This window comes from Eulemur rufifrons, chromosome 16 (genome assembly GCF_041146395.1).
Source record: "Eulemur rufifrons isolate Redbay chromosome 16, OSU_ERuf_1, whole genome shotgun sequence".
Lineage (NCBI taxonomy): Eukaryota > Metazoa > Chordata > Mammalia > Primates > Lemuridae > Eulemur > Eulemur rufifrons.
This window is the reverse complement of record NC_090998.1, coordinates 74604277-75180992: the sequence shown is the minus strand read 5'-3', so window position 1 is coordinate 75180992 and position 576716 is coordinate 74604277. Positions and strand designations below refer to the sequence as shown.

Below are 576716 nucleotides of genomic sequence, written 5' to 3'. Positions count from 1 at the left end.
CCATGCAGCTACAGGCATGAGTATTGGATAGTGTGGGGTGATGTGCTACAGATAGATGCTAGGAGAGAAGTATTTATGGAAGTCTCGGGGAGAATTGAGAGACAGGGAGGCATGGGCAGGGTCACTTTGGGCTGGAGTGACAAACTACAAAGGTGAAGGAAAGAGACCTTCTCCCTACAAAGGCATCCATAAGGCTTTGGAACTTCAATAATTGGAAATGCTCAGTACTGTTGGCATAGACATCTGTGTCAGGGTTCTCCAAAGAAACAGAACCAACAGGAGATATAAATATGGAAAGAGATTTATTTTAAGGAATTGGCTCATGTGGCCTGTTGGTGACTGACAAGTCTGAAATCCACAGGGGAGGCCAGCAGGCTGGAAACTCAGGAAACCAGATTTTCATGTTACAGTCTTGAGGCAGAATTCTTTCTCTTGTAGGAAACCTGTTTTCCTCTGAAGGCTTTCGACAGATTGGATGAGACCCTCCCACATGATGGAGGATAATGTGCCTTACTTAAAGTCAACTAATTGTCAATGCCAATCACATTAACAAAATGTGGACAGCAACATCTGGACTAGTGTTTGACCAAACAACTGGACACCACAGACTAGCCAAGTGGAGACCTAAAATTAACCATCACAGCATCAGATAGCGGATTCCTAAAGGAACCACAGTACAGACATTTTTATTCCCACCAAAGATGCCACCAGGAGCAGCAGTGATGGCCAGTGGTGGTGACAGATCGTACCAAAAGAGCGTGAAGATTCCCCTGAGCACATGTGAAACATCCTTTGGACACTCCCAAAAATGCCTGGGTGGAAAGGATTATGCAGGTGAAGCTAGAACCATAGAATTTCTTTATTATCTTTGAGACTCCATTAACCTAGGGAAAGACTTTGTAGCTCAAAAGGACGAGTTTGGGAAATGGTACAACACCTGTTGTACAAGCATCCCAAGATGTGCAAGAGCATAGGATATGTGGACCCTTTGTTGCAAAAGGGCTAGGTCCTAGTCTGTTTTCTATTGCTACAACACAATACCTAAGGCTGGGCAATTGAGAAAGAAAAGAGGTTTATTTTGGCTCATGGTGATTGGGCGGCTACATCCGGTGAGGGGTCTCGTGCTGCTTCATAGCATGGGGGCAAATCAAAAGGGGAAGCAAGTTCGTGCAAAAAGAGGGGAAACAAAGTGGGCTGATCCACTTTGTAACAACCCACTCTCATGAGAACTAACCTAATCCAGTCTTGAGAAAACTAACCCAGTCCCAAGAGGACTGAATTAATCTCTTCATGAGGGTGGAGCCCCTATAACTTAAACACCCCTTACAAGGCTCCACCTCCCAACGCTGCCAAAGTGAGGAACTGAAGTTCCAACGCAGAAACTTTTGGGAGACACACTCAAACCACAGCAGGCTGTGAGGGTGGAAGATGAGAGATGTAGAAATGTTTGGGTTCCACATACAAGGAAATGCTGTGTGATGGGGTTGGGATAACACGAGGCTGTGGCAGAGAGAGGGTGAATCTCTGGTTTGACTGTTGCCTGGTATAGGTTGGTTGTTGTGCCACTAGTCTACTTTCCAAGAGGCCAGGAAGACAAAACACTGTTTTTGTTCCTCAGTTTCAAAGGCTCAAGCCTTGAGGAGAATGAACCTCAGGTCATTTTGAGATAGAAATCCTTCTGCTTTCAAGCTTCTGTGATCTTAGAATGACTCATAAGAGAATCAGTGCTGACAATCTTAACAGGGACCTCTGGGCTGCAGAAGCCGGGGCTGAGAATGTAAATACCATTATGTATGTACACAAGGTCAGCTGGGGCTGACAAAATAGCCCAGTGTATAAATATGGTCAGCTTTTGTGGATGTACCCACACGTAACTTCTTTTCTCCAAACCTACTTCTTCTTCTTCTGCCTTCTCTTTCTTTGAAAGCAATGCCAACAGTCAGCCAGCTCCCCAGCCTGGAGGAAGCCATGAACTGTTTTCACGCAACTTCACTTAACAAATTCTGTTGATTTTACCTCCTAAAATATCCTGTAAACCCAAGCCTCTCCACTTCATCCTGTTACCATTCTTTGAACCTGGTCTTCCTACCTCGAGCTCTCAGTCACCTCCAACCCAAACTTCACATTGCCAATCAGAATGATGGTTCTGAAGGGGAAATCCAACACTGCCACTTTCCCTGTCCCCACAGCCTTCAGGACAAAGGAGAAACCCTCACTTGCGGAAACAAGGTCTTTGCTATCTGGTCCCTGTATTCGTCTCCCACCTTACCCTGCACATAGCTACACCCACCACTCAGAGTTCCTTGCTCTTTGTAAATCTCTACACATTTCTCGTTCCCTAGAATGCTCTCCCTTACCTACCTCTCTACTGAGCTAACTCCTATTCCTTTAAGACCTAAATCAAAGGTCATTTCCTCTAACACAGCCTGAGTTGGATGTTTCTCCCCTAGCACAGGATTGTTTAATAAGCCACATGCTTGGACACCTGTTCTTTCACTTTCTGTGATGACAGGGATGAGCTCACCTAACACCATCCTGCCAGCCCAGCTCTGGGCTCCTCCTGGATCCTCTACCTCTAAGACGAAGGATCTTCTGCGAAGCCGGCTCAGGAGTGTGCCCAGGTTTTGCTGTCGCAGGCACAGGCAGACTGGATTCCAGTGTTTATCACAGCCATTTGTTTTGTCGTAGCACGACTTAAACCAAAGGCAAAGCTTTATAAAGAGATAAGGTAAATAGTCGCTTTCCAGCTCTCCTTGTTTGGAAGACACAGCAGTGGCAGCCCCAGCAGGGTTACTTGCAGTCCGTGATTCGCCCAGGTATTGGCTCATCGGCATTCTTTCTCCACCATTTAACAATAAGTAGCTCTTCCAAAAATAGGTAAATAAACACAAATAAAAAGAGCAATAATTCTATTATTCTCCAGCAAAGTACAGGAGCAGGAAATAGAACAGGTCTTCACATTTGTGATATCTGCCTTGGGATTCAGTTTCTTAAAATTAAGGCCAAAACAAAGTTCACGGTTTCCTCTGACGATATATGTGGATAGCAGGTAAGGTCATTCGCTTGCCAGATGACATTTGGTGTTATCAAGACAGCCACTTAAAGAACCACAGTGGATTAAGGAAATCCTTTGGAAAGAAAGGCATCTGACAGCACAAGGACAACTGAGGAATTAACCTCAGGGAGAGACATCTCTAGCCTAGAAAAAGCAAGCCCAGAAAACCAAATCAGGAAAAAAGCAAGAACAAAACAGCCCTGTTGCCTCTCTTGGTTATCGCTGCCTTCTCCCGAAGCATTGTCTACATCGGGCAAATAGATCATTATTCTCTTGAAGATACGCACATCTCAGTTATTCAAACTAAAATGATGAGGAACCACATTAACCAAACACCTAGATAAACCACACATAAAGTTTATAGAGCAGAAAGTGTTTTTTTAAAGAGCTAAAGTGTCATCGTAATTATGTCTTAGATAGGATTAAAAATAAATTTGAATTCATGTGTTCCGGAGTATGGTGGTGGGGAGAGTGCTGAAAAAAAAAAAAAAAAAAAAAAACAACCCAGCCACAGTGTTCTCAATTCATTCATTCATTCATTCACTCTACAAACATCTGTGAAGCCATATGGAGGCGCTATGTTCATCAGTAAAAATAACAATAACCATATTGAGGTTAAGAGAATGAAGTCAGGCTAAGTTTGATTCTAGATCATGCCATTTATTGACTGTGGAGCTTGAATAAGTTCTTGAATGCCTACATACTTTAGTGTCCTCGTCTGTAAAATGGGGAAAATAAGAGTACCTTAACCTTATAGGATTGTTGTGAGGGCGAAATAAGTTTGTAAACACAAAGTATTTGCTGCAATGCCTGCCAGGCTACAAAACAATAGCAAGAGATAACCATAAAACCTCAACCAATCTTTATTGAGCATTTACTACATGCCATGGACTACACATAATAGACATGCAATAAAAATTAGCAACTACCATTATTATTATTACATGGATTCTTCAGTTTTGTATTTTAATTAAAAATCGGAACATAGTCTGATTTCTAAGGTTGTCACTACTGCTGAGTTGTTATTATAGCTTTGGCAGATTTCCACCACACTCTCAGTATGAATTTAGAAAAATTAGACTGAAGTACACCACAGGTCTAACACAACAGTCACCTGACAATGTCTGAATTTAGAACACAAGCCTACGAGATCAGGGAGTAGTTTTAAGAACATATTTTTTGCCTACCAGGTAGTATATTCTACATGCCTAACGAAGAATGACTGTGCCCAAGACCTAGGAGAGAGCCTTTCTTCTTGGATCTTGTTTGACAAAGCAAAGCAAGTATTTGGGTCTATGTCAGGTCAGAACAGTGGTTCAGAAAAAAAATAATAATACTGGTAAGTGTTCTAAGTTAGGCAGATATGAGATTATGTCAAGAAAAATCAACTAATGCAAAGATGAGGAAGGCAGTTCTATAACTAAGTACAGGTAAACCAGAAGGAAGGTGCCAGTGGTAAGCTGGGCCAAGAAAATGAGGAACAACAAGAAAGGATCCAGTGAGAAGATCAGACATTCCATCCACGGTTAACCAATGCAAGGATCAAACTTGTCTGGGGACATCTCATGGTCTCCATCTTCTTTTTACTGACCTGAGGCTGTGAGAGCCTAACAAATTGTAGGCACTGAAATATTGGTTCTCTGGCTGATGCTGTTTTTACTCTGTGGAATTATTCACACAATGCCCGGCATACCATGCAACCTAAAAGCATCAACTACTTCCCTGGCTTGGCATTCCCAGAGAAACTTTCATATTATAGATATTCAATAAGCATTTTCTGAATGAATGAATAACTACCATGAGCAAATTAGCACACACCAAGGGAGTCTGATCCCGAGCCAACTGCCTTCTGAGAGGAATGTTCCTTACATCTTCCCCATCCAGAGCAAAATGGTTTCAGGGTGTGGGGACATCTGTTAGCATTGTCTGCCAAAAATCAACAATGCCATCTTCAGAGAAGAGCAAATCAATTTTCTACTGGGGAGCTACCCCATCCCACCCTTTCCTGGCTGAGGGTAGGACTAAGAGCTTAGCCTGGGGTGGGGAACCTGCGGCCTTGGGGCCACATGTGGCCTTCTGGACCCTTGAGTGTGACCTTTTGACTGAATCCAAAGTTTGCAGAACAAAACCTTTTAATAAAGGGATTTGTTCTATGAAGTTTGGATTCGGCCGAGGGGCCACACTTGGGGATCTGAGGGGCCACATGTGGCCCCAAGGCCACAGGTTCAGTCTTCTCCCTCTCCCTGGAATTTGAACCTTAAGCAGAACTTTAAGGATAAAAAACAGCTGGAGCCGATTCACCCCAGCAGTGGCCGTGACAACCTGCAGGGTTCATCCATTAGTCCACGCTACCTCCATTGCCATAGTTGTCTTGGTTTCCGTCCTCTCTGCGACCTGGTAGTTTAGCTCTTCCTTTGAAGCCAATGGGCTTCCCTTTATCCTTTCAATAAATTTCTTTAATACATAAGTTAGCAAGAGTCAGTTTCAACAGCTATAAAGCAAAGATCCGGCTGATGAACTATGATGTCCCTGCTCTAGAACAGTGGTTCTCAACCTCGGCTGCACATTAGAATTAACAGGGAATTTGCAAATTCCCCTGGCTCAGGCCATATCCCAAACCAATTAAATGAGACTCTCTGGGGGGTTGGCCAGTACTTCTTAAAGCTCCCATGATTCTAATGTTCAACCGTGGTCGAAGATCACTGCTCTAGAAACAAATCCCAAACATGCCCACCTTACCACTCTAAGAAAATGAGGAAGCAAGGGATAGTTCACAAGTGGCACAAGTGTTTTTAAAGGCAGAATTTAAACCGAGAAAAAGAACTAAACTCCAACTCCAGAATTCATGCTTTTTCCAAGAATTAAAGAACTAGAACTAGGTTTTCATTTTTAATTGTTACTTTTACCACCAAGGCAATTTAAAGAAGTTCATAACTGTAAGCACTTTTTATATTTGAGTGATGAAAGAGTAAAAAGTTTAATATTCACTAAATTGAAGTCCAGGAGAGAACAGGGCTGGAACAAGAGGCAAACAGCTGAAGAGGAAATACAGCTGGAGAAGTGGCTGAGAATTTTCCAGAATTTAAAAGACATGAATCCTTAGAGATAGATGTATTCATTTGCTAGGGCTTCCCTAAAATAATACCACAGACTAGGTGACTTAAATCACAAAAATTAATTTTCTTACAATTCTGGGAGCTAGAAGTCCAAGATCCAGGTGTTGGCAGGGTTGCTTTCTTCTGAACATCTCTCCTAGGCTTGTAGATGGCTGTTTTCTCTTCTCCCAGAGTCTTCACATGGTCTTCCATCTCTCTATTTTTAATTTACCATCTAACTATTTTTATTTTTTATTTTTTGGAGACAGAGTCTTGCTCTATGGCCCTGGGTTGAGTGTAGTAGCGTCATTGTAGCTCAGGGCAACCTCAAACTCCTGGGCTCAAGTGATCCTCCTGCCTCAACCTCCTGAGTAGCTGGAACTATAGGCACATGCCAGAATGCCCAGCTAATTTTTCTATTTTTAATAGAGACAGGGTCTCACTCTTGCTCAGGCTGGTCTCAAACTCCTGAGCTCAAGTGATCCTCCCACCTGGGCCTCCCAGAGTGCTAGGATTGCAGGCATGAGACACCGAGCCCGGCCAGTACTTTCTAATTTTTGTGAACAACACAAGTGAAGCACAATGTCAGGGAAGAAACTATCCCTGTTGGCTTGCAATAATCTACTCCGAGCTTAGAAATATTTCTACTGAAGAAACCCTGAAACTATCTTTAAAGCAAAGCTGTTTTTTGTGACATCTGTTGACTAGAAGATGATCATGAGGGGAGAAAACTGACATCTCTTCACTTTTTCCACTCCTGCCAGGTGAGAGACCACTTTTTAAAACTTATATGAAACGCAGTAAGGAGAAAGCTAGCTGAGGAGCGCAGCAATTACACGCCACAGAAAACAATAACTCGCTTTTTCATAAGAATGGTTTCCACAGATAGACTAAGACAGTATGGTGACGTTCTAGAAGACATTCCAGTTCTGCGCACACACCACACAGGAAATCACATAGCCACACTGGTTCTCAGGAGATGACTCTATAGTCCAGCTGCCCTGGGCCCAGCCACAGTCGCTCACATTGTCATCCCTCGACTGTGAGTCATCACCAGTGCGTGTGGACTTGAGGCGTACGCAGGCTATTCTGAGCTCTGGCGAATCTCAAGGAAGGATGCTGTGCCTGCAGAATCAGCTTTGTTTTTCACAGCCCCTGTTGTGGGACCTAAATGTCCCCAGAAATCAGTCAGGCCCATCCTCTTCTACCAACTACACAAGGTGATTTTTCCCCCCTATTTTTGTTTTTAGGCCTGGTGAGATTGAGTCAACTGAAAATAGGTCTACGTACAACAGTGAGCATGTGACATACGTTTAACAACAGAGCTTAGGCACTTGAGCAAATGTCCTGCAGCTGAAAACAGAAAGAAAGAGGAGCACGGCCCTCAGAGAACACACCTACGGAGAACATTAACGCAACTTGTACACATCCAGGGGGGTTTTGTTTTATTTTACTTCATTTAACTTCTAAGCTCAAACATGATGTCAGCATACATTTTAAAGCACTAAAAAAATTAAAATTACTCAAATTTATTTAAATTAGATGATACTCATTTATTGTTTTTTGTTTCTATTTGACCAACATATGAGAAAATAACTTCTAAGAATAAATCAATCATTAGTATTAACAAATAGTTCAGAAACATATTTCTCCATAGGTCAAGCATTTTTGTTATAAATATGAATTGACTTCAATAGATATTTGTGACTTTGTATGTGCTAAACATAACATAGTTAAAATTCCCACTTTTATGATTATAATACAATAAACCACCTCTTGTACAATGCTGTTCATTCATTATGTCCTCATCCTAAAGTTATTTTTAAGCAACTACTTGGCACAATCTTTGGTGAAACACTGTCTTTTCCAAACTTAGTGGGTGATACGATTCACTTTTTATCAGAGTGTGGATGAGAATGACTCACCTTAAGAGAACAATCAGTAGATAAGCAATAGAGTTGTTCCCTGCGTGTTAAGACTGGCCACAGAGCAACACAGCTTATAAAAAGAAAAGAAGTATAGGATAATGGAAAGAGCCACGCTTGGGGTCTGAATACCCAAGTTCAAATCCTGGTATCTTAAGTCACAAGCTGTGAAGCCATGTACTGGTCACCTCTGGTCAGTAGCTTCCATTGTAAAAAGAGGATGACAGTTATCTGCCTCTCCAAATGTTAATGAGAAACAAATTAGTAACATACGTTCAAACGTCAAGCACAGTCACTTGTGTTTAAATTTTTGCTGAACTTGAACCTCAATCCCATTGGTACCAAGCAATGAATATTTTAATTGGTTGCTATGAATACCTTTTTACTTTGTCATGCATTAAGTCAAGAATGAGGATTACCTGCAATTTTTATCTTCTTTATACTTTTCTAGTTTTTTAAGCTTTACTATAGTGATTATGTGTAATTTTTACAAACAGAAAAGATGTTTTCTGAATAAAAAGATGTGGGAGTATTTTAGAGCTCTGAGTTAGGCTGGAGGCCCTGATTCAGTGAACACACATGGGCTAAGAGAATTTTCAGATCAGTTTGAACTGACCAAAGGACAGAATTTCAGCATGTCAGACACTAAAATTATTGAAATGAGAAGCTTGCTCCATGCTTATTGTTTCCGTATGCTTTTAAACAGAAGAAAAACATTCCCTAATGTGGTCACTGTATACTCATATAGTTAAAAATGTTAATTTAGTGTCTGTTCATAATAGCATAGTGGCTATTTATTGAGCACTTATTATGTGGTAGGTGTTTTACAAACATTATCTTAACAATACCACGAGGAATGTACTTTTGTTCCCATTTTATCAATAGGGAAATTCAAAGTAACTCACCCAAGGTTGTGGTCAGTAAATGGTAGTGGCAGTCACTGCCATTCACCCATTCAACTCTTCCATTGTAATTTTCTGCATCACAGACAGAGGCAAGAGAACAGCAGTTTTCAGACTCCTTTGCAGGGCTGATTCTGCATGTGGCCTCGGTTCTGCCAAGCAGATAAACCAGGCCAGACTGAAAGGTGGACTCAAGAGGCAAACAGAGAGGTAGGATTCTTTGAGGGCAGTGTGAGAGGAAGAAGTGCATCCAGTTTGTAGGAGTGAAGAGTCACAGGCAAAGCTGGTAGTGGCGTCTTGTCTAGAGATGTCCCCTACTACTTTAGAATGTTTCTTCTCCTGACTGCATTATTTCTGTCTCTGTAACATGCAAACTTGGTTCTCCAGGCCTGGAAAGTCTATAAGTTATCTAATACCCTATAATTAATCCATTTCTGTTTAAACTGCCTGGAATGAATTCTGCTAACTACAACTAAAGAACTGGGGCTAAACCAGTATGGATCTTTTAGACTCTGTGATATTTTCACCATATCTTTGCTTCCCCCACCATTATAAACTGCTGTCTTTTTGATAGAAATCAACTACAAAGAAAAAATAAAAAGCCTGTATCCAAGCCTCCTAAGACCAGAGAGATGACTTTAAGGCAATATAGCTATGAATGAAAAGAGTAGAGAACCAAACATGTTAAGTAACATAATTTTCTTAGGGCAAGGACTCTAGAAAGGATTAAACCAACAAAGATCTGAAAAAGTAGCAGAATGTAGAACCCAGGTTTCAGCTAGGGTACAAGAGAAGCTTCAAAGTATCTGGGCATACATTTCAGAAGAGTTCAGGAGTAACACTGTTGTGGACAAAACACAGCAGTTTGACCTGGATTTGATCACAGAAATTACACTGGGAATTTCACTTTACTGGTTCAAAGACTGAAAGCTAAAAAAAATAAAAAAAAAAAAAAAAAGGAAAACATAATGTGTAGGTGAAGAGTTGACAAACTCTGGCCCACAATCAAAATCTCACCCACTGGGCTTTTTTATAAATAAAGTTTTATTGGAACACAGCCACATCTACCATTTGCATACTGCCTATTGCTGCCTTCATATCTACAGAGACCAGAACCTGCATAGCCTAAAGTAGTCACTATCTGGCCTTTCCCAGAAAAATTTGCCAACCCTTGGTCTAGGTGGTTGGGAGGGCAAAGCCACTTGGGATTGATATGTCAGTTTTAAATATCTGTTAACAGAACACGAGAAAATGTAAACAAACGGTCCATGGTCGATAACTAAAGGGAAGAAAGTTTTAACCCTTTTGATGGAAGCAGTATCCCTGAGTATTTAGCCTGTGCATGTGGAGGGGCTTAGAGACGAGGGACGTCACAGGGGCTGAAGTGAGTCACTAATGGTAGAGGTTGACAGAGATGAAACAGCAAGCCAGAGGGCGTAGACCATAAATCAGCAGAGAGAGAACGCAAATAGAGTCTGAAAGTTTAGAAACCCAGGCTACAGCTACACACGGTACTTAAGTGAGAAAGGGGAGGTACAGAGGAGTTGTCAGAGGAATAATAGGGGGGCCCATCCTCAGAGGCCGGAGTCAGAGTGAGTGATCCTGCTTCATGCTCCCATTGTGCACCAGGCATTGTGCTGGGTCCCCAGAGAGTGTGCGGACTAGTTAAGGATAAAGGTGTGGGTCGCAGCACCAGAAGCAGCGCAGTGGCTGAGAAGAAGCAGCCTTTGGATCCGACAGTGAGGGAGCCTTCACCAGTCTTGGGAAAGGGGGGTGGGCTCTGTGCAGCTCTGTGTAATTCGGAGAAATAAGAGCTCTTCTGAAAGGGGTCTCTGGGAATTTCAAATGCTGAGACGCAATAGTGCTCCAGAAGTGATTAAGATGAAAGGAGGGAGATGAAACGGTAGCTGGAAGGCGTAAATGGGTCTCATGTTGCTTTCTGAAAGATGGGTGCTCTGGCTGAAAATCCTTTTCATCATACAGAGATGTCGGCAGTAGCAGCATTCTTTGTAATAGGATTTGACCTGTGGGTGAGCAGCTTCCATTCTCTCTGACTACCAGGAGATTTTTCTTAGCTGTGTTTTGGAAAAACAGAAAGGAATGCCAGCTCTAACTGCAAACCACTATAAATGCTACCTACACCGTGCCTGTAGCTACTTTATAGAAGGGTAATGAGAGGATGACCAGAATAAAAATACTCTGTGGCCTTTCTCAGCAGCAATTGGGCGGTGTGATTGAGTAAGCACAGAAGAAAAGTCGAGAGCCCTTCCTGAGTGGAAAGAGCACAACAAAAGGCAGTTATTAAACGCATCAACCAACTTGGGCCCACACGAAAACTTGTTGCTGCGGCTCCAGGAAAAAAGGAGAGGTCAGCTCAGACCCTCGGAAAGGTATTATGTAAGCTGAGGAAGCGAAGAGAATCTTACGAACTGCAAACTTAGGAGACTTTGAAAGAAAGTTGAGATTTCTTTATCTTCTCACCACCTTTGGTGTCACCTCTGAAGACTTGCAGCTCAACCCTGGGGAAGTCACTTAACTTCTTTGGGTCCTTTTTTCCATCTACAAAGATGGGAATGATAAAAAATTATGCCTTGCTCCTCAAAGAGTTGGAGCTACTGTTACCAAAATGTCTTATAAAAAGAAAGATACTTTTGTGGAAACGCAACACCATGGTGCTGAGTTATGGCCGTGTTCTCTAAGCTTCCGAGAGGCACTTCCAGAACCATGGATGCCCGTTGTGTCTAATGGAACAGAAGGTCTGGTTTCTGCGAGATCCTACATACTAAGTGACTTCTCTGCAGACTTTATTACTAGACATGGCGCTTCCTCGTAACGCAAGGTGTATGAGGGAAGGGCTGGTGGCTGGCAGGGAAAGTAACACAGGATACTGTTAAGAGCATGGATTCTAGAACCAGACCCCCTAGATCGGAATCCTAGCTTCCCCACTTTTTATTGTGTTACTTGGTACAAATCCCTCAACCTCTCTGAATTTCAGCTTCCTCACCTGTAATGTGTAGATAATAACTGTACATACTTCATTAGGTGATGTAAGACTAAAAGAAATAATGAATGTCAAGTACTTAGCATAGTGCCTGGCACACAAAAAGCAACATGAAATGTTAGCTGTTAATAGCATATTTTGATACTAATGATGGCCCAAAGAGCCTGCCATGAAAAAGAGGCTACCGAGGGACTAACCTCACTTGAAACTGGGGAGTTAAGAAAAATATATCTGGAAAAATGCCAGAACAAATGTAGCAAGTATTAATTGCTTATTACTACCATGAGGCAGGCATGACATAGATAACGAAAGCCCACAGACCATTGCTTGGTTCCATTTCAGCTGACATTTTCAGCCTCCCTCTCATATTTCCAGAAGTCTTGTAGGAAACATGAACAGGCAGCACCTGTTCTCTCCTTTCTTTTCTAATCTTCTTCCAGAGCCCAGAAGCAACATGAAGGGGGGAAATAGAAAATCCTAATGGTCTTGGGAGCAGCATACTTACAGGGGTGGGATGTGAGAAGTGATGACATTCGGGGAGAGACTGTCGATCCATGGAAAAGTCTGGGCTTGAATTGCCTCATTTAGGAAACCTGGGGCCCACAGAAGAACTGTCAGGGAGGAGTGTGCAGAAAGAGGACACTAAGACATCATCCAGGTGAAGGAGTGGCAAGAGGCAGCTCCGGGTTGAGGATCAAAGCTCATTAGTCACGGGAAGCTCAAACATTACAAAAAGTCATGTAATATAACCACCAAACTCATTGGGTAAGGAAGGTGAGAGAAAGGGAATGAGAAGTCCAGAGAAGATCATCCTCAAAAACACATCTTGAACAATTCAGAGATGCACTCAAGGAACTCTTTTCATCAAGAAATCTGGGAGGGGGCAGGGTGAGAAAAAGAAAGAAATTCAACTCCCTTTTGGCTATAAAATACTACAAAAAGTAAACTAAGGCCAGGTGTTTTGGCTCACATCTGTACTCCCAGCACTTTGGGAGACCAAGGCAGGAGGATTGCTTGAAGCCAGGAGTTCAAGACCAAGCTGGACAACATAGCAAGATCCCATCTCTATAAAAAAATTTTAAAAATTAACCAAGTGTGGTGATGCACACCTATAGTCCCAGCTACTTGGGAGAATCACTTGAGCCCAGGAGTCGGAAGTTGCAGTGAGCAATGATCAGGCTACTGCACCCCAGCCTCCAGCCTGGGCAACAGAGTGAAACCTTGTCTAAAATAAAATAAAATAAAATAGAAGTAAACCAGTAAAGCAAACCAGTAAAGAAACCAATCAGGTCCCTGCCTGTGTTGTTTAGCAACATCTCCCAAGTACTATTTAAACATAGTTTTTGTTTTCCATTGCAGTTATTTGACAAAGTCAAATATAATTTTCAAGACAATGAAAAAATAAAAACAATATTTGAAATCTTCCAAAAACTAAATTACATGGCCCACTCTCTACATTGAGCAAACATCTTTCTTCCCGCTGTGTTGTCCTTTATTAAAATCTAATACTAATGTGGGGTTAATGTGACAGCCCTGGGTACACAGATGAAGTTATAAAGGAAATAAGCTTTTATTACTTTTCCAAAGACAAAGCAATAACTTAGAATAACAGAATGATGTTAAACTTTCTACCATATTCTACCCTCAAATTTTCCCTTGTTTTTTCTCCATATCACAGGGACAATTTCTTAAAAAAAAAATTAAAGCTCCATTGACAAGTTTACAATAGATTAGTAATCAAGAATAATAGCATATTCTTTGTGACAACATGTTCTAGACGCAGGAAAAACTGTCTTTGAAGTTAGACCCCAAATTTAACCCTGTATTTCTTATTTTCAAGTATATTGGGTTAACTCATATACTGAATGTTACACAGGCCCTCTCCCTTTCATTCATTTCCCACATCTCATTAGCCACCAAATGCATTTTTCTTTTTAATCTCCTACATATCTCTCAAATCCATTGTCTCCATTTAGGCCTCCTCGTATTTCAGATGCTGTCAGCCTTCCCAGATGCATCCTCCCGGCCATCAGACTGGGACCTTCTCAGACTGCATGTCTGATCTCCTCCCCTCTCTGTTTAAAACTCTTCAACAACTTTCCATCACTTGGAGAAGAATGTTTCCACTCTTTGGTAGGTGACACCTCTATGCCCATCAATTTTCTTGTCAATCTTCCCCATGCTCCCTCCTTCTCTGCTCTCCAACCACCCATACACCCACCACCACCATTTTAACCCCTATAGTTCTAGAAAGCCTGTGGTTCTCTAATCTACCATGCTGTTGTAATCGCTATGCTTTTCACATTCTGTGTCTCACATACCCTTCCTTCTTACTTATCATATTTCACAAATAGTTATTTAGCTCTTACCACGTGCCAGATCTTATTTAATGAGATTTATAAGCATTGACTCATTTAATCATAACAAAAAGCCTGTGAGGCAGGTACTATTATTCTCATTTTATAGATGAGAAAACCTAGGCACAGATCAGTTAGAAACTTGCCCAAAGTCACACAGCCAGTGAGTAGGTGGGGGCAGGGAGGAAGCTAGATCCAAACCCAGGCAGTCGGGCTCCAGGGCCTGGGCCCTTGTTCACACATTTCACTGTCACTCTCTGCTTCTTCAATTCCTTTATTTGGCATAATCTCCTCTGCAAAGCTCTCTCTGACGGCCAACCTCAATTGCTAATCAACCCCTCCTGTGTACTTCGTGAAGAGTCTTGCTATACGATAACCATCACAACCCGTCTTCTTCCCATTTTAAACCGTAAGTTACTAGAAGGCAGACACCATAATTCATCATAATATCTCCAGCACAGGCGTTCAATACCTGTTTGATGAATGGCTCAATAAGGGTGACAGATAGCCTTATTACATGTTCTACAGTGGGTATAAGGAGAAATTCAAAGAAAGTGAAACCTAAGGATGACTTGGTTCTTTCAACATTTCATGTGTCCAGTTAACATTGTATCTAAGCCATAAATTGCAAGGAAACTTTGCATGCCTGTTCCTACCACTGCCCAACTCTGTCTCCCAGTAGCTCTGTTACATAGACCAGCACTGCCCACTAGAATGTTCTAAGAACCTAAAACTGTGCTGTATCTGCACTAACAGAGTAGCCATTAGCCACATGTGGCTGTTGAGCCCTTGGCTAGAGAAACCCAGGAACTGAATTTTTGCTTTAATTTCAATGATTTTAAATTTAAATAGCCACAAGTAGCTCATGGCTAAAATATTATACAGTGCATGTCGGCACCATTTGCAAATCATAAAGTGGCAGAGCACAGAGTGCTGATGGGAAACAGGACGTGGAAAGCAGGGAAAAAGGAACACTCAGTGCCAGGGGAACCAACCTGCCCGGTGTGCCTGGAACCGTGGAGGTGCATGGGACCCTCAGTGCTAAAAACATCATAGTCTCAGTGCCTAGATAAGACACAAGAACTAAAGAAGTTAAAGCAGGAAAAAGAGTGGGGAAAAGCATGGGATTGACACCGGATAAAATCGTACCATGGGTGGGAAGAGAACGATTGTCTTCATACCCCTGCGCTTTCCAGATTGCCAGCTATCTATGGACACTAACGCTCAGGTTCTAGTGTGCGGATTTCAAACAAACGTGTGTAACTTGCTTTTACACCTGCTCTCTTTCCAGTACATGTGCTTTATTTCACTCATCCGTCTCGTAGACGGGGAAGTCAAGACGACAGCCTACTCGACTCCCTTTGATCTGTTATTTAAATTTCCATTTTCATCCCCATAATCTGTTAATCTTTCCAGTATCTCTGAGCAAGGCTGAATTAAGTTCCCAGACTGAATCCCAACATGAAAGGCATTTCTTTGTGAGCAGCTCAATATAATGTTCTTCTAAATGACATTTAAAATGTTCAGCTCAGTAATGGAATGATAAAGCAGGACACCCGGTGTTAGTACACATCGGTAAAAAGAACATTTTTTTTTTATTAGTCACAAACCAAAAAGATAGAACAAGATAATTAAAAAAAAAAGTTTATTCCTGCTAGACTGCCACAGGAGTATTATGACTCAAAATGTAATAGTCACTGAATTCCTGTAGGAATCGAACTTCTTAAAAGGATATCAGACATCAAAGTCTGAGTCATGCCACATTAACCACCAATGGCCAAAGAAAAGTTTGAATGCCACTAGAAAAGTTAAATATTAGACTTTCCCGGAAACATTTAGACTCAGAGAAGCAGGTATTGCAGTTGTCATACCGACTCGTGGGCATTCTTTGCAGGCTTGCAGACTGGTCGTTGCACCCCCCTCCTGTTGCTATGGTGACCCAAATACATTCTCCCTAGAGATTCATTTCTCTCAGATGCCAATGCATCAGGTCAAGCAGACAGGCAGGCCAGAAAATAATGCACTGGCCCTAAACATTCTCACTCTCCTGGCAGCCACAAAGAGCTACCCCTCCACACATCACACCCAATTCCGACATTGCCAAAACTATAATTCCATTAGGCTGAGCAAAAGAAACCAAACAAACAAAAAATTTACTCCAAGCTTTGGTATTTCTTTTATTTGTCTAAGGAATGAGATGAATCCTTGCAAAACGCCAAGAGGAAGAGGAAGTGGAAGGTAAGAATTTCTCCTAATGTCTAAACATCCTAATGTCTAAACATCCTAATGTTTACCAGTAAGACCTGAAGGATAGTTTTCAGCAGAATAAATATAAAACCAAGGACTCTCCCTGTCTGACCTCCATGTAGTACTATTAAATAACTATCAGATGTGGTATTTAGTACTTAGAATTAGGGACTTGGAAGACAGTTGTGGAGGAGACAGATATTCCCAAAAAAAATCATAAAGGAAAGCATTTGGTTCATAGAAAATATGCAAATAAAGTTATAGAAGAAAAGGCCTTAGAGCCTTTTTTCAGTAGAGATACTGCAATTTAAAGCTTCTAATGTGTGTGGCCATGCTCCCCATACGTGTCAAATATGTACTACATAGAGGACAAATATTTCTTGAGACAGAGCATCCTGACAAGCAGCATTTCACAGTGACAGTATGCACATAACAGAAAACAAATAGATGCTACCTACATTTCCAAAAAATCCAAGTGCATTATTTTTACCCAAAGATGTACAATATTTTGACTCCAAAACAAGTGCAAGGCTCTGAACAAGGAAGGGTGAACTGGGCACTCTACCCTGGGTCTGCTGGTCATAATAGCGTATATGTATTAATAACATGTGCTCCCTGCTCCATAGAAATGACTTACCCTGATGGCTGTTACCTCCATTTTCCAAATGATGAAACTAAGACACAGAGGAACAAATGACTTCCCAAGAAGTGGTCCTGGGATTTGAATCCTAGCTCCAGCGTCTGGGCCTGTAACCCCCAAGCTCTGATATCTCAAGGGGTCCCCATACACTTGGATGAACTAGACCTTGACTAGGGACTTCCTATCTACAAATGTCTGTGTATCATTCTCTCTCCTTCCCCTCTCGATGCACATGTTAGCTCTCTCTCCCTCTCTCCCCTTTTCCCAGTGCCTCCCAGACCACAGCATCAATGGCCAGAGGTTCTCTGGGGAACTTAGCACTCCTGGAATAAGAAATAAAACACTACGTCTCTACCAACTTTGTGGTCCAGAACAAAGTTGAAACTCTCAGGACCCGGGGACCACAGGCCAAAGGAAGTTTGCACTGAGCCCAGAGAGCAGCCAGAGGCTACCATCTTCCAGAAGGGATGATTCTGGGAGGGGTGGCGAGACCAGGAACACCAAAACCAGCCTGTCTGAACCTACACTTCCATTTCTATACCCTGGTTTCCCCAGAAGCAGGGAATAGAGGACTTTGGCTGTTCCCACGCAGGTACCCCGGGGCTCCAGTCAGACTGTAAGGAGAAAGAGATTCAATGCTGGAGTTGGATAAAGCAGTATGGAAAGCTCTGAGCAAACACGGAACAAGTACAATGAGGTTAGAGAGATTCGAAGAGAGAGGATGAGGGCGACCTGGAAAGCGCAAACAAGCCAATACATAACTAGTCATGTTGGTGCCTGTCCCTCTCTGGACCTGGGTCCCCATGATGAATTCCACCGGGGCCCCGACACCCTCCATGCTCACTGCTTAGGGCTCCACTCTCTTTTCTCTCCACTACAGGATTAAACAGAGTTTGATATTTTGAGGGTCAGCATAGATATTTTTTCAGTGATTTTTGAATATTGTTAACCTTTTCTTATAAGCCAGTGTTTTTCCCTTATTATGATTTCAAAAATATATATGTTTGACACTCTTTGGTCTTAAAATGCCAGCTGGATTTCTTAATGGCTGTCAGTGCAAATGGGAATGAAGAGAAGATATTTGCCTTGAAGGCAACTAACTTTTGGAGGGGAACACAGGGATACCTGTTTTAGACATCAAAGGGGTTATGAACATTCATATCCCTCCCCAAAGGACAGCTGGGAATCTTATAAGCAAAGCGTCCGAGTATGACTCACTTGTTAACGTTTGCCGCCTGGGGCACAAAATGTCTCATCAAGACTTGGGGTTTTTGGTAACTGCCTCTTAAGTGGATTCAGTTCTTAACCTGGATTTCATATTTTCCTTCGTCATTTCAAATGATTTAATTTCTCAAGAATTAAATTATTTTTTAGAGTTCCTCTAAATTAAATGAAGAGTAAATAAAAAGGCCTTAGACTAAAACGGAATAATTTTATTAGGAATATGATAAATGTGAGAGGTTGCAGTAGCCTGAAAATCTCATTATATGCAATTAAGGAGCTACATTAATATAATTGTAGACTTCCTAGCATTTTAGCCAAGCACATACAGTATTTACAGATAATTGCATAGTAAGGGGGAAAATGCAAGCTGCGAGTCTGCCAGGCACGTGACTAACGGTGTCAAATTAAAACTTGCTTGGGTTTCTCCTTGAGTTATTGGCTTTAGAAAGCCTAATTTTTATCTTTTTAAGATGGGAAATGCACAGGCATGCAAACAAAATGTTTCCTGTTAAAAACCTTACAAAGCACAATGAAATTATAGACACCATTAAAATACAGTAATAGTCATTTGGATAACACTAATTCCAAATTTGTAACTCTTTGAAACTTTACTGAACAAAGAACTTTAAAGAAAATTAATATTGTAAACTGTATTGCAGTGAGGATGGGTAATGTACATTTATGAGGCCCCTGATATATACGATGTTTGCCTAAAAATGATGCTAAAATTACAAAAGAGCCAGTAAGAGCCAGAAAGATGTCATAGAAAAAGTGTTCAAGTAGGCTGAAAGAAATCTGAGTTCATACTCTATTTGGTGGATAATAAATTATACAATCTTAAAAAAAAGTAAACTCTCTAGATCTCAGTTCCCTCAATTATAAAACTCAATGATTAAATTAGATAAACCACCAAAGTCTCTTCAATCTCTAGAAATTCTTAGGATGTTATCTAAATGCCGAAGCAGATGCTGTAGGATAAATACTTTTCAGCCATCAGGTTTAATTATTAATCTGAATCTGAAAATAATTCTATATTTATTTATTTATTTTTTTAGCAGTTTCAGCTTCACAGTAAAGTTGAGCAGAAGGTACAGATATTTCCCTTATATTCCCTGGCCTCATATATGCATAGCTTCCCTCATTATCAATGTCCCCCATCAGAGTGGTACATTTGTTACGAGTGATGAACCCACACTGACTCATCATTATCACTCATAGTCCATAGTTTACATTAAGGTTCACTTTTGGTATTGTACATTCTATGTGTTTGGACAATTATATAATGACATGTATCCATCACTATAATACCATATAAAGTGTTTTCACTGTCCTAAAAATTCTCTGTGCTTTGCCTATTCATCCGGCAACCACTGGTGTTTTCACTGTCTCCATAGTTTTGTCTTTTCCAGAATGTCATATACTTAGAATCATATATATAGCTTTTTCAGATTAGCTTCTTTACCTTAGTAATATGCATTTAAAGTCCTTCCATGTCATTTCATGACTTGATAACTCATACCTTTTTAGCACCGAATAATATTCCATTGTCTATATGTACCATGTTTTATCCATTCACCCACTGAAGGACAACTTGGTTGCTCCCATGTTTGGGCAATTATGAATAAAGCTACTAGGTAAACATCCACGTGCAGGTTTTTGTGTGCAGACAAGTTTTCACCTCCTTTGGGCAAATACCAAGGAGTATAATTGCTGGATAGTATGGTAAAAGTGTATTTAAGTTTATAAGAAACCTCTAAACTGTCTTTCAAAGTAGCTATACCATTTTACATTCCCACCAGCAATGAATGAGAGTTCCTGTTGCCCCACATTCTACCAACATTTGGTGTTGTCAGTGTTTTGGATTTGGGCTATTCTAATGAGTGTGTAGTGGTATATCATTCTTGTTTTAATTTGCATTTCCTTGCTGACATATGAAATGGACCATCTTTTCATATGCTTTATGCCATCTGTGTATCTTCTTTAGTGAAGTGTCTGCTAAAGTCTTTGGCCCATTTGTATGGGGGTACAAATATTTAGGTTGCAGATATTGCCTTTACCCCACCCAAGTCAGAGCTTCAAGCATGTCCATCCCCCAGAAGGTGCATACCACACCCATTAGGTGTGTATATACCCATCCCCTCCTCCCCGCTCCCACCTGCCCAGCACCCAATGAATGTTACTATTATATGTGCACATAGCATTGCTCAGTTAATACCAATTTGATGGTGAGTACATGTGGTGCTTGTTTTTCCATTCTTGTGATACTTCACTTAGTAGAATGGGCTCCAGCTCTATCCAGGATAATACAAGAGGGGCTAGATCACCGTTGCTTTTTGTGGCTGAGTAGAATTACATGGTATACAAATACCACATTTTATTAATCCACTCATGTATTAATGGTTTGGCCCATTTTTTAATTGGGTCATTTGTTTTCTTATTGTTTAAATAGTTCATTGTATATTTTGGATAGCAGTCCTTTATTAGATATGCCTTTTGCATATATTTTCAGTCTATGGCTTTTTTACTCTCTTGACAGTGTCTTTCACAAAGCAGAAATTTTTAACTTTAATGAAGTTTATCTTATCAATTCTTTCTTTCATGGATTGTGCCTTTGGTATTATACCTAAAAAGTCATTTTCAAGGTCATCTATATTTTCTCTTATGTTATCTTCTAGGAGCTTTATAGTTTTACAGTTTACATTTAGGTTTGTGATCCACTTTGAGTTAATTTGTATGAAGGGTGTAAGGTCTGTGTATAGATTCATTTTTTTTCTTTGCATGAGAATGTCCACTTTTTCCAGCAACATTCTTGAAAAAAAAAATAAATAAAAACCCTACCTTTTATCCATTGCATTGCTGTACATTTATTTTTAAATAGTTAAACTTTTTATCACTTTAAATTCACCTACCCTGAGATACAATAGGTGCTATAAAGTGAATGCTGTGTTTCCCCCAAATTTGTATGTTGAAATTCTATCCTCTAATGTGATGATTGGTATTAGGAGGTGGGGCCTTTGGTGGGTGATTAGGTCTTGAGGGCAGAGTCCTCATGAATGGGATTAATGCCCTTACAAACGGAGGCCCTGGAAGCTCCCTTAACCCTTCTTCCAGGAAGGAGGTTCTCACCAGACACTGAATCTGCCAATGCCTTGATATTGGATTTTCCAGCCTCCAGAGTCATGAGAAATAAATTTCTATAATCTATGAGCCACCCAGTCTATATGTTCTGTTATAGCAGCCCAAACGGACTAAGACAGTAGGGAAATATGGACCAAACACCTACTATGTATTAGGAACTGTGCTAGCCATTTTCACATATGCTGAATGTATTTACAGTATGGGTATACTCTATTGGGAAAAAAATACCAAATGGATTTTGTGCAGCACTAATTTTACATTAAAAAAAGTTATAATCATTTAAAAGGCATTTAACTTAAACATGTGTCTAAGACCACAGTCATGATCAAATGGCCATGATCACAGGGTCAACATGTCTCTATCTGTTGAGTACTGGGTTCTGCACTGAGTGCATTGTGCCATTAGACCTCCCAAGCGCCCTTCAGGAAAGGTGCTATTATTATCCCCATTTTATAGATGTGCAGAGCAAGCCTTGGAGAAGCTGAGCAACTTGCCCAAGGCCACCCAGCCAGCATACACAGGAGTCAGGACTTTAACTCAGGTCAGACTCCCAATCTGAAGTTACATGCAAACCAGTGTACATGTGGACTCAAAACAGAGGTTATTCCCTTCCCATTGCCGTCTAATTATTAAAGAATTCAGAAGAAAGTGGATATATGATAAACGCCTTCTACCTAATTTCTCCTGCCAAATTCAGGAAGAATAAGCAACTGATCCAGCCATCTTTCCTGCTCCTGCCTCTGAAAGATGGAAAAAAAATGTTCTTGCTAAAGGGCTTGGATAGAAGCTATCAACAGGAAAGAAATCTCAAATGATAGCTGCCCAGAACCACAGAGCAATACATTTTCACTCATATAGTTTATGGAACATTCATTCATTTTCTTTAACATCAAGTTTAACTTTGTGGGAGGCAAGTTGTGTTGTAAAATTGCAAAAAAAAAAAAAAAAAATTAAAAAAAAAGAGTTAGAAAATGTTGATATGATTGTCTATCTAGCAGAAGGGAGACAATTTGCAGCGAAATAATTGGTACATTTTCCCACTGCATTATATTTCTCAAAACATGCTACTGTGGGAGGAGATTAGCTTCCCCTTTCTTTAGGAAGAAAATGACTTGTCTCCTACAGTGAATAGAACTGTCATTCTAAGAGCTGACAAATGCTAACAACCTTTGGAGGTGCAGTGTGCAAGCATCTAAAAAGCAAATACAATAAAATGAAGAATCCAGTAACCAAAGAAAGAAAGGTCATGAAAGGAAATAGTGGTACAGGACCCTTAAATGAAAAAAAAAAAGTATTAGAAGTCTGCATAATGCCAGAAATAACAGAGTCATAATGCTAAAATGAAAGAAAACAAAAATAAATCATTCTAAATTAAAGTCACATCAATTAGTTTACTTTTCTAGGTTAGGCTCCATAACATCAAATTAAATATAATGGATTCTATTCTGTTTTACTAAAAATGCAGTTGCATTAGGAAGACACTTAATAGAGCTGGCCACTTATTCAAACCACAGATGTTCAAAATAATAGTGTTCAGAGCCAGAGATGGGATCATTGGGTGAAGAAGCACACGCTCCTTCATGTACCCTTGTATCCTTGGTCCCTGTGGCCCTGGTGGGATTAGAACAGGATTTGGCGACAGAGAAAAATGGACAGGTGACCACAGAATGATACTGGGGGAGTAAGGAGTCCTGGGAGGCAGTCATGACAGAACTGACTGAGGTTCTGGCAGATGGTGGCAGTTAAGAGAAGTTCAGGTCAATCCTGGTATCCCTTTCTCCTGTCAGAAAAAGCTCTCAAATAGTGACATTTTTATGGCAGCATTTTCATTTTGGTGTTCTTTCACCACATAGAAATCCACAACTGACAAAACTCAGATTTTTGTCTGTCACGATAGAGTATTTAGATTCTTATTACCCCCAGTATATTCCCAACTCCTTGTTATCATGAAACTGGGGGCTGGTGGGGGTGGGGAGGATGCTGCTAAAAACCCAAGTGGCTGTTGTATCTTAGAGGAAGGGTCTTTTCTTTAAACAATGACTAGTGCTGTTCTCTGTTTCCTGGATATGTAGATGTTAGAGGTGGGAGAGTCTTCAACAAATGCCCTGAAGGTTTGTGTAAGAAATGTGGTTCTTCACAAATAACAGCCATAAGAGTAATATATGAGTGTTATGGACTGAGTGTTTAGTACGTGCCAAGCACTATGCTAAGTACTTGATATATGTGAAGCTATCTGCTCTTCATAATTCTACAAAATGTGCTATTAGCATGCTCATTTGAAGATGAAGAAACAGAGCGTTAAAGAGTCTGAATCCTTACTCTAGATGCAGCTGGTAATTGGTCAAGTTTAAATTTGGTAATTTTTTATTTGAAGCCAGACATTGTGAATTTTAAGTTATTGGGTGTTGGATATTTTTGTATTCTTTTTTTGACCTTTGTTCAAGAATGCAGTTAAGATATTTGGGAACAATTTGATTTTTTTAGGTCTTGCTTTGAAGCTTTGCTAGGCAGGACCAGAGCAGTATTATTCGAGGGCTAATTATTCCCCATTGCTGAGGCAAAATTCTTCAGTACGCGTTACCTGATTCCCCATGAGTTATGAGATTTGCTATTCCAGTCAGGGGGAACAGGAACGGTCCCAGCCCGGTGTGAGTTCCTATTATTGTCCCTCTAACCCTTCCAGGTGATTATGTCCCTATCCTTGCATAGTTACCTCACGTGATTGCGCTGATGAGTACTCAGCTAAAGACTCAAGGGGGCGCTCTATACCTGCGGTCCCCAGCCCCTCTCTCCCCTGATGCAGGCTGTTAGGAACCCGGCTGGCAGAAGGTGGCGGGGGAGGGATGAGAGAAGCTGCTCCCCATAGCTGGCATCACCGCCTGAGCTCCGCCTTCTGTCAGATCCGCAGCGGCATTAGAGGGAACCCTACGGTAAACCGCGCATAGGAGGGACCCAGGGTGTGCTCCTTATGAGAATCTAATGCCTGATGATCTGAGGTGGAGCTGAGGCGGTGACGCTAGTGCTGGGGAGCGGCTGCAAACACAGATTATCATTAGCAGAGAGGTTTGCACCATACATGTCATGTGCTTGAATCATCCCGAAACCATCCCCGCCCTCCCCGAACCCATCCGTGAGGAAATTGTCTTCCAGGAAACAGGTCCCTGGTGCCACGAAGGCTGGAGACCGCTGCTCTACGGATCTCCAGAGTTCCCTCTCAATGCAGCTCGCTTCTCTCCAACACTCTACCCTGGGAGCTCTAGCCCTGGCCTCTCTGGACTCTTAGCTCTGCCTCCTCAGCCCAGGGAGGCTGCCCTGCTGGGCCTAGGTTCCCTCAGCACCTCAGCCCAGAAATTCACTTAGGTAGTAAGTGGGGACAATTGCAGCACTCACTTTGTTTCCCATCTCTCAGGGATCACTGTCTTTCATGGTCTGATATCCAATGTCTTTAAAACTGCTCAACGTCACATATGTTGTCTAGTCTTCTAGTTGTTTCAGGAAGAAAGGTAAATATAGTACCTAACACGTCATCTTGGCCAGAAGCAGATGATCTCAGGCTCAGATTTGAAGCTAAGCATTTCAGTTTCAGAACCTGAGCCCATAACCACTACCCTACCTTTTATGAAATAGTTGGGACCAGAAAGGTTGAATGACTTACTAAGGCATGTGCAGTAATAAATCAAATGTCTTTCCTTACGTTTCTATGGGAAATACCATTATTTGTACAAAGTTCTTAGAAGAAGGCAGGAGAAATAAATTCAGTTCCACAGTTTAATCCTCTGTGAAATATTTTCCACTAGGCTTAACTACACAATTTTCCTATGAGGGAATGCTCACATTTTCCAGTCCCTGGAGATCATCCACAGACATTTTAGGAAAAGTGCAGGGACCACTTTTTATGCTCATGAATCATTACCAGCACAGGTCATGATTGGGATGGGACTTACTGATGTCTTTGACCACAGGAAAAAGTCTGAGCAATGCAGATATATCTCACTTTACTCATATATCCATTCCTAAAGAGTTGTTCTTAAACCAAATTTGAATAGATTGAATGATTTAAAATGCATCAGGGAAGGTTTTTGTTTAAAATACTAGTAATATTTTTGTGAATAAATCGAAACTCCCATAGTTGTGATGAGGCAGTATAACATTGTGGTTAAGGGCATAGGTTTTGGAAACTGGCAGGCCTAGGTTCACATCCCAGCTTACTAGTTTTGTAACCTTGGTCAAATCACTTAATTCATCAAACCCTCAAATTCTTCCACTAAATGAGGATGATAAAAATTACCCTCTTGGGTTGTTGGGTGGATTTGGTAGCTAATCCCGTTAAAACCGCACTGCACAAAGTCTGATGCTGAGCACCAAATAAAATTTAACTATCATCAGAATGTTTATATAGAAAAATGAAAAATCCACACAATCATAAGAAATGAGAGATAAGAAGTGGTCATCTCTAGTTAAAAGTCCTTCTAAGTATATGCTGGGTTTTAGTCTAATTTTAAATATACTAAAAGTTAGACCACCCAACATTTTCTTGGAAGAGTTTTATAATTAAAATAATTCACCCTGGTATCACTCTCTGTAAATTTTCATTTATTTAATGTCATTCATAAATACTTATGTACCATGGTAACTAATTCCGCAGTGTTCATATCTTCTGGATATTATTAGATAACTATCTCAACACATCACACTCTTAGTTATCATCTCAATCAATCCCACATATTTATTTCATTTCATATTTCTAACTTGCATCAATCAAATCCTTTAGCACTAAACAATCATTTTCCATAAATGTACTTTTAAAAAGTATAATAATTCAGGGAATGCATCCCTCAAAATAATAGAAAAAGGAAAATTTCAATGTCCTTTTTAATCTGCTATTACTAATTCATATCTAAACATATATTTCAGACCAGCAATTTATATCAGTCTATGAAAGCAGGTTAGACCTAAAAGAATTGATCCAGCAAGCCTAGAAGATTAAGTATAATTATTGTAATAACTTTTTCTTAGAATCTCCTGATGCATCTGTTTGAGAATTCTAAGTATATTTAGAGTTGCCTGTATTTTTATGTAATAAATCTGTCAATTCTAAGTATGTTTGAAATAGGCATATGCTTGTATATTCACAAAGTCTAGAAAAGGCTATATGTGAACATAACTGCACAAGTTTTGGTAGAATAGTTAAGAGCTTGATGGTTGTCAATGTATAAAATATGAATATTTATGATATCTGAACACATCTTGGTATAATATCTCTTTCCCTGGTGATTCCAACAAGTTTTAATGCAACACAAATGTAAAATGTCATCACCTTATTTAAATAGTCTCCAATCAAACACTGAGATGGTAAATGAAGGCAAACTTAGTCCTCATGTCTGAAATATCTTGTCATCAGATGAATCATTACTTTATGTTAGTAGCCTTTCTGGCATCTAGCAGACGATCAGAGGTTCACACCAAAGCCAATTTCAATTAATTCAAGATGGAAAATTTCATGTGACACTATCAAACACTTTACCAAAATTGAGATAGATTGCATCTACAATTTCACATTACTTTTGTCTACTGATCTTGTAGCTCTATCAAAAAAAGCAATCAAGTTTGTCTGGCATGGTTTGCTCTTTTTAAATTCCTATTTCATAATGTCCAATATCGTTATCCTTATGTGTTTCATCAATGCTTACAGATTTTCTACTAATATTCATTCTGTTCTTTTACTATAGGTTTGCCTTGCTTTCACTAGATAATTGTTTCTGTTGTTCATTTTTTTAAGAACAACAATAATCATTATCATTAGGATAATGTTCCAGCAATTATTCCTCATATTTGGGCTGATAAAGGGACTCAAATCAATTCTGCAAATACTTATGGCACATTTACTAATTGCTTCTTACTCTGCCAGGCATTGTGAAGAGGGGGGACTGGGAGAAGGAAACTTTCCTTTGGAAGCGTTGCTCTCACTAAGGAGATAAAAATACAGACAATGGGGATTCTGCATTCATTAGTACCCAGTGTTTTGTAAACTCTAGTAGGCTTAAAAAAAAGTTTACTATTAAAATTCAAGTTTTCATGCCTTCAGTTTAGAGGTTTTGATTCCACATTTGCATTTTTAACAAGCACCCTCACATCCTCAAGTGATTTTGGCACAAACATTTCTTAAACTACACTTGAAAAAAACTGATGTGGACAGTCAAGTATCATAGGATTAGAATGGAGTTTAACCATTATAGGTCAATATACAAAAAAACTTCCCTGCAGAATCAGGACTTTAGAGATAATAGATTCACAGAATTCTGATAGTATTACCTGAGGATGTGCTGGAACTGCTTTGAAATAGACTTGATTCACAAAGGTAGACAGTGTTCATACACTCTGATCGTCTGCTCTTTGAGCAAACCAATTAGGCAATAAAAGATTGGTAAGTTACTAAATAAAGTTAATACAGGCAATAAAGGATTAATAAAGTTAAATGAAGTTACAATAACTTACCCACGCAAAAATAAACACGTGTCCCTGTCAAAGGAGCTAAAACAAATCATCACTGAGAAGCATTTATCTGGCTTGTTTTCACATTACATATATTCTAGAGCTTGGGAATTTATCAAGGTTTTAGTGACAATTCAGAAAGCGATACTTAAGAGAAAATTTCAGAGTCACCAAGAGATTTTTATCCTATGAGCAAGTCCTGCAATTCCCCTGTGAAAGCCTGGAGTGTTTAAACATGATCACTCTAGATTCATAAGGCATTGAATAAAAATGATTTGAACACATACAACTGCCTTTCTCCAAATATTTCAGACTGTCCTATTGCGTTATTCTATTCCTTGTCCTATCCATGTAAAATCAGCGTATTAGCATCCAAGCAAGAAAATAGTATTTAAAATAGAAGGGATTTAATCCTGGAGGGAATCTGTTACACAGGTGATGAAAGAGGTGAATTAGCCAAGGAGGACAGGGAAACAACTGGAGACTGTCAACACGGGAACCCTCTTCCCCTAAACTGAAAGGACAAGGGAGCCAGCAGTGTGACTGCAGCAAGAATGATGGGGGCTTCTCTGAAAGGAACGACTAAAATAATGGAGGAAAAGCATCCGAGGCAGAGAGGGGGAAAGAAACAGCCTGACTTCTGCCGAATGCCAGCTGAGATCTGACCCTGAACACGCAGCACACAGAGATCAGGCCTCGGTTAGGCAGAGCACAGCAGGAAAACAGCAAGGAAGGAGTCTGAGAGCAAATAAGTCAAGGATGGTCCAGGAAAGGTCATGGTGGTGGTGATGGTGTGGTTATTAGTAGTATTTTTATAGTGTTTCTTTAAAATGGAGAAACTGAGTTTGCACAAGGATTTTGTAATTTTTATAAATTCTCAAGCCAGTGCTTCAATTATTCAACAATTCGTGCTGCATCCAAATAAATTACATTTTATCCTTTTATTCTTCACTCTAGTTTCATATGAATTAAAATTCAATGCTTGAATAAGCTTCATTATTTTTTACAATATGACTCAATGCAAATCCTTTGTTCCTACTTAGCTCTCTTACCTATATATCAGGGGATATTCTCATATCATTTCTGATATTTTTAAAAGTGTCCAAATGTCTTTACTTCATCTTTTTTTTAAATGTGCATTTCTAAAGAACAACCTGAACCATTTAGTTACCATAATTTTGCTCCTATCTGCACCCATTAATGGAAGTTTCTAGTAATTTCTATTCCTTCAGCAGAAGGCCATACATTAGTCCCTTTAGCCCATTTACCTAGTAGGAAGGATGTACTCAGAAACAAATTTTGGTATTCCTCCACCCAGAAAACCCGATGATATTAATTAAGCACTAAATGGAGCTTTATATCTAGCCAAGTGCTTTGCATATGGTATGTGTGTGCATTTGCAGATGTGTGTGCCTGTAAACAGAAATGTCTTCAAGGAGGAGAAACAAAGAAACACAATTGTAGGACCTGGTGCTTCCATCCCTGTATTGCTGCATAAATACATAAATGCAATAAACAAATGATTTAACACTTATATAATCATGTTCTCTGAACACATCATTCCCTTTCGTCACCACAGTTACCCAAATTCCACAGGTTGTATTTCAGTTGACCCTGACTTCCCTTTAATACCTCATTTCTGGTCTCATCAGATCAGTTTCCACACTGACCACTCAACACCCCCATAGTCAATGTGTCTGTGATGTTTCTAGTCTACTTTTCCCCACACTCCACTAGCCATGACCTATCCACTCCTCAACTCCCAATCTAGGTCCTATCTCCTTCACGCAATTCACCACAGTCAATCAGCCCAGAAGGATCCTTCTCCTTCCTTCTGATCCTAGTAGACCTCATGTCTATGGCTTAACTATCTATGCATTATTATATTTATGTGTATTCTCAAAAGACCTTTAAATTCTTGAGAACAGGACCTGTGGTTTACATCCTACAAATATATAGAATACTCAGCAAAGAACAAGTACCCAAAACATTTCACTGAATGCCACTGAAGTTTCATAAGCAGTTTTTGAAGCCAACAAAAGATGATAAAGACAAAAAAAATGATGTTATGGTGCAAAATCTGAAAGACCAGTTGAGAGACCAGTGACCTAGAGAAGCAAAAATAAATCACTTTCAGGTATGCAGGAGTAGATCTCCTCTAAAGAAACTTCTCGTTCATTTTAGGGAAATTTCTAAGACATTTTTCCCTTTGGAAAAAAAAATCATAGCCTTATCTTCACTGATGAAATTTCTTTTGCTTCAGCCAGCAATATATTTTTGCTGCCTCTCACATCTTGAAAAATAACTCTGAGGAATTTCATCTCATAGTCACTCTTTATTATCTGTCTTCTGTCCAGTCTTAATTCAGTTTCATTAAGAGGATCAAATCTAAAGTCCATCTGTAGCTCTTATTAGGTGTTCGCTAAATGTGATTTTAAAACTCAAGTCTCATGGTATCATCATTCTCAGAGCCTCTTGAAGGTCAATGGGGCTTACACCAATGACAATTAAACAAAGTAGCTTCCCCTCAGGGTGTTCCCTTCCCCATGACCTGCACCCTATCATGCTGGTCTATTTCCTCATTTAAGCTTCTCAATTGCCAATATGTCTTCAACTTAAAAATCAATTTTCTCCCTGTTTCAGTTTCTTTTTCACAGTTGCTTCTTCATTTAATCTTCAGGGTCATCTCAATCCCCATAAATCTAAACATAGCAATCAAATGTCTCATCTCTTTAAAATGTCGTGCCACAGGTTGGGCACAAATCCCCTCTCCTGATTGATTGAGCAATTTAAAAGAAAGATGGCGCACAGAGGAAATTATATCTCCAGAGAAAAGGCTGTTTCATCAGAAACAGGGGGGTGGAAGGAAAGCTTTTTGTTTTTGTTATTGAAAGGGTTTATATTTTAATCTTTGCTCTAAGAATGCTTTTTCTTGATAAAACAATTTTGTCATTTTGCAATGAGACCTGAACATCAAGGTTTGGATAACCTACTGCAAGTATTCATTTACAAAAATGAAACTCCTGCTAAACCTGAAGTGGATTTAGTCGTATCTATATAGACAGCGACTAGACCACTTAAAATGTCTGTAGTAGGCGTCATGCTAGAGTTCTCGGTTTCTATGCTTATTTATTTTTTTCTAAACAAATGCTTAGTGAGCACTTGTGACCAGCAAGGCGTTCAATGAGGTGCCTGTCTTGGTCCATTTAGGCTGCTATAACAAAATACCTTAGACTGGGTATAGCAATGTATAAACGACAGAAATTTATTGCTCACAGATCTGGAGGCTGGGAAGTCCCAGATCAAGGTGACAGCAGATTTAACATCTGGTGAGGTCTTGCTCTCTGCTTCCAAGATGGCACTTTCTTGCTGTGTCCTCACATAGCAGAAGGGAGCAAGGGAGCTTCCTAGAGCCTCTTTTATAAGGGCACAAATCCCATTCATGAGGGTACAGCCCTCATGACTTAATCACTTCCCAAAGGCCCCACTTAGTACCTCCACCTTCTTAATACTATCACCTTAAATTCAAAGTCTCTAACATGTGAATTTTGGGGGGGACACCAACATTTAGATAATAGCAGTGCCACAGGGCCAATTAGGATTAATATGACATAGCCTCTGTTCTCAGTGACATAGGTGTGATGGGCACGAGCACAAATAGCTATAAGGAAAAGCAGTATGTGGCAAGTAGTATATAGGACTACCTCATTTTATTGCACTAGGTAGATATTGCATTTTTTACAAATTGAAGATTTGTGGCAACCTTGTGTTGAATAAGTCTATTAGCACCACTTTTCCAACAGCATGCGCTTACTTCGTGTCTCTGTTACGTTTTGGTAATTCTCACAACATTTTATATTTTTCATCATTATATCTGCTAAGGTGATCTGTGATCAGTGATCTTTGACATTACTATTCGGATTGTTTTGGGGTCCCATGAACTGCACTCACATAAGACGGTGAGCTTAATCCATAAATATGTGTGTTCTGACTGCTCCACCGACTGGCCATTCCCCCATCTCTTTTCCTCTCCTTGGGCCTCCCTATTCCCTGAGACACAAAACTGTTGAAATTAGACCAGTTAAAAACCCTACAATGGCCTCTAAGTATTCAAGTGAAAGGAAGAGTGACTCTCACTTTAAATCAAAAGCTAAAAATGATTAAGCTTAGCAAGGAAGGCATGTTAAAAGCCGAGATAACTAGACAGACCTCTTGTGTCAGTTAGCCAAGTTGTGAATGCAAAGGAAAAGTTCTTGAAGGAAATTGAAAGTGCTACTCCAGTGAACACATGAATGATAAGAAAGTGAAACAGCCTTATTACTGATATGGGAAAAGTTTTAGGGGTCTGGAGAGAAGACCAAACCAGCCACAACATTCTCTTAAGCCAAAGCCTAATCCACAGCAAGGCCATAACTCTCTTCAATTCTATGAGTTATGTTGGAAGTCTTAAGAGTGGGTGACAAACATTGATGGAGTGATCAGACTAATGATGATGGCATCATGAACAGAGATACGTGTTCTAAAGGTCCTGTATTCTCAAGAGGACTGATGTAGATCCAACAGTTAGGAATGTGAATTTGGGCTAAAACCTTAAGAATGGGTAGGAGGTGACAAGGCTGAGAGCCTGGGGAAGAACATTCCAGACATGGCCAAAGAATGAAAAATTGCTTTGGGAGCTTTCAGAGGGAAAAATTCTTTTGGGGGCAGGAGTAGGCAGAGGGGGTGGAAAGGATGCCTGCTAAGTGGGTAGACCACTAGCAGTGAGCTTCACTAAGGGCAGGACTTTACCAAGCAAGATGACAGGTAGGAGATTGTCAGCTAAAGAAGGCAGAGGCAGGCCAAGAAGAGGAGTGTTCAGGGAAAACAAATAGAATGATTTAGTTAGGTGATGTATGGAATTCAGAGAAGAGGCTGGAAAGGGAAGGAGAAAGGAGATCCAAACATGAGGGCCCCACATATCTGGACTAAGAGGTTTGATATATATATATATATATATATATATATATATGGAGAGAGAGAGAGAGAGAGAGAGAGTCAGAGTCTTGCTTTTCCACCTAGGCTAGAGTGCACTGGCATCATCATAGCTCACTGCAATCTCAAACTCCTGGGCTCAAGCCATCCTCCTGCCTCACCCTCCCAAGTAGCTGGGTCTACAGGTGCACACCACTACACCTGGATAATTTTTTCTTTTTTTTTTTTTTTTTTACAGATGGGGGTCTTGCTCTTGCTCAGGCTGGTCTTGAACTCCTGACTTCAAGCAGTCCTCCTACCATGGCTTCCCACAGTGCTAGGATTACAGGTGTGAGCCAGCTCGCCTAGCCAGGTTTGATTTATTTTTTTTTTTTTTTAAGGCATGTAATAGAAAATCACTGAAGGCTTCAGAGAAGGGTTATTACATGATTGGAACCATGTTTTAGGGATATCAATCTGAATTTGGGAGGTAGAAGTAGGAATGGAAAAGGAGATATAGATGTAAGAGTAGTCACAAAAGTAGATCAACAAAATGAGTCTTTAAAGGAGATAAAGTTTTAGATATTCAGGAGCTCTAAAGAAATTTTATTTTGAGAAAGAATAATAAAGAAACTAAGATAAATTAGAACATTACTTCTAGATCTTATGTTAGGAGCTTCTCATGAACTGTTTTATTTAATCCCCAGAAATCCTCAAAGTGGGTATTATTATCCATTTTACACTTATGTATCCTTAATGTTATCCTTATATATGTGAGAAACAGAGGCTCAGAGGAGTTAAGTAACTTGCCAAAGAGTAAGATGATAAGTTTTGGAGCAGGAGTTGGCAGAGGGGGTGGCTCTAAGCTTATTTTACTTCAAGACAAAAACAACACTCTAAGGTCTTTCTTCTTATTTCCCAATTTTACCCTGTCCACCATTCTTCAGACTCTATTGACATTCAAAAAGGATTCTCAGTGCTCTGCAAACCTCTGATTGAATATGAGAAATTCCCAAAGGGTACCCCAGCCCATGTCACACATATTCATCTATGAGATAAGACAGAGAAGATCTCTGATAAAACATGCATTTGGAAAAGTAGGGGGAAAATAATTCATTTATCAGCTACCTGGTCCATCTCTCCCTGAAATTGCAATGGCAGGGCATTTGCAGGATGCAAAAACCAGTTAGTGGATACCGTATATTAACTTTCACTTTGTTGTTTTCATTTTCCCTGTAGGGATCGAAAGATGAAGAGCTCTTGTTGAAGCTGGTAACTTCCTAATTACTTAATAATTAACAGTGAAAATCTGATTTTCAAAGTTGTTTAATGGTCATGCAATAAACCAATGTGAGATGACTGTGGCTCAGGTCTCCAAAGAGTTGAGTGATGTCGTAGTTACTGTTATTTCCAAAATGGAAACAGAAAAGCTATGACTACAATGTTGCCTGGGATTCCCAGTCACCCAGTGAACAGGCAAAATGTCTTTCAAGCTTGGACGGGTGTCAAGGAGGGGATTGTTATGTTACAAGTTTTTTTCCCCAACCAGTCTTTGTCATTGCAGGGAGATATAAAGTTGATTATTAGGCAGAGGGAAAAAAAATGAACCAATTATTGAGCATATTGCATTATGCTTAGAGTTGTTTTCTGTCTCCTGTTACCACCACTGGCTGTGAATTTCAGCATTAATTATGTAGGGGCATCAAAAGTGTACTGATAGTATAATTTGAGGCCATTACACCAAGTATCTCCACTCCAGCTCATCATGCTTGGCAACGAATAGGAAGGTAAAATGCAAAGTAGCCATAAAAAAGGAGAAGGAACAAATGAATAATAAATACACAATTTTATATTAGTCATGGGAACAATGGGAACCCATCCACAAATAAACTACACTGGCCATGATTCTCTTAAGGTTCATCCACAGAGCAGTAACACCATTAAGAATGAGAAGTCCAGCAGATGGCTTTATTTCTGGACTATCACTGAAAGGAAACATTTCAAGAAGACTTGACCATATAGAACATTTTAGAGTAGTCCTTACTGAGGAGGGGTGGCTTTTAGGGATCCGAGGAAAATGGCCCTTAGTTGGTTCTGGCACAGACCTCTACTTCTCCTTCACAGAGAAAATGGAAGCCATCAGATGAGGTTCTTGCAATTTTAACCAAATCCACAAATCTGCCTGCGGCTCCAATGTGCCCTCTCCCACTCCTTGCTAAAACGGAGGTGGCAGCTTGTTCCAGTGGAAAGCCACTCCTTCTGAATGCACTTTGGTTCTGTCTCTTCCCACATCCAGGTTCTCCTGGTTATTACCTCTCTCTTCCCAAGGTATCATTGCCTGTTCTTTTCCCTCTCTCTCTCCACCCTCCCTAGTATTTAACATCCTCAAGTCTGTTCCATATTTAAAAAAAAAAAAAAAAAATCCATCAATTCTTCATCTAAACTTGGGCTGAAAATATTTCTTTCTTGCCCTTTTCTGGACCACTTGTTCTGCCCCACTTTCCTTATCTCCCTCTTACTGTTCATGTCCCTTAAACCTAGACCACTACTTTGCACTCCACCAAAACTGCTCTTTGGGATCTCACTGTCCCCATGTTGCTAAATCCAACGGTCACTCTTTATATAATTTTCTGACTTCTCAGCAGCATGTGACACTATTGACCAGTACATTCTTCTTGAAATTCTCTTTTTTCATAACAGCACATGTTCTTAAGTTTTATTCCTGCCACTTTTGCAACTTCCCATCTTCTACTGGTCTTATGATTTTGATGTTTCTTTGGGCTCTGAGTAAAGCACTCCTCTCACTTAAAGGAGCTTAGACATTCCTATGATTTCAAGTACTATCCTGAGGCTAATGAGTTTTCAGTTGTTATCTCCAGATCAGAACTGACTTCCAAGCTCTGATACCTCTGAAGGCCAATTGGATTTCTCCACTTGGTGTCTTATAAGTATCTTAAACTCAATATGTCTAAAAAAGAACTTAATTTTTCCCCTCAAAAATGTGCTTCTCTCTTGGCCAATGGCATCACCAAGTGTCCACTTACTCAAGTCAGAAATCTAGGAATGATGTTGGACACCTTTTTCTCTTCTCTCACCATTCACATTAAATCAATCACCAGTCTATTAATTTATTCCACAAACACATATTGAGCCAATCATCTGTGCTAGGAGATATGGAGAACAGGATAGACAAATCCCTCATGGAACTTAGAGTTTAGTGAGGAAAACAGTAGTCACTAAACAAGTTAAGAAACTAATGAGAAAGCAGGAACTACAAGAAAAAATAAAACGGGTTAAAAGATAACCGTGTTTGGACTAGAATCAGGGAAAAGAAGAAAGAAAGAGGCATAAGGCACTGCCATGTTTTGGAAGGTAGAATTGAAAGATTTTCCTGATAGATTGGATATAGGCATTAAAGACAAGAGTGGAATTAAAGAAGGTCCCCGGCTTCTCAAATGAATATCTAGGTGGATGGTAGTGCTGTCGACTCAGGTGATGGAGAGGGAGGAATCGACAAGTCAGTTTTTGATGTGTTGCATTTAAACTCTCTGTTAGATTTCCACATGGGCTTGTCAAGTAGGCAGTTGGGGCCATAACCTAGAACTTCAAGGAGAGGACTAAGTCTGAGATACAAACTTGTAAGTCAGCAGCAAATAGACAATAACCTAGAAGAACAGTGTAGACACTGCACTACAGAAAGAGAAAGGAAGTAATCCCAGGATCAACCCTCATGAATTCTACCACAGTTGGTTAAAAGGGAGAAAAATAATTCAAAAGAGATGGAAAGAAGTAGATTTAAGGAGAAGAAATGGATAAAAACAGACCTAGAAGGAGACAAGTAGGTAAAAGGGAAAAACAGAAAACATGTAGTCACAGAAGTCAAGAGGTCAACTACTAGAACACTGTCAAATGAAAGAGAACAGAAAAGTGTCCACAGACTCAGAAACTTGAAGTAGCTATGACCATGACAAAGGCATTGTTAGAGGAATGATGAAATCATAAAGCAGAAAACCCATAGCTTTATTTTCTAAACATTTCCCAAGTGTACCTAATTCATTACATCCTAATTCTAGGTTAAACCCAGTATCATCACTCACATGTATTGCTTTTGCATCTCCTTGAATGCATTTGCCATCCCACATCCAGAACGATCCTGCCAAATAACTCTGATCATGTCACTCCCCTGCCTCACCTAGGATGCAGACCAAATTCCTTATGATGCCTTCGACGGCTCCTACCATCTGACCCCCACCTGCCACTTCGCTCTCAGTTCATTCCACTCACCCTTTCAAGTTCAGAGCATCAGCCATATTGAACATCTAAGATTCCAGGCACACCCAATATGAGCGACATTCCAGGATGAGTTCTGAGTCAGGGCAGAAGAAGTAAAATGAGAAAAGCATGTGCCTGTAAACTCAAGGGTATGTGTGAACCAGGTAAGTGTTGTACAGTTGAACTGACTCTTCTTTCCAAGTCTTGCTTTTTTCTTTAAGCCAGGACACGCCTCCCACTTCAGGATTATAATCTCACCTCTGTTGACATCATGCATGATCAGGAAGGAACCTGAAGCCACTTGTTTTATGCATACCTTACAATGTTGGCCCTTTTCCAAAAGGGCTATAGTCCTTGTGTTCCCAACTAGATTGTAAACTCCTTTAAGTCAGGGAACATCAAGATGCCAAGAGTATGGACACCTACACTTGAATCTGGTTTCTGAAGTCCTTGGGCAATGTTTTGAAATACTCTTTGGGCCTCAGTTTCTCCATCAGTAAAAGTGATCTAATGATAGGTACCTACATCCTTGGGCTCTTTGAGGATTCTGTGCAATAGCAACTGCAAAGTGTTTACTACAATGACAGGCACATAGCGAGCAATTCCATCGTTATTTTGACTGTTACTATTTTCTAGACCCTAGAATTCTTTACACAGTACTGGGCACAGAGTCAGTGCCTAACAAATACTGGTTGGCTACCTGATAAATGCTATTCACCAGCTATTTTCCCATGACTGTTATGGTGTATTATCCAAGGACAAGAGTGGTGTGTTCTATCCTCATGATTAATTCCTTCTTCCTTTTTCATGTTGAGTTATGTAAATCAAGTTTGTACATTTCACCCTTCAGACAGAAATGGAGTGGTTCTAATTTGATCTAACCTAAGGTGGTAGGGGGGCGGGGGGCAGAATACAGAAGACTGTAGAAGTTAAAACTTTCTGGTATAAAAGAAACAGCAGGCTGCCTTATGTTTTCAACATTAGCATTTAAGTTCACTGCAGCTGAACTCAATTCGTATCAGTGGAGATTTATATCAAACAGTGGGAAGGCAAGTCATATCCTACTGCTGTCTTGCAGAATTATCATCAGGAATGTAGCCAATTTTAGCACAAATAAATGGTAGTTAGGAAAGTAACTTGTATGATCAAGTCCTATAATGGTCATTCTTTGATTTAGAAATATGTTCCAAACCTGTCACTTTGCATGAACTTGATTTTCAAAGGAAAGAAGAAAAAAACAGTATGTTTTCTCCAGTGGGAATAGCATGATATGCAATAACAAAATAAAGTTAAAAAATTCTGCTCACCATTTTATCATTTTACGTGTATAGAAAATAACTTTAAGTGGTAGATGCATGCTTAAGGATTAAATTATATACAACATAGCTCACTATCATTACTGTTACACATCACTAAACTGAGACACTCCTAAAACTGTCAGCTTGTTGGCAGTCAAGAGACAGCTGAAACACTGGTTTGAATTTTATCTCTTTTATCTCCTTTATCTCCTTTATAAAGGAGGAGCGCTTTATAAGAATCACATATGAAAAATGGAGTAAGAAATGGGTTCAGCGAATGAAATGAAGATATGTTTACAGCAGGGAAGGGATCTTAAAGATCATCACTTCAAGCCCCACAGTTTGCCAATGAGAAAACAGAGACCCAAAGAATTCAAATAGCCAGCTCAAGGACACATGCAATTAGGACACCTACATCTCTCACCACACTAAGTTACACCCAAACCTGGCCAAATATCAGTCACCTGGGAGCAAACACACAAGTTCCTAGGCACACAGACCTGCAGAATCAGAATCTTTGGGAATAGGATCCAAAATCCTGTGAATTTAAAAAGTACCCCAGACGATTCAGATGCCAAACCTCCAGGGACCAATGGTCATGAAACACTGAGCTATGCTGCCTATGGCCATTGGCTGGACATTCAACTTGGAAATGAGGGCAGATAGAACCTGTTTATTTTCTCCAATTCATTTAGCTATATTATTACAAACTACCAAATTCATAAATGTCATTTTCCACTAACTCATCTGTTTACTCTTCATCCACCCTAAAAGCAGTTAGACTTACCTAGTTCTTTCTTGCTTTATAAAAGCATTGTATGTATGCATCACTGTGTTCCCTCTCCCAGTAAATCACGGGATGCTATTCAAAATATATCTTTTATTTCTCATTATAGGGAAAACTGATATCTTAATTACCTGAAAATTCTACTGTTTTATTATCAGTGTTGTACATATAAACATCAGGTAGAACAAAAAAAGTATATCTACCCCCAAGCAATCCTACACATGGTACTTCTTTACTTGCCATTCTCCCTATAGTTTGCTAATATATCCTTAGTGCCTGTGCTGGGAACTGCCTTGCCCAACAAAAGGAGAACTTCAAAAAGAAGTAAACGCTTTCCTAAACACAAAATCTGATGGATCCAAAGCTGTTTCTCCAGCTCTCACCTTTCTTCTAAGTTTCAGATGCACTTATTCAAGGGTCTACCAGACATCTCCACCCATAAGCCTCAGACTCAGGATACTCCAAACCAAAGTCATCATTTTCTCCCAAATCTGTACCTCCTCTCTGCTTCTCATACTCATTAATCCATCTAATTCCCCAAAGCAAAAATCTGGCAATCACCTGTATTTGCTGAAACATATTGAAATTTTAGTTGCAAGTGAAAGAAATTCAACTGAAGCTGGCTTGACTAGAAAGCATAGTTTATTAAATCACTTCACTGCAAAGTCTACAAGGAGATTCCACCTCCCTAGGGATGACTGGACCTAGCTAAATGATTTTAAAAAATTATTCTGCTTCTCTCTTTCTCTCCTCAGCTCTTCTCTACTGTTGGCTCCTTTCTAGACTGGGTATGCCAAGCTTATATCCTTCCAGCTTTAATTCCAGGGAAAAAGGTTCTCCTTCCTAATACTTTCAGCAAGAATCCTGGCCTGGCTGTAATGACTTAGTTCAGTGCCTGCTCCTGGCCCAGTCACTGTGGCCAGGGATAGCAAACAGTTAAGTCGTCTGCACATACTCTGGGATCAGGGAATGGACTGAGCCTGGGAAACTGAAGAAACCGAGATGCTTATTCAAAATAAAAAAGGCAGGGAGGAATACTGCACAGGCAGAAACATCAGAAATCTTCTCTATCATCCCAGACTCGTCCTGCTTCACCTCTTGAGCCACAGAGTTGCTTAGTTCCAGTGATTCTCTACCCTTGACATGTCTCTTACTTGTCTCCTTCGCTCAGACTCCACTATTGTGACTGACTTCAAGTCTTCACCGTGTCTCGTCTGGAATTGCAATGTCCCTTCTTAGAGCCCTGTACCTGTGCTGCAATTGAAATCTGATCATGGTATTTTCCAGCTTAAAAATCTATCAAGGCCTGACTACGTGTTGTATAAAGATCAGGCTCTTTCGCAGGATGTTTAAGGCCCTCCAGGATTTGTCCTGCTTCATCTCTCGAACACCCCATTATATACCATAAGGTGCTTGATAATCAAAAGAACACTAATAAAGAAAAATAATATTTCCTGAGTTCTTATTAGTCATCAGGTTCTACGCAAAGAGCTATCTGTACCCTCCTGAAATCTTATTACAGTCTTCATTTTACAGATGAGAAAGCCCATCCTTGGAGACACTAAGCAAATTACCCAAAGTCACATAACTAATAAGTGCTAAAACCAGTATTAAAACTCAGACAGGGTTCTGATGTCTGAAAACAATGTCTGATCTCTTAACTATTATACAATCTTGCCACACTAAATGACTTTCTGTTCTCCAAACTTGCCATGTCTACTTTCCCCTGCTGGGGATGTTCTTCTCTTACATGGCTGATGGATCAATCCCTGTGCAACCTCAAGGTCTAGGCCAAGGGCCTCCTTTTTGAAGCTTTCCCTGAAGTATAAGCGGAGCTTATTACCCTCCCCTTTGTTAGTAAAAAATGATCACTTGTAAACATTGGAAACCTAAAGGTTTAAGATAATGGAATGATTAAATAAATGATGGTTGATGATAGAATGTCAATATAAAAAAAATCGTGTTTTAGGAAAAATTTTAATGACCTGAATCACTGGTCCCAATATAAGGTGACTGGGGAGGGGAGAGTAGAGTACAAAGTACTAAATAATGCGTGCTTCTATCTTTACAAAACAATCTGCATCCAAAACATTGACATACTCAAAATATAGAACAAGGACTAAGAGAATGGGCTTTAGTATAAGATAGAAATGGGTTTGAGCTCAATCTTTGCCACATACTAGCTCTAGGACCATGGGAAAGGTATATGACCCCTCTGAACCCCTGAATATGTGTGTGAACACGTGTGTCTCTATATCATGTCTGTCATATCTATAGCTATATCTCTGCTTGCAGAGAGAGAGGCGAGAATGACAAGAGACTAGAGGGAAATACATACCAAAGGTAACAGTGATGGTAATTTGCTTGATGTTGACTTTCTTCTTTATATTGTTCTATGTTTTCTAAATATTCCACAATGCATATGTGTTTCCTTATCTATATTCTGATCATTGTCTGCACTAATATGCTGTGAGTAATTTAAACTTTGGGCCCCAGGAGCAGAAACCGCATCTAATCATCTAATTATGCATCCGGCACCATAGCCCACATGGCATCAGTGCTAAACGGCCTGCTGCTTAGCATCGTCACAGCCACGGCAGGTCTATCTGGCACACTTAGGAGGTCTTCTTTTGAAAGATATTGTCAATTTCTGACAATTTAAGGGCTGATTATCTAGTCTTAAATTATCTATATCCTTATATTCTACAACATTTCCCTCCTGCTGACCAAATTTGAAGGTTTCATGGCTCCTTAATATCTCCACCATGACACGAAGAGAGAAAGCAAAAGGGATGATATTGTAATCAATCAAAGTGCTTACTCTGTGGAACCATTGATCATTATGTTCACTCTAGAAGCTCCAGTGTGAGAAATTTCTTTTAAAATGTAATATCAGGGGGAAAACTTTCTCTCTCCTAAGAAAATACTCTATTTTCTTTTTTATTGATAAAACTATGTAGCTTGTGTTTCACCCTTCACCTCGGGTATTAGAAGGCTTACCGTTATTTATTGCCCTGTCTTCCTCCTTTGCTTAAACTTGATTTTCCTACTAACCTTCTTTTTATGCCCTGTTTTAGGTAGCAGGCCTCAGATTATTTTTTGAAAGAGTTGGGGTAGAAATAAATTCACTAAACAAATATCAACTTTGAGAATTTGTGCTAATAAATATCAATACCTTATATTTTGTCTTGTATTTTTTTTTTTTTTTTTTTAGCAGTATCACATTTATGACCTCACCTGTTTCTCTTTGCCCTTTAAATGGGCAGGCAACCACTTCCCCCATTTTTCAGATACAAAAATGGATAAAAAGCTTCTGGGAGAATAAGAAGGAAAGACTGCAGGTTCTAGAGCTAGACTACCCGAGTTTGAATCCTGGTTCTATTCTAGTTCTACCCGGAGCCCTTGGATAAGTTGTTCAACTTCCCTGTTACTCAGTATTTTTAACTGTAAAATGGAAAGGTGATCATAACCGTAGCTACCACAGAGGATAATTGAGAGGATTGGTTGATTAAGTTCACACTCGAGGCACACAGAGCAGTGCCTGGTCCACTGTAAGGACTCATAAATGTTTGATATTTTTATACTTATGTTCTTGTCATTTAACTTTCAGCATGGACTCATTTGCACTTTGTCAGCATTCAAACCCTGTTGGACTGAGATCTGCTTTCGCCATAGATAAGAAGTGATTTCCTAAGAATAGTGAAAACGTGATCATGGGGTTACATGATTTCAGAAGGAGAAAAACTTCCTTTAGGATTTTTTACTGTATCACCAAACACACATAAATGTCATCGTGTAGTACAATGGTTAACAGAAGGCTTTAGTACCAGACAGCTCTGGGTGTGAACCACCCTTGCCACGCGCTAGCTGTGACGCCTTGGGCAAGCTCCATAATGTCCACAGCCATATTGTCCTCGAATATAAAATGGTAATAATAATGGCTCTTCTTTAGTGTGGTTACTACATAGAGCACACAGCACAGTGCCAGGACCATAGCAGGCAGTCAATAAATATAACAGTGACCATGCTGTGTTGCTGTTGTTATCATTATACAGTAGGCCAGTGTACCAAAAGCGATCAAATTCAATTTCTTTTATAATATTTTGCACTTCAGACTTTTAAAATGTAAGTCACACTTTGTCCAAGTGAGTTAAAATTACAGAGGATTCACTGTAGTAGAGAAAAAAAATTGTGTCAACCAAAATACAAAGTTTTTAAAAAATTTTCCCCCTAAGTTTCTTGGCTGACTCTAGTGCTTATTACATCAATGCTTTGTTAAAAAGTAATTTAATATAGAATTAATCCCTTTTGTGTTATAGAATCCCAGAATTATGTGATGAGTATAGACCTTAAAAGCCATTTAAATCCAGGCATGGTGGTACATGCCTGTGGTCCCAGCTACTTGGGAGGCTGAGGCCAGAGGGTCGCTTGAGCCCAAGGGTTTGAGGCCAGCCTGGATGACATGGCAAGACCCTATATCTAAAAGCTTTTTTAAAAAGCCATTTTTTTCCTCACTCATTTTAATACAAATATTGGAAAAATATAAGGTTTAGATTTAGATTTTTTAGTTAGATACGGCTTTAGTTAGATGTGGGTTGTGTTTGGATATTGGGAGGGATGAAGTCTAATTATCTTCAGTAGCTAAAATCAACTTAATTTCATTTATACTTTAGCAACAGATTTTATTAAAGGACAGTATCCATTCTGTTCCCAGAGCTATCATCTTTAAAAAAGAAACAATTATGCCAAGAAAACAGGTAGGCTTTCCTTTAAGAAAATCTAAAATGCAAATCCCTAAACCTATAAAATGGAGAGAGGGTGGCTATTTGCTTTCTAAAAGAGACTCTGTTTCATGAAAAAGTAGCTTTATTCTAAAATCAAGCTTTATGTGTATTGTCAACAATTCAATGGTAAGAAATTTGATTTGCACAGACCACAAATATGGAATAATTTGTGAAATTGTGCTTCTACCTAGAGTGAATAAAAAGCCCACTTTTTTACTTTGATGCCATTATTTTCATGCATCTTCCAGCAGACCCCTATAGTTGAAAAATAATCATCAGTTTTGCTGTACTGGTCTTTACCATTTCTAAGTAGGTCTGGTGATCTTGTGTGTACCTCACTGCAACTGATGTGAAAAATGCAGAGCCCTGACAGCTCACATTAAGCATCACACAGAAAAAGTATAATTAGCATTTCTGTGCTAATTAAAAGTGATGCTGGGTTAGTTCCAATATCATGCTTTTAAATGGCTGATGTCTCAAGAGAACAAAGTTGGGGACAAAAATGCATTTCAAATGGAAAAACCCTGTGCAAACTTTCTTAAATGATCTGGATTTGTTGCTGTTGTTATTTACATCTCATAACGGTAGACTTCGAGATGACTTCTTTTAATCAGTTTACCATTTTCACTTTCCCCACTTTGCAAGCGGTAGGAAATTCAAGATGTTTTTCTGCTTCTTTAAATCCTTTGACCGTCTGCTTTCACACAAAATTAATTAAGGATTTTCTAAATAAAGAACATTCCATGAAAGAAAGAAGCAATTCAGGATTTGGGGGGTTTTCTTTTATACAGTGCAAAGTACACAGTGTACTCAGCCACTTTAGACTTTCCTACGAGTGAAAATTTTAAAGACAAATACCACCTCCCTGAACCCAACCGTTTTTTCAAATAAACAGATGATTGCCATTGATTAAAAACTTTTTTCAAACATAGCCCAATTATTCAAAATCACAAAGGTTCTACATGGTGTTAAATCTGATTTTCTTTCCAAACAAATGTCGGAGGATCACCAAAAGGTGGGGAGAGAGGGAAGCTATTGTTCCAACACATTCCATTCCTGTTAAATCAACTTGATATACACGATAAATTAAGTCTGCACTGCAGGTCAGTGAATTTCTATTAACTACTTATTATGGAAGAAAGGAAAGCAGCCCAGTCAAGAACTCTTACACATCAGCCAAAGCAAGCTGTCACTCTGTTTAATTTTTACAATAAATGTCCCTCAGTCTCACGCATGTGAAAGAAAAAAAAAAAACATCATTTGGGGGCACTTAAGCTCTCATTGCCAATGTGCATTAAGGCAAAGAACAAGCCTAGATTGATTACTTCTCCTGATTTAAAAGGCTAAAAAACTGGATTCTGCTAAGATTTTGCTGATTTATAATGTGACCATTTTAAAATAGGCCTCTAGAGATTTTGAAAGTATGGCTGTCTTGCCGAAGTTTGTACTAACTGTACTCCCGACTCTTGTCTGTATCTACTGGGTCAAATCACTACTGAGTGGAAGTTAGGCCTCCCCTCTGAGTGAGTCCCCAAAAGAGAAAATGGTTCCAGTTTTCTGCAGAGGGGCTAGGTGAGCAAGAGACCACAGGAGAGCAACCTCAGAGAGGATCTCAGCACAAGGATCCCAACTCCCGAGATGTTGGAAAGAACCTGGGCCACAGAACTCAGTGGGTTCTAAGCCCCATGAGTTATGACTGGGCTCCTTAGACAAGAAATAGTAGATAAGCGAGTAAAAAGAAACTAAGCAGATGGGCCTGGTCCTCCCTGCCCACAGCCCAGCAGAGTATAAGAAAAACTGGGACAGGAGGCGTCTTCCTAAGAAGGAGGCCTTCCTGGGAGGCTGGCAGCCTACATGCAGCTATACCATCCACCCACAATGCAGTTGCCTTCTATTGCCTCCTAAACTGCTACCAGTTCAGATCACCAATGATCAGGTCTGCACCCCAGTAAGGATACCAAAAAAATGAATGATTGAATGAAAATAAATTTTTTTTTAATTATAATAAAGACAGAGAGAGCAAAATCATTTGGAGCAAACTGAAACACGCCTAGGAAAATAGAATTGTTAAGGAAATAACTGACAATGATGTAAAAGACATACATTAGAATGAGAACAATCACAAAGTGAAGGAAAAAAGCACTGTCTGTAGGAAAGTCAAAACAAAGACCAATGATTTCTCAAATAAACAACGTAGTAGATGAAGTTTAAAAGCGAACGTTTACTGTTAAGATCCAAATTAGTGACTTTTCCAAGTATGAGAAACATCTCAAAACACAAAACCAAAGTATAAAGAAATGGGAAAAAATATATACGTATATATAAAGAGATAGACAAAAATATTAAAAGGTAAAAATATTAAGAGAAAATAAAAGGAGGACAAAGCCAAGAAGTCAGATTTCTTTTTTTTTTTTTTCCCCAGAAGAAGGCAGGAAGAGATGACACAGATACAATGTTTAAACAAATACATAATGGAGAAAATTTTCTCTGAACTGAAGAAAAGACTTAAGTTTGTAGAATGAAAGGACCTAAGACTATCCTGATAAAATTCATGGATTCTAAAGACAAAGAGAAAATTTAACAAACTTCCAGACAGAAACAAAACAAGTCACCATGAAGGAAAAAGAACAAGACAGGCATCAGACTTCTCATCTGCAACACCTGTACCTACAGAATGATGAAGTGACATTTACTGGATCACTGAGCAGAAAAGACTGTAAGAATCTTGATAGAGTGACATACAAGGTAGGAAAGGGGTAAATGTCAGTGTTTTAAGGATCACTCTATTGGTGTGGGTAGGGTAGAAAAATAACTAGCATCTTATTTTTCAAATAATGTTAGAGAAATGCATATAAAATTAAAAGTACAGGGAAAAGAAACGTAGCTGCTAATGGACTGAAATGGTGCAGTAGATCTTCCAAATAAATAAGCAGAAGAATGAAATGATCAAACCAATTAAAATTAGGATAAGGAAGAAACAGAACAACATAAATCATAAACAGAGAAATATTAATGAAATCAAGTCATTACACTGACAACTAATGTACTAAATTTTCGCATTGCAAGAAAGAAACCATCACATTGAACTAAAAGAGAAAACCTTGATTTATGCAGTTAAAAAGAAAACACAATTGTACAACAAAATGATTAAGGAAGGCTAAAAAAAATGTATTGGCAAAGACAAAAGTAAAGATATTATTAATATTAGACAAGGTGGAATTTAATGTTAAAAGCCCTAACCAGGAAATAGAGGGTCATTAAGTTTTGACAAAAGACAGGATTAAGGAGATAATAACTATATATAAAATAACTCTCTATATAAAATTCTACATGAGATACCAACTAAAATTCTTAGAAATGCAAGACCTTGATAAAAATATAATTTTAGTTTGAAACATCATCATATCCTTTTAAAATTACATAACTCTAGTTTACAAAAATAAGTCAGAGAAAAATTGCACAGTGCAATTTATAAACTTAAAAAAAAAATCCTACCATTAGAAAGAATCAGTGAGCTCTTATAGTTCTCAGCTGAGTTTTTAAATTTAGTGCTTTCCCACTGGGGCAGTATTGGCAATATTTATGGAATAATAATTTGTTATACAGGACTGTCTCGTGCATTGCTGAATGTTAACCCATTCCTAGCTCCCAGGTACAAAATAACACTGGCATCTCACTAGCAACTGAGATAACCAAAACATCAGCACATTTAAAAATGTTCTGATAACAGATAATTCCAGTGTTATTTAAACTATTCTAGGTCATAGAAAATGAAGGAATTATCACTTAATTGAATCTAGCTTTACTGTTTCACTAAATCATGATAAGATAGTAGAAAAAGAAAACACTAGTACAATCTCACTTAAAAATTGGCCCATATTATCAGATAGAAAGATTTAATACTATGAAACTGTCTATAATAATATCTACTTATATATCTATATATTTTTCAATGCAACTTCAATTAGAGTTCCAATATGACATTTAAAAAATTTTGGCTATAATGATTGTATGTTTTTATGAAAGGATAAATACCTAAGAACAGTGGAGAAAAGAATTTTAAAAGAAGAGTAAAAGAAGAGAGACTTGCTTTACCAGATATCAGAACATATTATAAAGAGAATATGGTATTAATTTACAAATAGAAAATTAGATCTTTGAACATATAGAAAATCCAGAATATTAGATATAGTCAGCCCTCAGTATCCGTAGGGTCTGCATCCACAGATTCAGTCAACCATGGGTCAGAAATATTCCAACCCTCCCTCCAAAATAACAATACAACAACAAAAAATGCAAATTTTAAAAACTATACAGTACAATAGTTTGCATGAAGTAATACAATTTTCATTGTATTAAGTATGATAAGTAATCTAGAGATGATTTTAGGTATACAGGAGTATATGAGTAGGTTATATGTAAATATTGTGCTATTTTATATAAGGGACTTGAGCATCCACAGATTTTGGTATTCGTGACAGGTCCTGGAATCAATGTCCCACAGACACCAAGGAATAACTATACTAACATATGAGGATTTAATACATGAAACAGGTAGCATTTCACTTCACTGGGTAAAAACATGGATATTTAATAAATTATACTGGTTTTACATCTGGAAAAAAGTTGCTTGGACTACCATCTTGTACCACATAACAAAATAAATTTTATATGCATTAAATATATAAACATAAAAACATTAAACAAAAATATTTCGAGAAAATCGAGGAGCCCGTGTGCATTATTCAAACTGGAAACTCATATACTATAAAAGATAGGATAGACATATTTAACTAGGCAAAAATCTAGACACTTTTGATGGCAAACATTACCCTAAACAAGGCCAATAAACAAATAATAAATTTGAAAAAAATTGAAAAACAGAAGAAAACCCATTAATACATGATGTGTAAACAAAAAGCTCCTACAAATTAACAACAAGATGGTTTTTCCCCATAGGAAAAGGATAGGAGGAGAAAATTCACAGAAGAGTTCATATAAATGGCCAGAAAATAGTCAAAGATGTTCAAATTTCACTAGTGGTGCAGGAAGTGTAAAAGTAAAATGTAAACATAAAATACCCATTCAATTAGCAAAGTATGAAAGAATAATAATCACTACTGTTGATGTTAACATCTCCATTTCACATTTCTTAAAGAAGACAAAAATGTGAACAAGGATTAAAATGTGATTAAAAGGAAATGTGAATTATATAAACCTTTTTGGTAAACAATCTGTCCACATTCATTAAAAATAGAAATATTAATACACATATTCTTACCCAAAAAAATCCCCCTCTGGGGAATCTAGCCAAAGAAATAAAAGCTCAGATACATAAGAATATGTACAGGATCTCTACTGATGTAAAAGCCAAGAAAACAATAACAAAATGGTAACAATGTGAATGCTCACCAATTGGATCCATCATGGAATGTCATACGGCCACCAAAAAATAATGAATTCAGCTCTGCCAACTTGGATAAAAGGGGTTTCCACAAGGTATTTTGAATGAGAAAATCTAAATATATTTTTAAAATGCTTCTAAAATATACATTATATAATAATAATGAAACTTTTTAAAATATTATATTTATATATGTGGGGGGTTTGCAAATGTGATTTTATGATGATGAAGATAAATATGGATTATATGTAATACACATTTTTACATATTATGTTATACAAATTAATTATATGATATGTACATAGGTGATGTATGGGAATGATGGTGGAAGAAAAAGAGATAAATAGACTACACTAAAATTTTTGTATTTTTGTAAAATTATACAGAGAATGGTAAAAAATTCATATATGTATACTTTATTTTATTGATTCTAAGATACATTTTTTTGCCTTCTACTATCTCTGAAATTAGAATGAACCTCACAATTGATGGCATCTGATACCTCACAGTTAAGTGGCAGGGTTTTTTGCTTTCATAATGGTACATAAAATAATGGTGTCTTGAGTGGATGATATGTGGTATTATACTAATAACACACCCCTCAAAAAGTGCTTTTAACCCAAGTCTATAATGGTGCATCCAATTGAACAGTAGAGCAGAGCTTTAAAAACCAGTCTTTCTCACATTTCTTTAAGTGGATTTTTTAAAAAAATGTGTCGAAGGGTAAAAAATTAATCTATTGGGACAGAGTCATCTAGTGGCCAAATACTCTAGCAGAGTATTACACTCCGATAAATGGATTAAAGGAAGAGAGGCCACACATTGAAATCCACACGGGAGAGCAGTTTAAACAGTGTTTCATCGTCCCTTCGGCAACCCTTAGGCAACCAGAGCAAGACAGCAAAGGATTCTTCCAACCTCCGTTGCCACCTCACTGGCAACCTCAAGCCCTGATCACCCCAGTCTTCTTCCTGCTGCTCCTAGAGGGAATAGCAGACAAGGGAGGCAGTGTTTCTCTGGGCTGTGAAGTAACAATACCCAGAGGAAACTGAAATTTGGCCACAGGGCTCACTAAAGTAGAACTCTTAGTTTGAGTCCCAGTGCGCCCATTTAAAACACTAGATCTATCTGATTTCACTTGGGATTTTCCAAAAGTCAGTATTTAGGAACACGCAATGTTATCTGCATCAATTTTCCATTTGCTTTAAAAATAGTCCCTGATAATTAATATGTAACGAACAGAATGAATTTATTTAGAATCATTCAATGTCCAAAACACTTCTACCCTTTTAGAATATTTAGCCGATTCTCAGACAAGCTAAAGCCAATTTTTATACTTGTGACTCCTAAAGTCATTTTTCCTTCTGTCAATGTCCTCCCACTGCACTGAGCAAGATCTCCTGATCTAGAAAGGAAAGGAAAGAAGAGACCCACAAAAGAATAAAGGCAAACACTTCGTTTCCAAAGGCTGTAGGTTAGAAACCACTGCTTGATTTTACTCCGTATTTTAATGGCCTTTGTCAGTTAGGGCTGCTATCAGAAATTGCCACAGACTGGGTGGCTAAGCCAACAAACATTATCTGGGGACCAGAAATCAGGGTGCCAGCACAGTTGGGTTGCAACTGCCAACTTCTTGTATCCTCATATGGTGGAAAGCGAGCTAACTAGCTCTCTGGCTTCTTATAACGGCACTGATCCCATTAAGGAGGGCTTCACCCTCATGACCTATTTACCCCCTAAAGTCCCCACCTCCAGATACCATCACATTGGGATCAGGGTTTCAACATCCGAATTTGGGGAGCACCCATCATTCCACTGCAGTTTTATTTTTTTTTTGGTTTTTTTGGTTTTTTTTTTTTTATTTTCTTTGACCTCAATACATGCACATCCACTGCAGTCTTATTACAGGTCTATCTAGCATTGGTTGGATAGTGGAGTATATAAAATAAGTATCTGACTCAATTGCAGAACTTGGATGACTTATAATCAGGAAATGAATCAGAGAATAATATATAGGATGAAGTACTGCTAATCAATCCCTCAGTGAATGCTATTTGCAAACATACCATATGTATGAATGTCATTTCTTCCCCAAATGATGCCTCCATTCCTTCTCCCACTAACTTCCTTGTCCATTTGTGCAATATCCAAGCTGTCCTTGGCTAATGGGGTCAGCTGGTGGCTGGTATAAGACATTGTTCTGCCCCGAATTCTCTTCTTCATCATCCCAGGCCCTCCTCAATGGGATCATGCATGTGATAGACTGGCCCATTTTCCTACTCTTCACCTATTTATAGCTCAGTTAATTTTATCTCAGCAACCATTTCTCACCAGTACATATTATCTCATTTCCTTACCCACTTTCTTCTAATGCCAATTGCTTCAGGAAAGATCTAGGGAAAGGTTGAAACATACTATGTGATTCAATTAAAACAATTTTTTGAAAAAGTAAAACTTCTCTGAATAATAAACATTTAAAATTTGGAAGTTTGTAAGAGAAAAGAGGCTTAGCATTTTAAAAATATTTGTGCTACTTCGCCCCCCCATTTCCACCCCCCAAAATCTAAAATAATACGAATTACTAAAACTGGGTCTTTCAGAAAGACTACCTATCACTTGTATTGCTTGAAGTATATTCCATGTAGAGTTGGGGGGTAGGCATCAAGCAGACAAGAAAATATTCAGTGACAGATAGCATGAAGTCCTTTGTAAAATGACCAACCACAGAAAGCCCATGGCCAGCACAAGCCATATGACAAAAAATAATTTTAAGGAGCCAATCACAAGAAAAAAAATACGTAGAGAGCAAAGCTGGAAGCTCATGAAGAAAGGTCATTTTCCTTTTGGTTTTGAGGAGCGGTAGAGAGAAAATGAATACCCAGGATTTGCTGAGCCCAGGGCCTCTGTGTGTGGTTGTATGAGTTGTGAACTCTGCAAAGGCCTCCAATAAAGAGTGGGGCTGAACTCAACCCATGTTCCCTGGTGTGGGGCTACATTTGTTCAGAGAAAGGGGTAACTTTTTCTTACCTGAAGGGATGTGTCTTCCTTGGGGGATGTGGAGAGGATCTTTTTCTAATTAGGAAGTGGCAATTTAAAAAATGACTCCCAAATTTGTCATTATTCCTCCCACCAAAAAGTGGAGCCTAGGGTCCACCCACTTTGAATCTGAGCTTTCTACTGCGTAATCAATAGAATATAGCAAAAGGGACAAAGTGGCAGCTTCCCCTTCCTGCTCTTTGGGATGTTCACTTCTGGAATCTAGCCGCCATGCTGTGAGGAAGTCCAGGCAACATGGAGAGACCTCATCCAGGTGTTCTGCCCTACCGTCCCAGCAAAGGTGCTGTCCCACAGCCAGCATCAACCAGCAAACAGGTTTTTGAAGACATCTCCAGATGAAACTCAGCTCTTGGGTCACCTACAGCTTTCTAGTCTCTCCAGGTGATGTCCTAGATGTTGTAGGCCAGAGACAAGCCATTCCTACTGGGCCCTGTCTGAATTCCTGATCCACAGAGCCCACAAGCATTAAAAAATGGCTGTTTTATGCCTGTGTGCTGTGGAGTTGTTGGTTATGCAGCAATGGATAACTGAAGCATCATCCACCCAGGACCTATTTCTAACTCACAGGAGGCCCTGCATAGGCGAGCAGCAGCCCTGACTCGGACTGTGCCAAGCCATGGTTACCAAATGGAATCCACACACTGTCATCAGCCCATTACATGGAGCCAGCTCTCTCTATTCTCTGAAGCTCAGAGTCCAGTTTCCTATCTTGGCATTCGAGGCCCTTGGCTCAGGTCCCCTGTCTCATCTCTCCCCACTCTCCCAAATCACACACTATGGTTTCTCTTGCCTCCCTGGGTCTTTGCATATGCCAATGGTCTTTCCTCCCTTCTACCTTCCATCTCCACTGCTGTATTCTCACCCTCTAATTTGGCTTTCTAATGCCAAAATTATCAGTAATGCAGGGGAGTTTTGTATTCTTTCATCCTGAAATGACTGTAACACTGGAAGCTTCTTCCATAGCACCTCATTCCCAATGGCTTTCCCTAGAGCTTCCAGACACACCTCCCTCTCCACTAGAAGTGCCTTCTGAAGGTAGTGAGGGAAGAAACAAGGCTCCAAGCCACAACCCAGAATCAGCCACCTTAAAATGTGTTGCCATGTAGTGGACTCAGACGAAAGTGTGGAAACTCATTCCCACAAAGGCATGATATAAATTCAGGAAGCTGCCAAGTCAATTCTACCCTATTTAAGCAGGGGTATGCATCACAAAGGATTTGGGATCCTTTAAACCTCTTACTGACTAGAACCTCAGAGCAAGCAAAAGAAGAAAATAGCCTAGAAATCACATTTAGCCTTCATTTCATTTGGCTGGAGAAAAGCTGCTATGAGGTGCTGTTGAATCAGCAGCAACATGACAACCCACAGCCTAGGTTGGCTGCAGTGGCCATTGGAGATGACTGAGCTCAGAATTAGTCCTCTAGAGGTTCAATAAGAACAGCTTAAGAGCTATAAACAGGGAGCAATTCATTTATTTCACATGAGTTTTTGCACTCTTAGTTTCTTCTACATATAATCCTTATCGTGAAACAATTAGAACAAAAACAAAAAGGACTGGATGTGAGAAAATGATAGATTTGGTTTGAAAAAAAATGTACATGTAATGAAATAAATGCTGTTCTCAAATAAAATCTTTTAGGTATTGTGAAATGAGACAGCCCTAATCTCTCAAATAACAAAGATTAAGCAAAAATGATAGAATGTGAATGTCAAAAAGACTCACAGGAATAACTAGAAATTTGATAGATACCCTGGAGTTTCCAAAACGCTTTTTAAAAACTTGAACACATTCTTTGACACAATACAAAATCTGTGGGCATTCCATGGGAAAATAAATGTTTGTTTCAAATATACGCTTTGAAATTTGTAAATAAAAGAAGACAGGCTCTTTTCACGAATGCTGAAGGCACTGGCATGGTAACAAGCACTTAAATGAAAAACTATGTGCATCTCTCTGAATTAAAGAAAGCGATGTCTGTCTGTCTCTTTTCTCTCGTATCTTCCTTTTCCATTTTTCTTCTGTCTTCTCTATTTTCTCTATCTGTCCCATCTCTCTTTTCCCCCCTTTTCATTTTCCTTCCTGCTGTAATTCTCTTTTTAATCAAATAACCTACTCAATATGGTCCTCCTCTGTGCAAATCAATTTTCTGGGCCCCAGGACAAATGTAAATACAATGTGAGATTTTTGTTAGACTGGAAATTGCAATGGAATTGAAGAGATAAGACGAGAACCCAGATAGCTTCAATGCAAGGCAGTGTCTGACCATACATGCTAGTGTGTTTCAGAGGGTGTGGAGATGACTATTGGCTGCTGGAGTCAAAGAGGACAGCATCAGAACTGGCTCATGGAGGATGAGCAGACTCTGGTAGCAGGAAAGAACATCCCAGAAAGGGATATTGCAAGCAAACACGTAGGGTAGTAGAGCATAGTGGTTGCTGCCAAGTTCAGCACCATAGACTGTTCTGTTTTGTCTCTAGTGCAGGGTCCACATGAGGAGGTGATAAGAGATGAGGCTGCAAAAGCAGAAAGGATCCAAATTGTAGGAGACTTTGAACACCAGGCAAAGGGTTTTAGACTCTACTTACTGTCCACCATGGAGAGCCAATAGTGTTTCTCTAATTGGACTTTAAAGAATTATCTTTGAGAATCCTCCCCTCCCCGTCCTCTCATTCTGGCCAGCTCTCCTCTTGTTATTTGTCATAATTACAGATTAAAATGTTGGATTCTTTGTTTATCTATTATAAAAGTAGATAAACTAAAGGTTTCACATTTATCTTTTTCAAGTCACATACATGGCTTGGGTTTCTATGAATGAGTAACCAATGTTTATGTCCCCAAAAGAAAATAATACTCAGTTCTGCTTATTTAGAAATATAAGATCTGCAAGATTATCTTTTAGATAAAAAGAAGAAAGGTGAGATAAATCCAAGTCCACTATAAAATCCAGGAGATAAGTCATTTGGGATATAAAACTTATTCCATAGAAATCTTCAGGAATTATAGCTAAATACTTCTGATTTAAATGGAGTCTGGCTGGCAAGCCTTGATATGGCCTCTCTCAATTCCTTGCTAAAACATCCATAAAGTCATGGAAAAATATAAAACCCATACAACCATCAAAAAAAAAAGGATTACAGACAACTTATTGCTATACTTAGAGAAGTATTGCAACTAAATATATGGCTCATGAACATAGATTAAAACTTATGCTTCCAAGGCCTCAGAGACCGTGATCTGCAGGACCATAAACCCAGGCAGCCAGCAGCTGTTTACTCTCCTCAGTCCCCCTCCATCTGCTCTAACCCAACCATCTTTCTCATTCATTCATTCATTTATTGAGATGGGGTTTCACTCTTGTCCAGGATGGTCTTGAACTCCTGAGCTCAAGGGATTCTCCTGCCTCAGCCTCCCAGAGTGCTAGGATTATAGGTGTGAGCCACCACACCTGGCCCTGAAACCATCTTTCTCCAATTCTCCAGACTGAAACTCCTAGCAAGACAAAAACCAGATAGTGAATGACGCATTATTTCCTCTTCTACTGAGGGACACTATGGCAAAACCTCTTCCCTTCCCCAAAGAAAGGCCCTTTACTTAGAGGAATGAGAAGGAATTTTAAGCATTTGTTGGGCAGTCTCAACTGAGTACTGTACAAGGGGATGTACCCTCTCTGATACTCAAAGAGGAAGCCATTAGAAAAGAAAGAGTTAAGAAGTCAAAAAAAAAGAAAAAAAGATAACTGGATGAGTTTTGAAAACAGAGCACTGAGTTCAAAAGAAACTAGATGAAACAAGGAAGAATTTCAAGACAACTGAAACTGCAATAACAGAATTAAAACCTCCATTGAAGCTCATAAGGAGTTGAATTCACGTTGCAGAAAATCAAATCAGAACTAGGATGGGAGAGAACAGGAGAACTCAGTTCTCTATAAAGGCCAGGTAAGAAGGCAGGACAAATAACAGAATGTGTTTAGTATGGCTTTTGTAGTGATAACAGATTCAGACAAAGGCATGAGAGATCAGCAAATTCAATCTTATGAATGATGGCTCTTCATTTGCATGAAGATCCTTCAAATGAATTAAGAGTTCAAAGAGCAAAGAGTTTGGGAAAGAAGTTAGCTACAATCTTTGTAGATGCATTACAAAACTAAGCGTATACCTTGAACCTAGGAGAGGTCACTCTCCTCTGAAAGTTTGAATTCTTTGGTCTCCTTTGATCTTAGCTACAATAGAGAAATAGTATTTCATAGTGAGTAAGCACAAAGACAGTGTAAGGGTTCTAATCCTAGATATATCACCATATGACCTTGGTCAAGGTTTTTTTTGCCTAAAAAATTAAAATTATAAGAAAATTATAAGATGGGAATAATCATAGTTCTTTTATCATAGGACTTGTCTGGGATTTAAGACTATGTTATGCAAAGCACTTAATCTGGCACACAATAAATGAACAGGAAGTCAGTTATTGTGTGTTATTATTCTTATTTTTGTTATTTAAATCAGAGGAAAGAATTATATAGATGGCCCTAGAGATGAAGAGAAACACATTAAAATCAGGAAGTTAAAGAAATGCAAACTCTAAACAAGCAGTTTTAGAATTAGTTGCAATGTTTAGTGGGCTACAAGATCCCTCCTGCTCAAATCAAAAGGAAGAACTGCATAATTTGAATCAAAAGATACCCAATTTGTTCACATGCAATGGACTAGAAGTCCCCTGTTGTCATAACAACAATACTGCCCTGCCACCATAGATCCTATGCACTCTGGTGAAAAATCTCATGCATTCTCAGTCAGTTGATGGAACACCCTGTTCTACCTAAATGCTAACTCCATTCTCCAGAATGGTAACTCCAACTTGTTTAGAATGGCAACCCCAATTTATTTTGGTAACAAAATCTAGTGGGCATGTATCTTTTCACTCCAGGAAATGTTTGCATTAAACATAGAAATGATAGAGTACATCAAGCCTACAGAATTAATACTTTAGTATTAAGTTTAAGAATACATTTCTAATAATGGGGCAATATTTATGTACCTAGCATATAAAAAGTTTTAATGTTTAAGAGCTCATGGCATTATCAGTGAATATGACAGATTAGCTTTGGGATTCCAATTTAATGGTGTCATTGAGTAATGGATTTTAGACTTTTACCTTTAAGTGGAAAGATTTAGAGAATATAATCAAGTTTAAAAGTATTGGAATGGTTAAGAGAACATGTGATTCATTATTTAATTTATTAGATTTACTGGAGTTGTTAAGGTTTGGCTTGTAGGTCAGGTATTTGAAAGGCTTAAAAAGAAAACTGAATGTATTAAATTTATAAATGGAGTTTAAATACTTAAGGGGATTTTATTAACTAAGTTGTGAAGGGACCTGCTTGGGAGTTGAATGTGTTCAACTTAAACTGATCAAGCATTATTCAAAATCTCCCTTGAAAGCAATTGTTAAAATTTACTAGATTCATAAATCAAATAATAAAATGTGTAAGGTGAATTTAAAGGTTTGAAAAAAGCTGTTTTTTTAAAAAAAAAACTGTACCTTTAATAAGTGAATATTAAATTAAAATCTTGAATAATAGTATAGACTTTTTCTCTGCACAAAACCAAGCCTCAGACATAAAAAAAAGAAAAATACAGTTGACATGGAAAGCCCATCTAAGAATTATAAATGTTTCTAAAACATAAATCTATATAAATGAAACAGAAGCAACAAGACAAAATTACTTTCCAAAAGCTAGAAAAAATGACTTGAGGATACAGACAAAATGGACTTACTTTGTTCCAGGCAAAATTAAGAACTAAGATCACAAGCTCGGGGGAAAAAAAAAATTGAATTGCAAAGATAATCATATTAGACTTCAGATAGAAAAACAAAAATGTGATCCACAAGGGAAAATAAAAGATCAGGCTGGCCTCAGACTTCTCCTCTTTATAGTAAAGGCCAGAGGATAACAGATTAACAGTTTCAGGGTTTGAAGAGAAAAGGTTACTATCTAAATATTTTATACTTCACAATTTGCTATTCATGTATGAAGCAAAGATAACGGCAGCCTCAGAAATGTAATGCTTCTAAAAATATACTTGAAGATACATTCCCATGAATAAATATGAATTAAAAAAAGAAGCTAAGAAATCAAGCAGTCATGTCTAAGAGGATGGTGGCAAGCCATCAACATGAGTTACAGAGTTAAGCTTAAATCATCATAAATTTTTTTTTGAGGTGAAATGCACCAAACTCAGCCATTTAATTCCTTCCTTCCCAACTTCCCTATGAATATAGGTGAAATCTTGTAGCAGCATGTCCTGGAAGGGAAGGATAGCACTCACATGGCAAAACTTTAAAAACTTTCTCATCACTGAAGATAAAGCCAGATTGAGAGAAGGTCCAGCGTGTGTTTAATTCACATGGTCCCCTCCTAAGAAAGAGTAGCAAATCCAGCATGAAAGTGAAGGAAGTCCTGGCTGTACCTTGTCAATATTCCTAAACTGGAGGCTTGGGCTGGATTTAGGACAACAGGAGACCACTCGCACTCCATTTTGCCTCTGAGGATCATTGACATTAGAAAGAATGTGGCCCTATGATTCACTTGGCAGCCCCCTAAAACAGAAAGCTGGCGCAAGGTTGGGAATATGCTGGACTACATTGCAGAGGGAGATTAGATACTGGGGACAAGAATCAAGCCACAGCTTGAATCCAGGCATGGTACGTACAGAAAACAGGTTTGTGCTTCAGAGGTTTCACCAAACCCAGAGAGGGAAAAACATCCTCCAATGATATGTATTTATTTATTCGTTCAACAAATATTTATGGAGTGTCAACAAAGTAGTCAAAGAAATAGGCATGATCTTTGTGCTCCATAGCTTACAGGTAATGTAATTAAATAGGTAATGGCAACAATATGCCCAGTAATAGGTGAAGTACATGGAGGTAACAGATCATCCACAGAGGCATCTGGCTCAGACTTGGGCATTTGGGAAAGACTTGCTAAAGGAAATTGTTAATTTGCAAGTGAAAAACAAGTTGCAGTCAGTAGGTGAAAGGTTTGGAGCCAGGGTAAGTGGGTAAGTACATGATAGAGCATGTCAGACCAAGAGAGCAGTAAGGATTAGGGCCAAGAGCCAAGAGAACAGGACCTGGACCAGAGGCACGCAGCGGCCTGGGTCACAAAGAATCTCCTGAATCACATTTAACACTCTGGACTTCACCCCAAGAACAATGTAAGAGAGCTGAAGGGTTTTAAGCAGTGGAATATGATCCAATTTTCATTTTGAAAGATCATTCTACAAAGAAGAAACTGGGGTTGGGTGCTACAAGACAAATAGCTGAGTGGTAAGTTAGAAGGGAGGTGCTACAATTCAAGCGATTTATGATCATGCCTGACCTAGAGGTCTGGTTGTAGACATGGAAAATATATGATCTGAGAGATATCAAGGAAACTGAAACAATCAGACTTGGGGATTAACTGTATTTTAGTTATTTATTGCTGCATAACAAATTACCACCAACTTGTCACAAATACATTTTTCATCTCACAGTTTCTGTGGGTCAGGAGTGTGGCATGGCTTAGCAGGGTATCTTGTGCTTCATGATCTCATACAAAGCTGCAATCAAGTGTTTGCCAGGACTGGGGTCTCATCTGAAGGCTCAAATGGAGAGTTTTTGGCAGGATTCAGTTCCTTGCAGCAGTTAGACTGAGGACCTCAGCTCCTTGCTGTGTGGGCCTCTCCAACATGGCAGCCCAGGACAGAGTCTACTAGCAAGGTGGAAGTCACAATCTTATGTAGCCTAATCATGGAAGTGATGAGCTCATGCTATCTATTGATTACAAGCAAGTTGCTAGGCCAGCACTCAAGGGGAAGGGAGTCCACAAGAACATGAATACCAGAAGGCAAGGATCATTGGGGCCATCTTTGAGTCTGCCTGGCTATGTAGGTTGGAATGAATAAGAGGATAGATGGCCATGTTATTGGGAATACTGAAGGAGTGGTCAGCTTTTGTAAGAAAGTAATGAGTTTTGGATACATTGAGCTTGGGGGTCCTGTAGTACACCAATGTAGAGTTGAGAAATACCTGCTGGGATAGAGAGTTCTGACACTTAATATAAACATCTGGGCTAGGGGTGCAAGTCACCAGCGTCTCAATAGGTCATTGAAGTTTTGGCAAAAGATGAGATGACCGGGGTGGGTGGGTAAATGAACAAAACTCTAAGGCATATAGAATGCAGCCCCGTTAAACACAATGGAAGAACGTGTTTTAAGGAAGGACCTAGTGAATCTCCAGAGAGGAGGTCTGGTAATCTGTATTTTTTTTAAAGCACCACAGGGAATTCTGATGTGCAGCCAAGTTTGAAAACTGCTGAAATGTATTCCTTAAAAAAAAAGATTAAACATATATACACCTAAGCTTCTATGGTAGTTATCTCCAGGAAGTAGGATTACAGGTAATCTTTATTTTCTTCTTTCTACTTGCCTGTACTTTCTACTTTGAACATATTTCTTTTATAAAAAGGAAATCAACTTTCTCTTTTTAACAACAATTCTAGCACAAATAGTGTTTATCTAAGGAGTGCAATAAAAGAAATTTTATTAATATAATACATCATATTAATAGAGTAAAAAGCATGTGGAAAACTCGAAATATACCCATTTTTCACCTGTACTACAGTTTTTATTTTAGTGATAACACTCAAGGCTCATAATGGTATCACTGAGATAGGAAATAGTGTATGCTGTGGGGTTGGAATATAAATTAGTGCACACTTCCTAGAAAGGAATTTGGCAGTGGGTCTCAAGACCCATAAGATTAATTGCACTCTTGGATTTAATTCCACTTCTAGAAACTGATCCTAAGAAAATAATCATAGATATGGACATAGATTTATATGAAAGGAATTCATAGTCATATTATTGGTGACAGTGAAAAACTAGAATCAGCTAACATCATATACAAGAAAACTGTGAAACAAGTGGCTCATACGCATGCCATCCTAATGTCCTTTGATCTCATCAGGGTGTATACAAATGTGTCATGTTTCCTATAATATTATATATATTTAATACTATAACACTAAATACTATTAATACTATTAATATATTATTAAATACTATTAATATATTATGTGCTATAATGCTATATACAACACTATATATGTTATATAAACAGTCATGCATTGCTTAACAATGAAGATATCTTCTGCAAAATGAGTCATCAGGCAATTTCATCATCATGCAAACATCATAGAGTATACTTACAGAAACCTAGATAATACTGACTGCTACCAACCTGTATAGCTAATTTTACTATTGAATACTGTAGGCAATTATAACACAGTGGTAAGTATTTGCGTATCTAAACATACCCAAACATAGAAAAGGTACAGTAAAAATACAGCAGAAAAGATAAAAAAACAGTACACCTGCATAGGGCATTGGCCATGAATGGAGCTTGTAGGAGTGAAAGCTGCTCTGGGTGAGTCAGTGAGTGAGTGGCGAGTGAGTGTGAAGGCCCCGGGCAGGACATTACTGGACTGTGGCTCCCCCTCAAGGAATCACCGTCCCTCCCACAGCCTGACTTTGTGGACAGGCCTGGTTCTGGTTTGCTCCCAGTGGCAACTCAAGGATGTGGCTGCGAATCTTTTTCAACGTCTCCAATTGTCCCTGACAATTAGGAAGTCCCCTCACATGTCTGACACTGAGGGAGGCTGGTCTTCTCAGAGCACACAGGGAACCTCTACCAATAAAATTTTCTCCCCAACCCCGCCACATCTCCCCACTGCTATGCGTTTTTATGTTTTTAGCTATGTATTTACTTTTAATTGAAAAATAAAAATTGTATATATTTATGGTATTCAACATGTTTTGAAATATGTATACATTGTGGAATGGCTAAATCAAGCTAATGAAGGTATATATTACCTCACATACTTATTTCCCACTGCTTTGTGAATTAGATTTTCAAAGCTATGCTTTTTAGCCTTGTGTGAAATATACCATTCACATGAATACATGTACATCTCTCAGTAACCAAATAAAAAAATTTTTTTTGTAAATAGCTTCTCTGGGATATATAACAACACAAGCCTCTATTATACTGTCCTGCATTAAGAACAAATAACCAAAAAAAGCATTTATTCATCTATTTAATAAATATGATTGTGACTTACACTGTAGATACAGTATGGCAAGCCCCTCTACTAAAATGAGTAAAAGGTTGGTCCTTGCTCTCAAGTACAGGAGGAGGAGGTCAACAAAATAATTGTAACACAATACAATATGAATTAAGTGTGATAGGAGCAGTATGAATAATCAAACATGATTGTTCACTGAAGGGGAAAAAGAATTTCAAAAGAATAATTTTAAAAAAAGCTTTGGGAGTAGCATTAAAATAAGCATAAGGCCAGGTGTGGTGGCTCATACCTGTAATCCCAGAACTTTGGGAGGCCAAGGTGGGAAGATCACTTGAGGCCAGGAGCTTAAGACCAGCCTGGGCAACATAGTGAGACCCCATCTCTACAAAAAAATGTTTTTAAATTAGCCAGGCATTGTGGCACGCACCTGTAGTCCAAGTTACTCAGGAGGCTGAGGCAGGAGGATCGCTTGAGCCCATGAGTTTGAGGCTGCAGTGAGTTATGGTGACACTACTGCACTCTAACCCAAGCAACAGAGCGAGACCCTGTCTCAAAAACAAAAACAAAAACAAACAAACAAAAATGCTTCAATAATAACATTTCAAAGATAGGCTGCCAGGTTTTAATGTGTTGCTTTTTGTTAAAGCAACCTAAAGATTTATGTACTACATTTTGTAAAAATTTAGTTTTGGGTTTTATTAGTTGGAACTCTTTTGGTTGCAGATCTTAGAAATCTGACTTGAAATTTTTGGTTTAGGGGAAAAAAGGAATTTATTGATTTTTGGGAGGATACTGGAGACATCTCAGGAAGGCTTAAAGGCAGGGCTGTATTATAACTGGCCCAGTTTTTATCAAGTAACCATCCCTGGACCACTCAACTGAATCTGTGAGTGTGGGCATGTTTTATAAAAACGGTAGCTCCTAGGGAACCACGATAAAGGAAATACAGTTTACAGAAGGAGAGAGGGGCTACAGAACAGATAAACCATAAAGTCCTGTGTGTTTGTGTAAAATTTCAGTTTTTTACACAAGAACGACTCCCTCCCTGAAAAAATTATTCAATATCACATAAATTTGGCTAGGCAGCCATCTCTCTGTTTCTGTTTGAGATTGCCATATACTACAAAAATCAACAGGACAACGTGTACTTTTGGGGGAAAAAGAACACCTCTAGGCATTTCTGATAATCTTAATGCCAAAAGTACAGAGAGACCTCAGGTACAAATTTCTCAAGGAGCAGCACAAAATATAGGCTTTGATGTGATGTATTTCACGTAACAACAATTAAAACAAGGAGATACAGCTTCTTACATTTCTCCAGTTTTATAACCAGGTCAGGAAAAATGCAAGTTTCACACTGGTCTCTTCACTGGGTATCTGAACAAGTTAAACAAAATTTTACGTACCATTCATTTCACCTGGTTAAATCTAATGACAACGGCCCCATCTCCTAGCATTGTATCGTTCCCAGGCTACAACCTCACATAACTTAGACGCTCAGTGAGAAACACAGATTGGCAGGGGTCTTCAAACCCTTACAAAACTCTATGCTTAGAGGGCCATTATAAGGTATCCCTGTTAGGGAACAGCAGGCTTTGCTTTGATGAGTATCAGCACATTGTACAGGAATATTATGGTCATCAGTAGCACTCCCCAGAGTTTTCCTGAAATAATCAAAATTCCAGGGGCTCGACATACAGCACCACACACCCTTGCAGATCCTTCAGTCCCCTGAAGCCCTGCGAGTCGACCTGCCAGATTTAGCAAACAAATGCACAAGACATCCAGTTAAACTTGAATTCTGGATAAACAACAAATCATTTTTCAGTAGAAGTATGTCCCGTGCAATATTTGAGATACACTTTACTAAAAATTCATCATTATCTGAAATTCAACTTTAGCTGAGCATCCTGTATTTTATCTGGCAACCCCATCCTCCAAAGTCTTTTTTGTGTTGCCTTGAATTCTTTTTTCTAAAATTTTCAGTCTAAACAACTTCCAAAAATTAAACTTCACCAAGCTTTTTATCCAAATCCTATAAGCTTTTAACTTCTTCTATTTTGTAGTCACGAAACTCTGACTTCAGAATACGAGCCAAGGGATGATAGAAAAGAGGGAAAACAGGACAAATCATGACAATTATTTTTGCTTTTGAATATCTTAAATAATTTCCGTCTCCTCCATGCCCCTCCACCCCCAAAATAAAGTACTAAGGGTAGTGCCAATGATTTCTGGGGTTAAGCCTATTACAGACTCATGCCATTTCTACTTCCTGAAATACCTGATAAGGCATGCTGGCAGCACCAACATGTCCTTGCCAGGAAGCATGAGGGCCGGCACAGAGAAATGCTACTGCCATGGCAGCTCCCTGTCCATAGATCATAAGCATGTGCACATCCTTGCAACAGGCCTGCCACGAGGGAGGAAGGAGGCCATACATCACCTCTCAACATCTAGAATTTATATTTAAACCTACCCTTGCAGTGTCAGGTCTGGGAGGTCCTTGTATTAAACACAAATCATAAAATACTTGAAGAATGAACACAAAAACCGTAACTCTTCCCTCAACTCAATGCCTCTACTGTCACTTACTAGTTTTTGTTGGAGGCAGGGAGTCTGTGAGGAGGTAAGAGGGTGACATTTAGCCAAAAAAATAATTCCAGACTGGAGGGACAAACGCCTTTCACCAGTGACCTTAGCAGATAATTTAAAAACAACCCCTCTCGTCACATTTGTTGGGTGGCCACATATCCGGTTGCTGGGGGCCCGACATAGGACTCTTGAGGCTGATAAATGAAGAGAGTGAATCAGGCATTTGTTCTGCCCTTCCTGTACTTTATGGTGACACTCCCTGTGTTTCAGAGTAATGAAGCAGTTGAGAAGGAAATGTCTTCTTAATGGAAAAACTTCCACTAATAAATGCAGAAGGAACGATAGAACTAGAAAATCACCTTCTGCAAGACCCGACGTGAAATAATGGCTCTAGACAGCGATCATCAAAGGAATGGAAACTTTATAATGGAGAGATGAGGCTGACACATCTCAACACACTCATCCATCTTAGCATCCCTTAAAGTGGGACAACCAGACCTTTTGGCCGTATGACATGAAGCAACAGGAAGTACAAAACACTGCCTAGAAAAGAGTCTTGCCTCAACAGTTGAATCAAATTAAACCTCTAGATCATTAAATCAAGCTCTCTGCTTTTTGTACCTTTGAAAATTGTCATTTAAAAAAGCCAAGTTTAAAAAAAAAAAAAAAAAAAAACAGGTACCAGAATGTTCTTGAACCCTAAGATCCATTATTAGTTCCGTTTCCAGCCTAAGTACATTCACCATCCTGAACACAGCTGAGTCTTTGATGACAGAGGTCATCATTTCAAGCTTATTATAATAAACTTGAAATAGGAGTTTCCATGGCTACTGATTTAAACCATGTAAAGGAGATGGAGCTGACCCTACACTAATCCCAGAATATGCATTCATTGATCAAAAATAGATTTTAGGATCTTTCATGTACTTATTATTGCCACCATCTATTTTCTTGATATTTGATCATTTTCTGATAAAATTTAACAAAATCTTCAAAACCACAACGAGTAGGAGTGGGAGCTGGGAGTATTAAAAAACATCCTGGTTAATTGGGTTCTGATCAGAGGAGGTTTGTCTTTTATACAAAAGAACCTATAGCAGAGGATGGGGGAGATAGGTCGGGGCAACAGTCTGAGGGAGGCGTGGCTCGCCCGTCCTTCCGTTCTGGTCGCCAGATCCTGGCTGAACTAGGGTCAGCTGTTCGTCTGCAGTAAGACCACGTGAGGTCAATTTGAGACTTTGTGAAAATAACAAGCGCAGTGAGAGTAGAGCTCTAAAAGGAATATCTTATTCTTTCTTATGCAATCATTGCTGAAAACCCTCAGCTATAGAGGGCAGGGGATTGTCCTTCTGGTATTACCTGAACTGCTCCTTTTCCTCCATCTTCACCACCCTATTCTTACTCTACCCTGGTCCACAGCGGAGTAGCTGCGTCTCTCACCAGTGCCCTTTTGTTAAAATCTCTCCTAATGCACCTCAGAGTTCACTTTCCACTCCCTCATTATCAATCACATGGCCGAGGACACTTTGCTTCTGTCCCATATCCTCGGTGATGCGCCGGCTGTCTACCTTCCCTGCAGACTCCCAGAATACATTGTTTGTCTCTCAGTCCAAGATGTTTTGTGACATATTGCCTGTCCACTCTCTCAGCTCTCAGTGAGCTGTTCTATATTTTCTGTCTGCCTGTGACAAAGGAAAGAGAAGGTTTTGTTTGTTTGGTGGCTGTTTTTTTTTTTTTATTTTTGTTTTTATTTTATATTTATGGGAATGGTAAATTCCTGATTGGAGTCTTTGCTGAAAACTTACTTTTTCCTGCCTCAGTTTATGTCTGATTCAAGGACACTTGAGTGTCTTGAGTACACCCACTCTCCCCTCTGGCTGCCCCTGAGGAAAGGTGTATGCTCCTTACCATGCCAGGCCCAGCACCAAATAGGCTCCAATAGCAACCTTCATGAGGCTGGGTTTTGCCTTTTCCAATTCCACAGACAAATTCCTGAAACTTTGCTTATGGGTAGAAGTAAAGATCAAGGCTCTAAGAAAGAAAAGGAAATTCTACAAAACTCAGAACTGGGTTTAATAGAGAAAAAAATCCCCATCACAGTGACTCTTGCCCTTTTCTGATAAGAGCGAAATGAAGATCTCTTGCCTCTTTCTTCCTTAAATACTCTTTTTCTCCCCTCCTCCAACTCCATTTCCGAGACACAATAAAACTGGGAGATTAAGACCACCAAGCATCTGCTACTCCAGACGCACAATAGGTAGAAGTCTCAAGTTAAAAGCCTGTGAAAAAATGCCATCGCCTAAAAAGGCTATGGTAAATGCAGAGGGCAGAGACTTAAGTGCTAATAGCTACCCATAGAGAAACGAGGGCAAAGAACAAGAAAGAGTCCAGGAGAATAACTGGAGACTTGATAAGAAAGAAAATAATTATCTTGCAAATAGATGAGGACCAGAGTCTGTAACAAAATGAAAGAGCAAGGGAAAAGAAAAAGGGTCTCAAACTAGAGCCTGTCGATAGCCGACTGACGGTACTGGGGGAACGAGGTGGGAGTGGGGACGTCGCCCTGATACAGTCCCCGGGAGAGTTACTGCTCACAGTGATCCACGTCGCAGACCAAAGGAAGAAAGGACATTCTGAAGAAAGTAGATAGACCATTCTCTTCCAAGTGACAAAAAGGAAAGCTAAAGATAGAAAACAGCTCACCTTGGGATTTAAGGTAGCAGCCGGGTGAACTAACCAGCATTCATAATTGAAAGGAACAGAACCCAGGGAAGAGGCTGCAGCCCGAAGAAGAGATAAATCTCTGCCATGACTGGCACAGCAGGGATGGGATTTAATGCTCTGAACCTGAGCGGGGTGAACTGAATTAAGGCTGCTGCATCTGTGGGAAGCTTCCAGGCCTTTTCGCTCCAGGAGTCTTCAGTTCTTCACCCAAGCTATCGGCTTTTGCCGAGCCATAATGGGTGAAGTTGGGGGAGGTAGGGAGGTCCCACTGGGGTAGAGGGAAAGAGAGTAGGGAAAAGGTGGCTTGGGGAGACTGATTTTGAAGGAACGAAAGCTCTTTCCTGCTTTCCTAAGGAGAAGGACTCCAAGGTTATCCAATCCTACAATCTGTTTAAACTTAGACCTATGGCCAACACTCCTTTACAAAATAGTTACTGACCACCTACCCCATTCAACGTGCCAGCGATCAAAGTAGGAATCAAAAGAAAATAATCAAGAAGGTGACATTGAAAGGAATGGACCAAAAGAGGAATTCATTTCCAAGTTGGAATATTAGTAGCCTGGATTATAAGCAACATCAGACTACTGACTACCATCCGATCTGAATACAGATTCTTTTCATCCATGCATCTACACGAGTATCCAACAAACAGGTGTGCCAAACGTTTACTCTGTGCCAAGATTGGTACCAGATGGTGGGAATAGAAGGATGCCATACATGATGCCTGACCGTTAATAGCTCTGCTTTATAGGAGAGAAGGGGGCAAAAACAAAACAAAAAAAATTGCATTGTAAGATAAGCACAAATTAGATAGAGGCCCAAGGTAGTATGGGAGTCCAGGGGGGATAACACTTTACCACCAAATGGTGAAAGCAGAGGGAAGCATTCTAGTCAGAGATAACAGCACATGCAAAGATAAGGACAAGCAGAGCTGCAAGGCATGTTCATGAAGGGGCAGATAGTTCCTGTGGCCAGAGAACAGGTTGCACAGGGGAAATGAGCAGATTAGAGAAGAGCAGGCTTCTCAACCTCTGCACAATAGACATTTTGGACTACGTAACTCTTCGTTGTGGAGATTGTCCTGTGCATTATAGGAGCTATAGCAGCATCTGCCCACTAGATGCTAGTAACCTACTCACACATATTCTAGAGTGATAATCAAAAATATCTGCAGACCTTGTCAAATGTCTACTGAAGAGAAAAACTCAGATTGGAGAGGTAGAAATGGGGCAATTTATGAGTGGCATTGCATAGGGTTTGGATGGGTATCTCCTAAGCAAAGAAAATCAAAGAAGGAATTGACATGATCAGCTACGTCCTTCAGACATACTGTGTTTGTATGGAGGATGTGCAGAAGGACAAAGTTGGAGTAAGGAGGCTACTTCAATGGTCCAGGCAGGAAAGGATGTGAGGCCAAACCACCGGGGCAATGGCATTGGGAGCAGAGGAGGGAGGGCAGAAGGTGGGAGGGAGATAAGAAAATCATGCCATGCTCCCCTCCTTGCCCTCACGGTCAAAATAATAACGAAAGAGCAAACAAACTGAATCTTAAAATGATTATAACTGGCAAATAGATTTACAGTGTGGTGATAGAAAAATGAATACTTCATGAAGCTTTCCTGAGGAAACATTACTACGTTTTCAAAAAATCATTTCACATTAAAATTTATACATTCATTTATTTAACAACAACACTATTAACTTCCAGGGCTACCAGAAAATAGGGGAAACTATGTGTAAACATATGTAGGATTACGTGTCTAAAATGAAACCATGAGACTTGCTGCTGGCTTGGTGGCCTGTGAAATCTGCAGAGACCTCAATCTCTCTCTCTCTTTCTCTCTCTCGTACTGCTGCTTCAGAAACTTACACCATCCCAAGGATGAGAAAAAATAAAACTTCTGACAAGCCATACTGCCTTGTTCAAGGAGATGCTCTTTCCTGCACACACCTAAGCACATTCTGCTCTTAAACGTCTATGGCACCATTTGTCCAGTGATCTCAAAGTGTCAAGGCATTTCAGAAGCCAATTAATTGTGTTTCCTCTGAGAGCACCTTTACGTGAGAAAATTAAAATGCTCTTGCTGGGATGACTGTCAGACAGTGACATCCAGATCCACCACTTACCATGACCTCGACTCCTGCTGAGATCTGCAAAAGCAACAGCAGAATGAGCCAAGTCCACGGTGTAACACTGTCTTCCACACGCCGGGCTGTGCAACCAGACAGCGCACCTGGCCATCCTCCTAACACCGTTTCTAGCCCTTTGCCGGCACCAAGCCTCCATCTCACATTCACCGTCTTCTCCGTATCAGCTCTGCATGAGCAAAACACAAAACTCTGCATTAGGGAAGGCCAGCACGCCAGCTGAAATGAGAGTAAAATCATGGACAGTGGGGTAGCCAGCCTTGAATATCACTCTAGTAGGAGAAGCACTCAACGGGCTAAATTAACATTTTTCTCCTTTAAAGTCTTTTTTATTCCCTTACCTTTTCTATTTCATTTTCAACACTCAGGTAACTGACTTATTAACCAATCTCTCTGGAGACTGCTGGTCTTTCTAAGGAGACTGTTACAGAAAAAGCTTATTCTACCCAAACTTACTATTACCGGAACACCTCAGGAGACATAACATTTATAAACTTCCTGTCACCCAATGTGCTGTTCAGAAGCCATTCATTTTAACTTAATTTGCAGGACTGAAAGTCTCAAGCTCACATGCTATATAAAAAGTGACTTTTTAAGCTATTATCCATTATCATTTTGCCTCCTGCCAATGGAACAAAGTTGAAGAGTGCCGCAGAGCTGGAAACCCTTCATTTGTAGTTAAACAATGAGCTCCAAGACAGTTCTTACCTGGAAGGCGACCTTTTTCCTCCCTCCAAATCTGATAATAATAATATCAATATAGCAAGCTACTACTGCTCTTAGGGTGCTGATGCTGGTGTCGTGCTACTTTAGCATCAATGAATACTACATGGAAATCTTTGAAAAATGTGGTTTAAGGATCATTTTTCCTGCCACCTGGTCTTCATTTGTTTTTTCTAATATTTATCTGAGTTTATGTGCAGAAAACCAAAATTCTTCCTGTGGAAAATTTTCTAACTGCTTAAATAACAAATTATACTCCAGTTTATGGTATGGTATTATATAATCAAATAACCTACACGTCCTTCTCCTAGTAGAGATTGCCAACTTACAACTAAACGTAATCAGTACTATTAAGATCCATAATGGCATGCAACCTAGATTCCTGAAAAATAAATTAATCATCTGGACAACCTTGGCCCAGCTCGTTTCTGGCCTGAGGTCACTGCCTCCCACCTGGAACCAGAAGTGACTATGAATGCATAGTAGATAGTTTTGGAGTAAGAAGTCAAGATTGTAAGTCACAAATCCATTAAACTATGGATGAGTTAGAATCATATATTTATACTGAGATCCAGGCTTCCTTCCACTAACTTTAAACCCCTGAGTCAATCTTCTTAAACCAGCAGAACAGAATCACGTCATTTCGATATTTATGTTATATTCACTCTATTGCTCCCCTGAAACTATTTTTGGCAAGATCACCACCAATTGCTCTGTTTTTGCTAAATCCATGCACCGCACACTTTTAAGCCCTCACCTTAACTGACTGCTATCTTTTCTCTCCTCTTATCCTCCCTTGTTGGGCTACCTCCAAGAGATTTCATCAACTTTTTCTCCCCATTATTCTGGTGAATATTTTATTTGAGCCATCACTTCTCTAATTTCCAAGTGTTCTTGCTCATTCTTTGTATTCTTCATTGCCATAGCATTTTGTTCTCCTCTTATGGAGGCGATAGCTTCCAATATCTTCTTCAATCTCCCTGAGAGCAGTAGCATTGTCATTGTTTTTAAATTATCTTCAGTTCCCTCAATTTTCTCTTTCTTCAGAGGTCAGTTTTTTATGATTGCCTTTCACTTTATCTGCCATGTGGTAAACTTCCTTAAATATGAGGCTGACTGGGAACAGAAGTTTTCAACTGCCAGGCTTCCCTTGTGGGTAACAGGGTGAGGAACTGAGCGTCAGCATACCGTGGGCTTTCTAAATGACAGGATGCAAAGGGCTTTACTCCAGGGCGATAACACCCATGCTAACAGCCCAGGCTCTTCCCAAATATTTGTTCCATTTCTTGAGAAAAGAACATTCTGAGTGTTTATTTTGTTGCTGTTGTTGTTTTTGCCTGGAGCAAAACAGACTTTCTGAAGAAGGAAGTAGACTATGTGTCTTTATACAAACAGGTCTTTAAATATAACGTTCAATTCTCCGCTTTCTGCAAACTCTCATTCCCACTCGCAGTTATCCACTGACTCTGAGCTGAAGTCTAAAGACTTTCTGGAGTATTCTAGGCAGGCTGGTTCCTTTCTCAGCTGCAACCTCTTCTGCAAATATTATGGCAAGGTTTTCTCCACTCTGCCCTACCGATCTTCAGTCTGCTTTCTAGAAGTGGAAATAATACATTTGCCATTTCCCCCTATGCAAGTTGAGGACATCACCATTGTCTTTCCCTTAACTACTTGTCAGTCTTTGTTACTCCAATATGAAATATGAAATTCACACAATTATTATTAACACATTGACTGCCACACTAGAAAATTTTGTTTTCCTTGGGGCCATGATGTTTCATTACAAAAATAGAATAAAAACTTTGAAAATGATCCTTTCTAATTTAATGAAAAATTTTTTAATTTTTATTGTTTTCTGTGTGTGAGTTATAGGCAACTTGAAAACCAGTTCTCACAGCTCCCAAGGTGAAGAGACGTGTGAGTTACATACGCTTCAGAGGCCCTGGGCTCAAAACTAGCGTGAGTTAAATACAACTCACATGGCAGGTAATGTGTTAAATTTCTTATAATGTGTATTTTCTTATTCCAAAAGAAATCAGCAGAATTATCTTTTAATTATTTTCCAGAAACCATACATGTGTGGTAGTTTTTCTGAATACTTATGTATATGAGAATGCTTTTCTGTTGCTTTCACACATTAATAAAAACTTGAATGAATAACTTAGGTCAAAACTTTTTGTCCTCAAAACCTTATTACTATCTACTGATTCATATTATTGAAATTGTCCTATTATTATCTGCTGTTTAGTAGTGTAGAAATGAAGTCTAAATTCAGCTCGGGTTATATATAAAAACTTTTGGGGATTTAGGGTTTTGCCTCAATGCTTTTATTTGTCTATTAGGTTCAAACTTTTTTTTTTTTTTTTTTGGCCAGGATAAGTCTAAAAGTAGATCTTAACTCCATTTTCTCTGGTAACTATTAAATGCTATCAAATGCCAACTCCATCTTTCTTTTATTTGGGCAAGTTTTCTTCTTTATATTTTTTATTATTACTTTAATACCATTTGTGCTGACTTTATGTTCAAAAGCCCCTGATACGTGGTTTCATTATCTATCCTCTGCCTTCCATATTGATTAGCTTTGCTATTATCATGCTTGTGTCTTTGATCACTTCTCCTGCTTTCTAAAGGAGCCTCTCAACTTTTTCTTCATGGAAACTGACACAACTTTCTGCAGTTTCTATTGTGTTCTTTCATCCTTCCAAAGAAGATTTCAAAGACATTCTTCTGTTTCCTTTAGTAAAGTCATTTTTCAAAGACATTCCATCTGTATCTTAAAGGCAAAGGGGTTCCCTTCTCTCAAGTTGCAGAAAGTCTTACTTGGCTTTTATTTGTTAGTTTGCACATCCTTCACTGAAGAGAGTTATACTCAGGTCCTCTCTTCTGATGGATAAATATTGCCCTTAATCCCTTGCCTTCTTCCTATCCCCTGATGAACATCCTATATTTCCTATCACCTGGATGCCAATAGAATTCTGTCAGATCTTAACATGGAAGAACAGATGATTATATATCCACACATGCACATACATATACATCTTTGTGGTAGATTGTACTTCATTTTCCAAGATGGTCATGACAATATCTACTCCCCCACAAGCTCCTCTGCAATGTAACCTCACTGCTTTCCCATCAAGAGGGGAGTCAATACCCTTCTCTTGAATGTGGACTGGCTTTAGTGATTCACTTATGCCAAACGAATGCAGGAAAAGTGACCACTTCATGATTTCTGAAACCAGACTATGTCAGAAAAGGCCATGTGGCTTCCATCTGCTTCATCTCTACATACTCTCTCTTGGAACCCAGCCACTGTGCTGTGAAAAGCCCAAGCCACATGGAGAAGCCATGTGTAGGTACTCTGGTAGACATTTCCCATTGAGCCCAATCTTCAAGTCATCCCAGCTGAGGTGCCAGATATGTGAGTGAAGAATCCTCCAGAGGATCCCAGCCCTCAGCCACTTGGAGTCCCTATTCATAGTGGAGCAGAGATTAACCATCCAAATTACTGATGCAGAGAATCAAGGAGTCTTAATTGAATGGTTGTTGCCTTAAGCCACTAAAATTTGGAGTAGTTTGTTATAGCATAATAAATAATCAGAACAAGCTTCTTGTCAAATTTCTTATTTGACTTGGCCATTTATACAGTATAATTCTGATAAACTGAGAAAGAATCAACTTTTAGTCCTGCTGTTTAATGTACTATTAGTAGAATAATTTTTTCTGGATATATTTCACTGGAACCTAAGAAAGAGTTAAAGCAAAGCTAACCATGGCTGCTATTATGTCCCTTCTTATCCCTACCTCTTTCTATGGCTGATTTCACATCCCAGGATACAAGGTTCCAGGGTCAGCCCTTGCATACCTGAAGAGGAATGAGAAGGTGTGAAGGCCACACCTGCCCAGCAGGGCATCCCATACATGGCACGAAGGGGTGTTTGCATGGCTTTCTGACTGGTGTGGGGTACGCCATGGCATCTGTGGAAGTCCCTGCCTGTCTTGTCCCCCTCTGACCCTGTTAATCTGTTTAGAGTTTACACGATGCATCCACCATTACCATCCCACCCCAGCCTCACTGTGTTCATAAAAACAGCTCCCAACAACTGACAAACCTTGGGTCTTCTAGAAGAGGTGGAGAGTTTTCTTTAAAAAAGATATCCCTACAGAATGAGCAAATTGTGTTCATTATTTAAAAATTTTAAGGCACTTGACTGAATAAGGTGCTTTTCCCTTAAGGACATAAATTTGGTCATATTAAATCACCTGTAGAGCAAATATAGCTTAGCATTCTGTCTCTGACGTGGTACTGATCTAAACACAAAATGCCAGAGAGGTACCATAGGACAGTATAATTCACTCTCCCAAAACCATTATGCCTCTACCACTCATAAATACACCTTCTTTGAACCTTTATTATTTTCAACCGAGACCGTATCTCCAAAAGTTTATGACTCACTGTGTAAACTAATGGGTGTTTTTTTCCTAAATTTCTCTGCTTTCAGGCTTCAAAGAGGCCTCCCTGCTTATTCTCATGCTTTGGAATTTGGTGAACACAAACATATTGATGCCCTTTGTGGCTTCGTTGCCTTTGATCATCTCCCCATGCAGCCTTCATCTCTGTGGGCTGAAAGTCTTAATCTTCTTAATTTGACCTCATGCTTTAGCCCACATATTCCCTCAATTCTTCCCTCTGCCCTTCACTGGCCTTTCTGAGAATCATATTTCTTTGTTAAAGAGTGCTAACCACACACGCTATTTCAAGAGCAGGTGTTCCCAGCCTTATCTTTAACTCTCTCCGGTGGGCTATTCAATCAGGCATGCTTATATGTTTTCAGGAGGTGGGGCTAGACAGGAAGGGAGAAATATTTCAAAGTCAGTGTCAGAGCACAGTTTGGAAATACTTTGTCGCCCAAACGATGCAAGGGGAAATTACTCCCCGGGCTCCCCTAGTATCTATTCAAACTTGATTGGCATGCTTTCCAAAGCATGTGGGAGCTACCGCAGTAGGCAGTGTAGAAAAACAAAGAGCCTATTTTTGTACACAATATTCAGAGAGGGGGGGAGAAAGAAAAACCAGAAAAACAACCCTAAATTCTGTACATGGGGAAATAATAAAAATAGGATGGCAGCTTCATTTTGATATTTTGGTTCTTAGAAGCTGTTGTTTTTATAGGAATGGGAAAAAAGTAAACAAATGGAACAGAAGGTGTTATACACAGGAGGAATATAAACACAGACTTGTGGTATGTTAGTGCTTAGAAGAGAACGCCAAGGTTCCTTCATGGCTCTAGTTTTCAAAAGCCAGTCTGTGGACCAGGGATGGGCTGCCCCTGTGAGATCCATGCCAAGAGCTTGTTAGAAAAGCCCCTAGAGACCCTCCTCTTAGAAATACTGATTCAGTAAATCACGGGTAAGTTCTAGGGAATCTGGGTTTCCTTTTTTTTTTTTTTTAAATAATGCATCAGGGTAATTGGATATATAGGTATGTTTGAGAAACACTGATTTAGATTAGTGGTTTTCACACTTTTAATTGTTTGAGTTTTCATTGCTTTTTGTTTTAGCAGCAGAACCTTCCTCTGAAATGAGGTCGTAAACAGAAATAACCATATAAAATCCACAAGAGTGGCTGTGCTGATTGAACTGGGGGTGGCAAGGCTAGGACCTCCTTTTCAACTGCAGCCCTCCCCTCCCCAAGTGACCCAACAGAATCACCATGGAATTCCAATGGTGACACCAACACAGGTTGAAGATGACTGCCCAGAGAGATGGTGTCTACCAAGTTCACATGGTAAATTAGAGGACAGGTCAAGGCTAGAATCCAGGACAAAATCCCAGGCAGTGTGTAGCAGCCACTTGAGAAAAGCTAGGTCAGCACCAGGCCTGTGGTCAGCTCCTTCACCAAGCCTTCACCAAGGCTCCAGGATGTTCTTCCTCCCAGAAGGTAGGCTGGTCTCTCACCCCATGGCTGCCCCTCAACAAGTCCAAGGAGCCTGCATACACTTACTATCCTATGAAGGTTACCTCAGTGGGGACTCTGGGGGTTTCTTGTAGCCTCCCACAGAGGGAGCCCCTGCTAAACCAAGAAGAAAGCCAAGCCCAGCCCAGCCCATATGTTACGTCTCTGATACACCATCCTTCTGTTAGTTACCTGCTTTTCTTTGATCAACCTACCATTAATACTTTTTTTCTTAAAACAGTATTTGTACATCCAATGAATACATGTAAGTCATGAAGCATAATAAAACAAATTTTCCCGAACCTTCCACCCAACTTAAGAAAGAGAACATTTCTAAAACACGTTTCTATGTTCCTCTCCCACAGCCACATTCAGGCCCCCACCCCTCTACTGCCACAATCCTGAATCTCAGTCATTCATCCTTCTCTTGTGTTTATGTACAGAGGTATCACACTGGCTATATAACTAAGCATCCTGCTATTTGGTTGTGCTTAATTTTGAGCTTTAAGAAGTGACATCGTACCACAGCTATTCTTTTGCCTCACATGTTACACTCATGTTTCTGAGATGGAACCCTGTCAATGCATGTAACTGTCATGCATTCGTTATCCACCACTCTTAGATGTCCCACAGAATGGATGATGTGAATATACCACGTTCATTGCTAAAAGAATAGTTGAGTGCTTATGTGAATGTCTACCAGGCATTATTCTAGGTGCTGGGATGTAGCATTGAACAAACAGACACAATTTCTACCCTCCTTGTGCTTAAATTCCAGTGAGGAACATATACTGCACACTTTCTTATTCTGTCTTCTGTCAAGGCACATTTGAGTTTTGGGGAGTTTCCCCCCCAATTTTTTGCTATTACAAACAGTACTACCCTGGAGGTGCTGACATTTCTCTAGGACAGTGGATCTTAACACCGAGGGAATATGAGAACCACCTGGGGAGCTAATCTATCACATCTACTAATGAGAACAGATTAAGAGTTTAGAACTCTCAAGATGCAATTTGCGACACAGCCACCGATGCCAAAATTACCTCGGGAGCCCACATAGTTTCCAGCTTCACTGGAGGCTAATAACTTTTCAAGACATCAGAAAGCTAATTATTGATCATTTTACTCCAAAGCAAATGAAAGACAGCCTGGTGTGGCAAAAAGAAGATGAACTTGGAAATAAGAAAAACACATTTAGCTTCTTGACACGGCAATAAATAAATAAATTAACTATACTTTTTGGGCTTCGCTTTGCAAGTCTATGAAATGAGAATATTTATAACTCCTGGCTTATAGGTTTGTGGTTATAACTGGAGAACACCTTGCCAGCAAGAGTTACTGTCCACTCTGTTTACCGCTCGCCAGGCACTGTGCTGAGACCTCCTGTATCGTCATCTCACTGAATCTTACACAGTAAGTGTCATCTCCATCGTAGGCCAGTTAACTGATATGCCTAAGTTCCCACAACTGGGGGATCCAGAATTTGAGTCCAGATCCATCTGATTCCAAACTTTTGTTTCACTAATTCCTAGAAGTGTGACCATCAGCAAGTTCTTTAACCTTTCTGAGCCTGGGTTTCCTCCTCTGTAAAATGCACATATTAATAGTAACTACCGTATTTATTGCATTGTTGCCAATATTAAATGGGATAGTCTGTTAAAGCACTTAGCACACAGCCTGGAACTCACTAACAGTTCACAAAACCTCCATACCTCTTACTACTGCCACCACTACTGCTTTCATTTTTTTTGTTTTGCTTTTTTAATGCCCTATTTCATGAAGGACATTACCATCTGCCCAGTTGTCAAAGCCAAAATCGTGAGAATAATTTTAGGTAACGTCCCCTCCCTCAACCTCTACATCCATTCACCAAGCCCCATCAGTTCTCGGCCTCTTCCTGTATTGCTGCCACCCCACTACCTTGGGTGAAGGCCACTATCATTTTTCACCTATGTTATGTCCACAACCTCTCTACTGATCTACCTGTCTGCCTTCCCCCAGTCCTCCCATATGCAACCTCTACACTCTAACCAGAGTGACTTTTTAAGACCCTCCCCTATTCCACAGTTTCTCCCGGGTCTCTGCCAGCAGGCAGGACCTCAAGCCAGTGGATCTCCCCTGGCTGCGATGCCAGCCGGGAGGGTCCATGCCCAGGATCACAGACTGAGCTGGGCTCACGGCCCTTCCCTCCGGTGGGAGGAGGGTTGCCCCTCAAGCACGCTTATCTGTCCCTAAAGGCACACACACCTCAGTAGGCTCATTCACAAATATCCCTTCCGTGCCCTGGGACAATGCGATTGAGACCTGCGTGCATGGGATCTGGTCTGCAGGCCTGTCCCTGGGCCCTGGAGATCAATCCCCGACCCTGCCAGGGAGAGGAGTGCTGGTCTCAAGTCACCCACAGGGCGCCCAAGCTGGATCAATGTCTCTCCGCCTCAGGATTTGCCCCGCTCTGCCGGAGTCACCAGGCAAGCAGCACCTGGGAAGGCTGGCGGGTAGGGAGCTCACAGTCTGAGTATCCCTCAGTCTGCTGTAGGGCCCCAAAAGGAAAGGTCCTGTTCCCTGCAGATGCCTCCGAGTGGTGGCCAAATTGTCTTTCTCGGCAGCCGTGGCTAGGGAAGGAAAGGGGAGAATGGAGCAATATGGCGCCTGCAATCGGCTCCGGTCTGTGGGCTGGGAGGCGCCCTGAGGGAGCTGGGAGCCTCGTGCCCTGTCCGCAAGAGGCTCACAGCTCACTGGCGGCAGCCGACTCTGGGCTGGTGTTGGCGTCTCTCCAACCGCTCAGGAGCCCACCCGCAGTCCGACATGCGAGGGAGGGGAAATTTAACCGCTTCACCTACCCTTGTCGCTGGTCTCCAAGCCTCTCGGGGGCCTTTCTCCTTCCAGTTCTCCTCCCCAACATCTTCCCATGGAGTCTCCCGTATTTTCAGGCACCCTTCCTTCTGACCTTCATCTGATCTGTGTTTGTCTGCCTGTTTGTTTATTTATTTATTTATTTATTTACTTTCTTCTAAAATCTGTCTTTCTTGCAGAGACACTCTGGCTGGCGGTTTTTTCTCGTCAGCCATCTTGCCCCTCCTCCAGTCCTCGGTTCTTGAAATCTCTGAAAATAATCATGAGGCGTCCCAGAAACCCCTTCCCTAGTTCCTTGGCAACTACCCTCTCCCTGTCAGTCTGACCTTCCTTCCCAGTGATCCTCACCACAGCCTTTGGCTTTGGCCCTTTCTCTCCTCACTTTACCATCCTGCCTTACGCAATTCTACTCCCTCCTAACCACTTCCATCCTATGACTCCTAAACCTCTCGCCCAGTTGGACACCTCCACTTAGCCACAGGCATCCCAAGTTTAACAGAAGCCAAACTGAATTCACTATTATCCCCAAACCTGTTCTTCCTCCTGGACCACTCATACCCAAAGCCAGAAGCCTAACTTCCCTGAATGCAATCTTAGGTTCAAGTCCTCTAAATATGTCTCCAACCTATTGTCTCCCCTTCATCCCTGCTGTCCATATCTTAATCTGGGCCCCAATGCTTTCCCCTTGGAATTATTGCAACAGCCTTTTAACTGATCGCTTTTTCTCTCTAGTCTTGACAATTTTACATCTATGCTCCTGCTGCCAGCAAAGTTATTAAAGATTTAAATTGGATTATGTTGCCCCTGCTTAAAAATCCTCCTCTGACTCCCCAGCATCTACAGAATAAAGGCCAAGGTCATTAGAAGGGCATTTAAAGTCCATCTTGATTTGATCCACTCACCTTTTCATCATTTCTGGCCACCTAGCCTCACCTCAGTATCTATCTTTCAGCAATTTATAGCCCCTTATAGTTCCCTAAACACACATAAAGAGTAAGAATTTGCTTCATGAGACACTTGAGAAACATCACATTTCTTTATTTTTCTAGATCAAATTAAAACTGCCTCAGTCTTTTTTTGCCAGGGTTGATGAGAAATCCAATCCCATGTGCTGGAGTCCTGGCTGTTGGTCACGTCCCTTCACTGAGTTCTGTAAGAATCCCAGGGCTAACACAGGGAAGAGCCCCGTGCCCGAGCCACACGGTCACTTTTATTATGACTGTCTTCTTATACAGATAATGTCTCTGTCAAAGTTCTTTGCAGGCATGGGCACTGCTTTTTCCAGAGGGTGGTAATAATAATGGCACACACTTATTTAGCACTTACTGTGTGCTAGCCACTGTGCTAAGCAATTTGCATACATTAGCTTACACATTCCTCATAGAAACCCTATGAGGTAGATACTCAAAGGTTAGCAGAATACGCCTCCCCAAAATACACCACTTGGGCATAAGGATTATTTTGAGCTGAAGACAAAAAGAAGAAAATGCAAGGAAAGCTCTCTGCCCTCCCCCATTTTCCTAAAAGCAGGACATAAATTTTCAAAGGTGTCCCTCCTCACATCTCTACCAGGGAGGACAAAAATTAATCACTAGAGTTGACTTTAGACCCATCTTAGCCTGGAGATGGCATCAGAGAAATCTACCTAACACAATTCGATAACTAGCCTTTATCTACCAGTAGTTCCCCACAATTTGCTGCCCCTAGAAACTCAAGGTCCTTTTCCTTTGTCCTGTTGCTTCTCTACCTCTTTGAGTTACTCAGTTTTGGGTAGTCTCATATGGTCCATGCACAATGCACACGTTAATAAACTTGTTTGCTTTTCTCTTGTTAATGTCTTTTGTCACAGGGACCCCAGCTGAGAACTTAGGATAAAGGGAAAAAGAGTTTTTCCTTCTCTACATATTATTCTTACCAGCCCCATTTTGAAGATGGAGAAGCCAAGGCACAGAAGTTAAGTAACTTTCCCGGGATGAGTGGTAAGGCTGGAATTTGACCCATAAGCCTGAATTCAGAGGTTTTGCTCTTAACCACTGCACTCTACAACTTCTCATGATGTAGTGCTCCATTGCTTGCAGGACTGGCCAAAGGGGAACTTGGCCATTGCTCCCAAGACCCCAGGGCTTGTAGACCACCTCAGTGTAAATATCCATGCACCCCTTCCCCACCACATGATGCCTTCATAGCCTGTAATTAAGGAAGTCTCCAAATCCCTATTGATCTCTAAGGAACTAGCTCACCCCTCTTGAGTCACTTCCTTTTTCATGCAGGTTGAATTGAATTCATCTGAAAGAACTCCAGATGAATTCCTGTGGCCTCAGAGTGCTTCCCATGGCTATAAGGCATCTGGCTGGCTGGCTCAATATTCTCCCTTTACCTCTGCAGTCCAGCCCTCTGGCCTCCTGATGTTCCCCAATGCACAAAGCAAGTTTATATTTTAGGGTTTTTTCACTTGGCTGTTCATGCTGCCTGCGCCTCTTCCCCCAAGACAGACCTTAACCCATAAGGCCTACTGGACTGGACTGAGGGCATGGTGGAGGAAACTGGGGATTCTTGTTTCATTACTTTGAACCTACTGCAGCACCAAGAGCAAAACAGAAGTGAGCTACTCAATAGCTTACCCTGCCCACAAATCTTGCTCTTCCACAGCTCCTCAAAGAAGCCCTTCCTGCCTGCCCTTCCTTTTTGGGTCTGTATCTGTATGCACCTTGAACGTATTTCTGTTGTGCTTGCCACAACACATGGTTATGTTCTCAGTGTTTTTTATAGTTGTCTCTTCTATAAGATTGAGCTCCTCAGGGGGAGGAACTGGCTCTTATATAATTCTGGATCCCCAGTACCTGACACAATGCCTAGGAAACACAGGTTGAGTATTCCTTACTTGAAATGCTTGGGACCAGAACTGTTTTGGATTTTGAATTTTTTAGGATTTTGGAATATTGGCCTTATATACTTACTTGTTTGGCATCCTAATCCAAAAATCCAAAATCCAAAATGCTCCAAAATCTGAAATTTTTTGAGCACTAACATGATGCTCAAGGGAAGTGCTCAATAAAGCAGTTCATATTTTGGGTTTTTGGATTCAGGATACTCATCCTATAATAAATACCCCAGATATAACATCATATCATCAGCAAAGAGTGAGAGTTTGATCTCTTCTGTCCCTATTTGGACTCCCTTGATTCTGCTCTGTTGCCTGATAGCTCTCGCAAGGACTTCCAATACTATGTTGAAAAGTAATGGGGACAGTGGGCAGCCTTGTCTTGTTCCAGTTCGAAGTGGGAATGCTTTCAGTTTTTCCCCATTCAGTATGATGTTGGCTGTGGGTTTGTCATATATGGCTTGTATCATTTTTAGATAGGCCCCGTCTATGCCTATTTTGTTAAGTGTTCTTATCATAAAATGGTGTTAAATTTTGTCAAATGCTTTTTCTGCATCTATTGAGAGGATCATGTGGAAACAACCCAAATGCCCACCAATTCATGAATGGATTAGCAAAATGTGGTATATGTATACCATGGAATAATACTCAGCTATTAGAAATAATGGTGATATGGCATCTCTTTGGTTCTCCTGGAGAGAGCTGGAACCCATTCTATTAAGTGAAGTATCCCAAGAATGGAAAAATAAGCACCACATGTACTCACCAGCAAACTGGTTTTCCTGATCATCACCTAAGTGCACATTTGGGAATAACACCAATTGGGTATCGGACAGAGGTGGGGGCTGGGGGGAAGGGATGGGTGTATACCTACTTGATGAGTGTGATGCGCACTGCCTGGGGAATGGACACGCTTGAAGTTCTGACTGGGGGGGATGGGGGTGGGGGAGGGGATGGGTGCATACCTACATGATGAGTGCGATGTGCAGTGTCTAGGGAATGGACACGCTTGAAGCTCAGACTCGGGGGGATGGGGGGGCATGGGCAATATATATAACCTGAACTTTTGTACCCCCATAATGAGCTGAAATAAAAAAAAATATATTCAACCCGAGCTTATTCCATCCAGTGGATGTAGAAATAAAAATGCTGGTTTGTTGGTTGTCTTCCAAGCCGTATCTGTATGAAGGGAACAATTAAGAACAAAACTTGGGCTGCTAAGTTGGATCACGATTTATATAAGAATAGTTTATTAAAAAAAATAAATAGGCCGGGCGTGGTGGCTCACGCCTGTAATCCTAGCACTCTGGGAGGCCGAGGTGGGCGGATCGTTTGAGCTCAGGAGTTCGAGACCAGCCTGAGCAAGAGCGAGACCCCATCTCTACTAAAAATAGAAAGAAATTATATAGACAGCTAAAAATATATATAGAAAAAATTAGCCGGGCATGGTGGCGCATGCCTGTAGTCCCAGCTACTCGGGAGGATGAGACAGGAGGATCGCTTGAGCTCAGGAGTTTGAGGTTTCTGTGAGCTAGGCTGACGCCACGGCACTCACTCTAGCCTGGGCAACAGAGTGAGACTCTGTCTCAAAAAAAAATAAATAGAAAAATAAATAAATAAATAAATAAATACCCCAAATTGTTTGCGAATCAAAGTAAACCAACCTAGGATAATCCTCTTAAAATATAAAACAGATAATGTGACTCAAAACCTTTCAGCAGTTCCCACCTCAATCAGAAAGCCCTACATGGCCCGCAAGGTTCTCTACGATCTGCACCTGTTCCCATACTTACCTGATGTCACCTCCTACTACTCTACTCTTCACTGCAGCCACATGGGCTTCCCGCTGTTCCTTAGATACACCAGGATCCCCCACCCCAGGGCCTTTGTACTTCCTGTTCCTTAGACTGGAATGTTCTTCCCCATGTATCCTCATGGCTCACTCCCTAACTCCCTTCTTTGTGCAAATACCACCTTCTCACTGAGGACTTCCCTCATCCCCCTACTTAAAATGCCTTGCTTTATTTTTCTTCATAGCATTTTTCACATTGTGTATAAGACAACATAATGTATATATGATACACAGTATAATTTTCTTATGTATCATATTTATCGTCTGTCTCCTTCATGTGGAATGTAGGCTCCATGAGGACATGGCACATAGTAGTAACTAAATAAAACTGTGTTAAGAGGCTGTTTCTTAGCACAAAGGATCCAAAGTCTAATCTATCTGTGCCTCTAACTAAACAAGTCATCCAACCTGACTGTCTTCAGCTCTGAAATAAGGTGAGCTAGAAGACCCTATAATAAGAGACTTATCATGGAATAAGAAAAGAAAAATCTAAGATTTTTTCCTACCCGTTTTTTGTCTTTTGTGTTCTTTAAGGAAAACATGGCAATCAGGACCACAATCTCAAAACATCTACTGATCCTTACACATAAGAATTAGCCTTTGAGAGAAATACAATCCTTAATCCTTTGCTCTAATAGTGGCCTAATTTTCCATAAGGAGCCACATACACACAACCCCACATAAAAACCCATCGCACACTCTCGTACGCCACACGCCACAGTGAGGAAGCATCACAGATGCTCTTCGCCAGAACTCTTGTCCCCAGACTGTGGAATCTTTCTCAAGTCTCTGCAGACATCTCTTCGCTCACATTCTCCAGGTGACTTCAACCTCACATGTACTCAAGGATTTGTGCCACATCCAGAAGTCTCCTGAGTGGCTCCTCCTCCCTGTTCCCGAGCTTCCTAGCAAGGGCCCCTAAGAACTGTGCTCAGTCCCAGGTGCCCCAGTGAGGCTGCATCTGCCCTGTTGCCCACACTTCCTGAACTCCTGACCAAGCCCTCTGCGAGCATCCCACCAGGCTCCACACTGGCCAGTGCAAAGCTTCCCCAGTTATGCAAATTCCCTGCTGGGGACACCAATCTCTGCTTTTTATAGATGCAGGAACTCAGCTAGACCCTGGGCAAAATATAATAATGAATAAGATATTATCCTTGCCCTCCAGGTGCTTCCAGGCTAATAATACCTATAGAGCTAATTAACTTCAAAGGGTAAAAGAAATGATATCTTCAGCGGTCCCATTTTTGCTTACATTCAGGTTAGAGAAAGCCACATGAATTGCTTCTTAGTCTTTGTAAATGGATACTGAGAAGAAACCACTGCCAAATCAATACGTTTTAATTGGAAGTGTTTATGAAACCCAGGAGAATTTCCTAAATGTATTAATTGCTTCCCAAGGAAATATAAAATTCACAATTACTAAAACTATGAAAATTAATACAATGACAGCTCTAAAACATTGCTTTGTAAACTGTTGCTAAATACATGAAAATAAACCAATTGACCTTTTAAAAAGTTAAAAAAACAAAAAAAAAAAGCTCCGAATGATCAGTATACAAGAATTGTTTGCCTTGAGACTAACCAACTTACCTAAGGCAATATTGCAACTCATTTAAAAGAGATTTCATCAACTGTATCATTAGTTTTTTAAAAGCTGTTTCAACAAAGAAGGTAGCTGAAAGGTTAGAGGTGAATTATCCTCCCTTTCCTCCTAACCCCCACAATAACATAGTACAGGTAAAAATTCTCTATTGGTTCTGAATTTAGACTTTAAAAAGTAGTTGGAGTGAAAATAGCAATGATGTTTATGTATTCTAAGATTCTTTTTTTCTTTTAAAGTTTCCACTGAATTGCATCAGACAATAGGCTGAAGGGCTGGTTCTCCATAAAACACTGCAATTGCAAAACTTTAGAAACCTGAAATTTTCCCCTGGAAAAGAACATTGTCATCTGCATAGTCATTCATTCAGTAATCATTTCTGAGCAGCTCCCATGGGGCCATTGCTGTGTTAGGTGCTAGGAAATAGACAGAATGATCCAGTCTCCAGTCTCAGGGAGTACAGTCTTAGGAGAATGAGGATATTGGTTTTACTAGTGGCAAGTACACTGGGAAATGGGAACCCAAGAGAAGTAACACTTAAGTCTATCCACCGAGGACAAAGCACTTCAACTAAGAATTGAAGGATGAATAAGACTTTGCCAAGCAGTGAAGATGGGCAAAGGCATTCCAACAGAAGGGCCAGCGTGGATGAAAGATGCAAAAATGAGTGGGATATGAGGTTAGATAAGTGAACATAGGCCACATAAAAATAATGACTAATTATGGAGCACTTACTATGTACCAGGTAGAGCAACAGGTATTTTATGTGGATTATTTTATTTGATCCCTCCAACAACCCTTTGCAATAAGTACTATTATTATTCCAATTTCACAGATGGGGAAAGTGAGGCACAAAGAGGTTAAGTTACTAACTCCAAGTCCCATAGCTAGTCAATGGCTTTGAAGCAACATTTTTCCCCCCTCTGGTGTCCACAAGCTTAACCACCTTTCAAATTATGAAGGATCCTGTACACCAAACATAAGAGTTGAGAACGTGTCTTATAGGCAAGGGGAAGCCACTGATGGATACTGAGCCTGGGAGTGACATCACTGGATATGCATGACAGAAGGATCACTCTGGTGCTCTGGAAAACAGATTTTTTTCAGTTTTGCTTGTTAGGGATGGGGAGGAGGAGGAGGCTGGAGGGGAGGACAGCACAAAGACCAGGTCCCAGTAATGAAGAGAATGCAATTCTTAGTAAAAGGGAGAACAAGAGGCCTGACTTGGGCAGTAGCAGTGAAGACAGAAGAATGGGCAGATACACAGGTATTTAGGAGGTGGGTAGGAGAAGACTTGGAGATTGCATGTCGGACAGGAGGAATACTGCTGAATAAGAAGGGTCAAGTGTTAGGAAGGGAAAGTCTTTTTCCCCACCTGATGTTTCCCTAAACGTGAAAGGACATCAGTTAATATAAAACTCCTGGCCTCTCTCTGGCCTCTTACCTCCACCCACTTCGAGCTGTAGCCTTTTATCTGATGTTGAATTTGGTAGAGAAAGAGATGTTCATTCCCTCTCTCCGGGTGGCAAGTTGCCTTCAAAAAGTACACTTTCTACTCTGCATTGCCACTGAGCAGGAACCTTACACCTTTAGAAAATAACATCACTGCCCCCAACAGCTGGTGCATGAACCAGGAATACTGAGAAATGAGACAAAATGATGGCAACTGAGGATGCATGAGTCCCAGATGGTGCCCATGGTTTGAGGATGTCTGGTGGCCTATAGCAGCTTAGATGGTCGCATGGCCAGTTTTGACAGTTTTGCCCTTGGCTTTTAACTGCTGGGCCAGGACAAGAGGCCGGGTATCGTTTTCCCCTTGGCTGATCTATGCTTCCTGTGACTCAGTACACAAGCAAGAGGCAGAGTGGAACCCTACCAAGAGTTTGTCCTCACCAAAGGAAAAGGACAGACCATGGAGGAGTGGGGAAAAAGGAGGGATGGTACAAAAAAATCCCTTTTGCTCCTTTTAAACTGTAAAGCAGCTGAGCTCCACATATACAGTGGAACCCCATGAGGCTCTGGGTTTAAATTGTTACTGCCATACAGGTATACAGGGGATGTTTTCCCCCAGGTATGCTAAGTTCCCAGTGCTCAAATTAGCCAACCACTTGACGGAATATTTTTCCCATTGCCATTGCTTTTAAGGTCATAGTTTGCGTGTTTCAGTGCCTTATTGGTAGGCAGTACAAAGGGGAAAAGAAATAAAGAGGTTTCAAATGCATGAGGTAAGAAAGGGGGAAAATATAGCTCTAATAAGATCCAATGATAGGAGCTGTCTCCATTGCAAATTTTTATTCCTTCTCAGAGGTCACCAATGCCTCAGATAGCATGTCAAAGGGAGGAGACAGCTATATAGCGGATGTTTTCTCCCAGCTATGCTAAGCTCCCAGTGCCCAAATTAGCCAAACTCTTGCTGGAATATTTCTCCTACTTTGTGTTTAAGGTTCAGGCTGTGTGTTTTAGACAACCAATATCAACTGACTGGCTTCCTCGTGAAGCTGAACTCTATCTCTTCCGGGCCTCTGCCCAGTTGCCCATGCATCTATGCTCTAGCCTGTGACAACTCTTCAGTACTATGTTCTGGGAACAGGATTTTGCCAGAGATAGGGAACAACAATCAACTCAAGGGCTGAGAGTTGGCTTATTTTCTAACCAATGACCTTGAATGTCCTGTTCACTCTTTAGATTCTTTATAAGAGATGCTCATGGAGACTTGTAGTTCTATCAAGACAACTTACTGAGGGACAGAAGAACTCTCCAATTCTCCCTAGATTCTGTCTGAGCTACAATTCCTAGAAAATCCCCAAATCTTTCTAGAATCAAGGACACCTCCCACTAAAACTTATCAAAACAACAAACTGAGGAAGATGGATTATTGATTTTAATTTTCTTGGACTTCTAAATCACTGTAGCAAGAAAATATGATTTTGGACTCAAATCTCCCTGGATTTTATTAAGGCTTTAGATTTTAATAGGGGAATCAATATTCACTTTGGATGCATGTTTATAATGTTGGGATTTTGTTGTTGAAATAAAGTAACGCTGTCACTTAATCCCACAGGGGAACATGGGTAACGTGCCATCATCATGTGCAATGGAAAATAGAGCAAGGGCAAACAGATGGCCACGGAAACCGAGTAGCTTTGGAGTTAATTCAGTTAAGGGACTTGTTTGATCCATTTTAGAGCCTTCTCAGAGCAAATCTTCATTGCCCACTGGTGGCTCCAAGATGATCTCCAGAGAAGCAAAGGAGGCAGGGGTGGGAACATGCTGATCCAACAGGCTGCTCATGTCCCCCCATAGTGGGAGAGCCCCACTCCGGCTACCCAAATGGTTAAGGCTGACAAGAGACTAAGGCTACTAAGAGAATAACAAGATGATAACTAATAGAAAGAGAATGAGTCTTCCTCCTTCTTGATGTTTCCCTTTAAGTGAAGGTCGTCAATTACAATCACATACCTGACCTTGTTCTACCTCTTCACTCTTTTGGCCAGAATCCCACCCTAGAGCTCGCATCAGAATCTTCTGGGGTGGGGCCCAAGCATCAGTGTATTTTAAAAGCTCTCCAGGTGATTCTAATGTGTAAGCAGGGCTAAGAACCAATGAACTGAATGATCGTTAAAGGTACCTTCTAACTTTTTTTTTTTTTATTTTTTTAACGCTGTGATCTTACCAGCAGTTAAAGGAAATGACTTTGAGGCCCTTGGGGCATCCTTTCTAGCAGCCCTGAGGCTCAAATGCATAGTGTGCAATCAGCCTTCTAATGGGAAAAAATAACACAAGGGCTTCATGTGTTGGTCCCAAAGCTTGCCTCTTTTGGCTCCCCGCACAGGTCACAGTCACACAATCAATGGTAGAACTGTTCTTTACTGTAACTTGAGAGGGAAGTAATCAGGAACAGTCCAGCCACACCACAGCCTAATCACAATGACTGATATTTCTGGGGCTGTGTTAATCAACCCTTCATGTAGACAGACCCTTCTGGTCAGACCAATTCTAGACTGATTCTGCCTCCACAGTTGGAATCTTTTATCAACTGAAATCCTCCTTTCAGCCTTCCCTCTCACCTAAGTGCAAAATCCCTCCTAATGGTAGCATCTGTTGTCTGCTGCAAACAGAGTTGATTACAGATGCTCTGAACGGAATTTAAGTCTCTTCTCTTGCTACTCAGAAGGTGACAGTGTGATGGGAAGCAGTAACTCTTTTTAGAAAATAAAAAAATCTTTGGCTAAACAGTGACCGCAATAATAAGGTGAAAGATATTTTTGTATGAAATATTAATATTTGTTGAATTTTTATCTCTTTCTTCAGTACTAAATATGGCCAATAACCATACATGCACTGTCTCTTATAGCTACAGAGCAGGTGTGCAGGTAACTGGTTACCAAGCAACGTATTGGCTGGGGATTACAGCACACACTTGCCTGGGCATAACTCTGAATAATGCAAACCTTGTTAAGTGATACATTTTTCATTATCCTAGTATCACATCAAGTTCTATACCACCTTTTTTCCCCCTCCTTTAATCTAGGGAACATATTCCTATTAAGAACCTTGAAGAAATCTTACCATCAGATATTTCTCTTTTATTAAAAACAATGAAAAGAACAGATTCATTATATCTTATCCATCAAACTTGTTATCTACCTCAACATCTGTTCAGTTTTTGTTGTCGTGTTTAGAAAGAATAATTATCCAACAGACCTTATAAGAAATGAATTCCAATGGAGTGAATGAACTTTACTAATGACTTGCGTTTATAGCTCCTCAAGGAAAAAGTTACCTATTCTTATAATCCTGTTTATTCTTTCCAAATGAAAAGGTCTTTGGTGGTTATTTTAGATCTTAGAGGGTTTTTCAAAACTAGCTCTCAAAAGCCTTCTGATCCTTAATAAATATGATCAAAATATATTTAAGATACTTGTATCTACTCAGTCCCCGAGTATAGAAAATGCCTCTGCCTTTCACCTTCACTTTCCTAATTAAATATTATCCTGCATTGAGAACTCTAAGTAGCAACTAGAAAATTCTTTGTTTATAGGAAAGTTCTCTCATACTTGTGATGACATCATTTTTTAAAGTTACAATTAAATGTGGAGGGTAATTAGCTGAGGAAAGAAAGAAGGAAGGGAGGGAAAGGAACAAAATAAAAAGTGTTCAAAAGGGGCTCCCGAGTATCCCCTTTTCTTTGGAAACGTTAAACAAGCAGGAGATCTGTTTGTATCGCCCTTCTATATATTTCATAGACTGGCTCTGTTTTTTCAAGCCTATCTTGCAATTGTGTAAGTGATTTGCTTACTCCAGAGAAGGCATTTCCATGTGGAAATGGTATATGAAGTGATTTTGGTGCAAGGGAACAAAGTAAATATTCTTACCCTTAATTTTAAGGTTATGTATCCATGATACGAATTTTATCATAAAAATCAACAAGGACATTTTTCTCAACCCAGAAAGAATCCAATGGGGTTTTGTCCTGATTATGAGTAGAGAGGAAAAAAAGCATTTTACCCCAGTGCTTGCTCCTAAGGTCGTAGTTATGAATACAGAGAAAAACACATTTTGCTCAGCCTTTGGAATGCGCACGAGGCTGCATACAATCCCTAGCCTCAGAGAATAGAGCAGTGGGAACTTGCTTCTGACCTGGTGGCTTATTGAGGCTCAAACTGGCAATTTTACAAAATTTCCAGCAGCTTTCTAACTGTGTCTATTATTTATAATTCAGCATCTTCAAATTTATCTATAGTATACTTAACTTGAGCAGAACACTAAAAAATGGCAAAGTTGGCAGCATCAAATTTCTTAGGGAAAGAGGTATGAAAGCTATTCCTACTCCCCTTACCTGCTCCTTATTTTAGAAAGAAAATACAATATTCTCCATTCTGGGGGTAGGGTGGGGAGTTGATATGGGGCATGTCTTTTCTTTAAACTTAAAATTTATATGTTCGATACTCTCCTTATACCTAAAATAAGTATCTGGAATCCATACAGCTACCAACAGCCAAGTGAAATAGCTGCTTTTATTCTTCAAGGTGCTGCCATAAGATACACACAGTTATGTTTTCTCCATCACTGTTTTTGTTTGTTTGAGATCTTTTTTTCTCCCAGACTAACCTGCTCTTTCCCAATAGGACTGTCATGCTATGCTGTCTTGCAGTGAAAAGGTCTTTTGACTGGTAAGTCACCTGAGTTGTTTTAAGAAAAATACAGGTAACTATAGGCTGCCGCTTTTTTTTCTAAGACTTTTGTGTTAAAATCTAAAAAAAGATATTCTTGTCTGCCTATCCTTACAATAGTAAGTTTGGGCATTTCAAACACCGTATTTATGTACACAGTGGTCTTATAACCTTAAGCTAGTTTAGATCAAAATAGTAATTTGCTCAACAATATCATTTCAACCAAAAATCACACTTGAAAGGTACTCGTTACAAGGAATTGTAACTTCTTAACACAGAAATCTGTGCTGACCCAAAACACAGATAGATTTATCTGTATAAATTCCTGTCCCCCATACATACCTTCCATAATCACATAATAATCATGTAATAAAACATAACACAGCATAGATAGAATTTTAAAACTAAAATTTTCTAAAAGCATTATCTGTCTAGTATGTCTTGATTGGTTATATTCTTAATTCAAACAAGAACTTTTTCCAAAATTATTTGCTTAAAGTTGACTCCATTTCTCAGAATCAGGCAATAAATGAAAAAGAGAAAAGATGGTTTATGAAACTGTTTTCTTTTGTAATCTTTCCTACAGAAAACATTTGGATTGCACTTCAGAATTGAACCTTCAGACTTACAGCCTGGCAAATATCACCTCGCCTGTTGCTATTAACAGAGGCTATATGTAATTGCTTTTTTCTTTACAATAAAAAGACATCTGAATTTTAGATTTACAATATGTAAAAATCAGTAATAAATTCATATTTTACATCAATTTCAAAAAGTATAATGTTTGTGAGAATCAAAATGAATGAACAGCACCCTCTGTGAGTCTATTTCATCGTATGAATCACCTCTCCTCCTCTTCCTGTGCCCCTGGAGCTGCCTGAGAGCCACGGCCAAGCTAGTCTGCTTTGTTCAGCAAAGAAAATGCTCAGTTTTGCCTTGAAGTCTGAATTTATTAAAAAGTATAGAACCTTCTACTCTAAATATTGTTACCAACTCTTTCCCCCCAAAAAGTTGAAATGCAATCTAAACCCTATTGTCAGAGTGGACACCTAAATAATTACATTTTCAGTTTATTGCATTTTCTTATGCTACGTGAATCTTTTTAGAAATAGGGTAGGCCAAACATTTTATTACTAAGAGAAAATATATTAGCATGTCTACTATGTCCATATTTAAAATGTCAGCCTCATGATTCATTACCTTTTGTCAGCTCTCCCATGCACTTGCACATGGTAATTAAAAAAGTCTTTCCAAATAAAATCTACTATCGGCTGGGGGAGTTGGGTCTTGAGGGGCAAAGTTTTGGGGGGCAGGAGGAGTGCAGGCCTGTGATTAGGCCAGGTGAGGACTAGAGGAGGGTTGAAAGAACCCCTGAGACAGACAGCAGTGTCCCTCACAACCCTTACTCCCAAACAGGCCAGGAGAGCCTGAGTGTTGTCTTCCTCCTTGACTACTGAGGAAGGAGAACAGTCCCCTGAGAACCAGACAAAGGAGGTCAGCATGCTAAATTGCACCCTTATACTGCCAGTGCTATGTTACCATCTACTAATCCATTCTCTGGGTTATTAGAATGTATCCTTTCCATTGTCAGCTACAACTTTAGTTTCAACTGTGGGTACCTATGGACATACACAAAAGGGAACCCACGTTTATCAAGTACAGTCTTGTGTCTGGTGCTTTACGTCCACTTTCTTTCTTAATCCCCTCCCCACCCCATGTGGTTGTGGTTGTATTCTTCCCCATCTATTGTTCTTGGAGAAACACAAAACTCAAATAGGCCAAATAGCACATTTATACAAGGGAACACACTTGTGAAGAATTGGTTTGGCATTCAAATTTAGATCTTCTTTCTATAGTATCATGGAGGCTGGTGAGATATAGATTTCCTTACCAGCAAAGGAAATTGAATTTGGTTTTGAATAGCGTCATCCAACTCTTACCTCTGAAAATAGTTTTGGCAGCTCCTCAAGTAATGGGTTTGTATTTTGTTGCCTAACATTCATTTCTGTTTGATAACATTTCCAATTGAAGTACACTGAAGATTTTGTTGATCTGCTGACATTTAAATTAGTTTTCGCATGTCTTTCCTTCTGACAATTTTAGGTCATTGAATTTCAGAACAGAGTCATGATTATAGAGAAGAGTTTCCACCATATTATATTATATCATATCATACACAGAAGAAAAAAAAAGGCCAAGAATGAAAGTTCTGGAATTATATAGTTCTCAAAGTGGGATCTAACAAATGCCTGCATCAGAATCACCTTGGAAGCTGGTTAAAATGTAGAATCATGAACCCCATGCCAGAGATACTGATTCTGGATATGGGACCCTGTTACCTACATTTTAAACACAGAAGTTCAGGAATCACCACAATAGACAATGCACTGTGAAAAAAGTTGTATTGTAAAGACCCAAACTGTGGAAGTTTACATATCCCAAGAGTTCTGAAGAGGGCCACTTCCAGTTATAGAGGTCTTGGATTTGAAATGGACACAGATGAAATTGACATTCTCTGTGCATATACACTGATTATTTTAATGAAAAAAAATAGCTTCAAGTATGTCTTTGCTGATAGAAAGCATGGCAAACCAGATTGACCCAACCACACCTTTACCACAAAGCAGCAAACTAATACATGTACAAAAATTAAAGATGGGTCCGTGGGCCTAAGGCAACTAGTCCACTGTATTTCTCCCTCTCCTGTTCTCCTTGCACTAATCTTATCCCTCTATATTATGTGATTATATATCTCCTTTTATTCTCTACCTTTTCATGTTTCATAGTGAACCTAATATGCCAACATAAGTGAATTTTTGTCTTATGTATATGATATGTTAAGCCATTCATTATCAGGCCCCTGTCAATTCCACACCTATGTCACCTCCACCTTTCCTCACTTCTCACTTCACACTGGAACAATGACAAACTGTAGTTCCCTGAGCACCTAATGCTGACTCACACTGCACCCTTCCCTTTTGGTAAAATGACCTTCAACTCATTACCTTCTTTACCTGAATGATGTCAAGTTCTCTCTCAAAGGTGTATAGGACTGCTTTACAGTCCCATTGTGGGTAAAGTAAGGTATTCCCATTTCTGACTGCACATTGGCGTCATTTAAGTAACTTTTGATATAATATAAATATGCCCTTCCAACTCTTCTATGGTTATTGTTTGCATGCTATATCTTCTTCCATACTTCTACTTTTAACCTATTTGTATCTTTGAATCTAAAGTATGTTTCTTAAAGACAGCATATGGTTGGGTCTTGCTATTTTATCAAATCTAATCATGTTGTCTTTTGATTTGACTGTTTATTCCATTTGCATTTAATGGATGTATTTATTTTTCCATTTAATGTGGTAGATTTATTTGCTTTTAGATTTTTTTTTTTTTAGGGGTCTTCTGGTGAGGACCAGAAAACTGCTAGACAAATTCTAAAAGAGCTGTAATACTAGATTTCATGTTTTTAAATTTTAGTATAATTATTGATATAGTTGAATTTGTTTTTAATATGCCTCATCTTTTTTTGTTCCTGTTTTTTCATTTACTGTCTTCCGTATAAATATTTTTTAGCATACCATTACAATTCCTCTGTTAGATTTTTGTTCATATTTTTTAAATTCTTTTCTTAGTAGTTGTTCTAGAGTTTATAATAAACAGCTTTTAACTTACCACAATCTGCTTCAGGTTAATACTGACTTAGTTTTGGTAACATATATCAACTTAACTTCAGCATTCCCCCCTGCCACTTTGTGCTATTACTATTATATATATCTATATATGTTATAAAGTTAGCAGTACAAGGTTATAGTTATTGGTTTAAGAAATATTTTATTTTTAAAGAAGTTAAGAGAATAAAGAAAAAATAATTATATATATCCATCCTATATTTACACATATTTGTCATTTCTGGTGTTCTTCATTCCTTTCTGTGTGTTTGCATCACTACTTTGTGTCATTTCTTTTCATCTTGGAGGACTTCCTTTAGTATTTGTAGGACAGTTCTCTTAGCAGTGAATTTTCTCAGTTTTTGCTTATCTGAAAGTGTTTTTATTTTATCTTTATTTAGGAAGCATAGTTTCACTGACTACAGAATTCTTTGTGATGGCTTTTTCTTCTTTTAGCACTTCAAGTATATCAATTCCACGGCCTTCTGACCGCCAGTGTTTCTCAGGAGAAATCAACATTAACTGTATTATAGTTCCCCTGTCATAAGTCACTTTCCCTTTACTGTTTTCAAAATTTTCCCCTTATTTTTTGTTTTTCATCAGTTTAATTTTGATATATATAAGTGTGGATCACATTATATTTTTCCTTCTTGGAGTTTGTTTGTTTTCTCGTATCTATAAGATCAGTGTTTTTCTCAAATTTGGGAAGTTTTCAGTCATCTTTTTTTAAATATTTTTTTCTGACCCTTTCCTTCATTACTCCCCTTCTTGGACTACCACTATGTTTTGATGTTATTTTTGTTATTTTTGATGTTCCACAGATCTCAGATCCTCTTCATTTTTCCTCAAAATTTTCCTCTCTGCTCTTTGGATTGGATAATTTCTATTGACCTATTTTCAAGTTTTCTTTATTGTGCCATCTCAAATCTGTTAACCCTATTTAGTGAATCTAAATTTTGGTTATTTTACTTGTTAACTCTAAAATTTCCACTTTTTAAAATATAGTTTCTATTTCTCTATTGAGATTCTCTATTTGTTGAATCATTGTCATATTTTAATTCTTTGAATATATTTGTAATAGCTGCTTTGAAATCTTTATAAGCCGAACATCTAGACCCATTCAGGATCAGTCTCTATTGATGGTTTTTTTCTCCTGTATATGCATCACACTATTCTTTTTTTTACTCACAATTTGTTTTAAACTAGGCATTTTAGATAATATATTGTAGCAACTCTGGATTATGATGTATTTTTCTAAGGACTTTTGTGAAGTAACTTGCCTGTACTTAAACTATGGACTCTGTTTCCCCTGTAGTGTGAAGCCGTGAATATCTCTACTTAGTTTTTAATTATTTATTTTTATTTTTTTAGCTTGACTTCTGATGATCCACACTTGTATCTCTATATGTTAGTGGTAAGCCAATGATTTGGGCAGAGATTGTGTTCTGCCCCAAACCACAAAAACACTTCATCCTATACAACTTACACACTCTACCAATTAATCTGTATGTGTATTGGGGAATGCATTAAAAGTTCAACCAGTTTTCAATCCTTCACTAGCTTTATTTTCCACTGGCCTGTCTTAGGTCTTCATTGTGCACACACATAGTTTTCCAATTAGCCAGGATATGTGGAGAGCTTATTTTAGCCCTTCTATGCCATGTCAATGGAAATTTCCCCAGTTAAATATCTGGCTGGTCTGTCACTCACCCAATCAAAACCACAACCTCAAGCTATGAAAGCTGCAGGTTTACCCCATTTGTTTACTACTAAGTTGGCCACTTTTAACTGAAAATTCTTCACGTTTTTTTCCCCTCACTCCAAGTCAAGTCTAACTCTCTGTTATATAAAAATGGTGAGTATTGTTTCAGCTATGTACTAGTAAAGTTACTATTCTTGTTAATCAAGCTGGAGTGGGGAGGAGGAGAATTTTATCATTTTTTCTTATAACATGAAAGTTAATATTACATTTACATCTAACTGAAACATAAGGTCAGACTTTACAGGAGAAAAGATTAATAAATTAAGATGTTTTCATTCAGAAAAAAAAGAAAAGAAAAGGACAAGCTCTGGTTACTTATCATTTTAATTACTTTAACTTTTTTATTATTATTTTGGCTGTGAGGTATTTTTCCTTGTTACTTCCTCTGTAATTTAGCATTTAGCCAGTTTCTACCTGCCTAATCTTCCCCTAAATACACACCCAGCTATATTTTGTGATCCAAATCTATTAATGATTTTACTTACAATTATTGTGCAGTTTATAAAAAATATCAGAAGAGAAGGGTCAAGTGAATTGTATTCTAGTTTCTAGCTTAGTTGCTAACAAAGCTAAATCATGACATCTCAGGGTCTTGGTCAAAGTACATAAAATGTAGACAATGTTTTTCAGTACTTTTATGCAAGGAACAGCCATTTGTTAGCTTGACTGGATAGGCAAAATGTGGGTGGGAGTAGGTGAGTAGTAGTAGCAGTAAAACTAAGGTGAAGAAAGAAAACCCCAGTACAAAGTGGCATTCATTCCTGCCCCAAAACACCTTTTTCTTTCTTGCCTCCTTTAGGTTCTAACTTCCTATCGGTAGAAATCAAACATAACAGATGAGATTAGTGCACACAAAATATAACACAAGCCAAAGCAGTAAGTGCAAAAATGTACCACGAACTAAGACAATCAAAGGAAGCAGAGATTGCTTTCCTGGGTGGAGATGAGAGTTGAGAAGAGGGTGTAATGGAGCTTAGGGACAGAAAAAAAATTAATGAAGATGTTAAAATTAGAAATGAGCCTTTGTATTAAGGTAAAACTAGCTACTCTAACAAATAAATCTGATGTCTTGATGGGATAATACAATAGAAGCATTAATGTCACTCGTGAAAAACAAATCAGATGGGGGGAAAGGGAGAAAGAGATTGGGGTGGACTTTGCTTCACACAATCATTAACACTCAAGAATTCATGTTGATGGAGACTTCACTGCTATCAGTATATGGCTTCCAAGATTGCTCTGAAAATCATTATCTAGCCAACAGATGGGGCAAGAGAGAAGTATGTATGCAAGGGATTTATGGAACAAACCTCTCACATTCCACTGTGAAAAATGAGTCTCACAGCTCCTCCTAGAAGTGGGGGGATAGAGGAAGAGGCTTTGCTAAATTTAGTCTCTGGTGAGGCAACTGCTTCCCAGCAAGAATTCTTTCCAATAAGAGAGGAGCCCAAAGCATGTGGACAGCCAACCATTTCTACCACAGCTTTATATAACGGGTAGACTTCAGATGAGCAAGGATTAGAGAAAGCAATGAAAGCCATATCTGCTATTTGTCGTTTTCATCTGCATTTGATTTTGATTTTCCTTTGTGGAAATAATCTTCACTCTTCCCAGTCCATGTGATTTGATAGGACTGATACCAAGGATAGGTATGGAAACAAGGCTTGACTAATCAGTATATTCTACCTCCAACCACTTGGCTTGACTCAAGGATGGATAAAGAACTTGGGATCAATGAGATTCACATCCAAGACTTTTGCAGTGGTTATCAGGAAGATATCTGACAGGTGTTCTTTTTTTTCCACCAGTGTTGCTAAGCTGGTAGGATATGTTTGCAATTCCCAGTGGCTATATATTACCTTTCATGGAAGAGTCTACCTAGGAAACATGGTCACACAAAGGAAATCAGGAAAAAGAGAAGGAATAAAATGGCTTCCTGGATCCAGGCATGCCTAATACAAGGGGCAATAAATTCTCTTTTTCTTAAATAAATTTGAGTTGTATTTTCTTTAACTTAGAATTGAGAGCCCTTAATATAGGTACAAAATATGAGCCATTTTTAACAAGCAGTCTAATTTATGTGGAATTAGGAAACATGGACGAAAGTAATAAGTGATGAGACTGAGAAATCAGGTTTGGAGCACAGAATTCTTTAAAAGTTAGGTTAGGAATTTGGGGTTTAATGAAAGCCTGCTAAACTGAAGTACAAAGCAGTAAGGAAACTTGCCTAAGGTCACAGAGCTGGAAGGTAGTGAAACTAGGATTCAGTGCATACCTCTGATTCTAGAGCTGCATGTCTAATGTGGTAGTTACCAGTCACATGCTGCTATTTAAATTTAAATTAATTTAAATTAAATAAAACTTAAAATTCAGTTCCTTAGTTACAATAGACATATTTCAAGTACTCCATGGCTATATATGTAGCTACTGGCCATAGTATTGGACATTGCAGATAGAAAGCCTTCCATTATAAAAGAAGGTTCTATTGGAGAGCTCTCTTCTAGAGCCTGTGTGTGTGTGTGTGTGTGTGTGTATATACACGTGCATATGACAAAAAAAGGAACCCAGATTGTCATCCAAGTCAGTTATTGAACAGTATTTTGGCTGAAATCTCCATTTAGAAACCTAATTCCTAATTTGTATACATACAAAAAAAACCCCTAATTTATAACCTAATATTTTTACTTTGGAAGGCCTTATATGTAAGCCTCTAAAGAACTTTTAGTAATTGTAAATATAAACAAAAAGAAACTTTATTGATATCATGTAAAGGAAGTATAACAAAATATTAGGAGATTTTTAAAAATGCTCTATATTCTGACAACTACACAATGATCCTATGATTTCAAAATGTAAAAGAAGCAGTGATACCAAAGGTTTTCCTTTCTTTCTGACCTTTTTCTTGGTAAGGATGATCTGTGTACTGCCCTGTGCCTGTTACCTTCTAATTCCGCTCTAAAGATGAATCAACTTTCCCAAAATTTCCTCTTTGGGGATTTCCAAAGAAACTGTATTGGATCATATTTCACTCTCACAAAGCAGTGAGATTATTTATGCAAATGAAGCAATGCATAAGACAAAGAACCTCCCATTACCATGAATTATATACCCAGTGAAATGAAATGACATGCACAGTAACTACATACATGTTAAAAAGTCTTTTTCATAATGAGGACACTCATCCTTTGACAATAATTTTCTACCAACCATCTTTAATCTACTTAGATTTATGGAATAATTGTGTGTTCCGACCTCTGATCATCAGCGAGCTCAATATGGCAACTCCCCATCAGCACCTACACAGCATACTGTCATAGAAAACCTTTACAGCTGTGTTTAAAATGCACGTTTGGATTGATGCACATTTGATCTTGGAAATTTGAAAGAGGCAGTACAGTTTTATGCTCATTCTGCCTCCACCTCTAGAAGAAAGGATGTGCAAGATTTACACAGTGCTCAACTCTGTTGCAAAGGATTTTTATACAATAATTTACAGTGGTTTTGTTCAGCTCCAAGTCTTAACCAGGTCTGATTCTCAAATAATTGGCTGTAAGGTTACATAGGACATAACATGTTCAGTTTTATTCCCTGAACTCCTGCCCCATAATCTGGGTCTATGTCTCAAGAATAACTGGGAGTAGAAACAAGGCTGATTATCGTACATGTTATCGTGCCCCAGGTAAACAGACTTGCAGCTGCTAGGTTCCGATCGATTTCTTTTATGTTCTCTTCTCCCTCCACTTCAAGGAGGTTGCAGGTTTTAAGAGATTGGAAATCAAAGTTACCTGGTTTGATTTAACCTAATGATTGTGCAGTCTGTTCAATTACTGTTTTAATCCCAATGTGTGATCGAGGGCGAATTTCTGGTGTGGGAGGAGAAGGAACAAGGTACCACTGAGAGAATATTATCGTGTACTCACTGTTCTCACCTTTCCTCCCCTCCATAAACAGTTCTTGGGCCCAGGAGGACCTTCTGACCTACAGGAGAGGCACTCCAGAATCCCTTTACTGTGACAGTTAATGAGCTCATCTCCAAAGGACAAACACAGCAGGCTGTTCCAGAATAAAGAAGAAGATTTTACCCTGATGCAAATGCAGAACAGCGGAGCTTTCATGAAAAATGACCCTAAGGAAAAGAATCTTCCAACAAAACAAAGTCAGGAGATGCTCAGCAACCTACAGCCAATAAACAGAGAAGCCCACAGATGGCACCTGCCATGCCTGTAAAGGTCAGGGTCAGTGCTCAGTTAAAGAACATAAAGTATTTAAAGCTTATCTTTGCTTCCTGTCCATCCTCAGTGGCATCTCCACCTCTTTGTGTGTGGCAGCCACTTACTCTTGCCGGCTACCCAGGAGCCCCATTCTGGAGCCCATGTTTTCCCATTCCTCTCTTTGCAATAAATAATTATCTGTCGTTCTTCCTATTCCATCCAGGACCTACATGACTGGTCCACTCACTGAGCCAGGATACTGATGGTTGATAATTGCTCCATGTGGTCCTCCTTCCAGAGATACCTGTCAATTTTTAAAAGAGGCCTCTAATATCTTTACCTAAAGAAATAATTAATGTAGAAACTCCAGATAAGCCAGCATTTTATATTTGACGTGAGAGGGAGGAAAGTATCCATTCATGTTTCTCAAATCATAACCAGGATGCCTCTCAAATCATCTCTTTTACGTTTATACTATATAAGGGATGCACTGTCCTTTTCAATGCACCAAGACTAACCTATTTACTTACCTACCTTTGCGATTCTATGAGGCTAAGGGCATAAAGTAAGGCAGAGTACGAATTAATCAGAAGCACAAACAAAACTGGGTGGTGACAGCTAACATGTTACCTGGTCTGTATATGCCCCATTAAGTTCAATTAAATGACACAACTTTTGCTAGACTTTCTTAGGAACTGTCGCATAGCACAAATATCACACCTACTGTGGTATAGCAGAAAAACCTGCCCATGGCTGCCTGTGTGAGCTCAGCCAGGTAGATGTCAAGTCTGAACCTCAGGTTCCCTGTACGTAAACTAGAAATAACAGCATCCACTATCCAGGGCTGCTGTGAGCATTAAATGAGATGGGCCTGCAAAGGCAGCAAGCCCATGGCCCGGCACACAGGAGGAGCCCAGCAAATGCTCTTTGTCATCTTTACCCCCGGTTTCAGGATTAGTGTCTCATCTAAAGTCTTTTTTACGTGATTTTAGATACCCAGAAAAGTGCCTATTTTTTCCTTCTCTGTAACCACTTGCTCTCCTGCTTGTGCTACCTGGCCAGCCTCTTGAGAAGACCATTGCAGTCGACTGTCCAAGATTCTCTCGTGCTGGCACTGACGATACATGTGACAGCCCTCATGCAAACTCACACGTGGTCAACAAGAACCTTCTGAGAACAGACTCTGAGCCTCCACCAGCGTAAGGACAAGGAACTGTTCCACACAGAGCTTCCAGCCCCGTTGAGAGGGCAGGCTAAACAGATGACACCTCCTAAGACAATGCGAGACTATATTCTTACTGTGTGTTACATGTAGAATCTAAGTAAAAATCACAGCAGCTAAGGTTTAATGCTTTAGTGCTTGTCATAAACCAGGCACTGTTCTAAGTATCTATAGATGTGTATACATGGTACTGTTGTTTTTTCCCATTTTGTAGATAAGGACCTTGAGGCAGAGAAGGGTTAGGTACTTTCCCCACGATCCTGCAGTGGAGTGGCCACCGTCATTACTCGATTCAGCAGAAACATACAAAACACTGTGCTGAGCACAAGGCTTGAGAGTGCTGAATTAGTGTGAGACCCTTAAGGGCAGGAATCACATTTCATGATTTTTATTTCCATGGTTCATAATGTTGGTTGATTGACTATTAATAAATGAATGAGAAAGGCTTGTTGGAAGACATAGGGCTTGATAGGGAGACATAAAAAAACAAAGTAAAGGCTACTCATGGCCAGCAGAGTGGCCAGCCCATATGCCCAGAAGCTAGATTTAACATGATAATAGCCAGGAATCAAGAAGGGGATTGACCTTAATGAAGCCCAGGGTTTGTTTTGAGGATAATGATGGAGAAGACAGAGATGAGATAGACGGAATCAATGGGGAAGACTTAGCAGCTAAGCAGACTTGACACCATGAGCAAGAGGAGACACCTATAAATCCTTGAGCAAGGGAACAATTTGAGAAAGTGGTATTTTAGAAAGACTGGTCTGGCAGCAGTGAAAAATTGGAAGAGAGTAGAATAACCCAGGTGTGAGGTCAGGAGGGGGTAAATCTGAGTTTGCCAAATGTTTGAATTGGAAGGAAAAGCTGTAAGAGCCAAAGCACAGAGAGAAACAATAACCCCACAATTCCTGAGTGTCTTTTATGGGCCTGAAATGATGCAAGGGCTGCAGATGAAGGAGCAAAGATGACATAACCCTTGGTGACTGATCACCAAAGAGATGAAAACGAAGTTGAGAGTGATCTGCCCAGGTGGTGGTCAGGCTTAGACTAGGAGTGGGGCCATCCCAAAGCCAAGATCAGAAGGGTGAGATACCGACTCTAGATATGGAAATACAACTCACATTTCTCTCTTAAACCCTTTATGAGTATTTATCTCTCTGGTGAGATTTTAAGCTTCTCCAAAAAAAAAAAAGAACCACATATCATGCATATCTTTCAAGATACCTAGGACAGTATTGAAAATAAAGAAATCATACAATAAATACCTATGACCAACTGACTGTCTTTAAATCCAACAGGAATTTATTTTTTAAGTTATTACAATAACCTAGTCTCTATTCCCTCATCATTTTACAGTGCATCTCACTTTTTCTCCATACCTCTCTACTCTTGACGAGATATGTTTCCTGCTGCTTCCACCATCTGGCACACTGAGTTTGAGTCTCAGAGACTCTATCAATTCAGAAATATCATTTTTTTAATACCATCAACAAGTTAACATAAAGAAATAAAGAACTGTATATTAAAGCTGAGAAGAAGTTTAGGAAACACTGTGTGATCAGTGTTAAGAAGGTATATTATGTTGGTATTAAAGCTTGGGAAGTCCAAGTGCTCACATTCCATTATTGACTTTCCACCTTATACCTATACATTTCCTTTCTTGGTGCCTGAATTGTTCCATCTATACGTGGAAAATGCTCTAGGCTGAAAAACTCACACGAAGAAGAAATCCAGAACCCAGCAAGGCTTCAGCACAGTGTTGGATTAATGGGAAAAGTCCAGAGTAGGGAGGAAGTAACTCTCCAGCATACAATCTCATAGAGGATTATGAATTCAGCACGAGAAAGACAGGTGCTAGAAAAACAATGGACTGCCTACTCAATAATAACGTACAGATACATGATGGGAGATCAGATTCCAGTCAAATGGCTGATGAAGTTCCTTAAAGCATCATCGCCAACTGCAATGACCCCAGAAACAAAAGATATGGGGGCTCAAACAACTGGGGAAGGAATGAAAAATGGATTTCAAATTCTCTTACAAATTCCAGTTGATTGACATTAACTCCCTAGACCGCTGTGTTAAGGATTTGGGAGCTGTTCCTGGGATATTTCTGGATACAGTGCTGTAACTTATGGGTGACACCTGGCAGAGGGAAGGGGGGGGTGATGATGGTAGGTGTGTGATTAGGCTGATCTGGTCATGTCCAAACCCCATCTTCATAATTAGCATGAATAGTCTAAAAAAGGATTGAGTGAAATTCAGACAATGCCAGTGACTCTCATCTGTGAATATTTCCTGAGTCATTACTATGTACAGGGCACCATACATTACAAAGGGTAGCCTTGCAGTGGAGGAGAAAGAGTACAGAAAAGGAAATCAAAAGACCTGCCAGTACTACAAAAATAGCTTTACAACTTCAGGCAAGACATTTAACCCCCGCATATTTCCATGTACTAATCTGGAAATGGGAGAAGGGGATGCACTTTGGGATACAAAATTCAATGTTGTTGTTGCTTTAATTTTCAGTACTTATTACTTCTTTTCACAAATAATAATACCTAATTAATTAATTAAAAAGTTGTATCTCATCAAAATATGTGGATCATTTTAGGTAAGTTTAGTCTACTTTGAAGATGAAAGTGAGAGTGATCATAGCTTAACCACACCATTTATATATCTAACATTCCTGGATCTTAAATTTTATCTCTTTTCCTTCCTATAAAGCATGCTGTATTTATCTTCCCCAAATGCTCGACTTGAGAAATGTAAGTAATGTTGGCAGTAGCTGGTGAATTATTGAGTACCAGGTAGGGGCTGAAAGTGCTGATGGAGAAAGGGACGGATATTGGTCCCCAGATTTCAAATTGTATAGCTGAGAGAGTGGGAGAGGGGAGGGTGACCGAGAGGAGGAAAGAGCCACTTAGTTTCAAATATTTTGATCTCGAGGTGCACGTCAGCTATCAGAATGAAGCTGTCCAGTTCCATATGTAAGTCTGAAGCTTGGGAGAAAAATCTGGGCCAGAGATAAGATTCAGGAGTCATTGGTATATTGATGATAATTGATATAATGAGAATGGATTAGAGCAACCAGGCGAGAGAAGTGTACAGAATGAGAAAAATAGTTTGCTTAGGATGAAAAGAATTCCAGAATTTAACCGGGAAGCAGTGGGGGGTCCCCTGAAGAAAACCAAAAAGGAATAGTCTGTGAGGTGTCATGACAACCAGAGAGTGAGGTATCAACATAGCCAACAGGACAGAGAGCTCCATGAAGTAGTGACAGCAGAAAAATCCAGAAAAGAACTTTTAAAAAAGCCCAGTGGATTTGGTGATTAAAACACATCCGGCTGTTGGTAAGATTTCAGCAGAACAGAGTAAGTGGATGTAAACGGAAGTGAGGAAAAGATTTTTTTCCTTTTATTTGGAGCAGTATGAAGGATGGTGTGGATAGAGCCCAAAAGATGGAGAAAGAATATATTTTAAGTACTTCCTCTTTTTCGTCGCCTGCAACTGGATAAAGGTGAGTTCTGTTTTTATATACTGGCATGAGTCTATCAAAGGTTGATTTCAACTGACTCATTGCTAGGAGAACTGACAGACCACACTAAGAAGAAAATAACTTCTCAGAAACGGGGAGCTTTCTAAATCCCATTTCCTTGTCTGCCATGTTACATCTGTCAGGTTTTAAAACAGTCATTCAGCCTCTTTGTTGATCCATTCCCTTAGCTGTGGAACGGAAAATAATTCCCTTTTAATTGGATCCTGAAGTGCTAAGGGCCTTTCAGGCTGCCCAAGACTGCAGTGTTTGGAGACAATATCCTAGCTCAGAAATTTCCCAGCTACTTTGTCCTGCTACCGAGAAAGCCACTTTTCTCTTCACATGAAATCCATAACCCCAATGCTCAAGATGTAAATTTCTTTTCGTGGGTTTCTTTGGCTGTGGACCCTGGACTATATCCTTGTGTCTACAAAAGTAAAGTAGAGAACTGAGCAAATGATCCAGAGAATTCTGCTCTCAGGTCAATGTTGGCCTCAGCCTATTCATTTGTTCAATCAGAAAACTTTCTGAAACTAAATTCCTCCTGCATAGGCTACAGCCTCCAGTTTATTGGGTCTGTGCAGGTTCATTTGAATTCTCTGTTTCTTTCCTCTTGAATTTCAGCCTCTACCAATTTTGTGTCCCCCAGGAGCTGTCGTTAGCAGCCATATATCCTCTCTTGTAAATAAACCCCAAGTGTCTGCTGGAAATTTCCACTTGCATCTCCAGCCATCTCACCGAGTGCAACACACCTAAAATCAAATTCATCAATCTCTCCCCCAAAACTGGCTCCTTCCCAGACTCTTCTATTTTTGTCAATTGACATCATTCTCCTCATCATCCTGGCTCACAGTCTCAGCGTCATCTCTGCACCCTCACTCTCCCTTGTCTTCTGCATCCGTTCCCCAAGTCCTAAAATTTTTCCATTGAAATGTTTGCTCCATTTGTCCCCTCTAGCTTCCGGTTTTTGTGCACTTCTTGTATGTCAGACACCAACCATGCTGAGTACTTTACAAGCCTCACCTCACTTAAGCCTCATGAGCACCCTTTGAAGAGGTGCATGGGCTCTCCCCCCTTTCTGCAGATGAGGAGATCGTGCCTCAGCTGGCTGGGAGAGAACTGTTAGGGACTGAAGGTCTGCATCCCCCCAGAATTCATATATTGAAACCCTAGCCCCCAGTGTGACTATATTTGGAGATAAGGTCTGTGAGGAGGGGATAAAGGTTAAATGAGGTCACAAGGATGAGGCTCTAATCCAATAGGGCTGGAGTCATCATAAGAAGAGGAAGAGATACCCTTTTTCTCTCTCTTTCTGCAATGTGAGGACTTGGAGGGAAGGCAATCATCTGCAAGCCAGGAAGAGCAGCCTCACTAAGAAACACATCAACCAGCACCTTGATCTTGGACTTCCCAGCCTCCAGAACCACAGGGAAATATATTTCTGTTGTTTAAGCCACCCAGACTAAGGTATTTTGTTATGGCAGCCCAAGCAGACTAAAACAGAGACCATGCCCAACCCATCACTAAGGGGCAGAGCTAAGATCCAAACCCAGGACCACCTCTCTCCAGAGAGCATGCGTGGAGCCAGCTACCACCCTGCACAGACCCCTGGGCCGGCTCTCTAGCACAGGCCCCGTCACCTTGCAGGGAAGGCTTGGGAACAGCTTCTTGGTGCCGCCTTGCATCAAGTCTTCCTTGGCCTCCTCTGGTTAACCTGTGCATGTCAGATTTGTTTTCCTCAAACACTGCTCGGATCAGATCATCCCTCTGATCAAAGCTGTCAGTGGCTCCCCACTGGCTGTAAGATCAGGTTTAATCTCTTTAACTAGGCATCCAAGTTCCCTTTAGTCTGGCCTGAGCCTTCCTATCAAGCCCAGCTCCCTCACATCCCATGTGAAAGGCACACCATTCTGTTTATCAAAGTGCCATGAGTTATTTGGCTGAGAGTTCCCATGAGCGCAGGGGCTGCATCAGTCCCATCTCTGCATGACCAGAGGCTGGCACATAGTAAGTGCTCAAGCAATAGCTGTTGAGGGACTGACAGAATGAATTGGTGCATGCCATTTCCCTACTGTGGCTGTACCATCAACTGGTCCTCTCATCTGCAGTTTGCCCAGGGGCAGAAGCAAGCTCAGACCCACCTCAACAATGACAGCCTCTACTCTGATACCCCCAGGCCACCCCAACCCACCATGATAGCCCCTCCTCTAAGCCCCTTCCCAAGGACTATCTCTGTAACTCTCTCAACATGTGTCACTCACTAATCTAAACCAATATCCATGTTCAAGAATGTTCATTTTTGCATTGTTTGTAATAGCAAAAAATTGGTAATAATCTGTGGCAGAGACTGCCAGCTGCCTTCCAAAATCTCCTCTACCTTTCTTGTTTATTATAAACATTCTGATCTTCAGATGGGCCCGTTGTCATCCAGCTAAAAACAAAAACAAAACAAATAAAAAACACATGTCTCATCTTTCTTTGCAGCTAGTTATAGCCACAGGATTAAATTCTGGCCAATGAGGTGTAAGCAAAAGTGTGTGTGCAACATCTTGGAAGTGTCCTTAGAGATATAGCTTTCTCCTCCATATCCTCAGTCCCATTGCCTGGAATTCATACGTGATTACAGAGCTCCAGCAACCACATTGGACCATGAGGACAAGCACAGGACAGAGCAGTGATCTAGAAAGAGCTTGGATATTTGCCAGCATCATGGAGTTGCCATGGCATCCCTGTGCTTCCTGCCTCTGAACTTCGTTTTGAGGAGAGAGAAATGAACTTTTACCTTGTTTGCACCACTGTTATCTGGGTTTCTCTATTTCTTGCAGCCAAGATGGCACATACTGCAAATGCTTGTTAATAGCAAAATAAAGTATGTTGACATGAAGGTAGTTAAAAGAAAATAGCTAGATCTACCTATGTCTCTACCTATGTCTCTATCCATTTGAGAGAAAAACATGCCATTTGTGATTATGACGTTTCTAAGTAAAATAATAGATTTTTGTGTTACTCTTATATAGTAACAAATGACAAAAACTTTTATCACAAAAATCGCTAATTATTTCTACTCTGTATATACCTTGCCTTCTCAGTAATCTTTCAAACTTCCCAAGGGCAGAGAAAAGAACCTTTATTTTCTTTGTGTTTGCCACTCTCCCTAGCATATACTGGGTCCTAATATTTGGCTAAAACCTTTGGAAATCTGTCCAACACAATGTGCACAGAAACGCCAGCACAATATGGAGAATGGGGATGGGGACTTAAAAACTCAGATCCCTCACCCCCAATAATTTTCCAATATTTTATAACCTAAAAGGTTGTTCACTTTCTGTTATCAGCCCTAACATAGAAGATTTTATGCATAACTAAAGGGTTTGACTTGCCCTTCCATCCTCTACTTTCCACCACATTTAATTCACTTTTCAGTAAAAAATAAAGTAACTATTTTGAATTCTAAAATGGCGGTGAAGCTCAATCATAAGAGAGGCTGAAGGAAACAATACAAGGAATAAAATGGCATTTGTTTAGAACATGGGGTTTGAGAGTTAAAATGAAGACTGATCTATAGATTCACCAAGTTCAAACTTACTCTTACTCTACGTACGTAGTAGCTATGTTCCAGATGACAAGATTTCTTTCCATCAGCTGTGCAAATCCATCTATTTCACACTCTTCACCAGAATACTTTGTTTGGGGCCCACTGAGCGGGAACAGGGCACAGCATGGAAGTTTATTGGAAAGACCAGCTCTTGTTTATTTCATAATTATACACTTGACATTTGGAAACTCCTGCTTGTTACTAATCGCTTAATTAGGTGCCCCAAAGATCATAAAAAATCATAGGTTTAACTTCAACTTAAAAGATCCTTTAACTCCTCTTGCTCTGAAATTCGATCTTGTTCACTGTACAAGCAATTACAGCCCTGAAAGTGACTGCTGATGACAACAGACCTCATTTAAAGGAGAAAAATCTAAACACACAATGACCTGATTTTAAAAAAAATTTGTGTGTCCACAAAAGGATGTGCAACAGATAAATCAACAATGGAAAAATAAATAAATAAAACCCTAATCATTGATTTACATGCAGCAAATCATTCAATACCGCTTGCGTTAATGGAGATTTACATAAACAGTCTGAATGGTGGGTGACCTTCAGGAAAATTGCTGTTAAGACAAAGGCCTTTGCATATCTTTTCAAAGTGCTGGAGAAGAGAATACTCTGCATGTCTTCATTGCTATAGGTTTCATTTAGATCACCAAGAACTTTCCTGAACTATACATATCTCTTACCTAAAGGCAACAGTGTATCTGGTGAATTTTGTCAATTTACAGACACATAGACAAAATAACACCCAAAATAATTATGTGTAGGAGTGCAAATTAGAGAACACTATTTTTTTTTTGTTTTGTTTTCTTATGAGCAGTCAGTGATATGCAGAGAAAAACGAGGATGACCTTAACTGTGAAAGCACTTTGATAACAAAGGGTACTATAAACAGGCAGGCTATTACTCCAAACTAGCATTTCCCGAAATACATTACAAAAACCCTGGTCCATCAACAGGCTTCACAGAAAAGAGCTCTGTGGTCAAAAGTATATGAAATATGATGTTTACTATCTCTTCTCAAAGATAGGCTCATTAGCACATTACATTCTGTAAGCATAAAAAAGGCTCTGAAAAGCCCTGCACTAAAGTATACAAATGTAACCAGACCTTTTTTTCCTGCAGTAACTTGTAGAACTATTCCACTTTGGGAAACCATGCTCTCAATTAATAGTCTAAGGTTTGGCTTTCACTTTGTGTCATAATCCTCAATGGAATGCTATTTATTATGAAAGTTATTGACCAAATGCTTCCTGTGGGTAAAGCACTATAGGGAACAAGAGATAAATAGAGTAGGATCACTGACCTTCAGGAGCTGACACTCAGGTAAAAAATTTCACGTGCGTACCCCAAACTAAAATGCATCATGTAAGTGATATGTGCAGGCAACAATTGCCACGGTTAAGGTGAACAGGGAAGGTTTCAGAGTCTGTGTCATTTTAAATTGAATCTTAAAGAATTTGGGAAGAGATTTGGAAATACGAGACAAAAAGATGAAGAGGCAGAAAACTCAAGATGTTGTAGGGGATGATGAATCAACTAATTGGCTAGGGTAGAGAGTTGGGTAAACGGTCTATAGGCTAAATGCTGGAAAGCTCACCGGCAGTTTCGAGTAGAGGTCAGATTCTGAGGATGCTTGCATACAAGGCTAAGGAAAGTGGACATTATTAGGCAGGAGATGCAGAACACACACAGAAGAATTTTGAGGGTAATATGATTAAAGCTCTTTGCAGAATGGTTTGCAGTGCTGCCCTCAGTATGGAGGTGCAGCCACCAGCAGTTTCTCATCAACTACTTGGATCACAGCAATATATAATTCAAGATCTTAAATAAATTTTTGTTATGAAGGTTCAGAGAGCTGCACATTTTATCAGAAATGCTCAAAAGCAACCAAGAGTCCAGAATATTATAGTTTCGGAATAACACAGGATAATAAATTTCTGCTGCCTTTCTTTTTTTTTTTTTTTTTGAGACAGAGTCTCGCTTTGTTGCCCGGGCTAGAGTGAGTGCCGTGGCATCAGCCTAGCTCACAGCAACCTCAAACTCCTGGGCTTAAGCGATCCTACTGCCTCAGCCTCCCGAGTAGCTGGGACTACAGGCATGCGCCACCATGCCCGGCTAATTTTTTCTATATATATTTTAGTTGGCTAGCTAATTTCTTTCTATTTTTAGTAGAGACGGGGTCTCACTCTTGCTCAGGCTGGTCTCGAACTCCTGACCTTGAGCGATCCACCCGCCTCGGCCTCCCAGAGTGCTAGGATTACAGGCGTGAGCCACCGCGCCCGGCCTCTGCTGCCTTTCATACATCCAACATGATGGTAACACAAATGCGTAAACCTGAACTGTCACGGTGTGCACTCCCACTCCCACTGGGGGAGGCAACCATGGAAGGGTCCTGCAAAACTGATGGGACCAGTTTCACCACCACAACTTTTACTGGTTCCAAGAAGCTACACTTATCCCCCAAAGCTACACACTGTTCTGCAAATCTACATAGATCAGAAGTGAAGGTTGTACAACCCTAATCAGAAAATCCAAAGTCTGAAATGCTCTAAAATCTGAAACTTTCTGAGCATCAGCATGACACGACAAGCGGAAAATTCCACAACTGACTTCATGTGATGAGCCATGGGCAAAATGCAGTCAAAACTTTGTTTCATGCACAAAATTATTTAAAAAATATTATATAAAATTATCTTCAGGTTATGTGTATAAGTTGTATAGGAAACCTAAATGAATTTCATGTTTAGAATTGGATTCCATCCCCAACATATCTCATTATGTGTATGCAAATATTCCAAAATCTGAAAAAAATCTGATATCCGAAACACTTCTGGCCCCAAGCATCTTGGGATACAGGGATACTCAACCTGTATTTCATGCAAGGAACAAAGTGGCAATTCTATATATTTGAAGACCAAAAATAGGAACTATTCTATTTCACTTTGAAAACCCAATGACTATTTGCTTCAGAAAACAGTTTGACTAGGACAATTGCCTTCACCTCTACTGCAGTAGTTTAGTTCAGTGGTCCCCAACCTTTTTGGCACCAGGGACCATTTTCATGGAAGACAATGTTTCCACGGACCAGGGTGTGGGGTGGGGATGGTTTTGGGATGATTCAAGTGCATTACATTTATTGTATACTTCATTTCTATTATTATTACATTATAATATATAATGAAGTAATTATACAACTCTCCATAGGTTGGGATCCCTGGTTTAGTTGACTAGGAATCTATAATTATGAGAGTGAAATAGATTGAGATAAGACATGGAGAATGTTTTTTAATAATGACAATAATATATAGGTAGTCACTGTCCATAGTATCCAGGACAGCTCTCCTCCTGTAAGGGGAGATCCACTGGGAAAAGAAGCTATCTTTTCTATGACTCATGCTATGGACTTTCAAAACAACTGATCACAGAAAATGTTCAAAGTCTTGATTAATTAGAATGGTTGGTAAAAACAGGCATTTTGGTCAATTTACTAAGTAACTAAAGATCACTCTTTTTCCTCTTACTCCTTTTTGCTAAAAATCTTCCTGAAATGAGTTAATCCATATTCCTGCCTTATCCTGTGCATTATCTAGCTAGGTGATTCCCACACAACACACTGATGCTGGACTGGCTATGTTGGAATTATGTGCAGAGCTTCTGTGAAATGCAGATTCCTGGTCTGCTTCTAACCCCACCCCACCCCCATTCTGATTCTGTGTGGGTCTAAGAGAAGTTTCAGAGATATTTTTTAATTATCCAGGTTTTGGAAACCACTAATCTCAATGATAATTCAATGTTTCTTAGACGATTTACAGTACTGGAAGAGCTGTAAAATCTCAGGAAGAACTATAACAACACCATGGTGACAGAGACAGGGCTAGGTGGATACCAAACCCTATTTCCCTTTCTCCCTGGGCACAGAGCTAGACTACATTTCCCAGCCTCCCTTGCAGTTAGGTGGGGCCATGTGACTGAGCCCTGGCCATTGGAATGTGGACAGAAGAGCTGTGTGCCACTTTCAACCCTGGCCCCAAAAAACTTCAAAGAGAATCTTCCAGGTTGGCTGCCTGCCTTTGTTTGCCACTCAGGATCATTAGACTCAGGAGAGAACTGTGAGATCCTAGAGTAATATCAGAGCCACAGGATAGTAAGAGTTCAGGTACCTGAGTGAGTGTATGGAGCAGAGAAACTACCACCACTGACTTCCTTGGATTGGGAGGTGGATTAGAAATCAACTTTCATTGCATTGAGCTACTGAGATGTAGGGACTCTTGGTCACAACCCTTAGCTTACCCTTATTGATACAACCACCTTAACATTTTTAGTGGACTTTGCGGTTGACTAAGCGTTTTAAAATCACAAAGCGATATGCTCATATTTTGACATCCAACTAAAAGGCATAGGACTATAGGCCATATTTAACCTTTAAAAGGAATTCTGATAGGAGCTTATTTTTCTATGGTTTTCTTCTTTCTTTTAAAAGTAGAATACAGGGTACGTGAGGTCAGCGGGGGAGTCCGGCTAATTGAGAGTTCCAGTAATAAGATTTCAATGTAATAAGTTTTTATAATAGTTACAGGAATAAAAAGGAAATAAAGCACCTAATAAGTCTGAATTTCCAAAGGCCAAATGGATACACAATGAAAGCCTGTGAAAATTTAAGAATTCACAGAATCCCACAACCTGAAGAGTATTCAAAAGGTCACGATATTTATTTACTTCTGAAAAAAATCTGTAGGAAGAAATTCTACCACTGAGCTCATCATTGTCCTTACTTTGGAGGAGGTTTTATAATATGATGTTAAGAGGACAAGGTTAGAAGTCAGACAGACTGGGCCTAAATCCCAGCTTTTCTGCTATTTATAATAGTTGGGAAATCTCGAATAAGCTCACTCTCCCCATCCGCGCAATGGTGATGATATTATCTACTTCATTAGGTTGTTATGAGATTTAAATGGGCCCTAAGCCACACTGTAAATATTTAATATTTACTTATATTAATATTAATATAGCAGTTAGTTGCACATGTCTTCTTTTTTAGGACAACTAGTTATTTTATACATACATAAGAAAGATCCTGAGAACTTAGGAGCCATAACTAGCTAATTTTTATCTCAAAAGAAAGATTAGAGCCTTGGTGGTGGCTTTGCCTGGAATTCTATATAGGTTAACGCTGTCCTTGTAAAGCAACAACCGGTGTGCTAATGCCTACGCGTCTTAATCCTTTTTCTGCCAACCATGAAGACCAATAAGTCTTGGGCAAGGATCACTGGAGCTTAAAGCGCTTCTAAAAATGGTCAAACTCTCCCCACTCTTGGGGAGAAGAGCTAGCCGCCTGTCAGGGTCCTCCAATCTCGGCAAGCTGGAGCTGCCGGGGCCCTTCGCATAGTAGCCCATCACGAAAACGCACCGTCGGTGAGAGGGAGCAGAGACAACTTGACGGGGGTGCGTCCGCCTCCCTCTGTCTGGCCGGCCCCAGACAGCCGTGGGAGCTGCCACCTCATTTCTTTTGATAAGCTACTGAGGAGACACAGTGTCTTCCCCAGTTTTCTAAGTTTTAGTTTGAAAATTGAATTCGGGAACTTGTCAACTCTGACAGCAGAGCTTTAAAATTCAGTTCAAAGACAATCTGCTTGTACTTTATAAAATCCGTCTTCTGACTTCAGAGCAGTAGGATTTTTCAAAATCTTCACTACGTAGGGAATGAAAACCTTCAGTTTTCCTTCTTTCCAATTAAACTCGGGTTCCTTATAAAAACCATTATGAGTTTTTCTCCTCCTATACCAATTCTTCTCCCCTAAACTGCCTCTTTCGATAAACAGAACTCGGTCCTCCATTTCAAAAAGCAAAGCTGAGACTTTTGTGTAATACGGCCCTTCCTCATCAGCAAATACTGAGGACAAAAATAGGTAACACTCACGGGATTAATCACAAATCAACACTGTTCAAGTGACAGCATTTGTGACACTTTAGGTTTTAAAAATAATAAGCAAAGCCTATGGAAGAAATCACTCCACTGCCTAAAGTGACAAAAGTCACACCTGGCAGCACAGACCTCCATCGGAGGCTATATTGAGAGGTGAAATTACCAAGACTCAAAGGGATAGGTCAAAACCCTAAACATGGCAGGAAACCAAAGGTAAAACCACGATCCAATGACAGATGGCAAAGGCCTGTCAATGCCTGGGAAATTACATGGTGAAATTCGTTTCTGACATTTCATTCACAGAAGAATAACAAGACCCTGAAGTTAAACAATGACATTCCGAAAGGAAACACCTCCGTGGATGACACTTCTTGCATAGTTCAGCCTCCAGGGCATACACCTAAACCAGAATTTCATATTGCTCAGGTGTGTGTGGGAGGAGGTGGGGGGAGCACGGAAGGGACAGAGGAGATGGGGAGGGAGACCAGAGAGCCAGTATCTGTGCAGAGAGAGGAGGGCGGAGAAGGGTGACAGATAGTTCATTTCTGCTCCTTCCCAAAGGACTTGAGCCTTCACTTCATAGATTTTTTCCTAAGTGACATTTGAAGGGTGCTGAAATCATCCATTCATTTGGGTTCTATTTGGCCTTTAAATGTAATAATTCAGCTGAGAGTTCAAGCTGCAGGCTGGGGGTGGGAATGGTTTGAAATGTTTTCATGAAAAGTAACCAAGCCAGACAGTTAAAGAAGACCTTGTTAAAGGCACGAAGCACTCAGATTAGCCACTAAGGCTAATTTTACCCCTCAGGCCCAGGGGCACAAGCCCAACCGGGGAATCTTCCAGACTATTCCATTCTTCTGAGCAGGAAGGTATCAAAGGGAAGCAATATTGTGATTCCAGAAAACTCCAATGTGTGTGTGGCGGTGGTGGGTGGGGTGGGGTGGGGGGATAACTGTTTCCATTTTACCAACTTTGGAAATGAAGAAAAATGTTTGTTAGTGATTGGGAAAATATAGTCCCATTAAATTCCAAAGACAAGTTCTAAGTTTTAGTTGCTAATTTCTGTCGCTTTGCCTTCATTAGAATGATGATCACTAATTATTATTTTTATCAGCATTCATTTTAAATTTGTTTCAAAATGGCCTGAACAATGGATTTTAATTACTACCAATATACTGTATTAGAAATCAATTCCTAAAATATAAAAAGCAATGGAACAGATTTTTCATCTTATAGCATAACAAAACACAGACACACACACACGCACACACACTTTCTTACACCTCCAAAAACTTCACTTCTGTTTTCTTCGTCTTTAGATGATAAACATAACTGCTTGCAATTGCAGGTGATACTGAATGGCCCATGCACCCCTCACCCTACATGCATATTTCAAAAAGGTGATTACAAACAGTATCTTGCTTTCTGATGCTCCTTCCCTCCTGAAACATCAAACTAACGAGACTGAGTTTCCCCAGCGAGTCTCAGAAACACAAAACAGGATGTTTAATTTGTTTAAGTTTCCAGAGCAATTTACCAGAGACAAAAACAAAATACCGTGGCATTTTGCTGGCATCTTAAAAAAAGAAAGCCTCTCCTGGAAGTACAATGAACCTCATGAGATCTCGAACACGAATCCTCTATTTGCATGCTCACATTATTTTTATGATTTTGCTCACTGAAGAACAGTTTAACATATTCCAACCCATGCATTTAGTGAAAGAGAAGCTTCCAAGAAAACAGGTCTTTTTTATGAGGCAGCGCCCAAGATCTCCGACAGCTAAATAGACTCAAGCAACCTCCCACTGTCCCTATTCCAGCCTCCATAATCAAATGACTGCTCACCGGATCATCTTAATTTGAAAAAAGTTTCTCCTGTTTAATGGAGTAAAGCATCAAGCTCAGTGTCAGCCCTAGGTTTAAAAATTGTTAAAGAAAACTTCTATGCCTGTGAGTAAGGTACTGCCATCTATGCTTTCATTATTTTAAAATGAAGCTTGAAATAAGAGGAATGATTTTTTTAAAAAGAAAAGAAATTATTCATCTGCAGACCCTGGCTTAGACATTGTACAAAACGGCCTCAGGAGGCCAAAGGGAGGCATTATTTAAAAGATGGGAGGTCACTGTATTTCTTGTTTTAATCCTACTCTTCAGGGTTTGCATTTGATGTACTATCATTGACATCCTGCCATCCTGGAAGACTTTTTATTTCCTTGCTTTGGAGTGAATTCTCAGGCAATCCCTTGGTTTACCGATTCTCAGAATCATTGCAGTGGTTGCTTGGCCTAGGTCCTGGGAGGTCAAGACAAGAAACCTCATACGTATGGGATTCTCTTTTCTACTGTTTCTGCTGGCTCTGACTTGGCCCTCAGCTACCAGATAGCTACTTAAAAACCATATATAGGATTTATAAGGTACTACTATTTATAAAGTGCCACTTGACACATACATGTTAACAAGCTTTGAGCTATTCCACGTCAGTTTAGAGTCTTTGGTTGCAAGCAACAGAAAACTACTCTAGCTAATGGCAGGAAAAAGAGACTGTATCCAAAGCGTAAAGCGAGCTCACACAATAGATCAAAAGGCACAGAAAAAGGTAGAAAGGAAGAAAGGTTTGAAGAGATCTAGTTAGCAGGAACAACTTGATTGTCTCAACTAGGCATTGCTACTGGAGTGAACAAATAAAGAATCATTTTTCGAGTTTGTTGCTTATATCACATCACTGGAGTTTCAGAATCCCGAAGAGAAAGTCCAGTTGGCTTAGATCAAGGTTTCTCAATCTCAGCACAACTGACATTTGGACAAACAAACATTTGTTATAGGTGGGGCTGTCCTGTACATTGTAGGATATTTAGCAACATCCCTGACCTCTATCCACTTGATGCCAGTAGCATCCCCTCCAGCTGAGACAAAATATCTCCAGACATTGCCAAACGTCCCCTAGTAGGCAAAATTATCCCAGTTGAGAACCACTGGCTTACACTGAATCACAAAACTGCCCACCTCACGGCTCATGAAAGGCCAGGTACCTCGATGTCCAATCCCATAAGACAAAGAAAACGTGGGTAAGTTTCCAAAAAGGAAGTTGGGTTACTGTTTCTAAAAGAGGGGAATTAATATTTGCTGTCCATTTCAACATCTGTAAGTAGAAAGCTAAATAGAAGATTAAGTTTTCTAGCCCATATATTCAGGGAACAAGAAAAAAAGGGAATTTTAAAAATTCTGAAAACAAACTGTAGAAAAAGTCATGCATCAAAATGCTGTATCAGTCCTTCACAAAGCTATGACGGTTAGCATTAGCGTGCTGAAAAAGCACAATCCTGGTAAAGTGGGTGTTCTTTTCTATTTTTATTCAAATTCTCCATGTTTTCTTATCTGTTTTTAAATCCTGCCAGATCATTTTCCAGCTCTGGGTATCCATGGACTTGTGGTAATTGACATGGCTAATTTAAGGGAAACTGATTCCAAATCCCAGAGAACACCCAATGCATCTCTGTATTAATTAGTCGGCTAACTCCGTTGGTTCCAACATGGTGCTAATGAGACCAAAGACATGAATCCAATTCTCATGCCATATGGGCTTGCTCAACAGCCAGCCTGGAGCCCCACGCCAACCAGCCAACTGATAAATGTGCATGGCCATTGGTGGGGAAGGGGCTAGGAGAGAACACGGATGTGTCCAGGCAAATCCATCCTCACGTCCCCTTCCACGCAGCATGGCCTTCCAGGGAACGGGCTGCTCTTTCATCCCCATGGAATGAAGGGCACAGCACATGCCACCACAGTACCTCCTTCCTGACACTCAGACACACCATGCCACATCTTTTCCTCTCCACCTCTAGCTCATATCTACTCATATTAGCTTCCTTTGCTGCTACCTTTTCCTTCATTCATTAACATTTCTTAAAACTTGGAGCATCGAACTTCATCTCCAATCTGCACTGACTCTAAATTCCCTGAGCCTCCCATCAGCAGCAAGATGAGGCCTGTCTCTTCTTCCATTATTATTTCTGACGGCCCCAAAGAAATCACTTAATATTCATTTCAGTCTCCTATCTCAGACAGTCTTAAAAATCAATTTCAAAATTTTTCTTCTTGATCCTGTCATTTAGCACTGAAATGGCCCAAACTGATTACTTGGGACATTAGCGTTTCTCCCTTCTCCCTCCAGGATGTCAGCTTCACTTTGTGAGTCTGCTATGGTCTGATTTAAGCTGCCTTTCATTTCAGGGTGGTTGTTTTGCACCGAGAAACATGATTTTTTTTTTTCAGCTGTATTTGTAGAACAACTTTCAATTATCCTTCTTTTGTAAAAAACCGGCAGGAAAAAATAAGCAAAACATTCTGGCTAAGAGAAAAATTAAATTCAATGGGTGAAAAGGGAAAAAGAAAAAGTCTTCAAATGGCAATTTCTCGAAAATCTTCAACAAGAGTGCCACTTTCAAGCATCTACTTTCCAAACAGTAAATTAGTGACATTAACATCACCTAATTTAGTAATAAAAAGAAGTTAAAATAGCCATTCAGGAGAAGATGCCAAAAGCTGCAAGGAAGCCAAGAACAGGAAGAAAAAGGACTGAAAGGCAGGAAAGGTAACGACAGCTTTTATAAAGAAGAAAGAAAGTTCTTTGTCTTTGCTGCCATTCTGTGAACAGTCTAGAGGGTTCAGTTCATTGTCATTGTCGCTGCCCTTCTTCCTTGCTATTGTTTTGCTTTTTCAGGTTGTCTTGAATTCTCCAAGTAACATTATTAGAGAACTGGAGGGGTGGAAAACCACCAGGAGGACCCAGCGGGCGCGGGGGACTTAACTAAATGAAATGCGTCCAGATCATTTTATTCTTTAGCCTGTGTTTTCTCTGCTTGGTGAGGAGAGGATGGTTTTACAAGAACGCTACAGACGTGACATTAAAAGAGAGCTCTGGACCATGCAGAACAGTCCTCCCACCTGATAACCGTAACCAGTTTTTGCTCTAAGATTTACTGTGTTATATTTGTAATTCCACCCACTTGTTATTTATATTATTACAATGTCCTAGTGGACCTCCCTCCACCATGATTCTGGCTTGCTTGAGAAGGAAATATCTGCTAAAACGATGAGGGAACAAAAGCCATCGGCATGAACTGCAAGAGAGAAAACAATTGGATTTTTTTTTTAATATATAGGATCAAAGAGTCAAAAATCATTCTTTCTGCAAGTGTAGAACATCAAACATTGGGACTTAAAAGTGTCACCTAAGGAATTAACAAACACGAGGATGTGTGTCCAGCCCCAAACCACTTTCTTTTTTTTTTTTTCTTCTCCCCCCCCAAACCACTTTCTGAGACTGAAGATAAATTGTAGGAACCCATCCACATCACAGCAAATGTAATCAAACGGACTTTGAAAAGGCACAACATGACTTGGGGACAGTGTGCCCCATATCTTTTCTGCCTGCCAAATGTGTGGCCTTTCTGTGCAGTGCAAGTGTCCTTCTAGTGCCACCAGGAGGCCACTTACATTAAACTGCATAGGATTGTCCTGGCTTTCAGGTGCTGATTGCGTGAAGTCAGCCATGACTGCACTGGCCTAAAGTCATGGAACATAACCAAGGGAAGGTGATTGTACTATTGTTTGGACATTTATTGAACATCAATAATGCATTACACTCCATCTGCAACACAGAATTAGACGCTGCCCCTGACTAGGAATTCATTAATCTACATGGATATACAGGCAACCAGAGGATGCCTTGACAACAAGAAGGGAAAAATAGCAACTGTTTAGATTATCGACTTTTTAAAATAAATGAATCGTCTTTAGAGACTGTGGTGGTAGCTGAGAAAACAAAAACTTGGCAACAGATCCCTAGCTAAGTCAGACAATGAGAACACAGGAGTCCTGCATCTATACCAGAATTCTCCGAAAAGTTCTGTCAGGCTTCCAGAAAAGCTGATAAAAGAACATTCAGACTTTGCAAAATTAGATTGTGATCCACTTTCCCCAAGTTCTATTTACTTTCCTAAGGAATTTACTTCTAAATTCTTGCAAATACCATTAGCTCTGTGAATGCACTTCTAATTGAATTAGAATGATAAACATTGCACACTAGACTCAACTGCCAGAGACAGCAAATCTGAACTACCCATATAATTAACACATGTCCCTACACTAACAGGCAGTGCTGACCAAGAAATATGACCCTGAATTGGGATGATACACCCTTAATCTAATGATGCCACGCTTTTAGCTTGTTGGTCTTCATCTCACATTTCCTTCTGATGCTTCAGCATTTGTAAAATTGTCTTTGATTCTAATAAAATGAGTGTAATGTGAGCTCAACAAAGAATCACATGGCATAGTGACCGGCAAGTGACTTGAGAGGTCACCTAATAAAACCTTCCTGTGCAGTCAGGAGGCACCACAAACACATCTCTGATAGCCTCTGCTAAGCAAATCCAGTGACAGGAGATGTCTACTTCTCAAGGCTCTCATGGGTCACTCAGCTTCAGTGGGACAGGCTCTTGTATGGAGCAGGTAACATTTACAGATGGATAAGCAAAGCTCTAGGATATATGGATAGAGGGAAGAGTAAAGGGGAGAGCATATTTCTATTTTAGTTATCTCTGTTTTCCTGAAGCATTTGGTTTCCTGACCTTTCCATTTGGAATAGTCTATGTAACTTCACCCTCGTGTGAATCCTTTCCACTGTACCATCCTCAAATTTATTCTCTAACTTGTAAGAATGACAGCAGCAGAAATCCCAAATGCCTATGATAACTTCCTTGCAAGTCACCTATCAGATCACAGTCCCACATCCATTCACCTAAGGAAATGCATGCCACCAGCCTCAAGAAGACACAAGGAAGAAAAGCACTTCGGATTTTACAAGGACCTTAAAATTTCGAGAGTCTGGCATTCTCTAACTGGCAGCAGGTCCTGGTCAACAATTTCATAGGCTAACGATCCATCCATACCTATTTGTGGAAGGTCTTTTTGGTCTAACGCAGGGCTAGTTACTATGATGGAATAGAGAAAAATATATATACAAACGTATATATATCAGATGTGTCTCCTTGCCATCAAAGATCTTCCACCATCTCACTGGCGAGAACAAGACTAGTACATGAAGCCAAGGAATAAATCATTAAGCTAACGTTTAGTTTTTTTAATTGAAATAGAAGAGGGATAAAGCTAATTATGCTTCTGTTTCATACACCTTAGCCCTGAAGGGCTCATCCTTGACTTAACTTGACTTCAGGGATATTTCTTCGAGCCCTCTCTTGATTCTTCCACACGTTTAGCTAACACCGTTTCCAAGGCATGCTTTCTTACAGCACAAACTGTTCTGGTAGCTGTTCTATCTCTTTCCCATTTTATAAGACACAAACATGAAAGTTAAACACTTTCAACACCTACCCTATATTAGTTTCTACAATTTTCCATGCCAGTGTGGAAAGAAGCTTCCAAAACCTAAAAAGCTTTTTCTTATAAATAGATGTTACACAGTTTTAAATACTTACAAACAGTCCCTTTCACACCCTGTTGCCAGTTTCTTTGTGAGTAATGTTAACTGGAAAAAAAAAATAAATAACAGGAAAAGAAAAATAGCCCAAAGTGAACAGCAACTAAGAGCTTGAAAGAAAACACAGGAAGAAAATATATGTAAATCGTTTGCCTGAATCCTTGGTTCTCCCTCTCAGATTTTAGCTTTACATGATTCAATTTCACACTAAACACAGGAGAGGTGGCTGAGACAAAGGAGGGAGAAAGTGAATCGTTTAATGTACGTTCTGGAAGAAAATAACGCCATTCTTTTCTGAGCAAATTCATGTCAACTTTCCCTCCTCTGCAAATGAATAAAATCATTTTTAAATAAATAGTCCCCATAAATTTTGATGTTGCAAAAATAAATCCCCCAGATGTTCTGTGTAGCTTCGGGAGTAAAAAGCTTCAGAGGGATTTACTCTGAACATAATATCGTACTTTACAAGAATACATTGAACACTAAATCCAAAATATTATATGGAAGATATAGCACATTTCATACTTTTACAGAAGACCTAGGGCCTTGAGTGCAATCTCTTGGGAATACAAAGTCAGGCAAATAAATTTTCAAATGCGCTTAAAAAAATTAAAAGAGTGCTGCTTGACTCTGTTTGGGGTTATTGTTAAAACTCAGAGAGATTTTTAAGTCAGGGGCACATTAACAACATTGAGTTTAATTTTTCACATTTTTAAAAGTTAAAATAATAGATGTTAAATACTCACTGAAAATAATGGACTACCATAACATCTAAAATATATTACATAAAAATATTTTGACTTTGGATTTCAGGAATCACAATCACAGACTCTAGAGCCCCTTACTCGAGAGCTTGTGCAAAACTTTAAAAAAAGAACTTTAAAAAAGAAAAAAAAACAAAATTTTTTTTTTTTTGAGACAGCTGTGCCCTCTGGAGGTAGCACTTGGGAATTGACTAAATCTTCCCTAAACCAGTAACAATGACTTTCCTAAAGAATTGAACATGCACTTGGAAATGCAAAGAAGGCTTAGAAGGTTTCATTCATGTTCCTTTCTTTGTGTCAAACCAGTTTTCAATGAATACTAATTTAGAATTTCAATTTAGAAGTGTTCAAATGGGCACAAAACATTTTGGTTGAAGGGATTAAAAGCTTATGTTCAATATCTGGAATACAATGATTAGGAACATGCTGAATATTATGAAAAGAAAGAACAGTGGTTCCAAATCAAATATCCTCAAAACCTCTTTTGGTGAACTGCATGGAGTGACTACCTACTCTTCATACTCCACTTTCCCTCGCTCTCAGGGAGAACTGAATCATCTAAGTTAGAAAATGCTTTTGTCCTATCTTTTCAGAATAATTATTACCTCTTCTTTATTTTTCTTTTTATCTGTCTTTCTATACTTGATTCCTAATAAATGGAGCTATATTTCCCCATCTAGGGAATATATCATTCCAGTGGGAAAAGTGAGAGATAAGTATTTCTTGCCTGAGTTTGAGAGATAGAAATTAATAAAGTTGGCTTTGTGTGTTCGGAATTTCAATAGGCCAAAATAAATAAATAATAAATAAAAGCTATAATTATGGGGGAGGAGATAGCAAAAACGATCCCAAAGCAGTTCCTTACTTGATGTTAAACACAGAACAAAGCTACCAACTTTAAAGACAGAATGAAGAGATCTTCTTGATGGTTAAGTTTGCTTTGGATGTGGGTGACTGTTGTGTCTCTTTGAAAGGAAGTGGGGAAGAAACTAAAAGAATTAAGTAAGGCTGGTACCCCATCCCTGAGTCCCCCGGAGTAGAGCAGAGCAGAACCTTCTTTATGTTAACAGCTCAATGAGAGTTTGATGAATGAATGATTTGATTAAATAAATGCATGCCCTGGACCCCTAGAGGAGGGTGGAAATAAGGGGAGGGGCAAAACCCTGCCACTGTGAGGCCAATACCACTGGGGCTGTCCTGTAATCTTCAAGGTAACCTTTCTTATGGAAAGGGCTTTGCATCTTTGAGAGACTAATCACTTTCCCAAGAACAATAGAGACTCTTTCAGCTAAAAGACATATGGCCCTGCTCAGGGGCCTCCCTCCAGGCCAGCCCCTCCTCAGTAAAAGCTTCCAGTGGCACTCTGGGTGCCAGCTGTCCCCTACCCCTTTCATAGGTACATTTAGGTGTTCCCAGTGGTTTCAGGGGGCCTAAAGCTTTTCCTCTGAATTCTCTCTTACAGGAGCTGCTCAGCGATAACTTACACAGCTGAAGGGAATCGAATCTTTGTGAAAACAAATCCTGGGCAAATGGGAATGCTCGTCTCAACTTATTAGCTGTTCGAAGGTTTTAAGTCCCCAAACAGCATCTGCACAGGGGCACAGTCTGTTTCCTTTTTCTGCCTAGCCCAGATGAGACTGATGTTTTTTCTTTTGAATGAAGTTTAGGAAGATATATTAGTCTTCTCCTGCTATGTAACAAATTACCACCGACTAAGCTTAAAGCAACATGTATTCATTATTCATTATCACGGAGCATTCACGGATCCGGTATCCAGGCACCGGGTTCTCTTCTCAAGGTCTCGCAAGGCTGCACTAAGGGTGCTGGCTAGGTCCATCCTCACCTGGAGGCTCCACTAGGTAAATATTCACTCCAAGCTCCCTCAGGTTATTTATTGGCAGAACTCATCTCCTTGTGGTTGTACAACTGAGGTGCCGTTGTCTTGTCAGCTGTTTGCCAAGGATCACTCTCAGCTCCTAGAGGCCACTCCGTGGTCCTTGCTATATGGTCCCTTCCACAGACCCTCTCACATTTCTAATCTCTCGTTTAAAACTCACCCAATTTGGTCTGGCCTACCCAGACAATCTCCTTTTGATTAATTTTAAGTCCACTGATGAGGAGCCTAATCATGGGAGTGATATCCCATCATATTCACAGGGAAGGGGATTATACAGGTGTCTTAGTTTATGCTGTTATAACAAATGCCATAGACTGGGGGGTTTAAACAGAAAACATTTATCAGCCAGTCGTGGTGGCTCACACCTGGAATCCCAGTACTTTGGGAGACTGAGCTGGTAGAGTTGCTTGCAGCAAGAGTTCAAGACCAGCCTGGACAACATATCAAGACCCCTGTCTCTTTAAAAAAAAAAAAAAAAGAAAAGAAAAGAAAAGAAAAGAAAGAAATATATCTCACAGTTCTGGAGGAGGTTGGGAAGTGCAAGATCAAGGATCCCTGAGGGCCAGGCAATCTGGTTCCTAGGGAGGGCCCTCTTCCTGGTGTGCAGAGGGATGCCTTCTTGCTGTACCTTCACAGACTAGACAGAGAGATCATCTCTATGACATCTCTTCTTATAAGGGCACTAAGCCCATCATAAGGATGATCTAATCACCTCCCAAAGGCTCCACCTTCTGGCACCATCACATTCACACAAGGGCTTCAACTTATGAATTTTGAGGGGACATACATATTCAGTCCATAGCAACAGCACATGCATACCAAAAGGTGGGCATCTTGCAAGTCATCTTAGAATTCTGCCTACCACAGAAGAAAATAGAGGAAAATAAACAAACAAACCAAAATGATAGGATGTGATTTACAGATGTCAGATTTCTATGCAAAATGTGTAAAGGCCAGGTCTCCAGGACCTAAGGACCCCCCTTTCTACCTGGTCTCGAGCCCTTAGCCCTCTTCAACCTCTCCCCTGGCCACTGCCAGAGTTCCGAGGAGAAAGGGCCTTTACTGACAGCCACCCCATGGTGCCTCTGACATGGCAGCAAGGCAGCAATTAAGAGTGGACGGGTCAGGAAGACACACCTGTGTTCACAGCCCAGCTCGGCCACTTCCTCACCAGGGAACCCTCGGGGCCTAGTTTCTGAAACTTCTTTTCTGCATCTACAAAGTGAAAGTAAGATTTCCTCGGTGCTGTTGCAAGCACTGGAGGATATGATATACCATAGTTAACATAGCACCTGTGTGGCAAAGGTGAATTGGTTGGGAAAAAGTAAAACCTGCCAAGAATGAAGCTCAGAGAAGGAGGAGTTGCCGTTTCTCACGGCGTCTGCTGGGTGCCCAGCACGGTGCCAGAAACTGTGGGGTTTATGGATGCCCACAGAGCATGACATCGGACCTCACGACACGTACAATCTAGTTGGAAAGATAAGGCAACTTACCCAGTTCACAGAGAGACGATTGTGAGCGAGCACAAGAGAGTTCTCTTTCTCAGAAAGGACTTTTCACACCTGGGACCTGCCAGCGCTTGGCCTCTCCAGGTGCTCATCCGGGGCTTTGGACACCTGCTTCTCCCCAGCAGCCCACTTTGCCATGACCAGAGCCCCCAGAGCGGCCAAACCTGAGGTATCACACGGACAGAGGCCCACCCACGGAGCGCGCAGTGACACACAGCAGGCCGGAAACGCTCAGCCATCGGTCAGGGACCGGCTGCCTTCGCCTCTGCCAGGTAAGAGGAAATGTCAGATCAGACGCCGTAGAGGACCTGGTGGGACCAAGGTGGCGCACAATACTGCATTATTTTCCTACTCCTATAATAAATTACCACAAACTTAGTGGCTTAAAACAACACAAATTTGTTACCTTCCAGTTCTGGAGGGCAGAATTCCGAAATCGGTTTTACTGGGCTGGAATCAAGGTGTGCTCCTGCTAGTGCCGGGGGCGAATGTCGCCGGCCTTCTCCAGCCTTTAAAGGCCGCGTGCACTGCTTGGCTCTAGGACCTGCACCACGCCGACCCCTGCTTCGCTAATAACGTCTCCTTCTCAGGCCTTGGCGTTCCTGCCTCCCTCCTATAACGACCCTTGTGATTAGATTGGGCCCACCGGGAAAACCCAGGATACTCTTCCTAGCTCAAGATCGTTAATCCCATCTGCAAAGCCCCTTTTGCCCTGTAAGTCACATAGTCACAGGTTTCAGGGATCAGGATACCGACATTTCAGAGACCCGTGATTTTGCTTTACCACAGGTGCCTCGTTCCCGGAGTCAGACTCCCGTGAGCATCTTCCCCTCTCCTGCTCCTCAATGATTTAGGAAAAACGACTCATCTCTAGCTATTAATATTTACCCGATCTACCCTACAAACAAGCAACTTGGGGATTAAACACACTTTCATAGAAGTACGTTTGTTGAAGTTTTCATGAGAAAAAGATGCTGTGCTCTAGACATCACAGGAGAGTAACTGATCGTTAAAATCCACTTCCAGGTGCGCCTGATAGGACGCGATTTAATAAGATTTGAAAACAGAACCTGTATTTTTTTTTTTTTTTACAGCGCTCTAGCATTCTTCACTTCAATGTTTGCAAACAACTGCGATCATCGCTAGCACCTATGTTCCCCTACCCTGCTTTCTAACTATTCTTTAAATTGACTTGATACTGCAGTTTTTTGACAGTTCAGTGACAGGCACAAATTATTTCACTGTTACCATGGTAACCAAGGCACCTCAAAACAGAGGGGAAAAAATAAGATTAACATAAAAGGAGAAGGGAATAGTCCAAATTGACATTAATGAGTCATTGTCCAAGTGTAGTGGAGTGCCAACTGGCCAAGCTCTGGCAATTGCTCCAATAAGGACCCCTGAGTCAGTCAGCAAAGGAAGTCTCCCAGGTGGACGAGAATGCTTGTCTCCCACAAGAAGCAATGGTTCAAAGTTTCTAGAACCTTCTCCTCTCCCTTATTTATGCATCTCTTTTTATTTGGATCGTCTCCTTTGTTTTTCATCTCCTCCTGCCTTTCCCCTTCTGAACACATTAGTTACTATGGAAACATTGGTGTGAATGTCAGAAGGCTCGGCTCAGAACTGCTTCATAAAGTCAATTTATAGAATGGTCTGACATTTATCTCATGTTCGGGAAATTTAAAGAATTTGTGATATTCATGACCACGGACAGGGTTGGGTGGTAAACACTGTGCTATATATGGATTTTAAAATTTGTTTTATATACACTGAGAAAACATCAGGTTTTGTCTTTTAGGGAAAGAATAGCAACAAAAACAGGAGTCTGGTTTGGGATTTGAAATTGGATTCATTTTCTATCAGTTCAGGAAGGATTTCCACTTTCTAAGTTTGTAAGGCTGACTATAATCTCATGTGTCAAAATAAATGCTTTTTGCAAAAAATATGTTTTGCTTATATATTTTTTTAAACTTTAACCTGACAACAAGACAAATGGTATGATTCATAGTAATATACATACGGCAGCAGGACTCAGAAATGTTAATGTCCGTGCTGTAAAAATGCTTACTTTCGGAAGGTGAATTTCAGAGTTAGTGTTACCCTATGGAATAATAAGTATAGCTAACAATTACAGCACATTTACTATGTGTCAGCTTTCTTTCTAAGTATTTTACATGCATTAATTCCTGTGATCCTCATAATAAACTGGTGAGGTAGGTGCTATCATTATATTCTTTTTACACATGAGGAAACTGAGGCACAGAAAGGGGAAACAATTCATCCATGTAAGTAGCAGAAGCAGCATTCAAACCACAGCAGCCCAGCTCTGGAACCCATGTTCTTAACCATCATGCACAACTGCTTCCCTATGAAAAAAATAAAATAATACTAGCAACATATCCAGATTGCTTTGAGTTATCAGTTCTGCATGAAAAAGACAAACTAGGCCCTGTAAGTACTGCCTCTCTGAAGTTGTTGCCCAAAACCTTAAGGCTTGACCCATTTTAGTATGGGTTCCTAATAATTATAGTTTGATGACGAGTATAGTTTAGGGTTCAATTTGCTTTTAGATTTGTGGGCTCTTACATATTTTGTTATAAATAAAAGAATAAAAATGTTTTGCTATATGATCATCAGGAAAGCTAAAAATAGCTGAAAAGATATTGAACTGAAACGCCATTGTATGCTACCAGAAAAATTATAATTACAAAGAAAACCCAGCATTGACCTGTGTGGCAACATTTATTCTTTACCCATTTCCTCCGGCAACAGCTCCCAGATTTTGTTTGAGAAAGTGGCCCCTGCTCAGTTTGTGTTTGACCTACCTGATCCCAAGATGAACCAGGTGGGCTGAATCAGCTCATCCCCCGACCTCAGTGCCTGGTTCAAGGATAGGCATGCGACCCAATCACAGCCAAAGAAACACCACAGGACTTTTGCTGGGAAGGCTCAGACAGGAAATGGGTGGAAAACTAGCAGGTGGACTGAGCTGCTCTAGCCATTTTTGCCACCACAAGGGGGTGGCCAATGTGTACACAGGCCACTAGGCGGAGAGACTGAAACTTTGGGAACAAAAGGCATGTGAGAGATTAAGAGAAACTCAGCCAAATGGCATCCTTGGAGCCCCCAGTAGAACAGTGTCTAAAATCTGTCTGTGAGACTTTTCAATTATTGAGACAATTAATCACTCCTGCCTTTTTTTTTTTTTTTCAAATCTAAACACATTTGAGCTGGCTTACAACAAACAGAAAAAGGCTGAATGGACACAACATGAAGCAATATGTGTCCTTTAAGAGCAACATTACAGCTTGTTCACCTTATTCATAAACAAGCAAACCTCCCCCTTGTCTGAGATTCCAAAATCCATAAACCTCTGAAAACCAAAAATCTCCTTGTAACTCATTTGGTGACAAAACAGACATGACCTGCATGGGCATGAGGAGTCTCTGCTTATCCCACTTAATGTCAACATTTCTATGTTTTGCTGCAGAACAATTAATGTTTGTGACTACAGGATGCTGCACAGACCCTATCAAAAGTGTCATGTTGGGTAAGATATATAGAGATTTTGTCTTTAATAAATCCAAAAAAAATTATAAATGCTGAAGCCTCAAGGGTTTCAGATAAAAGATCATGGATTTCTAGTCACATTATAAATTGAATGAATAAATTGATTGAATAAATAAGTACTTAATCTCTGAATAGGATGGAACCTGAATTAGTTAATGACATGGTAAACCACAAGACGAAAGCATCTATCATCCCAAAATTATATCGAAAGTAAAATTATGCTTGCATGCCAGACAATAGACATGCATCAAATCAAACGCTAGTTTGACAAACACTGGGACAAAGTGAAAATTCTGAAGTTCAGGACAAAAAAGCAAAAGGAACCAAGTGTCTCCAAGAATAGTATCAAGGAAGAGCTTTGAGAACAGAGTATCTGGAAAAAGAAGAGAACCTGCTGCCTGACTCCACACCAACTTACAACACGCTCTACTAACCGTAAGCACTAACTCTAAGAGGTAAAAGAATTACGATCCTTAGTGCATGTGGTCATGACACCGACTAAATCTGGAAATCCATATTCCACGTCCATGTGGGATTTATTCTAAGTCTCCCTCCCTAAGTTCTCACATTATAAATATAAAAAATGTTATTTACTTTTTATTGACTCTACAGCCAAGAAATCTATCATGGTATGAAATATCAAAAAGAGTACTGGAAACTAATGAAACATTACCCTCAAAGTAGCAAACTTTGGGGTCGACTCATCTATTTCCTCTTTTATATCCAGCACCTAAAACAGTAGCCAGTACACAGTATGTATTTCATAAGTGCTTTATTAATAAGTGAAATAAGTGCTATATTCTGATACTCCGCCACCTGCCAACATGGACAAGTTGTCAGTGGGACAACACAGAGGGAGGAGAAAAATTAAAGAAGGAAAAAGACCACCAGGGTGGTGACTCCAGTAACACAGAAAAATCCTCTGTGAAAAGAAAATCTAAAAGGGTGCAGATTAAAGTCTGCATAGCTTACTTAAAACACTGACTGAGAGATCATGGAGTAATCCCTAAATTTAGAGAAGACTCTTGAAATTTGAAAGAGAAATATATATACACACATATATATGAGATAGATCTCTATCTCATATATAATATACATGGAAAAAATCTGCATTAAGTATCTTCCCATAGCTAAGAAATGGTACAAACCTAAAACATGTCCAGCTCAAAATGGCCCACACACTGGTCTGAAAAATATTGAATCCTTGTCTTCCTGTTAATGAAACTTCCAATGTCCAAGCAACCAAGCTGTAAGAGCCCAACCAACTTTGAGACGTCCCCTCTCTTGCCATATCCAGCCTGCTGCCAAATTTTCCTACCTCCATGAAATTGCTCAGATCCAACCTGTCTTTTCCACAAGAAGTCTTTAAATGCCTCCCACACTCCAGTCTCCTTTCCAATCTTCCTTGCATATAATTGCCAGATTAGTTTTCCTAAGGAAAAGCTTTGATCCCATCACTCTGTTTCAGAACCTTCAATAGCTGCCCATGACCTTCACATTTTCCTATTTTGCCTCCTACCTCTCCAGCTACCCCGTTTCTAGTGTCCAGAACTGAAGCACTCTCCTCTTAAGCCTTGGTCACAGCCCCTCTTCCTATTCTATACGGTCCCCTAGCCAACGCATCTCATTATCTCTTTTTTAAAATTATAGCAAACTACATACCGTAAAATTTACCATTTTAAAGGGTCCACTTCAACAGCATGGGATACATTCACAGGGCTGTGCAACCACCACAATGTCTAGCTCCAAAACTTTATCATCATCCCAAATGGAAACCTCATATCCATTAAGCAGTCGCACCCCATTCTCTCCTATCCTCTAGCCCCCAGTAACCACTACTCTGCTTTCTGTCTCTGGATTTGCCTCTTCTGGAAATTTCATATAAATAGATCTTACAATAGGTGGCCTCTTGTGTCTGGCTCCTTTAACTTAGCATAATGTTTTCAAGGTTCATCCATGTTATAGCATGTATTCGGTAGAGCACTCCTTTGTATGACTGGATAATGTTCCATTTTATGGATATACTACATTTTGTTTATTCATTCATCTGTTGATGGACATTTGAGTTTTTTCACCTTTAATTATTGTGAATAATGCTGCTATGAATATTAGTGTATATGTTTTTGCTTAAATACCTGCTTTCAATTCTTTGGAGAATATACCTCAGAATCTCATTGCTGGGTCATAGTAGTATTTTTATGTTTAATTTACAGAGTTAAACTGCTCACCACAGCAGCTGCACCATTTTATGTGTCCACCAGTAACGTGTAAAAGTTCCAATTTCTTCACATCATTGTTAACATTTCTTATCTTCTATTTTTAAATTATGAGATTCTAAGTGGTATCTCATTTTTTTCATTTGCATTTGCAAAATGACTAATGATGTTGACAATCTTTTCCTCTGCTTGTTAGTCATTTGTCTTCTTTGGAAAAAAATGCGTTTTTTAGTCCTTTGTCCGTTTCTGAATTGTGTTGTCTTTTTGTTTTTCAGTTGTAGAGTTGTGAGAGTTTTTGTTTGTTTGTTTGTTTGCTGAGGAGTTGTAAGACTTTTTTATATATTCTAGATATTAGACCCTTATCATGTGTATTATTTGTAAGTATTTTCTCCCAGTCTCTGGGTTGTGTTTTCGTTCTCTTGATAGTGTCCTTTATATACATATTTTTACCTTTGACAAAGTCCAAATTATCCACTTTTGTTGCTGTTGTTTCTTGTGCTTTTGGCATCATATATTTAAGAAACCATTGCCAAATCCAAGGTCAGGAATATTTGCCCTTGTGTTTTCTTCTAAGTTTTTGCTTTTAAATTTCAGTCATTTGAGTTCTCATTTTGAGTCTTATATGGTGTGAGGTAAGAGTCTAGTTTCACTTATTTGCATGTGGATATGCACTTGTCCCAGCACCGTGTGTTGAAGAGACTGCTATTTCACCCAGTGAATGGTCTTGGCACCTGAATCACAAATCAGTTTACCATAGATGTATGGGAAACCTCATTGCCTCTGACACAGACTTCTGCTCTGAACTCAAGACCCACATGCATCCAGTAGGCCATTCAACCTCCCCCACCTCAACATCCCCCTCATCTTCAACCTCTCCAAACTGTTCATACTCCATTGTTCTTTCTGATCACCACTGTTCATCTCGTTGTGGAAGCTAGAAACAACCCCCTCTCCTCCACTCTCCATGTTTAATTCCTATCAATTGAATCTCTATAAGTTATCTTGAATCTGTCCAACTCTCTCAAGCTCCTCCACCATCCCTAGATCAAGTTACTGTAGTCCACCCTCTGTACCATTAAAATAGTCTCCTAAGTATAGTCATCTCCCTGGATCCATTCTGTCACTCTTTTAATCTATTTTTCAGGGAATTTTTTTAAAAAGACAAATTAAATACTCTCTCTCTCTCTCTCCCCTCTCTTCCCTCCCACTATTCCCCGTTCATCCCTTCCCCAAGCCTATCTCACTTAAAATTCTTCAGTGTCCTTCCTTTACTGTAGAATACAGACAAAATTGGCAATGGTGGCACACGATGCTCTGCAGGACCTGATTTTGATCTTCCCATCTACCCTGATTATATGCCAGTCTTTCCCTTTCAACTAGGTAACTCCTACTCAAACTTCAGGTCTCAGCCCAAATGTCACTTATTCAGGTGACCTCTGCTAAATCAGATCTCCTTGCTAATAATTATTACAGCACATGCTACATTTTCTTTATAGAGCTTTTCACATTTCGAAATGATATACTTCTGGGATTATTTGACTTATGTCTGTTCCCCTCTAGAGTCAAATCTCCATGAAGTACACATTTTCTAGCCTGAAAAATCCAAGACCCTTCATGATCTGACCTTTCTAGTCTTATTCACAACCATTCTCCTTCACATTCCCAGCCTCAATTGCTGATAAAACTCTGTAAAAGTTCTGTCATTGTATTTTGTTCACATTGTGGTGTACCTGATTTCTCTTACTCTATTTTCCTGTAATTATTTTGTTATCACCCTAGCCCATTCTTATTTATCATTCATTCATTTAAATTTAATTTATGGAGTACCTACTATGTACCAAGTCTTGTGCTGGCTATACAGGACTGAAGATACAGAACAGAGCACGGTTTGATTCCTAATTCCAAGGAAGCAGGGAAACAGGTCTATAAATAAATAACTATTATTATGAGAACAGAGAAGTTAATGACTCTCTGCCTGAGAAAGTCAGCAAAGCTCCAATACAGAATGTGTCATTTTAACCAGGTCTTAAAATATAAGTAAGAATGGGAAAGGAGAGGCTTTTAGGCATAAGCATTTGTGCAAAAGTAAGTCATGATGAAACATGTCTCCAAACCTAACATGTTTGGAGAGCAGCAAGTGGTCCAAAGTGTCAGGCACACAGGGCCTCCGCAGAGAGTGAGACTGAAAGATGGGGGGGTCCAAGAAGAAAGTCCATGCCATTATCTCTTGGACACAACGGACGGGTACAGCCTTAGTCAACCGCCCTTTTTCCTTACACTAAAAGGAAAAGTTCAACTTTCTAACCAAACATTAGTGTACTGTGAGATAAAACAACAGAAATGTGTTGTAATGTAAAACTCAGTGGTGAATAGATGCCAGGGTGGCCCCTGTGAGTCCTGGTCCCTGGTATTCATGCCTCCCCTGATTTTGGCTGGAACCTGTGACCGACTCTTGGCCAAAACAATGTGGCAGGAGTGAAGGAATTTTTTTGATGCAATTAAAGCCCTAAATCAGTTGTTTTTGCCTAATTACAGGGAAATCATTCTGGAGAGAAGGCTAATTTATTCAGGTGAAAGTCCTCAAAAGAGGGACTGGACCCTTCCCAAAGCAAGAAACTCTCTCGCAAGGTTGGTAAAGGAGCGAGCCATGTTGGAGAAGCCAAGTGGCGAGGAACTTCAGGCAGCTTCCAGCTGAAAGCCTGCAAAAAGCCAGGGCCCTCAGTCATGCGGCTACAAGGAAATGAATTCTGCCAACAACCTGAATGACCTTGGAAATTAATTTTTCCACAGTCAAGCCTCCAGATGAGAATGCAGCCCTGGCCAACACCTTGACTGTAGCCCTGTGAGACCCTGAGCAGAGAAGCTGGTTGACCCATCCCAGATTCTTGACCTAAAGAAAACGTGAGTTGTTTGAAGCTGCTAAGTTTTGGGTGATTTGTTATGCAGAAATTAAAAAAAAACTCACATAGACTTTAAGCTAGATAAGATGTTTTTATTGTTGCTGTCATGTGATTTTTATACTTTTGCCAAAATGGCTTAAATGTCTAACCCTTTAGATACTTAACTGACAGAATACACAAGTTAGAACAAAATTTAAATGTGTTTCTAGCCAACTCCTCACGAATGTAAAGTGACGATACAATGTTTCACCTTGACATGCTTTGCTTTACAGTAGGATATGTAGCCTTTTTTTTTTTTTTAGTTGTTGAGACTCTTATCCTTAGCAGGTTTTTTTTTTTTTTTTTTTTTTTTTTTTGCTTTTAATGAACCAATGGTTCTTGGATGAAGGAAGAAAAATAGATGCAGAAACATAGCAGCTTGGAAGATCAAAACAAAGCCATAAAGAAACAAATGGAAAGCACATTTACTGTACAACACACAATCGCACATAAAATAGTCAACAGCCTGTTCTTGCTGCAGTGTGTCCCTCGCCTTTGCTATTTGAGTATCTTCCCATATGAATAATTTTATAATAGGGAGTTGATGACCCAGCATCATATAAATCATTCTTATGACTGATATGGTCAATTTATATGTAATAAAAACAAAGAAGGGATTCAGAGCCTCTGTGATGCTTTAAAATGGAAACATTACGCTTCAATTTATACCATTCATCTTGATTACAAAATAAATTCACAAGTAGCATATAAATATATGTGTTTATGTGTGTTTATTTTAACACTATAACTTTGTAACATTCTTTATAACTTTATAACATTCTTTTTACATAAATTTACAAAAATTATAACATTCTTTGCATCTAACTAATACATTAGACCTGATAAATATATATCACTTAAGATAATTTTGTTAAGAATACCCCTATACAAAAACCTAGCAAAGATAATTAGAAACCTGTATTGCTTATGAAAAATAGAATTGAAACTCTGAGATAAAATATTAAGGGAAAAGATGCAATAGCTAATCCTCTCCAATCATATTAGAATCTAATCCCCAAATTAAAAGATGGGTCAGTACTCCTCTCCGATCATATTAGAATCTAATCCCCAAATTAAAAGATGGGTCAGTACTCAAAAATAAATAAATAACAATTCACATCTATCAGTTAATAAAGGGTGGAAACCTCAATAGATATTGGAAACTATCTGTTATTCCTGTACATTCCCTTAATGCTTAGAACTCTTTGAAAACTAGAGCTAATGGGATAATTATCAAGCACAAAAGAGACTTCTCAAGCCAATAGCCCACTTAATGTCTAATATGTAGTTCCTAGATGCATTCCAGTTTAAATCTACTATATTTGAGCAAGGTCTGCTTATTTTGCCTTCCAAACATTTACTTTGATCTTTTGATGATTCAGGCCCTCAGCATTTTTACATGGACCGCTGAATGGTCTCCTAAATGATGTTGCTGCCCTTGGTTTAATTCCTTTCAAATCTATTCTTCTCACTGCGGTCAGAATCATCTTTCTAAATCTGATCATGTCACATTCTGCTTAAAACTCTTAATTGGTTCCTCTTTGTCCTCAAAAGAAAATCCTGGGGCCTTGCACGCACCTACCTACGGCTGTTGGTGATCTGACTGGCTCATCTCTGCAACCCACGTTCTTCCCTCCCTACCTGGCTCTTGCTTCTTGTGCACATGCTATTTCTAGCCTGGGCAGTATTTCCCCCTACCTCTCCCTGTTCACCAGGCTTGTTTCTACTCATCTCTAAACATGTCACACAAAGCCCTCTCTGATCTTCCCACACCTACGTACCCAGTCTTCCTCTGCACAGGCTCCTCCACGTAGCCTGTGTTCCAGCAGTTCCCTGCTATTAAATGTAGACAACTTTGTTCTTTGTCAGAGTCATTAACTTTGTTAAAGAGAGTTCAATAACTACAGCAATATTTAGACATCCCGATATTCTTTGTTCTCATTTTGGCAGATAAAGAAAGATTCCATGTGATGATCATTTTTAAAATGAGAAATAAAATATTTTCCCATTTCACTAGTATTCAAATAATAGAGTAGTCATCTTTTGACATAAGATGTGCTTCATATAAATTTTGAAAAGTTCAATTTGAATGGAAAATGAAGCATAATTGATTTTTGACATTTTAATTTTAAGTGAGCTGGCTGTCAGATTTCACTTGAATAGGACCCACAATATCTACATCAAGGGCATGTCAACTATCTTCAAATATCATTGTCATTCTTCTATGTTTATAAGTTTATCCTACTACTGTAAATGCTATTATTTGACATGTGTAAAGAAGGAAGGATTACGGTTAATCAAATTTCAAGTTTATTGTGAAAATTATATACACCACACAGAAATTAATAATTTGTAACAATCTTTACATGCTCAACATTATTCAACAATTGATAAAATTAGATCTATATAAGAGGGGATATGGAACCTCCACAGAGGTCAAAGGATCATATTAGACATTGTGCATCTAGAGAGAATTCAAAGAGCCTCTGCCCCATGAGGAGACAGACCTGGAGAAAAACCATCCCAATTCTATAAGAACTATAATAATGGTAGAAAATAAACTTTTGAATGCACAGAAGAAAATATGATGGCCTTGAGGTCAAGGAAAAATATCACAAAAGAAATGACATATGAGAAGTGTCCTGAAAGATTTGTAGAGCTTTTCAGGCAAAGGAAGCTGTGAAAGTGATGGCCCAGAGCCATGAAAGGGCATGTCACTCTCTGGAATCTGAGACTGTAATATCAAGCCAGGATATGTGGAGTAGCAAGAGATAAGTCTGCAAGGAAGGACCAGGATGCCACACCAAGGACCATGGCCCTTTCCTGCAGACAATTAGATTTGCCTTTTGGAGAAGACAATGCTAGTGGAGGTGTACCCAACACACAAGAAGGAATAGAGGAAAACATAAAATCTGGTTAGAAGGCTCTTGCAAAAATCTCAATAAGGTCTGAGGAAGCTCTAAACCACAGCAGCTGGGATCAATGGCTGTCAAGAAGTTTATCTAGTGCTTCATAACAACCAACCAAACAAGTATCAGGAGCATATAATGGTAAGCATTTATTCGTAGTTGGGTTGTACTGGCTGGGTTTGGCTGAGACATCTCTGCTTCACATGTTTTTCCTCTTCCTCTTGGGACCAGCAGCTAGCCCAGGGTGCTCTGTGTGTGTGTGTGTGTGTGTGTGTGTGTGTGTTCTTTTAATGTCCATGTCAAAAGGATAAAAACAGGTGAAACATACAAGAGCTCTTCAATCCTAGGCATGGAACTTATACACCATCATGCTGATTTATTGGCCAAAGAAAGTCGCATGGCCAAACTCAAAGTCATAGGATGGAGTAATATACTCTACTTCCTAGTAGTAGGAACTGTAAAGTCAAATGGCAAAGGACAGGAACACCCTAGGGATGAAGAATTGGAGAGATTATAATGCAGTATACCACAGTCTGTTCTCTAGGCCATGATAACATAAATGGTTTACAGCTTCTTTACCTGTAACAATACTGGCCCTGCCCTATACCTCCTGCCTCCTAGAAAAACCTTATTGAGGTACGTAATACTACGTTTCGTGATAACACAAAATCTGACACAAATTCTTGCTTTCTTTTTTAAAAAAATTAATTTTTCAATTTTTATTGTGTTTAAAAAATATAACATTAAATTCACCATCTTTTTTAAGTGTACAGTTCAGTGGTGTTGAGGTATATTTACATTGTTGTGCAACAGATCTCTAGAAATTTTTCATCTTGTAACTCTGAAATCTACATCCACTAAACACTAATTTCCCCTCCCCGTCCCCCTAGCTCTTGGAGTTGTGAGCATATGGTTGTTTATAATAGTCACTGATGATCTTTTGTACTTCTGTGGTATCAGTTGTAACATCTCCCTTTTCATTTCTGGTTGTGTTTATTTGAATCTTCTCTCTTCTTTTCTTGGTTAGTCTAGCTAGTGGTTTATCAATTTTCTTTATCTTTTTGAAGAAGCAAATTTTCATTTTGTTGATGCTTTGTATTGGTTTTTTGGTCTCTATTTCATTTAGTTGCTCTCTGATGTTTAATTATTACTTTTCTTATGCTAACTTTGGGTTTGGTTCGTCCTTGTTTTTCTAGTTCCTTGAGGTGTGATGTTAGATTAGTAATTTGTGATCTTTTTACTTTTCTTGATGTAGGCATGTAATGCTATGAACTTCCCTGTTAGCACTGCCTTTGCTATATCCCACAGGTTTTGGTATGTTACTTTCATTTACATTCATTTCATAAACATTTTAATTTTCATCTTTATTTCTTTGTTGACCCAATGATCATTCAAAAGCATGTTGTTTAATTTGCCTATGTTTGTATAGTTTCTGAAGTTCCTCTTTGCATTGATTTCTAGCTTTATTCTACTTTGGCCCAAGAAGATACTTGATATAATTTTTTAATTTTTAAAAATTTGTTAAGATTTGTTTTGTAGCCTAAAATGTGGCCTACTTTGGAGAATGTTCCATGTGCTGATCCAAAAAAATGTATACTCTGTAGTTGTTGGGTAGAATGTTCTGTAAATGTCTAAGTCTAGTTGGTCTAAAGTTCAATTTAAATCCAATTTTTCTTTGGATTTTGATTGATTTTCTGTCTTCATGATCTGTCTAGTGCTGTGAATGGGGTGTTGAAGTCCCCCACCATCATTGTGTTACTCTCTCCCTCTCTCTTTAGGTCTAGTAATATTTGTTTGGTGACTCTAGGTACTCCAATATTGGGTTGCTTATATATTTAGGATCATTATATCCTCTTGCTGGATTGATGGATTCTTATCATTATATAATGACTTTGTCTTATATGTCACAGTGGCTTTGAACGTTCGTTTTTGTTCTTTTTTTTTTTTTTTTTTTTTTGACTGGATTATTTCCAAAGACCTGCCCTCAAGTTCTTAGATTCTTTCTTCTGCTTGTTTTAATCTGTTTTTGAAACTTTTGAATGTGTTTTGTATTTCCTTCAATGAATTCTTTTGGCTCCAGAGTTTGTTTGTTTATTTGTTTTTAAGATATCTGTCTCCTTGGTAAATTTCTCATTCATATCCTGAATTGATTTTCTGATTTCTTTCTATTGGTTTGCAAACTTTTTCTTGCAACTCATTGAGCTTCTGTGGAATCAACATTTGAAATCCTTTATCTGGCATTACAAGGAATCCTTTTTGTTTGGGATCCATTACTGAACAATTGTGGCCCTTTAGTGGCATCATATTTCCTTGCTTTTTCATGTTTCCTGTTTCCTTCTGTTGGTATCAGTGCATCTGATATAGTTGTCACTTATTCCAATTTTTTGAAATTGCTTTTGAAGAAGAGAATTTTTTTCTGAAGATGTGTATATGTTGTTGATTAAGTCACTTTGGCCTTGATTTTGGGTGCCTATGGTATGTAGGGGCTGGTTCTAGAAGAAAGGCTGGCTGGCTGGATGGATGGATGGAAAGAACGTGAGCAAGGTGAATGAAGGGTCAGGTGAAAACGCCTGCCCGAAGCTGCTTGTTTGCTGTGTGAAAACAGCTGACCTGGATGGCAGTTGTTAAAGAAATTAGCAAACGGCCCTGACCCTTTGCACGTGTCCTCGGAAATAAATACGGGAGGAACTTGGCTGAGGAGGCCATTTTCTCCTTTAGACTTTGGTTTCTCCTCTTCTCTGTAAACACTATGTGTTTCGCGTGATGATTCCTTCCTTCACTACCAAGCTCAGGAACGAAAAGCAGCCGCGACAAGTGGTGACCCCGAGGTGATTCAGGAATCCGGCTTCCTCGTTGGGACTACAAGGGGAATTATTCCGGTAAGGGACAGTCCCCCCGCAGCTTTGGGAAAGGGACTGACGCCTGTGGTTCAGAAGGGGATTTCTTATATGAGACAGCACCTGACAAAAGGTCAGCGAATATATCTGCGCACTTTGCAGCAACTCTTAAAGGCTGCCCAGTGTTCTGTGGGACCAAAAGCTTTAAAACAACTCTGATGCGCAGTGAGACAACATTGCCCCAGGTTCCCGGATAAGGGCAGGTTAGACCTAGAACTCTGGGAGCCAGTAGGGAAGATTTTTAAAAAGAATCTTAGGCAGGGGTTCCGGTGCCCCTTGGTGTGTTAACTGCGTGGAGTCTGGTGGGAATAGCACTGACTCCTTTGCATTTTCCTGCGGATTTTTTTTGTTTTTCAATTCAGGATATTATGGGAGTACAAATATTTTGGTTACATAAAATGCATTTGCTCAAGCCAGGGCCACAAGCATGTCCTTCCCCCATACAGTGCGCCCCGTCTCCATTAGCTGTGGGTTTACCCACCCCACCTGCTCTACCCCCCAAGCCTCCTACCTGACGGGCACCCAGTGAGTACTGCTACCACGTGAGCACCTTAGTGTTGATCAATTAGTACCAGTTTGATGGCGAGTACATGTGGTGCATGTTTTTCCATCCTTGTGATACCTCACTTCAAAGGATGGGCTCAATCTCTATCCAGGATAACATAAGAGGTGCTAGATCACCATCGTTTTTTGTAGTTGAGTAGTATTCCATGGTATCCATATACCACGTTTTATTAATCCACTCATGTATTGATGGGTATTTGGGTTGTTTCCACATCTCTGCAATTGTAAATTGTGCTGCTATAAACATTCAAGTGCAGATGTCTTTATTTTAGAATGTCTTTTTTTCCTTTGGATAAATGCCTAGTAGTGGGATTGCTGGATCAAATGGTATTTCTATTTTTAGCTCTTTGTGGTATCTCCAAATTACTTTCCACAGGGGTTGTACTAATTTGCAGTCCCACCAGCAGTTTAAAAGTGTTCCAATCTTTCCACATCCATGCCAGCATTTGTTATTTTGGGAATTTTTGATAGTGGCCATTCTCACTGCAGTTAGGTGATATTTCATTGTAGTTTTGGTTTGCATTTCCCTAATGATTAGAGATGTTGAGCACTTTTTTATATGTTTGCCAGCCATTATTCTGTCATCTTTTGAAAAGTTTCTGTTCATGTCTTTTGCCAATTTATTGATGCGGTTGTTATATTTTCTTTCTTGTTGATTTTAAGTTCTGTATAGGTTCCTGTTATCAGCCCTTTATGGGATGTGTAGAAAGCAAATATTTTCTCCCATTCTGTAGGTTGCCTAGTCGCTCTAAGTACATTTCCTTGGCTGTGCAGAAGCTTTTTAATTTGATCAGGTCCCATTTGTTTATTTTTGTTGCTGCTGTGATTGCTTTGGGGGTCTTCCTCATAAATTCTTTACCTAGACTGATGTCTAAAAGAGTCTTCCCCACATTTTCTTCCAGAATTCTCAAGATTTCACACCTTAGATTTAAGTCTGTTATCCAACGTGAGTTGATTTTGGTGAGAGGTGAGCGGTGGGGATCCAGTTTCAATCTTCTGCATGTGGATATCCAGTTTTCCCAGCACCACTTATTGAATAGAGATTCTTTTCCCCAATGTATACTTTTGTCTGCTTTGTCGAAGATTAGATGACCATATGAGGATGGTTTTATATTTGGGATCTCCATCCTATTCCAAAGGTCTATATCTGTTCTTGCGCCAGTACCATGGTGTTTTGGTTACTATAGCCTTATAGTAAAGATTGAAGTCTGGCAGACTGATGCCTCCCAAGTTTTTCTTTTTGCTGAAGATTGCTTTGGCTACACGAGGTCTTCTCTGGTTCCAGACAAAGCATAAAATTATTTTTCCTAAATCTGTAAAGAATGATGGTGGAATTTTGATAGGGATGACATTAATTCTGTAGATCACTTTAGGTAGAATGGACATTTTAACAATATTGATTCTACCAATGCATGAGCATGGCAGGGATTTCCATCTGTGCACATAGTCTATGATTTCTTTTCTCAGTGTTTTGTAGTTCTCCCTATAAATATCTCCCACCTCCTTCATTAAATATATTCCTAAATATTCAAATTTCTTTGATGCTATTGTGAAAGGTGTTGTGTCTTTTATTTGATTTTCGGCTTGACTGTTATTGGCATATATGAATGCCACTGATTTATGTGCATTAATTTTGTATCTTGAGACTTTACTGAATTTGTTTATCAATTCCAGGAGTCTCTTGGCTGAATCCTTGGGATTTTCTAAGTATAATAGCATATCATCAGCAAAGAATGAGAGTTTGACCTCTTCTGCCCCCATTCAGACACTCTTAATTCCCTTCTCTTGTGGGATTGCTCTAGCAAGGACCTCCAGCACTATGTTGAATAGAAGTGGAGATAGTGGGCAACCTTGTCTGGTTTCAGTTGTAAGCAAGAATGCTTTCAATTTTTCCCCATTCAGTATGATACTGGCTGTGGGTTTGTCATATATGGCATTAATAATTTTAAGGCCCATCTATGCCTATTTTGTTGAGGGTTTTTACCATAAAAGTGTGCTGGATTTCATCAAATGCTTTTTCTGCATCTATTGAGAGAATCATATGGCCTTTGTTCTTGATTTTATTTATGTGGTGACATAAATTTATAGATTTGCATATGTTGAACTAGCCTGGCATCCCTGGGATAAAGCCCACCTGGTCGTGGTGAATTATTTTTTTGATGTGCTGTTGGATTCGGTTTGCTAAAATTTTGTTGAGAATTTTTGCATCTATATTCATGAGGGATATTGGTCTATAGTTTTTTTGTTGTTGTTGTTGTGTCCTTTCCTGGCTTTGGTATCAAGGTGATATTGACCTTGTAGAATGAGTTAGGAAGTATACCATCCTTCTCAATGTTTTGGAATAACTTCTGCAGTATAGATATGAGTTCTTCTTTGTATGTTTGGTAAAATTTGGGTGTGAACCCATCCAGGACTTTTTTTTTTTTTTTTGGAAGACATTTTATTGCTGCTCCAATTTTTACACTTGATATTGGTCTGTTCAGGAGTTCTATTTCCTCCTGATTGAGTTTAGGGAAGTTGTGTGTTTCCAAGAATTTGTCCATTTCCTACACATTTTGTAGCTTTTGGGCATGTAGATTTTTATAGTATTCAAAGATAATGGTTTGTATTTCCATGATGTCTATGGTGACCTCTCCTTTTCATTTCTGATTGAATTTATTGAAGTCCTTTCCTTTGTAGTTCTTGTCAATCTAGCAAGAGGGCTGTCAATTTTGTTTATCTTTTCAAAAATCAGCTTTTGGTTTTATTGATCTTCTGTATAGTTCTTTTATTCTCAGTTTCATTTAGTTCTGTTCTAATCTTAGTTATTTCCTTTCTTCTGCTAGGTTTAGAATTAATTTGCTCTTCCTTTTCCAGTTCCTTAAGATGGTTTATTATTTTGTTGATTTGTGAGCTTTCTGTCTTTTGGATGTGAGCATTTATAGTTTTCCTCTCAGGAATGCTTTTGCTGTATCCCACAGGTTTTGATAGCTTGTGTCCCTGTTATCATTTAATTCAAAGAATTTTTTGATCTCCATCTGAATCTTTTCCTTCACCCAGCAGTCATTCAGTAATAGATTGTTTAATTTCCGTGACTTTGTGAAGTGGTGAGCATTTCTGTTGGAACTGATCTCTGGTTTTATACCACTACGGTCTGAGAAGATACATGGCACAATTTCTATTTTTTTTTTTTTAATTTATTGAGGTCTGATTTGTGGCCTAGGATATGGTCAATTTTGGAGAAAGAGTTCCATGAGCTGATGAGAAGAATGTATATTCAGCTTTATTTGGGTGGAATGTTCTGTAGATATCTATTAGACCCATTTGTTCTAGAATTCTCTTTAAGTCCATTATTTCTTTGCTTATTTTTTGTTTGGAGGATCTGTCCATTTCAGACAGTGGGGTGTCAATCTCTCGCTACTATGATATTGCTATTTATCATGCTATTTAGTTCATACAGGATTTGCTTTATATATCCGGATGCTCCTATATTGGGTGCATAGATACTAAGAATTGTTACATCTTCTTGTTGAATTTTTCCTTTCACCATTATATAGTGACCATTTTTGTCTTTCTTTGCTTTTCTATTTTAAAATTTATGCTGTCTGAAATCAGAATCGCTACCCTTGATCTCCTTTGGTTTTCGTTTGCCTGAAAGTTTGTTTTCCAACCCTTGACCTTGAGTCTGTAAGTGTCTTTGTGGATTAGATGCGTTTCCTGGAGACAGCAGATACTTGGCTTATCATGTTTTATCCACTCAGCCAGTCTATGTCTCTTCAAAGGACAATTCAAGCCATTCACATTTATTGAGAGGATTGATATTTGGGGTAGATTTCTGTTCATATTGTTGAGTAAGTTCTTATTGTTTTGTTTTACCTCTTGAGCCATTGTGGAATCTGGGTTCTGGGCTTTAACTCTTGAGTGTTTTTAATTTGGTGGGTATCTATTGTGCTGTTCAGTGTATAATGCAGGTCTGAGTACTCTCTGCAGAGCAGGTCTGGTCTTTGCAAATTCCATTAGTGATTGCTTGTCTGGGATGGTCTTTATTTCTCCCTCAGTTTTGCTGGGTAAAGAATTCTACGTTGGCCATTATTCTGTTTAAGAAGATTGAGGATGAGTCCCCAGTCCCTTCTGGCTTGTAGGGTTTCATTTGAGAAGTCTGCAGTTAGTCTGATAGGTTTTCCTTTATAGGTTATCTGTTATTTTCATCTTACTATGTGAAGGATTTCCTCTTTCATGTTTACTTTGGGCAGTCTGATAATTATGTGATGTGGTGTTTGCCTCTTCACGTTGAGTCTCTCAGGAGTTCTGTGTGCTTCTTGTATCTGGATATTTAGGTTTCTGGCCAGGCCAGGCATATTTTCCTCCAGTATTCCAAGAAATAGATTTTCCAACCCTTGTATATTTTCTTCTTCTCTCTCCAGGATGCCTATAATTCTTATATTTGGTTTCTTTACATAATCCCATATTTCTTGTATGTCCTGCTCTTGTCTCTTGCTTCTGTGTTCTTTTTCTTTATCTGATTTGTTTAGCACATAGGCATTATCTTCAAGCTCTGAGATTCTCTCCTTTGCATAATCCATTCTATTTTTAAGGCTTTCCACTGTGTTTTGAAGTTCCTTGAATACCTCCTTCATTTCTAAGATTTCCGTTTGGTTTTTTCATAATATTTCAATTTCTTTAGAGAATTTTTTATTCATTTCCTGTATTGTCCTCATGATTTCCTTGTTTTGGGTTTCTATTTTCTCTTCAATTCCATTGAGTTTCCTAATAATCCATATTCGGAATTCTTCCTCCATCAATTTAATCATTTCATTTAAATTAGTATCCAATTTTGAGGGTCTCATGATTTCTTTTGGGGGTGACTTTTCTCTCTGCTCTTTCATATTCCCTGTGTTCTTTCTCATCAGGGTAATTGAGAACTGTGAGTGCTAGGATTGGTTTGTGTCCTTAACTTCAAGTCCCCAAGGGACGTTCCTTAACAGTGGTGGAAGGAGGTGCACTGGACTTGTATTGCTTTAGAGGTATTTTGGCAAGTTGGGTTACCTCTGACCTGTTGTCTTCACCTTTTGCTAGTGGAGATTAGTGAGTTTGGTCCCCCAGCTTAAGCTCCCATGTGGTGAATTGCACCTGTGTGTATAATTCCACTGCCCTCTAATAGCTTGAGATGGAGGGCACTGTGTTGAACTGTAGAGTTACCCTCTTTCTCAATGGTTGTGGATGGTGTGGAGGAGCCAGTTATCAAGGCAATCTGATGCCTCTGTGTTGGTTTCTGGTCCCCAGGTGAGGAATACTAATGTCCCGTTCTTTAGGAAGGATCTTGCCACTCCTGAGGATTACTTGGACCTGTTCCCCCTTAAAGTGGTGGTACGAACAAGGTAGATCGCAGCTGCTGCCTACCAGCCTGGATGTGTGTGCTTCCATGGTTGCTTGGTCTGCCAGTAGGGGGAGGCACTAATATGTTATTCAGGGTTCTTCCACCACACTTGGGAGGCTGCTCCTGATGGGTGGGGTTACTTGGTGCACCTTCTGTGGCCTCTGGCCAGGATTTTCCTTTCCTGCTCTCGAACCCCACTGTTGGCAGCCACTAGAACACGGAGATCAGGCCCTAGAATTGTTATCCGACTGGATGACCTAAGCCCGTCTGACAGGCCGAGTCACTGGCTTATCAACTATTGATCTGCACCAAGGCCCTGCAGATTCACACCAAGTTCACAGGGAAAGTGTTTTGTTTTGTTTTTTTCATCTCCATACCTCCAGGGGTGGAGCCTACTACTTTCGGTGTGAAAGTTGAGCTAGGGGGAGGGGTGAGGCCTGAGTCCACCCAGCGCCCCAGTGCCTGTGAATCCCAAAGGTGCCAGCCTCCCACGACTGGGGAAATATTCAAAATTCGCCCATCAAAATGGGCCTGGCTAGTTGACAATAGGTCGCAGAAGGGCAGAGCCTGTCGCAAGAGTCCCCTGCCTAGAGGAAGAGAGCTGCCTGAAACTGTAGCGCACCACAGTGTCTGGATTGTGGACCCCCAAAATGGCGACCACCCACCTTCAGAGCACTAGCACTGGGGCGACTGTTCAGGAGTTGGTGCATGCCAGACTGGGGAGCTGAGTCAATAGGACGCCCCACTGTCTCTTGTGTGTCGCCCTCCCACAATCTTGTAACTGCCCAGCAGGAGGTCTTGCCCTTTCTGACCCACCCTGAGTCGGCCTAATTACCCGCTGTGGTTTTCAGGGTAAAGCCCTCTTTTCAGTGTTCACCTCCATTGTTTTTGTCCCACTGACCGCCAGAGGTGAGGTACTTGTCTCCTAACTCCCTCGAGCAGTAGCTCAGACCAGTTCCCCCAACCCAGTGCAGCCCTAGCACAGAGCTCCAGGGAGTTCAAGATGCTTCCCGATAGTGTCTCCTCTCCACAGAGCCCAACGTCTCCTGCCACGGTTTGGCACTGACTTCAGGCAGGTCCCTGTCTGAGTCAGTGTGGAGGCCAGTGGGGAAGAAGGACATTCTCCTGGGGGTCAGATCCCACTGTACTCACTGGCCAGGTGGGCGCAACAATCCCACGCTCTACTCTCTATTGTTTATCTTGCACTCTCCAGACTTAGTGATCCTATCTCCCATTCACCTGTTTTTTGTTTTTTGTTTTTTTTTTCTCCTGTGTTGTGTGTCCTGTTTCTCTGCAATTTTACAACACTGTTCTTGTTGGGGAGTGATCCACTCATGCGTAGCAGACTAAGTTCTTCACCTCTTTCTCTGGGAGCAGGGAGCCAGGAAGTCAACTTTACTCCACCATTTTTCCTCCTCCCCTATTCCTGCGGATTCTAATCCATTGGAACCCACTCCTTCTCCTCTGCTGTCTCCTCCATTGGAGGAGCCAGTATCCCCTACTGTACTCTTTATGGTGATGAGATTTGCTAAAACAATGGAATCTTCTTCTAACTACCCAGCCTTTTCATTAGGGGCCCACTGCTCAGGTATATCCAATACAACCCACACCTTTAAAATGGACTACTAATGTGCATATCTGGATAGAGCAGTTGCCCATTAAGCAGGATAAATTAAAAACATTTAAAATCTCTTGTCAAGGACCAACTTAAAGTGGGACATATAGAACCTTCCTTGAGCCCACGGAACACTCCTGTATTCCTCATACCTAAAAAAAAAAAAAAAAAAATGATCTTCACTACAGGACCTAGGAGCTCTTAATGCTATTATAGTCCCAATGGGACCTCTACAACCTGTTCTTCCCCAGCTGTCATTAATTCCAAGAGATTGACCTTTGATTGTAGTTGATTTAAAAGATTGTGGGGTTTTTTTTGTTTGTTTGTTTGTTTGTTTGTTTTAAATCCTCCAGCAAAACAAGACCAGGAAAGATTTGCATTTTCTGTTCCCACTTATATTAATGCCCATTCAGTCAACAGGTATCACTAGACAGTCCTTCCACAAGGAATGTCAAATAATCTCACTGTTTGTCAATATTATGTTCATCAAGCCCTATTCCCTTCTTGGTGCTAGTTCCCATCTGGTATCATCTATCACTATATGGATGAGGTATTATTAGCAGCTCCTATTCAAGCAGAATTATTATCATTGTTTACCCATGTACAAACATATACTGCCGTCCATGGGCTGCAAATTGCCCCAGACAAAATATAACTTGCCCAACCCTGCGCTATCTTGATTATCTACTTTTTTCACATTCACTGCTACCCCAACAAATAGCAATCTCCTTGCCTTCTACCCTGACTCTACATTCATAACAACTTTTGCAACATGTGAATTGGATGCATCTCACTTTAGGAATTACTAACCAACAAATACATCATCTTACTAATACATTAAAGGGTGATCCAGATCCATCTTCACCTAGTTCACCAACGTCTCTGGCATTACAGAAGTTCTGTGCTATCAATGAAGCCCTTAATCAATGTCAGCTGTCACACATAGACCCGGACAAACCCTTTCTTTTATTTATCTTCAACACCCTCCTATGTCCAACTGCTCTTACAGACCAATTAACACCTCACATTGCTCCTTTGGAATGGTTACTACTACCTCAACTCCCTCCAAAACCTTTTCTCCTCTTCTAGATCTCTTTGCCCCTTTGATTATTAAGAGACGCTGTCATACACAACAATTGTTTGGATTAGATCCACACACTATATGTCTCCATATTCCTAAAAACTGCTTTGAAGCAACTTTACATAATTCTTTACTTTGGCAATCAGCCCTTGCAAGTTATGTAGGTTCTCTTTCCTTCCATTACTCCTCCAACAAGCTTCTCTCTACTTTCTCCTTACTTCGTGTACAACTGCTTACAAAACTCTCCCCTATACCTCTTCCCACCACCCAGTGTTCATAGATGGCTCAGAATGATCATCTAAAGCAGGAATTGCATGGAAAGACAGTGATTGGAAATATTTATCAACTTCCGGCTTTCTCTCTACTCAACAAGCAGAATTAGGGGCGATTATATAAGCTTTATTTATTTTTTTTTTTTTTAAGTAAATGCATTTTTTTTTCTTTAGGGGTATCTTTTTTTTTTTTTTTTTTTAATTTCAGCATATTACAGAGGTACGCATGTTTAGGTTATTTATATTGCCCTCCCCCCCCCCCGCCCCGAGTCACTGCTTCAAGTCTGTCCATCCCCAAGATGGTGCGTACTGCACCCATTATGTGTGTATATACCCATTCCTCCTTCCTCTTCCCATCTTCCTGACACCTGATGAATGTTATTACTATATATGCACTTAAGTGTTGATCACTTAATACCAATTTGATGGTGAGTACATGTGCTGCTTCTTTTTCCATTCTTGGGAAACTTCACTTAGTAGAATGGGTTCTAGCTCTATCCAGGGTCATATAAGAGGTGCTATATCACCATTGTTTTCTTGTGGCTAAGTAGAATCCCATGGTATACATATACCACATTTTATTAATCCATTCATGTATTGATGGGCACTTGGGTTGTTTCCACATCTTTGCAATTGTGAATTGTGCTGCTATAAACATTTTACTGCAGATTTCTTTTCTATAGAATGTCGTTTGTTCTTTTGGGTAGATGCCCAGTAATGGGATTGCTGGATCAAATGGTAGATCTACTTGTATCTCTTTAAGGTATCTCCATATTGCTTTCTACAGAGGTTGCACTAGTTTGCAGTCCCACCAGCAGTGTATGAGTGTTCCTATCTCTCCGAACCCACACCAACATTTATAGTTTTGGTACTTTTTGATAAAGGGCATTCTCACTGGAGATAAGTGATATCTCATTATGGTTTTGATTTGCATTTCTCTGATGATTAGAGATGTTAAGCATTTTTTCATGTGTTTTTTTTTTTGGCCATTCTTATGTCTTCTTTTGAAAAGTTTCTGTTCATGTCTTTTGCCCACTTTTTAATGGGGTTGTTTAATTTTTTCTTGCTGATTTTCCTGAGTTCTATATAGATTCTAGTTAACAGCCTTTTATTGAATGTGCAACATGCAAATCTTTTCTCCCATTCTATAGGTTGTCTGTTTGCTCTCATGATAGGTTCCTTGGCTGTGCAGAAGATTTTTAATATGATCAGGTATGACTTATTTATTTTTGTTGTTGCTGTGATTGCCTTTGGGGACTTCTTCATAAATTATGTGCCTAGGCCAATGTCTGTAAGACTTTTTCCAACACTTTCTTCTAGAATTCTTATAGTTTCATACCTTAGACTTAAGTCTGTTATCCACCATGAGTTGATTTTTGTGAGAGGTAAAAGGTGTGGATCTTGTTTCAGTCTTCTACATGGGGCTATCCAGTTTTCCCAACACCATTTATTGAATAAGGATTCTTTTCCCCAGTGTATGTTTTTGTCTGCTTTGTCAAAGATTAGATGGCTACATGAGAGTGGTTTTGTATCTGGGTTCTCATTTCTGTTCCATTGGTCTATGTCTCTGTTCTTGTGCCAGTACCATGCTGTTTTAGTTATTATAGCCTTGTAGTGTAGCTTGAAGTCTGATATATTGATGACTTCTGATTTATTCTTTTTGCTTAAGATTGCTTTTGCTATACGGGGTCTTCTCTGGTTCCATATGAAGCGTAGAATTATTTTTTTTTAGGTCTGTGAAAAAAATTCGGTATTTTAACAAGGATTGCATTGAATCTATAGATAGATCACTTTGGGTAGTATAGACATTTTAACAATGTTTATTCTGCCAACCCATGAGCATGGTATGGTTTTCCACCTGTTTACGTCCTCTGCTATTTCCTTCCTCAGTGTTTCATGGCTCTCCCTGTAGAGGTCTTTTACCTCCTTAGTTAAATATATTCCTAGGTATTTTACTTTCTTTGTTGCTGTTGTAAAGGGTACTGAGTCTTTCATTTGGTTCTCAGTTTGACTGTTGTTGGCATATAGGAATGCTCTGATTTCTGTACATTGATTTTGTAACCTGATACTTTGCTGGATTGAATTTATCAATTCCAGTAGTCTCATGGCAGACTCTTTGGGGTTTTATAGATCTAAGATCATATAGTCAGCAAAGAGAGATAGTTTGACCTCTTCTGCTGCCATTTGGATATGCCCTTGATTTCCTTCTCTTGTCTGATTGCTCTGGCTAGGACTTCCAGCACTATGTTTAATAGAAGTGGTGATAAAGGGCAACCTTGTCTGTTTCCAGTTCTAAGTGGGAATGCTTTCAATTTTTCCCCATTCAGTATGACGTTGGCTGTGGGTTTGTCCTATATGGCTTGTATCATTTTTAGGTAAGTCCCGTCTATGCCTATTTTGTTAAGCATTCTTGTCATAAAAGGGTGTTGAATTTTGTTGAATGCATTTTCTCATCTATTGAGAGGATCATATGGTCTTTGTTTTTGCTTCTATTTATGTGGTGAATTACATTTATAGATTTGTGTATGCTGAACCGTCACTGCATCCCTGGGATGAAGCCCACTTGGTCATGATGGATTATTTTTTTGGTAAGCACCTGAATTCAGTTTGCTAGGATTTTATTGAGAATTTTTGCATCGATATTCATAAGGGATATTGGTCTGTAGTTTTCCTTTTTTGTTGCATCCTTTCCTGGTTTTAGTACCAGGGTGATGTTGGCTTCATAAAATGTGTTGGGGAGGATTTCTTCTGTCTCAATGATGTGGAATAATTTCTGTAGGATACGCACCAGTTCTTCTTTGTAGGTCTGGTAAAATTCAGATGTGAAACCATCTGGTCCTGGACTTTCTTTTTAGGAAGGTTTTTTATTGCTGTTTCAATTTCGGTACTTGATATTGGTCTGTTCAGGAATTCTATTTCTTCCTGGTTGAGCCTAGGGAGGCTGTGTGTTTCTAAGAATTTGTCCATCTCCTCCACATTTTCCAGTGTATGTGCATAGAGGTTTTTATAGTATCATATGATATTTTGTATTTCCATGGCATCAGTTGTAATTTCCCCTTTTTCATTCCCAGTGGAGCTTATTAGAGTTCTTTTCTGCTTCTCATTAATCTAGTCAGAGGCATTTCACTTTTGTTTATTTTTTTCAAAGAATCAACTTTTTGTTTTATTAATCTTCCATATAGTTTTTTGTATTAATTTCATTTAGTTCTGTTCTGATCTTTGTTATTTCTTTTCTTCTGCTGGGTTTGGGGTCGGTTTGCTCATCCTTTTCCAGTTCTTTGAGACAATTCATTAGATGGTTTATTTGTGATCTTTTTGTCTTTTGGATGTAGGCATTTATGGATATAAATTTTCCTCTCAGGACTGCTTTAGCTGTATCCCATAGATTTTGATAATTTGTGTCTCCTTTATCATTTAGTTCAAAGAATCTTTTGATTTCCATCTTGAATTTCTCCTTAACACAATAATCATTCAGCAGGAGGTTGTTTAGTTTCCATGACTTTGTGTAGAGATGAGAGTTTCTGTTGGAGTTGATTTCTAATTTTATTCCACTGTGGTCTGAGAAGATGTATTGTATAATTTCTATTTTTTAAAATTTTTTGAGCCGATGAGAAAAACGTATATTCAATGGTTTGGGGTAGAATATTCTGTAAATGTCAGTTAGGCCCATTTGTTCTAGAGTTTTGTTTAAGTCCATTGTTTCTTTGCTTATTTTCTATTTGGAGGATCTGTCCTGTTCTATCAGAGGACTGTTTTAATCTCTGCCTAATATGATGTTGCTGTTTATCATTTTGTTTAGATCAAGTAGGATTTACTTTATGAATCTGGGTGCACCTGAGTTAGTTGCATAAATATTTAGAATTGTTATATCTTCTTGTTGAATTGTACCCTTCACCATTATATAGTGACCCTCTTTGTCTTTTATCACTTTTGTTGATTTGAAGACTAAGTTATCTTAAATCAGAACCACCACGCCAGCTTTCTTTTGGCTTCCTTTTCCTTGAAATATTGTTTTCCATCCCTTCACCCTGAGTCTTTATGCATCTTTTTGGGTTAGATGTGTTTCCTGAAGACAGAAGATACTTGGCTTATGTGTATTTATCCATTCAGCCAGCCTGTTTCTCTTTAATGGGCAGTTCAACCCATTCATGTTTATGAGAGAATTAATACGTGGGGTAGATTTCTGTTCATCCTGTTGAGTTGAACTTTGTTGCTGTATTTTCTTTCTTGAGCCATTGTGGTATCTGACCTTTGACCTTTAACTTTTGGATGCTTTTACATTCGTGAGTGTTTATTGTGCTGATCCGTGTGTAATACTTTTTTGAGTACTTCCTGGAGGCCAGGTCTTGTCTTGATGAATTACCTCAGTCTTTGCTTGTTTGAGGTCTTTATTTCTCCTTCATATACCCTACTTAGTTTTGTGGGGGTACAAGAGTCTAGGCTGGGCATATTAGCTTTAAAAACATTTCCATAAGAACCTGTAAATATCATCACTGACTCCCGTTGTGTATTCTATTCCATTCTTCATATCGAAAATGGTATCATTAGGGATTTTACTTCAATAATTCCTTGTTCTGCAGCACTTAGTAGATATCTGACGACACCCCCTCTTTATTTCTCATATTCATGCTCATACCCCTTTGGCCCTCTGACAGAGGAAATAATACTGTTGATAGTCTCATTTCCTACCATGGATATTCCTCTAATGCCTTTAAAAATGCCGTAACTTCTCATCAGTTCTTTCACCAAAATGCTTAAACATTTATTAAACAGTTTCCCAATATTCAGAATCAAGCTCGTTACATAATATGTGCCTGCTCAGCTTGTCAGGCTGTACAAGGTGTGCCTTTATCCCTTGGGGTTAACCCTCCCGGCCTAACTCCTAACTTACTCTGGCAAATGGACATTCCTCATTTCCCTGCCTTCAGGTGCCTTCGATATCTACATGTAACTGTTGACACTTACTCAGGAATGATTCACGCCACTCCATTATCAGGTGAGCGTGTCTCTCATGCTGTTACTCATTTGTTAAACTCCATTGCTTATCTAGGGCTTCCTCATATTGTAAAGACTGATAATGGATGCTGTTACACTGCAATTGCCTTTCAGACTACTTTACAGGACTAGAATATTCTCCACATCACTGGCACTCCACATAACCCTACTGGACAGGCAGTTGTTGAGTGGACCAATCAGACATTAAAAAACTATTTGGAAAAACAAAAGGGGAGTATCCTGCCCCTCCCCAACAAAGACTAGCAAAAGCATTATACACTCTTAATTTTTTGACTTTGTCTCCAGCCATCCTCCACCGAGGCCCTTCGTCATTACACCTCCCTTTCCAGATCCCAACTGGAGCCCCGACAGAAAGTGTGAGTGCAGCGTTGGGACTCCACAGGAACCTGGGGCGGCCCTTGTGGTGTGTTAATATGGGGAAGAGGATATGTTTGTGTTCAAACTTCTACAGATCCTGAGTGGTTCCCTTCCAGATGAGTTCGCCTACATCATGAGCTGGATTTAACAAATGAACTGTTTCTCCCTCCAGCCACTGCTGACGGGGGTCCCACTGTAACAGACACTTAACACCATGACGGTGCCCAAGATAACAGTGGGATCAATTGAAACAACTATAGACACAGGCCTCAGCTATGATAACACAACTAGGGGTGCCTCCTACCCCGGGAAACACTATTCTGGTGCATTTGGCTATTGTTGCCCATAATAGCAGTCAGGTACCCTGTGGGCTGCTTTGCAGCCTTTTTCTCCTTTTATTTATCTCAGGCAGTACAGCCACAGTTTACTGGGCTCATGTCTTAAACCTGCCTGTGTTTAAGCCCCTGATATGGTCGGATTCGGAGATCCCTCTGTCTACCAATGACTCAACATGGACTGGAGGAGAATGGTTGCGTCCACATTGCTGACAGAGAAGTGGAACAGACTGGCTTAATATCACAGTCAGTAGTTTATCATTCCTCTAATCCTCCTGTGGGTGTTACCAATTACATAATACAACATGGTGCATTCCCATGAGCATCCACAAATGTTTATATTATCAACCAGTCATGCTTGGTTTTGTCACTTTCTGTCTCTTTTACTTTCTAGGACAGATCCGCCAATTGATGACATCCCAACACCATTATGAAGGGACATTGGCTGAAGCTTACATCTCTCTGTCTCCTACTTGCACTCCATCTCTAATTTTAGATATACAAAAAGGGGGACATGTAAGGGCTGGGCCTAGAAGGATGGATGGACGGATGGATGAATGGAAAGAACGTGAGCAAGGTGAATGAAGGGTCAGGAGAAAATGCCTGCCTGAAGCTGCTTGTTTGCTGAGTGCAAACGTCAGCTGAAAACAGCTGACCTGTATGGAAGTTGTTAAAAAAATTAACATACGGCCCTGACCCTTTGCACGTGTCCATGGAAATAAATATGGGGAGGAATGTAGCTGAGGAGGCCATTTTCTCCTTCAGATTTTGGTCTCTGCCTTTCTCTCTAAACGCTCTATGTTTTGAGTCATTATTCATTCCTTCGCTACCGAGCTCAGGAGTGAAAAGTACCTGCAACGATGGTAGTGTGATGTTTTTATGACTTGTTTGGCAGTATAGAGTCACTGGTTTCTGTGGTTTTTCTTGATGGCTTAGGGAACAGTTGAAGCTGTAGTGATGTTTTGCTGGGGACGTGAGCACCAACTGAGCCAGTCTTTGAGCCCCAGTGGTGGAAGCAGTGGGCTAAGTATGCCTAACTTTAGACCCCAGAGCAGCTTATGCTGGCCGTGGTGTTAGGGTGTCCTAGAGGCCAATTCTTGGGCCTTTGGGTGGCTTGCTCATTAGCTAGTATTTGGAGCAGAGGGCTGAGTGTGTGGGTTGGTCCTCAGGCCACTGAGCAGTTGGTGTGATGTGGGAGGTGGCAGTAGCAGAAGTGGAGCCACCCACTAGGATCCAAGTAGTCTGTTTTGGTGTCACTGCTAGCTGCAATGGATTGGGCAGGCTACTCCCCAGTCCCACAGCTGCCTGTTACAGGGTGGTGGGGATTGTCCTAAGTGTGCTTAGGAGAGCTTGATCTCTTTTGTCACCAGCTGGGAGGCAGCTGCAAACATGTCACTTTGAACTTGGCCTGAGGGCCAGGCATAGCCCAGAGTTCAACTCTCATAATGGCCATCTATGGGCTTGCATTCAAGAGAGCAGGGCCCTTTTCAGGCAAGTGGCATGGGCAAGAAACTGTGGGGAGTGCGGTTGCTTGTATCTCAGTTTCACAGAAGCCTGAAGCAGAGTGGTGGAGATTTTCCTAGTTGTATGTGGGCGAGTTCGGGCTCCCTTGTTCCTCCTTGGCTACATCAGCCAGAACTCAGCTCAAGGGCAGGGCACTGCCCAGCTTTAAACTCTCAAACTGGCATCTTATGCCTATGAACAGAGAGGTCGGGCCCTTCTCAGGCAGGCTGCACTGGCAGGCAACTCTGGGAAGTGCAGTTTGCTTGAGACTCAGTCCCACAGCAGCCAGGATGGTGGGCACTGTCCAGATGTGTGCTGGAAAGCTTGGTTTCCCTGCCCCTCCCCAATCAGGTGGGGGCTACAGGTGTGTCATCCCAAACTTGGCCTGAGGGTGGTAGGGTGCAGCCCAGTGTCACACTCTCAAAATGGCACTTTGGATCTGTGACTGGAAAGGCTGGGGCCCTACCCAAGCAAGCAACATGGGTGTGAAACTAGAAAATACTGTCCACTCACATCTCAGTCTCAACAGCAGCCTGCAGCAGAGTGGTGGGAACATTCCCAAGGGTGCATGGGAGCACCTGGGCTCCTTTATCCTTTCTTGGAGCCATGCAGTGGCTATAGGTGTGCCCACGGTTCCCAGTATCTAAGGTCTCAGAATGGTGCCAGGCTCAAGCTGCTCTAGTCTTAGATGCCTGTGGGATTCCGTGTGGGTTCTCTTACTGGAGCAATATTTCTGTGTAATCCCTAAGTAGCTCCCTATGGCAGGACCAAGACCTGTATGGGTCAGGAAGTTCTCTTATAGCCAAAACCGTAAAGGTTCATCTTGGAGAATGGAGCCCTGGGGACTTATCTCTTACTGTTTTCCCATGTCCAGAATCTTCTCCTGGTTGTTAGCCAGTCCCTGGCCAGGCAAGTTGCCCTGAACCCTCTCCATACCCATTTTTGGTGCTTCCAGTTTCTTCCCTGGTGAATCTTAGCATGCTCTTGTAGGCAATCTGTTTGAAATGTGAGAATTTGATTACTGTTCTGGTTCTTCTCTGTGGAGGCGGCACATACTACCTGTGTCTAGTCAGACATCTGATCCTATTTCCTGTTGTTTTTCTAAGGTGGTTTTGGTTATTCTAGATCCTTTATATATGATTTCCAAATTTCAGAGTCAGCTTAACAGATTCCACAAAAAATCCCTGCTAAAACTCTTATTACTATTTTGCTGTATCTATAAGAAATGTGGGAAGAATTGACATTTAAAATATTGAGCTTTTCAGTCCATGAACATAATCTCTCCATTTGTTTACTTTCAGCACTGTTTTGTAGGATTCAATATACAGATGTTGCATCTTTTATCAAATTTATACTTATCTCACTAATGCTACTGTAAATATTTTTTAATCTCATTTTCTGATTGTTGTTAGTACATGAAAATGCAATTGATTTTTGTATATTAACCTTGTATCCTGTAACCTTATTAAACTCACTAGTTTTAATTTTTTTTATCTATTCCAATTAGAATATTTTCTAGAGTCAAATGTCATGTATGAGTAGAGGCTTTCTTATTTATTCTTTTGTAATCTTGATATCTTTTATTTCTTTTTCTTGCCTAATTTCCCTGAATAGAAACTTCAATATAATATGTAATAGAAGGGGACATCAGATATCTTTATTTTGTTTCTGATCTTAGGGGAAAAGCATTCAGTTTTTCACCATTAAGTATGATCTTAGCTGCTGAGGTTTTTTTTTTTTTTTTTTTGGATGCCCTTTATCAGGTTGAGGAAGTTCTCCTTTATTCCTACTGTGTTGAATTTTTGTCAGAAATTTGGGTTTTGTCAAATGTTTTCTCCATCTATTGAGATGATTATATGGTTTTCCTATATTAGTCTGTTAATACAGTGAATTACAATTAATTTTTTAATGTTAGCCCAAATTTGCATTGAGATGATACGGTTTGGATGTTTGACCCCTCCAAATTTCATGTTGAAATTTGATCCCCACTGTTGAATGTGGGGCCTGGTGGGAAGTGTTTGGGTCATGGGAGCAGATCCCTCATGAAAGGCTTGGTGCCCTCCCCACAAGTGGGTTCTCATTTCATTAGTTCACATGAGAGCTGGTTGTTTAAAAGAGGCTGGCACCACCACCTCCCTCTCTTGTTCCCACTCTTGCCATGTGACACACCTGCTTCCCCTTCGCCTTCTACCTTGATTGGAAACTCCCTGGAGGCCGCACCAAAAGCAGATGCTGCCATCATTCTTGTACAGTCTGCAGAACTGTGAGCCAAATAAACCTCTTTATGAATTACCCAGCCTTGGGTATTTTCTTTATAGCAACCCAAATGGACTAATAGATGAGATAAACTTCACTTGGTCATATTTATTATCTTTTTTTATCAATCAATGGATCAAACTGCTTAAATTTTGTGTAGAAATTTTGCATGTGTTCATGATAAATATTGGTCTGTAGTTTTCTTGTAATGATAATGCCTGATGTGGTATCAGGGTAATGCTGGCCTCAAACAATGACTTGGAAATTATCCCCTCCCCTTCTCTTTCCCAGAAGCGTTTGTTGAAAATTGGGATATTATCTTCCCTAAATATGTGAACGAATTCACCAGTGTAGCCATTTGGGTTTCGCATTTTCTTTGTCAGAAATATCTGTGGAACCTGTAGTGATGTTACTTCTCTCATTCCTGATATTGGTAATTTATGTCTCTTTTCCTCATCACTCTGGCTAAAGAAAGGTTTAGCAATTTTATCGATTAAATTAAAAAACTAGCTTCTAATTTCACTGATTTCCTCAATTGCTTTTGTTTTCAATTACATTATTTCCTCTTTCCCCCCTTTTCCTTGTTTTGTGGTTCTTCTGCAAACTTCCTAAGATGGAAGCTGAGGTCATTGGTTCCTTTTCTAAAATATACATTTAATGCTATAAATTCACCTGTAAGTGCTGCTATAGTTGATTCCCATAAATTTTGATATCTTCTGTTTGCATTTGCATTCTGTTCAATATACTACTGTTAACTTCTTTTCATAGCTAAACTATTTGTGTCTTTATATTTAAAGTGAGTTGTTCATACTTAGTTGGATTTCAAAAAGCAAGACTCAATCTGATAATAAATATGGGTAACTTTGACAATTTACATTTAATGCAGTTATTGACATGGCTTTTTAATTCTACCATCATAGTGTTTATTTTCAATTTGTCCCATCCATTCTATTTCCCCTTTTTTTTTTTTTGCCTTCTTTTTGATTTTTTTTTTATGGTTACATTTTATCATCTTTATTGGCTTATTAACATTTTGTGTGTCTGTGGTTGCTTTAGGATTTATTGTATACATTCTCATCAGTTTACTTTCAAATATTATATTGCTTCACAGTATAAGAATCTTAGAGCAATATGTGTTCATTTCCATTCTCCCAATCTTGATAGTACTGGCATACATTTCACTTTACACATTAACACCACCATACCTTATTATTTTTTTGCTTTAAATGATCTATCTTTTAAAGTAAAATTAAGAACAAAATGCCTTCTACATTTGCTCACATATTTACCACTTTTGGTGTCCTTTATTCATCTGTGTAGTTGCAGATTTCTATCTGGTATCATTTTCCTTCTGACAAAAGGCATTTTTAAGTATTTCCTGTCATGCAAGTCTGCTTGTGATGAACTCTTTCAGCTTTTTTGGTCTGAAAGTTATTTTATTTTTGTTTTTGAAAAATATTTTTGCCGGGTATAGAATTCTAAATCGAATTTTTCCTTCACAATTTTAAAAATGTTGCTCCACTGTCTGAAATCCGTATCTTTATCTGTGTCTTTTTTCTCTAGCTGTTTCAAAAAAATTCTCCCTTAGTGCTGGTTTTAAGGAAGCTGATTATGATGATGTGCCTTGGCATAGGTTTCTTATTTCTTGCATTTGGGGTTCAGAAAGTTTTTTAGGTCTCATTTGTTTCACTCTTTTCAGGGGTACTGTCTTGTGTTGCCTAATGTCCACTATCTCACAACTGTTTCACATATTTTTGTCTTTTTTAATTTCAGGTGGGAAGGTAAGTCCAATCCCTATTATGCCATTCTGGTCAGAGACAAAGTTTCAATTTCAAGTTTCCTATTTTTTGCATATAAAATTTTATTTTTTGTACTCAGCTTTTAAATTCCATCACAAAAGTTTCTTCTATACACATGAAATTACTAAAATTGTTTTATTTATCCCACCTCTTTTGATACACATGATGTGCATTTATTTTTTAAAAAGGCAATAGGAAAATATTAATAGATTTAAATACAGCATGGAGGCAAAACACACTAATATTTATGTCTTCTAAATCTGTTTGATACGTGATATATAAGGAAACTTGTTACAAGTCATAATGCTTTCATAATCTGTCAGGAAAAGATCACATTAATATCCCTTTATGCTTCAATACAAATGTATTCTATGAGCCACACTGGGAAAAAAGTAAAATTCCTGCTTTTATTTTTAGAAGTAATTATTAGTATGTTTACACTTATTAAATATACCCTTAAAATTTTCCATTACTTTGGAAAACCATAGTTAGTAACCTAAGCTAGATTTTTTTTTTAATTTTAGTAAATATTTTCAGCTCAGGAATCAAAATTGGGCAGGAGAGCAATATACAAGGTATAGAGTTTAAATCTTTGGGACAAGAGACAATAAGGTAAACAAGTCAGTAGGTCTAATCTTATACCACCTAAAACTACAGATCACAGCAGGCAGATGTATATATCTGCCTGTTGCCAAAGAGGTGTAAATTCTTTTGACAATTACCCTTTCTGAATAATTTTATGGTAAGGCCAGTAATATAAAAATATTATGTACAGTGTACAAAAGAATTAGAGAAAGTTGATACAAACCATAAAACAAAATAATCCACATCTCTCACTTGGGAGAACAAACTGACAATAATACTATCATATCATACTTAGTATCTAATATGAAGTTTTCACTGATTATAATTTTACATGTTAACTCATGAGATAATCAGCAGATACAGCTCTGATTGAGTCTTATAAACCCTTAAAAGTTTTTTATAGGTAAAGTTAGCTAAAAAAAAAATACCACTCAGGTGTAAAGACTTGTCAGAAGTACAATATAGTGACGTAAATGCAAAAGATATAATGTAATTTATGCAATTCAAAATCCAAAAATTGTCTTATCAAATGTACAAGTAATAAATAATAGTCATACTTGACTTCATCAAGTTAACAAAATAGTTACTACCTAACCCTGTGCTTTATTACTCAATGGCTTAGAAACACCAATTGCCATTTTAAAATTACTTTCTCCATAAAAATAGAAGGCATATCAAATTGTTTAAATCTCAACTACCCAAATAAGTTTGGAAGACAATTTGTCAGTAAAAATATACATTTTTATGCACAATTTTCTTAAGAAAAAGGGCACTTAGTGTATAGCTAAGGCTTTCATAAAATAAAGATCCTGTTGACTCTTATTAGGCAGATGAGACATTGTAGTTTTTAATACAAAAATATAAATATTTTTGACAGAGAAGATGAAATAGTGGTTGATGTAAAATCCCATCACCCTTTTACTTGAAAAAAAAAAATTTTTCCCTAGAGGCCATGAAAACAATACTGATTCTGTGTAGTCCTATGTTGACAGAAACTTCCCAAGTCACAAAACATTACGGTATTCACTGAAATTTCAAAAGTGGGCCCGTAGTCTTTTGTTTTCTTCTCGCAGTCTTTCAATTTCAGCCACTAAACCTTCATTCACTGAGTATCTTTCCAGCAAAGAATGCATTTCATTCTAGAAAAGGGGGGAAATGTTGTTTAAATTATTGGTATTTCACATTTCACATTTATTTATCAAGTTATGTTTTACATACTCTCAGCTATTTCATGTTCAGTTAACTAGCTGAATGATGCTTCTTATACATGACCACTCTTACTGCTTTGTTAATATAAATGAAAGATCATTGGTGAATGTAATATATTGGGAAGATTTATATTTGCACATTTGGGAGGCTTTTTGCTTATTGGAAAAAAAAGCCATGAAAAGGTAGCATTAACTTCTACAGGTAAAAAAGGTGACCAGTTAAAATCTATTTTACTCACTAAAACTTCCAATTTTTAGCAACTAAATACAATAACTAAATGAAAATATACTGCACTTTAGTGGATTTTTTTAGATCCACACAACTCTACATTTATTTAAAATTTGATATACATACCAGTTGCATATGAAACTGTTTAATCATTTCCACTTGCAAATTCACAATGTCCCTATGGCATGCTTCTCTAGGAAAGAACATAAAATACTTGTTAGAATTATAACAGTTTAACCAATTCCAGATCATTCGAGAAACTGGCTAAGCTTTTTCATTGTTTCAAATTATTAGATATTAATAATAAAAATACCAATGAACCAACCATTTATTTACTATGTGGCAGGCCCTGTTTCTTATCCTTTAAATGTAAGAACTCATTTAATCTTCACAATTAGGTGCAATTATTACCTCCATTTTATCAACAAAGTAACTGAGCTACCAAGCAGTTATAACTTGTCTAAAGTACCACAACTAGTAAATGGTGGAGCTAGGATGTAAGCCCAGGCTATCTACTTCCAGAACTCCCACTACCCTATATTCCTTTATATAGAAATTACTATTAAGAAAAGATACAAACTTATATGACAACGAAATACAGAAAATTCACTAGGTTATGAAAATCATCTGATTATCAATATTTTAGCTACTGAAAAAATACTTTCAGTAGAAAGTGGCTATTTGGGTGGGATGAATTATTCAATATAATGCAATTAATCATGTCTCCAAAAGAATACACTAAAATTATGAAATACAGTAATACAAGGAACACTCAGGCACATACCACAAAATTTACAAGCTAGAACATTACCAAATCATAGAAACTTCCTTTGCGTTCCTATCTGATCCCATTACTTAAATCTTAGGGAAAAGCCCCAAAAGAGAGTCACTATTCTCCTGAAGTTTGTTGAACAAAGAAATTAAAAAAAAAAAAAAAATTTTGTATAACATATAATCTGTAGTCAATGTTTTCATTGTGCTTGCTTTTGAGCATTATAAAAAGGGTACCATACCCTATGCAGTCTTAAGTAGCTTATATAATTCAATATTATGTTTCCAAGATTCATAATCTATGTACTTATAATTCATTGGTTTATACTGGTCTATTGGTTTATAATCGTCTATTTTCCTGTTAATATTTTGATTGTTTCAAGTTTTTATTATTACAACACTGTTATAATCATGTGTATATCTCCCAATCCTCATGAGCCAATGTCCTTAGATGACATATCCAGGTAGGTGTATGCTTGTTCAGTTTTATAAAATCATGCAAATTGTTTTCCAAAGTGGAAGTATGTATAATGTTTTCCCATTTAATAGATATGAAATAGTATCTCATTGTATTTTCTATTCTCTGATCGATTATGGGGTTGAACATCTTTCCTATGTTTACACACCATTCCTCTTCCTTGAAATGCCTGTTCATGTCTCTTTATTATTCATTTTTAAGAGTTCTTTACATAATATGAGCCTTTGTTGGTTATATATTTTCTTATTCCTTCACTTTGCTAATGGTATCTTGTGACGAACAGCTCTTATCAATAGGCTCAAATTTACTAACCTAATAATGCAAATTTATCAATGTTTGCAGGCAGTACATTCCCTTATGTAAAATAACTTCCCTACCCCAAAGTTATAAATAAACTCTCTTATAGTATCTAAGACTTTGCCCTTTACATTTACTTTTATTCTATATGGAATTGATTTTTTTCAATAACATGAAATAGGGATCTATACTTATTTTCTATATGAATAGCCAAATGCCACAACACAATTTGATTATTCCCTATTTTGCACACAGATCTGCAATGCTACCTCTCTCATATGTCAAATCTATGTGTATAGGTTTCTTTCTAGACTATTTTATTCCCTTGGCCAATATGTCTACTTGTGCCAATGCTATGCAATCTTAATTATACTTTAGTAATTAAGCTTATTCATCTGACAAATAAGTCCCCTTCAACCTTATTCTTCTCTGGAGTATCTTGGTTATTCCTAGATCTTCTTTCTTCCATATATATTTTGGAAATCACCTTCTTCCAAATCCCAGTTGGGATTCTGAATGGAACTGCATTCAATCTATAGACCCATTTAAGTGAACTGATAACTTCATAATATCTTTTCATTTATTTAAGTGTTAATTCCTTCTAATAAATTTTTTTAAAATGTTTTTCTTATAAAGATCTTCATCTTTGGTTAGATTTATTTATTCCTAAGTACCTCTTTTTGTTTTAACTATACGGTATTTAAATAAATTTTCTTTTCTGCTTTCAGTTATAATAAAAGCTGTATTAAAAACGAAGAAACAAACTGAAGAAATCCAAGAACCACCAAGAATCCAGGACTTGCATGGTCTTGCAAAGAAGAGAAGTCTACTAGGTTAAGTCCCACCTTCACCTCTGCTCTTCCCTATGGGGTATGTGCTGATTCCACAGTATGGAGAAAAGAGGCTGAGCTGAAACAGTGACCCGGAGCCTGACACAGTCCCACTGGGTGGGGCAGTATTAAGAGTGTGGGTGTAGTCCCAAATCTAGACTGGGCAGTAGTCCCAAGGCAGCCAAGATCCTGAAGAGGGGACAGCTATGGGAAAGTAAGCCTGAAACTGTGCAACTTCCCCTCAAGACCTCTGTTGACTCCTACGCCATGTTTGTATTAGACTAGATGGCAGGAAACCATACATAAAATAGCAGCTACAGAGCAGGTAAAGTATTCGGGCAGCCTAGTGATGCTGGCAAAACAGAGGTTAAAGTTCAAGACCCATCAAGGTGAAAAGACGATGAATACTCGAGAGATTCAGCTGATGTCCTAGAAGGGCAAAGACTAAACCCTAGGAATAAAGGCAAACTGGAAATAAACTAGGCCTAAGAAAACCTGAAACCTAGCAACTCTAGGATCTGCTTGCCAAAAGAAACTTAAATCTTGAAAGGGAACAGGAACAGATGCACAGACTTCCACTTAGGATGTAATCTGTCAAACCTAATGAGGAGAACGAGCCTGATAACCTATAAAATCATACGTTTTTGGATTCAACCAGAGAGCCAAGAATACAAAGAAATCTAAACGAACTAAAATTTCAAAAAATGGTAACTCCTTTCTAGGAGAAAAGAGGTCCATGATTGTTTTCATCCTCAACAGAGCAGTGGCAGGAGAAAGCTGCCCTTGATAAGGTAAAGAGAATTAGCTGAAATTTTTATAAGATTTTTAAAGACTGGCTTGACGCAAGAATCCCAAAGAGCCCCAGCCACAAAGAAAGTCTGCATTTACTCACCAACTCTTCCCCACAGGCCTTCATTGAGTACTTACGTAGAAAATGAGGGACAGGCAGAGCAGGAGGGCTGAGAGCGACCCCTAAGGCACAGATGGCCAGAGTCCAGCGAAGACCGAGAGCAGCAGAGAACGGAGTAACCCCTCTGAAGCACTGCAGGCCCCCATGGAGAAGACGGCAGCCATTCCCCATAGCTGAGGAGAAGGCTGGGAGAGCCCCTCGACACCCTCCTCCGTCCCCCCCAGTGATAGATGTAGCTGTGTATGACCTACTGAAGGCTGACGGCAGAGCAAGTGAATGTGCAGAGATCCCCTGAGCCGCTCTGGGTCCTCACGGAGTCTCAGGCAGAGGCTGTCTACAGAAGAGGGAGGGGCAGCAGAGCGGAGAGGCCCCACCCCCCATGCCAGGTGCAGACACGCAGGGCATGCTCAAGGCTGAAGGCAGGGCAGCAGCACCAAGAGAAACCGTCGCAGGCACTGCGACACTGCATCACCACACACACCGCGGCAACCCTCCAGGGCCGCAGACACACCTCGCCTGAGAAAGCCAGGAGCAGACTAGAGAGTGACAGAATCAACCTCCAGCAACCTCAGAAGCTGGCCACCAGGCTGTAAAGCACAGAGGTTTTAGAGTGGCCCCAGCGCTCTGCTAGATCCCCGGGCCTACCGAAGGAAAGGTCCTGAGCTCACTGCCCTCAAATCATCTGAAGCCAGTGGTGACCCGACACTCAATGCTTGTTGAATAAATGGATAACAGACAGATACATCACACTATTCCTGTGCTTGAAAACTTGGATGGCTCTCCATTACCTGTGTGCTAAGGCCCTCAGAAGCCCCTTTCTGGCCTTGTCTCTTACCACAGCACCTCCTTTCCGCAAGCGATCCTAGAATGTTCAATCATGTTTCTGCTCATGCTGTTCCTACACACTTCAGTACAAAATAAAATCTCCTCAGTGATACCTTCTGAATCTACCCCAGGAAAAGAGGTGCTCCTTTCTGCTGACGTTTTCAGCATCACTTTGTTCACATTACAGTCAGCTGTATCCAGACAATTCTACTTTTATGCCATAAATATTTATGTATTCCTAAAAAACCTCATGTTCTTCAAAACTGTGTATTAAAAGTAACAGAACTTAGGGAAAAAAGATTAGGGCAGACACTCAAAACCTGTGCAACTTGGTAACCAAAGCACTAACAAAGACAATTAAATCCTAATAAAAATACTAGCACAATAAAGACATAGTAAAAGTCTAATAGATAAATATTGAATAATAAACTTTACCTTGAAAAGGTGATGGTCACTTAATGCAAGGGGATAGTAGAAGGAAGGCGTAGGGCTATCAAGTTATGGAGGTAAAGGGCAAAATGCTCAAAGATGGGGGATAATCACAAAGTAAGTGCTTCTCACACAAAGCACACAGCAACGCGAAGAGGAAGTGAATAGAAGAGATGGAGTTTGGTGCACTAAAGCTGTGTTTTGGTGTACTTTGTTTCGGCTGCTGTTCGATGAACGAACAAAATCTCATCATGTTGTCAACACTGCCCTATTTACCAATCACAAATGAATTAATACACATTAAAGAAACACACATAGCAGTTTACATTGTACCTATCCCAACTAAACTATAAGGCCTTTGTGGGCAGATCATTTTTGTATCCTTAGTACCTGGTACATACACTAGGCACAGTAAATGCCAAACTGATAATTTTTCTTAAAATATTTTTAAACATTAAAAAGAAACATGCACCACCACCAACTGCACCTGTTCTCTAACATTCTTGCTCATGATAATCCAAATCTGAGCTAGAACATTCAGTAACTATAGGTTGGAAAGGAAAAAAACACAGAAGATTCTAATAATTGAAGACAGCCTCCAAAATATTGAGATGATAAGTGAAAGTAGCATTCTAGAACATATTCTTACAACCGATGAGAAAGACAAGGATAGGTCCATGAAAGAATTTTTTTTAGACTATTACATTCTGATGTATTCTATTTGAAAATATTCAGAACCACTCTTTAAAATATTTCTCTACTACATTATCGATACTTGTATCTACTACTTAACAGTCATCTATAAATATTGTATGTAAGAACCCCATTTGAGCTTATCAGATCTGCCTACATTTTGATGCTATAAAAATCTACAATGGCAGCCTGTCGGCTAGACTGCCCTGCCAAATTATCTAATAATTACACTAGGTAAATGTGCCTTTTCCTGGCTAATAATCAATAAATTCAGTACAAGATCAACAAAACTCAACATATTTTCCTATAGTTTTATGGTCACCAGAACCTAGACAAAAGCAGTAACCATCAACTGTACTTATAGTTCTGGTGTTACATCTAGTAAAAACAACACATTTAAGTTCTAGATAGAACGGATAATTTCTCAATTACTACCTGAAGTCATCCAGTGTTTCCTGTATCATGTTCTGAATAAAACGGATTTGAATGGATGTCAATGGTGCATTGGGCCGGTTGTTCCCAATGGTATCAGCTATTTTTTCTGAGAGTGAACTGGCAACTCCAGCAGTGACAGAGGATGCTATCTTTGGATCTAAAATAAAGAATGGAGAAAATATTAATAGTCAACTTGGACTAAGAGACATCAAACATTTCTAAATAAGATTTGGCGTGAGAAAACTTGAAAAACTGGCAAAGAACAGTGTTCCTGAGACATTTAGAAAAATTCACTGTCTGGAATACAAATCTTAGAAACTTTCTACGACATTATTTCTAATAGTCATTTATCTATATATATAAACTGCCAACTGTCTAATGTAATAACATATGACAGAGGGATTAATCTTGAAGAATCTCTGAACCATTTCCTCTTATAAAAAGATGAATGTGACAAGCTGTACCACAAACTAGATAAACCAAGACTATTAAAAACAAACAGAAGGAATATAGGAGTAAAGTAGTGCTACAGGAAAAGCTCTAGAGTTTAAGCTAACACAATATATCCACAGAAACCTTAAAGTGAAATACAGATATTTATATAATAGAGTTGCTTCTATACAAAGAGCTGCTTTCTATCTTTTTTTTGTTGAGTATTGCTTTTATTCTAGATATATTTTTAAGTAAAACCAGCATAAAACAGTACTAAGACTAACTTTAGAACATTAGACATTCTATAAAAAAGAATGTCTGCACTTGAATGTTTATAGCAGCACAATTCATAATTTCAAAGATGTGGAAACAACCCAAGTGCTTTCTATCTTTGAACACATAACTCTTATAGCTGAACCTAATATTCCTTTAAATATGATCAAGTTTTTATGGGTCTGTGGCATAAACTCTAAGGATAAGACTTTAATATGCAGAAGAAGAGAAGACTTACAATTTCAGGTAGTTAACCACCCCTTTTCAAAGGGTCCTACATAATAATTCTATCTATACCATATTAAATCAAGACACTTACATATTCAATTGAAAATGAAATTCATACCAAGAGAGGATCAAATCAATGTAGCTGAATTTAACCATTCATATGAATTTCATTATCTCCTAGTAAGAGACGCAAACCAGAGAAATGTCTATAAACTTTAAACTCTGTGAACATTTTGTCTATGATCACTCTATTTCTCTTTCACAAGTTAAATAATTGGGAGGACTTTTTAACTTAATACTTTCAAACCTCAGGAAGTTTAATGTACTTACTTGGAGTTGAGGATCCATTGGCTGGGGGTTCATATATCAACTGGGCTTCGATTTCCTTCTCTGGCTTTTCAAATTTCTCAGAATTTCTTGTTTGGTTAGACGATGGAGAGGTATTTAAATTTCCAGTTTCAGCACCAGAGGTGATCAACTTTGCAAACTTTACATTTAAAATAAAAAAATTAACATATAATTTATTGTTTAACTCATAAACAAGAGTTTTTACCTACCTTTCTCCTTTTTTTCCAGTAGGTAAATGGAAATGAAGGAAATATAGGAAGGGACATAGAAGGAGGAAAACAATATGAGGACTCATGGCAAAATACATTAACATTTATTAATCAAAAACCATCTCAATGATAACAAGATGAGGAAAAGCTCATTTACTGAGCATCTGCTGTTGAGAATCATTTAAAATGGAAATTGCTAGCAAAAACTTTTTTAAAAATCATAAACTTTTATATGGTAAATGACATTTTTGCACTTGCATGATATCAATATCATTCCAAACAATAAACAAAAAAATAGACATATTACACACCTCAAAGACTTGGCCTTCCTGGTAATATTTGATCATTTTTAACCCTAACGTGAGAAATTAAATTTTACACTGTATATTGTATTTTAGCAAAAAGTAATTATAAATTCCATTCTTAAAACCACCAGTTTGCTCTAAGACTTAAGAGGACATGACCACCAACTTGATATATTATGCTGCGACAGATATATAGTTTAAAAGAATTCAGGGGTGAAGTGTTTTTGTACAGGCAGATAGATAAAGTATTTCATCTTAGAAAAAAATAGTATAAGTTTATATCTGTTGTTACCTTCGACATAGCCAAAGCCATATTTCAAAAGTATTTTTTAGTTATTAAAAAATGACATCAAGATATATGAGTATTTTTCTACCTGGTAAGTGCACAGCACTATCATTAATTAGGATACATCCACTGGCAGCTGTCCGCTTTCTAGCGATAAATACAGTGAATCATTTTCAGGCAGATACCTGTTTGAAAGAGTCTTTAGGTTCCTGTTTTCCCAGATATATTTTCTTAGACTCAGCTGTCAGATCATGATTTTCATTTTCTTCTTTCCCTGGAGATCCCATAAAGACGTTAAGAGGACTAGAATGCAATACTGAACTGCTTGAAGTTACTGGATTTTTTCTTGGAGGAAACACTGAGTTCAATTGTGGCAGAAAGTCAAGACCTGAAAAAGAAAAGGAAAAAAACTGCATTTGCATATGATGGACTACAATCCTGGATATTTAAGAAAAGTACTTAACATGATAGGCAGGTAATGTGGTAGAAGACATGGGATTTGGATTCAGAAGACTGCTTTGTTCCTCAGCTATATGCCTTCTTTGATGTGTATTCTCGGGCAACAATCTTAAAACTCTGTGTGACTATTTTCTGATCTGTAAATGTAAATGATGATAGTCATCTCCAAGAGTAGCAAGGCTTAAAAGATACTATATGTAAAAATACCTGAAAATGGCAAAACACAATGAATGTTTTAGTATTAGTTTTTGATAATTGAAAATTGTTAATTTAGAATACATCTGTGGTATATATCGTGGAAGGCAGCCTCTCAGATGGCTCCTGATGATCCCTGGCTCTGGCGTCCATGCCCTTGGGTAATACCCTCCTTTTGAATGAGGCTTGGACCTGATTACTCGCTTCAGAAGAAATATGGCAAAAATGGTGGGATGTCACTTCCAAGACTAGGTTACAAACATACTGTGGCTTCCATCTCACTCTCTTACTCACCTGCTCTGGGGAAACCGGCTGCCATGTTGTCAGCTGCCCCACAGAGAGGCTCAATTGGCAAGGAACTGATATCTCTAACCAGCAGCCACACGAATGGGCTTGGAAGCAGATCCTGGCCCAAGTCGAGCCTGGAGTTGAATGCAGCTCTGAGTGACACCCTGATTGAAGCATCAAGCAACTTAAAGCCAAAAGTATCCCGCCAAGCCATGCTCAAGTTCTTAACCCACAGAAATTATGATATGATAAATGTTTACTCTTTCAAGCCTCAAAGTATTGGGGTAATTTGTTACACAGCAATAGATAAAATAATATCACTTGTAATTTTCATGAAAATACTTCTAAGTAGATCTTACCATCTCCTTTGCCTACTGACTCTTCACCTCCCTTGTTAACTACAGCATCTATAACAGAATTAGAAAATCCAATTTAAAAAATTATTAAAAAAAAGCCATATCAATTTACGCTTCCTATTCATTTCCCAAAGAGTTCAGAGACTAATAATCTTAAGAAGCAAAACATGACTGAGGTTCAAGGTTAAAGCTGGCAGTAACTAGTAGCTAACTGATTTAAATTTCCCCTTTCATTCTTTTAGCTATATGCATAACAGCAAATATGAAAAGATAATTCTATGGTACACAGTCATTTAATGAGGCAGCAAGGTACAGTAGAACAAGCCTTGGAGTAGGTTCTGAAGATCTATAATCCAGTTCTGCCTATATCACTTCATAGCTTTGTGACCATGGACAAGCTTCTAATGCAATCAAGTTTTAGTTTTTGCATTTATAAAATGGGGAGGATAATGCCCTGATAATCTCATAAGATTATTTTGGGCATCAACTGAAATAATGTACAAATATTTTGTAAGCAGTACAATGTTATAAAAAACATAAGGTTTCATTAATATTTATATCAATGGTAGAATACTTGTAAGACTATTAATACTGTAATATCCATTTGCCAATTCGCAACCAAAACTTAGCTCAATTTTAACAGATTAATAGAAAAATGGGCAAAAGTCATTAACAAATTCACCAGAAATTCAAATGGGCAATAAGTACAATATGATTATTGTATCAGTAGAAATATCAGCCATCTCTCTATGTGCACGTGTGTGTATACACCTAGTTAACTACACAGCGTGCATGCACACACACACACACACACACACACTTTTAAAAGTTATTATTTTTCTCTTAATAAAAGCAGAAGTATTCTTGCTTATAAGATGAAAAAATTGAAGCACAAACAGATTAAGCCTTTTACTTCAGTAGATTTGCATTCTTCACAATAGAAACCAGCACTATAATCAGTAACCATGCTTTTTCTTATTAATAATAATATGAAATCCTAATCAATGGAGGATCACAAATTTTAATCACATTTTAAAGAAGAGCAAAAGTAATTAAAGAGAAAAGTAATTTACTTGTTTAGCTTAAAAACTACTGAAGAGAATTTAAATTATAACTCAAACACTTCCAAAAAGCCCATTCCTACATTCTTCAATGCAAAAGTTGCTCCAGGGGACTCTCACAGGCCAAAACTCCCCAATTCAGTACTAACTCCAGAAACCCTTCTCAACTCCAGCCCTAGCCACCTTTCCCTCTTTACCCACATCCGTCCTCTCTCTACTCTTTAACTATGTAGTCTGACTTCTCTTCATCCTGAAATAAAAAGAATCCTTCCTCTTTCATTAGGTGGAAGATAAGGGAGTTTGGTCTAGCAAGTTAAATAGTCATTTTCAGGCCAGGGCAAGACAGAAGACACTCAATAATTCTGTACCATCACATATGTATTATTCCTTCTGATTATGAAATTAATTATAGAAAATTTGGAAAAGAGATAATTTTTTTAAAAATGCAAAATGAAACTATGTAAGATCATAAGTAAATATAACAATTTTAACATCCTGCTACTGATAAAACTTAAATTCTCTCTAGATTTTCACTATTATAAATAGAATAGTAAATACACAAATTTTTGTGGGCTTCTTTGAACATTTTTCTGAGATAAATTTGTAGAAATGGAATTATCAGGCCAAAAAGTATGAATATTTTAACTCTGCCAAATTACTCTCTAGAAATTTACCCATATTATTGATAATATTGCTATTAGCAGTGAGACAATTCCATTAACAAAAAATGAACATTAAGTTCAAAAAAGCACAGCTAAATAATGTATCTAGTCCATATACTATGAACAATGATACATGTTTCCATTTATCAAGGTACTAAAGTTTTGTTTTTGTTTTTTTTTACAGCAACACTCATACAGTGAAGGGTAGTGGTGTACACACACACACACACACACACACACACAGAGGCACACAGTACTTTCCACACATAGTATAAAAGATGGAGCAATCTATCACCTAGCCATATTTCTCCATGAAAACATTTAATAAATACTAATTAAGCACTAATAATAAGAGATAAAAAAATTTTAAATTAGGAAGGTTATTTTTTTCCATATCAAACATCCAAAATTTTAGGAAGATTTATTTAGAAGTAGATACAAGGAAAAGATTGCCTATGAAGGTAAAACTTCCTTCAAGAAACTTTTGTGGAAATTAAAATACCAACTTGAGAGCTATGTGAAATATTCCCATGTGAAAATTACCAGCATATATTTTAGGATGACATCTGAAATATTAGGGCAAAGAAAAAGATACCACCCCAGAGACTGAGAAAATTAGCAAATTGCTATGAACAAAGTTAGACTGAAGCTATTACCCACATCTTTTAGCCAGAATAAAAATGTAATGACTACCAGCAAGAGAACATGATCCTTTGATCTGAATGAACTTACCATCTCTGATAGGTGAGAACATGTCACCTAAACTACTTTTCCCAGTGTCATCAAAGCTGGAGGAATCCTGATGTTTTCCACTGTCTGTTTCCTTAGATAAAATATCTGTATTTATGTTTCGAGGCAAACCTTATAGGAATTAGATATAAAAATCAGTATTATTACATCTAAATAAATTTTATTATAGGAAGCTAGGTTGTAAAAATCAATGCATTACCCATATCACTGGTAATACTACAACTGTGAGCACCAGCAAAAGAAAACAGAAAACAATAACATCTAAGTAACCAGGATTTTCATGGAATGAAAGGTTTCTCAAAAGCAAATAGCTTATTTGTTCACATAGCAAGATCTTATTTAGGCCATTTTGATGAAATTTTTCTAAAATAATTTATACACTTTACTGCTCTCTTAAGTATACTGAACACAACTTACTTTCACTACTGACTTTTATGATCATCCACAAATGATTTAAAAAAAATGTCTATACGGCATACAGCACAATGCCCAACATACAGCAGGATTCAATTAACATTAGTTCTCTTCCCCAACTTAGGATGAATGTGTCTCTTTGTTTCCCTTTTCTGTCTTTCCTTTCACTAACAGGGGGAACTAAACATTGCCCTCAGCATTACTGATCTCAAATGACTTCACTAACTTCTGTGGTTTACTAAGAGGAAGGAAACCCAAATACCTAACTCATAAAGAAAAATAGTATGGTAGACAATAATAAAGAGGCAGCAGCAGTTTATATTTTCTGGCAGTATATAATGCATTGCTTTTGTAAGAGCCCTACAGGCTCAGTGGCTTCTTGCTCGTTACTGGAAATAAGAAATGAGTTCTAGGGATTCAAAAATTTTGATGAAAGTCTGGCATCTGGACTGGTAGCACGTTATTGTGTTACATTTTCAAAAGGGTTTTATTTGGCATCTCAGTCCCAAAAAGCTTGAGGTGAAAATAAAAAATACCCTGTGTATCTAAAAATGTCCAAGACTGGCTAATGAAATAACCTTTACTAATAACATCTGCTAGAAAGTTAAAATATAACCAAATAATTTGTACCATTGCTGAAGATTGTTTACAAGAAGGGTTAAGCTGTTATAATGAAGAAATTTCCCCTCCTTTTTCTATTTTGAATATATAACTCCAGCCTCTGAAATTTTAGGAAACGGAAGTTTGGTATCATTTGCAAATAGTGCTAAGGCCTTATTTTTTACTTCTTACATGGCTGTTTCCTATTAAAAATGACCACCGGCAAAAAGTCTGCAGAAATTCTTTTGAACTAAATCGGGACACCTTCAAGCAGAAGCAACACAAATTTTTTCAAACTTTAGATGAATTTTACAGAAAGTTTAAAATAATAATATTAATAGTGATGATGATCATGATGACAACGATATTAGCAACACTATAACTTACTGACTGCCTACCATGTGCCAGGCACTTCTGATACATTTTCTCTGATACTCACAATGACCTTAAAAATGAAATACATCTCAGTGTATGGAGGAAAAAAGTGAGACTCGGGGTAAGAAAACTGCCTAAAGCCATACCAGTAGGAAGTGACAGAGCTGAGACTAAGTGTAACTACTCTCAGTGTTTCAAAGGGAAAGAAAAATATATGTGTGCATTTATTTGAAAGAAAGAGAATGATGAAGCAAATGTGGCAAAATTTATAAAGCAGCGATTCTGCTAAAGGCTAAAGGGTAAAGCTCAGGAGTTCTACTGTTCTTAAAACTTTTTGCTAAGTTGGTAATTACTTCAAAATGAAATTAATAAAAATCTCTGTTTGTGGGGGCAGAACAAACACTCATTTTGCCAGAAATTTTAGGGCTCTGCCAAGGGTTATCATTAATCAGTGACTCAGCAGATCCAAGTCTTTCATTTCCTAATTAATGCTGTCACTGTTCAATAAGAGCATCCTTATTAAAAGCTAGTGAATAACAGAAAGACTTCAGAGAGTTCACAATAAATGAGGGAACATTTTGTTTAACTTTTGAAGATTGTGAATAAAATTAATAATTATAAAATAATTTTTGAAAATAATAGCCACTTTCATAATATAGTTAATTCAACATTTTGGGGCAGACATTATTCAAAGTTATATTTCAAAAAGAATTTCTTCTTTAAGTAGACACCAATGGTCTTTATCTTTAGGAGTTCTTAAATAAGGACCTAATTATATAGCATTATATAGACATCACAAGAAATTGATAGTGAATATACTTATTATTTTAAAAAAAAACTATTCCACATATCAAGGTCAACAAATTAAAGTTTTGCTTCTATTTAGAAATAGTAAAACTTAAGACATCAACAAATATTTTGCCCAAGTACTTGTTATGAAAATTTAAAAAGAAATGGATATATATATTTCTAGTGAGCACAATATTTTGAAAACACACTGGTATGCCATGTAGACTTTTTAAAATATCTGTTGATGGTATAGCGTAACTTATTAAAATGAAAACAAAAAGGTTTTCACTAATTTACACAGTATCTTTATGGTGAGCCAAGAATATTCTCTACAATAAGTATTGGAAGCTTATCATCATATCACACCTTCATAAAGTCTAAATGAATTCCTGTTTCACAACTATCTCATCAATATGATTATCAGAGTAGAAGAAATCATTTAAAAATTGCAATATTTTCATTTATTTTTATTTAACAAACTACAAATATACTGCGTAATAAATGCCAGGCACTATGCAGCACTTAAAAATATTCATTACTTGACTTACTTTTCATTCTCAAATATGAAATAAAAGGAGCCATTAATAGCTTTTCTTTTTTTGAAACTAAGAGATCAAATGATAATGACAGTGTCAAAGTTTTGTATCTCTACTGATTAATCTGAAGACATAATGAAGAGTCATCCAGTTTGCAGTAGTATTAAGGATGAATAATTTCTGAGTTAGCCTCATTCTGTTTTTAAGATAATATTTCTCATAACAGTTCAGCTAAATAGAATAAGTGCCTTTTTGTTAACTTTTTTGAAATTTATAGCTAAAGTTAAAATTTTCACTTCTTCAATGATATCTATTAATAATTTTACCTAAATACTCAAGTGAATTTGAGTTCTAGGTTCTTAAAGTACTAATTATATACATTTGTGGAGGAAAAAAATCCTTCACATATGATATATAAGCAACATTTACCTGCTTTGTCTTGAACAGCAGCCGCTCCCTTCCCCGCAACTGTTGTCATGGGCTGTGGCAGAACTGTGGCAACAGAAGTGGCAGTTGCTTCTCTGACAATTCCAGAATTCTGAACTCCTCCACTGGTAGTGCTCACATTCACAGTTCGTTTGTTCACCGCTGTGGGCTTATTTGAACAGCCTTTATTTAAACTTGACTGAAATGTAATGGAACATTTAAAAGCTCAGGTTACTAATGTTTCATACTATACATTAATATTTTATAAATTCCCAGTTAGATTAAAAAATAAATTTTTTTCCTTACAAATCTTAGGCTTACCAGTGGAATGAGCCTCCCTTTGAGCCAAAAAGCCCCTTAAAATACTTTTGAAGAGAGAGATATATGGGAATTAAGTACAAAAAGAGTTTTAAAACTAAGTATGAAATGGCTTTGTACTAAAATTTATCTAAAATGCTATCATATAAAACTAATTATGAAGCAAAACTACACTGTTTAATCGACAGCTTATAATCTCCATATTCTGAGCTAGATTTATTTAATAAAATAAAAAATGCTGAAAAGAAAATATTTCACCTTAGTAAGAGCAGTGGAGTACTGAAATGCTATACATCGCACAGATGTCTTGTGAGCACTGATGGTTTTAACTGGTGATTTCAACATTCTTAAATCATACTGATATATTTTCCCACGGGAAGTTCCAATAGCCAAAGTGGCTCCATCAGGCATGAAATCTACTGCAGTTAGAGGAGTGTCAGCCACTAAAGTCTTCACTACCCTTTAGAAAGGAGAACAAAGTGTATGCAGATACGTTAGTATAAACAGGTATAAAAGCCTATATGACATAAATCACCATATATCAAAACCAAAGTTACTTAGAATTGGGCAAATAGCATACAGATCCCACATATTTGTTTAAAGCAGAATTTGAGAATTTGACTTAGAGACATTTCTAATAAAATAGTGTATGAAGAACTGCTAGCCATTCCATCCTATTTTTCTATTCACTTCTAAGAGGTACGTTCTATATCTTCTAGAAGCAGCACCTATTTCTTTAGGTAATCATTACTTTGGCAGTGAACGTGACAGAATTCTTGTGTGTTACTACACAAACAGGAGTTCTTGCCTCCGGGTTGAGGAGGCTGTAAGTATCCGCTTTCCATTTATTGACCTGCTTAGGCCTCTGGAGGACTATGACCTTTCACAGGGGAGCAGCTGCTACTTTATTCTTAGCTGTGCATTTCTTGACCAAAAAGCTAAGAGGAACAGAGTTCACGTGACTTGATCCTCAAAAGCTAATACAGAAATATGGATACTGATCTGCTGAAGCTGAGCTCTTTGCTGGTGTGTCTGCTAGAAGAGAAGAATGGCTCATTGACTCTTGGGGCTCTCAGTAAATTATTCCGAAAAAAAAAGAGAGCAAATAGTAAATTATTCCAAAAAAGAAGAGAGCAAATAAGTAACAGTAAAAATTCTAGCATCATAACAAGGGCTGACAGTGGGATGTTCCCTAGTAGTAACATTAATACTCTCCATGATCTTTAGATAGTGTTAGGTGTCAACTGCAGCACTCTTGAGCTGTTTTGTTTTGGTTTAGTTTTTTGTTTTGGGTTTTGTTTTGTTTTGTTTTTGTTTTTTTAGCTAACCAAGCATAAGTACAACTGAAGAAGGTAGCCCAATGGGTCCAAATGCTAAGATTGAGTATTCCTGGCTCTAGACCAGTGTTTTTCAACTAGGGGCAATTTTGTATGCAGAGGATAGTTGGCAATATCTGGACACAGTTTAGATGTCACTACTGGCATTCAGCGGGTAGAGGCCAGGGATGCTGCTGAATATCCTATAATACCCAGAACAGCCCTCCACAACAAAAAATTACCCAGCTCCAAGAGGTCAAGAGTTTAGAAACCATGCTCTAGATAACAAATCAATTTTATTTTTTTTTTTATTTATTTATTTATTTTTTTTTTTTGAGACAGAGTCTCACTCTGTTGCCCAGGCTAGAGTGAGTGCCGTGGCGTCAGCCTAGCTCACAGCAACCTCAAACTCCTGAGCTCAAGCGATCCCCTGACTCAGCCTCCCGAGTAGCTGGGACTACAGGCATGCGCCACCATGCCCGGCTAATTTTTTCTATATATATTTTTAGCTGTCCATATAATTTCTTTCTATTTTTAGTAGAGGTGGGGTCTCGCTCTTGCTCAGGCTGGTCTCGAACTCCTGAGCTCAAAGGATCCGCCCACCTCGGCCTCCCAGAGTGCTAGGATTACAGGCGTGAGCCACCGCGCCCAGCCACAAATCAATTTTAAAGCAAATTAATCATATTGCTTTAAAAATATATGCATTTAGTTGTGTTCTGAAAGAAAATAATATGTATGCTAAAATACAGATGTGAAATCATTAATATGCTATTCCTTAACATTCATGTTCCAGAAGTATCCTGAATAATGCCCATGCCACATCTATTTTTTTCCTGCATGAGAAGAAAAAAAGAAAATTCTATCTTACTAGATATATCAAGTATTAATCCATAAACTTTAGAGCCCCTGGACATTAATCAGAAGTCTATACAAATCATATATGTATGTTAATGAAATAACTATTTGGTACGAAATTAAGAAATGAGCATGTCACACTACTTACTTCTTACTTGAAGTGTCATAGAGAATGATTCTTTTATCCAAGCCTATGGTTACAAATAGCAATTCATTGACAGGAGAAAAACAGATGCCTGAAGCTGGAGCTTTATGTGTACTGTCAAAATTATGGTACGGACTCTGGCTATTCACATCCCAGAGAGTTACTAGTCCACTATCGGAAACACTGCCCAGTAGTGATTTCTTAAACAAGGAGTACTTCAACTGCCGTACAGACTATAAAAATAAAAGAATAAATTTTATCCAACTGTAAGCATTTATAAAGACATTTTATATAACCTATATAAATAATGGCCAACCAAACTATACACATGAAGCTTTGGATTTCTCTGATGTATAGAGTGACAAGTTTCAATCATGACAACCACAATATCATTTAATGGACTGACTATAAGATGACCCTGAAACATACCAGTATTCTATTAATTAAAATATTTGTCATCATTTTATTATCTTGGAGTATAGCTACCTCAATCTCTCTCTTTCAGAGGAAAAACACAACACATTGAGATCACTTACATTAATTCAGCAAGGTTAGAACATCCACCATAAATAAAAGGCCTGTCACAGTCAAGTCACAAACAAGTATAAGGGAATACTGGGAGAGAATAAGCAACAATATTTCTTATTTGTTTTCTATATATATTTTTAGACATTTGGATATACTTGTTTGAATCTGAGCATCTGATGGCACTGACAATTGAACATGAAGTATAATAAAAAATTAACTAAACCACAAAGGACAAACTGGCAACACTCTATACTGGGCATGGACCATATCCATTCTTTCAAAAGCATTGGCCTGAGGGCAATGTTTGCCTTTTTCTAAACCCTAACACCTGGGTGCAGTGGAGATATTCTCTCTTCCAGTTTCTACAGACCAGAATAAATAAAGATCCGGTTTGAATAAACAGGTCTTAGATTAAAACTGGCTGAATGTTATCTACTTTTACTAAAATGTTGCTTTCAAACTTGTATTGATATTATGATTTACTGTACTGAGAATTAAGTACTTTACATTTAAGCTAATTTCCCTACTTAGAAGTAGAATATGAGCAAACTCATATTCTACTTCTAAGATGTTTCAAAATAAAATGTATTAGCCCCGAATAACAACAATGTTTAGGAATAATATGAAACAAATTTGGACCAAGAAAACAAAAGGAGTATTAGTTACGAGGCACCTGTGGTAAGATAATTCATATGTGAAACTTAAGTGAAACCTAAGAAAGTAGATTTAACATATATTGAACTGCACTACACTGTATTTAAAATCTCTCAGAAAACCTGCTAAATTTAAAGATGATTTTTTAACCTAAGGAATCAATAAAATAGATTGACATTTTTAACTGCTTTGAAAAAGGCTGCAGTTTGAGAAAGGTAACACCAGTTAGCCTATTTGTGAACCTAAGCTGCTGAACTTGCCAAACAGTGACATGCAATTATTTAATATAATCTAAAAAGTCTGTCAGCCCAGCAGTTCTGCAGAAGCAGCAAGGCTCTTTTTCCCCTGTAGAAAGACACTGTGATCCACAGAAAACTGTTAATAATAGCTTCTATTTAGCTCAGACATTTCAAAGTAAGATTCCAAACACATTCAGGAAATCTTATTTCTGATATAAAATTCAGTATGATACAGATTCTGTGAGATTCCATGGTTTTGTCACTTCTACTAAGAAACAAATTTGATAATTTTTAAAGATTTCAAATCCTTGATTGTTCATGGAAACAAAAACAGCAAAAGATTTATTCATTCATAGATATGCCCTACCTACTATTTTTCTCAATAACCCAGCCCCTGTCTATAGTAAAACTGATCAACATAGAAACTGGGCTGAGTAACTGTGTTTGAATTCAATTATGTCAACTTTTTGACAGGCTTGAAATTTTTATAAACATTGTTTAAACTTAAGAAATGAGTATTTAATATATTTAAAAACAAATAAATTTTAAGAAATCTTTGTAATTTTTTAAAATGAATATTCAAGTAGCAATTCTCTGCTTTTGGCAATTAATAACTAAATTGCTTATGGGAAAAAAAACTAATAAAAAAAAAAACTCCAAAGATTTCAATGATGCTGCCTATAAAAGGGAAACATAAGTATGCAGAATCATGAAAACTGTGACTTTCTTAAGAAAACTGAGACTGCATCCTTACATATACAGAGGCCAAATCGTATTCCCTAGCCCATGTATTCTATTTTAATGGGATAGCTTATCAGAGAAAAATGAAATGATATACTATACAAAATATATATATAACTATTTGTTCCAAGGACAAAGAAAAAAAAAAAAACACACTCCAGTAAGTTTCTTCACCTACTTATTTTAATTGGTCTAAAACACAAAATACTATTACTAATGTCAAGTTACATCTGGATTTGGCGGGAATGCATTAAAACTGAAGATGTTCAAACCAGTTTGGAGAAGTAAATCACAAAAGCTATTATACTTTAATGGGTTGGTATGATTATTCATTAAAAGTTCACAATAGCAGCTAAAATTCATTGATCTCTTACCAAATGTTATGCACTGTGATAAACACACTCACCATCTAATTTAGCCATTAAAAAAAATCCTGTTGAAAGTATATTATCATTCTCATTTGACAGATAGAGGGAGGCTTGAGAGTAAAATGACTTGTTCAAGTTCACTCAGGTAGCTAAAGTGCTTTACTTCTAGTGCTCTCCAAATAAACATGGGACTTACTATGTAAAGCTACACCAAAAGATCCTACAGAGATGCAGACTGCCCAAGTAGGAGGCAGCAGGCACATGAAAATCTCAAGTTCTGGTTTATTCTATCTAACTTTAGACAAGAGATAAACTTTGAGCATTACTGTTGTCCTAAACTAGAAGATAAGTTTAATTCAGTTTCCCTATGCAAAGTAATCAGTGAAAATCCTTTGAAAAATCAACAATACAGCAACAAATCACCTAGAATTTTAAAAGATATTTCTTTTAATGTAAGGATGAAGTACAAGAAAAAGCTGGACTCCTGCACAAGGTGACAAGAGAACAGTGCAAAGTTTCCAGAAGCTTGGATCCTCACACATTCATCTGCTCCTGAGCTAGAAAGAGATCAGAAAGAAAATAATGCTACCACTCTTGAAGAGTTGATATTTAAAACAGTCAATTAAGAGTTGTGTGATCTGAAACTCCTGGAATCTCAGTTTCCTCATTTGTAAAATGAGAACATACACCTCAGAAGCCAGTAGCAAAGATTAAATGAGAGAACTTAATACAAAGCAATGATCACAATGTTGAAATATAATAAATGGTAGTTAAGTATTCTATGCAGGTGATAACTTCTGCCTAGAATGCTCTACACAAATCCTCTCAACACATGCCCTGTTCCCTCCTCCAATCCCAGGTCTGAATAACCAGGACTTTTCCTCAGGCTGCCATTGAGACATCATTATCTATCTTTATTTTTGGAGACAGAGTCTCACTCTGTTGCCTGGGCTCAAGTGCCATGGTGTCAGCCTAGCTCACAGCAACCTCAAATTCCTGGGCTCAAGCAATCCTTCTGGCTCAGCCTCCCGAGTAGCTGGGACTACAGGCATGCACCACCATGCCTGGCTAATTTTTCCTATATATTTTTAGCTGTCTGGCTAATTTCTTTCTATTTTTAGTAGAGACAGGGTCTCGCTCTTGCTCAGGCTGGTCTCGAACTCCTGAGCTCAATCCTCCTGCCTCAGCCTCCCAGAGTGCCAGGATTACAGGCATGAGCCACTGCGCCCACCAGCAGAGACATCATTATCTTTAAAATGCTTTTCCTGACTTCCTCCCAAATGAGTTAGGTACCCCTCCTTATGTTCCCTCGGAATCCTGCAATTTATTGCTTTTCTAGTATTCAACATATTATTTGGTTAATTGTCCACCTATTTGCTTATTGCTACTACTAAAATGTAAACTGTGTCTTATTTAAAGTCATATTGCCAGCACTTAACCAGTGCTTCCAACATAATAATCACTCAACAAAAAGTATGAAATTATATGAATCAATGAAAAAAGTAAGTTATCTATATACAATTTTAAAAATTCAATCATTTCATTTAAATGTTTAAAGGGTAATAAAGAGTAACAAGAAATAACACTTAAAATGCTTTCTTTGATACATTCTAAAAGGTGAGAATAAGCAGAATAAAAGCAGGAAAGGAGTAAATAAAAATGAGATCTAGGATACACAAGCTACAGAAATGAAACAATTATGCATTATAGAAGCTAAATGATTTAAAATTTCCAACATGTAAATTTTGTCTATGATATATAACACCCTAAGTAAATAAAGGATATTTACAAAAAAACCTTACAATTACTACTGTCATACTTGTTAGTAAAGTGTGAATGCTTCTTCCTGAATTTGGGGACAACATTATGATAGTCACTATTACCATTTCTATTCAACACTAGATTGCAGGTGTTAGTCAATGCAACAAAGAAAAAGAAATAAAATATATAGATTTTATTGGGAAAATAAGAAATAAAACTATTATTCACAGATGACATGATAGAGTACATATAAATTTCAAATGTAAAAAAATCTACAAATTCCTTCAAAAGAATCCAAACTGTCAAAACTATCAAATGAATTTAGCAGGATTCCTGGATAAAGAAACAATATACAAATATCAACTACATTTCTCTATACAAGCCACAAAGAATTGGAAAATAAAATTTAACAAAAACATATAATTTATAATATATGATCAAAAAATCAAATAGTTAACAAATCTACCAAAAGATATGCCAGACTTCTAAAGGAAAAACAACAAAACACCACTGAGAAAAATTAAAGAAGGCTTACATAAATGAAAAGTTTATACCATGGTCATGGAAGAATCAATATTGTTAAGATAAGTCTTCCTAAATTGGTCCATAGATCTAATATAATACCAACCAAAATCCAAGCAGATTTTTTTGGTAGAAATAGGTAAGCTGATTGCAAAATTCAGATAGAAATGCAAAGGACCTTGAATAGTCAAGGCAAAGTTGGAAATATCAAGACATACCACAAAGCTACAATAATCAAAACAGTGTGCTCTCATATTAACAGTAGTCAACTAGATTAATAGAACAAAACAGAATGTTTAGAAAGTAACATATACAATTACCAGCTTTGCAACGTAAGCATTACAGTAATTCAGTGGAGATAGGTTAATCTTTGCAATAAATAATGCTGGTACAATTATTAATAGAATCTGTATGAAAACTACAACCCTATATCACACCATACACAAAATTCAATTTGAAAGGGATCATAATAGACATAAATGAGAAAGGTAAAACAATAAAGCTTCTAAAAGAAAACATAGAATAGTATCTTTAAAACCTTGGGGCAAGCAAGATTCTCCAAGAGAACACAAAAAGCTACAACCATCAAAGAAAAGACTGACATACTATACTTGATGTCATTAAATTTAAGAATTTCTGTTCAATTAAAAAAAAAAAAGATATTAAGAGAGCAAAACAATAAACCATGACTGAAAGAATATATACACAACATGCATATTCCCAAAATGGCTCTATATGAAATACGTAAGAAACTATAAATAAGAAAAACACAAATAACCCAATATAAAAATGGGCAACAGACTTGACAGTCACTTCACAAAAGAAGGCATTATGAAAATGTACTCAACACCATTCAACATAGAGAAACAGAAATTAAAACCACAATGAGATACCACTACACAACCATCAAAGTGGCAAAAATTAATAAGATAGACCCAGTATGATCAAAAACGTGGAGCAACCGGATCTTACATACATTGCTGGTGGAAGTGTAAAATGGCATGAGAACTTCAGAAAACTTTTTGGCAATTTTTCATAAAGTAAAGCTTTATGCCTACCCTTTGACCCAGCAATTCCACTCCTGGGTATTTGCGAAAGAAAAGAAAAGAAGAGAAGAGGGGAGGGGAGGGGAGAGGAGGGGAGGGGAGGGGACGGGAGGGAAGGGGGGAAAGAAAAGAAAGAAAAAGAAAAAAACATATTCAAAAAAAGACTTGTACAGGAATATTCACAGTAGCTTTCTCATAATTGCTAAAATTGGAAACAACTCACATACTCACCAACAATCAAATGGATAAATAAATGGTGGCCCATTCATATAATGAAACACTACCAATATTAAAACACTATGAACTACTATTCCATGCAACAAAGAAAATGTAATGATGACTAAAGAAACCAGACACATATGAGTCCTTTTATGAAATATGAGGTAGTGACTGGAAGGGGTAAGAATGAGAATTCTGGTGTGCTGGACATGTTCTGTATCTTGATTTTGTTAGTAGTTACATAGGTGTATATATGTATATATAAAAATTCATCATGTTGTACACTTAAGATATGTACATTTTATTATATGTTTATCTATACCTCAATTTTTAAAATAATTCAAATCTTTTATACATAATTAGGCCAAAAGCTATAATCAAACCTAATGTTTTCAGGAATATTCCTTCATGTTTAGTTTTAATAAGAAAATTCTCTAGCAAGATATAAAAAAACCTGAAGCATAGGAATACATATAGTAATATCTGGTCTAATTTTTATGTTACTGAAAAGTTAGTCCAAAATTTATAAATTTTTCATGCTTCTAGTATACAAAAAAAGAAAGAAAATTACCCTATTTCCTTAAAAAAGCATGACATTTGAACACTAGATATGATTTTTTTTCACAACGGTTCAAAGCCTATGACTTTGGACTCTACATCTCCATTATCAAAATACAAATAAAAAATGAAATCACAAAAACAAAATATAGGTTCTTGCTTTTATGACAATATTAATACATTCTAAAAAGCAAGTCCTTTCCAATCTTTTCTTATACTGGCCCAATACAAAGCCCACGTACTTTTCTTTTGTTTTTGTTCTCTAATCATCAGAGAAATGCAAATCAAAACCACAATGAGATGCCACCTAACTCCAGTGAGAATGGCTTTAAACAAAAGTCCCAAAACAACAGATGCTGGCATGGATGTAGAGAGAAAGGAACACTTATACACTGTTGGTGGGACTGCAAACTAGTACAACCTCTATGGAAAGTAGTATGGAGATACCTTAAAGGATTAAAAGTAGACCTACCCTTTGATTCAGTAATCCAATTATTGGGTATTTATCCAAAGGAAAAAAGTCATTTTATAAAAAAGACATTTACACTCGAATGTTTATTGCAGCACAATTCACAATCACAAAGATGTGGAATCAACCCAAGTGCCCATTAACATATGAGTGGATTAATAAAATGTGGTATATGTATATCATAGAGTACTACTCAACCATAAGAAAATGGTGAACTAATACCTTTGTAACAACTGGATGGAACTGGAGACTGTTCTTCTAAGTGAGGTATCACAAGAATGGAAAAACAAACACCACATGTACTTACTATTAAATTGGAACTAATTGATCAACACTCATGTGCAATGGTAGTAAAATGCAATGGAAATCAAGCAGGTGGCGGGGGCAGAGGGAATGAGTAAATTCACACATAATTGGCACAATGCACACTATCTGGGTGATGGACACAATTATAACTTTGAAACTGTACAAAAGCAATTCATGTAATCAAAAAATTTGTACCCCTGTAATATTCTAAAATTAAAAAAATCCAACACAAAAAAGGAATTCAATTGCATAATGGAACTTATATAAGCACCATAAACTAGTAGGAATTAGCTTATTTGAACATTTTTATATACTACCATTAAAAACTAGCTGGTGGTAAGTTTTTCAAACAAGCCAAATGCAAATTTAAAACTTAAACTCATTGTCTTACATAAGACAATTCAAAATCTATCTTATCAACTTTATTTTGAATAAATCCATACTATACCTCATTACTACCATAGCCAAAAGGAGTACTAGACAAATTAGTGGTTATACTGTGCAAAATAATTTCACCACTAAGAGATCCAGAAGCAATGTAGCAATCATTCCAATTGTATGTTACACAAGTTACTTCATGTTTATGATCCTGAAAGAGAGAAATGAAAGTATTAATAAGCACACTGTCCCATAACTTTCAAACAGCCCATTTTCATGTTTTTGTAAATAACAAATATTATGTATTTGTCAATCTAATATTTACTCTAACATTTTCCTTGAATAACTTTAAAAAATTACTCAAATGAGTAACTATCTGATCAATACCAAGTCTTCTCAGGAAATAGATTTATTTTTCATTATCATAATAATGGTCCAGGCACTGTGAAAAAAAGAGATGTCATGGAAAGGCAACTTTCTACACGGCATTATGTCTACCTTAAAGAATTCACTTCCACTGAAAAGTAACATGTATTACAAGTTAACTATTATGAGAATCCCTGCCCTTGAGAGTATTACTGTTCAATTGAGAAGACAGGACATTTAAATTAATGTGAAAATGGTAGAGTGAATGCTAAATGAGCAGTGGAGACAAAGTGTCAGAGGAAAGAGAAAGACATCACTGTGAACTGAGTTGACAGAGGAAGCTTTATGAAAGACATAAAGCCTGAGTTCAACCTTTAAGGCTAAGAGAAAAGTCATGGGAAGGGGAAAGAAACCAGACATTGCAAAACGGAACAGTGGGAAAAACCAATGAGCAAGGCATGTTTGAGAGATAATAACAGCTGCTTCCATTTGCTGAGTACCTATTAGTGCTAGGAGCTTCATGTATCATTGAATCTTTAGAAAATCCTAAGAGGCAAGATCATTTTGCCCATTTTATAAATGAGGTACATGAGGCACCAAAAGTTTAAGAAACCTATGTGAGCTCACATAACTGCTAAGTGATAGAGCCAGGATGCAATTCCAGAGCAAACTCCAAAGCCTATGTCCTCCCACTATACCAGGCTGCCTCTCAAATCCAAATGGGAATCTACTTTGAGAAAATACAATTGTTGAGTTTTAAACAAGCAGAGTTCAAAAGGACTATATTTTCCAACATCAAATCAGAGAGATGCCTGTCTAGCAGAAGCATAGAAAAGTGATTAGGGTTAGGAGGATAGTTTTTAACAGTTTGGCGCCATATCTCAGTAATATAAACAAACTAACCCCTGTATCTAATAATTAGATTTATGTAATAGCAAGAATAATAGCTATGCTATTCTACTTATGTAACTTTTTCAAATGGTCTCTCAGGTACTTTCAGAGATTTCTCTACATTTTATTCCTTTTCTAAATCAAAGAAACAATTGCTAAATTGAGATAGCTACAATAAATGTTTGATGAGAAGATAAAAGGAGTAACAGACATTTTGTGTATCATTCCCATTTGGGAAATTAAGAACATGGGGTCCAATACAATTTCTATGACTTCATAAAGAGGCAGCTATCTTCCTAATTTCAACTATGGAAAATAAGTCATTCAGTAAACATTTACTAAGCACCTACCAAGTGTCAGAAATTGTGTTACATCACCAGGAAGAGAGTTGTTAAGGAGGGATCCAAAGGTGAAAGGTAAGATTTCCCACTATCACAATTAGTCAGTCAAATACTCATTAATGGAATGAATGAGGGAACAAAGCATTCTAAGAATTTCAAACAACATGAAGAGAAAAAACTATCAGGAGTGACTGGGAAAGCTGAGGATGGAAAAATGAGCAGAGTTTTGCCATGCAGGGATGGGGTAAGCGAAGCTCCTAAAATGTGTGACAATGTATAACAAAACTTGCCATAGACTCTAATCTCTTCTCAACTCTGTAAGACACTCCCTATTCATAGCAGGTATATCCCTCTAAATACCTTTAATTAAAATATTTCATAATTTAAAAGAGTAAGCAATGAATAATACCTGAGTTTGCATTTCATCTTTGCCGTTACCAGTTGTTTGACATAGAACAAGTTCTTTAACATCTGACTCAGTTTCTCTATCTGTACACAGGAGGAATACTACCTGCTCTGCAGAGTTGTTTAGATAAGTACGGTAAGTATTTATAAGCACAGTAGCTGGCATATCAAAGAACTCAATAAAAGTTAACTATTCTCATTACTGGCAACTTTTCAATTACCCATCTTTTCCATAGCAAAGATTATAGAGTTAAGACTCTTGAAAATTTAGCTAAACATAAAATAATGAACTTCCAAAGTTAAGCAGCAATTATAGGATTATGTTTCAATTTAGCTAAGAGAAAACAATTCTTCCATATGCCATTTCTCTAATAAGAATTAACTCAATGACATTAAGACATATAACAAAATGATAATGATGTCTGGTATTTGCTACAAAATAATCTGGAGGTGGGAGGGTTACTAGGTGAGCACATAGATAAAACAATATTGACCATGAGTTGACCATCATGGACATCAGATGATGACTACCATGGGTAATGGATTAAAGGAAAGTCTTTCTCTCTGTGTGTATGTACATGTAGGATATATATACATATATGTGTGTGTTTAAATTTTTCATTATTAAAATTTTTAAAAGACAAAATTAAAAATAACTTTAAAGATTAACTTCTAAATAGTAAAAGGACACAAAAATGAAAAGTAGAAGTAAAAAAAATCATAACCAGAGACTTTCTTGTAATGAATATTTTTATTTTCTAAAAATGCAAAAAGCTAACTATTTAAAGAAACACTAATTGTAAGTAGTAAAATTTTAGAAAATATTTCATTACCAAGTTAAAAATACACACACACAGAAATAACACAAACAGCAGCAGCCAAATATACTACAGAACTAAGAAGCCAAATCCCCAACTCTGATTACCATACTGAATATTATCATCCTAAAACCAGTATCCTTTTTCCCAAAGTGTCTTAAAAGAAGATCCCTAATGATGACAAACCATACTTTAGGAAAAAATGAAGGAAGTGGTTCACTCGAGCAAGAGTGGAACTAAATAAAAAAATAAAAAATTTTAAACACTGATAATGTGCATTAATGCTATACATGGAAGAAAAAAGATAAAAAGAAGTTTTTGGTTAAACAGCACCTTTATTTTCCTTAATAAATCTTGCTTCAATTCTCAAGTGGCTTGTTTTTATCATAAAAGCTCAAAATGAAAAGTTTGGTAATTACCCTAAACACACTGTGAGATTCCTATTTTTTGTAAAGATTAAAGAAAAAACAAATTGCTTACCTTAAGAGATCGATGAACTCTTTTTGATTTTAAATCCCAAATATTGACAGTGTTATTAAGGCCTCCGCTTACCAAATACATGGATGTAGAATTTAAACTGACACATGTCTGCTTTTGCTATTTAAAAAAAAAAGAGAGTTACCTTAATTTAACAGAGCCAGCCCAGAGCTGACTTTCAGGTCTCATCCAACACTGAGTAAGCATGTGACAAGTATTTGTTGAATTAAATATTATAAGCATGCTAATATTAATATTTGTACTAAAGAGGCACCTCTCGTCATCTTTCACATGGATCCAACAGTTTATATGGGGATCAAAATGGTTTCCAGGTCAGCAAACAAGTTCATGTTCTCTTGCATAGAACGGTGACAATAGAGGAAGCTTAGAAAACACCTGCAAGTCTTGGTCTCCCATCAGGGCTTGCCAGCCCTTCATATTTCCCCTTGATAAAACCTGCTCTTGTCTTTCCACAGCATATCTTAAATTAAAATCAATCCCTAGCTCAGAATATGCTAAAGAAAGAGGGGGCTTCAAAGAATTTATATTAATAGTTTAGACCCCTCATTTCACAGATGGGGAAGGCTTTTCAAAAAGGTCAAGATACTTGCCCTAAGTTTCCCAGCAAATTCCCCAAAAGAAGCTGAAGTCTCAAACATCATTATGATCAAAACCTGACCTCACATTCTTCCCCATCTCTGCAAAGACACCAGCCATCCAGTTTCTCAAGGTAAAAATCCAGATAACCCTTGATTCCTTGTCCTCCCTCCCCTCCAGTAAGTTCCATAAATGCCAACCCTAAAAAAATTCCCACATGGGCCCCTCTTTATCTATAGCTACTACTAGCACTAACCTAAACCTTGCCAAACCATGACAGCAGCCTCCTACCTCATTTCCCTGTTTCCACTCCTGCTTTTCTACATTCCATCCTCCATAAGTAGGGTGTACTTTAAATCAGGTATCTTTCCTGTTTAAAAATCTTCAATGGCTTTCAACCTAAAATAAACTCCAAACCCATTAACCTGGCTTTCCCAGCCCTATTCATCTGGGCCCTGTTTACCTCATCTCTTACCATATTCCTTCTCATCCACTAATTCTCCAGCCATACTAACCTTCTATTTCTTAACACATTGACTGCCACACTAGAAAAAAACTTTTCCTTGGGGCCATGGTGTTTTATTAGAATAAAAACTTCAAAAACAAAATGATCCTTTCTAATCTCATGAATGAAAAATGAAACTTATTGACTTCTATTCATTTAGTCCACATTTTTAGAATTTATCAATATTAATTGTAACAATAAGAACATCAACAAGATTTTCATGAACCAACTGCAGCGTTTTGCCCAGGTTTTGCTTCACAAGGCCCCAGGCTCAAAACTAGTGTGAGTTAAATACAATTCACACAGCAGTTAATGTGGTAAACATACAACCATATATGTGTCTCAAGGCTTCAACAAAAGCTTCCCTAGAAAGCTAAGTTCCCTGAACCTTGGCTGGATGGCTTTGTCCTAGTCAACAGACATCAACTTAAATGGCCTCTCTTCAGGAGACTCCCTTGGCCACTTAACTTGCTATTGCACTATCTAATTTTAGTTCTCTGTATGACAACTTATCAATATCTGAATATTTGTTTACTAGTTTATTGCCTGTTTCCATCAGAATGTCAGTTTCATTATAGCAAAGACCATACCCATGCTCAATAAATACTTATAAAATAAATGGCTAAAAATACAGAGGTTATCAAGTTCTACTCACAATGAGTATCTATGAGTGTCACCTATGTGGTGGTGCCACCAGTAACTATGGTACACAGAACATGTTGCATGTTTTTTCCTATTTAACCTATAGATGCAGGACAAAGCTACAATAATTGATCTTGTCTCTAGTTGAATGCTACAAGGGGGAAAAAAAACAGTGAAATGAAGTCCAAAGGGGACATTTTATGACTTAGTTAAAAGTTAAAAGGCAAGCTATGTAGGTTTAGGCTTAGGCAAATCATCTCACCATTCTGAGCTTATAGTTCTTCATCTGAGACATGAAAGGTAAGGACTAGATCTACTGTTCTTGCCTTGAATCTATACATCTCAAAAACATCCTGTGCTCATGAGAGATTCTTAAAAGGCTGTGGCTGGTCCCCTTTCTCTTAAGCCCCACAATGGACTACCCAAGGTCTCTTTTAGTTCTGAAATTTGGACCAAGTGTTATCACCTGACATGTATAAAAATAGTAGGCTGCACATTACATCAATGTTTGAGTATAGTTGCTGTAATTCTCTTGCAGGTACCATTCTAGGAATTGACTTTGGTCTAAAGAGACTACTAAGATTTAGAATCTGGTTGTCACTGCAAATCAGGGCAGTTTGCTAAGAACTATCAAAATATCCTTTAAATAAAACAGACAAACACGGTGTCCATGAAACATAGCCATATTGGGATTCCAATCGTCACAATGACTACAATTATTCTTAAGGGATCACAACAAAACCTGTATTTATAGCTGTTGATGGAAGACCTTTTCTTCTGTTAATGTATTATTAATGTAGCTAATGAACTTAAATAATTAATGGAAATTATGCAGTTATACAGGAACTCTATACCCCCAAGATATAACATTAGAGGTATAATTTTTTAAATCTAAAAACAACAGCTCGTCAAATTTCTAGGATATTTAGTAGCCTATTATATCCATAATAATACTGTTAATACCAATCTCTCCACGTTAAAGAGATAAAATACAAAAACAAAGAAAATAAGCATGAACCTAAAGTTCCATTCTAAAAATGATTTTAAAATAAGTAGGATCAAATTTTATTTTCCCAACAGAAAAGATCTAATACCTCAAAGAGCACAGGAATAAGAGGACTTGGAAGGACTACAGAAGAGGAGGTTATCAAAACATTAATGTTACAAAAAATTATTAATAAAAGCTAAAGAACCAATGTTTGTGAAGTATTTTTATAAATGAATTAATATAAATTCAAAATTAGAACTAAAATGATCTTACTTTTAACCGTCTGAATTATGATGATTACTTAACTATAAGAAAGAAGGCTAAGATTTATAGCAACTAATTTGGAACATTTACAAAACCCTTAGAATTGTGTCACACTTGCAAATATCAGTTTTTTTTTTTAATACTTAAAAAAAAAAAGGCCCAAACACTGTTTCACTGATTTCAAGGTATATATGTGCTACAAAAGTAGCACATATAGAGGAGGAGATGGAAATCAACACTGTTTTGCTGTTGACATTAAATTCAACAAATGTTTGTTGACCACCTATAACAGGATCCAAAGATCCGAAGACGACTAAGATGTTTTGCCTGCTCTTCAGGAGTTCAATCTGCCTTCTATCGACCAGGGATGTCCTCTGTTTCAATTTTACTGAACTCAGTTTGAATAGACAGGGTGCCTCAAATTCCATTTCTACCCTTAGCAGACATTCTCACTGCCCCAGTCTCTAATATCTCTGGGTTGGAATTGAGGTTCAAGCCAATCCCATAGAATACCTTTAGGAAAAGATTGATAAAAATTGTAAGCCCTCTTTAAATTAGCAGAGTTAACAGTCTATTGTCCTGTCTTCTGTCTAACTGGGTATCTTACCTATACCAGATTATAAAATTATGACTATTCATAATAATTTAGGGTCTGTGATGAAAACTTTGAAACTAGAAAAAATAACTACAAACTACTTGTATGTTTTTATTTAGACCTTATCCATTTTAAAAAGCAATAACTTTAAAGGAGCATGTGTTGAATGGAATTGAAGAAGAAAGCATCATCCTCAGTCAGAGGGATTAATTTATACAAATAAAAGGATAAGGAAACAACAGGCAATGAGAGCTTCATTTAAATACCCTGGGATCAAAGCCATCCTGTTAAAGGAGGGTACGGGGAGGCTCAGGCAGGCCCCTCGGGATGAAGTGGACAACCTGAAGCAGAGGGTTACCGTCAGATATGGGTCATTTACTGATGATCCTAAGCCTAAGGTCAATAAAGTAGTGCTGTGTCATAAGGGTTCATATGGTCAGGTCAACCAAGTAACCTTGATGGGACATAGTCCTGTAACAGGTAGCAACAGGGACCCTCCCAAAGGGGAGAAATGGAGAAAGTAAGCACCTAGTGACCAAAATCCAAGTCCTTAACTGTTCCCCTAGGATCCAATATTATTTTGCCTAAAGATGCTTCCGTAAATATGCATACCTTACCTTTAAGTGTTACTGTATTACTTTAAGACTAGGTTAAGAATGACACCTTTGAACGCCTTTATATTTAGTTGTAAGCATCATAATAAATAAGCAATTACCACTCAAGCAAAACTAAGATTTTAAAAAGTTTACAAAAAAATCACTTACCCCTTCAGCAAGCTCTAAAAGGGGAACAGGTTTACATTTGCAACTTGAAACAACTATTTTGTCGCCACTGGAAGATGCTGTCACTAGAAAGTTATCTGAATGAAGAGTTATGGAGCATCAAACCATCCATGAGCATCTACAGCACTAGATTATTATTGTAAGAATTGCAATTATAAAAGCAAACACACTAAGAAGACAAGCAAATGAGTATAACTTACACTTTAGGTTTTAAAAATGGCTCAGGTTACTAATTACAAAGACTAATTCTCTTTGCTACTACTACAGGGAAGAACTATGCTTTCTGGCTGTGCTATCACTTGAAAGCTATTTAATCCATGTGAAATACTACTCCGCTTTCAAAGAGTAGGCCAGAAAGTCTAATTTTATCCTTCAAGAATGAGAGCATGATAAAAGCACCATCACCAAGTATCAGTCAGCTTTTTCATCTACAAAAACCATTCAAGATAGTTATTTGTTAACCCAGTGCTTGGTACCAATTTAAGACAGAAAGCAAATATCCACACTAGTCTTCTATCTTTCCACACACACACACAAAAAAAAAAAAGCCTGATTTTTTTCAGGACTGGAATTTTTGTGATAGAATGTTTCAATGTTAAATGTATTGAGAATGAATAGTACTGTAACTGTAGCAAATATAAAGAAGTGTGGTTAAGTAGCAACGGTTTATGTTATGGAAGAGTTTTATTTTAATTTGACACACCTGGAGCTCTGACTTGGGGGGAAAGGCGGTACAGGAGCAACATATGTAACCTGCAATTCTGTATCCCCCATAACAAGATAAAATAAAAAAAAAAAAAAATTTATTTTAAATTAAAGTAAATTTAAATTAATTTTAATTAAAAATTATATTTTCCTTATTTTAAAAACTTGTAAGTGAAATCATCAGTAAACACAAAACAATGTATTTCAAAACTAAAGTGATTAAATACAATATAACCAAGAATAAGTGTCTGATTTTGAGTCATAACAAATTAAAATATCAGAAGTTTAAATCTATGCCAGTCTGTGAATAAGTGCAATGGAGAAAGGTAAATTAGACACTCAGAATCCTAACTGCATTATTTCTGGATGGTTTACATAACATTCAAATATTTTGTGAACAGAAATGAATTGTAATTTTATTATGATACGTGATTCAAACAAAATCATTTCTACCTAGATACTACAACATTGAGGAAAATAAATCATTTCCCTCTCCTTGACCTCTTCCCACTTAGACTATAGAAAAGGAGGGACTGAAGGAAGATACTATGAGAGGGTAATCTAGTTTTTAAATTTCTTTTGTAGTTTTAGAAGTGATGAGAAAGTGAGGAACATAATCTAAAGGACCAAAAAAGAAAAAGAAAAAGAAAAGGAAGAAAGAAAACTAACCTCCCTGGCACTTCACATTAATGCCATCCTTGGCATCTATGCTACATGGACCCCAAGCTGCTGAGTCTGGGAACTTTGTGTTCTTCAGTTTTTCATCTCCATGGAAGAGATCAAAGTCTTATCGAGAATAAGACTGTATGAGGGCTTTCAGTGCACATCTACTTTTACAAGAAAACTATATAGAAATAAGAATACAGTTTCCAAAAGCCATACAACACTATTTCATGGCCACATCAGTTTTGTTGATAGACTATTAAGCAGTACATCAGTAAATTCCAACTCCTAGTAAAACTCCTTGGAACAAAAATAAACCAAAAAATAATTAATTTTATTAAGAATTGCTACTTTTCTCTTATACAGTAACAGGGAAAATTAAGCTCTAAACACAATGAAAATCTAAAAATAGAGAGCAGCAACTTCATATATTTGTCACTCTCTTTAAAACATTTTCCCTATGTACATCTGGAGAGTCCTTCAAATATGTAGTCATTTCACCATGAGTCTGATTAAAAATACAGAGCACCAAAGTAATTTATTACTTTAATACAGAAGCAAGGAATGATAAAGAGGTAAGTTTAATTCAATAACAAAATTCATTTTTGTTATGTACTTGCAAGAATAATTAGGCTGGCATGAAAACTTCTAGCATTTTTGTTCACACATCAGTCATACTTTAAAGCTTTGATATTTTTTCTTTTATCAGGAAGTAGAGCATCAATACTACTTCGGTATTGAGGAAAATCAGACAAATATTAAAACTTCATTCGTTGTTTCAGAAATGAGTTTCACAAAAGAATAATTTGTAACATACCAATCATATAGAACATTTTCATACAAAAGGTGATAAGAGTACATTGTTTATAGCAGTGGTTCTCAACTGGTGTAATTTTGGGAATTCTGGAGACATTTTTGGCTATCACAGCTAGAGGCTACTGGCATCTAATGGGCAGAGGCCAAGAAAGCTTCTCAACGCCCTACAATGCATAGGAAAGCCTCCACAACAAATTATTTGCCCCACAATGTAATAGGGGTTCAGAAACTCTAGTTTACAGGCTTCACTCCCTCATTTATTTTATCCACGTTTAGGAGCTCATCAAGACAGGGAGGATGTCAATTAGAAACATAAAAAACTTAGGAAAAAAAATCAATCTAGACAATGTTACTATGTCTGTTTAGGAAATGTTATTTTCATCACACATAGAAAGGAAGAGAAATACAGAGAATACGTCAGTAAGACGGGAATGTTGGACAATTTTTTATCTCCTCTCCATCTTGCTTCTGCCTTTGAGTTCTGTCTTTAATTTCCAAATCAGATACACAAATACCCAAATGTAGTTGCAAAAACTCGTTCTAAAACCTTTCAGGATCATTTCCAGCCACCTTATTACCTATCATATTCCATTTGGTTCAAAAACAAACTGTTGATAACACAACTAATTCTATGGTGTGGATCTAGTACACATTTTTTTAAAATAGCAGTATTTCTGAACGAAGTGCGTTGCAACTAGATTTTTTTAAAATGAAACCAACAGAGAAAATAAGAGTGCATTCATATGATATACTGTTTTTAAACTACTATTTCACTTTATCTTTGGTAACAATGCAAAATATATTTCTCATTATGGATCACATACAAAAGTTTTACCAACACTGGTTGTTTAATCTAATAAAAAGTGGTTACTTAAAAAAGAAAAAAAGGATACTATTGCTGCTCCAACACATTGAGCTGATTCCATGTGGTGATGTGTGTGGGTTGAATTTATCCACCAATGTCATAGATGAAGCATCCCATATTTTAATATCATCTCCCGATGAAGCAAATCTGAGGTTTTCCTGCATGACTGCACCTACAAATAGTTTCAAACAATATATTTAAAAAACAAGGATAGGCAAAAAAAAAAAAAGTGTGTATACATATATATGTATATATATAATTAATCATCTAATCTAAAACAAGTGACTCCATTCATCCACTTTTGTTGCAAACAGTGCCCTCACCACAAAGTAGTTGAAGTGATGATCCTAAAACATAAATCAGATCACATTCTCTTAGCTGACCCTTCCAATGGCTCCCTACAACAATTATAATATAATGAAATCCAACCTCCTTGCCCTGCCTCACATGACCTGGCCCCTATGTAACCCTCCCCCCTCTTTTCTCAGGGGGCCACCAGACTCTGGACACACTGGCCTTCTTTCTGTCTCATGGAACAAGGCAAGGTCATTCTCACCTCAGTGTCTCTTCATTGGCTGCCCCTTCTGCCTGGAATGCTCCGCCAGATTTCCCATGGTCATCTCCTTCTCATCATTCAGGTCTGAGCTCAAATGTCTCCTCCTCTGAAAGGCCTTCGCTGACCACCCTGGCTAAAGCAGCCCCTTACCAGTTACCCTATATACCAATACCTGATTTCCTTTTGTCATGGCACTTCCTACTATCCAAAATTCTTATCTGTTCTCATAATAATGTCTGCCTCCCCATACCAAAGTCTTGAAACATTCCAGGCACACAGTAGGTACTCAACAAATAACTGTTAATAAGTAACTTCCCAAACTTTTAAAAAATGTATGATAAATTAGCATTCCTACAGGTCAGAATCCAGTCACCCCAGTTTTTCAAAATCTAAAACTAGCAATCCAGCCAAAGGAGATGCCACCAAGCCACCAAGTCCCTATATCAATACTTGGTCTATAATACCCTCGCTCATATTATTCATGGTATTTAATAGATAGTTCACACACATAATTCTAACAAGGTGATTTCACAAACCAGGGCAATCTAGAAGACCAATGTCAAGGAATCTGCTCTAGGCAGACACTTCAACAGCAGCAAGCAGTAATGGAAGACAGGAGAAAAAAATTCCCAAAACTACATAGGAGAAAGGAGAGGAGGAAAAGGGGATAGCAATATACCCCACCATACCTTGCAATGCAAGAGTACTATACATTAGTGATGTCACAGACAGGTCCCCAAATCATCAACAAAACATCACACTTATGTCTAGTATGCCCCATTCTGGAGGACAAGTTAAAGACATAATAAATTATAGAAACCTTTCATTCTCAAGAGACAAAAAAATTTTTAATGTTTATAAAAACGCTAAAACTTTTGTTAACTAGTCACTCATGTGCTTCATTATGCTCCGTTCATCAGATAAATGCAGTGCTACTGAAAGCCATTAAAGTCGCCTATTGAAACAAAGACACAGTATTTGGATTTGGTGCCTTAAACACGCGTAACAAGTGCCCTCTTGGTCTCCAACTCAAGAAACAATGAAGTCCAGAAAAGCAATCTCTTAAATTCAGTAAACACAAGCGCAACATGTGTCTACCGTAATGTTACACCATGTCTGTAGAGCAGTATGGTGCAGTGGGCAGATCACTGAAGCCAGGGTTCAGAAAAACTAGGTCCAAATGATCTGTCCCAACTTAGGTGACATAACTGACCAAGTTACTTAATGTCTGTTTTCTTCTCTGAAAGCGGGGCGAGGAAGAGGACCATCTGTCCACCTACCTCAGTCTTCCGAGAACTGAGCACATTTAGTGAGAGCATTATTACAACAGGCCCTCAAAGAGGGTCCCACTGAAAGCAAGCAGTTAGGATACAATGCGATAACGGACTGCTGGCCCCGGTTTAGGGACAGCAGCTGCATGAAACAATTCAACCACAACAGTCAGCTGAAATAAAAGTTTTCCAACTTTAATTCACCAAAACTGCATTTTACTCGCAGAACTGTTCCACTGGGGTTATCTCTTTCGAGTGCCTGACAAGAGTCGTATTTGAGGATTACAAAAAGGGAGACAGACTTTATGAAGAGGGGACAAACTTTCCGGAGGCAACACACCCCCCCAGAGCCGCCGCCAACGTACCCCAGCTGACCCGGCCGCGGCTCCCGGGTCACTTCCGCGCCAAACGCACCGCCGCGCCCCTGCCCGGCAACCGCCCGGAGCACCCGGCCAGCGGGGGCGCGCGGAGCCCAGGGACCTCCGTCCTGCCCCCGAGGTGGCCGGAAGGCGGCCGGGGGTCAGGAGAGAGCACGGACGCGGCGGGCGGCGGTCCGCTGACCCCGGGCCCTCCGGAACCTCACCTCTCCGCGGCAGCACAACGGGGGGGCCACGGCCCGGCCCACTCCGCGCTGGGCTTCCGGCTCCCGCCTGGACTGTTAAACTTCGGCGGCCGGAAGTCCCGCCCCTGATGACGACACCAGGCGAGGCGCGCCCCGTAGCCAGGGCTCTTGCCCGCGGGGCAGGATCAGCTGCTGAGACTCTGGCTAAGGCGGTGCTGCGTCTCCGCTGGGGAAGTTATCCCAGCATCAGGGAGGCTCCCTCCACGCCCTAGCCGCGGAGCTCCGGCCACTGGCAGCTGATCCTTTGTTATTGATTTGTTTGCTGACTGCCTACTGTGTGCCAGGCACTATGCTAGACTCCGGGTGTACAGTGATGGGTTTAGCCTGGGGATACAGGGGTACAGTGAACACTTAACACTTGTGGTCCCTAGCCTCGTGGAGCTTACAGTCCACTATATGAGGCTCACGTTAATAAATAATTGGATACTTAAAAGGGAAACTGACAATTGCTACAAAGGAAAGGTTTATAAGATGGACAAAGGCCCATAATAAGGGAAATAAACGTGGATGTGGATTTAGGAAAGGATTTCCTGAAGAGGAAGTGATGGAGAGCAGGTAATGCCACATGCAATTTACAAACCAGGAAACGCACTCGGGCTAAGAAGTAACCCAGAGTAAGCGTCTGAGCTAACTGACTTCAAAACCCATGATCTTTCTTTCCCATCATGCTGCGAGGGTCAGGAACATCAAACATCATCTGATTGGGAATTCTTTTGAAGGGGATGCGTTTCAAGGTGGAAAAGGGAGTTGCTGAGCTGAGTTTTCAAATGCACTTTCTAACAAGGCCTGTCATAGCTCTACTGGCAATTTTTGCTGAGAATACTTATAATAAATATAGGGCAGCTCTTCTGCAAACAATGTTATTATACTTTCATCATAAGTACACACGATGTTTGTTTCTGAACTAGTTAGTTACATAAGCCCCAGTTATTTGAATCCATATTGCAAATCGCTGAAAAATTCTAAGAAGTATATTTTTGGGGGAATAGAAATTGAAGTCCTAGCCAAGTTCAGAGGTTGATGGGAAGCAGCAAAAGAAGATAGGAAACAGCAGCTACCTTAATTGCACAGGCTGCAGTTCTTGAGGTTATGAAATCTTAATTTTGGCAGGGATTAGGCCCAAGAAGTCAGGAACTGAGAAATTAGAATAAGGGAGGGGGCAGGGAGAATCGGGGCAAATGGGGAAAAGAAACCTTAAAACAGAAAGGACAATTAGTTAAATCTCTGAAAATTGAAGCCAGCAGGAAAATTGAGACTAGACTATATGCAAAAATATATAACATAAAATATATATCATAATATATATGATATAATAGATATTGCATATAAAAATACTTATTGAACACTTTGCTAAGCACTATATTTGTGTGCATAGATACAATGTGTATGTGTGCAATATATATAATTTCATCCTTCTAAAAACATATAAAGTATGTACTGTCATATGTCCCCACTTTAAATATGAAGAAACAGAGGTCAAGTAACTTGCCCAAGGTCACACCATTAATAAATAGTAGAGACAGTAATTGAACCCAAGACCATGTAACTACAAAGACTGTGCTCCAAATCATTAATGCTATAAAGTCAAGAGCCAAAACACAGCATAAAAAGCCAAATGAAAACCTCTACTCCTCCCTCCCCACTGGTGCTACGGCCTCATCAAATCTTATAATGGTCCTGTAGCAGTCCTCTCATTCTTGTTCCTACATCTGTGCCTATGTGAATACTGTTTCCTTAGTTCTGTGTAATACAGTCTACAAGGAATAGAAGCCAAATGTTGGAAGTCTCACTAATATATGAATTATATAAACATATACAGCTTTCTAAAAGTAGACATCAAGGTGAGTAATATTTGTAGACACACAAAGAGAAATATTTCATAACAATAAAAAGGTAAATAAACCAGAAACTATGTCAATTATAAGTTTAGGTGTGAACAATAACAGAATTTTTAAATATTAATATGTGAAAATAACTATCAAAACTAAAGGGCAGAAAAGGCATATACATAATCACTGTTAGAGACTTTAACAGAATTCTCTCAGAAATTAATAGAATACCCAGATAAGGAAAAAAAAAAACAGTAAAGATGTGGCAGATGTGGATACTATCAACTATTATAACTGACATTTATAGAACACTATATCCAACTACTGCAGGCTAAACATTTTTTTCAAATATTCATGGAACATTTACAAAGATAGGCTATATGCTGAGCCATAAAACAAGTCTCAATAGATTTAACAGAATAAATCTTACAGAGCATGTTCTCTGATCACAATAGTATTAAATATAAGTAGAAAACAATAACACATCTAGAAAAGCCCCCAAACATTTGAAAATTAAATAAACTTTACTTCTAAACAACATATAGTTCAAAGAAAAATATCAAATCACACACAAAAAAAATTAGAAAATATTTGTACTGAGTGATAAGCAACATATAAAAATTTATGGAAAAAGCTAAAGCAGTATTTAGACAGAAATATTAGGTTTAAATGTTTATAGTATGAAAAAAAAGAAAGGTCCAAAATCAATTACCTATGCTCTTTCTTAAGGAACCTAGAAAAAGAACAAATATAACACAAAGATTAGAGTACAGAACAATGAAATCAAAACAGATGAACAATAGAGAAAAAAATTGATAAATCTCTAGGTAGACTTAACAAGAAGAAATAGAAAATACAAATTACCAATATCAAGATTGAAAGCAAGACCATCAGTATGGATCTAAAGGATATTTAAAAAGATAAGAGAATAATAAAGTGAACAACTCTATGCCAATAAATTTGGTAACTTAAATAAAATAAATTGGACAAATACCTTGAAAGATACAAATATTAAAAGTGACACAAGAAGAAATGGATCATATGAGTAGCCCTATAGGTACTATAGAAATTGAATTCAAAAATAAGGAAAGTATCTCACAAAGAAAACCCCAGGGTCAGATGGCTTTACTGTTGAATTCTATCAAACACATAAGGAAGAAATAATACCAATCCAATACAAACTTTTTTTTTTTTCGAGACAGAGTCTTGCTCTGTTGCCTGGGCTAGAGTTCCGTGGCATCAGCCTAGCTCACAGCAACCTCAAACTCCTAGGCTTAAGCAAGCCTTCTGCCTCAGCCTCCCGAGTAGCTGGGACTACAGGCATGTGCCACCATGCCCAGCTAATTTTTTTTTCTATATATATTATTAGCTGTCCAAATCATTTATTTCTATTTTTAGTAGAGACAGGGTCTCGCTCTTGCTCAGGCTGGTCTCTAACTCCTGACCTCCAGCGATCCTCCCACCTCTGCCTCCCAGAGTGCTAGGATTACAGGCGTGAGCCACCTCAATACAAACTTTTTAAAGAAACAGAAGAGGCAATTCAATACAAACTTTGTAAGGAAACAGAAGAGGAGAGAATATTTGCTAAACTCATTTTTTAGGGCAGAGTTATTTTGACACTAAAACCAGACAAAGACATTACAAGAAATAACCATAGACTCATATCCCTCATGCAGAGAGAAAAAAATTATATATAATATGTGTACATGAATACAAATTAACCAGTAATATATTAACAGGTTCATACATCATAACCGAGTGAGATTTGTTCCAAAAATGCAGCGTTGGTTTAACACTAAAAAACAATTAACATAATTCACCATATTAACATAATAAGGGAGGGCCGGCACGGTGGCTCACGCCTGTAATCCTAGCACTTGGGAGACGCACTTGGGAGACGCACTTGGGAGACCGAGGCGGATGGATCGTTTGAGCTCAGGAGTTCCAGACTAGCCTGAGCAAGCGCGAGACTCCGTCCCTACTAAAAATAGAAAGAAATTATCTGGCCAACAAAAATATATAGAAAAAATTAGCTGAGCATGGTGGCTCATGCCTGTAGTCCCAGCTACTTGGGAGGCTGAGGCAGAAGGATTGCTTGAGTCCAGGAGTTTGAGGTTGCTGTGAGAGAGGCTGACGCCATGGCACTCTAGCCTGGGCAACAGAGTGAGACTCTGTCTCAAAAAAAACAAAAAAAAACCCAACCATAATAAGGGAGAATATGCATATAATTAAATTACTAGATGAAGCAAAAGCATTTGAAAAGGTTCAATGTCCATCCATGATTAACAATGCTCAGAAAACTAAGAAAAAAGGGAGGAAACATCCTCAACTGGTTCAAGGGCCTCTAAGGAAAGTCCACAGATGGCACCTTCGTTAATGGTGAAGACTGAGGTTTTTCTCCTGAGATGGAGAACAATACAAGGATGCCCTGTCTTACCACTACTATTCAACAGTCTTCTGGAGGCCCCAGGCAGTGCAATTAGACAAGAAAAAGGAAAAGAAGGAGAAGGTGAAATAGGAGGAGAGCAAAGAGCAGAAGAAAATAGAAAGCATACAGAATGGAAAGGAAGAAGTAAAACTCTCTTTGTTACAGGCAATATGAGTGTATACTGAAAAATCATAAGGAATCCAGAAAAAAGCACCTAGAGCTAATCAGTGGATTTAGCAATGTCTATGCAAGGTCAATATTTCTTTATACTAGCAATGAACAATTGGAAAATGAAATAGAAATTACAATTAATTCCATTTCTAATAACATCTAAAAGTATAAAATATTTACAGATAAATTTGATAAAATATATGTAATAATTGTTTATTGAAAACTACAAGACATTACTGAGAAAAGTTAAAGACTTAAATAAATGGAAAGCTATATCATACTCATAAGTTAGAAGACTCAATATTATTAGAAGTCAATTTTTTCCCAGATTAATATGTATATTCAAGCTGATTTCCACAAAATTCCAAAAGGCCTTCTTTTTGTACAAATTGACAGGCTAATTCAAAAATTTATCTTGGAATGAGAATGACCCAACCAAAACAATTTTAATAAAAAAAACAAAGTCAGAGGGCCTCTACCTGATATCAATATATGTAATGCAAACTAACTCACAGTGACAGAAAACATGTACCATTTGCCCAGTGGAGGGAGGAATGCACTATAAAGGAATCAAGGAAAGAATTGGTGGTGATGGAAATGTTCTCAATTCTTGTGTAGGTTTCAAAGTGGTTTCAATACATCTGTCAAAATTCACAGAAGGGTATATTTTAAATGATACAGTTCATTGTTCATATATTACGTGTCAATACATTTTATTAAAAAAAAAATCTCAGAAACTAAAAGTTACTGATTACTTAGAAATACAGTGATGTTCTTCACTTATAAGAGAAAAAGTTATTTCTTAAAAAGAAAGACACACCAAAGCACATAATTGTCCAATTTCAGAACACTGGCTTAAAAGAGATGTTAAACATTGTCAAAAATGAAAAAGAAAAAGGATGTTACCAAACAAGTTTCAAGAATCACAATGGCTTTCATGTTCTTCATAGTAACACTAGAATTTATAAGACAATGGAAAAATAGCTTCGTATTTCTGAGCAAAAAAAATGATTACAACCCCCAAATTATCTAGCCATATTATCATTCAAGTGTCAGGGAGCAATGAAAACATTTTCAGACATGTAAAGTCTCAACAAATTTACCTCCCATTCACCCTATCAAGAAGCTATTGGAACAATTCACAATTGCAAAGATGTGGAAACAACCCAAGTGCCCATCAATACATGAGTGGATTAATAAAATGTGGTGTATGTATACCATGGAGTATTACTCAGCTATAAGAAATAATGGCGATATAGAATCTCTTATGTTCTCCTGGATAGAGTTGGAACCCATTCTACTAAGTGAAGTATCCCAAGAATGGAAAAATAAGCACCACATATACTCACCATCAGATTGGTTACACTGATCATCACCTAAGAGCACATTTGGGAATAACACTAATCGGGTGTCGGGCAGATTTGGGGGGTGGGGGGAGGGGATGGGTGTATACATACATAATGAGTACGATGCGCACTGTCTGGGGAATGGACACGCTTGAAGCTCTGACTCGGGGGGTGGGGGCAAGAGCAATATATGTAACCTAAACTTTTGTACCCCCATAATATGCTGAAATAATAATAATTAAAAAAAGAAGCTATTGGAGGAGATGATACACCCAAACGAGGGAGCAAACCAAAAGAGAGGAAGACAAGGGATCCTGGCTCAGGAAAGTGAAAGGAATCCCCAAGATGATGAAAGAAAATCCCAGGATGACAGGTGAGCACTGGGCCTAAAGGGCAACTAGTCTAGGTAGCAGGTCAAAAGATGCCACAAGTGCTATTGTCAAGATTCACACACACTCACACACGCATCCCCCTCACATGTTTAATTGTATTGAGAAGAGATTTACAGTACTGGGGGTCAGGGGATTAGGGCTTAATTCACAATGAAATAGACAGAAAACTAGAAAATCAATCAACTAACCAAACAACAACAAAACAAAACCAACACTACAGAAACAAAAAGTTGTGCAAGAAAGAAAAATGGTAATAGACACCATGACATACCTGCTATGAATAATATTTACATCGTCATAAAAATGTGAACATGGAATGTTACTTTAACCAAAATTATGACACAGCTATACCGGGTTGGTAGGGATGTGGGAAGTGTGCGTATGTGTGGAGTCGGGCTGGAGGAGGGTGCTGAGAAAGCTGCTTCCTCGTCTTCTGTGGTGGAAAGACAGCAGGTAATGGCTAAAAATGAAAAAAAATAGTCGCAAATTAGGTTGTTTTTATTCAACAAGATGGAGATGAATGCCAAAAGAGGTTAAAGAGAAGTACATAAAACTATAGGGTTTAAAATATGATTTAAAAAAAAAAAAAAAAAGCAGTCCCTTGGCCCTCCCCATCGCCACCCACTTGCCTGTCCCCCAGAGGCGGCAGTTTTACCTTTGCTGTGTCTTGCCTGTTACCGTTCTGTCAACACACGCCTGTGGGCCTGCGAAGTTCCCAGCAGACTGTGCTGGCTATTGGAAAGGACCAAAATGAACAGCGTCCCTACAGTGGGGAAGCTCAGATTATAACAAGGTAGCAAACAGCAGGGATACAAAGTCCTAAGTGCTACGATATTTATCAGATGCTGGGAGTCAGGTGCAGGAAGGAATTAGTACTGCCTAGGGAGCTGGCCACGGTTTCAAAAGGAAGCAAGATGGCATAGACTCACAAATGGAGGTTTTCAGGCACTGCTAGAGGTCCTGTTGTGTGAACATTTGCACCCGTTTCCCCTTCCCCTCCTGCCCACAGCTTCTGCTACCCGTTGCTCAGGGAGATCCCCCACTCCACGTGGCTCTTCCTTGCACACTCTTCCTTGAACTTTCCCATGGTTTCCTCCGGCGTTTCATTCAGGTTTGTGCTCACATATCACCTCTTCAAAGATGCTTTTCCCCAGACAACCTTATCCAGAATATGCCCCCCACCCCATCACACTGTCTCCCCACCCTCCTTCAATTTATTTGTTTTCAAAGCACATACCTACAGGACATTCATTATACATTTATGTACTTGTTGTTTGGTTTGTTTAGTCTCTTCACTGAAACGAAAGTGTCACAAGAACAGCGATTTTGTCCCGTTTGCCACTACAGCCCTAGTGCTTAGAACAGTGCTACTGGCATGTAGCGCTCAGTACCTATTTATTAAACAAGCGAATGGATGAAGCATGAATGTCTCCAGTCCAAATCTGTCTCCTGAGTGAAGACCCATGTGCTCAAGTGCTATCATTTTCTCTCTCACAGAACATTCTCTCTTCCATAGCTCCTCATTGCCTCCCAAAGGCTCAAACAAGACATTTTCAAGTCAATTCTGACTTTTCCCTCTTCCTTCCCTCCTTTCCACAAACATCCAAATAGGCAATCACCAAACCTAATCAATTATACTGCTGAGTATCTCTCTCATCTGGCCCCTTCTCCCCACCCCCACTGCTGTTATCTTGATTTGGATCCTCCTGGCCTCTTGCCTGGATGCTTGAAACAGCCTCCTCCTAATTTGCTGACCAGGCTCCAGCCTGTCATCCCTCCCACTGTCCTCCAAACTCCTACCATATGCTGTTCATAAAATGCAAATCTAATGACATGACTGCTCTCCAAAAATCTATGTCCTCAGAATAAAGTCCAAACTCCTTTGCCTGGCCCCCTAAGGCCCTTAGCCATTGACTCATGCTGACTTCCCTAGATCTTCTCTGGCCACCGGGCCAGTCACACTGACCAGATACGCCATGCACCACCCAGTCTAGCCTTTGACCTTGCTGCTGCTTCAGCTTAGAACATTGCCTGCTGCTCTTCACCCAACGCTGTCCAGTTTGACCAAACGGCAGAGACTCTGGGGAAAATTCCCTCCCTGATGGGCACTGTCACAGCGTTCTGTGCCCACCCCCATGGACTGCAAATCATATGTCTACTCATTGGCCTCCTGCACTGGACTCTAAGCTCCAGACACATAGTGCTTGCCCATGAAAAAAATAAGCCTTTTGTTCCCATTTCCTAGCATGTTGCCTGACACAAAGGAGATACTTAACGGATGTTTGATGAATGAATAAATGGACACATGAATCTGTTTTTTAGAAATCTGTTTTTAGACTTTAGCAGTAAAGTGGAAAATGGATTGTCGGTGGGGACCCTGAAAGCATGTGGACTAGTTAAGAGCTAATTGATATATTCCAGACAAGATGGAGAGGGCCTGGACTCAGGCAGAGCAGATAGGAATGGAAATAAGGAGTCAGAATCAAGAGACTTTTGTTCATCAAAACAAAAGATATTTTATGAGCAAATGCAATTGATTGAGCACTGTGTATTTTCTGAAGGATGGCTCCAGTGTTTTAAATTTAGACAAAGGGCGGAAAGCCAGATGTACCCCAGAGAAGCAATCAATCAACAAACTTCACAAAAGTGAGAAGAGGTGATTGAAGTAGACAAAGAGGTTAGGGAGGCACATAGAGTTTCTGATACAGAAATAAAAGAGAGTGTTTTAACTGCCAAGGCATCAAGAGACTGACAAGGAGAGTGAAGATTTCAATGCAGAGGATGTAATAACCAGAAAAGTTTGCTTCAGCCCTTAATGTAGTAATAAAATTTGCAGACAGCCTACAATATTATACTGACTGAGAAGGTATATGTTATACAAGCTACCTTCCATTTTGATGAGAGATATATAAAAGCAAGCATGGAAGTTTCTGGGATTTATTGGAGGAAATAACTAACTTCCATGTTATGTCATAGGATCAGTGCAGCCTCATCCCATTTTCATTTGGCATCTCTAGAGCCATAACATGCGAGTGATGCCTAAGGCATCCCTGAAATGTGGAAAGATTCTATTATGACATCTGTGCTATTAGCCCAAGTACACGAAAGGGAAAGGAATAGATATTTCCTAGGAGCCTACTTTGTGTAGGACACCATGGTTTATATACAGCTGGCCTCCCATCCCCAGTTTTAAAAAATAAACATGAATTATTATGCTGCCATAACTGACTTCAGGAAATTCTTTATAAGGATCCTTTCCTTCAAAGACAATGAAAACCTGTGAACACTTTTTTTTTGAATAAGTAATGAATTCATATTATAAAATATTTAATCAATTGGAAAAGGTAGAGTTAAAAATAAATCTTTTCCCACCCCTGAGAATGAGCCACAATTTCCTCTCTCTAGGACAATAACTAAGAATAATTTCTTTGTGCATATTGCAGGAATATTCTATGTGTAAGTACAATTTTACATAATTTATTCAAAATCTATTCAATATACACTGAACACACACATTAGCTTACTATACATCTGTTCTGTGCTTTATTTTTTTTTACTTAACCATATCTAGTGGAAAGTTCCCCATCTTGGCGCATATTGGGCTCATTCTTTTTTCTGTCCACATAATATTCTATTGTGTGAATGTATCAAGTTTTTTTTTTTTATTTCAGCTTATCATGGGGGTACAAAAGTTCCAGTAATATATATTGCCCATGCCTCCCCCATCCCCCCCCCGAGTCTGAGTTTCAAGCGTGTCCATTCCCCAGACAGTGCGCATTGCACTCATCATGTAGGTATGCATCCATCCCTTCCCCGCACCCCCCACCTCTGTCTGATATCCAAGCAAAGCCTCTATTTGTGAATATTGAAGATGTTTTCCAGATATTCTCTATACGTACATAATTTCTTATACATGCAAGTAGAACTGTACCTGCTAGCACTGTTCAATAGTAATGTAATGTGAACAACATATGTAATTTTAAATGTTCTAGCAGCCATCTTAAAAAAGTAAAAGAAATAATTGAAATTAATTTTCACAATGTATGATATTTAACCTATTATATTAAAAACATGTAATGAATGTAAAAAATGAATAATGAAATATTTTACAGTCTTTTACTTGTACTAAGTATTTGAAATTCAGTCTGTATTTTACTGCTAAAGTTACATCTCAATTCAGATGAGCCATATTTCAAGTATTCGGTGACCAGATGTGGCCATTGGCTACGAAGGTACATACATTCCTAGAAATGAAATTGCTCAGAGGAGTATGTGCTTAAATTTCAATGGCTGTTGCCAGCTTGCTTTTCAGAAAAAGTTGTACCAATTTATGTTCCCCTTAGCAATGTGTAGAGTGCTTACTTCTCCCATCATTTATCAGTTAGGTAAAAAATAGTATATTACTGAGTTTTAGTTTGCATTTACGTCATTACAAGTGGGGTTGAGCATCTTTTTATATGTTTACAAGCCATTTGTATTGTCCTTTTTTTGAGACAGAGTCTCATGCTGTCACCCGGGCTAGAGTGGTGTGGCGTCAGCCTAGCTCACAGCAACCTCAAACTCCTGGGCTCAAGCAATCGCCCTGCTTTAGCCTCTCCAGTAGCTGGGACTACAGGTGCATGCTACCACGCCCAGCTAATTTTTTCTGTTTGCCCTTCAAAAACATGAACTTTTACCCTTTCAAACTCTTAGGCAAGTTCAAATGAGAAGTTTCAAAAATGTCTTACGCAATAACATCACCACTGGGATACATGTACAGCCTCCCAAAGTGAATACCTTCAAAAATGTTCTCCTGTTCTTATTTTCTTTTATTATTAAAAAACATATTTCCAAATGAGGCCAAATTAAAAAAAAAACAGTCACTTTATAATCTTATCATACACCAAAAACATAGTTAAATTACCATAAGGGAGAAGAAAATCTGCCTTTCTTATGTGTGGCTTTTAGGGAATATATATGTCTTAATCCATATGTTTAGTTACTAGGGGTTCACCAGCACCTCAGTGTCTGGAGTGTTTGGGGTTCATGAATGCTGCAGCTCCTCTTGTCGAGCAAAGAAAAGCTTGGGTTTGGTTCCCCTTCTGGGAGCAGGGGTGCAAGGGTCCCTGATCCCAGCCAGCTTGGTGTTCAGATATCCTAGAATAAATACTCAGGGTCATTTGGGGGACAATCGTGCTCCTTGTGTCACAGTTTTCTTGTCCTCTGCTTGGCCTCTGAATGTCTGTATTCCCTGTGGTTCTGCCCTCAGCCCTCTGAATTTTCATACTATGTCTTTTTTCCTGTGAAAAAACATCAAAATCCATGGCTTTTATAACTGTTTCCATTCTATTGATTCTAAATCAGACATCCCTCAGTCACCTCATGCCAAAAGGGGCTACTATAAGTGTAAACTTACTGTTTTTGACACTAAATCTGTTCCTTCTACTGTATTCTTCATCTCAACCAGTTGACCTATCACTCATCCAAAAGACCAAACCAGGATCCTAAGAATCATTATTAGGGTCCTCCTTCTTGTATCTTCTCTCTCCCTCCCACATTCCATCAATCAGCGGATCGTATAGATTTTACTAAGTATCCTTCAAATGAGTCCCTACTTTTCACCTTAATGTGCTCTACCTTAGCTCATACGATCATTTATCCTAGTTTGGGGTATTAGTGTTACCCCTCAGTGAGTCATCTTGCCTCCCTATCTTTCTCTTTCTAATATGTGCTCCCTACTATTGCCAGAAAGATCTTCCCACAGAGCAAATCTGATCATGTCATTCCTCTCCTGAACATGCTTCAATGGCTCCTCGTCATTTTTAGGACAAAGTTCCTCACAGTCACCAAATATTTGTTAAACACTCACCCTGTCCCAAGTGCTGTGGTAGATGATATAGCAGGGGAAAACAAAACCCACATTTTCTGCCTAAAAGAGCTACCAGTTTTGCTTATGTAGAAATAGGTTTCAAATTCTCTGGAGAAAGTCATGAAACAATAGAGACTTATACTGAAATTTGCAACGCAATGTCAGGCTTTCTTCACCCTATCTACTTCTACGGAAAAGCAACATTGAATAGATGTTCCAAGAGGTCCCAACCTGAGTTCTGTGCGTACTGAAGACTTGCTCTTACTTGTACTCATTTTGTTAGAATTATGATGAGGCTCTTCTTTAAAAGATTAAAGGATAATTCAGCCCAAAGAGTGACTTTGTGCACTTCTTGTAGCTACTGATTGCTATGAGCATTCATGGAGACTTAAACACCATTGCCTGCATTTCTGTACCTCGACGGAGAATGCTCTGCCTGCCCATACCCACATAGGTTCACCTTGGGGTCAGATAGCTGCCCTGTGCTTTCTAAACACAAAATAACCGATGCTCTATATCACTTGGTTTCTAATAGCATGCCACAGCTTTGATGCAACACTGTGGGGTATGGTACCTAATTGGTTCCATGCATGCTTCCTGTCTGCTCCTATACTAAAGGGTGTGTTAAGTTTGCTTGATGTATATGGCTTAACTTTGAATAAGAACAGCTGAACTCATTTTAAACTAAAGAAAACCTAGGAATTATGTTAGAGGGAATAATCTTTCGCCCTATGACCTGATAGATTTTTTTCCTCCTAATTTCCATGAGTCTCAGCACATCTTTTGTGAAGGAAAAAAAAATGCTTTCTGGATGTTCATTTGACAGCTGGAAATTTTTGCTCAGGTTCACCTGGACTTTCATCACTGATTTCAGCTTATGAGGACGGAGGAGTCATCCCAGGAAAACTATTTTTGAAGGCTAATAATGGTCTAAGGGTGACTCACAACACAGGAAGGTACACATTAACCATATTGTTGAAATAAAAAATAGTTTGTTTGATAGATTTCTTTCCTCCTGCCAAAGTATAGACAAGAAAAGGGCTCCTTGGGTGCTAGTAAAAAATCTGTTTCTTTAATTGGGTGAGGGTTACTGGGGGGTTCAATTTTAATAAATTCATTGAGCAGCACACCTAGAATTTGTGCAGTTTTCTGTATGTGTTATACTTTAATAAAAAATTTTTTTTTTTTTCGGCCGGGCGCGGTGGCTCACGCCTGTAATCCTAGCACTCTGGGAGGCCGAGGTGGGTGGATCACTCGAGGTCAGGAGTTCAAGACCAGCCTGAGCAAGAGCGAGACCCCGTCTCTACTAAAAATAGAAAGAAATTATATGGACAACTAAAAATATATACAGAAAAAATTAGCCGGGCATGGTGGCACATGCCTGTAGTCCCAGCTACTCGGGAGGCTGAGGCAGGAGGATCGCTTGAGCCCAGGAGTTTGAGGTTGCTGTGAGCGAGGCTGATGCCATGGCACTCTAGCCCGGGCAACAGAGTGAGACGCTGTCTCAAAAAAAAAAAAAAAAAAAAAAAAAAAAAAAAATTTTTTAAAAACTGCAACATTCCCTCCCCACTTGGAAGATAAATAGACATATATGTGTATATACAGACACGCACACACACGTGCTTCTCCGTCATGCAAAGGGGTTATTTTTCTAAAAGCATCTTTTTCTTTTCTAGTAGGCTATAAATTCTTTCTTTTTTATTAGACTCTAAATTCCTTGGTGGTAGGGCAAATGTCTTGTTTAGTTTGTATTCCCTATTGGAGCTATCACATAGAAGATATTTCATAAATATATGCTGAATGAGTGAGCAAAAGAACAAATAAATGACAAAACTAAAAAAAAAAAATAGGAATGGATTTTAATGACTCAGAACAGGAACATAGTAAATTAATGTTCTCTACACTGTAAAAGAAAATTATGTTTGTGACTATCTTAGCCATTGGCCAGGTTCTACAGGCAGTTCGAATCTCATAATCCTGGGAAGTATTAAACATTGGTTTGGTCAAACAAACCAGCCTATCCCTCAATATTACCAAATAAATATCATGAAGAATAGGGTCTCTGTTAGTGATCAACTTAAAAAATGTTATAACTATGCTACTGTAGGGTCAGAGGGGCTTAGTGCTGGAATGGAAGATTCAGCAAAGTGCTGTCCTCCATGCTATAAAATCTTCACTTATGTCACAAGAAGAGTCATTGCTATTAGAGGGACCTGACATGACATGTACAGCTTAGTTAGTTTTGTTTGTTGTTTTAGTCCTTATCTTGAAAAAAAATGCCATGCTTGGGCTATTAAGGAGCCAATAGAATAGAACAAGTAGAATGCTTTAAAATGTTTCTAGTTAATGACCTTTACTATTGTTTTATATTCTATTAAGTTTTAGAAAGTCCCTCTGGAATAACGGATATTATGCCATGATTTCAAAAGCAGATGGTAATCTATTAGTTATACATTTGTGTATAACAAGTTACTCCAAAATGTAATGGCTCAAAACAACAATAAACATTTATGCTCATCATTTCTGAGTCAGGATATTTGGGAACAAATTTACTGAGCAAATTGAGGTTCCAAAAAGGTTAAGTAACTTTCCAAAAGTTATACAGCTAATAAGTAGTAGGGCTAGGATTTGGAACCAGGTTCTCTGACTCCTAATGGCCAGGGATGACACAGGTGGCCAGGATAATACCAGTTAGGAAGCTATAGCAATAGCTCGAGTGAGAAGTAACTTGGGACAGTTGAGACTTACAGTACAGGCAGAAAAAGTGAAAATATTTTGGCAGCTGATTGTGGGACCACCCTAAGAGCCAGGCAAGAGGGTCTCCTGTCCTAGGCATGGTACTTTAGAAAGCTGTTTTCTGGCCACTGCCCTTCCCATGGAACAAGGTCCATAGATCTAAGGGGACTGGCCTACCTGGAGTACATACTCTTCCCTTTTTGAACTCAGGTACACAGAATCCTGGAATTCCCTGCCCAGACTGCCCTTAGTCCACATCCAGGACTACACAGGATTCTTTCCCAGGTTCTTCTCGCTGAGGCCAGACTTGCTATTTGTATACACAACTCTTAGGCCTGACAAGTGGCCAAGGGTGGCTGTTCGCCAAGGGTTTGGCCAGAACTTGACCGCAGGAGGTTTGGGGGAGGTCCACATGAATGTGTCTGAGACTTCTCACTGTGCTGGAAGGAGCTAGTAGTAAAAAGAGGAAGGAGACAGGCTATGGCTAGGGGCTATCTGTCCTCAGGCAGCCCAGTTCCTGTGCAGAACTGCAAGGAATTCAAGAATCTTATGTTATACTCTGGCCTTCCAGGTCATTATGAAAGTGTATTTGTCAAGGTAAGAGAACAGAATATATTTTAGCTAGAAGAATTATAGCTTGATTTATAACTTTTACATATTTGGATAAATACTTTTTTTTTGTTTGTTTTTACTGTATTATTAAAGATTTCCAACATTCTCTGGAGCTGCAGTAACCAATATGGTAATCATTAGCCACATGTGGCTGTTGAGCCCTGGAAGATGTGCTAAGTATAAAAGAGACACTGGATTTTGAAGACTTAGAATAAATTTAAAAATGTAAACTATCTAATAATTTTTATGTTAATGTACACATTGAAATCACATTTTGTATATATTGGGTCAAATAAAGTACACTATTAAAATTAATTCTGCTTGTTTCTTTGTACTTTTTATAAGTGGACACTAGAAAATCTAAAATTACATACATAGCTCACATTCACAAATTTTTTTTTTTCTTTATTTCAGCTTATTATGGGGAATACAAAAGTTCAGGTTATATACGTTGCCCATGTACCACCTGTCCCCCCAAGTCAAAGCTCCAGGCGTGTCCGTTCCCCAGACAGTGCGCGTTGCACTCATCATGTAGGTATACACCCATGCCCGCCTCGCATCACCCCCCCCACCCCACCCCCCCGGAGTCAGCACCTTCAAGAGTGTGAATAAATACTTTATGTGCCTTTATCGGTACCCTGATTGATAACATGTGACTGTATCGGAGATTTGTTTTTCTGGCCATATTGTTGGCTAGATAATTCCTAAATTCTCATACTATGAATTCCTAGAAATGCCAAATACATGTAACCAATATTCCTTTAATGTGTAGCTGAGTTTGTAAGAAAGAATAAGAAATCCCCAATGAAAGAAGGGAAGAAATGAAATCCAAGGTAGAGAGCATATGAGCTAATATCGCAGATTCCCTAGATAAAGCTCTTAGTTTTGTCAGCCTAAGGGCATAGGTTTTAAAGACTTGGGGCCTGGGACTGCAGAAGGTTGCAAGGGAGAATTGAGATCCTTGTCTAATGCTGGGACTCTCAAAAGACTGTCATAGGCAGAATTATGACTCCCCAAAGACATCTACATCCTAATCCCTAGGATTGTTACAGCACTTGGCAAAAGGAATTAGGTTACAAATGGAATTAAGGTTGCTAATCAGCTGACCAAGTAATAATAAGATTATCCTGAGTTATTGTGGTGGTCTCAGTGTCACCACAAGGGTTCTCAAAGGTGGAAGAGGAAGACAAAAGAGGTCAGAGTCAGGCGATGTGAGAAGGACTTAACCCACCATTGCTAGCTTTGAAGTTGGAAGGGGTCACTAGCCAAGGAATGTGGGCAGCCTCTAGAAGCTAGAAAGGGTAAATAAATGAATTCTCCCCTCTAGCCTGCAGAAGGAATCTTCCCTGCAGACACCTGATTTTAGCCCAATTAGACAAATTTTGGAATTCTAACCTATAGAACTATGGGATAAAAAAATTTATATTGTTTTAAGCCAAACAGTGGTAATTTTTATAGCAGCAGCAGTAGGGAACTAATAAAGACTCCATCCTCCATAAAATGTTGGACTAGAAGAAAACTGTTCATTAGCATAGGTAATGATCAAGGAATCTTATCTAATTGCTCTGGGGCTCGAAATAAACAGTCTCCCTTGGGAATTTGTTACCATGGTCCTGTTCTTTATGACTTGCAGTCTGGTACTCCCAAACTGAGAAATTATCAAAATAATTGCTCTCAGGGAGAGGCTCCTGGCAAATGCAAAATCCCCTCTGCAAAGACCTAACCTTAGCCCAGGCCACTCAAGATTTGCACAGATAAAATTCCCGTAAACCCCTGCTCAAAGTGACAGTCCAAATTAAAATAAACAGAGGAGAGAGAGAAGAAAGAAAATAATCCCGCATAAACCAGATTGAGCAGACACAATAAAGACCAGGATCAATACCGCAATAGTACCATGAAATAGAAAAAACATGATAAAGGAAATAAGTGTGTTTAAAATGATTGGTGATATAAAAGAAATAATCAGAATCTTAAAACAGGGCACTGGGAGAAAAGAACAGGCAGCTTTCATAAAGAAGCAAATAGAAATTCTAGCAATGAAAAATGAAGTCTTTGAAATTAAAAATTCTATGGATAGGTTAAATGGCAGATTTGATAGAGTTAAAAAGAAAATGACCAAACTTGAAAATAAATCAGAAGTCACTATCTCTAGCTTTCAGCCTATCAGGGGGAAAAAAAGGATGGAAAATATAAGAAAGATTAAGAAACAGAGAGAATACAATGAGAAAATCCAAAACAGGTAATGAGTCCCCAGGGGACAGAATAGAGTGAATGGGAGAGAAGCAACATGTGGAGAGCTTATTTTGTGTCTTAAATCCAACAGCCACGTCAATCAGGGGCCAAGGAAGACGGTAGCAGTCTCTTGACTCCCATCTATAGCAGGATTAAATTAAACAAAGCAGCACACATTGAGTAATTATTGTCATTCTTTTCTATTTTATATACTATGTGTTTATTCCCTGTCAAAGTATAATTTTCAAAAGTTAAAAACATGATACTTTTAAAAATATAAAATAAATATGGGTGAAAGCTTTTATTCAGCTCCTTAAGTAATGAGGGAACCTGAAGGATGGTAAGATTTATTGAATGAGCAATTTTAAAGTGTTAGAGTAAGTTTAGTAGATTAGACACGACTGGTCGATGACCTACAGGACAATCAATGATAACCTTTGGGTTCTATGCTCATCATATCACCCCTCAGAAGGGTCCCACGTCTCACAGGGATGGGCCTGCTTTTCTCTCCCTGTGCCACTTAGTCACTCGCTGAGGGCGGCCCAGGGAAGCACAGCGTTGGCACCAACACAGTGGGGGTTTCAGGGTGCGGAAGCTGGGGTGGTCCGTCAATTTGTTCCCCTCAGCCCGAGATCTGAGTGGTGCATGCCAGGGCCACCGCAAAGAGCTGTAATCTCTAGCTGAGCGGCAGAGGCCAAGAGGGGGCCTGGCATGCTCAGGGCCATGGGGTGGTGGGTCCCTGGTGTTGGCAGCACAGTCCAGGGTGAAGGGCTGAGAGAGTCCGAAGGGGCACATGGGGTCTGCGTTTGATACAGGAAGCCTGCCCGCAAGCATGTTAGTCTTCCTTCTTAAGGTAGGGGCTCCTATTGAAAGTTTGTGCTGTGATTCTTCTGTCAAAACACTACTATATTGTAATTGTATATTCATTTATAATATTTCCCGACAGTGTCAGCTCTAAGGAGGCAGGGACCATATCTGTCTTGTTTGTGGGCCTCAGAAGTGGTACAACAAAGAGAGTTGAACAGATGAGAAGCAGAAACTCTGATCTCTCCCACTGACACTTTACAGACTGTGCAATGACGCATGGATTTTTCATACCTGACATTCGCTGTCTTTAAAATGAGTCACTTCTGGAGGTTATGAGGTATAAGCTTTTGAAAAGATGCGCAATGGAACTTTTGGACTCTCAGTACTTTACTAAGCCCCAAAGATGAGAGCAGTAGCTCTTAACGTTCTATTCCATTCAGATTCTAAAGAATGCAGAAAAGGAGCTTCCTGTCACCTGCTTCCAGGACTTACCAAGAGGTGGGGAAACAGGCCCTTCCAACTCACTCACTCCTACCACCCTACATATCCTACACAAGCGGATGAGGGTTCAACTAAAAGGGAATTTGGGGGGAGAGGAGTGCAATGGCTTTTTGCTCTTCTTCTCTCTCCCCATGGGTAAGGGGTGATGAACAAGGGTGTTCTCTGCTGCAAAAACTGGGCAACTCTGGAGAGAAGCACATTAGAGATCAGAGTGCTGGCAACAGGGGAAGGCTGTAGTGATTTGTCAGATTCATTTGGGCTATGAGCTGTGGGCAGAGATGTTGGGAAGAAGGATTTGTGTCCCTTGAGGTTGAGGCTGTAATTGGCCATGGAGTATGTGCTTCCTGTCCACAGAATTCTGTAAATGGAAGGCTGGCCAGGGAAAGGACAGAAGGCAGCAGTATGTGGGCAACCTGCACACTTGGCGTTTGGTGGGATGACAGGCCACAAAAGGGACCCCAGCTCTAAGCATCTTGGAGGAATCCCACTCCAAAGGGCAGCCTTCCTGAGCTAGGGGACCCCACAGTAAGAGGGCAGGGATGTAGAAGCTGAGGGGGACAGCAAGAGGCCAGCTGGAAGAGCACCATCCACATCAGAAAACATGCCAAGGCCCTAGGACAGCCTCGGATGGCCCAGAGATTCTCCCTGGCTCTTCTAGGTGCACTGATCGGGAGCTACCTGGGCAAGTAGGCCAGGGGAAGGGCATCTGAGAGATTCACCTTGGGGTGAATCTGGCACTCTGAGGACACACATGCTATAAGGGCATAAGTCAAAGGAGACTTTTATCCTCCTGGGCCTCACAAATGCAAGAAGGAAGAAACATCTAAAAGCAGCAGGATGAAATGATGAGAAGAGAGGAGAAAACAGACCTTCCTTCCTCCTCACTGCAGGGTACAGGCCTGTTTGGAGGGCAGGGAGAGTGAAACCTTTGAATTGGATGTAAAATTGAAAACTTGATTTATACTGGACTACACCTCATAACACGTGGAAGTGAATCTCAACTCCCCAACTGGGACTTGTCATATGTTGAAAGTGACTGGAAAACAATGTGAGGATCCTGGCAAGAAAATACCTACAGTGGAGAGGGGAGATTCAACAGAGCTTGTCCAAAGGCAGCAGTTGGAGGAAAATGACAGGTTATAAACCGTGCCTTTCGGAGGATTTGAGGGACAGGAGAATAGTAAGAAAAATAAACTTTTCAAACAAATGGAATCACTATGCAAATTTCCATTCATCAGAAAATAACTTCCAATTGCATTTTTAAAAACAAATTAAAAAATCGTGTATGTTGCTATTCCTGTTTTCTGCAAAGATTTTCAAAATAGAATCTTTTGAGGCTGGAGCATTTTGGTGAGGTGGTACAAAGCATTTGCTCTGCAGAATGTACAGTTATCTTTTAAATGTGACCGAGAACAGCATCTCTAAGTGGTCTTTGTGTGTGCAGCATAACCAAACTCATATTCAAAATCTTTACGTCACACTCACAGTAACAGGCAAGCTAAAATTAAAAATCATATCAGTATGCAATATTAGGAGAGTTACGCCACCACTAAAGAGTAAACTTGGTTGTCATTCCATCTGAACACAGTAGAATTCCCGTCACCTGCGCTCCGCCAGACTATGCAGGTTGATTTCTGCACGGCTTGTGTAATTCTGACAGCCTGGGATTGAAATGTGGTTTAGCACTTTTATACCACCTTTGACTCAGAGCCCCTGTGGCTCTCCATCAGTTAAATTTATAGCTCATCCTCCTTCACTCAGGCTCTTCCCTGACTCACCCTAGACGTGGACCAGCCACCTTTCCTTGGTTTCCTCACTGTATCTGTCTCTCTCTGAAGGCATCTGTGTGTAGCAGAGGAGGGGCTTTATGTCTCTCTGCTACTTCTCACCTGTTTCCCTCCAGGCTCTTCCTTTTCCCATTTGCCCTCTTCGTTAGTTTCCTTAAGAAATTAATTTCTCTTGACCTTGTCCTGTACAACAATTCCGACCACCACCTCCTACTTGCTCAAGACTTCCATTTACCTATACTTAAGGTGCTCTGTCAACAACGACCATTTTATCCAAAGCTTCATCCTTGTGCAGCACTAAGAACTGTCAGAGGCTTTGCCATTTCAACCTCTCTCTGCTACCAGTCTCTGAAATCATTCAGCTGAAGCAAAAGATTCAGAGATAACAGCAAAATAACCTGTGAGCCGCTCCCCTGCACTGCTCCCTAGCTCCCTAGTGAGGCTGGTGAGGGCACGCTGCCCTCCATCATGCTTGGGATGGGTCTCTAGGCAATCTCAAAGAGGGAAGGGAATAATATATCTATTTTCCCACTAGATAAACTGTCCCTCCTCCCCCCACACACATACTTTTTAAAGTATTTTTGTCCTCTTCGTTTCACATCAGTCACGTGAATGACTCCAGAACACATTCCATTAAGAAGTCTATCCTAATCATTAATTATGATTCCAGTATGCCAGTTGTATTGTATTCAAATGTAACTTGCACTTGTGGATTTCAAAGAGTTTCCCCAGATTTAATTAATCCTCAGCTTTGCTAATGAAAAGCATTGCTTCTACTGGGTGTCAGTTTGGGTTTCTAATCTGTTCCTTAAGGTCACCTCATTTTTCTTGAAAATGTACATTTATAATTTAACATTGCAGATCTTTCACAGTCCCTATTAAGCAATTATTTTGATTACTTCATTATCTTTCATTTTTTTCCTGGGCTATTTAGGTTGGTTTCTGCCTACCGCCAGCCAAGTGTAATTCCGACATTCTCTCTTACTTCCTTTATTAGCATGATCTGCATTAGCAAGGGATTCATTTTCATTCTGAAGACTGAAAACAATTTCATTATCTGATAAAAATTATCTTCTCATATGCTATAAGAAGCAATACTCCTCATTTATGGTCTCATTAGGCATTTCATCTACCCAGTACATCTTCTCAATACTTCTTTCCAGAAGTAATCATCTTGTGGCTCAACTAACAATATTTTGGACTGGGGAGGGTTCTCATTTTTTGCTTTCCTTCCTTCCTTCCTTCCTTTTGTTTTTTCTTTTCTGAATGTTGTTACTACATCATCCCCTCTATGAACTCTTATTACTTCCCTTTCTTCCTAAAATATTTTGGTTAGGCTTCATTCTAACATCTGTCTATGTTGTTGTATTATAAAGTGTAAGTTTATCTTTCTGTTGCCTTCAATCTGCTATAAGCATCTTAAGGGCTGGGCCACAACCTACTGATCTTTGTTCTGTTTTCAGAGCTGGGAACTGTGTCAAGTATACAGCAATGCTTAAAAGATGTCTCTTGAATAAATGAAGGATTAAATACACATGCATACTCATTTTTCTTGGAATGTAGTTTCAATTTATTTGAAAACAAATTCTTTCCAAAACACAAGAGACTGTGGGGAAACCAAAGCAACGTGATAAGGAAATAGATCAGCTGGATAAGCTGAAAGGAAGCTGAAGAGATATATAGATCTGGAAATACAGGGAGAAAAAGAAAACTGAGAGCTAAAAAACCTCTGAAGCTGCAGGAGGCCAGTTGGGCAACAGCAAGAACTCAAAGTGGTATCTGCATAATCAGACAGGGCAAGCTCCAACTTCAAACTGGAGCTTCTGTGCAAGCAAGACATCGAATCATAACTATTTCTTTTCACCAAATTTCCAAAGGCTGACGGACACTGCTGAAAAATTCCTCAGTCTGATATCATATTCTTGATTGATTTCTCAATTTTATTCATAGCCCTGGAGGAGGAAGAAAGAGTAATCAGAACACTTCCTCATTTCACCTGTTAAACAAAAACTGTGCTCCTGCACTAGGTCGCAAAAGACCAGACCCAACAAAGTCATTCACACTGAATGATACATAATCAAACAGAAACTAAGAAAGAAGATAGATCCCAAAACAGACTAGTTTTTCCTGAAAACAGGAGATTCCAGCCTACCTGAGTCAGTGTAAAAAAGAAATCCCCTCTGTTTTAACCCTTAAAAAAGTAACCTGAGCTAACCTGATATTAACCAATCAGGTTTTTTTTCCTATTGTTGTGTTTCTTTGTTCCCACATTACAAAACCTACTGTTCTGCTATTGCCCATTGGGAGCCCTCCTTCTACTTTGTAGAATGGAGGCTGTCCCCAATTCATGAATTCCAAATAAAAGCCAATTAGATCTATAACTAAATTTGTTGTAATTTTGTCTTTCGACGTATCATATGCATGCCAGAAATGTAAGGAATGCTGACGCACCGCCCTGTGGCACTGGCATCAATTTCACAGGAGTGCCAGCGTGCCCCTGCCTGCCACTTGGAGCTGGACCCATTTTAAGAAAGCACAGTGCCTCACAAGTTTTGATCATGTTACGTTTAAAATGCTATTAAACCTCTAAATGAAGATGTCAAGAAGGCAGGTGGCTATAAGAATAGCCAGGGGAGCAATCTTGGTCGAAGCTAAAAATTTGAAAGATTTTGGCATATAAATGGTTATTGAATGAGGTTATCTTGAGTACGAGAATGGAGAAGAGAAAAAGGAACATATGCCAGGAAAGAGAGATTTTCTTTTTTTTTTTTTTTTTTTGCTTAGAACTCTAGTCAGACGATCTTTTAAGTCAGGGGTCAGCAAACCATGGCCTGCAGATTAAATCTGGTCCACCACCTGTTTATGTTCAGTTCTTAAGCTAAGAATGGTTTTACATTTTTATTAATAAATGGTTGGGGGAAAATTCAAAGAAGAATAGCATTTCATGATACATGAAAATTACCTGAAATTCAAATTGATAAAATATTCCATTGGAATCACGACCATGATTTTTGTGCGTCCACTGTTTGTGGCTGCTTTTGCACTGTCATGGCAGAGTTGCCTAGTTGCAACAGAGACACAAAGATTAAAATATTTACTATCTGGTCCTTTACAGGAAAAGTTTGCTGACTCATGATGTTGTGCGAGAACATGAGTCCTGGAACTGCAATGGCCATTGCTGCTTCCACGAGGAAAACCATTCTGAAGATATACTATTGTAAGGAAGAGGGCTGCTGAGAAGCTTGCTGAGAAATAGAGCAGAGCCCACATGTGTTTGTGAACCTCTGGACTGAATCAAGCCTGAAGCCCACCTTACCTCTGGACTTTTCAGTTATGACCCTGCCTCCCCGTCTTGAGTAATCTTATCTGCTTCTCTGAAGCGTGGAAGCTAGCTCACTTCTATGGCTCATAGAGACCACTTGTTCCAACAGACTTAACAAAACATCTTTTTTTTTTTTTTTTTTTTTTTTGAGGCAGAGTCTCGCTTTGTTGCCCGGGTTAGAGTGAGTGCCATGGCATCAGTCTAGCTCACAGCAACCTCAAACTCCTGGGCTTACACGATCCTACTGCCTCAGCCTCCCAAGTAGCTGGGACTACAGGCATGCGCCACCATGCCCGGCTAATTTTTTCTATATATATATTTTAGTTGGCCAGATAATTTCTTTCTATTTTTAGTAGAGACGGGGTCTCGCTCTTGCTCAGGCTGGTCTCGAACTCCTGACCTCGAGGGATCCACCAGCCTCGGCCTCCCAGAGTGCTAGGATTACAGGTGTGAGCCACCGCGCCCAGCCCAAAACATCTTCTTAATCAAGGCAACTCTCTAAGGAAATTATTGTACCAGATATTTATAAAATAAACATCTCTTATCACTAGATGTAAACACACTTAGGATTATGTTATCTTAATGAATTGATGCTTTTATCATTATAAAATGTTATATTTTACTGCTGGCAGTACCCATGGTTCAAAATCAACCTTGACATTAATATAGCCACACCAACTTTGCTATGTTCAGTGTTTCTATGGCATCCATTTCTCCATCTTTTTATTTTCAACTTGTTGGTGTTGTTCATTTAAAATGCATACAATCTCTGCTTTTGACTGGAAGTTTTAGTCCATCAACACTTAATATAATTAATGATATGGTTAAATATAAGTCTGGTGTAAGTCATCTACACTAATAAACTGACTGCTTTCTCTTTCACACTTTTAAGAAGACAATCCATTATCATTTGGTCTCCAGTGTTTCTGATGAGAAGCCTCAATCTTATTGTCCTTTTCCTTATACTTTGTAATGTGTCTTTTACTTCTGGATGATTAAAAAAGTTTTTTTCTATCTTTGATTTTTAGAAGTTTGACTATGATTTTCTTAGGTGTGGTTTTATTTTTATTTAATGTTGCCTGAAGTTCATTGAACTTCCTAAATCTGAGGGTGGTTAATGCTTTAAATCAAATTTGAAAAAAATTATGCCATAATTTTTTCAAAAAAAAATTGCCCCATTCTGTCTCTCCTTCCTGAGACTTCAATTTCATGTTTGTTAGGACACCTGATATTGTCTCATAGGTCATCATAGCTCTGCAATTTTTAAAAAATTTTCTTTCAATGTTCAGTTGGGTAATTTCTACTGATCTGTCCACAAGTTTACAGATTTTTTTTCTTTCTGTGATGCCTAATTTGCTGTTAAGTTCATTTGATGAATTTTGTATTTCAGATATATTTTTCAGTTCCAGGATTTCCATTTGGTTCTTTTCGTATTTCCATATCCCTCCTGGTATTCTCCATATCTTTTCCCATTCTATCAATCCTTTCCAATAGATTATTTTAAATGAATAAATAGTTATTTTGACGTCTTCATCTGCTAATTCTAACATCTGGGACTTTGGGGGATCTTCTTCCCTGGATTGTGGATCACATTTTCCTGATTCTTCACAGTGATTTTTAATTATGTACTGTACATTGTGGGCAATATGTTGTGAGAGATACTTTGTTTTCCTTTGAAGAGCAATGAGTTTTGTTCTAGCATGCAGTTAAGTTACTGACAAATCATTTTCATTTAATGGAGGTTTGATAGGGTGGGCTTATTTTTGTTTTGCCCTTAGACCTAATCTCTAGTCCTTGGTCCTGAAATCCTTACTGATAAGGTATTGCCCTCCTAGGGTTTTAATGAAAAGCACAAGGAACTTAGTAAGTCCCGTCTTTACTTGACTGGATTTGAATTCCAAAATGTGTCTCTCCAGCACCAAGCATCTGCTGACATCTCTGCTCGGTTCTTTTAGCCTTCCACCTATGCTTTCCACTGGATTCTCTGGAGTCTCACCAGGCACGTGTGCAGTTTGAGAGTCAGCCAACAATTTGAGGAGAATTTGTACACAGAGTTTGGGGCTCCCTGTGCTGCCTCCCTCTTTTCTGGAATATCCCTCCTTAATTTCTAGCTACTCTGACAGACCCACACTCTGATCCCTGAATCCTCAGTCCTGATTCAGTCTCTCCCCGATTGAACTCTATCCCTATGTACTTTGCAAGATAAGGAGTGCCCTCAGAGAAAAAGCTGTTTATGTGTGGATCTCACCCAGTTTGTTTCCATATTTGAAGGATCATGTTTCCTCCAGTTTCTGCCTATTTTTAATCATGCCTGAGGGACTTCCAACAATTGTTTTAATTCTGATTTTATAATTGTTTGCAGTGTTCTTTTGGTCTAGAGTTCAAAATTGCTATTGACAAATGGTAGTTCAATAAAAGCTACTGTTATCACCAGAAGTGAACGCCTATCATTACTATTAAAAAACAAAACAAAACAAAACAACCTCTGCTTCTTCTAGGCAGAAATGAACTTCCCTGGAAGATGTATGTAATAGTATAAGAATGTAATAATGGTAAGAGCTAACTTAGTTACTGAGCATCCAGGACGTGCCAGACATTGTTCTAGGTGCTTTACCTAACCCAAATTTATAGATGAGAAAATGGAAGTTCAGAGACTGGCCCAAGTTCATGTAGGTAGTAAATAGGAAAGCCAGGACCCCAACCCAGACTATCTGATGTCGTAGTTGGCTCTCCTAACCACTATGCTATGCTGCTATTCAAGCACAGGCTGGTTGTTCCTTGATGGAGACAGTTTAGAAGGGATTTAAGCTGGTAGTAGAGAACCAAATTGATTAGCTTTTATGTTTCCTTGAAACTTATGAATCTATTATCTTATAAAATTATAATCCTAAATCAACTAAAAATATTAATACTTATGTCAGAGAAATTGTTTGTCCTCAATCAGAAATCCAGAAAATGTACACATAAAATATTATTTCCATTTGCACTCAGCCCCTGCAGAATCATTTCTCTTTTCTCTACTTTAGAATTTGATTTCTAGCACCCCAAGCAGAACTGTATATTTGTGGTTGCCTGGATTGCTGAAGCACTAGTTGTATATTGTGCTCATTCTGAATGCAGTGTCAAGATTCATAAACCAGCTTACTCCAAGCAGCTCAAAGCGGCAGCCTTGGAAGTCTTGAAAAATAACTATTTTGGTGTGTTTTTCCACACCACCTCAAATATATTTGAAAAATATTTTTAACTAGTGAAGTCGTTCTAAGAAAAAAATCCACAATGAAGTGTTTTTCCTCATACAAAAATTAAACCATTTTTAAGATCAAGAAAAATATCTCTTTCCTTGATATACCTCCCTTGCTATATGCTCCCTAAATTGTTTTAAACTAACTAGTCAGAAATAAATATTGTTTTGCAAAAATAAAATAAATGACAAATCCTTGAACGAAAAGCCTACAACCCTTGAAGTGACCTGTAAAATGTGTTGCATTTTACTGTAGGCTGCAATTGAAGTAAGTTTATCTACAATATGTTATCATGAGAACTCACAGGGAAAACTATTTTCTGAAATTAATTCCAGGATCAGGAATACCGGTACACGTCCTGAGTATGAGGTCTGCTTTTCCTTACAACACTATTGATCTTGCAAAGCACTGTATTTACTTGTTAAAAGTGCTGCAGGACAGAAAGCATACACCCAAGTCTCTGGCTGATCCCTAGTGAACGGGAAGGATGTAACGGTATTAAAAAAAAAAAAATGGACTCAACTCTTAGCTCCATCTTACTTTTCCATCTTTGTTTTCTTTGCCTAATTTTTATTGTCTGGTTTTAATTAATTTTACCTTGTATTGAATGCATACTTATAAGCTACCTTAAATTTCTTTTTGAGCAAGTTTGAATATAAATAACTAAATGGTCTAGATTTGACTACCACAATTTTATTTTATTTTTTTTGAGACAGAGTCTCGCTTTGTTGCTGAGGCTAGAGTGAGTGTCGTGGCGTCAGCCTAGCTCACAGCAACCTCAAACTCCTGGGCTCAAGCAATCCTTCTGCCTCAGCCTCCCGAGTAGCTGGGACTACAGGCATGCGCCACCATGCCCGGCTATTTTTTATTTATATATATATATATATATATATATATATATATATATTTTTTTTTTTTTTTAGTTGGCCAGATAATTTCTTTCTATTTTTAGTAGAGACGAGGTCTTGCTCTTGCTCAGGCTGGTCTCGAACTCCTGACCTCGAGCAATCCACCCGCCCTAGCCTCCCAGAGTGCTAGGATTACAGGCGTGAGCCACTGCGCCCAGCCGACTACCACAATTTTAAAAGTAAGAACCACTGAACCGTGAATAACAATTGACAGGCAAATGAGAATCTGAAAAAAAAAATCACAAAATATACAAAGAGAGTTTATATCCTTGATATTGAAGGATCTTGGAAATATCAAGAAAAAAAAGATGAATATATAGTTAAAAAAATTGAGCAAAGATCCTGAAGGGCATGAAAATAGAAAAAAAATGTAATGGGCCAATAAACAATGTGAATAATGCTCATCCATTGATGGACACAGGTTTGATTCCACATGTTGACTATTGTGAATAACGCTGTAATGAACACAGGAGGTGCAGGTATCTCTTTGACATACTGGTTACATTTCCTTTGTGCATATATATATATATATCTATATATCTCCAGTAGTGGGATTGCTGGATCAGATGTGAGCTCTTTGAAGGAAGGGACTGCCAAAGTGTCATTCCTTGTGTGCACAGTTCTTGGCCTATAGTGGCACTTGATTTTTTTTAGGTAAAAAGAGTGAGAAAGGATATTTTTTCCAGGAAGCAGAGGCAGACTAATGAATAAAATCTATCAAATGGACAAATGTATGCTTGAATGAATGAGCTAAGTTTGTCAGGGAAATATTAATGTATCTATGAAAAAGAGATTAAATGACCAGCCTCCAAAGGACAAAATGAAGATTTAATTTTTTTTCCTTCTATGGATCATTACCATACACTTTATAACCAAAAGAACTCTGGACAATTCCTTTCGATCTAATTATATCCTGATAATTCTAACAGCATTTCATCTAAACCACCAGGTCTAAACACTCCCAACTTGAACATTTTTCTGGACAATAAGCTCTGAAAAGGCCCATCTATCTACACCTAGGGAATAGAAACAGTTGCCTCAAATCTCCATACTTTTCAGCCTGAACTTCTTTTTTTCCCCTGGCTATTAGGGAAGATAATTAGATAGGCTGTAGAAAGTATATTTAAATATGAACATTGGTTATTTTACAGTGGTCTATCTCTAGGTAACTTACTTTTTACTTTGAACCTTTCAATATTTTGCAAATTTTCTACATTAGTTCTGAATTGCTTTTATACTGAGAAAAGAAATCAGTCCAAGAAATTCTTGTGAATCTTGTGGGGGAGAATTAAATTAGGAAAGTCGTGAAACTACTTAGAAATCTTTGAACTTCTTAGAAATCTACTGAGTTTTCGTATCATGGACAACATAAAGGGAGGGTTCAGGGTGATTTGTGTTTGGGCAGAATCTGGTTATAGACCTGTTCCTTTCTAAACTGTTAAATGTAAAATGTATAAATGTTATCTTAAATATCAAACATGAGCAAAAGCAATTCATTTGCAATTAATTTTGAACTGTCTCCAAAGTTCCAGTGGAAAACATGCTTGCTGTAACAAAAATTCCTATGCCTCTCTGAACCCAGCTTTTTAACTAATGAATTTAATTATGAAGAAAACTGCTGTCACCAAAGCATTCTTCTTAATCATGCCTGTGTTTATGACAAAAAATTTCTGTTGCCATGGAAATTTTAGAGTCAAAGTTGCAATTTATATGGCTCTACTGAAGTGGAAAGCAAAAATAGGAAATGAATCTTTGGTAAAGAGAAACTTCTTTCTTAATATATTTTTTAAAACATTGAAATTATGGATGGTAGATGGATTTTACAAGTGAATCTCCTTTTGCATAATAGGCAGTCATGTAAAAAGTTCTGCATATATCTAATTTTGGAAAATCAAATGGTTTAAAATATAACGAGGGAACTTACAATTGATAGGAATTGCACAGGGAATCTGCCTCAATTTAATTAAACATATATTAAGGCTCTACTATCTTATATTAAAAATTAATATTTTCATAGATTGAGTTTTCTAAAATTGGGCATATGTATATAGTTTAACATTAGTTTCAAAATGATTTTTAGTTGTCATTAAACTCAAAATAATGGAACCAGATGTGAACTACTCAGTTACAGTTATATAATGAGCAGAATCTCAGCTCACATTTAATAGCTATTTCTTGATAGGTAAGCCAAAAACCATGCAAAGCTTGGCAGCCAAGAAGATGAGAAAGGTGCATGATGTGTTTGTTTTTAAATTATGAAAAATATTATGTGTGCAAAAAAAGTAGAGACTGATATAAAAAGCATTCAGCTTAACAAAGAAAATTTTACAAATACAGATGAAACCTCTTTGGCATTCTTCTTAGAGCTGATTCTCCCTCCTTCATCTAAGAGAGGCCACAAGCTTGAATTTGGTGTCAACCATTAACTTGTGTTAAACATTTTTTTAGTATATATGTATATAACCATAAATACTATCTCATTTCACCCATTTTTAAACTTTATATAAACAGTATCTTCCTATATATATCCTTCTGCAACACTTTTTTTTCTTTTGCTTGGCTTGCTTTTGATGTGACTCCAGATTGATACGTCTCTTATTATTAATTCATTTATGAATGTTGTTTAGAATTCTATTATGTATTCATTTATAACTTTTGTATAATATCCTCTTGTATGAGCACACCATTATTTATTTATCCATTCTCCACCTGAGGGTTATTTAGTAGGTTTTCTTTTTTTTTGCTATCATAGTTAACGCATCAGTGAACATTTTTGCACAAGACTTCTTGGACACACGAGTGGGAGTTCCTTTTGTGGGATACACCACAAGCATTTCAAATAAGAGAAAATGGCAAAGAGTAGTTAAGGAGTGGACTTCTAGGTCCACTGTTTTCTCCCCTAACCCACAGTTAAGGGCTTATTCAATCCTATGCCCATATAGATGATATTAAATAAATAAATAATAATATCAAATTGTTTTATGAATTGAAGAAGTCCTTGGTGACATTATGTATAGTTCACTTAACATTCCAGGCTTTACGGACACCCTGTAAATTCCAAGATACATTACGAGAAACAATGTGCTCAGTCTCAAACCGAATGAAACCCAAAGGAATGTGGGGCAAGCTCACACGCTCATGACACCCTTGAGCTAAGGTTGTAATAAGGCCGTCAAAATATAACAGCATAAAACCACGTGCCAAAGGGCACCGTTAACAGAGCCAAATGAGAAGGGCACCTGGAAGTGCCCTAGGAGTCCTGGGAGGCAGACACCCTTGTGCACAGTCTTTTGAACTGGGATGGAAGGATTAGCATAATGTCCGGAAGGGGAAGGAAGGGCAATGTAGACCAGAGGAAAAAGCCAAGTTTCTAGTACTCTCCAGAAATATATCACTTTTTCTCTGCAATTCACTGAAGGAGAACAAGTCAGCTGGGCTGGGGAATGTGTAAAGTGCCTACACATGAAGTGAAGCGAGGCCACTGCATTTAAGCCTCTGAACAGCTGGCAGGTGGTCAATTTTTAAAGCAATCTTTTGGAGATTGGCATGAAGAAAGATACGGGAAGTGCTGGGGTTTTATTACCTATCACTTAGCTGCCGGCACTGGAGCCTCTTCTCTCCCTTCCCAGGATTCCCTCCCCTTTTTGTCTGTTTCCCTTCTTCTCCCTGTATCAGTCTGCCTCCTGTCATTCCCTGTTATAATTACCACAAATAGAAAACATCACAGGTGTCTGCTATAAACCATTTGCAGCTACTGTATACTGCATTTAAAAAAGAAAGCAGCTGCAAATTGTGTAATTTGGTCTTTTTAAAAAGAAAACCCTGACAGACATTTCTGGAAATAAACACATCTTTCATCCTGGTAGATTTTGAATTTTCTTTTTGTTTGTACTTAAGCCCAGTTCATCGTCATTTCCTCACTGCCTTGCACAGAAAGTTACAGCTTTAACCAGTGAGTGTTGCTCCAATTTTAGAGGAGATGAGGAATTTCTGGAATGATAGCTTAAAATGGGGAAGCTGTGACTGTGTGGTCTGGTGCAGTTTTAGACAGTGTTTCTCTCAGGCAAAACAACACCCAAGAATAACAGCATCTGTAAGTAACTGAAACTGGGGAAAAAGTTAAAAATGTTCTGAAATGTTATATTATCTGCTATAGTTGGAAGAGACCTGCCTTCGCCATGGGAAACCAACATGTTGGCACAAACAACACTGGGGACCCAGCTACCATGCTTTCTTGGGGCATCTATTCATTCTGCAAGTTATTTTTGAAAATCTGCTCCTGCGGCAGATGATAGGTGGTCCGGTTTTACCTTAGGGCTCAGCTATGTCCTCTCCCTTGACTTCTCAATTTCCCAGAGCCATGGAGTACGTGGGTGCAAGAGCAGGGGAAGTCAGCTTAGCAATGAAGAGCTTGGATTCTCCAGTTAGGATTTAAATCCTGGCTCTACCTCTGATTGTGATCACTGGGCAAGTTATTTAACCACCTTCTGTTTCCTCATCTGTAACATGGGGTCATTAATATCATGTGCATTGTGGTCATAATTCTTGGGAAGACAGAGGGAAATGATGCCTGTGAAGCACTTCCTAATTCAGTGCCTGGCAGGGTAAATGCTTCAGAAAGGATGGGCTATAATGGTAGTGGTAAGGGTGGTAGAGTCCTTTGCTTTCCCTTTTTCAGAACTCCATGGTGCCATCTTGCGTGGGTTATAGCTGTCCATCCATGCATTCATGCAACAGACATTATAGACCTCTACTGTGTGCCAGGCATTGTACTAGGGTTCTAAAGGAACAGCACATGCATTTATATTCACTAATATTTAAAATAAAGAAAAATGAAAAGCATTCAACTAGTAAAAGCTTAAGAGCGACAAAGAATAGAAGATGGGCATACACATTCATGGGAAATTAACATTAGATTGAACCACATCTGTATTACATAGGTAATCTGTTGTGCCTTTCTTGCCCTTGATGGCCAAACTCTGTACAATAAGTTAAACTTCCAATATTGAAAAACTCAAATCCTTCAAAGTGTTCTCTAACCCAGTAGAGAAATTTTTAAACCACATCCCCAGGCCAAAGGACTTGGAAGCCTTCGCCACATAAAAGCCATCACCGTCCTAATGGCTTTTCTGTTTGAACCAAACTTTATTTCATATGAGGGTATAATCATCAGGCAAGGCATTTTTTCCTCTAAATTGGCCAGGAAATATTTTTTTTGCTCTTTCTCTATCATTACAACATGCTTCCTTTTGTTCTTCTTGTCTTTTGTTTCTTTCCCTTCCATTATATTTTGCATTCCTATCTTCCCTAGAGGACATGCCATCATTCATTCTACTCACTGCTTTCACTCACCCAATATTTATTAAATGTCTACTAGTGCCAACAACTTGTCACTCTTCTCCTCAGTCACCTGTAACTGTACCCTATCATCTACTGATTCAAGCCCAAAGTCTTCATTCTAGTTCATTCTTAGAGCTTATTTTCTATAATAACCATGCATACTCCAGACAAGTAGTAGGCAAGTCCTTTGCACATATACCCTACGTATTTTCATTTTTATGCCTCTGTTCTATAGTGTCTCCACTTCCAGCAAATTTTTTAGCAAATTTTCAAACACTAAAATCATTTTTATCCATAAATGTTTTGTTAAAGACTTGTTTCCTCTCTGTAGTATTCTAGGATAATTCTATAATAGCTTAGTTTTCTCAGACTTTGGAACTTCATGAATGTCTACACTTAAAAAATTAGGAACCAACACAAGGCTGCTATTTTTTTTCTTTTATTATCAAGTGAGACTATTTTCATTTTCTTTCTTTTTTTTTTAAAGTTATCTCAAGGATCAAGTGAGACTATTTTAAAATGCCAGTTACCAGCTACTGTTACCATTGCTTCATAAAAGAAGTGCCTTTTTAACACCAGTACAAAGTAGGAAATTGATAATCTCAGAACAAAGGACAATATATTAAACCAATTTAGCTTTAGAAAAATACATTTATGTTATTTATTAATATTTTTTTTTTTTAGCATGAGTATCCATCCATTCATGGACCAACATCTGGGAAGCATTCATGTGTGGCATTGTTAGATGCTAGACAAAATGAGTCAGAGACTCATGGTCCTCTTCCAGATTGGCTGGGAAATGAAACTCTTAGATCTCTATTACTATATCAGCCAGTGTGCTAAGCACCTTATTACTCCATCTCAATTTAACACACACAGCAATCCTGTGAGGTAAATATTAATATTCCTATTCTACAGATGAGGAAATGAAAGCTTAAAAATTTAATTCCCTAAAGTAGCAAAGCTAGCAAGTGATGAAGTTACTATTCAAACCCAGGTCTTATAATTCCAAAGCTGGTGCTCTAAAATTCTATGCAACATTATCTCTAGGAAGTATAAAATATGGAAGGTCTAATTTGCCACAGATTTCTTCCCAAGCCATGTGGAAAAATTTCCAAAGGTGAACTTGCCACATGTTAAGATTTAATGCAGGGTTTCTCAACACTGGCACTATTGACATCTTGAGCTGGACTGTCCCTTGTTGTGGGGGCTGTCCTGTGCATTGTAAGATGTTTAGCAACATCCTTGGCCTCTACCCACTAGATGCCACTAGTACTCTGCAGTTATAACAACCAAAAATGTCTCCAGACATCGTCAGATGTCAGCTAAGGGCGAAATCGCTCCCAGTTGAGAGTCATTGGTTTAATCCAATCTTGCTGTATGGACCTGTCTAAAGACAACTTAAACATAAACTACTGCAATCATGCGAATAGTTGCACAGTGTGCAAACTCCTTTTCTACGAATAGCTCTGAAAGATAGGTTAATAAGCAACAGCATTGTCATTTAATTCAAATACAATTGAAAACATTCCTCGAAATTATAGTTTTTAAAGAAATTCAGCTTGTGTAAGAAAAGAATTTCATTTTGGTCATTATAAAAGGACGGTTCCAGAAACTTATTTCAAACCCAGAGAAACAATAACAATTAAATCCTTTATAAGGTTACCGTGTAAAGGAAGTTCAGGAATAATCGACACCATCCAGTTGAAAAGGCTTCCTCCTGATACAATACAACCATTAGCGAGATCAAAAAGTCTCTCAAGATTGAATATAGCTGGAAGTGAGATATCAAATGGGACCTGAGAAAAAGCATAAAATTGTTCATAAAATGCACTGTTTCAAACTGTTGACTAAGTACAGTTCTCAAAATACTCAAACACCAATTTCATATGAAAGATAGTTAACTTTTGTGCTTTAGTAAGGCACAAAGTTCCACATCTCTACACTGCTGAAATGTCAGATACATCATTCTCTATCCTCTCAAGATTCACAGATTAGCCTATAAAATAGCAAATACTCCCAAAAATATGGACTATTTGTATTTATATAATCATTGCACATAGTTCTAAATGTAGGACTTTTGGCCCTGCTCTAACGAAATGCTTTCCTTTATAACAGATTGACCAGTTGAAAAAACATCCCCTTCCCTCATTTTGAGCACAGAGCCTTGCCACAGTGGCCAGGGAAGCAATGGCAAATTATGTTTGGAAATCACTCCGTCTGAAAGAGGCACCAGGTCACCACCACCAAGAACTAGTGCAGCCAGACTCATTTTGAGCAGGCTGAAAAATGGAAAATAAAGATTGCTTTTGTGGTCATAGCATTGGTTATTTGATTGGAGGAGGGCAGGGGTGGAGAGAAAAAAAAATGAAGGAAAGAAAATAAATGTTTACTGGGGACCCACTTCATGCCGATCAAGATAAATGCTTTTGAAGGTGAATGAGCAAATGCCATATAGAATGACCACAGTGAATTAGAGCCTTGTGAGTCTGAATCCTGGTAAGAAATTAGAGGACAAGTTTTTATTAATTTCTTGTCTGTTTGTTAAGTGAACCATTCATTTCTTTTTATTCTCAAGAAAGCATAATGAACCTAAACGTGAATGTCACATTTAGAGTCTGGTTTTTGCTAACTTTTTCTTCACTTTAGTGGATTAAAAAAATGGCAAAGCATTCCAGTACCTTCTGTAACTTCAAACAGTAAAGAGGTGAATAACTAAAAAATTAATAATATTTCCCTTCCTTGATCAATCCTGATGCAATCAATGTTTCCAGATCCTTCCATAATGGCTTTTTTTAAAAATGGAATAATTAAGTTTCCATTATTTGCTTTTTAAAATAACAATATATTAATATAAGAGAAATCCCTCCTTAATTAATTCAGGGAGGCAGAATAACTACATGGAGGTTAAGAGTGTGCATTCTGCAGTAAGACAAGACGGTCTGGTTTAAATTCAGTCCTCACCACATACCAGCTATGTGAGGCCAGGTAAAATATTAGATCTGTTTGAACTTTAATTTCTTCATCCATAAAATAGAAACAATAATAGTTTCTATATCTTCTTGTTGTTATAAGGATGAAATGAGTCTATATATATATATATATAAATATATAAAAAACACTTAGAATGGTGCCTAGCACACAATGATCACTCCATAAAGGCTACATATTATCATTATTGAACACATCCTATTTAATGGCCACATAACAATTCATGGGTTGGCTGTATCCTGACTTACTGAATTATTCTCCATAGAGGTTATTTCTTGTATTTTGTACTTGCTTGCCTATTTATATATATCCTTAGGTACAAGTGCTTTTAATTTCTGTACTACTGATTCCCTAAAGTTGTTTTATTTAGTCAAAAGGTGTTTACCTTTGACATTTTAACATTTATTGCCAGAATTACTTTCCAAATAGGTTGTGGCAATTATATTTCAACCAGCAATATATGAAGGTTTCCCTACACCCAAGGTAACATATTATGGAAGGTTACAAATCGTTGTTATCGCTGTTTTGCTATTTAATTACTATTTTTTTTCATTCAGAAAACAAAGAGAAACATTTTGGAAAGCTAAGATTAACTGGTTTATTAATATGTTGAAAATATATGCATTTACCATGATTATTTTGGTTGTATTGCACTGTTATTTAACTGCACTAAATATTCCACCAATTTTATGATAATGAATGAACTCATGTCCAATTTAATAACCTTTAGCAGATGATTTTCAAAGTAGTATACAAAGAAATAATAATTAGCATTAAAATATTTGTATTTTCTTTTGTGCTACATCTCTTCTTCCCATGTTAAAGATACGACTGGCTTTTAAAAAAAAAAACCAGAGCAGCCAAGTTAGTTTTTACTTAACATTAGAGTTATCTTCATGACATAATTTATATACTAGATACAAATAGAGCATTTTGGCCTCTGACCCTTGTCATTGAACCTCCAGAAACAAGTGGCCATTTGTCAAGGAAGAAGATTAATTGCTTAGTTTATTTATAGAGGTCACGAGTGAAAGCTTCAGATCAGAAAGATGAAATAAAAGCAGTTGTCACCCAGGAATTATTAATCCTTGTTGGTCCTCAGGAGAACACAAATTACCCTAAAATGTCATGAACCTAACCTTGTGTTATTACTCCTTCCTTTCTAGATACCCTGGGCATTTTAAGCCCTTTGATAGACAAGTCAAGTACTTCAAATTCCAGCTATTTCTATCATGTTGAAACACAGGATTCTATATTTTCCTATCACTGAACACATTTTTTAATGTAAACTTCTGATTGAATTACATGGACAGAAAAAGTGGATAAATCACAAATATGCAACTTGAATATATATATGTTTTTTCAAAATAAGCATACTCATGTAACCATCACCCAGATCAAGAAATAGAACATAATCAGTACTTGAGGAGTCTCTCCAGTGCTCCCCTCCTAGTCACTGATCAGGTGTATATACATATATACGTGTATACACACACACACATATATACACATAAATTATATATGTGTGTTTGTTTTTACTGTATATAAATAGAATCATACAATATACAACATGTACTTTTTTGTGTCCGGCTTTTCTGCTCAACATTATGTTCTTGACGTTCATCTATGTTGTTGAGTATAGCAATGGTTTGTTCATTCTTATTGATGCATAGTTTTCATTGTATAAATGTATCACAATTTATTCATTTTTCCAGTTGATAGTCATTTGAGTTATTTCAAATTTTGGTACTATGAATAAGCATATTTTTGGTGCACATAGGTATACATTTCTGTTAGGCATATACATGAAAGTGGAATTTGTGGGCCATGGGATATGTGTACATTCATCTTCAAGCTGATTTTACCAAACAGTTTTCTAATTTACACTCCCTACTAGTAATGTGTATGGGCTGCAATTATTCCATATCTTCACAAGCTTTGATAATTTCAGTTTAAAATTTTGGTCATTCTGGTGTGTTTTACATGTGTCAGATATCACTTTATGTTTTTAATGTCATGTTCTTGACAACTAATAACATTGGATTTATGTATAGGTCTCTTTGTTGAAGTGCAAGTCTCTTGTCCAATTTATACTGAGTTGTCTTTTTCTCATAGATGTATACAAGAATTCTTAATATGTTGTAGAAACCAGTCTCTGTTGGAGTATTTATAAATACTTTCTCCCACGCTGTGACTTGCCATTTTACCCACTTAATGGTATCTTATAGTCCAATTTATCAGCCTTTCCTTTGTGACTGGTACTCTTTTAAGTGGATCCTATTTATGAAACCTTTGCCACCACCAAGATCATGAAGATATTCTCTTACGATTTCCTCTAGAAGCTTTATTGTTTCATCTTCTACATTTGTTTCTACAATCAATTTGGAATTGATTTTGTATATTCTATAAGGTAAGGATCGAAGTGCATTATTTTTAGATTCCCAATTGACCCAACTTGCTTATTGAAAAGACTATTCCTTCCTCATTGTACTGAACAGTCACTTCTGTCATAAATCATGGGACTGCAGATGTATGGATCTCTTCCTGGACTCTCTATTCTATTTATATATTTATAGAATAGAGTCTCTTTCTCTCTCAATTCTCTATCTCTATTTACCTATACTTACTTCAATTTCACGCTGTGCTATTGTAGCTCTTTAATAAGATTTGATAGCTAGAAGTTTAAATCCATCAGTGTTGTTCTTTTTCTGGATGGTCTTAGCTATTCTAAGTCCTTTGTACAACCATGTACATTTTCTGATACTTATAAATGATAGCTTTTTAAAATTTTTTAGTTCTAATTGTTGCCTCTGCTATATAGAAATGAAATTTATATTTGCGTTGATAGTATATAGTAACTTTGCTAAATTCACTTATTTGTTCTAGGAGTTTTTCTGAAGACTATTTTGAATTTTCTATGTCTACGAATAATAAGAGTTTTAATTTTTCCTTTCCCACATTTATACATTTTTGGAGATTCTTCCTTTATTTTACTGGCCAAGAACTCTCATAGAGTATACTGAACATATAATTAGTTGGCTTTTCAATTCAGGGGAAAGGGGAAGTTTTAATTAATGAATGGCAGTGTGAAATTGTCTGCTACCAAAATTGCATCCCTATTTTTACTTATATCCTTTGCTATTTTTATTAAATTTATTCCTAGGCATTTTATAATTTTTCCACTACTGTGAATGGAGTTTTAAAACTTTCCACTTTACATTATTATTCCTAGAAGAAAGACATTCTTGATTTTTATATCCAGCCACTTTGCCACATTCTCCTAGTTCCAATTATTTCTAAAAACTCTTGAGTTTTGGTTTTACATCATTTACAAATAAATATAATTTTGTCTGTTATTTCTTAATATTTATGTTTACTAATTTGTTCTCTTGCCTTATTGCAATAGCTAAAACTTTCAAAATAATGTTGATTCACGGAAAAGATATTGATCACTATTAGTCCTAAAACCTCTACTTAAATTATGAATATAATTATAATTGGGAAGCTACCTAAACATGGTGAGAGTAATTTATGAGACAAATCTTATTAAATATTAAAATTAAAAAAGCCACTACATCAAAATCATGAATGCCAGGTTTTAAAATGTTAAGGTAGGTGAAAATGCTAAATTTATCTTACAGCCAAAGCACATCAATGTCATAAATGGTTAAGAGAACCTAAATGTGTTTTAGGAAGTCAGAGTTAATATCTTCTCCCTAGAGAGTTCAAGACTTAAAAAAATAAAATTTACGAGATTTCAAATAAAATGATAGCATTAAAAAGGAGGCTAGGCACGGTGGCTCACACCTGTAATCCTAGCACTCCGGGAGGCCGAAGTGGGTGGATCGCTCAAGGTCAGGAGTTCGAGACCAGCCTGAGCAAGAGCGAGACCCCTGTCTCTACTAAAAAAATAGAAAGAAATTATCTGGCCAACTAAAATATATATAGAAAAAATTAGCCAGCATGGTAGTGCATGCCTGTAGTCCCAGCTACTCGGAAGGCTGAGGCAGAAGGATTGCTTAAGCCCAGGAGTTTGAGGTTGCTGTGAGCTAGGCTGACGCCACGGCTCTCACTGTAGCCAGGGCAACAAAGTGACACTCTGTCTCAAAAAAAAAAAAAAAAAAAAAGATGAACAACTGTTAAATTCTTTTTTTTTTTAAAGAAAAAAAAAAAAAGGAAAGTATTTCTTTAGCGATCTTTCTTGACCTGTATCTGTATAATCTTAATTTACTTGGATAGGTAAAGTGAAGCTACATGATTTTTTTTACAAAGTAAACACACTCATGAGACATAGATACTTTAACAGACTTGCCCAGGGTTCCTTAGCTAGTTAATGTCAGGGTCAGGATCCGTGCCCAGATGAGCTGGCTGTTCAGAACATGTCCTTAACTACCTGCTGCATTGCCTGTCCCCAGCACCCAACTATGCTCTGAACTCCCTCCCACCGTGCGTGTCAACCACTGGCAAGTCCAAGGCTCTCCATGCAATACCCCTGCTCCCTGCAGCCTGCCCCACTCCCACCTGACTCAGACTCCTGCTCCTCCCAGGGGGTCAGGGGCTCTCTGCACACCTATGCTTTTCCAGCTCCAGCTTTTGGAAATTTTATGGATGGTTCTAGGATTCTATAGGGAATGAGAAGTTTTTTATGTTTCTTTTTGCTTTTGTTTTTATAAATAGCTTTGAGTTCAAATTGTCTAGGATAAAGTACTAAGGAATCCTGGTTCCTTCTCCTAGGTCAGGAAGGGCTTTGTGGAGAGAAAGAAAGAAAACAGCTTGGCAGGTAGCAGACTGTGACTATGTTTTTAAGGAGCAATATTAAAGAAATGGTGATGATCTTGCCTGCCTACAGAGGATAAAAGCCTGAAATAGTAAGAAAAGAGGAAAGGAAGTTCATCAAGTGGGGACATAATGAAAGACATAATCTGGCCTGGATTTGAACTTGTTTGGGAAAGTTTTGAAAGCCATAAGAGAGTTACAAGTTGTCAATTTTTGCCAAAGTTATATTTTATATGAATTTCTGCGTGAAAACTAGATTCTATTGTAATGAAGATTTTTATTACTTGTGTTCTTTTGTTCAACAATTTTCCTCTATCAAAGGAAAATCATATCATCTTTGAAGTATCTCTGATTTTTTTCAATCCAATGAGTTTTTACTGAGCACCTACTCTGAGACCTCTTCTTCCCTCTCTTGGCGCAGTGTCAGAGCCTTCTCATCAATTCTAAGTGTTCAATGACCAAAGAAAAAGAACGAGGGTGCTAAACTTTCCTAATCAATTAGTTTTCCCTATTCTTGTCATTGGTAAGTGAGATATTGAAAAATTGCGAGCTTTGTGATATGGATGGATTTAACTTTTCCTCCTTCCAAAAATCTTAAAGCACAGAGAGCAAGAGCCATGAAAAATAAAATTTAATAGCTTGAAAGAAAGCAAATAGTCTTTTCATCCAGCATTCTCACATATAAGTTTCTCTACTATGTTTTCTATCTCTTCTTACTATATCACCTTTCTCTGAAGTTAATGATTTATTGAATTTTTTTCTAGACTGGGGAAAAACATGCATTCCGAAGTAGAAAGGATAATATGATATTAGTACTAGCTTACTTAAGAATCGATATCACGAATGACTGGCGGCCCATCTAATAAAAGTTCCAGATGAGAAAGAACTAGACGTATTTGGTTTTACTGTATTTTATATGATTAAGAAAATCCCAATGCCAGCAATAATAGAGATTATTTTCCTCAAACTAACAGAAACAGCACCCAACTCTTAGGAAGGTGAGAAGGGCTTTTATACAGCTCCACCAAACCACTAAAAATTTCACACTTTTCAGAGAACAAGATTATCTTTTCATCACTCTAATTTTTGCATTAATAAAACTTTAAATATGATAGGAAAGGGGTTTTTTACATAATATGAGATAAAACGGTCATATTGATGAGATGGTAGAAATCTTTTAATATTAAATTTTAAAGAAATAACATTATTATAAAAGGCATTTTGCAGAGAACAAGAAAATTGGAAATTAAGGACAAGATGTAGTAGAGAAAGCATGTGTGCAGGGAATTGGTTCAAATGTTACATTGTTTAAGAATAGGAAAACAGATTCTTCTTAAATCATCATCACCATCACCACCCTTGCCATCATCACTTTACAATGACTGAGCCCCAGCTGTGTATGGCGTGTCCTTGAGCTGTTGAGTTCACCTTTTAATAAAGGATCATTCTTGCTCAGGCACAGAAAACCAAAAACACCTGAACAATGTGAGGGGCTCTGTCTCCCTTCTCATATCTAAGTGGATGTTTTGAACCATGGCCTCTTTATTCGAATACAGGAAGAGAGCCTCCATGGAAGAAATATCTTGTAGGATATGATAGCCTTTGGAATATACGTTTCAAACTCAATTTTATATTATGTTTATTGTTTAGAATTGTGGTATAATAAAAAATAAATACTTAGTCTTTGTCCTGGATTCCTGGCACAGAGCTCCTAGAACAGTTGGAATTTACTGTATTATGCTAAGGAATGGGGGGAATGATTAAATTCAATCACCCCTCACCAACCCCTAATGATTTAATCAATCATGCCTACGTAAAGAAATCTCCATGGAAACTCCTAAGGACAGGTTTGGGGGAGCTTCCAGAGTGGTGAACACATGGGGATCCTGGGAGGGTGGTGCAACAAAAGCATGGAAGCTCCACACCCCTTCCCCCATGCCTTGCCCTATGCACCTCTTCTATCTGGCGTCCCCATGTTGTATCCTTTATAATAAAGTGGTCATCATAAAGCACTCTCCCAAGTTCTGGGGGTTGTTCCATTGAATTATTGAATCTGAGGAGTGGGTTGTGGCAATTCTCGATTTTGTAGTTGGCCAGGCAGAAGTGTGGGTAGTCTGGGCACCCCACTTGCAGCTGGCATCTGAAGTGAGGGCAGTCTTGTGGGAGTGTGGGGCCTATGCTAATGCTGGGTACTTAGTGTCAGAATTTTTTTTTATTTCAAAATATTACTGGAGTACTAATGTTTTTGGTTACATGGATTGCTTTTGTAATGCTTGAGTCATGGCTATAAGTGTGCCCATCACCCAGCTAGTGTTCATTGTACCCATTAGGTAGGTTTTTGCCCCTCCCTTCCTCCCCCTTCCTCCTGCTTGATTTCCATTGAGTTTTACTTCTCTCTATGCACATGTGTGTTCTTTGGTTAATTCCAATTTAATAGTGAGTACATGTGGTGTTTGTTTTTCCATTCTTGAGATACTTCACTTAGGATAATGGTCTCCAGTTCCATCCAAATTGTTGCAAAAGGCATTAATTCATCCTTTTTATGTCTGAGTAGTATTCCATGGTATACATATACCACATTTTGTTAATCCACTCATGAATTGATGGGCACTTGGGTTGATTGCACATCTTTGCAATTAGGAATTGTTCTATAATAAACATCTGAGTGCAGGTGTCTGTTTGATAAAATGACTTCTTTTCCTTTGGGTAAATACCCAGTAGTGAGATCGTTGGATCAAATGGTAGGTCTACTTTTAGTTCTCTGAGAAATCTCCATTCTGTTTTCCATAGAAGTTTTACTCATTTGCAGTCCCACCAACAGTGTACAAGCGTTCCTTTCTCTCTCCATCCATCCCAGCATCTATTGTTTTTGGACTTTTTAATAAAAGCCATTCTAATAGGGATAAAGTGATATCTTATTGTGGTTCTAATTTGCATTTCTCTGATGATTGGTGACATTGAGCATTTTTTCATATGTTTATTGGCCATTTATCTCTCTTCATTTGAAAAGCTTCTGTTCATGTCTTTTGCCCACTTTCTAATGGCGTTTTTTTCCTTGCTGATTTGTTTGACTTCTTTGTAGATTCTGGGTATTAGCCCTTTATTGGATGTATAGCTTGTGAATATTTTTTACCATTCTGTAGGTTGTCTATTTCCTCTGTTGATTATTTCCTTAGCTGTGCAGAAGACTTTTAATTTAATCAAGTCCCATTTATTTATTTTTGTTGTTGCTGTGATTGCCATTGGTGTCTTAGTCATAAATTCTTTGCATAGGCTGATATCTAGAAGAGGTTTTCCTACATTGTCTTCTAGAATTCTTACGGTTTCATGCCTTACATGTAAGTCTTTTATCCATCTTGAATTAACTTTTGTTGAGTGCTAAGAGATATGAATTCTGATTCATTCTTCTGTATGTAGCTATCCAATTTTCTTAGCACCATTTACTGAATAGGATTCTTTTCCCCAGTGTATATTGTTGTCTGCTTTGTCAAAGAGCAGGATGGTTTTATATCTGGGTTCTCGGTTCTGTTCCATTGGGCTATGTTTCTATTTTTGTGCCAATACCATACTGTATTGTTTTCAATTCTGGTAGTATAATTTGTAGTATAGTTTGAAATCTGGTAATGTGATGCCTCCAGCTTTGTTCTTTTTGTTTAGAATTGCTTTGGCTATTCGGGCTCTGTTCCAGTTCCAAACAAAGCATAAAATTATTTTTTCTAGATCTGTGAAATACGATGTTGGTATTTTGATAGGCATTGCATTGAATCTGTAAATCACTTTCGGTAGTGATTTTAACAATGTTGACTCTACCGATCCATGAGCATGTGGGCCTGTCCCTGGGTCCTTGAAGATCAATCCCTGTCCGTGCCATGGAGAAGTATGTTGGTCCTGAGTTACCTACGGTGTGCTCAAGCAGGTTTGATATTCCTCTGCTTCCAGTTGTTTCCTGCTCTGATGGAGCAGCCAGGCAAGAAGCACCAAGGAAGGCCAGTGAACAGGGAGCTCGCAGTCCAAGCACCCCTTAGTTTTCTGAAGATCTTTAAGAGGAAAGGTTTGAGCCCCACTCTCTGTGGAAGCCCCAGTGTGGTAGACACACCAACAGAGGGGAAGTAGCTTCTTTTGACAGCCCTGGCTCAATTGTCTCTCTTGGCAGCTGTGGGTGGGGGAGGAGAAGGGGAAGAAAAGAGTCTGAATGAAGGAAAGCTAGCACTCTGGTCATCTCTGTTCCTCTTTCCAGAAGGCAGCCTGCCTGGAATGTCCAGATTCTGGGCTCACACAGATCCCCCAGGACCCACTGGCCCCTGTGGATCCCTCAGTTTGGGTCGGAGTTGGGAAACGTTTGTGTGTAAATAAGCAAGACAAAAACCAAGGAGCTAAAGCACCCTGGGGAAGATAAAGCTGCACAGTCAGTGGAGAAACAATATGGCGCCTGTTGTCTCGGCTTAGGTCTGAGGTGATGCGAAGCAACCCCAAGGGTTCTGGCAGCTTGGTGCTTTGTCCTCAAGAAGCTCCCAGTTCACTGACAGCAGCCACTTTTGGGTTTACAAGGGTAGAAATGCTCTCTAGTAGCTCAGGATCCTGCTGACTGCCAGAGATGTGTGGGTGGGAGGGAGAAACAAATTCCGCCCTCCACCCTTTTCACCAGGCTTGAAGCCTTCCATGGACTCTCTGATAGGTTCTGGCACTTTTCACTTGCAATTACTACCCGATCTGTGGTGGGGTTTTTGTGATGAGGCACAGTAATCAGTATAGCTCTGTGAGCCACAGTGAAGCCATCTTGTATGCAGGCTAGTGCAGCCATCTTGTGTACGGACTCACTGTTGTATAAAGTTAAAAAAAAATACATGAATAACAGAAAAAAAAATTTATACAGTGATTAACTTGTAAGTGATTATTTAAAATCATTAGGTGTGTATAGTTACATTGTACTACACTTGGCAGTTCCTTGGAAAAATGTTCCTTGGATGTTCCTCAAGGAAATGTTCCTTGATTTAACGGATGCTATTTGCTTCTGTAAGTTTGCTTGCTTATGAATTATTGTAATCAACATGTTTTAGCCGTATGTGTATTGTTAGTATTGTTAGTGGTGAAGGTATATAACCCCTGCTCACTTTAAGATCGGGGCCATTCTCTGTCTCTGGACTTTCCCAGAACATGGGGTGGTCGCTGGGCAGCTAATAAAGACTCCTAATTTGGCTCAATTTGGTCTTTAGGTGGTCATTTCTCACATCCTAGGCTATAACAGTTTTTGTTTTTGTTCTTGTTCTTTTTCACTTAAAACTTTTCCTTCTTTCTGAGACTATCTGGCAGCTGATGTCTCTGGTCAGCCATCTTGTCTCTTCTCTCCCTAGTGTCAGAATTGAATTGAATCATTGAACACCCAGTTGGTGTCAGGAAAACCCACACAACTGTCATACCTGGTATTATGCAAACTGGGGCAGTGCTTGTCTAGCAAATGTCTTTGGGGCCATTTGTGCCTTTCGCACCTTGGCGCCCATTCATACCCCACCCCAGGCCCACCCAAGGCACTACTTGATTAAAAGTGATAGAGTTGACAGTGTTACCTCTATTATAGATACATGCTCTTTAAAGGGAAATATTTAGGAAAGCAATCCTTTAAGACCAAAAGAGACCCTTAAGAAAATAGTTAAAGTTTAGACCATCCATACCCAAGCTGATTCCAACTGCTCAAGACTCGAAGGCCTAGAGAAAAGAGACTTTGAAATCTGACATCCTATTGTACAGAAAGAACAGCTTCTTTACTTCCCCAGGAAAGCATTTTTCAACATAGAAAGAACTAATAAAGGGTCCCAAACAGGGAAAATTCCCTTTAAAATGTCAAAAGCTCTAATTAGAACAGGAAGCATACATTATATAACCAACAGCCCCACAATAACGTGTACAGGGTGTAGAGGCTTAGTGCAAGTTCAGGACCAGTGGTTCAGGGCTTATAATCGGGGGTTGAAAGGAAAATTTAAGGGAAAAGTTTCCTTGGACAGAAAATTTAACAGAAATGTTTATATTCAACGTGTTATAAAACTGAATGTCTATTTCTTATTCTCTGTGGAGATGTGAGAAAATAAGTTCTGATGTAGTACTTATATGTGATTAATTACATCATTACTTTTATTCTCAGAGGATGGTTTTAAAGCTTTGCTAAGACCTCATTTTTATACACTGGGAAAATGGTTTCTGTAAGAAAGGAAGCCTGCATTTATTGACTGGATATATGCTAGAATCTTTGTTTTATAGAGTTTTATTTCATTTGTAAATGAACTATTGTAATGGAGGTCAAAAGAAAATGTGATTGAATTATGGGTCACATTGTATAATGTATTTTTAATCATGAGTGGGTGACAGGTGTTTGAAGTTTTCCTCTTCTACATTGTAAAATAAACTTTAAGCCAGGATGTATATTTCCTAGTTCCTTTACTCTCTTCTAATTCCAATAGATAAGGATTAATTGAACATTCTTATGTATTCATCACTGGTCAGAGATCTTCATTTTTCATTTTTTAAGTCATTGTTGCAGCTTAGGTTCCTGGGAAGCAGACTGTCACATAGAACTTAGTTTTCAGGAACTTTATTAGTATTAGGGAATATCTTTGGGATCAACATCCCTGGGGAAAGAAAGGGTTCAGCCAAGCCCATGGGGAGCTGTGAGGATGAAGTGGTCCTTCAGAGTTATCCTGAAATTGGGGTAGGCTAGAGGGGTTGGGTCTTTGTGGCCCCATATCAACCAGTAATGGGATTCAGGCCTTCCCCCAGGAAGAGTATATGTCCTCTAGCCAAAAGCAATTCCTGGACAATGTTGAGAGCTGAGGGCTGTCAGCCAGCATGTTTCCAGAGCTGGGAAGATGAATTTTTCAGTCCTGAGGGAGAGCTAGATAGCTCAATTCAGGAGCTATGGCAGACATTAATATTTAATTCAGTGGTTAATCTGTTAAATAAATGGCAATATGGCAAAATGCATAATAGTATATAACCAATACAAGCTAAGGGAGATTTAAAGTAATAACTAAGAATTCCTATACTAAATTTCCAGAGGTCTCTTTTCTGGGTCATGGTCAGACAAGCAACATGGTCAGACAAGTACATTTCCAGCAATGCTTCCAGTACTTGCTTGATTTGATTACCTGTAGGAATATTTCCCCTCTAGAGTGTGAGGAGAACTAGAGATTAAAGATGAATAGGAATTAGATTCAAAAATAATACTTTCCTATAAACTTAAATATGAAGAAATTCAATAATTTCACCTGAATCCTAGCTTTACTTGAGAAATCCTGTATGAGAGCTCTAGGACTTTCCATAAAATTTCCAAAAGCTGAAGCAGGAAAAGTGTGGGTGTGTGGAGAGCTGCTGAGCCCATGGGAAGAGCAAGAGACTGAGTCAGGTGGGAGTGGCGAGGCTGCACAGAGCAGGGCGTTTCATGGAGAGCCTCTGACTTGCCAATGGTGACAGACATGGCGGGAAGGAGTTCAGAGCATAGTTGGATGCTGGGGGAGAGGCAGTGCTGCACAGTGGCTGGAGATGTGTTCTGAGCAGCCAGTGTGCCTGGGCATAGACCCTGGCTCTGACACTAACCAGCTGAGGGACCTTGGGAAAGTCCCTTAAAGTCTCTGGGTCTCAATTTCTCACATGTACAAAATTATAATATGTAGTATCATAACAGTATCTACCTTAACTAGAAACAGGAATCTAAAGTCACATGCTTAACTTCACAATGTACCTGTGTATTAGTTTCCTATTCCTGCTGTAGCAAATTTACCACACACTTAGTGGCTTACAACAACATACATTTATTCTCTTCTAGCCCAGGAGGTCAGAAATCTGAAATCAGTTTCACTGGGCTAGCATCAAGGTATCAGCAAGGCTGATTCCTTCTGGGCACTCTAAAGGGAGAATCTATTTCCTAGCCTTTTTTAGCTTCCAGAGGTTGCCTGTATTTCTTGACTTGTGGCCCCTTTTGTGATCTTCAAAGCTCATCACTCCAGTCTCTGCCCCCATCATCATATGGCCTCTTCTTCTGTTGTAAATTTCCCTCTGGCTCCCTTTTGTAAGGACACTTGTGATTACATTTAGGGATCACCTGGATAATCCGGGATAATCTCCCCGTCTCAATATCCTTAACTTCATCACATCTGCACAGTCCCATTTGTCATATTAGGTAACAGGTTTCCAGGATTAGGTTGTGGTCTTCTCTGGAAGGCCACTGTTCAGCCTACTACAACGTGTCATGAAATGAGATGGTTTAGTCAATAAAAATATCATATTTATATCACATCTGCTCAACAGAGTTTTGATAATTGAAGTTATTGGATATTTCTATTTAAAAATTAATGGCATTCCTACAAATGCCTATTTGTGCCAGAAATTATCAGCTTTTAGTAAACTATATACTTGCTCCTCTACAGTGCTCTATATCCCATCCTTGCATGTGGGGTTGAGATCAACAGGCTATAAGCAGAAATGACCACAATAGCCACTCCAGGCTGGCTCTTAGAAATGGTCCCCCAATCTATTGTCCAAATTACAACACTTTTCAAAGTAAAAGGAATTCATATACTTATGAACCATAACTCCAACTCAACAGGTATAAATTTTGTGACTGTGTCAGGCAAACCAAGATGTATGGTCACACTCTGTGAAAACATCCTGTGAAAACCCCTACCCCTCTCTTCTCCTTCAGTGGTTTCCCTGGAGGCCATGCAGTGCAGACAGCATGGTTACAAGCTGAAGGAGAGTTGTCCAACCGTCACTCGGTTTTGCATGAGAAAGAAACAAACCTTCATTGCCACTGACATTGGGGGCTTATTTGTCAGCATAGCATAGCCTACTGTACCCTGACTAAAACTCTCGTGCTCTGGCAAACTTGTTTTTCCTTCACTGTATTTCTGAAATTCCATCAGAGTAAGGGTTTAACTACACTTAAATTTCAGGGATTTGAATCTCAGCAGCAAAGTATAGGAAGAGAAGCTGTAACTGGGAACCCTGAAACGGGGTTCCCCTCTGAAGGTCTCTGTGGGGTCTGTCTGTAGGCTTTTGACCTGGAATACAGAAATGAAAACTCCAGACTTCTAACAATACTTGGCACTTCTTGATGCTTTTTATGAAGGCGCTCGCTGGGCTTAACTTCTGGCCACTAGGATGAGAAGACTCTTTTTTAGAGCAGAGGCTTTATAAAGAACAAGAACTGAAGTTTACATTTTGTTCCTGGGACTTTGTTGCCTGGAATCAAAGCATGACAGGCTTTGTTAGTTAGCAGCTCCCACTGCAGTAGCAAACCAGAAGGCAGACCTCGTGTGCACAGTGTGGAAAGAAATCCTGCTCACACTGACTTCTTTATTCACATCAGAACACGCCACCAGCAGCTGCAAACCATTCTTACAAGGCTGCCAACACTGACTGGCAATTTCTTATAGCAAATCTAACAGAGTCTGCAATTTACAAAGAAATTTCACATCCATTATTTTATTTAACTCTTTTTAGTATTCCTAACTTGAATAACTAGTCTTTGTCAGTTAATATTAATAAGGGAGTGTGGAGAAGAAAAGGCAAGAAAACAGGTGTAGGAAGCAGGGAAGAGGAAGAGGAAAAGGGAGAGGGTAGGTGGCGGAGGAATACCTTCTCTGAGCGCTTACTATCGACCACATGCCAGGTACTGCACTGAGCACTTTGAGCTAATGATAATTCTCTTGCCAACATAAAAAGTGCTAATATTCATAAAGATTTTCTTGTTCATCAGAAGGATGGCTTAATGGCTCTCCATGGAATCATGCTGAATGGAAAAAGGCCAATCTCAAAAGCTTACATACTGTATTATTCCTTTTATGTAACATTCTTGAAATGACAAAACTGGAAACGGAGGACAGAGTGGCAGTTGCCAGGGGTTAAGGCAGAGGTGGGGCAGGGGAAGTGGGTGTAGCTGTGAAAGGGCAACAAGAGGAATCCTTGCCGTGACAGAAATGGTCTCTATCTGGACTGTATCAACATCAATATTCTGGGTTTGATATTGTACCATAGTTTTCAAGATATTACCATTGAGGAAAATTGAGTAAAGGGTACACAGGATCTCTGTATTATTTCCTATAACTGCATGTGAATCTCTACAATTATCTCAAAATAAATAGTTTAATTTAAAAGGATGGTTGAAAAAGAACATCAAAGATACATGTAACATATTAAATGGTCATTTACTTTTTGAAAATAAGCCAACATTTACACAGGCTAAGAGTCACTAATAAAGACAGTTATTAATGGTCAAATGAACAAATGATTCATTTCACATTACTTTAAGGCTCAGAAAAATTAAGATGATCACGGTGTATTGAATGCTTCCCACTGGCATTGTCCTGGTACTCTAGTAAATGTGTTAAGTATTGCTTCCTGTGTAATCCCACATGAGGAGTAGCTTTCACCAATTTGCAGGTAAGGAAGTGAAGACTAGAGAAGTAAAGTAACCGGCTCATCATTACACAACCAATAGGTAGTGGAACCAAGAATCAAACCACGATTTTATCTGCTAAGGATACATTGCTTCTGAGACCTTCAACAGAATCTAAGTGACGTGAGGTCTTTCAGGATAATGACTTTGTCCACAAAAGCAAAATTAGGACTAGAACTTGTGCTGAGTGTTCTTCCCACCATACTATGCTACTATAGGTGGCTGAGAAAAGAACATAATGGCATTGGTGCCTGAGATATAGGTGGGATAGGTGCAAAAATATCCAATGGCTAATGTCCAAACTAAACAAGGAAAATGGATAAATTTATACCTGTACCTTCTTTATTTATTTAAATGTAAAGAACATTTGTCAAGAGAATTTCCAAAGGTTTGTTAATTGATTCAGATCTATGAGGCAAAACTCAAATATCCTCCTAAAATGAAAACATAATTCCATTCTTAAGGGTCAGTTTTTTAATCAAGGCAAAACTATTTAGTAACATGAATGAAGGAAATGAAACTTTTAACTTGGTTTTCAGCAAAATAGAAAGGAATGAACATATTGGCTAATGATACCCCTGTCTCTTACCTCCTTTGAAGGTATACAAAGTGACTAAATTTTAGGAAATTGTCCCTTTGAGGCTAAAGTGCAGTTGTATTTAGAATGAGGCCAGGCTTGGTTTATTAGAAAATGCACACACTTCTCATCACTTTTGTAGTATTAATAAATGCATAATATCAGGTTCATGATAATATCTCAATTTAAATTGTATCCAAGTATTACATCCCTAAATTGCACGTCTAACAAAAGCAAGACTGGTACTTTGAGTACAGATAACACAAAAGCTCTAGGTTCCTTGATGAAGGAGAGCATATTTCACCTTGACACTATTGCTCGCAAATCTCTAAGATGAGCATTTTGGAAATGCTATAAACAGCTTAGCCTTTTCTTAGCATTTTGAAGAGCACATTAATAGCCTGGCCTTTTCTTAAGGGCTTTCTTTTTCCCTTAGCCAAATTTGACAGTTAGAAGTGAATAGGGAGTGGATGGAATCAAAGTCAGCGCTGTGTTTTAAAAGCAGTGTGGAACTGATGTCATCTGGCATTGTCTTCAAAAGAATATGAGAATATTAAGTGGATGTCTCATGAACTTACAGACAAAGGATACTCTTCACTTGAGGACAGAATGGTAATGTCTCACAAAAGAAAGATGTAATTATAGATGCCATAAAATCTATTCAGACATCTCTTGCTTGGTAGAAGGAATGAGAAAGAGAAAGAAAGAAGAAGAAGAAGAGAAAAACTGCAACTTTCAACTTAACCAAAAGAAGTTATATTAATATAATTAATTTTTTAATACTTACTAAATACCTATACAGAATATGTGGAACTTTGTGTTCAATGCTGTAAAGGACAGTTTAGAGAGTACTGTCATAACTACCATTTGGGAAGTTTTGTTAAAAAGAAACCAAGAGGCATATGGTAATGTAATAAAATTAGCCAATTGAAATTAAATAGCACCACTCGCTAAGATTTAATATCCTAAAAAAAGTTAAGTGGAAGCTGTCCCACATAAATAGGGGCACATGCAAACCCCATCCAATACCCAGAAAGACTGCACAGGTTATTTCAAAGGGTGCTTTGAGAATCCACCTAGTTTATCCTCTACCCTGTGGGTATAAACACACTCAGCAACTCCATTACAGTTACCTAGCATATTTGGGGAGGGTTACTAACTAATTTTATAAATTGCTTAAGCAGGTTGCTAGGAAGAGCCTCTGCTCAGAGGAGGAATAGGCCTAGAAATTGGAAGTCTTTTTGGATCTTGTGGCAGATTGTATTTTCCCAAAATGGCTGCAAAAATAGCTCCCAATCCACATGCCCTTCTTAAAATTTAACTTTGACTCCTCTGATGAAGGGGTAGAGTCTATGTTCAATCCTGAATCTGGGTGGATTTTGGACTAGTGGGAAGAGTCATTATGTAATTTCAAGGCTAGGGCATAGACAGTGATAGAGCGTCTGCCTGGTTTTCTTGGGAGGCTCATTCTTGAAATCTAGCCACCGTGCTGTGATGAGGCCCAATCAGCCACAAAGAGAGGTCATGTATCATGTTCCAGACCATAGCCCAAGCTGTGTTCCCAGCTCACAGCTGACAGCCAACACGAGACCAAAATTAGCATTTGGTGATTCCAACCCCCAGCAGTTGAGTCATCCCCCCAGCAGTTGAGTCATCCTCAATCTTCTAGTCTTCCCAGCCAATGCCACAGATACCATGGAGCAGAGACAACTTGCCCCACTATGCCCTTCCCAAGATGTAAGTCACAGAATCCTTGAGCCTAATAAAATGTTAGTCGTTTTTTGCACTAAGTTTGGAGTGCTTTATTACATAATGAAAGTAACAGGAACAGATGAGAATGGGAATATATGTGGTTCAAAGTGATGCATGCAACCATTCCTACCACTTGCATTATTCCAACCTCTCTTTTGTGAATGTACTCAGACACTTCATCCTAAGCATCATGTTGTTCTGGTACAGCCACTCCTTAGGGAAACGAATCTAATTGCAAGGGTCTTATTCCAAGTAAACTCAGGTAGGTCTTCATCTCTCATCCCTCAAGCCTCTGCCTTACACCAATAGTAGATAAACTTGTCACTACTTCATTGGGAAAATTAAAAACACTGGGTGAACTGCCCAGCTTCTCTTGCCCTTTTCTCACAAACTCATTCACATCCCTACCTTGATCTGCTACCGAGAAAACTAGAGAGAGGTGATATTCCTCTCCTTTCAGTCAACCATCTTATATTCCTTAGGGCCTTGCTCAATCATTTGTCCTTCTCTCTCCTAGACAGGCAACCTCTACCTCTCCTAATTCTTTTCCCTTATGATCACTCGTACCCTAACACTCTCTCTCTTGACTCTGTGTCTCCCTCTAGCTGTTTTTCTACCCTCTCAAACCTTCTTAAAGGTTAATCTACACTTGCAACTTTCATATTCTCACTCTCACTCCTCGACTCCCTGTAGCATCTGCTCCCACTATTCTAGTAAAACATTCACTGGGTGTAGGTTAGCTAAAAATGCAGATCCTTGATTTAAGCAGACCTATATTTGACTCCTGCCTCCTCCTCTTATCAAGCTGTGAGACCTTGAGCATTCTGCTTCATTTTCCTGTGCATCAGTTTCCTCATCTCTAAAACGGGTTAGGGTTTTTGTAATGCTGAATATTTAAAATGCTTAACAATGTCTGCACATGCCATGTGCTCAATAAATATTAACTATTATTATTATCACTAGCAGTAGTAGTATTTGCATTTCATGACTATTATCATTATTGTTTGTCAGGTACTATGCTAGGTCTGGTTTAAAATCTTGAATGAAAAAACAAATCCTACTAAATTCACGCAGCCAAGAAAAACTACTTTGCAATTTCCTCATATAATGTTTCTGATATCATGGCCCAGGACAACCTTTTCCACCTTCAAACCAGGGTCTGCTCCTAGAAACCTCCTCTCCATACTGATTCTAAATGATTCTAGTCATTTCAATCCATACATACACATACGCGCACATAAATTTATTTGTATCATGTGGACCAATAAGAAAATATTTAATTTAGCTGTCTGCAGGAACTTTATGTTGCCTTTGCAGCAACAAAATTATTTTACACTGGTGTTCTCTATGCAGCTGGTAGCCAATAATTGCTGATGAACAACAGAGTTTGTATAAAAGGACTCAGTCCATTCCATGGTCAGTCACAGCAAGAACAGAAAGAATATTTTTAGCATCATGTTTGAATCCTACCTAACAACTTGTAAACTGCAATACTTTGAACCTACACAGGCAATTAAAAATGCTTTTTATTGCTGCCTCACCAGAAATCATACCTAATGGTTATTGATATTCTGTGATTAATCACTAAGACGGTTAGCATGGAGCACTCATTCTCCTCCTTCATCTCCTTGCTATTCTTAGTTTCTTTGTGTCACAAGCTGTGTGTGTCAATATTTGCTTTAATTAGGAGGAGTTAATATAGGAAAAGATAATTTGTAATAGGTATTTTCAGTAAGAGACCAAATTGCACATCAAGATCTCATGCCAGTAAGAAAAATAGCTTCACTAAGGCATGTAATTTTGTTTATTTAACAATTTACTTCTTGGGGCAGCTCATAAATGTCCACATCCCATCTCAGCACAGTTAGGTCAGTCTTGCTTTCAGTGGAAATACAGCATGGGATTGGATTGGGAGCCACCTTCTGTTGGATGGGTGACTCACCACTAGGATCTCATATTGGGATCCTGCACACTGAACTAATTCCCACAGGATTCAACAGTAATCTACATTACAGGCAAAAAAAATAATTCCTATTTTTTCTCTACTTTTAATACTTTTCCTCTCCTTTTCTCTTTCTTTTTTCTTTTCTTTCCTTTTTTTCTCTTTTTTTCTGACACAGGGCCTTACTCTGTCACCCAGGCTAGAGTGCAGTAGCATGATCACAGCTCACTGTAGTCTCAAACTCCTGGGCTCAAGTGATCCTCCAACCTCAGCTTCCTGAGTAGCTGGGACTACAGGTGCTCACCATCATGGCCAGCTAATTTTAAACATTGTTTTGCACAGACAGGGATCTTGCTATGTTGCCCAGGCTGGTCTTGAACTTCTGGCCTCAAGCGATCCTCCTGCCTTGGCCTCCCAAAGTATTACAACTACAGGCAGGAGCCACCACACCCATCCCTTTCTTCTCCTTTTCTATGAATATTTCAAAACAAATTTGTATCCTAAAAATCTCACTGAAATTAGTTGACTAAGGGATGAAGAATTTAGGCAAGGGGGCTAAAACCATGGTAAGGATGATAATGATGATGATGATGATTACACAGCTAATATTTACTGAACAATTATTTATATTAGGCCTGTGACAAATACTTAAAATATATTATTTTCTTTAATCCTCACAACAACTGTGAGAGGTTAGAGTTATTGCTCCATCTTACACATGAGAAAATTTGAGGCTTAGAGAAGTTAAATAACTTGTCTAAGTTCACACAACTAAGAAGACTTAAGGCTGGGATTCCAATCTAGATCTTTCAGAAGCCAAAGCCCACTGACATTATAAATCATATGCCTTATGATAACAAATTCTTTTTTGTAAACTATTTTTAACCACAGTTTGCCCAAAATTATATTTAAGCTTGATTTTATTATTAATAGCCTATTACAGTAAATCTATACAATTCCATAATAAAAAATTAAGTTCCCCATTTAAAAAGTGGAAAAAAGACATGAATGGCCAAATGAATAGACAAAGCAAAGATTAAATTTCAGGTGTTCAAAACTGAAGGAGATTCAGTTCAATTCAAGAAAAGTGACCAAGTGATGTGGTGTACAAGTCACTGTAAGAACTCAAAGATGAATATAGCATCACCCCTGCCCTGAGAAGCTAATGGTCTATTGGGAAGCACACAGTGTAATATTTCAGGTCTTACTTCACATGTCACCTCCTCAGAGAGGTCTTCTCTGACCACCCTATCTACACTGTGACCCCATTCCCTGTCACTGTCTATCATAGGGTCCAGCAAACATTTTCTGTGAAGGACAAGACAATAAATAATTTAGACTTTGTGGATTCTCTGCCAAAACTACCAACTCTATTGTACTGTGAAAGCTGCCTTAGACCATAAGTTAATGAATGAACAAGGAAGGCTGTGTTCCAATAAAACTTTATTGACAAAACAGGCAGTGGCCAGATATAGTTCACAGGCTGTAGTTTGCTGACCACTACTCTAACATATCTCTCTGATTTTTACCTTCATAGCACTTAACAAAATCTGAAATTGCCTTGCTTATTGATTTGTTTACTGTTTATTTCCTGCTGCTAAAATGGCAGCTCCAGAAGAGTGGGATCCTTGCTGCTTGTCCACAGCTAGCTCTCCAGTGCCTAGAAGGACGTTCCTGACACAGCAGCAGTGTCAGGAATGTTCACTCTAAACATTCATTGAGTGGCTAAATGAATGAATACCATTTTGTAAAAAGAGAAACACAAATTGCCAATAAACATGTGAACTCTATTTGGCCTTAATGAGTTAACATAGTATTTTTCATTTCTCAGATGTATAATCATTAGAAGGGGAAGAGCAGGAGGAGGAGGAAGAAAATTAGTACAGATGCGTATGAGGGTAAAGTGGTCCTCTCATCTATTGATAGCAGAGAAAATTGCTGCAACATTTCTGGAGGGTCATTTGCTATTATGTAATAAAATGTAGGTACTAATTCAAAAATGGGCAAAGGATTGAATAGACATTTCTCTAAAGATGTACAAATAGCCAATAAGCCCACAACATCATAAGTCATTAAGGAAATGCAAATCAAAACCATAACGAGATACCACTTCACACCCATTAGGATGGCTACTATGAAAAATAAAAAATGGAAAATAATAAGTGTTGGAGAGAATATGCAAAAATTGGAACTCTTGTAGAGTGTTGGTGGGAGTTTAACTTGTTCAACTGCTGAGGAAAACAGTTTGGGGTTCCTCAAAAAGTTAAACAGAATTATCATATGATCCAGAAATTCCACTCCTAGGCATATACCCCAAAGAATAGAAAGCAAATACTTGTACACTTATGTTCATAGCAATATTATTTACAATAGCCAAAAAGTGGAAACAAACCCAATGTCCATTAACAGATAAGTTGATAAACAAGTGTGGTATATGCATACAATGGAATATTGTTCTGTCTTAAAAAAAGAAAATGCTACTATACAATACAACATGGACAACTTTTAAAACATTATGCTAAATGAAATAAGCCAGACACAAAAGGACAAATAGTGTATGATTCCATTAACATGAGGTATCTAGACTAGGCAAATTCATAAAGATAGGAAGTAGAATAGAGGTTACCTAGATCTGTGAGGAGGAGGGGGGGGGGAGAGTTATTGTTTAATGGGGATGAAGTTTCTATTTGGGATAGTGAAAAAGTTCTGGAGATGGATGGTAGTAATGGTTACACAACATGGTGAATATACTTAATGCCACTGAACTGTACATTTAAAAATGGTTAAAATTGTAAATTTTGTATTATGTATATTTTATAATGAAAAAAATGTATGTATGGTTTTTTTTACTCCAAAATCAAATTCCTAAGAATTAACTCTGAGGAGATAATGCAGAAAGGTGAAATATGTAAGTACCAGAATCCATTAACTTCAAGAGCCATCAATAAAGATCTAGCTATGTAAATCTTTTTTACATGGCTATGTAAATTTGTTGCACCTGGCACAACAAATACATAAAAGAGACTATTATGGAGGCATTAAATATGACAAGGTAGACTTTTCATACAAAAACACCTCCATGAAATTATTGTTCAATGAAAAAACCAAGTTACAGAATGCATGTAAAATATGATCCCATTGATGTAAAAATTCTAAAGTTTATTTATACATGGAGAAAATTCTAGATATTCTTCAAAGGTTAATAGAGGTTATTCTCTGAGTGGTAGATTTGAGATGATTTTTAAATTACAAAGAATATTGTAACCAAAATAACATGCTATTGTAAACTCATGTTTATCACTTTTTCACATTAATTAAGGTGGGTTAGGCCCTTGATACTTACAATTAGATGATTTCTGTAGTTCCATTTCCATAGCAATAATAATACTTTTGAGTCAATCAGATATAGTTTTAAAGGAGAAGTACATACCTCAGATAGTGGTTGAAAATCTTTATCATTCAAAAACAGAGATACTATTTCAGAGCAACATTGAATAATCATGTGCTAGAAATAAGAAGAGGATGATATAGTAAGGTTGATAAATATTGGTAAAATATTGCATATTTAATTTTAAACTATTTTATTTCATTTGTCTTTTCTTGATCATCACCTAACCCTTGTTCCCAGAAAAAGACAGAGGGACTCGAAGTCACAATCCCTTAAATAATTAGGCTTATTTGAATTGTACTTAATTATAATTACAGGATGGCCACAAAATGTAAGATCTGCAATCAATCATGAATAATATATAATTTTAGGATTCTTTCCCTGCACATTCTCTGTTAATATGTTGCAGAGGAATAACAAGTAAAGTAATTCACACCAAAATAAGTATTTTGAAAAATCACTTTTCTTCTGAGAAGAGAGCCCTGGGATAAAGAGTTTCAGAACCCTGAAAGGGGCTTGATCACGGAAGAATGACTGGGTATTGGGAAAGAAAAGGGAAGGGTGAATGGAAAGGAGGAGAGCGGGTCAACAGCATGCATGCGTTGTCTATTGTGTGGACGCAGTCACGTTCATGTGTGGACCTCGGGCCCACGAGGGACTTACCCATAGGCAGGGTTGAAACCCCCAGATTCCCTGTCATTATGATTTCATTTAAGGAAGGACAACAGAGAACTACAGGCAGTTCTGGCTGTATGAGTTGAGGTCGGGTGCTGAGTTGGAGAGGGCAGCTATTGGGCAGGATGTGAGGAGGGGCAGAGGAGCAGAACTCACTGCCCCTGGGGGACAGAATGCAGCCTTGGCTTCCACCCTCCAGTTCCGTTTTCTGTGAGGCCCATTGTGTTTCCTTTCCAGGCCTTGCCTATGCCTGAGCATACCTACCGCACCCTGACAAATACTGCCTTCCCACCAAGCCTATCACTTGCAATTAAAGGAATTGACTACGAAACCGTCAGAGATAAACTATGCCTACTGCACAATGTTGCCAGTGTCCAGCCTGATGAAGCAACAACTCATTTTTATGATAGTATTAACATACGATGTACTAGCATTCAGAATAGAGTGATAAAAGTACCATAATTTTAAAATTATAACTGAGTAATGCCGGTTAAAACTTAACAATAAAGGAGCAAACAACAATTGAATTCACAACCCAAAACCTTGTTTTCAGTTTTAATAACTGCATAAACGTGAAAAAGATCAAATTTTAGAGTTCCAAACCTATGCATAATTCAATTTGATTTAAAAAATATATTTAAGACATTATATTAGGTGCTATGGGCCACAAAGATGAAGAAACAGACCCTCTCCTTACAAAATTTTACAATTCCTGAGAAAAATAGGTTCATACACAACTAAATGAAATATCAAGTTGGATATGGTCAGAACACAGGTACTTATGACGTGTCATAGGATCCTAGAGGTAGGAGAGAGTAATTTCTCGTACTATGAACAGAGAAGACCTCATGGAAGAAGAGTTATATAAACTGAGCCTTGAAAGAATAGTAGAATTTCAACTGGAAGAGAACAAGGACTAGGGCATTTGAGGGGGAGAGAGTTCTACGTAAGCAACGGACAGTGGACATCCAAGGAACATATGGAATCTTATATGTTCTTTACTGCAGGTGTACATAGGAAGCATGGCAGTGAGAGTGGTCAGAAATAAGACTGAAGAGGTAAATTTTGAACAGGTCACGTGAAAAGTAAGGAATTTGGATTTTATATAGAAAACTGAGCGTGACTGCCCTAAGGGAATGACGTAGAGATTGCTTTAAAAAGATGATTCTGATCACAGTTTAAAGGTGAACTGGTCAGGAAAGAGACAAGAGAAAGAGAAATCGGCTAGGAGACTACTCAAACTGTCTGGGCAGGAAGCGATCGTGCCTAGAAGTCGTCCAGCTTCACCGGGCTTAGGACAGAAGGCAGGCAGCACACCCAGCGCTGATCAGGGTGCACCGTGCCCCGTGCTGAGCTTTCCAGAACCCTGGTCCACTTTACTAGACAGACGGGAACATGTGTCCACTCCTGTACTCCCTTTATTTGTCTATATTTCTGGTTCAGTTCTTAGGACTGATTAAATTATGTCCTCTCTGTATATTAAAGGTTTCAATAACAGCCGTGATGGGTTACCATCATGATTTCATCTAGAGCTATCAAGCAAAATGACACTGTCTATATCATTAATCATTTCACGTAACAGATGAAGGGAGCAACGTTACCTGATAAATGCCTTCCACTGTCTTGTCTCAACATCTATCAAACAGAAATTTCGCCTCGACAATATTCTATTACTCTGGCATTATTTGAGGTAAACCACATACACACGTTCTGAAATGGGCTGCGAGTGCCTCACGTGACCTTGCCACAGCAGAAATGCAGGGAGGAAAGGCTGGGAGTTCATCTGCCCTGTCAGAAAGCGATTGGATACGCGCTGTGACTAGGGGGGCGCTGGGAAGGGTTCGGAAAAACCCTTGCTCAATTTTCACACCTTCTCCCTTAAAAGGAGCCTCTGCTGGTTCTGTGAGGGATGGCCCTCCGGGTACCTTCAAGGTATTAAAGCCAATTCCTGGGTGGAGTCGAAACCCTCATCATCTTTCATCTACGATATGTAAAGAACATCCGAATTGTTTTCTAGCCTCCAGACTCTCCCTTCCCTCGTCTCTCCTTCACAGGCCACTTGGTTATCTTAGCGAATCTTAGCGAATCGTAGGGTGGATCATGAGACACCCTCCCAGGTGAGGGGATCCCTACCCACTCCTGCCCCCAAAAACCAGCCCCGCTTTCCCACAGCCCTTGCCTGCAGAACGAAGTTCATTTGCCATTTATTCATTCAACATCTACCAAATGCATCCTGTGTGCCATGCGGTGGGAATAGGAGATGAACAAGACACAGAGAGAGCCCTTAAGCAACTCTTGGTCCAGGGAGAGCAGTAGCAGAGACAGACACTTACAGCGCCCTGCGGGGAGATCAGAGAGGAGGAAGCACTTAATTGCACCCATCTCCTTAGTGCCACCTCCTGCTACATTCACCCTGTGCTTCTGCTACAACAGATGCCTGATTATTCCCTGAATAGGAGAGTCAGTTCCGTGACTTCTTATTTCATCTCTTGCTATATCCTCAGTCTGGAATAAGTTTTCTCCATAGGTCTCCAACTAGAAGTTTCACAAACAGCTATTATACAGGCAATATGTTTCAGTTATGGGGCCAGATATTGGAGATACAAAGATGAATAAGACCCCCAAGCAAAGGAATTCACAGTCAAGAGAAAGAAAGAGACATATAAACAGCTAATTACCAAAACAATACAGTAAGGCCTGGGATATTTGGAGGTGCAAAGAAAAATAGCCTATATTTCAGTCTACAAGGGCTTTAAAATGCTCTCTGAGCTATTTAAGCAATTACAAAGTCTAGCTCAACTTTCTCTCTCAACACACACACGTGCACACATGCAATCCATGTAAATGAGATTTAAAAAATAGTAAATTGGAATAGTTTGCATCAACAGCCCCACTGTTGAGAAGGAAGGATTCCAGCAACTTTACCTTTCTGTGCAGTACAGAATCCAGGTAACGGGAAATAGGAAAACTGGGAGAAGTCAGAGACACTTTAAGTGGAACTGCATAATAAAGAGCTGAGGCAGAGTGGGAAGGAGAGAAGAAACAAAACAGTCTGTGCAGACTGAGCTGGAGGGATCATTGTAGGAGTCTGAGCCAAAGGAGACAGATGTTGGAGAGCTGCCGTGGATGCCAGGGAGATATGAGAGTAGAATAGCTGGGGAAAAGAGAGTTTAAAAAAAAAATTCTGTGTACTATGAAAGGATTCCCCCTGGGATGTTCCTATGAGAGACTCTATAAAGATTTGGATTATTTTCAATGGTTTTGACCATCAGATTGGTGTTTCTTTGACTGTCACACTTTGCTAAGACAGAGTTACGAGTGACTTGGCTCATTATGGATGACACCTGGGTATGTATGGCCACACACATACAATGACTAAGTTCCTCCATGACAGGGACCTGGTTGTATTGGTTATGTCCTCATCTCCCAAGCCTGAAAAACATTTGCACTAGTAGTTTCTCGAAAGAATCTGATGCTAATTTCCAATTGTATTTTGCTCGATATTTTCATAGTACTTTGATATTTGGGATATGCTGCCTATATACTAATTTTAATTGCCTTGTACAATCTAGGCGTTCCATAAATGTTTGCTGAACTAAGGTGATTTGGCAAACATATTTTAAGCTTTTCATATTGGTAAACTTTCATTCCCAACAAGGTGTTTGCATTGTAAAATCAGGATAGTTTGCATCTATCATATGCTTTAAAGCACCTGATAGGCTCTGAACATTCCCCTTAACTGTGAATGACAGAATAAAATAACTCAGTCATTCCGAGCTAGTGTTATTCATTATAGAAGAAGGACATAGAAGGTTTTCAAGCCAAAAGTGATTGGAACATCTGTTCTATAACCCTTCCAGTACATCTTAAATTAAGTTCTTGGGTTATTCTGGACCCTAGGGATTTGAAGGGGGAAAAAAAAAAAAAAAAAAGAAGAAAGAGAACAAGATTCACAACCTCCCATATCAACCAAAGGCACATTTTTTAGACCATTACATTTAATAACCCACAAACAATGTATGCCGTTACAGAAATAAATACATTATATTATAGAAGTTATGAAATCCTGCCTAATTCTAGACCAGAATTGATCATCAAGTGTCCTAGTTAACTTCTAATTAGCTCCAAGTGAAGGTTGTCATGACAACGAACTAGCAGATTTAGTCAATGGGATTTATTTGATATAACCTGGAATCCAGTTGTTTTTTTTTTTTTATGCTGGTTATTATTGTGGAAAAAAAGAAAAATTTATATTGTACTTCATTTCTCAACTTGAAAATGCTGTGAGCTAATTTTCTTACCAATTCATCTTAACAAACATCAGTGTTCCTTCTGCCCGGGGCCTCTCCTATTGCTCTCCTATATGTTCATTCACATACAGAACCAGCAGAGCTGAAACATATCTAAAATGCCCCACTTTGAAACTGAAGAAACACTTTTTAAATTGAAGAATAAAATAAATTGAAAAACACAAAGAAAAACACCAAAATTGAAATTTTTCTACCCAAGGGTTGACACTCCCACACACACATAACATTCCAAGACATGAAAGCCAGCCACAAGCCTTCCTTAAGGCAAAGTAGGTCCTCCAGATTCCCTGCTCTGCTTATCTTCAAACACCACCGTTTATTCCACCCTCATTCCCATTTATTTCTGATTTGTTTATATCCACAGTCAACCTTTTGGCTCAGATGCTGGGCTCATTGTGATGAATTCGATACCCCCACTAGGAAGTTCTGGTGACTCTCGTTCCACCCAGAGAGCCCATCTCTACATCTCAGAGCAGTATGTGAGTGAACAGTTCATTTACTTTAAAGATGAGAGGAAAATCAGCCCCAGGAAAGGGTAAGAGACGGATCCTTGGTAGTAGAGCTGAGTGGCAGTGCGTAATCTAGAATCCTTATTCTGACGGACCCTCACTCTCTTGCCTCAGACAATCTAAGGTGAAAAGACAGATGGGATCAGCAGAAAATAATCATTTTCCATATATGAACTATACAATAGTGGATTAGGGACAATTTCTGCAAAGAATATTCTAGACCATGGCTCAAAGGCAGCAATCTGTAAGTCTGGTCTGTGCTTAAAAAACTGATCGTAAGTGTTCCACAAAAGAAGTATAAAAATGAAAAGTGAGCTGAATTCTTCTTGAAAATAGACAAGAAAGAACAACCATGCACTTTATAAAAGAAATATATACCTACAGTTATAGCCATAAAATCTACTGGGTTTGAGATAGGTTGAGCAATCTGATCTATTGGGGGATTTGTTATAAGCACACTCAGCATGTCATTAAGCATCATAATTCATATTGTAACACCTGAGGATACTGAAAAAGTTGTGCAACCAAAATTTGAAGACATCCGCTTTATGATAAATCCAGGCACAGGGCACAGAAGACATAAATGCTGGAAAGTGGCATTTTGCAAAGACTAACTACACTTGCCTGATAGATTCTCTTACAGTTGGACTTGCTGCTTTTATAACAATGAAAAATGCATTCACTCACTCTACTGGTCAACTCAAACTAAAAATGCCAACAAGTATACTCTGAAAATCAGGAGAGGTGCCAATTTTTATATGTTCACATAATAAAAGTGCATAGATGAGGTAAACAAAGAAACATAAGAGCCATATCAACAATATTCTTTAAGAATTAAAGATATTTTGTTATTGATAACCAATTAAATATTAACCTAGCAGAAAATGATTTAAGAAAAAAAAAGATATACTAGACCAAAAATAAAAAGAAGATCTTAAAATCTTTCAGAGAAGAAAAGCAGGCATGGGACTCCAGTAGCTGGGAATTCACCCAGAAAAGCAGTGCAGGAAGGGTCCAGACCAGAGCCATGGAGCAGGGATTAAGAGCAACCAGTCTTCAACTGGAGCAGGAGGGTGGGAGGTTCCAGGAGCAAAACGAGATTGAGACATAATTTGATAAGTACGGACACTTGAGTAAAAAAATCTATGGAGGAACATATGAAAGATCTGCTATAATGACTGAGAAAAAGTTAAGGATAAAGGACAGGATGGGTGCATACCTACATGATGAGTACGATGTGCACTGTTTAGGGAAGGGACACGCTTGAAGCTCAGACTCGGGGGGATGGGGGGGCATGGGCAATATATATAACCTGAACTTTCGTACCCCCATAATGAGCTGAAATAAAAAAAAAGAAAAGAAAAAAAAAAGAAAACATGCAGAAAATAAAGTATGGGGGGAAAAAAAAAGACAAGTCAAAAAAAAATCAAACATACAAGAAAGGAACATAAGCATAGTACACTACTTGACTTGGCTGTGAACATCATTTACAGGGTCATAATAAGGTAAACATTGAATATTGGTTTAACTAAATTTTGTGATATAACAATATTTAGAAGGGAAGGGAAAAGGAGAAGTTGAAGTATAAGTGAGCTAAATCCTTATATATCATAATAAAAAATCAAGAGATATTATCTAAAATTGATACTTCAAGAAAAAACAATGATTCATTGTTTTTAGCACTGTTCATCAACATTTTCTGACTTTCCTTCTTTCAAGCTGGTAGCAGAATTGTTGGTACAACAGACAGCTTATTTGGCCAATAAAAAATTAGTGGAAGGGCCATGATGGAAATTTTATGTGCCAGTGTATGATTTCCCCCCTTTCTCCCCTCCTGCCACTGTTCCATATTATGGGTGAGCCGCTAGCTTGGATGCTGGCTCCCAGAGCAGGTGACATGGAGTAGGCCTCCAGCTGGCCCTCTCGGATTTGGAGGTTGGTTGTTACCCCACCTTTCATGACTGACACTGCATATACTTTCTAGATGTGGAAGCAAATAACAAAAGAAAAGAGTTGAAAGTGGCTGCCCCTGCAGGGCAGGAATGTGGAATTAGGAGAGATTGGGCATGAGGTTGCCCCTTTTTACTTTAAGCCTTTTGGATCTATTTTTTAATGGCCACAATAAATGCAGAATATATATCCCAAGAAATTGGATTAATATACAAATAAAAATTTAAATAACAGGTAATTAGGAGAGAACACGTATTCCCTGTCTCTTGTGTCCAGAAAGGGTAAGGAATTTCCACTCTTCTTATACAGAAGGAGAGACACTTCCAGCTTCTTTTGGACCTGTCACTAATTTATCCCCAGGAGAGTGGGGTCACTTATCTGATGATTAGTGAGTTTAGGGAAAGCAATGGAGTGTGCTAGTCTCAGCCCCTTCTGGGCAATCTTTCTTGACATTTTTTGGAGGCACCCTACCTGCAGGACTATTATTCTCTGCTCCCCCATGCAGTAAGCTTGGAGGGGGCAAGGGGAGATGGGGAAACCCTGTGGTTACGTGGGTAAGCCAGATGACTGCAGATGACTGTATGACTAGGTGGGCAAGTCTGGCTGATTCAGGGGTAAAACATTAATGAGCTCATTTGGCTACAGATCGAAAGCCATGCTCTCTAATCAGCTTTATCAATAATGATGCTGACATTTTGATCTCCACATATCTGTCTACTCTGCCCCATTTCTCAATGGGTTAAGAACTCAGGAGGGGAAGGAAAACCACGCTCTTCCCCAAAATACACACACCTGTCATTATAAAAAACTCAGCTGTGTGATCAGATTTACAGCATACTATACAGATAATAGCCCTTTCTTTGGCTAGAAAAATATATATGCATGGAAAAAGTCTGAAAGAATATATGCCTATCTGTATTTTCTAGTTTTCCTTCACATATTACTTGGGTGTTTCAATAATAGAGCTTGAGTGAAAAAGTGAAAGTAATATTAATATAAGTCACAACTGTTTCTTGGGATTCACAGTTATATCTGAATAATTTCTCTGGATTGGCTTTGTTTTCATTCACTGTCAGAATGAATCGGTAATTGGTATTCTGAGAAGAGCTTTGGAGGGGACACTATGTACGTGCCAAAAATTTGGGTCATGTCTGATACTCTGAGTAGAGAAAATAGAGGGCAGAAGAACCACAAAGTTCAAGTTTAGTTATATAGTTCTGTTTTGATGAAATAAAAAACAATTTAAACAACTGTGTGTGATGACATCCCTCCTCAATAGCAATGCCATTGTCCATATATAATAACTCACTTCCATTTCTTTGTCTATTGATGCCTCTTCTGTTTCTTGTACTTCATATATATCTTCATTCGAAGTAATTTCAGGAACTGCTGGCAATGATATTTCAGCTATTTGCACAAGATTAGATAGTTTCTCGTGAATTGCAATAACTCTAAAAAATAACAAATATACATGTATTTTATTGAAAAAGTTAAGAAAGTCATTTGTTTATTTGCAGAATCTATAGGATGTGTTAAGTAAGCCCTCAGTTATTTAACCATTAGATTTCTGACACTGCCAAACATCATTCATTCAATCATTCCTTCAATCAAGAAACACGAGCAAAGAGACACAATCTTAACTTTCATAATGATTATGGTCCTGTTACACACTTAGACAAATATATGATTATAAATTGGCAAACGTGCAATGAAAGAAAGGTACACATCCAAAATACTGCTGAAGATGAAAATAAAGAAAATAAGTTATCTACGTGGGCAATCAAACTCTAGGCAATAACAAAAGATTTACTCCTATGTAAATCTTAATGCCATGCTACGATGTTCTGGCTGACTTGAAGGTAAGAATCATGATAGGTTAACAATGATTCTAAAAGGCTGGTCTAGGAGCAGCCCACAGCAATTCAGTGTATTGGGGAGGCTGTGGGGAGACAGAAGGAGGGAGGGAGAGAGAAAAATCAAGAAAAAAAGAAAAGCAAAAGCCAAGGAGGAAGGCAGAGGACCTAGCAGCAATGATGCAAAAGACAGAAAGCTTCAGGGGCCATAGGCTGATGCTCTGAAGGCAGAGGTGGACCAGTGGAGTGGGGGCAGAAGGTGGAAGCCTTCAAAGGCAGAAGGAGCCAAACAGCCACCTGTGTGGCCCTCAGCGACTCTATGCTGTAGGCATAGCAGCATGTAGAAGTGTGTGTGTGCATGCATGCATTTCTCCATTCAAGGAAGGAAAAAAATTATTATGAAAAAGAAGTAAATGATCCAAAAAGCAGACTGGTGTCAGGAACATACACAAGAATGTCAATTCTCCAATTCTCCACAGCATCCTCAGCTGCAGCATGGTACGATACTTGATCATCCTAATGATGGTTCTCAGCTAAGAAAAGTAAAAAACACCTTTAACTACATATAAGAGGATTTGAATGCATGTAGTATGTTTTAGAAACTTTTCTATAAAAAATGCAAGAGTTGAAATGTAAAGATTTGTTGTTAAAAGTTTATTTGGAAAACGTACCCATTAAAAAATGGATCATCAATAATGCTGTGAAAATTTCCCAGGCCCTGAGAGGGCACAGGGTTAGGACTCAAAGGAGTCATGCCTGACTCCTCACACTGGCCAGAGGACCTCAGATCAGTCACTCAGCCTCTCTGCCCTGGGTTTCCTTCTACGACAAGATTGGAATAATAAAATCTACTTCATCCAATTCACAGGGCTTTTGAAAGGAGGAAAAGACATGACTATGTAGATTCTTAGCTGTAAGAGACCACATAAAAGAAAGATGGTATTCTAAAACTCCATTCTTCATTCTAATATAGAGAAAGAATTCTTATTTTTCTTCCAAAAATAGTATATCTTTCCTTTATAATACTTGGAATTCTAGGAAGGATAAACTATTCTATGACATTTGGGTTATAGATTGCTAATGAGTGTCCAGAACTGTAGTGTCCAGAACTGACTTTCTACTCTGTAGAAATTGTAATCGTTTTCTTCATGTAGTTCTGAAAAAAAAAAAAAAAAACTGCAATGTTTCTAGACTTACAAGCCTAGTGCATAATTTTCTGACTGTGTTGCTTAGCTGTACTGGTATATAGCCTAGGTTTTCTGCTATTTTGCTTAAAAAGAAAAAAGGAAGGAAGGAAGGAAGGGAAGAAGGAAGGATGTTGACTGAGTAATTGAAAGCATGCTAGCTCTTGAAACAGCGCATGTTTTATTTTCTTTCACAGCAAGGACAAGAAGTCATCCAAAGTGAAAATCATGGAGCACGAACAAGACTCTTGAGAGAACGACCGAGAAGCACCAATTCTCCATTCACTAAGCAGGGCAAAGAGCTGGCACTGATAGACAGACGTGTTAGTGTTTTCAACATTTCAAAGCATGTTCATACATTGTCTGGCTGGATCCTAACAATAACCCCAAAAGGTAGGCAGAGCAGGTATTATAATTCCATCTTACAATGGAGGAAATAGAGGCTAAGATCAGAAGGGCAATGAACAATGGAGTAAAAAATAACTAGCTAAGTAAAGAAAAAATAAACAAATGATGAATTTGGTAAAGTGAAATAGGAAAAGAGAGAAACAAAGCATGAGCAAAAAGCTAGAGATATGCCCTGTGTGATGGGGAGGGAGGAAAACAACCTGGCCAAAGCAGAGATTTTTGACTTTGGAGCAAAATAAAATTGGATTGGGTACAAAGGGAAAGGAGAGGCAAGGGAGTGAAGTTTGGGCTTAATTTTGCAACCCTGTACAGAACCACATTACATTATTTTTTAACCACATCAAAATACAGGCAAAATATGGTACAGATAACATCCTTGTACTCTCTGAAATCTCTATGAAGTGTCATGAACTGTTCCTTCAACCACCCTAGGTACTATTGTTAGTATTAGGTCATTAAATATGAAATGTCCAACTTTGAATCCAAAGTGTAGTTTACAATATCTCAAACAAAAAGCAGTATAATTAATCAAAGTATGCACCTAAACTATTGACACAGTTTTGCCATCTTAACAGTAGCTTGTTTATGCCAGCAACAAAGAAGCCTGAAGAGCGAGTGGTGATGAAATCATGAAAGGCATTTTCCACAGCTTGTTGAGAATTGAATATTTTTCTTTGCAAGAAGTGGTCCAAAGCCTGGAAGAAGTACAAGTCAGTTGATCCAAGGTCTGGTGAATACGATGGATGACAGAGAGTTTCCCAGTCTAGTTTCTGTAGTTTGAGCAGCGTTGTTTGTGCGATACATGGTTAAGCATTATCTTGCAAGAGGATTGGCCTGTCTCTATTGACCAATCTCAGCTGCTTAATTGTAAGCATCTTCATCATTTTGTCCAATTGATTGTAGTAGACATCTGCTATAATCGATTGACCAGGTTTCATGAAGCTATAATGGATAATATCAGCGCTGGACCACCAAACAAACACCATTAGCTTTTTCTGATGACTATTCAGTTTTGGACTTTGCTTTGGCACTTCACCTTTATCCAACAATTATGCTGAATGCTTGCAATTGTCAAAAAGAATCCATTTTTCATCACACGTAACAATATGGTGTAGAAATTATTTGCCTTATGTCATGACAGCAAAGAAAGGCAAGCTTTGAGATGACTTCTCTTCTGATGCTTAATTCATGCAGAACTCATCTATCCAGCTTCTTTACCTTGCCCATTTGTTTCAAGGGGTCCAATATTGTTGGAATAGTAATGTCAAACCTTGCTGTTGATTCATGCATAAGTTGAGATGGATTTGCTTTCACTACAGCTTTCGGCTCACCATTATCCACCTTAGTCTCAGTCACCCACATGGCTTATCTTCAAGATTAAAATCACCAGAATAGAACTGCTCAAATCATCGACATATTATGTGTTCATTAGCCACATCCTTCCCAAACACTTAGTTGATATTTCAAGCTAACTGTGCTGCATTGATTCCATGATAGAATTCATATTCAAAAATAACAGGAATTTTTGACTTATCCATGGTTTCATAAAATTGCTCTAAAAAATGTGAAAGATAATCACAAGCCTAAAATGTACATTTGAAAGACTGAAGATGTACCTTCATAGTAAAAATAAAACAAGAAGTGTCAAAGTGAAACGTCAGAGACATCAACTGTCAAACTTAGTACTTAAGGAAATCGGACATTTCATACTTAATAACCTAAATAGTATTCCCACCTTACAAATCAGGAAACTGAAGCACAGAGAGGTTAAATAAACTACCCAAGTTTACAAAGGTAATAAGGGGCACAAAGTGGCATTTGAACCACAGCAGGCTGGATTCAGAGTTCATGCTCTTGACCACTGCAATATAATATTCCTCTAAACCTGTGGTCCCCAGCCCCCGTGCCATAGACTGGTACCAGTCCATGGCCTATTAGGAACTGGGCTGTGAGCGGGTAAAGCTTCATCTGTATTTACAGCTGCTCTCTATCACGTCATAACCCCCCACCTACTCCCACCTCCTGGTCCGTGGGAAAATTGTCTTCCATGAAACTGGTCCCTGGTGCCAAAAAGATTGGGGACCGTTGCTCTAAACAAAAGGAAGTTTCTTCCAAAAAGTGCCTTTAAAAGGCCTCTTGTGCTTTACCTTGTACATTCCCAAAACAGGCTGTTCTTATGAGAAACAGTGACAAAGACAGAGAGTTGTGGATAATCCACTTTTACTTGCCTGTTCAGTGGAAACCATAAAGAACCAACAGATACGTTGTAACTGGAATATCTAACATCTGTCACCTTCAGGGGCTTCATATTATATGCATATAGCAATAAAACCTATAAGAAAAATTAAAGGCATATAAAATGTGAAATCAAAATTACAGTTTGCCTCAAAAATGCATTAGTTCTCAAAATCATATCACTCACTTTGAAGTTTTTCCTTAGAAGAGAAAAATGAAGGATTTTTTTTTTCCCAATTCACTTTAAAAAGAAATGATGTGAACAAGAACTGTGCAAAGGTTAGAAAATGAAAATAAATACTATCTGGTGACAATATTATATCATTTTTGAAGAGTGACATTTTGTACTGCAATTAAGTTTAAATTTCAGTCTCTGAAGACCCTCTACAGCAAGCACTAAACACTAACCATACACCTGGTGAATATCCAGCTTTGTTTCTTGTTACTTCTCAGTGTGCACCTTTTCCATCAGGGGGCAGGGCTGCTTCTGCGATTTCACTTATACTATTCCCTTCTTCCTCTCTCCATTTAACACAACTTTCTAGCCCCCACCTCCATGATGAAACTTCTCTTGATGATTCACGCTCTAGTAATTTCCCTGTTTGGATTCTAATCATTCCAAACAGGGAAATTAGCACCAGTCCCATATGATATAGCACCTATTTAGTCATGAATTTATAGAATTTGAGATTCATAGAACCTTAGAGATAATCAAGTCTAACCCCCTCATTTTAGATATAAGAAAGCTGAGGCCCAGAGCTGCCGGTCAAAACTGACTAGCTAGGCACACAGGGGCTCAGAGAACAGTACCCTAGTATGGCGCTTTGGCACACTGAGCGCTTTTCAATGAAAGGAAGTTGGAAGGCTTCAGAAGACGCCTCAGAACCAAGGACTTTCTAACCTTCTCCTGTCCCATCACACCCACAGCACAGGTAGGGGTTCTCTCAGTAAGTTCCCTTCTCTGACGGACAAAACTTCTTCCAAAAGAAGTGCAATTGTCTTGAAACCGCCTTTCAAGACAATTGAAATCTCATCAAACAACCAGGAAAGATTACCAGAGAAGAGAAAAGACTAAAAGTAGTCACTTTTCCCAGACAGACTTTCCATCTACTCTTCTGAGAGCCGCTCAGAGAGATTGTCTGGGAGACTTTAAATGCGTGATAAGACAACATTTGTTCGAAGGGCTGCTCTACCCCTCATCTTCCCATGTCCACAAGCTATTGTCTGTTCTTGCTCCCATTCCATTTTCAAACAGAATCATTTACAAACTATTATCCTTTGGGTCGATTCAGTTCCCCTAAAAATCATTTACTACTCCTCAAAACTGCCTACATCTCTGCTTCCCTCTCTCCTATGAAGAAGGTGGTATAAGTTTCTGAACCTCATTGGGTAATTGATTAATTATTTTCCAGTGATTTTCCTGTGCTTATGCACATTACTAAATCTGTATGCTTTTCCACCTGTTAATCTGCCTATGGTCAGTATTATTTTGGCAGACTTAAGACCCAAATTTTCAGACAGGGAGGAAAAAACTCTCTTCATCCCTATAGCTACATGCATTTATCTCTGCTTCCTCACAAAGTAAACTAAAAAAGAGATTTTCTTTTTTTTAGAAAGGCATAGATCCACAAGGACAGAAAGAACAAGAGAGGAAGTGAAGCAGACAAGAGAGGTTTGCAACACTTTGAAGGACACAAAGCACTTGGAAGAGCACAGCTGACTCAGCAGAGGGGAAAGGCTGTGCCTACGTGCCTTTGGAGGAGTTGCCAACAAGTATGACTGGGGTCTCTGGAATGGCTCAGGGACTGGAGGCTCAGGTAGCTTAGGAGGCAGGAGTGGGTGGAGCTACAAACAGGAGTGTTAGGCAACCTCCCTCCCATCCCTTCTATGGGCCCATGCAGCCAGGAGGCTCTCCCTTCCCTTCCCTCCTCTCTGCCTGCCGAACTTCTTCCACTTTACTCTCTGCTGATGTTAAATCAGAGAGGATCTATGCTGAGGGCCATTAGGTACAGCGGTGAGGTGTATTGAAAACATTAGAATTAAGTGAAAGTCTATTCTGAACAAGAAACATTCCCCTACCCCATAATAACCCCTTCCCAGAATGTAGGAAACCAGGCAGGAGTCTAAGAGAATCCTCTTTAGGGAAACTGACCAAAGAGAAAAGACCTACACATTCTGACATTTCAACATCCTCCAATGAAACTCCTGGCTCCTTCTACAGTCACCTTGCCTAGACATCAGTAAGTCTAAGCAAATATGCTTTTTAGTGCCTCACTCCCAACATAAACAGACAGCTAAGAGTCACTAGACAGAAAATAAAAGGCAAAAACTAAAGGTAACATAAGAATGGAACTTGGAGAATCTGATACAAGATAGAGAACAGAAGAAAACCTCAATGAAACCGTAATTAATATTCTGAGAGAGAAGAACGACAGTATTGCATCTGTGAAATAAGAACACAGTGCTATCAAAATGGAACAATTAGAATGAAGAAAGATCTCTTAAAAATTAAAAAATATGATCACAATGAAATAATAAATAAAAGACTTGAAATATAAAGTTGAATCCATTTCTCCAAAAGTAACACCTAAATTTAAAAATGTAGATAGTAGGGAAGAAAACATGAGAAAAGTAAACACTTAATCCAATAGGTTCAATATCTGATTAATAGAAATTACAGAAGGCACCAAGATAATCAGAGGGAAGAAATTATTTTTTAAATTCCATGAACCAAAGAATAAACCTTTTCATTTTTAAAGGGCTAATCTAAGTGTCCAGCACAATGGATGAAGACCCCATACCAAGGCACATCATGGAATTTCAGTACACAGGGTGTTAGCAGAATAGTCACCCCTCTTCCCATAGATATGAAAGGGAAATATTGAGAGTAGGGAATATGTAACAGAGGGAATGGCCTGGAAAACTTCCCCCACTCTTTTGGGGAACTGCATTCTGGCCTGCATCAAGTCTTTTGTTAAAATTCCCAGATGGCTTTGTCTTTGGCAGAGATGGGATGTTTAGAATAGTTAACCACAGTAATTGCCTGAAGCTGAAAACCCTCCCTTTAAAAGCTCTGTATTTCTGCCTATGTTCAGGAAATTTGGAATTTTGAGATGAGAAGGTCTACCATATTTCCTCCTTTGCAAAGTAAACTCTTTCCTTCCTCTCAGAACCACTTGTCCTTGTTCTTTTGATTTGGCCTCATGGACAAGTGGCAAAACTTTCGGCAACAAAGGGACAGAGGGAAGATTCCCAGAGCATCCAGAGTCACAAATAAAGAACCAGGCATCAGGATGGGAGCAGAGTTCTCAACAGCAATGCAGGATTGCCAGAGACAAAGGGAATAACCCCTCTCACATTTTGATGAAAAATAACTGTCAGCCTAGAATTTTATGCCTAATAAACAATGAATTAAGCATTAAAGTAAAGACCTTGTGTCAGACATTCAAGGTCTTTTTACTCCCTGGGTTATGTCAGTCTGTTGCAAACCTGTTACCATCTCAGAGGAATATAGTCATGGCATTGGCCCTTGGCCAAATCTGAATAAAATATATTAACTAGTGATTAATGGAGTCCTTTCCTAGGGTCTGAAACACACCAGGGAGCAGCCTGTAACATCTCGTCTGCATTTTTCATAGAGAACGTGCATATTGATAATTGGCATCTGGATTCTACTGTTATCTTTACTTCTATTAACGAGTCTGGTCCCACATGTAGTTCTGACTACATGAACAGAGAGATATAAAAGACTCCTCCTCAGATATAAAACAGCAGCTTGAGACCATATCTTGTCATATTTTGGTGGTTCATGATTCATAGATGAACTGTGTCCTGTGCACCTGAGAGAGGACCCTGGAAGCTGCTTCCGGATCTCTCAGGTCTCCCTAATGATTACCTCTGCTTTCTTTATCCTGCCATGCCTCATCCTTTCATGAATATACTTTGTGAAGTCTGGTGAATCCTTTGAAAGATCAGAACGTTTAATACACCCTCAAGAAGCTGGAAGATGTGTTCATCTTTGCTCATAAGAGAGCAAATCAAGGCAGAGAGAAACATGAGACCCAGAGAACCCAGCTCAGAGAGAAATGAAGGAGCTCTCAGGAGAATGGTGAATGGGACTCTTCAGATGACAGCTGAGCTATGAGAGTAAGCAGTCAGCCTGGAGCTTGGCTCTGAAGAAGACAAAACAATGGAACTGGGAGATAAGTCAATGGGTTTGACCACATGGAGAGGATTGTATAGTTCTTTGAAAGTTTGGGGAAAATTAGAGATTCTGAAATACATAGAAAACTAAGTTAAATTTAAGGCAACTTTTTTCTTCAGGAAATAAGAAGGCAGAAAGAAAGGAAAAAGTACCCTATTTGGCTCAGCCATGAGTGATATTATTTACATTGTCATAATGCAAATACTAACTGTGGTTTAAGCAAGAACTGTGATATAACTAGATTGAGAGAAGGTGCAGAGGGGAAGAGTGTGTAAGAGGAGGAAAAAGAGGTTGAAATTAGTTGTCATCTTCCCTAGGAATGTGTGAGGTTGATCACTCAGGAAATCATCATGTGAGAGTAGATACATGGGGAAAAAACACAAGAAAAAAACAAAAATGTCTGAAAGGGTTGAAAGTAGCTGCATCCAAGAAAGGGGATTTAGGGATGAAGATGGCGAGGCAGAAGACTGTTCTCTTTTATTCATTAATAGTCTTTCGAAATTTGATTTTTCAAATTACATATTTTTAAAAGAAAATGAAATGAGTCCCAGAGAGATTAGGCCAGGACCACACACTGCCTTGAGGTGTTTGCTCTTGTTTTGTGTTTGTTAACCTTGACTTCCAGGGTGGAGCATAAAATCCCTGAGGACGGGAGTGGCGTCTTGTATTTTTTAAGTTATGCTCACAGCACCTGGTACATGTCAATTTGTATTTCTGAACTTTTCATTACATCTGTTAAGGGCTAATGGAGTTCCCTAAAATATGTTAGTGGAAAAATTTAAATAGATAGCAGGCTTCATGTTTAACCCCCAAGAATGAAAATAACTTTCCCCTTCCTTTCAGAATGGTCCTTGTCAATGGCTTTGTATTACAAGTTTAAAGCCTTTATAACTGAGCATGGCACAGACAAGTGAATTCAAAGAATAACTGTCTGAGATCAGAACAGACTTGAACAAAAAGTTAAACTCATTTGTGTAGTTGTGAGTGTGGGCCCTGGATCCAGAGTGCCTGGGTTTGCTGCCTCCACTCACTAGCTGTGTGATCTTGGGTGGGTCACTTCAATGTTCACACTTCTGCTTCCTCATTTGTAAAATGGGGATGTGGTCATCCCCATCCCATGGATTGGTGTGAGGATTCATGGAGTCAATGTAAAGTGCTCAGAGCAGTACTCAGAGCATCATGGTGGTTGTTTTTAGCCCACAATCACTGCTGGCTCCTCACCCACATTGATACCTCATTCTTCATATTCTCTTAGACGTGCTGCTAATCCCAGACTGACTTCCCATCAGATCTCCCAGCCAGTCCTTGTCTAATCCACCATTTCTTGCTTCTATTCCCAACTTGTCCTGACTCTTTAGAGAAAAGTTTCATCCTATATCACCCTGCACACTCAGGGCTGGAATCTGGAGAGTCAATACATTCATGATAGAATTTTCAATGCTCCCTTACTTCTGCAAAGACTTGTTTTTCAATGGCAAAGAAGTGATATGGTTTCGACAAATACTGAGGACTACTGTATTTAAATTTTGTCTTATATGTTGAATCTCTTATAGCCCAGGAATGGGTGAAAGAAAAGCCTCGGATCTAATAAATGGAATTGATTCCTGGTTTCCTCATCTTTGTATCTCAATCATCTAACAAAATACCTAGCATATAGTGTGCACTCAATAAATATTTCATTAATTAATAAGCAGCTAAGTTATACATGTGCTGCAAAGAAACCGATATTAGGAATCAGAAGAGTCAGGTTCTCATTCCTATTTTTGTCACTAATGAGTTGTGGCATAAGTCAAGTCACTTCACCCTCATGGGACTTTGCTTCCTCATCTACAAAACATAAGCACTGAATGGATGTTCTCTTAGTTTCTTTTCAGTTCTGCAGTTTGACTTGGGTGGTACCAAAGGAAGTCAGAGCAGGTTTCAAGTGGACCCTCCTATATCAGACAGCAATGGGAGAATCACTATTAGAGCTGCAAGGTGCATTGGTAGAAAACCCTAGACCTGTGCTTCTCAGACTTGACTGTGCACACACTACTTGGGAGATGTTATATTACCAAGATGTCTACTCTGATTCAGTGGATCTGGGTTGGGACCTGAGAGCCTACATTTCTAATGAGCTTCCAGGGGATGCCAGTACCACTGGTTCTTAGCCATGCTTTGAGTAGCAAGGTCCAGGGACCATCAGATGTCAGTCCTTTTCTCATTTATACAGCCTTTGTCTTCCCCAGCTCCCAGCAGCTGGATGTAATCTTGGGCCCCATATGCTCTAGCTAATCATTTGGTCAACCTGACTCACAATCCAGAGCACCTCAGAGGGAAGCCCCAGGCATCCATGCAATCTCTCAGTTACAGCCCTTCCGACATCTAAAATGGTACCATTGGGCTTCTGCTTTTCTCCCGACCGGCCAGTTTTCTCAGGAACCCTAACTCTTCCTTCACTATCCTGCTAGGACTGAGCTCGTCTTGAATGTACGGCCTGCTTGTTTGGGAGCTTGAAATGGAGTATAGCTCTCCTTAGGGGCATAAAGTCTTCCAGAAAAAGAGTACTGGGTCCACATATCCTCTTCCTATACTGGCTGGACTCCTGCACTGAATAAACACATCTCCAGGAACTCATTTCAGTTCTGTCCAAGTTTGTGTTTTCACCTACCAGGTGGAGTCTTGCTTTTCAGTGCTTTGCTTGATCAGACTTCCTGCACTTGACCATCACTGCCTGCCTGAGTCTTCTGTGGCCTCTGAATGCCAGGCCAGCTGTACTCAACATTACAGCCTTCGCAGAAGTATTGATGCCCTCCAAGTTACATCTCAGATGCCAAAAGGAAGGACCAGCCACCAATTCTTTATGGTCCCTGCTCACTCTGATTTGTATTCCTTGAGCCTTATCAAGTTAAAAACAAAATTCAAATTTCATTATGATCCTCAGATGGGCTGGTCTGCAACCCAGAGCATCTTACTGGGAAACTTGGATACTAAAAAGAACAGGAAGATGAGGCAGGATAAAGCCAAAGGTCCTAAGGTATAATCTCGAGACAAATTTGGACTGTCAAACATGAGGCCGTGTTCCATGGTTACATCTTTTTAGGGCTAAGCTGTGGTAGTACATCTCTCTGCATTAAAGCAGCCATTCTTCACAGCTATTTTTAAAGCCAGCATCTGGGAGGTTCATTCCAATGATACTCCCTGGCAGCCTCGTTAGTGTTTGTCCCTACAAGATTTTGAAATTGTTCAAAAGCCGCTTAGTTTATAACAAGGTTCCAATGAATAGCTTGTAATGTGGTTCTACTATAACCTACTAAAGACAATTTTATCAACCAGGGTAGAATAATTTCTACCTCCTATATTTAAGAAGTTAAGCTTTTCCAAGTTATGAACTTAACTTCAAAGTATCATGGCCTAGAGATCGTTAGACCTCTGAATTATCTAAAAAATGTCACGTCAAAATCCCTAATGCTGGGATTTCAACTCTGCTGCCACCAGCATCCCTAGTTCCTACTGGCATTTCTGCTTCAGTGCAGTGAATAAACTGAAATGGGCCAAGTGGGTGGATCAAGTGATGTTAACTTGCACTGTCATACACTGATCTTTTTAGTCCCTGGAAACTTCAAACCTCTCAGCCAGAGATTAATTTTCATTACCATCCTGCCCAGGGGCTAGATGTGCCTGCAGCCAGGACCATCATCTGAGGACTCAATACAGCACCACGCTGAGGAGTGCAGACCCTAGAGTCAGACTGCTTCAATCCTGACCTCTTGTCTACAAGCATTCCTCATCTTGTGCCTCAGTTTCCTCTTCTATAAAAATGGGGCCAATAATAAAAGTACCTATGTCATAGAGCTGTTGTGAAATTAATGTAAGTAAAGTGCCTGGAACATAGTAAGCTCTACGTAAGTTTGCACTATTGTTATTATCTTGCAGGTTTCATGATCGTCAGCCAGTTATTCAACACTAAACTCTACACAAAAGTCCTAAAACGATGAGTAGATAAATCCTCAAATACACAAATATTTAAATTACCAAACAAATTTCAGCATTACCATCCAAGAGGATAGACTCTGAGGCTGGGAAGATTTAGTTCATCTAGGTCAGTGTTTCTTGGTGGTGTTTTTTACTGAGCTTTATGGCAGCAACTACATCTTTTATCATAACCCTAAACATACAAACTTACTGTCAAAGAGGAAGAAAAGTCCCCAAATTAAGAAATGAGAAGACTGTGTGTTCTGCATCTTTTCTCGTGGCTTGAGAAAATTGCTCAAGCAACCTGCTTAAATCAGATTTTTTAGTTGGTGCTCTGCTTCTAATCTCTGTCTGACGCCAGTTCATGCTTCCATGTTAATTGTCAGACACAACTGTTGATGGACAAAACCTTGTCATTCTAACTCTTGGCCACAGATGTAGTCTTAGCATTTGCTTCTTAGATGTTTTGTTTTTCCAACAGCAGCACATGGACACCTCAGATCATCCTGCCCCAGACTGCATTTGTGATGACTGATATGGATGTGATGTTTTGGTGACCTTGTAAAATGAACTCTATACTTTCTTCCTCATTTTTTAAAACTAGCTGCTTAGGTAAACATTGTGTTTCCTAACTGAGTAATCCTCCCATTTCCCAACTCTCTCTGAATGGATATAATCTTTTATTAGTTCCTTGCTAGCAAGTAAACCAACTCTGACATATGCTAAAGATCAACCTAAGAAATTTTCTTTTTAGCAACATATATTGTGGAACAAAAGTTTCAGAAAACAATATTTTCACTTACTATATGCTATGCATTCTGATTTTTTGTATGTTTCATTTCTTTTTAAAAAAATGCTACTCATGATCCAATATTGACTCCCTGACCCATTAGTATTCTTGGAACCACAGCTTGAAAACTACTGCACTTAATTCCTCTACAAGACATTACAGATTCATTATTTTAAAATGTAGATGGAATATCTGGGAAGGATTTGACTGGCAAAGGGTGGGAAGGAGAGTATTTTAAAAATGTAGAAAATAGCATTAAATGTATCTGGAGAGTGATACGTTAAAGTTTCTCTTTTTGTCTGAATAGGAAGAGAATTATAATTGACCAAGAATTAGTAGCAGGTTTCCAGCCTAAGGTAGCAGAATGCAGGGGCCAATGTGAGAAGTGGTGCTGGAGAACAAAGAGAGGCAGGCCCAGGAGGTTTCATGATTTGACACGGGTCACACACCAGTCAAGGAGTTGTGGAAGCTACCAGAGGCAAGCTGGAGGGGACAGCACTCAAGAGCTGGGAAGTGCAAGAACAGACCAATGCAGGGGATAAAATGCAAATAAAAATGCTGAACAGGGCAAAACTATACGGCAAATGTTTTATGGCAAAAAGCCTGAGGCTCTTCTTAGAGAAAACAGCAATCAAAGGAATTCTATAGTGGAACCTTCCTCTGTGAAAGACTATATTGACCAACTGTTCCATTTTTAAAAGCTTGACCCATTTTCAAGTCTATCCTAAAATCTGAATTACTGTTCAATCTTCAATAGTTCAGGGATCGATACTGAACTGCTCCCAAATACTTGCCCCCTCCATCCTTCTGCCCCTCAATTAACCCTATTGCAAATGTCTCTCCATACACATGGATGTAGATATGAATAAAAATAAAGATAAATGGTGATAAAGATAAGAAACATTAAAATAACTCACGTGCATGTTACAAATTTGCAAACTTCATTTAGAGGCAAACTAAGGTTTTTCTCTTATTTGCTACCCACTTTAATTTTGCTGGTTAGGCACAGTTTACTCTACTTTCTCAGGAATGTTAGAAGCCAAAGTATCTATGAGGATATATTCTTGCTAAATTTTAAAAGGTGTTTTCAAATAATGTTTACCAAGTATATTACATGTATATTTGATGTTACTAAACTTTAAAAACAGTATAATTTTAAAATAATTTTACATAATAATGACAACTACTATTTATTGAAGTTAGGAGTTTACACAGTTATCTCTAATTACAGATGAGCATAACTATGACACAGCAAAGTTAACTAACCTAATTCACAATCACAAAACTACTAAGCGGCAAAGCTGAGATTCAAACTTAGGCAGTTTGGTTCCAGAGTCTGTGTTTTTAACCAATACACTAATGTAAGGAAAACAAATTTAAAAAAAATCTTTCTGAGTAAAATTGTACAAAGACCAAGAGAAAAATCTCAAGAGCAGCTAGTGGAAGAAGTCAGAATATTTTCAAAGCAGCAATAGCTTGACCCTCAACAGCAACAGTGGAAGTGAGTAGATGACATCTTGAATGTACTGAAATAACATAATTTTCCATCTTGAATTCTCAACCTCATGAAAATTCATTTCACAAATAAATGTAAAACAATGACATTTATCAGGCAAACAAAGTTGAGAGTGTTTGCCTTCAAAAGATCTTCACCAAAGGAAATTCTAAAGCATGTACTTTAACAAAAAGAATTGATCCTGGAAGGAATGTCTAACATGCAAGATGGAGTAAAAAACAAAGCAAATGGTAAAAATGTAGGAAATTCTAAAGGAAAGTATCACTTATATAAAACAATAAAAATATTATTATTTTGTGCTATAAAATATGTAGTAATACCAAATAAGTCATTAGGGACATTAAAATATTCATTAAATGTGGACTTTAACAAGATAAGTGTGGACGTTGTCCTAAGGATACCATTAATAGCACAGAAAAACAGTGCATAATCTCAAAATTCAGAGAGGAAAAATAAATGATAACAAATGTAAAACAAAAGAAGGCATTAAAGAAGAGGAAAAACAAAAGCCAAGACAAGTAAAAACACAAAATAACCTGGTATATTTAAAACAAAATATATCAGTATCTACACTGATAGATTAAATTCTTCAGTCAGAAGATAATATTGTCAGACTGTATTTTAAAATGTCCAAGTACATGCCTTTTATAAGAAGTACCACTAAAATACAAGTACACAGAAAGGTTGAAAGCAAAAGGCTAGAAAAATATTCACTGAGAAAATGATAAGCAAAAGAAAGTCATTTTCCTATACTACTATCAAAGAAAGCAGACTTTATGGGAAAATATTATTACAAAAAAGGTCACGTAATAAAAAAGCATTACAAAAAACTGCTATTATCAAAATGATAAAATGTTCAATTCGCCAAAAAGATACAGCAATTATCCATCTAACTTCACCTAAGATCACAGCCTCAAATTATGTAGAGCAAAATTTGAAAGAACTAAGAAAAAACTAAAAATGACAATCACACTGATGAAGTTCTTAGGTGAAGTTAGATGGATAACTTCACCTAAGATCACAGCCTCAAATTATGTAGAGCAAAATTTGAAAGAACTAAGAAAAAACTAAAAATGACAATCACACTGATGAAGTTCTTAGGTGAAGTTAGATGGATAATTGCTGTATCTTTTTGGTGAATTGAACATTTTATCATTTTGATAATAGCAGTTTTTTGTAATGCTTTTTTATTACGTGACCTTTTTTGTAATAATATTATGAAACACTGAGAAAAGAAATAGCAGAACTTGCAAATAGATGGAAAAATATACCATGCTCATGGATCGGAAGAATCAACATTGTTAAAATGTCTATACTACCCAAAGTGATCTACAGATTCAATGCAATCCCTATTAAATTACCAACATCATTCTTCACAGATGTAGAGAAAATAATTATACACTTTGTATGGAATCAGAGAAGACCTCCGTATAGCAAAAGCAATTTTAAGCAACAAAAACAAAATGGGAGGTATTAATTTGCCAGACCTCAAACTATACTACAAGGCCGTGGTTCTTAAAACAGCCTGGGACTGGCACAAGTACAGGGACACAGACCAGTGGAACACAACAGAAAATCCAAATATAGAACCATCTTCATATAGTCACCTAATTTTTGACAAAGCAGGAAAGAATATACTCTGGGGAAAAGAATCCCTATTCAGTAAATGGTGCTGGGAGAATTGGTTAGCCACTTGTAGAAGACTGAAACAGGACCCACAGCTTTCACCTCTCACAAAAATCAAATCACGGTGGATAACAGACTTAAACCTTAGGCGTGATACAATCAGAATTCTAGAAGAAAATGTAGGAAAGACTCTTACAGACATTGGCCTAGGCAAAGAATTTATGAAGAAGACCCCCAAGGCAATCACAGCAGCAACAAAAATAAATGAATGGGACCTGATTAAATTAAAAAGCTTCTGCACAGCCAAAGAAACAGTCACGAAAATAAACAGACCACCTACAGAATGGGAAAAAATTTTTGCATACTACACATCAGATAAAGGACTGATAACAAGAATCTATTTAGAACTCAGGAAAATCAGCAAGAAAAAATCAAACAACCCTATCAAAAAGTGGGCAAATGACATGAATAGAAACTTCTCAAAAGAAGATATAAGAATGGCTAACAAACATATGAAAAAATGCTCAACATCCCTAATCATCAGAGCAATGCAAATCAAAACCACAATGAGATATCACTTAACCCCAGGGAGAATGGCCTTTATCAAAAAAACCCAAAACAACACATGTTGGCGTGGCTGTGGAGAGACAGGAACATTCATACATTGCTGGTGGGACTACAAACTAGTGCAACCCCTGTGGAAAGCATTATGGAGGTATCTTAAACAGATTCAAGTAGACCTGCCATTTGATCCAGCAATCCCATTAGCATATACCCAAAGGAAAAAAGGTCATTCTGTAACAAAGACACATGTACCCGAATGTTTATAGCAGCACAATTCACAATAGCAAAGATGTGGAAACAACCCAAATGCCCATCAATACATGATTGGATTAGTAAGCTGTGGTATATGTATACCATGGAATATTACTCAGCTATAAGAAATAATGAAGATACGACATCTCTATGGTTCTCCTGGAGGGAGTTGGAACCCATTATATTAAGTGAAGTATCCCAAGAATGGAAAAACAAGCATCACATGTACTCACCAGAAAATTGGTTTCCCTGATCATCACCTAAATACACATCTGGGAACGACACCAATTGGATATCAGACTGAGATGGGGGGTGGGGGAGGGGATGGGTGTATGCCTACACAATGAGTGCATTGCGCACCATTTGGGGAATGGTAACGTTTGAAGGTGCTGACTGGGGAAGGGGGCGTGGGGAAGGGAGGGATATATACCTACATGATGGGTGCAACGCGCACTATCTGGGGAACAGACACGCCTGGAGCTCTGACTTGGGGGGAAAGGCGGTACATGGACAACGTATGTAACCTGCAATTCTGTATCCCCCATAACAATAAGATGAAATAATAAAAAAAAAAAATGAGATATCACTACACACCTATGAGAATGGCCAAATCCAAAAAATTAACACCAATTGCTGGTGAGGATGTGGATCAAAAGGAACACTCATTCATTGCTAGTGCGCATGCAAAACAGCACAACCTCTTTCAAAAATAGTTTTGTTTCTTACAAAAGTACACAGGCTCTGATCATATGATCCAACAATTGTGCTCCTTGGTATTTACCAAATGAGTTGGAAACATATGTCCACACAAAAACTTGCAAAGGAATGTTTGTAGCAGTTTTATTCATAATTGCCAAAACTTAGAAGCAACCAAGATGTCCTTCAGTTAATGGATAAATAAATGATGGTACATCCAGATAATGCAATATCATTCAACACTAAAAAGAAATGATCTATTAAGCCATGAAAAGACATGGAGGAATCTTAAATGCATATGACTAAGTGCAATAAATCAATCTGAAAAGACTGCATACTATGTGATTCCAACAATATGACATTCTGGAAAAGACAAAACTATGGAGACAGTAAAAAGATCACTGATTGTCAGCAATTAAGGTGGTGGAAAGAATGAAAAGACAGAGCACAGAGGATTTTTAGGGCAGTGAAATTATTCTGTATGATACCATAATGGTGGGATACATGTCATCATATATGTGTCAAAACTCATAATGTACAACACCAATAGTGAACACTAATGTAAAAAAAAAAAAAAAAAAGGCAAACCAAAGTAGAAAAATCAGCAAGAATAGAGATTATTTAAACAAGATTAGCCAAACTGACCTACTAGACATATACCACAAGCACTGCTTCAACAACTGAGGAGTACACATTCTTTTTAAGAGCAATAGATTATTTAAACAATTAACCCTTTCCAGGAGAAAAAAAATCAAGTTTCAACAAATACCATTTGTATTACCACAAAACAACATAGTCTAGAAACAGACAACAAAAGATAACTAGAAAAGCTCCATATAGTTTGGAATTTTAGAAACACACGTCAAATGGCCCATGAGTCAAAGAAGAAATCGTAATGAAAATTACAAAACCAATTTTAACTGAATGATGATACAATACTTGTGGGATACAACCAAAGCAATGTTTAGGAAGAAATTCAGACCTTTAAAATTCATATCTTAGATAAGAGAAAGCTGAATATTGAGCTAAACATCTATCTCAATAAGTCAGTAGTTAGGAAAAGAACACCAATAAAAGAAGGAAGACATATGGATTAATGAAACAAAACTAATGACAAATGTCTAGTGACAATGTTAAAGAAAAAGAAGAGAATACACAAATAACCAATATAAGTAACAAAAAGGGGCACATCATTATATATCTATAATGATAATCTGATAATATCTATCAGATAGATTAAAAATATGGGAAAATTTTTAAATAATATGAGCAAATTCCTAGAAATAGCAACTTAAACAAAACTGACTCAGAAGAAATAGAAACCCCCAAATGTCATGTATAGAAGGGTGACAGTCAGAATATTTAAAACTTGGTTTGACAAAGACACTAATCATAAGAACAGATATTGACCTAACCAGAACTGACACCAACTCTTAAAACCAGTACACCAGTACTAATGCTTAAAGACTTCCTCAAACTATTAAGAATTATTATCACTGTTTCTCACAAAGAAAATGATATGCCCAGGTGGCTTTACTGATGAATTCTATCAAATAGTCAAATAAAAATCTTACTCCAAACTTATACAACCTGCACCAAAAAATAGAGAAACACAATATATTTGTCAACTCATTTTATGATTCTAGCAAAAGTTTGATACAAAAAATATCTGACAAAGATAGTATAAAAAAATTTATAGCCCAACTTTATTCTTGACAACAGAGGCAAAAATCCAATACAAAACAATGGCAAACTGAATCCAGCAAAATTAATACATTATGACCAATTTGAGTTTATCTCAGGAACACAAAGTTGATTTAACATTATAAAATCAACTAAATATCAAAAGAGAAAATCATAAAGTTATCTTGAATAGATATAGTAAAAGGTTCATGATAAAAATTTTTAGCAAAGTGACAGCAGAAAGAAACTTCCTTAACATGATAAGGAATAATTACCAAAAAAGTTCAATGTCATCTATAATGGCGACACACTGAAAATTTTCCCCCTGAGACCAGGAAAAAGGAAAATGATCAACTCAAATCAGACTTTCTCATGATTTTCTTAGTCATTTTCAAATTTATTCTATTAGACAATGTAGATTCTATATTGCTATCTGCCCTTATCTACATGATAAGAGCATGTCCGCTACTCTTCAAGTTGTGACGGCCTAGCTAAACTTTATATCTAAATAAAAGATTAAGTTCTATAATTATATTACATACCATAGGTTCTGTTTCCTTTGGAGGTTTGTCCAGAGGAGGAATGTACCACTGAAAGCAGAGTTCTTTGTTTAAAGCTTGTGTTGCCATTTCTGACGACATTAGGTCTATACCAGATGAGCTGGCAGGGAGCTTTAAAGATAAAACGGAGTGTATAGAACTGTCGTGACTTAACTAGGGAACAAACAAAAACATCGGTTTAGTCACTGGTAATAAATTCATTCCATACATAAAATTAATTGGCAACGCTGAAAAACTCAGGGAATTGTCTCAGCTTCTTTTATGGAAGTAGATCTTAAAACTGTCCCTGAATTATCACAGAGAAGATTCTCCTATGATAAAAATATGCCTCAGAACCGAGGGGACTCAACAAATGTCTTTCACTTTGATAAATCTACTGGGTGAAAATCTAATGGAGAAAATGCCCATGCAACCATTGTCAAGGTCCCCATTGTTTCTAAGAACACCTATTTTATTTCTGGTTTATTCACTGGTGATTATTCTGAGGGTATGGTTATAATTTATTATCTCTTTTCCAATAGCTTTTTTTTTTTTTTTTTTGCAGACCCATATGAAAAACAGGACATCGTTTTTGTTCTAAAGGCTAAAATTCATTGTTTTAAAATCCATTAACTCTAAAAGGTTAGAATCCTTAAATGAATGTGGCAAGTTCAATTTGCAAGTTCAACCTTTGGCAAATTTGGGCCAAGCTTCTTTATGGAATGTGGTGACTGAATTAGAAGTCTTTAAGAAACATAAATATATAGAATGCAATTGTCCATTTCATAAATTATTTAATTAATTATTTAAGGTAGCTAAGAAAGCAAAGCACAGTTGCTAATTATCACCAAAATAGCAGGCTATCCATAGAGATAATAATACTGAAAACAATATCTCAAAGTCTAAAAAGGACTTTCCACGAAGGAGTGCAAACTACTTTCAAAATTAACTTCTTGTTATTCCTAAGACTATAGCATGGTATGTGGGAAGCAGTTTCTCTATTATACTCTTTTTGACATCTAAGAACTCCCAAGGTTTCATGACCAAGGAGAATATGTCAGCGGCCAGAAAGAAATTCCTGGTGTTTCTATAAGGCTTTGTCCCTCCCATTATTTCTGAGCCTATTCAAGATAGAAGACTGTGAATGCAAGTATTCAAAATAAAATAAAAAGAGAAATAAAAACACTGACCTTTCAAGTTGCCTATTGATAAAAGAAAAACATTTTTGACTGAAAGGTAATATTAAAAGTGAAAACTTTTAAAAAATGTCTAGACACTACCATAAAAAGATATTATAAGCCAGAATCCTCACTTCTGAAAGCATGATCAAAATGCACAATAAGATTCTTAGTGTTAAATTAAGAGTAACTCTATGTCAGGCAGTTCATTTAAAAAAATCAAGCAAATAATTGATTCAAACAAATTGTCTCATATTTCCTCTTATCGAAGCGACTTTCAGTGGTTCTGACAACTATTTTAGCAAGCAATTCATGTTTAATAATTAGCCAAGTATTGAAATATAAAAAGCAAATACCTTTTATTTCAACAAATGCATTGTTTATTAGCATGGTGGTCTAATAATGATAAATTGCAACAGAAGTCAATATCAAAATAGGAATTTAATTTTCCATTATCTTTAAAATACTGTAATATCTAGTTGTTAATGGGATTCATTACATATGATAATTGATAAGTTAGACACTGAATACTTTTAATATATTTTCTTTATTCTTTGAAAGAAATAAAACAACAGGCCTACCAGGAGAACCCTTGTACACCGCAGTCCTACAGACAACAAAGCAGCTCGCATGAGTCAGATATTTGACCTTACCTAGACCGTCACGGGCACACAGTCTAAGCATGAATAACTCAGCATTGCACACAATTTTAATCATATCCTTTTGGGGGACTGTTTAGTGTAATTTGTTTGGCGCCTGTGTTTTTCCATCACAAAGCTCCAGTGGATTTGACAACATGCAGAATCACACAACTGATGAATACAACACAGAGCGATGATCCTTCCGGAAAGGCAAAGCTACTTTTTTGAGGGGGTAAAGTAGGTTTAAGTATCAAATTATGGCAAGAGTTTGATTGAAATAGCCTCCTGAGTGATTAAGTGTTCAAAAATGTTATTATAAAAATCAGCCAAGCTTGAAGTTTGTATATAAAAAAAATCCAAAAGTCTTTATGTTCATTAGCTGTCTACCCCAGTGAAACGAACACATGATTAGGGGGCTTGCACCTGTCAGGAGGAGACAGTGATCTCCAGTGCTGATTATGCTGGGAGAGTGTTCTACTAAATATATCAAAAAAGAGCAAACAGGGCGAAACGACTCTTTGATAACACTGCTGCCATTAGAAATGTCACATATATTTACAATGTATTCAAGGTTGTATGTTTGGATCATCATCCTTAGGAACTGGGTACCGATAAGCTGCCCTTAATACTAAAATACTCAAGCAGAGCTCCCTTCAGAACAGTGTCTAAGAAGTCACACATACTAATTTCCAAATGCTGATATCATATTCATGAGAATAAATCCATCAAAACTACTGTTCTCAGCCTTCCCGTCCCCATCCCCCACTCCAAAACACCTGAAGTATCTAGACACGTGACAGTAATCCTCAAAAACAGTCTCAGTTCCCCTAGTGAATCAGAATCTGGTGTTAGACAGAAATGACTTCATCTCACCACCACTGTTCCCTTCCGTGTGGAGGGCCAGATATTAATGTTACTCTCCTGGCTTTTCCACCTCCTCACTCATGCCTCTCCCTTGGAGAGCATGGTTTGACTGGTGAATTGGGGAAGAAGAATTTTGGGCATGTATAGTTCTGCTCTTTCTTCTTGGGAGTAAACTGTTTGCAGGACGTGACAATTCTCTGCTCCACGCAACAGATTTTAAAAGGCCTACCCCCTCATGAAGAGGCCTGTAATGACCCAATAATATGAGGCTGGACTGGTACATCTGTCTACTTTGAAATGCATTACTAGGGAGATCATTCACCACTGGTAGTTATAAGCTACATCCTATAATATCAACTTTATGACTCATAAAGGCAGGTATTTTTAATTCCAGTCTGTCTTACTCTTTGCTTTTATTTTGCAAATGATTTAGAATCTGGGCAAGGAATGGGGTGGACTGCCAGGCATGCCCAAAATCTTCCTGTGTGCTTATAATACATTGCCCTAGGAGCAACTTCATAACCCCAGTTGAGAATCATTTCTTTCACTGAATTCTTAAAAATTCCTTAATGGGTCTCTCCACTACTTTTTAAAAACCCACAATTTATTAACAGTCACATGACTCTCTTGAGTAGAGCAGAATGTTCAAAAGAGTGATTTTGTAAAAATTTATTATCTACCTAAAACATAAGGTTGCCATATTCTAGTAGGATAAAATGAGTAAGGGTTCCCATTCTAGAACAGCCACATTTTCAGTTCTCCGGCAGCAGAAACATGGACATGTCTGGTACAGGCAAGTCTATAACTATAAACATTAAAGAGCTAGATGGCAAAGTCCAAAATAGAGAAAATTCAAAATAAATGATTTTTTTTTCCTGTTTTGAAAAAATTCTGTGCAAATGAATCAGTTTATCCATTTCACAAATATGTATTGGAAGCTTACAACATGCCGTGTCCACTTGAGTTTTCTGCCAGACTCTTGAACTTTGTATCTACAAAGCAGAATATCCCAGCTTCCTCCACAAATGTGCTTGTCCGCGAGTCTCCACCCTATCTGCTGGTGGTGTCACCATGAGCTAATGATCACAGATAGAGGTTCCAAATGGTGGAAGAGGTCATTTCCTCTTCACTTTCCATCTTTCAAGGGTCATCAAATTGTTTTGTTGTTGTTGTTTTCAATTTTCCTTAAGCAATATCTTTTATAGCCATTTCTTCCTTCCTGTTCTTGTGGTCATAAGCGTCATTGTCTCTCTCTTGGGTAACTCCCTTTCATCTATCCTTTGCCTACCAGCCCCATTGACAATAAAACTAATATATTAAAATATGTTAATTTTCACATTCGTTCTGCTATTAACACTGCCATTTTCTCTTAAAAAACCTTCGCTAAGTAACATAACTTTCTTTTATTGTAACCTGACCACACCAAGACTATACGTACAGGGACTGAGCCTTATCCATTCTTTCTCCACCAACTAAGCATGTCTCTGGCATATTGTAGGTATTCAACATACATTTGTGGAATATCAAATACACATTCTTATTTCTTAATAAAATTTGTTACTTTTTCAGTATCTTCCAACTCATCCATTTTGGTAGTTTATTCAAACATTTCTGTTATTCAAGACCCTAGTAGCTTTAATTAAAAAAAAAAATCTTCATTTATATTTTCCTTCTATGTCTCTACAATATGTACCTTAAAAGAAGTTTCCATATCATATATTTTGGAAAAGTCTATCCAATTTAATACCACTTCCCCAAATAAAAAGTCTTCAAATTTTTAATTTATTTAAAAATGACTTCTATTAGTTATTTACACTTATAATTGCAAAAAGTATACACAATGAATGACTTTAATGACTAATTTAAGAGATAGAAATTGGGCATAGATTTAGGAACTCTCAGTGTAGTTTTCTTATAGGCTGATGATATTGAAATTTGCATAACTTCTTGGCAAAATGGCTGCCTGAGAGATATTTTGTGTAAAAATATAGACTATTCTGAGACATTTTAAAGATTTATGAGAACAACAAGATAGAACATTTGAGGCCGGGCACCGTGGCTCACACCTGTAATCCTAGCACTCTGGGAGGCCGAGGCGGGTGGATCGCTTGAGGTCAGGAGTTCGAGACCAGCCTGAGTAAGAGCGAGACCCTGTCTCTACTAAAAAATAGAAACAAATTATCTGGCCAACTAAAAAATATATATAGAAAAAATTAGCTGGGCATGGTGGCGCATGCCTGTAGTCCCAGCTACCTGGGAGGCTGAGGCAATAGAATCGCTTAAGCCCAGGAGTTTGAGGTTGCTGTGAGTGAGGCTGACGCCATGGCACTCACTCTAGCCCAGTCAACAGAGTGAGACTCTGTCTCAAGAAAAAATAATAATAAAAAAATAAAAAGAACATTTGAAATGTGAACTGTCCTAAAAATCCAGGATGTTTGGTTGGCCTATCCACATGGTAACACAGATATGAGCCTTCCTTAGACCTCTGAGGAGACTAGAAATCTTTGTGCCAGCATAGAAGTTAATGTGCTTCCTTTCAAAATAGAAGGAAGATTGTAAGAGGTTTTACATAAATATGTAATATTTTTAAAAGATTACCTTGATTGATGATTCATATATGACTTTTTCTGAAAGAGGTGGATTTTCCAACCCTTGAAGAAGTTCTTTTGGAAATTCATCAATACAAGAAGAAGAATATAGCTGTAAGAATTTTTTAAGGAAACAATGCATTTCTTTCTGGCGCAAAATCAACTCAGAGTTGTAAAGGGATGTGAGAAGTGTATCATCTGGTAAAGAAATTCCAGATACCGGCCTTGCAGATGCTTAAGGAAAAAAAAATACCTTAGTTTAGGTTCATGTTCAATAACAGCATGATCTCGATATTGTTGGTATTTGCTCACTAACCACTATCCCTGTATATCCCCACCCCAGCTGGTGGCTGCCAACAGTCTGCCTCCATTTTCAGAGGTTATACACTAACAGACTTGTTTCTTCCACACAGGAAGGAAGGAAATTTCAGAGGCACATGAGGATATTACTTCAGATTGTAAGTATTGGCAAGGGTACCATATATTCTATCTACCTGTCTTATTTTGGGTACTCCCCCCAAACCGATTCTAAGGCAAGAATTTAGATGCAGGAAGTTCATTTGAAAAGTGATCTTAAGAAGTATAAGAGAGGGGATGGGCAGTGTGACCAGGAAAACAAAAAGAGCCAATAAAGCTGAGTAGATGAATGGGCAGTAAGGGCTCAGTCCCACTGGGAGCCTTCTGAAGAAAACATGTACGATTGTTTGCTTTGAGAGACTGAGAAGCTGGATGGTTTACCTACTAGCTTCCCACCTCATCAGTTGAAGGTTACTCCTGTGTGTGGAATCCCTGGCACTCGCAGGCTGTCCTGACTGCAGGCTGGGCAAGCCCTGCAGGCTTCAGGGAAAGCCCAGAGCAGAACAGTGGCAAAACGTGGGTGGGTGCTTGACGTGAGAAATGCCAGTGGTGAATTCGGGGATGAGCTGAGCTGCTGGGGGGCAGGGCATCACCAGGGCTGGCTGCACCAGCTCATGTCGAGGTCCTTCCTCTCTGAACTTCCCTTGTCCTGGCTCCCTTCACGATGAACTTTTTAGCCCTGACACCTTGCAGAGTGCTTGCTTTTCCCATTGCTAAGTCCTAACAACTGTGCTTAGCTACTCAATGACTCAGCCTGTTTTCCCTGCTGGCTTCCCCATCACTGAGCCTCGGCATGGGTCAAACTGTCTCTACTGACTGTTTGCACTAATGTGAGCAACACTGGGTCACCAACCTCATGGGCACAGACAAAACGTAACAATACACTTTGTCACAAAATCATAAGAGGGGCTGATGTGAAGCAGATTGTACCAGTTTTTCCTGGATATTCTTTAGATAGCAACAATGATTTAAGAAAAAAAACTATATGGAGTTAAATATCCCATCTGAAGTCATGCATTTCTTCCCTCTCTCTCCCTAAAGCCAAACTTTCATCTTGTTCATTTTATTCATTTTATAAGCCGTCACACTGAGATCACTATTTCTTAGCTATTTTGAGCTACGGACCACTTTGGCAGTCTTGGGAAGCCTCTGGGTGCCTCCTTGTCATGCTTTTAAATATGTGAAATAATATATTAAATATATGGAATTTCTAAAGAAACCAATTACACTGAAATATTATTCTATCCAAGGGTCCAAGTATGCCAGGTTAAGAACCCCTGAAATTTTCATCTTCTTATGACAGTTCACTCAGAAAGATGTCAAAAGCATCTTATAATTCTAAATAAGAAACATGGCTTAAACCGGAGCTGGAAAGAAGTATGTTCTCTCTCAACACATCAAAAACCTACCTAGCAGTTTGCTCATATTATTAATCCTTTGAAGGTGAATATAGTAGCGCAGTAGAAGGATCCAAGTAATATCCACTTTGGTCTCACACTTTTTTCTAGCATCTGTGTTCTCATACATGTCATCATTTTGGTACAAAAATGTAGAGCAAGTCTGGAAGACAACTTGGTAGTCATCTGAAAGTCAAAAAGATGTTTAATAACACAATGTTACAATTTCCTTGAAAAACAACCATGTACAGAAAAACAAGCACAACTCAAAGGAAAGACTGACACATAAGACTATATTTAATTTTAAAAGTTTCTGTATCACAAAGACACCAAACACAAAGTTAAAAGACAAATTACAGACTAAGAAAAAATATTTAGAACATGTGTGGATTGTTTTTCTCTAGTATGTATAAACATCTTGTACCACTCAATAAGAAGTAATCAAGCAATCCAATTTCAACAGGCAATTCACAGAAAAGTAAACACAAATGATCAAAATTTTCAGCATCACTAAAAATCAGGAAAATGCAAATTAAAATGAAATACCATTTTGCATCCCTTAAGAATTGACAGACACCAAAATCTGAAAATAATAAATATTGGTAACTTGAAGAAAATAGAATTTTCATATACTACTTGCAAGAGCAACTTCTTAGAAAGTAATTTGGCAAGATCTAAGAAAACCAAAAATGCAGATACTCATATATGTGTACCAGAGTCTGGCACAAAGACATTCATGGCAGTGTTATTTATATTTTAAAAGGTAAACTTTTGCAAAGGCTCAGACTGTTTGGCAAAAAATAAAAAAAAAAGGTAAACTTTAAAAAATAAACAAAAGTCTATTCATTTGGTATGATTTAGAGTGAATAAATTAGATCTAGTGTAGAGTCCGGGTCCAAATCCCAGTGGTACAGCTCACTAGTGTGTGACCTTGAGACTTCTCTGGGTTTTTGATTTTCTGAGTCTTAATTGTCTCTTCTTTAAAATAGGCATAATGAGATATAATGGAGTATGACCCATTGATACAAATTTGAAAGCATTTACTCAATATAATTATTTGTATCATTTATGTATATATATATACACAATATATACATAAAATATTTTATTAGAATAGTGATAACTCTGGGGAAGAGATGAATAAGATCTTCTATGGTTAATGATCTATGTATAAGATGAATCTCCATGTACTTACCACCTAGCTTAGAAACAAAATATTCCCAGTACTTTCTGAGTACCTTTTTGAGTACTCTCTAATCCTGTTTCACTCTCTCTGCCAGAGCCCAGAAATAACAGCTATCTAAAACTTTATGTTAATAATCCCATATCTGTCATTTATCCTTTAAACATATATATCATATAATAAATAATATAATGTATTATTAATTTTACCTTTTTGGAATTTTACAGGGAGATAATCAGATCACATGTATTTATCTATGATTTTCTTTTTTCATTAAATATCATGTTTTTAAAATTTATCCAGGTTGGTATATATGGCTGTAATTCATTGATTTTTTTCACTGCTATACAGTACTCCATTTTATGAATATGCCACAATTTATCTATTCTATTGTTAATGGACAGGCAGGTTCTTTCCAATTTTATTTTGTTTTGTTTTGGTCTTTGCTATTATGCACAAGGTTGCTATTAATATTTGAGTACGCGTTGTCTGGTACATATGTGCACAAATTACCTGCACGTAGAATAGCTAGGTTGTTCTTTTTCAGGTGTCTTTTGACCAATCTTGTCTTTTGCTCTTCCACATAAATTTTAGCATAAGTTTGTCAGATTCCACAAAAACATCTGCTAAAATTATTACTGAAACTATATTAAATCTATAGGTAATTTTTAGAAGAATTAGCGTCTTACCAATATTTGAGCCTTTCTAACTAAACATGATATGTTTTCTTATAGCTTTCAATAAAATTTTATAATTTTTTTGTTTTAGAACTTTATCAGATTAATCCCTAGGTGACTTACATAATTTCATAGCTACTATAATATTTTTTAAAATATATTATCTGTTAAAATATACAGAAATAAAATCTTATAGCTAACAATCTTGCTCAACATTTTTATTGTCTATGGATTTTAGGAATTTTCTATGTGAATCTATAGCTAATAACAGCTTTTTTCTTCTTTCTAATTCTTTCTACCCCTTAGTTCTTACTTCTTTTCCTTATATTATTGTGCAGGGTACAACTTCTAGAACAATTTTGAATCAAAGCATTTTCTTACTCCTGATTTTAAAGGGAATATCCTTAACATTTGAATATTGAGTATAAATGTCATAGGGGTTTTTTTTTCACAGTTTTAACTTTATCAAATTCAGAAAATTTTCTTTGATTCCTAATTTTAGAATCATGAATGGTTGTTGAATTTTTCTACACTTATTTGAGATTATTATTATTTTTCCCTTTTAATCTGTTAAAGTAGTGATTTCATTTAATAGATTTTCTAATATTGAATTATGTTTGCATTTCTAGAAATAATCCAATTTGACATGATGTATCTTTTGATATGCTGCTTATTTTGATCAAAGTCATACATTTACATAATCAAAAACAAAATTCCTTCTCCCCAGAGGCAAGCATTTTTAACATTTGTGCTTTAGTTCTTCTAGCAGTTAGTTCCAGCTCTTAAAATAATTTCCCTATAGCATTTTCCTAAATTATTAGTTCTAGAAAATGCATCTATTGATTTTCTTCTGTGACAGATGAGATATTAGCTCATACAACCACTCCTCTTCACTTCAAAATTTTTATATCTATGTCACCATTTTTACTATTTTTGTAAATCAACAATGTTCTAAAAGCTCTTTCTAGTTCCACCCAATATAGGCAACATCCCTTGATGTCTTCCCTTGTAATCTAATAGCATCGACACCTCTTCACTGCCTCCCTTTTATGTTTTCTAATTTCAAAATTGAAAATATTTACAGTCTGTTCTGTATTTATAATAAACCCTTCATTGTTTTGTCTATTGATTTTGTTGAAAATCAATAAATACTTAAAATTATTATGATTGTACTATATAAGAATTGTTCACTTTGATATGACCAAATTTCTTTCACTAAATGTCACAACCTTGTGACCCACAAAGGACAAAGTTCTCAGCACAAAGATCAAACACATTGTTTTTACTCACACCAGTCTCTGAATCATGTCATATTCTAATTCACTTCATATTTGGACCATGAATTCTTAAAGAATATTTACCCCTAAAATTTCTGAATGTCTTTTTTTCTCTTGTTCAGAGAAGTAATATTTGCATTCTTTACCATATCCCTAATACCATCTAGATTTTAGCCATTTTACTAATGATCAATAATAAAAAAAGAACCCATTCATGCTCCTAAAGACATTCTTGAGATCACAGACTTGCCACTCCAATTTATACTGATGTTTCTTTTCAGAACTTTAAAGGTGTCAGACTGTCAGCTTATCTACCCTAGATTGGATAAGGGAAGATCTGGCTGCATTAATGGAGATTCTCTACAGATGGAAATTTTCCCCCATAAAAGACAGCTTTGTAGCTTTACTTCTGTCTGCTGGACTTGTGGCACCCAACTCAAAATAAGTCAAAGAAATATATTTTGGTGTAAAATATTCTGATTTCCTTCAAGGGCCCTCTTTCCAGACCTCTCCACTAACAGGCATAGACGTACCAGCCCCACCTGTTAAGGCCCAATTCTAATCCCTCTCCAGTGAGGTCCTCAGATTCAGCCCCTGTTTAAAAATCCCGGATTTCCCTTTCCTGGCTTCAAGCTCAGCTACAAATTAAAACAGTTTTTGTTCTACTTTATCCAGCATTGTTATGTGTTTGGATCAGGAAGGGCAGAGACCTCTCTCATGCCAGCTCAGTCCTATCAGAGCAGCAGGTTGACCAGAAGTATCAATTCTAAATGGTGAGTTCCTGGTAATACTTTCTTATCGCACCCAACATAATGATTAATGACACAGACTTTAGAACTGGATAGAGCAGGATTTGAATTAGCAGTGGAATATTACTCAAGTTACATAATCTCTCTGAATGAGCATCTTGCTTCATTTATAAATGTGCATAATGACACTCTCACAAGATTTTCCTAAAGAATAAATGAAATCCTAGTGCATAGCATCAGGTGCCACTCATCTCATTATCTGGCACTTTCTGCATTATGGCTTTCTGCTGTTGTGTCAGTGTTGACGTCTTGGGCGCTGCTAAGGGTACCAAACAATCTTGTTAAGTTCCCTTTGATTCCCGGAAGGGTAAATCTCAGTCTTCAGGACTATTCCATTGTGTACTCATTTGAGAATGCTTTCTCAAATGTGCCATCTGTCATTTCTTATTTTCCACTGTTGACTCTGTCTAGAACAGAGAGGGTCTCTTTATACCTAGTGCCTGACAACTGGTAGAGTGTGTGCTCTGCTCTTGGCCCTGGCACTGCCCTTTCTCAGATTGAAGTGCTCAATATGCATATTTCTGAGTAGAATTTCTGGACTCTTGCAGGTACTAGACCAGGACAGCTCTGTTTCACAAGATTGGTTTTCACCATACCTAAATTGTCTCATCCTAGGTACACTCAAACAGTGCTGGTGGGACTGTAAACTAGTGCAGCCCTTGTGGAAAGCAATGTGGAGATACCTTAAACAGATTCAAGTAGACCTACCATTCGATCCAGCAATCCCATTATTGGGCATCTACCCAGAAGAACAAAAGTCATTCTATAAGAAAGACACCTGCACTCGAATGTTTATAGCAGCACAATTCACAATCGCAAAGATGTGGAAACAACCCAAATGCCCATCGACTCATGAATGGATTAGCAAAATGTGGTATATGTATACCATGGAATATTACTCAGCTATTAGAAATAATGGCAATATGGCATCTCTTTGGTTCTCCTGGAGAGAGCTGGAACCCATTCTATTAAGTGAAGTATCCCAAGAATGGAAAAATAAGTACCACATGTACTCACCAGCAAACTGGTTTCCCTGAGTGCACATTTGGGAATAACACCAATTGGGTATCGGACAGAGGTCGGGGCTGGGTGGAGGGGATGGGTGTATACCTACTTGATGAGTGCGATGTGCACTGCCTGGGGAATGGACACGCTAGAAGTTCTGACTGGGGGGGGTGGGATGGGGGAGGGGAGGGGTGCACACCTACATGATGAGTGTGATGTGCACTGTCTAGGGAATGGACACAATTGAAGCTCAGACTCAGGGGGATGGGGAGGCATGGGCAATGTATATAGCCTGATCTTTTGTACCCCCTTAATGAGCTGAAAAACAAACAAAAAATAAAATAAAATAATAATAATAATAAAAAAAGTAATTGCAAGATTAAAAATAAAAATAAATAAATAAATAAATTGTCTCATCCCTAATACTCTGAACCAATACAGTGTGCACACACACACACACACACACACACACGACCATTGCTAGCATAGATGATTTCCTCTCCATTCCCACCTATAAGTGGAATAATTATTTGAGATTTGAGTAGTAATGTGCCCCACTAGTTCCCTAGTACTGAGGGGAACTGTGTGGTGGAGGAATAGGAGAATGGAAAATAGTAGTAGAGAAATAGCATCACAGTTTTTAGTTGGTATTGACCACCCCCCCCACGTCCCTAAACCAGGAGCAAGATGGTAAAGGGGGAACAGATCAATCATATTTGTTCAGGCTGGAAGTTTTGGTCTGTTTCAAGAGGCACAACATATACTAACGGTCAGTTGTGATTCTCAGTTCTGCTCTGTACATCTTTTTGTATTTTGACAATCAGTTCACCAACATTAGTTTTTAGCGTGACATACATTAATATTTTTCTGCATATCATGTGTCTTTAGTTGTGAGAGGCTGTGTCTGGGACCACTAATCCCAAATGTTACTTTTAATTCAAAATGTCTTACAGAATTTAATAATTTTTATCCCAGCTGCAATTTGTATTAAGGCAACAAGAAAATCAAGACAAAAAGATTGAGCATACTTGAACATAACTGGACCCAAAGTGAGCACCTAATAAATGTCTTTTTGCATTGACTCTATTAATAAATATGGTCCCACATTGCTAGTACCACCATTTCAGAGTCTCTTTCTACAAGACAATGTAGAGAATATCCCAATAAATTGGACCTGGTACATCGCTCAGTTCTTATTGTTCTACACATGTCATGCAACTCCTCTCTGGTTCTGGCAAGATGATCTATATTCCACCCTCCACACATGACTAGTCCATTCCGTCATCATGCTTCTGGTTGTCAGTTGCTCCATTGTGAACATTTGCTTCCCCTCCCCTTTGGTGTCCATGTCTCTGGTCAATTTGCATCTGCCCCATAATACACTTCTCCCAGAAAACAATGCCCCTAATTAACTCGTATGCTATCCTGCCTGAGTCCAGCTCCCCTCAGACGGCATATATTTAGCTTCTGGCACATTACTCTGCCTTCATTATCATGTTCCTCCTAAAAGACAACTTTCTATAATGTCAATGTGTTTGCCTGTTCTGATTATCCTTGACCAGAGCCCATGGAAGACAATACCTGCCTCCTTGACATGTTCTCTGACTCCTTCTCTTTGGACAGAAATATCTGGTATAGTGCTCTATACACAATAACAAGGAATGTTGTTCACCACCCCATGTATAGATCAATGATAGCATTGTTTAAAGCTAAGATTACTGAGGAGGTTTTATGTCGGATGCTAATTTATGCTAATGCAAGGAAAATCAAACAAGTTTTATTTGTTGTTGTTAAGAGATTTTTCCCTTTAGCAATTCATTATAATGTGAACCTCATCGCCATCTGGGTATTTGTGGCAATCAGGTGGGAATTCAGAACCTCTTTCCAACCCAAACACTGAAGTGAGGGAAGTCATCAACCTGAATTAATTATCAGCCTGCCAGGAAAAGACTGCAGGGCAAAATTATTATTCTTGAGGCAAGACAAAATGCAAAACAGATTGGAGGTTAAAATTTGGTAATTTCATAGTTAAAATAGTAAAGTAGTACTAATGGTATAAAATGGAAACTGAAAAATTGGAATATGCTGTGAAAACCACTGAAATGGAAAAAGAAAGTGTAGTTTTAGCATTAAACTGAGATGAAGGCTACCTGCTCAACTGGATCAAATAACATTATTCGGTTTAGGGGATGCCATTCTCTATTGGGTGACATCATTAATTAATCACAGCAGTACCTTTTTTCCTGTCTTTCCATACAGAGGTTCAGAATTCTTTTCAGGTGGCCACAGCCATAGATTGAATTTGTTATATGTGATAGGCACTCAGCAAACATTCATGCCCCTCTGCCTCCCTGTATGGGCAGGGTATATTGCCCTACCTCACTGATATTGGACTTGGCCCTATGACTTGCTACGACCAATGGGATGTGAAGGGAAGAGAGGCCTTAAATGTGCTTGTGTGATTTGGTTCAAGGCTCTTTTGCTCTGGTGTCTACCATGAGAAAAGAATGCCCCAGGTAGCCACTGCCCCTTCAGCCTATGACTCACAACAAATATACGTCAGTACATCTGATCCCAACCTGCAGCCTGAAGCAGAACACATGAATGAATTCTCGTTGTAAGCCACTGAGTATAGGGTCCATCTTAGATGTAATTTATTGATAATTCCTGCCCTAAAAACTGGTAGAGCACAAGGAAATGACTAGGATAAAGTAGACACATCTGTCAGAAGTAATAAGGAGCCAGTATAAAGAAGAAACAGCCATGTTGGAAGTTTGAATTATAGTCTTTTTTAGATTTTTGACTAATCTCTCAGTCTAGAGATGAGGACAATGAGCTTGAGAGAAATTAAATGGTTTGACAGGCTAGGCATGGTGGCTCACACCCGTAATCCCAGCACTTTGGAAGGCCGAGGCAGGAGGATTGCTTTTGCCCAAGAGTTTGGGACTAGCCTGGGCAACATAGCGAGACTCTTGTCTCTACAAAAAATTTGAAAATTAGCGTGGTGTAGTGGCATGCTCCTGTAGTCCCAGTTTACTGCTGAGGCAGAAGAATCACTTGAGCCCGGGAGTTGGAGGTTGCAGTGAGCTATGACTGTTAACACTGCACTCCAGCCCAGGTAACAGAGCAAGATCTCATCTCTAAAAAAAAAATGGTTTGACAGAAGAACCAAGATGTCAATCGAAGTCTCTTGATTATTACTAACATACTCTTTTTGTAACAAAACAATAATGTGGCTTTGAAGAGGGATGTGTTCCTGGCATTCCGAACCAGAGAGGATTGAGCTGCCAAGCCGTGTCAAGCAAATGAAGTGGTGGCAGCCCCTCCCGGCTGCTGGGCTACAGATTACCCTGTGCAGGGTCACTGGCTTTGTCCCTAGAGAACCCATCTTTGGGAGCTCTGAGGAAGGGCAAACACCCAGTCTGAGGTTCAGGCAATGGCCCAGAAACCTGGGTCACCTGTTTTTCAGAAAAGAGCCAAGGAAAGGGATGATTTCAGACATTAACACTTCAGTTAAGGTCGACCCAACACTTCAGCAGAGTAAGCTGCTGCCTATGGATGTGATTCCAGAGGCTTTAGGAAGACCACTCCCACCCCTGTCGGGTTAAAGTAAAACTCCTCTTCTCCATTTGCTCAATGCTCACCCAGTACCAAGCAAAATTAGTTTGGAAGTAAGACTGGTACCTTGCTTCTAAGCACCTATTCAAGTACGTAGCACACAAGAAGCACTCAAAAAATATTTTTCGAATAAATGAATGGACAAATACGTAAATGAATGTTAAGTACAATGTTACCACTGATCTGACATAGAGGTTTACATTATAGTTTACTAAAAAAGTAGTCGTAACTAAGCAAAAACATAAAGAGTATTGAGGTCAAGTTTAAATTCTGCTAACCTCTCATTCATTCATTTAACAAATATTAATATTCAATGCCTGCTATGTACAAGCACTCTGCAATTTGCTGGAAATGGAAATCAAATAGATGAAGCCCCTGACCTCAGGAAGCTGATGATAATTTAACGAGAGAAAGAGCTTAAGCACACAATCAAACATACACGAAAATGTAAAATTAGCAAGAAAAAGAACAGGGAACCATTTGAGAGTGTGAGAAGATGTGCACATTTTACATTAAAGGATCAGAGAAGGTCCCTTAAGCAAGCATTCCCTAAAGGTCCCAGTGGACATGTATGAACTGGAAAACAAACAGGCATAAGGAAATATCATTTTTCACTGAACCCTGCATTTGAAATGCACCGCCTGATTTAGTAACCCAGGTGCATGTACAGTGAGCTGAGGACCTTCTATTTTTTCAGCTAGGCCCTATGACCCCCATTGTCCCCAGTAAGCTCCCCAAACCATTACGCCTTGTAAGCTAAAAGCCAGAAAATTACAACAGTTAAACCTTTGAAACTTGATTACATATTACATATATCAGGTTTTTGTAAAATATGTAGACATCCAAACATACCAAGCAAATAATCTGTGTATGAAGACAAAAGATCCACAGCAGCAAATTCTGGGATATTTGGTAATGCTACCTGGTTAACTTTGTCGGTTCTAGTATTCTTCTTGCCAATAAGTAGGTTAATTGCCAGCACAGCTTCACTGACCTATAATCAATGCATAAATCAGAATTCATAAAGATAATCTTTCCATGAGGTAATAATATGAAAAAGTGAATTCATAAAATAATATTCCACATACAGTGGAAGAAAAAAATAGACAACCTGAAAAAATATTTGATCCCTGACACGTAGAATATATCATAGTCAAACAAATCATTTAGCGTTGACAATTTAATTAATGCATAAGTCACTTTAAATAACCTACCTCACCTAGCAATGACAGATATTTGCCAAAATGTCAACTATGTACACATGTGTATCTGCCAATATTTTCACAATATTTTCATTAAAGAAAAGCTGAAACAAATAGAGCCAATTCTGGCTAATAGAGATTAGAAACATTACACTATAACGAGTATTTCTAATCTTTCCAAAGAAACATAATTGGCACAAATCCCAAAGAATCTGAAATTTTCCTTCTCTTTTATAGATACATTGTGTTGCCTTAATGGCTGGTAGGCAGAGAATACAGACACAGCAGTAAAAAGAAAGATCAGACAAAAATCACACCAACCTGTGCAGCAGCTCTTATTGCAATCCAGGCCAATGAACTGTACATTTCAAACTTACTTATTGTTGCTTCTTTAATAGAACTGCTTCTTCTCGGAGGAGGCTAAAAATATGACAAATGTTTTATAAAAAAGGTACCATAAAGTTTCATGATAAATTTTCTCATCTTCTGAAGATGCCATTTTAGTGGAATACTATGTAGTCATTAATAATAATAATGTATCTATTGACATGAAAAGATACTGTTCCCAATACATTGGGGACAGAAAAGTGGAGGTTACAAAACTGAATGCAAAGCATGATCCCACTCTTCAAAGATATTGCACACACATATATTCCCTGTACATAAAACCAGGGAAAATTATTGACAGTGTTTATCCCAAGTTTTAAGGATAATTAAATTTTATTATATTTTTCTAACTTTTCATTATGAGTTTGCATTATTTGTGTCATAAATAAAATGGAATTTTAAGTAAAACTAAATACTCTTTTAATAGAGAATCTATAAACTGAATATATTATATGTAACAATGTCATAAATGAGACTATGACCTAAAGTTTTTTTGACAGATATTTGCTATCATCTTTCTAACTAGGAAATATTCAAGAGACTATATTATTTATCATAAGGTTCCATAGAAGAGCAAAAGAAACAATGAATGGGGACATTTTTTACCATAGCTGTTTGTGTATACATATATTTAGTTTTTAAACATGAGAAAGTAAAAGTTACAGAAATGAACAGAAAGAAACTGCACCAGCAGAATAGTATCTGTTGTATATTTTTAAAGATAACTAAAGTAAGTGTTAATAGTCTCTCTAAAGATTTAAATAATCTGGATAGAGCTAACCATTGAATAGACCCCTTGATGCTAATTTTCTGATGCCCGTATTTTGACCAATTCTTTAATTTTCAGCAAAACTGCAGAGTAAAACAAACAATAACAAAAATGTCTTTCTTTTACTTTGGCTAGAAGAATACCAAGGAAAAGGAAAGGCAATTTATAATGCTGATGCCAAAGCAATAAGTATAAGATGCAATTGTGGCCTCGCTAGATTAAGTGTTAAGCGTGGGGGAAGATGATATCTAGAGAGATGTGTCTATGGGGAACCTAAGCAATATAGCCCAGTCCCAAGATAAAAAGGCCCGAATCGTTTAGCTGTAATGGAACTATTTAGGCTCTGGGGTAGCAACTGCCAGCCTACAGACTATATAAGCTTGGGCAATTTACCTACTTAAATTCTGGAAACAAGACTAACAGGCATGAAATGAAGAATAGAGAATAATATTAAATAACTGGAATGTAACACCAGTGACCCAAATATTAAAAAAAAAAAAAAGAAAGAAAGTAATTTTGAATTGAGAGGAAAGTTTCATTGAGGAGGCCAGGCTTGAGCTCAGAGTAAAAAAATCTGGAGTGGGGAAAGACTATGGTGGGCAGTTTTTAGATGGGGGAGGTGTTCAACATTGCACAGGAGATACTAGCCCATATAAATAGGAAAGAAAAGGGGGGAAAATGCCTTCTAGATTAGAAATGAAGAAGTAAAAGAGTTTTTCTTTACAGAAGACATGATCCTGTATGTAGAAAATCCTAAGAAATAAACACACACACACACATCCACAAGCACTACTAGAATAAACGTGTTTAGCAAGGTCACAGAATACAAAAACTCAATGCTCACAAATCAACTGTATTTCTGTATAGCAGCAATAAACAATCCAGTAATGAAAAATTTTAAAATTCCATTAACAATAGAAATAAGCTTAATAAAAAGGTACAAGACTTATACACTAAAAAAAAATGTACAAAACATTGTTGAGAGAAATTAACTAAGATCTAAATAAATGAAGAGACAATTCATATTCATGAATTGGAAGACTTAATACTGCTAAGATGACAACTGTCATTAAATTGATCTATACACTCAGCACAATCCCTACAAAAATCCTGTTAGGTTTTTTTTTTTTGCAGAGATTGATAAGCAGATCCTAAAATGTATATGAAAATGCAAAGGATTCCAAGTAGCCAAAACATTTAAAATAGGAAGAACATAGTTGGAGGACATGCACTTTTCAATTTCAAAAATTTACTAGAAACTATAGGAATTAAGACAGTGGATACTTGTATAAAGGTAGACTTAGAGATTCATGAAGCAAGATTGAGGGTCCAGGAATAAACACTTACAATTATAATCAATTAATTTTCAACAAAAGTGCCAAGGCAATCCCTTGATGAAAGGTTAGTCTTTTCAACAAACAGTACTGGGGCAAATGGACATTCATGTTCAAAAAGACGAACTTAGACCATTACCTCACACCCTTGAAAATATTAATTCAAAATAGATCAGAGACTTACATGTGAAAGTTAAAACTATAAAACTTCAAGAAGAAAACATAGGGGAAAATCTTCAACCTCTGATATTAGGAAAAGGGTTCTTAGATATGCCACCAAAAACACAATCTATAAATGAAAAAGAATGATAAATTGGAATTCATTAAATTAAAAACTTCTGTGCCTTGAAAGACAAGCTACTATGGTAGAAAATATTTGGAAATCATTTATCTGATAAGGAACTTATATCTAGAAAATATATATATTATATTATATATATATATACACACACATACAAAAAAAAAAGAAAAATCGCAAAGCTCAATGATGAAAAAGAAATGACTCAATTTAAAAATGGGCAAAAGATCTGAATAGACATTTCCCCAAAGAAGATATATAAATGGCCAATAAGCATGTGAAAAGATCTCAACATCATTAGCCATCAGGGAAATGCAAATCAAAAGCACAATGAGATATCACTTCATACCCACTAGGGTGGCTACTATCAAAAAGATAGATAACAACAAGAGTTAGCAAGGATGTGGAGAAATTGGAACTCTCATAGACTGCTGGTAAGAATGTAAAATGGTACAGCCACTTTGGAAAACAATCTGACAGATCAGAGTTGCCGTAGGACCTAGGAATTCCACTCTTAGGTACATACCCCAAAGGAGCTGAAAACTTCTGTCCACACAAAAACTTATATATGAATGTTCAAAGTAGTATCAATCATAACAGCTAAAAACTAGAAACAATTCAAATGTCCATCAACTGTTGAATGGATAAAGAAAATGTGGTCTATCTATATAATGGAATACTATCAGCAATAAAAAGGGACAAATTACTGTTACATGCTACAACACACGTGAACCTGAACAACATTATGCTAGGTGAAAGAAGCAGGCACAAAATACTACAAAAAGTATGATTCCATTTACGTGAAATGTCTGGAAAAGGCAAATCTGTAGAGACAGAAAACAGTTTGGTGCTGTATGGTACTAGGGGTAGGAAGAGGATTAACCACAAATGGGCATAAGGGATCTTTTCTGGGAGGATGGAAATGTTCTAAAACTGGATGGTGGTAATAGTTGCACAACTCTGTGAATTTACTAAACATCCACAAATTCTAGTCTTAAAATGGGTTAACTTCATGGATGGAAATTATACCTCAGTAAGTCTTTTTTAAATGTATGCATGCTGATCTCTCTCTTTGGACTACTTTTCTCCCACTTACTTACTTGGAAAACCACTTATCCTTCAGAATTCATCTGATCTGTGAGGTCTCCAGCATTCTCCCAAGGCAGAATTTGTCCCTACTTTGTCCCACTTCTTACAGTCCTTGTCATGTTGCAGTACAATTATTTTTCTCCCTTGCTAGATTCTGTGCTTCTTAGGGAAAGAGAGTAAAGTGCCTGACATACACTAATCCCTCAATAAATGTTTCATTAATGAATGAATAAAGGAATGTTCAAAAAATAGTCAATTCAGCTTAACTAACAAATAGCTATTAAATACTGACTATGTACAAAATGCTTCAGAAAGAATACAGATGTTTAGCTAAAGTTACATAATGACCGATACTAGTTCCATTTTTTTTAAGTACTTATTATATCCAAGCCCATTATCTTGTCTAATTCTCCTAGCCACTCTAGGGGTAAGTATTAATATCATTACCTCCAATGCACAGATGAGGAAACTAGGCTTACGAAGGCCTGAGTCACATGGCTAGCTAGTATGTCACGAAGCTCGGATTCAAACCCAAACCAATGCTATGGTCACTCTGCTATATGGACACTACATAAAAGTGAAACAAAGTGCTTTCTTTTTAAGGGTTTATAATGTATTATATTTATTAGAACATATTTCAAATGTTTTATTATATTCCAACAGCCTGAAAATGTCTGGATGAAATTTTTTTAAATTTGCTTTGGGCTGTTTTCTGCACTTCTAGTACTTTTGTGACTTGCTAAAATATTTATACTGTGTCAAGACATACAGAAAATAATGATCATATTATATCGAATTACACTACTCTTTTCATTTAAATCTTAACTTCTTCACGCTTTTAATTGTAAACACTGCTCTAGTAAAGGCCAAAAAGGTGACACATTATCTTCCCAGCATCCTATTAATTTGTATTGCCACCTGCTACGGAAACAAAGATTTTTTTTCCTCTTACTAGAAATAGACATGTTTATCACACCACAAAAAGTAACTTTTCCTAGTTTGTAATAATTTTTATTTAACAAAACAGGTGCTATCCACCTAAGGCAGCTACCATAGAAATAATGCAACTGACTGAGAGTCTATTTGCCTAAAGGTTTTACATTATGTTTATGCTGTCTGAAAAATTAAAGATTTGACACCAACATTTTCTGAAAAGATCTCTTGGTGCATCAACTGATTATTCAATGAGGATGAAATAGGAAAACCTACTAAAATTTTAAAATAAAAAACAAATTTCTTGGTTCATATACCTTAAACCCACTGGGATCATTCCTGCCCCTCGGATCTCTCTCAGTCCAGACCTTTGGTACTCAAGTGTGGCGCACAGACCAGCAGGCTCAGCACTATCTGGGAGCTAATCGGAAGTGCCAAACCTTAGTTTGGAATCACTGTGTCCCTCTGCAACCCCACAGGGCTCCCGCCTCAACCAGCAAACCCCACCTTGAACACCATCTCTTTCCATTACATCCATTCACAATCCCATCAACCCAAGTTATTTCCTAATCCTAAAAGTCATTCCCCCTTTCCCTCTTTATCCCTCATTCCCTCCCATCTGGCCCCTTCTGGCTTTCTTCCTTTCCTGGCTTATTATCTGTTGCCCTCTACTGAAAGGCAGGAACAGGGGCTGAGTTTGCCTTAGACACTGCTTTGACACCTTCCTCTGGAACAGTGCCTGGGTCGTAGGGGGTGCTCAACAGATGTGTGATGAATGAATCAAAAAGATCTGTTTATAGGCCATATCAGTGTTGAAAACCTTATTTGTCCATCTGTCTAACCAATATGTCATTTCCTGCAATGTCCTGATCAATACTAATCAATACTAAATACTCATTGCCATAGAGTATTTACATACACCTACACTTCATAGATAACATTTTAACAGGCAAAAAATGTCTACAAGAAATCAATTTCCAGAGCTTTGATATCCAAAGAAGTATCTAAATATAAATGTAACCATAAAGTAATGAATTAATTTCTCCAAGCCACACAGGAAAATCAGCCTCATTATTTCAATAGTACAGTGTTACCAAAATAGCAAGCTCAAAGGCAATTAACTTATAATTTCTAATAAAATAGGCTATTACCTTAACTGTAAATAGTGATGCTGAAATTTTTTTCCTTGGCTTCATTAGATGAAAATATAATAGGGCCATTTCTAGGTAGGAGTCTCTTATCAACCTAAAATGATATAACATTGTATTTATAAAAAATAGCTTCACTACTCATAATCATTTGCATCATTTGCCAACAATTTCTGAGCTGATGAAAGGTAAAAATTGGCAAAACCAGCATCTGTCCCAAACTCACACCCTCTTTTCATAGCACTTTTGGCCACAGGTACTAGCATCTTCCTCCCTAATAAAATTGGAAGCTCTTGAAGAGAGCTGAACATTCTACCTTGTCCTTTGTTGGTAATACTCCATGCTATGACTGCTATTAAGCCCAACATTAAGACCATTCTAGAATGTTCTAGCACACAAGGCACTAAAGAAGTGAAGGCCAAGACTGGAGGAACCTATCCTGAAAAACAGGCCTTTCACTACCCTCTACATTAATTGAAATGGAAAGAAACACATGGAGTTATACAATTCCACATCCAGGGGAGGAACTTCTGGTTTACAAGTCAGTAATCTAGAGGAAGCCCCAGCAATCCTGGGACTGACAGCAGACCTGGGTACAGGCCAGAAATGATTCACAGTCCAGTACACCACTGGAATGACAGCCGTCATCTACCATTACTATGAAGGAGGCCTTGGTTCGGGCACAAGAGTAACAAGTTTGAGAGGGACCCCAGGCACTACCCCTGCCATGAACAGGCCACCCAGTCCTTCCACCTTGCGTAGTCGACATAATACAGAACACAGGGCTCAAACCAAACACACATGGCTTCAACAATGGAAAGGTACATTTTTTACCCTGAGTTTTGATCATTTCTCAAGCTTAGTTGTACAGCTTCATATAAACTCTCAAGTTGTACATTTGGAGATTTCTCTTCCATCTGCATTTGACGTTCTATTTTGCCTGGAAAAAGAAAAAGATATACAAAGAAGATTTTTCCTTTTTCTATCAATTTAGAACTTAAGAACAAGTATTTCATGCTGGAAATTCGGGAAATCTGATGGGCTGTCCTTTTGTCTGTCTGTATTTCTTGCAGGAAGGTAAGTGGGGAAAGATCTATTGCTTCCTTCTCCAGGAATCTCAGGATTCCCCTGCCTTCAGCTGGCCACATTGAGTCAAGACTCCTTTGGCTTTCCTGATACAAATAGTCTTATCATCTTATTTTTCTCTCCATTTCCTTACTTTGTGCTTCCACCACCTCCTGAATCTCATTCCTTTTTCCTACATCCATTTTCCTCTTTTCCCTGTCTACTTTACAGATATCAGGGAAAACATCCGCACTCCCATGTTTATTGCAGCACTATCCACAATGGCCAAGATAGGGAATCAACCTAAGTGCCCTTCAAAGGATGAATGGATAAAGAAAATGTGGTATATGTACTTTGGAATATTATTCAGCCTTAAAAAACAAGAAAATCTTGTCATTTGCAACAACATAGATGAACCTGGAGGACATTACGCAAGGTGAAATAAGCCAGGCACAGAAAGAAAAATACCCCATGATATCACTTAATTGTAGAACACTAAAAAAATCAAACTCACAGAAGTAGAGAGAGAGTAGCATGGTGGTTGCCAGAAAGTAGAGGGTGAGAGGATTGGGGAGTGGGGAGATGTTGGTCAAAGGGTACAAAGTTTCACTCAGACAGGAGGAATGAGTTCTGGAGATCTATTGTACAGCATAGTAATGATAATTAATGATCACATAGTGTATACTTGAAAATTGCTAAGAGTGTAGTTTTTAAATGCCCTCTCCATAAAAAAGTAATAATATGTGAGGTGACAGATATGTCATTAGCTTAATTTAATCATTCCACATTGTATACATATACCAAAACATCACATTATACCCTGTAAATATATACAATTTTTATGTCAATTAAAAATAAGTTTAAAAAAATTTTTTTTATTTCAGCTCATTATGGGGTTACAAAAGTTCAGGTTATATATATTGCCCATGCCCCCCCATCCCCCCCGAGTCTGAGCTTCAAGCGTGTCCATTCCCTAGACAGTGCACATCTCACTCATCAAAGCACAAACTTAAGGGGGGAAAAATGCTAAAACATTAGCCAATGCTTGAAAACTCTGCATGGTGATACAAATGGTCCAGCCCCCGCACAGCTCCCAGCCCTCAGGGTGAGCCGCAGCCTTCAACTGTAGGCTCTAGCAGAGCACCTGGGTAGCAAAAGGGGCAAGAAAGGGAAATCTTATAATCACTGTAAAAAGGATCTCAGTTTCCACGCAGCCTGTGGAAAGGGCACAGGGCTGACCAGTGTCAAATTCACATCTGGGCACTATCATTTAATAGCTGCTGATTTTTGGAAAGTGACTTAACCAGACTACACCTCATTCTCCTAATCTGTCACCCGGGATTAGTCATGCCTACCTTGAAGAGCTGTTGTAAAAGTTAGCAATATGGGATATAAAACATTGACTGCAGTGCCTAGTGTGTAATAGATGCTCAGTAAATGAGAGCAATCATCATCATCTTTTTCTCGCAGCTAAAATGGCCACAATAAAATTATACGAGGATATTATGCAAATAGGTATTATATGTAAGTTGTAAGTATAAGTATGCTATAGCTATTTAATTTCAATGGTATGAATCTCTTGGTTACACAAATTAACCAAAATGTTTAGCTAAGTAATGAAATGATATAGAAAAAATATCTTCCAAGCATTGTTTAAGTAATATTATTTATAGCTAAATGGCTGATGCTGACCTTTTTTAGTTAAACATGAAACTCTGTATAAGAGAAGGGTCAATTATAATTATAAAAGAAATGAAGTAGTAGTACTTTTTTTCTTTCTATATATATAAACTTAAAATAAGCAGTGTTCTTTCTAAAACTGAGTTTGGCAGAGATACCAATGTGTTTAGTTATCACCAAGCCCTTTGCAAAATCAGTAATTTTTATAGTCAGTAACCACAATTTCCAGAAGCCTATTCTCAATAGGAAAAACATTCCACTAATTTTATCATAGTTCTGACCCCAAATGCATCTTACCTTTCTGAAAAAGGATTTCAGCTTCCACCTCATGTTCCTGTATTGCTGTTGTCTTGCAGAGCTTCCAAGCCATTTCAAACAGATGGAGAGCAGGTAACCACTTAGAGGGGTCCTTCCTTTTATGGTTATAATATATTTGCTTGGCCACTGTATGTCCTAAAAGAAAAACAGTGGTGGGGGGAGAACAGTAAAATATGTAGTGTTTATAACAAGCCTGCGAGGTCCAGATTGCTCTCACAGTAATGACATCTATTAAGAACGCTGGTGGTCTGCACAGTCTTTAGCATCCAAGAAATGTTTTAAAGGGGCACAGTGAACTACAACAATAACCTTGCAAAACTTAATCTTTTTTAAAATTTCAGGCCGGGCGCGGTGGCTCAAGCCTGTAATCCTAGCACTCTGGGAGGCCGAGGCGGGTGGATCGCTCAAGGTCAGGAGTTCAAGACCAGCCTGAGCAAGAGCGAGACCCCATCTCTACTAAAAATAGAAAGAAATTATATGGACAACTAAAATATACATAGAAAAAATTAGCCGGGCATGGTGGCGCATGCCTGTAGTCCCAGCTACCCGGAAGGCTGAGGCGGTAGGATCGCTTAAGCCCAGGAGTTTGAGGTTGCTGTGAGCTAGACTGATGCCACGGCACTCACTCTAGCCCGGGCAACAAAGTGAGACTCTGTCTCAAAAAAAAAAAAAAAAAAAAAAAAAAAATTTCAAAATATTAACGGGATATAGATATTTTTGATACATGGCTTAAGTTGGGGCTATAAATGTCCCTGTCACCCAAATAGTGTTCATTACACCTATTAGGTGGGTTTTTGCCCTTTCCCTTCTCTCCCCTCCCCCCCCCCCGCTTGATGTCCAGTGACTTTTACTTTCCTCTGTGTATCTTGTGTGCCCATTGGCTAGTTCCAATTTATTAATTTTCAACGCTTTCTTGTTTTTAAAATAAAGGATAGTCTCTCAAGTCTCTTTCAGTTCTAAAATTTCTCAATGTTCTGCAAAACAACTTCCATGCTCCTAACATGAGGTTGTTAGTAAAGAAACATCTGGAAGTTTTATGTAGTTCCCAATAAAATTTGCATAAATTAATAGGCAGCAATTTTCTTCCTATTAAGTGAAAGGGGCGGCCTTGCTTAGTACCTGAGTGAGAAATCTTTCTCCACCTGTGCCGTGAGCACCTACTAAGCCTTTCCACCCTACATTAAGCACTATAGCAGTCACTTACTATGCATTTTTCTTGTCATCCCAATTACATAGCAAACCCATAAAGGACAGGGCCACATGCTACGCTTCTTATATGGTCCCACCATCACTTAACATGATGAAGGACTGTGGTATGGAAGAGGCATTAAACTTTACCTGTGTGGTCTCAAAGACAGACATTTATTTAATAAATATTTTCTGAGTGCTTAAGCACTGGATAAAAATGAGAAATGAGAATAAGAAGAGCTAAGATTTATTAAATGCTTCCTACATGCCAGGCACCATCTCAAGTACTTAACATGCATTATTCACATGATCCACATTCACAACTGAGTGCAGACCATGATTATGCATATTTGACAAGAGGACACAGCAATGGTTCAGTGAGGTTTAAGTAACTTGCCCAAGGTCACATGGCTAGTAAATAGCAAGGACATAACTTGAACCTAGGCAGTCTGGCTCTAGGGCCTACACCCTACACAACAATATTGCACCACCGTTTAAGAGGCAGATCACAGAGCTTAGTGTTTAACGGAGAATACGAACAGCCAGACAGGCAATCAAAATACTATGTGGCCAATCGTAGCGCAAGGCACTGTGATAGCAGATTAAAGGAACCCCGGCCCAGATCCGGGAAAGGTCAGGGAAGTCTTCACAGAGAACGTGGCTGGTTAGGCTGACAGTTGATGACTGCCTTCTCTTTGGGAATTATAAAGAAGAAAAACATTGGCATAAAGAGTAGTAGGTAACTAGCGGAAATACTACATTGATAGGATAGTTGAACAAAACACACACGATAAAGATATAAACAGAAAGGGCGTGTAGGATTGCCGAGCACACATGCTGGGTTCTAGCAGAAGTGGGAGATCCTGGCCAGTCACAGGTGCTGCCATGTCATCTGAGGCTTGGAACAAGTTCCTACATGCCTCTGGGCCTTGAGTGTCTTCCTCTGAAAAAACGAGGCAGCAGAACTAGAAAACAGCAAAGTCCCTTTGGGCTCTGAAATCTTCCAATTCCATGATATTATACCCTACAAAGGATTTTTTAAAGACCTAGAACTTTTTGCAAACTTTTTGCAAACATTCCTTTTAGTGTAATAGGAATGGCAAGATGGGGGAGAACGTCTCAGTCTCTTTCTCTCTCTCTTTCTCTGTCTCTCCCTCTCTCTTATCTGGGAAGAAGTTACTGAGCCCTTTCTCTGGACCAGGCAGAATGGTAGCACACTGCCAAGAATATGGAGATGAAGACGCCAAGTCCTTGCTTCCAGGAGACTCCCAAAAGAGTGAGGAGGCCAGGCTTGGAACAGGAAGAATAGCTCACACCTACAAAGCTCTCCCAACAAGCGAGGCACCCTTCAAAACACATTACACATTCTGCTCTCTTAAGCCCACAAGAAGCCGGTGGTATTGGTACTTATCCACACTTCATGGGGGAGGAAATGGAAACACAGGGAAGTTAAATAACTTGTTCAAGGGAATTGAAAAGAATACTTTCTCCATAGTCCACACTTTTAACCCCAACAGTTACCAGTTGTGATTAGATCCCAGGCAAGAAGAGAAAGAAAACATATGATCTTATCATTTGTCCAATACAATCCCATGTCAATACATCTCCCATTTTTACATATTTTATTTGTTTCAAATTATACTGCTGTTAATTCATATAAGACAAAAATATCAAAGATCTTCATGTGATTGTGGCACATATGTATGTATATATAAATATATATCAGTAGTACTATTATATTACTAGTGCTATATATAATATATACTACATATTATAACATATATTAAAATATATACTATATGTACTATGTAATAGGGTACTAATATATAATAATAGTACTTGAATTGTCTTCTAGATTTTTGTTAAAATTAGAATTGTTACAGAAATTATTATTTACTCTCTCTCCCTAACTAGACAGTAGGCCCTTTGAGGGCAGAGGTGATGACTGGCTTCCTATTATATGCCCATTTCCCATTATTCTTGCACATAAGTGGCCTTCAATAAATGTTTGTTGATTGAATAAGTGTAAAAAATTTAAGTGATTTTCATTCACTTCTATTACACAATCAGGAATTCACTTTTTCATCTAATAAGGAAGCTCAAGGTTCAGTCATTAATGGAAAAAACAATCTTAAACAATTATGATGCTTATTTTGGTTTTATAAAAATAATCTCAAAATATTTTTTTCTATCGGAGGCTTTCACAAAGAAAAAATGTAAATGGCTCTATTCTTGTGATTCAATCTATACTATAAAGAAAAACTGTCAAGAATGCATCAAGTCACAGATGATTTTGTGCTTTATAATATTGAAATGCTCCTTTTTCCAGTAAATATCAACTCTGTGAAAAAGATGTCCTGAAACTGACGTTGTTTTGACAGGCAACCTGCTTTTGGTTTTGTTTTTTTAAGTCTGTATTTAATATAATATACCAGAAAGCAAGCTGTTCAACTTCAAGTGAGTCTAAAACACAGCAACAGTATTGTCATTGAGTGGTGACACATCTTCAAGATTAGTAAGTCAGAAAAGCAGAGAATACATTTGGTTTAACACAATCTGTACGATTTAACACAATCTGTACTTTCAGTTCCTGTAGAAATCAAATGTCCTGATAATATAAGAAATTGTGGACTAAAAATACAGGAAGAATAGCTCCTGTGAGATTAGCAAGCTGGAAGGAATTCGAGAAGACAACTAAGCCAGCCTAACTTCATTAAGTAAGGATATTTACCAATATAGAGGGAAAGTAATTTACATAAAGTAATAAAATTCATATCTGATGATGATCATAATCATATAATAACAATGATCAGTAATAACAATGAAAGAGAGGAGCAGAAGGCAGATAAGGAGAAGAGTCTGGACAGGTGACAACTTGAGTGTGTCCTTGTTGACTCCCCTTCCCAAATCCAATCCAACCATCAGCCTCTCCTGAGCTGAGCTGTGCAGTCCCTAGAAGGTGCTGGTAAGAATAGAAACAGCTGGTACAGGATTTTCTGTACTCTGGACTGGACAAGAGCCTTGGAACCAGAGTCAGGAAGCCTTGGGTCAAAGATGAGAGACAGTATCCTGGAGAGAGCTTGAAACAATGTGGGTGAGCTCTGAAGAAAGTCAGCTCTGGCTGCCTGTTTCCTTGGTTTCTGAGGAGGTGTGAGGGGCCTGAAAATGGGCTGAGTGCTCTCCACCCCTAAAGCTGAACAATGCTGGCCTTTGCCGCTTCTCCTGGTGCCTCAACAAGGAACTGAACTCTTGAAGGCTTGTACAACGCCAACCCACAGAGGGAAAACTGGCTACTCTTCACCACCACTTAGAGCATTGCCGCTGCTGGAATTAATCCAACAGCTGGACCTTAAAGCACAATAAGTAGACAAAGTAAAATAGCCCAACAAAGAAGATCCAGCAGCCAGCAAGAGGAAGAACAAATATGACCTCCAGAAAAGGTGACAGTAGTAAAATAAAACTGATTGAGGGTAAAATGACAACTTGAATTAAAAAAATAAGAACATATATAGAAATATAAAGTTTTCAGATAATTTTGGGAGGATGATCAATGCTGAAATCTGAATTAATGATCAGAAAGATCAAACAGAAGTAGCTCAAATCACAGGTGATACAAGTAAATGGAAATTATAAGAGAAAACATAATAGACTTGGAAGGCAGACCAACACTTGACACACAAATAATAATATTCAACCCTTAATAGTACTTACCATGGTCCAGGCACTGGTATAAGCATTTAACTCATTTAATCTTCTCAACAATCCTATGAGGTAAGTGCCATTATTATCCCCTTAATGTTTATGTCCTTCAAAATTCATATGTTAAAACCTAACATCCACGGTGATGGTATTAAGAGGTGGGGACTTTGGAAGGTGATTAGGTTATAAGCGCTCTGCCCTCCTAAATGGAATTAGTGAACATCCTTATAAAAGAGGCTTGAGAACACCTGTTTGCCCCCTCTGCCATGTGAAGTGCCATCTATGAAGCACAGCAAGTCCTCAGCAGACACTAAATCTGCCAGTGCCTTGTTCGTGAGCTTCTCAGCCTCCAGAACTGTGAGCAATAAATTTCTGTTGTTTATAAATTACCCAGTCTAGGGTATTTTGTTATAGCAGCCCAAACAGACTAAGACATCCTCATATTTAAGATGAGGAAACTAAGGCACAAAGAAGTTAAGTCACATGCTGAAGATTTGAAACTAGGCAGGTTGGCTCTAGCTATACTAGTTAGGAGCTGAAGAAGAAGAAAGAACAGAGAGTGACTAGGTAATTATCAAGAAAGAAGAATTTTTCTCAGAGCTAGAAAAAGTTTTGTCTGCAGATTGAAAGGATTTATTGGGTTCTAGGCAAGAAAAGAAAATTTTTACACCCAGACATATGCTAGTAAAATTCCTGAACTACAGAGACAAAAGAAGAAATCTTGCAAGTTTTCAGACAGAAAGAACAAATTTCTTATCAAAAGAAAAGAAAAATTAAACTGACACTATAGTTCTCATTTGCATCATTCAAAGCTAGAAATGATGGAATAACCTCTATCAAATCCTGAGAGAAAAGGCCACACTCCAAGAACCTGACACTGAGTTGAGATAGCACATCATTCGCCTGTTAGAGTGCAAGAAAAGTATTTGCAGAGAACACAGAATCAGAGAGAAGATCATCTGAGGGAAACACTCCAAACGAAAAATAAAAAAACTCAGTCAACAACCTGTAAAGCACAACAGAGACTGAAAGGCTGAAGACTTTGAAGATGGATGAAAAGGAGGAGGAAGGGGCAGCAGCAGCACTTGCCCAGTGGTGGAATGACTAGGACTGGATGTTATAAATTATAAATAGAGTTTCTTTAAAATGGAAAAAAAATAGTTCAAAGGAGAAACCCTATTTTGCATTAAAAAGTACTAAATGATCTCAGTAAAATCTAGGAGTTGGAGAGAGTAGGAGAGGAGGAGGAAAAACCTGGAGATCTCTATATGGTGAGATTAAAGTAGGAAAGCAAAATTCATCTAAATGTCTCCTCTGATTGGGGCAGCCTGTAAGGGAAGCAGGTGAGAACCTCTTGGTGAGAGGAGACGGTTGGATCTGGGCCACATGTCTGAGTCTGAGGACCGGGGAAGGAAAGATACAATAAATGTCCAAAATATTAACAGGAAAAAGGGGATAAAAACAACTTGATCAAACTGACAAATATAAAAAAACTAAAGTAAAATAAGTAGTAAAGACAAAGGAAAATGTAAAGAATAATAACAACAATAGTACTACCATTTTTTGCATGGCCCCTGTGTGCCAGGCACTGTGAAATACGATATATACTTTATCTCATTTAATTATTCCAAATATATAGGGTAAATAGCCCTATCCCCATTTTGACGATAAGGCATTAGACTCTAAGATCTTAAATAACTCCCAAGATCAGACAACTAAGAAGTAGTAATGCCAAGATTCAAGCCTGGGCCCTTCAGAGCCCGAGCCCCCATCTAGCAGCTTGTTCTGCACTCTCCACCCAGCTTTCCTGTTTCTGCTACCTGTGTGTTAGTCTTCTTTCCACAGCACTGTCCACTAGTTCATTTTTCTTCAAATATTTGAAAAGGGTCTAACATTTACTGAGCACATACTATATCCACCAGAGTGGTGCTAGGTGCTAAGTGTTTTATTTTCATTAGATTTGTACCTTGACTAAAGAATATTTCTTGAACCAAATTTTTTTTACAACAGTTATGTGTGTTCACCATGGAAGATTGAAAGGAAAGAGACAAACAAAAAGAAGAAAATAAACATCATCCATAGTCAACCAGCCAAGGATTGTCTCTGTGAGCAGTTTGGTATAAATCCTTCTTGTCTTTATTTTCCAGTGGCATCATGATGCACAGTATGAGTATGTTGTAATTTTCTGTTTTGTACATTTTCCCGTGTAGTGTGAACATCTTTCCATTATATAAAAATTATTCTGCAACATCATTAGCAGTGATTGCATAGTAGTCTACTGGATGAATAAAGTTTGAAAGCACCATGACTGATTGATTTCAAGCACTGTGCTGGGTGCCTGGGATATCAGGTGGACAAAAGAAAATTGTTCCCTTAAAAATTTTATATTCTGATGCAGGCTTCAAACAAGTACACTGTCCTTAACAACCAATGTGATGAGTGTTACAGTAAGAATAACCAATTAGAAGGGGAGTGGGCATCTCACCCAATCTTGGGGATCAGGAAAAGCTTCTCAGAGGATATGATGTTTAACTGAGAGCCAAAGGATGAACAGAGTTAGAAGAAGTGTATTTGTATGGAGGCTTGGGGAGGTGGGAGAAGGATGTGGGGGGAGTGAGGTTTCTGGGGTAGATCGGTCCAAACTGAGAAAGTAGTATGTGCGAAGGTCCTACAGGGATTCAGAGTGACTGGAGGGCTGGCTGGGAAGAGGGAGGGTAAGCCTGGACCACATCATAGGAAGCCTTTTAAGCAAAAATAAATGGAGAGCATGTATTTTAGGGACAGACTAGGGAAACAGAATACACCAAGGTCGTGAAGATAGGAAACCAGAGAGGGAGGGAGGAGGAAAACTGAGAGAATGCAGTGCCTGAAAATCCAAGTCAAGAGAGCAGAGTTTCAGGAAGTTGTGACTGATTTGCAACAGCAAATGCTGCTGAGGGTCAGAAAATTATATGGTGGAACTGTAAATTAATTCCGTGGTGACCTCATCAAGAGTGGGTTCTCTGGTCCAAATCCAGGCTGAAGTGAGATAAGAAGTGAAGTGGAGGGGAGAAAGGGGGTCGGGCAGAACTCCCCACCCCACCCCCAGGAGTCCTACTGGAACAGGAATAGGGTGTTCAGGTGAGAGAGGCTTAGGGTGGGTTTACTTTGTTTAGTTTGGTTTTTTACTGGTGGAGATTTGGAAACATTTACAAACTGAGGGAACAAAGGAAAAGGACATACTGAGTAAGGAGGGAAGAATATATGTGAGAAAGGAGGCAAAGTGCTGCCGAGTTCCCTGAGAGGGGTGGAAGGAAGGGAGCTGGGGCCGAGCAAGGCGGGAAGGGCTGGCGGCTTCAGCAGGGGGAAGGCTGCTCCCCTGACACAGGAGTGAGGCCAGTTGATTTTTGTTCATGGACAGTACGGTAAGCATTTTTAAAGATATAAGTACTTAATAGCATCAATTATAACCTAAAAGACATAATGTGTTTTTACAAATTCCTCTCCAAAACCTTCTTTACCACTTTGTCATAATTTTTTTTTTTTTTTTTTTTTGAGACAGAGTCTGGCTCTGTTGCTCGGGCTAGAGTGCCATGGTGTCAGCCTAGCTCACAGCAACCTCAAACTCCTGGGCTCAAGCAATCCTCCTGCCTCAGCCTCCCGAGTAGCTGGGACTACAGGCATGCACCACCATGCCCGGCTAATTTTTTCTATATATTTTTAGTGTCCAGCTAATTGTTTTCTATTTTTTTAGTAGAGACGGGGGTTTTGCTCTTGCTCAGGCTGGTCTGGAACTCCTGAGCTCAAAGGATCCGCCCACCTTGGCCTCCCGAGCGCTAGGATTACAGGCCTGAGCCACCACCCGGCCAGTTTGTCATAAATTTAAGGAAGCTAAATAGCAATTTAATGGATAAAAAAAAAGTTTTATTTAAGAAATGTACTTGTATTTTGTGTTTATAGGATTTTTTTTCAGTAAAGTTGCTGAAATATAGAGTAATTTTAAAGTAGATTATGTGGGTATAATTTCAATCTAAATGATTATCTGGGTAAAGCGCAATAACAGTTCAGAGCAAGTAGTGGTTACACCTGTAATAATTACTGTAATCAACTTCATGCTTTATTCATACATAAAGACCATCCATACGTCACACAGACTTTGGCACATGGTAAGTGATCAAAAACTATTTGTTAAATAAATGGAGCCTGAGTATTCATAAATGCCCTTTTAAATGCCCTCATAAGAGAACCTGCCTGAAAACAACTTTAATTTTTTTATCAGTTACTCTAGGACAATATATGTTTAAATGTTCTTACCAATTCTCATTTTTATTTTGGCCAGTAACAGGACATGAGGAAGATAGATATTTGTCAAAGGTTGTAATGGACTTGCATATTCAGTATTTGATAAAGGAAATTCAATTGTTTCTCCCAAATTTAGCATCTATAAAAGAAACATTGCAATGAGCAATTAGTTAATGTGGTTTGGAGCAAGAAAAAAGACAAAACATAAGTTTTTAAGTCTTATGGACACAAAAGCATTCTCACCTGTTCAATAAGAATGTTGTGAGCTTGAGTCAACAAATTGGATTTTTCTGTTTTTAAAAAGTGAGAGTCCTTGAATTTCTCAGCTTTGGTTAAGTCATCCAGCAAAACTAGACTTCTTGCCAGGGTTAACCAAGATCGAGGAGAAATAAATTCATTTCCTTCAAGCAAATGTATTATGTCCTATTAAAATAAAATTATTCCCTTTTATAGTACCGTTTCCAATTCACTGAAACAAGAGCTGGCCATGTTGATTATTATGCATTCAGTATCTAATGGAATTTAAAATTTTTTCTCCTTTTGTTCTAACTGGGATGCCTCTCTAAATATAAATGTGAACAAGGTTTCCTTCCTACCTGAAGGTTTGTTATGATGTCTGTCTTCAAATGCTTTTCTTGTAGGCTAAGGACTACACCTTGCATCAGGAATTCAGCCTGTAGCTCCGTGTCGTCTGCACTTTTTGCCTCCATACATACTTCATTGATGAGGCTCACACAATCTGTCATATCGTTCTCTAAAATAAACAAAGGTGGCTGTTTAAAATGCATCAAGAAAGTGATAAAGTATTTATGTGTAATACCACCGATGTTCATCAAAGAAATAGTGTATAATATCAAAGAACGTGAAGATATTAAGACAGAAAACAAATAGACTCTACACAAAACATGGCAAAGAAATTTGTTGTACTTTGGGGGAAAGTATTAATACCTTAGGATATTCCAGTGCTATAAAAGTAATACAACATTACAAGAAATAATTTGATTTGGGAGATGGATAGAGATGGGTGAATAGAAAGGTATGCAAATAGGTAATTATGAGTCACTGCGAGAACATTTGTTATGTGTCAAGTTGTGATCTAAGAACTCTACATATTTAACCCATTTAATTCTGACAATAGTCCTGTGAAGTAGCTACCATTATCTCCATTTTACAGAGCAGGAAACTGAGACACAGGGCGGCTAAGAGACTTGGCCAAGAAAGACTTGGCCAGGAAGTAGCGGATGCAGCATTCGCACCCAAGCGGGTAGGCTCCAGAATCTGTGCTCTTCACCCCTACTTTTAGCCACTGTCCCAGAGGACAAGAAGACCTGGGCATTAGTCTTTTTAAATCTCCTTGACTGTTTTGCATATACTGGTAACATAATATGCCACTTTCAATGGTACAAAGGACTATTAAAAATGATTATTTTTATTTAATAACCTGAATTTTTAATTTTAGAAACAGATAAAGCTAGAAAGTGATAAAATGTTAACATTATAATAAGATATATCCTAATAAACTCCCCTTCACCTCTGTAAAATTAATTCTTATGAACACATTGACTAAGAAAATAGGGTATTTGTACCTTTCACGATTCCAATGCCACGAATCTGTGCAACAAACGCAGTCACCAGTGCTAAGCGGCACCTCAACCACAGATGAATGTTGAAATATTCTCGAGCATTTAGGGAAATAGGGTCTAAAAACTCATTATCGTCTTTATTTTCAGTGGTCTAAACAAAATTAAAATGATGGTTATATTTCCATTTAGTAATGTCAAAGTTCTAGGGTAAGGCTAAGTGTAAGTTAAGAAAAGCATCTGGTATCATTTCACAGCATTAACATTTTACATTTAGAAATTATTCTTGCACATTCTATAAAACACAAAAAATAGACAAACAAATAAACAAAATCATCCACAAGCCCACAATCTTCTATTAACATTCTGACATACTGTTTTCAGCTTTTCTTTTCTCTCTATACCCATTGTTGAAAAATAGTTTAGTAGTCTAAATTTTTCATTGCAAATTACATTATCAGCTGTCTCCACATCATCAAAAGTTTTTGTAAACATCATTTTAAGGGCTGAAAGTAATAAATAATATTCACTAATGTTTATTTAGTGCTTATTATGTGTCAGGCACTGTGCTACATCCTTTATATACATTATCTTATTCGATCATCCTAACAGCCAAGGGGAGTTCTTATTATTTCCATTTTACTGAGACCTGGAAAGCTTAACTATCTTGCTTACACTCCAAGGCATTTTGGCAGAAGTGGATTTTAAACTTCTGTCTTCCTGAATTTAGAGTCCAGAGTTTTAATACAAAGTGTGACATTGCTATGTGCTGCTCACGTTCCAAATATGTATATTAATTGATTTACCACCCTGGTTATTATACTTTACAAAGGGGTGGTGACTGTCCAGAGCTACTACTGATAGGGAGATGCAAAAGGAGCTTTTTCCAGGGAGGAGGCAACTGTAGACACTTGGGAACTTTAAAATCATTTAGAAGAACCCCTACTTGTTCTAGGAATTTCCTTCTGTGCATCTCTGACAGCTCATCGTGACCAACCAATCGGCAACACCTGCTATCCAGGAGCAGCTAATAGGACTTAAAGGGGCTAGAGTGTGGGCAGACAGGTGGGAAGTTCAGGAAGAGAAGGTCGAGCTGTTCCTGGAAACAAGAGAAAGCAGTGTGCAGAGGCCCACGGGCAGGATGGTGATTAGAATGGGCACATCAAGTACCCAAGGAGTCTAGTATTTAGATTAACAATACAGAAAAAAATGCCCATGGATATAACTTAATCTTTCAATGCTAACATTTCTTGTTACTAATAAAAAGTCAAGTCACACATAATCAAAATCAGGGTTTCTCAATCTTGGCACTACTGACTGATATTTTGGGCCAGATAATTGTTGTCGTGGGCTGTCCTCTATATTATAGGATGTTTAGAAACATCCCTGGCCTCTACCTAGAAGATTCCAGTAGCACCCCCTCTAGTTGTGACAATGAAAATATCTTCCGAGACTGTCAAATAGCCCCTGGGAGGCAAAATCAACCCTGGTTGACAACCAATTGTTCTAAGTCAATTTTTAGGATTGCTTTTTAACACTTTTATTGCTTTTAATATAGAAAGGAATGAATCTCTATTTAGGACAATTAGTTTTACTAATGTAATATTAGAGATTTTATTAGTAATGCGTGAAATAATGAGCAAGGGTTCTATGTGATGAATTTTTATTTTAATCCCAAACAACCCTGTGTTGTTAAATTACTTGATCTTATCAGAGTCCAATCACAGAACCTGTGACACCAGTTGTCCATAGATTTGGGAGCTTCAGTGGAAGAATCTAACTACCAGGAATCCAAAGCAGGAAACAGGCAATGCTGAGGCAATAAATTCAAAAGTGGAGTGAAGAGCAAGTCTTGTGAAACAACTTTATTTGCCAGGTAGATCATAGGGAGACAGCTATACTGACACATCTGGATGGGACTTGAGTGATTATTGTATCTAATTCCATCAGTTCACAAATGAGATTACAGATTTTAAAAGAAAATTTAAAGGACTTGCCCAAGGTATGCCACTTAATAAACAGGACTTAAAAACCGATCTTTTTACTCTGAATTCAATGTTTTTTCTACTTTATCCCTTTGCTTCATACAAATAATTAGTTAAACAATGTCCTAGGATACCAATAGCTATTACACAACAAGTACTGTGAGGATAAACGTTAAATTCATACATACAGATGTTCCTGGAGAGATGGGAGTCTCTGCATCATCCTGTACTTCTTTCTTTTTAAAAAGTTTTGAATCCTGGAGAAGTTGAAGTGTGGAAACTACTATCGCTGCACTGAAATAGAGAATATATTTTAAATGTTATTAGTATTATACTTGTGGCATGTGTATGTTATTTCCTAAGTCTCTTTCTCCAAAAAACTTTTCCACACCCCCAACCACCTCCAAACCAGTTAGGTGCCCTTTGTGCATGCCCCAATAGCACCCTGGTCTTAATCATCCACTTGTACTTATCACACTATTTAACTGTCTATATATTGCTTTACAGCTAATTTGTCTTATTTCCTATTGAAACCCAGAATCTAAGCTGGGCGTGGTGGCTCACACACCTATAATCCTAGCACTCTGGGAGGCTGACGCAGGAGGATCACTTGAGCTCAGGAGTTGGAGACCAGCCTGAGCAAGAGCAAGACCCCATCTCTACTACAAATAGAAAAAATTAGCCAGGCGTGGTGACTTATGCTTGTAGTCCCAGCTACTTGGGAGGCTGAGACAGGAGGATGGCTTGAGCCCAGGAGTTTGAGGTTGCTGTGAGCTATGATGACACCACTGCACTCCAGCTGGGGCAACAGAGTGAGACTCTGTCTCAAAAAAAAAGAAAGTAAAAAGAAACCCAGCATCTAGCATAGCGGCTGGGACATAATAGAAACAAAAAAATATTTTTAAATGAAAATGAGCAAATAGAAGAATAAATAAACAAATGTTTTTAAGACCGAAAACAAAATTTATTGACAATCCTATTAATAAAATGAGCATATATATGTTTTACATACATCAGAATGTGATTTCAGCTTTTTGAGTTATAGAACTGTGTTAGTTATTGCCATTCACTTAGAAACTATTAAGCTAATTTCAGTGTATAGCAGTGCCAGAAAGGAAGTGTACCAAATTAAGAAAATAGAGGCCAGGAGATAGGAATTCTCTTTATTTCCTGTTGCTCTATATACAAAATTTGTATGCACTTTAAACCATTATATTGTCCTGCCTTGTAGAAAGATAAATCTATAATTGACATCACACTACTTCCAAATATTTTAATGATATATATTAAGAGTTTCCTTCTTTTGAAAATCTATTCCAAAACAAAATTCAGAATACAGAACAACCTGTATACCTGAAAATGTTCATCATAATGTTGCTTACAGCACAGAAAAACTAGGTGAAATTCAGATGGACAATACACCCATCCCATTCCCACTTGATATCTCCACTTATATAGGTAATAGAAAGTCACATTTTCAGGTGTTAAGAGTTGAACTTTGTCCCCCCACCAAAAAAAAATTATGTTGAAGTCTTAACCCGCATACCTCAAAATGTGACCTTATTTGAGAATAGGTTCTTTATAGAGGAAATCAAGTTAAAATGAAGTCATTATGATGGGCCCTAATCCAGTAAGACTGACTGGTGTCTCTATAAAAATAAGAAATGTGGACAGAAACAGACATGCAGGGAGGGAGGATGAGGCGAAGACACACAGGCAGAAGACGGCCTTCATCATGCAAAGGAGTGATGCATCTGTAAGCCCAGGAACACCAAGGATTGCTGGCAAACACAGAAGCTAGAAGAGGCAAGGAAGGACTCTCCCCTAGAGCCATCAGAGTGAGCACGGCCCTGCCAACACTTGATGTAGGACTTCTGGCCTCCAGAACTGTGAGACAATAAAATTTTGTTGCTCTCAGGCACCCAGTTTTTGGTAGTTTGTTACAGCAGCCCTAGCAAATGAGTGACAATAGGATAAAACAGACCCTTGCTTTCACCACGTCCACCCAAACCTGCTCCTTGTCCATGTCCTCCCCCCCAGACACAGAACCCAGCAGTCGCCGTTGTTTCATCTCTCTGACTCGCACTGTGTGTTCAATCCATCAGCTTCACTTTCAAAATACAGCTCTTCACCCCTCCACTGCTAGCACCCTCGTCCAAACCACTATCATCTCCAGGCTGGACAACACTGGTAGCTTCCTACCCAGTCTCCTGCCATGGCTCTTGCCCCTGCAGTCCTGGTCCCCACACAGCAGACACAGTGATCTTTTCAAGATGTAAATCAGATTTACATGTTCCAGAGGCCTTCCATGTCCCCGGAAGATGGTCAGTGAACCACCTGCTTTGGGTCAGTTACTGAGGTTTCTGACCTAGTATATGATCAGTTTCATCAGTGTCCATGGATGCTCGTGAGAAGGTTTCATCTATGTTTCTAGGCTCTCGGAGTATGTATACATGCTCAACGTTTAAATTATATTTTTAAATCCCCCTTTTTTTTGGTCAATGTGTTGTATTGATATTAAAAACTGAAAGTATTGTGCTAACATTGGCCACAGAAATTTTCTCTATTTTTCCCCATGACAATCCTTTTGTAAAAAAAAAAAAAAGATGACAGCTGATATTTACTGAGTGTTTACCACCTGTCAGGTCCTACATTAAGTGCTTTCTGTGAATTAATTCATTTATTCCCCACCACAAATCTACAAGGTGGATACAAGTTGAGCATCCCCTATACCAAGTCAAAAATGTTCCAAAATCTGAAACTTTTTGAGCACTAACATGACGCTCAAAGGAAATGCTCATTGGAGTGTTTTGGGTTTTGAATTTTGGGAGTTGGGATGCTCAAACTGGATAATACAAATATTCCAAAATCTGAAAACATCCAAATCTGAAACATTTCTGGTCGCAAGCATTTCAGATAAGGGATACCCAACCTGTACTATCGTCATCCCTATTTTCCGGATCTGAAAATGGAGACACAGAAATGTTAAATAACTTGCCCAAAGTCACACAGCTAGAAAGAGGAGCTGGGAACAGAGCCCAGGCCATCAGCCCTGAGCCTGTGCTCTCAACCATTGTGCTATGATGCCATCTCTGTATTTTCACACTTCTAACAAGTTTGGATTTGTTGATATTGGTATGGTGTTAGCAACATATTCACAACTGCTATATAGTCACTGTTGACTGTACCTTTTATCCATATAAAAGCTCCTTTGTGTCCGGTTCAATGCCCTTTGCCTTACATTCTACTTAGGATCATAGGAATATTGTCACCCTTGCTTTATTTCTTTATCTTTTGTTAGTATCTGTGATCATTCTTTTATTTTTAAAAATGTCTAGAACATTTTGACAGTAATTTATGATGCAATTTTATATTTATTACTTTGAGTAGCATTCCTCTTCTGTTCTCCTGAGAAAAGCATCAAACATCCCCATCCTTCTGGGACACTATTTTCCTTCCTCTGCCTCTCCCCCTCCTCCCCTTAGTTCTTAGTGGGGGCTTCCAAGTTCTTTTGTGACTCTGCCTCCTCGGCCATGGAGCTTGGGTCCAGGGATGGGTACCTGAACCAAGCTGAGCCAACCAGAGCACTTCTTCAATATCTGAACCTGGAGCAAGAGACAGTCTCGATCTCTCTCTGTGTCAACTGGTGGCATTAGCAGCCTTGATCTAGTGGCAGACAAGTGTCCAGCTCTGTAGAGGAAGCTAATTAGATCAAATAAAGCCAACACATAGTCTGAAAGAGATAAGACGGAATGAGAGAATCCCAGGAACATACAAAACTCTGATCTCAGTAAACCCTCACCCATCCTTACTTCTATCTTCTCCTGCCTTATAATCGTATGAATCAGAAAATTTCCCCTTTTGCCAGGGTTGGTTCAAGTTAGGATAGGTCGTTTGCTATCAAAAATACCCTATAGAATCCAGGGAACTTTGACAAATTTTGCATTTATTGCCATTATAAACATGCCTTGTTTTCTTCTATTATTTTACGCTTTCTAGGTTTATTATTTTTCCTTTGTTTTATGTCTTTTGCTATAGAACTATTTTGCTTTTATTTTCCACACTGATTTGAGAAATACATATTCTGATGTGTGTTTATATGTATATATATTGTTTTTGGTTATTTTTAATATTTTCCAAAACACACTTCCCCATTAACCCATCTTAAAAACATAATTTTTCTCTATTTCCCAAAGTATGAAATGAAACAATGTATTTCATTCCCCAAATACAAGATAAAGAATTTGGTACTCTTTCATTGCCTTATCTCTCCCATATCCACTTGGTTATTATAATATGATATATCATCCCTATGTAATTATTAGTTATATTTATGGTCTATCAGCTTCTTCAGAAATCAGTTGTTACATTTTCAAACTTATTATTTAGACTGAGCACAAACCAGCTCCCATGCCCACAACTAGTCATTTTTATAGAACAACTTCCCCATTCATGAGTTCTTAATTATGAGATTTATCTCTTTTGTTGGCTGGAGCAGTTCTTCAAGTTCCCATAAAGTGTCAAAGCACCTGCCCAGGTGTTTGGATAATGAACCCCTCTGAGTTATGTGCTGAGTGAACGTTGAGGGCCAAGTCGTCTTCCTTCTTCTTTCCTGGCCAGGATTTTTGCTCCTTTCAGGGGATAAAGTGGATATAGATTATTCCTTGTGGTTATTAGTACATCTTTATCTGTGAGTACCATTTAAAAAAAAATTTCCCCACCTCTTGCAAAAGTTTAATTATTATCCCTAGTTTTCAGTACTATTAAAGCTTTTGCATTTTTCTGTCTTCATGGGTCCTCATGTATTTCAATGGGCAGTTGGAAGAGAAACTATCAGGAAATGTTATTCTGATAATATTTTCAGGTGGAAATTGATACTTCATTCATTGCTTTAACTTCATTTTGTAAGAGGATGATATTTTTCCATGTGTTTATATACTAGTTATGATTTCCTCTTTTGGATGAAGGGTTTATGGTATTGGACCATTTAACAATAGTGTCTTTTTATCAAATTTGTCAGCAACTTTATGTAAAATTTATATGAACTATTTGTCATATTTAATGCAAGTACAATCTTGTTTTCCTAGGTATTGTAGTTGTAAGGGGTTTTTTTGGTTATACTTGCAAAAATTAAAATTTTGTACAAATTAAATCAGTTGACATTTTTCTTTGTAGTCAGTTCTAATTTTAGAAATATGGCTGTGTAGATATTCCATTATTTAATTGTATTTCCTTCTGCTTTTAAAAAAAAACTTTTTAATTCATCTGGGATAACTTAATTTTTAAGAATTGTACACTGGAGGTAGAGAGTTCAAATCCCACCTCTGCCATGTATGAGCTGGGTGATCTTGGGAAGCCCAATTATCAATCTCTTCATCTATAAAACAAGAATGATAAAAATAACAGGTCAGACTTCATGAAATGAGATTATTGTAAGGATTAAATACAATCTTTTTTCTTTCACTTGTGTAAAAATACATATTGAGCAGCTACTGGGGGCTACGGATACAGCAATAAACAAGCACTCCTCCCTAGTGGGGCGACACTCTAGTGAGAATGGGGTGTGCTTAGCAAATACAAGTGCTTGCAAATAGATGGCACATAATGCATGCTAGCTATTATCATTCTTATTATATTGAGTTGGCCAGAGGAGATTTCGGGGTGGGGGAACTAAATTGTTGTTAATCAGCATCCCAACCTTACAGCAATTATTGAATTTTAAACTCCCAAGATTTTGCTAAGCTATTAAAATACTTTAGATATTTGTAGAATGTTTTCTAAAGCATTGTTTGGGATTTTCTAACCTGTTTTTTATTTAAAATAGAACAAAACAAACAAGCAGGAAAATAACAACAAACACACCACGCAGTCAGTGTGTATGTAGGTAAGAAATTTCCTACCTGCCCACCCTTCCTCCCTCAAGGCTCTACACTTTCCTAAGGTGCCTTGTCTATTCAGTAGCTTCAGAGGCCAGCACAGCACAGCTACTAGAGGACTCTGGAAGAAGAAAATGGTGCTCATTCATTCTTCTGATCCTGAAGCCCAAATTCTGATTTCAAGAGAAATGAGGTATGAGGTTTGGCATCTTGCTGATTCGAAAATTTAATGAATAAAATATAGGAAATACCAGTATGTTTTAATCCACCTGGTAATGCTTAGTTGCACAATGGAAAATTTCTAGTTTCTCTAGTACACTAGATAGATGGACAGTATAGGAAGATAATTCACTGCCAACCGGCTATCATAAAATCCCCAAGGAAGGAAGTTTCATTCTGACACAAAATTAACCATGTTTTCCCATTTAGACAATAAATTAAATATAAAGAATAGGAAAGAACACGTATTTAGAAAAAAAAAAAAAAGACAGGATTTTGAAAGAGAGAGGCAGCCCTAGAAGTAGAAATGCAGTTTGAATAACTTTGATCCCATTTATTTCTTATTAACATTCATAACAAAAATGGTCAGTTTGTTCTCATAAAATCCATGCAGCTCACTCTACTTGTCACCTTAGGGGATGCGCCTTTCAATTTCCTTGACACATAATTTTATTAGAAGTATCATGAAATGTCAAGCTAACCATCATCTGGAAAAGGGACTGTCCAACACTCTCAGCAGTACCCAAACAGAAGCTCATGGGGGGTAAAGTTCACGTAAGAAAAACTCATTCATCTTGACAATAGGCTTTCCCTGAATGACAACTCTGCTCCAAAAAGGCAATAACATCAAAGTTTCTGCAGGTTTTGTCCCAAGGGCCAGGTTCACTTATTTAAAATAAGAACAATTCTGATACACTTGCACATTATTTGCATATGTCTATCACATCTTCAAATTAAAGTTCTATTATGACAGTCCCTTCCGTGGCCGTTTTGTAATTTTTACTTTCTCATTTCTTTCTTCCTGCCTAAAGAAAAAAACAATCACTCATATTCTCCATACCAAAAGGGTATAAGACGCGTAGAGAACTGAGAGCCAAGGAAAGAATGAAGATAAATGACAAGTATTTTCTAGGGCTGCTGTTGCTCTCCGAGACATAGTTTGGAGAAAAAGAATTCCTTAGAAAATTATATGGTAAAAGTTCCTTCTCCCTTCAAAATCCAATGGGGAAAATGGTATATTATTATGCTAAGCCTATTTTACCATCAACTGCCACTGTATCCTTAAAGATAGCTATGAATGTGACAATACACTAAACCAGTGGTTCTCAAGCATTTTGATCTCAGCACCCCTGTACATCCATGAAAATTATTTAGAACCCCAAAGAGCTCTATCGACACCTACCATATTAGAAATTAAATTGAAAATATTTTAGCTTCCTTAATTCATTTTAAAATAAAAATAATAAACTTCTTACATGTTAATATAAATAGTACATTTTATACAAAACAACTATATTTTTTTAAAAAAATTAATCAGCAGAATGTCATGGTTCTCTTTAATGTCTGGCTTAATAAGAAATAATCTACTTCACAGAAGACTTTCATATCTGCTTCTATACTCAGTCTTTTGTAAAATATTGCTGTAGTTGAAGTATATGAAGATTAGGCTTCATACACACGGGGGAGAAGTATTTTAACAGCTGCTTCAAATAATTGTTTTAATAGTCTTCTTTGATATTACACCAAAGCAATATCAAAGTGATAACTATCATGTGACAAGTGATAATTTCTGAAAAGTTTGTTGCAATGTAGAATCTAATACCCCATATTGATGAACTTTTCCTATGTTACATTAAAATTTATTGGTCTATCTTGTTGACTGGGATTTTGTAACATCATGAACCAGTCATTTGGAAAATATTTTCTCCTTGAGTTACCCAGATTGCCCAGATGTTGAAACACTTCATTATACAATATTTTTTAAAAAGTCATGTTTGTTAGTATTACCATCAATCTCACAGGAAAAAAATCTAAGCGTTAGAAAACTGTCCAGCTCATGGGGAGCTCATAGTGGCATATACTAATTTTTCCAAAATTCTGATTTTCTCATGAAAGTTCAAATTTTATCATTGGCAACAAATTCTATCAATTCTTTCTCTAGAAGTGGCACACTCAATTTGCTCATTTTTAATAAAATGTCTTCCAAATACCCAAGTTAGAGTAACCATAGTTTGTCAACCGTTTTTTCAAATAAAAATGGTGTTCCATGAAGAAAGCAGCTTGTCCAGCTGTCGGTTCAATCACATGTGTTCTTCCCCAAGACAACCATCCACTTTGACATGCAGGAGACGTGCCTAAGAATATTTCCCATTTAATATTCCCACAGAATATTAAAAATATATATCCAATGATAGGGATTTATAAATGTAACCAATTCTACTGATGCACCAAGGGCATTCTTAAGTAAAATTGGCTTTTTTTTTAGTTGCAAGTGTGTGGGAGTGAGGACTATAATGATTACTAGTATAGTTTGGTGGTGCCACTGCTTTGATTCACAGTGAGGTATCAGGAATCTGAACCACTGTTACTTTGCAGCATCAATGCAAAGAACGCAGTGAAGAAGGCAAATGATGTCTTAGTTTCATTATTAAAATAGTTCTGACCTCACAAATGTCCCATGCCCAAGGGGTCTGGGAGACACCCGCAGAGATCTACATATCACATTTAAGAATCACCACTCCAAACATACTTTATGGATTTTCACCATTGCTTAGAAACCACAATAATTATAAATCCCCCCAAATCTACACTGTCATCTAGATTTAGATGTGGTTCACCATGTAACAGCCTTCAGTCAGGCTCATACTGATAAGATGATTGTATATTTCTAATCAAAGCAAAGAATTGATTTCTGCTGAATTGATTTCCTCTTTGGAAAACAAGCAAGTGGGCTTCTCCTGTGCACAGAGAATGACAATCTAAAAACATTAAATTTAACTCCACCTTCAAATTCTGAAGCTAATAGAGTTTAATGCATGGAATTTCACTATAAACGAAGAAAATTAAGGAGAGAAAAACACCAAACAATATTTTTCATCTAATTTGATAGTTTCTTATTTTCTTTCAGTGACTATACTTTTTCATTTCCAAAATTTCTATTTGGTTCTTTTCCAAATTCATCTGTTCCTTTTTTTGTGTCGTGTTATTCTTGCTTTATAGATTCTCCTCCATCCTTCATAATTTTGAACAGTTTATTTCCTGGGCTGTGACATCTGCCATTTATTGTGTCTGCTAACTTTCATTTATGGCTGTTTCCTCATTTGCTTTCTAATATTTGACTTTGTGCTATCTTTAGTGGGACTTGTTTTCCATGGGAGTCTTGCATCTCCTGGGCTAATTCCTATAAGACAGTTCTGGTTTTGCCTCTGCTCCAGCCCTATGATGTCTGGACCAGTTTTGAAGTTAATTTATCAGGGTTTCTGTATTTTTATGGGTGGTGTCAATTTGGACCCCACAATTGCTAATGGCATCAGCCTTGGGAACCGATTTCTCTTGGGTGACTCTTTTCCCGTCTACGCTTTGGGTGGGCAGCCAGTTTCCTTGCTAGCCCCCAGAGATTATTCTGGATTCCAAAGGTAGAGAATAACTTTATTCTGTACTAGAGAAAAAGAGAATACTGGATTCCTGCTCCACGGTGTGGCTTACATTACACATTACATCAAAACATCAAATTTTTCCTCTATTTGGGCCCTTTTCATTAGCATGCAGTATGTCATCTCTCCCATCTCAGCACCAAAAAGAGGGAGCAACTGGGCTTTCTTATCTGCTTGCCCAGGTAGGGGGCAGAAGGAGAAGGGGAGTGGTGGGCTTGAAAGCTATCAGCCATTGAACATCAAAATGGAGTTACTTTTTATTAACATGACAACCACACAACTTTAAAATAACTCTTCCTCCTCTTCCAACCTCCATTCCTGATATTATCCATGGCACTTATTTCTGGCCACACTATATAACATACTTACTTATTCTGTTTATGGTTTATTGTCAGCCTGTTTATGATTAGAATGTCAAATCCATGAGGGCAAGGCTTTTGTCAGTATTTTTACATACCTGTCTACATTGTATATATGAATATTGGGATACTGATACATGCCAAGAGCTTAGAACAGTGCCTAGCATATTGTAGGTGCTCAAAATTATTTTATGAATGATAAGAAATTTGTGCATTACTAAGTGAATCATTATTGAACATGTTATAAGACCTCACGATAGAAGTGTTTATCACAGATGGCATAAGGAAATTCTTGAAAGTATATTTCTATATTATTAAATAGGAAAAAAATCACTCCAACAGTATTATTTTTTACTATTCTACTTAATTGTTTATACGTCTGTGAGCATATGGATACTGCTAGATCAGAGCTGAGCAGAGAGATGGTTAACAAGTCCTGGCTGAGTAAACGAATGAATCAACGAACAAGCTAAATGAAAGCTGTGACACTAAGAGTTGCAGCACATTTAAATAATCAGCCACCTGCAACAGTATCTTAAATGGTTCAGCACAACATAGTTCAGATGATGTTACTTTTTCAAAATATAGCTTGTTTTTAATATTTTTATTCGGTGCTTAAGAAAAAAATACTTCGTAGGTTTTATTTGTAAAAAGCTATAAGGAATTTAGGTTTGGTCTTTTTTAAACATAAATTAAATATATAAAAAAATCAAAGCACTGTTAATTTGTTCATTCTATATACGACATTAAACATTCTAGCTATGTGCTTTAATAAAGCAATTGCTTTGTTGAGAACTATAGTTTTAGGTGTGATACTGTACAAAAAGTCCTCTGAATAATAAAAAGCAAATATGTTATGAGTCTAGGAATGTGTAAAACTTGCATAAAGCTTAAGCATATTTAGCAAATTAGGGTGAGGAAGAAACGCTCTTCCAATGTATACCTCTTCTGAGCATGAAGAGACTCACCTGTATGCTGCCCGGTGTCTCTGCAGGGCGATCGTGGCCAGCTGAAGTCTGGCCTCTACCACAATCTCCAACTCACCAGCAGAGCACTGAGAGAGGTTCTGGTGGCCTTGATGCTCTATCTCTGACACAAGGAAGTTCAGCCAGTCTTCAGCTTCCAACAGTAACGTTGACTAAAGAAAGGACACCACACAATCATGTAAGTTCAGAAATAATACAAATAGTGTCTCATTCTTAGTTATCAAATATTTTTCATGTACTGAAAGATAACAATGAAAAGAAGACAAAAAAAGAAATCTGTACCTAATCATCAGAGAAGAGCATAGTGAATAGTAAAAAGGGAACAGAACATGCAGAGTACGGGCAAGCGTAAGCATGTACAGCAGTGACCCTTCATTGTATGCACAGCCGTGCTCATTATTCACAGTGCTATGTTCTGTGAAGTCGTCACAAATGCTGGTTAGTGGATACTGAACCATTGCTCCTAGGGGAGATACAGAGATAGATTCCTACAAGCCTCTGGTCACAACATATTCATCAACTGCTCAATATACAACCTTGTTTGATATGTGTTTATATTTAAGGATACATTACTGCAACTAATGTCCGCACAAAGGTTATCTAACACACATATATTCTCTGTAAGGCACATCAGCATTAATCATTCTCGCACTTAGAAACACTAGACAGCACTTCAGCACTATACTTAAGGGTCATTTTAAATCGTGAAATCACCAACAGAAAAAGCACAACAATGCAAAAACTGTGGTACAAAATAGACCATGAAAGGACACTTGTTTACACAATGAGAGCTGAAACAAAAAGTCAGAGCGTCACCTTTTCAACCTACCTGGGAATGTGCATATTGAGCAACTCAAATTTTTCTATGCTCTGGGTGTATTCACAAATCACAAAAAAGGTGCCAAGTATTGATTCTGAGGTTACAACTAAACTTTAGTGGATAGACAAATTAGCAAACACAGAATTTGTGAATAATGAGGATCAGCTGTATTTCAAGTTAAACTATGGTCACCTAACTGGTAATGCGAAGATAATAAGATTTTGCATTAGACAATCAGTTGTAAACAGCAACCTAACATGGCAGAAGATAAAGGGACTAACTAATCATTTAAGCAATGGGTCTCTAAAAATTTATTTGTACAGAGCAGGAATATTATATACATACTAGGGAAATTTAGGGTAATGGTTAAGAACATGAATTTTTGAATCAAAAAGATGTAGGCCCTACTCCTAGATCTATATTTTATTAGTTGCGTGATGTTAGTCAATTTCTTACACTTGTCTAAGCCTCTGTTTTCTCATGGTTCGGCACAGCATGGTTCAAAAATGATTAATACCTATATCATAGAGTTGTGAAAATTAAATAATCATGCAAATGCCTGTCATGCAGCAAGCACTAATAAATGGTAGCTGTCGTTGCTGTTGTCATCATTATTATTAGGAAATGAGGAACATGGCATGGAATACTCATATTCCATCAAATAATGAATCACATTTTCTGAAGCACCTTAATCAGGTTGTAAAATCAAAGGCTGATACCTCTGGATATACTTTTCTCATGGGAGTAAACTCCATCCCTGGCCTCAACCCACTCTAATTTATGCAAGAAAAGAGAACTGGTCTGCCATGAACAAGCATAACCCTGAGAGTGGGCCTGTCCAGGGCCTAAGATTGCATTTTGGTAACTGATTTACTATGGTTTGAAAAAAATTTCAAACTTACCTTTAATGTGGTAAGAGCAAACTCATCTCTCGAAAGGTGACAAGATGAGCCTCCATTATCCTTTAAATATGGCTCTATAAAGACACAAAATTTTGGAGGACAAGGGATATCTGTGGTTAATTTAAATATCAATTCTAGTTTTTAAAATTCAACATTCATGGGGAAACTATGCATAAGTTTAATAATAAGAAAACAGCCACAATGATCATTCAAAACATATTCCTATATCAAATAGTCCCTAAATTTCATACATTTGAGGGCTTAGGCTGATTCCTACAACAAAATCAGACAATTCTGAAATGATCTTTTGGATACCTAAGGATGTTATTCAAGTTTTCAGCTACTAATACAAAGTAGTGGTTCCTCTTCTGGCCAGGACCCCTTAAGGCCTTCAAAGTGTTTTGAGTCTTCCAGATATTTCTCACATTTCAGTAAGATCTCCTTGGATGCATGGGTTCTGCTGATATGCAAAAGCCCCTCACTTTAAAAGCAGAGAGTGAGGGCATTTGGAACAGCACAATCCATAGCAAATATCTCTTTCAAAATTTCCACCCACAATCCAAAGCCTGTCCTTATTCTGAACCAGGGAGAAGTGAGAGGATTTAAATCACAGTCTTTGCCTCCTTCAGTCAACCTGGTTTCTAGACTATGGGAGAAAGAAATAAACCACAAATCATTTGACTAGAAATTATCACAAAAATTGTCCACCTAAAGAGATTAAGTTTGACAAATGGGAAGAATTCTAAAATAACATGGAACTTAACACACCTGACTTCTTCTCCTCTTCCAACCCCAAGTTACCTGGCTCGAAATTTCCCCAAATTAGGAGGCTCTGGATCTAGGGGTCAGCAGGGGATAGGGAGGGCTTGGGCTTTGGGAAAGGCTCAGCAGGAAGACCTGGGACTGCACTTCCTTGCCTAGGGAGAAAGTGAGAGTGAGAAAGAAAAAGACAAAGAAAACAAATGCCTGGAAGCAGGTATAGAAAAACCCTGAAATGAGTATCAATATATAAGAGACCCTAGGAAAAGTCTGAGTCACAAATATTCATGAACTCATATGTAATAAAATAAACTTGGATCCCACATAAGTGTCTCTGGTGTCCTTGGACCTCCAGAAGATAAAGAAGAGATGGACGATGAACCATCCAGAGGTTAAGAGATCCAGGAGTCCTGATGTCTTAGCAGAGATTGGTTATCTGCCTGTCACGCCACACCTTGCTGACCTCACCTTCTATCACTGTGTAGCTGATGGCCAACAAGACAGGAACCCCAGTGAGATGACCAGGAAAAATAATAGCACCTCTAAGAAGATTTATGGTTCAGACCACTCATGTTCACTTGTAAGCATTCTCCTCTCCTTCCTGAGCACCTGGCAAGGCTATACTTAGCCTCTTTGCATTTACATAGGGTCTTTATCCAACCTAAATAAGAGCTCCAGACTGAGGAATTTAAGAGCTCACGAGCCACTCCACACTCTGTCTTTTGTCTTTCTAAGCAATCACCATCTCATGTTTCAGATGATGCACCTACAACATAGTGTCACTTGGGCATGTGAGAGGCCCTGTAAAGTACAGCCCCTTGTCAATCCCAGCAAGAACTAAACCTTTGCTGGGTTAAGCCATGAAATTTAAAAGCTGATTTGACTATATAAGCCTAGCCTGACTTATACAGGGGCTCAGTAGCCAGGCAGAGGAAATTCAAATGGGAAACAGAACTGCTAGGAGCAATCATGACAATTTGAACACAAAATAATAAGAACACTTATGGAAGTGCAAGGAGAGCACAAAAAATGCTCTCTGGAACTAAATGCTTTGTCAATTGCAGATTCTTTCAATGTTCAGGCAGGTATCAGGCAGATGTGCTTCCAGCAAAATCCTTGATCTAAAAAATCAAGAGAAAAATCTTACAAACCTCCACTCAAAAAATCAAATTATCAAAAAAAAGAGAAAAGAAAAAAAAAGAAAAAAGAAAAAAAAATAGATCTCTTATTTGCACCTCTGGAAGCCAGAGGACTAGGATTAACATCTAGAAATACTGAGGACTGCAAGGACAGAAAATCTAAACATTTAATTCTTAACGGGTAATGATATATGTAAAAGTTAGTGCTAAATAAAGTTATTGAAATAGAATGGGCATACTGAAGGAAAATTCTAATAAGAGTCTAGAACAAAAATCAACTAAAATCAGGAGCTGGGGGTCGAGTGAGGTGGTCTCATCTGCTGGAGGAAAAAGGAGGGGAAAAGAAGGAAGCTGAAAGTGTTTCAAGGTCTGTTATTTGGGCGGAGTAGCTTGGTAAGTAAACTAGTTGCTAAGTTATTTGCAAATGATAGTATCGAATGCGGGCCTAATTGTGAGCTCCCGGAAGGGAAGATAAAAATCAAGGGAATAAAATCTGAACAAATGGGAAAATATATTATGTTCTTGGAAGGGAAGACTTAATAAAAAAATGTAAATTGCATTAAAATTAATATATGCATTTTAATGAATTCCAATTAAAAAACCAAAAGTATCTTTTGTCTTTTGTTAATGTAATTTTCTTGTTCAGAATCAGATTAAATTATCTTTGAAGTACACAGTCTAATATTCCTAAGAATATCTAAGGGAAAAAGGAAAAAGTGAAGGGTGAATGGTGATGACCTTAACAAAGGTATTAATATCTTTCTAGATCGTTACCTCTGGAATCATGAATCCAGCAATACTTGAACCCTTCTGGAAACCACAACCCGCTGGCACTACCAGGTTTTCACTGTTCCCTTGACCCCGCCTTCCCTTGCCATCTCTTTATCCCTACTTAACCAGCTTTAGTTTCTTAGTCCATCATTTCACTCACCCTCTTGCAAACAGCTTCAGTTTAGAGCACTCACCTGGTCCAACCTCAAGTCCCATCAAATCCAACTCTCTGCCTACCCTACATCTGCACCCCTGAATTTTGATGTGGCTGGAGAAAAACCATGATGACTTTTCTCAAAGCTGCCCAGCAGACCTGCTCCATTTCCCAAGTCCATCTGTCCTCCTGTTCTCTAAGGCAACTACTTTACCCCTTCTCTTCTCTCCTTAAATCTCCAATACTTCTTTCTCTATTCTTACTCTCAGTTGACACTCTTGTTTCCTATTCCAATAAAGAGACAGAAGAAATTAGCAAATAACTTGCACACATTCCCATAATACATCTATCCACCCGCCTGCGTGTAAACCTATACACTCCGCCCTTCAATTTATCATTAGGGGTGAGCTTCATGCCCTCATGCAGGGCCAAACCCTCTATTTGTGTACTAGTTTCAATCCCATCTTGCCACCTAAGGGTATCATGTTAGATATCCGCCTACCCCACACCTTGCATCATAATTTTTTCCCTCTTTCTATTGAATCATTTCCATCAACACAAAAACAGACTTCTATTTCTTCATTTTTTTTTTAAAGAACCTCTTCTATCTGCTTTACCAGCCTCCCAATTTATCTCTTCCCTTCACAGCAAAAAGCCTTGGGACTTATTGATATCCGTTCACTCCAATTCCTCTCCACCCATTCTGTTTGGAACCCATTCCAGTAAGAGTTGGTCCAACTAAATTTATCTTCCAGATTCTCCAATGATACCATTTTTCTTCAATCCAACCTCCATTTTACTTGACCTGTTGATTTGATCGATCATTCCATCCTCCTGAAAACGCCCTGTTCTCTCGTCCCTTCTCAGTCCCCTTTGTGGATTCTTCCTCAGGTTTTGGCCTGTTTATGTTGGTGATCCCAGACATTCACTCCTTCACCTTGTCTCTTCTCCATCTACATTCACCCCCGTGGAGATCACATGCAGTCTTGCTCCTTTAAGTACCACCTGTCGGCTAAGGATTCTGAAACGTTTCTCCATTATAGACTTCTTTCCTGAACTCCAGAATCATACATCAAACTACCTACTCTTTAGTTCCATGCAAGTGTCTAATAGGCATCCCAAACTTAACATGTCCCAAACTGAACTTTTGATCTTCCCTTCCAAATCTTTTTGACTCTACCTTCAAGATGTATCCAGAATCTGGACACTTCTCACCACCTCCACTTCTAGTACTCTTGTTGAAGCCATCATAAGCTCAACCTGCGTTATTCAATAGCCTTCTAAAAGGAAATAGGATTATGCTATTAAAATTATTCTCCCTTTTACTTCCCCTAAACATAGCCCAGTCTAGTTTCAATACAGAAACCAAAGTTAGCCTTTAAAAACTTGCAGTTCTTCCTCTTAAAATTTTTCAGTGGCTTCTCAGTTCACTCAGAATTAAAGCTAAATTCTTTATTATGACCTTGTAAGCCTTCCATAATCACTCCATTATCTCTCTGACTTCATCTCCTAACACTTTGACCTTTGTTCATTTTGTTCCAGCCACACTGGGCTCTTGCTGTTCCTCAAGCATGTCAGGGTCTTTGATAATTGTTGTTTCCTTTACACAGAATGCTCTTTCTCAGAAACTCATGGGTCATTCCCTCTCCTCTTTTAGACTTTTGTTCAAATACCTCCTTAGTAAGGTACCTCCTGACAACCCTATTTTAAATGGCATCCCACTCCCATACTCCCTAACCCCACTCATATGTGGGAGCTTAAAAAAAAATTGATTTCATGAAGTAAAGAGTAGAATGCTGGCTACCAGAGGCTGGGAAGGGGTGTGGGGAGGGAAGATGAAGAGAGGTGCTTAATGCTTACAAAGCACTTGGTACCATGTAACCCACAGTCCATTTTTTCACTTGATTTATTGCCTTTTTCTACTATAATAATGTAAGTTTTAAGAGGGTATTTTTGTGTTTATTTTTACTGCCACATTCTCAATTTCCAAACAACATTGAGATAATAAATATTTTATTATTAAATATTAAATCAAATTTACTATTGTATTTATACAGGAAGACAGAAAAATCAGAGGTCCAGATAGAGAACTAAGAATCATCCTATTTCACTTAACATAGGCCAGGCACAGTGACTCACACCTGTAATCCTAGCACTCTGAGAGGCTGAGGTGGGAGGATTGCTTGAGCTCAGGAGTTCAAGACTAGCCTAAGCAAAAGTGAGACCCTGTCTCTACTAAAAATAGAAAAACTAGCCGGGCATCACGGTGCTCCTGTAGTCCCAGCTACTCAGGAGGCTGAGGCAGGAGGATCCCTTGAGTCTAGTCCTTGCTTCAACTCCTAAGGGTAGTGGTTCCATGCCAAGAGAGACAAGCCAAGATGATGTGAGGCTACTACTCCTCTCCATCAAGCACTCAGCTCAAGTGGGGGTGTCACTCATAGAGAAATGCACCATTGTACTCATTCCCAGCTGCAGAGATGTGGCTCAGAGATTTTGCCTGAGGAGAGAAGCAGGGCTTAATACAGAAAACTCCTCTTCCCAAAGGGACTGATTTCACTTGCCTGGAGTTCAAGTCTCCAAAGACAATGCAGCTTATGGTAAAAGGCGTCGGGAGGAGATTGGTAGATTCATTAGATATATGGGCTAAACTGTAGGTTGACTAGTTTGCAGGAGAGAACTGGGGAAAGAGAAGCTGGAAAGTTTTCCTGGGGTCAAATTTCCAATACTGACTTCAGAACTATCCCTTAATTGCATTAGTTTGTGAAGCAATTTATGCCCCAGGGCATTATTGAAAATAACAGTGTAATCAGCCAACAATTAGTGAACTTAACAGCTGGGTAGTGTCTGTGAAAGAGATAGTCAAAGAGAGCCAAGCCAAAATCACTGTCATCCCAGGGTGATTGTGTGGAGGTCCAGGGCTATGTCCTCTGGGGAGCAAAATCAACTGATTGGGGTGGTGGGGGGAGGGCAAGGGCACTATACGTAACCTTAACTTTTGTACCCCCATAATACGCTGAAAAAAAAAAAAACAATGCAGGAAGAAATACACTGCAGTAAAAATAATCCAGCTAGTCACTAAGCAAATAAACAAGCAAATAAAAATAACAAGCTCTACCGGGAAGACAGAAACAATATCTAAAATTGCTATAATATATTATCTAAAATGTCCAGTTTTCAACAAAAACATATGAGACAAGCAAAGAAAAAGGAAAATATAATCCGTACACCCAAAAAAGTAGGCAACAGAAACTTAAATGAGAGCCACCAGATATTAGATTTAATAGACAGAGACTTCAAAGTAGCTATTATAAATATGTTCAAAGAACTAAAGGAAACCATGATTCAAAAAATAAAGGACAGCATGATGTTGCATCAAATAGAAAATATCAATAAAGAGAAATTATTAAGAAAAAAAACTAAATGAAAATTACACAGTTAAAAAGAAATCCACGCATTTATGGTCAAATGATTTTTGACAAAGGCCCGAAGAACACATATAGGGAAAGAACAGTCTCTTCAACAGTGTTGCCAGGAGGCTGAGTTAGGAGGATTGCTTGAGCCCAGGAGTTTGAGGGTACAGTCAGCTATGATCACGCTACTGCACTCCAGCCTGGACAACAGAGCAAGAACCCATCTCTTGAAAAAAGTTGGGAAAATGGGATGTCCACATGCAGAAGAATGAAATTGGACCTTTTTCTCTCACTATATACATAAAAATCAAATCAATATGGATTAAAGACTTACACATATGACCTGAAACTATAAAACTTCTAGAAAAAAACGGGAAAAATTCCACAGGGCAATGATTTTTTGGATATGATTCTAAAATCACAGGCAACAGAAGCAAAAATAGACAAATAGGATTACATCAAACTAAAAAGGTTCTGTGTAGCAAAGGAAACAATCAACAGAGTGAATGAGAGGAAATATTTGCAAACCATTTATCTAATTAGGGGTTAATGTCCAAAATACCTAAGGAATTCAAACAACTCAATGGCAAGCAAACAAATAATCCAATTAAAAAATGAGCAAAGGACCAGAATACATATTTCTCGAAAGAAGACATACAAATGACCAACAGGTATATGAAAAAATGCTCAACATCACTAATCATCAGGGAAATGCAAACCACAATGAGATATCACCTCACACCTGTTAGATCAAAAAGATGAAAGATAATAAGCGTTCGTGAGGATGTGGAGAAAAGGGAACCCTTTTACACTGTTGGTGGGAATGTAAATTAGTACAGTCATTATGCAAAACACTACAGAGGTTCATAAAAAAATAAAAATAGAACAACCACATGATCCAGCAATCCTACTATGGAGTATATATCCAAAGGAAATAAACTCAGTATGTTGAAGAGATGTCTGCATTCCCATGTTCACTGCAGCATTATTCATAATAGCCAGGATATGGATCAACATACATGTCCATCAACAGATGAATGGATAAAAAAAAATGTGGCATATATACATAGTGAGATACTTATTCAGCCTTACAAAAGAAGGAAATCCTGTCATTTGCAACAGCATGGGTGAACCCGGAGAACATTATGCTAAGTGAAATAAGCCAGGACCAGAAAGACAAATATTAATACTACACAATCTTACTTATATGTAGAATCTAAAAAAGTCAAACTCACAGAAGCAGACAGTGGAATGGTGGTTGCCAGGGTCTAGGGGTGGAGTTGGGTGGATAGGGAGACGTTGGTCAAAGGGTACAAAGTTTCAGTTAGACAGAATGAATAAGTTCTGGAGATCTATGTACAACATGGTGACTATAGTTAATAACAATGTATTGTATACTTGAAAACTGCTAAGAGAGTAGACCTAAAATATTCTCACAACAAAAATGATAAGTAATGTAAGGTGATAAATATGATAAATATGTTAACTGGCTTGATTTTACCATTTCACAATAAATAAAATATTTTAAATATGTTCACCGTAAATACATACAATTTTTATTTGTCAACTATATCTTAATGAGAAAAGTTTTAAATTAAAAAAAGTGGTGTATATATTTGTATGTGTGTATATATATGTGTGTGTGTTTGTGTGGATGGAATAATATGTATCCTTTAAAAGGAAGGAAATTGAGACACATGCTACAATGTGGATGAACCTTGAAGACATTAAGTTAAGCAAAATGAGTCAGTCATAAAAGGACAAATACTGTATGATTTCACTCATATGATGCACCTAGAGTAGTCAAATTCATATAGACGGAAAGTTAAATACTTGTTGCCAGACGCAGTGGGGGGAAAGGAGAATGGGGAGTTACTGTTTAATGTGCACGGATTTTCAGTTTAGGAAGATAAAAAGTTCTGAAGATGGATGCTGGTAATAGTTGTACAACAATATGAATGTACTTAATGCCACTGAACTTAAAAATGGGCCCATAAATCCCACACATGGGTATATATCCCATATAAATTTACACTATGTCATATGGATATGTAGCACTGCAGTACTGTTCTTAGAAACAAAGTGAATGTGTATCAATAGAGCAGTGGTTGAATAAACCACGGGCTATTCATAGAATACTATACAGACAATATAGTGGATCAAAGCAAAGCTGTTGACTTGGAGTGGTTTCAGTGAAGTTTCTCTGCACAGTAAATGCAAGATCCAGAAAAATCTGGTATACCATTTTGTAAATAAATGACAAAACCTATTGTGTGTGTGTGTGTGTGTGTATATATGCATAAAGTACACGAATATGGATATATATGGGCATGTGTATACATGTATATACCTACACATAAGTACATATGTGTGTCATTATATGAGCTTAGAGAAATATATCTACTAGATCATTCACATGGATTAGTGGGGGTAGAATTGGGAGTAGTTGGGGAAAGGGAGAAGAAAAGGAAACAAGCAAAAAGTAAAACAATTACCTTTCAAGTTTGGGGGGTTAGTTTTGCTCCTGTCAGTAACAAGTCCCTGATAGACTGTTTTACATGTATTTTCTGGAATACAATTTAGTGTTGCAGCCACACTTATGCAAAAGTATGCTTTAACAAAATAAAATTTATTTAAGAGATGCTGTTGGCCAATTGTAACCAGAATTGCAGGCAAGCCTTTACCTATTAATTCTTCAAGTGCCTAAAAAATGAAAAAAAAAAAAAAAAAAAAAAAAAACAAAGGGACAAAAGCAAATTAGTAAAATACTTTTTCAGATATTATTAGCCTCATTCCCCTTTGCAGTCCCATTAGTTGTTGGATGAAGGGATACAGGAATAGACAGGGGGCACCATAAATGGCAGGTCCACGGAGAAAGACATGTAATGTCCAAGTCATCCCAGCAGTTCAGAAAAGGTGCCATCATTTCCCACCGATTTCTGACCTGCACCTCAGAGGCGGGGGCCAGCCCTGCCACGAGTGGCAGAGTGAACCTGGACACCTTATCAAAATAGAAAACATGCAAACGTTCACCAGCCACACACCTCATCCACGTTGCATTAGCATGAGTAAATCAGAGCTAGCTGGTCAGGACCAGGAAAGGAAGAATGGATAAGCTTAGAGTCCATGGTCAGTTATTTCCTTCCCATCCTACTGGCCACTCCTTTTCAGTCTTCTTTGCTGATTCCTCTTCTTCTCCTACACCTCGTGATACTGGAGTGTCCTGAGACTCAGTCCTCTTCCTCCTCTTCATTCCCTCCCCTTAGATGATCTTAATCAGGCTCAAGGTTTTAATTTCATCTAAAGACTGATGAAATCACAAGTTTTTCTCCTTAGTTCCAACCTCTCTTCTGAACTCAAGACTCACAGAATCAACTTCTGACTCAACTCCTCTACTTGGATGTCTAACAGACATCTCAAACTCAACATGTCCAAAGTGGTATTCCCTGTCCCCTAGCAGGACCACCACCACCACTATCTCACACACACACACACACACACACACACACACACACATGTAAGCTCTGTGAGGGCTGGAACTTTGTCTGTATTGTTGGTTGACTGTGATGTGCTTCGTGGACAGCACCAGCTCTGCCACAGTACCTGGCACACAGTGGGCTCAACAGATTAGCTAAAGCGGCAGTCCCCAACCTTTTTGGCACCAGGGACAGGTTTCATGGAAGACAGTTTTTCATGGACCGAGGGTTGGAGTGTGGGGGAGATGGCGTGGAGCTCAAGTGGTGAAATGCACCCCATTTCCTAACAGGCCACAGACCTGTACTGGGCCATAGCCCGGGGGGTGGGGCTCACAGAGCTAAAGTGATCCCTTTAAAACATAAGTAGATCAGGCCTCACTCCTGTTCAAAACTCCAGTGGTTCCTCATTTTGCTCAGATGAGAGCCTAAATTACAATGGCCCTACAAGGTCCTTCTCAATTTGACTTCTCTGACCTTATCTCCTGCTGCTACCCTGTAATTCACAAAGCTCTAGCCACACGAGCTAAACCATCCTTCACCAAGCTAGGCAATCATGTCTCAGGGCCTTTACACTTGCTGCTCCCTCTTTCCAGATGGTTCTTTCTCCAGATTTCATACAGCTTGCACCCTTACCTGTTTCAGGTATGTTCATAAAAGCCACCTCAGTGAAGACTAACCTGATCATCCCATTTAATCTAGCCCTGTATCCCTAATCCCCTTTAGGCACTGCTGTATTTATTTTCTCCCATAGCATGGTTCTCCTTCTAACATACTACATAATTTATGTATTTATAATATGTTAACTTGTATATCATGTTTATTACTAGTCTTGCCCATTAAAATATAAGTTCCATGAGGACTTGGAGTTTGTCTGTATTGTTAATTGACTGATGTATTTGATTGACAGTATCAGAATAGTGCCTTGTCCACAATAGGCTCTTATTAAATATTTGTTGCATTAACATAAAAGGCAGATGTTGGGGCTATCTACTCTAGAAAAGAAGGAAACTACTTGTCTTGTATAAACAAAAAAAATTTCCAATGTTGGGAAGACCTTGACGCAATGTAGCAGTGGGGAGGTTGTTGCTGTTGTTCATTCTTTTTTGGTAACCTCCTCTAGGAGGTGGGATTCGGGATGTGCAGAAGAGCCAGACACGGAGAGGCCCCCTAGCCTGCTACCACACTGTCACACTAGGAAAATGGCTGACTCTGCCTATCTACAGAAGAAATTTCAGATTGGTTGGGGGCTGGGAGGAGAGGAGAAGGTTTCTCTTCTCTTTTCTCTCCAGAGCAAACAGTGATTTAATGAGCCTTGACAATTACATACAAACACTTGAGGATCAAAAGAAGATTAATTAGTAATGCTATTTAACACTTCTTTCTCTCCCTTTATGCGAAAAAAAAAAATAGAGTATAATCTGAAGAGTCTTAAGCAGACCAACAGTATTGTTTTAATTAATTGGCTAATAGAAATCAGCTTTCCATGATACTGATAGTCTCTTTTTGCATAAAAAGAAATGATCAGACAGATATTCTTTTTATACTGAAAACCACTCTTTAAGAAAGTGTTTTTAGGATGCCCTGGTATTTATTACTGGAAAGAAATAAATATTCTAAAACACCCCAAGGTCTTGTAACACTAAAATGAAATATGAATATGTATTGGTATCTCTCTAATTCCAGTTCTTTCATTTCAGGCAATCTGCTTATAAATTAAAACAAATTTTTAGGAAAAAACAGTGAATCATCTCAAGAATAATTAAAAGTGAACTTTGTGGAATAAAATACACAAGAATAGAAACATAATAAGATTACATTTAATAAAAGGTGGCTATATTCCTATCAAAATTATGGAAGACAAAAATAAAGCAATTTTGAGGAAATTTCTCTCAAAATTATTTCATTAAAAAAACTTAATAAAACAGAATGCTGTTTCCTAGCATTTCAAAAAGTAAAAGTAAAAATTATGTTGTATCTGTCTGCATTAACTGTTACCTCATTCTACAAACTCCTTCCTCATCTATAACTGCCTTTAGTAATGGTTGTGCTACAACTCTTCCGCTCTAACACTTCTGGGTGACAGAGCGCCAATACTCCTAAGATTGTTCTAAATGATTATTTAAAGATTTAAAGATATTTAAATGCTACTCGGTCATCAAAGGCTTAAATCCCAATCATTCAGTGACAGTAACAAATACATTTAGGTGGGCACTCTAATCCTCTTTTTGTGAAAACTATTGAGGAAGTCAGCAGAGCTGACTGACAGTCTGAGAATTGGGAAGAAATAATACAAGCAAAAGCAATATTGAACATGTGGGCTATTGCAAAATGTACAAAATCCTTTTCTTACAATCAAAGTCAGCCATTACCTTCTAGGTAATTAAGATAAATACTAAGATTAGAGATACTTGACATGGCTTAGATGAGACCTTCTGGATCCTTGAGTGTGGCCTTTTGATCAAGGGATTTGTTGTGTGAAGTTTGGATTTGGTCAAGGGGCCACACTTGGGGATCTGGAGAGCACATGTGGCCTTAAGGCCACAGGTTCTCTACCCCTGTTCTGGGCTATTGTAAAATATACAAAATCCTCTTCTGACAATCAAAGTCAGCCATTACCTTCTAGGTAATCAAGATAAATATTAAGATTAGATATACCTGACATGGCTATATGAACAAACTGAATACCCATCTGTAATTGAGAAATAGAAGCAGTAACTGCTATTTGCCCAACCAGAAAACCAGATCAGTTTGATCCAACCCTACCTCTTTTCTAAGAATTTTGAGACAAACTCTATTATTAGAAACAGAAAAGCATATTACATAGCAGATTTTCAAAATCAAAGATTATACCTACCAAATAGATTAAAATGACTCAAAACTATCCACACTAAATATCCAATGTTTATGAAATACTGTTTTCCTTACCTGTATATTTTCTTTAGAGCTAAGAGGTTTCCCTGAGTCAAATGATTGAAACAGCTGTAAAAATATAAAATATTAACAGTAGGAACAAGATTATTTGAGTATTCTTTTAAATGAAACTATTAACGAATTCTTCTAAAATTAAGTACCATTTTATTGTAAAGGCAATATTTGTTCTAGTCAGAAAAAATTAGTATAGAATAAAGAAGAAAGTAAAAGTCATATATAAGTCAACTTCCTCCAGGTGATCAATGCTAATATTTCTATGTGTTTCCTACCAGTTTCTTTTTGATGTATTTTTAAAAATTGTGTAGAGATTTGTATTCCATTTTCACTAAACATTACATCATAATTTTCTCCCCATACCATTAATCTAACAGGTAGGTAATATTCTACCCTATGAATGTGGCATAATAACTTCTTTCCGACTGTTGTTAGGCATCTAAGGGGGCCACTTCCTACTACCACTTCACCATTCAGCCCTGGTTTGAACACATTGATGATTATTTTCATCTGCATTTCTGATTATTGCCATTGGATGGATTCCTAGAAGCAGAATTTCTGGGTCAGAAGATAAAAATATATTGAGAAAACTGGAAGGGGCTGGCTCAATTTACACTCCCACCCACAGTGTTTGAAAATGCCAGGATTATTGCACTTTTAACAACATTCAGTATTATCACTTTAATCTTTGCCAGTTTGAGGTAAAATTGTATTACTACCATAACGACTGCTTTTGTGGTTCTCTTCCTGTTAATATGTTTGGCTGTAAATGTAATGCTGCATTAGGAAACATTTAGTTTATTTGTCAAGGGAAGTTGTTGTATCATGGAGTAGGAAGTATCCTTCTTGGTACAGAAGGCCTTTTTAAAAAGATGCCTATTCATAGAAGCCAATACTGGCTCCTCCCCTATCTCTTCAGTCACCAGGAAGTCACCAACAGCTTCCTTGGACAGGTTGCTCACACCTGGATGATATCCCACCTCACGCACCTGGACCTCTGTGCCTGAGGGCATTCTGTGGCCATAAGAATGTTCAGGAGAGACTACAAGTGCAGGGGACAAACCTTACCAATGAAAGACAAGAGAAATTGTCTATACAGTCTCTCTGAGGGCCACAGGTGCCCGCAGCAGTGACCTTTTCATTAATGATCTCTGGATTGGTTTTCTTCCCTTCCCAAACTTTCCCACTTGCTCACCATAATTCCTGGAATCACTTCCCAAATGTACTACTTGTTCTCAAATCCTAGTCTCAGGATCTGCTTTGAGGAGCCCCCAAATCAATATATCACATATAGATTTTATTGGAAAAAAATATTGGTAAGTGTTTAAAATTTTTTTTCCTTCTTTGAAGATATTCTTTATTGCCCATAATACATTGAAAAGTGAGTAACTAAATCTAGGAGGAGATCTTTAATGGTATAAATTAAAGAGAGTTGATAATGGGACTTTAGACTTCGTGATAAGAGCAGAATCCCAATATGAGTATACTGTTAAAATATAGATTTTTTTAAAGGCATATGAAAAGTCCAAGAGTAATCTGTTAAGACTTTTTCAGTTACTTCTTTTGGAAGTGAAACTTAATTCATTAATCTCTTCTTTAAATAACTAGCCTGCAGCCTAATAACATTGGTACCTATTTTAATTATAAACCCTGAACGCATTTCCTCTTTTAATTACACTTTTTAAATTCCCAACTGAAGCTGGAAAGCTGCAAATTAACTTCGAGAATATAAAATCTGAAATCAGAATCCACTGGGAGATAATTCACCCACACATTTATCTTATGAAAGCTAGTCAATAAAAATGAAGTTTGGAATTTACATGTAAAAAATAGTTTCAGAACTTCTGTTTTTTTTGATTTGGTGAAAACATTGGCCATTGAAAACTCTATGTTGTTTCTCACTCCACCCAACTGGTTTCTCCTTCCTGCACTCTCTCACTGGACTGTAAGCTCCAGGAAACAGATAACTCCATTAGTCTTTTTACCATTCTATCCCTATGCCTGAAGTGGCACCTGTATTCAGTGAACACTTAATAAATATTTTTCAACTAATTAAAGTATAATTTTAATAACAAAATACAAACCATTTAGAATAGAGAAAAGCTGTTGACTGAGAAGCAAGTAAGAAAATACTGCTAATTTAACCCAGGTAAGAAGATGAATTAGTTCATACCACAGAAACTAAAACAAATAGCCTCTTCTGTCTCTCCTCTCCCCTGTGTGTCCATGTGTGTGTGTGTGTGTGTGTGTGTGTGTGTACGCATCCACAGATATACACATATATAGGGATGTATATACATATACATGTATCCTATTGCCTAATGAATGTTCCTCTTAGGATGTTTTGTGGATAGCCTCACACTTACCCTATTACAATAAATTATAATGCTGTAACAGTCATACAGAGTAATAAGCAGGTATGTTTTAAGGAAATATGGTGAAATAATGAACATATTATATGTAAATATAATGCCAACTTATGCAAGTGATTTTCAAGACTAGTAGCTCATTCCCCAGGTTTTTTAAAGTCCTCCAAATTTGAACCCAACCAGCACATGTTGCGTCTGTCAGTCTCACTCCTCACACACCACCTCCCCCAGGCAAACTGACTTGCTGCCTTCTAGTTCCTTTATTGGTGGCCTAGGAGGCTCCAAGCATCTGCCTGAAGCAAGATCACTCAGTGATTCCCAGATCACCGTGAAAACCAAAGCAGAGGAAAATAACAGCTCACTCTGATTTAATTTATGCATTAAATGTCAACTCCAGTATTCATTTTCAAGGATGCTTCAATTATCCAGTTGACAAATACAAATTAAGCAAGCTAGGTAAAACTATCTCCTAAAATCAAAAACAATGAGACAAAATCGAGGGATGTTCACTCCTCACAGAAATCAGAAGAAATTTGAACAGCACATTCTTAACTCTTTGGTATGAAGTATAAAAATCAAAACGATCCAAATAAGATATAAGGAAAGACTATTTTGATTGAGGACATTAACCAGAAATGATAAGATTAGACCCCAAAGTATAACAGGTAGTGGCTGATAAATGTGTCTAATGAGACTGTCCATGGTAACTATGGCAGCATCTCTGAGCCAAAATTCAACTGCAAAGATCTACTCCAAAGCCACGTCTCCTCCCCCAGGACACACTTCCATTCCAGTTAAATGTAGCCTCGTAAAAACCTGATGTTAGTTGTAACTAGGCTTACCAAAGAGGTCTGGAATACCGGAGACTTGTAAACACACTTCTGTGGGAGTATATTCCTACATTTTAGGAATGTAACCTTCAAAGATAAAGAAATGGCTTTGAATCAAATTACAGGTTACCTTCATTCTTGTAGTGGCTTTATAGCCAGCAGGTATTGAGCAAGGCACGTTTTTTCCATAAAAAATCTGGATCATCTCATAAAAGGCTTCAGAAAAGAATCCCAAATCTATAAGGACTTCTATCTATAATGGAAAATACGAGATTTTTAATTAAACAATTTGTTTCACTTATAAAATAAAAATTTTTAGAGAAAAATCATCAAATTCCTGAGATCCAGAATTCCTGCTAAATGTTGGTAATGCATTATGAATTAATGTTTACTAGACAGGAGTGGATGGAGATGCATGAGTTTGTGTGTAGGCTCATTTACATGTGCAATGGACCACGGAGCTAACAAACAACAGCAGGCGGCTGCTCAAAACCACGGACATTTATCAGATGTTGCTTACTTCATCAGAGGAAAACATAAAAATTTGATAGCTGTTGAAAAGTTTCAAAAAATTATTATTTTGTTCCCATTATGAACTATGCTTACAAGAAAAACAAAAACACTCCTGATGTTTTCTAACACTCTGAGAAAAGTCAAACCAAGAGACTACTTCACAATGTATCAACATAGAGACAACGATCAATTTTCTTATCCATAACTGTTGGACACTGTCAATTTTAAAGACATATACTTAACAATATTCATCGATTGATCACTATACATTTCATGTGGCTTATTTTGAATACAATCCAGCAGGAGTATCAAGCAGGAAATTATAGGAAGAAAAGAAAAGTTCCTGTTTCAATTAATTCATTCATTCTACATGTTTACTGAGCATGTCCTATGCACCAAGCCCTCTTGGAGGTTACATTCCATTGGGATGTATATTTAGCTAAATTTAAGTGACACATGAAGATATAAATGGCATGAAAAGGCTTAGAGGATGCTAACAAAAGCTATTTTCTAGATTGTGGTCAGGAAGCAATTCGCAGTGGAGGAGACTTTACAGAGGTGATTTGGGAATGACATTAAGGGACATGAAAATTCTGCTGAGAGGACCTCAACACAAGGGTCAAGGGGCAGGAGCTCAGGGAGGAGGGGAGAAGGGGAGGAGGTGGGTGTGAATGGTGGCCAGGGAGGGTGTCAAGTGGAGCCTGAAGACTAGAGTAAAGATTTTGCATTTTATTCTCTGTGTCATAAGAAGTTCTTGGACGGTTTTGAAAAGGGCAGGGCCCTAACCTGACTTATGTTTGGAAAGCATCTAGTGACTTTGTAGAGAACAGAGAAGGGTAAATGTGGAAGCAGGGGATAAAATACAAAATTGGATTAAGATATAGATATATATATATAACATAAAAAAGAAAAATCAATTTATCCTCAGCATGTCTACCCATTTTACTCTCTGTTTTCCTTTCAGTATTACCTTAGGAATCTCAAGATTGTGTAAATTTGAAAGAAATAAAGAGCAGGTAAGAAGGGGAAATTGGATAAGAAAATAAGACACAAAAATCAGGGTAGTATTTTTAATGGGAAAGAGAATATTACTTGTCTATTGAGTTGCATACTTTGGTTTTTGCCAAGACTCCAAACTCCCCAGTGCTATATAATGTCAAAGTAGGCACTTAGGGAGACATACGAACTCTCTCAGGTTTCTAGATGACCATTTTTCTCATTATGCCTAAGAGGAAACGCTTCCCCATACCTGTGTGTGGTTAGTCTCCTTGGGTCTTGCCTATAAAATTGCTGTACACAGACTGTCTCTGGCTTCAGTGTGTCATATCAATCTGACCCTTTGAAAAAGCAATGGTTTTAATAATGGGCATATATTTTCAGAAGTGACCAACACTGTCAACATAACCAAGCCAGATGGCAAGAACAACTGCTCATAAATCAACCTTTCACTCACACAGACACAGAACCATCAGCACCCTTCCTAGGGACATTTGATGTGTTGAGAGGAATAAATCTATCAAGATCTTGGTGGTTCTAAAGTGCAGCCAGACACGCTGATCACAAGAAGGTCTTGAAGTTTTCCTGGAAAGACACTGGGCCACTTTAGAGACTTAACAGCGTGATCTCTTGCTGTTTGATTTGTCAAAAAATTATCACTGTCTGCTGTTTCCTGACTGATTCTTCTGTCTTCCCACTCACTGATCCCCGTTTATTTCAGAAGGGTCAGGCAAACTCAGCTCACACAGGCTGCCATTTCTTCCTCTCTACAGTCCATCCATTGCCCTTTTTCATTGCTTCTGTCAGAACCCTCGTATGGTTTTTCAATCTTGCTATGCCAGTAAGATCCCACTTTTATCTCACTCTGCTCCCAACACTGTTACTAGATAACAAATGTGATCACGTCACTCTCCTGATCAAAATTCTATAACTAGGCCAGGCAAGGTCTCACGCCTGTAATCCTAGCACTCCGAGAGGCCGAGGCAGGAGGATGGCTTGAATCCAGGAAATTGAGGTTGCAGTAAGATATGATGATGCCACTGCACTCCAGCCTGGATGACAGAGCAAGACTCTGTCTCAAAAAAAAAAAAAAAATTCTATAACTAATCCACCCATCAACCTAAGGCTCCAAAGAATCCATAGTTCTTCATTGGCTTTTGCACTGCTCTAGGACAAAAACAGCTACCAACTGCTAACAATACAATAGAAAATAGTCATCTAACCAAAAATTTTGTTCCAGATTATGCGTTTCGGTGTCCCTCTGGATCTCCTCCTGACAAGTTGTTAATGTTATTGCGACCCTTCCATGCTTCTTGCCTCTTAATGACAGCCCAGAATGCACCTGTTTCCCAATTCTGACTCCTCAATCTCCTCATTTCTCCCATGGCTCAACCTCCACGTTTGGAATTTAAGACTGGGTCCCTGGTATTCCCCATGTCACGGACCTCTGGCATTCTCCTGTTACCTCCTACAACCTCCCACCCAAAACTTCCACTCCAACATAACTGAACCACCCCTGCTCCCTAAACAAGTCACTACTTTCTCACCTCTGTATCTTTCACACTTCTGTCTGCCAGGAATATCCCCTTCCTCCTCTTTCTTGCTCAGTTAGTTATACTCTTTTCAAGTCTAAATCTTATCTACTTGGTGACTAAATCTTACCTACTTGGTGAAACCTCAAGACTCAAAGCCATTTTTCCCTCTTTTGAACTCCTAGAGACTTAGTGGTCGTCACACTCATGTGGAAATAATCAAACGGCAGGTGCATGCACATTGTCTTGGGTGTACGTCCTGTCTCTCTTCCCAGTTTTCACTTCATTATAAGCAAGGGCCGTGGGTTACATAGCTTTGATTCAAGTTACTAACATGGTGCTTTTAAATAGGAGATACTCAATAAATGTTGCTTTAGAGTTAAATCAATAAATATCTACCAAGTACTTTTTAGGTGAGTTTTCACCCAACAATAAAGAGAGTATAGACAACGGGCTCTTGGTAAATGTCTGTAGATTTTAAATTCAATTCAATAATGAAGTGCTGAGTATCAAGTATGTCAACTTATTCTCCAGACACTATAGGGAATTAAAAGATGAATAAGATACAGGTCCCCAACAATTTTTCAATATTGAAGAAAGCACAACTTAAAGAGAGAGAGAGAGAGAGAAAGAGAGAGGTTATATGCAGTTTTTTTCCCAAGTGTTATTGGAATTCAAAATCAAGAGAACTCATAAGAGAGCTCAATAACTCAGAGAGGGTGATCCAGAAATTTTCATGGTCAATAACAAATTATTTATTCCCAGGTTAAAATATACTAATAGTCATCACCAGAATTCCTCTTAGGAATTTCTTTATTTAGAAGTAGAATTGAATGGACTATTTGGGTCTGAAAACATGGGCCCAAGGACAGGGTCTGGATGGGAAGAACAGTTCAAAGAGAAGTCTAATTTTCCCTCATTAGAAAATGGGAGGGATTTGGGGAAGAAAGGTAGATGATATTTCCAAAAAAAGGGAAGAGAAGATTAAGCCAGTGGTGTGCTAGAACCCAATCACTCCCAATGGCAAGAGCTGATTGTGCACATCTTGTCCCAATTCCACCTTTAGTGACACCTACTTGGTAGCTTGAAATCAACCATCATGGGAGTATTTACACCATGGATGGAAATTGCAAATGCTACAAATCTGGGTTTTAGGGGTGTTTAGGGCCAATTGTGAAACATTTACTAGCACATAGTTGAGAGGCCAAGAAATATTTTAAGCTCCAGAATGCCAAATATTCTATTTTAAACTTTGTTTTGCCTCAACTTAAATTTTCCTATCTTCCCAATTTTCAGTAAGGTCCACTATAGAAAGAAAGGCCTTGGGTAAACACATGTGTGTGTTTATGTGTGAATAAATATGTGGGAATCCATGTGTTTGTAAAATACACAATAGGGTTGAATTTTATATTAGAGTTAAGGAGGTGCATAACAGGGAGCAAATTTTCTGAATGTTGAGATGATCCATGTACAAAACAAATTGAACAAAATTGGGAGCATGCAACATGGGTGACCAGGAAAGTGGACAGAGAGAATGAGGTACTTGAGGTTCCCACGCCACATGGTGTTCAAGCCCATTGCACACAAATGAAAGAAACTCAACTGACTTCTGGGATATAGAACTTAACATAATTTAGTGTCTGTCTGGCCTTGTTAATTCAATTGTCTATGCAGTAAAAATACTTGTATACCATGATATCCATAAAGGTCCTTAGGAATAAATTCATATAACTTCAGGAAACTGGCTCATTTGGTCTCCACCAGGAAGCCAATCTCTCAGAAGTGGTGATTTCCAGGCTGACTGGTGTTGGGTAAACCTTGTTTCCATGTGCAGCTGTTCCCCACTTCCCTGTGGCCAAAGCACAAAATGATCTAAACCTTTCTAACTGGCTCTTTCTCTTTATTGTAATGGTGAGTAAGTTATTTTTATACCAGTATAACAATGCATTATTATCAGCTTATTACTATGAGTATTAGAATCAAATTAATGTGTGACAGTATCCTTAATAGTTCACGAATATCAAATGTCTTAAAAGCTTGCAACATACCTTGAGGATTCTTGCTTCTAAATTTCTGACTAGGTCTTGGCAAATTACAGAAACAAAATACTGGTATAATGCAAGGAGTGGCAGAACCTACCAGGAGAAAAACACTTTGTTTTAAAATATATTTTATCAAGGTAATAACCTAATAATCAAATTTAGCCAAACATTAAATGTAAGAAATGTTATTTAAAATATTGATTGATTTTCCAGGCTAGAAGACTGTTTGGTATAAGTGAAATGAACTGCCTAGCATGTGCTTTATAATTTTATCAGAATTTTAAGATGCTATCAGATACTTTACAGTTCCAAGTAGATGCCATTTGGTACCCCAAACCTAGGTTTCACATCTCTTTAAGCATGAAAAAGTGAAAATCCAATTGATTATCTTCCTTGAAAAAATTAAATCAACATAAATACATGAATCACTGTGGCCTATGGAAAAATTTTAGCAAATGAGCAATCAAATGAATGTAAAATTTAAAGTAAAGGAACTCAATCCATGTTCCCTAACTAGCTCCTACTTATTCATTTCAATGTCAGCTGCTATTTGTCTTCAATTAGGATTTTACTACCAGCAAAAAAATATTTGTAACATGCCATTGTGTGTTAGGCACTGACAGATGAGAACAAAATCTAACAAGTCCTTGCCTTCTTATAGCACATATTCTACTGATTAAAATCCAAGTTTAGTCTCTACATAATTTTTTTACTTTTCTAGAATTATTAATAAGCCAAAACTTAATTGTTCTTGAAGTCTTATGAACATATGTGAAGGCTTAGAGACTATCAATATTTCAATTGACCTAGTCACTATCCATCCAGAAAACAAGATGTTGAGGGGACAGTTTGCCCAGACATTGGAACAGCTCCTGATCTCAACTCAAATCTGAAACTCAGTTCCTGCAACTGTATCCTACCATGCCAAAGGAAGATGGAGTATTGGGATCCCCAATAGATTATTTAGCAGTCTATTTCCCATGGTTGCTCTGGGTCCCATAGCAAATTTTATATTCCACACAAATCTCCTTAGCCACTGGGCTTCTTCTGGAGAAGGTTAATGTAATACAAAGTGGAAACTGTTTACTTCTTACAAGTTCAGCTGGGGAATCTCTAGTTGTCAGTCAACTGGCAGCTGCTAATAGCAACAGCTTTTTAAAAGGATTAAGACTGGTCATAAATGATTTCAAACATAATGCCATACATTTTTATACAATTATGCCCTGCAAACATAAAACAATACCTTTTTCTACAATTAATGCAGCACAAAACATTAAGAGTTGGCGATTACCTTTGAGATTATTTTCTTTTCTGTAGTGAGAAATGGAAACACATCATTTTATTGCTGCCAATTACTCAGTTATTCAGAAAAACAATCTCAATTTTTTAAGCTTTAGAGAAAAAAAGTTTTGTTTCTTTTCCAATGCAGTGATATGTATTATATATGAATATGACTAGGCAGCTAAAGGTTACCCAGGGGATAGAACCATTTTCTCAATCCAGAAATGAATCCCTTCAACAATAAGAAAAGCACCATTTTGCTACTTTTTTAATAAACAATTTCTTGCCAAATCTGCCAAGTATTAAAAACATTTATCAACTTCTTCACTTTAACATATGGTTTTATAATTTAACCAATCATATCAGGAGGGCAATAAATATTTCCAGTATGAAGAGAAAGCTGAATTTAAAAGAACAAATGTGCCAAGAGAATTTAAAAATATGGAAAATAAAAGAAAGTATTATGAAAATTATGGAGGAAGGGGAAAGAAGCAGAAAACGAGAAAGAATAGATATTAAGAAGCAAAAATGGCAAAAAAAAAAAAAAGAGAGAGAGAGAGAAATACCAAGCCAAAAAAATAGAGAAAAGAGCATAAATGAAGAAAATAGACAAAATAAGGTAAAATAGGAACATATAAAAGCACTGAAAGTTAGAATAAACTAATTTATTTTTAAAATGCAACCAACTTCAAATTTATGATATATACTGTGATTTCTTTCCTCAAAGGAAAGGAAAGCTATACTTGGACTTTTGGATTTCCTAGGACAGTAAGAAATGTCTGTCTTTTTATCTCAACAGTTAGAATCTGTTGTTCTATGAGATGCACCCTTGATAGAGAAAAGACAAGAGACACGAAGATAAATCTATTGCAATAAAGAAATGATCTCATGGTTTTGGTATTGACATGAAATGGAACAACTTAATGCAGTGAGTTATAAGTGCACTAGAGTCCCATGTTTGACATCAGTGACACACTGATCAATTTCACCAAATATCTTAAATACATATATATATAATAATAGAGTAGAAAGAGAACAAAATCAAATAGACATTGCTTTTGTATCCAAAATGCAAAGAAAGAATATTAATTAATACATTGTATTTGGAAGCCTAGATAAGAATCCTAAATATATGGAGTTTAAAAGTTAAACAAGAATCAACCAAAAAAACATTAACAATATTTGAAAAGTATGAGGTTAGTGGGGTGAAAATACCACAGTGATTAAGACTTGCTGATTTTACAAATTACTTACCAATAGATTTTGCTTAACAAAATGCAGTTCACGTATAACATAATACAGACTTGCAACTACAGAGCAGATATCAGCCCTATATCTATCTGAGAAAAGGTGGATGCCTGGGAGAAGCTGAGTGATTTCATACTGAGCATAGCAACGTTCAGCTTTGGGATGCGGAAGCGTGGTTCTAAGCAAACCCTGAAAATGAAAAAAAGGTGAAATAAAGAGCTATAAATTTCATTTTCAACAATGAAACAAAAAAAATAAGTACATGTATTACTTTCTAAAGTGCTTAGTGCATACCTAGCACGTGCACTCTGTAATAAATGGTACTTATCATTCATATTATCATCATTATAGGTTCCAAGTGCTTTTATCATTCAAGATGGGCTTTTTAAATTCCATGGTAGTTGGATTTTTCCTATTTTTAAAGGAATTATCATTATATTAAATTATCATTTGTTGAGGGTCAATTTTATGTTGAGCACTGCAAAGTAAATCCTTTATAAACATTATCTCATTTAATGTTCATTTAACCCACCATTACAAGGAAGGATTATTATCTCACAATTGATATAATTGAGGCTTAAACAATTAACTTATCTGAGGTCACACAGCTGACAATGGCAGAAAGAAGAATCAAAGACACATCTATTTAACTCAAAAATCTATGTTCTTTCCACTATACCAAGCTATAATTCTAAATCAGACAGAGGTAATTCCAAATTTATAACTCATTAAAGGAAAACATGATTGTATAAGTTGACTAATATTTCTTGGGTAATTTATATGACCAACATTGTACTAGCTATTGGGGCAACAACATGAATGGACAAAACCAAATTTTACATTCAGGCATGCTCCATTTGTTATCTTAGTAATTAACATTTCATGATGACAAATACATTATAAACTTATTTTAATGTATATATCAGGAAAGAATTTCAATCAGATTTCTTATTAAGATTATGAAGCATCCTACTCTAAACTACTATGCAGTTGTTGAAATTTTTAATTTCACAAATTTGCTTTAAAATCATAAAAAGAATTAATAGGCTATTAAAATAAATCCCACCAGCTAATTTTGATGTTAGGTATGGTATGATAGAGAAATTCTGTCCATGTTATACAAAAAGTTAAAAATTTTTGTTTTTTATTAGTTTTTTATTTTTTTATTTTTTATTTCAGAATATTAGGAAGGTACAAATGTTTTGGTTACATGGATTGATTTTGTACCACTTGAATCAAAGTTATAAGTATGCCTGTCACCCTGATAGTGTACATTATACCCATTAGGTATAATTTCACCCATCCTCTCCTGCCCCCTCCCACCTGCTTGATTTCCATTGAGTTTTACTTCCATCTACTTTACTTCCAACTACACCTAAGTGCTGATCGGTTAGTTCCAATTTAATAGTGAGTACATGTAGTGTTTGTTTTTCCATTCTTGTAATACTTAACTAAGAAGAATGGGCTCCAATTCCATCCAGATTTCTGCAAAGTGTAATAATTCATTATTTTATGGCTGAGTAGTACTCCATGGTATACATATACCACATTTTATTAATCCACTCATGAATTGATGGGCACCTGGGTTAATTCCACATCTTTGCAGTTGTGAATTTTGCTACAGTAAACATTCTAGTGCAAGTATCTTTTTGATAAAATGACTTTTTTTCTTCTGGGTAAATACCCAGTAGTGGGATTGCTGAATCAAATTGTAGGTCTACTTTTACTTCTTTGAGGAATCTCCATACTGTTTTCCATAGAGGTTCTACTAGTTTGCAATGCATAAGTGTTCCTTTCTTCCCACATTCACACCAGCATCTATCGTTTTTGGACTTTTTAATAAAAGCTATTCTAACTGGGGTTGCATGATATCTATTGTGATTTTGATTTGCATTTCTCTGATGACTAGTGATGTTGAGCATTTTTTCATATGTCTATTGGCCATTTGTCTATCTTCTTTTGAAAACCTTCTGTTCAAGTCATTTGCTCACTTTTTAATGGGGTTGTCTGATTTTTTTCTCACTGATTTGCTTGAGTTCTTTGTAGATTCTGATTATTAGCCTTTTATGTAGAGAATATGAATATTTTCTCTCATTCTGTAGGTTGTCTATGTGCTCTGTCGATCGTTTCCTTGGATGGGCAGAAGCTTTTTGATTTCATCAAGTCCCATTTATTTATTTTTGTCATTGCTGTGATTGCCCTTGGGGTCTTCTTCATAAATTCTTTGCATAGGCTGATATCTAGAAGAGTTTTTCCAACATTTTCTTCTAGAATTCTTACAGTTTCATGTCTTAGATTTACTGTTATCCATCTTGAATTAATTTTAGTGAGTGATGAGAGATATGGCTTCTGTTTCAATCTTCTACATGTGGATCCAATTTTTCCAGCATCATTTATTGAATAGGGATTCTTTTCCCCAGTTTATATTGCTATCTAATCTGTCAAAGATCAGATGGCAATATGTGGATGGTTTTATATCTGGGTTCTCTGTTCTGTTCCATTGGTCTATGGCTCTATTTTTGTGCCAGTATCATGCTGTTTTGGTTACTATAGCCTTGTAGGATAGTTTAAAGTATGGTAAAGTGATACCTCCAGATTTGTTCTTATTAGGTAAGGTTGCATTGGATTTTCAGGGTCTTTTTTGGTTCCATAAAAGCACAGAGCTATTTTTTCTAAATCTGCAAAAAAATATGATGTTGGTATTTTGATGGGAATTGCATTGAATCTGTAAATCACTTTGGGTAGTCATGAAAATTTTAACAATATTGATTCTACCAATCCATGAGCATATGTTTTTCCATTTGTTTACATCATCTGCAATTTCCTTCCTCAGTGATTCATAGTTCTCTTTATAGAGATCTTTCACTTCCTAGGTTAAATATATTCCTAGATATTTTATTTTCTTTGTAGCTATTGTGAAAGATATTGAGTCTGATTTGATTCTCAACATGACTGTTGTGGATGTATAGGAATGCTACTGATTTGTGTACATTGATTTTGTAACCTGAGACTTTTCTGAATTTTCTTATCAATTCCAAGAGTCTCTTGGCAGAATCTTTGGGGTTTTCTAGATATAAGATCATATCATCAGCAAAGAGTGATAGTTTAACCTCCCCTTTTCCCGTTAGGATACACTTAATTTCCTTTACTTGCCTGGTTGCTCTGGCTAGGACTTCCAGCATTATGTCAAATAGAAGTGGTGACAGTGGGCATACTTGTCTTGTTCCAGTTCTGAGTGGGAATGCTTTCAACTTTTCCCCATTCCATATGATGTTGGCTGTGGGTTTTTCCTATATGGTTTTTATAATTTTGAGATATGTTCTACATACGCATACTTTGTTAAGAGTTTTTATCATAATGCCAAATTTTGTTGAATGCTTTTACTGCATCTATTGAGATGATCATATGATTTTTGGTTTTGCTTCTTTTTATGTGGTAAATCACATTTGTGGATTTACATATATTGAACCGTCCTTGCACTCCTGGCATGAAGCCCACTTGGTCATGGTGGATTATTTTTTTGTGTGCTGCTGAATTCAGATTGCTAGAATTTTATTGAGGATTTTGCATATATTCATAAGGGATATTGGTCTATAGTTTATTTTTTTGTTGTGTCCTTCCGAGCTTTGGTATTAAACAAATACTGCCTTCATAGAATGAGTTGGGGAGCATTCCTTCTTTCTTGATGTTGTGAAATAATTTCTACATTATGGGTACCAATTCTTCTTTGTAGGTCTGATAAAATACAGCTGTGAAACCACCTGCTCCGGGACTAGTTTTGTTAGAAGATTTTTTATTTCTGCTTCAATTTCATTGCTCCTAATTCATCTGTTCAGGAGTTCTATTTCTTTCTGATTGAGTCTTGGGAGCCTCTGTGTTTCCATGAATTTGTCCATTTCCGCAACACTTTTGAGTTTATATGCATAGAGATTTTTATAATATTCACAGATATTTTGTTTCTGTGGTATCAGTTGTAATATCTCTTTTTTCATTTCTGATTGAGCTTATATGGGTCCTTTTTTTCCTAATTCTGGTTAAAACTAGCTAGAGGTCTATCAATTTTGTTTATCTTTTCAAAGAACCAACCTTTTATTTCTTACTGAGACACTGTGGTAGCTGGTATCTCTGGTCAGCCACCTTGCCTTGCTCTCCTCTAAATATTGTTTAAAATCACATCTTTCATAAAACATAAACAGCATTATTGTCAAGAACAAGGAGAATCAGAAAGTAAAGAATGCAATGTAAGGAGGCAGAGTCAAATTGCCTCTTCCACCTCTTCCCTTTGAAGCACAGGCAAGAGGGGTATAGAACATAAGTAAATTGAAAGTCTGGCCTTCAATTAAAAGAAGCCTTTCCCAAAGAACTTTACTATTTATATTTCATAAGCTATCAGACTCCTCTGATACACAGAACAAGGGTGTCCATTCTTCAAAGTAAGTAGAACTTTAAGCAGACTGCAAAGGCCCCTGGCTATATCTCAGAATCTCAAAATGTCTTGTATCTCAGATAAAAGCTCCTTTCTTCTTCAGTGAAGTCAAACCAAAATTCTGAGAACTGTAAACATGCCTTTTCTGTAGTCTTCAACATATTTTTCACCTTCATTACAAGATATATTTTATATGATGTAACCAAGCAAAACTTAATTTAGAGCTAACATAACCTAAGGCAACCATTTGGAGTCAAACAGACGGGCTTCACATTGGTTACTAGCATCATGATCTTACTAATGACAGGAGACTCAGTTTCTCCACCTGTAAAACTTCTGTAGTCCACAGGAGAAAACTAACTCTGCTGAATATTAAAGGTAAAGGTGCCACAGAGGGGTTCAGCCAGCCAAAGAAAGATGGGTTTGTGATATTTAACCAAGGTTCATGCTATTTTCCTACCTGTGAGTTTTATGAATATGACAAACTACTGTACTTTTTTTTTTTTTTACTGATTGAATGTCTACTCTAGAAAAACATACATAAAGTTACCTGAAAGAGTAATGCAGACAAAATGCAACAGTTGGTTCTTTTTTTAACATTCGATGTCTGAATAAATCTAAATAAGTATAAAAAAACTTATTAGCAATTTTCCAAAAATATTTTGATATAAATGTATCTTTAGCACATATCTAGAATTTTAAAAATACAAGAAAAAAATATATAAGAAAATATAAAAAAGAAAATAAAAAAAATCTATCTATAATCCTTCCACCTAAACATGATTACTAATACAGCAACAATTCCTTCTATATTTTTCTATGTGTAGTTATACACACATAGAAACACATACACACACAAATATTAAGACTATAATTATGTAATACATACTATTTTATAAACAGATTTGTCATTCACAGACATAATGAACTATATCATAATTTAAAAGAATTTTAATATTTTATCATATGAATGTAGCATAATATAAAAATATTAATCTCCATTTTGGTTTTTTCCAGTGCTGAGGTAAACATTGTCATACCTACATTTTCAAGCACTTATCCTGTCAGTTCCACTGGATAAGTCCCGAAAAGTGGAATTTTTTGGTAAAAGGAGGTATAAAATTAAAGCTTTTGATGAGTGTGGTTAAGTAATTCCCCCAAAAGACTGAAGCAATGTATGTTCTCTCCAGCTGTATATTATGGAGCTGTTCACAACATTAAGTAACTCCACCAAACATTAATGTCTCTCCATTTACTACTGTCTTATTTTATGTCCCTTAGAAGAGTTTGAGTTTTCTTTACATGGGTCTTAAAATTCACATTTGCAACTTTAAGCCACATTACCTCCTCCTAAGTCTTACTTAGATAAAGCCGGTCAGCTTCACTATGTTAATAGCAATGCCTATCTGAGTTCAGTTTCTCTGGGTGGATATTCAAGTGTGGTATGTATCAGTGGGGAGAAGTTTCCTCTACTCATGGAGTCCAGGAAAACAGCCAAAGCCCTTGCAGAATCACATCTCCTGTGGAAGTCAGACTTCCAGTTGGGCAACCAGGACATGACTTTCTGTTCATTGAGAATCAATAGGTAATAACTCCAGAGGCTCGGAGAAGCTGAGATGCCCTTTAGCAGGAATGTAATAGCTGTTCCTTTCCAAGCTGTGAACCTTCCTTGGCTTTTATATTCCCCACCTCCAAGCTCTACTAAGTCATAAACCCAGATATGTTTGGGGAGAATGTGTGCGTCTAAGGATGAGTTCCATCTCAGGAGTGCAAAAAATCAAACTTGACAGAGGTTTAAATCTGTGATGTTTAATCCTTTCAAACTGGTACTTTCTTAACAGCCCAAAGACACTAATTTTCTGAAAATAATGTGATTACTAGCCAGGAAGAGTTAAATTTTTTTTAATTTGCTCTACAGCTCAAAATACTACCCAGGTTTTCACTCACCACTCCCTATAGGTAAGCTAAAGAAGTAACTGGAGAGGTGAAGGAAACCTGTGCCTCTACTCCTGCCATACCTTATAATTTCTCATGTTAATTAAATATTTAAGGTATTTGTGAGTGCTAGCTGTGTATAAGCCATTGTTATAGACATTATACATAAGTTATGTGTGGTAGGTGCAATAATGCCCCCCAAAGATATCCATGTCCTAATCCCTAGCACCTATGAATGTGTGACCTTACAAGGCAAAAAAGACTTTGTAGGTGTGATTAAATTAAGGACTTTGAGATAGGGAAGATTATCCTGGATTATGACAATGGTCCTTATAAGAGAAAGGCAGGAGGGTCAGAGTCAGAGAAGGAGATGTGAGGATGGAAGCACAGGGAAGAAAGAGAGAGAGAAAGAAAGACACTAGGCTGTTGGTCTTGAAGACAGAAGATGGTGCCATGAGCCAAAGCCTGCAGGAGGCCTCTGAAAGCTGGCAAAGACAAGGAAATGGATTCCTCCCTAGAGCTTCCAGAGGAAGCACAGCACGGCTGACACTGATTTTAGGCTTTCTGAGACAATATATTTATGTTGTTTAAGCCACTAAGTTTGTGGTAGTTTTTTACAGCAGCAATATGACACGAATACAGTATGTGTTGCAGACCAAACTGTATCCCCTCAAAATTCATATGTTGAAGTCTTAACCCTCAGTAACCTCAGAATGTGACTATACTTGGAGATAGGTTCTTCAAAGAGATAATTAAGTTAAAATGAGGTCATGGGGTGGTCACTAATCCTATTTGATTGATGTTCTTGTAAGAAGAGGAGATTAGGACATTGACATGCTCAAACAGAAGACCAGGTGAGGGCACAGTGAGAAGACAGCCATCCACAGGTCAAGGTGAGAGGCCTCAGTAAAAAATAAACCCCTTGATCTTGGACTTCTAGCCTCCAGAATCATGAGATAACAAATTTCTCTTGTTTAGGCCACCCAGTCTGTGGTACATTGTTCTAGCTGTGCCAGCAAACTGATACAATATGTCATGTAATTCTTACCACCTTGGCTTACAGATGAGGACCCTGAGGCTCAGAGAGAACACGGTCCTTGCCAAGGGGCATGAGTTACTAGGATGCTCTTGAACTAGGCCCAAGTCAGCTACCTCCACACTATTATTCTTGCTCCCATACTAACTGTTCCTTCACTCATTTGCTCATTTAACAAGTAGTTATTGAACTTTAATTCCAGGTCAGGCACTTGGCTTCCATCAGAGAATATAGCAAACACCTGTGCCTGTGTGATGCTCATATTTTGGGGAGTGGAAGGTGTTACCTGATGGTCATAAACAATAAACATCACAAATAAGCAAACTGCTCAACCCCGTATGATAAGAACATGACTGCCCAAGATCCAGTGTGCAAGAGGCATGACACTCTCCAGGGCACAGGTGGGCACCCACAAAGGAAGCTGTTAGCTATGACGCAGATCATGCCGTCCTCACACTCACTGTGCTATCTTTGCTGATATGACTGCTCCTTGCAAACACCCCCAAATGCCAACTTTTAACAGAAACTCCTCACTGTAGTCTTTGAAACCTGGAGGTGAAGAGCTGTTGGTGGCATTGGTGAGTGACGTGCCAAACTCTTTCCATGTGTGTAGAACATCTGGTTTTCTGAATATGTCATCAAGAGCTTGACACCAACACTTAAAAGCAGCCCTAAAACGGAAACAGAGCATCAGGCAGTGCGCTTTCTGAGACCTCGTAGTAAAACTATCTTCCAGAAGGGGAAGCAAATACACTGCAGAAACATGTCGAGTGACATATCAGAGAATAAATCTATCCAGTCATTGTTCATAACAGTTTCTCTCAGATAGCATCTGATGAATAAAATGGAGCAATGTAGTATTACTGAAGAACTAAAATTTATGAAGGACAATTTTTTTTCACAATAATTAAAAATTTTTTCAAACAAACAAGTTTGCCCTTGTTCTACTGACTCTTAAAAATCTACCTTTTCTTTTCTGCGAAGACGAGAAGACTTCCAAGAATATGCAGTTCCTGAACTTTAAGACTTCTTTGATTGCTGGCTTGAAGAACATCTATATTTTTCGTCAAATAAAAAGAGCAAATGTCAGTTCCTGGAAAAGTATTTTCCTTATATTTGCAAGAATATTTTAAACTGCATTATTCCTTAACTGTGTAGATTGTAATAAGCCAAATTCAAGCTAATAGTGCCTTCAAATGTCATGCAATGTATACACGCAGACAGCAAGCAAACGGTGCTCTGTTTGAACACAGAGCTGTGAGAGATTGGATCTAACAGGTAGTAACAAAGAGGCTTCATGGAGAAAGTTGGATAAAAGTCAGGCAAGGAGAGATCATGGAGAAGAGAAGCTCAGAAAAGGCATGTGAGGGGGACAAAGGATGGGTATACGTGAACACTGGGTATGACTGCTGCAGGGTTTTCTGGAGAGGGTGAACCGGGACTATGAAGAGGGAGGTAGTGGTCTGACGCTGGAGTCCTCTGAATGCCACGCGGAGAAATGTGAACATTATCCCATAGCAGATGGGGAGGCTCAAAGAGTTTGTTTTTTAGCAGAGGCGTGACAAGATCACAGAATATACCCGAGTTTACCTGAATGGAGAAAACATATCTTTAATATCACGTGAATTTTTTGTTGTTGTTGTTTTTCTAATAAATGCATGGGTTCGGGAATGTGTAGCAAAAAATCCCAACTGACATGGCAGTGGTTTCTAATGAGGGCAATACTGTCTCCTAGGGGGTATTTTAGAAATCTGAGGAAGGGTTTGATTAGTTGTCACAGTGGGGCATCTCCTGGTAATTCATAAGTTAAGACCAAAGATACTAGATGGCCTGCAAGACACAGAAACTTCCTCCACAGTGAAGGAAAAGAAGAGAAACCTGTTTATAACTAACTGAGTCTAACATCTAACTTCATTTTACACATAAAAAGGGCATTTTTGCATGATTTCTAAGTGCCCTGAATTTTCCAGAAATGCAACCACTGCAGTACTTTGTTTTGTTCAGAATTTTACCAAGATTTATTTGCCATTTTAAAAAATCATGGCCAACTAAACATATATATAGAAAAAATTAGCCGGGCATGGTGGTGCATGCCTGTAGTCCCAGCTACTCGGGAGGCTGAGGCAGTAGGATCACTTAACCCCAGGAGTTTGAGGTTGCTGTGAGCTAGGCTGACGCCATGGCACTCACTCTAGCCCGGGCAACAGAGTGAGACTCTGTCTCAACAAAAAAAAATAAAAAATAAAAAAAAAATAAAAAATCATGTCATGAAACTTAACAATGCTGACAGCACTTGGGTCACCAATGCAACACACCCATATCGGTCTGCATTTGTAGCTGTCACATTCATGGTGATTCTACATCCTAAATATAAACATCTGACTACTTCTTTATACCTTCTAATGCTTGAGCCTTTATACACCAACACACAGATTCTTTCATTATAAAGTGATTTTGTTTCATTTTTCCTCCATTTTATATTTTGGCTTTGTAATGACTTTTTTCAAAATAATATGTATAAGAAGAATATATTAAGTCTAACTTTTATTTCACGAAGTAAAGAGGAAATTAGAAAATGGGACATTGGATCTATAATACGGGTTGAGAATACAATGCTGAATTTGTAGAAAAGCCAAATCAAGGGAAAAGACAAGGAAAATGGAATCAGCTGGGACCAAAGCAAACAGGCATCATCCCCACCCCCACAGGGGTTCACAGTTCCAGTTAAAGAGGGATAGACAAAGGGCAGCGTAGACTCTCACAGTGGTGACAGCCAGAATAGGAGAGAGCTTATCAAAGGGGTGGGAAGCATCTTCTGTCTCCAGCTGTTCTGTCACTGCCTACAAGTGTGTGATGAATAGACTATAGTTCAAGCTCTCGCATCCTACCTTTAAAGGTAACATTTCAGGACCAGATGCAATCTCAGCATTAATGAGGAAGATCATATTGAAAACATAATGGACCAGTCTTACCAATAGTTTGGTGAAAAGAAGAAATCACGAGTCCAAGTTGTGAATAGGGAAGTTTGCTCTTCTCCACTGAGCTAAAAACTCTGAAGTGCTCCTGAGAAAGGTCAGGGGGTATGGACATATGCATCTCTTCTGTCCCCAGGCAAAATTCCACCTTTCCAGAAGTGAATTTGGAATTGGTTATTCCTCCTTTCTCTCCTAAATTCATGAAGAAAATAATAAAAAAGAAATTTAAAATGAAGAAAGATGGGAAGTTGGTGGGGAGGAAAAAGGTAGAGGAAATGGAAAGGGAAATGGAAAGGAAAGAAAATGGAAATGGAAAAAGGAAAGGAAATGGAAAGATTCTGTATATAGCTGCAACTTATTTGTAGTTTGAGGGACACGATTTCCTTAAACTTAACAACTGGGATTGTTTCTGAAGATCCCAGGTAGTATAGATATCCGTGCTATTTCACAGAGCACTACGGAGGAGCAGTCAGCCAGAAAGCAAATGTTGAGATGATGCTTTGCTTCTCTGGGACTGGTGAGTTTGCCTTTTTTAAATAGCTTCCAACAGTAAGATGCTGGTTTACCTCTGGGGCAGAAACCTCTGGGATAGAAGCAATACAGAGGTAGTTCTGGCCTGAGACAGAAAAAAAATGGGAAAGAGCCTGTCTCTTTATAAGATCAGAGAACACACAGGGAACAAAAGAAAAAATATCTTAGGGGAAGTACATGGTCAAAAGAAGCAGAAAAAGAACTAATATGGATTTTGAAGTCTGCGGCCAGAGGACTAGGGATATTGAGAATACTGAGAATATTTTGGTACCAGCTGCAATTCAGAGTGAGTTGGTGTAAACCCTTCTTAGGAACTGTATTTCATTTTTTTTTTATTCATGCCCTTATCCATTGTTAATGTATGGAGTAACTGAAAGAGGTGAACAGGATGTGGAGAGCTAATTTTATATAATGTCAGTATACAGACAATACAACCAAAAACTATGGATACATATCATAGAAAGTGGTTTTTTTTGGGGGGGGGTGAGGGGGATGGCAACAACAATAACAAATAAATAAATGAATAAAACTCTGCCAGTGGTCATTAAAAAAAATGGTCAAATTTCTAAAAGATCAGTTCAGTGGAAATTAGTATCTTAATTAGGCAGAAGTTGAAATCTATTTTAATAACTTTATAATTATTTTAGGTCTATTATCTAAGTGTATTCTTATTATTCTGATAAATTTGAATAGCAAGTGCCATAAATATAAATTAGGATTTAAAAAATTTTTAAATAACCTAAGTATAGATATTTCGGGATGTTTCCCAGCCTAAATTTGAATGTATCCTCTTTCTGTAAGGGTACCACTTAACCACTCAAAGCCCTGCTTTGGTTAAGTTCACAAACTGATAATGTTGAAAAGGAAGAAAATAAACAAATGTAACAAATAAATGTAATACAACAAGATCTCTAAGATCAAAATCTATGGTATTAATAAGAAATTTTGTTGGTTCTTATTTGTAAATGTTTCCATTCCTTTGACACTGACAAAGGAGTATTTTGGTAAAAGGCTCTGGTTAATCCAGTATGACTCAATCCTTCTACTTATGAAAGTAAAAAAAGACCACAGTACCATACCTGCAAAGAAAACTGTATGAATATAAATGTACAGAATCAAAAAATTAATGAATATTGTTTTCATATCTACTGTACTCAAGGGATTTTGTTTTCATATCTACTGCACTCAAAGGATTTTGCTAGTTTTACAGAAGGCATAAAAGTAGGTTAGTGAGAAAGTGCCCTGGTTGGAGTAAAGTGCCAGAGAGAAGAGGAAAGAGAGTGGAAGACATCAGGGAGTGTGTACGTAAGTGGGGATCGCAGATGGTGAGGGCAGAATGTGGACCATTGCGGGGCGGTAACCCCACATGAATAAAGACTCAGGGATATAGAACAAGCATTTTACCTTGTGTCTGTGCAAGAAATAACAAAAGCAACTTTCTGCTGTGCCGCGTTGATCTGTTATGATATTTGGATTTTTCCAGAGTCTCTCTAAAACATCTCAAGGTGTCCGACACGTCCACGGGCACGCAGACGAGCTGTTTGGCTCGGTGGTACTCTGAAAGGAAAGGGAAGAAGGACGTTGGGGATGAAATGCGGCATCAAGCCAAGCTAGTAGCAAGTGAGTTTTTAATTCAGAGAATTTCTTGGTCCCAATCTAAAGCTGCTAAATTCAAAGCCCCCAGATCTGCAGCAGGTGTTTCAACATTCGGATCAATTTTTTTTTTTTTAACTTTTGGTATGTTTGAAAGTTCCTTTAAAAAAAAAAAAACTTAGAAAACTTTTGATTCTTATGAAATGCAAATAACTTCAGATCTTGCCAATTTTCCTTATGAAGCCTCCAACTTTTTCTTTTGCTGATCATAAAAAATGAAATAATCTACTCCTTTTCAGCAGCCTCTTCAAAGCAAAGGTGTCTTGGGAAAGAGAAGAAAGGAGGAAACAAAGAAGCTTGGAGATAGGCAACTGCTCTCTGAAGGGAAGGAAAAGACAGGTTCCTAACAGTGGAGGGTGCAGAGGAAAGGAAGGGGGGCCTGTGAGTGGGTATGGAACTGACCGACTGTCCTGAAAAGTGCCTGGAAAGGGGAGATGGTGGGAGAGAGTTGCTATGAGGTCTCTGGAGAGTGAGTGATGGTCCCGGGAAGGAGGCTGCAGATTTGCTGCATACCCTATGAAAAACGGGCCCAAGAAAGAGGAGAATCACAGCTTGCAGGATTGAAAAACAAAAGAATTTATTCCTTCAACAAGTTGAACCAGTGGAATGCACTCTTTAAAATCTAAGGCCTCAGTAATATAGCAACTTACAAGGTAATGAAGCTGTAAGAGGTTAAAAGCCATGACCTTGTCCTCAGGAAGTTCACAATCTAGCTTAAGAAATGGGATACTCCAACACTGGAGTAGTAGAGTCACATTTGCAGGGAATTTCTGGTCACACGCTGAAATGAGGGAAAGATGGAAGAAAGAGATCAGTATAGACAGGAAAGGGTGAATAAGAAAGACTTTGTGAAAGAGAAAATATGCCAGCTGTGTCTTAGAGGATAGGAAAAATTGATGAGGAAGAAAGAGGCAAGGGGCTTTAGATAAGTAAAATAAGGATGGGAGTAGCTAAAATTTATTTAGGACTTTCACTATGTCAGGAACTATTCTAAATAACTTACTGTGATTGTCTCATTGAAACCTCAAAACAACCATAAGAGGTATGCACCATTGTTATCCTGTTCCTCATTTCACACATGAGAAAAATAAGTCTTCCCTTAGGGCCCAGAACTAGTTTGTGCAAGCAGAGGTACAGAAGCAGTAGTAAGGGTGGCGAGTTCAGGGAATAGGGAGACGAGGTGGCCAGTCCTGGAGAACAAAGAGAGTTTGCCAGAGTCCTGAGCCTCACCGAGTAACTGGGCTTCATCCTCTTTAATGGGGAGCCCAGGAAGGGTTTTGACAGAAAGACTCCATCAAAAAGAGGCAGGACTCCAACAGAAGGATATTTTAGGAAGAGTTTGCCAACAGTTGTATTCCCAGCAGACTGCCATGGAAAGAGGCTGGCAGCTGGGACTGTTGGGCCACAACAACATGGATACTCTGCGATTCAACTAGACTAATGTTGGTAGCCATGGAAATGAGGAGGGACCACAGGGAACATTCCCATGTTAGAAGTGACAGGAATGGTTAATTGGCTATCTGGTAAAAAAGAAAGGGCCAGTGACTTGCTATCCATCTCACTGAAAAGAAAAAAAAAAAGCAATCCAAGATTCCCTCAAGACCCCCACTCCACTCCTCCAGCACCTGTGCCCGACTGCACCTCCCAGGCCATCACTCCAGCAATTCTCTTCCATCTCTAAATCACCGATTGTCCCCTCTGCTGAATCATTCCCAGCAACACAATGTGCTGTTATTTCTCCTGTCCTTAAAAAACTAACATATGCAATACATGTACTCACCAGCAAACTGGTTTCCCTGAGTGCACATTTGGGAATAACACCAATTGGGTATCAGACAGAGGTGGGGGCTGGGTGGAAGGGATGGGTGTATACCTACTTGAAGAGTGCGATGCGCACTGCCTGGGGAATGGACACGCTTGAAGTTCTGACTGGGGGGGATGGGGGTGGGGGAGGGGATGGGTGCATACCTACATTATGAGTGCGATGTGCACTGTCTAGGGAATGGACACACTTGAAGCTCAGACTCAGGGGCATGGGGAGGCATGGGCAGTATATATAACCTGAACTTTTGTACCCCCATAATGAGCTGAAATAAAAAAAAATAAAAAATAAAATTAATTAAAATAAATATTTCAGTAAAAACAAACAAAAAAAAACCTAACATATGAAAAAACATACAAACAAGAAAACCTCTCTCCTGACCCTACTCTCTCCCCAAGCTACCACCCTATTTCTCTGCTCCACTTTACACCAAAATGACTCAAAAAGTTTTCCATACACATTGTTTCCCATTCTCTCTTGAACCCATGGAAATCAGGCTTCACCCCTCTCTGCCTTAAAGGTGTCTTTCTCCAACCCCTCTGATCGCTCCTTAGTCCCCTTTGATAATTCACCCCATGGACTCAACTCTTAGCATTAGAGCCCCAGGGATCAGTCCTTAGGCTGACTCTCTTTTCTTCTTAGTTTACACTCACTGCCTTAACCATCCTACTCTAATGCTTTTAAATATTATCCATGTGCTGGTGACTCCCAGATTTATATCTCTGGCCCCAAATCTCTTGAAATTCAGACCCTTCTATCCAATGACCTACTCTGTTGTGTGTCCAATAGACAGCTCAAACCTAACATGTCCCAAGCTGATTTCTGAATCTTCCCCAAAACTGCTTCTCTCATAGTCTTTTCCCATCTTATTAAAGGATGGCTCCATTTTTCCAGCTGCTCTGGCCAAAAGCTAGAATCACCTTTGACTCCTCTTCTTCCCTCATACCCCAAATAGAACCCACATCAAATCCTGTCAGGCCTCCCTTCAGAAGATGGCCAAGACCTCACCCACTCTCACCAGTTTCATTCTCCACTGCCCCTCGCATGATGTTCCGAGACCTCTTCGTCTCCTTCTGAGGTACAGCAATCGCGCTCCTAAATGGCCTCCCAGTTTCCACCCTGGCCACTCCCACTGTGTGCTCCCAGCACAGCAGCCAAAGAGCTCCTTCTAAAATGTAAGTCGTCCCCTATCACTCCTCTATCCAAAGCCCCCAGCAGCTCCCTCATCACCTCAGAGTGGACGACAGGGCCCCACGTGACTGGCTCCCCCTGCCTGCTCTGCTACTCCCGTTCCAGATCCCTCCCTTCCACACCCTGAAGGCTTTGCCTCAGGGTCTTGGCACCAGTGGTTCACTTTGGCCCAGGGCAGTCTTCCCTCAGATAGCTCGAGGTCTTGCTTACTCAGCTCCTGGGGTTATTGCTGAACTGTTAACTTTTCAGTGAAGGCTTCCTTCTTCCTTGATCACCCTACTTAATATGGTAGCACTCCCTCCTCTCCGGCTCTCTTTCCTCTGAAGCACTCAGCGCCCTCTGATATACTGTGTGGCCAACTTGTTTACAGGCGTCTCCCTCCACTAGAATGCACACGCCATGAGGGCAGGGACTTTTGTCCATTTTGTCCACTGTTATATCCCCAGCACCATTAACAGTACCTGTTACATGGTACGTGCTTAGTAAGTATTTGTTAAATAAATCAATGGCTACAAGTTTTCAAAGCTAAATGGCTGGGATAAGCTTTATTAATAATCACTTTAATAGGTTAATCTCCATTGATCCTCACAGCACCTTAAAAACTGTAAGGGGTTGATATCACTTCACAAAGGAGGAAAAGTTAAGTTGATGAATATTACTTGTTTTCAGCCCTTAGAATAGATAAGAGGAAGAACCACTGTTCAAGGCCAGTGCGTTTCCCAGGTGATTCTCCAAGGGCAACAAATATTGGTAACAGGCAGTGACTCAGATCTGAGGTCTCCTGATTTGGGCACACAGATGCTTTGTGAATAGGACAGGAATAAGTCTGAGAAAAGTTAATGAGGGAAGAAGCCTGGAGTCCTTGTGAGCCTGGGGAGCAGGGAGGCCCTGATATAGTAAGACAGAGTTACATGCTGTGGCCACAGAGACGACATCTTTCAATATACCCTAATGTCAAACCAGGCTCTAGCTGAACCAGGAACATGGCTGCATTGACAGAAATACTTGTTTCCCCTGAAAGTTCAGTCTTGACACAATAACCTATCACACATTTAAGAAAATCAAACACTTAGGCCAAAGTAGCTCCTAATAACTCCGTGGGAGCTCTCACTCCTCTACCTCACCAATTTCACTCTCCTGTCTACTCCATCCTATCCCCACCATCTTGCCCCCTCAATGTCCCTCTCCTCTAAGCCATGCCCAATCCTGCATGATCCCAGACAAGGCATGCCCCCTCCTCCTCACCCCCCACCTGATGCCCAACACCCTGAAGATGGTGGATTTCTGCTCAGTTTTTCTATTTTTCTTGTAATAAATCATAAACTTGGCTTTTATCTTTTTCTCCTTAGAGAGTGAGATCAGGGACAGCCAGAGCAAGTGTCTTCATCAATTTGGGCTGCTATAACAAAAACTACCGCAGGCTGAGTGGTTTGTAAACAACAGAAGTTTATTTCTCACACCTGTGGAGGCTGGACATCTCAGATCAGGGGCCAGCATGGTAGGGTTCTAGGGCTCTCTGATGGTTACCTTCTCATTGGGGCCACCCTCCCATGGCAGAAAAGGGGCTAGAGAGCCCCCTGGAGTCTCTTTTATAAGGACACTAATCTTATTCATGATGGTCCCACCCTCATGACCTAAATTATCTCCTAAACCCCCCACCTCCTAACACTAGTTCACACTGGGGGGTTAGGATTTCAACATATGAATTTGGCAGGGAGTGGGGACACAAATATTCAGCCTATAACAGCAAACAAAAGAAAAAGTGGAAGGTGGGAAGCCCCCACATATTAATAATACGAGACACTTTCTCTAGACCTTAGTTTTAAATATCTGTTAAAACTGGGATGATAATTGGGACCTCCCTGCTCCCTGGGTTCACGGTTTTTTCCCTCATTAACTTTTCTCAGGCTCATTCCTGTCCTAGTCTCAGAGCATCCCTGTAATCCAAATTGGGATGACTCAGAGAATTATTGTTTCAACCCGTGTGTGGAAGTGTCTAGCATAGTGCTGTCATGCAGTAAGCATTCAGTAGATGAAGGCTTACACTATGACTGCTAGTAATATATTTTAAAAATATTTATTGAGCACTCACACAAGTACTAGGCACCATGCTGGGCACTGAGGAGATAGATACAAGCGAACAAAACAGACATAGTCCCTGCTTCCACAAAGCTTACATTGTAGAATAACATCTGAAAAATTTTGTTATAATAAAAATAAAGTCTGAATAAAACCATCCTGTTACTTTTTATCAAATATCTGCTTATAAATAATTCCTCTTTGTGTTTTTCCTAAATTTTACTTTTTTTCCTTTTTTTAAAGCCCTAGCATACCTTTTCACTTGTTGTCTAATTAGGGTTCTGTGGTGGTGCTGTGGCTGTCTACATGAGAAAAATAACACAAAGCAATGAGGCAATAGCATTTGCTTTGGAAGCCTTATCCTGACAGCTCTGTCTCAAGGGGGTTCTTCTCCAAAAACTTCCATGGATAATTTAAGAAGCTATTCCAAAGGCACTAATAGCTTCAACAGTTTCAAATACGTAAGAAAAAGGAGAAAGAGGAACAAAAAATGAAAAACATGATGGTACCTTTCATTGCACCAAGGTAGAAATGAAAGCTGAAATGCAAATGAGTCCTGAGAGATGGGTCTACCAAGGAAGAATCCTAGGCGGTGATTTGAAATTTGGGCTGCTTTCAACACATTTAGTCACATCCATTCAAATGCCCAGAGGCACTAATAAAACACACCTGTCAAACAGTTGCAAATTCCAACACACCTGAGGACTGAATGACCCTATCAGAGCACTTAAATACCAATAAGGTCAAAACTCTAGAAAGAGATTCCAGACAGAATGCAAAAACAACTACAATAAAAAAGGCATATCCATAGAGTCATCTCCCCCATGGAGCTTAACAAGCAGGCAAGTTACTCATCCATACAAGAATAATCTATAAAGTGAGGTATTCTCACTTCTCCAAATCCTACAGAGACTACACCAAATTACATATGCATTATTAAATAGTTGAAGGGAGAATAGGATGATGTTAAATAATGAGTACACCAAATGTTCCTAGGCACTGGAGCATTGCAATATCTGTTCTGAAGAATTAAATGTATCAAGCATTACCACCAAATGCTATTACGCCAAAAGAAAATCTATGATGTTCTAAAGCAGCGATCTGGTGTGGAAACCATCATGAGTATACTTAGTCTTGTAAAACAATTGTAAACATGTCATGGTGACATACGTAAGACCCAACATGCTTATAAACATGTTAATGATCTGAGTCTAGTGCACTGAAAAAATTTAGCATGCTAAAAATTTGCCAAATGAACCCAAAAGCATAGGCCACAATGTGTTCCTAGTCACACCTTGAATCTTATAAAGATTTTAGAATCCTAGAATTGTATAAAGAGCCATAGTTTTGATGCAAAGTTTTTAATGATAATAGTTCTATATAAAACCTGTAATTAGTATACAGGATCATATAAAAATTACCATACTACCACAATAAGTCAGAAAAAGTGTCTGTCTCCCATAATCATATATATATGGACTTACATCATTTATATATACACATATTATATATATATATATAAATAGTAAATTTTTTCTTGAGTGCTATTGAGTTTAGCCAAGATTCTAACCTAAATGGGAGCAATGGAGAATAGGCCTGGTAGCTCAGTGAAGCCCTCAGGAGTTAGGCAATTAGACTGACCGAAGTCTGAATCACAGTCCCACTACTTACTAGTAACATTTCATTTTCTCATCTGTAATATGAGCATAATAATATCTACCTCTTAAGACTGTAAAAATTAAAAAAGCTAAAGATAGTTCTGGCTCAATAAATTATTACTGCCATTACAATATTTTTTAAATTTAATCTATTTTAATATTTCTTCTATATTAATTGTTCAAACTGGCTATGCTTCTACCATCATTGAGAATCAGTCCAAAGGATCACTGGAGCTCGACCGCACCTACATTCCCTCTGTCTCACCACCACCATCTCACCTTTCCAAAGGTAACTTCAACAGGAGGCAAGCAAAGTACTTTTCTGACATATTGCATCCATCATCAATAAACACCTATTGGTACACAGGTCTAGAATTTGGTTAGATATGTTTTTGTTATCCCTTTGATGCTAGCCTTCATTTTGATAACAACCATTTTTGACACATTTTCTTTTTTGAGTTATGGATTCCCAAAACAGGGCAACTCCCAAGCTTTCACAGACAAGATCAATAAAAGGAGAACATGCCCAGGAAGAATCACACCTCTCTGACTGAAACTAGTCACACAAGATTAACCACAAGAAAGTGGTCCTCCTATGCTTACCTCTATGCTTGCTACATGCAAACTCTCCTACATTCGGGCCTATTCTCCCCTCCTTCCTTTCTGCCCTAGTAGAAGCGGTGTCTCACCCTCCTGTCTAAGGCTAATCCTCCTGTATCCCACTCTGCCTTGTGTCTTCTCAATGTCCTTGCTCTATCCAACATCTTTCTCTCCTATCTCTAAGCTCTCCCTCCCTCTACTGGCTCTTTCCATTTAATATATAAATATGCTCCTTTTCTCTTATTAAAAACACACACAAATAAACTAAGCTCTCCTGACGTCTCTCCCCGAGCTATTTCCTTCTAGCTTCTGTGGCGCTTTCTCTAGCTCATCACTGCTAATCTTCCTGAAAGGCAATTCTCTATTCAGTGACTCTCTGCAAGTACAGCTCACCGCTATCGTGCCCACCACTCAAAACACTCCCACCCCCCTCCCGATCTTTTCCAAGGCCACAAAGTCATTAACTCAGCAAATAGATATTGAGTTTCTACTATGCATCAGACACAGATGAAGAGATTTTGATGATATCAGTGAACAAAACAATAAACCCTGCCCTCATTGAGCTTATATTTCACCAGACTAGTAATCAATAAATTCAACAAAAACCTAAATTATACAGTATGACAGATGGTAAGAAGTGCTTTAGGAAAAAGAGGACACTCCTCTTCCCCTTTTTGAAGTTAGGTGTGGCCATGTGACTTTAGTGTATGAAATGTCAACCGATATGACATGTGTCACTTTCAAGTAGCATCGTGAAGAGCCAGCATGTGATTTACCACATCATCTTTGTTCTGCCTGAAAAATGGAGACAATAACCAACCTATTTCATTAGGTGACTGTAAGATAATATTCATAAAGCATTTGTAAGAGTGCCTGATGTGAGGTGCACAATTATAATTCTTTTATTGGGGTTGTTATATAGATTATCATATTAATCTATGGAAAGCCCTTAGCATAAAGCACTTAGCATATGCACATGTGGTCTGGCAAAGGATGTGCTTGTAACCCACGCCCCTACATGGCTTCACTACATACAGCTATCCTAACATTAGGGGAACATTAGAATTCTGTTTTCTGACTTGGAAAGAATCATGGGCTTTCCCATGATTCATGGGAAAGAATCACGTCTCCTCGGAAAGTAGTGGACTTTCCATGTGGACATGAGTGGACGTGATTCATGGACATGAATCGTAGGCTGCTGCTACAAGAACCTTGAACATGAGTGGACATGAGCAGATGTGTGTGGTTGTGAGTGGACATGAGTGGACGTTGAGTGGACGTGGGTGGACGTGAGTGGATGTCAGTGGGCATGAATGGACGTGAGTGGATGTGAGTGGAATTAGTGGACGTGAGTGGACATGAGTGGACGTTGAGTGGACGTGGGTGGACATGAGTGGACGTCAGTGGGCATGAATGGACGTGAGTGGACGTGAGTGGACATTAGTGGACGTGAGTGGACATGAGGGGACGTGAGTGGACATGAGTGGACATAATTCTTTCCATATGGACGTGACGTGTGGAGTAGCAGCAGCCCAGTACTCCACCTCACTGAACAGAGCAGCATGTGTAGGAAATAGATTTTGTTCTCCCTTATGTTAAAGCAATGAGACTTGGGAGTTGTTGGTGCTACCCAGGAGGACATCCTCAGGTCTACACTCCACATAACTCTCCCTGGGTAACCTTATCCAAACCCCTAACTTCAACCACCACCAATATATTGATGACTAAAATACAGATCTCCACCCACCTCTCTCCCGAGTGCCTCATTAATACATCCAACCATATACTGGATAGCTCTACTCAGTTATCACCCAAGTTTAGATGAATTACATCCAAGCAAGAAATTCCAAAGTAACCTTTTGCTCTACCTTGCTCTTCCCTTTAGTTTTCCTAAGTGAAGACGCCATCATGCATCTGGCCACCCAAGCCAAAAACCTAGGCAACTTGAACTCCACCCTCTTTCATCCATCCCCCACAACCAACCAGTACAGACCTTAGTCCTATGGGCTTCCTCTGTCTTTCTTTCACATCTGTCCCCTTCCCTATTCTCACTGCCCAAGTCTGGGCTTTCCTCACGTATACTGTAATATTAATACAAGTCAGGAGTCGCCACTCTCTGATTCTATTTGGTCTCCTTGCAATCGATCTCCCACGCTGCTGCCAAAGGTTCTTTCCAGACACAAATGTCCCTTTCCTTCTTTAAATCCTTTTAACTACCTGCCCTCAGCTATCTAGATAAAACTGGATCACTTTACCCTGCCCTCTAGGACACTTTATTATCTAATTCCTGTCACTCTTTCTAACCTGAGCTTTTGCCTTTTCCTTTTACATTGGCCCCATTTAATTATCTGCAGTCTCTCAAAAGCAGACGCTGTTAACTATTATTGTTTATAACAGCAGCAGTAGTAATAACAGTATATATCTTATCACTCTATACCATAAAAATCTCTGGTTTATTTATGGATCTTCTTCAATGGACTGTAAACTCCTGGATAACAAGTTTTTAGTTTCATTCATCTCTGTATTCTCAGTACCTAGTACAGCACTTAACACATAGCAGATACTCAGTAAATGTTTGCCGTATAACTGAATGGCTGGCTGACTGACTCAGTAAATGAATGAATAAATGATTACATTTATACACACATAAATACTTAAAACCAAGAGATAAATAAGTGAAAGAATCCTAACACTTCAAAGAGAAGACTTATATTTCTTTCCTATACCAGAAACAGATAAAAAAGTGAAATTTAGAGCAAACATTATTTCCATTTTCATCTTATTCTATTGCCTCATTCCTACAAGGTGCACTGCCAAAAACATTCCAAAAGGGCTTATCAGCTAAAAGCTAAGAAGTCACAAAGTTCACAAATCTTCTGTGTTCTATTAATAGTTAAAAGACCTATAACTTAAGCATGATAAAGACAATAAAATAATCCATACTGAATATGGAAAAGGAAGTTATTATGTAGGTCCAGAGAGAACAAAGAAAATAGCAAAAGATTCCCCAGCAAGATAAAAGCAGGGAAAAATGTACGAAACAAGCTTTTTTCATCTTTATTTTTCCCATCAATTTCCCTTTTCCTTTTTTAACTTACAGATTAAACTAAAAAAAAGTGTCTTAATCCCCTTTAAGTGATATGTATAGCAACATAAATTGGTAAATATCAAATGCACTATCTTCAGTCAAAGAAACTTGCAAAAGAGATTTTACAAACATTTTAATTATGGAAGATTTGACATGTACAAGGCAACGGCAAACTTTGATTTAAAGAAAATTAAGTTTCAAGCTATTAATAAAATTGGTTCTGACCTGAATAGATAAGCATTTTTAGTAAATCCGTGTAGTATCCTGCATCTGTTTCTTCAATAGTTGAAGAATTAATGCTAAGCTGCTTCCCAATGAAATTTCGGCAGGTTATCTTAAAAAAGAAAGATGAAAACAAGTATTACTTAGGTATTTATAGTCAAAAATTTGGCTTACTTGAAATGTTTCTCTCATTTTTTATTTGTCAAAATAAAGAGATACAAAACAATGCTACAAATAAAAGCTGGCAGAATAGCATTTAATCATGAGAACTTTCAGGAAAAAAAAGCTACATAATTTTTCATATTTCTTCTGTACAGCACAGCTGGAAGAGCTGAAGGCAAATTACATAAAGCAATTAGAATATGATTTTATGTTATTCTATAAATTCTCTAGTACAAATATATCTTCCATTATGTGTATTGAAATATATTTAAAATATTGGTTGCTTTTCTAATGGCAAATTTTCCACCCTATTCATAATTAATTCAATTTTAACTTCCCTTGTGAAGCTTTGCAGAACTTTCTCTGTAGTATTTTGACAATTTATTTTCTAACATATCTGAGTCTTAAAATTATAAAATATCTGAAAACAGAATATTTTTAGACAAAAGAAAAATTTGTAAAGGGTCTAAGACCCTCTTTTCTCCATTTTTCTGCCCCTACCCCTTGAACTAACCTATCACTTAAAATACAGCTCTCCTTGAACCCCAGTCTCACATAGATGCTTCTTCATTGCCCCCGTGAGTATTTATATAATAAGATGTAAACACAGTCAAATAAAATGGAAATTTCTTCCCACAGTCTAACAAGGCCCAACTTGCCCTCGTCTTTCCTACTTCTCCGGCTTCATTAAACCAATCTTTATTGAACACCCATTATGTTGCAAACACTGTTCCAAGCTGAAGGGATAATATAGCAGAGAACAAAAACAAAAATTCCTCTTCTTATGAAACTCATTCCAGTGGGAGAAGAGAGATAATAAAGAAAACAGTGAAGTATAATATATAGTATATTAAAGAACTGTAAATACTACAGAGAGAAATAGAGCAAAGAGGCACAAGATTTTAAATAGGGTGGTGAGGGAAGGCATCACAGAGAATGAAATATTTAGCAAACACTGGAAAAAGGTGAGGGAAAAATCGATGTGGATATTTAGCCAGGGGACATTCCAAGCAGGGGCAACAGCAAATGCAAAGACCCTGAGGCCGGAACATCTTAAACAACAGTGTAGTTAAAACCTGCAAGGGAGTAACAGGATACGAGTTTCTAGAGGTAACAGGAGGATCGGTTTTGTAGGATAAGTTATACCAAGGCTATGATAAAGATGTTCACTTTACTCTAAATCAGATGGGAATCCACTGAAGGATTTTAAACAGAAGTGTGACATGGTCTGACTTGGGTTTTTTAAAGGCTCATTCTCTCTGTTGCACTGAGAATAGACTGTAGGCTGGAGGTTGGGGGGGGGTGCAGGGTAATTAGGAAGTCATCACATTAATCAAAGCAAATGCAACAGTGGCTTGGGTCAGAGAAGGACTGGTGGAGAGAGTAGGAAGTAGTTTGATTCTGATTGCATATGAAGGATAGAATTTGGTAATGAGATGGAAGTGAGCTGTAAGAGCAAGAGAGGAACCAGGCATGTCTCCAAGGCATATGGCCTGAGCAGCCAGGACAGGCTTGTCATTGATTGAGGAAGACTTGGTGAAGAGGTTTGCTCGAGATGTGCTAAATTTGAGAATTGTACTCAGTGTCTAATAGAACATCTTGATTAGGTAGTGTGATGCTTTCTTATATATCAACTTGGCTAGGGCTAAACTACGAGGAGGAAAGGGAGGGAAGCATCCATTCTGTGGCATACACACTTCATCCCAGTTGTTAATTAAGCACTAACCTAGGTGCTGCTGTGAAGGGATTGTGCAAATGCTAATTAAAGACCCTAATAAATTGACTTAAAATTAGGAAAATTATCCTCCGTGGGCCTGGCCTAATCGGGTGATGAGTCTTTGCCGTGTCAGCAGTCCCTAGGACTCCAGACACCAAACAGCAGCCAGGTCTTCAATTGTTCTCTCCTCACTGGATCTTCCCTCACCAACTGCCTCTGAATAACAGCTTCTGCTCATGCCTGTGAGGTTCCTTCCTGCTCATGACCCTGACTGCCTGCCCTATGGATTTTGGACTTGCTTAGCCAGTCCCTCACAAGCACATAAGCCAATTCCTCATAATACATCCTTTGACAGATAGACAGACAGGTAGATAATGGATATTGTGAAATACATATTTGGTCTTTGTCCTCATTTCCCTGGCAAACAACTCCTAAAATCCTTGGAATCTCCAAAGTGATGTATTTTTGTATGCTACTGAGTTGACTGATGGCTGATAGCCCCTAGGATGGGTCTCGTCACCAGAAAGACCAAGGCAGGATTAGGACTTTCAGCCCTCCTCCCCAACCTCCAGGGAAGGTAGAGGGATGAAGGTTAAGTTGATCGCTAATAACCAATGATTTAACCAACCATGACTATTTAATGAAGCCTCCATAAGAACTCAAAAGCACTGAGGAGCTTCCAGAGAGCTAAACATGTGGAGGTTCCTAGAGGGCGCTGCACCCAGGGAGGGTAGGGAAGCTTCCCCATTCCTTGCCCTATGCATTTCTTCATCTGTTTTCTTTGTAATATCCTTTATAATAAACCAGTAAATGTGTTTCCTTGAGTTCTGTGAGCTACTCTAGCAAATTAATCAAATCCAAGGAGGGTATCATGGGGACCAACTGATAGCTAACTGGTCAATCAGAAGCACAGGTAAAACAAACTGGGGTTTGCAATCAGCATGGGAAGTGGCGGGAGTGCAGTCTTGTGGGACTGAGCCCTCAACCTGTGGGATCTGTTGCTATCTCCAGGTAGACAGTGGGAATTGAATTGGAGGACACCCAGATGGTGTCCACTGCAGAACTGATTTCTTGCTTGTTCGTGGGAAGAAATTCCCACACATCTGGTGTTGTGAGAGTACAAGGGGAGAAACAGAGTTCGTTTTTTCCACTCAATAGGTAAGATAGATCTATCTTACTAGTTCTGCTCCTCTGGTTGAACCCTGGCCAATACAGGCAGTTAGATATAGCAACACAAAATTCAGGAGGAAGGTCTACAGTGGGGATGTAATGTCAGTAGTCATCATGATAGAAATGGTACCTAGAACCACAGACTGAATTAACTCACTAACAGACAGGATGTGGATAGAGAGGACAGGAGATCCAAGAACAGATTCTTGGGGCACACTAACATGAAGACATTGGGGAGAAGAAGAAGAAGAACAAGTGACAAATAAGACCCAGAGGTGTGTCTGCCACATTTCAGCCACATAGGCTTTCTTTTTGCCCCATCTCAAGGCCTTTGCCATTGTTCTTCCCTTGGGCTAGAATGCCCTTTCTCCAGGTCATTGTATGGCTGGCCGCTTCTCACCAAATATCACCATCTCCAAGAGGTCCTCTTGATCACCCCTACCAACGTTTCCACCCCCCACCCAGCCTATCTCTATTCATTGACCTATTTTATTTTCTTCAGAGAACTTACAATGTTCATAAATCTTTCTATTTATCTGTTTTCATGTTTATTATCTGGCCCTATTAAACTCCGTGAAGCAGGAATTCAAACTGTATCATCACCAAAACAGAATATGCCAGAGGCAAGGCTGTTGCCATAAGGAACCTTCACGAGAAGAAGAAAATGCCGTCCTCGCTGAGTGAGTGCAACACCACAGCACACACGCTGGTGTGGAGAGCAGAGGCTGGATTTCAGCCTCTGCATATGCCAAGGGCCTTTGGGAAGGACGCAGACTGTACAACTGTGTTCAATGGCTCTAATGAGTAGTCAATACATATTTGTTAAATTAGTAAATTAGAGAATTTACTTATCTCTTTTCTCCACCTGATTCAAGCTATACCATGACTTCCATGGGCCCTAGGCACTTTTGCCTTCATGGGCCATTCCTCCATTAAAAATAAATTAAAAATTATACTTTGTGATTGTGTTGATAGAAATACAAAATTATAAATAACAAAAATACAAACATTTTATTTGACCTAAAAGTTATTTTTTTCTTCTTATTTTAAAAGAAATTAAAACACTTCGTAGGCCCCTGAAAGTATTGTGGGCTCTAGACACTGTCTCCATTGTACCTAATGGATAAGTCAACCCTGACCTGAATAGAAGCTTCTTGTGCACAAGTACTTAATTTCTGTTTACTCTGTATCTGGAAAATACTGACACATAGCAGGCTCTCAATAATGTTTGTTGATTTGAATGATAAATGCCTAAGTGAAAATAATAATATTCATCTGATTTCTAAGTCTTCGTATATTGTATGTGTACTAATAAGGAATCACAACTGCATGAATAATAGAGCTGAACTTACCTTCTCTCCATATTTGGCCTCATACATTGCACAAGGTTGTTGGCTAATATCTGGGCCCTTGAACTTGTGTATTCTCAGAAGAAGCTGGCGCTGTGCATATACCAGGAGTGGTGTCACTTGTTCTGTATATCTCTCACTAGACAGAGGTAAAGAATGCATTAAAAAGTAAACATTAGTCAAAAGACTTTTTTTTCCAATTAAGTCTGTTATTTTCAATTGCCCTTATAGCAGTACTTACTGTGAAATTATATTGAACTGAATGGCAAGCCATACTAGTGTTTCCCATTTTTCCACTTGATATAAAACTTCTAGAGATTTTAACACAAAGTCATGGATCCATTTCAAATCAACCAAATTTACATCATCCAAAGGATGCTCAAAAGTAAGGCTAGAACCACCATTATCATTTTTAATATTCCCGTAACAGCTTGGAACACTGAACTCTCCTTTGTCTTCAATACACTGCAAGTAGCACATTGAAAAAGAATTATGTAATTTCAGATTTTACTACATATTTTTTCTGAAAACTGAATGTGATAAAAATGCAACATGGAAAAGAACTGAACCAAAAAGAAAATTAAAATATGTTTTGATTATGCAAATCAAAGCTTGATAATTTGAGGCAGTACTATCCAATACAAATTTCTGAGATGATGGAAATGTCCTACATTTGTGCTGTTCAATATGGTTCAATATAGTCACTCCACACCTGTAGCTACTGAGCTTTTGAAATGTGATTAGTGCCACTGAATTTTTTTAAATGTTAAGGCGTTTATCAATCAAAGATTTCAGGGAAACATGGTTCCCCTTTTTATATTTCAAAGTATTAAGGGGGTACAAATATTTTTGGTTACACGGATCACTGTTGTAATGCTTGAGTCAGGGTTATAAGTGTGCCTATCACTCAAATACTGTTCACTGTACCCATTAGGTAGGTTTTTGCCCCTCCCCTTCTCCCCCTTCCCCACTGCTTGATTTCCACTGAGTTTTACTTCCCTCCATGGACATGTGTGCTCATCGGTTAGTGCCAATTTAATAGTGAGTACATGTGATGCTTGTTTTTCTATTCTTTAGATACTTCACTTAGCATAATGGTCTCTAGTTCCATCCAAATTGTTGCAAAAGGCATTAATTTATCCTTCCTCGAGCTGAGTATTAGTCTATGGTATACATATACACATTTTGTTAATCCACTTGTGAATTTATGGGCATTGGGGTTAATTCCACAGCTTTGCAATTGTGAATTGTGCTGCAATAAACATTCAAGTGTAGGTGTCTTTTTGATAAAATGACTTCTTTTCCTTTGGGTAATTACCCAGTAGTGGGATTGCTGGATCAGATGGTATGTCTACTTTTAGTTCTTTGAGGAACTCCATACTGTTTTCTATAGAGATTGTATTAATTTGCAGTCCCACCAACAGTGTATAAGCATTCCTTTTTCTCTGTATCCATGCCAGCATCTGTTGTTTTTAGGCTTTTTAATAGAGGCCATTCTGACTAGGGTAAGATGCTATCTCACTGTGGTTTTGATTTGCGTTTTCCTGATGATTAGTGACATTGAGCACTGTTTCATCAAAAAGGCAGAAAGCTCAAAAATTAACAATCTAATGACACATCTTAAGGAATTAGAAAAGGAAGACCAAACCAAACCCAAATCTAGCAGAATAAACAACTAAGGTCAGAGCAGAGCTAAGCAAAATCAAAAACAAGAAAATTATACAGAAGATCAATGAAACATGTTGGTTCTTTGAAAAGATTAAACAAGATTGATAGACCTTTTGCCAGATTAACCAGGAATAGAAGAGAAAAGACCCAAATAAGCTCAATCAGAAATGAAAAAGGAGATATTACAATGGATACACAGAAATACAAATAATCATCTGTTAATACCATAAAAATCTCTATGCACATAAACTCAAAAACATAGAAGAAATGAACACACAACCTCCCAAGACTCAATCAGGAAGAAACAGGACTCCTGAACAGACCAATAAGGAGCAGCAAGTTTGAAGCAGCAATAAAAAATCTTCCAACAAAAAAAAGCCCCAGACCAGATGGATTCAAAGCCAAATTTTACCAGACCTACAAAGAAGAGTTGATACCATACTGCAGAAATTATTCCATAAGATTGAAAAGGAGGGAATCCTTCCCAACTCATTCTACAAAGCCAGTATCATGTTGATACCAAAGCCAAGAAAGGACACAACAAAAAAGAAAACTACAGACCAGTACTACTTATGAATATAGATGCAAAAATCCTCAATAAAATACTAGCAAACCAAATTCAACAGCATATCAAAAAAATAATCCACCACGACCAAGTGGGCTTCATCCCAGGGATGCAAGGATGGTTCAATATAGGTAAATCAACAAATGTGATTCACCACATAAACAGAAGCAAAAATAAAGATCATATGATAATCTTAATAGATGCAGAAAAAGCATTTGACAAAATTCAGCACCTTTTCATGATAAAAACCCTCAACAAACTAGGGATAGAAGGAACATATCTCAAAATTGTAAAAGCTGTATATGACAAACCCACAGCCAGCATCATACTGAATTTGTAATTTTATTTAATTTTAATTAATTCAAGCTTAAATTTAAATAGTCATGCATGGCAAATGTTTACTATATTGGAAAGCACCAACTAAGATCTATAGTTCTTGGTATACAATCACAACCCATTTAAGGGTATTAAACTAATAAAGTTTTTAGGAAAAACAGGCTTTAGTATAAACAAATAATGAAGTTCCCTATTATACTGGTTACATTTGTTAACTTGTAGAATAATATGCCCAATTCCTTGATGCAAAGGTCAAGCCTATAGAGGAGAAAATCTTCTAGAAGACCCTCTTTTTGCCTAAATTAATGAGTTACTATGTAATTACTGTGTTCATTTCCCATGAGTCCCTGATACATTTGTGTATACCTCTGGAAATTCTTAAGGCAAATCAAAGCCCCTTAGATTATTTAATGGCCAAGCTATGGCCCAAAACAGTTGAGTAACTCAAGTCCAGCCCCTCCTATCTCAACAATACCGTTAAGAGTAGCTTTAATATGTCATGATATTAGGTAGTGAGTCCTCCAAATTTATTCTTTTTAAAAAAAATTTTTCAGTTGTTCACTTTTTTTTTTTTTGCATTTGCTCAGAAATTTTTAAATGAATTTTCCATTTATACCAAAAAAATAGATATTGGGAATTTCACTGAGATGTCATTGTATCAGTAGATCAAGTTAGGAATAACTGATTTCTTAATATTAAGTCTTCAGCTCATGAACATGACATATCTCTTCATTTATTTAGATCTTCTTTTATTTTTTTCTGTAATGTTTTACAGTTTTCAGTGTAGAAATCTTGTGAAAGTTTCATTAGATATATTCCTAGATATTTGACATTTTGGATGATATTTTAAATGGTATTGTTTTTAAGTTTTCATTTTCTAACTATTTACTGCTAGTATATAGAAATAAAATTTATTTTTGTATATTGACCTTAAATCCTGCTACTTTGTTTATTAGTTCTAGTAGTTGCTTTGTAGAGCACTATAAAGATTCTCTATGTAAAAAATCATTTTGTTCACAAATAAAAACTGTTGTATTTCTTCCTTTCTAATCTGTGTGCTTTTTGTTTCTTTATCTTGCCTTATTGTACTGTCCAGGATCTCTGATATGATGCTTAATAAAAGTGCTATGAGCAGACATCCTTGCTATGTTCCCAATCTTCACCATTAAGCAAGATGTTATTTGTGGTTGTTTTCTATTCCTAGCTTTCTGGGAGTTTTTAACATCAATGGACACTAAATTTTATAAATACTTTTGCTGTAACCATCTCAACGGCCATAAAATTTCTCTCCTTTAACCTGTGAATATGGTGAATTCCATTGATTGATTATCAAATGTTAACTTTACATTTCTGGAATAAACCCTACTTGATTGTCATTTGCATATCTGTGTATTTTATATATCATATCATCATTTACATATTTTATATATCTTTGGGATTGATTTGCTGGCATTTCGTTAAGGAGTTTTGTGTTTATGTCCATGAGGGATACTGGTTCATATTTTTCTGGTTGATATCTCTGTCAAAATTAAGCTGGCCTCATTTCTAAAAAAAAAAAAAAAAGTATAAGGTTCATTATTTATTCCATGTATGTTTGCTATAATTCCCCAGGGAAATATTCTGGGTCTGGAGTTTTCTTTATGTAAAGGTTTCTGATTATGAATTCAGTTTTGTTAATATATTTAGGGTAATTCATATTTTCTATTTCTTCTTGTGTCAGATTTGTTAGGTTGTGCTTTCCAATAAATGTGACCCTTTCACCTAAGTTGTAAAAATTGAACATAGTATTCCCTTATTTAGCTTTTAATATTTATAGGATCTATAATTATATCCCTCTTTCATTACTAATATATCAGTAATTTGTGCTTTTCTTGCTGTTGTATTTGTACATCAGTATTCTTGGGAGTATACCAGTTTTAATAATCTTTTCAAAATATTAATTTTTTACTTTATTGATTCTGTTTTTGTGTTATATTAACTGATTTCTGCTTTTCTGCTTTTAGCATTTCCTTCATTTCTTTTTCTTCTTTCCTTCCTCCTTTTTACTTACTGTGGATTTAATTTTCTTTTCTTTTCCTAGCTCCTTAAGTGGACACTTAGATAATTGATGTTATATTTTTCTTCTTTTCTACTAAGCATTAAAAACTATCAATTTCCCTCTATGCACTGCTTTATTTGTATCCTACAGATTTTGATATGTTATCATTAGCTTTAAATATTTTCTAATTTCTCTTGCTTTCTTCCTTGACCCATGGGTCATTTAGAATTGTGTTGTTTAATTTCCAGATATTTGGAGATTTTTCTTCCTATATTGTGGTAATCTGTTTAAAATTTAATTATATAGTAGTCAAAGCACATGTTTTTTAAAATTTTAGCCTTTTAAAGTCTATTAAGACATATTATATTTTTTGAATCTGCATATGATCCATCTTGGTGAACACACACCATTTGCACTTGTGCTCTCTTTCCACCCACCTGGGCTTACTGTATTTCAATTCTGATATTAATTACCCAGAGTTAGCTCAGACACCACAGGTTAAAGGGCTCCACCCTCCAAAAAACTGCCCTCACTTCAGATTGCCAGCCACAAGTGTCAAAGTCACCCATTCTGTGGACTGATCAGCTATAAATTTAAGGTTTCCCATAACACCATCAGGTTTGATAATTTACTAGAATTACTCACAGAACTCACTGAAAGCATTATACTTATAAATACAGTTTTATTACAAAGGAAACAACTCAGGAACAGCTAAATGAAGAGGCACATGGGGCACGTTCTGAGAGGGTCCTAAGCACAGAACTTCCATGCCCTCTCCCAGTGGAATCAGGGCATCTTACACTCCTGGCACATCAATGTGGTCATCAACAAGGAAGCTCTTCAAGCTTTGGGTGTCCAGAGTGTATTTTAAATTTGTGTTATTAGGTACATACACATTTATGATTGGTATGTCTTCCTGATGAATTGAGCCTCCTCTTATTATGAAATGTCCCTCTTTACCTCTCATAATGCTCCTTAATTTGAAGACATTTTATCTAATATTAATATAGCCTCACCACCTTTATTATGTTTACTGTTTTCATGCCCTATCTCTTTTCATATTTTTATTTTCAGTCTATCTCTTTCTTTATATTCAGAGTCTTTCACTTGTAGACAGGTATATTTGTCTGTCTTTTTTATCCAGTCAGACAATCTCTGCCTTTTAATTGGGGTGTTTAGCCTACCTATATTTAATATAGTTATTGATATGATTGAGTCATATTTAATATTTACTATTTGTTTTCTATTTGCCCCACATGCTTTTTGTTCCTCTGTTCTTTCTTTCCTGCCTTCTTTTGAGTTAACTGACTATATATTTTATTTCATTGGCTTTTTAACTATATCTCTCTTTTGGTAGTTATCCTAGAGATTAGTAAATACATCTTTAACTTATCACATTCCACTTAAAGTTAATATTGTACTACTTTATATAAAGTGTAAAAAACTTATAATAGTTTAATTTTATTTACCCTCTCTTTTGTGCTATTGTTGTTAAATATTTTCCTCTAGAAATGTTAAATATTTTCCTCTAGAAATGGCTATAAATTCTAGCAGACATAAAGTAATAGAACAAGGACAGATAAAGCAGTAGAATAAAGATCAACTGACAAGCTATGTGATCTCTCCTAGGATCTATTTCTTTATCTGCCAAAAAGATTGTTATGAGGATTAAATAATGCATTAAGGTTAATTTATGTAGGAGCTGGAACTCAGTAAATGTTAATTTTCCTTCCCTTTAACAAACTAAATTTTCAGGGTAAGATATTTTTAATTAATACCAATGCAAGTTATATATTATAAAGAAAAATAATAATGAGAAGCAAATGAAATATAGACAAAATAAATGAGAACTCAAGAAAAATATCAATTTCTACTTATCCCAAGCTGCATAGTACAAAGATATTTTTAATTGAATGTAATAAAAATAATTACAAAAATGTTCTTACCTTAATAGAATTGGTATCTTGTAGCTGTATTAGCATGTCAATAAGTAATTCTGCTCCCAAATAAAATGGTAAAACAGTGGTACAGAGAAAACTATCCTGGCTAATAGGAAATGTTTTATAAAGATCCACTGCCTGTTTAAGAAGTATTTGTAGCTCCTGAGTATAGTTCCAAAAGGCCCGACAACAGTTCTGAAGCAGAGTCCAATAGCCACCACGATGAGCAAGAACCTAAGACAAACACATTCAAAAAACCTCTAAGTTCCAAAAGTTACAGATAATCTGAACAAATTCATCTTTCTGCAAATATTATATGTCCATAATTAAAAATAACTAACACTATTTGTTATGTGCCACTTATATGTGCCAGACACTGTGTTAAGACATTCATATGAATTATCTCATTTAATTCTAACAATAACTCCTATAAAGTAAGTATGCACTAGTATTCTACCCAATTTGCAGATGAAGAAATGGAAGCATGGGGCTAACTTGCCCAAGGTCATGAATCTACTAAGTGGTGAGCTCAGATTTGCATACCAGTGGTCTGACTCCAAAAATCCTATTGTTCCATGTGCTGAGGATACAGCAGTGAGCAAGGGAAGCTGAGTCTGCCCTCGTGCTACTTAAGTTTATTTGAGAAGATCAATGCTAAAAAAGTAGACAAATAAAAATATAATTTCAGGGCCAGGCACAGTGGCTCACACCTGTAATCCTAGCACTCTGGGAGGCCAAGGCGTGTGGATCATTTGAGCTCAGGAGTTCGAGACAAGCCTGAGCAAGAGTGAGACCCCATCTCTACCGAAAATAGAAAGAAATTAGCTGGATAACTAAAAATATGTAGAAAAAATTAGTAGGGCATGGTGGCACATGCCTGTAGTCCCAGCTACTCAGGAGGCTGAAGCAGAAGGATTGCTTGAGCCCAGAAGTTTGAGGTTGCTGTGAGCTAGGCTGATGCCAACACACTCTAGCCAGGGCAAGAGAGTGAGACTCTGTCTTAAAAAATATATATATAATTTCAGAGAATAATAAGTTTTATAAAGAAAAATAAAGCAGAAATGGGTTGGAATCTGAGGGGCATGTCCTGAGAGGATATGTTATTTCAGGCAGAGTGCTCAGGAAAGAAGAGGAGGTGACATTTGAGCAGAGATCTGTTGAATTGAAGAAGTCACGTGAAGGTGATAGTCAGGGTGTTGGGGGGAGAAGAGCATTTGAGCCTCAGGGAACAGCCAGGAGGGAGGGTGAAACTGAGGGCCTAGGAGGGAACAAGCTTAGTGCTTTCAGGACCGCAGAGCGGGGAGTGGGCTGAACAAGGGCAAGAGTTGGAGGAGCTGAGTTCTGCGAGGTGTGCAAGACCAGCTTTTCAGAGAGGATGATTTGAGTTTATTTTATATTTTGTAAAATCATTCTGTCCACTCCATGGAGAATATGAGAACTTAAGTGTTCCTTTCTTATCTAGAAAGGATAGATTTCCCCTATCTCTTGAGAGGTTCATTGTATATGCTCTTCCTCCTATGAGAAAAAAAAGAAATCGATTTCTTTGTAGCTAATGATTCCAATTCTGGTTTTAATAATCTATCACATAATATTTTAAAAGAAAAAGAGAGAAAAGCATTTAAGAGAAAACACAAGTGACAGGAAGAAGCAGGAGGTTGGGGCTGGAGGCCGGGATTTCCTGTAGCCTGGAAAGATCTTTCCTTGTGCTAGAGGGAAGCAAGAGCTCTATGGTACCCCCAAGAGAGATCAAGACCCCAGAGAGGAAAGTCTGGCATCCAAAGAGAACCCACATCCCAGCAGAAAGGTGTATGCATATTCACAGGAACTGCTTAGACAGGGACAAAGATTCCCTAGGCTTTTGGTGGGTGGAGGATGGATGACAGATGACTAAAGGAGTTCATCCTCTCTCCCTGACAACTTGACAACGCATGCCTCAGTATCACAGCAGGCACACATCAAATGCGAGGCTAAATCCAGCAAGATGAGGTCTCAAAGTCAAAACTAAAACTATGTATAGTAAGTAAATAAATACAATACATCATACATGCCCAAATATATGGGCTGAGATTTATGTCTACTACAGTAGCAAATAAGGATTGCATTACCATTGCTCTCCTGCAATATGAAAAGATTTTCATAAAATGATCCAATAGACCCAAATTTGCTCGATCCTTTTCTTTAGCACCAAGACCTGATTGAGAGTCTGACTTGTAAACAGTTTGTGTCTTGGACATAGTTTCATCACTCATTTCAGAACCAGCAAATGCAGAAAATTCTTCAGCATCTACGGTACAAAAATAAGGTATAACATGATTAAAAACATAGAATTAAGTTCCAGAAAACATAGTAGGTGGTAAGCATAAAATGAGTAATTCGGATAACAAATGCTACGTAAATCCGGAAAAAGGATAAGATTATTACAGACACAATGAACCAAGGAAAGTGTCTAGAAAAGGAGGCACTTAGGTCTAAAAGGATGGGCATTATTTGGCTATATAAGAAAATACAGGGAACATTTCAGACAAAGGCAATGGCAAAAGGAACAATGTAGAAGTAGAAATGTACATTTTTTTTTAAGGGAACAATGACAAGGGTGGCATAAAAACAGGATTGCTCTTGCCACAAACTTTCTCTTAGAACTCTACATTAGATAATAAGTGTCAGTAATGCAATATTCTAATGCCAATTTCTAAAAAAAAAAAAAAAAAAAAAAAAAACCTCAGGAAGCCATATATTATAATCTAGATACAAAAACCGGACTCCGTCTATGTAATTTACTTCCAAATGCTTCTATACACACACAGTATGATGTGAAGGTACCAGTTAAACCTAATCTAATTTCTAGAAGAAATTAGAAAGCATGCCAAGTATCTCAAACATGAATCAACACTCCTGGGGCAATCAACTAGCCTACCAAGAACCCTGATCAACAGTAAGTTACATAGCACTTAAAATGCCACCAGTAAAAATCTATATAAGTGGGTTTGGAATAGCATAAAGATATTAGAAATAAGTTTTTATTTGTGAAGTGAGTGGTGTTTAAGATTGATTATTGGCCGGGCGCGGTGGCTCACACCTGTAATCCTAGCACTCTGGGAGGCCGAGGCGGGTGGATCGCTCAAGGTCAGGAGTTCGAGACCAGCCTGAGCAAGAGCGAGACCCCGTCTCTACTAAAAATAGAAAGAAATTATATGGACAACTAAAAATATATATAGAAAAAATTAGCCGGGCATAGTGGCGCATGCCTGTAGTCCCAGCTACTCGGGAGGCTGAGGCAGGAGGATTGCTTGAGCCCAGGAGTTTGAGGTTGCTGTGAGCTAGGCTGACGCCACGGCACTCACTCTAGCCTGGGCAACAAAGTGAGACTCTGTCTCAAAAAAAAAAAAAAAAAAGATTGATTATTGGTTAGGAACAGTATCCAGGCTTCATCACCTTTGCAGGAAAGGAGTATAACAATTAGTCAAGGCTGGCAGACTGCAGTCATCAGTGCAGCACTCGGATTAAGAACACTGTTCACCTGCATGTCTCCACCTTCCGGAGCCCCCATCGCCTGACCAGATAACAACACTTCTTGATCCTGCCATCAAATTATTATTGCATTCATCTTGGAGTGAGCTTTCGTGGAATGTGCTAGTTGGAAATCCTAGGGCAAGAGTGGACTGCCCTAAATATAAAATCAGCTATTATGATTGTTTTCACATCCACTTGTATCAGTATATTTGATGGAATTTATTTTGAAACTTACTTCCACTAAAATATAACACCTGGTAGTAAATCTTCACCTATCTTGAACCACTGGAGGCTACTAGTATTTAACAAAAGACCATTATATTTGTTGAACAGCCAAATTGGTTTAGGTTGGAACAATAAAATAGATATTTCCAAATATCTATGATGATACCATAAAAATGTAGAAAATTTTTCAAAAATAGAGCAAACAAGAATCCTCTACAAAAACATCTGCACTTGAATGTTTATGGCAGCACAATTCACAATTGCAAAGATATGGAAACTACCCAAGTGCCTATCAATACATGAGTGGATTAATAAAATGTGGTATATGTATACCACGGAGTACTACTCAACTACAAAAAGCAAGGCAAGGGCATTACATGTAACCAAAATGTTTGTACCCCCATAATATTCTGAAATAAAAAAATATCAAAACTCAACAAAATTACTGGGGCTTAGGAAAATGGTTTGTGTACCTCTGTGTGTCTATGATGTGTGTATATGTGTGTGTGTTGTGTTAATGAATAAAAACCCAGAGAATATTTGATAGTAAATTAACATATTTATTTTACCTGATGGTAAGTTGGCCCTTCGTCTTTTAGATGTAAGAAGGAAATCAAGCATTGTTTTATAATGTTCTACAGTCAATTTTGCTGTTGGTAATACTGTTCCTGAATTATATAGTGAGAATATATTAGGATCACATGATCGGAAACTGCAAAAGGGAAAAATCACATTAAAAAACAATATAATCAAAATTAAATAAATCTGTCAAATGCCATCCATTTTTATTTTTTAAAACATTTGTGAGTGAGTGCTTCCAAATTTTGGATCAGAAAGTATTTTGGCACTCAATCAAAACATAACATTTTCCCTTTTAATTTTTAAAATTATACAATATAACTTTGCTCTTAGGAATTTTAACATCAATAACCATTTCCCTAAAAGGGCCCTTGAAAATGGGAATTAAAAATCTTTACTCACTCCATGAGCTCTGAAACAATAACTTATGTCAATTTAAAACCACCTGATAGCTCAATGAAGATGCCTACTATATAGAGCAATGTGTCCACAAGCAATGTTATTTCTTTTTAAAGATAAGGCATAAGCAGTAAACAATCTTCCACCAAAAATAAACAAACAAGTACTGAGTATACATTAACAGTTTTAATAAAATCAAAGTTAGCACCAAGTTACCCTGCCATGAATTTGATCACTGTCTTACTGTGCTGCCAAGTGAGTGTGCATCAATCGTCATTTATGATTGGAAGTTTGGAGACTCCCCAGTGTTCAGAGAACAGTGAAGAAGCCTCTCTGGTCTAAACTATTTTCCCTATCATGGCCCCACGAATGGGTCACTTTGCCAAAAGCCTTCCCTGTTGGTCAGGCAAGCTAACTGCCTCCTGAATGCAGATCTGGTATAGCCCACAAAGAAAAGGGTTTCATCTGGCAGAACTGAATTCTGGAGAAAGAGAAACTGGGACCAAGTTTAATGTGGATCTCAACTTGCATTTTTTCTTCACTGCATTATTGAAATAAATATCGTCTTAATTCATATCCCTATCTTCAGCCTTTCCTCTTTCCAATCTATTTGATATGTCATTACCAGAGACATTTTTTATCACAGCCCTGCTCAAAACCCCTCAATAATCTTCTACTAAATATAAAATAAAGCTCAGATTTAACAGACATTTAAGACATTATGATCTGGTATCAACCTACTTTTCTAATTATTTCACACCACTCCCTTTCATACACCCTAGATTCTGGCCAGACTATTTGTGGTTTTCATCCTGTGTTTACTACCTGGGCTTGGCACACGTTCTTTCAACTAAGTAGAGTACCTATTCCCTACCTGCACATTTCTAAACCTTGGCTATCCATCAAGACCCAGGCCTAGTGTCCTCTCCCCATGAACCCTTTCCTGTTAGCCCCAGCCAGAGGAAAGCCTCCTTTCAGGAACAAAGAAGACCTAATGCGCTTTTCACCTTCTATCGTTAACTATAGTTATTCATGAGTATTTGTGACTCATCCTACCGGACTCTAACTTGTATATCCTGTTCATCTTTGCATACCCCTAGCACCTAGCCTAGTGCTTTGTATCTAATAGTTACTCAACAAGTATTTCTTTATGAATGACTCTACAGCAACTTTTTAATGGTTACATAATATTCTGTATTATATACACAGCTCCTATTTTCATCTCCCACAGTACTTAGCCAAAGAAACTCAGTAGGAGCTTAAAGATGTCTGTTGAATTAATAATAGAAAGCTTACATTGCATGAGACAGTATGGTCTGTTTATAGACACACTATACCTCTAAACGAAAAGGAGCTTTGCCTAATACTAGTATCTATAGTTATTATATAATTCACCTTAAATTTTTTTGGAGTTACACTTTATCCTTTCACTGAAAGCTAGATCGACAAATATATTCAAGATTTATGCAAATTAGTACTTCATAAGCACTTATATCCGTAACTTGTTTGGGAAAAATTCTGAGATAAAAAATTAAGAAATACACTAGTGGCCAGTATAAAGATAGAGGTACTCTGTAAACCTCCTTAAGTTGTTATTAGCATTACAGCTCTGAACAATCAAATACAATCCAGTTCATGAGGCTACAATAACATTATTCATTGATAATATACTATACCTGACCATCATATAGGAAGTGCCAAATTTAAGTTTCATACGCTCCCCTAGCTTTTGTAAAAGCAGGTTAAAGTGTGTGCTTGCCAGATACAGGTTCATTTGCGCTCTCCAGGGCATCTCCTCAAGAAATATCTGATGGAACCTCCTTTTTCTAACAAAATTGGATACTATAGGATTCAAGAGCTCTATCAGCCATCGAAATGCCACTTTTCTAACATCAGCTCTCTTATTTCTGCCGAGAAAGAAAGAAGTTTTGAAATTACGCAAAAACATTCAGATATTTAATAAAGAAGAATCATTCCAATTTGTACAAAATACATCAAGAAGTCACTTAACTGCCCTTGCACAAATGTTTCTGGCTTATCGATCATTTCCTCGGTGCTAAAAATGTGAACTAGGGCAGTAAAGAGGGCACAAGGATAAGCACCAGGGACAGAGACACATGCTGCCTTCAACTCTCTCTGATGTCTGTGTCCTCAGCTCAAACCAAACGGAGCTTTTCTTTCCCATAACCAAAAGGCGACTGAGATTAGACAATTAAATTATGATATAATACTCACATTCATCAACAAACTTCAATATTAAACAAGAAAAGCACTTCTCTGTATTGGTCCTTAAGGGAAAAAACAATTTAGCAAAATTTTGTCTAACACTACTCGGACTCCAGAGGAAATAAAACGTCAGTCGAAGATAGATGATATAACTTCATAAATGCATATTCAATGTGCTCCAGAAAAAATATGCAAATTTTAGCTAATAGTTCAGATTTCAAGTATAACATATTCAATTTTTAAAAAAATCATTCCTATCAAAACTCAAAGCAGTTCAACTAGTTTTAGAGTTACAGAGTTATTTATAGAGCATGACTTCATGTCTATAAAACACTTTATCAATTTTTTCAATACTGTTGGCAATGTTGCTGCCCCACTGTTCAGTACCATTTTACCTGATTTATACTGTTCACTAATATAACTATCAGTCTGAATCTGAATCAACACACACATACGCGCGCGCACGCACACACACACACACACACACACAGAGAAGAAAAAAGAAAGAGGGATGGAAGGAAGTAGGAAAAACAGACAGATGTTGTTACAAGAGAAAAGCAGACATTCTTTTTTTTTTTTTTTTTTTTTTTTTTTGAGACAAAGTCTCACTTTGTTGCCCGGGCTAGAGTGAGTGCCATGGCGTCAGCCTAGCTCACAGCAACCTCAAACTCCTGGGCTTAAGCGATCCTACTGCCTCAGCCTCCCGAGTAGCTGGGACTACAGGCATGCGCCACCATGCCTGGCTAATTTTTTTCTATATATATATTTTTAGTAGAGACAGGGTCTCGCTCTTGCTCAGGCTGGTCTTGAACTCCTGACCTCCAGCGATCCACCCACCTCGGCCTCCCAGAGTGCTAGGATTACAGGCGTGAGCCACCGTGCCCAGCCACATTTAAAAAATATTAAGGAATCCTGAAACTACCTCTGTATATTCCAGCTTAAGGAAATGAGCTCATAGATTGACATTAATGGAATCAGGATTCTCACCATGAGGGGAAAAGAGTTACAGTTAGGAAAAGAGAAAAGAATGCAAAGTACCCTGTGGTTTTGAATTGACATTGGAGGTATTAGAATAAACTTATGGTTTTAGATAGATACAGAGATATTTATATAGCTATATTTAGATAGATACATTTAGATAGGCGGATGTAGATATACATGTGTCAATAGATATAGATAGATAGATTGATTGATTTATGTGGACAATTATATTTCCTAGCTCTGTCTGTTGAGAGGGCCTAGAAAGCAAAGCCAAATAGCCACCAATAGCTCCCACAACTTAGAGTCTAAATACCAGTTTTTGCTAAAAGGAATCAACTTATTCCAGGGCTGTCTAGGGCAGGTACAAAATGAATGTCTTAGGCTTATGGTTGGTAAGTAAGAAGGAGCTCAAAAAAGTGATGGCAACATGTCAAAAAAAAAAAAAAAAAAAAAACCTAAACAGCTATCCTAAAAGAGTTCCTGCTGGCCAAATATAGAACAATTTGAGAATCAAGATAAATGATAAATGATGTTAATTTGATAAAGAGTATACACAAGAACTAACCTACCACAGACATCATTGTTACTGACAAAATGTTGAAAGCTTGAAAGCTTTCCCTCTGAGATGAGAATCAGACAAAGATGCCCACTAACATCATTCTTCTCAGCACGGTATTGGTGGGTCTAGCCAGAACAATAAGGAAGAAAAGGGGGAAAAGGGTACAAGGATTGGAAAGGAAGAAATAAAATGGTTGTTAATCATAAACAATGCAGATAGATAGATAGATAAAACCCCAAATAAACTACAGATAAAGTATTAGAATTAATCAGTGAATTTATTAAGCCCACTGAAGACAAAGTCGATATATTAAAAAAACTCTATTTCTGCATACAAGCAACAAACAAATAATTAAATATTAAATTCTAAAAAAAAAGACCATTTCCAGTAGCTTCAAAAAATACCTAGAAATTAATCAAAGCAAAGAAGTTTAAGATTTATTCACGGAAAGTAGAAATTATAAGAATAATTTTTAAATGTATAGAACTAAAATGAGAATAAAAAAACCTTTATTAACAAGTGTAGGGTGCAGCTAAAATAGTTATTAGAAGAAAACTTAAATGTTCATGTTTTCTGAATTCAAAGCAATCCCAACCATACTTCCAGCAAGTTTTTTGTGTTTTTAAATTATCATTGTACAGTCATGCATCACTTAATTATGGGGATACATTCTGAGAAATGCATCACTATGCGATTTCATCACTGTGTGAACATCACAGAGTGTACTTATACAAACCCAGATGGGATAACCTACCACACACCTAGACTATATGGTATAGCAATAGCCTGTTGCTCCTAGGCTACAAACATGTACAGCATGTTACGGTACTAAATACTGTAGGCAATTGTAACTCAATGGTAAGTATTTGTGTGTTTAATATAGAAAAGGTACAGTAAACATACAATATTATAATCTTATGGGGCCACCACTGTATATGTGGTTCATCATTGACCAAAATGTCATTATGTGGCAGATGACTGCAATTTCTATCTTTCCCCATTAATTATTTCTAAGTATTTCTAAATGTCTACTTATGATTTTCAAATGTATAGATCTTTTTGGTTATCTTTTCAAAAATTGGTTTCTACCTTAATTGGACTGGAGCGAAATGTGGTTTGTATGACTCCAAATCTTTGAAATTTCTTAAGACTCACTTCATAGCCAATGGTATAAATATTTTATGTATGCTTAAAAACAATAGGCATTCTCCTGGTGTTAGCTATTTGTGGCACTTTTTTCCTCAAAAATTTATAATCAGCTTGTCAATTTCCACCAAAAGAAAATCTCAAAATTATGAGGTAAGCATGCTACTTTAGAAGTTAAAAAAAGAACAACTGAATCTACCAAAAGAAAGAAGGTAGATATCTGAGAGAAATGGAAACATGTTTAAATAAAAACTTGGACCTGGATTTTCATAAGCACTATTATTCATAATAACCAAAAAGTAGAAGTAATCCAAATGTCTATCAAGTGACTAATGAATAGATAAAATGTGCTGTATCCACAGAATGAAAAGGCCAAAATTTGGTCCTTTGAAAAGACTAAAAAAAATAGACAAACCTCTGGCAAGACAAATTACAAAAATATGAGAAAAGACAAAAATTAATAAATTTTAGAATGAAAAGCAAGATATAAGCCTATAGTTATAGCAGAGATCAAAAGATAATATAACTTTTTATGAACAAATTTGAAAACTTAGATTAAATGGACAATTTCCTAGAAAAAATATAATTAACCAAAAGGGATTCAAAAAAAGATCACAGACACCAAAGAGGCCTATTAATCTTAAAGAAATTGAATCAGTAGGTAAAAATTTCTATGTGTGTATACAAGCATGGTGTAATACAATAAAAATACATATTTGGTCTTTCTCCCTGGTTCCTGGCACAGAGGTCCTAAAACCCTTGGAATTTTCTGAGTGGTAGAAATTTCTTCTGTTACTCATAATAAGTCATTTTGGAAGATACCTGAGTTTATGCTAATGTGGTGACTCAGGGTGACTAGGTAGCCTCAGGATGGGGGCTGGGCAACAGAAAGATCAAACACATGATTAGAGGCTGGGAGCTCTCAGCCCCATCCTTCCAACCTCCTGACGGAGACATGGATGCAAATTAGGTCATGAAAACTCTTCAACAATGAGGTGCAGGGGTCTTCCAGCAGGTGAGTGCAACTACAAGCCAGGAGGGTCATGCACCCCAACTCTACAGAAACAGAAGTTCCTACACGAGGGACCCTTCTGGACTTTGCCCTATGTACCTCTTGATCTGGCTGTTCATCTTTTACATTAAACCAATACACATGCAAAGTGTTTTCCTAACTTCTGTAAACTCTTCTAGCAAATTTTTGAACCTGAGGAAGGAATCCTCGAATTTGTAGTCAGCTAGGCTGAAGTGTGAGTACCTTAGACATTCCATTTGTGGCTGCCATCAGAAGTGGAGGCAGTACGTGGGACTGAGCCCTTTAACTTGTGGGATCTGATGCTAACTCTAGGTAAACAGTGTCAGAATTAATTGCACTTTTGAACTATAGTTATTTAAGATGTTGCCATTGGGAGAAACTGGATGAAGTGTATAGGGGGTCTGTTGGTTGGTGTCAGAGAATTGCAGAACTGGAGAATTGGCTGGTGCTGGAAAACACCAAACAGTTAATGTCAGAAGTGGTGTCAGCAAAAAGATACTGCACATGATTTAACACTTATGTGTTAATGTAATTCACTGCATAACCAGATTAAAAGAGAAAAATCTCAATCAATGTAAAAGAAATATTCAACAAAATTGAATATAATTCATAACAAAACTCTTAGAAAACGAGGAATGGAAGACAATTTCCTAAATTTGATAAAGAGTTTCTTCCCAAATCCCACAGCAAATATGATGCTTAGAAGGGAAATAATAAATATATTTTTTAAATTCATATTGCAGACAAGCAAATAAAATTTATATGAAATGGTACAGGACCTAGAGTACCTAAAACAATTCTGTAAAAGAATAAAGCGGAAAGAGTTTCTCTACTTGATGTTAAGGATTACTCTATAACTACAGTACTCAAGAAAGAGGGTATGATACTGGCAGAGGGATAGCGACATAGATCAATGGAACAGAATAGAGAACCCAGAAATAGACCCACGCTAATATGTCCAACTGATTTTTGACAAAGGTGCAAAATAAATTCAATGGAGGACAGACAGTCTTTTCAATGAATGATACTGGAGCAACTGGGCACCTATAAGTAAAACCATAAACCTCAATCTAAACCTCACACTTTATACAAAAATTAAAAATTAACTCTAAATGGATCATAACTTAAATGGAAAATGTAAAACTATAAAACATGGTGGGGCAGGGAAGCACACAAGACTCAGAGTTAGGCAAAAAGTTTTTAGACTTGCCACAAAAAGCACAACCCGTTAAAGGAAAAATTGATTAAGTTAGACCTCATGAAAATTAAAAACTTTTATTCTATAAAAGACCCTAATGAAGCGGATGAGAAGACAAGCTACATACTGGGAAAAAGCATTTGCAAACCACATATCCAGCAAAGCCCTTGGATCTAGAATAAAATTTGCTAGAAGAACGCAAAATTCACCAGAAGAATTAAAACAACCAATTAGGAAATAAGCAAAAGACAAAAACGGATATTTCACTAAAGAGGATATAAAGATGTTCTATAAGAATAGTCATTAGAGAAATGCAAATTAGAGCCATGAGATATCATTACACACTTATTTGAACAGTTAAAATAAAAAACAGTGATAATATTAAATGCTGGCAAGCATGAGGAGAAACTGGATCACTCATATACCGCAGGTGGGAATGTAAAAATGTACAGCTGCTCTGGAAAAGAGTAGGGGTTTTCTTACAAAATTAAACACACAACCGTACAACCCAGCAATTGTACTCTTGGGCATTTATTTCAGAGAAATGAAGATTTATATTCACATAAAAACCTGTACATAAATGTTCATAGCAGCATTATTCCTAATAATCAAACCAAGAAACAACTCACGTGTTCTTCAATAGGTGAATGGCTAAACAAACTAAGGTACAGTATTCTCCTGCCACAGAATACTAATAAGTAATAATAAGTAGCGAACTAGTGACATTCACAACTTAGGTGAATCTCAAGGGAATTATGTTAAGTGGTTGGGGGGGGAACCAATCTCAAGAGGTTACATACTGTATGATTCCATTTACATAACATTCTTGAAATGACAAAACTTTAGAGAAGGAAAATGGATTTGTTGTTGCCAGAGGTTAGGAAGGAGAGAGGAAGGGAGGTGGCTATGGCTATAAAAAGGTAGCATGGGGAGTGAAGGGGAGGGGGTGGATCCTAATAACAGAACTGTTCTGTATGTTGACTGTGTTGATGGTCACACAAGTTCTACAGACTGCATACAATACACACAGAGACACACACATATACACACGCATGCATGTAAAATCACTGTAATCTGAATAAGGTCAGTGAATTGTATCAACATCAATTTCCTCGTTGTGACATTGAACCACAGTTACATAATTACCATTAGAAACTGGATAAAGGGTATATATGGGGTCTTTCTGTATCAGTTCTTATAACTACATATGAAATCTAATTACCTAAAAGTAAAAAGTTTTTTAATATGTATGTTACAAGGATGTCCATAATCACAAACTCTTTTCAACCTTAGGCTATAAACAAGAAAAGCAAATAAGTAGTTTGAGCATTAGAAAGGGATAAGCAAAACTTTCATTATCTCTTCATGACATGACTGTTGACACAAAAAAACCTGTATCTACAAATAAATTATCAAGTTGAATAGAAGATCAATGTACAAAAAATATAAATTATATTCCTATACAAAGTATAGAAGAATTCAAAAAAGTAATTTTAAAATATCATTTACACCAGTACCAAAAAACAGTTCCTTAATGTATCTAACAAAAGATATATAATACCTTTATGGAGAAAATCACAGAAATTTATTGAAAGACATGAAAAGATCTAAGAATGTGATCTGTCTACTAACAGAAAAAACTCAGTATTGCAGAATAAAAACCAAAAAACCCTCCTGAATCTATATATATTCAATTCTACCTCTATCAAAATCATAATAGAGTTTTTTGTATTACTCAACAATCATTCCAAACTATTTTGTGGAAGAATACCCAAGACTTGCATGGAGGAAAAAAACATACTGGAGGAATTGTTCTATCAGATACCAGGACTTAATTTAAACCCAGAATAATCATGATGGTGTGATATTGACTCAGGAATGGACAAATAGACCCATGAAACAGAAAAGAGGTTCCAAAACTACATATATGAGAACTTGCTAAATGACAATGGTAGCAGTGACAATAGAATGTAGACTACTCACTAAATGATGCCTTCCAATTGGGCACCTATAACAAAACTAAAAACAATAAGGAGGGGGACTTTTCCTCTCACCATTCCCAAAAATAAATTACTGAAATTCCTAAAAGTAAAATGTGATGGAATTCCTAAATGTGAAGATCAAAAATTTAAATTCAGAAAGAGAATACTTTTACTACCCTAGGTTAAGGAAGAATTTCAAAAACTGTAAAGGGAAATGTTGATACATTTGACTCCATTAACAATTAAAATTTTTGAATTAATTTTTTAAAAACCTTAAAATGTAAACTGAAAAGCCACAAACTGGGAGAAGCATTAACACCCAAACTTCCAAAAATAGTAAGAAAACAAAAGTTTTTAAATGTGTGAAAGATATAAACAAGGAGTCTTGAGAATAGAAAAACCCTAGGGCCTAAAAATGTATGAAAAAATGCCTAAACTTCATTAAGAATCAAAGAAATGAAAATTAAGGTGGCAATAAGATAAAATTTCACACCTCATATGTTCACAAAAATTTAAAAATTTGATAATAATATCAAGTATCAGTGATGATGCTGAATAATGAAAACTTCCTACAACACTGATAAAAATTTAAGAGCAAATTAGCAATATGTAGTAATATTAAAGATGTTCATATCTTGGGAGCTACACCCCTATGTATTTACCTTACAGACACTCTCACATATGCATAAAGAGATATATATAAGAATGTCCTTTGCAGCATTGTCTACAGTAGTGAAAAATTGGAAATGATTTAAATGTCCATTTATAGGAGACAATAAACACATTTTTAAAATTTATTATACCATGTATATTTTATGTTATATAATATATGCATAATAAATATATATTTATATATTATTTATAATATACTTATATGCTATATTATATGATTGTGTTTACATTATGTATATTTATTATACGTATAATAAATACAATTTATTATACAATTATTATATAATTTATTTAGTATACAACATTTATTTAGTATATAATGAAATACCATACAGCAGTAAAATGAATAACCTAGACATTTATAATTGATATAAAAGAATCACATCTAAACCAAATGATAAACAGCAATACCATAGTAGCCAGAGACTTCAACACCCCGCTGACAGCACAGAACAGATCCTCCAAACAGAAAATAAACAAAGAAATAATGGACTTAAACAGAACGCTAGAACAAATGTGCCTGACTTCCATTTACAGGACATTCTATCCAAAATCCACTGAATATACGTTCTTCTCATCAGCTCATGGGACATTCTCTAAGATTGACCATATCCTAGGACACAAAGCATGTCTTAAAAATTTTTTAAAATAGAAATTATACCATGCATCTTCTCAGATCACAGTGGAATAAAAGTAGAAATCAACCCTAACAGAAATTCTCATTTCTATTCAAAGTCGTGGAAGCTAAACAACCTTCTCCTGAATGATTATTTTATAAACGAGGAAATCAAGATGGAAATCAAAAGATTCTTTGAACTAAATGACAAAGGAGTCACAAGTTATCAAAATCTGTGGGATACAGCTAAAGCAGTCCTGAGAGGAAAATTTATTTCCATAATTGCCTATATCCAAAGACAGAAAATTTACAAATAGACAACCTAATGAATAGACTCAAAGAGCTGGAGAAAGAACAGACTGACCCCAAACCCAGCAGAAGGAGTGAAATTAATAAGATCAAATCAGAACTAAATGAAATGGACAATAGGAAAACTATACCGGAGATTAATAAAACAAAAAGTTGGTTCTTTGAAAAGGTAAACAAAATTGACACACCTTTGGCTAGACTAACTAAGAGCAGAAAAGAAAAATCTCTAATAAGCTCCATCAGGAATATGAAAGGAGAAATTACAACTGATGCCATAGAGACACAAGATATCATCTACGGATTCTACAAAAACCTTTATGCACACAAACTGGAAAATGTGGAGGAAATGGACAAATTTTTAGAAACACACAGCCTCCCTAGGCTCAACCAGAAAGAAATAGAATTCCTGAATAGACTAATATAAAGAACTGAAATTGAAACAGCAATAAAAAACCTTCCCAAAAAGAAAAGCCCCAGACTAGATGGTTTCACACCCGAATTTTACCACACCTACAAAGAAGAACTGGTGCCTATCCTACAAAAGTTATTCCACAACATCAAGAAGTACAGAATCCTCCCCAACACATTTTATGAAGCCAACATAACCCTGATACCAAAACCAGGAAAGGATGCAACAAAAAAGGAAAACTACAGACCAATATCCCTTATGAATATTGATGCAAAAATTCTCAATAAAATCCTAGCAAATCGAATCCAGGTGCTTATCAAGAAAATAATCCATCACGACCAAGTAGGCTTCATCCCAGAGATGCAGGGATGATTCAATATACACAAATCTATAAATGTAATTCACCACATAAATAGAAGTAAAAACAAAGACCATATGAGCCTCTCAATAGACGCAGAAAAAGCATTTGACAAAATTCAACACCCTTTATGATAAGGACGCTTAACAAAATAGGCATAGAGGGGGCATACCTAAAAATGATACAAGCCATATATGACAAACCCACAGCCAACATCATACTGAATGTGGAAAAACTGAAAGCATTCCCACTTAGAACTGAAACCAGACAAAGTTACCCACTGTCCCCACTGCTATTCAACATAGTGCTGGAAGGCCTTGCGAGAGCAATCAAGCAAGAGAGCAAAATCAAGGGTGTCCAAATGGGGACAGAAGAGATCAAACTCTCACTCTTTGCTGATGATATGATATTATATCTAGAGAACCCCAAGGATTCAACCAAGAGACTCCTGGAATTGATAAATGAATTCAGTAAAGTCTAAGGATACAAAATCAATGCACACAAAGCAGAGGCATTCACATATGCCAATAACAGCCAAACTGAGAACCAAATCAAAGACTCAATACTCTTCACAATAGCAACAAAGAAAATAAAGTACCTAGGGAATATATTTAACTAAGGAGGTAAAAGACCTCTATAGGGAGAACTATGAAACACTGAGGAAGGAAATTGCAGAGTACGTAAACAGGTGGAAAACCACAACATGCTCGTGGATCGGAAGAATCCACATTGTTAAAATGTCTGTACTACCCAAAGTGATCTACAGATTCAATGCAATCCCTTTTAAATTATCAACATCATTTTTCACAGATACAGAAAAAATAATTTTACGGTTTGTATGGAACCAGAGAAGACCCTGTATAGCAAAAGCAATTTTAGGCAATAAGAACAAAATGGGAGGTATTAATTTACCAGACTTCAAACTATACTACAAGCCTGTGGTTATTAAATTAGCCTGGTATTGACACAAGAACAGGGACACAGACCAGTGGAACAGAACTTAGAATCCAGATATAAAACCATCCTCATATAGCCATCTAATCTTTGACAAAGCAGACAAAAACATACACTGGGGAAAAGAATCCTTATTCAATAAATGGTGCTGGGAAAACTGGATAGCCAGATGTAGAAGACTGAAACAGGACCCATACCTTTCACCTCTCACAAAAATCAACTCACGGTGGATAACAGACTTAAACCTAAGGTGTGAAACTATTAGAATTCTAGAAGAAATGTGGGAAAAACTCTTATAGACATGGACCTAGGCAAAGAATTTATGAAGATGACCCCAAAGGCAATCACAGCAACAACAAAAATAAATAAATGGGACCTGATTAAATTAAAAAGCTTCTTTACAGCCAAAAAAACTGTCACAAGAGCAAACAGACAATCTACAGAATGGGAAAAAATTTTCACATGCTACACATCCAATAAAGGACTGATAACTAAAATCTATTTAGAACTCAGGAAAATCAGCAAGAAAAAATCAAACAGTCCTATCAAAAAGTGGGCAAAGGGCATCAATAGAAATTTTTCAAAAGAAGACAGAAGAATGGCCAACAAACATATGAAAAAATGCTCAACATCTCTAATCATCAGGGAAATGCAAATCAAAACCACAATGAGATATCACTTAACTCCAATGAGAATGGCCTTTATCAAAAAGTCCCAAAACAATAAATGTTGGCATGGATGTGGAGAGACAGGAATACTCATACACTGCTGGTGGGACTGCAAACTAGAACAACCTCTGTGGAAAGCAATATGGAGACACCTTAAGCAGATACAAGTAGACCTACCATTTAATCCAGCAATCCCATTGTTGGGCATCTACCCAAAAGAACAAAAGACATTCTTTAAAAAAGACATCTGCACACGAATGTTTATAGCAGCACAATTCACAATTGCAAAGATGTGGAAACAGCCCAAGTGCCCATCAATCCATGAGTGGATTAATAAAATGTGGTATACGTATACCATGGAGTACTACTCAGCTATAAGAAATAATGGTGATATAGCACCTCTTGTATTTTCCTGGATAGAGCTGGAACCTATTCTACTCAGTGAAGTATCCCTACAATGGAAAAATAAGCATCACATGTACTCATCATCAAATTGGTTTCACTGATCATCACCTAAGAGCACATTTAGGAATAACATTAATTGGGTATCGGGCAGATGTGGTGCGGGAGGGGATGGGTGTATACATACATAATGAGTGCGATGTGCACCGTCTATGGGATGGACACGCTTGAAGCTCTGATTTGGTGGCAGGAGAGGGGGTAAGGGCAATATACTCAACCTAAACTTTTGTACCCCATAATATGCTGAAATAAAAAAAAAAAGACAGTCCAGAATATATAAATAGCTTTTCCAACTCAAGAAGACAACAACTGTTAAAAATATGGCCAAAAAATTTAAACAGTCACTTTACCAAAGAAGATATACAAGTGACAAATAAACACTTGAAATGATGCTCAATATTTTTAGTCATTAGGAAAATGCAAATAAGAACCACTATACACACATTAGAATGGTTAAAATTTAAAATGACTGACAATACCAAGTCTTGTTAGAATTTCGAGTAACTGTAATAGAACTCTCAGACACTGCTGGTGGGAATGTTAAAGGGTACAGCCACTTTGAAAACAACTTGACAGTTTCTTACAATGTTAAATATTCATTTACCATGCAACTCAAATGAAAAGACATGTCCACCAAGACTTATACATGAATTCCCATAGTATAATAATTACATTCACAATAGCTCCAAACTGGAAATAACCCAAAATTAACAGATAAATGAATAAACAAATTGTGACAACTGAATACTACCCAACAATAAAAGGAACTACTGATATGTGCAACAAAATCGATGAACACATCATACTAAGTGAAAGAAGCCAGATACAAAAAAAGCAAGGCAAGGCAGGGGTCAGGGTAGGAGGATTTCCTAAAAAGGAGCTGTAGAGAACTCCTTGGCCTGACAAAAATGTTCTCTATCTTGATTATAGTGCTGGTTACATGATTATATACATTTGTCAAAACTTCAAATTATCCACTTAAAATTTGTGAATTTCATTTTTATTGTACGTAATTTATCATTTAAAAAGCTGATTTAAAAAAAATCACAAAATATTGAGGGGGGGAAAAGCAAATTTCCATAGCAAATTGTAAAAACTAATACCACACATTATTTAGGGGTATATACATATGTAGTTGACATACAAAGTCACTCATCAGCATGATAAATATCAAATTTGGAGATAGTATTATCTGTGGGATAGGGAGGAATGGAAATGCATTCCAGTAGGGGTACATAGGGATTTCAACTGTGTTTGAAAGGTTTTACATGTTAAGCTGCATATTAGGTGCAAGAATATTAGTCATGTTATTTTCTATACCCATTTAAAATGTCATAATTTAAACAAAGAAAATTAAGGAATAATCAAAGAGACAGGCAAATGCAAACAAAGAGAAAGCAAAAGCAGTTCTATTAATATCAATATGGTGCAAATTAAGATCAAAATCATCAAATAGGTAAAAAAAAAAGACATTATGTGATAAAGGTAAGATAGATGAAGAAGGTATAAGAATTAAAACTATGTACTTATAAAAACAGAAGCTAAACATTTTACCATGATAAGCTTTATGATCAAGAAAATTAAGTCCACTGATAATTAAAAGTAATTTATCCATTTGTTCTCCTGACCATCCTATCCAAATTACTGCCACCACCATGACCTGACAAGGCAGTTACACTACAGCATATCATTCTTTTCATTTACTTAACAAAATTTACCAAAATTTTAAGCTGTCTTGTTTATTTGTGTGTTTACTTGTTGACCATGCGCCTTTCATTAATATATAAGCTGCTTGAAAGTAATGATTTTACACGTCTGGTCCACCAGTGTACCCCTAGTACACAAAACAGTGCCCAGACATAGTAATCCTCAAGTAAACTTTTATTGAATTAATTAATTAGTTGATACCTTTCTTGTTCTGGCATTTCATAAATAGATGGATTTTTGGAAAAAAAATCTCTCAGTGTTTCCTTTCTCTTACTTCTTCTTTTTTGTGGTATATCTATACTCTTAATAGAGGAGATAAAAACATTACAAATTAGACTTAAACTTTGAACATAGTAATATAATTTACTCATATTCTAATGCTTATCTTTTGACAATGAAATACAGTGGTTTCTTTATAACCTTCAATTAAAATTACTATCAAAAGCAACAGAAGTATCCCATAGACAAAAAAATCTGATTATAAAAATATCTATGATAATTTAAGAATTGTATTGTATAATTATAAAACTATATTTATTGATATTTCCTTCTGTTTCATATTATAATGAATTAAAATGTAGCAAATAATCTCTAGATACATGAATCTCATGTAATTTCATTACCTAAAATTCAAAACTCAGAAAACTTACTCTTCCAAACTCTATTATTGCAGCTTTGAACTTCTTCAAAGGTTTGCTTCCCTTTTTACCCAAAGCATTATCTTTATATTTCATTTTTTTTATTCCAAGTAGAGACTCATTCCTCCTAATACGAAAAAATAAAGTCAGTTAAAAGGATCTACAAAAATTTGCAAAACTACCCCCAAAGTAATAAATCTTTAATGAATGTTGTCACTGAAATTATGTAACAAGATTCAAACCTGCTTGAGTCACATACGTAAGTCAGACTGTGATATCTCTGGTCATCAAGAAATAGCTGGCTTCTCAAAAAAGCAAAATGTGAATCACACCATAAAATATGATGAGAAAAGAGAGGAGCTGAAACATGATGTAGGTGGAACAGAATCGGACTGAAAATAAAGTAACATGAACACTTCCCTTTACAACTCAGAGAAAAACTACGTAAGAGTGACCCTAGACAAGTCACCTTGCTTCTAACATATTTCAGTCTCTTTGGTACCATCCTCTGCAAGCTCCCAGCCATTAGCGCCTTCCAGATACCAACAGGAGCTGAGCATTTAAGATCCCTGAGCATTTAAGATCCCTGCTAAATTCTTCCCCATCTCCCAATCACCTGCAGGGGTTCCTAACCTTATATCCTTTTTTTATTTTTTATTTATTTATTTATTTATTTTTTGAGACAGAGTCTCACTCTGTTGCCCGGGCTAGAGTGCCATGGTGTCTGCCTAGCTCACAGCAACCTCAAACTCCTGGGCTCAAGCGATCCTACTGCCTCAGCCTCCCCAGTAGCTGGGACTACAGGCATGCGCCACCATGCCCGGCTAATTTTTTCTATGTATATTTATTTTAGCTGTCCAAATCATTTCTTTCTATTTTAGTAGAGATGGGGTCTCGCTCTTGCTCGGGCTGGTCTCCAACTCCTGACCTCGAGCGATCCTCCCACCTCGGCCTCCCAGATTGCTAACATTACAGGCGTGAGCCACCACGCCCGGCCCTAACCCTATATTCTTAATCATGGACTTCAAAGGACTATAGTGGTAATCTGGCCTCTTTTCCAAATACTTTAAGTCTCTTATTATCCCTCTATTGATACTTATCACCTGTTTTTTCTGAAATTTATATATTTTCTAGAATGTATATTTCTTTTGGTAAGTACCTGCCAGGTACAGCAAAACCCTGTTGTAACATAATAAATAGGATCCGAAAAATTAAATTGAATAAAATGTAGGGTCACATCAATGCAAGGCTAATGAAATGACTGGGTATGACTGGGTGAGTCTGGCTAGCTAGTCTCAGGGGTTGGGGTACATGAGCCAATCCATCTTGGTTCCCAGTGGCTGTTGGCCTCTCACTTCAATCTTGATGATGATCTTGGATCCTGTGGTTGGTTGAGAACCCACCTCAGCTGCAGCAAATCCAAGAATCTGCCCATTAACTGACATCCATTTTGGCAAATTTTTTGTTGCCCAAACTAGAAGGCTTTGACCAATGACCACCACTGGGGACTTGGAGATCCATCCTCCGCAACTTGGATGCTGAGATTGATTGCCTTCCATTTTCCAACCAGCTAGGTCTCTTCTCTATATCCTCCCTCTCCCTCCACCAGAATGCTTGACCTGGTTGCTGTGTTTTTCCAGAAAGAGATTGGAAGGAGAGGAATTTATGGATGCACACTTAGGCTACAGTCTTTCCAACTGTCTCAGCATTTTCTTCCATGTGCTGCAGGACCTTCATCCATTGACTAGACTAGATTAAACTCCTCCTCTCCTTGACCTCTTTACAGCTTTTTATTTTGTTTATGGTATGTATTAATAAACAATACTTTTAAATTTTTATGTAGTCAATGTTATTGAGCTTTTATTACATGGCTTATTCGTTGTTTTGGTTACTTACATAGTCATGTGCCACTTAACAACAGGGTTACACTCTGAGAAATGCAATTGTAGGTGATTTTGTCATTGTATGAACATCACAAACCAAGATGGTACAGCCTACTACACACCTAGGCTATATGGTAGGTGTATTGTAGCCTAGCCTATTCCTCCTAGGCTACAAACCTGTACAGCAGGTTACTGTACTGAATACTCTAGGCAATTGTAACACAATGGTATTTGTATATCTAATCATACCCAAACATAGTAAAGGTACAGTAAAAATATGATATTATAATCTAACAGGAACATAAGATTATAATATATATAAGGCCTTACCATCATATATAGTCCACCATTAACCGAAATGTTGTCACGGGGTGTATGACTGCATTAGTGCCTGTTTCTGATGCAATTGAATCCCAGTGGCTATCTACCAATTATTTTACAAACACAACTGTTATACTTTATCTGACAGTACAAATCACTCCTTTTTGCTCTTTTCTATTTTTCAAATCATTTTCATTATTCTAGTCCACTCTTCATAAACTAATCTGATTGGAATTGCATTAAACCAATCTGAAAATAATAGAGATCTTTACAATATTCTATCTGTCCATCAAGTAATGTACAATGTCTCTTCATTTATTCAAGTCTTTTAAAAAATATCTCCTAGTAAAGATGTTTGGTCTTCTTCATTATTAGCCTAAGGCCCCTCACAATTCCTGATAAACTGAATACAGCACTCCATAGAAATGGGCTCGTTTTTCTATTATACTTTCTCTTTGGTATAGGAAAGCTATTGATTTTTCATCTAACCATCCTATTGAATTCTATTATTAGTTCTAATGTTTTCAGTTAATTATCTTTAGCTTGTTATGTTAAAAAATAATTATTTGCAAATATCAATTATTTTATCTCCATTTTCAGAGTACTTAATTGTGGAAGCCACTCAAGCATTTTTGAGATTTTGACATTTACAGATTTCCTACTATATTTGCATTGAGAATAAAATCTACATTTTCACTGCTGAACTTACATGCTACTCTTTCATTTCAGATTTTTGCTTCTATATACTGCTAAGTAAAATTGATTCATAATTTTCAATTTTTTATTCTCTTTTTATAAAGCTTTGTTATCAGAATCTGCTGACTTAAATTCACTAAGAAACTTTATACTCATGTTCTGAAATAGCTTTATATAAAACAAAAATTATTTGTTTCTTTAAAATATGAAATAACTATACTAAAAAATCTGAAATATTCAAATATTTTTACTATTTTGATCAATTCTTATAATTTAAATTAACCCAGATAATCATCACTTTCAATTATATTTTTTAACTTTTTAATATTATGTTGTACATACTATTATCTAATATTTGTTTAATCACTTGCAAATTTATGATTATTATCTCTTTGGATTACTTGTATTTCTTTTTCTCATCACACTATTCAGAAATTTCCTAAGTGATTTATACTTTCAAAGAACCAGCTCTAGCCATTACCAATTGGACTATTTTAAAACCAACTTATAATTAATTAATCTTAATTATTTTTTTCTCCCTGCTTTCTTAAATTTGTTATTTTTCTGATTTCTTGAGTTTGATAAAAGCTCATTCAATTTTATTTTTCCTTATTAGTAAAGAAGCTTCTAAAGCTAAGAATTTGCCCCTAACTGCAACTTTGAATGCATATGATGTGTGGGGTTTCTTACTATCACTATTTTCAAAGGGGTGTATACTTTCAGTTAGGTTTATCTCCTGATCCATGCAAGTAATTTATTTTGTTATAAAATTTCAGTTTTATTGCACTGTAAGAGAAGGTGGTCTTTACAAATTTCAGTATGGGTAAACTATTGAGCTTTATTTTGCAACTCAAATATGCTTAATTTTTTTAATTTCATGAGTACTTTAAAGAGTGTTTAGTCTCTATTGTATATACATTATTAAACTAATCTTATTAAGTATATCTTGTACACCTATGTCCTTTTTATTTTGGTCTTTTTTAAAGTGGCAATATTATTACGTTTCTGTCAAATTAGCATTCTTTTCAGCAGCCATTTCCATATATTTTCACTTTTTGTTAAGTAGAACATGAAAAGTTCATGAAATATCTTCATTGTGATTTATAAGCATTATTGATAGACTTTGAATATGAAGACATGCCATTAAAAGAATGAGATTATTCTTTTAATATACCAGGACAACTGACAAACTAGGAAAAAACTAAAGTTTAATTCAAGTCCCCATACGAGAATAAATTCTATATGGATCAAAACATTAAATATAAATCATGAAACTAGAAAAAATATAGATGCATATTTGTCTGCTACAATATGAGAAAAATTTGTAAAAACATACTAGGCATATAAATATAAAATAGATATTATTATCAAAGGAGAAATCAAGATACTTATCTCCACCTCTTCCTATTATTTCCTGACTTGGTAAAGAGCACCCAAAACATCTGCTTAGCCTTGAAAGTTACAATTATTATCTTCGTTTTGAACTCAGTTATACTGCTTAATCCTCAACTTCAAGTCTTTTATCATACCACTGTTCAATGCTTCTACGCCACTCAGTCTTTCTCTTCCAAAATATCTATTCTTAGAATGGACTTCCACAGTCAGCCTTTCAAATTTCCCTACACAGTGAAAGTGTCTTCTGATTTTCTTTGGTATCAAGAATGTTATTAGAGCTTCTAAACATCCGATTTTGGCTGTAGTTTGCTGTTTATTCATTTGTTTAATGTAATGGAACTCTCTAATTCTGACCAATTCTCTTATTACCATGGCCTGTTTCATTTAATGGAAAGAATTTCCTCTTTTCTCTTTTGAAAGAAATGAAGCACATATATTCCAAGCTTTTGTTCTAATAAATGAAGTGCCTATTTTAGGAAGAATATATCCTGTATGTTTTTAAGGGGATGCTGCTCTTTTGCTGCCATTTTTAAAATGGATCTTTTGTTACTGATGTTTACTTTCATTGAAATGGAAAGGATAAATCTATGCCCAGTAAAGAAGAGGCCACTTGTCGGTTGTCAGGAAAAAAGATGGATTCATTTGACATCTCTCATAACTGGCATGAGACACTATCATTTTCGTGATGATTCAGGCCTCAAGAATGAGAGGGACAGTTCTAAGGTTTACTACTTCTATTTGAGGAATTCCCCCTTCACATATACAGATAGAAACCCCAAGAAATGGCTCTGTTCCTTACTATAAAAGAATCAGAAACACATAGTAAATGACCAAAACTGGACCCAAAACCCCGTGTGAGAGAGAGAGCTAATGGCTTAGAGATAATATTATCTATCCTGACCCAACAGCAAAAGACCTCCTAATGTATTTCCTGCTGGAAATCTGAACATGCTCTATTCTCATTTCTTAGTTCAGTTGTATAAACATTTTTACATTTAGTTATTTATTTGCACACACAGACATAAATCTTCACTATCTCCTGGTAGTTGTTTTAACAGCATATACTCCACCCTCCTTTTTGTCTCCCTTACATTTCTTAAAGTGACAATGCCACTCATTTTTTAAAGTTGTTAACACATATAAAACTTATATTACAAGTACCTTTTCAAGAAGTCATGGACAGGAGTTGTTAACTCCACCACAAGCTGAAACTTTTCATCATTCATGCATTTTAGCATAACTTGTGTAAAGAATTCCAGGAATCTAGGTCTTTGCTTAAATTTCATAACTGTAAAAATATGGAAGTTCACATATTGTTACCAATACACTTAGTTATTGGCATTGAAAGATTACTAGTGCTAATAGTCATTTTGTTCCAATAGGCAAGTCTATTAATCTTCTTTTTAGATCTCTCGCTTTTAAAAAATATATAGAAGTAAATGTGGTATGAACTATTGTTTTTCTAAGACCAACTAATCCTTTGCAGTCTATATTTCATTTATTTTCTAAGTAAGTGTTATGAAACATTTCATTAAAGTTGCTTCTAATGTATGACTAATCAGGGAAAAGTTCTGATAATTATTATAACTAGCAATCTTAATTTTTATTATATTTCACTCTGAGTTAAGCAATAATGTTGCTTTTTCTTCATAGCTAAACTTAAAAGTCACTACTGCTTTTTTCAATGCCCCGGTTTTTGTAAGCTTCCCAGTAACACCATTCACTACCAAAGCAAGCCACCATCAAGGTTCTGTCTTTCCAGACTTTAAATCAGGTACATGTATAGTTCCCTTTCATTACTTGGCAATCAAGATTCTACATTATTCCAAATGGATCAGAACCCAAAATATTCTGCCTAGAACAGGTAAAATCTTTAAGTAGACAACAGAAACAAAATCCACAGAATCATGTACACATTCAGGTCACCTACCTTCTTTCATGGCATTTTTGACTGACCAGTTTAAAACTATTGGGAAAAGAAATATAGGGTCTTCTGCTCCTGAGAGTTCAGCTGTAACATCTAAGTTAAAAAAAATTGAGAAGTTAATGTTCTGTTTAACATGAATAACCAGCAATAAAAATTCTTGGAAGGGATAAAAAATAGGAAAGTACTCAAGTATTCATTCTAAATTGTGTACCTTAAAATATCAATTATAAAATTATATTTTGCAGATAAAAAGAATCCAATCTTTTAAATTGTTTCCTTTTATTTTTTCCCCTAAAAGCTAAGGGATCTACCACCAAATAGGTGAAGAGTTTCCAAGGCATGATTCTCTCTTATTAAATAACTGTCATACATCAGCACACCCAAGACTCAGAAACCTACCAATTATATTAACTCCATTTTAATAAAATTATCTTTAAAAGGCAGTAAAGTATAGCACAGTCACCAGAGCCAGACTTGCTAAGTTCAAATTCTAACCTTGACACGTTTTAGTTACGAGACCTTGGCAAGTTATTTAGCTACTCTGTGCCTCAATTTCCTTATCTTTAAAATGGGGATAATAACAATATCTTCCTCATATGGTTGTTATGTATAGGTTATATGAGTTTTAATGTGTATAAAACACTTAAAATAGTACCTAGCATACAGAAAACACTGTACAAAACTGTTATTTTTATTATTGTTGTTGTTGAATTTACTGTTTAGCTAGTAATATTGCATTGTTCTTCTTGGTAATATGTTTTTATTGATACTATAAAAATAAGTAATTCACACTTCTAGAACACTTTATACTTTAAGGAATTATACTTTTTATATGTAAAAAGACAATTACCACTTTCCCAAAACTAGGTTTACTGATTATGGGAAGAATAGAATATTGGGTTCCATTCATAAATTCAGCTTGAAACAGACATGGAACACAGTGAAAAAGAGAGAGATCCAAGTCAGGAAATCCTGAAACAGTTTGACCACCAAGATATAACTGAGGCACACAGTAAAAGAGGTAAAATGGAGACAGGAATTCTATAAGTGTAGTCAGGTCCCAAAAAACCAAGGGGCCAAAAGTGGAGCCTCCTACATGGTTTGTGGCTCAAATTTAGGTATTCTCTTATTCTTCTAGAAGATTTGAAGTATCCACATTTTTTAAAATGTGACAATACTAATCATCGTCAGAAACTAAATCAATTTCCCCAGGAGCTTGCCAAGCTACAAACTCCAAAATACCAAGCATGGTATTAACACAATTGGTCCATTATGAAACTGCTACAGTACGATGACCTAAACCTAATCCTTCACTCTACTTTCTACTCTAGAAGGCCACGGTTCAAACCATTTACACATTAACACCCCTTACACTCTCCCTTTATTTCTCAGTTACTGCCTTTAGAGCAGTGATTCTCAATTTTGTGCTACCCCTAAACCCCACCAAAGACCCATTTGGAAACATGTGCCTCCCAGTTGATTGCCACAACTGGGAGGGTGGCATGCTATGCTTCTATGGATAGAAGCCAGGGACGCTGCTCAACATCCTACAGTGCCAAGGACAGTCCCTACAACAAAGAACTATCTGGCCCAAAATGACAGTATTGTCAAGGTTGAGAAAAACCTGCTTTAGAGGCAGAAGACGCAGGCTCAAGTCCAAGGCAGCTATGTAATCCTGAGTAAATCACTTAATCTTTATGAGCCACGTCTGTAAAAAGCGGTTAGCAATCCCTTATTAACAGGATGTTAGGATTAATGACATAATGTAAAAGCACTCTGTAAACCTTAAAGGTTTTACCAAACACTAATCTTATCTTAATCCTTTGAACAAAATATTTTCTCATTTTTAAAAACATAATGCTAAACAGAAAAAAGTATACAGAAAAAGAATGATCACATTGCTTTGTCAGTTTGAGTAGGTGTGTTTCCAACAAGGCCAGCTGTTCATTTATTTTTTCAGGCAACAGTATCTGCTGTGGCTTCTTAGTCTTTGAAGACTTCTTAGAAGAACCCTAAAAGCATTGGTTAAATGTCAGAATGTACTTCAAAACACATTGCAACAACTGTCATTTTCAAACAACATTCCTTAAATTATGTTTTCGTACTTTCATACTTGTTAGATAAAACTATTATCTACATGGCTAAACAATACTAATTAATAACTAATAATAATAGTTATTGTCTTCTAACAAAATGCCAGACACATTACTAAGTATTTCATGGAGACTGACCAAAATACTGCTGCTTTTCCCTCTCCCTTTCTCCCAGTAACTTCCGCCCTCTAGCCAGCCCCCTCCAACACCTGTATTTTTAAAGCAGCTGAGGATATGGCTCTAAAAATCTTCAAAAGAAAATTCCCAGCCTGCCCTCAAAAATGTATCCCTTTATTTTTTTCCTTTCTTTTCCCAGAAGGAGCTTCTTTACAGCTGAGCTAATTGCCTTTGCTACTTTGCCCCCCATTGAAACATAACAGGATCAGTAATTAGTGGATTAGGAACTGGCCTGTCTGCACTCAGGCTCCCCATGATTTTTTCTCTGTCTGAGCCGAGAAGCGGCCCATCAATGTCTCGTTTTCTGCCCCCCAAAAAACCTTCCACGCCCGTTTAGCCTTTAAGGGACCTTGAGTGGCTCTAATGACTTCTGACTCCTATAAATTAACAATGGCTACAATATTAGTCAGAAGTATCACAGCCTTCTGCTGAACTAGCAGCTTCAAGGAGAGAGGTGTGAGGCACAATCCTACCACAATGCGCAGAGACAGGGTCCCAGGCCAGGGCCTGGGTAACATAAGGGGGCTGGTGGACCAGAGAGTAAAGGCTTGGTGGGAAAAACTCTCAAATTGCTTCCAGCTTAATCAAAACTCTCTCTAGACAAACAACTCCGCCCACCCCCCAAAAAAGGATTATGGCAAAAAAAGTCATCCGGTAAGGCAGGGGTGATGTTTTTTTGAAAGTGTTTTGCTTTGTTTTGTTTTGTTTTGTTTTGTTTGGCAAACAAGTGCTTACTTGGAAATTCAACCTGTAACAGAGATAGAAATGGAGCTACTCTAACTGAGACAGGCTCAGGGGCAAGTCTCTAGCCCTGCCCAAGCCATTGAAAAGGCTTCAGGTAATTCATAGTGCATGTCAGAAACCCAATAAACTAAGTAACATTTCAGAACTTGATATACAAAAACAGCTAGCCATGTAGTTTCAAGGAAAGGCAGTAAAGCATAAGCTCTTGTAGGACCCATGCTTGGAAGGCAAATATTAAAATTTATTCTCAAAAATCAGCAGTCATAAAGAAGAGAATTGAGGTGTCACAGTGAGTTTCAGAAATTTGCTTTGAACATGAGGTAAAAAGCTCTGACATGTATTTACTACATTTGATGATCCACCCAGAACAATAAAATCTTAGATTTGGAAGACACTTCAGAGGGCTTTTAGTCCAATGTCTAGGAAGCTCACCATCATTGCCTAACTAATGGTCAAAACTGGTGATAAGGACTATTTAGTAGGCTAGCACAGATTCCTTTTTCATTTTCTTGACTATAACTCAAAAAAAAAAAAAAAAAACTTCACTATATTATTATACTTTACTTCTGTGACAAATTAAAAACTGATTAATTTTCATACATGTTTAATAATACTACATGATCCCTAAAAGATCCAGCATATATATTTATATGTTCAAAAGAGAGAAACAAAAAGCAGTTACCTCCTCTGGCATTTCTTCTTGTTCACTAGTACTAAATAGAGATTTGCATGCTGGTGTGATGTCCAACATTTTTTTCCCGTAATTTATAATCATTACTGCCAGGTCATACTCCTTCCATGAACGCAGAATCTAATTTTTAAAATGTATTAATTAACTCTGTTGGACATTTGTCTATTTTCAAGTATAACGCATCATTTTTCATAAATTTAAAAGTTTCATAATGTTTTAGGTCTAAGAATTTCCCTGTTTTTGTTAAGAAAGCTGGAAATTTACCTGCAGATCATATTTAATGCATTTAATGTGATTAAAATGCATTCACTAGTTAACAACTAATAACAGGATCTCACCAATGTTAAAAGAAAAACTTTAGACAAATTTAATGTAACAGAGTTTAACTGAGCAAAAAATGATTCACGAATCAGGCAGCCCACCCCCACCCCAAACCAGAATAGATTCAGAGAGACTCTGTTGGAGGATTTATGAACAAAAAGGAAAGTAACATACAAAAAACGGAAGTGAGGTAGAGAAACAGCCAGATTGGTTAAAGGTTGACATTTGTCTTATTTGAATATGGTTTGAACAGTTGGCTGCCTTTGATTGTCTGAAACTTGGCGATTGGTACAAGAGTAGGTTACAATCTGTTTATATAATACATCCAGTTAGGTTACAGTTCACTCTGTACAGAGAAACCTTTAGGTCAGACTTAAAATATGTAAGGAGGCAGCTTTAAGCTAAACTTACTTTAATACCAATAATGAATTCTTCCTACCTCCAAGGCCATACAGCCAGTTAACTTTCAGTATAGTAAGTTGACTATTAAGAAAATATTTCCATTTAAAAAAATCTATATTAAAACAAAGTCATTCTTAAAGGCCACATAAACATTACTTCTTGAGTTACTTTCTATGGGAAATGGCACAATTATTAACCTCATGATGTCTTAGAGGGGCATTTATCTCAGTAAATGATTTATAAGACATTCTGGTAGAGGACTGGACTAGGAATAAGCTGTTTTTGGCAGATTCTCCATGAGCCCTAGGGGAGGCATACACTGCAGTCAAAAAGAGGCCTCTCCTCTCTTTTTTACATTCCCTATCGCTATCTCTGGCCTTCTTTACACTGGCTCTTACCTACCTTTCTAGAGTAATCTTCCACCACTCATCTCCTTATACTTTAACCTCAGAAAATATTGAGCCAAGTATAGAATCTGACAATCACCACTGAGGACTGAACTCTGACCTTTTTCTTTTGCCCGAATTCCTTTCTAAGAGGACCGGTGAGTCACACCTACAAACAATAAAATCTCACTAAGCAGGTTTTATTAACCCAATATAATGTGGTTTACTTTCCAATCTGATTCCGGTATAGCATCACATGAGAGATGGAAGACTCCCCTATCTTAACTCAAGCATCCCTTCCACTGATTCCAGGTCTTTAGACAAAGCTTAACTCTTTCAACCAATTGTCAACTAAAGAATCCCTAAAACCCACCTATGACTTATATAAGCTCCCACTCCAAGATGTCCTGCCTTTTTGGGCCAAACCAATGTATAACTTCCATGTATTGATTTATGATTTTACCTGTAATTCCTGTCTCCGTGAATGTATTAATATAAAACCAAACTGTAATCTGGTCACTTTGGGTACATTTTCTCAAGACCTCTTGAGAACTTGTCCCCCAGGCTGAGGTCACACATATTCAGCTCAGAATAAACCTCTTTAAATTATGTTATAGTTTGGATTTTTCCATCTAAACCATTGTGTTTCAGGACTTCATGTCTTCCCACAGCTGAGCCATTTCCCAGAACAGCTTTCCTCACCTTATTTACACAGCTTCACCTTGTGGTTAAAACCTTGGCTCTAGTGTCCACCCCAGGAGAGCCAGCAATCTGATTCACTTATACCTACTGTAGGCAAAGGTCAAAGGAATCGGACACATTCACTGTGAGCCCCTTTGGGCAACTAAGAGTATAAATAAGTTTGTATGAATTTGTTATATGTAGATATATTCTGTTGAGTAAGTTAGTATTTAAGGTAAATAACAACTGTTACTTCTTATGCAGGGAAGGGATATATAAAGCAGCTAAAAAATAAAGAGTGGCTACTTAGACCTGACAAGCCTTACCTAATCCTAAGTACAGGAAATGTTTCTATGGGACCAGATCAATGGTGCTTAACTAATGCCGACTGTGGAACAGAGTGTGGGAAGGAAAATGGTGAAATTAATTTTGAGAAAGTAGATAGGGTTAGGTCATGCAGAGCCTTGAATGCCCAGCAAAACAGTTCAATCTCATTATACAATTTCTATGAGAGGGGAAAATTTTATTAGAAAACAGAAGTGAGCTAATGTTTGCTCTCCACTGTACTTAATTTTGTTTTCTGGCATATTTAGAGAACTTATAGAGAAGTGTGAGATCATTTCCCCTCATTTTAATATGCTAGTACAAAATAAGAAATGATAAAGAATTTTTTCCAATCAAAAGAAAAATAGAGGACCAATTCTATTTAACATACCAAATGATAAACAGAAATAAAAAGAGTACACCAGATGTTTAGCATAACAATTTTAAAACCATCCAAAAGGAATGACAGATTTAAGATGAGGGATCTCAGAAGTGGCACTTTAGAAGGAAAAAAAATACTGCTGCTTAAAGAAGGAAGATTCAACCACCTGAAAAGATCACCAATTTTTTAAACAGAACGAAGAAACAGAGGCGTTTGACTAATTGGGCTTTACACGTCCTAAGAGAAAATCCAATGTTGTTTATATCAAATGAACACCTGAAATCTGGGATTCAGGGTTAGTCCAGGATTCTGGAACTATAGGCCAGGCTGGAGGTCAAATCCAAATATCCAAATATCAAATCAAATCCAAATATCAAAAATTAATTTTTTAAAAAAGTTCAGAACACATCCAGGTCACTTCTACAGTATCATCACTTGGATTTCAATGATTCCTCCAGTGGGGGAAATTACTCCTCTTTCCTGACATTCCTGGCTTGTCAGGAAATCCACAGAGCCAGCCCCAAAGCCGCTGTGTGCTAAGGGAAAACATTCGTCCAAGGCTGAGAGAGGCAGCATGCAAATTCAAGGACTTCAACCTCCACTGGGCCCCAAACGCTGGCTGGAAACCCTGTCTATTCTAGGTCAGCACCCCCTCCCATCTTCTACATTGGCTGGCCCAAATCCTCCCATTCTTCTCAAATATTTGAAGCCCACCCTTATCCTTCTCCTCATTGTCGGCAAATGACCTTGCTTCCTTTCCACAGAGGAAATGCAGGGGAACTAGCTTATCCCCCATTCATGAACCTATCACCACACCTGAAACTACAAATCACCCTGCCCTCTTTGAGAGGGGAGAAGTGAATCTCTCATCCAGACTCAGCTCTCCCACACGTACTGGGATCCCACTGCCTTTTGCCTCCAGGGACCGTGCTCTACTCCTCACCTCTCCCCTCCCAAATCTCCCTTCTTTCCCTCTCCTGCCTCCTCCCCATCAATATTCAGATGTTTTAGAATACCGGAATAAGCAGGTTTGGAAGTTTATTGGTTTGTTTGTTTTTAGCAGAAGTTGCTATTGGCAAGTTGCCAACAACAAGCTACCTTGGAATAGAGTTTCTTTCTTTTTTTTTTTTTTTTTTTTTGAGACAGAGTCTCACTCTGTTCCCCGGGTTAGAGTGCCATGGCATCAGCCTAGCTCACAGCAACCTCAAACTCCTGGGCTCAAGTGATCCTTCTGCCTCAGCCTCCCAAGTAGCTGGGACTACAGGCATGTGCCACCATGCCTGGCTAATTTTTTCTACATATTTTTAGCTGTCCAGATCATTTCTTTCTATTTTTAGTAGAGACGGGGTTTCGCTCTTGCTCAGGCTGGTCTCGAACTCCTGAGCTCAAATGATCCTCCCGTCTTGGCCTCCCAGAGTGCTAGGATTACAGGCGTGAGCCACCGCGCCCGGCCGAGTTTCTTTCTTAGTTCTGGAAGAAACACTGCAATAGTCCCTTTTTAGTTATTTAAATGTAAACTAAGTAGTTGTGTTCAGTGCCCTGGAAGGAAAGTGTACTTGGTCTTCCTTTATTTGAAAAAGACATCCTTCCCCTGGAAATACTCACTGATGGAAGAGTTTGGGGAGGAAAGGCCAACCAGATAAATATATTCTAAAGAAAAGTAACCTTGGAAGGTGCACTTTTGGCCCAGCATAACACTAATTAACATGTGTGTAGGCCGGGCGCGGTGGCTCACGCCTGTAATCCTAGCACTCTGGGAGGCCGAGGCGGGTGGATTGCTCAAGGTCAGGAGTTCGAGACTAGCCTGAGCGAGACCCCGTCTCTACTAAAAATAGAAAGACATTATATGGACACCTAAAAATCTATACAGAAAAAATTAGCCGGGCATAGTGGCGCATGCCTGTAGTCCCAGCTACTCGGGAGGCTGAGGCAGTAGGATCGCTTGAGCCCAGGAGTTTGAGGTTGCTGTGAGCTAAGCTGACGCCACGGCACTCACTCTAGCCTGGGCAACAAAGTGAGACTCTGTCTCAACAAAAAAAAAAAAAAAACATGTGTGTAATTGTAGTGCTGGAAAAGGAAAGGGGTGCTTTGGACTGTGTGGGACCCCTGCTTTCAGTGGTTATACCTTATGACCCGTGACAGAACTAATAGTCACAGGAAGATCCTAGAGGTTGGGGAGGGGTAGGAATGACAGAGGATTTTTGGATTAATCTGACTCTTTAGTTCTTCCTCTTGCCTAGTGTTCAGAAGCAAGATCAGCCCCTTGGACCAAGTGCACCCTTGAGATCCTTAGACAATTCTAAGACAAATCTACCCTTCTCACTTGACACACTGTTCCCAGGTGATATCACCTATTTTGCTTCAATTGTAGTCCATATGCTAATGACTCCTTTGTCTTTATATATATTTGGTCTCTTCTGAGCTCCAGACCCAGAAGTCCAATTATATAATGGCCACTTCTCTGGATAGATCCCAATGTTCAATCTGTTCAAAACTTAACTTCTCCCATTTTACCACACAAAATTACTCCTCATCCAGGGTTCAAAGAATAGTGATATAGTCACCCAACTTCCCAGGCCCAATAGCTGGATATTATTGTTGACTCTTCCCTATCCCTCTTTTATCCCTTTTATGTAGTAGATTGCCAGGTTCTCAATTTTATCTCATAAATTACTCTTCAATTCTTTCAATTCTCTCTACCTCCCACTTTTTCCACACTAGTTTAGTTTATCATCCATCACCTTCTAACACATCCCCTGCCTCAGGTCTTATCCCCCTCTAATTATTAGCTGTTGTGCAACCAGAATAATGTTTTTCCTAAACTACAAATCTCATTATGTCATTTCTATGTTTGAAAGCCTTCAGTGGTTCCTCTCTGACCTCAGAAGATGGCCATGTGTCACGTGGTACCTGTTCATTGCTCCATCTTTTAAGGTAACCGAAATATTTAATTATATCCTCCATAATTAAAGACAAATTGATTCTTCTTTTCCAAAACTGTAAAATTATTTCATTCTTGATTACTCCCTGAGGCAACCAATGTTAATAATTCTATACCTGTCATATATTTTTCCCAACCTAATATTTGCCTTTAAGCTTTGTTTATAGTGCCTTGCCATAATAATGTTTTATTATATAATCTAATTATCTATCTTTGAATTTTGTGCCTTACTGAGGAAGGTGTCCCCTGATTCCAAGGCCATACAAATATCCTTGAATCCATCTGGACTTTATTTTCCTTATGGTATGAGGCAGGGCTCTGGCTTTGTTCACTTCCAGATGAATATAGTTAGTTATACCAGCAACTTTCATTAAATAAACTATTGTAATACACTATAATTTTCTCAATGAATCAAATTACTATCTTTGTCATACAGTAATTTCTTCTGCAGACTTGGGGCTATTCCTAGACCCTCTATTCTACTCCACTGAACTATGTCCCCCTTAGTCTGTTAACATCATTTTTTATTGAAGTGGCCTTATGGCAAATTTTAATATCTATTGAGAACTCTTAAGTTATTCTAATCAGTTCCAGAGAAACACTATTGGAATTCTGATTAGAACTACATTAAATTTAAATATTACTTTAGGAAGGATTTACATTCCTATGACAGTAAGTCTTCCTATTCAAGACTTAGTGTGGCCTGCCTTATGTTCAGATCTTATTTTCTGTCCCTCAGTAAGATTTCATAGTTCTTTTATTTAGGTTCTTTAACATTGTGTTAAGGTTAAGATATTTTAATTTATAAGTGGTATATTTTACCCTCTCCATATCTAACTGACTACTACTAATATAATAAAACAAATTATCAGTTTGTAGGTATCTTATACACAGTCACTTTATATATTTTCTTTATAATTCTAGTAATTTTTTCCTAGATTCTCATGAATTTTTGAGACATCTACAATTACAGATAAATTATGCAGGCAGTCGCCAGGTTACAGAAGAGGTGTATGTTCCTGACAATACCTTTAGGTCAGATTTGTATGTGACCCAGATCCCTGACAAACAGCACATAATAATAACAATACTATAACGGCTCATGTGGTAATAGTAATACTGTAATAAGACCAACAATAAGAATACTGTGTATTATTGTGTAATACTATAATAATAACTTACAGATACTATTGTGCTCTTTCTTTTAGTTCAAACAAACAGAATATAAAAACAAACTCATACAAAAACTTTATATAGGAGATAGGAGAAATTTTTTTAAAAAATATTAAAGGTTGACACTCACCTAATGTTGCATCAACGCTAGGCTAATAGAATGTTACACTTCTTTTGATCTTCTAACTAACTCAATAATAACCTTTCCATTTCAGTCATTAATCCACTACACTGCTTAGCAACAATTGATGCTTTCATTGGAGCACTACCTTTCCTATGTTCCATTATTCTCACTTTATCCTTTATATTATAATTGTTCCGATAGTGGAGCAACTAAAGCCTAATGCTTTCCCAGTGAATGATGGCGTCTGGCCTTTCTCTCAAAGCTTAATTATTCCTACTTTTGTTTCCACCGTAATCACCTTCTCTTTGCTGCAGGCTCATCTGGACTTGCAGTGGACTTTTGCTTTGGAGGCATGGTCATAAAGGAAAACACAGACTCACAAAATCAAATGAAAAAGTTAAGATGAAAGTGATGTTGTGCGTAAGCAACCACATGAACGATGAGACCAGCCGCTAGCATGAAGATACATCAATGAATCTCTTACTCCATGTAGGTTTGTTTACTTGTGCAGAAGAAACTCGTTCCCAAATGATTAGTATTAATTTTTTAATTATAATTTATCCTTATGCGGAGCCATTTGGAAGTATGGAATGCCATAAGACAGGTTGTCTATAACCCGGGGACTGCCTGCATGTTCCTTTCTGATAATATTAAATTGTTTCATATACTTATCTATTGCATGAGAAAGAACCTCTAAAAACACTGAATCTTACTGTTAAGAGTCAGCAGCTTTTTCCTGTTTCCTGATTTTTAAGGAAAGAGCTTCAGAAATTTGCCATTTAGTATATTTGCTGTAAAATTTTGGCAAATGTCTTTATCATTATTCAATAGCTTCCTTCCATTCCTAACTTATTAGAAATTTTATTAGGAAAGGTTGCTAAGTGAGAAAAGTACTCAAATGCCTTCAAAGCATTTTTGATATTTTACTGGTTTTTTTCCCTTTATTTTGCTGTTGTAAAAAAAATTCAAGTTTTGTTTTAATTCAGATTTGATCTTTAATACTTGATAATGAGCCTGTCCTAAGACTGGAAAATGACCAGATGCCATCCCGGAGCAGAGAAGGGTGATCTTTCAGAACAGAATCTCTGCCCTGATTAATGCTTTGGGCCCTGCACTCTGCTTTTACTGATATGAAAATTGCCACTCCTTTATTTTTATTTGCATTTGCCCAGTACCTGTGTCTATCCATTTATTTTTCAATCATTGTTTTGTCACCCTGTTTTAGGAGTGTTTCTTGACAGACTATACATCTGAACCTGACTTTTTAGCCCATCTGGCAGTCTCTGTCTTCTGAGTTCATTCACAATTAGTGAAGTGGTTAATTACTTAATTTTATTTATACTTAATATACTTAATTTTATTCCTTCCATCTTAAATGCTACCTTTTTCCTTCTTACTTTTGCCAAATTAGCCATTTTCCTCCCTTTTTTCCTATTTGTTTCCTCTTTCTCATTCTTTCCTGCTAATTTTTTCTTCCTTTCAACTTAGAAGGCTTACTATGCTTTAAAGTTCTGCTCATGGTTACATATTCCTCTCAAGCATCTTGAAATATATACATTCTGTCAAAGAACACAGTAATTTTATACTCCATGTATTTTATATGTGTGTGTATACACATACATAAAACACACAACCATGCACCAAGAATCTTTACCTGCTCACATCTTTCCCCAACCCAAACAGGATGGAAGTTTTAGTTCTAGGTTACTAGCAAGTTTCTCTTTCAAAGATGACTCTTGTCTTTCAAGAATCCCTACTTAGCATTTATATTGCAAAGTCCTAGTCACATCATTATTATCTATTTAATTTTAATAACTCATATATTGCAAGATTCATTGCTCCCATTATTCTTCTCCTTTTTGTCTTTCCCTAGCTTGGGATTTCTGTTCTGAATCAATTGTCATTTGATAGAGTATTTCCTCAAGTGTTTTCCTCAGATAAGTACATGGGCAGAATACTTTTCAAATGCCTGCACTTCTGAAAATGTTTGTTTTTCCCTGACGAATGATATCTTTCCTGGTTATTAATTTTTGGACTTCAGTCTTTTTTCCCTCAGGGTTCTACAAATGTTGTTCCAGTGTTTTAACTTCTAGTGTTGCTGATAAAAAGTTTGAAGCTAATTGATTCTCTTTCCGTTGCAAATAACTGCTCATGTCATCCATGAGTTATTCTTCTCCTGCAGCTACTATGAGGTTCTCTCTAATTCTCTGTGCATATGTCAAGTGCCTAAATCAGCACCTGTCACGGACAGGTAATCAGTCAATATTTGTTAAATGGAGGAGTGAAACAAAAATGAAAAACTAGTTTATATTCTGACCACACTTTTGCCTATGTCTTCTCCCTGGCTTAGATCTCCAGATATATCACTCTTGATTGGTACAGTTTGAATTCATCTTTATGGTTAGTTCTCTGTTGAGTTCAGGGTCCTGCACACCAATCTCAGAATCATCCTTAGATCCTACCTGGTCTGTCCTTTCCTTCAAGTCTAACATCATTTTTTACATTCCAATTTCATGAGATTATCTTACTCTTCCTTTACTGACTGCCCTTCAGTCATAACCCTGCTGCTTGAGCTCTGGACATCTTCGAAGCCCCACTACCCACACTCGACTCCTGCGTTAGGATACTTCAGCTCTACCTGCAGGTGCCACTGAGATCACAACCTGACAAGATGATACACAAGTTTACTGTAGTATAATGAGTACATAATTCATGTTTTAGGGTTGTGAAACAAATCTGTCCTGTGTGACCATGTAGAATGCCTATAAAATAAATGCTATTTCAAGAACATCAAGTTTTAGTTTGTGAAGCCCCACAGTTTCATCAAAACATTCAACAACACATTGAACTATTCTGTAATGTTTAGACTTCACATTTGCTTTTGATCTAAAAATGCTTTTCTACTTACTGCGATTCAAAGTAGTATGACTTTCTAAAGCATTACTGCTCCTAAGTTTTATGACACTAGATAAAGAATAAGATAAATACCTTTGTTACGTAGAAGATACAACAAGCTATCATGTGCTGTACACTTTCATAACTCGCAGTATTTTTCTTTGAGAAGATGGTATTTGGCAATCCTTGCAAAACCACTATACACTTTATCAAGATCTAAAAATTAGAAAATGATTTTAGTTTTAAAATATCATCCTTACTGATTATAAAATGATCTAATCAAATCATGTGAGTTTTAAGACATAAAATTTTACCATTATAAATAATTATTGGGCCATGCGCGGTGGCTCACGCCTGTAATCCTAGCACTCTGGGAGGCCGAGGCAGGTGGATCGCTCAAGGTCAGGAGTTTGAGACCAGCCTGAGCAAAAGCGAGACCCCGTCTCTACTAAAAATAGAAGTTATATGGACAACTAAAAATATATATATAGAAAAATTAGCCGGGCATAGTGGCACATGCCTGTAGTCCCAGCTACTCGGGAGGCTGAGGCAGGAGGATCGCTTGAGCCCAGGAGTTTGAGGTTGCTGTGAGCTAGGCTGACGCCACGGCACTCACTCTAGCCTGGGCAACAAAGTGAGACTCTGTCTCAAAAATAAATAAATAAATAAATAATTATTGATACGTTGTTTATTAGGTAGAAAGGAATGTACACTGAGATAAAATTGATATGTTCAATCCTGAGACAAGCCCTTCATCTAAAGTAACTTGAAAACTAGTGAAAAGAATAAAATAAATACACAAATAACTATTAAAAAAGCATACTTTGACAAGTGTCATAAAAGATATAGGCAGCATATTACATGTATACAAAAAACTAAAGATCATATCCAGGCATAGGAGGACCTTGAAAAACCATATGGAGGATCATGTGGTATATTAAATATTATATAGTGATTCCAGGTACTTGAAATAATACCTTCCTTTAAAATTAGGACCAAATATTCACATCCCAGGAAATCAATTAATATTGGTGTTGACTTCATATTCTCCTTGTTTCATATTATATTATTCTGAATTTGATCAAGAGCTAGCTGATTAAGTTTAGTTTTCATTACTGTTGCACAGTTCTGAGCAACATCACTGTCAGAAAAGTACAGCTGAGATTGCAGCAATCTATTCATCATTGAGAGTATCCCTAAGCACAAATTAATATCTGAATGCTGGTTCTTTGGGGGCACATTAAGTGCTTCAAGCTCCCATTCTAACAACACTTTTAGTGTTGTTATCAGACACTTATTTTTAATACTTTTTTAACTTCTTCCCCTTCATGATCACCCTCTCCCACCCTCCCATACCATATCCCCAATCATGTTAACACCCTAGTAGTTTTATAGTTTTCTTGAGGCTCATATAATCATGTATAAATACATAAATGTACATAGAAGGAAGATTGTTGTCATTTTACAAAATGGGATTTATACACACTTTTCTGAACGATACATTTCTCCTTCAACCATGCCTTGTGAGACATCCCCCAGGTCTACAAGTATAGTTCTAATTCATTATTTCTAATGGCTGCCTAATACTATTTGGTATGGATCAAACATAATCTACTCAGCCACTTCCAGGACCTCATGTCGCACACTTTTATGGTTAATGTTGTGCAGTCTGGCAGTACTGGTACTTCTCTTTGTCTGCAGCTTTTTTGCCACTGCCAAGAATGCCACAGTAAACACCCTTATACATGCTCAGTTGCCAATTCTGAATGCCAATCAAGGCACCAGCTTCAAGATGATACCCAGTGAGGATGAGACACTGCGCTCCAGGACACAGTGTACACCCTAAATCCATGCCTAGTGTGTGGTACTGTGTCCCAGCAGGTAGAACACATGGGTCCAAGAACCCAGGAGCTGGGAGTAGCATTTTGCCAACCTGTGATTTTATTCCATGGGATAAAATACTAAAAGAGGGATTTCTGTGTCAGATAAATGTATTTTTAATTTTACTAAAATTTTATTCTATAGTATAAATTACTAGCAGAGGGATTACCATATCAAGTATATTTGGATTTTTTTGTTTGTTTTTTGTTTTTTTTATTTCAGCATATTATGGGGGTACAAATGTTTGGGTTACATATATTGCCTTTGCCCCATCCAAGTCAGAGCTTCAAGCATGTCCATCCCCCAGACAGTGCACACCACACCCATTAGGTGTGAATATACCCATCCCCTCCTCCCCCCCACCTGCTCCTCATCCGATGAATGTTACTACTATATGTGCACTAAGGTGTTGCTCAGTTAGTACCAATTTGATGGTGAGTACATGTGGCGCTTATTTTCCATTCTTGTGATATTTCACTTAGTAGAATGGGCTCTAGCTTCATCCAGGATAATACAAGAGGTGCTAGATCACCATTCTTTCTTGTGACTCAGTAGAACTCCATGGTATACATCTATCACATTTTATTATGGATTGATGGGCACTTGGATTGATGGGCACTCATGGATTACTGAACATTTGGGTTGTTTCCACATCTTTGCAACTGAGAATGGTGCTGCTATAAGCATTCTACTGCAGATGTCTTTCTTATAGAATGTCTTTTGTTCTTTTGGGTCGATGCCCAGTAATGGGATTGCTGGGTCAAGTGGTAGTTCTACTTTTAGCTCTTTGTGGTATCTCCATATTACCTTCCACAGAGGTTGTACTAGTTTGCAGTCCCACCACCAGTGTATGAGTGTTCCTATCTCTCCACTTCCACACCAACATTTGTTATTTTGGGGCTTTTCATAAAAGCCATTCTCACTGGAGTTCAGTGATATCTCATTGTGGTTTTGATTTGCATTTCCCTAATGATTAGAGATGTTGAGCATTTTTTCATATGTTTGTTGGCCATTAGTCTGTCTTATTTTGAAAAGTTTCTGTTCATGTCCTTTGCCCACTTTTTAATGGGGTTGTTTAATTTTTTCTTGCTGATTTTCCTGAGTTCTATATAGATTCTAGATATCAGCCCTTTATTGGATGTGTAGCATGTGGATAGTTTCTCCCATTCTGTAGGTTGTCTGTTTGCTCTCGTGATATTTCCTTGGCTGTGCAAAAGCTTTTTAATTTGATCAGGTCCCCATTTATTTATTTTTGTTGTTGCTGTGATTGCCTTTGGGGTCTTCTTCATAAATTCTTTCCCTAGGCCCACATCTATGAGAGTTTTTCCAACATTTTCTTCTAGAATTCTTATGATTTCATGCCTTAGGTTTAAGTTTGTTATCCACCGTGAGTTCATTTTTGTGAGAGGTAAGAGGTGCAGATCCTGTTTCATTCAGTCTTCTACATGTGGCTCTCCAATTTTCCCAGCACCATTTATTGAACAAGGATTCTTTTCCCCATTGTATGTTTTTGTCTGCTTTGTCAAAGATTAGATGGCTAGATGAGGATGGTTTTATATCTGGGTTCTCAGTACTATTCCATTGGTCTATGTCTCTGTTCTTGTGCATATCAGGCATATTTGTTTTTAATATTTAAAATTAGATTTAATTTAAATGAAAATTGCTTTACCAAAATCCAAATGCTTGTAACAACTGACATTTCCCAAATCAATGAATGAGAATGCCTTTGTCCCCTGTCTTCACCAGCAATAGGAGTTACAGATCTTTTCGATTCTGCCAGTGATATTACATTGTTAATTTAATATGCACTTCTATGAATATTCAGAATTCAACCCTCTTTTCATATGTTTCTCAGACACTTGGATTTGCTCTCTTGTGAATTGTTTATTCATATCATGTGCCCATTTTTCTATTAGCTTATTGTCAATTTGCAAGACTCTTTGGTATATTTATTTACCCTTCACAACATCTGGAGATATTTTTTCCAAATCCATAAATTTTCTACTATCTTTGTTATGATAACTTTTGTTACACATGGGTTTCTTGTTTCTAAGAGTTCAATCTTGGTTCAAAAGCTTTCCCCCAAACCCTGAACTGCACATGTCATCTCCTGGGATATTTTTTCCTAAAGTTTTTGCTTTATTTTATATTTAAGTCTTTAATACATGTGGACTTTTTTTGTATATAGTACAAATAGGGATGAAATTCTATTTTCTTTCAGATGAATGTCCAGGTGTTTCACCACCATTTATTAAAAATGTTCATTCTCTTTCCACTGAATGGGAGTGCCAACTCTGTCATATATTACATTCTCATACATATTGAGGCCTATTTCTGGAATCTCCCGTGTTCCACTTATCTTTTCTTATTCCAAACAATACAATTTTAATTAGAGACCTCTTTCTTAAGGCTTTTTCTCATAGCTATAATCCATTCTCTGAGCTGTAGCCCAAGGCTTCCTGAATCAGTGGGATCCTAGAAGGTGACAGTGGATTACTATAAACTCAACTTAGCACCAATTGCAGCTGCTATTTCCAATGTGGTATCCTTGCTAAAACATATTAAAAGGTATGCATTTATATGGATACCTTTTCTTCTCTATCCTATAGGAAAGAAGTACCAAAAAAGTTCCCATTAACACTGGACAAATAAGAGTGTGTATTTTGAATACTTCCCCAAGGCAATAACTTTCATACCTCTGACATAATATTGTGTGAAAGGACATGAACTTTCCAGACATGTCTCAAAACAAAACAGTAGCCCACCACATCAATGATACCATGTTAATCAGACCTAAGGAGCGAGAAATGGCAAGCACCTTGAAGACCTTGATAAGATACATGCCCTCCAAAGGGTAGAAATAAACACTATGAAGATTCAGGGGATGTCACATTAATGAAATATCTGGGGATGCTGGGACACTCCCTCCAAAATAAGTCTGACATCTGGCATCTCTCACCTCTGGGAAGAAAAGACCATGCCAGGTAGATGCCTTTGGGTTCTGGAGGAAGCAAATGCCACACTTGGGAATACTGCTCCAATCTATTTACAATCAACAAGGAAGGCTGTCAACCATGAGTCTAGATTTCAGACTCTGGAGGGAGATCTCCTCAGCAGCTGAACTACTAGATGTGGGGATTGTGGGAGAAGGAAAAGCATCTATGTTCCAGTAGAGCCACTTCAAGTTGAATATTTGTTAAGTTACATAAGCTGTCTGGTTAGTTTTCTTAATAGTGAAATCAAAATCTTTAGACTTTTCACAAGTTCACTCATATCTTCTTGGTTCTCAACAACTGTGTCCATGGTGATGATGATGACAATGACAGCAATGATGGTGATGATGATAACTTTCTGCAAGTCTTAGAGGCAAAATCTTGTTTCTCTTATTACTTCCTTGTGGCAGGTCATTCTAAGATAGTTCTCAAGATTCCTCCCCCTGCTGTACCAGCCCTGTATAATCCCTTCCCCTTGAGTGTGGGTGTGCCCTGTGAATGCGATAAGTTCATGGCTCGCATGGTTAGATTCCTCACAGCATACTGCAAGAGACTCTCCTACTGGCTTTGAAAAGCAAACTGCCATGTTGTGGAAAAGGCCATGTGTCAGGGAATTGGGAGCTGGCCTTTAGGAGCTAATGACCTCCTACTGGATAGCCTCAAGAAAATGAATTCTCTCAACTACCAGTGAACTTGGAAAAGGACCTTGAGCCTCAGATGAAATCACAGCCCTGGCCAAAAGTTGATTTCAACCTGATAGGACCCTAGACAGAAGATCAGCTAACCTATATCCTCCTGACCCTTAGAAACTATGAGATAGTAAATGGATGTCCTTTTAAGCTACAAAGTTTATGGTGATTTGTTAAGAAGCATAGACAACTGATATAATCCCTTCAGCCAGGTCTCACCTACCCTTTTTCCATAAATCCTAATTCCTCTATCACCAAGACACCAAGTATTTTTTTCTTGGGTCATCTGGTCATTTCACCAGATGATGGATTTAACAATATGCTTTAAATAAATAAAGCATAAATAAATATGCTTTAAATAAATGCTATTTTGAACATTACAAAACATAAAAATTGAAATAACTTTAAAAACTTAAAAAGCAAATTGCCAATATTTAAATATAGACAGCATAGGGCTGAATGTTTTCAAAGAAACACATTTCATGTTCTTACTTATGTGTGCCCAGATGTATAAATTATTAAAATATTTTTCAGTTAACTCCTGAAATTTCATACTACTTGTTCTTGACCTACTTGTACTTTATAAGAGATATAAATGTTTTTGCAAAATGAATTGTTGAGTTGCCTTTATAAAAATACCCTTATTTTGTGGGGAAAGAGAAATATCCTTACCTGTACAACAGGTACCAGAACAATATTGTGATAGATTATAGGAGCAAGGAGGCCATAACATTGAGTCACAGCTTGAAGGGCATAACTGGCATCATTTAGAAAGTTGCTAAGTTCCAATGCCACCAATACTCTCTCACATTCAACCAGTCTAGCAATCTGTAAAGAAACAGGCATTGTTACTCAAACTGAACATCAGGCGCTTAGCTTAAGTGTCTCTAAGGAGAATAAAAGATAGAAAATATGATCCTTTTGACTTAACAACAATGTGAATGATTGTTAGAAGAAAATTTAAATTCAGAAACACCTCTAACTCCCCAGTACATACAGATATTGTTACATCCAGAGAGCATAATCTTAGAAGTAAACTTCAGAAATTTTTTGTAAAACAATGCAAGTACCACAAATAATAAAAAAGAACCATTTTTTATTGTTAAAATAAAATCTTTGCTATATTTTTATGTTAAAGAAAATCAAAAACAAATTTGAACAAGTATTAATAATTAAAATATAACATTTTATTTTTAATAAACATTATTATATATCATATTATATTAATATTGTAATATTGCCCTCACTTGATTAACAGATTCTCATTTCCCTTTTGATTTGTGAGAAAATGGTAAGTTTTCAGTAAAGCAAACTAATCATCTATTATACTTCTGCTACTTACACTTTTGCTATTTAAATGAAAATGATAGTAAAACATAAAGTTAGGGTTTTAAGATTAAATGCCACTTTGAAAGAATATGAAAACATTTTTACTCCTTCTTTCCCATCCCTGGGGAAAGATTGTGTTATTTTTCTATATATACATTCAAGATTATGTACAAAGAAAACTGAGCAGCAACCAGAAGAAATTTCTATGCAGCCAGTTTTTACTAGAACAGTAGTCTGGCATTCTGGAATTCATTGAAGTACCTTAAAACTGTCTTTATTTTCACATCAAATATGCTGGAAGAAGAAACTGAATGCAGTGTAGTAGGAACAGGCTGAGCTGATGGCTGTGAGTGCTTGGGCTGTATAGGACAGTGAACTTGTCTTGGGCAGAGGAATGTTATTTTTACTTTCATATCCCCAGAAACTGGCACAGTCTCATGTAACAATTTACTGGTTAACTAGTTAATAAATAAATGGATGGGTAGGAAAAAGCAACTTAAAAAAAAAGAAAACAAATGACTAAATTCTCCATATCTGAGGCAAGCAAAGAAAGAAAGAGAGAAAGAAGAGTGAACCTTAAACAGGAATAAAAAATAATGTAGGATTTTTACCCAAAGCAAGAGCATGACAGGGGTTGCGGATGTTTATAAGCAATCTGAGAGTCTATCAATAAAAGATAGGTTAAATACCTATCTCTGTACATGAATGCAATATTATAATGGAAAAGGATGTGGCACATTGATATATACCACCATAAAAATATGTCCAAGATATAATATAAAAGTGTTAAAAAGGCAAGTTGCAGAAACACAAGTAGATTGTGATCCCATTTTCATAAATAATAACAGCTTAGTCTATGCATATTTTTTAAAATTAGAGAAACCATATGAAAACAAAATTGTGCTATTCTTAGAGGTAATAGGATGACAATGGGTTTCACTTTATACACTATACATTTTCGAATGTCTGAAATACATACTACTTTTGTACACAGGGGAAAAGAGATAAATTGAAAAGAAGAGAAAAAACAAACATGAACGCAGGCCTGTGAAACTTATGTGCTATATCCAATAAAGAAGCAGAGTCATACAATGGCCTCTGAGTCCATTCACAAGATAGAAGAATATGCAGTCCCAAAAGAACATGACTTTGAAACATCAAGAAACAAATATGGTGAATCTGACATGCTTTTAGTCACTTTAATTCACTTACTTGTTGAGAGGGGAAAATCTCATTGCCTTTAATATTATCACAGAAAAGATTTTCTTCTTTAATTTTAATGTCACTTGTTACAAAAATATTCCTAAGAAAAAGGTATAAAAGGATTGAAGAAGTCTCTGCCAGAACTTCTGAATGTAATCTGCAAAAGGAAGTAAATGATGTTACAGGTATAAATATAAAATGATTTAGCATGTGAACTTGGCTTTTTGAATTGATTTTTTTTTTTTTTTTTTGAGATAGAATGTCGCTTTGTTGCCCTGGCTAGGGTGAGTGCCGTGGCATCAGCCTAGCTCACAGCAACCTCAAACTCCTGGGCTTAAGCGATCCTACTGCCTCAGCCTCCCGAGTAGCTGGGACTACAGGCATGTGCCACCATGCCCGGCTAATTTTTTCTATATATATTTTAGTTGGCCAGATAATTCTATTTTTAGTAGAGATGGGGTCTCGCTCTTGCCCAGGCTGGTCTCGAACTACTGACCTCGAGCGATCCACCCGCCTCAGCCTCCCAGAGTGCTAGGATTACAGGCGTGAGCCACCACGCCCGACCTCTTTTAAACTGATTTGTTCTTAATATCTACACAATGATCCCAAGAAAGCAACAAAAATGTGTGGAATATCTATTCTTACACAGCTGTTTATAGTAAAATGAAAGACTACCCTTAATAAGTTCACAACTAATAAAATCAAAATGCTAAAATATTATGTTACAGATACATAAAATTAACTAGTGGCAAAGTTTTCTCATTCTAATATATACAGTTCTGTTCTATCAATATAAGGAAATCATAAGTTTTCAGAAGTTTGAAAAACAGGCCTAATATTCCAGTTAATGAACTTTCCGGAAATATGGGTCATTTATAGCAAACCCAGCCATGATTAAAAATAGAGAAAGAGAGTCTTAACTCTTGTGTTATTTCTAATTGTCTTTTGTAAATTGTAGCCAACAGTGCCAACCATTGGCAAGGCTGTGGAACCTGTATCTTCCATCTTTGCGTACGGCATTCCCTCCCTTGCCGTTTGCCTTACGTGATGACAAACCCTCCCTTTTAAGCCTCAGGTCCATCTACTCTCCATAACTTCTATCCCTATAAAACAGAAAAGTAATTCACACTTGAAGATGATCCTTTTCACCACCATGTTCAACTCTGAAATTATCTTTACCAAGACAATTTTAGTTCTCCCACTCCCACAACTCATACCAAATTTTCTCTTTGTATCATGATGACCTTCAGCACCTTGACACATGCAACTAGTCCGGGCTGTCACCTCCTGGCTCCATTTCCTTCCCCACCCAGCTCAGACTCTGGTCAGTCTTTTCAGTGGTGATCCTTCTGGCACATTAGGTTCTGTCACCTCTTTATTTTATGCAATAATCAATTTGTCTAACCTTGCATAGATGTCACTGTCCAACCTTTCTATCCCTGCCACAATGATCAATCACTTACTCATTTATTTTACTCATTTGTTCTTTCTTTCATCCAAACCAGCATTTGCTGAATGTCTACTATGTATAAGACACTGTTCTAGACTCAGGGATATAAAGATGAATCAAATGCAGCCTTAGCCACTAGGAGCTGGGCTTTACTATGAATTCATGTTAGATGACATCAACTGAGTCATTACCGCTCTCAACAACACTTCCATTTATCCCTAACGTCCTCTTGTTCACATTCCTCACAGAAAATGTTCTAAATCCCCCACTCTCCACCCCATGCACTCTTATAACCTCCTGGCTCTGCCACTAGAGTGTCATCATCACCTGCATTTTCTTATCTCTTCAGTCTCTCCCTCTCTACTGGCTCCTTTCCCTTCACCCTCCAAAACTCTTTCCTTAAGTCTTCCCCTCAAGTTTCTGCCTGCTTTCCACTTCTCTTTACCACCAAACTTCATGAGTGGTCTTTGCTTCTTAGGATTTTTCATTTTCATTTTTTCTTTAGCCAATTATAAAATGATTTCTGGACTATCATGCCACAAAAGTGGTTCTCTTGAATTCACCGATGGCCTCCTAATTGCCAACTCTAAAAATCTCTACTTTGTTTTTACTCTACTCAACCTCCCTGTAGCATTTTATTGAGCAACTGTTCTTTCTGACTTTGCACCAGCATCTAATATCGCTGACCAGTCCCTCTTTGGTGATACCTTTACTTCCCTTGGCAATACACTTCCCTAGACTTTCAGTTCCTAGACAGCTCCTTTTCAATCCCCTTCCTTGGTTCTCTCTTGCTTCTGCCCCTTACATGTAAACAATGTCCAGGGTCCATTTCCAGCCTTCTATACTTTCTGCTAAGCAGTCATTCCATGGGAAATATCACTCATTTTCAATATTTCAATGATGACCTCAGTGGACAATTTCTAAATCCATATCTTTAGCCTTGACTCTCTCTTGAGAGTCAGCACTAAATAAATAAACCTACTGCCAGCTGATATCCACAAAGGCATCCTGTTGGAAAACCAACTCAAGATATGCCAATTAAAATTAATTATCTTCCTCCAAAAACTTGTTCCACCTCTCACGTATCCATAGTAAATATCATAGGCTTCCAAGTCAGTTAACACTAGAAATCCCAGTCACTTTTTACTCCTTTCTCTCTCTTATCCCCACAAGTCACATAAAATCCAAGACCTATCTCTTCCTCCTCCAAAATGTCTCTCAAATCTAGCTCGTACCTAGCATCCTTGTACATAGTAAATACTGAGTCTATATTTGTTTAATTGGATGGAATTATACTTTTAATGTAAATAAACATTATCAATGCTTTGCCTCAACCAATATTTGCGTTTTTAAGCTCATTATCTTTGATTGAGGAATGAAGAGGGTCTTGCTCTGTTGCCCAGACTGGAGTGCAGTGGTGCCGTCATAGCTCACTGCAGCCTAGAACTCCTGGGCTCAAGTGATCCTCCTGCCTGAGCCTCCCGAGTTGTTAGGATTACAGGCATGAGCCACTGTGCCTGGCTGGTTTTGTCTTCATGTGTAAAATCTTTCAGGCATTAACAGGCAGGTGAGGGAGATTCTTGTTGCTTTTTAATTTGGTAAGACAGCTTGAAATCACACCAACACTCATTTCTGAGGCTGCTCTTAAACTTTGTTCTTTTAAGGAAAACAGCAGTCAAGATGGGATGGCCTGTAGTTTCATATGGCTTCTACTGCCCTACTTGCAGTTGCCAGTGGTCTAACCCCAGGAGCCTCTTCCCCTAACAGTCCACCTCTCAGACTCTAACCTTAACCCCAACTGGAACTAAAACCCCCAATGCATATTTGTGTTTTCTGGTATAACTGATACTACTTTAGTTAGTATTTGGTATTTTTATTTTATAATGTTCATCTTTATGCCTCCAATATTTTTTTCTGACTCTAGCAAGAAAGTTTCTAACTAGGACATGGCATCTTGGAATGTATGTTCTTATTATAATTCTTATTAGGAACAGTTTTATATGAACTATCTTAACATGAAATTGAAAATGAATTAATTCTAGGCTTCACACCCAACATCTTTATTTTCAGTAAGCAAATAAATATTTTAAAAGAATATTTCTAATTACCTTCTCTGTGTAATAGTCATTATATTGCTTAAACTAATAACAGATTGTTCATCCTGAAGTGGTGAAGCAACAAAATAATCCCAAACTGATGAGAAAACTTTCTTGGCCAATTCATAGTTACCAAGCTGATAGGCAACCTACAACAAAAAGCATGTTAAGCAATATTTTTGCTTATGAAATGTCTATTTTAAGCACAAATTCTTACAAGGTCCTATCACACACTAATTTCATATACAGTTGTTCACATTTGCTTTTCTGTCCTATGGTGCCATAGTAATGCAATGCTGGCCACTGGCAAAGGAGACAGACACATTTTTAAAATCTCTTTTATTTCTAAATTGCATGGAAATTTGAAACTCTGTAAGGATGTTTCAAATCCTCATAAGCAAAACAAAGATCACATCTGAGCCAAATTAATTTCATTTCCATCTATCTCGGCAGTGCACTCCATTTATTATAGATACTGTTATAATGAACAATCTGTTCCAAGAGAAACAATCAGATTTCCCAAACCCAATATATGAAATATACCTTATTCTTTTCTGGTTCTGACTGACACTTTCAGAGCTTTTGTGCAATAAAAAGTTCACAGCTGAAAAGAGTAAAGAATAAAACAGAGAAGCTTTCCAAGAAGCCACAATACATTTTCAGTTTAACAAATTTAACATAATGCAAAGTAAATTATTTCACTAGTAAAGCTCAGGAGAAAAAAATCATCAGCTTACCTATTTCTTTAGGTAGAGCACATTTCTTTAAAAAGGTTTCTAAAATTCATTCTATTTAACTATGTATATTACTGCACAAAATCTCACCAAATGAGTTATACGTTACTGGAATATTTTTTACTCAAGGGAATAATTTACACGGCCGAAACTTTTCAAATCTGCGAAATGGGTACTTAACATCAATCAACCAGGAAGCTTTGTGAAGTTTCTCCTCTGGCTAAGCACAGCAGGGAAAAAGATTCTTCAAAACTTAGAGGTGGTCTCATACTCCATGAAACTGGAATCAAGTTAAAGGCATAAAACACAGGAAATCACAGAAAAACAATAAAGAATAACATCATAATTGTGGAGGCTTTAGGAAAGGAGAAATAAAAACTTTAAGGAGAAGGCAGGGCTTGAGTTGAACTCTAAGATTAAGGTCAGCACAAGTTTAAACAGAATCTGAAAAAGGTCTAATCACCACAGTGTGTTTATAGCTAAAACTGAAAGATATAAAAAAATCTAGGAACTGACATGTTTCCTCCAAAAATGGAGAAGTAAAGAAAACCTATCGTTAGAGAGAATATAACAAAGCAAACGTACAGAGAGAACCAAGAGTACGAGACCTGGAGCTGCCTGGACTCTGCAGCCCCCCCCAGGGCCTTGCTGCATTACTCCAAGCCACGCCGGTCCTGCTACCTACAATCAGAATCTTAACTGAAACCGTAAGTCAAAATTATCTAAACTAGTTTACTGTTTTGGTAATAAGATTGATAAAAAAGACATTTCAAAGTTAGAAGAGATGACACCTAGCATAGAATCTGGCACAAAATAGACACTGAATAAATAATTCATCTATAAATAGATGAGTGGAGAGAGTGATAATATTCAGTTACAAGACTAGAGGAAAAGAAGAAAGAGCTTAAGAAAAGGGGATGATTATCTTTTACCTGTAATTATTAATATTTTATAATGCGAATAATCATAGATAAAAGGCAAACTTTTATTAAAGAGTTTTATTGAATTCATACATGAAATGGGAAAAATGTATGAACTTCACTTCCCTTTTGTCCAGCACCATTGTGATTGCTGACTTGCCAATACTGATCATGAAGACGGGCTGTTCAACACCAACCCAGGAGAGAATTTGAAAAAAAAAATGATAGAGAAAGATATGAAAACAGTAAAGGGGAAGAGAAAAGAGCTAAAGAATAAGACAGGGAACAAAACGCCAGTTAAAAACAAATCAGAGAGATGAAGGCTCTAAAAGGATTGGCACATGTTAGGTGTCCAACATATGACGACTTCCTGGAACCTGCACAGAGCAGTAGAAAGGCATGAGCTGGTCCAAGTGTCAGGCTTACCATCTGCTACGTGAGTAACCTTGGGTACATTACTTACTCTCCCTGAGACAGCCTTGCTGGGATGTGATGGGATTGGCAGAGAAAGGATTAAATTAATTTCAGTTTCTTCAACTATAAAATGAAAGTAATCATACCACCTCATAGAGTTATTGTAATAAATGGAATAATGAATTTTAAATGCCTGGCACATGCTGGTTCTTTAATAAATGATATTCCCAATTTCCTTATCTCAAGAAGTCATTGTGCCCACTAATTATTTGATTTGATGGTTCAATAATCCAATAGAATATGGCATTCGGTCTTATATCCATTTTACAGATAGGGAAATTGAGACCAATCAATTTGCTTGAAATCATAATCTCTAATGTCAACATTACAATCTTGCTCACAGATTTCTAGTTTTCAACATTTATTTCACATTAGCTAGCCATTTTCTACTTAGGAGGAAGAAGAAAAAGAAATGAGGCAAAAAAAAGAAGAGAAAAATAGCTATAGAAGACATACAATTCAGAAAAGTTGCTCAAAAAAAATTTCTAGACTAAATTAATATCCTATATTTAGGGAAACCTAGTAAAGACTCACTTGACTTTATAAATGTTTATAGGATAATAAAGATACAACCTAAAATTCTAAAAGCCACATTAATCCTAAGCACTTAGTGAAATATCTCCATACTTTACTATAAAATATTTATAATAATATGTTTCAAAGAACAGAATTGTCCTGAAACTAAAAATTAACCACTCTCATGAAAATTAGATTGCACTTACAAAATAAAGGTACATTAACTTGTTAAAACTTAAAAACTTAAACTTAAGTTGTAAATTAAGGAAGTTTAAATAAGTGAGAAAGTTTGGCTTTTAGCCACTTAACATTATGCGAGAGAATGCTCATAAATGAACTACAGAACTGCAAATATAATGTCAATAAAGAAACACGGGTCATTACTTCATGACACTTCTCATTATCCCAGCAGTATAGCTTGGACTTAGTTTCATTAACTTTCGATGAAAGTTCTGCCAAATGGAGCCCAAGAGCCAAACCACTCCCTGGAGAAAAATTAGGCCTGAATGAAATATTCAGTTCCTCACAATAACTCTATCACTGCAAATTAGGGAGTATATTAGATTCCAAAGACATCAAAATATCAGAAAACCGTGAGCCAATATGACATGCTAAACCAATGCTAGACAAATCCTAGCAATTCTCTCAACTTAATTTTCTTTGAAAAATACGATAATATAAAATGCCACTAAGATTCTAGCTTATGATACTAATCAACTATTAAGAGAAAAATTAGCATAATAGGAATATGATAAAAATGGAGAACAGCCATCAGCTCTACAGCCAACAATAGGCTTAAAACTGGACGCTTAAGACCTAGGTCAATGAGTCACTCTTTCTAGTGTTTGCTTTACAGGTGACATGCTTTAAAGTCAGGCAATAGCTATTTCAGCAAAAATGTTAATTCATGCATATATGCATAACTGAAAATAACAATACTATTTATTCAGTGCCTACTGTGTGATAAGTGCTACAGTGAAATATCTGACATGCCTAATTCCATTTAATACTCATGAAACTTGTGGGAGGTAGTTACTATTATTATTCCCCCTTCACAGACGAAAATTACTTGTCCAATATCACATGGCTAGTGTGAGGAGCTAGAGTTTAAACTTAGATCTGTCTGTCCCTATTTACCCAGAAATTTCACTTCTATGAATTTATCCTCAGAAAGTAATCATGGGTGCAGGTAAAGATTTAGACATTAAGGTGTGCATCATGGCTTTGTTTATAATAGCAAAAGACTAGAAAGTATCCAAATGTCCAACAATGGAGAGCGATTAAATAAATTATGATATATCCATAAGATTCAATGCCATAGAGCCGTTAAAAATTATGTTTTGGTAGAACACTTAATGGAATGGAAAAATGTCAATTATATATTAAATAAAAGTATCACACTGTAAAATAATATGTATACTATGTTTAAAGTTATATATTATACACAAATTCATATACATATGTGTGCATGTATATATAAGTATCTATGCATAGATAAGTGTATGTATCTAGACAGATGGATAGGCAGATAGACACATCAAAAATACAAGGATATCTCTGGATCAGGGTTTCTCAACCTTAGCACGATTGACATTTTATGCTGGATAATTCTTTGTTATGGGGGGTTAGCTGGTACATTGTAGGGTGTTTATCAGCATCCCTGGCCTCTACTCACTAGATGCCAGTAGCACCCTGCTAGGTTATGACAACAAAAAATTTCTCCAGCTATTGACAAAATTATCCCAGTGTAAGAACTACTATGCTAGATGATAGGAAAACAGGTAACATTTATTTTCTTCTTTATGCATTTCAATATTTTCCAAAATTTCTAAAATTAATATGTGTTACATTTGTAATCCAGGAAAAATACCATTGTAAAAAAAATTCACTAATAAGAGAATGAATAATTCATATTTTAAGACTAAACTGTAATAATGGAAAATATGTAATACAGGAGCTTTAGAATATCTGCTGTGATTTTTTTTCCCATCAGAAATTACCTAGTAACTGCTCAACAGAAAACAACATAGTGGAAAAAATTAGCAGAAATCTCTTCTACCTGTGTCAGGAACATCCGAGCAGTAACAGCAGAAAGAGGTGGGTAAATCAGAATTGGTTTAGTTGTTTCCCCAATAGCACCACCGACAAGTTTTCCATTAGAAGAATAGGCAGCAACTGCAAATACGTATTTTTCATTGGTTTCTAAACCTTTCACTTCAAAAATGCTTTTACCATCAGCTGGTATCTGTTAACAAAATATATTTCAAGTTAAACCTGGAAACTTAAAATAATGTGACTTAAAGATAATTGAGCAAACTTTGTATGAAAAATCTTTTCTTTCACTATTGTGTCTCAAGTTGAATTGGAGAAATTAACTAAAATAATGACTGCATAAGGAAAAAAAAAATTTAATTGTCATTACTGAGGCTTTGCTAAAATTTCCTGATATTTAAGTCAACATACCGCTTCTCCTGAATTTGGGAGATGATTGTTGTTTAGTCGTACTTTTCCATAACTTCCTTCTGCTTTACAACCCAAAATGCAGTACCAGGAGACCTGCCAAGGAGAGAGATGAGCCCATCACCTGTAGTCTGTTTAAATGGCATTCTATTCTTTTTACGTCAATGTAGTAAAAGGAATACTTTTCTAGGCCAGACACAATGGTTCACACCTGTAATCCCAGTAATTTGGGAAGCTGAGGTAGGACGATTGCTTGATCCTAGGAGTTTGAGACCCTGGGCTGCACCTCAAGACCCTAAGACCCCTTTTTTAATTTTAAAAAAGGAATACTTTTCTAAACAAAACTGTAAAAATTCACATTTTAAAACATGAAATCCAAGTTTACAAATATACTGTGGTTTAATGTAAAATATTATTTATTTTATGCTAAAATATTATTTATTATTAATTATTTTAACTACTATTAACTAAGCAGTTCCTGTGTGCTAAGTATTGCTAGGAAATTTACAGATACTTTCTAGTATTCACAACATCCCTATGAGATGGGATTACTGTTGTCATTTTGCTTCACAGGAAATGGAAATGCAGAGATATTAAAGAACTTTGCCCAAGATCAGACAGATAGTGGCAGGGGTTGACTTAATCTTGATGGAAAAAAAGATCAACATTGAAATGATTTTCATATTTTTGTAATATTTCCAAAAAGCAACTGGAAAAAGAAGAAAAATACTAACTTGTAGTATTTTAAATAAAATGTAAAAATACATATGAAAAAGCCTGGAAGAAAAAGCCCCTAAATAAGAATAGTGGTGGGGTTCAGATGGTAACATGATGATGGGTAGATGATACGTAATTTTTTTCTCCAGTTTATAAATTTTCTGAAACATGATAATACTTTTGACAATTTTTAAATATAAACCAAACATAAAATACAAATCCCACAGAAACAACCAAACTTAAAGTTGATTAGTTAGACAACGGTCCTTCTACCAAGATGTAATGGAGATTCATTATGAGAATGATCTGTTCTCACTGTAAGGGAAAAGGGAGAGAGTTGATCCCCAAGGAAGAAGCTTCAGCAACAAGCCACACTGTTGGGGTTGTGAGTGGTCATCACTGTGGCATTTCCTTTTTCCCAGAGGCATCTCCTAAACTACAAGGGAAGCTGGAAAGAAGGGAAAATATAATTGTCTCTAAAAAGCAAATGCCTCTTACAGCTTCTGCCTACTACTCCTCCCTCCAGGTCCCTCCAGGTCAACAGAAAAATCCTAAGGGTGTCAAACCCACATGAGTGGCTCTCCACCCTGCCTTTGCTCCAGAATCACTTCTTTAAAATACAGTTTGTACAGAATCAACCATTTTCTTAGATTACAGATCGCAAGCCTGTCTAGCTTCAGTGAATTAGAATTTCTGGTGCAAGTATCTGAACCTTTGTAGTGCCAAAGAAAATGTCTCAGGTGATTGTGATATACACAACTAACCAAAGAGCGCTAGTCAAAGGCAAGGGCAGGCAGGGAGAACACTGAAGGAACGTGGAAGCTGGAAGGCCAGGGGGAAACATCAGATGAATCTCAGAAAAAAATTCAAAGCTAGCTTCCCTTAATTTCCCATGCAAAAAGAGTACCATTTTTCATAGGAAAAAAAAAAAGGCAAATAGAATCTGCTGTATAACTCAGATCATTATTGCTCCAAGTTCTAATATATAAACCCAGAATTTTGAAGGTGAAGTTATCTCTAAAAGCATTTTTACAAGGAGACTTTATATTTTGATTTTGTTCTATAGATGAAAATGTCTCAGTCTGGATGACTCTAAGAAGCAATGTGCAATTAGAATCTGCATAAGAGTAGAAACACCACGAAGAAATCACTATTAACTTATAAGAGTTTAAATAAAATGTAAATAACATAAGCATTTTCAACTATAAAAACAGATTTTAATGAAATGAATGTCTTAAGAGCTTTTGATAAGACAAAAGATGGCTGAAGCGTTAAACAAGAAAACTTCTTCAATCCCATAGCACCATCTAGTGCTGATAAGTAGGTAACAGAAGGTGATGATCGCCTGGAACTCTCCTAATGTGTAATATAACCAATGCTTGATAAACTTAATATAACGTGCTACTTAATAAGTCCTAAAACTACAAGTCAAACATAGAGCACTTATGTCTTCCAATTTCTAAGAATTATGAAATAAAATAGTCACCAAATTGAAATACATAAAAAATAAGATTTTGGTTAAATAAACCAAAATGTTTCAATAAAAACAAACAAAAACTCCTAGTAAATCATCCAATCTTAGTTTTGTACTGATTTTCCAAAATAAGTGATGCTCTTTTCTTAAACAGACTCAAAAAAAATCCAAAGTTGAACTTTAAAATTGTCAGCAATAGTAATAACACATTTATTGTAACACAGGTGTAAGATGAATGTTACTTCTATTCTCCCAATGATAAAGCATCATGAAGGTGGTATTACTTCTCACAGATGCTCATCTCCCATTCTTCTGAAGCTCCTCAAAGAATGGAACCACGTTTTATCTTTACACTTTTATATCTTTAAACCTCAATACCTTTGCACAGAGCTTGACAAGTTATACTCAAATGCTCACTGGACAGACATTATGAAAAATATCATCAAATAACATACTCACGGTCTATAATTTGATTACCTGTGTTGAATAAACTTTACTACATATGTTTAACACAAGAAGTGGAGAGACATCAGTTCATATGCCAAATATACACATCATCTCATTTAATTTTCACAGTAAACAGAGTTTACAAATGAAAAGGAAAAAAACCTCTCAAAAAATGTATTTAGCCTTCCTAAGGACATACTGCTAGTAAAACGTCAAGCTAGAATTTTAAGCCTCAATCTGTCTGACCTCAAAGTCTGTGTTCCTTCCTTCCACTATACTAGGTTGATGTAAATTCAAGCATGACATCCTAAAGAGAATCAAAGATGAAACTTCATTTTTATATAACATCAAAGAGCATGGTGTTGATAACCTAAAAGAAGAAAATGTAATATTTAAAATATAAATTAGGTGGAACCAAATTCTTGTGAGGAAATGAAATCTCAATCTCAATTGAGGCCAAGTTCTAAGGCATCAGGAATGGGAGAAAAAGCTTATCCTTTAATAAATACACAAAGATTTATGATTTCTGATATGGTTGAAATTGCCCTTTGTTTGAATGAAAAGAGTCCACATCTACTTGGAAGAATTTTGAGCAGAACCTCTAGATTCATCACCTCCAAATTTCCACACTCTGCTGCCTCATCTTTGTCGTGGCCGTAAGAATAACTTCTATCCTCTTCAAATGTCTGATCCACTTCAAGAGAGGCCATCTTGAGCACACTAGGACTTCAGCATATGATTGTGTCACGGTGACAAAGGTACTTAGAGGGAAATGCTTCTCTATTGTTCCTCCTGACCATATATTTGGGTATAGCAATTCTATACAGAGCATACCATAAAGAGCATAAACGGCAAAATGTCACGAAGAAACTAAGTATAGGTGAGACATTAGAATACTAATCCAGTGTTCAGTGCTTATAAATAATACTATTCAGGTCCTAAAAGCAATAAAAGTATCAATCGCTATAGTCATAAAAGTACTTATGTTGCTTTGCATGAGGCTAAGATCATAATGGAGACTGTACCTTGACATCCGAAATAAATGGAGCAGGTTTGAGTGTCACAGAACAATGAGTTCGGGATAGCAGGATGGGTGGAGGAGGGATTCTGCTTTTCTTTCTTTTTGAGCTTTCCAAATATTTCTGATATGAATACAGGGCCTTTTGTTCTGCTTCGCTCTTCTCAATTAAAGAATATGCTTCCTATAATGAGATGTGAAAATAGAAAAATACATTTCAAGAACTTGAAATTCATTTATATTTTCAGACTTCTGATGGTGTTAAGCAAGATTGTTTATGTAGTTTCTTAAGCCTCAGAGGGGTGTGTGTGTGTGTGTGTGTGTGTGTGTGTGTGTTGTGTGTGTATACCAGTTATTGAATGATTTTGCAGAAGTAAAAGATGGCTACTAAACAAGGCTAAGCATGATCACCAATGGCATCATATTTATATGTCTAATATGTTTATCATTATTAATACAGGGCATTTCATTTTTAAATCAAACCCTCTGAATATCTACCATCATATTTCATTGTTCTTAAAAAGTTCTTCACAATCAACTGCATTTATATTGATGAACTATATGTCTACCCTTAATTCAGCTTGAGGTGTGACTCTCAAATAATGAGATTTGGTATATGTGGTTTATGAAATGAATAAAATTGAGAGTTTCTTACTATCAGCAAGAACAAATAAATAGATTAAAAGCACTCTCTATGAACTTTAAGGGCAGACAGGCAAGTTTTTTTTAGGTTTTTTTTGTAAGTTTATTATTATTGTAAGTATAGATAAAAAGCATTTTTTTATTTCAAAATGTTACATGCGTACATATGTTTTTTTGCTTCCATAAATCACTTTTGTAATGACTGAGTCATAACTTGAACACAGGAATAATGATATAAGAAACTGGAAAAAGTATCCAAAAATTATTTCACACAAAAATGTTAAGCTGAAATGATTTCATAAACAAAATATTGTAAATCCCAAAGAACCGATAACTCCTATGCCATTTAAACATTTCTAACTACAGAGAGAAATAGATATCTTCTCAAATAATTTTATAAAACTATTATAACTTTAAAAAAATCTGAAAATTGACATAGAGCAATCATCTTACTAATATAAATGGAAACATCCTAAATAAAATACTAATAATACATTGACTCTAAAGATATATTAGAGAAATAATAGGCTGTGATCATATTGTCTTTCTCCCAGGAATGCAAGGATAATTTAATATTACGAAGTATGTGAATATAATTTAATATAGCCATAAATCAAGTGAGAAAAAATATGATCATAGTGTTCAACGGCCAAAAAGATATTTGAACATTTTTTAACATTCATTACCGATTTTTTAAAAATCTCAATAAACTAGGAAAGCTCTTTTTCAGCAGTACTAAAAAATATTAATTTTAGCAAATGGCCACAATGTTACTAAGAGAACAGAAATGGCACTCAATGCTAATAGTGAAGCACTAATAGAATTATCAATAAAATCCAGAAAGAGACAGAATGCCTCTATTCCATTTTATTCTGGAAGTTTCGGTCAATTTAAAAATATAAAAGAAGAAATTCTGGATTTAAGACAACATGTCTGTCTGCCAAATTTAAACACATTTCACTCCAACACAAAAACCTGTGCTGTGTGCCATACAGAAGACATGTTGAGAGTCTGAGGTTTCCATTTGGAAATCTGGACCTCGAGCTCAAGTGGGAAGGTAAGAGTGGATGGAGATAGGATCTGGGTATGCATGAAAGTGATGTTTAAAGCTGAGTGAGTACACGCTTGTACACACTCTCTGTGGGAGTGGAGATTATAAAACTATAGTATAATACATTTTTCCCTAAAATAATGAAGCTTGGCCTAAATTGAGATCAGAATCAATATCTCATTTTTATTTTTTATTGGAAATGGTTGACATTAAGATCTAAAATCATTTATCTGTGGTGATAAATGTTTTTTTAATTCCAGTTGTTCTGTGCTAGGAGACCTTGGAAAATGTTTCTGCATAAGCAGGTGGAAAATCTTAGCCATCTGCAAGGACAATCGTTCCTTCACGTGGGAAGGGAGGTCTTATGTAGCAAACATGTTTCTAGAGCCTACATTCCAAAGACCTTAGGTACTTAGCCCAAAAGCTAATTTATATGATGTATTACCTATGTACATGACTTTCCACATCCTCTAAACAATGAGTGTCTTGCTGGCAAGGACAGTGCTTTATTTATCTCTTTAGCGTCAATGTGTTTTGAATGAAAGACATGAATTTATGACAGAGGAGGGTGATCTTTACTGTAATGCATTTTAAGAGACCATGCTTAAAATGTTCTGATTGAGTCTTGATCAATTTTAGCTTTAGACCCCTAATTCAGATCCCATGACCCAATTTGAAATAGGCTGACAAAAGTATTAAAGTTTTCAATGAAAGGCAACAAAAGAAAAGTCTATAACAAAGTCCTTGATTTAAGTGAATCAGATAAATTCCATAACAGAACTCAAGGCAAACCCTAATGCTAATTAGAATCCTAACTTAGTGAGCCAATTCATTGAGCTGCTAATAAGATTCCATTTTTTAAGAGGGTTCCTCAACTAGAAAGGAGGAAATAAAATCAGAAAAGAAGCCCCCAAAAAATCAGGAAGGAAAACTTCTCATTAACCAAACTCAACTCAATTGTGAAAAAGTATTATCACTTTTCAAGTGGTAACAAGTGTTATGAACTTGAATGTTGTGCACAACAGCAATGCTCTAGAATATCAAGGTATTACAATTGCAAAATCTAGACAAACCATTCTCTAATCGAAGATCAAGAAGAAGCAGGTTTTACATGACGTATCATATAAAGGAAAATATATACTCACATCCTCAACTGTGTAGCACAGTGCCTGGCAAATTAGAAGAAGAATCGAAGTTGAAAGAAGAAATGAGCCTTTACCTATCACAGGGAAAAACCAAGAAATCTCAACAGAAAGGGAATTCTATACCAATTCACAATGGAAATAAGTTCTGAATGTTCTTTGAATGGTGATTTGTGCTGCAACGTGCCACAAACAACAGTACCGAAATCCAAAGTATTTTTGTCTGAATGTAAATTTCTCTGCCTGTAGTTTCCATTAGAGAAAATAAGATCTGCCTTTCTTCAGAAGTTACACAATGCTTATGAGGACAGATTGATGTTAAATACATTTGACACAGGCTTGAAACCCACAATGCAATGAAACACTAATGGAAAGATTAATGTAATCTTGAGGCATGATTAAGACATATGTAAACAACTATCCTAAGACTGGAATGATAAAATGCCATACTTACTACTCATCTAATAGACCTCCCTGAGGTATATTCTGGGTTCTCAACATTATAATATACATGGCAGAAGAAGATGAAAAGTAGCTTAACTCATATCCAAGAATACTGGGAAGGAATATTGTTGAAAATAAAATATACAATTTATAGGACAAATCTAAGAGAAAACAGAAAGAAATGCACAGTCTGACAAAGTTGACATAAAGCATCAAAAAAGTTCAAATAGAATGTTCCAGAGCACTAAAAGTGAAAGAGTAGTTCTGATAAGACACAACAGAATGTTCCAGAGTGCTAAAAGTGAAAGAATAATAATAATAATGGCTAACATTTATTGACTGCTTACTTTGTTCCAAACACTAAGCATTTTGTACACATCATTGCATTGAATCTTCCTAAGAACCTCCATTTTAAAGATGAAGAAATTAAAATTTAAGAGAGCATAAATAACTTGACTTAGGTCATACAGCTAATCAGTGGCAGACCCAGAACTTTAATCCAAGACCCTTATGCTCCTAACCACTGTGCTATTTTGTCTGAATACAAAGCAAGTTAAAAGAAGCATGAAAAGGCAACCTAGATGAAATTTCCTATGCAATACCCTTAAAATACATAAAAAGGAAAAAACCACATCCATGTAACAAAACTTCACTTGTACTGCCTAAATATATTGAAAATATATATGTATATATTCCTGCCTTTACTATCTAAAATGTAAACATGCTGAAATCTTCTGTCAGTAGTTTGAAGCCTGGGGGTGAAAACATGACCTCAGAGGAGGGTATTAGACTGGTATTTAGGGGACATCATGATGTAAATTCAGAGCCGGGCGCGGTGGCTCACGCCTGTAATCCTAACACTCTGGGAGGCCGAGGCGGGAGGATCACCTGAGGTCAGAAGTTCGAGACCAGCCTGAGCAAGAGTGAGACCCTGTCTCTACTAAAAATATAAAGAAATTAGCCAAACAACTAAAAATAGAAAAAATTCGCTGGGTGGGCATGGTTGTGCATGCCTGTAGTCCCAGCAACTTGGGAGGCTGAGGCAGAAGGATTGCTTAAGCCCAGGAGTTTGAGGTTGCTGTGAGCTAGGCTAATGCCACAGCACTCTAGCCCGGGCAACAGAGCGAGACTCTGTCTCCAAAAAAAAAAAAGATGTAAATTCAGGAAATATTAAAGCCAGAAGTTATTAGAACGGCTGGTAGCCCTGGGTTTATTAGTTCTGGTTCCAAAATGGGACCATATAATTAGATTCTGTGTCGATTACAAAAAATAATCTGCTAAACCATAGTGCTCCTTTGCTTAGAGTCGAGGCACTGTTAGTGGAATTGGAAGTACTGAAATCATCTCAACTACAGATTTCTTTAGCCCAACAAACAGTATTAGGAGAAAACTAGATGCAACAATTGAGTTTCTTTGCAACAGAAACAACTGGAAAACCAGGCTTGGACCAAAGCAACCCCAGAGAGGTAGGAGGGTCTGCAGACTCTGGTCAGAATACACACACTGAATGAATGAATTACCAAATTTTCTTTCCCTGAAGAAGACAAACAAATTTCTTTTCCTTGTCAGTCATTTTCTACACTGGGATGTATAAAACCATCATAGTCTTTTTATCCCTCTACTGAAGATACAGATTTCAAGGAGGGAACAGCCAACTGGCCTACCGGGCATCACTAGTCTTCCTCCTGAGGACTTGTGCCACCTGATTATATTTAATGAGGAAGGAAAAATTCCTCAAAAGGTGTCGCTTGGAAGGGGAAATGGATGCTGTACAGTAAACAACAGTAATCACTGCTGCCCTTGAAACTCTAGGCACTTGTATTGAGGAGCATTTCTGCCTCTTTCCAATGAGAAATTTCATCTGCAAAGATGCTAAATGTTCAGCCTGTGGACTCGTAAGTGGACTAAGAGCAACGTCATGATGACTACTATATCTACTTTGATCTTCAGAAGAAGATCAGAGCCACCCAGTATTGGTTCTAGGTGTAATCTGTTTAAAGTAAACCTATGGTATAATGTGTAAAGAGCCAAAATGGACTTCCAGAGGTCAAATAATCAAGACAGGAAAATGGAAAAACTAAACCCCAAAATAAAAAAAATAAAAAAAATAAAAGCCAGTCATCACATTTGGAAAGCTAGCAAGCTATTATCAAAGGTTTGTCCCTCATTCACAGCAGCAAGTTGGTTCATTTTAGTTGATTAGAAATAAACAGACATTTGATTAGATTATTTGAATCCACAGAGTCAGGAAATTTTTGAAAAACTTGAACAGAGTATGAATTACTTAAGAGTTCTGAAAAGACCCAGGCTTTTCAAACCTTTTTATGATATCAGGTGACACATCAATTACTGATTTGGGGATAATTTTATTACAAGATCATGATATTGTAAAACATTCTGTAATACACCCCAGTTGAAAATGACTGCCAAGGGAAAGAAATTTATTTGTCTTCCTTAAAGAAAGTAAGTTTGGCAATTATTTGAGCCATAATATCTCTGTTTAGGAGAGTACCCTGAGGACTGATCATTAAGCCTTAATACTTGGATACAAACAACCACTGAGGAGCAGAGGTGGCTATAGACGATTTCAGGAAAATAAATATTCAACACGGTCCTAGCTGGTGAAAATACCTTATACAGGACCCCTCATAAAAAGTAGAACTTCTAAATGTATCTCATGAGTCTACCCTGACAGGACATTATATTCATAATTTTTTTGAAGTTAAAATAGTTTCACTTTTTAAAAAATAGAAGGAAAAGATATGCATTGGAAACACGAGACTTCCCACATCTCCAGAATGCCCCCAAGTCTCAGTGGGAAGGAGGTAGAGACATACAAGGGGATGGGCATGCTATGGTAGAATAAAGACAAGATTCAGTCATAATAAGACAAAGGGAAAACTCCAGAGGTTTTACTCTCTTCAGGCTTTGAGAGGCCCCAAGATTAGTCCTGAGAGCAATATTTTTTTTTATGTCTGGTAATTCATATACTTTTTTTATTCCAAAATATTAAGGGGGTACAAACGTTTTTGGTTACATGGATCACTTTTGTAATGCTTGAGTCATGGCTATAGGTGTGGCCATCACCCAAATAGTGTTCATTGTACCTGTTAGGTAGGTTTCTGCCCCTCCCCTCCTCCCCCTTCCCCCCTACTTGATTTCCAAAGACTTTTACTTCCCTCTGTGCACATGTGTGCTCATCGGTTAGTTCCAATTTAGTAGTGAGTACATGTGGTACATGTGGAGTTTGTTTTTCCATTCTTTAGATATTTAACTTAGGATAATGGTCTCCAGTTCCATCCAAATTGTTGCAAAGGGCACTAACTCATCCTTTTTATGTCTGAGTAGTATTCCATGGTGTACATATACATTTTTTTAATCTACTCATGAATTGATGGGCATTTGGGTTGATTCCACATCTTTGCAATTGTGAAATTTGCTGCAATAAACATTCAAGTACAGGTGTCTTTTTGATGAAAGACTGCTTTCCCTTGAAGAGATACCCAATAGCGGGATTGTTGGATCAAATGGTAGGTCTACTTTTAGTTCTTTGAGGAATCTCCATACTGTTTCCCGTAGAGGTTGTACTAATGTGCAGTCTCACCAACAGTGTGTAAGTGCTCCTTTCTCTCTGCATCCACACCAGCATCTATTGTTTTTGGACTTTTTAATAAAAGCCATTCTTACTGGGGTAAAGTGATATCTCATTGTGGTTTTAATTTGCATTTCCCTGATGATTAGTGATGCTGAGCATTTTTTCATGTTTACTGGCCTTTTGTCTATCTTCTCTTGAAAAGCTTCTGTTCATGTGTTTTGTCTACTTTTTGATGGGGTTGTTTGTTTTTTTCTTGCTGCTTTGCTCGAGTTCTTTGTAGATTCTGGATATTAGCCCTTTATTGGGGCTTCTCCCCAGTCCAACCATCCACCCTCACCCTCCATTGATGGCAGATATCTTCGTCTTCTACTTTATCAGATTATTGAGATAAGAAGGCATCAACTCAACTCTCTGCCTCCACACTAACAAACTTTTTATATCTACATCTGTCCTCTCTCCTTTCTGTATCAAAGGATAAGGTGTGTCTTCCCTGCAGCCCACCTTTCATGGAAGATGAATCCTTTCAGTCTCATCTTCTTCCCTCTTCTATAGGACTTTGTTCTATGTATTAGCCTCTCTCTTTTACATTTGCAATTTCTCTCTTTGCTCTGGATCTTCATTTTTAGCATACTAATGTGCTAAATTTTCTCTCTTAAACCCCTGCTAACTTTGTATACACTCCCTAGCTTTGACCTACTTTTTTCTTTCTTTGATTAGCCAAGCCACTTGTAGCATTATTCTCTACATTTTCATATGCTATCCACTTAGCCAATGCAATCAATTTTTATAGGTCATATGTAGGGGCAAAAAGAAAGATCCCATAATTTGAAACATGATTGCTGTCAGAAAGTTAAACTCTAAAATCAACATAAAATCAATCGGCAAGAAGACAAAACAATTTCCAGGCCATGGTAAGACCTGATTAAAGAAATCAACACAGGGATTGGTCCATAAATTAGCAGTATCCATCTGAGAGTGCAGGTACCTTAGCCAGTTGGGCTTTAAGCATTTTAATTCCATAGTAAGGAATGCATTAGGGTGGTACAGTATCACTCCAATTCTATAATTTCCCTTATTTTGAGTCATTCTGATTTTATTTAGCTTCCCATATAGGTTGCATGGGGTCCCCACAGAGACTCTTCCATTTCAGGAGCATTCAGGACTAGAGGTACAGATTAATTCCCCTGCTCAGGCTGGACTACCTAAGTTCATAATTGATGTTTAGGGCAACACAGTATTTTTAACAAAGGGAAATAAATCATTCATTTTAACAGAAGTTGTATTTCAGGACTAAAAGAAGAAATGAAATATTGTTACCATCAAAAATTTCCATGAAGATGTAGAGGGTGCATCTTTTTCAAACATTAAAAGAGCTTTCTCCATTAAGTAAATAGCTTTGGATAGTTTATTCTTCTTTATTTTACTCATTACAGTCAATTCTGCAAAAGCAAACAAATATTTTACCAAAAGGGCAAGATAAAAACTATCTTTCAAATTTTTTGGAAATACCAGTTATCTTAATTTTAATTACCTTTAAAACAATCAATGCTTCCAGATTGTTTTAATTTTTCTGGACCTTTGGTTGGAATGTTTTTACTAACAGCTGGAGTCTGCAAAACTGTAGAAGAAGAAGAAGACGATCATCACAATTAGGTTTGTGTCCAAGACAGGAAGTATTTTTTAAACATTAAGGAGCCACTATTTGTAAAATTATTGATATTCTATCATACATCTTTTTTCATTAATAAATAAAATTTCAAATATAAATCTACTATGATACAGTTTTATTATCAAATCCTCTTTTGTTTGCCGCAGTATACCTCAGGACATCAGAATTTCCAAATTATAAAATATTTGCTTTTCTATTTCATCTTAAATAAAATCATCTTGAAGATTGATAAATAGGGTTCAACCTACTTTTTCTTCACTTTACCTGATATAGTACAGATGGCAAGTCCTAATACCAATAAACTGTCAAGACTCTGCCCTCGCCCTTTCTAGAGAAGCTGTTTCATCGATGGTCCTTGCAAGAGCTCTGGCTACCACATGGCTACCACTCTCCCTACGTGCGGCTGATGAAATCAGAGCCTCTCTCAAGATTTTCAACTAAAACATAAACTGTTCCAGTTGTTGATACTGGTATACAATTGGGACTGACCATCATGGTGGTCCACTAAAGAGAGAAACCTGGATAAAGGACAAAAAATAAAGCTATGATAGCCCAGGGAGATGAAAACTGTAGCACTGATTCTTGATTTTCAGGTGTGATCCTCAAGATGTAATGAGATAAAGGCCTGAAAAAGAGTAAAATGTTTTACGCACTGTCTCTTTAAACCCGCCCCTCCTCCACTCTTTTTGGGAATTAAAACCTTCAGCCCTGCTGGAAGCCAGTAATCATAAGGGCAGAGGAATGATCTTTGTTCTTTGTTTCTAGTATCTTAAACCACAGGAGATGGCTCAAGGGAACAGAGGTCACAGAGATCATCTTCACTGGAGATGCTATCGTTGAACAGCAATAGCCTAAAGCCGAAACCCCCCTTTTAAAAGCTCTGCTAAAAGTAAGGAGGATGATTGTTTAAGATGAGAGTCAACCATCCTCCTCATTTGCTGGCAAATTAATAAACTTCTCTTTCCTTTTCTTCAAACTGCTTGCCTTCATTTGTTTCGCTGGCCACGGGAACAAGTAACAATTTTTGTAACAAAGAGGCCTGGTAATATTTTGTTTCTGTCCTTGGGGGTATGTGAAGGTAATGATAGAAACATTACAATATATCCCTTTTACCAAGTTTTAATTATTTGTGCTAATGCATGTGAGTCACCATGCGATGGCGATAAAGACAAAGATGCCAGAAGACACCATTAAAGGATATAAGGGTTCTTTAATGCCAAAGGGTAAGGAAACTTATCTGCATGGAGATAGCAATGCAAAGCAGAAAATAATACATCATTCGTTCAGTACCTAGCACTTTGCAAATGCTACTTAAGCCCTCCTGATTCCAATCATTGGAGATAAGAAGGATGAGACTGCAAGAAATCTCTGAATGCCAGATACAGATGAGTCATAGTTAATGTCTTGATCATCAATAAGTAGCCTTACAAGGGTTCTTAAATAAGAATGCCAAAAGCAGTTTTTAGAGAACAATAGTCTAGCAGCAGCATACAAGAGTAAAGAAAGATAGGAAGAACAAAGTGATAATCTGCTTTAGGGTGGCAGTTTAATAAAGCAGAGGGAAAAAAAATCAAGGAGATCCAGAGACATTGCAAAAGAAGAATAACTAATTCCATTTAAATCTGAACTCAAGTCTAACATCAATATCTTTAAGTAGTCTATAATCAAAACTTATTTGGTCTTCGAAGATTTGTGGATGACAATAGAGAACGAGCTATTTAGTAACTCTGAGTAAACAAGACCCTACTCCTCCACTAAAGACGATAATACAGCTACCAAGTAAGAATAACGGGCTAGTTTCTTACAGAAAACCTGACCCAAGAACTCTATTTCCATATTTTTTCAACCTTTTATGTGTTTAAATTTATTATAGTAAAAGTAATTATCATTTTTTTTACTTTTCTGCTCATTATACATACTTGTCTTTGTTGATAATATGAACATCAATGTCATATTGTTTTCTATTTTATTCATATATCACATAAATCAATGTAACCCAAAGCAGGATTTAGAATTATATGTCATAGCAAAATTCACCAGATATTTAAATTTTTTTTATTTCAGAATATTATGGGGGTACAAATGCTTTGGTTACATAAATTGGCTTTGCACTGTCTGAGTATGAGGTACAAGTGTGCCCATCCCCCAGACAGTGTGCACCGCATATGTCAGGGGTGAATTTACCCATCCCTTCCTGCCCCCTCCCACCTGCCCGACACCCTATGAATGTTACTTCCCATATGTGCACATTAGTGTTGATAAAGCAGACACAAACATACACTGGGGAAAAGAATCCCTATTCAATAAATGGTGCTGGGAAAATTGGATAGTCACATGTAGAAGACTGAAACAGATCCGCACTTCTTACCCCTCAACAAAAATCCACTCACGATGGATAATAGACTTAGACCTAAGGCATGAAACCATAACATTCTAGAAGAAAACGTTGGGAAAACTCTTATAGACATCAGCCTAGGCAAAGAATTCATGAAGAAGACCCCAAAAGCAATCACATCAACAACAAAAATAAATAAATGGGACCTGATCAAATTAAAAAGCTTTTGCACAGCCAAGGAAACTATCATTAGAGCGAATAGACAACCTACAGAATGGGAGAAAATATTTGCATGCTATACATCCAATAAAGGGCTGATAACTAGACTCTATATATTACTCAGGAAAATCAGCAAGAAAAAAATCAAACAACTCCATTAAAAAGTGGGCAAAGGACATGAACAGAAACTTTTCAAAAGAAGATAGACTTACGGCCCACAGACATATGAAGAAATGCTCAACATCTCTAATCATCAAACCAAAACCACAATGATGTATCACTTAACACCAGTGAGAACAGCTTTTATCAAAAAGTCCCCAAAAAACAAATGTTGGTGTGGATGTGGAGAGATTGGAACTCTCATACACTGCTGGTGAGACGGCAAACTAGTACAACCTCTATGGAAAGTACCATGGAGATACCTCAAAGAACCAAAAGTAGAACTACCATTTGATCCAGCAATCCCACTACTGGGTATCTACCCAGAGGAAAAAGACATTCTATAAAAAAGACATCTGTACTCGAATGTTTGTAGCAGCACCATTCACAATTGCAAAGATGTGGAAACAACCCAAGTGCCCATCAATACATGAGTGGATGAATAAAATGTGGTATATGTATACCATAGAGTACTACTCATCCATAAAAAAAATGGTGAACTACCTATTGTATTATCCTAGATGGAGTTGGAGCCCATTCACCTAAGTATCACAAGAACGGAAAAACAAACACCACATTTACTCACCATTAAATTGGCACTAATCTATTTACATTTTGAAATATATTTCTGAGCCAATATTTTCAGCCCAAAAAATAGTCAAGGTTATTGTTCTAAGCAACCTCATTTATGTGTTAAAAAAACTTTACCAAGTTTTCAACGTATACATGATGACATACAAATATTTTAATTACTATATGCTTCCCTTCATACCCAGCAGGTTGTATGAGAAACAATTTTTGAAACTATGTAAATGTTTAAAATAAAATGTAAAAGGATGAAAACTGTAAAAGGATAAAAGGATGAAAAAAATGAAATTTTATATAAACAGGATGCAAATACAAATAAGTGGTCCTAAGTATATATCAAATTGAAAACATAACCATAAAAAATAGAATTAATTCAAGTAAATTTGGACACAGTTCTCTGATGTGTGAATATTTCTAAAGACAAAATGAATTGCAAAGGAATCCTTAATTTACTTAGTACGCTTATTGCTAATTGTAGTATTGGTTTAATAATTCTGAAAATACTTTGTTAACATGCTAGGATAAAACAAATGAGTAATTACATTGATGTTATTGGGAACCAGAATTCTCGATATGGGAAAAGTACAAAAATGAAATGAAGAAGATGAGGAAGAATCCTTTAGTGCTGGATTTGGAGATATCAAAAGGAACTTGTGATTTAAACGCATGTGTGTGTTTTTCTGGGTGAGTGTGTGTGTGTGTGTGTGTGTGTGTGTTTTAGCTCTATATACTAAAAGGAACTAGTTGACTTCCTAATAGCAAGAAGCACTCCTAGTTCACAGATCTTGGTTTATAAATACCATTCCCTACTAAAAGGAACCAGGAATCATTGGGAAAATAACTGATTCCAGGTCTGGGGTACAGAAAGTTTAAGATAGATCTAGAACATTTTGTTCTGCAGAAAGCAAGAAATTTCTCTAATTATAATAGGGATATATCAAAAGAACACAGGATCTAGTTCAAATGCCTCTTCCCACTAGCAAAATTTATGACTTTGAGCATCAGGAAGAACAATGATGGTAACTGGTTTTAAAAGATGGTAACTGGTTTTAAAAGATTTATTTAACAGGTGATCTGATCCACAGCATTACTCAGAAAATTAAAAGGGACAAAGTAGAGACAGCTCTTCTTCACAAAAGAATATTAGCTAATAAATGTAGCAGGAATAATTCAATTAGAAAATCATCATTTACAACCATTGCAACAATTGATCCAGGAAGAATCACCAGTGCAGGCTAACTACTGGGTGAAAATCTGTTGGGGAACAGGATATTCATTCCAATAACAACAACCAACAACACCAATTATTTTTTCACTACAAAGGGGATGAGGGACCTTTACAAGGAAGAGGTCTGGCAGACATGAGCTTAGCAAATTAATAGCATTTTGCCTCACCAATGATAGAACAAATGCACAGTATGTACAATCTAATGTGATACAATGGGACCTACACAGAATCACTGACATAATCATGAAAAAACTACCAGGAAAATTCAGATTGTAGAACATGTCTTCAAAAATATCAATGTCATGAAAAAAAAAGTTGGAGGAATTATTCTAGATTAAAGAAGAACATGGCAACCAAATGCAATAAATGATCCTAGATTGGATCTTAGGTCATTTAAAATAAAATCCATTTTCCCCAAAAAGGATATTTGGGAACAATTATAGCAATTTTAAAATGGACTGTATAATATCATATATTCTCACTCATATGTGGGACCTAAAAAAATTGATCTCATGGAGGTAGAGAGTACAATGGTGTTACCAGAGGCTGGGAAGGGCACGGTGGGGTGGAAAAAGGGAGGCTGATTAATCAGTACAAACATACAGTTAGATAGAAGAAATAAGTTTTAGTGTTTGATAGCACAGTAGGGTGACTATAGTTAACAATAATTTATTGTATATTTTAAAATAGATACAAGAGAAGATTTAAAATGTTCCTCACACAAAAAAATGATAAATGTTTGAGGTGATGAATATCCTAATTACCCTGGCTTAATTATTATACATTATAATCAAGTGTTGAAATATCACATGTATCCCATAAATATATACAACTATTATGTATCAATAAAAAATGTAAAACTATAAAACATTTAGAAGAAAACATAGGAGAAAATCTTCATGATCTGGGCTTAGGCAAGGAGTTCTTAGGAATGACACCAAAAGCACAATATGTAAAAGTAAATAAATGATAAATTGGATGCTTAAAAAAAATTGGCTGTATAATCAGTACTATTATTGTATCAAGGTTGCATTTCTTGAGAGTGATAATGGTTATGTAAGAGAATGTCCTTGTTACAAGGCAATAAATGCTAAAGTTTTTAGGGATAAAATATCATCATGCCTGCAACTTCTCAGTACATGTATGCATGTGTATGTATATGTATATATTACACACTATTATATGTGTATATACTTTGTAGATTCCTTTGCATTTTCTAGGTGGAAAATTTATCATCTGGAAGAAACAGTTTTGTTTCTTCTCCTCCAGTCCTGGTAGGCATCATTGTACTCTCTACCTCCATGAGATCAACACTTTTTGCTCCCACAAATGGGTGAGAACATGCAATATTATACAGCCAATTTTCAAACTGCCAGAAGTAACTTGGCTTTGTCGAAATTTAACCTCAAATAGAAGAGCTTTTAGATATGATAATGTTAAATCTTATTTTGAAACTTGGGTAAGTGTGTTATTTGTATGCACACTAGTATTACTGTTGGCATCTTTTTAAAAATGTTTTGACCTCTTTACCTCATAATGAGGCAATCGCAACCTATAACTTAGATCCAATTCATCTGTCCTCTGATACTGCTGTCAGAGACATCTTTCTCAATCTTTCAACAGCTTCCAGTAATTACATATAAACCCCTTAGCCCGTCAGTCACTGTGATCTACCTCTCTTGGCTTACCCGCTGTCATTTCTCCACATGTGCTCTTGGCTGCAGCCGTAAGACAATTCCAGGAGTTAAGCTGCACCATATAGCTGTCTGCTTCCACCTTGCTAAACGCTATTTTCCCAGTCTGAAATGACTGCCTTTTTTTCTACCTTCTTCATAAAAATAATTTTTACTAGCTTTCTGGTCAACTGTCACCCCTCCCAGGAAGTCATCCCTGACTTTCTTGTCTGATATAGATATTTCTTAGTGCCCCTAACACTCTGAGCCTACCTCTATTACAACACTTATTAACTTCAACTGTTATAGCTGGCTTACTTATCTAGAAGCTCAAAAGTAGAAGCTTTCTTATTTGTACCAAGCCTAATATAGTGCCTGGATCTTGGTAGGCACTCAATAAATGTTTGCTGAATTGCCTTAACAAAATATCATTAATTTACTATAACTTAAACAATTAATTAAACTTCTTTTAGAAGTTTGTTGATTTGATATGCAAGATTTAAAACAACAATAAAAAGTATTTATTGATATTAATCAGGGAACTAGGAAAAACTAAAATGAAATGTATCTGAAAAACAGTCTATAAGAACACAATTTGCAAACTATTAATAAATTGATTCTATACTAGAACTTGGCTTAAAATTGATTCAGAACAGACATTTGCTTTGATGACCACTACCTTGCAATTTGTCAAGAAGCAAAACAGCTATTCGGTGCTGAGCTTGAATTAGTTCAAGATGCAAATCCATCATGAGACTACTTGCTGTGAGTTGTTTGTAAGTGTCTCCATCTATATCATGGGTGTGCTTTGTTCCAATAGAATTCAAGTAAAAATAAAAAGAAATACAGTTACCAAAACACACTAAAAATAACTGCATCCTGTTATCACTCAAGTTATCAAACTTATTGGTAACCATTAAATTCTGCTCACTTAGCCCTTTTTAATTGGTTACATGCTAATAGATAATTCATCAGTGTCCTCTTCTTTGACAAATTCAAAGACTCCTCATTTTCCTTGATCCCTTCTGGGAAGAGAGAAATATATTTCTGACCTATGAGGGAAAAGCCATCACAAATCATGCTTTACTTGCCTACTTTCAAGGCCAGCCTTCTTCCTAGTTAAGTAAAATTTCAATCTAATGTAAGATTTTCCCATTCTTACCTTGACATAGCAGTGGTCAATTACTGATGATCCATTTGGCAAAGTAGTTAACATGCGATTCAAATTCATTCCACCAATTGTTTTGTCAAGAAGTTCATAAGCAAAAAACAATTGTTCTTCAGGTTTTTTCTAAAATAGTTTTATAAACAAGAAAGAAAAAGAAAACTTAAGGAGAAATCATATACAACATTTCCAAACCCTTTTTAACAATAATTCAAAATCAAATAACAGAAATTTAAATAGTCTATCCAACATCAATAATGTTGTTTTCTCATTAAATGTATTTCTCTTTGACTATATGTGGAATACTATCGATAAGGGTGAAGATAATAAATTAATTTCACCATGTTTACAAATATAAATTAAACTTTTCACAAACATTTATATAACTTCCAAATGCTTTGCAAAATTCTTATTATACCAAATGTACAGATAAATAGAGCTCACAAAATTTGCCATTTTTACAAACTTAATTTGAAAAGTTAATCTTTTTAAAAAAAATTTTAGAATCAAAGAGCTGGAAATTTAAACTTAGAGCCCATCAAATCCAATGGTTTACATCATGATTTTCAAAATCTAAACATTTTTTAACGTAATTATTCTCACAGAGACAAATATAGAGAATAATATAAAGAGCAACCAGCTTTGTTCAAACTTCCAAATTTCCATATTTTTCCCAGAATTTTTTTTAGGAAATAAAGCACACACACACATGTATATAGTTGAAATCCCCTATATAACTCTCCACAGTGCCATTCCTCTTCTCTGTCCCAAGAGGTAGCAACTGTCCTTGAATTTGGCTTTACCAATCTTTTGCATGTTTTTAAACTTTAACTACATGCATATGTGTTCTTAACCATATGTAACAATTTTTTTTTGAGACAGAGCCTCACTCTGTCCCCCAGGCTAGAGTGCAGTGGTGCCCATCATAGCTTACTGCAACCTCAAACTCCTGGGCTCAAGTGATCCTCCCACCTCAGCCTCCAAACCACTGCACCTGGCCAACCATGTGCAATATTGCTTTGCCTATTTTTTAAATCTCTCTTATAAAATTCTGCAGACTGCTTCTTTCACTCAATCATATGTTGTTGAAACTTAGTGCTAGTGTATGTAACTCAATGGGTCGGTGTGGGTTTGGTTATGAGCACAGAACTACTCTAGACATACCAAGCAGAAAGGGATTTAATACACAGACTTAGAGGTGTCCATCACTATTGGAAAGCATGGGAAAACAAAGATCAAGAAAGCTGCCAGTGACAATTTTGTTTCAAACTATTCTCAAGAGTTTGCTCAGAAGTCTCTGTGAATATAAGCATCTAGGAGGCGGCTGACAACAACCTCAAGCACCTACTACACTGAAACAGGTGAACTGCAAGAGCTTGCTCAGCCTGGCTGATAAATACTTCTTCTATCTGCCGCTGCAGAATAAGAACTCTTTCTTCTCTTATGCATTACAAACTTATGCAAATGCCCCTCATTGAACGACTAACCTAAAACTATATGGAAATGAGATGCTGGAACTACATTTCAATGGTTGACTTCAATAGGTGACTATTGAAGGGGATTGCAATGATGCCAAGCTGATTCTAGTGCACACCTACTCTAGTTCATTGGTCCTCACAGCTACAATGAAATGATGTTACTCTGAGGAATATGTCACAATTTATTTATCCACTCTTCTGCTGATGGACATTTAGATTACAGTCACTAAATATGCTGCAATATATTGTACTTGTCTGTGAACAAACAAAAAGTTGATACTTCCTTTACAGTCCTTATATCTTATTTCTGCTTCCTTTTTTTATTCATCTGTCTTAAGACCTCCAGGTTCTTCTAAGTCAAGAGGTCTTAGACAGATGAACAGATGAACAAAACAATGACAGATATTTTTATGTAGTTACATCCATATAAAGTGACTGATATGATCTTTTGCCATAGGTATAGCACTCATTGAAGGTCTTCGGATGATACTCTTTATTGCATACAGAAGTTCTATTCCATTCCTAACTACTAAAAGTTATTTTTTTAAGGGTGATTGTTTTTAAAAAAAATGATGGTTGTTGAATTTTGTCAAATGCTTTTGTGGCATCTTTTTGTCTGTATTTTTTTTCCTTTCATCTGCTAATATGATGTATTACATTATAAATTTCTAATGTTAAGGCATCCCTGCATTCCTGGAATATACACTATATTATATACTGTATATGCTATATAATATACACTATATATGTATACATATATGTATATATAAAACTCTCCATTCAAGAATCAAGAATCAATGCTCAGGGAGGTTCCTAAGCAACCCAAGTAGCATAAATTCAAATAACAAAACTACTTGAAGGAAGGCCCAAGGTTACAAATCATTAGGAGAGTCTTTCTCCCATCCACTCCCCTTCTCAGTACCCAAGTTGAGATAACTCCCTATACAAATAGGCAGATGTTTTTCTAATCCACCTTTGTAGTCTTTTGTAGGTTCTAACTTTATGTGGAAGTCTCAGTTCCAACTCCCATCTTTCATGTGCCCAAGCCTCATCTCTTGTCCCTAGATATCTGTTAAAAATCTAAGGTTCTTGTAACTCTATCCATCAACCTACTGTAGCACCCACTCATCAACTTACCCTTCTAGTTTTCAGTTCTCCTTTCTATTTTGGCTCCTGGGATTTATGTTACTTTCCTGTGAGCTCTGCAATGGGCTTGAAAATATTTGTTCAATTCTGTCCAAAATTTCTAGGTGTTTTCTAGAAGTATTTTCAGCTCATCGAGTTTGCCATTTTCCCAGAAACAGAGGTCTCTAAGGACACCTTTTTATCATCAAAAAAATTTCAAAGACCCCACACACATTTACATTCTATCATCATCACCATCATCATCATCATCATCACTACCACCACCATCATCATGTTTATCATCTTCTTTATTATCACAGCTAACATTCAATTAAACATGTTCCAGGTACTGGGCTAAATGCTTTTTATTGCCAGAGTGCTATAAGGTAGATACATATTAGTTATCATAATTTTATAATCTATTTGTTGAAGAAATAAATGCTATGTAATCAGTAAAACTTTAAAATAACTTTTCTTTCATGTAATCACAATAGCACCTCATATTTTTTTAATAGTAGCATGTATACATGCAAGATATATAATTTATCCTACCTATAGACTCTGCTAGGTGAACAAATGAATTTTGGACTCTCCTTAAAATAATCTCTTATTCTTTTTCCCCACTTCACTCCCCTCCAAGGCAATCTGAAAACCTTAAGTTAAGATTTAGCACGCTAAGGCCGGGTGTGGTGGCTCATGGCTGTAATCCTAGCACTCTGGGAGGCTGAGGCGGGAGGATTGTTTGAGCTTGGAAGTTCGAGACCAGCCTGAGCAAGAGCGAGACCCCATCTCTACCTAAAAATAGAAAGAAATTATATGGACAGCTAAAATATATATAGAAAAATTAGCCAGGCATGGTGGCGCATGCCTGTAGTCCCAGCTACTCGGGAGGCTGAGGCAGGAGGATTGCCTGAGCCCAGGAGTTTGAGGTTGCTGTGAGCTAGGCTGATGCCATGGCATTCTAGCCCGGGCAACAGAGTGACACTCTGTCTCCAAAAAAAAAAAAAGATTTAGTACTCTATATGAAACATAAGAGAAAAACTGAGTGGTTACCATGTGCCAGGTACTGGTTTCCACAACATTACAAGTACTTCATTAAACTGTATAGTAAGCCAGTGGAATAGGTACTATTATAATTTTACAGATAATGACACTTAAACAGATCAAATAATTCATTCAAAGTCACACAGTCAACATCAGAGGCAGGCCTCAATTCCAGCCAGATCTTCCCATACCAAATGCTGTGGTCTTCAACTACACCAGTGAATCACCTCCACTACATCTACCAAATGTCCCAGTACAGCTGAGCAGATTATGTACTACACAACTTTAGGGGGTAACATTCACACTGTTGTCATCACATACTTGTATATTTATTTTGACAATTTCCCAGCAGATGGTAGTAAATCAGCTTGAGGAGACACTACCTTTTTCTAATTTAATAATAATAGCAATAGTTCATAAATTATCTCTAGCTTCTTTGTTGTAGGAAAATTGCCACCTTCTAAGAAACTCACTTCATTTAGTGGCTGTAATTGCCAGAAAATTTCCATCTTAAGCCAAAATTAGCACTCTGTGACTTCCACTAGTATTTCTATACCTGCCCTATGATACCTCAGAGAATAAGTGTAAGCCCACTAAACCAGTGGTTCTCAAACTCTAGTGTCCTTAAGAATCTACCTGAAGACCTTTTAAGAACCCCACACCTGAAATTATGATTGAATATGTCTGGAGTGAGAAATAGGAAGCTGCATAGTTAGCAGGCACTATAAGTGTTCCCTGGAAAAAACACTGGCAGACAATTATTATGTCTCCTCAACCTCTTAATTAATACTTGTTCTTATATTTCAAAAGGCTCCCAAAATAAAGGTGAGGGGTGGGTGGGATATTACTACAAGCCAATTAGTCATTTATATCTATGCATTAGAAAAACATCTTTTATGTAAATATCTTAAAGACACCATTATTTAGAACAGCAGTTACTCCTAGGTGGAGGGAAAGGCAATGTGAGCAAGAGAGGTTAGTGGAGGAGGTAAGTTTCATCTGCTTGTAATATTTTGTTTCTTAAGCTAGCAGGAAAGAAAATGGTAAATTATTATGGGTCTTTATTATAATATTCTTTATAAAAGGTAGAAAATGTCCCTATAGTTTTCAATGTATGCAGAAGCCATAAATGCTCAAATTTTAAATATTCAAAATTATTTCTACAATTAACTATTATACATTTACAAATTTGATGTTATTTGAAAACAAAAATTCAAGTTTTAAGTGCATTTTTGAAAACATGTTGTAATACCTTTAATATCAGAAGAATTTCCGGGATCCCTTTTGAGGTCTGAAGTAATTCCTCAGTCCCTTTTCTTAAAGCTGTGTCTGAAAAAGAAAGAATTGAAAGGAGGGAGAAAGGGAAGAAGGAGAAGGAAGAGGAGGAAGAGAAAAAAAGGAAAAGAAGGAAGAGGAAGAGAAGAAAGCAAGAAAGAGGAAGAAATCAAGGGAAAGAAGGAAGGACCATGGTAAAATGACATGATGTCTGCTTAAAAACACTCCGGGGCAGGGGTGAGGGAAATGGTGCCGGGAGAGATGAAACAGGATTAGCAAGACGTTGATAATTATTGGTGCTGGATGATGCATACATGGTGACTTATTTCATCTCTCTATATTTGAAATTCTGCCTAATAAAATTTTTAAAAGGAAAAAAAGCATTTTAAGACAGGACATTTTTAAAATATGACTTCAGGCCACTAGATATGTTAGATGGCCAGAGACCTCTAACCTATGGTTCTCAAACTTTGATGTATCAAATTCACTGGGGAAGCTAATAAAGACTAAAAAGGTCCAGGCTAGCTAAAGTAGGACAGAGGCTGGGCCTTGTTTTTTTTTTTTTTTACAAGTTCCCCAGGTGATGCTAATACCAACCAAAGTTTCAGAACCATGGCTCTAAAACTCTATATGCAAAGTCACACTCAACAACCAAGGACAGTTAGAGCCAGATTAGAGAATCTCTGGGAAAACAATCACTTTATTACAAAGCCCTCACTTTTCAGATATACTCTATATGGGGGGGTGAAACAACCAAGTAAACATCCACCATGGACACCCCCAGATTATTCTCTACATATGGGTTACCCAGTGAAACAGATAGGTCAGGCCTTCAACCACAGGAAGAACAAGAAACAAGGAGGTCAGAGCATAAGGCCTTTGAGAGAAGACATCTTCTGGAATGAGAGGAGGAAGATGGAGACTAGAAGGGGGTCGGGACAAAAGAGAGAGGAACGTGTGGGGAAAGAGGACAGGAATAGCAAGAGGATAAGAAGAAAGGGAAAAGGTGAAACAGAACAAATAAACAAAGATGAATTTTCAGAGGAGGGTATTAGAAGAGAGAAGAGAACGAAAAACGAGATAGAAGGTAGAAGGATGTTGATCCATTCAACAAATATTTATTGGAGCTGCTACTCTGTGTTGGGCAATAAGACGGGTGCCAAGGATAGAAGGGTGACTATGTACGCTCTCTTCCTTCAAGCGTTCACTCTTGTGGGAAATGGGAGAGGAGGAAAAACAAAGGAAGATAAAAGAGAGAAAAGAAAGGAAATAAGGAGAAATGAGAGAGGGGAGAAAGGGAGTCATAGGTGATAATTAGGAATGAAGATGGGGAACATACGAGTGAGGAGAAGGCAAAAGGAGTCTTGTCTGCCGCTGAGCCACAAAGTGTATAACCTTCTTTTCTTAACATCCACTTGATTAAACCTATATTATCGACCTCTGATTATAAATCATCAATGAAGCATAATCCTGAAATGCCCCATTTCCATTAACAAAGTTATCCTGTATTCTAAATTATACTTATATATTTATATTGCATATTATATATGTATATTAATAATCTCATAAATTTTCATCCAACATTTTACCTGTAGATTTTTTAAATTTTCTTCCTGAGCTTCCCAAACACTCCAGTATTTCACTTAATCGTAATGTGACCTCTGCCACTACCATAATGTCAATGTCTTCCATTTTACAGCAGTGAATTACTTCACTTATCTGCCACAGAAGATAAACCCACTAAAAAGAGAAAATATACAACAAAATCAATTAAAAGCATATTACATTGTAGAAAGAGTCACATTTTTCAAAACTTAGTACTTCCTTGAAATCACCATCTTCTAATCATATGGAAATGTTATACAGGTACCTGCTCTTTATTAATGCCTTAATTGCAAGTAATATAAAACTCAGTGGTCCCTAAAAAATGATATAAATAATCTGTTTATATAAATTCATAAAGTAAATTCACTTAAGTTTACAGTCTGCATATTCATAGCCATAATGGCAAATTTATCACGTTACTTTTATACGTCAGTAAATATTATCTGTATCCTCAAAGTTCTCACTCTCTCTTCAAAGCAGCTTTTATTATCACTATCAACATCCTCCAAATTAGGGAGGGGAAAGCAGATGTTTCAGACTCCACACTAGGTACTTTAGAAATTATCTTTTATGCTTATATCCCCAAAGCTTAGAACATAAAGCCAACCATCACACTTTGAGACTTAAGATGATAAAACAATATTTATACACTCACATTATTGCTTAAGCAAGTACATGATAAAAATCACACCTATGCATCCCAGTGTAGCTAATCTTAGGAGGCTTCGGAATCACCAGAGATAAAATATTTGTTTTTACTAAAATATTTTCTCCTAAGTTTCCAGGTCATAACATTCAAATGCTCAACTTTCTCCCTCTCATGAAATAGCTCTTTTAAATAGTTTAAATATATGATTGCAGGGGGGAAAAATGGAACTACTTACTTATTTGTATTCTCTATTATTATTCCTCTTATTGTATTTATCCAAGCTCATGTGATTTTACACTTACTATATTTATTCCTCCCTTAAAAGCCTGAAACACCTCGCCACTCCCCAAAGCAAAATTAGGACAGGGATACAGGGAACACACATTAAAAGAAAGGCTCATTTGACTACAAAAAGTATCTTCTTAACACATACGTAAACAAATGATGGTCGTTATGTAGGTGAATAAACCAGGAAAATTTGGATTTGAAATGTTTAGAGCAACTTGAATTAGCAATAACAAAAAAACATGTGAAAGGAAACAAAAAAGGAATACTTTGTTAGTCCTGATTTTCTGGGTGAATTTTGCATAGTCATTTCTGGACATATTGATCCGCTGAATTCCTGACTTGCACTTCTGCCATAGAAACATAATTATGTCCACGACAATTTCTTTGTCTGGCTGGACATCCTGAAAATAAGAGTGATAAAGTAAATGAGTAAGAATAATCAGATATGTGTATATAACATTTACTGTATGCCGGTGACACTCTAAGAACTGTAAATATAATAACTCATTTAATCCTTATACTGACCCTAAGAGATGAGTACTACTACAATCATCCCCATTTTACAGGTGAGCAAACTGAAGAACAAGTGATTTTTCCCAAGATGAAATGACTAGAAAGTAGCAGTTCAGAGGGATTCAAACCCAAGTAGTCTAGCTCCAGAGTCTTCAACTCTCGGGAATGTTCTATGCTCTTCAGCCCCTCTAAAAATAGAAGTCCCAAGCATTTTTTAGGCAAATGTATAAAACAATTACTTCCACTCAACTTTGAAATTTATATATACTTTTCTCTTTCTAAAATTCTTGCATCAAAAGAATAAAGAATTAGGTCAGGAAGGAGATTGACTAGTAACTAGAGAGGGAATAGGGAGCTGAGAAAGGGTAGAGACAAGGAGAGGAGAAACTGAACAGAACTTCACATTGGGTATCAACAGATGATCCAAAATCAGTATGTGTTCTCTCACATCAAAGCTACTTGGCTCTTTTCAAAAGAAAATTAAAGTTACTCATTATATCTGAACTAGAAATATATTAAGTTTATGATTAAAATATACCAAACTTTGAGCTCTTTTGTGGCAGCTCTATGACTTAATTTGCACATATAACACCTTAGGACAATATTTGGGAACATAATAGAGGTCAATACTTGATTGAATTGAACTAAGACATATATGACTTTAAAAAAAAAAACAGATAAATAAATGAAAGTTCCTTATCCTTTTAAGCCTTGATTATTATTTTTTGGTTTAACTCTCCCACTAGAATAATTTCACTTGCTGCTAATCACTTTTCTCTTAAAAATTAAATACCTGTCACAGTTTATAACATATTCCAATAAACCCAGAAGAAATGAAAAATGTTAGAACAGTGCAACCTCTCAAGTCTCTTATTGTGTTTCACTTACCTGAGCAAAAGCTAATATCACGCTCTATAATTGTCGTTCGCAAACTTTCTTTGTAACAATAAAACCAAATTCTCAGATGAAATTCCATCAGAATCCCAATACCATATACAAAACTAATAAAAACAGGTTAGGATGCTACTACAGAAAGTTGGGCTTCTGAAGAACCTCAGAGAAGCCCTGGGAATCCCTGAGAATTCTGTTTAATAACTATTGCTGTACTAGTTTTCCCTAAACATTCATACCCAGACTTAGGCCATTTCTCAATACTGGCCATTATGTGTAAAGTGACTTCCAATAATAACCAGGCTTTGTTCTCATGGACTGAACAGCAGTATTTTTTTTTTTTTTTTTTCAGACAGGTCTCACTCTGTCACCCAAGCTGGCATGCAGTGGTACAGTTATAGCTCACCAAATCCTCAAATGCCTAGGCTCGAGTGATCCTCCTGCCTCAGCCCCCAGAGTATCTAGGACTACAGGCACCTGCCACCATGCCCGGCTAATTTTTTACTTTTTGTAGAGACAGGGTCTTGCTATATTGCCCAGGCTGATCTCAAACTCCTGGCCTCAAGTGATCCTCTTCCCTCAGCCTTCCAAAGTGCTAAGATTATAGGCATGAGCTACTGCACCTAGCCGAAAAGCAGTATCTCATTAAATATATTAACTCTTCAATTAAACCACTGCCTCATTTTTTTCATTATTAGAAATATAGCTAGCCTGGGAATTTCTCAAAAATGAACAGACACCCAAAATAACCATAATAAAAAGAAACTTTAAATTGTAATCAGAATCTAACTCAATTCTATATTCTAATGATTAAACAATATAGAATTTTAGCAAGGTGCAATTCCTGTTATATTTTAAATCTGGCCTTAAATTAGGCATAATAACCTCCTTCCACACTGTTAAAAATTATTCAGAATAGCATCTCACCCGAGAAGAGGTGCAGACACAGAAATGCAAGGTTGCTGCCAAATGGAAAATATCATCTGCATATCCAAAAGTCTTCAAACAAGTATCTAAATTCATAAAGTGGAGGAAAATGAAACAAAAAAGTCAATTACAAAATTTCAAATAGAAAAACCACAGAAACAGATAAACTCTACAAAAATAACACAAATGATATGTGGGCAAATATCATGTCAATAAGAGAAATTAAATGCTTCTATATGGAAAATTAATGTAAGTGGCCTTAATCCAACTAAAATAGACTATTATTGTCATTAATCCACAATAGGATGCCAACTATGTCCAAAAAGACATTGAAGAGGCTTGTAATATTAAAATACACATAAAATATGGTGGTTGAAAGAAAAATAAAATATCTATTCAGAAATCACTAGAAGAATAAATGTTATATCATTACTTGGTGCAAATTATTTACTGCAACTGAGAGGCCATGCAATGTCTTAAAAACATCGCAAAACATAAAAAGCGTGGAATTAAATAGTTCTCAATGGTCTAAGTTGTAGAGGCTGCAGATTTTCAATTACATACACAGTAACTTTTAAGACCTGAAAAGTCCTGGAATGGAAAATACTGCATACTGGAAAGACAGAAAAGACTACCAACTCTTCCCTTCCTAAAGTGACCTGGTAACTGTGCCCTTTGATTCACTGCCCTGCCAGCCTCTCATTCATACCAATAAGCTAGTAGCTAAATGAAGCCTCATTCCCTACTCAAAACTGTCCCCCAGAATAAAATCCAGCACGCTTACAAAGCCTAGTAACCACATTATCTAGGGCCCAACTATTTCTTGACCTTGTCACCTACCACACTCCCAAACTTCCTCACTATCACCAGTGTATTCCAGCCCGTGTCATTCTTTCAACAACCAAACACACTCTTGCATCAGGGCTTTGGCACCTCCTGTTCCCTCAGACCCGAATGTTCTTCTCACCTCACCTATAAAGAGCATGCTTTATCAGATAATACTATCTTAATTTTTCTAAAAAGCAAATAAATACTCACCAGGAAAAACAATTTTTTTTAAATAAATTTCAGCTGACTGTCCTTCTTTATAATTTTCCAAAGGCAAGATCGAGCCTTTGTTTTGCTTTACATTCATTAGTGGTTCGATCGCTAACAGAAGAGTTAAATCCTTCTCTGCTTTCTTTGACTCGGGATCATCCTGCCCCTTAGAGAAGTATATCGCACAAGTTAATTAAACATCATTTCAACAAAACAGAAACAAATTAATGGTTTTGCATATATTACCTTGAGAAAATAAATAAGACGCCCTGCTGAAGATTCAAATAAACTCCATTCCTCATAAGTAAAAGCTAATTTTATAAATTTCACAGCAGCATCCATAGTAATAACATTTTTCCTTTCTATCATAAGTTCCAGAAGAGATGTTTTTGAAAAAGCAACTATTCCATCTGTACCAGTACTGGAACCTAGAAAAAGAAAGAGAGAGTGTGAATGTCATTCATGCAAAGAAATATTTATTTACTAAATATTAGCTATTAGACACTGCCAAGAAATAGGGGAAAATGGAAAAGAAACAGGCACAATCCTTGCCTTCATAGAGTTTACACTAGTGGGGGAAAGAAGAAATCTGAGTCGGCAAATACAGGGTGCTATGGGGAGAAACAGGCACACAGGTATGGGGCAGGAGGACAGTCAGGGAAGGCTACCCAGAGGAGTAGCAGGAAATCTCAAACATAGAGAATTAGTGAGAGTTCAGCCAAATAGGCAGCTGGGTATAGATTGGAAACTCAGGAAAGCAATCTAAAACAGGGCTATAGCTTTTAGAGTCATCATTATGTATCCATAGTAAATAATAGGTTCAGCCATGGGCAAGGTATAGCTGCCTAGAACAGGATAATAAGGAACACCAACATTTAAGAGAAGGGCAGAGAGACAAGACTGGAAAGGAGAGTGTTTAGAGAGAAAGGACTAGTCAACAATAACAAATACTACAGAAGTAAAGGAAGAAAAGGACTAGCTGGGCACGGTGCTATGTGCCTGTAGTCCCAGCTGCTTGGGAGGCTGAGGCAGGAGGATCACTTGAGCCCAGGAGTTCGAGTCCCACCTAGGCAACATAGCAAGACCTCATCTCTAAAAGAAAAAAGAAGGAAGAAAAGGACTGAAAAAAGTGATCCTTGGTTTAAGCAATAAGGTTGTCCATGACAGTCTCAGTAGCGTGCTCAGGACAGAAGACTGCCTGCTGTATAAGTAGGAAGAATTGGGAATAGTGAAAATAGGCAATTCCTTCAACAAATCTGTCTATACCAAGAAGAAGACATAGGATAAAGGGACTACTTGGAGCAATTAGTCTTAATGACATAAAGAGGAGGAGGAGGAATAACCCATTTTAATGAGAGACAGTAGAAAAGGATGGATGCAGATAAGGCTAAGTTTTGGGGTTTGGGTGAAGGAAGTCAAGGAAATTCTCATCTGAGAACTTGTTATTTTTCTTGTGAAGAGATGAGCCCAAACTGTGGCTCCACAGGTTCCCTGCCTTCCGATGGGCACACGTGCATACACACACACACACACACACACACACTCACTAAACTCACCTAGAGAGAGGTATACAAGCTAAGGTCTAGGCTTTCATCCCTTCTCCCAGGTAGACATTATAGCCAACTCAGGTGTTCCAAGGCAACAAAAGGAAAACTCATGAGGAAAGAATATCAAAAGCTCAAACACCTTCAAAGAAAAACCACAAATGAAGCACCCTTTACCACAGGAAGTGGGAAAATGGGACAGAGTGAACAAGAACTGAAGCACAAGCGTTCTCTCAGAGAAGTAAGAGTGGATGTTAGAAACATGAAGCAGGAACAAGTGCTGTGGAAAAGAACCAAGTGGACACAAATTATAAAGTATATCATTGGGCTAGGCATCGTGATGCACCCCTGTAATCCCAGCACTTTGGGAGATCAAGGCAGGAGGATCACTTGAGGCCAGGAGTTCAAGACCACCCTAGGCAACATAACAAGACCCTGTCTCTACAAAAAATTTTTAAATTAACCAGGTGTGGTGGTGCGCACACCTGTAGTGCCAGTTACTTGGGAGGCTGAGGCAGGAGGATTATTTGATCAACTCAATAATTCTCAATAAATCCACAAAAAGGTTTTGATAAAACTCAACAGTTATTCAGGATTAAGAACAAACAGACAAACAAAAAACTCTTAGCAATCCAAGAATAAAGGAAACTTCCTTAATCTGAAAAAGGGTATCCATAAAGATCCTTTCGTAAATATCTAAGGTAAATGACAAAATGTTGAAAGCTTTCCACTGGAGATCAAAAACGAGACAAGGATGTCTGCTATCATCACCAATTATTTCCATGTGTTATTAGAGATCCTAGCCAGTGCAATAAGTCAAGAAATGCAAGAAAAAAAGAAATTAAAAGATTAAGAATTGAAAATAAAATAAAATTGTCATTATTCACAAATGATTGTATGCACAAGAAAATCCCCAAAAGATCTACTAATAATTATTTGAAATCTCAATTAACTTTAGCAAGGTTGCTGAATTCAAGATCACTACAAATTGTATCAGTTTCTTACATATGGACTGTCGTCCTAAAATTTTTTGTTATTTATGTCTACCATAAAATATTACCTTAACATCTTACTTACTTATTAAAAGTTCTTTTCCTGCCATAAACAGTTCTGAGACAACATCGCGAATCTCCACTTCATCTGTAACAATAGGCCCGGTTTGCAGTACTCGCCTATTTGAATCAGAAAGAGCTTCCAAGACAGCCAGAAACCGGGATGCAGTGCTATCAAACATCTCATCCAACAGCCGTTCTGTGACAGTCCGTGGCCATGACAACTGGAATAAAAAGAAAATTCAGTCCATTTTTTAAAGATATTAATCATTATAAGACAAAGAAAAATAAGGCATTCTTAATGCAATTAATAAAACAAAGTGTTTGGTCTAATAATGAGATAGTTTTCATTTTTTGAGATGTCACTCCAGACTCCACTAAAGTTCATGTCATGCTACCATTGCATCGAAGACTTTGCTGTTTCTTTATATGTTTGTGTTTCCAAGGTGGCATAAAAAGACTGTTTGTTATGGTCTTTTTATTAAGCCAGCATCAATTTCCATATGCTTTATAGTACCTAATTACAGCCTTAAGGAACTGGTACTCAAACTTTGGTTGCCTAAGAATCACTCAGGGCTGCTTTTTCGATTCAAGACCAAATCTCCAGAGATTCCATGTGTCTGGGTGAGACATTTTTAATCAGCATTGCAGGAAATTCTAATCCTTGAAGGTTTTCAAACTCAAATTTGAAACAATATTTCATAGTATAAATAATTAGGCTTGTGATTGTGAATTCTAAGGAAGAGTTGATCAGCTGTATACTAATAAGCTAGTGATGGTTAGAATCAATCACTCTGCTTCGTCCTGGCCCGGAGTGACTGCACCTCCTGCAGATGGCTTGCCTCCTCCACAGTTGATTCTAACTGGAGTAAGATGGCATCTTATTGTGGTTTTAATTTGCATTTCTCTGATGATTAGTGATGTTGAGCATTTTTTTCATATGTATCTTGGCCATTTGTATGTCTTCTTTTGAAAAATGTCTGTTCATGTCCTTTACCCATGATGGGGTTATTTGGTTTTTTCACATTCAGTTGTTTGAGTTCCTTGTAGAGTCTGGATATTAGTCCTTTGTTGAATGCATAGTTTGCAAATACTTTCTTCCATTCTGTAGTTTGTCCATTTACTCTGCTGATTATTTCTTTTGCTGTGCAGAAACTTTTTAGTTTAATTAAGTCCATTTGTCGATTTTTGTTTTTATTGCATTTGTTTTTGGGATCTTAGTCATAAATTCTTTGCTGAAGTCAATGTCCAACAGAGTTTTTCCCAGATTTTCTTCTAGAATTTTTATATTTTCAGGTCTGTAAGGGATCTGATTTAAAAGGGATATATAAAATATACTTCTAGGCTCAGCAGTCGGTATTGTCACACTGGCAATAGTAAGGTACCATGTATAAATAATATTTATATTTAAATATCACAATTTATTTAAAAGGGAAGAAAAAGAATTATTCCTAAATGTTTTAAGAAGAAATGAGGGCAAAGAGCAGCAGTCATTGGAGTAGTGAGAAAGCAGTGCACTTAGAGATATAGGTTCCACCAGCAGCTGCCTTTGTGACTCCAAGCTGTCATTTAAATACTCTGAGCTTTATTTTCCCCATCTGTAATAGAAAAGGGCTGAACCAGATGGTTTCCAAAACCACTTCCAGGTTCTGAGATTCTACAACTCTTCTACAGAAGCTGCTCATCCTCTTCCCCTTCACTTTCATTTTTAGTCCCTACATAGAAGCTCACAGAGAGTGTATGGCCATCTATTAATAGAACAGTTGGGGAAAACTTCAAGGATATAAAACTGGGCCTTGAGGGATATTCAGAATGAGAAACACAGAGGGGAAGACTGTGGAAGAAAGAAAAAAGGCAAGAGGGAGAAAGTGGGCAGAGGACCCCACAGGCAGAACTTTGTCCCACTTCCTTCGCTGGGATGGTCCTTAGTGCTGTTTGCCAAATATGCTTGTGGTTAGAAGGGGCTGTGTGACTAGTTATGACATGTGAGAAGAGGCTCATGTCACTTCCATACTGAGTATCATTGCCTGTGCAAGATCCTTATCCCCCGTGGCAGAACAACCAGCAATTTTCAAAATGAGGGCTGCTCCTCAGCCTGGCCCTGAGTGGCTTTCATAAAAGCAGAGCCTCTGATAACTATAGTAACATATGACTCCAGTGGGAAATAAATTGTTGTTTTAACCCACCTGAGGTATGGGGGTTGTTTGTTGCTATAGGAAAATCTAGTTCCTGAACACTCCCAAAGGTGAAGAAGCCTAAGGCTGATGATAAAATGTGCTTCCACCTTCTGTGCAACCTCCGAGCCTGCTAAGCTAACACAAATTGGTCAAGGACAAAGACGTGTGCAGAACTACTCAGAGGCCTGTTCAATCAAACCTTTTACAGGCTCCTTTTCAGCCGCTTGTCCTTTAAAGTTGCAAAACTGGGATTGTTCTAAGGCACAAAAGCTTTAAGGAAGAGATGAAGTGAAGCCATGTCCAAATCGGGAGATCATTCTTCTCCCTATTTGCCCGTTGGTGCAGAGAATCAGGGGCAAGATTTAATAATGAGTGGCTGGGTTTAAAAGACACCGAGTTATAACACAAATATACTGCGAAAAGAGTCTTAAATTGAGAAAATGCTTTTAGACTTACAGTTTGTGCTTCCCTTAGGTTAATTCTTATCTTTGGTCTAAAGTAAGCTTTGTTTTTTCTTCTAGACTCAAAGACTCCTCTTTTGAAGATCATCACTGCCATCTGTCTCAAAAAGAAGAATTACATATGAAGTAACAATGGGATGCATTTCTCAACTACTAATATTAAGTACTTAATCAGCTATAGAGTGCAGTAAATTTCTTTTATTTCATGAAAGTTTTATACCTTTAGTGTGGCCTCTCTGTACGATCTTATGGATTCTTCCTGTGAGGAACTCATTAATTCCAGTTGCCTTAACTCATCAATTTTAGCTAAAGCACGACGAGCAAATGCCTATATGCAATTAAAATAAATTTAATTAATAATGAGTTAGAATATAGTAATTAAAAATGTATAAAGACAATGTGTTTTGTTCTCCTAGACATTGTTCTCCTAGACATGATTTAATCTGTGAATTAAGCTCAGGCTGATGCTGACTTCTTATAACATGGTAGCTATTAATAAATATCTATCCAGTCTATCATTTGCTACAAAAGCATCACTAAAATCTATAGATCTAAAGTTAATAAACTGTCAGATATGCTAATTTTATGAATTATGAAATTCAAAAAAAGTAAGGAAAGCCAAATATGGGTTAAACAGTAGCTCCATACAGATTATTACTTCTCTGGGACGTGTGTGCATGTGTGCGTGAGCACACACACACACACACACACACACAACCATCCTTAGATGTGCTTCTCAAATCTAACCTTCCTACCATAATATGCCGTATTTTCTATTTAGCTGTTCATGTCATCCGCTAAATTTTGAGTTCCTTAAAGGGTCTTACTCATTTTTGTATCCCTGATACCCAGCATACAGAAAGTATTTAACAAATAAATATTTGAGAAAAGGAAAGAAGGAAAAAGCCAGGCTTACTTATTTAATAATATCATCATTATTAAAATTCTCTAGAAGTAACAAAGGAGTTCAAGAGGGTTATTAAGAGTTCAATAACAAGAGTTCATGTCATTTGTTTGAAATATTTCATTCATAATGTATAGTTTTTGTTTGTTTTGTTTTTTGGGGTTTTTTTGTTTTTGTTTTTTTTTTTTTTTGAGACAGAGTCTCACTCTGTTCCCCGGTCTAGAGTGCCGTGGCGTCAGCCTAGCTCACAGCAACCTCAAACTCCTGGGCTCAAGCAATCCTATTGCCTCAGCCTCCCGAGTAGCTGGGACTACAGGCATGAGCCACCATGCCTGGCTTATATTTTGTATATATTTTAGTTGTTTGGCTAATTTCTTTCTACTTTTAGTAGAGATGGGGTCTCGCTCTTGCTCAGGCTGGTCTCGAACTCCTAAGCTCAAATGATCCACCCACCTCGGCCTAGAGTGCTAGGATTACAGGCGTGAGCCACCGCGCCCAGCCTGTAACGTATAATTTTTAATGAAGATGCTTCTAGACCAATCACAATATTAACATATATGAAGGGTTAAAATTTCCAGTAAGGGGGCAGGGCACAGTGGCTCATGCCTGTAATCCCAGCACTGTGGGAGGCCAAGGTGAGAGGATTGCTTGAGGCCAGGAGTTCAAGACCAGCTTGGTCAACATAGCTAGACCCTGTCTCTACAAAAAATAAAAAAATAAAAAATAAAATAAAATTTCCAATAAGGCAGAATCCCAACAGTAATCAAATGGTCAAAACTACAAACATGGGCAAAAGACCTGAACAGAAGATTTTCAAGAGAAGATAGAAAAATGGCCAATAAACATATGAAAAAATGCTCAATGTCACTAAGCATCAGAGAAATGCAAATTAAAACCACAATGAGATATCACCTTACCCCAGTTAGAATGACTTTTATTAAAAAATCCAAAAACCTGGTATGGATGCTGAGAGAAAGAAGCACTTATACACTGTTGTTGGGACTGCACATTAGTATAACTTCTATGAAAAACAGTACAGAGATTCCTCAATGAACTAAAAGTAGACCTATCATTCAATCCAGCAATCCCACTACTAGGTATCTACCAAAAGGAAAAGAAGTCTTTTATCAAAAAGACACCAGCACTCGAATGTTTATTGCAGCACAATTCACAATTGCAAAGATGTAGAATCAACCCAAGTGCCCATCAATTCATGAGTAGATTGATAAAGTATAGTATATGTATACCATGGAGTACTACTCAGCCATAAAAAAGGATGAGTTAATGCCTTTTGCAACAATTTGAATGGAACTGGAGACCATTCTCCTAACTGAAATATCCAAAACATGGAAAAACAAACACCACATGTACTCTCTAAGAAATTGGAACTAACCAAGGGACACACATGTACACAGAAGGAAGCAAAAGTCATTGGAAATCAAGCAGGGGGGAGAGGGGAGGACAAGAGGGGTAAAAACCTACCTAACAGGTACAATGAACACTGTTCAGGTGTTGGGCACACTTACATCCCTGACTCCAAGCTTTACAAAAGCTACACATGTAACAAAAACATTTGTACCCCTTTAATATTTTGAAATTAAAAAAACTACACAAATGTTCCACTCCCTGATAATTTTAATAGCTATAGGACAAAATATGCCACCACTAGTACTCTGAAGTTAACTATTCATATGTGATGAGGAGCTTCTACTAGTTTCATACATATATGATGTATTCTGGGCTACAAAAATATCTTACGATGGTTGAATTAGACTATTTCTCTGCCTATGGGCCACTACCATCCAACTCTTCAGAATTAGTTTAGGCAGGAAAAACTAAGCATAAAGGAACCATTAACTGAACAGATGATTTATTTACAGTTGTGAACAGGATATGAACAGGTATTCGCACAGCTATGAAGGCTGTCCTACACAAGCCTTCCAGCCAACTGTGTTGAGTGAAAGCTGAAATCTAGCCTGGACTCCACTTACCAACACATGCACCCTGGTGCAGGGCTGTGTTGGCCTAAAGGAAGGGTGTCTAATTCTAATTCTCACCAAGGCCCCACCCACTGACCAAGCCAGGTACCATATACTATAGAGAGGGCGCCCTTTTTAATGTACACAGAGGTCCTGTACAGACCAATAGAAGCCCTGACCAGTTAAGTTATATTTCAAGTATGCAATCTAAAAGGTACACAGGACAAGAAGGAAGAAAAGAAACAGAGTGTATTAAATGGTGGTTATAAAGTGTATTAAATGGTGGTTAGCAGAGAAAAGCAAGACAACAATATAGTAAGTGACAAGGAATACAAAACTAAACAGGGAAGGAAGGTGGCTTGTATACAAGAGCAAAATGAGGATGGAAAGACAGGAGGTAGAAGTTTCCACAAGGTGACCATGATTAATAATAAAGTATTATATATTTCAAAATTGCTAAAGAATAGATTTAATGTGTTCTCACTACAAAAAAGTGATAAATATGTGAGGTGATAGATACGTTAATTAGCTTGATATAATCATTCCACAATGTATACATTTATCAAAATATCGCATTGTACCCCATAAGTATATATATTTGCCAATTCAAAATAAAAATTTTAATTAAAAAATACCATAAATCTTATTCAGAAATGGAGCAAAGAAGGTGGAAGTTAATAGAGAACAAAATAGAGAGCAAAACAGAGAGCAAGAGATCAACAGAGTGGAAAAACCAAGCAAATTTCTGCAAATATACCCTTGAACTTTTGCCTTTGCTTCATTTCAGTTCTTTGGGGGTTTTTTGTTCTTAAGGGAATCTAAAGTAGAAAATGCTGGATAAGCTGTATTTTTAAATATTGGAATGCTCTGAATTAAAAAGTAGCATACCTCTCCATGAACACTGGCTTGGCAGTCATAGTAGCACTGGCAGACAGCTGCGTAGAGGGTAGCTCTCCATGTCAGGTACCTGAGCGCCAGGAGCGGGACCGAAGATTCCATACATACGCTGGCCCACAGGAGATATTCTAAGGCCTGCAAAACAAAGGGTACAATTGGATTTATTTTCATTTTAAGCTAATCATGATAGCTTTATTTAATGTAATCAAATTATAAGTTGTAAGCACAAGTTTCTGACTACTTAAAACAAAAATACCATGAACAATGAGTCAAGAAAAAAACAAGCATCTAAAAAGCAAAAGAATAATTTAGGGAACTCAAAATCTCAAATTAGCCATTTTACAATGTCTTCCTTCTTAGCCCCTTAAACTTCTCAGCTCATTTTTATAAATATTTATCGAATGTCAGTGGTAATCTAGGCGCTAACTCCAACAATACAATTGTTATTAGTTGGCCTGGAACCAGTGTATTATTCTGAAAAATAGCTGGTATAGGAGGTAGGGAAAATGAAAAAGCTCAGACCCTGGGGCCAGTGATGCTTCATAGAAACAGTTCAAGATCAGAATCACACAAACCTGGGTTTCAGTCCCAATTTTACCACCTAGTGGATGTATTACCTTACCTCTTCAGATCTCGATTTCCTCATCTGTAAAATGGGTATTTTATCACAAAACAGCAATGCTTTGTGGAGAAAGAGACAATGTACATATTACGTGCTAGGATGGTATTTGACACATTATAAGCATTTCATAAATGGTGCCCATTAACAGTATAATTATTCCCAAGGTACAATTTGAAACAAAATAGCAGGAAAGGATCACCATTGTTACTGGCCTGCCTATAGGAACATGTGTAACAACATCTTGTGCCATTCTAGCGGAATGCCTTTTCCATACAAATCCATTGATAATTCTTTTTTGGCATATTTTTCCCACAAACACTATACTGGGAAACATTATTTAACTATATGTACTCTGAAGTTAACTTTTTCGATCTTTGGTCTTTCTTCAAAAATATTCTAAAAGCTCACAGTGTAATTGGATTATATTGCCTTTTGCTTGATTTAATATAAGAAAGAGAAAATGTGGTCTATACACCACATATTAATGTAAGAAATATTACCGGGGTGAAAATAAGAATCTGTGAGCAAAATATCTCAGAATCTCAAATTCTAAATTCTATCCATGGGAATAGCAGCCTTAACCAAATAGGTCTCCACATGTCTCCCTGGACCATTAGGATACTTCCTCACTTGTTTCACTGTCTTTGGTCTCACCACCTCCCTTCTTCTTACACATCCTCCCCCCCTCCACCAGAGTTCTCTCCTAAAATGTAAACTGGGTGGTGTCACTTTTGTCCTTAAAACATTTCCATGGCTTCCTACTGCCTGTATGACAAAGTACAAGTTCTTTATTTAGTAGGGCATGCAGAGGCCCTTCATGACCTAGTCCCTACCTTTCCTTGCCCATTACTCCTGACCTTATACCATATACTTAAAGATGTTCCAAGATGCTTTCTATTCCACACATCTCACTAGTCCAAATATGTGTATCTTTGCTCACTCTGCTGTCTCTACTCTGAATGTTTTCTCTATCTGCGCCACAAGACTATGCTGAAATACTACTTCCACTACCGGCAGTGTTACCTTGGACAATTTACTTAAACTTCGTGTGCCTCAGGTTCTTCATTTGCAAAATAGAGGTAACAGTAAATATTTTACAGGAATATTTGAGGATTAAATGAGTTAATACATGTTAAATGCTTACAAAAGCGACTTGCACATAGTAAGTGTCAGCTTTGGTAATGACAATGAAGAAAAAGGAGGAGGAGAGAGAAGCAAAAGGAGGAGGAAGAGAACTAGTTGTCCCTAGAGAGAAATGACCATGGCCTCATTTCAATCTCTACTGTGTTATGTGTGCATATACATTATCCACATATGTTTTATATACAAATATATATCATATGTCACATCCAATTGCATTAACATGCTCACATGTGTGATTCCAAAATTAGACTGTGATCTCTTTGAAAATAGGAACAGAGCCTTATTCATTCTTGTATCACCAGCACCTAGAACAGTATCAGGTACATAATAGATATTCCCAAGCATTATTAACGAATTCAGTAGACAAGCCAAAGTCAGCAGAACAAGCCACAGGAGAGCTAACAAGTATTATTCTAGATTCTCAAATAATGATAATAAATATGGACAGTAGAATAAAGTCCCTTTTTCAATAACGAATTAGGCCTTCAATAATTGAGGAAATCATTAAGGCAAAACAATAGTCAGACCCCACCTTGAAAAGGCAAATCAGAAAGGTCCAGGAGCTTCATATATGTAAAGCAAACCCACCAGACTGACATAGTATTTAATAGTAAAAACAGGAAAAACATTGATAGCATTCAGACCCTATTACCATCTTTGGAGCCCTCAACGACAGTGTATATAAGACGTGGGCAAGCAGCTCAGTGGAAAACTAAGAGAAAGACAAGACTAAAAGGCCAGAATTCTCTACTATTTAGTCAGTTTTGATTCCAGGGGAAAGAGACTATTTAAAGTAGATCAGGGTTGGACACAGAATTGTAATATTCTTTGCTATCCACTGGAATGTAAGCTCATCTCACTAGAATGTAGTTCACTTAGGAAAGGGACTTTGTCTTGTTCATAACTGTATCCCATTCATTTATTTTTGTTGCTGCTGTGATGGCCTTAGGGGTCTTCTTCATAAATTCTTTGCCTAGGCCAATGTCTGTAAGAGTCTTTCTTACATTTTCTTCTAGAATTCTGATTGTATCACGCCTAAGGTTTAAGTCTGTTATCCACCGTGATTTGATTTTTGTGAGAGGTGAAAGCTGTGGGTCCTGTTTCAGTCTTCTACAAGTGGCCAACCAATTCTCCCAGCACCATTTATTGAATAGGGATTCTTGTCCCCAGAGTATATTCTTTCCCGCTTTGTCAAAAATTAGGTGACTATATGAGGATGGTTCTATATTTGGATTTTCTGTTGTGTTCCACTGGTCTGTGTCCCTGAACTTGTGCCAATACCAGGCTGTTTTAAGAACCACAGCCTTGTAGTATAGTTTGAGGTCTGGCAAATATCCCAAGCATCTAGAACTTTATCTGGCATGTAAACATGCAATTACATGTAGACATGCAATTAATATTTGCTCACTGACTGACCTTCATATAAAAGTTTTAGTTCATGCTGCTAAATATGGAAATATTTCAAGCAATCATAGAATCAAAACGCTGAATCTAAATTCCATCTCCACCACCATATTCATCACAAGCACTACTACCATACGCCCCACAACTTCTCTCTCCAAGAGTTCCTACAGCCAGTAAAAAGGAACACACCACATGGCAACAGAAGGCAATTTTAAACATAAATATACTCCATAATCTAAAATAAAATCCATTTTGATATACCTCCAGTACATTGGTCCTAGTTAGGCCTTTTGGAACAACACAAAACAATCCAAAACTCACTTCCAAATTATATCCTTCCAAGAATCTGAAAACATGCTTGCAGCCTGCTTCTCCCTCAAGCCTCTATCCAGGATGAATATCCCCAAGCATTTCCATACCTCACAGAACCGCACTGCCCTTCTCCACCAGGCTTAGTCTTCTGTGGTTTCGCCCCGGGTTGCCAATGTCGCTTTAGCATGTATGACTAGGCCCCAGTGAACACTCTCAGTCCCTGGCTCTCGACACTGTACCTCTACTAAGTCAGCCTGAGATTGCTTTATTGCTGCTTTGTTGTTGCTGTCCTTGTTGTTTGCTAACCTTGCCACACTGTGAACCGATATGAAATTAGCAATCACCAAAAATTCTTGAGTTTTTCTCACATCCACAGCTCCCTAACAACCTCTATTTCGGATTTTTGCATTTGGATTGCTGTGGCTTGGGCCATATGGGATTAAGCCACTTAAATTTACCTTTAAATTCACCTCTTTCCAAAATCCCTCAGGACTTCTGGCACTAGAAATTCCACATTTCCAAATAAAAATAGCTTCAGTTAACAGTTGTTTATATTATATTTGGGTTTGGATTTAGAATTAGAATTAAAGTAAATCACAGATTTTTGTGCCAGAAAGGACCTTAAATGTAGCCTAATTTGACTCCAAGAGGCTAAACCGGCTCTAAGCCGTAGAGCTGGGGCAGTGATTCAGGTCTCTGACCTCCCAAGTATGGCGATCTTTCCACTCCACGGAGCAGCCTTGACAAAGGGGAGACGCTCACCATAAACCGCTTAGGGTTCTGAAAAACTTTCAAGTTTAAACACGAAAAGCCATTTTCAAAAAATGACTCAATTTGTAGCATTTTTTTCTTACCTGTAAAAACTAGATATAATTATTTCTATTAAAAAAATGAGGGGATACAGCAGGACTGCTCTCTTCATAGCAAAAAAGAAAAAAAAAAAAACTTAGAAAAACCAAATGATTTTCATATTTAAAATATGGGCCCAGCAAGAGCATGTTTCAGGTGTCAAGTAGGAAAAACATACACAATCAGCTCAGCCACCAGATGGCACTGCAGCTTCACTGATATTAGCTGCGTCATTTGAAGACAGACACAAGCAATTTCAAAGTTGAGATTCAAAGCTTATGTAATGGTGTGTGAAATAATTTGACAGTAGCTATTCAAGCCGCATACTTTACCAAACTATTTCAGTTTTGTAGTAAAATGAGACAGAAACCAATAGTTTCTTAGACTGGATTCTATTGTATTTTTTAATATTTGCTAAATACTATACAGTTGTTGTTGTTGTGGGGAAGGGGTTGTTTTTTGGTTTTGAGACAGGGTTTCATTCTGTACCCCAGGGCTAGAGTGCAGTGGCATCTTCAAAGCTCACTGCAGCCTTCAACTTCTGGGCTCAAGCAATCCTCCTGCCTCAGCCTCTCAAGTAGCTGGGGCTACAGGCATGCACCACCATGCTAAGCTAATTTTTCTATTTTTTGTAGAAACGGGTCTCTCTCTTGCTCAGGCTGGTCTCAAACTCCTGATCTCAAGCAATCCTCCCACCTCAGCCTCCCAGAGTACTAGGATTACAGGTGTGAGCCACCACATCCAGCCTAAGTACTATACAGTTTTAAATGCCACAGAAGAAACTACAGATTATTCCACAAACAAAAGCAAAATTGTCATATGTCTTTAGTGAAAGAGGTTTCAGAACTCTGACTTCCCTCTATCTAATCCCTAAATTTATGCTGGTGACCTGCCTCAGCACTAAATTGAGTGTTTCCCATCTAGGGAATAGCCCCTGGTTAGTCTTGATCTTCAGGATCTCTTTAGGAATACAGAGTCGTCCCAAAAAACATTAACCACTTCCATACAGCTCCTCCATTTGAGTAGGAAAACGAAAATAGGATGGGTCATGACAGGATTCAATACAGTCAATAGACATGCATTATCACAATGGTGTTTAGAGGCACTAGGGTGACATTGGCTCTGGCCTCAGTATACCTGTGACTAATGTGTGACCTTGAGCAAATTAACTTTTTCCAGCCTCAGCTTCCTTATCTATAAAATGGAGGTAATAAAAGCACCTTTCTCAAAGTGGTGGTGTGAGGATTAAATGAGATAATACATGAAAGTGCTTAGAAGCATACCTGATAGACGGTAGGCATTCAATCAACAAACGTTAATGATAATGATGATGGTACTGCCCTTTCCATGGTACCTAGCACATAGTACTGATTCAATAATAATAACAAAGGGTAGCCATAATGCCTAGATCCTATAAAAATGGGAGTTTAGATTGTTCTAGAGTGACACCAAGAACAGCCTGAGGATCCCAGGTCTATTTCTACTCCTGTCCATGCTGTAAGAGACTTGAACTCCAAAGTCACCACAGTATCCAGGTCCCTCAGACCCAGAAGAACTCAGACATAGTGGGACCTCCAAGGGCTTGTCTCTATTAAATGGACCCCCAAGTCCCTTTTTAGCCTCAGTTCAGGAATCAACTTACCAGCTAGGGGGGAGGGAATTTCTGGGTGAAAATTATTAATTTCCTTGAAACTTGTTATATTAAAGAAGCTGAAAGAATTTCATCCTCATCTTCAGGTGGCAACTGTACAACCTACCACCCCACAGTCCTTGCATCCCTCACTCCTCTCACTCCCACCCTGCAAGACAGCGACCACGGAAGTATCCTCCCTCACCCCTTATTTTGTCAGAGACAAACTCAAATTATATGAGGAGATGTCTTGCATAGGTTATAAATAAGAAATTATTTTAAGATGACTATCACTTTAAATTAAAATTCTCTCAGCATTAACAAGTACAAACACTAACTGTGAAATGTTGGCACAGATATCTCTGCCCTTCAAAGCTTTGGCAGGCAAACACTGTAGCAGACCAAACTATGATGGTCTTGTGAAGCTGTATTTGTTGTTACACCAAGTGCAACAGGAGTATGCGAGTTCTTTTTAGGAAATCATTTGGAACTGAATGCAGAGTCATTAGAATAGTTTGTAGGCCAAATTTACACTATACATGTGACAGTGTCCCCTCAATTTAATTCACACTCAAAAAGCTAGCTAGTTCAAGTCACTGACAGTAACAGAGTTTTTTTTTAACTTGAGGAACAAAACAGAAAGAGAACACACAATGTTATGCATTGAGCATGCAAATATCTTTATTTCCATTTTTTATTTTTTAAATATTGTCAACTTTTAAGATATTTGGCTATGCTTGAAGAAATAAGAAAAAAAGTATCTTTCCTGAATATTCAAGGTAAGGTTTTGCATGTAATAAAGAAAAATAAAGTAGTCATGTTGCAGATGCCAGCAACAACTCAAGCAGGGTCTCACCTGGAGTATATTTACCCTTCTTGGACCTCATTCCAATAACTGGAAAATGAATATAGGGAATAAATATGTCTCCTAGAGCAAAAGTGCTAACAACATTGTAGGGAAGTCGGTGTCACCAACTTCCTCAAGCCAAAACTAAGCATTGAGTACTGGGAAGTGAGAATCTTATTATAAAATAAAATCTCCTTGCCCTTGTCTTGTGACTGGGTCAGAGTTTAAGTGCTCATTCACCCAATTAGCACGTAGGCATTAAGTAAAGTGCAAGCATTTCAAGGAGGATGAAACCCAAGCTCTATAGCATGACATAAATAGAGTAATCATAGTTTATCATCCAAACCAGGACACTTTTAAGAGTGAAAGAGGGCACTATTAATAATGATTCCAGGACAATAGGCATAAAGCAGGACTACCCTGGGCAAGCCAGGATGGATGGTCACCCTACCTAGAGATATAGTAACCACATAGATGTCCAGTACCATGGGTGACAAGTGTGACTATCTGAGAGACAAAGAGACACTGGAGAATACCTATCAATTTTAGGAATTCCCTTTCTTTTCATTAATACTTTATTGTCCACATTTTTACATGTGATCACTATTTAAGAAAAACTAAGAACAGCAAAACTATATAATATATATTCACTAAATTTTATATTGTATAATTCATTAAATATTCTTTATTTAACATTCAATGTATTGTGTAATGAAAGCCTTAAGAAAATCAGGAAATATAGGCAAAAATATTTTGTCAGTACATTTCATACCTTGGAAGACTGACCTATGGCCATCAGTTTTCTGCAAATGGTGTAAATGTAAATGGTACCTAGATGGAGAAAAGGATTGTTAACATGTTACACAGTCTAATGATGGAAATTTTATATTCCAGTTCCTGTGGTTTAACTCCATAGTTCCCAAAACAAGTGACCTCATGAGAAAGTCTGATAATGATAGAGAGTTATAATCACCATAATTTTTCTTATAACTTACAGACAACATCATTAAAATAACTAACATAGCCACATTTTAAATCTGTCGACACAGGAATCTTTTAGTCTCATTTTAAAGGCAATTTAAGTTTTGAAATATATTGAACAAAAGAATATTTTTAGTGGCATAATTTATGTACCCTGTGGTTTTATTAATTCATATAAGACGGCATTGAGTCCCATGGTTTTCTTACAGTTGGAAAAGCTAAAGATTTACTTCCAAGTAAGATTAGAATGCATATTAAATCAGCATGGTACAATACTCAATAAGGAAACTCATAATTTAAAAATCATAATGCATAACAGTTTGTATCCTATTCATTCACAGACTCACATCCCATTATTAAAGTATGTCATATAATACTCTAATGAAAAATGGAATTTCCAACACTTAAGCAAGATCATTCAGATACGCTTTTGTGTAAAACCATTAATTAAATGAAGATAAAATGCAGGGTTGGAGGAAGAGCGGGAAACAACATCACCAAACATCTCTTTGTATACATAGGACTTGATCAAGCTATAAACGTACCCAAAAGATGGTAACATGCTTTAAAAAGGCATGTAATTGTAATGACAGGTAGTGGAAATATTTTCTACAAAGTATCTAATATTCATGACCGTCAAAATTGAACAATTACGAATCTTATGTTCACATTTAAACTTTAAAAGCTTCTGAGAAAGCAGAATCTGTACCAAAACAACTATCACTTGATGAAAACACACCTCATAAACATTCATTACACAAATCAGTGACAAAAAAATTGAATAAAATTTAAACTTAAATGCATATAGCACCATAAACTTCATAGAGAATGCAATTGGTTCTTAACATTCAAGAACTCAGCATTCTTTGTGTGACTGCTTCCCTGATAAGTATTTATTTCACTTAAGATCCATGGGGGAAGAAACTATTCAATTAGTAGCAGCTCAAGCCCAGCATACTTATCTCAAGTTGGCTTTGTTGACCTCTACTATTAATCTATAAAAATAAAAATGCATAACTGTTTCTTTGTAGGGAAAAAAAATAGTCACCGAGTCAGGATATGCACAGGAAACACATGCCTCTCCACAAAACATGTGGTGCAGGTGTCAGCCAGGACCCTGTACAAACACATCAGTAACAGGGAACTGGGGAACTTAAGAAGGCCTTAGGAGACTGCCCTCAAGAATGACAAGGGCCCTCTGTATTTCAAAAATGTGCCTTTAACCTTTCCAGCCCTAATATGTTCTGACTATAACTGAATCCTTCTTTGATAGTGCAGGATCTTGGCATGGCTCTCAAATTCCCACTGCAAAAGCCAGAACGAGAGAGTAAATGGTAAAAGATGGAACATAGACTGAATCTTCATGATCTCAGGATATTTTTAGAAGTTTGCTTTGTTTCATTTTTAACCAAATCCCTAATATGAGTTTATTGCCTGGTCATGTGACTCCTTTTCATCAAAGATGGCCACCACCAAAATAATCTATTTGAGAGTCTAAATTAGTTGGGCTCTGGTTAGTTAAGAAGTAAGTTATAATCCAATATCCATACACCCACTTAGATTTTATAAAAGAACCAAGATTGGGTAAATATCTTAAGAAACCCAGGGCATATGTGTATAATAGTCAACTGAAAGTAAATAGAGTAAGTTGTCTAACTGAAAAGGTCAAATGTATTATCAAAAGGTCAAATTATCAAAATACATTTGACATTTTTAGTCAAATGTATTTTGGACTACTTAAATTCCAAATTGTCAAAACTTCAGGGTCTTTGCACTTTCTAATCCCCCAGCTAAAATGCCCTTCCCCCAAATATCCAGATGGTTCACTCACCAAACTCCTTCAGGCCTTTGTTAACCGTCATCTCAGTGAGGCCTTCCCTGACCATTCTATCTATTTAAAATTGCAGCCTACCCCCAGCCTAGCCCCTGTTCTCCCTACCTACTTCTTGCCTTTATTTTTCTCCATAGCACTCATCACCATCTGACATTATTTATTTGTTTATCATCTCCCTGCTTTAGAAGTAAGCATGGTAACAGGGTTTTTATCTATTGTCCACTCCTGTGTCCCTGGCACCTAGAACAATGCCTGGCACATGGTAGGCATTCAGTAAGTTTCAGATGAATAAATTAAAACAGGGACAGTAGTTAGTGAAACTAAGTATATGTATCTCCCACAAACCCAGCAATTCTACTCCTGGGCATAGATCCCAGAAAACTCTCCCACAGGTCTATCTATAAAAGGACATGTGCAAGGATATTCATTGCAGAATTATTTGTGCAATTAGAGAGGTAGGGCAAACCAGGTGCCCATCCCTAGGGCAGTATGGATATCTTCTGGAATACATTCAGCAGGCAGAGTTAACAAATTACATTTATATAAAGGAACTTGGCTAGATTCTAAAACCACAGTATTTGGTGGGGAAAAAAAAATTAGGAAACAATAAAATCTAGACTACAATGCCACGTGTACCTTTTTTTTAAAAAAGCACACACCAAGAAAAGGATATAAAGGATACAAAAATAGTATAATTTTTTTAAGACTATTATGGGGCCAGGCACAGTGGCTCACACCTATAATCCCAGCACTTTGGGAGGATGAGGCGGGAGGATCACTTGCTTAAAGCCAGGAGTTCAAGACCAGCCTGAGCAACACAGCAAGTTCCCATCTTTACAAAAACTTTAAAAATTAGCCAGGTATGGTTGTGCACACCAGTAGTCCCAGCTACTTGGTAGGCTGAGGCCGGAGGATCGCTTTAGCCCAGGAATTTGAGGTTGCAGTGAGCTGTGATCACAGCACTGCACTCCAGTCTGGGCAATAGTGTGAGATCTTATCTCTTAAACACACACACATATACACACACACACACACACACACACACACACAAACTATTAGGGGGAAGATTTTGTGATCTTAAAAGGACTAAAGACAAAGAATCATGCATCATTTTCACCTCTCAAATAAAGTGACCACAGGGCCCAGCCCTTGGGCCTGTCACTGCCTCTTGAGCACAGAACTGCTTCACCTTATTTGTCTGTCCCTGCCAAGGTGGGGGAGCAATTTGGGTGGAGAGATGGCAGTGGTGACTCAGGGAACTGCAGGGTCTCCTGAGGATGATCAGGCACAAAAGCTTCCCAATCACTGGACTGAAAAAGCTCATCAAAGTTGGCCTCATCTCTGGCAGCAAATATAAAGTCTAATTTCAATCAAAATATCAAAACATGATTTCGGGTAGGTGAAAAAGGAAAAGGCTAGAAAATATACTTTCAGTTGTCATGGATGAGGGAAAATCCAATATGTTCCCTTTGAAGTTATTTGGCCCTGGTTTTATATACATCAAACACACTGTCATTATTATTTTCCTTTTAAGAATATATCATCCAGAGAATAATGCAGTAAGTGATTTATTGTAACTTTAAAATACAGAAAAGCAAATGTTACATTTTTATGGCTAAGGTTCACTTCTTTAGACAGATATGTAATATACACATATATGTGTATACATATACACGTGTGTGTGTGTGTGTATATGTGTGTATGTGTATGTGTTCCTCAGAGCTCCTCACTCAAAAACAAGTAAGAGGGGAAAGTCACTATGTAGAAAGCCAAAGCCGCTAGCCAAGTTGTTTGAGGAGAGGGTGATGCTTAGAACCAATGTAACCTGCAGTGGTCCTTTGATTCTTCTCATTCTTATTTACTCATTACCTGTGGCCCCTGCTTTGCATATATCCATAAGTGATTATTCCCACAGTCTCTGAACTTCCCTTCAGTAAAAACTCAAAGACATGTTTTGTAAATCCCTATTTATGGACAAACTGAAATGTAATACAAATGTAAAAAAAAACCATAACCATCCTATTATGAAATACATATGTTTTAAATCACGAGGTAATCAAGTTACCATCAAACTTGGGATTTAAATAACTTTCTGAAAGACACAATGGAAAATAAGATACATTGGTGTATACCATTGAAGATAATCCAGCAAAGGTGCTCCTGCGGCAGAGCCACCTGCATGATGAGCCTTAAGGAGGACAAGATATGCAGACACTGGATCACAGATTCTTTATTCTGCAAGTTTACGTCACTGTCACAGACCAGCTGGTAGTTGCACATACTTTCGACACTTAAAGCTTGAAACTGAAACACATGGGAAAATATAAATAGGAATATAAATAAGGTTTATGCAATTTAGGAAAGCATTTCTCAAAATGTAAAAAACTAAAATAGAAACAATTATGCTTAATTCAATAGATCAGTGTAGAAAGAAACATAAGATAGGTTTCTTTGAAACATCCATTTAGTTAACATAGGCTTTCCTTAGTCAAAAGAAATTGAAAAGCACAAAAATCTTATTACCAAAAATACAGAACTGAATCTGTTTTTGTAAGCTCACCTAGTGGCATTTTAACCTATTTATTAACTTAGATATAATTATTGCCATTTACACAATTCATTCAGCAAATGTTTAGTAAGCCCCTCTATTTGCCATGGTCTGCTGGGCAAGAGGGACTCTTGGTTAAGGAAGAAATGGCCCCTGCTCTTTGTGGAGGGAAAAGAGTTCCAGGCACACGCAGCATTAGCAATGCTTAAAGTAGATTCTGTGGTCACTGAACTGAAAGTCTTTTGTAAGTTTAGATAAGAAGGTTTCAGATAAATAAATGAGACCATAGGGTGGCCAAGGGACAGAACACGGAGAGCGTTACATGTTATTCCAAGGAACTGGGACTTTAGACAAAACGCAAAGTCAAAGGGCAATGGAATAAAATGATTGATTTACACTTTAGAAATTAATTCTGTCAAAGTGTGGAAAATAAAAAGCAGACAGTGGAGGTCAAAAGCTATAAACAGAGAGGCTAGAAGAGACCTTTTCCTCAATAGGGTGCCAGCCTACATTGCCCAGTATTCTCATTTGTGCACTCACTATGGTACAGTCAGATTGAACTGTCCAGTGGTCCCCCAACATGCCTGCTTATTAACCACATACTGTTTCCAAGGCCTTGAACAGTCATCAAGTTTGGAATAACATAAATTTGAAGTTAGACTTATCAGGGTTCAAACATCAGCCCTGCCCATTGCTTTAAATGGACTGGTTTCTTAATCTGTAATAAGCTCCAATTTACTAATCGGTAAAAGAGGCACCTCTTAGGACTTGAATGAGGCTGCGAGATGATAATTCATATAATGCATTTAGAAGAGTACCTAGCACATGGTAACTGTTCAACCAGTGAATCACTGGTAGCATTTGACGTAGTAATACTGGTAAAGTTGAAATAAAGTGTAAAATGTTTATACCAACAGATCCATGTTTAATCTCTTGAGCCATTTTTTCACACTGTGTGATCAGCTTTACTTTTCTCTTCTGTAAAATAGGGATAATAATAGTCTCTAACTCATAAAGTTATTGTCAGGATCAAATATGTCTTCCTAAGCACTTTGCAAACTAAAAGCACTCTACAAATATTAGTTATTATAATAACAATAACTTTCCACTAAATGAATCAATGATTATAGTGCCCAATCTCCAAAGCAGCTTTACAAAGCTTAGTAAGTTCACTTTCTCATCTAGCACTGCAGTATTTATTAAGCAACTTACAGCATATGGCTAGATGCTATGTGCAAAATGAAAGACATTTAGAAGTAGTCACATAAAGGATATATTGCATAGCTAATCATAAATCTTTCATCTTACTGTAAGTTCAGCAGTTTTATCTCTGAAGCCTTTTGGGAAAAAGGCAGTTTTGAATGTATTCACATCTGCTTTATTCTCCTCAAAATTGGTACCGAACTGCTGAAGGTATCTTCCATAGCACTGTAAAAGGGCCAGTTTGTATTCCTGAAACAAAAAGAAGACTTGATAAAAGTTTCAAAATGTCATTTCGCTGATCATTAAGCCTGAGTAATAGTCATATTCATGTTATTCTTAATAGTATTAATGTTGATTATTACAATTACTACTGCTACAACCACCACCATTTTCCAAGCACATAGTGTGTAACAGACACTGAGCCACACAATTTTTGCACATTATTTCATTTAATTCTCCTCACAAGCCTACTGTGAGATGGGACCATCGTGATCACAAAGAAGAGAATATTCACTATGGCACTGTGTGTGGTAATTCCTACATGTACTTAAAATTCAAGCCCAAAAATTCACCATCACCAGATCATGGTAACCAAGTCTGAAAAGCAGATCAGTAGTCTTGCTTCTCTGATATCGCCTAGGCTCAAAACAAAAAAAAGAAAAAGAAAGAGAGAGAGAAAAGAGAACAAAAGAGGAGGAAAAAATGCAGAATTACATGAGTAATCTGGCTGTCTCTCTTTCATCTGTCAACAGTCTCTCTGAAGCTGCAACAGGACAAATTTTAAAAGTCTGAGCCATGGGATTCTTATTAGTTCAAATTCTTGCTTAAGTTCCCATTACAGAGTCAGAAGCCTCATTTCTGTAACCCACAGGGCACAGTTGACCTGGAGTGTTTCGGCAAAGGGCATGTGAGCAGTGCTCTGAATAGAAGTCAGTTGCAGCCCTTCCTCAGCTTCCTCCCCTGCAACTGTGTCTCCTGGAAAAGCAGCTGCCCTGGGTGTGAACTGCCTGTCCAGTTACCTAGCCCAGGGGTGGCATTCACAGGCAAACACTGTTTTGTTTACATTTCTACTGACTTGTTTGTTATTTGCTCACTAATTAATCCTTGGTCTTTCCCATTCTAACTTGATTTATATAATATATTCAAATCCAGGTTCAAAACAAGAGTATTTCACAAGATGATCTTTACTGTAACTAAAATAAAAATAGAATCTAGAAACCAAAGTAACAACTTAAGTTCATTTTCAGGATTATAAATACCTTCAGTGGCCAACTTCACCATCAGTGAAAAGTAGATAAAATTTTTTCTTTGGTCATTTAACAAAGTTTTAAAGTTTTAAAATATCCTATCTAGGCCTTTCTATTGGAAACATTCTTAATCCTTAGCTACCATCCATCATTGACTTGCTTTATCAGCTTCTAACATGCACCTTCCTCCTCCCTCCACCAATATCCACTCCACCCATATGGCTACTCCTCAAGCAATCCCAAACTGTGCTTTGTATTTCCAGCTTCTTATACTGAGAATTTTAAGGATGGAGGGGGACTCTCTTCTAATTCTTGTCAAAACTGTTACTCCACTTCTTATGAATAAAGCTTACAAGGTAGATCTCACCTGACTTTTTGTCTGTAGTTTTCAAAACCTATATTTTCAAGTTTCTAAGAATGATGGTCCATTTAAGTGGTGGCTAAGCTAATTCTCTAATTTCAGCAGAGGAAAATAGATCTTAGTTTTTCATTATGAAATGTCCTTCACATCTTACCATCTATTTGATAAATTTGCCTCCCAAATCAAAAGGATTAACGTCCGGAAAATAGACATGGAAACAAAAAATGAAGCTGAGAAACTGAGGATTGAGAAAACACTGAATACTGCCCATGTCTGGCCCAAAATCCTTTTGTCCAACATTCATATAAGTTGGACCTATAATAATTTGGACCTCTGCCAGAGCTTAGGGAGAAAATTTACATGATCATTAACTGAAAACACAGTCATGGTGTGGTCTTATCTAGCCAAGTCCATGAGTCGCAGCATTTTAAGACCTAGATATTCATATGGAACTAAAAATAGGGCATGAACTCAGTTTGGAATACAATACTGAGCAAGAAACAGGGTATGTATGGAATGACTGCTATAATTACATACAGCAAACCATTAAGAAGGAGTTAAAAGTCATTAAAACAGGACACTGCGAACCAGGTAACAGAGTTGCAAGGCCAGGAGCTGTGAGGGCTGTTGGCTGGGCAAGGCCAGCCATGTGAAAAACAACAGGAAGTGGTGTCTGGGCTCCTTTGTGTAAGGTGGGAACATGATGACTCAGCATTTCCTGTTGCAGACCTACCACACCCTCCGTTAACCTTAGCCTGTGCTCCTGCCCATCCCCAACCAGCTGCCTGTCCTTTCAGGAGTCTCTCACCTCTGGAAAATCTCAACTACAAAATTAAAAAGCAAACCCTTTTTTGGTTACTGTACCTCATTAAAATTGTTATGTATTCATTAATTTTTTTCTAAGAAAAAAAATCAAAACATAAAATAGAAATGGTATCAGAATAAATACTGTAAGAGTAATAATAATAATTAGCCAAATGACTTTCATTTTGGCTCTCTTTGCCGCAGGGGCACTTACCTTCATTTGACAAAGGCTATCTCCAACTTTCAAGAGTTTTTCATTGTAATAGTCAGCTGGCAGCCTGGGGGCGTATTTAGTCCAGATATTAAACAGAGAGGTGGCACTGTAAAAATCATAAAATAAAATGACAACTTTAAAGTTGCCAGGAAACCTCAATTAATTAGCAAGCAACCCTTTAAAACTTACCTTGTGCTAAGCCTTTCCCATGTGCCTTACCGTTAACGTCTAATTGTTAATAATAAATGTAATTACAGTTAAAATCATTGCTTCCTATGTGCCAAGCCCTTTACATGCATTTGTTTAGATACACTGTATTTTTTAGGGAAGTTTTAAGTTCATGGCAAAATTGAGCAGAAGGTACAGAAATTTCCCATCTAAGCCCCCTGCCCCCGCACATGCAATGGCCTCCCCCATTATCACCATGCTCCACCAGAGTGGCATATGTGTTACAAATGATGAACCCACATTGACATATCATTATCACCCAAAGCCCATACTTTACATTAGGGTTCATTCTTGGTGTTGTACATTCTATGGGTTTGGACAAATGTATAATGATATGCATCTACCATTAAAATACAGAGTAGTTTCACAGCCCTAAAAATCCTCTGTGCTCTACCTTTTCATCCCTTCCTATTCAGCCCTTAATCCCTGGCAACCACTGATCTTTTTACTGTCTCCATAGTTTTGCCTTTTCTGGAATGTCAAATATATGGTTGGAATCACATAGTATATACACTTTTTAGATTGGCTTCTTTCACTCTTTGACTTCTTTCACTTAGTATCTAAGTTTCCTCTGTGTCTTTAGTAACAATATGTCTTCCAAAGCGACTATACTATTTTGCATTCTCACCACTAATGAATGAGAGTTCCTGATGCTCCACCTGCTCCATATCCTTGCCAGCATTTGGTGTTGGTCAGTGTTCTGGATTTTGGTCTTTCTAATAGGTATGTAGGGTATCTCGTTGTTGTTTTAATTGGCGTTTCCCTGATGACATATGATATGGGACATCTTTTCATATGTTTATTTGCCATCTGCTTATCTTGTTTGGTGAGGTATCTGTTAGGGTCTTGGCCCATTTTTTAAAATCAGGTTGTTTTCTTATTGCTGAGTTTCCAAGAGCTCTTTGGATACTTTGGATAACAGTCCTCACCAGATATGGATTTTACAAATATTATCTCACAGTTTATGGCTTGTCTTTCCATTCCTTTGACAGTGTCTTTCACACTGCAAAAATTTTTAATTGTAATGAAGTCCAACTTATCAATTCTTTCCTTCATGGATCATGCCTTTACTGTTGCATATAAAAAATCATTTCCAAACCCAAGGTCATCTGGATTTGTTTCTATGTTATCTTCTAGGAGTTTTATAGTATTGCATTTTTACATTTGTATGTGATCCATTTTATGTTAATTTTTGTGAAGAGTATAAGATCTGTGTCTGGATTCATTTTTTTACATGGAGATATCTGGTTGTTTCAGGACCATTTATTGCAAAGATTTTTCTCCATTGTATTGCTTTTGCTCCTTGGTCAAAGATCAGTTGACTGTATTTATATGGGTTTATTTCTAGACTATGTTATGCATACTGTTCCATTGATCTAGTTTTCTACTCTCTCAACAATACGACACTATCTTTAATATTGTAACTTTCTAGTGTTAAAATTAAGTTTAGCCTAAAGCTGCCTCTTTACATATTTTAAGTTTGGCCTAAAGGTTTCTCTATACACAGTAATCTGAAACATAAATGGATGTGTAAACAGGCTGTAACCTACTCTTATGCCAATCAAGTTTCGGCCAAGCAAAGGTGGCCAACTGTTTAAACTGTGTTCAAATAAGGCAAATGATGAGCCGTAACCAATCCAGCTGTTTCTATCCTCACTTCCATTTTCTGTATGTCACTTTCCTTTTTCTGTCTATAAATTTTCTTCAACTATATAGCAGTGCCAGAGTCTGAATCTATTCTGGTTCAGGGGCTGCCCAATTCATGAATTGGCTTTTGATCAAACTCTGTTAAATTTGTCAAAGGTTTTTCTTTTAATAATAAGTCTTGAAATCGGGTAGTGTCAGTCCTTCAACTTTGTTGTTTTCCTTCAATATAATGTTAGCTATTCTGGGTCTTTTTGCACACATGCATTTTTTTTTCATTTCATTTTCACACCCTCAAGATGCATGATATCAATATTCCAAATACACAGTCGATCAGTCTGAAGCTCAGTGCGTATGTGCTTAACTACTGTACCACTGTGATTTGCAGGCCTCTGGAATGTGAACTTCCTGAGGGAAAAGACATCAAATTCAACTATATCATCCATTGCCCAGCCCCAAGAGCATTGAATACCTAGTACACTTAGGTACTCAGTAAATGTTTGTTGAAAGAATGAATGAAATGAATGATTAGGAAAAAGTCATTCCTTGTTATTTTATGCTTTGCTTTTCTCTTTTCTCTTCTCTTCTTCTCTCCTCTCCTCTCCTCTCTTCTTTTCTTTTCTTTTCTTTTCTTGACAGTCTCACTCTGTTACCCCAGTGAGTCCCATGGCATCAGCCTCGCACACAGCAATCTCAAACTCCCGGGCTCAAGCAATTGTCCTGCCTCAGCCTCCTGAGTAGCTGGGACTACAGGCAGGAGCCACCACGCCAGGCTAATTTTTTCTATTGTTAGTAGAAGCAGGGTCTCGTTCTTGCTCAGGCTGGTCTCAGACTCCTGACTTCAAGCGATCCTCATGCCTTGGCCTCCCAGAGTGCTAGGATTATAGGCATGAGCCACTGCACCCGGCCTATATTTTATACTTTTCTGTGAAGGGCTCAAGAGCTCAAATATCTAGTCAATCCATTTAAGGTTATGCTTCCTTCCACCAAGTAAAACAAAAACAAAGCATACAATATTTTCAAAATGGTTTCTAATCAGAGTTTCAAAGGCTAGCAGATTGTTGTTTATTTTATTCATTCATTTAGTTAATATTTCTCCTTCCCTCTCTTCTGGAAACTATAAATGCCTCTAGGAAAAATCCAAATTTCCCCTGAGAGTTGTCCAATCCTATCTTATAAATTTCTAAATAATGACAGTACTATGGACTGAATGCTTGCCCCCCCCCCCCCAAATTCATATGTTGAAGCTCCAGTCCCCAGTGCAGTTGTATTAGGAGGCAGAGCCTCTAAGGAAGCCATGATGTTAAATGAGGTAGAGCCCTGGTCTGGGGCTTACGGCCCTTACGAGAAAAGACACCAGAGAGCTTGCTCTCTGCCCATGCTAAAAGGAAAGGCTATATGAGGAAAAAGCAGGCTTCCACAAGCCAGGAAGAAAAGTCCTCAGCAGAAACTAATCCTGTTGGACCTTAATCTGAGAATTACAGCCTCCAGTACTGTGAGAAAATAAATTTCTGTTGTTTAAGCTTCCCAGTCTATATTTCGTTATGGCACCCTGAGCTGACTAATACAGGATCTAAACTTAAGGACTGAAGATGGGTCTAATATTTATGAGGTACATGTTAGAATAATAATGAAACAACCTCAAAAGAAACATGTCAATTAATTCATTTGGGTAATTATATGGTATTGACTGAATCATTGATTCAATCAGGGGGACAAAGCATTCCTGCCTTCATGGACTGATTAATAATATTTTGGGGTAGGAAAATATATACATCTACCAAACAATAAACAGCAACGCCAAATAAATGTGGCAAATATAAACCACCAAAGTTTAAAAAGGGAGAGGTGTTTTGTTTGGTTGGTTTTTACCTTTTCCACTTTCATTTGCTGCTTCGTGAAATGCCACAGTATTAGAATAAATATAATGAATTCAAGAAATTCACCAATCTTGCTAGAATTCTTCAATTATGTGGATGAAATACTTAATTCTTCTAAACTTTACAGATGAGATAATGATGACTAGGTTTATTACTCATAAAAGAAAAATACCAGCTTTGTTAAATCAATCAAGGTTACATAATAAGGAAGAGAAAATTTCTTTTTTTTTTTTTTAGTGAACCCTAAGTTCAGGTTAACAAACTGCTCATTGAAAATAGCTTACATAACAATTAAACAAAAAATATATAATATACACTAATGTTAAGACATGTTAATGTACTTGGGATTGCTGATTGATTATAGTTGCTGCTAGATATTTAGAATGTTCTAAAATAGGAAATCATAACTGTATAAGCAGAATATCTAAATCTTATATGCTTACAACAAAAGCATATTTTTAAAAAATGTATCGCACTCTTATTTAATGACATCGCTGGTATGATGAAAATTTACATTTTAGATACTATGAATTTTATGCTTATGAAAGTTCCTATAAGAAACAAACTTTGATTTTAAAAAATAACCATCTGTCAAATATGTTATAAAAGCAACTCCTACTTCAGGGACTCCTACCTCCTGGACTCCTAACTGGTCTCCACACTGCCCTTCTTGCTCCCTTTGGACATGATCACCAAAATCATATTTCAAAACAAAAATCATATAAGGTGCCAAGAACTACCCAACAGTTTCTCATTCCATTAGGAATAAATGGAAACTCTTTAAAACAGCCTCTAAAACCTTCCAAAGCCCTACCTATTCCTCTAAATCTCATCTCATACCATTGTACCCACATTCACTGTGCTTCTGCTAAATGAGATTCCATCCATTCCTCCAAAGTACCTGGCTCTGTTCTGCCCAGGATCTTCCTACATGCTTGTTTTCTCTGTTTATCATCTCCATTTGCCTGGTCAATCTCGTGCTATCCTTCTAATCTCAGCTTAATGGCATCTCCTTTATCATTCATTTGAAAGCAGGTCCCACTATATTCTTTTTAAGGCTCTGTTCGTGTCATCTGCTCTGACCACCTTATTGAAAATCACAGCTTCCTGATTCTCACTCCATAACCTCGTCTTCTCTTTTTCTCCCTAGTATTTATCACTTTCTAAGTTACCATAAAATGTACCTATTTGATATGTTTATTGTCTAGTTCTCCTTCTAGATCATAAACTCCAAGAATGCAGAAATATGTGTCTGATTCACTGCTGTATCCCTGGTGCCTAGTACAAAGACTGGCACATATAAATGTTTGATAGCCACTTCTTTCATAGCATTTGCATGTTGACTTAATGACTCAATGAAGGTCTATCTCCCTCTCTGGACTATTAAGCTCCATGAACATAGATTGCCACATCTATTTTGTTCACCACTGTATTACCAGTGACCAGCACAGTGCCTCACACAGAGCAGGCATGCAGTAAAAATTGCTACATAAATAAAGACCTAAATTGTGTGAGAGGTTGGGTTGTTAAGGTCCGTGTCAATCCTTAATGTTTGTGATTGTTATAGTCTGTTTAAAGATGGGACAGATACTGTACTTACAAATTGGCCCAAGTCTACCTTGCTATATATTAACATAATGTTCACAATTACTGAGAATACAAGGATCATAACCCTTGAATCCTTCCAATGCTAAATATTTATTGAATGTTTACTATGTCAAAACCCCTAGACTAAGTGCCTGAGATAGAGCAAAGAAAAAGAGACATGTAATCTGAAGTCACCAGGGCACTTACATTCTAATGGAGAGCCAGGTAATACACAAAAAAACAAATAGTTAAAAAATATGAATTGATGGCTGAAACCACATTAGATAGGAAAGGTCACTTTAGGAGGTGACCACTGAGCTTCAGCCTGAAAGAAGAGAGGAAGCCAGATTTATTTTATTTATTTATATATATATTTTTTGAGACAGAGTCTCACTCTGTCACCCGGACTAGAGTGCCGTGGTGTCAGCCTAGCTCACAGCAACCTCAAACTCCTGGGCTCAAGCGATCCTCCTGCCTCAGCCTCCCGAGTAGCTGGGACTACAGGCATGTGCCACCATGCCCGGCTAATTTTTCTATATATATTTTTAGCTGTCCATATAATTTCTTTCTACTTTTAGTAAAGATGGGGTCTCGCTCTTGCTCAGGCTGGTCTCGAACTCCTGAGCTCGAACAATCTGCCCGCCTCAGCCTCCCAGAGTGCTAGGATTACAGGCGTGAGCCACCCTGCCTGGCCAGGAGCCAGATTTTTTAAAAGCTAAGGGAAGAACATTCACACAAGGAGACAGTAAATATAAAGGTCTGGAGTAAGAAACAGTTGGATCTGTTATTCTGGAAAGTCCTGAGAAAGAAGTGAGGGATGAGCTGTGAAGAGAGGGAAAGCAGGGCCAGTCTTTAGACCTTGGAGGGTACCAAAAGGAGTCTTAATTTTATTCCAAAAGCAATGGTAAGCAATAGAAAGCCTTTAGATAGGAGTCGGTTATTTACTTATAAAGATCACCCTGAAATGCTCTGTGAAGGATGAATTTGAGACCGAGTGCCTGCAGGGAAAATATGAAATGGTAGTGGTTTGGACTGGAATGCTGGTAGTGGAGATGGGAAGATAAAACACAACCTATAAACTGTTAAACATAAATACATATAGGTGAGGTATGTAACGTGCTCTCCTTAATCAACTCTTGGTCCTCATCATACTTGGTCAGCAGGATTTGCCAGTTAACCACTCCTTCCTCCTAAAAACACTTTCTCTACCTCATTCCAGTACACCAGGCACTTACTGGTTTTTCTTCCACCTCCTTGATTATTCCTTCTTATTCTCTGTTGATTTCTTCGTATTATCCCTACTTATCAATGTTGGAGCATTCTAGGGCTCAGTCCTTGGGTGCTCTCTTTTTGCATCTAACTCACTCCCTTAGCTATTCCATTACCTGTCACAATTTAAGTATCATTAATAGCTGTTAAATCCCAAATGTGTATCTCCTCTGACTTCCAGATTCAAATGTCCAACTACCTACATAATAGCTCTGCATGGATATGGAATTGTATCTCAATATATCTAAAATCAAACTTGATCTCCCTCCTTCCTGCTTTTCCCACATCCTTCCCACTTGTCTTTCTCCCTGTGTGACCTATGCTTTGCACAGAAATCCTCATCAATTACTCCCATATCTCTTTCTCATCTTTCTCAAAGCCACTTTTCCTGATCTTCCCTGACCATGTTCCCCTCCGCCTGTTTAAAATTCCAACACTCATTCCATATCCTCCATCCCCAACCCCTGTTCTATTTTTCTACCTATCATTCATCTCTTTGTAAAATTACTTGCTTACATATTTGTTTAGTGGCTGTCTGTACTCACAAAAACATATACTCCATGAGGATAGGGATTTTTATAACTTTTTTTAACTTGACATTTTCCCAGTTCCTAGAATGGTACCTGATATACAGTAGGTGCTCAATACATAGTTGTTGAATGAATGAATAATAAATACAAGTTAAAACTATTTCTTCATGTTAAATTCATGAACAAAGATGTAAGTTAAAACTACTCACTATTCTCGTACTCTTTGCCACTTGTCTGCATTTGTAACTGTTTAGTTTGAAACGTATTTGAACAGAAAAGAAAGATGCTAACCAACAGGGAAGAGTGGTTTGCAGTTTGCAGTAATAACATGGTGACAGAACCCCCAAAAAGGAAAACAGATGTGCAGAATGAGTCACAAAATTAAGAAAAAGTCACTGTAATCCTAATAACAATATAAAAGGGAATTAAAGCGCACATGTTTACAGGATGACATACTTCACTGTATCAAGAACTAACTTTTTCAAGAACCTAAGCTACTTCAGAGTTATTCCTTTTTCTCCGTATACAAAATTGCATACGCACATGAAAAGTTATGAAAACCCTGAGTGAGCCAAAAATGTATTAGTATACAGTAGCAAGTAGGAGGAACTCAGAAACAGAACAAATGGTGAGCTATGAGACATTTCTGTATTGATTTTTATTTTGACCTGAGCTGGAAGCCAAGATATAACATTTCCCAGGAGTGAAGGATTGTAATAGAGACGAACCTCCACTTCTTAAACTTTGTTTATATCTCCGGAGCCCTTCAGCCAGGCCCTGTCCGCAACGCTGACCCAGCTGAGGGACCACCACCTGCATCCTGACGGGCATCTCCTCTGGCCCCTTCGGCCAGCGCCCTCCCCAGAGCCCTGCCTCCGCTTACCAACGCCGGCGGAATTCATACTGCTGTTCCTCCGATGTCTCTAAAGCCTTCTTTTTCTTCATAAAACCTAACAACTCGCGAATCTCTTTCTCGCAAGAGACCAGGAGTGGGTTTTTAGCGTCCAGAGGCCCATAAAACACTGCTTGGGGCAACGAGTCCTCGGGGCAGGTCCAGCAATGCGGGGAGCTCGGGGAGCTCGGAGAGCTCGGGGAGATCCGCTTCCACTCCAGGGACGACTTCGAAACCTCAGTCGAGGTCGGGGGTGGGGTGGGCGGCAGTTCTGTCTGCGACTCGGATACGGGAGACTCGTCTGACGGAGAACTTGAGGCGGCGAAGGGGCACTGCGCCGCCATATTGGCACGACCTGGGTCGGCCTGGAGCGTGTGTACACGGGGTTGCCTAGCGACGGTCTCGCGGCAACCAAGCATCCAGCGCGCTTTCCGGGAAACACAGCGGCCCCTGCAGGGAAAAGGAAGAAAGGACCGAGTCCAGAAAGGAGTGATGGTCCTGAGGTTTTTGCCCCGTGGCCCCCTGACACCGCTGTATGAGACGCGAATAGAGAGAAGGTTCTGAACAAAAAGACAGCGAATATTATAGCCGTAAATTTACGATCACAAATCCAGACGATACTCTTTTCCCACGTTGGCCACTTAATAACAATGATGATGATGATGATGAGCATTGACATGTGTCGGGCACTGTTCTAAGCATTTGAAACATACAATGTTATTTATCTCATTTAATCACCGTAACAACTTTACAGCTTAGTATACTATTAGTATATCCATTTCACAGTTTAAGAAACCAAAGCTTTCAAGCAACTGCAGATCAAAAATTTTCGGGGGGAAAAAAAAACAATACAACAAAAAATAATATAAATTTTAAAACAATACAACTATTTACATAGCATTTACATTATATTAGGTATTATTAGTAATCTAGAGATGATTTAAAGTATACTCAGGGATGTGTGTAAGTTATATGCAAATACTATACCATTTTATATAAGGGACTTGAGCATACACAAATCTTTGTATCCCTCCAAGGATCCTGGAACCAATCTCCCATGAATGGGGGAGACTGTACATGCAACTGATCCAATCTCTTTCCTCTATTTGTATCTTAAGGTCTGTAACTGTGGGGATTATGTCTGTGCCTCTAACAATTATGATTATATTTATTTATTAGCATTTCAGCCTTATTCTAATTATTGCTATATTCTAAATTAATGTGCATTTTACTTAATCTTAACTATTGGACATTAATACATACTAATAGTTTGAAGTGTCAAGGCTCAAAATACTTTTGCATTTTAAACAGGGATTTTAGGAGACTTTACTTCTGATAGGGAAACTGTAGGCCTCCAGGGAAATACTTAGAAGCAACGGAAATTCTTCTTTCCCTGAATATTATGGGCAACAGTAAGAGTTGAATTTATTAATTTAAAGTATGAGTTTCCGAACAATAGGGAACCTGCTTTCCTTATAAATTGTACAGTGCCAAAAATTATCTAAGAGAAGGACCTGAAATATTTGATGGCTTAGAAAAATAGGTTTTTAACACTCAAAGTTGTTACCAGTTCTGTCACATTTAAAAATAAATAAAGGTAGTGACCCTAACACCCTGTGAACCTGATTTACCATTTAAGATTAAGAGGCTTATTGGACCACAGCCTGATTTCTTTCAGGTCTGACCTAATTTCTTGCAGGCTCTGTGGGCTTGTGCTAATTTGTGAGGCTGGCCTAATATGTCATGTGTACTATACCCTAATATTCTTTGAAAGAAGATGATTTTGCTCATTGAGGCAGGTAATTATGGCCAGAGAACCTTCCTGGCAAGCAGGGAGATGCAATGACACCTCACTCTAGGAGTCCAATCCTCTAATCAGGATGTAGATATCAACCTTTGACTGACAAAGATTTTTATCTTGACTCCAAGTGAGCAATAAAAATTTTAAGACTTTAAAGAATGTAGGCCTAGAGAAATAATTCATCATTGGACACGTATTAAAAAAATATTAATAAGCTTTTTAAAAAATTAGCTTGGTAAATTTTCTCTCTTCTGATCTTTTCTTTGTTCTCACATAGCAGACTTGTCTACTTCAGATCAAAAGCTGGTGTAATTTGCCACTGAGTGCTATCTATTATATTGATGAAAGTGAAACAGCGGGGTAAAATTAAATTAAAGTGGTCAGGGAGGAGGAAAGAAAATAAAAATAAAAGTGATGTTGTTTCTTCTAATCTAGTTGCTCTCACAAATGAGCTTTCTCATAGTACAGACACTTACATTTCAAAGTCGCTGGTAAAAGAGAATGTGACTAATTAAATTCAAATACTTGAATTATGAAACATTGCATCTTAGTCATTTTCCTCCTCGCACACACTAAAGCTAACAATGCTTAACTTGCAGTAGTTTTTGAAAGCTTGTCTGAATATTTAAATGGGTGTTATATTCTGAATCATCATGGTGGTAAAATGGAAGTTTCCATTTTGTTCAGTCGAAATTAAATTTGAAGCATTTTTAACATTTTAGAGGTGTTATCTTCCTTGTAATGAGATGCAGCTATTATAATCTCTTTTCTATGTCCTTGTCACTTTGCTTTATTCTTTTCACTGTAATGAAAGAACAGAGCTGTGCAACTATTGTGTCTGACAGGGCTAAGTAATGTAAATAGCTTCCTTATAAATAATGTAAATTGCTGTTTCCTTATAATTAACATCTTTGCAGGCTACAGGGATCCTTTTTGCCCATTCAAAAGTCTTTTTTTTTTTTTTTAAATCTAAAGTTACTGTTAGAGAAAGAATAAATAGGTTAGTGCTCTTCCTATTCCTAATTTAGTTGTTAACCACTTGAACTGTCCCAAATAGATACATTATGTAGAGTCTTTAAAAATAAAATTAAAAAGCACAAAATCTCCCCTTCCCATTTCACCACCTAACATTTAGTCATCTTTTTAACTTCTTCATCTGTTCATTCTGATAAATGCAACCATTTTTTTACAGTCCATACAGTGCACAGGTGAAGCCACACATTCCCTACAAGAAGCAGAGGACGTACACACAATTAATCATGATAAAAAGGCATGCTGTGGAACGCGCTGTGATAAAGGTTTCAGAAATGTTATGGGAATTTTGGGACTGTAGAGAGAACACAGGATTCTAGAGATGATGTGTTTAGCCAGGGACTGTGACTGCCCCTCAGTCACAGAAAGACCCTTGCAACAGGGATTTGCCTTCTTACTCTGGTAACCTAGCACCCAAGTGTGGTGCCTGGCACACAGTATGACTCACTAAATCTTTGTTAGAATGAATGAATGAAAAAAAAAAAAAAAGATGAAGACCATTTAGAAGGATATCCCTGACCCAGAGAAAAGCCTGAGTAATGTACAAAGCCATAAACACACATAGGAAGTTTAAATAAACAAGCTGTTTAGTGTGGTGAGCCACAGGCTGCAGTAGATCCAGAGGCAGAAAGGAAAGTGTGATCAAATAATGGTGTGTAGGTGGAAGGTGTGCTAAGAATTTTTGACTTGGTTCTATATTCAGTAGAAAGCCTGGGCTAGAAAAACAGTATAACATAGACATCAAAAGTCCAAATTCTGAGGCCAAAGAGCACGTTTTGAATTCCCAGTTCTTTCAAGTTGCTTAACCTCATTGTACCTTGCTTTCTTCATCCATAAAATGGGAGTGAAATAATAACACTGTCTACATCATAGTTTTGTTTTGCTTATAATTAAATGAGTTTATATATATAAAACCTCATAAAACAGTGCTTGGCATATAGTAAGTGTTATGTAAATGTTTGATAATATAATTATTTGGTTGGGAACCATCAAAAGTTCCTACGCAGAGAAAGATGTGGCATAGTCTATATTTTATGTATTTTAGAAAGGAATGTAGGCCCGGCGCGGTGGCTCACGCCTGTAATCCTAGCACTCTGGGAGGCCGAGGCGGGTGGATGGCTCAAGGTCAGGAGTTCGAGACCAGCCTGAGCAAGAGCGAGACCCCGTCTCTACTAAAAAAAATAGAAAGAAATTATCTGCCCAACTAAAATATATATAGAAAAAATTAGCCGGGCATGGTGGCACATGCCTGTAGTCCCAGCTACTCGGGAGGCTGAGGCGGTAGGATCGCTTAAGCCCAGGAGTTTGAGGTTGCTGTGAGCTAGGCTGACGCCATGGCACTCACTCTAGCCCGGGCAACAAAGCGAGACTCTGTCTCAAAAAAAAAAAAAAAAAAAAAAAAAAGGAATGTATCATGGCAGAATGAAAGAAGGATTAGAGTGAATAAAGTTATATCTGATCTCAGCTGCACAGATCATCATAATGATTATATACAGTCAATAAGACAGAAGTAGCCAAACTAAAACTACAGATAGACACTGAGGCAGAATCAGTAGGAAGCCAAATTCTAACCAGTAAAGCTAAGGGAGTGCCAGAGAGTAATATGTTATTTATATAGCAATCATTTTATATATAATTATAAAGTAATATAATGTTATTATACATAATACATAAAATTAGTAGAAGAAATTCTAATAGAATGTATTTATGGTCTTGAAGTGAAGGCTTTTCTAATAGCTGAAAAAGTAAAAGATAAAAAGGGAAATACTGATCGACTTGAATATATTAAGGTAAACTTTTATAGAATGAAAGATACCAAAACAAAAGTGGAAAAACAAGCCACATACTGGGAAAAGATATTTGTAATGCATAACAGACTGTGTAAGCTCCATATTGTGTAAATATCAACTGCAGGCTCAGATGGATGGAATGACCAGATAAAGATACTGCTTAGGTAAATTAAACAGGTTTATGTACTACAGGATACCAGCGGAAGTCAGTGTAGTCTTGATACACAAGAAAGAGGTCAGCAACATTATTTAGGACATATAAGCTTCTAAAACCTAAAATCCTCACTAGTGATGCATAGTTGTGGCTGGTAACATCCCTGCATCTGTCACGTCTGTGATGCTTGCACAGATATTTGCAAATCCTTCAGGAGGTATCAATATGATACCAAGGAAGTTCTGACATCTCCACTTTATTAGACGTAGAACATTATCAGATCCATGCTTCAAGAAGTCATCTTATTAAGTTATTATGAATCCTGAACCATGGATGAGTATTCCTATATTAATGAATTCTACTCTATCCACCTTTGTATTCTGTCCCCCAGTCTAACATACTCAAGATACTGTCCTACACATGTTCCCCTAGTTTCAGCTACTACCTATTAGCCAGATCCTGCAATTCCTTTGGCATGTGGGCTATTTCTTCTCAGAACAGAGCTTGTAATTTCCTGCTCGGGCTGTGCTGAAACCTGACTTTGCTTTTCAGCCAGAAGGCAATGAAGTGTGTTCGGGGCATATCTTGAGGAAAACAAGCCACATCTTGAAAGGCACCTGCTTCAGATTAGCTCTTTGCATGTTCCCCCAGGCAAGTAGAGACTATTTTTCTTTAGCAAATGGTTCGGGGCTATTTCTGCCAGCCTGCAGGGCTTGAGAAATCTAGGAGCTCAAAATTCTTAAGGTTGTCTACAAAAATGTCTCCATTTCAGGTCTCTGCACCACCCACCCCACCCTTTTCTTGGAATTGCTGCTATATAATCAGACCCCGGGCCTGGTTTTCAGCAAAGTCTACCCTGCAGTTGTCCAGAGCTGTAACAGAGGCACTCTGTCTTTCAGAGCATGCCCTAAATTGTCAATTAACTACGCTAAGACAATTGGGTCCCTATTGCCTTCAGAGAGATGGCCAGTTCAACTCTAAAATCCCATCCTGAGGGTCCACTTTTTATACTTTACTTTCATTACGTTAACCTGGTTTCCTAAAAAAAATACAGTCTAAGGCAAAGGCTTAAGTGCTAGTGCTTTATTTGGTAGTGTAATTTCCGTGAAGCAAGAATGATGGGAAAGGGAAGTGGGACAGTGACAGATGGAAAGGGAATACAATGCTGGCCAATGCATCATGAAGAAACGCAGCCAGTTGCTCCATCATATGGGATGTCTCCCAACAGGGTATATAGATTTCTATATACCATATCTTAGAGTTGTCCACAAGAGGAAGGAGTAGAGAGAAAATGTACCTGCTGTCTTCCTCTTGATCAAGATTCACCTCTGTACTTCCAGGTTGGATCACCTGGCCCCTTAGGCAGCTATTGGGGATGCCAGATCTCATACTTTGTGATATAGTGTTTTATCCTAGTTTGAAAGAGCCAGAAACTCCAGACGGTGGACTCAGGTAGTGGAACCAAGCAGGCCAACACGGAGGCAGTCACCACAGTGCTGCTGGAATGCGACAAGTGGTTGAGGGCCAAGCAGATAGTGAAGACAGGAAACCTAAGGTATTGCATGAAGTGTGTTCAATACATAAGTCCTCTTGAATGCTAATGATGGCCATATGCTAAGGCAGGCAGAGCAGCAAGATGGAACGAGCCTGAATTCCTAATACCATGAAGCCACAATACTAGTCCCAGACCACTCACACCCAAATTATTATGTGAGAGAAAAATAAACTTGCATCTTGTTTAAAGTACTGGTATTGGAAGTCTTTGTAGGAGTAGCCAAACCTGTAGTCTAATATACCTTATGACTCAGAATTTTATTTCTTGAAATCAGCATTAGAAATCACACATATACATAAACATGCATATACAGATGTATACAGAACATACAGCCATGTTCATTGCTAACATTAAATACTTATAATTGTAAAGCATTAAAAATGATCTAAATGTGTCAATAGAATAATGTGTAAACTATAGTTATATCTATAGTATTAAATATAGTCAGCATCCTAAAGGAATTTAGATCTTTATGTTTTGACATGAAAAGATTTTAAAGACATTTTTAATTAAAAATTGCAAAATGATATAAACAGTATGCTAACATTTATCTAAAAGAAAGTCCCACAAAATGATACTATAATATTTGCATTTATAGGTATGTTTGTATACCTTATGAGAGGGAAGAAGAGAGAGAGATCAAAAATGAGAGTGGGAATAAATGTGTTGAGATGTTCTAAAAGAATACTCAATAAATTGCTAGCAGTGGTTAACAAAGAAAAAAGTTTTATCCCTTTCTTACATTCTTGAAGTCGTGAGAATGCTCCATGCATTATCTTCACCTTGGGGCCCAAGATGAAGGAGCGAACCATATCTAGGACATCGCCAGTCTCAGGGCAGAGGAGGAAAAATGGTGGAGGAACCATACGATGGATCTTAAAGCTTCAGCTCCAAAGTGGCACCCCTCCCTTGCACTCACATTTCATTTTCGAAAGTTGTTCTCAGTAGGGCTGGGAAGTATAATCCCCCATCAGGGAGGAGCAGATAGTATTTTGAACAATAGTACAGTCTACCAGAGTACCTCAAATTTGACAGAATGCAAACTAAACACGTCTTTCTCTCCACCTCTCCATTCTCTCTCTCTCAGTAAATAACAGACACCATTAGTGGAGGCTCCAGAATTTTCATACTGGAAGAGGACTGGTGTGGCAGTAGGTTAGAGGGAAGAGCTAAGGTATTAGATTTGAAGCTGCACCTTCTAAGCAAGCACACAGTTTTTATTTAGATTGTATGGTCATTTAAGTTGGCTTGATGGAGCTGACTGAAATTATGAAGTGGCTAAAGTTCCCTCAACTCACTCTGCCCCTTCCACTCGATATCACCATTGCAGTTGCCCACACAAGAAACAGTGATATCTTTGAGTCCTCTTCTCCCAATTCCATTCACAGTCTTTAGACCTGCATTGCCTGATATAGCTACAGCTACATGTGGATATAAGAATTTAAAATGTGGCTAGCACAAATTTAGATGTGCTATAAGTGTAAAATACAAAACGGATTTTATAAAAATATAAAATATGTCTTTAATAAACATTTTTACATTGATGACATTTTGAAATGACACTATTTAGGGTATATTGGGTTAAATTAATATATTATTAAAATGAATTCCACTCATTTCTTTTTACCTTTTTTAGGTGGCTACTGGGCAATTTAAAATTACACATGTGGCTTACATTTTTGGTTTGCATTACATTTCTATTAGACAACACTGCCCCAAGCTTGTTTTCGTCTTCATCTCTACTATTCCACTCTTAACTCAAGCCTTCATCTTTCAATGAGGTTTCTGCAAAAGCCTTATAACTACTCTTTCTGCCTCCAGTTTGGCCTTTTTCCAATCCATTCTTCAAACTGGCCAGAATGATCTTTTAAAATGCAAATCAAATTGTAATAACTCAGCCAACTTGATATCATTCCATAGGTCTCCACTGCCTTTAAAATTCTGTAGTTCCATATATAAAGACCTCCCTAACAACCTCGACCCCTGGCTTTCAACTTGGGGTTCTCCTAGCCCTGGAAATACACCAAGGCTTTCTAAAGGTATGCGCATGTCTGGTTTTAGGAGAGTCAATTTCCAGATCCTCTATTTTTATATTTCCCACATAGTTATCTAACTTCAAAGGCCCCTGCAGTCAAAGTTCTCTTCTCTCCTTCCTTCTCACCATTGCTTTTATCTCTTAACCAAACAAAGGCACCTTGAATCTTACCAGGAGGCACTGATGGAACAATTGAACAATTTCTTTAAGCAAGGCACATCACAGCCTTCCTATCCATTGTAAGATTGTCAATACAATATTCATAACATGCTATTATATATATTAATTTTTAAATATGCAATAAAATACAGAATTTTTGGAAATTTTTTAGGGGCAAAGTAAACAAGAAAGTTCGAAGACCACTATCTAGCTCATATCCCATGACAACTTAGCCTACCACCACCAGCACCACTCCCACAACACTCACGCCTTCCTAGCTCCAGCTGTATTCAAGGGTTCAGCCTATCAGGCAATCTCAGCCTTAGTGGCCTCAGAACATTCTCTCCCACTCTCTTCCCCCAGCTAGTCATTTCCTCTACCTCCTGTTTATTTGATGGCATTATCAGAAAAAAAAGTTACTTTTCAGTTTTACTGTGCAAGGACTTCATCAAATTTTCTCTATTATGTGAGCTTTGACTTTCATTGCACTTTATGAAATGACCTTGAAGAAAGATGCAAGTAATTTTTATCTGTTCAACTTTCATTATCATTGTAGTACCCTTTGCCAAGACTTCTCTACTTTCAGTAGTCAAAAAAGTTGGTTTTTGTCCCAAATTTGCATGATTATTTTAAAGTGGTACTGAGTGAGTAGTTTCAAGTGGTGATTAATCAGGCTTTTTTTAAACAAGAGACACCTAAATTTAATCATTAAACTCATATAGTAAGTAAACATATATGCATATCTTGTGCTGTTAACACTGACAGCTACTGCTTGTTGACTCCCTCCATCGTTGTCATATGCTGTCACCAAATTGACCATCAGGGTCACTGTGGAAACAGTCACAGGGTGAAGAGAAGAGTGGTTAGGGATGTGGGCTCTAGAGCCACAGTGTCTGACTCAGCCACCTGTTTGTTTGTTAGTTGTGTGACCTCAGAAAATCCACTTAACTGCTTTGTGCATCAGTTTATTCATCTGTAAACTGGAGATAATAAGAATCGTAATTGTCTCACAGGGTGTTGTAAGAATTAAATGAGTAAGACTATTGAGGTGCCTAAAATGGTTGTTCTGGTACAGAATATGCACCAAACAAAAAATAAAGAAAAAAGTATCAGAGACAAAATCATGTTTGATGCAACCACCATTTCCCTTATTATCCTCAATATTTTCAAGCTAACATATCAAACTTCTGGTTTTTAATCCCTAATCCATGTTTCTTGCATTTTTAAAGGGTAAATAAATATTGACACTAAATTCTCCAAACCCAGAAGTTCTAATACTTTTATCTCCTCAGGGACTCACTGTGGCGTAAAGTGCAAGCATGTGGATATGGGTCCTGAATGAAAGGATTGAGCTCAAATCCGTTCCCAGCACTTGTGCACTGGGGAACTCTGTGCTTCAGTTTACTCATCAGTTAAATAGGAAGTGCTAGACATTTGCCTGTTTGCTCTCAAATCTATTCCCTCCCTACCCCTTCTCTGCTCTGTGTCACAGGTAACTTCATTTCACATTTCCCTTCCGAATTGGCTTCTAATTTTATTTGGTCAATATGAGACACTAGTGAGAAATTTGATAGTGAAAGGAAGAGAGAAGCCAGGTGCTTGTCTCTTGCCCCAGAGCACCTCAGGCAGCAGCTCCAACAGCCTGGTCTGCTCTATGGCTCCAGTTCCACTGGACAGGCCCTCTACATCCAGCTTTGGAGGCCCGGCCCAGTGGCTCATGCCTATAATCCTAGCACTTTGGGAGGCCGAGGTGGGAGGATCACTTGAGGCCGAGTTCAAGACCAGCCTGAGTAAGACCCTGTCTCTACCCAAAAAGAAAATATATATTTATATATATAATCCAGATATATATTTTTAATTATTATTTATATATATGTATATTTTTCCCCCAGCTTTGGATGAGCAGCTCCTGGGTTCCCTTTCTCACTCTGGCATGATTTCCTGCTGTTATTGATGTCTAGGTTGCCTCACTTTCCCCCTATTTGGCTTTATAGCCCTCCCATTTAACTAATTACCTGCATTAAATTCCTATTTTGCTATTTAAAATAACTTATTGCAGGCTTCTGCTCCCAGAAAGCTGGAATAGACATACTTTTCCCTGTTGTTCCCACTAAGAACAGGTAAATATCTACGACATTATCTATCAAGCAAACACAAGAAGACTCTGAAAGGTGGAATTGGAGCATGGGACCCAAGAAACAACATGGCAGTGAGTTTTCTTTTTGCCTCGTATATTTCAGATGAGATGCTGGAGAAGTTGGCAACTCAGAAGCTCCAACAGGAGCAGGAAGAAGAAAAAAAATAAAGCAAGGAAAGCCTTCTCTTTCTAGACAAAGGACCAGGAAAGGGGCAGCCTGGCAAAACAATAAGCTTGTAGACAGGAATCATTCTACTCTAGCCAAACACCACACAAGACGCTGCAACTCCCACTCTCAACCCCACCAGTAAAGGCTAAGTGGGGAGTCTAGACTTTTCACCCCCACCAGAATGTAACAAGATTCCTCACCCAGCTGCAGAGAGGCCTAGTTATAAATCAGGACATTCATTCTCATTTGAGGGTAATAAGGCATACTTCCCCCTCCTGGCTGGGGTGGTGTCAGTAGAGGCCTAGCAGAGGGTCAGGACTTTCATCACCACCTGATAATAACAAAGACATCCTCCCAGGTCTTAGTGTGTGAGAGCAGTAATGAGGTACACTCCTGCTCCTGTCAGTTATGGTGGTATCCACAGAGGCCTGGTGGGGACCTTGACCTCCCATGACCAACCAGCAGTAAGGAAGAACCCTTCTCCCTACTGGGTGTCAACAGAGGCTAAGTGGGGAACCCGGACTTTCACCCCCAACTGGCAACAATGAGGTGGTACCCACTTTTCCTGCCAGAACAGAGGAAGCTGCTAGAATAGGAGATTTAAAGAACATCCAGAGTCCCACAGCATAATTGCCCAAATGTCTAAGTTTTATCAAAAAATCATTTATCATACCAAGAACCAAGAATATCTCAACCTGAATTTTTAAAAAATTAATGGACACCAATATGACACAAATGTTAAAATTCTCATAGAAGAATTTTACATCAGCCATCGTAAAAATGGTTCAATGAGCAATTAAATGCACACTTAAAACAAATCAAAAAATAGGAAGTCTCATCAAAGAAATAGAAGATACATGGAAGAATTAGATGGAAATTTTAGAACTGAAAAATGCAATAAATGAAATTTAAAAATTCAATGGATGGGTTTAACAGTAGAATGGAGAGGAAAGAGGAAAGAACTAATGAACTTGAAGACAGAACAAAAGAAATTACCTAATTAGAACATCAGAGAGAAAGTAGACTAAAAAAACAAATGAACAGAGTCTTTGAGACATGTAGAACTACAACAGAAGATCTATCATTTGTGTCCTCAAAGTACCAAAAGGAGAGGAGAAAGAGAGAGTACTAAAAAGTACTTGTAATAATGGCTAAAAATTTTCCAAATTTGACAAAATATACAAACCTACGTATTCAGAAAGCTGATGAACCTGGTTTATCCAAACAGGATAAAACCAAAGAAATCTACACCAAGACACATCATACTCAAACTTCTAAAAACTAAAAATAAAGAAAATAATCTTGAAAGTAGCTTGAGGGAAATGGTACCTTATCAATAGGAGAAAAACAATTTGAATGACAGCAGATTACTCATCAAAAAGTATGAAAGCCATAAGGAAGTAGCACATTTTCCAAGTCCTGGGGGAAAAAAAGTGCCAATCTGGAATTCTATATCCAGTGAAAATATCCTTCAGGAATAAAGAGGAAATTAAGATATTCTCAGATGAAGAAAAACTAAGAATTGATCAACAGGAAACATGTTAAAATAATGGCTAAAAGAAGTTCTCTAAACAGAAAGATAATAATAAAAGAAGAAATCTTAGACTATAAGGAAGGAAGAAAAAGTAATAAAAAGATCAAAAATATTGGTACATACAATATATGTTCCTTCTCTTGAGTTTCCTAAATTCTGTTTGACAGTTGAAGCAAAAATCATAACACTGTCTGATGAAGTCCTTATATATAGAGAGGAAATATTTAAGGTAATTATATTATAAATGGAAAAGGTAAAGACAAATAAAGGTAAGGTTTCTATACTTTACTTGAACCAGTAAAACATTGACACAAGTAGACTGTGATAAGTTATGCATGTATAATATAATACCTAGAGGAACCACTAAAAAATCTATGCAATGAGATACACTCAAAAATTCTAGCTAAATCAAAATGGAATTCTAAAAAATGTTCACACACAGAAAAGCAGGTGGGGAAACAAATATATAATAACAAAGAAAACAAACCAAAAGCAAAAATTAAAAATAACAGACTTAAGACTTGCAGAATGGGTTAAAAAAAAAAAAAACCAAAACCATGACCTAATTTCATGTTATCTATAAGAAATTCACTTCAAATATAATGATATTGGTAGTATGAAAATAAAAGGATGAAAACCATGTCATGCAATATTTAATCAAAAGAAAGCACAAGTGGCTATATTAACGTAAGACAGACTTCAGAGAAAAGAAAATTAGCAGGAGCAGAGAGGGAAGAGAGGGACATTACATAATGATAAAATCCATCAGGAAAAAATAATAATTCTAAATGTGTTGGCACAAAACAACAGAGCTATAAAAGATATGATGGAAAAACTGATAGAACTAAAAAGAGAAATAGACAAATCCACAATTATAGCTAGAAACTTCAACAGCCCTCTCTCAACAACTGGTAAACCAACTGGAGACAAAATCAGCAAGTTATGGAACTTAACACCATAAAGCAAAAAATTCTAATTGATATTTATAAAACTCAGCATTCTTTTCAAGTACTCATACAACATATATCAAAAGGGATTTCATACTGAGCCATAAGACAAATATCAATAAATTTTGAAAAATTAAATTCATTCAGAATGTGTCCTCTGACCAAAATGGACTAGAACTAAATAGCAGAAAAATGACAGAAAAATCTCCAAACACTTGGAAACCACACAACACATTGCTAAGTAATCCATCAGTCAAAGACGAAGTCTTAATTGAACTAAAATATTTGGTGGCAAATGAAATGAAATATGTATTGAAAGTAAAAATACAACATATCAAAACTGTCAGCACCAGACAAGCAGTGTTGACACTTAAATTTATAGCATTAAGTGCTTATATTAGAAAAGAGAAAAAGTCTCAAATCAATAATCCAAATTACTATCTCAAAAAACTAGAAAAAGGAGAGCAAAATAGACCCAAAGCAAGCAGAAGGAAAGAAATAATAAATACAAGAGCAGGAATCAATGAAATGTAAATAGGACCTGCCTGATACATGGACATAAATTTAAACTTAGTACATATATTTTTTGTGAGAATTAAGTGAATAATATATGCAAAATGCTTACAACAGTGCCTAGCCCAAAGTACATGTTCAATACATGTTAGTTTTTATTATTTGTTTACAAAATATTTGAGTGAGAATAATTAGGGCAAGATATTGTGAAAGCTATTGTCTTTTTAAAAATACAAAAAAGCAATTGTTAAGGTGACAAGTTCACTCTTTCAAAAGATTTGTTTGGAAACTTTGTAAACTCACAGAGAAATCTTCCATTTCTGTTTATCCACTATAGCACATTTTTAATTCTCATCTCAATAACAAACCCTCTTCACAGAATCATGAGTGCCATGCTAAAATCACCAGGTTCCCTGTCAACATAAGTACCTGGTTCTTTTTTTTCTAGTTCCTCACCACATATAAATTTCTTTCAACTCTCTGGATCTGAAGTCAGAAAGTGTGAAGAACTGATAGAACTTGATAGTGAGGCCAGGGAGTGTGTGTGTGTGTGTGTGTGTGTGTTAATTGCTGTACCCCAAATGCTTAAAACACTGACACTTACTATTAGTAGTTTCCATAAATACTTGAATGAATGAATGAAAAAAATGGATGACAAATGTGGAAGGTAAAGGAAAATGAAGGATTAATAATAAATTTAAATTTTCAAGCCTAAGCACCTGCAAGAATCCCAATGCTTGTAATAATCAAGATAAGGACTGTGAAGCCATGAGGAGCTTGCTATACAACTTTCAGGTGGATAATTAATGCATGTAAACCTTCTGTACTCCAAAAATCATTCCCCACACACCCCACAGTTTTTTTGTTTGTTTGTTTTTGTGTGTTGTTGTTGTTGTTTTGGGGTTTTTTTTGTTTTTGTTTTTGAGACAGAGTCTCTCTCTGTTGCCCAGCCTAGAGTGCCGTGGAGTCAGCCTAGCTCACAGCAACCTCAAACTCCTGGGCTTAAGAGATCCTCCTGCTTCAGTCTCCAGAGTAGCTGGGACTATAGGCACAAGCCACCACGCCCGGCTAATTTTTTCTATTTTTAGTAGATACGGGGTCTCACCCTTGCTCAGGCTGGTCTGGAACTCCTGAACTCAAGCGATCCTCTGACCTCGGCCTCCCAGAGTGCTAGGATTACAGGTGTGAGCCACCGCACCTGGCCCCACAGTCTTGTTTTATACTATGTGACCTCACCACCAGTTATGGTGGATTGGACCAGAGATGTGCACTTGACCTAGCTGGACCAATCAGATTCTATCTCCTGGAGAATCTGAAACAGATTCTGCTGGGCATTGTGGAACTGAATGTAAAGGTGGTCAATTTCTGCCAAGAGTTTGGAAAAGCAGAGAAAGCTGGTCTGGAGAGGGAAAAACAAAATGTCTCTGAAAAGACAGAAGCTGGAGAGAGAGGATTGCCTCTGTTAATATGAGTTTTCTGGTCCTGATTCTAATCCCTACCAGAGGCCAAGCTGCCTTCCTTCTTTTGTTTCTGGATATAATATATTCACCTTCTGGGGGAGAATGGCAAGTAACTAGATTTGTTTTCTGATGCTTTGAGCCAAAAATTATCAATTAGACGGGAAGAGGATTGATTCTTTTAAAAAATTTATTTTATTTTATTTTATCCACTCTGTCATCCAGGCTGGAGTGCAGTGGCAAAATCATAGCTCACTGCAGCCTTGAATTTCTGGGCTCAAGCAATCCTCCCACCTAAGCCTCCCGAGTACTGGGACTATGGTGCACAGTGCCATGCCTGGCTAATTTTTTTTTTTTCATTTATTGTTGGAGATGAAGTCTCACTATGTTGCTCAGGTTGGTCTTGAACTCCTGGCCTCAAGAGATCCTCTCTCCTTAACCACCCAAGTCACTGTGATTACAGACGGGAGCCACTGTGCCCAGCTGATTCAGTTTTGGATATATTAAATCTGATTTCCTTTCCTTCTTCAGAAATATTGCTACCTCATTTCCTACACTCTTCATTATGGTCTTGAATAAATTTCCAGATTTTTTTCTTCCTATCCTTTGGAGACATCTAATATTACAACATAGGTGTATTTTTTCTATCTTAACCTCCGAAGAGAAAGTATGGTTTCTCAAATCTCTGAGAATCTTATGATGTCCATCCCCTTATAGTGAATAGCCCTGAAAGAAGGAAGAGCGTTCAAGAGGGGTATGATTATCAGAGACAAACACTGTAGACAGACGGTTTCTCTCTTGTACTCATGTCTACCAACATGATGTTATTCCCTTGGAATATAAGAAAAAATAGAACAGAAGCCACATGTAGAGAGCAAGGAAATTTGAATTACAGAATATTATACAAGCAGTGAAATGCATGTCATTTTCTCATCACTTCATGGCTTCAACACCTCTTCACAACACCTTGAAAAGAAAGCCTGCAAATTTCAAACCACCTCTTTGCAAATTGATTTCTTTATGTCACCAGGCTCCGCACACTCACAGCCCACGCTCCTTCAGTTGCTAAGTGCACTGGATTGTCACAGTATGTTCCAGAGGCTCCAGATTTCTCTCAAATGGGAAAGATGAACTTTGGAAACAAAGTTCTTGTCTTTCAAATACAATATTCTCTAAACACAAAGAAACAGTATCCATTGGATTTCAACCAGTTAAAACCAATTTCCCAAAGCAAGGGAAAACTTAGAAGCTCTAAAATTCAATAATAGTATCTTATAACTTGGAACTCAAAGATGATTTATAGATTAGTTTTATATGATTAGCTTCATTTCATTAGAATGAAAATCATAATATGCCACTAAAAATATTTATTCCTAACAGGAGCTGATAACTTCTATTGATGAGATGTATTTTAAGAAGCTTTGAGTTTTCTAAGTCAATGCCATAAAGAAAATTTTAGGCAAAAGTTTAAGATTGTGATAAAAAGTAAGGGGGAAAAGCTATGGCAAGAAATAAGCAAGAACGTTTAGATTTAATGGGTATACATACACATAAATTTAACTAATATTTGTTAAATGAGAGCACTAAAACAGAGTGGGGACCAATTAGACGTAAACTGCAATCCATAGATCTGAATAGTGTAGAGGCTAGTAGAAGAGATTAGCCATTCATTAATACGAGTTTTTATCAAGTATTTGCCATAAATAAGATGCTTTGCTGGGTACTAAATCTTAATGGTTGTACTGTAGCATTGGATCACTTCAACATATGTCATCAAACTTATAAACTTTTGTTATACTTTAACATTTTATCATATTGCAAGCAATATATATTTTTTGAAAAAGTTCAAATCGTGAAGAAACAAAAAGCAAAAGACTCTCCATAACTACTACCACTAGGTGGGGTCACCACTATATTTTAGGGTATCTTTTCACACTTCTTAAAATAAGCATTATAAATTCACACAAATACATTTTTAAAAACCAAAAATCTTATTACACACAAAGTAAGTATAGCACAATGCTTGAGAGCATGAGCTTAAGCAACACCACCTACATTCAAATCCCAGCTCCACCACTACTAGCTATGTTACCTTTTACAAATTACTGTACATCTCAGTGCCACAAAATTCCAATCTTGAAAAAAATCTGGGATTAAGATAGTAAACTAGATGTAGGTAGTATGTGCCTCCTCCGTGGAGAGGAACCAGAATAGTAAGTAGGTACTCATGTTTTGAACAGAGTGTATAGGAGAGAATGCTAGGCTTCACCAGAGAACTGACAGGATGCACCAAAAGTAAGTAAGGAGAGGGTTCAAGGCAACTTGCCCAGCTGGGACTGGCTGAGAGCTAGAAGCTCCTGGACATGGGGAAACAGTAAGAGAGAAACCTGCAGGGTTCCACACTCCGAAACAGGATTTTACAATCTTGGCTATGGGAGAACACCTTGACCATGCAGGCCTCCAGAGTAACATAAGGAGTTGCCTAGATGTTTCACAGAGATGTTGCTCCTCATAAAGGGAACCCACATGGAAACCCACAGGCATATGAGCCTAGTGCAACTTCAGCTGGGCACCATTCTGAGAGCCTCGATACTGGGGATCTACAGATGTGTCAGCTGCTGTCGCACGGCTGGGAAGGGAGAAAGGAGAAAGGGTGCTGCATGCACCCTTGGGAGGGTCCCCACCACCCTGCTGAGAGATGCTGTTGAGACTAAGACATAAACAGACCACATTCCCCACAGCTTCTTGTGCACACTGCTTGCCTAGAAGGGGCTCCACTCTCTCTGGTCACAGGACCAAGGAATCATTTTGAGAGTCTCATGTTGGGCTATGCCCCACCATCAGGTTTAATTCAGGCCAGTGTGGCTGCAGCCACCACCTGTCCAAGGAGAGACACGGAAACCAGGCTCCCCCATGCATAGCTAGGACAATATCCACCACCGTGCAATGGGCTGCAGTGAAACTGAGACATGAGTGGACTGCACTCCCCATTTCTTGCCATAGCTTCTGACCTGGGCTGGGCCCACAGCCAGCACCATTCTGAGAGTTTAATGCTGGGCTACGCCCTGCCTCTGGGCTGAATTTGAGGCAACATGGCTGTAGCCACCACCCAATAGGGGAAGGACAGAGCAGACCAAGCTCTCCTAAGTAAACTTAAGCCCGACCATTCCCACTCCCCCACTATGGGCAGCTATGGGACTGGAGACTAGTCCGCCCAGCCCATGGCAGCTACCACCAACACCAACATGGACCGTTTGGGACCCGATGGGTTGCTCCACCACTACTGCCATTATCCACATCACGCTAGCTGCCCAGGGGCCTGAGAACCTGCCCACATGCCCAACCCATGGCTGCCATCACTAGCTTCTGAGCAAGCCACCTAGAGGCCCAAGAATTGGCCCTCCAGGACCCGCTAACACTGATGCAAACATAAGCTGCTCTGGGGCCTAAAAATAGTCACACTCAGATTTTTTTTCTCCATCTGGAGCCTGCAGGAACTGTCCCGGCCACCACTCCTACCCGGAGGGCCCAAAGGCATTTTGTTCTCGGGATAGCTGGGCCCGGGCCAGGTCAGCTGGGCCCCGGCCAGGGCGTCTGGGCCGCTTGGACTTACGGGTTCTTGGAGCTACGGGAATGTGGGAGGCCGCCTCGGCCGAGGTCACGCCGCAGACTACAGGTCCCAGCATGCAGCGCCGCTCCGAGAATGCGTCTCTCCTTCCCAGAATGCGCGCCTTCTTCCGGCACCTGTCTGCCCCTTAGGCTGCGGAGCTCGTGGCCGCAGGTTGTGGGGAGAAACTAACGAGAAATTCGCTTGGGAAGGCGAGTTGCGAGCCGTCGAGGACGGGTATAGTGCCCGCCGTTCTTGTGGTTCGGTTTGGGAGAGGCCTGAGGGAGCCGCGTCGCCGTCACCGGGGTTGGGGCTTCTGGGCCGGGCTTTGTCTCAAGGCAATTTCGGATCTGACGCTTTGTATCTTAAGCAGGGACAAGGGGTGAGGCTGGAGCACTCTGCTAAGTATTCTGTCCCCAGATGGCTGGACATCTGGTCCTGGTGGCTGGGGCAGTGGCCTCCTGGACTCACTGTCACAGCTCATGGCCACTCATTGCCATGGGGAAGTGAGGACAGCGATCTCAGGACTCGCTCCAGGATTCACCTTTGCTTCAAGAATCTGTCCTCCATTCCCAGCAAAGAGAGTGGCTAGCCAGAGGCTTCTTCTCTGCCTGCCCTTTCAAGCCTGCTTCACTAAGGCTAGAGACTGTACAGAGGGTCAGACAGGAGAGAAGGGGACGCCAACCTTTCTCATGACAGCCGTTCACTACCTATTGGGACTTTTGCTTCTTCTAGCCACTTTTACTAGACCTCAGGATATGAAGGATGGTCAGGGCGAAGCCGTATTTCTGCAGTCAGGTATGAAAAGTCCCTATTGCTGCAAGAGAAACTAAACCTGGTTTGGGAGGTCCAGGTTCCTGTAATGGCTGCAGCTCCTGCCTCTGAGAGGCCAGACAGGGCCTGTGTGAGTAGAAGTTGTTCAGGTGGCATGACACTGTTATTTTGATTCCACCAGGCCCCAGCCCCTTAATTTGGGGTCAGGGTACTCCTAGTTGTAGTTCTATAAAAGGAAGTGACCACATACCCACCACTTCTCTGGGATGCTTCATGCCCACTCATCACCCCCTTGGTACTGACTCTTCCAAAAATTGTTTCTGACTCCTTGGCAGGCTGGCAGCTGCACCATAGTTGAAAGCAGTCAAGAAGGCCCTGGGCTCTGCTGAACCTAGGGGTCTTGGAGGAGCAAAAGGCAAGTTTTTTTTTTTCTCTGTCTTGGGTGCTGGGCAGCTGGTTTGCCCAGATGACACATATGGGTGGGCAGCAGAGCTGGGGCTAGCCCAGGGTGCAGACTCTCCATGGGGGCCTTTGCCATGTCACTTACCTAGGCCAACAAACTCTGGAGAGCCAACAGCTTGTGCGTGTGTTCTGTATCATCCATGTTTAGGGCAGGGCCTATGCCCAGAGCTAGATCCCCAGAATCTGGAAGGGACCAGGACACAGTGGGTGCTGTGTAGGCACCCAGGCCTACAGGGATGGGTGAGTGACCAGCACTACTGGTGCTTCAGCCAGAGATGGCATAGTGCAGCTCTCTGTCAGCCTGCCCCACCCTTAACTCCATTCCATGGTTTGGATGTAGTTTATTTCTGCCAAAACTCATGTTGAAATTTGATCCCCAATATACAGTGTTGGGAGGTGGTGCCTAGTAGGAGGAGTTTGGGTAATGTGGGTGGGTCCTTCATTAATAGATTAATGCCCTGTGGAGAGGGTGAGTGAGTTCCCCCAAAAGTGAGTTGAAGAGTCTGGCTTCCTTGGTTTCTCCCTTTTGCTTCCTCTCTCACCATCTCTGCATACTCCCCTTCCACTGTCTGCCATGAATTGAAGCAGTATGAGGCCCTCACTAGATGCAGCTGCCCAATCTTGAACTTTGCACCATAATCGTGAACCAAGTAAACTTCTCTTGTACATAAAAAAAAAAAAAAAAAAAAAAAAAAGATAGTCACACTTAGTCCACTTATGCCCACCAGGGCTTGAAGACTCAGTTGGGATACAAGTCCCCACCAAAATTTTGCCACAGCCTCCAGTAATAATTGTGACTTAAGCCACTGAGGAAATCACAAATACCACTGACTCTGTGTACTGCCAAAGAAGTAATAAAAACATCACACTACTGCAGGCACCCAAAATCAAAGCCAAAATGTCCTACTCAACCAACAACACATATACATCTTCAGGAAAAAAATCTCCCAATGAAAGCAATTTCAAAAAATTGGAAAAAGTGGCTGCTGTACCAGCTGTGCAGACATGAACAGAAGGACATAGGAAACACGAAAAAGCAAGGAAATATGACACCACCAAAGGACCACAACAATTGTCCAGCAAGAGATCCCAATCAAAAAGAAATCCTTGAAATGCCAGATAAAGAATTGAAAATATTGATTTTAAAGAAGCTTGCAGGCCGGGCGCGGTGGCTCACGCCTGTAATCCTAGCTCTCTGGGAGGCCGAGGTGGGCGGATTGTTTGAGCTCAGGAGTTCGAGACCAGCCTGAGCAAGAGCGAGACCCCATCTCTACTAAAAATAGAAAGAAATTATATGGGCAGCTAAAAAAAAATATATATAGAAAAAAATAGCCGGGCATGGTGGTGCATGCCTGTAGTCCCAGCTACTCGGGAGGCTGAGACAGGAGGATCGCTTGAGCCCAGGAGTTTGAGGTTGCTGTGAGCTGGGCTGACGCCACGGCACTCACTCTAGCCTGGGCAACAGAGTGAGACTCTGTCTCAAAAAAAAAAAAAAAAAAAAAAAGAAGCTTGCAATGAGATGCAAGAGAAATCTGAAAACCAATACAAAGAAATCAGAAAATCAATTCAGGATATGAATGATAAATTTACCAGGAGATTGCTATCTTTTTTTAAAAAAAAAAAAAAAAAAGCAGAAATTCTGGAACTGAAAAATTAACTGAAGGAAATGCAAAATACATTTGAAAGCTTCTAGAATAGACTAGACCAAGCAGAAGAATCAAGAAACTTGAAGACAGGTCTTTTGAAATAATCCAGTCAGACTAAAATAAGAAAAAAAAGAATGAACAAAACCTTTGAGACATCTGGGACTACATAAAGTGACTGAACTTACAAACTATCAGTATTCCCAAGGGGAAAGAGAGATCAAAAAGTTTAGAAAACCTATTAAGGGAAATAATTGATGAAAACTCCCAAGTCTATTAAGAGAGGTAGACATCAAGTTACTGGAGGCCCAGCATTCCCCAGGCAAATACATTACAAAAAGTACTTCACCACAGCATATTATATTCAGAATTTCTAAAGTCAAAGTGAAAGAAAGAATTTTAAAATTAGTAAGAAAAAGTTTCTAGTCACCTATAAAGGAAACCCAATTATACTAACAGCTAACTTCTCAGCAGAAACCTTACAGGCCGGAAGAGAATGGGATGACATTTTCAAAGTGCTGAAAGAAAAAAACTGTCTGCCAAGACTTTTATATCCTTCCAGAGTAAGCTTCATAAATGAAGGGGAAATAAACTATTTCCCAGAGAAGCAAACACTGAGGGAATTCATCACTACTAAACCAGTCCTATAGTAAATGCTCCAAAGGGCCTTAAACGTGGAAACAAAAAGTCACCATCATGAAAACACATGAAAATAGAAAACTCACATGTCTTATAAAATAATCACCCAAAGGGGGAAGAGAGTGGAATCAAATAGCAGCATGACAAAATTTCATCAAACCAAAAAGAGAAAAAGAAAGAAACAAAGTATTCCTAAAACAACTCAAAAACAACAATATGACAGAAACAAAACTTCACATATCAATATTAACCTTGAACATAAATGAGTTAAATATACCACTCAAAAGATACAGATCAGTGGAATGGATTTTTTTTAAATGATCCAATTATGATATATGCTGCTTATAACAAACTCACTTTACTGTTAAGGACACACAGACTGAAAGTAAAGGGTTGAATAAAAGATATTCCACACAAACAGAAAAAAAAAACAACCAAGCAGGATTAGCTGTACTTATCTCAGATAAACCAGACTTTAAATTAAATCATTAAAAAATAGACAAAGGAGGTCATTATATAATGAGAAATGGATCAATTCAATGAGAGACTATAACAATCCTAACTACATATGCACCCAAGTTTGGAGCACCTAGATTCACCCATATTACTAGACCTAAAGAAAGAGATAGGCAGCAATACAATAATAGTGGGGGACTTTAACACCCCACTCACAACACTGGACAGATCTTTGAGACAGAAAGTCAACAAAGAAACAGTGAACTTAAATTAGACTTTAGACCAAAGGAACTTAACAGATATTTTCAGAATATTCTACCCAACAGCTACAGAACATACATTCTTTTCATCAGCACATGGAAGGTTTTATAAGATAGACCACATTTTAGGCCACAAAACAAGTCTTAACAAAATTTTAAAAATTAAAATTTTATGAAGGACCTTCTCAAACTACAAAGGAATAAAGCTAAAAGTTAATATGAAAAGGAACTTTGGAAAATTATTCAAATACATGGAAATTAAACAACATGCTCCTGAATGATCACTGGATCATCATAGAAATTAAGATAGAAATTTAAAAATTTTTTGAAATGGATGAAAATGAAAATATAACATACTAAATCCTATGTAATACAGAAAAAGCACCACTAAGAGGAAATTTTATAGCATTAAATGCCTACATCAAAAAAGTAGAAAGATCACAATTTAGCCACCTAACATTGCATCTCAAGGAACTAGAAATATAAGAAAAAACCAAACCCAAAGTTACCACTATAAAAGAAAACAAATATCAGAGCAGAACTAAATAAAATAGAGACCTCCCCAAAATACAAAAGATCAACAAGACAAAAAGTTGCTTCTTCAAAAAGATAAACCAAATTGATAAACCACTAGCCAGACTAGCCAAGAAAATAAGAGAGAAGATGGAAATAAACAAAATCAGAAAAGAAAAAGGAGACATAACTGATACCACAGAAATACAAAGGCTCATCAGAGATTATTATGAGCAACTATACGCTCACAAAACAGAAAACCTAGAGGAAATGGATAAATTCCCAGAAACATATAACCTCCCCAAGATTGAACCAGGAAGAAATAGAACTCCTGAACAGATTAATAATGAGTAGAAAGATTGAATCAGTAATAAAAAAAATCTCAACCAAAGAAAAAGCCCAGGGCCAGATGGATTCACAACCAAATTCTACCAAACATAAAAAGAAGAACTAATACCAATTCTGAAAATGTTCCAAATAATCAAGGAGGAGAAAATTTTCCCTAACTCATTCTACAAGGCCAGTATCACCCTGATACCAAAGACAAGGACACAACACAAAAAATAAAACTATAGACCAATCTATCTAATAAACATAGACCCAAACATTCTCAACAAAATGCTAGCAAATCAGCACAGCACACCAAAAAGATAATATACCATGATCAAATAGGTTTTATACCAGGGATGCAAGGATGGTTCAACATATGCAAATCAATAAATGAATCAATAAATGTGATTCATCACACAAACAGAATTAAGGACAAAAACCATATGATCATCTCAATAGATGCAGAAAAAAACATTTGATAAAACTCAGCATCCCTCCATGATAAAAATCCTCAACAAATTAGGCATAGCAGGAGTATACCTCAAAAGAATAAAGGCCATTTATGACAAACCCACAGCCAACATCATACTTAATAGGGAAAAGTTGAAAGCAGTCCTCCTAAGAAGAGGAACAAGACAAAAATGCCCACTGTCACCACTCTTACTTGACAGAGTACTAGAAGTACTTGCCAGAGTAATCAGGCAAGGAAAAAAAGCATACAAACTGGAAAAGAGGAAGTCAAATTATCCCTGTTCACTGATGATAGGATCTTACATCTAGAAAACCATAAAAACTCCACTAAAAAACTCTTAGACTTGATAAATGAAAAGTTTCAGGACAATAAAATCAATGTACAGAAAATCAGTAGCATTTCTATACACCAATAATGATCTAGCTGAGAACCAAATCAAGAAGGCAATCCCATTTACAACAGGTACCTGAAAAATTGAATACCTAGGAATATATTTAACCAAGGAGATGGAAGATCTCTGCAAGGAAGACTACAAAACACTGATGCAAGAAGTTGTAGATGACACAAACAAATGGAAAAACATCCCATACTCATGGATCAGAAGAATGAATATTGCAAAAATGACCAAACTGCCCAAAGAAATCTACAGGTTCTTTGTAACCCCTATCAAAATACCAATGTCATTTTTCACAGAAGTGGATAAAATAAGTCTAAAGTTCATATGGTACCAAAAAAGAGCCCAAATACCCAAAGCAATCTTGAGCAAAAAGAACAAAGCTGAAGGCATCACATTGCCTGACTTCAAATTATACTACAAGGCTATAGTAACCAAAACAGCATGGTACTGGCATGAAAATAGACATGGGAGATCAATGGAACAGAATAAAAACCCAGAAATAAAACCACATACTTACAGCCAATGGATCTTTCACAAAGTCAATGAGAACATGCACTGAGGAAAGTATACCCTTTTCAATAAATGGTGCTGGGAAAATTGGATTGCCATATGCAGAAGAATGAAACCGGATATCTATCTCTCATCATGTACAAAAATCAACTCAAGATGAATTAAAGAATTGAATGTGAGACCTAAAACTATAAAAATACTAGAAGAAAACCTAAGGAAAACTCTTCTGGATATTGGTCTAGGAAAAGAATTCATGACTAAACTCGAAACCACAAGCAACAAAATCACAAATAGAAAAATGGGATTTAATGAAACTACAAAGCTTCTGCACAGCAAAAGAAATAATCAACAGAGTGAACAGATATCCTGCAGAATGGAAGAAAATATTTGCAAATTATACATCTGACAGGGGACTGATATCATAATTTGCAAGGAACTCAAACTACCCAACAAAAAGATCCAAATAGCCCTTTTAAAAAGTGGCATAAGGACATAAATAGACATTTTTCAAAAGAAGGCAAACAAATGGCCAATAAGTATATGAACAAATGTTCGACATCACTGATCATCAGAGAAATGCAAATTAAAACCACAATGAGATATCATCTTACACCAATCAGAATGGCTATTATAATACTAAAAGGACAAAAAATAACAGATGTTGGCAAGGATGTGGAGAAAAGAGAACTCCACACTATTGGTGGGAATATAAATTACTGCAACCTATATGGAAAACAATATGGAGATTTCCCAAAGAACTAAAAATACAACTATTGTACAATCCAGCAATCCCACTACTAGGTATCTACCCAAAGGAAAAGAAATCAATATATTAGTATTACAAAGATACCTGCACTCGTATGTTTATTGCAGCATTACTCACAATAGCAAAGATATGAAATCAACCTAAGTGTCCATCAGTGGAGGATTGGATAAAGCAAGGTGGTATATATACACAATGGAATACTATTCAACCACAGAAAGAATGAAATCCTGACTTTTGCAGCAACATGGATGATACTAGAGGCCATTATCTTACGTGAAACAATTCAGACACAGAAAGACAAGTACTACAAGTTATCACTTATAAGTGGGAGCTAAATAATGTGCACACATGGAGGCAGAGTGTGGAATGATAGACAATGGAGACTCAGAGGGGGAGGGGAGTTAGAGGGGGATTGGATGGTGGGAAGTTGCTTGATGGGTACAATATGCAGTGCTCCATTGATGGATGCACTGAAGGCCCTGACTTCACCACAATGCAATATACCAATGTAGCAAATTTGCACTTTTACCACATGAATATATTCAAATGGAAAAAAATTCCAATCTCTAAAATATCTCTGTGCCTTGACTTGAATATTTCTGAAGAATAAATGCCCAGAAAGAAATGGCCGAATCGAAAGGGATAAATATTTTAAAGTATATTTCAGATACTTCTGAATTTTCCTTCTAAAATGCACCAATTTATATTCCCATCATAATGCATATCAGTGACCTTTCCCTGTGTGTTTTGTGTGTGTGTACGTGTGTGCCTCATGTGTGTGTGTTGGGAGAGGGTTGAAAATACTTATGAAAATATTCTCCTATATTTTCTTATGATACTATTACTATTTTGTGTTTCATGTTTGGGTGTTTAAAAACCTAGATTTTGGGGTATGAAATAAAGTATAAATCTAACTTTATTTTTGTCCAGATGTGTAGCCGATTGTTCCATTGACATTTACTGAGCAATGTATTCATTCCCAACTTATTTGAAATGTCATTGTTATTACCTTTCCATATATAAATAGCTTAGTTTCTACTCACTATTTTTTTCTATTGGTACACTCGTTTTTCTCTGATGGTACCACATGCTTTAATTACTTCACTGTAGTATATTTAAATATCTGTTATCTTTATGTTCATTTAAAAATTTATTCCTGTTGCAGATTATGGCAGATAGTCAGCTGACCACCCAAAATTCATGCTCCTCTTTTCAGATGCAGTATTGTTGCCAGAAAGCAGCTGCCTAGCTGGGGACTATATTTCTCAGTGCCGCTTACATCCAGCTAGAGCCACGTGACTAGTTCTTGCCCATGGTATGTGAGCAAACACAATATATGTCACTTTTGGGTCAAAGTGATGGGGAAGCAGGTATGTCTTCTTCATAGTCATTGTCCCTATCTAAGGACATAAGAAGATGCCAGAGCCTCAGAATGAAAGATGCCTGGCTTTCGGAATGATCTTATGGAAGTCAGCCTGACCAGGAACTCTTGCACTGAGATGTGAGGTTAGTGAGAAATGAACCCTCCATTATAAAGGACAGTCATAAGGTTTGGGGACTTGTCTATTACCTTAGCTAATATGCAGATGTTGTATTGCCAAATGGCTTTTTAAAAAAAAAAAATACAAGTAGGATTTTAATTGGGATCAGATTTTATTTATAGATTAGGTTAAGGAGAACTGACATCTTAACAATATTGAGTTTTTACATCTGAGAAGAATCACATCTTTCCATTTATTCTGGAAAATAAAGTTTTGCTGTCTTCTTTATAGATATTCTAAACATTTCTTAAGTTTATTCCTATATGTTTTATGTTTTTGTTGCATTGTGGCTGTGATCTTTTTTCTGTTACATTTTCTATTTGATTATTGCTTGTATACAGAATATTCACTTTTATAAGTTTGTCTTCTATCATCTTACAGAATCTTGTTAGTGCCATTGGTTCCTTGATTTCATTTCTTGCAACAAATAATAACAGTTTTGCATCTTCCTTCCCTATGTTGATAGCTCTTAGTTCTTTTCTGTCATTGCGTTTGCTAGGATCTTGAAAATAATATTGAAAAATAGCAGTAATAGCTTCCTTTTCCTGTTCTTCCTTTTAAATAAAATCTCTTAAGTAGTTAATCATTACATATAATATTTCATAATGATTTCTAATAAATGCCTTTTATTGAGTTAGGGAAATCTCATCTATGACTACTTCTATAGAAGATGTATTTTTTTATGTTGCTAAATCAAAGTAGAGCTTGAATTTTATCGAAATGACTTTCCTCTATTTAGATAATTTATGATTTTCTTTCTTTAATATAGCATATCATATTGATATATTTTCTAAATATTAAAACACATTTGCATTTTATGTAACCTCTTCTTGGTCATGATATATATTCTTAATGTATGGCATTATTCAGTTATTTTTTATTTACTATCTTTGTGCCTATTTTCATATCAGAGATTAATAGGTATGTGTGTGCAATGCATATGTGCACATTTGTCTAATATTCTTTTTTTTTTTTTTTGTCTAGAACTTGAACTTTTTATTCTTATGCAGGCCCGAGCTCCAGCATCTCAATGAGAAAGTTCTGGTTTTCCCTGGTTTTTCAACAATAGCTCAGCTAGTCATAAATTTGTCTAATATTCTTATCAGAAATATTCAAGCCTGTACAACAAAGTTCGAAACTTCCATGTTTTTCTATGCTCTATAAAGTTAAATATGATACTTCTTCCATGAATATTTGAAAAACTCACTTGTACAATCAACTAAAGGAATGTCTTGGTGAAGAAAGATCTTATTTTCCACTTCTTCCATACTTACTGAATTATTCCTGTTTCTAACACTTTTTGAACTTTTAAAGTCATTTTTAATCTTCTAGAAAAGTATGAATCTCATTTATTTTTCCAAAGCTTTCTTTTTAAGCTTGTACATAATATTCTCCTTTAATTTTTAAAAATTCCTTCCACATCTGTACCTTTGTGATCTTTCATATTTTTAATATTGCTTATCTAAATCTTTTCTCTCTTTTGCTAATTGGATAGGCCAAGGTTTGTTTACTTTAATTGGTCATTAAAAAAAAATCAGTTTTTATTCCAAAAGTCCAAAAAAGTACGGAAATACAGGCAAAATCGTGTATTTATTTTTTTCTTTCAAATTAAATTTTTGACACATTGCTTTATATTTAGAATTGCTTCATCAAAAAAGATGTCTGGAGGTTGAAGAAAAACAAAAAGATTAGTTGATGTTTACCTATCTGCATAAGTTTATTTTACATGCCTTAATGGGCATTCTGTATGTTCAACTTTGTGGATTGTTTTATTCTAATCTTCCAAGTGCTTACTTATTTTTGGTCTGTTTTATTTGCCAGTTTCTGGGAAAAGTGTGTTTTAAAATTTTCCAAGCTGATAATAGTTTCTTCAAATTCTCTTTATCTTTCTGACAGTTTTTGTTTTATAAATGTTAATGCTATATTGTTGAAATGATATTGTTCCTTGATGATAATATCTTTTTAATGAATGTTATTTTTATCAGCCAATTTTTTTTCTCTGTTTCTTGGGTACTTTTTGCACTGGGAACAGCAAGTTAAAATGTAACCCTAACACTTGCCAGTGAATTATTACAAGGTAGGCACTAAAAGACCACCAATATTTGAGTGCCAGCCTTCCCAAAATCATAAGATCCGATTTGGCTCTAGTTGGGGAGACTGTGCCTTATAATCACAGTTCTTCCATGTGGGCAAACCAGAAGTTCACTTTTTTCCATTATATATCTAGTTCAGTTTATTATTAGTTCGTAAATTTCTCAACCCATTCAGCAGTTCAACTCCCGTTTGGATGAGTTAAACTTGGAGTGACAGACACAGTGATGCTGCCGTGAGATAATCAAATTCAATCTTTTCAAACCTTGCAGTGGTTGCTATTATTTTATTTATTTATTTATTATTTTTATTTGAATACATTTGAACCCCAAATGCCAAACCCAAATGTAAATTTTATGATGAATTTTCTGAACAGTGGATTTTTATTAAACAAGGAAAAAGGCATTTTGATGTTCTCAGTATGCAATTGTTGACTCAATGTCAAAAATGGTGGAAAGTCAGATATAAACCAATAGATACTAACAGCTAAGCATAAGATGATGTATCATTTCCTCAACTAGTACCAAAGAAAGTAATAAAATAATTTTTGGCTAAGAGAAATTCAAATAAATAAAATAATTGAAGCAGAAGTTGTAATGACCTTCCATACCATATATTAGCATCAGTCTTTCAGTTCAAATATTCTAGCTCAAGTACCCCATGAGTAAAAGAACTTGTTGAATTTGTTTAAAAATAATAACAATAACATCACAGCTATTCATAAAAGGAACAACATTACTTATGGACAAAAAAGAAATTTCAATTTGAAATGGTTAATTATTGTGTCACTTGCCATGAGTACCTTTCAAAATGAATTTCATCCCTTGAAGAATTCTATTCTTTGACATGGATGTGACTAAATATTCTTCCAACATGACAACAAGTGGAATCATCCATCGTGTGTAGTGTTGAAGAAGAGGGGAATAAAAATGGATGAAATGCTCTTTTCTGTCGGTGGATGTTTTACAAAGATGTTGATCACAGCATAATCTTGAAAACTGGAAAAGCAAGTTTTGCCATGAAATATCGGTACTGTGTGCTTCAACAAATCAAATTTAAAGAGCAATTCTCAAACTTCTCAACTTGATGCCAGTACATGTTCGGTATACTGGCTCGTAATACTAATGTTGAGTATATTTTTTCGTTAATGAATGTTCAATGGAGAAAAGAATGAAATAAGCTGGATGTGACCACTGTAGAAGCTGTGTTATGTAAGTGGAACATAGACTGTTACTGCAAGAAATTTTATAAGCAAATTCTGCAAAACAAAGAATTATTAAGGAGAGCTGAGAGAAACATAAGGAAGAAGTATGTGATTTAGATACTTATAATATATTACAGATAAACAACAAATAATTTTTAGCATAAATATGTCCTATTCAATATTTTTTTAGTTCAATGTACAAATGCATAGGCAATTAGAAATAATTAAAATTTAACTCGGTGCCCTTTATTTTTATTTGCTCAATCTGGCAACCCTAAGGGAGGGGCAGTTATTTTTTTAATTTCCCAGAACTTAGATAAAAATAGCAGCCTCTGTATGTTTTATGAATGTAATAAATCCATATGGATCTCTCTGTTTCCTGCACTCATTTCATTTCCTCACAGAAAATTTCTTCTGTTCCTATGATGTGATATCATGCTTTCATGTGTTGGTTTTCCTCAAATGTTTGTGACTTCTTGGTTATCTATTTATACTTACTATGTCATGCTTAGATTGACCTATTTAGGTGGCTGGAGTGTTTCAGCTCGTGGGATTCCTTCTTTTCTTGGCAGTTGCTGCAATTCCTGAGTAGGGGAGAGAGACTGTGTGGCCGAGTGGGCTTTTCTTTAGAGGGCACAGGTAGCTTGCTTTCTGGATGCAGATGCTCTCCATGCCTTCCTGTGTTCCCCAGACTCCGGGCAGCAGTCTGGTACCAGTCCATGGCCTGTTAGGAACTGGGCCACCACGCATCACCGTCTGAGCTCCGCCTCCACCCCCGCCCCTGTCCGTGGAAAAATTGTCTTCCATGAAACCGGGCCCTGGTGCCAAAAAGGTTGGGGATCGCTGCCAAGGGAAATAATATCTTGGTTGGCCAGCAACAGTCACAGTTTACACCTCTTGTTCTGGCATAATTATTAATAGTGCTTTCTTTCACTCAAAAGTGTCCCAGTTTAGACAATAACTTACATTTTCATCTTTTGTACAACAGATGGAAGTTAGCTGGGATATTGTCCCATTTCTCTCTCTGGACCTAGCACCCACTTTGGGAGTGTCTGGTCGCAAATATCTCAGTTAATTTAGAGAGCAGAACTCATAGCTTTAACCTGCAGGCAAATGCTACAGCAGGCACTTGGAGAATAAAAGACTGATACAGCTCTGTAATTCATTATCTTACTGGCCGCCTGCCTCTGCCCCTGTTACTTATGATCTTAGGTTTCTTTATCAGGGATCATCAGAACTATTATCTTTCACCTAAATAGGACTGTAGATTTTTTTTTAATCCCTGGTACAGTATTGATATCCATGTCTAACCCCATCAGCTTTAATATTCAATATTAAATCTATAATTATACCTCTAATGTTATCTATAATAACAATAATTATAGGTGAGATGTGAAAACATTATGTGTCATGCACCGTTCAAAGCTCTTGTGTTGCTCCTCACAGCAAGACTGTGAGGTGTTACTATTATCCCCATTTTCCAGGCATGGAAATGGAGGCACAGAGAGGGTAGGTAACTTACCCAAGGGCTAGAATACTCAAAGAGAGTAAGCAACTTACCAAGAACCCTGCAACTGGGTCCATATTCTTAACTACCACTTAAATCCCTCATGGCAAACAACCCTCTTCCTGGCTTTCTAGAGCTGCTTGGGGTTTAGCATTTCTAATTACTTGTCAGTTCTGTGGGATTTGGGGGAGGAAAGAGAGGTTAACACATAAGCTCAGTTAACTATCATGAATCAGAAGCTTATCAAGCGTTTTTTTCCAAAGTTGAGTGTTTTACCATATTAAATTGAAGATGGATTCTGCTCTAAATGATTATTTGTTATTATTCAGTCAATCTTGGCCTATTAGCCAACCTTTGCTCATATGCACAAACATTCACACACTAATTCCCACCGCTTTATCAGTCTAGAAAGCTGGAAGATCTGTCATAAAAGCAGGAAAGGTGACATGGAAACCTCTAGAGGCCCCTGGATACCCCACTGTAGGTACATTATGATCCACTCCAGAGTCATAATAGAGCATCCCTTTATAGTATATAACCCCAAATCATATTATTTTAAATCAGAAAGGGGCAGTAACAACGAAGGCCAATCCCATCATCTTGAAAATAAGAAAAGAAATTCCAAAGATATCACATGACTTACCCATCATCTCACAGCTAATTAGTGTAATTAGTGATAAGGCCAGAATTACCACCTTGTGTTCTAACTAACCCAGTGTTCAATTCATTCTGTCTCACTGCCTCTCTACTTGGTTGCTTTGGGAACCAAACCGAAAAGGAAAATCACCAAAATCGTGTTATTGTATATCTAAAAAGGATTGTTTTGTGTAGGTTTGAGCTAAATATTCTGAACTCGTACTTTCTTAAAAATTGCTACCTAAAATTTAAAGGAAACCTTTAAAAATTGATTACCTTATCTGTCATGGCTTTCTAAATTATTTCTCAGAATTTTCTGAGATATACATGCTGGTACAGCAAACCACACTTTTTACCCCACATAGCATTGACTCTTATCTGTTGAAAGGTATTAACATTTTCATCTCAGCTGACTCACTTGCCAAGAGCAACAGGTTTTTAGGCCACTGCCTGGGGTAATCCTCATCACCCCTCTGCTGGATAAAACAAAGAACATTATTCTACTGCAAAGCTAATGAACTTTGAAAAGTGAATGCTTTTCTTTTTCTTTTTCTGGTTTTTCATGACAGCAATTGGCTTTCCGGGTCATGTGTACATTCTAAAAGTTGCAGTATTCAAAAGGTTAAAAAAAATGGGGTGTGAAGTAAAGAGAAAGGGGGAGAAATAAGAGATATTTCATAATGTGTCAAGAGATAAATATTTCACATTCTAAAGAAATAAACACAGCCTTGTTGTCCAGGACCAAATGGAGATGTGAACAAAGAAGAAGGAAAAAAATTTAAATGAGCTAATAAGTTTTAATCACTTGTTATAAGGAAGAGATAGCTATTGATCCGAAATACTTTCTATTTAGAAGCATATTAGAAATTAAATTCTAAAAAGTTTGTTGCTCAGAGCTCTAAGTTCAAGATAAAAGCAATAATTCTTTTTGATTAATACCTCTGTTTAACTGTCTCCAGTTAAGAAAATATCAGAGCTGGAGAATCCACTACTACTATCTCCAGCTCTAACAGGCCTCCAGGACAGCAGATTCCCCCTGATTCTCTCCGCAGATGCCCTTCCTTGGAATGGAAATGGAAAGCCCCCCATGACCCAACATTCTTAATCACCTGGCCAGCCATTTACCTCTTGCTACTGAAGTCTCTAGTTCTTCCTCGTCAAGGGCACCAGGGTATCATCCAACCAATACTCCTGTTAATCCTAGCTAAAACACCTTTTTCCCTGTATTATTTTCTTAATAGCTCTTTTTGCTTTAAAAAGTCACCTCATTTGTTTACACAGTTGCTGTCTGTCAGCTCTCATTAGAGAAGATTGTGCTTAATCTGTTCTACTCAACATGCAACTCCAGTTTCTAGGGCAATGCCTGACAGCTAGGAAGTGCTTGAAAATATTTGTTGGATGAATAATTCTATTTGGCTCCCTTGAAGTTTCAAAGCCTCTTGGGCTCTGGAATATCAAGTTCTTCCATATCAGCTATCAACTCTCACAGCTTGCCTACATCATGATCACTTGGAAATGTCCTCCCTCTAAAATTTTAAACCCCATAGACATTTGCTCCGGTTGTTATCTCCTTTTTCTCTTTCCTGGTGCATTCTCTACTACCTTATTCCCAACAGTTCAGGATTCTCCAATAGAAACAGAAATGCTCCACCAATTCTACCTAGTGATTTACCTCTTACTTCTTCTCTCTATAAGCTAAGCTTGGCCATTACCTTGATTTCACAGTTTCAAACTCTCTCTCAACCCAGGCTTTCTGGCTTCTATTCCCAACACTCTACCAAAACTGCCTTTGCCAAGGTCACTGCCCCACAATCCCATTAGATTGTTAAAAAAAAAATTTAAATCCAATACCAAGTACTGGGAACATGTGGAAAAACAGGAAATTTTATACAGCTAAAGTCAAAATTGGCACAACCACTTTAGAGAGCAATTAGTGAAATCAGGTAAAGTTGAAAATATGAATTTCCAACAACATATTCTGTTAGAGAAACTGTCCCACACAAGCATAAGAAGACATCTATGAATGTTTATCATAGCATTGTTTGTAATAGCAGAAATTTGGATATCACCTATAAATTCATTGTGGTAGAGACTTGTACTTGTTCCTTAAAATTCACCTTTTCCTTCTTCATCAGTAATAGAACAACCACATTTTAGGCACGTGGTCACTTAGAATTCCTTTTCCCACTCTCCTTTATAGATATGATCATGTGATTAAGTTTTAGACAATCGATGTAAGCAAAATGGGGAAATGAAACTTCTTTCCTTTTTCCTTTGCACTGTAGTAATGCAGATGTGTTCACTAGAGGTGGAGTAGCCACTTCGAATTTTGAGATGTCTTTGTATGTAAAGACCCATGCACAGTGGAGTAACAAGATGGAGGGAGCCTGGGTCCCTGAAGCTGGGACACTCCATATCATCCCTGGAAAACTATCTTTGGAGATATACACAAGAGAGAGAGAAAATTTGCCTATCTTTTTTATGACCCTGTTATTTTGGTTTTTGTTGGTCACCTTTAGCCAAACTCAATCTTAACATTCAAAACAATGTTTTCATAAAGAGGACTCCAGAACAACAAGAGACAAACACAAGAGACCTATCAACATGGATAAATCTCAAAAACATAATATTGCAGAATAGTATGTATAAAATTATACTATTTTATTTATTTATTTATTTTAAGAGACAGAGTCTCACTCTGTCACACAGGCTGGAGTGCTATGGCGTGATCACAACTCACTGCAACCTCAAACTCCTGGGTTCAAGCAATCCTCTTGCCCAGCCTCCTGAGTAGTTAGGACTACAGGTTCATGCCACAATGGCTAATTTTTTTATTCTTTGTAGAAATGGGGTCTTGCCATGTTGCCCAGGCTGGTCTCAAATTCCTAGACTCAAGCAATCCTCCTGCCTCTATTTCCCAAAATACTGGGCTTACAGGCATGAGACACTGCACCTGGCCTATACCATTTACTTGAAGTTTAAAATGCAAAATAATATTTATGGATTTATACATATTTACATAAAAATATAAAAACATGAATATTATAACTTCAAGATAATGATATTCTTAGAGCAAGACCTTTTCTGATTCTATAATGATTAACCAGCTGCATTACTGATTATCTTATCAGCCAGGATGGTCAAAGCTAAACCAATGAAGAGCCACTCAGTTTGTCTGTCAATGTCAAGAGCTTTCAAATCTGATCTGCCCACCCCTCCAATCCCCCTTATATGCCACTGCCACTGAAATAAATCCTGTTCTGCAGTATCTGAGTCACTCCTGAATGACAAGAGGTGAGATAAGCTGTTTCTGGGACATGACTTTGTGAAAATTAAGCTAAGAAGAATATCCTGCCAAGCTTCAATAGGAGGAGAAAGCAGAAGAAGTAGCCTTGGTTAAGTGGCCGCTGTGGATTAACCACAATTTATTCATAGTCAGCCATTCACCAACTCTTTCCTTAGTATATTCTGAGTTGAGGTTAGGAGTACTGACCCTGTAAATTAATGTCAGTGAAACAAGAGCTGGCTACATTATTTTTTGTATATGGAAGAAATCTGAGCTTGAGATGGAAAAAGGCACAACTCAACCAGTTTGTCAGTTTCAAGTTTCTAATCATGGTGAAAATAATAATCCTCATTTGCTGAACTCCTACCTAAGGTGCTGGACATGTTACATATATTCACTTATTTAAAATAATTTTCACAACAACCTTATATTAGAAATTTTAAAACTGAGGATTAGCTAGTGGTCACATAGGTATAAATAAAGGGGTTGAACCTGGATTCCATTTAAAGAACTATCTGAATCCAAAGTCTATATTGTTCAATATTGTACTTGACCAATTACCATTTCTAACAATATCGACTTTCATGGGCTAGTCCCATGTACGTGTAAACTAAATGGTTGATTACATTGTTCAATTAAAGGCCATTGAAGGGTTTACCTGTCCCCAAACATCTTCCCCACATTCTGTAATATCGCTAACATGTATATCACTTTTTGAGTTAAGTCGTTTCCTCCATAATATCAGTAAACTTTGTCCCCTATGAGAGATAATACATTAATTTGTAGATTAACGAATTAAATCAAAATTTAATAACATGCTATTAAAACTAGATTCCCAAAATAATGAGATACTGGTCACATGTACTTCAGGGGGTAACGTAAAAGTCTTTTGAGAGTCAAGTCTTCTTAAGAGGAAAAGCTGTAACACAGGAAATCTGGGCAGTGAAGTGATACCGTAACAGGGCTGTGCCCAGTGGCTTTGGTGAGCTCAACCTAAAATGGAATGTTCAAGTATGAGGAAGCTTTGAAGATGTAAATCCCAAACCCCCTCATCATCACACACACCAAATGCACCCTTTACGAAAAAAAAAGCTTAGCTCCAGAGAGAATGCGCCATTTGTCCACAGTCACGTAAGGAGATTTTAACTGTGCTAAGACAAAATCATAAGCCTTTTAAATCCAAGGTCACTTCTCTGTTAAAAGTTAGAGAGAAAAAAAAATGCCAAAAAGCAGAAGATAATGATAACAGCAAGAAAGAAAAATTTGGCTCAATTCATAATTTTAATCAACACAAGCCCACACATCCCCCAACTGTCTTTATCTGGTTTTGGATGGCAGGAAGGGAAAAGACAGGGGAAGTATGGAGATAGCTGGGTGGGCGGGGTGCCGGGAGCATTCTGCCTCTGCTCTGGGAGAAGTCTGTGCAAATCACTGAGAGCTAGAGTCTGATTTCAGCTTCCTCCTTTCTTCAAGCCTACAGCTGATCTGAGGAGGAAAGGGGCAGCTTTTATAATGGGAGGAGACGCTGCCAAATAGACCCAGCCTAGTCTACCCCTCACCCCCTGAGATCCTGACAAAAAAGAATCCAAAGGTCTAGTGACAACCGCCTCCCCAGAAAGATCTCATCTTTGAGCCCAAAGCAAGCACGCTGGGGGTCTCACCAGCCGGTCCTAGTAACGCCTGCTGGAGCCGCTCCAAACGGGTCACTCTCTCTTCTACAGAACAATCTTTCACATACCCGATGAGTGTAATAATAACAGCAAACACTTACATATAGTGCTGACCATGTGCCAGATGCTATTGAAATTGCTTTGCTTATGTGAATTCATTTAACTCTCACAATAACTCTAAAGATAATACTATTATCATTGGTCCCATTTTACAGATGAGAAAATTGAGCCATAGAGAGGTTAATAAACTTGCCCTGCTCTCACAGTAAGTGGATATCAAGCTAGGAGTTGAGTCTATTCACTCAATCGCTATGTTACACCAACTTTTCTTCCCTGTTTCTCACTGGCCCATCAGCCGCTCCTTCTATGACAGGACTCTCCCCATCCTTTCACCCTTTGCTCTGACTCACACTCCATTGGTCAATGCTGCTTTTAAGCAGAGTCACTGCAGCAGATTGAGTTCATTGAAAAACAGGCACTGAGACAGAGTTTATAGCAACAGGATGTTTATTAAGGAGCACATCGGTGTCAACATCCTGGGCAGGGGAGGGGTCAAAGCAAACCCAAGACATTTCCACAATTTTTATAAGCCTATTGAAGTATATGTCATAAAATATCAATATGCTACCCTGAAAATGTAAAATATTTTCAAGTGACTGGATGGATGTATAAGATCAGCTGAAATTTTGTCTCCATTAATCATATTTCCTATTTTTGTCCCAAATTTTATCAAAGCAAAGTTACCCAGAACCCATTATTAAAATGGGGCATAGGGCCAGGCGCGGTGGCTCACGCCTATAATCCTAGCACTCTGGGAGGCCGAGGCGGGAGGATCGTTTGAGCTCAGGAGTTCGAGACCAGACTGAGCAAAAGTGAGACCCTGTCTCTACTATAAATAGGAAGAAATTAGCCAGATAGCTAAAAAAAAAAAAAAAAAATAGAAAAAAAAATTAGCTGGCAGGCATGGTGGCACATGCCTGTAGTCCCAGCTACTCGGGAGGCTGAGGCAGGAGGATGGCTTGAGCCCAGGAGTTTGAGGTTGCTGTGAGCTAGGCAGACACCACGGCACTCTAGCCCAGGTGACAGAGTGAGACTCTGTCTCAAAAAAAAAAAAAAAAAAAAAAAAATCTTAGGGGGAGCGGGGGGGAAAAAAAAGAAAAAAAGAAAATAAAAAAAATAAAAAACAAATAAAATGGGGCATAATGGTATTTATGATGATGATAATGGAAACCATTTTACTGATTCAGGCTAATTAAATTTTTAAAACAAATTGAAGGTATATTAACCTCCTCAGAGATATGATTTATCTTTGAAAATAAAAGGTACATTGTTCTTACAAGTGTTATGAAAACGTCTACAAATACCCTGATAAAGATTATTAGGTCCCTTATTTGCTTGCAAGTGCTGTTTGTTTGTTTGTTAGTTTAATAATGATAGCTCTGGTTGATCAACCAAGTTGTTTTAAGCGCTCCACAGTATATTAGCAAGTCTGTAAAGTAATAGATAATTAGTCCCTAGGGGAAAAAAAGGAGAATGTCACAGCCCCCACAAATCTGTTACTTGTCAGATGCCTATTAAAGTGGCTGCTCCAAATGCTATTAAAATGAAACCTTGAATTCTTCTTACCTTATTTATTTTACAGTCTATTTGTCAACTCTTCATATTCTAATGGTCCATAGACTTACGTTCTTGTTTTTATTATATTATCAGTTTCAGTAATCACAATTTACAACTTAGCTAACAGAGTTTCTACAGTATAAATATTGCAAATCATACAAATGTATAAAGGAAAATTGATGGGAATATTATTTTAATAATAAGTAACTATGAAGTATAGAAATTCGGGAAACTTTCAAAGGGAAATTAAAAGCAGGTAAGTTAAAATAACAGGAAATAGAATGTGATGGGGAAGAATTGTTCACCTGCTAAATTAATATACTCTCATTCAATGCAGATTCCAATACATTATTGTTACTCCACATTGTTAAGTTCACTGGGAAGATATTTTAACTGGCAACTCCTATTTTCAAGTTGAATTATTTCTACAAAGTAAGCCAGTCAGATTCCTCAGATGCCAGACTCTGAGACTTTTCAGCAGGCCACAGCATCTCTCTCTCCTACCCAGCAAAATTCAGGTTACCAGCTGGGACACCAGACCTAACTTCTTGCTCTTTGAAGTAGTCTAACCCTGTCTCTTTCACTAAGCTGACTCGATTAATTTTGCATAAATGCTCTCCATGGCAACAGCTCCTTGTTAGTCATGCTGAGAAAGGAGCAAAATAACTTGGCTGCTGGGTATATCAATTAGAATTATCAGTAGGGTTTTTTTTTTTTACACTCCCTTCAACTAATGAGTTTGATGAAAGTCAAAGGCAAATTAAATGCTTATCAAATAAGCTATTCTATATGGGCAGTTTTCCCATGCATGAACCCAAGATTCCCTATAAGAATTACATAATACATGTTGCTCGCTTTGCCAAGTCCTTATCCTGCTGATGATGTAAAGCTGATCTGTAAGAGAGAAACATTGAGAGAAGGGTCAGCAGGAGGCTCTGAACCAACTTTATAGCTGCAAAGGGAAATTGACTAATCTTAGAAATTTGTTTTTCCTTCCTTGTCCTAGGCTTGATCCAACTGGAGGAAATTGACTGGCATTTCATTATTTTCCTTTACAATAAGCCAGGAGCAAGCTGCAGAGGAAACTAGTCAGGTCAGAGCAGAAAGGAAACGCCTAGCACCTTCGTCAGTTTCCTGTCACATCCTACTGATAGCAGAAAGAAGAGGATGTGATGTTATGGTGCTGTGGCTTGATTCTGAGATGCTGCTGATAAAGGCCTCCACCTTCCATTCAGCAGCTTGTGATTCACGGTTTTCTACTGACCTAATCTAGGTTCACACTTCAGACCATGCCATTTAAGAATCCCTTAACTACCAGACCTTTAAAATGCTTATGCTGTGCAAGACATAGAGAGCCAAGAGTTAAAATGTATTCTTTATAAACAGCCTGCAGAAATACACAAGATCTGTTTCCAGGGAAATGAGCTCCTTCAGACTTTGATCAGCTCACCACCAACATTTCCATGGGGGAAAATGTCTTCTGATTTAGTCAGGGGTTAGGGGTGTGTTGGAGACATTTTGTTAGAATTTGTTTCCCAAATATTTCTAATAGGGCTTGTGACAGCTCTACTCAAAAACTGTAATGACTTCCCCTTGATTACAGTATAAAATTCTGGTTTCCTTACAATGAATTGGAGAGACTTGTACAATATAGTCCCTAACTATTAATACCATTCCAGATTTGTCTCAAACCACCCCACTCTAATTATTCTTTTAAAAAACAGAGAGTCTACACATGATATCTTAAGCTTTCAGAGCTTGAGCTTAGCCAAGCTATCATCCTGAATGTTCTCAACATTCCTATTTTCCTCTCCAAGTCTTGTCCATAATTCAAGTCTAGTTTAAGTTCCTGCTTCTCCATCATGTCTTCCCTGAGTATTCTAGGTACAAAGAAATTGTACAGACCTTGAAGTATTTATGTCTCTACTTCTCACTTGGCTTTTGTTTTTCCAAAGCAAGCCCAAAGAGCCAACCCAGAGGATGTATTCTTTTTTTTTTTTTTATTTCAGAATATTACAAGGGATGAATGTTTTGGTTACATGGATTGCTTTTGTACTGCTTGAGTTAAGGTTCATAAGTGTGTCCATCACCCAGATAGTGTACAATGTACCTGTTAGGTTTGATTTTACCCATCCCTTCTTCCCCCCCACTACTGGATTTCCATTGAATTTTACTTCCATTTGTACACATGAGTGCTGATAGATTAGATCCAATTTAATAGTGAGTACATGTTTCTCCATTCTTGCAACACTTCACTAAGGAGAATGGTCTCCAGTTCCATTCAGATTGTTGCAAAATGTATTAATTCATTTTTTATGGCTGAGTAGTACTCCATGACATATATATACACACACACACCACATTTTATAAATCCACTCATGTATTGATGAGCACTTGGGTTGTTTCTCCATCTTTACAATTATGAATTGTGCTGCAATAAACATTCTAGTGCAAGTGTATTTTTGACAAAATGACTTTTTTTCCTTTGGGTAAATACCCAGTAGTGGGATTACTGGATCAAATAGTAGGTCTACTTTTAGTTCTTCTAGGAATCTCCATAATATTTTCCATAGAGGTTGCACTAGTTTGCAGTCCCACCAACAGTGTATAAGTGCTCCTGTCTCTCTGCATCCACACCAGCATCTGTTGTCTTGGGACTTTTTGATAAAAGACATTCTCACTGGGGCTAGGTGATATCTCATTGTGGTTAGGTGATTTCCCTGATGATTAGTGATGTTGAGCATTTTTTCATATATTTATTGACCATTAGTCTATCCTCTTTTGAAAAGCTTTTGTTTCTGTCTTTTGCTCACTTTTTAATGGCGTTATTTGATTTTTTTCTTGCTGATTTGTTTGAGTTATTTGTAGATTCTGGTTATTAGCCATTTATCAGATGTATAGCACACAAATATTTTCTCCCATTCTGCAGGTTGTCTATTTGCTCTGTTGATTGTTTCCTTGGCTGTCGGAAGCTTTTTAATTTAATCATGTCCCATTTATTTATTTTTTTGTTGCTGTGATTGCCCTTGGAGTCTTCTTCATAAATTCTTTGCCTAAGCCAATATCTAGAAGAATTTTTTCCATATTTTCTTCTAGAATTCTTATGGTTTCACGTTTTAGATTTAAGTCTATTATCCATTTTGAATTAATTTTTTTGAGTAATGAGAGATATGGAGCCTGTTTCAATCTTCTACATGTGACTATCCAATTTCCTCAGCACAATTTATTGAACAGGGATTCTTTTCCCTATTCAATAAATATATATATTGAATTGTATATTGCTATCTACTGTGTCTACTTTGTCAAAGATCAGATGGCAATACGTGGATGGTTTTAGATCTGGGTTCTCTGTTCTGTTCCATTGGTCTATGTCTCTATTTTTTTGCCAGTATGCTGTTTTGGTTACTACTATACCCTTGTAGTATAGTTTAAGATATGGTAAAGTGATGCCTCCAGATTTGTTCATTTTGCTTAAGGTTGCTTTGGCTATTATTTTCTGGTTCCAAACAAAGCATAAAATTATTTTTTCTAGATCTACATAAAATAACATTGGTACTTTGATCGGGATTGCATTGAATCTGTAAATCACCTTGGGTAGTATGGATGTTTTAACAATGTTGATTCTGCCAATCCATGAGCATGGTATGTTTTTCCATTTGTTTACAGCCTCTGCAATTTGCTTCCTCAGTGATTTTTAGTTCACTTTCTAGAGATCGTTCACCATTTTGATTAAATATGTTCCTAGTTATTTTATTTTCTTTGAAGCTATTATGAAATGTATTGAGTCTTTATTTGGTTCTCAGCTTGATGGTTGTTGGTGTATAGGAATGCTACTGATTTGTGCACATTGATTTTATAACCTGAGATTTTGCTGAATTTATCAATTCCAGGAGTCTCTTGGTGGAATCTTTGGGATTTTCTAGATATCATATCATATCATCAGCAAAGAGTGATAGTTTGACCTCCTCTTTCCTCATTTGGATACCCTTAATTTCCTTCTCTTGCCTGATTGCTCTGGCTACGACTTCCATCACTATGTTAAAGAGAAGTGGTGACAGTGGGCATCCTTGTCTTGTACCAGTACTGAGAGGGAATGTCTGGTCTTGACAAATTCCCTCAGTGTTTGCTTATCTGAAAAAGTCTTTATTTCTCTTTCATAAAAGAAACTTAGTTTTACAGGATACAAAATTCTACGCTGGCCAGTATTCTGTTTAAGAAGACTTAATATGGGGGTCTCAATCCCTTGTGGCTTGTAAGGTCTCCGCTGAGAAATCTGTAGTTAGTCTGATGGATTTTCCTTTGTAAGTTACCTGATGTTTTCACCTTACAGCTCACAGGAGTTCCTCCTTCATGTTAACTTTGGCTAGTCTGATGACTATGTGTCATGGTGATTGCCTCTTTGCCACAAATCTCTCAGGTGTTCATTGAACTTCTTGTACCTGGATATCTAAATATCTAGCAAGACCAGGGAAGTTTTCTTCAGTTAAGCCCTCAAATAGGTTTTCCAACCCTTGTGTGTTTTCCTCTATACCCTCAGGGATGCCTATAATTCTTATGTTTGGTCCCTTTACATAATCCCATATTTTTTGAAGGCTTTGTTCATTCCTCTTCTCTGTTCTTTATCTTTGACTGACTTATTTAATTCCAAGGTGTTGTCTTCAAACTCTGAGTTTCTGTCTAGTCTATTCTTAAGACTTTCCACTGTGTTTTGTATTTCCCTGAATGAATTTTTCATTTCCAGAAGTTCTATTTGATTTTCTTTAATAATTTGATGTCTTTAGTGAAGTTTTCATTCCATTCCTGAATTTTTTTGTGGTTTCTTTGTGTTGGTTTTCCATTTTCTCTTGTATTTTCTCGAGCTTACTTATAATCCCTATTTGGAATTCTTTATCTGTCATTTCAATATTCTGACATTGGTTGGCATCCATGCTAGAGAACTGGTGTTCCTTTTTGGGGGTGTCCTTTCACTCAGATTCTTCATACTTTTGGAATTCTTTTGCTGAATTCTTTCTCATTTGGAGCAGCTATTGGTATTTATTGTTGGATTTTCTTTTGTTTAGGTAATGGCATGTCCAGTTTAATCTCTGAGACAGTAGGTGGTCCTTGTGGGTGAGAATTAACCACACTTTGTATGATTGAATCAGTAAATGCTGTAAAGGGCATGCAAGTTGACCTCTCTGTCAGTGGGTGGCGCTTGCTAGAAGGAATAAGCTGCAATGTTGTTTTCTGGGTCCTGTGACTGGCTCTAGCCCCTCAGGAAAATCACCCAAATGCCCCAGGTGGTGGGTGGGGGCCCTGGGACTTCCAGGTGAGTCTTTAATCTCTGCCACAGCAGAGGCGGGTCAGGGAGGAAGGCTGGCCAGGGCTGGGTAGATTAAGCCTGCCCTCGGGCTCCACAGAAACTAGCAAGGTATCTGTTTCAACAGGGGTCAAAGGTCTGCTCCTAGCTTCTAGGCAAAGCTGCCAGGGAGGGGCTGAAGTGATCCCACATATCCAGAAAGTCTGCTTGTTGGGCAGGGGCCATATGAGGTTCACAGTCTGGCAGTCTAGAGTGGGCCTTACTCCTCTTCACACTCCGCTGCTTCATGGTTTTCTTCCAGCATCTGCTGGCAGGCAGGAGCTCAAGCCAGCCAAGCTCCCCAACAACTGCAATGCAAACCAGGGGGTTCCCTGCCCAGGATCCCAACCTGAGCTGAGAGCACAACCCTCCCCTTGGGGAAGGAGTGACCTCTAAGGATGCTGCAGCTAGGACCCACACTGCACTTTCCCCCCTGATCTGCCCACATGGGCTCCCTCACCTCCCAAGACTAATTCACAAATCTCCCCTCCATGTCCCTGGGGAACACAATTGAGACCTAGAGGTATGGGATCTGGCCTGTGGGCCCATCCCTGGGTCCCAGAAGATCGACCCCTGACCATGCCAGGGAGAAGCACTGTGGTCCCGAATTGCCCATGGTGTGCCCAAGGAGGTTCAATGTCCCTCTGCCTCTGGACGTGCCCCACTCTGATGGAGTTTGCCAGGCAAGCAGCACCAGGGAGGGCCAGTGGGGCAGGGAACTCACAGTCCCAGCATCCCTCAGTCTGCTGCAGGACCCTAAGAGGAAAGGTCTGAGCCACACTCTCTGTGGAAGCCTTGGTGTGGTGGCTCAATTGTCTCTTGGCAGCTGTGGGTTGGGGAGGAGAAGGGGAGAAAAACAGTCTGAATGGAGCAAAGCTAGTACTCTGGTTGTGTCTGTCTCTCTCTCCAGGAGGCCACCCACCCAGTATGTCCAGGCACTGGAGGCATGCAGATCACCCAGGACCCATTGGACCCCTGTGGCTCCTGCAGTCTGGGCCAGAGTTGGGAAATGTCTGTGTGGGAACAAGCAAAATGAAACCTGAGGAATTGAAGCCCCCTGGGGAGGACAAAGGCGCACGGTGGGTAGAGAAGCAATATGGCTCCTGCCATCCCAACTCAGGTCTGTGGAGACAGGAGGTGCCCCAGGGGGACTGGGAGCCTGGTGCCCTGTCCACAAGAAGCCCCCAGCTCACTGGTGGCAGCAGCCTCTGGGCTAGTGTGGGCAGAAAATCCCTCCAGCAGCTCGGGAACCCGCTGACTGTCAGACATGCGAGGGAGGGAGAAATAAACTGCTCCACCTACCCTGCTCACTGGACTCCACACCTCTCAGGGCTTGAACTCTGTTAATACCTTGCTCCTTCCTGTTTTGCTCCCAAACTGCTTCCCATGGAGTCTCCTGAAGGTTCTGGCACCCTTCCCTCAGACCCACACCCAATCTATGTTTGACGGTTTATTCATTTTTTCTCTTTCATCTAAAACTTCTCCTTACTGAGATGCTCTGGCAGCTGGTGTCTCTGGTCAGCCATCTTGCCTCCACCATATTCCGCCTCACTTGCCATCAGAAAGGCTTTACTGATGAACACACCTTGTGCTGTTTTGTTATACAGTACTGATTCTTAATTCTTGCATTCCCATTTAAGTTTGTATGTTTTTGTAATAATTTCAGGAAGATTATATAATCTTCCTCTTTATATGCCTCACACCATCTAGAATACACCTTCAATTAAATATATATTTATTAATTTATTAATTATTAATGTGTTAATAGATTAATTTATTTTAAGTGCATGGTATTAAACAGGAACAAACACAACCATGCATAAGCTTATGTAGAATACAATAATCTGACACTACAATAAGATAATCATAAGCTTGGAAGATTTAAATAGGTTAGGTTCTTACAGACTCTCAGATTTATAATTTTATAGAAAATATCTTGACTATTTTAACCAACCGATCAGCCAACCTATCAAAGCAAACAAAAGCAAACAAAAAACTCTTCTGAGTTTTGCTGACGATGATGCAGGTTCATGGTGTGTGATGAATATGCCCCTCTAGTGCAGTATGTTGATGGTGGAGGAAGCTGTACCTATGTGGGAGTAAGGGGTACATGGGAAATCTCTGTACCTTCTGCTCAGTATTGCTGTGAACTTAAAACTGCTCTGAAAATCAAAGTCTATTAAAACAACAGGCTAAAAACCTTCTGAGCAGCTACGGTAGTGAACGCATTTATGTACCATACCGGATTACTCAGCAATGTATGGTCTCCACTCCCACACATTAGCCACTTGACATGTTTCTGCCATCATTGTGATAGAAAGAGAAGTTCCTGTGTATAGCATCACCCGACAAGCAGGGACTGTGTATGCGCGTTGTTTGGGATAGACCCCTGGAGGCTCTGCCCTCACCAGTAATTGCCTGGAGTGGCTATGAATCACAGGGCAAAGGAGTAAAACTTTAACCAGTGAGAGACGGGAAACAGGGAGGACCCAAGAGACAAATTGTCCTTCGTCTCATCATGGAGTATTCTGAGACGTTCTGGTTTCTTATAACCTCTCTGGACACCAAACAATCAACCATGTTTTGTTATGAAGCTGTGGCCAGCAAAGTAATACACCACCTTGTATTTGCTCTCCTTCCCTCCCTGACTCAGTCCCTTTTTCTCTTCATTCTTATTTCCCTGACATTGCACCTCTCTCTAAAATGATGGATATGTAACTTTAGGCTCTATTTTCTAGAGAATCTGAACATCTATCAAATGCCAAATCCCATGCTTAGTGTTGAAAAAAAAAAACATAATGTTTTATAGTTACAAATATTTTGTTTTCTTCAATAGGTAACGTATTCACAAGGTCAAAAAAGTAAAGTCACAAATAGGTAAATAGCGGAAATCTCCCTGTCACACGTGTGCTGTCGATACCCATGCCTCCTGCATCTGGTTCCCTTCTCAACAATATATCTTGGAAATTGTTTCATATCAGTATATAAAAACCGTCCACAACATTTTTGGCTGCATGGTATTCCAACGTGTGAATGTACCATAATTTATTTACTCATTCCATTCTTGATGAAACTTTAGGTTGTTTTACTCTGATTCTATTACAAATAATTCAGAAACGAATAACATCATTTGTTATGTTGATTTTCACAAATGCCTGCATAGGACAAATTCCTAGAAATGATACTGCTGGATCAAAGAGTATACAGATCTGCAGAATGTCTGTTATTATATATCCTTTACAACACAGTGTGTTAATAAATTTTTTGCTTATTGCCTATTTGGTTGGTGAAAAATTGGTATCTCAGCATATATTTAAACTGGACTTCTCTTGAGTGAAGTTAAATGTAATTTAACTTCAAATGTTAGGGAGTCATTTGTTTTTCCTGCTTGTTTTTGAAGAAATCTTCACCAAGGGCACAATCACTGGAGCCTCTATTTTTAAAACCCTGTGCACAGTGACTCAAGGAAAATTAAGTTGAGGACTTTAACACAACTCTCACTATCACTGCTTGAGATTCTGCATTTATAACCCTCTCCAAGTTGCAAAGTCTAGTTCCCACACTCAGTGAGTTCACAGTCTGGCAATAAAGACCGTGGGGAGAGGGAGCAAATCAGGCTAAAGAGGAGCCAGCTGTCCCAATTATAATGCCCAAAGACGCATGACACACTAGGATGATGAAGGCTGATGCTGGTACCCAAAGTCTCAGTTTGAGGCCAGGTGCACTGCAGCTGGCATCTCTAAGCAGTGTCAGGGCTAACAGAGAGATGAAGGGCAGTGCCCTGGTTCTAAGAAGAACTCTAGGGTGAGGGCCAACTCCACCCAGCAGTGGGCAGGGCCGAGACCAGGCAAGGACTAACATATTACAAGCTTTAGAGTAAAGCTATTTACACATAATGATAAGAATACAGAGAATAGGAAGGCTTTAAATATCCCTAGGAGGCAGGATGGAAGTGACGTCTAGAAATGTCTCACACTGAGATGACTTTTTAATAGGGCTTTGAAGAATAACATGGAACAACAGGCAGAGAAGCAGAGATAGCCTTTATATGCAAAGAGAATATAATAAGCCAAGGTATGGAGGTCTACGATCTTTTTCCTCTGAATTATGACTGATCCAGGGTGGCTAGAGAACAGGGAAGTCGTGTGTGTGTGTGTGTGTGTGTGTGTACACAGGCAAGGGGTCTGAAGGATGGGCAGAGTGAGAGATGAGTTTGTCCTTTGATTAAATGCTTTTCTTCTTTAGGGGTTCTCAACTGAGCTCAAATTTTCTTATAAATTTGGTTTGGCATATATGAAAAGCCCTGGCATAAACATAACTTGGGATGATGTATAAACAAGGTTTTTTAGGGAAAATAGAGGGAAAAGCCCACCAGGTCAAAGACAGTTGGCTCCTATTAGTCATGAGCCCTCTTGTTCCTCTGAACTAAAAAATAATCCCAGGGCATGGGGGCTAATGGGTGTGTTTATAAGGACAGAGCAGCACAGCACCAGTGGTGGAATAAAGCAAAAACATCTAAAAAAAAAAATAAGGACATGCATACCCCTTTTATTTTTATGGTAATTAAAACTATTGGAATAAAGCACAATAAAAGGGTAGACGCAAACAGAGGTCAATGAGTGAAATTAGCTACATTACAGAACACTAATGATACCCACTTCCTAAATGCCCAGTAGATTTTTACTAATGAACACTCCAGATCTGTAACCATTTTTTAAAATCTGCTTGGCTTTAACAAGAAAAAAATACATGATAATTATTTTTTCAATGTGACATTGCCAAGGTTTATCCATGCCAAAATCCTGAGGGAAATTTTAATGTGAAATGAACCACAGAGAAGAGATGATAATGAGAGAGGTTTACAAAGGCCCTGTCATCTGCAGACACATTGGCATTCTCTGTTTTTCTTTCAGCTCCTCCTCAAACTGTTCTCCTCTAATCTTTGATGTTTATATATTATCCACCCCCTTAAAATCTAACACTTGACAGACTCCAGGGATTAAAAACAAGAGCTAAATTCACAAATCTTTACATAAATGTTAAACTAGTAACAAAGGTTGAAAAGATCTCACTGATATCCTTACAGCACTGGCCAGCCTTGCCCTGTGGACCTAGGCAAGGGCCACGTCTAGTCAATTCTTCCTTTGTAATGACTGCTGTCTACATCTTGTTCACTTAAGGACTCAGGACAAATCAGGCCAAGAACTTCCCAACAGAGTAGCAAGGAAGGCGGGGGATTGATGTACAGAGATTGAGGTTCCAAGAGCTAGTTGAGAAGTGATTACACAGGGCAGGATGAGTCCATGGAAGACACTCTTGAGTTGCCTACTCAACTGCCATTCACCTTCTTTCCTTGCTAACCAAGTCCTAATTTTATTCAGGAAAAAATGCCCAGTACGTGGGATGAGTGATGACTGGCCTAAGGCTCTAAGCTGATCATGGTGGACTCATTCTCCTTTGCCAGTGGTTGGTAGAGGAGTGAGCACATGGCCTAGACTTGATTAGTGCATTGTCAGATACCTTGATCAAGGGCTGTGGGAAAGATTTTACTCCCTGATAAAAGAAAGACAAGGGAGGAGAAATTTTGCCTCCCTTCACTTGATTCCAGCTCAAATGCCTTTGTGGAGGGGCTCTCAAGACAAGTATTCACAGAGAAGACGTTGCTCACCCACCGAGCAGGCAGGGTGGCATCTACCTTCTTGATAACATTGTTGAATTACCAAACCAAACTCAAGACAGGCTTCTTGTTAAGTAAACAACAAATATTATTATGGTCTTTGGCCACTATTTGTTAGGTTTTCTAACATATAGCTGAAACATCAACCTATACAAACGGTAGAAACCAAAGAGCAGGGGTGTAGTGGCAGGGTGGAGTCCAAAGAGGGAGTAGAGCAGTAAGAGTGTGGGAAACAGGCTGGGGAAATCCTAGGGGCTGGGAGTGTGTCTGCTAAGTTCCTGGAGCCTCCCTCCATGTGCTTCTGGCTGTGTGAAACTAGGGTGGTACTGATAGTTTAAAGAGTCAGTATAGGGCTAGACATCTCCAAAACCCACCCCTTCCTTTCTTTCCTCATATAGCACACTTGATCCCAGATCCTTGTTGCCTCATGCTTGGAATCCTGCATGTTTCCTGACTGGCCTCCTATCTTTGGTCTCCCCACTCTCCAATTCACTCTGAGCATGGTAGTGAGATTCATCACCAGTCACACCACTTCCATATTCTGAAACCTTCGATGGCTCCCCGTTTTAAAAGTTCACCTTCCCTAGCCTTATATTGAAAGTGATTTACCATCTTGCCATGCACAGACCTCTCTAACTAGATTGTAGTTCCTTAAGGACAGTTCCATGTCATAACTTGTTATCTCACATAGTTCTTAAAATATCTTGTATGCAATAATTTTCAATAACTATTCATAGAAATTGATTTTTTTACCTTGCCCTTTGCCTTGTACCTTATATATTTTAGAAGAAACAGTATTGACTGTTGATGAGATGACATGACAATATTTCCTGGTTATATAAATGAATCATTTTGAGCATGCAACAAACAGCCATTATTCTTATAAATTATGTCTAGATTACCAACTTTTCATGATAGTCAACTATTGTTTGTATAATCTTATGAATTTGTGGTGATATTTATGGGTACAAAATTGACCATTAAAAAGGGTCATTATAATAGAAATGACCATTTGTGCTATAGATTTGTAAACTAACAAATTTGGGTGCTATAATATTTTGCATGTAAGTCTCTGCTATAATTATTTTTTAAACAATAATTTATAACTCGCTCTCTTCTATAATTTCACAACCAGATTTTCTTATATCACAGAAACAGAACCAAACTTCCTGGTTCATAGCATTATCATTTTACGCTTTGACCATCGCATTAGTCACAGTTGGCATCCTTATATCTCTTGCGTGCTCTTGATTCCACAACTTTGCTCTTGTCACTCTCTATGTAGAATGAACTCCTGTCTTCCCCTAACTAGTTCTTAAAGATTCTTCAAAGCTCAGTGCAAGTCTCACAAGTCACGTGAGGACTTTCCTGACCCCTGTAATCCACTGTGGTTTCCCTTTCTTTCGAGTTCCCATTACACTGATGATCTGCACCATTCATCATGCATCTTTTGCCTTTCACAGTCTTCATTTTAGATGTACACATAACCCAAATGTTTTTAAGACCTCTATGCTTCCCTTTAGTATTTAGTGGAATAAGAGAAGCTCCTATTGCACATAACTTTGCTCTTAAATTTACTGACACTGTCACCTCTTGCTTCAAACCTCTACTCCCAGCTCAATTCTTGATGCTCTTTCACCATCTTACCTATTGCATTCGCTATCCACTCTGAACACTGCTTTTCCCCAGCAAGGGACACAACCTCTTCTCCATTCCTCAGAGCACCATTAACACAGTCTGTTTCATGTAACAGACTTTTTTTTAAACATTTGGGAATAACAGAGGATAATTGAACTTAGAACAGAAAATGATTAAAATTTCTGTATTATAATCAAAATAATTACCTATTACTGAGCACTTAATATGTTGCCAGATACTTACTGTGCCAAGCATTTTACATACATTATTTCAATTAATATTCACAATATCCTTACACCCACTCTCACACAGCTGCTTAGTTAGGAGCCATGATTCAAGTCTTTCTCGCCCTACAGTCCACACTAATCAGTACTGTTCCTGAAGTTCATGGCCTTTGAATCTCTTACTGTATATGTGCAACAAACTTGGTTGCCTATTTAATGTTCACTCTATTTCTCTTTCCTTCTTAGAGAACTTTGATTTTTTTCAGGAATCCAACCTCTTCCAGCCCCATTCCTGAGAGCTGCACCTTGACTGTTCTTAGCAATTACGTTTGGCAGTGATTGCTTTAGGTATGGACATATGATGCATTCTGGCCAGTAAGATGTCAAAGGAAATCTTCTGGGCTGCTTCTAAGAAAGGTTTCCTCCTCCCAAGAGAGATAAATGGAAAGAGATAGTCTCCTCCTCTTCCTCCGAATGTTGTCTTGTCCAAAAGTGACACACGGAATTGCTGTAGCCTTCTCATAACTATGAGGAAGTTTCCTTGAGAACAAAGACAACACAAGAAAGAGAGCAAAAAGGAAAATTGTGGGGGCCAGGTATAGTGGCTCACGCCTGTAATCCTAGCACTCTGGGAGACTGAGGCAGGAGGATTGCTTGAGCTCAGGAGTTTGAGACCAGCCTGAGTAAGCATGAGACCCTGTCTCTACTAAAAATGGAAAAATTAGCCAGATGTCATGGTGTGTACCTGTAGTCCCAGCTACTTCGGAGGCTGAGGCAGGAGGATCGGTTGAGCCCAGGAGTTTGAGGTTGCTGTGAGCTAGGTTGATGCCATGGCACTCTACACAGGGTAACGGAGTGACACTTTGTATCAAAAAAAAAAAAGGAAAGTTGGAAAAAAACCTGATCTTACTGTTGGCCCATGAGTACATTTAATCTTCAACATTCCTACCTCTGGACTTTAGGGAATAATAATATTATTACTTATGCTCATTTTGAGCTCAGTTTTCTGTTATTCACAACAAAAACTATCCTAATGGACACTTTGGTTTCTCTCTCCTAAGACTTTAACCTGCTGCCATTGTAAGGACTCAAACTCACTCTCCTAACATCTGTAGCCTTCCTTGAGTCCCCAAGCTTTCTAAAGCTACTTTCTCTAAATGTCAGAGCACAACTCCCGAAATTCTGTCAATTTACTATGGAGAATAATTCCCTTTTGTCTCTATTTATCCCATCTAGCCTTCAGGGCCCCTTGCCCACCACTTCATTACCCAAAGACTCAATGAGTTCTCCTGAATAATTCTTTCCCAGAGATTAGATGCTAAAGACCAGGAGTCATACCTGAGTTTGAATCTCAGCTCCATGTCTTGCTAGCTGTATAACCTTTGACAAGTCACTTAATTTTTTTTAAGGCTGATCTTCATCTGTCAAATGGGAATAATAATTGAAAAATTGTTGTGAAGATTAAATGACATCATCTACACAAAGACTTTAGAACAATGCTTGGCACTTATAAGCATTCAAGGAAAAAAGTGCTGGTTGGAAGTAAGAGAAACTAGCTAAGGTAGGCAGAAAAGGAACTTTCCATTCTCTGTGTTAGTAGCTCATAGAATACAAAGCCCCGCTCAATAACCAGGCTCAGAAAAGACAAGGACCAGGGCTTTCTTGGGAATTCAAATAGCAAGAAGGAAGTAGTATTTTTCAGTCTTTTGTTTTTCTGCTCGAGATTCAAATTCCTAGGAGCAAACATCTGATTGGCCTGGGTTTGGTCATGTGTGCACATCTTATTTGGCTGACAAAGTACCTTGGTTAGTGGTGCAGCCAGAATGTCTCCAATAGTGCCTCAAAGCAAACTTGAAATACTGTCACCAGAAGGAGTAAAGTGAAAAACAAACAACCTAATTACATTGGTTACTCTACATTTGTTATATTTATAGGACAAGGATTATGTCTTATCTACTACATTGCCTAATATACTAATTCTAATATTGTCAATACTCAAGTTTGTTAGTTGGTTTTTCTTATACAAGTTGACTTGTAACATGAATAGTTTGTATTTTCAAAGGTTAATCCAAAAGAAAACACATATTCCTTTCTTGGGTATTTTTTAAGCTCAGGAAGTCTGTCAATGATAATTATGAAAAGATGTACCAGGACTGTTTCTGAAAGATGGGAGAGTCAGAGTAAAGGTGTGGTTGCTAACCTAAAAAAAATATATTATATAAAATATATAATTTATTGGCCTGGGTTTGGTGATGTGTGCATATCTTATGTACTACATTGTATATAATATGATATATTATATAATATGATATATTATATAATATATAATACATTATGTATAGTTTATATATTATAATATATAAATAATATATATTATATATTATGATATATACATTATATTGTAAATATAGAATATAAAATATATTATACATTTATAAATAAATATATATAATAAATAATATATAAATATTATATAACATAATTATATAATAATGGTATAATTATATATTTATATAATATATATTTTATATTATAGATATAGAATAATATAAATATAGAATATAAAAATATATTATCTATATTATATATATTTTATATATATATAAAAAAGCAAAACAGTGAAGGAAAGCACAGACAATTGAGGACATGGTTGTCAGTCTGTCTTCTCCATTCATCTCTCAATCTGGCACAGATTTCAGCCCTAGAGGACGACGTAAAAAGAGAAAGGAAGAATTGATACGAAAGCTTCTTAATGGTCTAAATGGGTCTTTTGGTTTAATCAGAAAGGGTGCTCTTTTGACCTCAAGCATGGTCAAAAAGAAGATTCCATGTTGCATCTATAGGCAAAAACCTTAGAGAAAGCCTTAACTTCGCTATTTATTGCTTCTTTCATCCCCAGATTTTCAGCCACCAATTTGCATTCATTTTTTTATAAACACATTTTTCCTTCAAATTCATTCCTATCATCAAAGACAGCCTGGATACCAGACCGGGATCACAAGCCTGCCTCCCAAGAGCATATTCTCTCTCCATTCTTTTCTGTGGATTCACAGCACGAGTCAGCTTCCTTCAGCATTATTTTGGCCTCACGCCTTTCAAATCACACTTAAGCTTCTGATCCAGATGTGAGAACAATCTGGCTGAGACATCTGCCACTCCTTTGTTTGTCAGTGCTGACTCTACTGATCCAACTGGGAAGGCAGATGTCCCCTTCCTTCCTCACTGCTCCTTGTGCACCCCACCCCCTGAAGCTGCACACATGGAAACGCTGGCAAACAAACAGGAAGGGAAGCTGTGGTCTTGGGCAAAACTGTCGAAGGAAAGATTAGAGCGTAAGAAGAGGGGCAGGCCCGGGACCGAGTATTCGGAAACTCTAACATTGAATGGCCAAGTCGTGAAGGGTGAGCCTGAAAGGAAGCAGAGAAGTAGATGTCAGGAAGGTGGGAGGAAAATCAAAAAAATGAAATGTTGAGGAAGCTGAGGAAAGAGAGAATCTCAAAAAGTAAAGAGACATAAACAAAACGTGGCACATAAGTACAATGGAATATTATTGAGCCTTAAAAAGGAAGGAGATTCTGACACATGCTACAACATGAATGAACCTTGAAGCTGTTATGCTAAGTGAAATAAGTCAGTCACTAAGGACAAATATTGTATCATTCCACTTATATCAAGTACTTAGTCAAACTCACAGAGATAGAAAGTAGAACGGTGGTTGCCAGGGGCTGGGGGTAAGGGGGAAAGAGGAGTTATTGTTTAATGGATACAGAGTTTTCTTTTCTTTTTCTTTTTTTTTTTTGAGAGAGAGTCTCACTCTGTTGCCCGGGCTAGAGTGCCATGGCATCAGCCTCGCTCACAGCAACCTCAAACTCCTGGGCTTAAGCGATCCTTCTGCCTCAGCCTCCCAAATAGCTG

General features: G+C 37.8%; 2 protein-coding genes and 1 non-coding gene across 3 annotated transcripts; all 3 read right to left on the bottom strand.

Annotated features, from left to right (window-relative positions):
* Positions 1-95649: 95649 nt before the first annotated feature.
* LOC138397751 (U7 small nuclear RNA) lies at positions 95650-95709 on the bottom strand. Its single transcript, XR_011235865.1, has one exon. It is a non-coding gene; the product is annotated as a U7 small nuclear RNA (small nuclear RNA).
* Positions 95710-163985: 68276 nt separating this feature from the next.
* On the bottom strand, positions 163986-200533 carry NEDD1 (NEDD1 gamma-tubulin ring complex targeting factor). The gene is made up of 14 exons (XM_069490373.1): positions 200395-200533; positions 197300-197394; positions 192948-193064; positions 189717-189857; positions 181861-182090; positions 179800-180001; positions 179227-179422; positions 176066-176194; positions 173614-173661; positions 172498-172700; positions 171495-171651; positions 170232-170388; positions 164690-164756; positions 163986-164265 (listed from the first exon to the last, which is right to left on the bottom strand). The coding sequence occupies exons 1-14, from the start codon at positions 200528-200530 to the stop codon at positions 164161-164163; spliced, it is 1983 nt and encodes a 660-aa protein (XP_069346474.1). The 5' UTR covers positions 200531-200533; the 3' UTR covers positions 163986-164160.
* Positions 200534-237932: 37399 nt separating this feature from the next.
* On the bottom strand, positions 237933-520604 carry CFAP54 (cilia and flagella associated protein 54). Its single transcript, XM_069491252.1, has 68 exons — positions 520252-520604; positions 512231-512336; positions 509710-509853; positions 507986-508157; positions 503811-503869; positions 496223-496366; positions 492672-492779; positions 492447-492548; positions 489839-490037; positions 487464-487645; positions 487218-487383; positions 486180-486265; positions 484115-484249; positions 482896-483046; positions 481284-481360; positions 476382-476510; positions 475899-476025; positions 468880-468966; positions 468666-468787; positions 460482-460658; positions 456822-456914; positions 456418-456603; positions 451727-451863; positions 448178-448325; positions 446309-446464; positions 440167-440289; positions 430436-430564; positions 428637-428751; positions 426743-426832; positions 425974-426100; positions 420530-420644; positions 420081-420181; positions 406276-406506; positions 404191-404333; positions 401992-402170; positions 399893-400120; positions 393581-393804; positions 393343-393478; positions 388945-389053; positions 378033-378185; positions 376095-376289; positions 374089-374176; positions 373584-373793; positions 370702-370768; positions 365732-365914; positions 363203-363289; positions 358244-358366; positions 354915-354968; positions 351009-351216; positions 342281-342354; positions 340541-340710; positions 329873-329978; positions 327706-327853; positions 326716-326873; positions 326363-326542; positions 326132-326258; positions 316931-317086; positions 314723-314828; positions 313892-313985; positions 308252-308350; positions 307581-307722; positions 298172-298345; positions 296416-296639; positions 291138-291308; positions 275304-275407; positions 270940-271081; positions 262229-262303; positions 237933-238115 (listed from the first exon to the last, which is right to left on the bottom strand). The coding sequence occupies exons 1-68, from the start codon at positions 520602-520604 to the stop codon at positions 237933-237935; spliced, it is 9597 nt and encodes a 3198-aa protein (XP_069347353.1).
* Between the last annotated feature and the right edge of the window lie 56112 nt (positions 520605-576716).

Excerpts from the sequence above, each read along its gene's own strand:
- CFAP54 (XM_069491252.1), bottom strand. The coding sequence starts at position 520,604 with ATGGCGGCGCAGTGCCCCTTCGCCGCCTCAAGTTCTCCGTCAGACGAG. Across the intron at positions 358,367-363,202 it reads TAGAAGCAAGAATCCTCAAG|ATAGAAGTCCTTATAGATTT; the intron begins GTATGTTGCAAG and ends TTTCCATTATAG. Across the intron at positions 308,351-313,891 it reads CATCACTATTTACAGTTAAG|CCTCCTCCGAGAAGAAGCAG; the intron begins GTAATAGCCTAT and ends TCATATTTTTAG.
- NEDD1 (XM_069490373.1), bottom strand. The coding sequence starts at position 200,530 with ATGCAGGAAAACCTCAGATTTGCTTCATCGGGAGATGATATTAAAATA. Across the intron at positions 176,195-179,226 it reads TGCTGTTCAAGACAAAGCAG|GTTTGCCTCGAAACATAAAT; the intron begins GTAAATGTTGCT and ends AATTCCTATAAG. Across the intron at positions 164,266-164,689 it reads AACAGTTTCATATGCAACTG|AATGAAATGCATTCTTTGCT; the intron begins GTATGTATATCA and ends CCCCTTTTCTAG.